We start from the raw sequence: 540329 nt of genomic DNA, 5'->3' as shown, positions 1-540329 counted from the left end.
GGACAGTGAGGGAGAGACAGAAGCATCCTCCCTACAGCCCATCTCCCTCGAGCAGGAAATAATCCCGACCTGGGGAAAGGCTGAGTCAGACGCCAAATCTGGTCGGTCCAGACTGGGCTGAGACTACAAAATGTTTCTGGGTCTTTTTTTCATGTGGCTAATGGAGGATGAGGGGAAACTCAGCTTGGCAGCTGCTCTCAGGAGGCAGGGAGCGGGCGGCACAGGCATTGTCAAGGCAATTTTGAGAAGGCAACAACCACCGGCACAAAAATAGCCTGCTCGAATGTGGCGCTTGTCTGGAACGGAATGCAGATGGGGGAAGAGGAGAAGGAATCTTGGCTCCTTCTCCATGGCCAGAGTAGTGTTAACGGCCAGGATGCAAGAGGAGATAGGTGACTCTGGTTATGGCTGGTTACTGAAGGGGAAAATTTTGCATTCTCTCCCTTGTCTCTTGCCAGTCTCTACCTCCCACCCATAGCTCTGGCATGACCTGGCTTATGGTTTCAGACAGAGGGAGGGGACACTGCTACAAGGAGGTTTGTGGCGGCAGCAGTGGCTGTGGGTTTATTCTGTGCTCATGTAGAGAGCAGTGCAAACCTGGTGTGCGAGATGATGGGTGGCAGTAACCATGTGGGAGTAAGGACGTAACCTTCCTCTGCATGTTAGAGAGATCCGGGCTAGTGGGACAGACTTGTGCCAATGGAGGCTGGACAGGCTGCCGCTGAACAGGCACCAGCAGCTCACAGCATGGACACCAAAGATGGCGTGGTCAGGCACAAGCGTGTGGACCAGTGCCAGGAGTCCACACGCAGGAACCATGCCACCCCTCAATAGCAGGATCTTGCTCCTTTGGGAGAGGACATCCAGTTTTCCTCACCTGTCTACTTAGCCACCTTTGAAAGTGAAAAAGATTGGTTGAAGGGTTGCTAGCCCTGGCCTGGCTGCCTTTGTATGCAGGCTGCTTTGGCGAAAAGGGCTGGAGATTCTGTACAAGGAGAGAACAAGCAATGGCTGTTAATTGCTCAGTGTCTCCAAAAGAAAACCCTTCCCTGGGGCTGCCTGTCTCTTACCCCAAACGGCTTCTTGCTTTCGTGGCTCCCAGGCACTGTGCCAGATTGTGCAAGGCCACCATTTTGTCCACCCCTCTCCCTCGCTCTCATTTCTTTTTTGGCCAACGTCATGGGCCTTTACACTATCAAATCACCTACAGACACTGTTCCCATAGTCTGTGAGATTCCCCTGTCACCATTCTGCACAGCAGCTACATCCTCCTTTTCTTCCTTCTTTCCTCCTTCCCCTCCTCCCCAGCATCACCACCCTGTCCCTTGTGCCACCTCTTTTTATGGTCATGACAGCGAGGCAAGCTTAGGAGTTGAGCATGACACTGAGCCTTGCTGCTGCATGGTTAGGAATAAGTAGTCTATGAGAGGCAAGGAGATGGGTCCCCAGAAGATGTGAAGTGGCTGACACCAAGGTTCAGGCTGTCTGACTCCTTTACTGTTAGCCCCACCATGTGCAGTGACTGCCTCAGAAAAAGGTCCTTTTGTCAAAGTTAATTGTGAACAATTGCTCAGAAGAACAGGATAAGCTGCAGTTCTGCAATGTGATGCCTCTCCAGCTGCTGCTGCCGCCTTATGTCCCTTGGCCTGTTGGTGCTGGACGGAGGTTTGTTGGGGTGGAGGAGGAGGAGGTTGTTTTGTGTTCAAAGACATGATGGAAACTGCTGCATCCCTTTTTGGCATGACAGTTTCGGAGGGGAAGAGGGAAAGCAGCTGTGCTGAGTTCCTGGAGAACACCCTGAGACCTCATTTCCAGAAGCACCTTCCCTGGACCAGAAGCGGAGCTGCCCATCAGCATGGGTGATGGTGCTCTTCCCTGTAGGAAGATGGGCTCTGGCGTGGCCCCACTGCGTGTGGGGGAAGAAAGAAGAGCAGATCTGGGGGGAAACTCTCACAGAGTGCCACAAATCTCAGTGTGGGGACTGTTTGGAGGCAAAGAGGAATAATGAGTTCATGCTCCTTCTCCATTTCCAGGAGAGATACTTCCCATTGCCCTGCCTCTATTAAGAGCAAAGAGCTATCCCTGCTGCCTGGGAACACTGACAGGTCTCACCCAGCTCTGGGGCAGGCCAGGCCTAATTCCCAGCATGTCCAGGCAGATGTTCCCACACCTAGCCTCTTCCATCTGCAGTTTTCTCAAGGGGCTTGTGAAAGGGAGCTGGGAGGAACAGTGGTCTGAGAACTGCTGAGAAGTGGCCATGGGGTTTCCCTGTCCCAGATGCCTCCTGCTCCCTAAAAATTAAAATTGTTATCACCAACTCAGTCACCCAAGGGTGTCGCTGAAATGATGCTTACTTGGAGCCAAAGGTGCTATTTTGGTGCATGGCACAGATGGTAATCGTATGCCAGGGCTGCAAATTGTGGGCAGTAAATGTGATTCCAGCCTTAGGGTCTCATCAGTGACCTGTCTTGTCTTCTCCAGCCGTTACTTTTCCTTCCACCCCAGGCTGTCAGATTGCAAGATGAAAGCTGAAATGTAGCAAAGGGAACACACGCAATTATCTGCCAGACTGAAAGGCCATCCTGTCTCCCACAAAGCTTGCCCATCTGGTCTTTTTAAATGTCCCTCAGTGCATGTATTTTAGGGGTGAAAAAGAGCCTGGGCTGCCTCATTTCAGGCCTGTCCTTGAGTCCACAGGGTGTTGAATTGCAGACAGGTGACTCTGGGAACATGTGCCACACAGACAAATGTGAAAAATCTGGAATGCCTTTAGAGATGCTGCTTGCTTGAGAGACATTGTTAGCTTTTCCACCAGCTCCATCCAGGAGTGGGTGGAACAAGGTGAGAAAATACGTGGGGAAATAAAAAAAGCCAGGGAAAGGGAAAGGCTGGTTTTAGAAGGCAAGTGAGTATCTTGGGTTGGGAAATCGAGACTGGTTTCAGGAGTGTGGCATAGAATTTTAAGTAGCACAGTGGATGCGAGCAAAACCAAAAGAAAACAGCAACATACTGGAGGTCCAGGAAAAGTTAGCTATAACACTGGGCAAATACTAGTTTAAAAAGGAGACAGAAGCCAATAAAAGCAAGGGAACATTTATGCAGGCAGAAGACAAAATCACTAGGGTTTGTGCTTTTTTGTGAGATTTTTTTTTTCTATAAGAAAATACAACTAAAAGAAGGCCTGAAAAAGTTGTTTTTTCAGGGCCACAGACAGAAGTATAATACTACATGAGCTGTTTCCTTTCATGTGAAAGGCTCGTATTTCCCAGAACTCAAATGCATGAGTTTCCTTGAGTTCAGGATATGGGTTGAAGAATGCAGACCTGGGTCACCGCAAGCCCGCAAAACCAGAGTAGTTCTGAATGCTTGGTCAGCCGGCATTCATGTGCCAGTCTGGGTGGAGACAGTATTTTGTTCAGCATGTCATCTTCAGAAGTTTTTTTAAATCTTTCTCATTTTCCTGTCCCCCCGCCCCGCCCAGGGAGTATCCACATCCTTTGTCCAACTGTGACTCCCAATGGTTAATGAAAAGGCAATGCAAGTAGCTGAATTTTTAGTGCATCATATGTCCATCTTTGCTTCCTGATCTGGCCAGGAATCAGCTGAACCACCACAGCCATGGCTCGTACCCAATATTTTCGTAACAGCTGTAGGTATTTGGTTGTAAGGCAACGGTGAGGATAAGCAAGCTGAATAAATGGGATCCTGGCTATGACACCATGCTGTAGTGGCTCCTCTGGTAGCTGGAAGGCTATGGGCATCAACAGGGCTTCTCTGCTATGAGAGTCAGCAGGCACAGGCATGCTTTGGCAGAATCCAAAAGGCTTGTTCTCCATTCAGATGCAGTGGCTTTCTGACAGGTGGTAAGGACGTGGAGCCTTGGCATAACAGTGCTGTCTCCACATAAGTACCAAAAGTAGAAAAAGAGGAAATTCTCCTCTCAGCACTGCTTTCCAGGAGTAGACAAACTTGCTTAACTTTAAGGTGCCTTTCCCGCACCCACCCCGAGACATCTCTTATATCAGTATGCATTTAATGTTTCTTTAAGTAGCTGCTAAGCCTAAAAAATCTTTTCCCTTTGCCACTTTCCTTGCAAGCAGTGATATTGAGTTTCAAGCCTGCAGAAAGTAGGTGTTTTCAAAACATCCGTTCTGGCTGGCAGTGTCATAAATGACACAGGCAGAGATGTCAATCACTGCTCCAAGAGGAATGCAGGAGCATTCCATCTCTCCTGTGCCTCTTATTCCTTTCCAGTACGCTACTGAGCCATGAAACGGCTCCCTGAGAGAAGTGATAGGAGTCCCATTGCTTACAACTTTGAGAAACTGAACTGAGGAAAGAGATAAGAGACCAAAGAGAAAGACGGACAAAATCGTACAGCCTTCTTCAGGGCCTGAGCTAAGTGAGCTGATAGGCTGGTTTCATCTCAATGGCTTGAGTTTCTCACAGACCCCATCTGACAGGTCTTTTCAGACTAAAGGAATGATCACTGGTTCCTCCTCCGTTCTGCTAGTCCTATAATTTTAGCATGTCTCCAAGGATAAAGAAGGCACAACAAATCTAACCATTGTTTCCTCACACTGTCAGGAGTCCTCTATAGGAACTGATATTCTGCCCAGCCCAAGCGACTGATCGTACAGCTGAAAACTTAAGCAGTTGTTCTGAGGGCGTGTTTAACTGCCGAACTACTGGCTGCTTAGGACAAGGTCCCAGCAGGGAAGGACTGAGATACCTCTAAAGAAAATCATAGCTCATGTCTTTTTGCATGCTTTCTCTCGCTCTCTGCTGGTTTCCAACCTCCCCAATCTTTGCTGCTTGATACTTAGATAGCTGAGTTTCTGCATTCACTCCCTTTTCAGAGCACAGAGAGCTGGTGAAGCTGTTTGATTTCAATGTAGTAGGTGAGATAAGATTTCTCCCCCCTGCCCTCTTCTTTTTCTCCCTGCGCGGCTCCTGTCCTTGCAGTTCTCAGGACTTGACTAGCAGAGTTTTTAAATGAAGTGAAAGTCTTAATGTGAGGTGAATCCCAAGACCACAAACAGTTTGGACTTCAAACAGTGAGAAAATTGGCGCCGAATGATTCCGCACACAAAGCAGAAAACTTTCATTTCCTGCAGGCAGGATGGAATTGACTGTTATATTAAGACTTCAGAAGGAGCACTGCCCCAGAGTAATTTCACTGCTGTCAGGCAGTGTTGACATCTAGATTAACCTCTGTGCAGTGAATTTTACAGCAAAGCTCATTGTAATGCATGTGGGGTATCTCCTGTAAATCCCAGCTGAAGCCCATAGTGTCCCACCCTTCTGCACAGGAGAAAGGGTCAGGGAGCAGCCACTATCATTTTTGACCCCAGCAGAGCGTGACTCTAACCTCATCCAGGCCAGTTCTGCTGAAACTGATTTTCTACCATGCTAAAGTGACAGGAGCTCCAGCCTGTATTTTTTTTTTTTTAATTCCCCAAAGAGGTTTACATCACAAGGCTGACATTTTTTGCCAGTGACAAACAGCTCCCTTCACGTATCCACTCAGCAACACAGTCCTAATTAAAAGGCACTAGTTAACCAGTGGCAATTAGCTGCTTGCACTGATTAACTCCAACATATACAATCCCCACACACAATACTCTGATCAGACATGATCCAGGACTAAATGGCAGACAAACTCCCAGCTGACATGAGGCGACGGCATCCAATCTTACCCACCAGCCCACAGGCACACTATTTAACTCTGTCTACCAAACCAAAAATGCATGAATTAAAGAAGTTCACACAGTTCATTCAGTGCAAGTCAGAGGACATTGCAAAAGAAGTCTATTGACTCCTGAACTGAATGCTCCCACTGTTAAGTTGGAAGCATAGGGCAGACCCCAAGCCCTTTTGTCTTTTGCTGTAAGAGCAGGTCGAGCAGCAAGATTTCCCAGGCAGGAGCACAACAGCCTCTTCACTCTTGTGTGGGTAGAGACAATCCTGTCTGTGGTTCTCAAGATGCATCTCTAAGAGCACTTCTTTGTGAAAAAAACACTAGCATCTAAAAAAAATGGAAGAGGAAGGGAAGGGGTTTTTTTTGTGTGTTTTTGCCACACCTTCTTATTCATACACTTATTTTCATACTTAGACATTGCTCTGCAGTCATCTGCAGGAGGTTCTAGGCAAGAGACAAGCTATCATGTGCCGAACAGATTAGCCACTAACCCTAAGGGCAAATTCTCAATAGTACTTCTAGAAAACTCTTTCAGAGCCCACCCATCCTCTCAACTACAGTTCTTCATAGTAGGCTTACCGTTATATTTGTCAAAGACTTTGGATAGCCTATGGTGAGGGGACATGCCCATAGTTTCCCCTCATCTTCAGATGGAGTTGTGTGTCCCTGGCATTTCTGTAATCAGGCCCATCAGGAAGATTGCTTCAAACTAACATTTACTACCCCCAATCAGAACACAGATGAAAAGGCTACCCAAGGTTATAGAGAAGGTCAAGCTGTTGCTTTGGACTAGAATTTGCTTTGGAAGAAATTTGATGGACCAATTCAACCACCACAGCCCATCAAAACCTGGTGGCTTCATTTAAAAAGTAATCAGTATTGTATTTCGCTTTAGACATCCGTGCATTAGTGTTCTGCAAATATGATTTCCTCTTTGTTTGCATTATTGATGCCATAAAATGTCAGACACATTAAAGAAAAAAAAAAAAGAGGCCAACCTTTGGGGTTTGGAATGATTCTGACTGAATTGCAGTTGGGTTACTTTTCTTTTTATTTCCCATGGTAGCGATGCACTGTTACTCATTCTGCTATTGCTTTACAAAGAGTTCTCTGTAAGTGTATTTATACAGCCAGCCATATTTCAGGAAACACATAACCTTGACATTTTTTGCTGTATGTGGCAGTGTGTGTGTGTGTGTTGTGTGTGGGGGGGAGGGAGGTGGAGCTTTTTGCAAGAGCCCTCCCATGTCTGGTAGTATGTTGGCTTTGTGCAATGGTGTGTGACTCCCTTCTGCTCAGGTGGCTGGTTTGATTTAATCTCAAGAACTGACTTCTGTGATCAGGATTTGAGGTCTTCTGGTTTTACACTGTCCAGAATCTATCATCTGCTTTCACCATTCAGCAGCTGTCTGCTATCCACAATGGTTCCTAGATGTCTGTGCAACAGAAATTACACAGAACTTGAGTCTAAGGCATGCAATAGAGGAGTTTTAGCTCATTCTGTTCCTGGACCAATGGTGAGTTTGCTGATTTAGTTTGGTTCCTACACTCCTCCCCACCCAAGGCTCACTGACTACTGTTCCCAAGGCAAATACTATTAGCTGCTCAGTGCTTTTTCTCCCAGACCATTAAAGAGCACTGGCCTTGGCAGCCTTATGTTTTCTGCCTCACCTTTCTATGACAAATGCTGATCCATTGTTCAATTTTCCTGTGAACCTTTTGGAAGAATGTAGGGATTTTCATCAGTGGTAAGATTTCTTTTCAGCTTTTCCTTCCAGTGACAGCAGGACTTGGGAGCAGGGGAAGAGGGATACAGTGGAGCAGTCTAAGGAGGGGAGTCAACTAGGACCTAGACTACAAGGTCATCTGTTCACCTACTAGGGCCTTGCCAGCTTCATACAGCAAGAAACCCCCAGCTTTTCATGAGCAGCTTCCTGCCCAGCTCTCTTGTTCCTACTCCAGTTCTGAGGAATGGCCTTCAGATGACCTTCAGGTCTCCTTATCTTCACAGATCCATCTCGGCGATATCCAAACAGCCCAAAGAAGAGATGTCAGGGGCTGAATGGGTGTGTAATTCAGTGTCTTTCTCCCCCTTTTTCATCAGGGGCAAAGCTAGTGAAAGTGACAGAACAGAAAAATTGCTTTGCCCAACAGGAGTGATCCAGTTTCTTTTTAAACTCAGATATTTAAGATGCCATGCAGCAGTACCTATAAATATGCCTTGAAATGTTGGATGAGCACAAGGAGTCTATGTGATTTTGTTTTTATGCCTGTAATTCCTCTCACCAAGAATTCAGCTGCTACTCGGCTCCCAGCAGGTTGTTCTGATTGCTGGAGAGATGGTTGGGATTGATTCCGGCTGTGATCTGTTCGGGTCCAGCTTCATTCTTATATAGCTAGATTGAGACAATAGAAATAATCAACAAGGGACTGAATTGCTGTTCCCGTGTAACTAAACCTTCTTGTGCAACACCAGGCAAAACCTTGAAGGGGTTGAACACCCACAACTTTGTCTGAAGTCAGTAAAGGCTGTGGATACTGAGAGGCACTGGAGATCACTATGATCTTAGGAACAGAACGGCAGGAGAGAGGAAGAGAAATGCTACAAGAAAAAACAAACATTGTATCAGAAAAGACATTGGTTGGTTTCTAATACAAGAAAATCCACTGCTGTACATGAGAAAAGACTCAGAATACTCACCCTGGCAACCAAGAAAACTAGCCATCAGGACAGGAGCAGCTCTCTATCCTGCAAACCTCCTCTCATTTTAATTTCCTATTTCTCCTTCTTTTGCTATTACAGAACAAATCCTGGCTTATGGATTTCTTGAAAACTGAAATTAAGGTAAGAGGCAGATTTGGGAGAGGAAGGGAGAGACCAGATCCTGCTGGATGATATGACAGCTTTGTAGCGCAGCACCTTTCCAGTAGCAAGTGTCTGGTGTACCTAATTTTTTTTTTTTTTAATTTTTTTTTTTTTTTTAGTACAACCCCTGTTTGGCGCAAGTAGTGTTCACAATGAGGATAAACCAGTTCAGTCCCCAGGAAGAATAATAAAAAAGCTCCCGGTAAGCTGGAGATTTTAGCGGACCGACAGACGCCGGGAGCCGCGGCCCTGCGGATCAGCACCACGGACAGCGGCGCCGCCCGCCGCGGCCCCGGAGCGCCCGCGCTGCTTCCTCCCCTCTTGCAGTGGCTCCGGTTGGGAAGGAGCTCCGCTTTTGAGGAAGGAACTCCACTTTTGAAGGAACAGGGGACCTCATGCCCACACTGGTCAGGGCACGGCTGTCTCGCCCTTCATTCTTTTCTCCCATCCTTTTTCTAGTGTGAAATCGTTAGCCAGTATCTTGCTTTCAAGTGATGTGGAGGTTGGATGGTTTCAAACACAAAACAATCAATCCAACATACGAGAGAACTATTTTTTCCTTCAGAATTAAACTCCCTGCCCCACTTCTTCCTGCACTGGTGTTCCACCTATGAGGCTCCATCTCTAATTAGGACTGTGGAAGGTTCCTATCTTCTCATTTATTGGGGCAGTTTGACAAATGGAGAGCTATTATACTGCTAGCCCTTTAGAAACAGAGTATTTATTTTATTGGCAGCATCACGTGATTCAGCTTTGGCCATCAACTAAATTTACTGCTGGTAAAGGGTAAACAGACAAACCTCTTGGAAAATTCAAAGGGGTATATAAATGACACTGTGGCCCCTGAAAGTTATTTTGACATCAACCCATAAAAAAGCCACATTAATGTGTAGTGGAGAGGTGTCAGAAGAGTCAGCCGAAGATGAAGACCCATGCAGGGAAGAGCAGGCATCAACAGGCAAGACTCCAACTGGAGAAGCAGTCATATCTCACTTACAAAAAAGGCAGGTACTTCAGTATCCAGCTTGCTCAGCCTGCATACTTGGGATTTCTTCCCACTTGTTTTCCTGGGTCACACTAAGGAAGATATAACCTCAAATTAGGGTTGAGCATCTCCTGAACCTCATCATCATGGTGAGAAGCTATTGGGCAGGAGCATGCAGGCCCATTCCATCCATGAAAAATTTAGTGTGAGTAAGAAAAGCCAGAAAAGTGGGCTAGAAAGTTGGGCTATTCTCTCCCACCCAACACACACTGCTTCCTAGAAGCAGTTTCCTCTGTATCCCATCTCTCACATACTCCTCAGCTCTCATTGGCACTTACTGCAATAGGACATCTGGATGGACACTCGGAGACAGTGAGGACCAGGAAGTGGTTGACACACCAGACCTCAAAACTTTTAAGTAAAAATACTGAAAATGAGGAATTGAGGCCAGACTTCTGATGCTTAGGGCCATCTGGAAGTCAGAAAGGATGAGCTTGCAGGGGATGGCAAAGATGATTTAATAAGAAGCTCAGAGAACAAATGGTGCTAAGGGAAGGGAGCAAGGAAGCCTACTGGGACACAGGGAGAGGAAGGAAATGGGCAAGGACTTAATTGCCAGAGAGGGACCAGCAATCGTGAGGGTACTGAAAGTCAGATGTGAGCTGTGGCGAAGCAGAAGAGAGCCCTGGTTGGGGAAGAACTATGGATGTGAGGAAGCAGACACTACAAAATGATGTGTGCTCATCTAAATGAGTCCTGAAGGTTTCTCCAAACCTTCAGCCTTGCTGGGCTTCTCCCAGGCCCACCTTCTCTGCTTCAAACCTTTACACATACCATAATTTTCACTGCATTTATTCTGCTCTCTGATGGCTCTGGTTTCAGTACAAGCAGGGTAGATTGTTTTAGTCCCCCTCATTCCCCCTGCTCAGCCCCCACACCCAGCCAATTCCCCATGTGAAGGAGAATTGCCTATATTTTTTTTCTTTTTTTTTTTTTTTCAGAAATGTCCTTTAAATTTTCAGCTAAACTGGGAGGCAATTTCTTGCATGAGAGCTTCGTATAGATAGGCTTAAAGCAGAACAAAAAGAAATAAATAAATACACTAAATTACCTCCCCCTCCCCCACCTTGTCTTAATGAAGTGCTATTTTACATAAGTTATTTCACTAGAAATGAATTATTTTTGTGCAGGCAAACGATTGACATTGATTTAGCTTACAGTGAGTGTTACAGCTCCCTCTGTCTCTTCTCGGTCAGGCAAGGAGGCAAGGTTTCCCCAGGTAAAGGTTGAGGATACACAACCTTCTTGGGCGAAGGCTGTCCTGGGGCCTTCAGGCTGTGTTTGGGATGGTGTTTAGGGGCTGCATTGTGCACTTGCCTCCAGTAATTTCTGCAAGACATCTATGTTGAAGCAGTATTGTCCGTCAGTGGCTTGTGTGGCAGTGTGATGGCCTAGCAAGAGAAACCACTGTGGTTTCCCATGCTGGCAGTCCTGCCACAAGGAGAAACACCCAGCCTCCAGAAAAACTGCAAGGGTAGACTTCACGTCCAGGAAACTAATCCTACTCCCAGTTGAACTGCCCTTCAACGGCGCAGGCAGGCTTGGGCCCCAGAAGGTACTGCTCCACAGCTCACTCTGGCAGGCGAGCTGGTACTGAGAGGAGGATGGGACTACATCTCAGAGGAAAGACATTTTGACAGCATTTCTGTTGTTACTATTATTTAAACTAGCTTATTTTAATCTCAGATAATGTCACTGAAAATCTGCAAGAGCAGAAAACAAATCCTCTGGTGATGTATGCTGAATTGGGTTTTTTTTTGGCAGACTTTTTTTACCCCATGCACCAATCCACATGTTTGCTTAGTTGAGGGCTTTTTTTGCATCTTTTGAATCCTATTTGCCATTTTGCAACTGAATTTCTGGTTCTCAACCATTTCCATTCTGCAGTCTCCCCTTCTCCAAATCAAAACTCACCATTTTCCCCTGCTGGGAACAACCCAGGTTACCTCTCAAGGGAGAACCTGGTGAGAGCAAGGTGGTCATGATTTCTGCCTGCCCATCCCACCTCCACTGGCTCCAACTCAAAGGATGAGGAACCCTGATCTGAGTATTGGCCAAGGTAGGGTCCCTGCTTCTCCCCTACCTGCCACATCATGTGCATCAAGCACGCTGCTACCCTGGAAGGAGATGACTGATACAGTGTTAGTCAGACTTACAAGAAGACTTTTTAAATTAAGGATTTGCAGTGAGGTCAAGGGACCTTTTAAAGTGCTGAGGTATTTACCCTCCCCAGACCTTCCCTTCCTTTCTGCCCTGCTTTGTCCCTTCCTCTCTCCCCAGCCTTGAAATGAAACAGAAAATTATTTTTTTAAAACTGTGTCGATAATTTATGTTTAGTATAAAGGATGATTTAATGGCATCACCAAAGGTCATTTTTTTCATCTCCCTGTTACTGCCCCAGCCCCAGAGGCTGTGCATCCCCTCTTCCCCATAACTCCGCTGCCCTCCCTTTCATTCACCTCACACCCCACTCTGTCACCACCCCACCACAGCGTACCACACACCAGAAACCTGCTTCAGGTTCAGCTAATGACCGTTGGAGAACAGAGATTTCACACCGAAACCTCCACTCCAGATCACCACAAACTGGAATCATTTCCACCTTGAAAATAGTCAGTTGCTGCAAATGAAAGGCAGACTCATTTCTTGAATTACGTAAGTTTTTTTTTAAAGCCTTTTATACCTATTTACGTGTGTGTGTGTGTGCACCACGTGTACACAGTGGTATCTGTGTGCACAGATGCACACAAATCTCTCTCTCTCAAATATAAATATATTGTATGTTAGAGCTGTAAATATTCCTTGGTCACGTGTCTATGTCTTCTTCAAAGTATCATATCCTCAGTGTTATGTTAACAACTCCATTTACTGATTGATGAAACTGTGCGTAGACCTGTACCCTCCTGACATAGTTTATGTAGCTCTCTCTTCTCAAATAAAGTACAAAACTACCACTAGCAGGTCCTCCTCTCCTTTTTGCTCCATGCTGAACATTCAGCTTTAATTCATAAAAGTCTATGCTGAAAATTAATGCAGTTTCCGCTATTCCAACAGTGCAGGAACCTCCAAATGATGCTTTAGGACTTGTGTATTGCTAGTCAGGCCAGCAAGTATAACAGCTGTTAACAAAACGTGATAATCTGTAGGTGAAATGTTGTTCCAACTGCAGTAAATGAAGGTCTTGCTATTGACCTGATTCATTCTTCACACCTACCCCCAGGTACAGCCTACACCAACCATAGTTCACTTCATCCTGTTAGAGGTGACAGGAGTCCATGCTGCTCCTCCCCTCTGTAAGTGGGTCTCCACATCATGACATCAAGCAACCCTCCCACAGTGCAGAAAGCTCTCCTTGTACTTAAAACGATCCAGTCACTTCCTTGTTGTGTGGTTGGTTTGTTGTTGCCTGGATTGTTCAGCACCTAAACTCAACTCCGCCGAGTAAATCTTGGCTGGGAACAACACTCAAGATTATGGCAAAATCCACTGCTGTCACTCAGTTCCCCTTGACTCTTGACACTGGCTTCATGCTGAAATCACAGGGACCGAAGGATATTTACTATTGCAAGTTGAAAAAAGCCTTTGCACAGATACACTTACTAGGCAAAACCATAAAGGTGATTTGTGAAGTAACACTTAATTTACTGCAACTGACACCAGACTCTAGCTGCCAGGAATTTGACTGACAATTTCTATTTATTTATATCCTGCTATACAATATCTGCCTTAATGTTGTAAATTTTTCTGATTGGAATTTCACAGTGTCTGCCTGGATATTTATTGATCATAAAATAATCTGCACAACCCGTTAAAGTCAAAGCAGGGAAAACGGATGCCAGGGAAATCACTCAACAGGATCTGGGTACCAGTGCCCAGGTAACAGAAGATGTTCAGATGCTATTTTTACAGCATTATGTATTACTGAGAGCCAACCTTTTGAACTGCATTTCTGCTGTTTCCCAAAAGCCTCTTCTGAAATGCTTCCAAGAGCCTAGAATTGAGTTCCTACCAGCAACTCCATATGGACACTGCAACATGCCTCATTTGCAGCTCCTCACCATTGAGAAATACCACCTTTACAATGAAATCTGATGTTTTCACAACTGTTCACTAAGACAGCCCACAAGGGAAATGTTTGGCTCTTTCTGCAACAGTAAGATCACTTTTTTTAAAATTATTATTTTTGGCAGGCAAAGACAGAAGCATAAAATTTCTGCCCACAGGGGAAAAATTGTGAATTTTGGTCCCAGCTGGGAGTTCCCATATCGCCCGGTGAACAGAGTCTCTTATTTCATACAGTTTCAACTACACAGCTTTCCAATATCTCCAATGGATTTTGCCTCCTGAGTTTAGCCTGTTTTTGTTTTTGTTTTTGTTTGTTTGTTTTTGGGTTTTTTTGGTTAGTTGGTTGATTTGTTGGGGGGGCGGTGCTAAGAGAGACCTTTGCTCCCCTGTGGAAATTAGAGGTGTGTGCTCTCCTCCAGCGGGTGCAAACACAAGCATACCTTGGTCATAGCCAAACCCACCCTTTCCCCCAGAAGTCAACACATCCCACCCCCAATCCATCATACACCCTTCTCCCCACTGACAGCCTCCCACTTTGACGCCCCTCCCAATCCACTGCACACACATATACCCCACTACTCCAACCCACCACTCTTCTACCTGCTCCTGCTCTTGTTCAACAGGAACCTGCTCTTGTCCCCATGAATGCTACTCTAGCTATTCCTTCCTGCTGCTTTCTGAGCTTCCAAACCAGGCTGCACCCTCACCCCTCATCAAACACAGCTCCCTTTCCTTTCTCTACATCAGAATAATAAACCAGATGCTGATGATTTGCATTTTAGCCACATTAGCTCTGGCCAGGCAGCCTGATGGACAGGGTTCCCTTTTATTACTGATTTAAGGCATTTATGTGATAGAGACTGTTGGAAATTCATTAAAAATGCAATAAAGAAGAAAAAAAAACCCTCATAATTTGACCAAGTTCCCTAAGAGTCACCTTGTTCTGCCCCCTCCCAGTACCTGTTGCAATTTGTCATTGCCTTTCCGAGCTGAGGTGATTACATGAGAGTGCAGCGGCTGGTGGACCATCTAATGGGCTGGGAATAAAAACACACCAAACCAAACAGCAGCTGAGGCTGCCTACAACTGGGCTGTCAGTCTACCGGCACATGCCCCGGACCCGAGAGCATCCCTTGTGGGAAGGTGGGCGAAGGAAGGACTGGATCCACTCAGGGCTCCCTGTACTTCACTCCTGCCACAGCCACCCTGAGTTGGCTCTGGTGCACACAGTAACCTTTCCAAGCTCCTTAAACCCCTTCATAGATTACCCTTTAGAAAGCAGGAAAGGCAAGCAGATCCCCACATCCCCTCTGGTTGGAGGGAAGGGAGAGGTCCTGGCCTTCCCCCAGGTTGCAGAGAGAGCCAGACGAAAGGTTAACGGCATGATGCAATCACAAAGTAAAAGCACAGGGAGCGAGCAGGGAAATTATTTCCTGTTGAATTGTGGCTGCTGTTATTCCCAGAGAAAATCAGCAGGTATTCAGGAGCTTCTCATTAGCCAGCATGATTTCCATTAGGCTGTCTATTAACATTTTGTGGCCGCAATAAACACCTACATAATTAACACAAAAAAGGAGCCCTCTCTAGGCTAACAGAAGTGGCCAGAACAAGCTGGGAATAGCACGGGCAGGCCAGTTCCTGCATGGAAACTTCTGCCTGCAAAAGAATTGCTCCTTCCATCCTCCTGGGACAAATTTCCTTGCAAAGAGTTAGGTTTTAATGTTTCTGTCCTCCTGGCTCAGTCTAGGAGGACATCTACCTCTGCTTTGCAGATGGAAGAAAAATCTTACAGAGCAGGGTAGAAATTTTCCCTGCAGGTCCCCCAAGGGAGAACACCCCAGTATTCCCTAGCCCTCTGCCATAGCTCTGAGGAGCCTTTTCCTGCTAAAAACTGACAGGGAACGAAATCCCTTAGGAACACATGCATGATCCCAGCTAGGAGACAAGCCCCAGGAGCTCATACAAAGTCCCCATGGAAAGAAGATGGGGCTCATTATAGCTTGGGCTTGTTTATAACTACGAAGTACTGCAGCACTTCAAGTCCACTGAGAACTGATGAATGATGGGGAAAACAGACACAGAGGTAAAACATGACCTTCCCAATGCCCCAGTCACAGGCTTTGCATGCCTCCTCCAGCCTGCTAATGGCATGAACAACATTTCTGAGTATGGTACTCACAGGGAGAGCTTACAGGTAGTTCTGGCTCCTCCACAGCCCTTGCCTTCCTCCCCACCAATTGCCAAAAGTGCCACTGCTAAGCCTGTGCACAGGAGATTGAGAACATGTCATTTTGACAGGGCTGTCTGTCCTCCCCCTCCCCCCCATTTCAGACTCCTGCTGCTAAGAACGTGTGCCCTTTATCATAGCTTTGAAATAGAGAGAGACACTTTGGAATTCAATTAGTCAAACAGTTGCCACAGCAACAAAAACATATAAACTTAAATGATTTATACTCGCAGACACCACTTCAAATAGGAATAAATTTAATACAACAGCTGGGAATGAAATGCATTGTACAATAAGAAAATTGTATTTTTTCTCTCCCTGATGATAGGCCTCAAGGTCTTAATGCAATATAGATGAAAAAAAGATATTTGGGCAGAAGGAAGCGGAATACATTGTGCTGTATGTACAATGCCTGCTTGGAGCGTACAACACTTAATGAGCATGTACATCTAATCACAGAGCTGCGATACTGTTTGCAGACAGCCACAGATCAAAGATTGCAGCTAGCAAATTGACTGCTTGGTTTCACTTTCTTTCCTCTGCTTTCCTCCATCTCATGAAACCTTTCCTGTTGGCCCCCACCCAGGAGAAAAACAAATCTACCCTTATTCCAGCAGCTTCTCCATCCACTACAGAGCCAGGGCCCAGCCTGGTAAAGTGAGATTTGCATTTTTTTTTTTCTAGAAGAAATGCTTTGATTCCAACATAGTTCTGGGACTCAAAGTAGACATTAATTCCAAGAAACATGCAGGAAATTTTTTCCTCTGCAGGAAAATTGCAAAAGCTTGCAAGGAAACCTAGAATAGTCATTCAAGGTGACAGTCACCTGCAGTATTTTTGCCCATGAAAGGCTGAACACACAGTGAATGCCACCCTCCCTACAGCTCTCCTTTGATTCTGAGATTCCCCGGAGAAAACTACAGGTACGTGGGCTGTGAGATTGCACAGAAGATAATGCGTGTACAGACCACCGGCATTAGCACATCTTTGGTGCATCCTCAGTCGAGTGCATACAAATATATCTTTTTCCAACCAGAAAAGGTTACATGAATGAAAAGTGATGTAGGGGCTTAGAGGAGCCTTATGGCTAGTTTCCAGTAAACAGGAATTGTCCAGAAGTTGTGTAGAAGTTGCCTCCACCTTTTCTAAAGGCACAGCAGCTGGTTTAAGCCAGAATCATAGAAAGTTGTGTGCTTGCAGCTCATCTGCCTCTTTGTTGAAGTGCCAAAGCCAGCTGCTGTCAGACCTTGGCAGTGCCTGGACCAGAAACAGCCAAGCAGTGCCTGGAGTGCCAAAGAAAATGGAGATCCAACCACTGGCTCTTCATTTTCCCCTAAGTGGAAGTTACCCTGTCTTCCTAGGAGGCATTTTGGAAATTATCACCTCCACCCACAAAGGCTGATCAACATGGGCACCCACTACTATCAATGGGAACTGAGATTGCTAACACCCTTGGAGGGCTAATACAATGTTATGAGTAACTGTATGAGATCTTCCATCTGACCTTCTCAAATAGACAGCACTTATAGTAGGAATAAGATCTTTATTTCCTCTCCAGATCATGCTTATAGCACCTTCCCTTGCACTTCACAGGAACTTAAACAAGATGAATCCCACATACTTTGGGACCCTTTGTGCAAAGGCAACTTCTCTGGCTTAGATTGTGTATTGAGTAAACATTACAGGTCTAAGTACAAGAGGGAAAAGGCAGAAAAGTACCTTTGAGAGAAACTGAATACTTTTTTCCAAGTATAAACAAACAAAAACACAGGCTGTAGCTCTAACAGAAGTTATGGGCTCCTCAATGTAAAAAATTACTGGGGCAAGTTTTTATGGTTTGTTTTAGGTAGGAGGTCAAGAGTGCTGCTCATTATTAGAGTTGGCAGGTGGCATAGAGAGTTCGGGATACTTTGGGTGCAAATTGAGATCAACACCTGCAATTCTCCTTGGCAGCTTTGGAAAGGAAAGCACACAGATGCAGAACAACAACTAAACAAAGCTAATAATGAAATCATATTTATGTAGGCAGGAAGGAAGCTCAATTGCCAGGAGAGTACTAAAGTCTACAAGTGTAAATACATACCAAATAAGTCAGCTTGACAAGATGCCAAGTTTATTCAGCAAAGTATGGCACTTTACTGTTGAAGTGCTCCTGCAGGAGGGAAACCAGGAAAATGTCAAAAAGGTCAATGGGCGAAATACGTAGCTCTATCAGGAAACTATGCAAACAAGCTCATATTAGCAGGATTTAGAACTGTCTTGCAAAGTGCCTGTCGGTCCTGTCACATTAAAGCACAAGCATTTTGCTCCAGAGCTCTGTGTATTACTGATCTAGAGCTCACTGCTCTCTTCACATGGCAAAGCAGAAAGCTCCACAATTTATAGGTGAAGGAGCTGATGTATTGAGTTTGCCCACTTGAAGGTTCTGGATTTCAAGCACAAACTCAGAGAAACAAACTTCTTTTGGCTGGCAATATTGACACCATGAGGGATGCACTGGGGCAAGTGTGTGAGGACTTGTAGGACTTGTATGGCCAATATATGACTATGAAGTATTCAAGGCAATAAAGGAAAAGAGTAGCTTTACAATATCTCTGAGCCTCACTCTCAGACCGGACTATTCACAGACTCTGAGTCAAAGGGAAAAAAACCCCTACAAAACAAGAACAAATAGCACAAAGTATCTCTGGAGATGTTTAGAGTGGAAATCAGAGCCACCATGATATTTAGACCCCAGATCAATCTTCCAGAGAGGTTGCAAAAGGCAAGATCCTAAATAGCTGAAAGATGGAGCTGACCCAAAAGTATTCTGCCTGTGACAGCAAAAGTCTTGACTCAGCTGGGAAGTCCCCTTCATCTCCCTGTTCTTATGAAAGTAACATCTGTTCTACTCTTTCCCTGCTCCATCCCTCTTTGGTATGATGGCATGGAGAACAGCAGGCTGGCGTGTCCATCCCTGCTCTGCTACCTCTGAATTAGGGGATGGAGCAGTTCAGCAGCCGGCTCCCCAAGCCACAAACTACATTTATCATCATCTTTACACGCCTTTACACAGCTGGCTCTCCTGATGATAATGTGTTCTACAGTTTCCCTTGCTGGCGTGGCTTATGTTAATACTCCATTAACATTGCTAATCAGAGACAGACTTCTGGCAGCATCTCCAGGGGATGAGCAAATGTTGTCCTATGCCTTTTAGTTTAGGAGATCAGACTTTCAGATGAAATCCATTCCCAACATCTCTGATTTCAGCAATTAAATGAAGCTGCAACATCTGGGAGCTGTTCAATGCTGGATGCATGTAGTTCCTACTGCTCCAAAATAAGTCCTTTTAAACCCCCTTTTATGCCAGTCCTCAGATATATGACATTTGGAACTTTAATTCACTTGGGAAATCAAAGGCTGCTAGAAAGACGAGATGGAATCAAATCAAAGATAAAAGGTACAGAAGGTCCTGAAGGTCTAAAAGCGCAGATGGCTTCATCCCAAGAGATGAAAACCTCAGTATGGCAAACCTCAGTCACAAGAGATGAAAACCAAAATACGTGATGCATGTCATCCATTACAGCCTCGAGCAGGTTCACAGGATTCCTTCTAATTGCAGCGTGGCTACTGTAATTCTTACTTCCCTGAAGTCCTGCCTTCTGGAGAAGCCTCTGGAAGGAGACCAGCTACCAGTTTTTGAGCTGACCCCATTGCCTTTTGGCACTGCTTCCTTGCCCTCCAGAATGTTCCCAGTTCAGTTTACCCCATCCAGAAATCTAGATTTTAGTTTGATCTATTCCTTCGTACATTTCAGAAATACTTCCTCCAAACTCCCTTTAGCTTTACAAAAGGAGTCTACTTCTATTTGGATTAAGTAGAATCAGGCACTGTGATATATTTGGTCTCAAGAAATTTTCTGGAAGTTGTAGCTGCACAGGTAAAAGCAACTGCTCATTAATGCAATTTTCAAGTCACCTCAGATTTTAGATGGACTGCCATTCTCCCCAGGATTCAGAGAGAGTATAAAATTAATGTTTGTTAAACAGAGAAGGCAAAAGTAAAAGCTTACACAGTGGAAATAACTTTATTTCCAAGGAAAATATCATAAATGGGGCAAAATGAAACACAAATATTGAAAGGAGATGTAATGTCTCCCCAACTCCCTCAGCAACACGCAACAGCTGAGCAGGAGGATGATGCAGTTAAACTAGTGAAATAGTGAGTCTGATCAGCAAATTTATGCTCTCATTCAAAAAGATGCATAAATCCATTTACCAGCCAAAATTAGGACATGCTTCCTCTCTGCTTTTCCCTTTCCTCTCCCCTCGCAGTCTCCCTACACCTCATGACTTCTTGTCTTAAATGGAAGGCACTTCCATCGCAGGAAGCAATGCTTACCGGTGATTCTCAGTGATACAGATACAAGGAAGAACAGCTTGGTTTTAACAAGCAGCTGCAGACCAGTTACATCTCAGAGCAAAGCCAACACTTGCCATTCCCCCAAAAGTCAACTCAATTTACAGAAAAAGGAGGAGAACTCACAAACAAACAGTCTACATCAGTACCTAAATGATTAAGTGGTATATGACTCATATCCATTTGGAAAGGCTTCTCCAAAGCCCTAGAGGCCTCACCAGAACCTATTTAGATGCACAGCTCAGACATGCAGAAGCTGCAGGGTTTATTTCAAACACTTTGGGAGTGTGGTTTCTATGCCCACTCGTTTTAAAGGTCTGAATTCCAATTTCAGCTAAGGACTTACCATGTTCACTGAAGGTGGGGAAAACTGTGTGCATACATGCAAGGTCTGTGGCACATGGATACAACCTTCAGTCACTCCGAAGTGATTTCTAATATATGACCTCATTGCTATAGTAATGTGCTTTGGAGTCATTAATTAACTCACTGCTCTCTGAGGAAAGGCTCATTCCCTCCATCATCCATGTCTACTTAGACGAACTGCAGACCTGCAAAAGCTATGTGTGAAAGCCTAAGATTTCTGTGGGATGTAGCCAAGCAGACCGTGGGCAGGTGCTATGAAAACTTCCTCATATGAAAACTTCAGTGCAGCTGCCATCCTGCGGCACCAGACCAATGCTGCCAGGGCAACACCCTCTTGCTCTGCTGGACTTAGTTCAACTGCCTGCCCCCAAAACCACCGCCACTGGGACATCCCAAATCTCAGCTCTATGGTCTTTGGCTCTCCAGCCTCACATTCTACCTTAGCGGAAAGTGCCAATTAATGGAAGATGAATAAAAGTGTAGCGAAAAAAATTTGCTTGTTCCTCCTTGACATAAATTGTCATCTCTCTCCTATTTACTCATTTTTCAAATGTTTTCACCAGCCTGTTTATGAATTTTTACCTTCTTGGACCGGAGCTTGTTTGCAAGTAGTTTAATACATGTCCTCCATATTCAGTGCCAGAGCATGAGTGAACAGCTAGTTCACAGATGCTGCAACTGTTCTCTGGCTGGATGAGGGTTAACTGCCTTGAGCGAGGACTGAGACCCAAAACCTAAAGACGATGTGTGCCTCCTATGCTGTTCTGCAATATTAACTATTCTGCAATTCACTTCTGTTTTGTTTCAGCAGCTTCCCTCACTGAATCATCAGAGAGCAAAATTGCTTCAAAATAATAACCAGCTATGTGGAGGCTTATTTGGAGAGGAAAAGAGCAGAGTTTTACTCTAGATTTACATAACTCCCAAATCACACATTTCACTTGCAGAGTAAAGTGTGCCTACACCTCCTTCTTGAGAGCCAGCATCTTGGGAGCCCACCCTCTCACTCCAACCTCTGCTTCCTCTCTTTACAGATGAAACACCCTCCCTTATGTAACACAGATACCACTTCTGCAAAGACTTTCAGCTCAGGAAGGGAATTTTTCCAGGTTAGGAAGAGTAACGAATGGATTCTAGGCAAACTCAGGTCCCATACATCCCATCTAATATTATGGGGCTGCTGCAGGTTAGTACTTCTGAAACCCATAATAGACTAGTCCTGTCAAAGCATATAACATCTCTGGCTTTGACTAACATCACTGCACACTCTGAAGCAGCTCTATCCAGTGGATAGAAAGTACATCTGTAAGATTTCCATTGCACTTGTCTGTCTCTTTCACGCACACAAACGAATCTTAAAGTACAGATTAATATTTAAACAATCAGGGCTACAAATATCTTCCAACCTTCCTGGACAAGAAAGTTCTTGTACAGAAAAACAGAGTGGGGAAAATGCACAGGGGAAAAAAAACCTCTTTTCAAATGGGAATTTACTTTTCATTTCCGCTCCCTTTGATATAACCAGGATTAACGGCATTTCATCCCCTTCTAAAGGACACGTTGGGTCCCCAGCTGTTTTTCCACTATCAATCCCTGGAGAACAAAGCTTAGGAAGTTAAATGAGTTTGGGAATCTCATCTTCGCTTTCAATTAATTTGAAACGAATGTATGCTAATGACAACACCACAGCAAGATTGCCAAAACTTTCCCTGTCTGCATAAGGAAGCCATGAACACCGAAGAGTTTGGGATCTCACCAACAGCTTTAACCCTTACTTGCTGCAGCTACAGCCGAAATCTTGGGGTGGAATAGGGTCTGAAGAATTCAGCAGTTGTCATCTCCATACACCCCATGGAGACATCCTGATTACCTCTGCTCCACGCAGAGAAGGGAGCTAGCCCTATAAGCCCTGTCTTGCTGGTTCTCAGAGTCCCTGCAAGAAGACTGACAATCAGAAATGCATCTTGCTGGGTTCAGACTGCGAGGAGCTGAACTGCTGTTTCCCTGTTTAGAGCCACACTTCCAGCTCTTCCTCTTTGTTTTACATGAATTATAAAACTACAAATGCACTTCAAGTCCCTCACATGGAAAAAAATGACAGAAAACAGCCTGGTGATCTTCTCCTCTTACCATTAGCCTCACTCATGGGTGGCAACACCAGTGGCGTCTTAGAAGGTTACTGCTTTGTTGGTTTTTAAAGGCAGAGAGTGGGGTCAGATTGAGACAATGAGATGAGTGTTAGGTTGCTTCTGGTGCTGACAAGGTGAGCTATGGCAGGAATGAGTGTTGTGCCAGGGATACTGAAAATCTGTGTCTGGAACTGGAGGCTGTTAAATCTGAGAACAGCTAACTAATTTTGGCAGAGAGCTTACAGGGGTTGGGGAAGCCATTCTGCAGAGACCACAACCCTAGCTGTCAGAAATAATAAAAGATCAGCTCAAACCGTGATACAGAAATGGTTGAGGGAAAGGACAAACAGGAAAGTGGACTGGATCTGCTGATCTTACAAGGAGATTCACTTATAGTCACTCCTGGTAAATGGAAAATAGAACAGGGAGCCAGATCTGTGCTGGAAATAAAACCAAACCAGAAGAGAGGGTAATGTGAAAGAAAGGATTTGTACCCATCAATCCATGTTAAGATTCTTCAGAAAAGACCTTAAGGACACTGTGGAAGGGAAGGAATGAGTTTAAACAGAGCAGCTCCCACTACCCTAATTCACTGGGAACCCTTCATCCATCACAGCTCTGGTTGGCCTCTCTTGTTCTGAGCCTATGGCTTTGCAGGAATTAGGCTCAGGGCATACGTCCCAGCAGTGCCTCCTTGGTTCCCTGAAGAGCTTCTACCTCCAGTCTCCTCCAGGCCCCCAGTTTGTCCATCCTCTCAGAGCAAGTGTAAATATAGAGCATGCCTTGCTGTCCTACAGAGGAAGGTGCTTGCTGCCAAAATGACAAGGTTCAGTACAGGAACTTGGGTTACAGAGGTAAAGATGACCACAGATAGGAAGGAAAACTAATCCATCAAACAAGTGTTAACACCTACCTACTCTGGACCCTGTGTCTGGTTATGCAATTGAGGAGCCAGGTACTTGTAGATATATATAAGCACAGGTTGTAACCATAAACATTTAAAAGGACCATGCCCAGAGGAGGCTTTTGTTCAGTTAAGACCTAAGGCATCAGCACCAGCCTGGCTATGATCTGAATTTGTTTGTGCAGGTAACCAGCCTGCAGTCTGAGGTTAACCTTAGAGTGCCTTTACAGATGCGGAAAGGGATTACCTCATTTAAATTAAACAAAGATTCCTATAGCTGCTGTTGTGCAATCACTTCCCCTCTGTAATTGAGCACCAGCATATTTACATGAGGGCTTTTGTGGTTGGGCGTAAGTCGTTTGCAAGATATTTTTACTGCTTGCTAGGGAATCTATGAAAAAGGATGAGGCAGAATGTCTTGGAATGCAAAGTACTGAGCTGGATTTTAACCACTGCACAACAGCAAATGGGTTATGCTTGGCTTTTTACTATTCAGCTGGTAGCAATAAAACAGTGCTTGGCTTACTCCTTTACAGAGCCAAGTTCTTTATCTTGAAAGAACAATAGTGAAAAAAGGCCTGTAAAGGAAGGAGGCAGCCTTCTGAAAAGTCCCCTTAAGACTGCCTCGGAGCTGAACATAGGAGACTTAACTCCTACGCCTCCAGCCTCCGCGGTAGCAGCTCTCTCCCCGGTTCCTCAATGCACCTGGGGTTAGAAAAGCTACAGTTCAGCCTTGTCTCTGGTTAGTGAGATAAGCATGAACGTGTCATTTACGGCTACCCATGTTAAGGGGCAGGGAGACAACTTCGACTGCTTCTCAAGGCAGTGCTCACCAATAAAGTGCAGAGGAAAAGTCCTTCCAGGCGGTAACGGTGAGTAGCTTTGCCTCTGCATTCTGGGAGCTTTCCACTAATGTCTGCAGAAGTACCTGACTGCATCCTTGGCAGCACCTGTATCTGGAAGGATGATGTTCACCCAGAGGCTCCTAATCTTAGCATCCACTTAAGGCAGAGAAGAGACAGGCCTCAACAGCAATGAATAGAAAAGGCTTCTTAAGTAAGACTGATGGGCACAGACAGATCCTCTGGTGCTCTGCTTCGCCAGCTCCCAGATCTGTATCAGCATCACATACATTATATGATCGTCTTACTCCTTGGCCAGGGACACAGTCATGGTTCAGTGTTTTAATTAGCCTACTTCAGGCTATCTTGGCCATAAAGGCTCACAGAGAGAAAGATAAACACTATGCAGAAATCACGTTAATTTATAAAATATTCAGTTAAAGAAAACAAACAGTATAAACTAAGATCATCAGAACTAGATGACGGCGAAACCATCCTGCTGGGAGTCAGCTGCCTCTGGCCTTGGGCAGGCTAACATACTACTCCTCTGCACTTGCACAAGAAGGGGTCAGGGAGAACAGGACCACCTGGGACGTGAAGTTACAGAAGAGGTCCTCCGGCAAGTGGTTTTGGCAACTCAGTCCAGGGCCCCTTCACCCCCTCAGGGATCAAAACACTTGCCTTCACCTCAAGTTTTCTTCAAGGCAAGGAGAGGCACAGTCCATCCCAAGTTCATTAACGTGCAGCAAAGTTCTGTTTCTTTAAAGCCTAGTCCCACCATTTGCAGTTCACATATATGTAAATTGCTAAGTATAAAGCTGACTTCCAGAGGCTTGTCTTGCACCCACACCAAACTGGGACTCCCAAACCCCGCTGAGGAAGGACTATTTTCTAATAGGATGTGTGAAATAGGAGAGAGGATGCCGGGAACAAGAGCAGCAGCATGTTCTGCCCCCAAGGTTAGGCACACAGCTGCAGGAGCAGCAACTGCATTCAGGGCTGGATCTCATAAAGGAAATGAGGAGTGAAGAAAATCACAGCATTTTGGGATGGAAAGGTCCATTTGCTCTCTCTCCTAGCCCACCAGTGACAGATCGCTCCCCTGTGCTTTGTCCTGTGTTTAATGACTCAAGCAACCAGGGCTTCTATTTACTCTCTTAGGGAATGACTCTACAGCTTCAGCAATCTCCAGGGGAAGAAATCTTAGAGGCACAGCCTGTGTTTGCCCCAGTTAACTAAATGGGGTGGAAAGTGGGGATGAGGGTAAATATTGCCTTTAGCCTGTGCTGTGCCTCTGGAGTACCTGGGACAGGCTTGTATCAGACCTCCCACCATCAGTGCTTCAGCAAAATCCTTTTTGCCAGTGTGAGTCCCAGCTGAGAGCTCAGAATCTGGGCTATGGGGACTTGCCTCCTTCCCTGCCAGCCTGTGAAAATAGAGTCCCTCTGCGTGCGCCCCAGGCAGCAACAAAGCAGCAAGCGGAGAGCTGCCTGTGCTGCTGGCCCTTGGCATTTCTTCTGCACCTTTTTCCAGCAGGGCCAGTGTTGCTTTCAGGGAGGGAAGGGAAGCAGTGACCCTGCGAGTATTACAAACAGCTAAGCCTCTCTCTGGGGAACGGAGAGACAGGACCGCTCTGGCCTCAGTAAGTTGCGCATTGTGTTACTATCTGAGATTCTCATTATTTCCAATGGAAGCTGTGATTTGTTTCTCAGTTCTCATTTCTCTTTGTACACAGTTGCCTCTCCTTTTAAAGGCATCTTTTCCTAGGAGCTCTGGCCTCAAAGGTTCCCTTTTCTTCATGTGTGAATTACAGATGTCACAAACACCTCCAGCATAGTGCATGATTCCTCATTCGAATGCAGACTAGCTGAGGGGGAAAACAATCTTTAGATCTATCGCATCCCCTGGGGATATCAGCATAGGACACACACGCATGCCAGTGATAAGCCAAACTAGACACTGGATGTCACCAGCACTCCACTGGAAACACAGAGGAGGGAGCAGGTATCTGGCAGTAAAAACCTCCACTCTTAAAGCAAGCAGTCTGGCTAGCTAAAAGAATGAGTGTTGGCTGGGCGTGAATTAACAAGGATCATCTAACGTACCCTAGAACCAGAATAAATCGAGCAAAAAAGACCCAGGTGGGGAGGTGAAGGAAAGGATAAAAGGAGATTGCTATCCTAGCTTGGAGGGAAAAGCAAGACCAAGGATGGTATATGAATCTCCCAGATATCCAACAGACCACAAGCCTTAACAACTGGCCCCCAAAATAGGTGGTGTGATGGAGGAGGCCATACCTCCCCCTGCAAATCCTGTGTACCAACATGCCTTAAGGGCTCTCCAGAGGGCCCTGCTCATCAGTACAAAAAAGCAATACCTGTCACCATAATCTGACACCTCCCAATGAAGAAAGCCTACTGATGCACATCAGCACCTTGACTTCCATGCTCACAGTAGCCTTTCACTTCCTTCGCTTTACCAAACACTCTTCTACTCCAAGGCCCTATGCCAGTATAAGAGTAGATCAACCTTGACAAGATCTCAACCTGGTTGTTGCTCAGATCCCACCATGGGAGAAGAGGAGGAGACTTTAGGCAAAGCCCCAGCTCACTCTCAATGAGATCCATGCACTGAGGGACACAGAGAGGCAAGGTGCTTGGGGAGGAGAGGGGTTGCTACAGATGTAGCCTGTGTACACCAGACCAGCTGTTCGATCCATGGTAGTGCATTCATACTATGTCTGATGCTTTCTGGAAGGGTCCGAGCTCACCTTACAAATACACATTACACAGTTGATCTGGTTGCTTCCTGCAGGAGTGGTGGGGATTACAGTGTGTGCAGCTGTTGGGGTAGACATGATCCACACTGGGCTGCCAGATGTGTGGAGCTCCTGGACAGATGATACAAAAGCATGGATCTCCTCAAAGCCCTGTTTGACTGCAGGCAGATTCCTCCAATCAGAGATGCTGGAGAGCTTAATGTCCCAAAATACTGTGTAAAAACAGGAATTCACACCTTTGTGTGTGCATCAACAACATTTCCTTCTGGGTGGAAAGAAACAGCTCAACTGCCTGTCACAGACTGAGCCCCACCAACAACCAGAGCAGAGTCCCTTGTGAGTGGGCTGTGTTTTGGCAGCAAAGGGTGAGATTTTGATACACACGTCCCTCCCAGCTCTGCAGCAAAGATTTGGGTGTGGGCCGTGAAATACAATGCAAAGCTCAGGACAGCCATGGCTTTATTCCAGTTCAGGAGGTGAAGGCTCCCGCCATGATTTCGTAACGTGAAGGGCCTCCTACCTGGCTGCATAGTTATGTTTCTGTGTCCAGCTGCTTTGTTTGGTTGCTTGTTTTAAGGTCTCCTCTGTTTAATACCTGGCTTTGCTGGAGCACCAAGGGAGACAGGCACTTGAACTGACTGACACCCTGCTTTTTCTCTCCATAAATGAAAGCATGGGAGTGCTTCACTGACCTTCTAAATACAGAGGCTTCAAATTAAATTATAACATTGCTGATAATCAGCAGACCAGGGATTAAACTGATTGGGGCCCTGCCAGACTAGATTTAGCTTTCATTAAGTTCTGCCCACAAATCAGACTTTCCCATACCCTTGCTCTCGAAGTTATAATGTGCACAAACGCACAGAGGGAAAGCAAAAACCAAAGTACTTTACTGTTTAAAATTCTAATCCTTTCAAGGTCCAGAAATACCTGGGGTCTAGCTACCATGCCGTCTATCCAACGTCTGCCGTTAGAAGTAAAAACCTGAAAGCAAGTCATTTACATGAGGGTTTAAGAGGGATGCAGAGAAACTACAAGAAGAGGGATGTAATAAGTAGCACAGAGAAAGTCTGAAAGGAGCTTGTCGATCCCTATGAAATAGAGCGAGAGGCTTATTTAATTTTTTTTTTCTTGTGTGTGTAAATTTCCTAAACAGCTGACCTAAATGAGTTCTTACCACGATCAGATAGCCTAGGACAACAGAGTAATCCTTCTAATAGGATTACAGGCTGTGCTAAAGGAGACTTCAGGCTTTCCTGCTCTGCATTGTAATATGTACACACACACACACACACAGAGATTTGTGCCTGGTACCTGCAAACCCGGCATTTTCCCCATTCCCCATTTATCACTCTCATTACCCAGCTCTTCTCACCCCACTTCTTGTTTTCCCCACAATTGCTATAAAGTAGTCACCAATCTTGGATTGAGAAAGGAGGAGGGGATAAAACAAAGAGCTGAAACCATAAAACTGGACAGATGGAAGTGTGGGGAAATCAGCATCCAAACAGGCCGGTTTCAGTAGGGTTCCAGGGGGACGGGTATTGCTTAATGCCACTCAGCCTTTCCTGTGCTGTTCAGCAAGACAGCATAAAATCCCTGCCACTAAGATTTGCAGGCAACACAAAAGCTGGAGGAGCAGCATATAACAATTCAGCAGGAGGTCCCGCAGAGCTTTGCAGACCTCCTGGTATGCTGGACCTGCACAAACCAAACACCTTAATAGAGGCAAACACAGAGGTATCCATCAGGGAGCATACAAAGCAGGACAGATCTACCTACCAGCTGTGGGTGGAAAGCTGCAGGGAAGTGTGAGGGAGTCTCTGTACAGTGAGAACAAGAAAAGAAAGCACTGCACACACACACACACACAAAAGAGGAGTTATTTCCTAATAAAGAAGTAACTGACTGTGAGCTCCCAGAGAAGGATATAGTCAGTAGTGTCTAATACAGTCTTTAGTCGCATGCAAAAGGATGGAGAAGGTGGCTTGTAACTTCAGACTGCACGAGTAGGACTGATGCTAGTGTTTTGATAACAGCTTTCACAAATACATTTTTGAAAGGTGACTAAGAAGCACTTAGAGATGGTGCTGGAGAGAATTACAAAAACCAAATGCAGTGGGGAAAACGCCTTGCTGTGAGGGACTAAGAGGAGCTCAATTTGCTTTATCAAAAAAGATAGTTGGGGGGATAACAACTTAGCAGCTTCCAGCAGCAAAGATCTCAAATATTAGAGAGGTTTCTGCTCACACACAGAAAGGCATAGCAAGAACCAACAGCAGCTGAAAGATAAAGCCAGACGAACCCAAAAGGGAAGTCAAGCATACATTTTCAATAATAAGGAATAGGAAGAAAGGACAGGTTCTCTTTTTCTTCTTTTTTTTTTTTTTTTTTTTTATGCTTTCAAATTTAAACATGGAAGACACTTGGAATTATCCCTGGAAGGCATCCTTCAGCCAAACACATTCCTTCCTTCAATGCAGCAGAAAGCAAACAAAATGAATTGCCCTGCAGTATTTCAGAGTGCAGCCTAGATCAGGTGGTGGTCTGCAGACAGGCCTCTGCTGCAGGATGACTCCTTCCAACCTGCCTTTCCCTGGGGATGCTGGGGACAGCTGATCCATCAGTCAAAAAACCCCAACAAAACACCCTCCTAAAACAAATGCCTCCTCTTGTGTTCATGCATGGACAGACACAAAGCAGTCCAGTCTCTTTTGAAGAGTCCATTTGTTTTGAACATGTACAGATCTGCATCTGTGTCCCTCAACACACACTAGCTCTCACATTTATGGCTTAGAGCAAGTGTCCCAGGTCTACTCCTAGACTTGAAGGAGCACTGAAGCTTCTTCACAGTGCTGAAGCCTCACTTGAAGACCTGGGTCAGTTCACAATACAGTGCTCCTTGTCTTGGGCTCTCTCTGGCAGGACATATACCAGTGTTCCAAGAACATGTGCTTGTCAAACGTATGATCTCCAAAGCACCCTCTGCCCAGCTCCCAGACACCACCACCTCACCTAAGGACAGAGGAGCTGAGCTCCTCCACCTGTTACCTACCTACCAAAACTGGTTCTACAGAGAGGCTGATTTTTATTTTATTTATTTATTTTTTAAAAGAGAATTGATGAAAAGCACCAGAACAGGTACTGCATTTCTTTTGGCATCATGGACTTCACTCCCCAGGAACCAAACAGCACAGCAAAGGACTGTGAGATGAGAAGCTAATCCCCAAACCAACAGGAAAGGGAAAGCGGTTTGAAAGATTTAGATGTGACTTGTTGCTTGAGCTGGAAAGAAAATTCTGGAGCCCTGGGTCAGCAGCAATCCTGTGTCTGTGATTGAGTAGGTGATATTATATAGATGACTGTGGCTGCAAATTAATTGATGCTACATTCCTTATAAATCTGGACTACCTGGCCAAAGCATAATGCTCTCAGAGTGACTGAGAACTGCTGAAATATTTATAAGAATGAGATATTACTTTGGACTAGCTGAAACAGAGGATTGACTCCAGCACTCCCTCTTCTCTCCTCCCTTCCCCCCAAAATATGAAAGCTGCCTCAAAAGAAGGAAGTAATACTTTTCCATTTCCACTTTAACAGAATGTTATTTTGAAATCAGAATTAATTTCACTTTTTGGAAGTGTGTAATCCCTGTGGGCTGCATAGCCTCATAAGTGTGCCTGCAATAGATAATACAACTAATACAGAGGCTCAGCTTCCTCAGCTCCCCCACAGAACCATACACCACCACCCCCCCCAGCAGCAGGACTATACTAACAGCATTACTTTTGAAGGGGAAGACAAGATGAAGGCATGGGATCCCTTTTCAGATGCTGCAATAAGCCATTAAACACACTCACATAGTTGAGGTTTACTCTAAAAACTACCACATAGACAGCAGTGGAAAGCTTGGCCCTGAAGCTGATCTGTGCTCTGGGAAGGGGAAACAGAGCAAGAGAGATTCATTGCTGCCAAGAGAAGAAAGCACTGCTGGAGCCCTGACCTTGCCGCAGCCCATCTCCTAGGTGAACCAAAGGCCTAACAAAGATGAAAATGGCACAGAAATCCCTGCAGGGCTCTGGGCCTTGCTTGTATAGATCTTCCTGATGGGAGGGGAGAAGCTAGGGGAGCTGCAGTAGCAATTAATCTGAGGAGGAGGAAATGAGAAGGAGAGAGGAAATGAAGAGAGAAGAAAACCGGTGAGGTGCTGAATGAAGAAAATCCAGGCAGGAGCAGGAGCCTTCCCATGTGCACTTGGTGTGGTCCAGCATCTTAACCCATGTCTCCCTGAGCTGGTCCCTACCTCATGTGCCTCCCTTGCACAACAGACCTGAAGTCTCCATCCATCCATCCCCTGTCCAACCAGCCAGGCATCCCCATGCTTAGCAGCACCTACTTGCTCACACAAGCCATGTTTCTTTTTGGTCTCAGCACTAGTTATGAAAATGTCTACACATGATATTATTTGTAAGATATTTTATGATTATATTAATAATTAAAAAGGAATCTCATCCGTCTTCTTCCTGCTGCCCTGCTCTCCCCAGCGCAGCCACGGGCTGCCTTGCATTGTGCATGCAGGGAGCATCATGCAGGCTGGCCAAAGGCAGCCAGCTCCCTCTTCACTGAGGTGTTTGAACCCTGGCGTGACACCACCTCTCACCTTAGAGCTTGCTCACTTCTCAAGAGCTGTTTTTCACCCTTTAGACATACAGAACTGCAGCCAATTTCTTTACCAGTTGCCTAATAGCTATGGCAGGGTAGGGAAATGGGGGATATTTTTTCTTGTGGGCCAGGGACAAAGCAACAAGAGTAATTGCCCGGGGTCTAATACACAGCTGGGTCCCCACACCAGGCTGCATGAAGTACTTGTGCCCATCATCTACATGATGGTGGTAACAACTGTGGCAAGTGCACTCAAGAATAACAAACACCCCACTTTTAGCTCTGACTTATCCCACCAGCTCTTGGCACCATGAGCCACTACTCTGAGCTAAATGAATATTTAGCTTATGCTAGTTAACAGGCCCAAGGTTTGGGAATGATCCCACCACCTCCTCATCAATGACAATGGCTAAACTCAGCATAAGGAAAGGCCCAATCTCATTTCGTTGCTGCCCCATTTGGGTAACTGGGGAAGAAGTCTTGTACCCTCTCACCCACACAATCAGTATTAATTTATTCCAAGTCCAGATCTGCCCCTCTTCTTCATTCCTCAGCCAAGAACCATTTCCAATAAGCAGTACTTGCTGTGCAACCAAGATCCAGGACAAACCTGGTCCTTTTCCAGCCCTAAGCCCCAGGGCCCTTCCTGGTGGCTCCCATCAGCAGCAGGTCGATCGCAGAAAGGGTTATTATTAAGACACCCCTTTCTCCATTGTCTGGGGCTCTACCACAGCTCTGAGCCACACAAAAGCTGCTGGCTGCGACAATGACAGTGCTAGGTGAAAAGCTCTCCCTGCTCTGCTGTGTGATGGGTCATGCGTCCAGCAGGATCGGCACTTCAATAGCAATGCAGAGAATTTTTAAAGGCATTTGTTTATCATGGCCATGTGCCACCATTTGATTGCCTGAAAAGCCCAGGAGGGCACCTAAACACAATATCTCCCAGAGAGTGACAGTCAGGGCAGTCATCACTTGGTATTAAACAGGCACCTTCAATACAGATGGAAAAGACTACAAAAGAAGCATTGAAACAGCAGTTACATCCCTCTCTTACCTCTGGTGCCTCTTTCAACTTCCCAGCCTGTCATTAGGGGCTGCCATAGGGGACTGTATCACAAAAAAGACAGCATGAACAAACACAGGCAGAGAGCAGCTCCCGCTCCCCTGGCACGCCACTGGCAAGAAAAGCCTCCACAGCATCACAGGGCAATGGGGTACAGCTACTGGTACCCCTGCATCAGCCAGAGACCTCCCTTTTTCCCTAAAGGTGATGATAAAACATGGGGAAGGCGGTTTCTCAGTGCATGAGAGGAAGAGCATTATTGTTAAGTTTGCTTTTGGATTTCTCATACAGTTCTGCAAATGCACCAGTTCTCAGTTGTTCATGCTGGGAAAGACATCAGGATGGTCTCGCCTTCCATGGGCTTGCTTCCAACTACAGCTTCTAAAGCTGGTAGAAATCTTTTAAAGCCCATCCTGCCTCTCCAGAGAGCTGTCCACCCACCCCACCCCACCTTGTTAGTATTATTTTCCAAGAAAAACCAAAGACAGAAAAATGATTTTACTCTAAGTTTGAGGTTTTTCCCTATTCCTCTACTGCTTGGATGGAGAGGCAAACCCCAGAAAATTCTGAACCATCCAAATAAAAAACATATTCCTCGTATGAACACTCTGCGATGGTTTAAAGCAATGAGAAATTCTTCCTGTTCAAAACCTGCAGACTGTCAAAACTCCTTACAGAGCCATTTTGACAAGCTCAAACTATAAAACCTGTAAGGTTCGCTGCCCATTAATATTCTCGGATGATTCTTTCCTCTATTTGATTGTCACTAAATGCAAACATCGGTTCTTCCAGACATTCGCATGTCTTGCAATGAACAAAATAGTAAGGAAGTCAGAAAAATAATCTGAATATCTAAGATCTTGCAAATGAGCACTCAGCCTACCTATAACTAGATTGCCTGAGTTCATCATCCTTCCTGACAACTCTGTACAGGTAAAAATGTATTTTTACTCTGTTTTGCACAACCAATTTTGCACACAGTGAAATAGAGCTTATGAGGACATCTCCCCCTCCAGCTTTCAGCATTACATACCTAGGCTTGTCCAACCAAAATGGACAGGGAACTAATATCTCGCAGCATAGCTGCAGGGATCCCCTTATAGGGATCTTCATACCCAGGCTGGCTGTGTAGAGAAGTATCAACAACATCCAGCAAGTCCTACCAGCTAATCTGATCCCATGAGCACTCCTGGAAGGAGCCTACGGGCCCCACTTTGTGCACAACCCTGTTATGTCACCTGGAAATATTTATGGAGAAGAACAGCACTTTTTCCATATGCCATGAGGCGTTGTGAAGATCTATGCTTTGCACTTGTAAGTATTTTTAGGCAGCATGGATGGCTGCAAGATGGACCAGAAGTACCACATGTCCCCCCTTACCCAATGGCCTGTGCTTCACAGTGAGATTTGGTTGACAGCTTTAGACAACGGCATAGATCAGAAAGGCACTGCACTCCTGTGAAAATACATCAATAAATGTACAGCCGAGACAAGGGAGTGTGGGGACATAAATATATATGATTAGATTCCCATTGGCTTGAAAGTTTCCCCACACAGTCTGCCTCTGGGCTGCGTCTTCCCAGCTAAGTTGAAGCAACAGATATATACTCTGTCAGGGCTTTGATATATTAAAAGAGGGAGGTGTCTGAGTCCACTCTAATCCTCTTCATGTGGCTCATTTTTAACCAGGCTTTCTCATAGGAGCCATCCCAAGGACACCTCCTCCAGCTGCGTAGTGGGACTGGCATGTCTGCAATGCACCAACGACTGAAAAGTGAGGGAATTGTGCAGAAAAAGACTTTTTTCTTTTTCTCCTCTCCCACACATTGAGCATGACTGACTGCTGCCACTGCAGCTCCAATCTGACTGTGCAAACACCAGTCCCTGTGCTAGCTGGGAAGAACCACTGCCTGGATGCTGCAGGAACAAATGGAAATTTCACCTGGAAGAGAAGTGCATAAATAAAACTGATAAAAAGTTTTAGGACTTGTGGAACGTGCATAATGTGCTTTATCAGAGACATCGGCTCCTATGCTTAAACACTGCCAGTAGCTGCCAGGGAAAGAAAAATAAAAGGTCTCTTATAAAATTATTACCCTGTCACTTAAGTCAACAGCAGTGATACCATGATAGAAGCCAGCAGTTATGTCACATTGTTTTATCACTATAATTACATCAAGAACACAGTAACTGTCTGTGAGAGATAAGATGAGGGAAGCAGCTCTTCTGAAGCTTCCTGTTCACAGCACTGGGATTTGCAGACTGGTTTGGGGTTTGGACATTACATTCAATTACTGTCCTTGAGCTCTGAAGAGCCATGTCACTGAAGAAATACAACCAGAGGGCTCCCCTGACTCCTCCTGCTGCAGGTGGGTTTGCAGGAGTTACAAGGTCAGTCCTTAGGATCGCAAAGGACCAAATTAATGGAAATTGGCCTCCGGAGGCTCCTTGGGCTTCATGGGCAGCCCAGGTTCCTAAATGTCCACAGCAGAGTAGCATGAACACTCCCACAAGGTGGTGGAGAAGAGCATGTAGCCACATTTGCTGAGCAGGGATTGACCTCTCCCCAGGCAGAAGAGATATAGACCTGGGACTACACCCATTTTGTAGGCCGAGAAAGGACTTGGCATGTGTGGTGGGTTGACCCTGGCTGAACACCAGGTGCCCACTAAAGCTGTTCTGTCACTTCCCCCTCCTCAGCTGGACAGGGGAGAGAAAATATAACAAAGGGCTTGTGGGTTGAGATAAGGACAAGAGAGATCACTCAGTAATTACCGTCCTGGGCAAAACAGACTCAACTTGGGGAAAATTAACTCAATTTATTACTAATCAACCAGAGCAGGGTAATGAGAAATAAACCCAAAATCTCAGAACACCTTCCCTCCACCCCTCCCTTCTTCCTGGGAACAACTTCACTCCCGGATTCTCTACGTGCCGCCCCCAGTGGCGCAGGGGGACGGGGAATGGGGTTTATGGTCAGTTCATCACACGTTATTTCTGCTGCTTCATCCTCCTCAGAGGCAGGACTCATCACACTCTTCCCCTGCTCCAGCGTGGGGTCCCTCCCATGGGAGTCAGTCCTCCACGAACTTCTCCAATGTGGGTCCTTCCCATGGGCTGCAGTTCTTCATGAACTGCTCCAGCATTGGTCCCTTCCATGGAGTGCAGTCTTCAAGCGCAGACTGCTCCAGCGTGGGTCCCCCACAGGGTCACAAGTCCTGCCAGAAAACCTGCTGCACGGGCTCCTCTCTCCACAGATCCGCAGGTCCTGCCAGGAGCCTGCTCCAGCGCGGGGTTCCCACAGGGTCACAGCCTCCTTTGGGCACCCACCTGCTCTGGCGTGGGGTCCTCCCCGGGCTGCAGGTGGAGATCTGCTCCACCATGGACCTCCCTGGACTGCAGGGGGACAGCCTGCCTCACCGTGGTCTTCACCACGGGCTGCAGGGGAATCTCTGCTCCAGCGCCTGGAGCATCTCCTCCCCTCCTTCTGCACTGACCTGGGTGTCTGCAGGGTTGTTTCTCTTACATGTTCTCACTCCTCTCTCTGGCTGCCGTTGCTGTCTGTCCCGCAACTTTTTTTTCCTTCTTAAAAATGTCATCACGGAGGTGCTACCACTATTGCTGATGGGCTCGGCCTTGGCCGGCAGCGGGTCCGTCTCAGAACCGGCTGGCATTGGCTCTGTTGGACACAGGGGAAGCTGCCAGCAGCTTCTCACAGAAGCCACCCCTGTAACCCCCCCCTCGCTACCGAAACCTTGCCACACAAACCCAATACAGCATGAAAGAGAAAAGCAATTCTGTGTAGCTCGTAGAGTCACAGGGGAAGGCACTGAAAGCTCTTCTCCTCACCCCAAAATGACCTGCAGTCCGGCATCTCACACACATGCAGCCAAACCTCTCTTATACCCTGCCATGCAGATGCAAAGTGGCATAATCCCTACGGCCACCCTACCTCCCCAAACAACCTGACATCCTCCAAATGCTTCCTTTAAGTGGGTAAATCCCTAATGCATCATGAGGTTGTCACTATTTGCTGTTGTCTCACCCTATCTTTCCTCTTTGTTTGGGAATTCACTGCAATGAGGTTCCTTCAGAAACCTAGCTCATACATTTCCCTGCTCCTATATCATGCTGACGACTCATCTGTTTTTATCCCTCCTTCCCATGGATCCCTCTATTTATTGTAAATTGTTCTGAGGCACCACAGTGTACAGCACCCACTACAATGGAGCCTGGAAAGCTGCAATTGCTACAGCTTTTAGTTGTCAAGTGAGACCATGAAAACAAATAGTAAAAATGAGTTTCAGAGAGTAAGTAGTTGTTTGGGTTTTTTTTAAATAGCAAAAGACAAGATAGGTCACAGACTATTGTAAAAAGAGAGAAGCTGCCAGACTGGCCCCAAACCTGTTTTTCTACCACCTTCCCCTTACTCAGAAATTCATTGAATCATACAGTTGTTAGACCTTTCCACATTTGGACAAACAGGATTCAGGCTACGAGTACATACAAGACTGTCCTGATTTCAGCTGGGATAGAGTTAATTGCCTTCCTAGTAGCTGGTACAGTGCTGTGTTTTGAGTTCAGTATGAGAAGAATGTTGATAACACTGATGTTTTCAGTTGTTGCTAAGTAGTGTTTAGACTAAAGTCAAGGATTTTTCAGCTTCTCATCCCCAGCCAGTGAGAAAGCTGGAGGGGCAAAAGAAGTTGGCATAAGACACAGCCAGGGCACCTGACCCAAACTGGCCAACGGGGTATTCCATACCATGGGACGTCACATCTAGTAGATAAACTGGGGGGAGTGGGGGCAGCTCAGGGACTAGCTGGGTGTCGGTCGGTGGGTGGTGAGCAATTGCACTGCACATCATTTGTACATTCCAATCCTTTTATTATTGCTGTTGTCATTTTATTAATGTTATTATCATTATTAGTTTCTTCTTTTCTGTTCTATTAAACCGTTCTTATCTCAACCCACGAGTTTTACTTCTTTTCCTGATTTTCTCCCCCATCCCACTGGGGGGGTGGGGGGTGAGTGAGTGGCTGCGTGGTGCTTAGTTGCTCGCTGGGGTTAAACCACGACAAAGATTCTCCTGCATTCTGAGCAACAAGTGTGTTTTGATTGCAACTTGTTGTCCTCTGCTTATAGCGATGAAAAAAACTCACAACAGCATTACCCTTTTCATCCTAGAGTCATTGCTTTTCAGGGTTGGGTGGAGGTTGCCCAGCAGAGTCCATACAGAGACACTGACACCCTCAGCAGAAGCACTGATGGGAGGGACAGTCATCAGCATGGTGGGCACATGCCTGGGAGCACTAGGGTGACACCTAACTCATCTCCTACAGAAGATGCTGTCCACTTTTCAGTACTTCATTAGTATTATTCTAGGCTGCAGAGAAGTCCCAAGGGAACCTCAGTGCTGTGGAAGATGGACGCAGGGACCATCTTCTCCGCCAGACATAATGCAGAGGAAGACGGTGCTGGGGAATACAAACGTTTACTGTTTACCACCCTTTCCACAAAAGTTTCAAATAAAATATCCTCTTGTCTGAAGTCAAGAGCAACAGTGCTGTTAAGGATGATCCATCATGCCACAGAACTTTATCACAGTAATTACATCAGGAACAAGTTTACCGTTTGAAAAAAGAAAGATTACAAGAAGCAATCCACCAAAACTGCAGCAGTGTCACAGCCCAGAGATATTCAGAGAAAAGAAATGCATTACACAGGAGCAGTTGAGAAGGAATTCAATGTGGAAAGGGCTACATGTTGCTAGACTGTGTTTAGAGCACTGGTGAACATGTCTGCTTACAAGCATGCAATCAATGGTTCTGCAGGCACAAGATTTCCATCTACATCCACATGGGCACTTTTGCTAATTATGCTAATGGATTTCCAGAGGGCCTCCAGGAAAACACAGAAGCACCCAGAGATTTTTTCCAAATTCCCAAAGAAATTAGCCTAATCAAAATCCCTGACAGCTACATAGGCTGGAACTGTCATGCATCAAGAAGGGATTGTGCTTGCATGCCCCTTGACATCTCAGTTTAACAGCACAGCCATCAGACTGAATGCTTGACCTGTCAGCATCTCAGGGAAGGGAACTATGTGTTTTTTAAAGCCCTGTGGAAGCACACAGGGGATGCTAAACTGGGATCTTGTATTGAGCCTGTTCCCAGTATGGCAGGAGCAGACACCAGTGAGACGACATGCTTTCTTTGCCTGTAGAGCAAGGGTCGTGCATCACTGAAACAAAATGATATTTTTTTTTTTTTTTCCCCTCTTTGACTCAGCAAATTCTTGAGGGGGAGCATCAAACAGCTTTTCTGTGATAAAAGGAAGGTCATTACAGCCAATCAGCGGTAAGCTCCTAGCAGCAATATCATTTAAGGCTATTTCCTCTGCCCTGGAGTCACCCTGGTCTCTTGCATATCACAGAAACTTCTCCTACTCACCTTGTGTGACCTGCCAGGCATGTGCTGATGGAGACATATGCAGGAGAGAGATTTGGAGGTATCGGCTAGCAGGGAAAAACCACATGGATCATGATGATCCAAAGGAGATGTAGAGCGGGGAATGCAGAAGGAAGGAACATTCAAGGCAGCACAGGTTACTACAGGCTGATGCAGACACTAAGGCTTTCTATTTGGCAAAGTCAGGCTCTGCAAAACTGCTGCACGCTGCAAAGTGCTTGACAAACTTGGATATTTCCACATCACTTTCACTGAGGCCTAGCCCTGGTGAGTCTTAGGATGTCACCAAGCACAACTGAGCAAGAGCAGGATGAGGGAGCATGAATCACTGTCCTCACAGGGAGCTACACACTCATACAGGTCACGAGTTTGACAGTCATTTGCAGGCCATGCTCTGCAGCTGTGCCCTCACCTTCCCTGGACAGGAAAGCACAGAATGAAGACCTGAGTGAAACAGGCTGGTGGCTTTTCTCAGGCCTGGATAAAATTGCCATACAGCCTACAACAAATCATCAGCCCAGTAATAAGGATTCCCGCCTCTCTTCCCTATGCCAGGCCCTGGTCTTACTCTTCTAAGCAACTCTAAACAGCACACAGGAGTTAGCAGACTCCAATCTCACCTGCTGGCTCCTATGAACCTGAATCCTTTCCAGACCAGCTCCAGGCCATAGCACAATACAGAGGAAACACTCATTGCTGGGGAAGCTGTCCTATTATTGTGACAGACGCTTTCACTCATAGCCCTCCGGCTTGATATTTCCACCGTATCTCAAAATGCTGGTCAACGAAAGATTCCCAGCCCCTCCATACTCAATGCTCAAGAAAGCTCCCTGCTGTGAGATACATCCTAATCAGAGCTACAAACGCCCAGCCCCTCTGATCTTCAAGGCACTTTAACTCAGTGCCTAAACAGAGCTCAGGGTGTGCAGATGCAGACATTCGCTTTCGCAAGCTGCAGCTGGAGGAACACATAGAAACATGGAGTTCACTCGCGCAAGTAGAGATATCATTAAACTGAAAGCAGAGCCAGGGCCCAGTTTTCCCAGGAAAAGAGCCCAATAGCCAATTCGTTGTCTCACTGGGAAGTCTTTGTTCATGCTATTCCAGGCAACATTTTAATGGTTATGAGGAAGTCCTTCAAAGGTGCTATAATTGCCGGTAATAACTTTTAAATGCCTAAAGAAGCTGGTAGAAAAACAGGCAGATTAGGAATGGAGTCAGGACAGGTGGGAGGGAAGTTTTAGGAACAATTTGCAAAGGACAAACACTTTGGTTTTGTTGTTGGCCAACATCCTGTTTTAAAAATCATCAACAGAGCAGGAAAAAAAGCATTTTGCATGTGTGTGTTTGCAGAGGGTTTGCAGGGGTGTAGGAAGTCAGCTCTCTAGCAGGATAGCTGTGTTATTTATTTAATACATGGTAGACCGAGGTAGGATTTATGACACAAGATGTCAAGTAAGTTGGGAGTGCAAACAACTAGCCAGCTTTCAAAGTCATTTAAGAAAAGCCATCCCTAATAACAATAAAACGCAGATGAGAGACCAATTCTCTAGTAAGCAAGATTCAGTTATGATACCTTGCCCCAAAATGTCTTGAGATATGGTGTGGGTAGCTCCCCCCACCTCCATCAGCAGACCACTGCTGCACTTGTGGCTGGGGTTCAGGTTAGGGCTGGTGGTCTTCCAAAATCCCACTGCACCCTGAGAGCCAGAACAAGGGCTGGTGTCAGGATGGGGCTTTATCTCTGTGCCTGTATTTCACAGCCAAATGTACACCAGTGTTGCTAGGGTCCCACCACCTCCAGAACAGGGCTGTAAGTGTACTGGGCAGAGAGTGCTTGCTGTGGCAGAGGGGAGAGCAACTTCTCTATGGAGTTTTTTTGAGATGCAAGAGTTACCCAGCGAACACGTTTGGTTTTAAAGCCATCAGTGTGTTCATCCTGGCATTCAGATGGGTGAATACTAAAGGGACAGAAGCACCAGGGGTGCACCTGCCATGAGAATGGTTTCTGGTTCCCCCCAAAATCAGATCCTCTCTAACACAGCAGAGACCGGGTTGCAGCCTAAGTCACAGCTAGCTCAAGTACAGCAAGGTCCCTATTCTGTCTGCATCTGGCTGTGAAGGACAGATTCAAAGCCTATGAAGTCTTTCCAGTCTTCAGTGCTTTCCAGCTCAAGCATTTAGCTTCTATAGTACCTTGAGCTTGTAAAAACAATGTCATATCTCCCATAAAAGCACCACTTGGACTAACCAACACTGTCCTGACAGCCTCTGGTCAGGGCCCAGACAGGCTGACAGTATGTTTCCCATGCACATCCTCCAACAAAAACAGCAGCTCTCAGTACCCAGGGCTTTCAAGCCGATACTTTCACTCAGGCTTTAATCTCCAAAATCAATTAAAAGCAAGGCAAATAAACCCAAGAGATCCTCTCCCCTGGGTTTCTTTCAGCTTCACAGGCAGGAGAAAAATTATCCTTCATAATATCACATTGAAAGCACGTACTGCAGATGGCTGTCACTCAGTCATTAAGTGCAGTTTTGCAATTCCACCTATCGCTCTATGAACCAGGATGATTTGTGCATACTCGATGCATGAGTAACATACTGGAGCATTCTGCATCCCTTATGAAAAGCCATTATAGATAAAACAGCCAGATCCCTGATAAGACTTCAAAAGGCCTGGGAGTGTATTGCCTTCAAAAACATTGCCAGTCCCTTCCCGAGATAAGTCCCACTCGAACTTGACTCGCACCCAAGCTCAGCGAAGCTCGCTTTCACACTCCAGAGCTCTGCTACTCATTGCTGTGACTAAACACGTCATCTCGTCTGCAAAGCAAGGATATATGAACAGGGAAGAGGTAGAACCCAGCTTTTACAGTAAAATGCCTCTTTAGTCACAAACCGAGCAGACTTTTGTGATCACCAGATGCAAGGCACAAGTTGTCAGACCCAGTGGGTTTTTACGTGACACGAAGCTGAGTCACAACGAAAATTTTAACTCAAGTCTTCACCTTTTGGTACTGCCAGGTGTCACCTCCTGCGTAGTTTGCATGCAACACTGCAAGACAGCAGTGTTGAGTCATCCCATTCATTGCATGTCACGCTGTGACCAGTCTGCTGAAATTACTTGTGTGGATGTACATCCGATTAGTTTGTGCGTCACCATTCACATATAGCTGCTAGCCTCAACTACGAGGGAATATCGGTCCACCTCTCATCTGAAAAGCTAGTGCCTATTTCTTGCTACAGGTGAATGGTCAGCTAAGCCCCATTGCATGTTGAGGACTGGAGGAGAGAGGAGTATAACCCACAAAGGTTGATAGCAAAGCTTGTATCTTGTTGGCAAGTTTTATAAGAAAGGATCATTCTTCAATTTTTAGATATCTGATGATTTTGTGAAAGGAGCCACTAGGACTTCATAAACACTGCCACAGTAACACAACTTCCATGCTCCTTAACACATTTCTGAGCATTCCCTTCAACTAGAGCTGCAGAGACACCAGCTTGTAAATTATACTAAGATAAAGGAGAAATTTGGCAATTAAACTCCCATTTTTTGCTTATGTCCCTGGTAGGCTTTTGATAACGTTGTCTGCTGCCTCAAGGCAACATTCCCCCACACAAGGTTTCCTGGAGACCCGCTGCTATGACTAAGCCTTCCATCACTGCCGTGTAATCACAAGCTCACACCAGGAGGTAAAGCTGCTTAGACTGTGGCAGCCATTGTAACTTGAACTTTCCTCACAGAGCATCTTATGATGAGTTTCTCTAGCTGCTGAAAGCTCAGAAAAGCAGCTTTTAATGACTCTGCCAGCAGGAGCTGGTGCAATTTTTTGCCCCTTCATCTAAGGGAGGTGAATCTCAAGGACCTATATTTGTGTATTGGCTCTGGTGGTTACTAAGGTTTGATCACTGGAAAAGGAGAGGAGATGGAAAAGAGCAAAGCTGGTAATTTCAGTCCACTCACATGCACACCAAGCCTCCCTGAGCACACACAAACATGCAGATAAGTGTACAGCACATGCTGATTCCACTTCTTGCCAGTTTATCCCTATTCAAGTGAAGTCTGAGGCCATTAGGGTGACCAGAGTACAGTATTCAAGTATGGCTCTACTTTTGCCAGCAAAGAGCAGCCAAGCACGGAGGACAGTATGGGAGAATAAAGAGCAAAAGACACAATATGGACTATTTCACTACCACATTTCTTCTTCTGCTTCAACAGTTGCTGCAGCATGGACGGTTTCATTCTGGATGTTAATAATCCTCATGAAGCAGTTATGTGCCACTGGTAGTGATGAAACACAGCAAAAACTCACCCCATTCCTAGTCCCTAGCACATGCTTCCCAATAAAAGAAAATAAACTCCGAACTGAGGCAGCAGGACATCAGTGAAATCTGAGCCAAAGAACAGGTTAAACCTCTCTACATTCCAATGACACTAAAGACCTGTTGACTGTGTAATTCTACATAAGGTTTGATAATAAAAGCATCAACAGCATGGCTTGTTCCACCAGCCCAGCAAGCAAAAATAGCTGTTTCTTGGTTTGTTACCTCCACCCAAGTGCCAACCTTTACCAGCAGCTCAGAGACAAGAGAAACATTCCTTTTGTGACTACTGCAGAGTATTCCCCCAAACTGTCCCTCATGACTAGGGCAGCTATGACTTTGAGAGCAGGAACTGAGACAGATTCTTGGTTGGAGCCATTAAGTAACAACACATGGAAGACAGATCCAGGAAAAGGACAGTGCTCAAGGGAAACATTGTATTTTATTTAACTTCTTAAATAGAGTAGTACTCAGAGTTTAAATGGTGGACAAACACATTGTTTTACTTTGAACATTATTTAAGTATTTAGCTAGTTTCATCCCTTGTCTGCCTGTGGAAGATTGCCTTTCCTTCTACTTAGCTGAATTAAAGGACTTTTGCTCTTCTGCCTGCCCTCCAACTCCTCACCAAGGAAACAAGCTGTTTTCTGTTGGTTTCACCTGAATAAATTCTGAAGTTTGAAGCTGCTTCTGCTTTCATCAAATCTGACCTCAGAGACAAGTGGTAAGTTGGGGTTGAGGAGAATGGAGGGAAAATATGCTTGATTAAATGAACTTAGAAATAGCAACCATCATGATCAGGAGTTGGATTTATTCTTTTCTAAAGATCAGAAGAAAGAGAATGGAAGAAGTAAAAGAAGAGATAAAGGCCTTTGGTATTGCACAAAGTGGCCATCAAGAGGCCCAATTAAATTTTCATTATATCCTGATAGTCACTATAAAAGGAGAGGGCAATTCACCACCTCAGAATAATGAGGGAAAACACTCAATTTGAATTGTCCATAAATACCCTGTACTTTGAGGCTTTGCACTGCTCAACATTCAAATGGCACTTTAAAAAGAAAATAAGGACATGAAGGAGAAGGGAAGATGTACCCTTAGGGGTAAATACAGCACACCTCAGGAAAAGCAGGAAAACAATGATCTCTGTATCCATTCATCTTCATGTAAGCATTTGCCCTATCACAAACTAATTAGCAATGGGAAACTAATGTTTCTTACTGTTGGGATGTCTGTAAGCAGTGGTTTGTTACAAGCAGCATTTGCTACAGTGAAATTCCACCGCATTACAGTCTGACAAGCACGTGCCTAATCTGTAACCTTCGTTAGCGCTACACAGGCTGCTGCTTCTACCAGGGTTCAGACATCTCTGTGCTTGCTCTAATGTGGCAGCACTTGAAAGCCCCCTGCTGCGATCATGGGTCTGTCGTACAAAGCACTGTACAAATACTCAATAAGAAATACTCCCTGTTCCACGAGCAACCAGCCAAACGGGCAAGACAGACAAAGGCAGGAGGAAAAGTATCATGATCCCTATTTTTTGTACAAGAAGCCGAGCCACAGAGAGGTGAGTGTGTACTTAGAGCTAATCTGCTGTGCCAGTGATATAATCAACATGTCTCTCTTGTTTACCTATACATGCTAGGAGGTCTTGATGCCTTTGTGATTCGCAGCGTTAACTGCACAGGCTCCCAGCCTTGTATTTGCTCAGATTTGACAACAAGCAGGAAAGCCACCCCGCCTCCCACTCCCACACATGCCACACCACCAGTAACTGTTAGAAAGCCAGCTAAATGAGAACTGAAGCACACCAGTCATATATGAACACATATTCAAGCCCTTGTAGTTAGACCAGAAATGAATCCTTAAACTGAGCTCCAATTCTGTCCATCCTAAAGCTCTCTGTGAAAGACAGCTCTTGCATCCTGCCCTGATGAGCAACAAAATTGGGTTGTTCTGGGATGTGCTGAGTGGAGCTTTTCCAGCAGTACCAGCTACCAGCTCCCTGCCATGGGATCACACGATCCCAGTCTAAGCATCCCATGGGAAACACCACAGAGTGGGACAAGCTTCATTAGTGGGAGCTTTCAGGACATTTGCTGCATCACAGGTCACATACACCTGGCCTGATATGCATACAGCAAGATCTACATCTTGGCTATGAAGTGGGATGCTGCCTGCAGAGACATACCCTGGTACAAGGCAGCTTAAGGGCAGCTTCAGATTTAATGCATGAGAATGTCCTGCTCAACCCACCTGAAGGAAAAGCCTCTCCTGTCTCATCTAAGGACACAGGGTGTTACTTGGCACTTGTAGGATGCCTTTCTATTAATCAGGCTCTAGCCAACTTGTGTGGTGCAAACAGGCTCTTTGGCCATGACTTGGCCAGAATCATCAGACTTAAAAGGGATGAAAAGCACACCCTCTGTAGGAGGCATTATCCTTGCTATATCTCCCCACAACTTTCCCTTTTACTGTATTTGCACCAAGCAGTTCTCTCTCAGCTTGACCCAGTACCAGCAAATGCTGGAAAAAAGTCTGAAATGCAGAATCCACATCAGAAAACAAACCAGTCACTGGAGTCACCTTAATGTTTGCTTCCCATTAACTCCTCCTTCCTCTCCCATATCACACACATTGTCCAAGGGAAAGTAAAATAGATCCCTCAAGATCTCAGAGATACAATTCCCCCAAGGAAAAGAAAGGGAATTGTTTAATATGCTTCAGCCCAGGATATAGAAACTAGCCCTCCTGCTCTACCTAGCCTCTTCCTCCACCTGTGGTCTCTAACCACATCAGTGGCTTCATTCTCCTGGGAAAACAGAGGAACATTGATAGGTCTAATATCAGTCTCACCTTTGTTGCAATTACCAGAGGAGCCAGGGGCTCTTATCAAACTCAGCTCTACCTTACCACCTCTTCACTCTTGCTTCTGACATCCTCTCCTGTAGGTGTTTCACTGTCAGCTTTGCACAGCCACACACTTTACAGACCTAATAAGAGCAGACAAACAACGTCTATGTCTGAATGATTACTGATAATCACAGACATGGTCTTTGCCAAGTTTTTCTGAACACAGAAGGCCAGTTCAGCCTTCCTTCACCCCAGCATCCCACTGCCAAAGCCCACAAATCACATCAATGTAAGGAACGGGTGAAAAACAAAATCCAGCTCATATTGTCTGCCATCAAATGGCTGCTAAATAATGCAAAGAAATGAAAACAATTTGGTTTGGATGATTGATTATAGGGAAATTGCTCATACCTCCAAAGTGTGGCACTTCCAATCACATCTTTGTTTCATTTGTCAGCAAAGAAATTAAGTTCCTCTCCTGGCACAGAGCCTGTGCTGTCCCATTAGCTATGTTTGGCACACTGTGCTGCTTTGCAGCAGTTTCTTGCCCCACTTTGACACTTTACCTTGGCCCACTAGAGCTGCCAAGCAGTGACTGCCTGGGATATGAGGTTGGGCTCCAGTTTAGCAGACTACAGTGGCTCAGCTGCTCCCCAAGGCAGGTCTCCCAGTTGCTCACATTAACCCCAAACCACACTCACTCGAATCAGCATGAAGGCTTTGCAGCCTTGGGAAAGCCAAGAGACCACCCAGCACCTGAGGATTTGCAGTACCTTTCAAGAAGGTCTTCCCAAACTTGGATCTCCCTTCTTCACCTCCATGCAATTATACAATTTTAAACAGAGATGTGACCTTCAGATCTTAAAAGGAATATCAGTAACGGCCTTGCACATGAAAAAGCACAGGGATGAAAGAGGTGCATTTTTGTTAACAAAAAGCAGAAAACAGTCTCACTAGCATAAAAATACTTCTCTTCCTCTCAGCTCCTAAAATCCAGCAACAAAAGGGATCTCCTAGTCCTGGACTCCACTATGACAGGCAGTAGTTCTCTATAATCCTTTGAATTAATTTAGCTCCATTTTAAAAACAAGTTCTGATTTTTGCCCCCAGCATTCCCATTATGAAAGGCTGTTTCAGAACATTGCTGTTCTGACAGTTTGAAACTTTCTTTCAATTTCCTGCCTAATTTATGCCTGGCCAGTTTTATACTCATGTTGTTATACCAGTGCTGTGCTTTGGTTTAAAGAGTTCCCTTTCCTCCTGGTGTTTGCTCCACAATGATATATTAACAGAGATGTCACATAAGGCATGTTTAACCTAGTTTTATCATTAAAACATAAAGATTTTATCAGATTATAGATGGGTTTTTAACTCCTCAAGGAAGAGGCTGTGTTTTTATATTGTGCTTAATTATGGATACGTATGGCAGAAAGGCATTTCATGGGATCATCAGAGGCAGGATCAAATATACTTAAATAACTATTTGTCCTAATAGTTGTTTGTCTAGCCCATTCCTAAAATTCACTAAGAAAGGGGATGCCACATCTTTCCTAGACAGCCCGCTTCAGTGTTTTATCCCTCTAGGGATTAGAAGGGTTTTCCTAATAAACAGCTTAAATCATCTTCACTGTGAATTCAAGCATTTGCTTTTTCTTACACCAGTGACCATGGAAAACAGCTCATCATCAGCCTTTTTATGAGTACTAGTTATGCAAAGGAAGACTGACTGCATCCCGTTTCCATCATTTCTCTCCTAAAATGAACAAATGCAGTGCCTTCAATCTTTGTTCATAGGGCTTGTTTGCCTAACCTCTTATCATTCACTTGATTATTTATTTTTTTCCCCCAACCTGGACTCTCTCTCCAAAATTCTTAATGGGTGTAGACAAAGTTTCACATCAGTTCCAGACACCCACACTTGGCTGAAGCTCTGCCAGCCCCAAGCAGGTTGTAATAGTTGCCTCGCATATCTGGCAAAGAGCACTCTTGTTAATACAGTATTGCATACAATGAGTTGTTCCGCAGAAGCGTCGCAGGGTTGATTCATATTCTATTTGTGAGCCAGCACAACCCCAGTCCTCTCCTGCCGTACTGCTGCCTCATTGTGTATTCCCTGTTTTGTGTTTGTGTATTCTGCTTTACCTGTCTAAGAGGAGTGCTTTGCACTTATCTTAATTTCATCTTTTTTGCTTTCAGGCAAGATCTCTCATTTGTAAAGATTGTTGTAAGTGCTGAGACTTTCTAGCAGGGTCCCATATTTACCTGCCACAATGACAGGCAGTGTTTAAGACCTCCAGACAGCAAGGCTAGGATGTACCCACCGCAGAAGCACACTGCCCTCCAGCACAGCTCATCCAGGATACGGATGAAATCTCTGCACCTAGTTACATTGTTCTTCCATCTAATACTCAGGTAAAGTTCTCATAGTCGTGATTTTGAGAGACTAATTCACCCAAAAGGGATCACGTACCTTCTCCTGAGCAATCTTCTACCACAGCGTCGTCTAATGACATTCCACAAGATCTGCCTTTCAGACCTCTTCTCCAACCACCTAAACCTTCCCATCTACCACATGACAGTTCCTCCCTACTCTATGACCCTACTCACCCCTGCCAACACCCTAAATCAGCCACAGCCTTGAGGTGGGTCCTCCACTTCCCTTGAAGCAGCCACAGGACACTGTCCAAAGCTGGAATACACTAACGTAAACTTTATCAATTCTTTTAAGGACAGATTAAATAAGGGGTCAGAAAACAAACTTACCTTCTGATCATTGTGTCCATACAGCACAAGGTCCTCTTCTGCTCTGGTTCCTAGCAGTCTTCAGCAGCTCTCTGCACCCGAGCGTCTTCCTTCCCACCTCCACAAAGGCTGGCCATTGCAAAGCTCTCAGAAGTCTCCCAGCCTACACTGCCCTGGGCTGAGTATGTTCAAGAACAAGGTCTCCCAAAAACATCTCTGTAACAGAGGGCACTCCGAGAGAAAGAGCCCTGCGGCCCAGCCAGTGCCTTCTAGCAGAAAAAGTCCTCTGCATGATCCCAGTGGTCAGGGAAAAGCAAAGTAATTGCTTTCACCACCCATCCACTTTTGTTTGTTTTGACATAATTCCAGTTCTCCCCTCCCCACCACTTCACAGCTCAATTTTGGCAGGAAGGGCAGGGACCTTTATAGCTGGTGGGTTGTGAAGAGCAGAGCTTTCTAAATTACATTTCCCTGAATTACATGGCATTGTGCTGGCGTGCTTCCACCTGAGGATTTCAAAGGGCATCCCAGGACTGTTACCTCCCTTGGCACTGCACTGAGGTATGGGTATGGGGTATGGCCCATGTACAAAGCATGGAGAGGTTGCCTCAGGTCATTCCTTTTGGAGATGATGAGACCAACAGAAAGCGATGAGTGCTCAGCTTACAAGGGGCATTGAACTTGGAACCAGAATTAGTGTGACAGCAGGTGAAGTGGAACATAATACAGGTTAAGACTTGGACTTAGCTTGTCAGTCCTCTTGGGGATGGCTGCATCTGCTCAGGTAGCAGGGGAGTTAGAGGCTGGGTAATTGCGTTCTTGTACCTCGTAGAGAGGGCTTCACCACACAATGAGAGCCACGGTCCTTCCCTAGAGACTATAGGCTGGTTATCAACCAAATGATAAAAATATCTTAGGGAAGCTTGGTGCTGGTTCTTGTGTGCCTGTAATGAGGAAGAGCAAGCAGCATATCAGCAGAAGCGCTGGGCTAAATGGAGCAAAATGAAATCAGGTAGCTCTGCTGCTCCTTGTAAGAGAGTGATCCTTCAGGATTTGGCTGGAAAGCTGCTCTGAACCACAACCGTGGACGGAATGCTGATTCCAAGCCCAGGTCTCTCACCCATCAGCATTTTCCAAATGGCATTTTCTTGTGCTTGCTCAAGCAAGGAGCAAGCCTTCCTCCTTTCCCCCCTGGAGCTGCCTGCTCTCGTTCTCACGTCTGCTCCCCATTCACGCTAACATAGGGCAGGATCTTTCCTGCTTGCCAGAGGTGTGAAGCCAATGTAAATTACTTTCCCTTTTGCATTGAGGGAAAGTCTTATTATCAACCTGTCACATCTAGACAGCTGCCAAGATGCTTTATAAGAAGAATTAAATCAGGCTCAATCTCAACAGATAGATTCTTGTCCCTCTTTGGGGGCCCCATGCAGGGCTCTGGCCTTTGCCAGCAGCAGCAATGTAGATCAGCACTTTTTTTTTCTCTCTCAGCTGAGCTTTATCAGTCAAAGCCAAGCATGTGGGGGAGACTGCGGCAGCATAAAACAGTTCATCATCAAACAGAAGGTCATAAGAAAATTGTTTCCCAGGCTTTTAGCCAGAGACATCTCACAACGAGCTGACAGAGGAATTACTTGGTTTCATCCTTGAAATTCAGCCCTCTCCAGTATTAGAAATTGGTGGTCAGCAGAAACCAGCATAGCCCCCAAAACAGTTGGCATGCCAGAAGAGAAGACAGCACCCCTCACAGATAAAAGAAATGAAGAGGGAATTTTGCATGACAGAACAAGATTACCTGCTTTGCAATCCAGCCAAAATGCTGAAAGGAAACACATCTTCCCCCCTCTGGCTTGGTAGGTTCCTTCCACACATCATGGATTCTACTTCAAAGTGGAAGTGGTGGTTCTGGCACTGCCGTGGCAGTGGTCAGGTAAATTATAGCCATTGTTTCTGTGGGATGCTCATTTGCTCAGTTGACTTCTCCAGCACTGAGTATCAACATGTTTGCTTGTGTTATGAGGCCTGATGAGTTCCCAAGCCACAGTTACGAGGCTGGCATTCAAATCCATGTGAAATACAGCAACCTCAGGCTTCGTAAGCTACATGCATTTTGTCTTTCTCTACAGGAGAGGACCCCCGCCCCCCCCACCTTACTGCACACAAATAAAAATAACAGCTCTTCAGATCCCTTCTCACCTTGCTCCCCCATCCTCCAAAGCCTCCGCAGCCCGCATGCTACCATAAACTAGCTGTATCATGGATTTGATTTAATATAGTGACAAAGCACTTTGCCCTCTGAGACTGGAGTCCCCTGGGTATTCTCTGCTGTGCAAGGTTTCACCTATTTTGCATTAGCTTTGACCTAATTCTCAATAAGGTCATGCTGGTGAATCAGGGGCTGCACAAGAGCAATTGTCCTGCTCTTTCCTCTGAAAAGTTAGTTTGAAGTTAAGGGCTTGGAAAAGAGGGATAAAGATTGGTAGTCATGCTAACCCCTTCAAAAGAGGCAGGCCCAAGGGTGGCAATGTCGGTCTCACGATCAACAGCAATAGACCCTGCATGATCCCACCTGTTTGGCAGGTGGCAGCACTCACATTCAGAGGAGCAGAGTGCAGAATTCATGTCCAGATTTTCAATAAGCTCCTAAACCAAATCCTAAAGTAAAAGGTTTCCAAAGGGGGTGCATGAGTTTTTTCCACAAACACCTGGCCAGGATCTAAACCCAAAGGGACAGGAAATGGATCCTGAGCCAGCTCTCATCAAGCATAAAAGAAAGGAAAAGAGCAACAACTGAAAGGATTGTGGATACTCCATGTGGGCAATATTGAAAAGACTGGAGGAGAAAAAAAGAGTGAAGCATCTAGAAGGTAAAAAATTACAGTTGTCTTGAAAGCAAGCTGCAATTTTGTGCCGTAGATCCTGGAATGACCCAAAGATGTCAGCAAATGCTCCTCTTGACCCTCAGAAGATAGAAGATTGATTCAGTCCTGAGAAGGTGGAGATCACAGGCAGGGGAAATTTCCCCAGTCATTACTGGTCTGCAGAAGCCAGATATGACCAGCTGAGGTTGCTTGTCATGGTGCCCTGGATGAAATGGTTGCATGGATACACAGAGCATGACTTCAGAACACCACAATGGTTCAGACCAGCAAATCCACTTCATGTGACCATTCCTCCTTTCTCTGCTTCTGCAGTCATCCCCAGTCACTTCAGCACCACCTCTTCCTTTGGAGGGACAGCCTCCTATCTTCTCAGACCATGAAAATCTTTGAGACAAGAGAAGTGGCAGAAACGGATACAATACAGACATAATATTTTTGTTCTCTCAAAACACTCAAGTGGCAATTTATAGCCAACAGCTCTTCTGATGGGAAAGGAAAGCTATTATTTGAATACCCTTGTACCCCAGCTGTGCTCCTCACTGCCTTTACAGCAGCAACGCTGGCTGCAACTCTGTGAGGGAAGGTTGTAGGAAAGTCAGAAACAGTGAAGGTAGTGGAAATTAGAAGGTAGCAAGAGTCCCTCCTTCTTTCATCATTTCCATCCCACTCCTATAGTCTACAAACTAGAATATGGCTATGCAGGGTCACAGCTGCATTAGCTAGCTCTTGCACAAATCACACAGATGCGCACATGATCACACTCCCATGGAAACATGCTCCTAGCCTACACCGATGATTTGTCTCATACAGAACTGACACATTTTAAGATCTAATTACTATCACAAAGCTCTAAACATCGTGGAGCAGACTCAGCCTTTGCTCATCAATGTCCAACTGCTCCAACTGATCTCTTCTCTTGGAGCAGCAGTTCGTCAGCTGCAGGAACCGCCTGTCATTTTGAACTTAGGAACTGACAAACTAGAAGAGATTCAGCCCAGGATTTGACATCTCCCTGCCAGAGGCTCAGATCTGATGCCCAAATCTGAGTCCATGATGTTCTGGGTATTTGGATTCTAGTCACATGTGAGCCTTGACAGACCATAGCTCTTGCCAGTCAGTTCATGGCCTAGAAGGTTACAACTTCTGCTGAGGATCAATGGTATTTGAAATGGCATCAGGTAGCTGTATGCAGATGAAAAAAACCCCACCTTCCTTCTTTATGTTTTGTACATAAACAGCCACTGTCCCATAAGCCCTGATGCCAGCATGCCCTGCCTTGTCTGCGGCAGTGCTCTCGGAAGGAAGCATAGTCAGTTTGTCACTGAGAAGGGAAGTCAAGGCATTTTGGATTCCTCCAGCGTTGCTGCTCCCTTCAAGCTGGCTGGATTAGGGTTGTCTGTAAAAAGGAACAGTTTAGCTACAATTTTTACAGCCCAAGTCTAACAGGAGGTCTGCCATTGCCAGTGTGTTCTCAGGCGTCTGCAAGACATCAGCCTCCATGCAAGCTGGCTGGCTGCTTCTCCAAAATCAGCCTACACACCTTGGCAGCACAGCCAGTCACTAATCCCTAGAAAACAACTCCCCTTGAGAGCTAAAAATAGATGGTATTTTTTAAAAGAACAAATTAATTACTCCTAAATTTCTGCATATTAGAACTATAAAGTCTCTACAGCTGCCCTTGGCATTTCACCTTTATTTACCTGTTTCCACACACATCAGTGATGGCAGAGATTGGCATATCCAGACAGTGCCTGCAAATGAACTGGGCTGTGAGCCTTCTTAAGCCACAGGTGGAGAAGCATGAAGGTTATGTGCAGAGACTTGTGCCATCAGTTTGTTGCTCACAGCTGAGCAGTCCCAGCTGGAACAAAAGCATTCAGTATAACCAAACACCAAGGAATAAGTAGTTGGGCATTTCAGCAAACCAAGTTCAGATCCCTTTCCCTTGTTAAATCTGTCCTTTTTCAATGGTCATGGGCAGCACTGAGGTCTTCATAGCAGTTTTTAAACACAGCAGAATTTCATGTCCTGGAACTCTGGAGAGGAAAGGCAAAAAAAACCCATAAAATATCTCCTGCAGCACAACACACTAGTATTACCTAGCAATAAGACTGTTTTGTATAGAAGCCTTGTCCATTATGTACCCTTCATAATTTTAGCAAAAGCATTCACATTTTCACAAGCACAGAACTAATTTTTTTCTTCTACTACTTTCAGTTTAGCTTTTATAGAATGGAAAAGGAATGAGACCTAAAAGCCAGGGATGTTTCCATTGAAATCAGTGTGTTTGCCCCAGTGAGAAACCACACTGTACCAACTCATAAACAGTCTACTAATCACCATGAAAAGAACCTTTTTGTGAGCACCATCTCCTTTAGGTCATGGCAGCTTCCACTGAACTTAAATGAAAAGATCTCTGTGATTTCACCAGAAGCTGGATCTGGTCTGCAACAGAAACCTCTTCCCATCCAGCTGCAGGAATCCAAGTCAAACCTCTGGGACCTTATAATCTCATTGCAAAATATCACTTTACCTGTTATACATCTTGCCTTACCTTGTGGTGCCTAGAGCCCACCCCCTCAAAGATGTCATGTAGAACAGCCTTACACTTGTTTGACATTTCTGAGCTTGGTTGGAGCTCAAAGCTGGGGTGGTTGGGGGGGGGAGAGAGGGAAAATAATTTCTTATTTTAACTTCACCTCTGGTTCAATTACAGCCTGGGGCAAAAGCTCGGGTTGATTTTATTTTATCCCAGTGGCCTATTTCTTCTTTAATCTGCCCCCCTTGCCCTTGCACCTGTTATAAAGACATATAGGAATCAAGAAGGCCTTAAATCTGCAGTCTCTCATTAAACAAGGCTCAGAGGCCTTTCAGGCCAAACACAGATGTGTCTTTATTTCATTTCATGTATGTATAGTGGGGTCTTCAGTGACTTTAATCAGCACCATGACACTACAATACAGATTATAAATTAAAGAGAATTTTTGAAACCTGGCCTGGTTTCCCTATGATAAAAAAGCATAAGTTTAAAAAGGTGAAGAAACACTCACTGCCCTGTGTTGCTATCAACAGACAATCCCTCTATAGCTCAGCAGTCTTGAGTTTTATCACACTCACACAGTGCTCACAAGATAGTAATCAATTAAGCATTTTGCTAAAGCACTTAGTCAGAATGGGAACATCTGGAGCTGAGATTCAATTGTCCAGAACTAGCTGCCTGATAATTAATATTCCTTCAAATGGCTCTTCTATCAAGGTGTCCCTCCTGTTTCACCAGCCATTCCCCTGTGTCCTGGATACACTACCAAGTAGTTGCTCATCCCTTAGCCCAGGCCTTGTATAGAATTAATGGAGACAGATGAGCTGGAGAACTTATGTTTCAGCATTGCCTCAGGCACATCCACCAAGGCTATGTATGAAAAACGTCACCTCACTTCAACAGCAACAGGGAAAACAACACTTGAGGAAACGTTCTAGGAAATATATTTGTATTGTCTCTATAGGACAAGTGCAAGGAGGATGGATTCACCACCATAAGACTTCATGAAGATTCACTTCCAGTTCTAATATCTGCATTTTAAAACTCTAAAGGGTCACATCCTTTTGGACTGTGCTCTAGTGCAACTCAGACATGCATCTTTTGCCATCACTAGTTGGGCCAAGCCCTACATCTCTCTCTAGCTTACATGTGCAAGTTCAGACTCTTCAAGCATAAACTGACATCTATATAATTGCTCCACACTTAGACAGTGGTTGCTGCTCCTTAATGCAGCCCTAAAAGCATGTCCAATTGAATTGCAAATATTTCACTCTCACCCCGAGTGCTGTGCAGCAAGGGAGTCCTTTCAGCTGTCTGAAAAATATCTTGTTTCAAAGAAAGCTTGCTTTCCAGTTGCGGGGAAACAAAATAACTAGACTGGAGGGAATGCATAGAGCCTACATCAAGCAGGGATGTGACCATAAATATTGATAGATCATATGCTAAGTATTGATAATGAGCAGCTGGACATCTTCACCCAAGAAACTCTTCATACTTCTCAACTTTAACTGAGTTTGTCCACTATTTTCTTACCTTTGTTTTACCCCAAACCATCTCCCCTGGCAGGTCTGGACACTGGTTTAGAGCCTGGTCCTATCTTCATGAGTCAGTCCCAGGGCACCTTCACTGCTCTCTTCATTGAGCTCTGCCCTGGGGAAGGGCAAGAAAAAACAAAATGCCCACACAATCTGCAAGTCTAGCTATGTTGATTTGGTTTCAAGTGCATTTACAATCTCTTTAAGCTTCCAACAGGGAGAAGGGGATCTGATTCTATGTAATCTCATTCACACTTCTTCTCTTACCGCTGTGGAAGCATGATGTTGACTTCTCAGCAAACACAGCCCCATCCCTCAGGGTCTCTGCATTGCTTGCTTAGCTGAGCCCCACCAAATTGTGTTCAAATCACACTAAGACAAGAGAAAAATCAAAATGTGCCCCTTTCATACCTGGCTTTTTTATTTGCTTCTAATAGAATTTATTATCCAGAGGAATTTCAGCTTTTACAGAGCTGCTTCTTTTTCCCTCTGCAATTTGGGTCAAATCCTATCACTGAGCTCTGCTAAATTTGCTGCAGTATTAGCATTGCTGTCCCCAGCCTGGTGGGGATGTGACAAGTAAACATTGCTGAGCTGTGCCCCAAATCCAAGCTGAGAACACCAAAAGGGCTGTGGAAAAGAGCTGACGCATCCTAGGCCAGCTGGCTCCAGGGAGCCTGAGGCTGGACGGGGATGAGACAGGCACAGGGCAGGTATTACGCAGGCCTTGCATGGGGAAGGAGGGCTGGAACAGCCCCTGTAAATGCCACATTTCTGGGTACTGACACACAGACTCTTCTGTGTGTCCTTCTGTCCCTGTCAAAAGATATGCTGGAACCATCGGTCTCTAAATCACAACAGACAAAGGGCCAGAAAGAAATAGAGGATGACAATGGAAGGTCAAATGGACAGGGGAGGTAAAATCACAAGGAAATAAAGAGAAACAGTGCTTTTTATTGGGCCCATTCTGATGATGCACAGGTGGGAACATGACAAGGGCTGCTTTGACCTGTAATTCAGGCTGGCTCTTGCTTAGAAATGGCTGTGTTTCTCCAAAAAGCAAGCTGCTCTCCTCATTTCTGTCTGGCTGGAAAAATGGGCAGTGTGGAGAAGACAGTGGCCAGGAGGCATTACCTACATGGACCAAGAGCTTGGATCTTTGGAACAACAGCAAAACAGCTCAGGTCACCTTGGGGGACATGTTTGTGGGCAATAGCACATTTCACCAGGGACTTCTACCCCCTACTTAATTTGGAGCAACTGCTGTTTTAAATAAACATTTTCAGCAAGGAAAAGGACTCTTTCAAGTTTACTACCCCCAAAGGACACATCAGGCAGCAAGTGGGAAGGAAACAGTTCCCTGCAGTAAGGGCACCACCCTTCCTTTCACTTCACCTCATTCCCACCTCTCCTTCCCTCCCTATCTCCAAACTCAAGAGGAAGAAATGAGCTAAGAAGCCTCCTATTCGTGCTGCTCAGGGGCTCCCTGCAAGGTTCAGCCATCTTGTTCCCTTACTGTGCTTATTATCTCTCTCATTATTATCCCGATGCCTCAGAGTCTGTGTAGAACCACGAGGACAGACCCCATATGGAAAACTAAATGACTTGGTCAATACATGGAGGACATATACCTTGGAGCATATGGCACATGTGCTAACTCACGCTGGATAATGATGTCAATAATAATGCTCTACGGCATGCATGAGCTGGGCTGCTCAGCTTTCCAACTGAGGAGTTCAATGCAGACCTGGCTGCTGTGTCATATTGCACACATTTTTAATGTGTGACATAAAAATAGAGAAGATGCAATGGGCTTATGTTTTCAAATGGGCTTCCAACTGTGCCAGCAGGAAGTCAAGATATGGGAGGACACCCCCCAAACCATTAGGTCATAAAAGCTCCAGGAGAAAGCCAGCCACCATTTGATAACCCAGGTCTCTGTTCTCCAAGGTGCTGGTGCTCAGAGCACCCTGCAATCTACAGAGATGCTCAGAGTTTATTCATGCAAATTGCTACAGCCAACAAGTTTCATGTTCTTGGAGCACGCTCAACAAATTGCCTCTTGGTAGGGAATAACAAGTCCTGAAGACAAACCAATAACTGTATCTAATGTCTCAGCCCTGTGAGACTGTATTTATGTTCCATATCAGTTCTAGGGTGAGACTCACTGGCTTCCTGCCCCTACAACAGTCTCACCCTGGAGGTGATTTGCATCTCACATGAGGGATATCTGAGCTGTGGGTTGATTTAGCAGCTAGGGTTTTGTGGTCTGTAGTGGAGAGAGACTTGTGGAAGATACTTGGCAAAGTAAATAGTACAGAATAGCCAACAGATAGTCTTCTCCCTTTCAGAGCCTCTAATGAGCCCTTTGCTTCTTATCACAACAGCAAGGGAACAGACATCCCTTCAGCTCCTCCAGCACATAACTGACCTCTCTCTGAGGACCAGGAGACAAAACCATAAGCAATGAGTTACAAACATGGAGTATTTCTGAACTCATTTGTCTGCTGATAGGATTCAGGCCTTATTCCAACCTGCAAATGGGATGTGCTTCACTAGTTTTAAATCACTCAGCAGGTGATAAGTGGTTAACGTCTAGAGCCCTGAGGTGCCTTCAAAACATAATTGCTTATAAAAATAAAACAATAATTAAGTGGAAGACACAGAATCTTGTGATTTCTGAAAACTGGATCATTTTTTATAATGAATCTCTGAGTCTGGGAGCAGACAAGATGTAGCCACAAAACATGGGATAAGGGCTGAGTGAAACCTGAGTGCATGCACTGCTCTGGCAGCTGAGGAAGGGAAGAAGTGACAGGACTTGAGAGTACCCACGGAAAGGATGCTCCAGGATGCCACCACAGCAAAGGCATAGATGCATTTGACGGGCAGGGAGCCATTCAGGTTTGCACCGGGAGGGACAAACTTCAGGCTCAAAAGATCCAAAACTAAGACAACCATGGCACCTTTTCAAGGTGCTGGGGGAAGAGGAAGGGGTTTACTTGGTGACACAGTTCCTGCCTTGTCATGTGGTCATGACCTTGATAATATGGATGGAGGGTCACAGCTTCAGTTCCCTTCAGTCTCCAGTTAAACGGTCTCAGTAACTGGTACCTAGCTCAGGCCCTTCTGAAGCCCATGTAAATCAAATCTCTCATCCTCCTAGCACCATCCACCAATGACTGATCTTGCCTGTGTGGGGATTTGTATACCAGAAACTCATAAACGGGACATCCCTCGCAGAGTTTTTGGTATCTGAGGTGCCAGATGCTTTATATTCCTGCATTCCCCTGTCCTCTCCTTGCAAGCAAAGACCAGACATCTCCATCTCCTTCAGGCAAGATCTACCAAACCCTGCCCACCCCAAGAGCTTTGACTAGTCAGAGTGAAAACCACTGCATTAACATTTCAGTAGGTAAATACCTGATTGTTTTCATCCTCTTCACCACAGTGTGAGCTGCATAGTTTTAATCATGCCGTTGGGCTTAATCCTGATCATTTCACTGCAAACTGCAAGAGCATATCATTACTTATAGTGCCCTTCTAGGCTATTACTCAGGCCTTCAGGTCAGCAGGTCATAAGGGAATCCTCATGTGCTACCATTTTTCTGTGCCTCTCCTTCTTATATGGTGACAAACTCCTCCAAGCCCTGAGCTGAGAATTAATGAGAAAGCATCAGCATAATTTAGATCCTAAACTTGCAAACCTTCCAGTTTTGTACACTCCTTGCAGATATAATCTCACAGAAAAGGAGCAGGGATAGACAAGTGAAAGTGTTACCTTACACCTTCCAAACACGTTCCTTGCATTTTACAAGTTCACCACAGACCGTAACAGGGAGCAGGTGTCACATGCAGGGGGCTGTCCCATACACCAGGCAGAGTATCAAGCTGTTTGTCTGTGGAGCAGCTTTAAAATAGCTTATCTGAATCCAACCCCCATGGGAAAGGTACCACATTACAAAACTACCTAGTGCTAATTGGCCCTTCATTAACAGCCTCAGCAAAGGGGCAAGGGTGGAATAGGCAATGGAGGTGCTGTCTCCAGTTCACTCTAGAAACAGGTCTCCTTCCAGGCCAGGGTAAGGACAAAACCAGTCTCCACTGTCTGCCCTACAGCTGTCCCTGGAGCTCCCCATACTGGCAAGAGGTGCCAGACAATTTTGGCTTCTAAAGATTTCCACATTAAAAAAGACTCCCAGCACTTCAACAGATCTCCGGCCTCAGCGAGCAGGAAGGAGGCAGTAAGCAGCTAAATGCAGAGGCTATTTTTAACCTGGGCTCATTTCTTAGGGAAGAAATTATTCATAACCTGTATGCATGCAGTGCATTGGATACAAGACAGGCTTGGCTGCAAACGCTCATTAATGGAGCTGCCAGCTCCCTTCTTTCTGCACTGGGAAGCAAGGGCTCTTCTCGCTGTCTTACAAGGGATTGCAGGGAAACACCGAAGGTGTGAGATTACCTGTCTCGTGCCCACCTGCATGATAGCTGCTGTGGTAGGAGAGGAAGCAGGGGCTTTGACGCACACTGTAATTTTAGCACTGGGTGCCCATCTCCCATTTCATCCCTGCTCGTGCTCAGAGCCACCCTTGTGGCTTTCTTGCAGCTCCCTTTTCTTCTGTTCCCTGCAGCCACACTGTGAACACACTGGGTCCTGCACCCTGCTAGGAGGTCCCCTTCTGAAAAGCAGACATTACCTTAGCCTAAGGCAATTCACATTTCTCTCCAGTCTTTTCTCTATGTGGGGAAACTTCCTGAACTTGAAAACCCTTTTCTTGCAGCCCTCTTGCTTCTTCTAGCACTTACATCCTTTGCCATAATCAGTGGTCAAATGCTTCTGGCCCAGCAAGGGCACAGATCACTTTGAACTGCAGTCCTGATAATTGGGTTTGGCAGGCAATATTTGGCTTTAAGACCTTTCTCATCTTTTTGATTTCACTTTTATAAAGTACATGCTCAAGGATTTCAACTTTGAAGATAAAAAAGACTGCTATGATCATCTAATCTGATCTCCCACTTACCTGTGGATGTAAAAATTCACCTGGTAGTCCTTTACCAAGCTCAGGAACTTCTAGCTGAGCTGGAATGCCTCCTTCAGAAAAGTGATCTGAACTTGATATATTGGATTTAAGTAACAGAGAGCTTGCTGCATCCCTTAGGCAACCACTCCAGGGGTTCATCATCACCTTGTTAAAAACATCCACCTCGTTTCCCAATTGGAAATCAATGTTAGACAAACACAGACATTGGATCTTGTTACATCCTTTTCTCCACTGGTCTAAAAAGCCTCTGAACATTTGCTATTGTCCTGTACTTTCCCCTGAACTGTGAACAAGCTACTCCTACCATCTACGTGTTATGCCAGCTTTAGAGCAGGATACACATAACAGATATACAGCAGGTCTAAAACATACGAGTTCGCCATCAGTCTCAGCCTGAGCATTTTGGCTTTTCAGCGTTTTTCTGCTTGGAGAGCCCCACTCCCATGCCTGTCGGTAAGATCAGGTGGCTGCTTTCATGCCCTCACATCTCAGCCAACTCAGAGGTGCTATGTGCCACTGACCTCATCCTAGGAGATCTTTTGCTCTCATTAAGCATGAAGGCCAGGTTAACAAATGTGCTTTTGGTTTGCATTAGCCTAAACCTCCTGCTGTGTTTTAGGCTCCAAAAAGCCTGTGACACCATTGTAAAAACATTCTGTTTGGTTTAGCTGCTTAAAGTTAGGCTGGGAGTCTCCAGGTCCCTTGAGATGGATACATGCACTGGGGAGAAAGGAAGAAAAGAGAAAGAGACAAAGCTCAGAAGTCAGCCAAAATACTTAGGCTCTGAGCTTAGCCCACAAACAATTGCAAACCATGTTTTCAATCTGCTGCTTAAGGACTCCTGGGATCCACAGACAACTTCTAAGAGTTCATAACAGGTAGTTAAGAGAGCAAATAGAGCCATAAATACTTGCAAGAAAATTCATCACACCACTCAAAAATTTGGGGGGCCCACATGACAAGTGAGGATAAGACCATTGATTACAGGACATAGGTACAACAACACAGCTGAAGAGGAACTTGTTGCTCCTTTTCCTCCGTGACAAAGATCATCTGCTTCTCAGTGAAAAATCACACCTCAGTTAAAAAAAGGCACGGACACTCCAGCTACCCCCAGAAAACAATTGGAAAAATAAATTTATCTAATCAGAACATAGCTTCTGCTAGTTGCTCACACCAGACCAACAGCCCTCACACATAACTTCCCCCAGAAATAACACAGAAGAAAGTTATTTAGAGGGGATCAAAGCCAGCAACACATCTTACAGCTAAAGTTTGGGGAAAAGCTACCAAAAAACCCCAAACAAAAAAGCCCCCTCTCCTAACCCCAGCAACTCTAAAACACAGACCCTCCTGCATGGGTCTTTTCAGTGTGCAGAGGAAATTAAGGCGAGTGATGAACTGATGCCCAGCAGCTGGGGCACTTTGCTAGTCTGGAGGTCCTTGCACTCAGCCAAGCAGCTGTGTGCCCTCTCCCAGGCAGCCAAGAGGACTGTGATTAGCCCTTTCTCCCCAGATTTCTTCCATGAACTCTTCACTCCAGCAAGCAGAAACACACCATATATTGAACTTCCTTTTGTGTGGAGGGAGATAGTACAGGTGGGATGGATTAACCGGAACATAAATAAAAAGCCTAAGGTGCAGCAAAACAATAATAATAAAAATCTACCTGTATCATGAGCTCTGAAAAATCTCTCCTGTCTTCAGATACTCTGGTGTATGCACACCTCCATCTTTCCCATGGCTATCAGTCCCGCATTGCTAGCCTGAAACTTCTTCTCCTGAAAAGAAATATGAGGCAAGTCCTTTTTTTTGAGAAAAAAAGACAGAGCAATCTTCGTATGAATCCATAAAAGATAACTTTTATTATCCCCCCATCTGCTTTCCCATCAGATGGCACATATTTGCAAAGCAGCCCTTGGAGGCAAGGGAAAAGAAAGAAAGAAAGTTGCCGTGAAGAAATCCAAAGTGATGGTAAGATCCTAGGGTAGCTGTTGTAATTTATAATCAGCCCATTTAATACGGAACACTAATGCACAGCTGCTGAGCAAACTTGTCCAATATGTTTCTGCAACAGCAAAAAAGGCCTCTGAGGTCATCTTGGCGCCTACATTAAGCTACAAAGAAATTGTCTAATTGCAGAACCTCGTGTAGTCTTCAGTATTAACCCCTTTCCCTCACAGCCAGCCAAGCAACACAGCTCCCTTGTTTAGAAAGCCTGGAGCAAGTGGACCAAGGGAAAATGGATGAATAAATCCAACGTGAAGAGTCTTTTACTGTTGATCCTAGATTTACACTGGGAATAATGTTTTTTCCCTTGAGCAAAGTACTAGGCTAATGGCACAAAGCAGGACTGACCTTAAGACTAGCAATGTTTCCAAGCTCCTTTCTTCCATCCAACTTACCAGTCTCTGCCACAAAGTCACCGGCTCATTGTGTAGGGGCTGGACCTGTAAATTCCCCTGGCCCGTGTGTTCCCATGGTTTTAAAGTGTTCAATGCTTATGACTTCAGATTCAGAAGGACCTTGATCCTGCGGACAAAACATAAGCAAATTCAAGGACGGCCCAGGACAGGGTGGAGAAGAGAGAACAGAGCCCAAAAGGGCACTGCAGTGCTTGGGCAGAGCAAACGCACCAGAGTCCAGAGCTTTAATGCACCATTTAATCCTTGTGTGCAGGGACTGGATGGTGGTTCAGGCAGTTCTCGGGCTGGCTGCCGATGGAAACTGTTAGTAAAGCAGCCCAGTGTCTCTGGAGAAGCCATAAAGTTTGGAAAATAACTTGGAGAGATGGCTAAGGAGACCTGTGAGCAGCAGTTTCTCCTTGTGGTTTTTAAAGAATCATCATCACAAGCTGAAATGAAACGACTTCCATCTCAGAAGTCTAGGAGGTATCTGCAAACCTGAGGTTATGTGCAAATGGGCCCCAGCTGACAGCCAGATCCCAGAGGAAAAAGCAATGAGAGCTGTATTTTCAGTTCTTAGGTGTCTACATGAGAATTTCAGTTCTCAGGGCTTCCACTTTGCTAAACCTGCATCTCTCAAAACTGGGTCTGAAACAGGCCTCAACACTTGCTCATAGCTTCCATAACCTGCCTGGCATCCACCCAACACTAGAAACCCTTGCTGCCTCTCTTGAAATTTGGCTCAGACAACACAAATCCCAGCTTCAGGCTAAGTGAACATTTTGTGAACCATTGAGCAAGGCTAGCCTGAGTTCCAGTTTGCAGATGATTTGTTTTCTGTGGGAAGAGGCTAGCCAAATTCACCTACACAACCTGAAAGCTGGTTGCTCAGCTAGAGTGAAGGTAAAGCTGAAATAGGCTCTCTGTGCCTGAAGTCATGAAAAGTTTGGGATTGCTCAGACAAATGCTATAACTGGATGTTGACAACCTTTAAAAACAATCAACTGTACATAGAAGGTGGAGCTTGTAATTTTAGTTATAAGCATACTAAATAAATTTAATGAATCAAATAATCTTGTGTATTCTCAGATCTATCTCAGATCTAATCTTGGATACTATCGTAACACAGCCTTATAGAAATGCTAAGTTTCTTAGTAACTTTCCAGAAGCCTCTGCAAGAAAACAAAAGTGCCAATGAACTTTGAACACTTGTTAATGCAGATGGTGCTGAGATCGTTAATCAGAGAAGGACAAAAAATTATGGCTGAGCAGGCACCAGCCTGTCCACAAAGCCTTCTCCAATTAAAAGCAAAATGGTCATGTCAATGATAAGGCAAAGGGTTCCCAGGGTATTAAATCTTGTCTAATTAGCAATTGCTAAGAACCAGTGAGCATTTTGATTTGGATAAATTTGGAAAACTCTATGTTAACAAAACCATATTAGAAAAGGAGGTTAGTCCAAAAGATCATGCAACAGAAAGACTTAACTAGACTAGTAATTCAGTTTGGAAGAGCCTAGCCCTTCCCCAGTGGAGTTATGTGTCAGCCCATGAAACATATTTGGTTGCATTGGGATAGTCATGGTGTGATGCAGAAAATGAGGGTAGTTTAAATAATAAATCTATGAGACTACTCCTGATGTTTGTTTGTGGTCTTATGTTTGGATTAAGGTCACCAGAACAGTTTTGAGCTTTATTTTGTTGAAGCTGCTTCCTCTAACACACCCAGTCCCTTAGCAATTTTCAACCTCTACTAAGCACTGTGGGGTTCTTTCCTTTTGATCCCTGCCTACTGCCTGAGCTCTAACAGCAATGGGATCCAAAGATTTTTATTTTTATTTTTAAATTGGTTTGTTGTTCTGTGGTTTAATATTTACTTTGCATTTGTGACCACAGCTCTCAGCTTGTGCCTTCAGTGCCTGCAATCCCCTCTTGCACTCCCAGCCCAGTATTAGCCCAGCCTGGGACTGTTTGGCTTCCAAAATCTGGACTGACTGCAGGCAGTCTGATATGACCATAGGTGGTTGTGCTACTACAGAGCTTACACTTGCAGTTATTTTCCTAGCTACAAGAGGGTGACATTGTCACACATAGCTCAGCATTAATGCCATTTTAACCAGAAGAAGACATGTTCCCTATCTCAGTTTTCTCATGTTATTCATAAGGCAAGAGAGATTAGACAAAGTCTACAAAGGCCACAGATTTTTGAGCCTGAACTTGAAAGTTCAGGGAGAAAGGATCCCTGTTTTACCAGCACTTCTAAAATTTACCTCCTTCCTAACCACTGTAGCAATGGGTTTATTTCAAACTCCAATACTTATGGAATAATTCAGTCTATTAGTTTTCCTTTTGAAATACAGCTAGAGTCCATGCATGAAGTATGTTATGCCTAGGCCATTTTCTCTTGTTTCTGGGAGCTGTTACCAATTTTGTCCTGATAGATATTTGGCTCCATCATACTATAAAAAAAATCATTAAAAAGTTCAAGAGAAAAGCATCTTTAATTCTTCACAAAACATCCTCGTTTGGATGTCACAGCAGAAGTCCCAACACTAAAGTGGCCAGAAGAACAAGGGTCATTTTACAGATACTGGTAGGTGAAGAAGCTGAAAACAGGATTTTGTGGAACCACTTTAGAGAGGATATGAAATCTCCATGGGCATTTATTAAAGCCAACAATGCAGCTATTCTGTAGCTTTTTGAGGCATACAGAGGATCAGGTCTTCAGCCTCTTTCAAGCTTGTTTCTGCACTTGAAATTGCACTTGTTATCCCCAAAACTGGCTGCAATTACTGTGCCGGAACAGGTTGGGTTGTGACTGACTATGTCTCTGCACACCCAGCCCCAGGAAAACTAGATGCAAATGCAGACTGTTTCATTTTGCATGTGAAAATTGGAATTTTCTATCAAAAAATGTGATCCTTACTGCCTCACCCAGTAAGTCAGCCAGTTTGGAGTGTGAAGCGAGGATCAAAAAATGGATCATCTATGGCTGCTTCTAGTATTGATTGTATAAGCACCTTAAGTAAGTGAGTCATTATTGTCTTTCTTGTACTTCAGTCCAGACATAAGAATATGTTACTAGCTCTGTAATTCATGGCAACTTTTAGTTATGCGTGGGGCAACTCTGAAGGAAAGCTGCTGCAATTGTCTGAGTTTGATTTCTCCTCCATCCTTTCTTGGGTCTTTTTCATTTCTTTCTCTGTTTTTTGGGGGGCAGCTAGATCCATGCATTTTGCTTTGTGCACCATGGCCACAGCCACACGTTGCTTTTTTCCTACTTTCCGTGCCTGCTTCCCGGACCTGACATGGCGCAGACGAAGCAGAGATCATCACTGTCCCTGCAAACTCGCCCTGAGCCACCCAGCCTTGATCACAGCTGTGTCTCTGACTTCCTTCCTTCTCAGCCAAGCCTGCAGTCTAGCAGCTCTCCCACCCTTCCCATTATAACCCACTCAAATATCTAAGGCAACAAGCCTTTAGGTGTGCTGTTTCGATGCCCTTTCCCAGATAGAACGACTCTATATTTCCTTGCTGTGGTTGAAGCACTGGTTGAAATCCACCATCATTTCCCATTTTCCATTTTCTACAGAAACAGCTATTAAAATCGTCTTCCCAGTAGCACATCCTGTGCTTTGAATTCTTCCTGCATCAAGCTTCTGTGTGGGACAGGATTTAGCTGATTTTTGAAAAAAATTCTGTATTTGTTTTTTTTTAAATCAGCTAACAGTGAGCTGTGGACTGGGATGTTGGCTCGAATGCAGCACTGATGTTTCCTCCTCCATTTTCTCCATATTCATTCAGGTGTAACACAGGATGCAAACAGACTCCTCCATCTCTTTTGGTTCCTTGTGCTAGCGTTTCCCCACAGCTTTTTGATTTGAATTTATGGTAATCACTTTTTTCAAATGCTTTTTCATGATAGCAGTAGTCTGTCTTTATCTTCCCAGATCAGATATGTTCAACCTAGCACAGCCAAGTCATGATCAAACCCATTGACCGTTAAAGCACCAATTCATATTTATTAGCTTGAAACCTCTGGCAGTGCCCCCGCAGCTGGGACTCGGAGTGGGACCTTGCTGCTCTAAGCCCTGTGCACACACGCAGGCACATGAACAGGACACTTTGCTCAGACCCTGCTCAGTTACCGGCACGATTTCAAAGTGGTAAAGGTCTGACATAATTGTGAACTCACCTCAGTTTATATGAGCACTCAGACAGTTAAAGCTAGCAGTTTATTTCAGTTTTTTTTTTATAGTGACTGTGAGCGTCTCAATTTCTGTATTATTCACACCTCAACAAATCTTATTTCATTAGATTTTGGGAACTGCAACAGTAGTTTTGGTGATTAACTTTAAATTGGGGATAATACACGAGCAGACATTAACATAATGTCAAAACAATTTTGTACAATTGTTACTTAACCTCGGTCAAATCATTTCCACCCCCAGCGTCCTCCCAAATGGACCTTTATTAACGTGACACAGACAAACACAAGAGAACCCTGGATTTTATGCAGGGAAATGATTAAACAAGAACACTTATTAGAAATGATCATGCAGGGTAACAAGGCAGCAGGGCAAATCTCTGAATTCTCATATTCTCAGGGCTGCATCTGGCCTTTAGAGGAACTACATGAATGAGCCCTCGACACGATGCTTGGGAAAGGTATCATAAATTGTCTTGCCTAGATGACAACTAGCGGAAGCTCAGCAGCAAGATGTTTAGCTTCTTGCATTTATTATACACAGGTGATTTTAAAGCTGATGGATGGGTATTAATTACTGTGGAGACTGAAGTTCTTTATTTCTATTTGATGCCACAGCTAAACCTGACAGAATCCATTCTTTAGGGCTGAAGGAGAGGTCGTTCTCTGTGGCCTCTTCTGTCAAGGGACAGACCAGAAAGAAGGCAAAAAACGCCCAAGGAGTGATGTGAGGGACACGTTGGTGCATCACACAGCCGGGGCATATATTTACTCCTATGAAGACTTGCTACCTTCTCGCTGCAGGAGGCTGCTCCTACCAGCTCTGTTCATCGCTGCATAGGAACCACATTCCTATCATACGCTGTAATGGTCAGAGAATCCTCCTGGGCTTTCATCTCATTAACTGTCAGGGGAAAGTGAAAACATTCAGCCAGCTGTCCAACTTTCAGTCTCACTAGATTTCCTAGGGCCCCATCTTGCAATTCCCAGAGCTTATTTTACAACCAGTAGACCGGCACCCACTGGCATCAAGGGGAGTGGGATAACTCCCTTGTTGCTGAGGCTGGGATGGAGGGGCGCTGGGCTTGTTGCAGCCATGTTGGGGGACTGGCTGGCCAGGTACCTACTTTGCACATGTACTTGCTTGAACAATCACTTCCAAAGCACAGCAAAAACTGGAAATTGCCTGAAATTTGTGGCTTTGATCTCCAACTGGGACCATTAAAGGAAAATACAGGGTAAATGGGGAAAAAAACCCACCCTAATTTGTCAACAGACCAGCTTTTATCCAAAGTGCAACCACAGAGATTAGACCTGTTGGCAGAACTCCTGTTTACCATCTAGCTGAGATGCTTCTTACCGGTTTGTCGTGTTTGCATAGCCCTGTTTTCTTGCAGAGGAAATCCTTCCCACAACCTCTGCTTGGTGCAACACCTGGCAGTCCTTCAGGTCTGGACTGTGGAGAGGTTCCCATCAGCACCATCAAGGTCTGAAAATGTTTGAAAGTTTGAAAATGTTTTGCTCTGTAAGGTATATCCTCTTCAATGTGTCCAGCCAGAGACACCCAGCTTCCTAAGAGAGGAAGAAATAGATAATCACCTTGCAATCACCGGGAATGGATCCACAAATCACCTCCTGCAACTAAATTCACTCACAAGAACCTCCATTTAGATACTCACAGTTTGAAATATTCAAGACCAATGACTGCCTTTGACAATGTTGACTTAAAGTCATTCTGACATTTATTCCAAAAGTGTAGGGGAAAGAAAAAAAAAAGGAAGAAAGGAAAAATAACTTTTTGTTTTGTTTTGTTTTAGTTCATGTTTTTGTTAGAGATTTTTTTTTTTCCACATAGTCAGTCTGAATGGAACATAATAAATCTGAGAAGGTAATAAACAGCTCATAAAAAAATCACTTTTCAAACTGTTGCTAAAACAACCTCACAACAGTTGGTGCACTAATGGCTCACTGGAGGGATCAGAGAAAGCTTAGGTGAGCTGTGAGCTTCAGGGTAACAAAAAGTGCTAGTTGTTAGCACAGTGCTATGGCTTTACATTAGGAAAAGTCAGTACCAGTGCATGTCGAAAGCATGAGGTAACTATTAGGAGCTGTTTGCTCCTTTCCTTGCTTTTGATCTCTCCCATTTTTCTCTGCAGTACACTGCAGTTTTGAAGGTTTTGTCTTTTCTTCAGGGTTTGAAGTTTATTGCGAGGTCTTGCAGGGAGGTGTTTTGTGGCTTGCAGCAGGTAGAGGATATGGCACAGATGTTCTGGGGAATCATCTGGACTGAACATCTGCTAAGGGGTTGGCAGTGATGTGAGAAACAGGATTTGATGCATGGGATGGTCTCTTCTCCATTGTGTTAACATATCCTTTTCCATTTGGAGGCCTCTTCTGTTTCAGATGGATATGACCAATGCATATGCGTTTACCATGCTGCATCTTACCAAACCCACATTTGTTAGGGAAAAAAGAAGACATTTATCCAAACTCTCACAGAAAAAAAGTGTTTGGTTGAAAAGAAGCCCTTGTTACTGCCAAACCTCACTGCAACAACAAGCCCTCAAATAGAGAGACCATGCATTAAACAAAGAATCATGTTGCCTCTGCAAGCACCCGCTCGAGGAAGGAGGAACAAAGCATGAGTCACCGTGACGTACACGAGCGAAATTATGAATGAGAAGCTAAAAATAAAATGCTTTCAAATATAGTTGTGTTCCTACTTCTAACTGAGGAGCATATTCCTCCAGGGGAGATGATACCTTCCTATCTCAGCTGGGCAGCACTGTCAGTCACACGCAGAGCCCTGGAGCAAGCAGCTCCCTAATTGCCCTGTAGCTGTAGCACAAGACTTTAAGCCTGCTAGATGATGCCAGCCGCACTCTTCCCATGGATGAGGCACTCTCTAGTTGTGGTCTCATCATTCTTCAGTCCTTTGAAGGCCAGACATCACCCATTCAGAAGAGGCACGCTTTGCGTCAGCTCTCCCTTAAAAGGAGACACGGTGCCTTGTGAGACTGTCAAAATGTTACATTTTGAGCCTGCACTGAAGTTCAGCATTAAATATCACCAATGAGAGCCTTTTTCTCTGATAGGTACTGTGAGTAGCTAGTAAGAGTACATGAGCCAAGCTGTCAACACCATGAAGCTCCTCCTAAGCTTTTTAGTGCACTGATATTTTACAATGTAAATTGCTTCATCCGGAGAGATGTCCCAGCAATGTAACAATATGAGCGCATAAATTCTAAGGTTGTTGCTTGGTTTTCACAGCTTTTACATAGTGTATAGCCACCTTGCCTGAGTAAGGGCAGGGTGAAGCCTAGGCAATGATTTTAGCTCTGCTCTCTTACAGTTGAAAGAACTGGTAGCTCTTGATAACACTTCCAAGTATATAGCAGCTCCTGCTAGATGTTACCTAGAAGGGGAAGAAGACAGAAGACAAGGTGGGCTCTCTTAAAGCTTCTTCACAAGCTTGAACACCTCCCTCTGTTTTTGTCTATTTGCATAAAAAAGGGGGAAATCTGACATTCTCCATGTGTGCAATACATCACCAGCCCAGACTAGGATTCCACCACCAAGATTCTGGGAAATATTTGGAATTGCACCTATACTCCAAGTCTGGGTCAGGCTGACATACAAACATAAACAGCTATGAGTGAGAAGAAGCAGAATATCAGAGAGACAACATCGGGCAGGACTGGATCCACCTTGAAGTGGGGGAGGAAAGAGCATCAGCAGTTGGGTTGCCAGTGTGTAGTGCTGCTCCCCTCGCTGTTTCCCAGGTGTAGTAGGAGCACTGAGAAGGTGATAAATGAGCACTGAACAACCACATTAAGTGACTCACGAACATCTGCAGGTATTATCACAGGACACAGGAGTCCAGGACACTTCTAAGGCTGTGCAACAGTCCTTAGTGAATAAGACAGCCTTGCCTTGATGTTGAAGACTAAATGTTGCTAACCTCTATGGGCTGGGAAGGGGATGGCTCTCAGATCTTTAAAAGGAATGAGGAAACAACAGCAGTGTCTTTTTTTGCTAATGAGCTATTAGAAGTTGTTTCTGAGCCATACTCTTTGCCCTCATTATAACTATGTTCCCATAAGCTCTGCCTGTTGTAATGAGGAGAAATCTGGACCAGTGCACAGTTTTAATGAGATACAGTGTAGATGTAAAACAGAAAGACTAACATCTGAAGCAAGACCTCAAAGTGGAGTAACAGAAACAGATAGAGGATTTACCTCAACAGAGAAACCTGGGTAAGAGAAGAGGAAACAACCATTTTCATGTCACAGGCAGAACAGATGAAACTTGCCCCCCAAAATCAAATGTGAATTTAAGAGGTGATATCTAGAAGGACATAATTCACCAAGGGGAAAGGAGGGAAGCTAAAAAGAGATCCAGCAGCTAATGACTTCTACGAGTTGAATGGTGAGAGGAAATGCTCTCTGTCGACAACACCAATGAGGAATGAAACAGCCAGCAGAACATTTCTTTTGTTCTTGTCTCATATCTTTTCATGAAAATTAAAAGGGCAGTTTTCACAGCTGGTGAAGGACTTTTTTTTCCCCTTTTTGCTCTGCCATCTGATGCTGTCTCCACTTTGAAAACAGCAAATTTATGCCTGAAGCTGAACGGGTAAAAATTGGACTCTGTTGCCTGTGGGTATTTTGCCATGAAGAGCAGCAGGATCTGATGAGAGATTTCATCCAGATCAAATCAGAGAATATTCAACAATGTCTCTGTTTTCACAGGAGACTCTTCTGAGCAGCGAGAGGGAGCCAGGAGTCAGGGCTCAGCTGGGTGCGCCCCAGGATGCTCAAGACAGCCTGTGCTGTGAAGGGGAGAGAACGTGGTAAGACTGTCATTTTTTTCCCTGTATTCTCTGAATCAAATGAGCCAGAGTGAGAGATCTCCAATCTGAACCCGGAGGGGAGGATTTCTTCACCATGCAGCTATGTTATGTCTCATGATGCTAAGAAGCAGGGGTAAAACCTGTGAGTTCCCACCTTCTCAACAAATCTCTGTCTGATGGTGCTCTGCCGGTGCACAACACTGTCCTCTCATCTTTGTTAGCATTGTGTTTCTCCTGGAAAGATCACTACTGAAACATTCACCAAGAATTACCCTGAAATAGTTCCTGTCAAGCACCAGGACAGGTTGTGAGTCTTGAAACAAGGAGGGAAAAATGTCCTTTCTTTCAGGAGTAACCGGGGCTCTTTTCTGAACCTGGATTTACATCAGGGCAGCACTATTGCTTTCTCCTTGTGCTTTGTACCTGCTCAGACTCATGCCTGTTGCTTTGAGCTGTGCTTGAGCATATTCACATGGGGAGCACTACAGTGGCCATGTTAAGAAGATAAGTCTTGCAGCCATAAATACTAGAGATTTCTGATATTATCTTCAATGAAATTTTAAACACTGCAAATACTGATGTGGCTGGCTCAGCATCCCAGCGCTGACTGGCTCATTCAGACTCTGGCTATGACTCAAAATGGTTTAGTCCCTGTGTGTGTCTCTGAGAAGATTTCTGTCCTGGGATGACAGTGGGCTTCAGAAAATCCCACGCGTGGAGAGGTTTATTCCCTGAAGCCCCAAAACTGCTCTCATCTGCCCGACTGTACTAAACTGTGGCCAGACTTCTGTAGCTTCTCACTGGGAGAGAGGAAGCATGAACATTAAATGCAGGCTGCTTTCCACAGTACTTGGCCAGCTGCAGCTCTCAGTCCCAGAAACCTGTTGTGGTGCATTTCCCAGCCTTTGTGCCTCCTGGGACTCGCTCCTCAGTAAGAATTGCTCTGCTGTGACAGTGTCTCTCATTATGCAATAGGACAGCCAGCATGATGTTTTCACATGAAGAGGAGTGCGCTGTCCCTTGATGCAGCATTTGGAAAATGCAGGATTGCTGTGTTTTATTTTTGATCATTACGTGTCAAGGATTCAAAACTGAACAGTTCTGAAGGGTTTTGTTATTGCAGATGCTGTTGGTTTGGGATGTAAAGCCATGCTCTGCTTTCCTGCATCCCACCTGGAATGAGTTAGAGGAAGCAGACAATGAGACTGCTGCTTTTTACTAATGTTTTCCCCATTAGCAGTCATCAGAGCAGTCACTGCCAGAAAGTTGGTGAACACATTGGGATTGGTGCATACATGCCACGGAGTGTGTGAAATAAGGGTGAGTGCTTGCATGTGTAAAATGCATAAAGTGTGGATCAGGCAACTGAACATCAATATGCACATGATCAAAGGATGTATCTGTGTGCATATGCGTGCCTGAAGTACCCCTACATTTTTGAGTGCATCTTTTATTTGTGTGCATGTATATGTCTGTGTGCCTGAATGTAACAGGGAGGAATTATGAAGAGTCACTTTGGGTCTAAGAAAGGGTCACTATTACTGCCTGTAGGAGTAGATACATATGTTCAGGGGAAGCGTGCTTCTGAAAGCCACGGCTCTGTTTGCATGTGGCTGAAGGACTGAAGTTCTGGATGGCTTGTAAAGCCTGCATGTGGCATAGAAGGGGTGAGGCAGGGCTAGACCTTAGTCCAGTTAAATGGAAGGGCTGTGAAACTGCACAACATTGACCGTGTGTTATGACCCAGGAATATGTGGCATCCACTGTCGATGGGGCTAAACTGCCCTTGCTCCTGTGACAAATCCCCTTTAGCAGTGTCCTGGCCCCATTTCAGACCCACTGGGATGGTGTTTGTCAGCTCTTGCAGAGTGGTCTGGATGTTGGTACCTATTCAGATCTGAAGCATTTCCACTCTTGGCAAGAAGCTGTTAAAAATAAAGGGGTGGCAGGGAGGGGGAATGTATCACCTAATTGATTAGCTCCGTGAATCACAGAAATGCCAGCCTGTCAAAGAGTAAATCACTGAAGCTGTCTTTGATGTCTCCTTCGGTCAAGGACACACCAGCCTGCTGCAAATGTTGTCTTTGCTTTAATGTGCTTTCTCTCCTTCTCTCTCTCTTTTAGACCTGTGCATGTGCATGCGGGATTTTTTTCCACTGGATGCCTGCAGCTGCCATACCTTGTGGTTTGATTCCTTCAGCAATTACTAGTTAAGCAGGGCTGGGTAGGACAGGCCTGCAGAGGAGAGATTACTAAGGAATGGGAATGCAAGAAGGGGTATTAGAGACCCCTCAAGGGATCTCTCTCCCTCCCATCACAGTGCTGTCACTCACTCTGAAAAATACCTCCCACCTCAAATAATCTTCCTGAAGGTAAAGAGGACCTCCAGTTAATCCCATCTTGTGGTAGCTTCAGTTGTTGGAGGAGAGGGAAAAATGCAAATAGGGGTGGCTATTGGCAGAAAGACATGGTCTTTTTGCATTATCTAAAGATCTGTTGGTTGTTTCTTCCCATTTCCAGCACGGCTGGAGATTCACTAGCAGTCATGTAATGCCGAAAGACTATAATAAAAAGCTAAGTGATGATACAGCTTTTGTGATGGAATTTCAGCACTCCCAACAGAAGCTGAAGCCAGAAGCCACATGCAAAAAAAAAAAAGTGCTATTCAGACAAAACAGAACAAGTTAACCAAATTCCTCTGAATTTCAAACCTGAGCTAGTTCCAAAACTTCAGAAACTGTTATAAGGCAGATCTGATCTTGCTGCCAATACACACCACATCTCCTATCACGTGCCGTCTCGAATGGAAGACTGGTCCCCAGGAATGAACTGCTTTTCTTTGGTTTCTTGCCAATGCCACCTGTCCTGCTCTGTCTAGGTAAAGCAACACAGCGATAGCGAGCATTGGCTCAGACAGCGAGTCGGATGTGGGCCAGGCTGGGAGATGGCCTGTTAGGAGCTGTCGCTCGCTTGGCTGGTTTGGTTGTGTGGTGCTGGGAGAGGGTTCAGCAGTCGAAGGTTTCTGCCAAGATTTTTTGCATGACAGCACCTCCTTACTGCAGTCTGTGACTGGACTGAGCTTCTTCCCTCACTTCCCAAGAGCGGGCCTGTAAAGGAAAGGAGTTCTGACATTTCCAGGCTGTTCTTCTCTGAGGTCCCTGCGAACACAAGCTGCTCCCTGTCCCAGTGCATGCAGCCTATGTGTTGACAAGCAGAGAGGTACAGGACACACAGGTGGAGAAAGTGGGGCTCTGGTGCTGGCTTTCTTCCTCAGAAGGTAGTCTGACCCTAAAAATGCTCATGGGAGTCTTGCAAGCAGAGGATGGTGCTCCCAGAACATGCCTTGCTGTCATTCTTTCTCACTCCACACCCCTGAAAAGAAACTCAGGGAATGTCATCACTCAGCAGGCTTAGGGCAAGCCCAAAGTGTCAAAAACAAATGAGAGAAATTGCTCAAGGGCTGAAACAGCAACAAAGGTACTAGTGAAGAAGGATGAGATAAGCAGTAATGATGGAAGGATGCTTTATGTGAAATACACTAAAATTCATTGTCTAGCTCTTATTTCAAGCCACTGTAATTGGCTGTTTCTATCTTCCAGGCTGAGCTTATTGCCGCAGTGTTCCTCATGTAAGAGTTTCCAAATTGTGTCCAAGTCAGCCCATCAACTGGTCTTTGGTAAGGTACCTGGGTGGAGATTTGAGTCTAAGGTGACATTCTTGTCTTTGAAACAATTACCAATGCTTTTTTTTCTGAAGCATCTTTCATTTGCCAACAGCTTTCTTGAACTGTGAAGACCAGCACATGGCACAGCTTTCCCATGTGGATACCCACCTGTAGTTAATACCAGCTCACTCTTCCTACTCTCCTTTCTTTTTGTCTTCAGCCCGTTACCTTAGAGGACACTGAACACATGTTCCAGCCTGAAATCATCCATGGACATGTGTTTCTTGGGGTCACTGCTTTCCAAGAGAGCTAGAAATACCAGTCCTTGGAGGTTACACATGGAAACACTCTGAGTGATTTCCCTTTTCATTCCCCATTTCCATTTTGCACTCTGTTAGGTTTAAATCCACTTCCTCCATGCCATGCTCATCCTGCATTGTTCTAAATTCCTCCTCAAAATGACAGTCAGTATCTATTCAAATGCTTCATATGGCAATCTTGTTATCATTACCAACCAAACGTGTAATTTTCTCCTCCTCTGCTCTCCCCAAAAGTATATGATCTTAGTTTATTAGATTCTATTTCGATAAAAAAAAATCATGGTATGAGGTACAATAAAAATATAGAGAAAGGTGATGAGGCATCTTGTTTCCACCTCTGAATTCTGACTGGCTTTCCAGATATGCAAGATATTAAGCCATCATTAAGAAAAGGCATGCTAATCCCTCTTAAAATCTTAGTTGTCAAAACAGAGGTGACCACTGGTGGATTTGAAGGGCATAATACTGTTGAATTTAACAGGAATCTAACTTGCTATGATTTCCTTGTGTATCTCTAGTGAGAACCACTTGACAGGATGCTAATGGCTGGATTCATCTACTGGAGAAGAGGTGATTATTAGAAATGTAGTGATGATGGTTTAACATTACAGTGTATATGTAAATTCTTTATCTTGGACTTGAGATCTTAAAGATCCTCTCACAGGTAATCAATTGGCACTTTAGTACCCTTTGAAGCTTTTATTCACAACACTTGCATGGTACTTTGTGCCACATTGACTTTACTATTTTCCTCCAATTTTAAACGAAGTTACTCCAGACCTGCATTTAAGATGCTGTAAATGTGGTGATCTGTCAGCCTCATTCTTGCAGTGCATCGGGTGGGGTCCCTTTCTGCAGTAAAATCTTGGGTCATCATTACATTTTCCTATGCTCTAAGACAGCAATGGACTAATTGTTTAACTCTGTGCCTGCCATTATGTGAGCTGATACACTGCACCTTAAAAGAACATAACAGGATTGGCATTGACCTACCAGAGAATTACAGCGCCTGAAAGTAAAATTGATGTAACACTAAAGTAAACTGGGCTCCAAGGCTATGAAGGGCAATATTGTAAATGTTAAGTGAATGAGGGCTGGATGTTCAAACAGCTTCTTTAAAAATGCAAAAGCAATTTCCTAATTTTGTCTGCACATATATTTAGGGGTTGATTTGGGACCTTAAACAGGCGTTTTTTTTGTTTTGTTTTTTTTTTTTTTTAGCTACAGCTTTAATCGCACACAGCCATATGAGCTAATCAGTGTTAGAAACAGCTGCATTGGTCCAGCCTGTAATATTCTTCATGAGAAAGAAAAACCATCACAAACTGCCTGTAAGAGATATTAGTCACATTCCTTGGTGTAATACTGGAAGCACCCAGGTATAATGCTGGTGAAAGTGGTGTGAAAGCCAATTTAGAACAGAAAAAAATAGCTATGTGCAAGGTTTTTGAAGAATAGACTGTAAATGTGCAACATGAAACAGGGAAATTGTTTTAACTTCCTTATGAGTTTAAGCTGCATTTCATTTGCTCTGCTATCATTGCTATCACAGGAGTAAGAACATCATAAAGTCTGTCGGAAGGAGCTCAGAAGGCTTCTTACACCACCTAAAGACTCACTTTTCATAATCCCTAAAGCCCACAGTACCCCAAGAAATCCCACCACCCTTTGTGCTCCATCCCAGAATCTGCCACTCAGGTTTTTGCCATTCACTTCGCCTATCCCACTCCGCAATGCTTAATAACCTCTTGCTTTTCTGTTGATTTCACTATATGGAAAAAGTCAAAGGCATTTATACCTCATGGATGTAAATTGGAAAACTGCACCTTCAGAAATATATCAGAAAGTATAATTTGTTCATCTGCCTGGGAAATGCCATGAATCTCTCATTCTTCTGTATCTTATATTCAGTCAAGTGCTTTCCTACAGCTTGTACTGTGCAGGCAGTTTTCCTTGCAGCTCAAAAGGCTGGAGTCAACCCCACTTCAAAGGAAAGCTTCTTTCCAAGCATAGCACTGTGACCCACCTGCAGAGAAGACCATGAAGAGTTCAGGGATCAGCACCCCAAAGTCCTTCATGGCCCAGGCTGGACTTAGCTATACTGTTCCCTCTGACTGGGAGCACTAAAAGTTTGGCACGAGGCGTGAAATATTTAATCAGGCTGCCACTATGTAAAAATGATAGTGTGTGCTTGAGCAGAACATCTGTCAGTGAGGTGGCAGCTGGCAGAGCCTGGCAAGGATTTTCTGGAGAGAAATGGGGCATAACTTCCTAATAGAGAATTGCAATGCTGAGCTGCGTGGGAGGACGAAGGGAGCGTGTGTGAGCGAGCGTGTTGCTCACTCAATGAAGAACCAGAAGAACAAGTGCCCTGAGGAGGAACCTCATTTGAAAGGGCAGACGTGAGCGCTGCCGTGTGAGAGAGGAGATACAGATGAATGCAGGAGCATGTGTGCTCAGCAGGGTGATGCCTCACGGCCCAAGCAATGGTCTCTGATTGCCTGCAGGCTCTTGCTGCCCTGGCTTTGTCAGTGAAGCATGATCCCAGGCTTCTTTCCTTGCAGACTTTTTTTGTATGTGCAGGGGTCTAGCTCCAGGCCTTTTAAGAAGGGGACACCTGAAGCAAGCTTATGGTTTCACTGTGGGCCAAACTCTTGTCTTGGTGGTCTCCCTCCAGATGGGGCTGAGCAGCTCAGCCCACAGAGGGTTATCCAGGACCTGGCTCAGCAGAAGGCAACAGCCTTGAGCCCAAAGATCTTGTAGTACGGGTAGAGATGAGTCTGATACTACTCTCCCATTTGCACTCCTACTGCTTTCAAAGAAGCTATATTTGACCTTCCCTAGGAGCAGACTTTGGGTGGCCCTTCACTGGCTTGCTCCTTACTTCCCCCAAGAACTCGCTTCTCCCCAAACTGAGCTCACAGTAGGACTTCCATGGGAAGGGACACCTCTGCTCAGGAGGTCATTACAGAGCCCTGGGGGCTCCCCTGAATGCACAGGGAGGAGAGGTTGGAGGAGGGATGGGTACTGGAGGGAAGCGAAAAAGGAGAGGCTGAAACCAGCTTTGAGAGGGAGCAGGCTTGTGGGTGCTGAGGAAGGATGTTTGGAGAGAGAGCTTCAGGGATGAGGTGGTCTGTGGAAGTCAGCCTGGTTGCAAAAGCTCTTTGTAAATACAACAGGGCTTCAGTTCACCATTTCAATGCTTTGGCTCCATGGCAGGGTAACTCCATATGTGCACACACATGTATCCACACCCCCACTCTCTTCTTTCACCAGATAATGCAAAGGTTAAGAAATGCAGTAATTAATTTCCCCATCATTACCACTTCCATCCTGCAGATACTTCTGCTGGCTTTTGAATTTAGCAGTCCTCTGAAAGCAAACATCTCCACTTTTTGCACTAAGGTAGAGATTGCCGGTCACTGAGAGTTTTATCCACTATGCAGGTCACTAGAAAGGGTTAATCAGCCAGGGGTATATATTGTTTAAGAGCAGGGGTGTGGGAGTGAGACAATAAGAGAACAGACTTGGACTCAACTTCTTTGCATTCTCCCCCACACTCCTTTTGGAGGGTGTTTCAGGGACAGGCTGTGAGGAATGCACACTATCTAATCTGCATGTATAATGTAAATATGCACATTTTTATTTGCTCTCTCCATCTGCAGGGAACTTGCTGGCATCAGAAAAGCCATGTGGTCTCACAGCAAAGTTTCCTTGTAAAAGGAAAGGAGGAGACTTAGCAAGGCTGCTTGGTCTCTGCCTCGTGCATGCTGTCCAAGTGGGTGCAGAAAGTCTGTCCTGCTCACACCTTTGCATGTTTGCTCTTTGGTCTCAGGACCTTCAAAACAAAGGCTAGACTGGGCTCCTTACAGGGAGCTGGTTCATTGACTGAGCTGGAAAATCAGTATGGAGGGAAGGAGGAGAAGAAATTGCACTTGGCCAACTTTAAATGATCATTTAAACCAATTTCTCTAGCAAAGCAGAAAGTTAAAAAATAATTAATATTTAGGATAGGACAAATAATTTTCATCTTTTGGAACAGACAAAATTAAATGGAGGCAAATTCAAGAATGCTAAGCTTTTCAGCATGAGGAAATCAAAATGTTTCATCTGAGTTGTCAAAATAAAATGTCTAGGCTGTATGGTTTGCAGTTCTTCTTCCTGTTTGCATTTGAAGCAAGTTGAGTAATTTGCAGATTGACTAAAGCAGCCTGATTCTGCATTTTTGTCTAAAAAAAAGTAATTTTCATCAAGAGCTGTTACCCAGCTCCATTGTGGCCTTCTGAACAATGCTTATTACACTGGCTGGGAAGCAGCAGCAGCAGCTGTAGTTGCTTGCCTTGCCGTCAATAGTTTGCAGTGCTTCAGGTCCTGGCTGCCCTATAAATTGTCTGTCTCCTAACTGGCTGAAATACCTGACTTTGCTCTGCAAAACGTTTTGGACTGAGGTCACTTCAAATCAGGGAGAGGTGTTGCTGTGCAGAAAGTAAGGGTGCAAAAGCATAGAAATTTGCACAAAGTTACCAGGATCTGGTGAAAAGTTCCTTTGTAATGTCTTTCAAGAACATAGATCTGCCTTTCCATGAATTTTTTTAAAGGCATGACCAACTCAGAAGGGTTTTTAATCTATTTTCCTTATTGTTCCACAGCATGTGTGTGTATTTGTGTGAGGTATTTGTGTGTACGTGGTTGTGACAGTATAAATATTAATAGCACAAGGGTGAGAATACATGTGGCCCTCAAATGAGGTTATATAAACACACAGCTGCTGCGCTATTTGTAAATTTATAAAGACACATTTCCATCAAGAGTGTGGAAGTCAAATAAGCGTGCAGAGAGAGCGAGCACATATGTTTCATAAACTGCACAAGAAGCCTATAGGAATTACATGGTGCTACTTAAATCCTGGTCCTACTGAGGTCAACTGGAGCTGTGTCACTGACTTCAGTGGGATCAGGACTTGGCACAGCGCACTTGCTGTGATTTCCCTAGATAAAGCAGATCGAGCTACTGGAGAAACAAAGGTCAAACTCCTGTCACAGTAGCAAAAGTGCTGATCCCTTGTGGCCTACTGACATCTGAGCCTGATGGGGCTGATGCAGCAGTGTAACACCCCACAGAAGACAGCTTCCAACCTTACCTCCTGCAGACTCTGCTGTTGATGGGAAAACAGGATCTGGACAGGGCGCTGAACAAGGAGGGAAGCAGCTCTGCATTTGCCTCCTTGCATTCCCCTACGCACTGAGCTCTGCTAGAGAGGGGCAGTGGTGGTGCATCAGCCAGGTCAACAAAAGAGCATCGCTTTTGTGTTTGAAAGGGTGATAAGTCGACAGCGTGGAGGCCAGATCTGTGGGCTGCCACACAGTCCCATTTGTGTGGCTTTAGCAGCTGCTTGCACTCACAGTCTCCCCAGGGAGGTTTTGTAATCACTGTCAGACTACATTCTGGATGACAGCAGTTGATGCATCTAAGGTTTCATCTCATGGACAAGGTGGAGCATGAGAGAGGATGAGTCAGAGCCAGGAAGTTTCCAGGCACAAACAGGAATTGTTTGGACTGTGAAATGAATTAAGTAGTTAAACCCCCTCATTTTCTGGGACTCTTAAATTCTGAGGTGCAATATTACATTTTTCCTACTGCAGAAGTTGCTACTCAGACCCCAACGGCAAGTCTAGGATCATTTTTTGTGCTCACAGAATTACCTCGATCATGATAGTAGCCTTTGAATCAGGGGCATCTTCCTAAGAGGCTTTTCTCAGCCTGCTGCAATGGAGCAAGTCCATGCCCAACTCAGATGAAGGCCTGGGCATGTGGATATTTGTTTGAACCTTCCCCACGTTCAGTATGGGGAGGTTTGATAGAAGTGTCTGAGGAGGAGCTCATGAGAAACTATTCCATAGCCTTCCTGAGGCAGCCTACCTCATAGGAAGGGTATTGTGCAAAAATCTGCTGACTTTTTTTGGCTTTGTAGGGTCACTGATACTTTAACAATTGGGCCATAATGTAGTCAGGTAGTCACCCAACCCTGGGAGGACACTCTTCATGGGCACCAAAGGCCAAGATTCCTCCTTTCTAGCTTCTTCACCAAGGTGTTTGAGTTGGTATAAGGTTGGCCCAGAATCCCTGGGTACCCAATGAAGAGAAACAGGCCTGTCCAGATGGCAATTCAGGCCTTAGATAAGCTAAGGCAAGTGGGTTGAATCCAAGCTTCATTCTGCTTTGATCGGGAAAACTTATCTTCTAATGGTCTAACTTTGTCCTCAGTGGAGGGCATCCATCTGGGGGAGGTATTTTTCAACAGGTTGGGTCGTAAATGTGTACTGGAGTGTGCTGCACACTTACCTCCCTCTGCAGACAGGACCTTATACTGAAATGAGAATAAGAGCTTTTCAGGTAATTGAATTTTCGGTTCACTAGCAAGAACACTTCTTTTCTGTGTTGTTTTTGACCCGTTATTTTCAAGCCAAAAGTAAAGAAAAAAAAGGCATCTTAGTTTGAGCAAAACATTTCTTTTGTCCCTTTATAAGAGGTAACAGCTGGGTTTTGAGCACACCTTTCAAAATAAAATGGAAGGCAATTTCTAACCAAACTAAATTTACAAAGCAAAGATCAAAATATTTTGTTTGAAAGTGGCAAAATAAAACATTTAGATTCGAATAACAAATTCAATGTCAAAATGAAGTTTCTAAATTCCCCCTCCAGCCTCAGAGAAGGATTCAGTGAAGCAAATATAAATTTGCAAAAAGTTGATGTTACCAAATCTGCATTGCCCACTGAAAGAAAATAATCCCAAAATGTCCTTCTGATCTAAAAATGATTCTACAAATGCAAGAGATCAAGCAGATGTTTCTTGGACACAGTGCAGAGCTGTTTTAGCTAAAGTTTCAGCAAGTCACCCCTAGGCTTTACAGTATCGTCTCTGTTCAGTGGTCACGAATCCCTTGTAATTTGGTACATAAAAATGTCCTGCTAGTGCCATCATAGACAGAAGATAGTCACCTCATGCAGACCACAGTGTGAGAGCAACCTGGGCTTGATTTATCATACCTTTCTTTAATTTATTTGTATTTGTTCCAACCAGCAGACTGGCTTTTGCTATATTTAGTTTCAGTCTGGGGAGAAGGGCAGTAGGGAGTGATACACATTTTACGGGAATGTATTGTATTTTATCCTAAGCATTTCTGTCTTCCTTATGCAAAATATGAGGGAAAGAAGTGGGTGGGGGGAAATAGTGGTTTCCCAGACTAGTACAATTGTGCAAATGGAGAAGCCACGTGGGTTTTGCAGAGAAGGACTGGGGATGAGTTAGAAAGGCATGGCAGATGTTGATCTCCCATTCTGCAGGGTGGAGGGAGCACCACCGGCCATCGGTCATCAGCAAGCCCTTTTCTGGGTGTGTAACACACTGGCAGGTGGGTACGGCTGAGAAAAGCCTGGAGATGGAGATTTCAGCTGACCTATGGGCACACACAGAAAAAAGTCGATCTCTCAGTATCCTCTAACTCATGCGTCATCTGGGATGCCTCATGCTGACTTGCCTGGGTCGGGATTTGAGACCGCACGGAGGGAAGGAGCTGGTGCCTGATCCAAGCCAGGCAATCTGCAGGCGATTGAGCGACACCAACAGAATTGCTTTTCTCAGCTGCCTCATCTCCCTCAACACCATTCTTCAGACGTGTACTTAGCTCAGCTGGATGGCCTGGCCTGACACACAAGCTCCATCATTATCCAGACAGGGATTTTGAAAGCTACTTGAAATGCCCATGATTGTGCACACGTTAGGTGGCAATTTGCCAGCTGGAGCCCTGCGTTGCAGCAGGCAGGACAGCGGGCAACCAGCGGAGACGGTGGCTCACCTCAGGCAGGCAAGGGGTGTGCGTGTGTGCCTGCTCCTCCTTTGGCTTCTCACTGTTGTTCCCTGGGTTTCTCCTGCCTGCACTGGAGAACAGTCTGTGGCAAAGCAGGGTTGCTAAACTCTTTCCTCTAGGCCTCTCTGAATACATTTGATAGAGGAGATAATTTATCTCCCTGTGGATGAACTCAAGAGCTTCAGAGGTTGAAATCTTTGCCTAGTTTTAGATATCTAAACAGCTGTAATGCCATGAGGTCAGGGACATAAAAGAGGACTGTGTGTTACCACTGGTGAAGTTATTCTGGACTTACATCATTGCACTGAATACACTGCACTGATTTTTCCTCCCCTATGCACTCTGCAGGAAGGTGTGTTTGTACATGGGGCCATCGGCCTGGCAGCTTCCGTGAGCTTTGCTCAGCTGATGCATGAGTGATGTGCTCTGCTTGGGGTTGGTGCTGGTGTGAGCTGTGGCCTGACTTCAGTGCCACTGTTTGGACAGGAATCCTCTCTGATTTTTTCCAGGCATACTCTGTATAGACTAATCAAAGGGCCCTGGCTGCTGTCCCTCTGATACATGCACTTTTTGCTTTGATTTTCCTCTCCTGTCACACATGGAGCTGTCAAGCATCCATGCTATATGATTGCATATTCCCCACATCCCTTCACAATGGATATTAATCTGCTCAGCTGTATTTCACTCTGATTTCCTTCAGTAAGCACTGGGCTGGAGCACAGGAGAAGATGAAAGGAGGCATCATGCAAAGTCAGGCATGACCCCTGGAAATGGCAGGGGTTCAGCGAGGATGGGGCTGTGGCTTCCCCAAGACTGTATCCTGGGACAGGCTGGGAGTGATGTGTGAGAGGTAGGTATGGGTACAAACACTCAGCCTGATGAGGAATCACATGAAAGTTGTCATCCTCAACAGGGAAATATGTAGATTTTGGGGGGAAGGAAATGTGTTTTCCCCAAACGGCAACTTGTGTTGGTGTTACAGAAAGTCACTGATGACTGAGAAAATTGGTAAATCCTCCAACTGAACAAGAGTGTTCAGGAATGTCTCTAGGAAAACTGCATAGGATAAGGGAATTTGCTAATTATTCCACACCAGGTTATTTTTGCTTGGCTCCCAGTGTGTTCTTCCAGCAAAATAAACTGTTTCTCACCCCCTCCCTGATAAGTGAGCAACGGAGTAATTACCTGAAATATTGCACTTGAATAGGAAAGCCACCAACATTATTAAAGCTACAATAAACTATAGGGTACTGCTGGCTCCCACTGTTCTCCCTGCAATATTTGTCTATTGTGTAATTCCAGATCTATGACACCTGCTATTCTCTGACCCTTTGAAATAACAATGTCTGTCTTCATACATCACTTTTCCACCACAGATCTCAAAGTACTTCACGAAGGCAAGTATCATTATTATAATTTTACGGATGAGAAATCTGGACACAGGGAGGTTAACTGCCATTGGACTATCTCACATTTACTCTTCTACCAACAAATCATCTGCCTAAGATGCAGGTCAAATTTCTCTCTTTCATTCCTGGATCACTCTCTCTTCCCTGTTCATCCCAATAGAATCCAAAAGCTTATGCAGAGGTTTAAATTTATGTGGAGTTATTGACACGGTGTTCTGCTCTTTGTCTTCCTGTGGTTCCTGGAAATTCTGCTATTTCTGACTGCTTTAGAAAGAGCTGAGATAATTTCTTTTTCTGTGAGCACAGATTACAAAACCAGATCTGGTTCATGTATCTCCCAAACTCTGAAGGAGCCTGACTGTGGGAATCCAGTTAAGACTGTCTGCAGGATAAAGGATAATTACAATATTCATTATTTCAGACTCAGGTTTCCACTCCAGCATTGCACCTGGCTTCACAGGGTGAAATGCTGGTGTCTCTTTATATTGGAGTCTTGTTGGCCCATCTCTGCTCAACAATGCTTATGGTTGTGTTTAAAAATTTAGAGGAACTATGTTGTGCCTGTGCCTGACCTTTTTCACTCAGCATCAACTGTGGTGAGGAGAGAAAATGAATCTTTGCCTTTGAATGATAAACTGTTTAAAAATAGGGCTTATAATGGCAGCACTGACAGACTTTCATTTATAGTGCTTCTGTAGGACAAGGATAGTATATTTCATGGGACTGAAAAGAGCGACAAGAGAAAAGAGAAAAAGAAAAGAACAATATTTATCTCAGAGGTGTTCCTCCAGCAAAAACAATTACTGGTCCTGTTCCTTTGAAAGATGTGAAGTGGCTAGCAAAATATCAAGCAATGGTGCAGAAGATGCTTTTGTCACACCTGAATTTCCCTTTGGGACTTGGATAGGACACCAAAGACAGAACAGATGAAAGGCCATAACTCAGTTGGTCTCAGTAGATTTGCAGATGCTTATTTGTGCCAGAACCTTCACCCTCTGAGATCCTTTTCTGTTAGTGCAATGTACGCTTTGGTAGAAGCAGGGTAAACTCAGAACATCCTCATCAGAATACCACTAAAATAGCTACACAGTGGCAGCTGTCTCCAAAGGGGTCTAAAAAAGAACATAAGAACAGGGCAAGAATTTGTGATGCTTTCTTTACATCTTCCTGAATTCCTGATGGTTTTAGCCCTCCATTGCTCTAGTTGTCCTGTTGCACTCCCTGTGCACAGATACTTCTGAGTGCACATCATGATACTGTACAGGCATTTGCATCTAAATCTGAACAATGAACCATATTGTGTAGGGTCCATGCAAACCAAGGTTAAGGCCACCTAAATCACAAATAGAGATGACTACACAAAGGCTTTAGAATAAATTCTTAAGGAGAGAATAATTAGCGACATGGAAGTAAATGTAAAATGGGATAAAATGTTTACCAAAGACACAGAGAGTGCCAGACTAACTCGATATCCTTCTTTGATAAGATAATTGATTTTCTAGACAAAGGAAATGCAGTAGATCTAATCTATCTGGATTTCAGTAAAGCATTCGATACGGTGCTGCATGAGAAATTATTAGTTTTGTGGTGAATATGGGGTTTAGCACAGCAACTGTAAGGCAAACAAGGAAACAGATGAAGAGGAGACAACAATAGGTTTGTTTAAATGGAGAAGCATCAGGTGGAAAGAAGGGCAGTAATGGCAGTCCTAAAGGGGCTTCCTGGAGTCTAATCTGTCTTAGACTTTCATGAATACTCTGTGTATAAAAAGTGTGTATTACATTTGTACCTGTGGGTACAAACCTGGAAAACATTGCAAATGGGAAGAAGGCTTAGAATATTGTAAGAAGAGTTAGATGATTTTGAGAGTTGGAATAACAGAAACAGGATGGGATCTAGTAGTATAGACTGCTATGTCATGTATTTAGGTAACAGTAGCAATATTTTTTACTATGATCTGTGGATCTGTCACTTGGCAATGACATCAAAGGAGAAAAATATAGGTGTAACAACTGATGGCAATATATCTATGACCCACCAATATGATGTCACCATTAAAAAGTCAATGTGGGGTTTGAGTATAGCAGCTGGTATAGCTCTACTTGAAACAGAAAAGTACTGATGCTACTGTGCAAGGACACACCTCCTGATCTGGTGTCCGACGGTCAAGAGGGGTGGATTCAAACTGGAGTAGATGTGGAACAGGACAATGTGACTGAGAGAATGGAGAGCTAGTCCTACCAACAGAACTAGGAAGACCTGGCTTGTACAGCCTAAAAATTTGAAGGCTGAGAGAACTATGTAGTGCTGTAAACACCAGGAGAAGGCAAAAGCACTTTAACCTAAAGGACAAGAAGGTACCTGTTGGTAAAAGATACTCATAAACACATTCAGCTTAGATTTCAGAGGATGATCTCATTCCACCAGAATACTGAATGCCAGTTAGAAGAAATGGTTTTTAAAGAGCCTGCTAATTTAAAGATGGAAACGGATTAGCGGTGGCAGAGCTGTTTTGGGGAGACTTGAACAGCACATGCCAAATATATTCAGTCTCCAGCATTGTTTTTTAGTCCCTTTTTAATCAGCACAGAGAAATGAAATAATAAAACAGTATGAATAAGGAAACAAACAGTCAGTCTCCTGGTTATATGTTCTATCAGTCCCCTGCTGGTGCCTTGGCTTAGAATTATTTGTGTTCATTCTCAGTGTCTCATATCTTACCAGTTCAAGTCGATTTCTAGCACATATTTTTGCATTGCAGTTGGGTACATTGAGCTCAGACTGAAAAACAACATTCACAACTCACTGATAGCCGTGAGATTCCCTTAAATATGGATTCCAGAGGTAAATCCTGCACCCCAATGACAGGGACATATTATTCACCTTTTAAAATGACCTTGCCTTTCATCCAGACCCTGGTGGTCAATCTAAATTGTGTTGCTCAAATAAAATGTAGTTAGCTGATGAGGTCAGAGACATTATTTTTTCTTCCCCGAGCATAGCCTGCAGCCTTAGTTTGTAGTGGGTTAGTTGGCACTGATAGAGTGATCTCCACATTGGAAAAACAGATTGACATGATGGGCCTGAACAGTTTAGCAGGCTGGAGGCAGGGAAGCAGGAGTTTACAAGCAAATTGGTTTAAATACAGATTGTTTTGTTTTTGAGAACAGCAGCAGGGTGCTTCGAAGTTGCATGCTGCTGCAGCTGTTTAGCCATTAGTTGAAGGGGAAAAAAAAAAAAGACAAGACAACAGAATAATCTTTGAATAGCAACAAAATATTTCAAAATAGGATAAAAAACTTTAAAGGGCATGTTTTTTGAGTGATAGGGGACAAGAGGTCAGACTGGCATCAGCAAGATAAATAAGTATGACTATATAGAGTAGACTCAAGAGAATTCACCCTCTATACTAATCCATAAAACATCAATTCAACACCCTGGACTGGGAATCTATTTAGTAGACATGAGGATAATGCAGAGCGAGCAGTATAAATGCAAAAATTGAGTCAACCCAAGTAGAGTTAAATCAGGACGGTCTTCTGCGAGTTTACAAACAGCATGACTGTGACAGGGATTAGACACTGCACAGCCCTGTAGGGCTCTGTCCCCGATATACACATCAACAGATCAAGACATTATGGTAATGTCAACACAGCTGCATTTCGGAGCAACTTCAGCTTTTCATCAGGGAAGGCGTAAACTTCTCTACTCACAGTCCCTGCTATTAGGAACTTAGAAGTCATTTAAAGATTAGCTGAGATGTTATTTCTATCAAGCACTCTTTAAGCTTGGTCATTAGCAGCAAATTGGCTGTGAATAGTGTCAGAACACCTTTCATTCTGAAAGAGCTTACAGGTTAGGGACTTCCTGAACTAGAGGTGATATCCTTATATTTAATAATCCCTTACAGAATTTTCTCTCCTTATTTATCCAGCCACTTTTTAAACCCATATAAAAATATAGCATCCACAACATCCCGTGGCAAGGGGTTCAAAAACGCATTGTGTGCAGAGTAATCTCCTGATGTACATTCTGAACTTGCCATCAACTAAATTTGATAACCCCTCATTCTCTTATTGAAAGAATGAGTGCATGATAATTCCTTGTTTATATTTTCCACAGTGAAATAACAGCAGAAGGAAACAATCTCCTTGTGTGTCCATAAGTATCCAGTTTTGACCACAACAGACTCTGGCTTTGAGGGCATGCCAGAGAGTGGATCACAAATATATCCCTTTGCTGCACACATGGAACAATGAGATAGCAGAAATTAGGACATCTCGAAGACCCTGTATTTTCTGCTTTTTTTCCCTTCCCTCCATTTCCCAGACTTATTTTGAAACCGAACTGTCTTACAATGCCAACATAACTTGCAGGTGTTTCATGTCAGCACTATTTCTGACCACATTGGCTGAAGCTCCCATTATATAGGGAACAAGTTATATGCACCGGAAATATATATTTTTTGGCTCAAGATGATAATAACAGGAGCTTAAGTTTCACCGATTTGTTGACAATGTCATAACCTGCCTATGAATAGCATCATAGCATAGTCATAGAAGCATAGCTAATTGAAGTCCATTTTGGTGAAACTACAAGGGAATTTGGCCTCTTGTTTAACAGCATTCACTTAATTTACTATGTTCCAAAGTAAGGATCAATAAACAAACAAACAAACAAACAAAAGCTTTTGAGTTTATTCAGCAGAGAAAGAATTATGACATGAAGGATAATATCTCCCTATTTTATAATACCTCTGGCAATAATATATTGAAATTGTTATGAAGCCATGATCATATCAGAGACATTGAGCAAAGAAACAACGACAACAAAACTCAATTTTACATATATTCCTTCACATGAGAGACAAATCAATCCATTCTCATAAATAATATACAAAATCCCTTGAATAGCTCAAAATTCAATACACTTATTAGAATGTCACTAGAGCCCTGGGAACCATGTACATAAAAACATAGGTGGAAAAAATGATCCAAGCTCCATCATTTCAAAAATTCCTAGATAAGAAGTGGTCATTAAAGATCCCATCAGATTTTATTGGAGGGAAGGGATTTAACATACTACAGGGACCCCACTCTCTGCTCTCATGTTGGTCAGCTGTGTTTGTTAAGAGGTTACTAAGTTTTATGCAAGACAGATGAAATTGGATGAGGATGTGGGCAAGACTGGGGATTAGACATACAATTTATGAGGCTGTTTGGGCAAAGAAGATAGTAAATCTTTTGTAGTCATTTATAATATCTTTTTTCACTGATTTGGATAACGTTTGTGTCCTAGCAAGGTCATATATATAAAGATCTTTTTCTAAACAAGGCCCTCCTTTTTGTCTTTCTGTCTTTCAGACATGCTTACATCCTGGTGCCCCAATATGAAAGTGCTATGGAACAAGTTCTGAGTGTCAAAATTAAGTTCATTTATGCAAATAAAGGTTGCTGAAATACCAGATCTTTTACTGGTCATATTTCGAGGACTTTACATACAAAATGGGTTCAATGAAGATCACACATGGTGCTGTTCCAAGGCAGAGCTGTTTCATATTCTTTAACTTCACCAGCTTTGTCTGTGCAGAATAAGTAGCTATCATGCATCAAGAGATAGATAGACCTGTTCTCATTGCTTTCACAAAGGCTGACTGGTCTCAAACTGATATAAATCCTGATCTTTTGGAGGAAGGACTCCACTAAAGTTGCTGGAGATGCACAGCTATTACATGAGGATAGCAGGCCAGCTTCAATGTGCTCAGCCCCAATTTGTAGGTCACCAACACGTTTCTCATCCTAAATCTTTATCCAGAGCATGGAAGAACAATAGGTGTCTCTTGGGACACATACTATTATCATTGTAACAAAGTTCTCTAAACTGAGCCTTAGAGCTGTCACAACTTTGTCCCTTAAAGAACTAGTGGACCAGTTTTGCTTCTAGGTTCTTGCCCAATTCTGGTCTGATCCTGCTTTGAGCATGGACATTTCACAAAAGAGTTATGGCTTTGTTTGGGATGTTTCTTACTTTGCTACTAAAAATCTTCAAGGCACATTCCTGGTAGTAACTCATCTGTACCCTGATAATGAGCAGTATGAAAAAAATCCATGTACACTGCAGGGTACGTCCCTGTGTCCTCAAAACCCATCATGTGCATATTTTGCGTCCAAACATCTGTTGTTTGTTGGTATTCCAGTAATCCTGAGCCCAGAGACCCCCAAATTCTTTTGGTTCTTCTTCCTTCCTCATAGCCTATCCCTGGTGACTCGATCCACACTAGGCCACCTTGTCCTCCAACCAAGGCTACCCCTGGAGTGAGTATTCTGCCTTTCCTCACCTAAGCCTTCTCCAACATTCCCTCCCCTCTTGCACAGGCAGAGGAGAGTGAAGGTGTCAGCCAGCCCCCACACCAAAAGTGGGACTGTGCAGGCAGTGGGGCTGCGAAAGCCACCGAACTGATGGATTATTTTATGAATTGTACTGTGTGTTTTTTAAATAAACTCAGGGAAAACTACATCTTATGCTGAGCATATGACTACCGTAATAGTTTGTCTCATAACAAGATTGTTAGCCAGAAGGGAGAGTGAAATTGTTGTTTTTTATATGTGTAACTAACCATGCCCGGACAGAAGGGTGCATTTGGCATAATTCAAAACACTGATGTGTCTCAATGAAAGCTCCCCTCAAGGCTGTGGGAATACCCCACTTGGTGCAGTTTGGGGAACTGGAACAAACCCTGCATGTTATGGACAGAAGTTAGAGTAATGAGTGAATTACTTGAGTATTTTAGGCACAGATAAGCTTGTCTTGACAATCACAAGCATGTCAGGAGCTCAGATTCTGCATCCTGGAGACACTAAAGCAAATGCGATGATTCATGCTAAGTAGCTACCTTGAGGAGAATTGTCTTATTTTTATTATTTTTAAATAGAAAGCATTTAAATACAGATTCTTAAATACAGATTCAAGAGGACTGAGTAGAGCTAATGCATCAGGAGCACTGAATGCTGATTCTTCATGATAATAAAAACACCGATATGAATGAGAGAAGGAACAAACCATACCAGTGTAACTGGACAGGCTATCTTGGTGGTTCACTTCTGTGCTTTGGATTAGAGTTCCTCCTATCTTCACAGCCCATTTAACCAAGTCCAAGTGCTTCCTTTCACTGCCTGCCATCCTAATCTATGTAAACCAGCTCAGTCAGGCATTTTTCATTGAATTAATACATATTAATGGACAGTAATACATTTGTACTGTTGCATACATTTTCTTGAAGTACAATTTTCCATCTAAAGCATTTTATTCACATTGCTGCATGGTAACTGCATCCACAATAATATCTTTAGTGATTATTCATTACAGGAATAATACAGCTGTGCCAAACACTGTATTTTAGTGGCTTTGTTTTTTGTTTTTTGTGGGTTTTTTTTTTAAACAGAATATGCTATTATATTTGTAGACTAATCATATTATTGTCATTAACTGAAGAAAATAATTTTCTGCTCAGCTATTGGGAAAAACAGTGGACAGGTAGAAATCAGGCATCTTTCAGATATGAACAGAAATTGTTTTTACGAAGAGACAGAAAAGACTAGACGTAGGGTTTGGACTAAGCTTGACTCCATGATCTGGATGTAGAGAATATGAAGCACATGAAATGTAGTAAATACACATAAAGAGGTGCTAAATGTTATTATAAATTGGGCAAAACTGAAGCTTAGATTAGATGATGGGAAAGTTGCCAAATAGATACATAACTCATTCACATTGGCGTTTCCATGTACTTACAGACCTAGCAGATATCTCATTGGAGTCTGTGTTTAAACTCAGACAGAATTGGATATGAATGAGGGACAGTTGCTGTTAATAGTCAAACAGTTGCTCAGTATAATGCAATGCACGTGTAGTAAGTAGATGTTGGACAGTCTCATGTTTCCTTTGAAATGAATACTATGCATTCATAAGAGACATAAGCAGGTAAAGAAGGTGGTGGAAGTTAAGGTTGGCTTCAATTCACACTGAGTGATCTTTTCTCTGGGCTCACGTTTCTCCTCGTGCCCTGTGAGATGCCCTCACTCTGTCACGGGGTACCCTTGGGAATGCAAACAGACTGTTCAGTGTGCTTCAGTCAATTTGCTGCCACAGTAGGAAAAACCAGAGATACAAGACATCATGTGGAACAAGACTGAACGGATAATAACATGTGTCCATCTTTCTCACTGGCAAACTTCAGCATCAATTATTGTGTCAGCTGTAATTGTGTTGTCTGTTGAGGAGAGGCAGACAATGCCATTGTTCTAACGAAGCAGGAGGCTCTGTCCTTTCCTATCATGATTCAATATCTTTCTGAAGGGAATAAAGGCATCCCTTGAAAACTTAGCTGCAACTAAACAGGCAAACCATAATTAGCTGCAGCAAAATAATTAGCAACATAACCACCTCCAGGCAATAAGCAATTCCAGTTACTCCAATGGAGGCAGTTTGACCTCACTTAGTGTCTATTATACATAACTTTCTAGAATCTTATTGACACTATAGCGCAAAGACCTATGGGATCTGCCAAAGTTTGTTTCCATCACTTACCAAGGAAACAGCAGTTCTACAGTTGCTTAGGAGATTAATTAACTTGTCAAGTAATTAAGTAGACAGCCTGTAATAGAGGTTCCCATTTCATAACTGATTTATCACTTCAGAAGCTTCCCAGATTTAGCTTCTTTACATGAAGACTTCCATAACAAGAGAAAAATATTAAGATATGGCTGAGCTGAGGGTAGCTTTGTGTACATCTAACTTGCCTGTCCAGGATTTTTTCTGATTTTGCCCTGGGTTTGTGAGGAATGTGGTAGTGATGCAATAAATCCCACATATATTTCACTGGAACAACAAACTGCAAGTAATAAGTGAGCTTTTAGGGCTGGATGATTATTTTCATTTTGGTGGTAGCAGATTAGCATTGGCTGAATGACAAGACCAGATTTTTAAAATGAGCTGCTGCTGCAGTGAGTGTTAAAATTATTTGGTCATCTGCTAGTCTAATGATCAGGTCATGATTTTGGCTGACCGAGGTTCAGCTACCTCCAATGCCGTGCAGCTACCTCACTTTCCTGTGCAATACTGGTCAAGTCCGCAGGACTGTGAGAGGTCCTGCATGTGCATATGAGAACTACATTCAGAAAAGCTTAGCTCTCACTGCAGCACTTAAAAGCAGATTTTCTAGTTTGTTTCCCCATCTAAAAGGCTGGAGTTTTCTGGGAAGCTAGTACTGACAGAGGATATTAGGCTCTTTGGAAAACCATTGGTACTTAATCATATTGTACGTCATCTGTGAAACAGGTATAAATAGGATTGCCCAGCAGCCTAAGGGAGGTGGGTCTTGTGGGAGACGGTGAGGTGTTCACTGATCAGCTAAGTACTGAGTGAATTAACACTTTCAATGTACACTAGCTCGCATTTGTTTCCTTTGCAAGCATTTGCGATGATACTTAAATTCTTGTGAATTTGTAGCATTGAATCTCCAAAGTTTCACTGGTGTATTAGTTATCTGAGACGGAAAGCAGTAAATAGAAATACCATGCACCATTCACCTTGTCCCTGAACGTGGAACTTCCTGTGAAAGTGTGACACGCAGGACCACAAAGGCTGGCTCTGCTGGTAAGATAAACCCATTTTCATTGATTTTCTTAGAGGAATATGTATTACTTATATGAATATGCCAGTATTTTGTTGGAGTGCATGTGAAAATTCCTGTCTATTTGCCTGCCAAAGACCTTCCTAGGAAACAGTTGTGCTAACCTGTTTAAAGAAAGCATCCACCAGGGTGTTATAATCCTGGGTGACCAGAAAAATACATCAAGAAATAAATTTGAGACTGGATTTTGAGTCTGAAAGTGTTCTGAGGGGACGGTGGTCTGGGGCAGTTTATTCCAGCCTCTAGTTAACATGAATAATTGTTTTGTTTCAGGCTAGAAACTCTCAACTATCAATAAAATGTACTTAGTGTAGTCAGCCTCCTGTGGGGTACTTAATGATCCATAAAACTGTTTAAAGGGAAGCTGCCAACCTGATTTTGGCCCAACCTGTGACTTTAGTTTTGATGTATCTATATTATACACATGCACATTTGCATTTTTTGGCTGCAAAGTGGAAACTTTAGAAACTGTAGGATTGTCTGCGCAAACTTCATTTGCCTCTTTTATGCACCTGGAATTGTATATCATATTTCATCACACAATCGCAACTCTAACTTCCAAATCACCAGTGTCCTGTGATCCTTCTCCCAAAGCACTGGGAGACAGGGTAGCTTCATTATGGAAATGATGGAAAGGTGGACAGGGCAATGAAAATGACTGGAGAAGAAGCCTTCACCTTCAGTGCCTCTACAGATGTGCACGTAAAAGCATTGCTACCATTTTGCTTACCTGGCCGCAGTGCATGCATACATGCGCCTTCTTACATCCAGACTTGCTGAGGAACATGTGGCAAATACAATCTGTGATTGTGTCATGTGGCTGTCAAACTCCAGTGTGTGAGCAGTGACATGTGCGTGATGAGCACGGCTAGGACCTTGCAGACAGTTGAGACCTTTCTGCCTCAGATGTGGCAAATGGTATGGCAGGACAAATTAACTTGAGAGCACCCATTTGCCTTGTCTTTGGCCTTGCTTCACCCAGCTTCGAATGTTCTCTGCCGAACATATTGGGATGGGAATTGACAATGCAGTTTGTTACCTCCCTGTTGCTTTCTCCCCCCCTCACTTTAGACTAGTGCATCTCACTTGAAATTGTTTGCTGTCATAGTCGATCTCTTTAAGGACTCAGGGAAGAACACTTTAATTAGCCCTGATGAAGTGGCAGGAGCCAAGTGAAGCGTGGTGGCTCTTGCTCTCCTTATGTTTGTGTTTCCTGCCGTGTATACTTGCTGGCAGAATTTTAAACCTGGCTAATTGCTCTTTGTGGTGTCTAGACATCTTTAGCAAGTGCTTCTTTCCTTTCCTACTAGTGCTTATAATTCACATTTGCATGCTCCCCCCATTCACCCTGCACAATCTCCAGATAGATACATCACACAGCACTTCATGCTCCAAAAAAAGAATGAAGACAAGCTTGAAGGAGTTTGGAAATTGCACCATAATAGTCAGCCATGATGTCCCAGCTTTTCCAGTTACTGACAGATTCTCACACCAGTTTTGCATCACTTTCCTCAGCAAAGGCTCCTTGCATCAGATTCTGATCCTTGCGTCCCAGTCTCCCAAGGAAGATAAATCAGACCTTTCATTGCAGAATCACTGCAGATCCAAATAAATGGTATCAACTCATTGCCCGCTTGCTGTTATTTTTCTGTCACAGTGAAAGAGCTCCAGTGATTGAGGAAAGTATACTTCTTCTTTTAGAGAAGCCATCACATCATGTGAATGTAGGTGTTTGTTGCTAGTAATGAGAGGGCCAACTGCCCTGGACTATATAGTCAAGGTGGAACTGTGGGAAGAGATACATTTGTAGACAGAGCTGTGAAAATTGCACAGGCACATCAATGGGAGAGCTTGGGGCAGAAAGGGGATCTGCTGGCCTCACCTCAGCATTTGAACCCCCTAGGAATTACCGCATTAGGGTGTTACACAGAGCACAGGGTTCAAGCTCACAACCAGTAACTCTGACACATCACTGCACCCTAAAAGAGCACCTGGATTTGTCCAGCTACACTGAACCTTCACTGGCAGTCTGCTCAGCTCCTCTCACACCACGCTGGGAGCACAGGCATAGCCCAGAGTATCACAGGATCAATCCTTTCCCCTTCAGCTGACTCTCATTTGCTCCCTCTGCCCATGTGGAACATAAAAGGTTTTGTAAGCTGTATTAGAAAGCAAAATCTCCCTTCTAATTTGTCCTTCAAGGGAAGAAGCACAAAGAAGCCAGATGCCCAGCATATGACTTTGGTAGATATTGGTCTAAGACAGAACAGATGATCATCTGGGAAGAAATCATCTCGTTGTTAATAGATCCTTCAGGAATATTAGCAGACTGCTATAGCTTATGTTAGTCTCTTGAAGCTCAGCTGCTTTTTCCTCTGTACATGTTCCATACTCACCCTTCTCTTTCTCTCATAGATAAAGCCATCATACTGATCCTCTTCATCTGCCACTCCATTTCAGCAATTTTCCCCAACTTATGGTTCAATGATACTTCTCCTCTTTCCTCAGTTTAGTCCATAGGAAATGTAGCATTAATAGACTAATATCTAATATGCAGTTCTATACCAAGGGGAGGGAAAATGGTTTATTTCCATGGGACCAAAAATAACCTGAAATCACTGCAATTCAATTCCTTGCAAGCTTTGTGTCCGCTTGGCAAAATCTGGCCTATGGCAATTAGGAAGAGAACTTGACAAACTAATTTTCGTGTATGAACCGATTAGAAGCTGCAGAGATGTTTCTGTAGGTGCTCCTATCATGGTTGCCGTCTCAAAATTCATCAGGCCCAGTGTAATAGTTGTATTAATCACCCTGAAACTCTGGCAGAATGTCATGCATCATGAAGCCACAGTCTGCTACAAAATGATTATTCAAACCTTCCACTTCCAGAGAGGACAGTACATAGCCATACCTGGGCAGGCACTCAGGTCAGAGCTGAGAAGCTGTGTAACTTGTCTTCCATGAATTCTGCTGTGAAACAACTGTATTTGAAGCTAGCAAGTTAAGGCAGTTACAACTTTTGACACCAAACTGAAAATAGATACATATGTTGATGTGACAACCTTTGAGTGCTGTGACGAATGAATGCTATTTTTTTGCTGAAAAGTGTTCCTTGTTTCCAAGCAGCTCTGCTAGTTGAAAAAGGACAATGTGTACATGCTGTCTTGAAAACATTCAGGAAAAACATTTCAGAATGACAATGCACAGCCATGAAAATGTGTCTTTAAACCCCCAAATCCAATAAAAAAAGCAGGAAGACTTCCAGGCAGGTGCATCTTCTTGACTAATTTCTAAAGCAATGGCTCTGAAAATAGCTGATGCTTCCTTCTTGCTCCTTGCTTACCTCCCTTCTCACCCTTAGTAGGACTGGCATTCACTTGTGAAATGCCAGATCAGAAAAAAATGCTGCCACCTATTTATAAATACCTCCCCATTAAACACTCCGAGTAATGACTGCAGAAAACAAAGGGCCCTGGGTGACACTCTTCATCTCACAACAGTTCATGGGCTTCACTGCAATTATTTCCAATGATAATTGTAAAGATAACACCATTTAAAATATCTAATGTTTTATTCAATATTTCGGTGAGTTTCAATTACTTCCAATTATAATTCAACAGCTTTCTATTTAAAACAATTATTGTCCTTTATAACCTGTTTCAAGTCAAATAAATTGTTTGCCTTTATTCATCTTCGGCTTCTTCCATAGGTATTCATTCTAGGTCTCCCTTTGGTTTTTCAGTTCCCTATAAACTTGTGTAGCCTTTCATTAACCCCTTATGTGCCCTCCAACTCTACAACACAATCAAGCCTCTGAAAAAAAGCCACCAGTGCAGCCCCTGAGACAATCACAATCAATTAAACTCATTAAAAATCAATATGATTCGATTACAGGCAACAAGATACAATCCTGGTTGATTGAATAGTGCTGGGGTACTTGGAGATAAGCAGGGGCCACTGGGGTGAGGATGAGCTTCATCTCTAGGAAATGAGCAGCGACTTCTTACATGAATATGAGCACAAGGCACACGAGGGGAATATTCCTACAGTCCATCTTAAGACAGGAATACTGTGGGGTAACAACATTCTTTGGTTCAGTGACTTTGTGGGGAAATACTACTTGAAAGACTGTCCCTAAGACATGCTTGCAGTAATGTTAGCCTATAAGTTATTTTCTTATTTCTTTGTAGCATAAAATATAATCATGCCCTGATAACAGGAACTGTTTATCCTGTGATTTTGAATAAAAAAATAATGTTTGATCATAAAACTATTTGAATCTATGAAAAAACCTCTCTTTCAATATGGGACAGGAAGAAACCCTTCATTTGCAAATTGTTGTCTCCTTGCAGTTCTTTGAAGGTGAGACTTCCCAGTTCAATAGCTTTACATAACTGCGAGAGCTAGTAGGGAATAAAAAAGTTTATTTTGGTGTAGATGTAGAACAGAGGCACTTTGTCCTTCATTTCACTCAATTACTTTTCTTTTTTCTTGATGAAAACTTGCCATATCTAAAACAAAGTCTTTTTTTTTAAAAAAAAAAGTCATTGTATTTCCCAAGAGAAAAAAAAATACACAAATCTTTCAATTAAAACCCACCGGTTTTAAATCTTATTTTCCTAGAGGGATATTGCTAAAAATGAAAGTATGTGTTCTTTTGTTTTGATTCTTTGCCACAATGTTTTCATTTAAGTAGGATTCTTTTCCCACAAAAAATAAAGGAAATACACATTAGATTAAAAACATCCATAAAGCTTAAAAAAATTTCATTTAGGATTTTTCTTCAGAAATGGAAAATCAGAGGAAATCAAAATAGGTCAGCAAAAGATTTCCATTTAGCCAAAACAATACTTTTGCATTAATTTATTCTCAATCAAAACATTTCACTCAGCTCTAATCGCTGGTCTGAAGTCACCCTCCAGCATTCAGGAGTTGATTTAGATGATCCCATGGGTTCCCATGAATTGGAAAAATAATCAGTCAATCATCTTCCTGCTCTCACAGTTTGCTGTTGTTGAGTAATTCTCAAGATCATACTATCCTCTTGCTGAAACGCTTTGTCTGGCTTATATTTTTACCTAGCAATGATGACTGTAGTACCTACAGCCCCAATACAGCAAAGCACTTTACACATATTCTTTAGTTAATGTAGTCTCCTTGATGTTAATGAGGTATTCATGTACTTAAAGTTAAGCCCAAGCTTAAGTGATTTGTTGGATGGAGTCCTAAGCCCTGGAAAGGGGAGGTGCTGAGATCTGTTTTGTGGAAGTGTCCGCAGCTTTTAAAGAAGTGTGGCTTGGCAGTGGTCAAAATTGTATTGATTCAAGTAAATCTGTTGAGAAATTGATGAAGATCTTTCTTTCAAGGCTCCTTTCTAAGTCGCCTTAAAGCTAATTTGATGAGAGATGCTCTCCAAGCAGTTTAAGAGTGGGGCTTGCTCTAACTGACAAAGCTCAGTTCGAGAATGATTTGCAGAGCTCCTGTAGGCATCTGCAATGAGTAACAGCCTGTGTTGAAAAGTGTGAGATTTGTCCCTGGACACCCATAAGTAATCACCTTGCTGAAGAGGAGGTCTGACCAAGCAAAGACAAATTCCTAAGGTTTTATACAAATTATATACTTTATAGCCATTTTTTTACATCAAAGTGATCAACCCTGGGATCAGAGCTCCATTTCAGGTGATATAACCTGGAAATTACTGTAATGTACTGTGCTCCACTATTACTTACATTAAAAAACCCCCACCATTATGCCTAGTTGGAGGGCAAAGAAGGTTCTTCCCACCTTCTTGCACTTTGTAACCTTATGGATCCCTCTGAAATGTAGCAGGTGACATCAGTCAGGTTATATAAATACAGCCATACAGTGCAGTGTAGTGATAGACCTGTCCCTAGGAGTTGTCAGGAAATCCCATGTCTTCCCTACCAAGGAGAAAAAAATATATATTTCTTGAAAGTCACCAATAAACTGCTTCAGTGTTTTCCTGCAGACCTTACACAAAAAATGTGTTTGAAATGTCAATTCAAAATGCTTCAGAGACAAGTTTTCCTGACTGGCAAAAGGAGACTCATTACTGACAGTGTTATAGGAAAAAACTATCTGCTGAAAAACATCAGCCAATTCTCTTGCCTTGGTCTGGGGAGCAGAGGATTGTGTAGTTTGTTGCAGGTCCACTGTTGGGCCAAGCATATTACAGGCTTGGGTGATATCAGTGAAGTACATCTAAACCAGGCCCAATTCTCACCTGTTGCACCTAACATATGCTTCAGGTACTCAGATTTAGGTGGGTTTTGGTACAGGTGTAATAGGTTGCCACACGCTCTCAGCTGATCCTGACAAAACCCCATCTGTGAGTGAGTTATTCTGAGTTCTATCAGGTACAGCGAAGTGGCACAGTACATTTTACTGCTTGCATATTAATCTTGTCTCTCTACAGAGATAAGCAATGAAATATCAATGTATTAAATCTCTAATTCATTGATTTCAGAATTAGTCTTTCTATTTTATCTCTGTATCTCATCACAGCCATCCAGACAAAAGGGACAGGGATAAGAAATCCATAAGTACCAGTGTGTGGTTAAAGAACAGCTATTCAAGATAACACACAAACATTAAAACAAGGACAGACTGCATCCAATATGCCCAAACATAATTTAATCGCTCCTTAATAAGAGAATAATTTTGAGAGACTTCCCAACTCAATTGTCTTCTGCTTTTTCCATTCATTCTTCTACAAATCCTCTTCTCCTGGTTCAGGACAGACTGGGCAAAGGTGTTGGACCACACCAGTGCCTCTTGCTGATGCCGGCTGGGCTCAGGATGCGTTGGAGTCCACTGATCAGATTGGTCCCAGTGTATTCCCATGCCTCTGGCTTAGCCCAGTAGAGACCCTGTGCTGATCCCTTCCTTTCTCCTCTGCCATCGCTGCCTCTCCGCCTTCCTGCATTTCAGCACCTCTCATCATGGTTCAGTCTGATCCCCTTCACAGCTCTGCCACCACATCCCTGTGCAAAGCCCAGCATCCCAGGGGCAATCCGTGCAGCTCCATCACCGAGCCTCATCCCACTCCTGCAGCCTTCTTCCCAGCTTGGGTAGCCAAGATGATTTGGGCTGCTGCCTATCGGACCTGCCCGCACACCTTTCCTGATCCGCAGCTGTTTACGGTTTACGTTAGCAACGGGGACAGATAGTCAGGGTCTGTTCACCTGAGGCAGAGCTGCTGCTGAGGTGAAGTGATTAAAGTATTAACTGCTGCAATAGCTGTCCATCCCACTCATCTCCATCAGAAGCAATTAATATGGATTATATATGTTTTGCAGGAAGAATATCTTTCCTTTCAAACCTTGGAGTAACTCCAGAGAGGATTAGGTGGAAGACTGAATGAGCTAATTTGCATAAATTAGGTAAAATGTGAATAGTAATTTGCATTCAGAAAGGCTCTCTTTGACTCTTTATGATATATTGATGCCATCTGGAGAACCTAGCTATGAACCAGACATTTGTTGGAACGATTTTCCCCAGGCTGTTCCCACAAACTTTGCGAGTATGTTGAGAAATATTCCCCTTTCCTCCTGCTGCTTGGAGCAGGGTTAAAGACCTTTTTATTATGATTGGCCTTTTTTAGTCAACAGAGGAAAATTCATATAGCTTAAGGAGAACTAGATGGTACATTGGAAATACTCTAATTGCTGTTCTTCAGCTGAGGCAAATGGTCCCACAGAGTGCTATGTCGAACGGCCATGTTAACATGGCAGCAGGGTACCAAGGTAAGGAAATGGTCGGGCTGGAGGTTCATGTCATTTTTCTTTTCTCAGTTTACGTCATTTCTTTCAGAACCATATTTTATGAGCTTCTTTTTGTCTCCCTTTGAGTTACATAGCTTTTCCTTGCATTATACTATTTTCAGGCCCGCTCCTTCCTTTACCAGGCAAGGAGATGTCCTGTGTGCTACTGTTTTTTTAAACAGTCACAAGGAGCTTACTGCACCTTACCCAACTCTATTACATGCCAAAGCCAGTAATGTCATAGTGACTGTCCCCAGTGCCTCCAGCAGAACATATTAGCTAACTGCCACCCTCTTTCTCTGGTGGAGTTTAGTGGATCACCCCCTTTTTACAAAGGCAGGAATGAGGCAATTTGCCACGGGCATCCTTAAATCTCATGGGCTGATGCTCTTCAAGACAATGGACTTTTTGCTTCTAGTGCAGTCATCACTAAATACCTCTACGAGTGGTTAAACAAGTGGTCTGCAGACTCCTCCCAGAGCTGCTACTGTTGCTGAGGTTCACAGAATGGACCTGCTGAGCCTCAGCATCACTGCTTTATACAAAAAAAATCGGCTGGCTGGAGGTAGACCAGGCAAAGGTAACACAGTCAGGGCATTTGTGGAGGAATGACAGTTAATAGCGTAACAACTTTACATGCCCCAAGGTTTTAGGGGGAAGAGACAAAGACAAAGGGTCAGAGAAGTTCAAGATGCCAGAAATCAGCAGAAAACCTCTCTAGATGTAACCTTTTTAAAGCAAGATGGTAAAGGAAGCTGGCATCAGGTTTTGAATGTGATTTATAGTATTCTTATACAATCAGAATTGCCACCAACTTCCAAGAAACAATTATTTCCATGACTCTTCTCAAGACGAATGTGTCTGAACTAAGAGACAAACATGAACTGGGGCATGAGCCACTCTCTCATGCAATTGCCAAGTTCACAGATTGAACACCGTGACAACTCAAGTCTGTATCAGCTGCCCATGCTTGAGAGGCTGGATTTGAAATATCTGAGATGAACTGTACTTGACTAAAACTGGCAAAGCGGGGTTAAAGGTAATAAGATCAGATTCATTCTAAATAAACACCTTCAGAGAGTGAAAAGGATGGGTAAGGGTTTGGTGACTATTTAATAATTGTAGAAAAATAAACTTAGATATCCTGGAATAAAATTCTGAGAGCTCTGGAAAGCTGCAGAATTAGAGGTCATTTCTGTGTGACCTGAAGACTGAGAAGGTAACAAAAATATCTAAGAAGTTTGAGATTCTAAATACCCAATTGTGCCTAACTCTTTTAGACAATTCTGTTTTCCTTTTTGAGAACACCAGCAATAACTTTTTATGCAACTTTGTATGTGTTATACAAACTTTTAATAGTAAATGACAAGCTGACAATTTTCAGATTAAATGTTTTTTTTTTTTCTGTTGGTGAATGTCAGTAGGTCAATACAAACTGTTTGTAGTGGAACTCAGTTTAAATGAATCTCCCCATTTCAAGAAAAAGTAATTTTTTAAAATGGCAAAAACATCCTATTTCCTCATTTTCAACAACTAAGTTAATTATGTTTTTATTTCAGAAAGCTCACCACCATCTAAATGAAATATTTTCAAGGTATCTAAATGAATTGTGCATTGATCTGATCTGTACATTTTTCAGATTATTGGCTCACAAACACTGATGAATCCAGAATGGGGAAAACCATTTCAAAATCTTGCAAATTCCCACAGACAGAAAAAGCATTTCCTTTACTGATCTAATAACAAGTAGCAATAATCATGAATGTCATAGTTACAGTGATCGTGAGGATAGTTATTGGCAATTTAAATCAAACCTCTCCCAGAAAACAGGAGGAGGTGGGAAGGAGTGAGGTGGGTGGATGATGGCTTAGAAGGATGCTTATTGATTGAGTTGCTCGTAGTGGATTAACTCAGGAAGGGAGAGTTAGATTTATTTTAGCTTTATCTGTGAAGAGACATTGAATATTTGCTTAATTTTATTGCATATGTATGGCATAACTTGATGATTACATAAAATTTATAAAAAAACCCAACATACTAAAGCAATTAAATACTCATTATGTTAGTTTTTCTGGCTCAGGAGGAGGACTAGATTCTTCCTTAGGGTCTCCTCCAGCCCTGTCTTCTGTAGTTCCATACACCATAGGCCAACCCTTACAAAACTGGCCCTTACTGGGCTGAGCTCAGAGCCACCTGGGCAGTAACAGGAATTTCTATTAAGATCCATTTTGAGTCCAAAGAGCATTTGGGTAGGTGGTTTGGCCAGGCAAAAGGGGAGGCTCTCCCACACTCTCCCTAGACTCTAGGACAAGTTATATGCAAGTGTTTTTCAACCTTTTTCAGTTTGCTGGCCTCTAAAACCTACTTGCTTTCCACATGTAAGCCCTGCCCAGCAATTCCAAGCCAGTAGCTTTACAAGCTTTTTGCAAGATTCACAGCTGCCCTCTGCAGATCCTTTAGAAACAGCCCAGAGAATCCCAGGCATCCTTGGGTGAGTGGGTTGAAATCCACTAGTTCGCACCAAAGGACTCCCAAAGAAGTCCTGCAGAAGGGTGGTGTAGCATCCTGAACATGCTAAACTAATGGGACAGGCACAAATCTCAGCTAGAGAGATAATGGAGTGGGGAAGTATTCAGGGCTTTAAAACTGCCCGCTTGGGTACCAGTAGCAACGCAGCTCTGCTTGACCTAATTTACTTTATTCCCAGGCAGATCTTACAGCTCTGTGCTGCTGCTGGGTACCGTGGCACTGCCGGAGCTATGCGGTTTAAAGCCAGCTTGCGACCCAGCCACCTCTGCCGCACTGCGGGCGCTGGCTCTCGGGGTGAGGAGGGCAGTGCTGGCATAGCGAGCACCAGGGCTGAGCCGGTGTTTGGCTCGCAGTCCTGGGGGCCTTTTCTATGTGTTTTAGCACAGGAGGCTTCAGAACTGCCTGCCAAGAAAAATCATTGACTTCTTTGTCTGGGATAACACTGAAAAGTCCCAACTCTGATTAAAGTTGGCTTGTTTGCTTGCCCTCTCTGTAGTTACATGTGGGTATAGGATTCGCCTATAGCCGCTACACTTTTCCCCCTGGAGAAAACATTTCAACAATACTGAAAGAGTCTAATCAGGTATTAAAAACAAAGTGAATTGCACTTGCTGTAGAATCAGGGGTAAATTACCAGTGCAATGATAGAGCCCCTCTCCTGTTTTAATCCATTTTAATCTCATTGTTGAGTTAATAAAACCTATTGGTTTACTAAATCAATGTAGGGTGTGATTCATTATTATACGTGCTGGTACACAGATCCTAACGCAAACTTTCTCTGCTATAGACTGGAGCATTACTGATCCAATGGAAGATGGCTCCAGGGAAAAATTACCTCTTACCAGTTGTCATAGAAAGATAGTCGCTATGGTAAATTTTTGCTTGTATGAGACAGAGGTTTTATTTGACTTTGTTGATGCTGACTGCACTTGAAATATTTTTACAAATGATTTAATCTACAAAAGAAAAGAAACCTCCCTTTGTTTGAGTTCATATTGGATTCATTTGTGACCATTAAGCAAAACAGCTATGTCCTATAACGAAGAGGGATTAGTAGGGAAACAAATATATTTGTTAGTTTTATTCTTCCCCCTGAATTTATTAGAACAAGCCTGTGTTTCCAGTTTGCATTTCATTTTCTCTATGGCAGGCTGCTGGAGTTGAGACATAAGTTAAAAAGATAAATTTATATAAACCCTGAATTTTTGCTTTTTTTCTGTCTCAGATCATATCATTCTTGCCAACTGTCTTCATTTAGGAGGGTCAATCTATATTCTACTAGAGAAACAGCCACCATTTCTTCATGCTGCTCTTCCCAATAGCTCTCTGAAAACGATGAAGTTCTATGAACTTAAAAAGTATCTCTCTATTTATAGCTTCGCAGATATCAGAGATTTGACAGAACCTTTTTCTTCTTTAAAATCCCTTTTCAGTTTTTATTTTTAATTCTTGTAAAAGGAATTGGAAGGGATTGAATCAGAAAGTGCTGGTCTCTTGGGAAGTGTACAGTGGTTTTCCTGATCAATAAAAAGCATCCAGTGTGTCACACCCTGTGTAAAAAAAAAATCTGTGCTATATGCAGTCACAAGTCCTTGCAAATAAGAGTACATCCCAGGGTAACAAAACCAGGACTCCCAAGGACTTCATGACAGCTGTGAAGGACTCCAGGCTCTGACATACGATCAAGCGAGAGCAACTTAACAAGTTACCAAACATCAGAAGAGCTGAGGTAGCAGTCTGGGCACACGTTCTTGGCTTGTGACAAAGATATAATAATGCAATTTAACTTAGCTGACAGTGAAACAAAGTGAAGCAACATCATATTATTTTGCATTAGCTTCAGGCAAAGAGCATATGTATGGACAGGTACATTCGCTCTGCTGATGTGCAATAACATATTAAGTCTCCATGACCTGATGTTTTATCCAAACCCTCAGATCTTCTTGCTTCAAATATCTCAAGCTTTTACCACATCAGCCAAAGGGGATTCTTTAGCCAAGGTTCATCAGGGAAAGGCAGCAGTGGCACACCACCCCTTGTGCAGATTAATGTAATGCAAACAGATTGCACTGAGCTAATATGAAGTCCACAGTCTCAATACCCCCAACATAAGGAGACAACGTGCCACAGGACAGACTCAAATCTTCAAGCTGAGGTCAAATGTCTAAACCTTAATTCAGACTCAGGTCAATCGAAATGGGGTCCCATTACAGAAAGGGGCCTCAGCTGCATGATTGAAATGGCTGGATTTCAGCCTCCTCACAAACATTAAGGGCTTTTTACAGACTTAAATGGCCTTTGCCCTGTACTTGTTTCGGGTGCCCTCTCCAGCAAATGGCACTCTGGAGGCTTTCAAAGAACAACTAGGAGAATGTAGGGAACTTACTTTGAACCAGGAGTATTTGATCTGGGAATTAAAAAGAGAGAAAATGAGAGCTTGAAAACAGAAAATCAATCATGAATGAGTTCATTAGGGCAGCGACAGTCTCAGCTGACAGGGCTTAGCCCCTCTGAGCTCCGTTTGTACATTGTTACAGGTTGTTCTGTTGTGGTGGTTGTTGCTCTAATTTCCTCTAGAAAGCTGGGATGGAGCTGAGAGGCTGGAGTCTTCCTGTAGACAAGGCAGGACGGTAGGATTAGTGCTCATCTTGGAGGGTTAAATTATGTGAGAAGAGAACCCGAGCACTGGCTGAGTAGAGGAAGCAACAAGGAAGGCTTTATTTAGACTTTATTTATTGTGTATCTGGAAAGCCACCTATCTCTCTGCCCCCATTTTGGGTTACCTTCTGCTCCTTCTGCTTTTGTCACAATGCCAGCAGCACCCAGCAGTTGCCAGGGTTGGAATTAATGATGGGAATGCTTCTGAGAGTTACATCCCAAGCAGCCCTTTCGAAGCTATAACCAGGCTCCTGCTTCCCAGGACTCTTTCAAAGGTTCCCTTTCTTGTCCCTGCTGGGATCTGGGGCCAGCAAGGGGTGAAGCCGTCTAGCTTCAGCCCAAGGCCTGGAAATCAGGTGGGTTGGGGGAAATAGGGGTGGCCACTTAAACTGCCATCTATGGGAAGATGATGGAACTGGGAGGGCGAGGGCTGATATTTGCTCTCTGTATTATTTATAGAATAGCAAATGAAAGAACAAGGCAAGCACACCATGCCAGGGTCTAGTTGGCTGAGGTTATGGTTGGCTCCTTACTGATTCCCTCATTTGTCTGTTCCTCCTATTATCTTCTCCAGGCAGGGATTATATCTGGAGAATAAATTGTCTCTTTCTTCTAAAGCTGCCTGGTGAATGGCATACAGAGGTGTTGCTCTCCCCAACACCTCCTGGTACTACTGTAACACAATTACCAGGAGGTGGGGGACAGCCACATGCAATGTGACCTGCCTGGCTCAGCAAGAGTGTTCATGGGAGAAAAGAAGTAGGCAAGGAGGACAAAGACAGAGCTCCCACTTGGAAGAAACAGAATACAGGTAACTTCCCTCATCTACTTGCTGAATTGGCATATCTTGGAGCTCTGAGGTCCTAGTGATATATAAAATACAGCAGAACAGGGTCAGCAAACTCTTCCTGTAAAATTCATTGCTCAGTTCAGCAACATCTGTGGAAGGCAGTTGTGCTTCTAGGATGCAGTGCTCCTTCCTCCCTACATGCTGGGGTAGGCTGGAGAGGAAGTTTTTCCCAGCATCCCTCCCTCATGCTACCTTTCCTTGTAGTTTCCTTCTTGAATCATGAGTTTCAAATCACCAGTCCATCCTGGCATTTTTACAGCAACTGACCTGGCAAGAACTGCATCAGTAAAAAAGATCCTCTGACTGAAATACCAGCTACAAATCACTGTCAGACTTCAGAGATGTCTTTTCTACTATGGAGCTGGAGTAGATATGTATGTATGCAGGCCCACCAAAAGAATGTATTCCTCTAGCCTGTGGAGTATTTTCAGTTCTTGACCCAGGGTTATGTCTGTGCACAGAGAGAAGAACAGGAAAGGACAGGGGGGAGCAGGAGACAGAGGGAAAAAATTAGGACACTAGTACCTGTGCTCAGTGGTACAGATATAAATATGAATTCAGTTACTCTGCTGAGAGTAGAAGTGATAGGCAGGATCTAGGGGACTATGACAGTGGGAAGCTGCTGAGGTTCCCCTGATTTACATACTTAGGTGAAATAATCATAAAAAAGCCTACGTGGAAAGCTCTGACCATTCCGGTGTGCCTCTGCTACTCCCAGTGCAAAGCTCTTTCCTTGTGCACTTGTGCATGAATATGCCCAGGTACCCTCGAGATTAGATTTATCTTAAAATAAATCCCCCAGTGACTCCTGCAGCACGATCTCAGCTGGCAGCCACCACTCTTGGCTGGCCGTGGCTGAACGCCGTGTGGGTTATGCTCTCTTGTTCCCAGCACAGGGCAGATCCAGGAGGGAAGAGACACAAACTCTGTTTTGTGTCAGGGCCAGGAAAAAATCTTCATGCATAGAGCTTGTAGGCAGACAACTCAAATCACTGTCACAGAACTAAACTCTGGAGTCCTCATAATACCTGGAGGATTGTTCTTCTTAACCTACTTGCATTTTATTTTACTCGTCTCTTATTTCCGCCTCTGCCACTCGAACCGCTAAGTTACAAATCTGTCTAGTAGAAGAATCTCTGCTCCGTCAAATGGCCTCCCTGGGCTTTAGAACTCCATTAATTAGCATCTTTTAAATGGTTGGGTAATATTCGTTTCTCCTTTTCAAAACCATTTCCCCAAGCCCTAATTTTAATAAAGCTGGTGCTCATGAACATTTGAATATTAAAGCCCTTGGTTACAGAACGACGAAAGAGGCATTTTAAAAGACAGCCAAGCAAGGATTACTTAAATGGCTGACATAATTTTTTTGCGTATGTGTGCATGTGTGAATGTGCAGCACCTCTGAGATAAAACATTGTCTTAAAGGCATTTCTGTGTCAGTGTATGTAAGGTCAGAATAAGTGTAATTTGGGAGGCGGCTGTGTCTGTCAGGATAGTAACAACATCAGGGGCCCTGAGGAAATGTAGTACAGTGCAATATGTTTAAGTGTGGATGACAACTTATTTCAAAACACACCAGAAAGGGCTGTGTTTGCTTTGTATAGTTGTACGCACTGTTTCAGATGTGAAGGGTGAACTGAAAGTTGCCGTGTACTTAAAGATCTTATCCTGGGAAAGGTGCTTTGTATTTTTTATTGAGAGCATAAAACTGGGGTTTCTTCACTCAAACTTTGTAACTCCACCAGCTGGGGCTGATGGTGCCAAAGGCAGAAGCATTGTGCCTGATTTTGTGCAAAGCACTTATCTGATGGGGATGATGCTACTAAAATCAGTTAAGTATATAATATCTTTTTTGCATTGTCATTAAAGACCTCCAGTTCAGCAGGGTATCACTAGCAGGGGTTTCCTCATCTTGCCAGCAAGGTTCAGCTTTGCCCCACAGGAACCAGAGGGCAGCCTGGACTGCGTCACCCTTTCTTTTTTTCTCCTGAGGCTGCCAACAGAGGTGTCAGACTGATGATGTTTCTTGTTATGTTGATACATCTTGTCAACTCCGGACAGGGCATAGACTCTCTGATTCATATCTCACAGGCTAGCAGATCAGGTGCCAATGATTTCTGTCTTATCACAAATCTAAGGCTCAGTGATCAGTGAGGTATAAGTATTTCTTCAGATACTTCAGCCTGCCTGGGCAAGATTTACAGCAATTTCCTTGCTGAAAGGCTTTATACACTGTCAAACCTTTCCTAAGTCAGAGAACTGCCTATCAATGGACCGTTATTTGCTCAGAAAGCAGCTGCGTTTTCCCACTAGATGTAATGGCACAGCCATGATTTGTAGCTGTTGTAAAATGATGATAATCTGTTACTCACAACCCACCAAAGGTATGGTCACGGGGTTTTGCTGAGCTGCAGCTACTACCCAAGCTAATATAATACCTTAAAAATAGATTGGAAAATTCCTTCTTCTTTTCATTCACCTGCCATGCCTCAATCTTGCTGTCCTCTCTGCTGTGGCCATTGTTGACCCTGAAAATATCCTGAGGAAACCTTGGGGAGCTGATCCCAGCTGTGGGCCGATTCACACACTGGCAACGCTCCTCAGCTCTGGTGGAGCTCAGCCTCACACTGAAAGACTCAGGTGAAAGAAATAACCTATTTTTCAATAGTTTCATTCTCTGTATTTAAGCCAGTGGTGGATTTGGACAACAATTTCAATTCTTAAGCCATTTTCTTCTTAACAAAAAGGCTTTTAGGAATGCTGAAGCACTCTGTCCCTATCTTGTGCAGGAAAAATGCTCTGTATGACAAGTATGCATGTGCTGCACTGAGTCCTTGTCCCTTCTTCCAAATCATGGGCCACTATCCACTTAATCTTAAGGAGGTGTTCCTTAGCTGACCCCACTCACAGAACAGTCATGGGACATCAACATTTTACGCTGACTTGCAGACAGAAGGCCAGCACGTTGTATTTGGAGGGCAGTATGTTGAATTTGGAGGAATTGCAGCAAAAAGATAATGCAGGAGAGCCCTCAGGCTTCCGTGCTAGACCTAGGGCCATGAAGACGGCTCTTCGTTCCTGTGCAATTTCCCTCTAAGCCACTGAAAACACGTATGGTGCAGAGAACCTATCTACAGAGGCCTGACTGCAAAACTTTGGGATTTATATTCATGCTTTGCATGGTCACAAACCAAAAATTAGTATATAATCCTGAAATTTGAGTCCTCTTCCCCCTGCTTCTTTGAATCGTCTTTGTGGGCTTGTTTCCAAAGGATACTTTTGCAATTCCAAATGCTGGGTGCAAAAGGATGTTGGGTGAAACAGAGGTTAATTTAGATTGGCTGCAAATGTGCCTAAATGCAGTCCATGGGTTTGGAGCTACCAGTGAAAGGCTGAAGTCAAATGGGTAATACACAGGAGTAAATGGCTGGCTAAAGTGGCAATTGCCACACTGTGGTTCTTCAGTTGCACGTGGATGACGAGCAGATCTATCTTCCATGGCCTCTTCTTGAGAGGCAGCCCCTCATCCTGCAGCAGAGGAGCAATCATTGCACATTGCTCCTGAAGCTCCCCTGCATCCAGCGTACTCCAGGTGTGTGGGTCCTGCACTTGACTATTTTGGCCTCTGGTTGGGAAAATCAGAAAATTTACCCTCTTAGAAGGGGTTGAGCTTCCCTACCTAAAGTAGGAGCAATCAGCTGCCAGGTCAAGAGACGCAACAGCAAATGCAATGTGACACACAAGGCATTTTGCTGAGGTTTATGTAGGGTTTTACCAGCTCCAACCATCCCACAATGTGCAGGATGTACCTTCCTTGTTTTCTGCACTGGGTGGACATCTGCTTCTCTTAACTTTTGCTTGTGGTTAAAACATAGGATGGTTTGTTTTAAAACTTCAAAGCTCTATCTTGTCCACACCCATGTTGCAATAGAAATCTGATCTTGAAAGACAGAAAGAAAAAAAGAGAGAGAACAGGAATTTTAAATGCTCAAACTCAAATATTTACTTTCTCTGTCTTACTTCTCTGCATCTGATAAAATAATTGCCTAGAAGTGGAGACCCTTCTAGGTGAGATGGAGAAGAATACATTTGGGGGGGGGGGAGGGGAGATGCATAACAGGTGAAAGATTATTACTGGTTCTAAGTGCAGAATAAAACCCAGCTTCAGGCCTTCTTGGCTTAGGATGAAAACATCTTTTCATGATTTCTATGCACACAGAAGAAAGTTAATCTTTTTCTCTTGTAGTAATTGCATTTTTAGTCACAATTGCCTGTTATCTTTGCATTTCCCACAGGTGGAGATATTGGTTTCCAGAGGGTTTGCTGTAGCTGTTCATCTCTCAAAACCCTTTGTGATATTATGAAATACCAGGCTGCCAAGTAATTGGCATGTTTTTTTCTAATGAACACACATGCGCAAGCAGTAATTCGTTTATTCAACTCCTTGTGCAGGTTTGCAATTTACTCCAAAAGCAAGCAGCAGCATGCAGAAAGACCAGGTTATGGTTCAGGGGAGAGATGGAGTCCCTTCTCAGGGACTGCCCTGGGAGCAGATCCAAAGGCCATTCGTTCACTGGCAGTCCATGACACCACCCTTGGGAATCTGTTTAACTTTCCCCCATTCAATGAATTTGAATTTGAATTTTTAATTTCTTTATCAGGAAGCCTTTTCTGTATCATTCATGAAGTCTCTTTGTCAGCATGGAAATAATTCTAATCACCTAAGTTTATTTTTCCCTTGTTCTCTATTTTTACTGCAGTCTGATGAAACTGGTTTGGTCAGATTCCCATTTGTTAATAGACAGATTCACTTTCTGATTTTCAGTCACGCACAACACAGCAAGGAAACAGCTCACGGGGGTGATCAAAACACCTCACTGAAACCATTTCTGCTTATTTTGTGTTTTGCAATTATTCTTTTTCTCTTTTTCCTTCAGCATCATGGAACTATTGAGTCAAAATTAGGTTGCCAACATCACTTAAAAATAGATGAACTATTTTAAATCCCTAGTCAGTGTTAGAATCCATAGGCAGTCTTAAAAAAAAGGCAAACATTTTTTCTCAGAATCAGCATAATTGACATAGTTATTCTTTGTTTTACCCAACAACCCATGAATTTCAGATTGCTTGCTTTTTTTCCATTAGTGCTGGTGAATATCAGAAGTGTGGAAGCAAAGACAGGATGCCAGATTGCTGAAGAAGAAAATTATTAATCCACTTTCCTCTTCTGCTCTGGTCTCAGTCTGTTGGGAGGAGAGGAGTGTGAAGGTGAAAAGGGCAGGGAAACAATTTCTGAAAACCTGTGCAGTGGCTAGAGGAGAACAGCATGAAAACAGATCTGAAACTCCTTGAAGTATTGTTTTATCCCTGTGATAACCTCACTCAAATCATCTTTCACCTCCTTTTTAGATTCTGCTACGAAAGCAAAGAGGGAAAACAGGCCAATGAAGAGGGATGGGAGAGATTTTTCTATTTCACAACCTTTCCCAGAAATTTGGTGGTAACAAAAAGGAACAGACCCATTCCCAGGCTGAACTTAGGGCTGTATGCTTCATGAAGACCCAATTTGCAGCAGATTTCAGTTCTGCAAGGCCAGAACCACCCTTTGTCAAGAAGATCCTGTCCTAGAAGCTGAAAGAAAACCGATAGTAACATGAAGCTTATAGTCCTGCCACTGGGTGTTGCTTCCACGTGGGGCTGTGGACACTGAGCAGCCAGCAAATGGTGGTCCCTGGCCGTTGGTGGAAAGAGCGAGGTTCCTGGGTTTACCCATCGTGTCCTCCTGCGAGGAGAAGGGAGCTGTGATACCAAAACCTTCATTCCCTCAGAGCAGAGACCTATCTACCTGTCATGACTCCTAACTTGATGTGTTTTCAATGCAGTTTTACGTGATGGATGGTTTGGGCCCCCTACCATTTACCTGCCAAAAGTTAATGTAAATGCTCCAGAAGTTTGCAGAGGAAATGAAAGCCCAGGATGTTTCTGAAACCTGGGAGACAATTAGTGTGATTTACATCCTTGGCATTACAAGAAGCTTAAAATTTCTTGTGTTCCCATGAAATGTTATTGGAGAGGTGGGGGTTTGGGAAAATTATATTGGCTGAAATACATCGATCAGGATGCTTGTGAATAGTGTAGCTGCTAACGCAGATGGAAAGCTGATAACGGGCTAATGGGGGTTCAGATCACGCTGCTGCACAAGGACATACTTTTACAGATGCTGGAACTGCTGAGCTAACTGCTTTTCATTTGAAAACTACTGCTTTGAATGGGCAAGAAATGTCTTTGCTATACTTAGAGGTGGATTATGTGATGGGAAAAAATAGAAGGGCTACTTCATGTGCCAGCACATGAAACTGCCTCCGAGTATTGCCAGAAAAGGAGAAAAGCACAGCAAAAGCTTCTCAAAATCTGGCTTTAATGAGGAGCAGGTGCGAATTTTGCACAAATGTAGGTTGCGGGGCAACTCCAGGGGAAAGGCGACATATTATTGTGGTAGGGAATGAAAACACAGATGAGCTGAGAAGCAGGAACCTCTGGACTCCAGGCCTTGAGATTTAATTTGGTGACACATGACAAACTATTCAATGCTCGCTGTTCTTGGAGCTTAGTCACTCACTATCAGGACTGAGGCTGCACAGTTTGGCAGTAGGATTGCTGCAGATCGGGAAGGTTGGAGGGGCACAGGGTACAGGAAAGATGCAGCTTGGCAGAGAGGAGCATCTACAGGGTGGAAAATCCTTAATGCTGGAGGCTTTGGGCCAGAACGAAAACTCAAGGTAGTGGCAGACAGAAATGAGGAATGCTGGTGAAACGGGGCTAATAAGAGGTTTCCATCTTTCCAGATTATTTAGGGAACTAGCCAGTGTAATGGCACCTTTAATTTTTTAAAATATAATTTAACCTCACACATTTTTGCCCTGTATAACCTCCTCTTGCCTCCTCCCAAAGAGATCATTTCAATCCACACCAGTGAGTCGCCATGGAGACTACAGCCATGTGATGGCAGGATGTGACTCCACACCACTGGAGCCTCACCACTTAATTATTAATTAATAGGTTTTTACCTTTGTAGCCTCAAGAGATGCAACATCTTGTTACCAAGGCTGGGAGAGAAACAAGAAACAAGGGCACAAAAAAGGGGGAAAAACACAGGCAATTACATATAAGTAATTAGAAGCACTATAAACATGCCAGGAAACATGTAATAGGAGTGGGGATTGAACTCAAAAACCTACAGGTCAATATTGTTTAGCTGAGGAAATACCTGGTTAGGTAGAGGAAAGACACTCAATACATGGGAAGATAAAGTCTGTGGCCTCTGTTTGCAGGGTCACTTCACTGGGTGCCCACTGCAATCTGCGGGAGGCCTTCGTGGAAACATGTTGTGCACATTCTCAGCTGGAAATGAACCCTAACAACTAGATCATCTTGCCCTGCCTTTAAAATCTTGCCATAAAGATTTCAATCACCCACATCAAGAATAAGGACCTTGGGGACAATAGGACCATATGGCTTCAATGACTGGTCACAATTTCTGAATTGCAGAGGGTCTCTGGCAAACATTTGTGAAAACCTCTCACCACCTGAATTTTTAGTTAAAACAGACCTGGCAAATAGCAGGTCAATTCACAGGAATGAGTGCCAGTTTATAAAAAAGGTCAAGATGCACAGCAGGATTTCCTTGCTTTGCATTTGTTTTAATTGAACAGCTAATCCAGCTTATTATAATGGAAAATAAGTAGAGGAAAACCACTTATTTGAGTCATCTTATTTGCATCTCTTTACTCTGCTTTTCCCCTAGATCTCTGTAAGAGCTACAGCATTGGCAGACCAGGTACCATTTTTTCTGAAGTCTTCTGACCAATCTAATTAACCCAACAACTTTCTTAGGGATCCTTGTGACTGCTACAATTGCTGACTTTACACTAGGAGGAGGCTGAGAACAAGTTGGCAATTTTAGAGGGCTTGTAAGGGGACATCTGTGCCCTCTGGATAAATATCAGACATGACAAGACAATGCACTAGGCAAAAAAAAATGAAAATCATTTCATAATATGTCTTCAAAAAGGAAAAATATATATAAAAATAATCCTTCAACCTCAAGCACAATATAAAGCAAAACTAGAGAAAGTGCATGGCACAGAGCCAAGCAAATTTAAGGAACAAATCTAGCAAACAATGAAAAGTAACAGCTCTGACCAAAAACAACCATTAAATGTTAAATGCTGCTCTTGTAACTGACAACACCAACAACTTTAAAGGGCTGTTTTACTAGCATGTGTATGTGTGTGTGGGGAATAGTTAGCCTCTCAAAGGGCTGACTGTAAATTTGTATTTCTTGTGTTTTGGTTTGGGTTTTTTTTGTGTGATTTGGTTTTTTTGTTTTTTTGTTTTTTTTTTCTTTACAAATTTATGGTAATTGAAGGTGAAATCTAGAGCCCAGCTAATTACAGTCAATGAGGTTGGAGCACTTTGCATCTGGTCTGCATGGGCATGAAGGACTGTAGGCATCACGTGCCTGCTTGCCCTCAAAGCTATAGGGCAGGTTCACCTGGAGACACCTCTTTCTAACACACATCAATGAGGCAAAAAATCTTGCTGTGATTGGACAGAGAGGAGAGGCCGTGGAGGACCAGGAAGGGAGAGGGTTTGCTGGCATTCCTGCGCATTTTCAGTAGCATTCCATTCTTTCCTCTTTCACTTCGCCTGTAATGCACTCTCCAGAAGAGTGATGCACTGCTGGTGCATATGTAGCCACACAGTGGCCTTAGGTGGGATCTCAGTGTTTATCTCAAGCATTATCTAGTGTCCAGGCTTCTGACATTTAAGCATCCAAGAGTCTTTACTGCATCTTTCCTCACCATTGCTTCCCCCTTGGAAGAAGGACAGCGCTTGGGTCCACCTCTTCTGCACAAAGGAGCCTAAGGGAAGGATGTCAGGTACAGAGGAACCTAAGGTAACTCCCAAAAATTGATGTCCTGGTCTTCCCCTGCCTGGCACAGATCAGCAGTGTACATCAAACCCATCCCCAATCACCTTTCTTACTAGTGCTAAATAAGAAGAGCCTTGAATGCTTTTGTTCATGTGAGCAAACCACAGAGCCAAAAGACTTGTTCGTGCTGTGCAGAACAAGGACTCAGGCTACCCCTTTTTCTTTGCTGCTCCACTCTTATCCTCTTGTCTATCCTCCAAGAATGCCAAAGTGTCTGACAGTTCATCTCATCAACCCTGTTGACTCGATGGTGCATTTGTAAGGATTCATTCCTCCTCGTCCCCCTGCATTTTTTTGAAAGAACTCCTAACAGCTCTTGTATTCTCCGACACTAGCCAGGCGATTCTTTAATCATATTTAGTACAGCAAGATTAACCTGTCATTAAAAATATAATTGTTCTTCAGTCTGCACTTGTTTCTTAAATGGAGGCGGAGCAGAGCTCCAAAACCCTAACTGGAACTTTGCTGCAAAGCCTCTGGCAAGAAAAAGCTTATTATTTGCAAAAGAGGGGATCCTAATTGGAAAATATGATGGAGAAAAAATAGTGAATCTCCAGTAATCTCTTTCCAAAATGATAATGAATGTGCTATAATGAATATTAACGTATCATATTTATGAAATAGGGACACTGGAAGGTGCAAGATAAGTTTCCCTTCTCTATGCATTGTACTTGGCAAATAACACTCCATGAAGACACATTCACCCAGCAGCCGTCTTGCACACCACTGTCTCAGCTGAACTGCTGCTAAACAAAAATGCACCCCAAATTTCCTTTATCTATGACCCTACAATAGCCACCATTCCATCTCTAGTATTCCCTACCCACAAGCCTCTTCTTGGTCATTAGTCATTTCAACCAAACGTGACACTTCTCACACAGCCTTGCCCATCCCTGTGAAACCATGAACACGGACCAGCTCTGCTGAAAACATAGTGTTGTTCTAATTCTATCACTAAACACTGGGTATCAACCTAAGTGATCTTGGAGAAAGGGAGATATTTTATCTCCATTAACAGTAATTTCAACATCATTCAGCTGGATTTTTGAGGTTTTTCAGCCCTTCCTGGCTTCTTGAAGACACTGGGACTACTTGCGTGACTAGGTGCTAAGACAAAAAAGTCAAGAACTCGTAATCTAACTCTTACTGTTTAGATATTAAATGCTAAGAAGTACCAGAGTTTGTCCTGAAGTCCTTGGTGGAGATGCTGTTATCCAGAGGTCACCACATACTGGCTGTTCCCAGCACTGTAACCATAGTACATAAAGATTTCTAGGACAATTGCCTCTCCCTTAAGTATAGTCATTACCTGTTCTGGCAGACTTCTTTGTAATTTAACGTTGTAGACTTTAAAAATAATTCCCACAGAATTGAGGTTTATTGGGGAGAAATATTCTTTTATTTACTTGCTCATTCCCACACTAATATTTCCTGCTATCTGCTTCCTTTGGAATTAAGTGGTTAACATAGTTACTGTGTAGAAATGTAGATTTCCCCTGGTACTCCTTGGAGTGAAGAAAGGATAATTTCAGACATTTTCCTCTTTAGGTAATGCATCTGCCAGAGCTATCTCAATATTTCTATAGGACAAATGAGACTGACAGCCTGGGAGAGCGGGAATGGAAGAGCCATCACTCTGATAAAAGACCTGGGTGGGACTCCAGGGATCTGCACTCAACTCTGGCCACAAACTCAATGTGTGACCCTAAGAAAACCATTAAATCTCCCTATTCCTCAGTTCTCTACCTGTCAAGAATTTTACTTTCCTTCAACTCTTCTTCTACCACGTTGGTGTAAGTTACAAGCTCTTAGATACAGTCTCCGTCTCATCCTGTCATGTTATTTAGCAGAATGGAACACGGATCTTTGCAGGGGCCTTTAGAAACTAGAGTAGAGATAACAATAACAACAATGACAATAGGAAATAACATCCTCAGGACTACAAAGGTGATTCCCTGTCTTCTGATTTCAGGCCACGTAATCCCCACAGAGAATCAAAGTGTTACAGTCATCACGTGGTCCCATTAGGGTTACAGAAATGATTCACCTACAAAATACTCCATCAGTTAGCACTCCTAAGATGACAAATTGAATGTAAGGGTGGCTCTGGTGCTGTCATAGATCTTTACAGAAGTTGAACATGGAGTGTGACAGCAAGTCATGTGCTCTGGCTTTAAACCTGGTCCCTGCTACTTCTGACAGAATAAGGTCTCAGCAACCTGCAGCTTAGAGTTTGTGGCACAGACAAGACTAGTTTTGAATACATCCACAACAGGGTGCCATACACAGGATATAGTGGCATATGTCCTGTAGGGACAACAGGACATATCCCATTGCAATAGCTTTGGGATGTGCTTCCTTCACTCTGCCTCCAGCAAATGCTGGGATTTGGATCCACATGTGTTATTCCGTAAGAAAACACCTCCCCCAGGCTATCCAAAACATTCAGCCACTGCCATTCAGGGCAATCTCTATATATGGAATAATTATTCTAATCAGGAGATGTGTTAGAAATAGGATATGTGCAGCTGTTGTGTGGTTCCCTGCACCTCCTGGAATGGCTGCCTGAAAAAGTGGATTAAAACTGTAGGTGGAAGGGTAGTTGCCATGGAAACTGCATCATTGGAAGCTTCATTTCAATCTTTTCTTCCTTCTGATAATTTTCTACCCATTTACCACTCTGAACAGGTACCATTCCATCTTGGTTCTCCCTTGCCTTCATCAAACTATCCATGATGCCACAAGCCAGGAGTCAGGGTTTGGAAGTGAACCTAGTGGAATGAAATGAGGGAAAACTGTGCCAGGGTTGCACTGGGACGCAGTTTTGTGGAGGCCATGAGAGGAGCTGACTTCACTTTTGGCTCAGAGGCCAAGCAGAAGACCTCAAGTTGTGGGAAGGAGTGACTCTTACTGGGCTAGTGCTGTCAAAACCACCCCAGTCCCTGCAGGACTGTGCTGTGAGTGCATTGCTCCAGCGGCACTGGGTACCCTCTCAGGTGTGCCTGCCTGGGAGAACAGTGCCCTCTGACTGCCCTGGGACCACTGGACACTCAAGCAGTTCTTCACGGGCTCACGGTGCTCTGGGAGTGGGAGGAGAAACAGTGGTTTCTATCAGCTAGGTGTCGTTTTGAAATAAGAGTGGCATATGAGAGAGGTCATCTTCAGGGCTGCAGCCTTGAGCACAGCAGGTGCCACTAGCCAACATCTTCTGTGAAAACTTGTCTGTGCTAAGGACTGACTGAGATTAAGTGCCTTGGCGTATCTCTATGACAATGAAATAAACCTGAATTAGGCCAGCTTCTGAGATAAATCAGTGCCATGCAATTCCAGGTCCCCGGGACTGGAGTGGGATATGAAGCATATTTTCTGCAGGTGGAAAGGGTGTGGGGAGGGATGTTGGATGGAGCAAATTCACCCGACATGCAATTTACACAGGATATGGAGGTTAGTTTGCCCTGATTCTGGAGGAAGGTGCTAGCTGGTCTCTGACAATTGCAGCATCATATTTTGAAGTCTTCAGTGACAGAACTTTTGAATAATTCTCTGAACCTTGCCAGGTTCATGTCCACTCATTCTGTTTCAGACACAAAGAGCTGGATAATTGTAGCACAGAAAGTCCCTCCAGAGGACTTGAGGACCATTTGCTTTGCAATGTTGCAAGCCAAAGCAAGAACCTAAAACCTCACTTCTCTGCCTCCTTGGCTGGTCTGTGGAGCTGATTCCTCCAGACACTCCAGGCTGTACAATCTGTGTTACCACATGTGTCTGGCTGTTCCAGTTTTCACAGCTGCCACTTCAGGGCTGTGTTACACCATTATAACAGGTAGTGAAGGTGGCTCTCCAGACTTCCTCTGCTTCATCTGGGATGGAAACCTTGACAGACTCTGATTAAAATGAAGAAATTAAAGGGTAAAATCCAGCTACTTTCACAACAACTGTAATGCAATAGATCAGTTCCTTGCTGCTTATTTTTACAATGATCCCTGCTATTTGTGACAGTTCCACTACTTCATTAATACCATGTATTTCAGTGTTATCTGCACAGCCTCTGACAGGTCAGCTAGCTTCTCTGGGATTATTTCATAGAGGGTAGGAAGCCTGAAGGTTCATTCCGGGCGTGCTGAAGCACAAGATTTGTAGTAACCCTTAACCTTACCATTCACCACTGAGATTTGGCTGATGAATTTGCTTGCTCAAGGGGGCAAATTCCAAATGCTACAAGATAAATCATCACATTAGCTAATTTTTTGTTTATTTCTTTCCTCATTTCAGGAGGACTTGTTGTTGGGAGAAGTTTAATTTAGTCTAGCACTCCTGAAAATGGAAGTCCTCTTGCCAGCTCAGGCATAATATAGTCCTTTGCAATGCAAGCTTTCGGCAGTCTCTGTCCAATACTATCACCCACCCTAACACTGGGTAAAAAACTTGTGTTGGTGTCTTAAAGAAAATAAGTCTGGTTTTGCTATGAGCCTTTCCCAAGCTCCAAACCCAGGTGTAGCAGGTAGAAAAGCAACTTCAGAAAAAAACCACCCCAAATCAACCCTAAACAGGCAAGAGATCTGCAGTCAAATTAGTGAAACTTCCCAGCCAACTCCATTTGCACTGAGGACAAAGGCGTACCATTGCTTTGAGAGAACAGCCTGCTTGGCTCACCTCTGTGGGGCTCTGTATGAATACACAACCTCTCCCCAGATAAAACTCATACAAGTTGCCACAGCATCCTCAGTCATTGCTACTTGTGGTAGGGATATTAGCACTTCCTCATTACTGGCAGACTTTGCCTTCCTTTACAAACCGGACGCTGGCTTTTGAAACAGAAGGCCCTAAACTCTTTGTACCTTCATCGGGAGATCACTTGAGTCCCACCTCTACTTCCCCTACTCTGAACTACTTGCCCTTCTCAGAGACCCTTAGGTGTCTCCTGCTGCAGGGTGTGAATAAGATGGACTTTACACACAGATGTCTGTGTAGCATCTTTGGCCAGGGTTATATGGACAACCAGTTCTGTAGTCCCTTTCAAGTCTTTAAAATCTCTGGCTTGCCAGTGCTTAGTCCAAGAAACTAATGATTCTGATATTGCTACACTCGTGATATTGTGTTATTGGTTCAATACATTATTTTAACCTGCAGTTTGTGCTTAACCACATGGCTGCTTTTTATCTCCTGTTCATTGTACAGAAATACACAGGTGATTGAAACTACCCCCAAGAAGTCTGGTGTGACATTCAAGAATATATTTTGAAAAGTTATCATCAGCATTTTCCTTGCATATTATTGTTCCGTAATTAAGCAATACATGTGGCTTGAAAATCCTTAATAAATCTTAGCATGATTTATGGGGATCATTTGTTTCAACTTTTTGTTAAATGGCAGCAGATTTGGAGCCTTTATTACAAATTGTTTTCATTTAGACTTTAACCATCCTCTAGCCTCTGGATAAAGCACTTATTTGCTGCATGCCATTTTTTATCATTTAAGTGCTAGACCTAAAGCAAAAATAGAATGGAAGAACAGTCCCAGTGGAGAGAAGAAAATGAGTGAGGCAAAGGGGTGAGGAGAAGAACAGACAGAGGAGTAAATGAAGAAGTAGATTGGGTGACTGATCCTCTAAGGAGCTAGCTAGAGAAATTGTGGTTGAGAACAGAGGGTTTAACCTCATATTGTAAAATTCAAGTCTTGGCATAGTTTTGTTCTTGGCTAGCTTTGAAGTGCAAGTTTGTGTAACAGGGAGATCAGTGACTGCTTCTGATGCCCAGGACACGTGGGCTCAGACCAACCCCAGCCACTCCATGGTACCTGTGTAGGTGCAGCTATCCTGAAATCAGGCTATCCGCAGAAGACAGCCACTAGCCTAGACGGCAAGAGCACAGCCTCGGGAGTCATTTGCATCCACGTTTATCAAGCACAGCTGAGGGTCAAAGTTCAAGACTGCTAAGTATAATCTGAAGTGGTCCTGAGAGAATGAATTATCTTCAGTTTAACTTGGGTTTCTAGTTTTGCTTTCCCCAAATACTCAGAGAGCTCCAGTGTGTCCAGATGATGTTCCCAACACACTAGAGATTAATAAGCTTTTCTCAGGTCATTATTCAGTTAAGAAAGAACAAACAAACCAACTTTCCAGAAGGTGCATTGTTTGTTATTAGCATTTTTCTACCCATTACTCTCAGTTTTGGAGAAAAACCAAAACCACATGGTTTGAGAAACCAATCAAACCACGTGAAAAGTGAACAATTGCGGCTAACGAACCTGAAAATGATCGGTCCAAATTATTGAGTAAATATAGCACTTAAGAGTAATGAAGCTACTTACACAGCACTGGGACTGGTTTCAGAGCTATTTGCCAACCAGACAGCAGTCTAAATTTGCAGCAAATGCTGGGCCTGATTCATCGCTGTGTTTTCTATCCTCATGTGACTCTGGTGGCTGTATTGCAGAGTAATGAATTGAGTTCATTACTCAAGATATGCAGTCCCTCTGCTCACACCAGCCTGTCACTTCCTTTTTGGAGAGCTCTGGCAGAACTAAGTTGGATGTCATGCAAAATTTAAGTTTTAGTTAGTTTTCAGCAGGTGCAAGAGGCAGTTGGTGGGACACAGGAACGAGAGCAGAGCCACCACCCAGCAGCAACCAGTGTTTTGCCCTTACTTATGACAATTTGTCTGTTGTTTCCTGGCATATTTTTTCTCCCAGTCCTAGTTTTATCTGAGAAGCAGAACCACAGCCACAAAGATGGCTTGGCCTTGCAGGGTTGTCTCTGGTTAGGGTCCTTAGAGTGCTCCCCAGAGATGTCTGAAGAAGGACATGCTCAGCTGAGAGTCTTAGGCTCACAGACATAACTCCAGAGCACAAGACTACCAGAATTACCTGGCTCTCTCCATACCAACTGCAGATTTTCACTGTGCAAATGAAAACAGAATCTAAAACTGAATTGGATGTTCCTATGCTGATTTAACATTTGAAACTTCAAATTCAGCATAAATTGAGATGATTATATTCTGTGCAACCTCTTGAACTGTTTTTAATACTAACAACAGTAGCTGATAATAGCAATGATGACTTGCCTATGTGTGTGGCAGTGCCTGCAGTGGGAGGAAGGCTCAATGGCAGAGATGAACAACCCTGACTTCTGCAGCCAACAAGATCAACACTGCTTGGTTGAGAAGAGAAGGGGGGGGAAATGTGTAAGGGAGAGCTCAGCCGCAAGGAGAGTTCAACCTCCAAACTACTTTCCCTTCTCTGGATGGGGAATGGTTAGAGTCCTGTTTTTTATGAATCAGAAACCTCATTGCCAGCTACCTGCACATCGCATCCAGAGCCCTGTGGCTGGGATGTGGAAGGATTTATAAACATGTAGGCTGGACTTTTATTTTCTGATAATCTAGTCTAGTATGACAAATAGCCCCATGAACAGGACACCCGCTGGCTCTCACCGTACACGTCACTTGGACTGCCTCCAGCTTTCCAGTGCCTGAAAGTGTTGGCTTCCTTCCCAGTCCTTCCCTCTATCTGCAGCCCTCCAGCGAGTTTTCATCACTTCAGCCTCTTCCGAGGCAGTGACCCCGATGTACTTGTCACACGGTGTTCTTGAGATAGCCATGACACTTAGCAATGCACCTGAGTGCCAAGCACAATTTAGGAAGTTAGACGGTACTTCACTTTACCATCCCTCTGCTCCTTTTCCTTGTTGCTCTCTTCCTCTCTCTCTGCTGCTCCATCCAGGGAGGCCTTGGCTGAGATTGTACGTTGCTCTCCACCCACTTCCCCTAGCTCTACTACTAGCTTACTGTGTAATAACCAGCAGCCCAGTCAGCTCTTCCAAGAGCGCGTTTACCTTTCTGTGAAATGGGGATATCATTTGCTTATTCTGCTAGACACCTCCAGGTTCAATGTCTCCAGTTGTTTAATCATGTTTAAAACCTGTCGGAAGGGAGTTTCAATACCACTTGCACCATATGCTTGCCTTTATCCACTTCTCCATTACCACTCAGCAGACTTCCTACCAGCTTAACCGATTCCTTGCCAGTTGTAAATTGTGAAGCAACGGAAGGGAACCGTGTTACCTTTTATGCAGAACCATGGCAGCTTCATTCAATACAAACAATCCTGGCACCCTCAAATCCCAAACATTTCCAGTTGATGGAATGAGCGTTTGTGAGAATATCAAATAACTCTGCTGAGCCCTACATCAGTCAAATGAGGTGGTTTGAACTAATCTTGTGATTTCAGGGGTATCTGCAAAGAGGCCTCAACCCATCTCAGAGTGCAAAACATTACCACAGCAGGGTAGAACTCACTGAACTGTTTTTTTTTTTACAAGCAGCAACAGCAAGATATACTGAGGTGGGCAGATGGGTACATTTACCAAGGTGCAGAATTAATCATTTTGCTTGGGTACTGTGTGCAAAGCCCAGCTGGCGTTTGCACCTGCAGGAAAGGTGCTCTCCATTAATGCGCAAGTGCAGAGGTGACATTGTCACAACCCGTGCTGGACAGACCAGGGAGGGGTTGTGGTGAGTTTGGAATTCCCTCAGGCTAAAGTAAGGTGAAGTGACACCAAACTATCAGTTGAACTTTTTATTTATGGCGGCGGCAACCTGAACTTGGAAGGTGTAACAGCAAGCGGCGGGGTCTCCCACAACAGCAATTGGCACAAAACTACCTCGGTAACCACATACACGTCAATTCAGGGAAGAAAGCAAGGCGAGCCCTCCCGTTGGGTCGGGAGGTTCCGAGCGGACCCCCTTGCTTTCTAGGCTCCTTCTCCGAGAGGAGCCCAGGGGCGGCTGGATCCGCTCCTAGTCCAGACTTGGTCAGCGGTTGATCTCTAAAGGGATGAGCCGTAGGGATTACAGGAAAAAGTAAGAGAAAGCAGACGCGTGTGTACCTATTTCACCCGACCTGCATCCCGCATTGGTCCTGCCAGTCGAGGGGCCCGCTGCCCCAGCCCCTCCCTCAGGTGGGCACTCTCACTCATTAGGCTAATTAGGTGCCAGGCGTGGGTTGGGCTTTTGGAACCTTCGGGAAATGGGTTGGTGGGCTTGAGGGTGTTTTTCCCTTCTCCCTCCCGCTGTCTGATCCCTGCCCACGCGTGGCGAGCTGCCCCGCTCCTCGCAGCCGGGCAGGAGCTGCGCGGCCTCCAGCCCCGGCCCGGCCCGGCCGCCTGCTGCTGATGTCCTGGGCCCATCCGTGCTGCTCAGCCTCTCGCCCATAGGTCCTCGTTATGCAGGTTCGTTGTTACGGGGAACTTGCCCCGCCGCCACGTTTGAGGCGTTAACTCCCTCAGCCCCTCGCGCGTGGTGCTGCTATGCGGCCTCACAAGGAAGTTCCGTTCCTTCCCTCAACCCCGAAAGCCAGGCCCCGGCGACGGACGGGTGTTTGAGGCATTAACTCCGTCCAGTCTCTCGTAGCATTGATAACGTATATGTACTCATACATGTGGTACACCCTCATGTGCTGCTTCTGAAGGCAGATGCTGTTGCGCATCTCATGCATTTCCATATGAGGCAGACTTTTAGCTAAACACTTTCTGATTATGCCTGAAAATTCAGCTATCGCATTCTCTGAATCACTGCAGTCCAGTTCTTATACAGGAATCATTAGCCTATGGAAATACTCTCTTTTTTACCAGCAGACGAAGCCATATGCTCATCCAGAGGCAATTACTCTTCTAATACAAGTTCTATAATAACCTTAAACAGCACAGAATAGCATAATTGTTTGCTTTAATAAATACTTCAGAGCACTTTAGCTGCATTGTAAAATGGCTTCACAAAATCCTGTTTCAGCTTCTTCCAGTCTGTCTGCAATGACCCCCATCCTTCTGGCCATTTTTTTCCCTTGGAATTTTGCTGTGACATCCAAACAGGGATGTTTTGAATCACAAATGTGAGGAGTTAAGAATTCTTTTCTCTTTCTCTTTTAAATGATTTTTCATCATGTGTTGGAGCCAAGTATCTATCAGGGTAAAATCAATAGCAGCTCCCAGAACTAAAAGAAAATGCCCCAGACTTAATACGCTTCATGCACAACCACTGCAGCTGTATATCTAAAAGGAAGCTAATAGAGTGACTCATTCTACAGGTTACTGATGTTTGAAATGAGCCCGTTGCTAAAATGGTTAGGAACAATGTAATTCTTAGCATTACAACCAAAGTAGGACTCCTGCTTCTTTGCTTTACAGATACATCAGAGCATCAACTATCTCTCTGGTCTCAGTCCTTAATAGCTGAACACCTGTGCGTGCTAAAATAGATGTAACCAAACAATGTCTTTCTTCCTTTCTGCATTCCTATGGGAATGCATGTGAAAAGTTGTATGCTGAGTGATAAGGACAGGTAGGGACTGAAGAGACAAGTCCCTTTGCTGGGACTTCAGCATCCTATTGCCCGTTCATGTGAGGCTGGAAGCAAAGGTCAATGAACCTCTAGTCTTTTCTATTGTTTTTTCTTTTCTAATATTTCAGGTGGGTCCAAGGCTTCATTTCCCTCCCTTCTCTCCTGCACGTTGTGAAGCAGCCAGTGAGTTAGGAAGGTCCTCTGGCTGACAAGAACAGTTATTTAAAATAAATTTATTCATCTGAGCACCAAAACTTCATTGAAGACCATCTGAGTGATACCTATGACACTGAGCTTGCATGTAAATGCAACCTTTGCTCTTTAGGACTATCTATGTCAGGCACACATGGTTCACAACAACTTTGTTCCCAGTCCCTCCGTGAAGAGTAAGGCACAGCAGGACTACTAGCTGCATATCAATCAGGGAGCACCAGAGAAAACAGCAAAAGGCATTTCTTCTCTCCCTCCCAGGTTCTGCGATGTGATCCATCCAGAATACAAAACACACCCTGTGTCCAGGAAACGGCAACCAAAAACCACCCGGAGACATAAATATCGTGGCTGCAGCACATTTAACTAGCATGTAGATGGACAAAACAGTAACAGTATTACATATAATTCAGGAACATTAAAGAAAATATACTACTTGCTGGAAAGCATAGTGCTGCTCTCCATCTGCCTTATCACTGGATTCCAATGGTTGGGTGCCCACAGACTTTTTGCATTAAATTTTACATTGATTTTTATGAACAGTTATTACATGTAATGTCTGAGCACTCCAACTGCTCTGTCTCCTCCCTGGTGTGGTATGAAATAAAGTTCATGGCAGCGGTGTAATGGATGGCTCGGACCAACTCCAAAAGTGGGGGTTTATCAGGTAATTATTTGAGGGGAGTCAGAAAATGTGCTCTTTTATGTCTACATATAAAAAGTGCATTAAGTTTGGAAAGAGCCAAAACATGTCATATCATGGGTTCCCAGTGCTTATTACTTCAGCCCCATTTCTCTTTCCTCCCTTTCTCTTCCAGAGGAGCTTTTGTAGGTCTCTGCGTTGCTGGGAGGAGGCCAATTCCAGCGTCCCATCGCTCACAGCCCAAGGAGAAAAGGATGCAGTTGTGTATCCCTTTCTGGAGTATGTGTAGGAACTGAACGGGATGCTGGCGGAGCACAGGCTTTTTAGGAGCTGGCAAACCCAAAGTCTGCACACCTCCCTTTATAAGCTATAATGTGGCTTTCAAAATCATAAGTGCTAAGGCTGCCTTAGCAGGTATTTGGTAAAGATGTGCTAATACTGCTTGCACCCTGGGACCTTCCCTACAAGAAAGGCAATTCTTGGTGCTGACTTCAAGGGGAGCTGCATCCTCACCAGGAAGGCTTAGCAGATGAAGGATTTGCATAGGTTGGTACTGCATATTTGCACATTTCAGCGGTTTTTCCTTAAAAAGACTGCACCACTAAAAAACCCATAAAAATACGTTGAAACATTTGCTAAGGTGAGAGTAATGAGTTAAAAAGAAATGGAAAAATTCCCCCAGATTTCTACATGACATTTGCCTCTATGGGGTATAACTAGGTGGCTGGTGGCTCAGACTGGAAGGGAGATCAGCATCATTCGATTGTTGTGGAGGGAATTGTGCCTTTTCTATACGTCTCATCTAACTGAGAAGAGCTGGGCCCATTGTCTCAAAATTGCTTTGAGATGGGACAGGATGAAGCAGGCTGCGGATACATGAGCTATTAGAGCTATTAGTGATGGTGATGTTAGACAGTATCGCTTGTCGGTCTGCTTTACAGTTATAAATGTGTATCATTTAAAATACAATAATGGGCCAGATGCTCAGCTGGTGTCTGACATCTATCCACGAGGTTCCCATTGCTGCAGCTTTAGCATAAGTCGCTGTCTTTCCAGGGAAGATAAAAAATTTTGTTGTTGATTTTGAGATCCAAGCTATGTCCATGACATCTGGATTCACTGGCTGGTCACGTGTCCATGGAATGGTATTCAATTGTGTATACTTTGTCCTGAGATTGCAAATTGGGAGTGGAAAGGAAGGTCCAAAATAATAAAATAAGACCTTTTTACTGTAAATCTTCCAGGAATTCTTGCTTGTTCAAAGACAGAAAGTTAAAATGATTTTATTTTTAACATGTCAGGGATTAAGTAATTCCTTTTCTGCCAACCTGGACATCTTACTCCAGCAAACACCAGTTTAACATGGGTAAATGAAGATGAAGAACTCCGTGAATCACAGTCTTTGGGTTCACATCACCTATGTGTCTGCATAATGCCTCGGGACCAGCTGCTGAGCATTACCACTGGTCTCTAATCTGCCAATTTCAGAGTTCTTTTGTGCAGATTATTGCTAAAAACTTCATGTAGTTAATATCAATTATTTAGATTTGCAGTTTAATCAGTGTCAGATATCTTTCAGCTCAGAAAGCAGTGTTATTCCTGTTGCTGTTATTATTAATTGCTAGTCTCGGTCACCCAAATAGATGATAACAGATACAAGTGTAGATTCAGTTAATACCAGGACTATGCATGACACAAGCTGATAAAAGCCAGGAAATTCATGAGAATCACATTTTTATTCTTGTTACTCTGCCTGAATCTGTCCAGTCTGACAAATCTGCTCTCTGTGTACCTTCAATGTCCCTTTGTTGCCAGGTAGCTGGTGCATTCAACTTAGTTTGCTGTTGAACCACTCTGAATAAACACTCATTTAAATACTACATTTACTCACACAAATGATGCCATGCTCCTCCTCCTACTCCAGATCATTTTCAAACCTAGACTACAACCCTCATATCCTTTTATTTTAAAATATGGTCAGCTGTGACTTCTGGACGTGAAGTGCAATCACAGAATAGTCAATATGTGTCCCCAGCCATTTCCTATGTTAGGAAACACAGCAACATTTTTTCCAGTGGGTTTCAAAGCCAGGTGCATACTACCCCATGACCTAAGTGCTAAGGGGAAAATGTCACAGAAAAATGTGTGGTTTCCCCAGGAACGTGCAGACTCATGCTGGCAGCTCAGGAAGTGGAGCTGACGTCTCTCAACCCCAATCACAAGCTCAATTCTCAGACCTAAATCACCCCGTTTTACCAGCTTAACTATTTGGTCACAGCCCCCTGGTTCCCATCTTGCAATGCCTGGTATCAGATGGTTCAAGGTGCTGCAAAAATTAACCCTGGAAGATGAGCACCTTGGACCACACAGCTTGCCTTGGGTTAGCACAACTACAGTGCAGGTGGGGGGAAGGAGAAGTGCATTTGCCACTGCCAGAAGATTTCCAAGGTTTGAGTGCTGTCTGGGCTGCAGCTGGAGGCAAAATGAAAATGTATTCCTGACAGAGGACTAGAGGAGCTAGAAATACTTATATTTTGGTAAATATTTAAGCCGAAAAGGCACAGGTAGGTAATACAATAGTTTCATAAGCTATTGGCTTATGGCATGGCTTAATGCAAACCATTTAGGTGCCTGGTTTCATGCCAGATGCATTTGCCTTTTTCATTTGGGGTTGGTTTTATTTTATTTTAAAACTTTTACTTTTCACGTCATTCAGACATTTACTCGTATCTGAAGTGGTAGAAATTTTTTTCTTTACTGATGTTAAGGAATCCTAGTATCAATTTTTTCGAAAAATTATACAGTCCACATACTCTGCAACAGAGGCAGGAATGTAATCAGCTGGTGAGGAGATCATACTGTATCAGAAACATAAGGTTTTCCCTATGTCTCACCTACCCTCTCTTAGCCAAGTTACAAACAGCAAAAGAGACAATAGGAAGCACATGGAATGTCGCAGTGCTTATATTTCCAGACTGTGTAGGAAACTATAATTACGACATGGCTTAATTTACAAGCCCTTGATTTTACAGCCTTAACACACTTTCAATGCAGTATTTTTACACGTAATGCAGGACTTTATTCTTCCCTTGATGGGACATTATCTTAGAGTGATTTAGATGCTTAACTCCTCCTCAGGTGTCCCAGAGCTACAGTGACTGCTGACACTCAGGTATGGGATGTCAGACCTGGCCATACGTGACTGCTCCAGACCATGGTCAATGAGCACAGGCAGGAGTGGTAGAGGGACCCTGACTTGCCGTTAGGAAGGCTCCAAGGGTGGGACGATAAGGCTCATGACCTGCCTGCCTTTTTCTTGAGTCTGAATAATACTGCCAGTCTCCAACTTTTCAGCCCAGTAAGTGCATGCAGAAAATTTTAAGTGTTTTTATTAGAAAAAAAAGTGGGAGGGAAAAAAAGAAAAATAGAAAATCATGCCCCAAGTGATAAACTGTTTATAATAAACTCATCGTTTTGGAGGGAGAGAATGTGGCATTCTGCACTTTCTAAGAGAGCATCAGCAGAATAGGGCAGAGAGAATATTATCTCTAAAAGCGATGCATCATTCTCTTAAAATGTTAATGTCCCATTTCTAGCTGAACAAATAAACCTCTGCAAGTTGGATGCAACTAGTACTAATGAATCAGAGTGCAGACTGGGAAAATAAAGAACCAGCCTCTGACTGCAAAAAAGCATCTTTCAAGAGAAAAGACAAATTAAGTCATTATTTAAAAATTGTTCCACTAACATGCTGCGAACAAAGGGCTGTTAGCTTGAAAGGACCAAACAGCTTTTATTTTGGGGTACTTTATTTGTAGCAGGATTATAAACAAGATCCTCAGCAAACCCTTCAAACAGAGCATGCGTTATTAAAAGATTCAGAAGCCTTTTTTGCATTTACCATTTCCTTGAGATGTTTTTTTGTTTTGTCTCCCTAATGTATTTACAGTGAGTGTGCAGTCTCCACGTGGTTTAACATCCAAATCAGAGACTGGATGGAGGCAGGCAGCAGCATTTCATGTCTTAGTTTTATGGTTTTCATTGACTTTCTAGTGCCACAAAACCCATTGCAAAGATCAAGATAATGCAAGATCTGATCTCATATATGCTCATGTTGAGTGCAATGTTGAATGAAGACTCCAGGCTATTTTCATCATCCAAGCGCTAAAGTTTATTATCTGTAACACATTCCTGCCTAGAAGCGCTAACCAAGGTTGTGTTAGACACTAAAGAGCCACCCGGAGTTCTTCCCCTCAGGAAGAGGTAAATTGGACAAACCTAGAGGAAGGTGGTTAGAAGGCAGAGATGAAGCGATCCATTAAGGGATACAGAGCAGGTCAGTGGTAGAGATATAAGTCTGCATGCATTGAGTTAGTAATAGTGTCCTGATGGCAGTGCCTTTGTGGATAACGCTAGGTGTTGACAGTGGTTTTTGGGCAGCAAAGTACCTTTGGCTTGCTTTCCCAACTGCACAGCTCCAAGAAGCTTGTATGACTGTATCTCCCATGCCAAGAGAGATATGGAGCCCTGCTCTGGGCATCATTTCTGAGCATGCTGCCTCCTCTGTGCTCCTTCTGAAGTCCCATACCATGTCCACGGGATGGCAGTGCTCAGTCCTGCCCAAGCTGCTGAGAAACCTTGAGCCAGTTCTAAAAAGCTGTTGGGCTCTTGAAAAAGATGGTGAAAAACACAGTCATAGACATAGCTGTCCTCAGGAAAGCTGATCCCTGTATTTCACAGGTGCTTCAGCCTCCTTTTTTTTCACTTGTGGTCTTTAGAATAGGCTAGTTCACCCTCAAAATCACTGTCTTTATCAAGCTGCTGGCTTCCAGCTAGTGCTCCCCAAACATTGCAATTTCTGTTCTTTCCATCCCAGAGAAATTTCAGAAAAGACTGAGCAATTTCTGAAAAAGGACCCTGGCATTTTGAAATTTCTCATTAAATGAAGTTTTCCGTCCCCAAACTGCTTTTGCAAATTGCCTTATTGCAGCATTTGTTGGTGTGTAATATAATTCATATGAGAGCCAACATGATGAGGCTGAAACAAAGTGCTTCAACCTTACCCAAGCAGAATGTTAAATAAAAGTCAGATGAAATTGATACTGTCCCCTGAAACATTCAGATTTTCAGAATCAGCATTTTCTCAGAGCAAGCTGTTCCATATCCCCTGCTGGCAGCAGGCTTAGAGACATTAGCTTTTTCTGGAAAAGCTTTAAGAGCTGGGTATTATTGTTAGTATTATCATCAATAACATGCAGAAGAAATGGAGCTGGAAAACAGAGGCTGGAGGATAGATTCTGCTACAACTTTCTATGTTCACTAGTAATATTGCTTGGGATTCACAGGGTCACAAAGGAGAGCAGGATTCACCTCTACAAAATACTCTTTCCACCTTTGCCTCTATGTTTCTATTATTTGTGAGTACATCAGGTGCACTCGGCGCATTCCTCCGCTCCTGGGAGGACTCATTCACATGCTACCACTGCCTGGTACAACATCAGAACTAACTCCTTAATGCTTCTTCTGTGCTTTTTGCCATTATTTTTTGCCAGTTGGATAGAACAGAAAGGTAGCACCTATGTACAGGAGAGAGAGGTCTTTGGACTGAGGTGAGCTTGACAGCACTCCAATTAGCTAAGCAAGCTGGACTAGTACAGTGTGATGAGACCATTGCTGCTTGCTGGCTGCACAGATTCATTGAAATATCTGGTTGACAAGTGCCATTTAAAAGTCTTTAGCATGGATGTTAACGCACACGTGCATGGTTGGTTGTCAATTTGATGAGCAATCCCCATAAGCGACTAAGCCTGGATGGCAGAGAGCAGTGGAAATGAGAGAGTGGGGCAGGATGGGTTGGTGTCTCATGGCATGAGCTGCTCTATCAGGCATTGGCAGTGGGTTTATAGTAGGGCACAGAAAAATGGGTATAACTTTCTGTCTCTAAGGGTTTTCAACCCAGCTGGGGAGCCTGTGGCTGGCCACAGGGCTGCCATTGCCTTTGCGTGCCATTAAGTCCCCAAATAGTATCTATAAATATATTTTCTTTTAGAAGGGATTATTGACACACATGGCTGACCCATATATTTCCAGGCTTGGTCCTTCATGCATGAAATGTATTGTCTTCCCCTTTAAGGAGTTTACTGCCTCACTGACCTTTGTATTCTGCAAAGAGGCGTTTTAATCTCCCACACTGCTGCGCTGCTAAGTGGTTTCTCATTTGACTTGTGCTACTCAATGGTCTTTCCATGTTGACGGGCTCTATTAAGTCACTGGGTGTTAGTCTGAAACTCTTCTAAGCTGTTATTTTCAGTAATAACACTCCTATTTGTTCCCCAGGTTTGCCGCACCCACAGGAGGTGGGAGGAGATGTGGAAGCACAAATTCCCATTAAAAGAAAAAGCAATTTTCTTTGGGAATAAGCTACCTCAAGGCAACTGGAAAGGGACAGAGCACCGGTTCCAGTATGAGCCAAGCTGAGACTGGAAATCTTTAAATTAATCAATTCTCCTATTGAGGAGTTTCCCAAAATGGTATTTATCACTCACAGCCTGTCTGGTAGTCTCTGTGAGACTAGACAGTGTCTCGATATTTTACAGCTGAATGTTGTAAATGTTCACTCCTATCAGCATTGTCTCTCTGTGTAGAGTTTGTACATAAACGAATTGTGAGTGCTCATTTTTCAGTGTTATTTTCCTTGTATAAGTCACCAGTCAAGTGACTTATTTTCCTTGAAAGGAACGGGGGAAAAAAAGCAAGAAAGACCTTAAGAAAACTCTCCATGGAAGACAGAAGAACATGCATTTTATCACTGGACTCATCCCTTTATCACAGAAAGGATAGGAACAGCCAGGTCATGTGTCTTGCATGCAGGAGCCGAAGCCACCAGTTACCTCACCCAGTGTGGGATGAGTAAGGTTATGGACTGAATGAGCAAATGGCAGAGCCCATCGGTCAGCCTAGGAGATTTCCTGGCCCTTCTACCCAAGAAATTAAGAAGAACCTTTTCCACTGTTCTCTGCTGCTGCTTTATCTACTCTGTCTCTTGCCTCGGCTCTGCATTCAGGACCCTTGAAACACAACAGCAGGGACAGCCCTAATGGTATTTCCAACCCCCTTTTTTTTTTTTGAAGTAAGCATAATTAAAGATCATGTAAGGAAACCCTCTGACTGTGAGGCCTTTGGGGCCTTGTGTTGTTCAAGTTCTTGTTGGCTAGAGATGATCACAAATCTCTGCACTTTCCTCATCCCCCACTTATTCACCAGTTCCACCCTGTCTTTACCCTCTATGCCCATAATATAAGACTGGTTTTTTATGCCTGTACAGCTGTAGCATGATGAGGCATGGGGCTCCCGGTCTGGTGTCTTCAGGCACAGCAACAATGGCTAGTAATGATCACCCAGTTGTGATGGGGATGGGACTGCCAATTTTCCTTGCCTGAAGGCTGAACCCTCTGCACCACTTAGTTAAAATAACCAGCACTGGTGTTCGCCAGTGAGACTGTTAGTATTGGAGGAATAAGAAAATCTAATGACGAGGAAGCCGCCTGCGGATGATGCACTTTGGCTCCCTCTAACTGAGCAAATGTGCAGGCAAAAGCCTGTTGGAGCCATGTGGCTCTTGTCACTGAGAGAAGACACTGAAAAATAACAGGAGGGGCTGGAAGTGGTGTCTTATGGCAGCAGGCAGCCGCCAGGCAATAACCTTAAAACTGGCTGAACTCTACCCAGTACTGCTTAAAGATATTCTTCACCAGTGGTGACACATGGAAAACCAAGCGAGGACTAGGACAAGAACCATATTTTCCCCCAAACGTTGCTGTCCCCATTTGGTGTTCTGGAGGATGAACTCTGTTTTGTAGTATCATCTTTATCTTCTAACTTCTCCAGAAGTGCATGACAGGGACAAGCTGCTGAGTGTCCGAAAGGACCTCATTTCTCCCAGTTGCTGAACCACACAAAGCTTCTTGGTGTAGTTCCAGCTGGAGAAACCTCTCAGGCTGGAGGACACCACAGAGGCACCATGCACAGAACCGGTCTCTAAATATACCTCTCTGAGTGAGCTTTTGTTCATTATTTTCTGGGCTAGCCACAATGAAATCATATACACATATAGTACAATAATAACATCAACCTGATAATGACTAGGGAGAGGATAAAAAATGTGGGCTTTATCAAAAAAAATTATCTCTTTTAACAACAAATTGTAACTAATTAGACTTTGAATAGGAAATCAAATGAAAGTGCATGAAGGCTCAATTTTCCATACAGCTGACGATCTGACCTTTTTAGGAGTGGGAAAGAAAATTATTTTTAATTAACATGACTAATCATTTCCTGTCATTTTCAGATAATTGGCTTTGTGGAAAAAATGAGCTGTTTTGGGGGGAAACTGGGGGGGGCGGGGGGGGGTGACAGTGACAGCTCCACTGGCACATTTAACCTTTTAGATTCTGCCTGCAAAGGGAATTTTGAATCCTTGTTATCACGGTGAAGAGGCTTTATATGGTGCTCTCCCCTCTTCCTTTCCATATGGCTCATAGAAATTCATACATATGGAAAAAAAATATTTGACACACTGCTAGACGACTTTCACTTTCAAACAGTCCTTTATTAAAAAAAGCAGAGGAGACAGTTTAGCTAATAGACCATTTTCTGGTACATCTTGAGGTCACTCACACGATCTAGGACACAGGGTCAAACCCTGGAGTCCTTAATAACATCTTCTGCTTAAGAGAGTTAGGAATTTGGCTTGATTGAGTGTAGCCAACTTTTATGCTGACTGAACAGTGAGCAATGAAGGTGGCCAGACTGAGTGCTGTAGAGACTGTTTCCTTGTACCTGCTTGTCTGAAATGCAGAAGCCTGTAATAGAAATCTTAGGCCACGAGATCTGACTTTGCTCTCTTTTAAGCAGCAATGAAACCTGGTGTATCGCAGGCTTTCCTAGGCAATCGGTGTGAGGTTTTAATGCACACTTCAAGGGACAGGCAGAGCGATTGGAGAGAGACCAAAGTAAAGCAGGAAGATCAAATGTCTGCGAAACATGACCTGCAAGCAAAGCCTGAACAGCTTGGGATGGTTCAGCTGAGAGAAGAGAAAATTCAGTGGGGAACTTAAGTTTCGAATAACATTAAAAAGCCACTTAGAAAGGCTATAATCTGTCCTCTGTTTTCAGAGTTAGCAGGGTGAGTAGAAATAGGAATAAATTGCAGCAGGAAAGACTCAGAATAGATATCAGGAAAAGCTTTCAAGTGATGAAGAGAGCAGAGCACCAGGAATACAGTAGAGTCCCTGCCTCTGGTAGTCTCTAAATGGGACAAACATCTGTCAGGGATGAGATGAGGACAGTTCATCCTGCTCTGGGGCAGGGAAATGGATCTGTTGCTCTGCTGAAGTCCCTTCCAAATATGATGTCCATAATTGTATAGGAGAGGAAACATCCCTCTTTCATATCAGCAGTACTGGATAAGGCTCTAAAATAACGAGCAGGTTTTGAAACAGAAGGAAGACACGAGCATATAAGAAGTGAGTAGCAACGGACATTGGATGTAAATGTAGGCACAAAAAAAAAGCACCCTGCTTAAGCAACTGAGTCAATATATACAGATCCTTTACTCCAGCAAGGAGCTGCTGATTGCAGCTGGTGCCTGCTTGCGCAGTGCACTGCTGGGTCAGGGTGCCCAGCAGTTTCTCAGGCTCTGGGGTGGTTGCTGGTGCAGCCATAAACTGATTTCTGGTATAATTTGCTTGACTTGATATTGTTATATTTTGGTCAGCATGTATCATGAGACCAGGCTGGTGGCATTCATTCTGGTGTCTCTTGTAATGACATTGATGGTGTTCACTGACACAGGAAAGGAACAGCTCAGCCTGTTGCTTCCTTCATAAATCTCCTTTCTTCAGAAAAATTGAACTCATGTGTCCTGGTTTCAGCTGGGATAGAGTTAACTGTCTTCCTAGTAGCTGGTACAGTGCTATGTTTTGAGTTCAGTATGTGAAGAATGTTGATAACACTGATGTTTTCAGTTATTGCTAACTAGTGTTTAGACTAAAGTCAAGGATTTTTCAGCTTCTCATCCCCAGCCAGTGAGAAAGCTGGAGGGGCACAAGAAGTTGGCACAGGACACGGCCAGGGCACCTGACCCAAACTGGCCAACGGGGTATTCCATACCATGGGACGTCCCATCCAGTATAGGAACTGGGAGGTGGGGGCGGGGAATCACCGCTCGGGGACTAACTGGGTGTCGGTCGGCGGGTGGTGAGCAATTGCACTGCACATCATTTGTACATTCCAATCCTTTCATCATTGCTGTTGTCATTTTATTAGTGTTATCATTATCATTATTAGTTCCTTCTTTCTGTTCTATTAAACCGTTCTTATCTCAACCCACGAGTTTTACTTCTTTTTCTCGATTTTCTCCCCCATCCCACTGCATGGGGGGAGGAGTGAGTGAGCAGCTGCGTGGTGCTTAGTTGCTGGCTGGGGTTAAACCACGATATCATGGCATGATTCTTCCAATCCACCCCTACCACCAAAAATAAAACGGGAGAGATCTGAGTTTAAACCAAATTGGTACCTCATGTAGAAGAAATATCTCTGTCTCTAAGTTTTTCCAAACCCCTCTTTCTCCTGTTGCCCCACTTGCAAAACACTCCAGTTTTAGGAAGATGAGGAACAAGCAGGATAAATTCATAAACTATACAACGACAGCAATTCCTCTCTCTTACTCTTCTTTAACTGACATATTCCATAGTCATGCAATCCCCTATTTTATTGATATCGAAACTGTGCAGTCATTTCTATTCATGAAACAGATCAGAACAAGTTCCACTAATGACTAAGAGATGTATCTGGGAGTGCAGAATTCTGCAAATTAGCAATTAAACACAATAAAAAAATCAAAGATACTGCATTACAAAATACACTTTGTTCATTTATTTTAACAAGTATCACTTATTTTCAATTATTTACAGTGCTAGTTAGAATACTGGAAAATACTGTGGCATACTGAGTTAAAAGTAATAGATTCTTAGTGCCAGGAAACCTCAGCAGAGCACTCTGCTATTAAACACTGGCAAAAAATGGAAAGGAAATGTTACGGTGGGTTGTTTTCTGGGTTGTTGTGGAGGACTTTTTGATGGGGTGAAGATAATTGGGTCTGCAGATTAAGTGACTTAGGAATTAGCTGAGTTCTCACTGTGAAGAGTTTCGTAAATTCCCACACCACACTTTATGTCTTCCAGCTCCCCTCTCCCTTTAATAAATCCAACATTCAGGGCCTTATCTCAGGGTGTCCTTTTTAGTCCGAATTCTCTGGCTTTCTTCAGCTGCTCATCATTTAAAGACAGTTATTTTTTTGGCATTTCATTTCCTGCTTTTTTCCTCTTCTTCTTGCATCTTTTATAGATGGTGATAAATGTGAATAACAATGCGCCCAGTGTGAAAAGCGGAGTGTAAAACCCAATTCCATTCGATTTCTCTTTTATTCTAACTTTAAGCCTCAGATTTACCCACGTCTCACTCCACTGGACCTGTCGCCTGAATTAAATAGAGACTCTTAAAACTGATTGCTGCAAGGAAATAGATCTTAGAAGCAAGAACGTAACAGCATCTTAAAGAAAATTTCCTAATAAATGTTGAACCTCATTTAAATTTTATTTCACACCCCTGAGATATGGAAGCAGCTCAATGCTAATCAGAAAGGGAGAAAAGTGACCTTAATTTTGGATGATCTATTTTCAAAATCCTGTTGAAGGCAGCAAAATACTCTGATAATTTGCACGTCATGTAAATGGCAGAGAAAGAGAAGGGCCGGCAGGCAGGGAATACTGAGACACACTTGTCTGCTTTTATGCATCACTGCTGACACCTGCTGCGTAACCGCCTGGCATAGCCATCTTCCTGAAAACAGTGACAGAACCGGCTCCTCTGGCTCTGTAAATGGAGTCCCTGCTTTTATAGCGGGAGGGTCACCATGTCAAGCTTGTCCGCACTCTGGCGAATGAAGCAGGTTTAACAGCAAGAATAAAACCCAGCTGTCTAGGTTGGGGAAAAGAGTTTTTTTCCAGCTGTATACTGCTTTTTTTCCCAGTGTTCAGGGCTCTTGACTATTTTTCAATATTTGCTTGGCATCTTGGTAACCTGAGCTTTTTTTTTACTATCTCAGGCTCTGAACTGCATGGGACTGAGGTGCCCTTGGACCCTGGCCAAGAGAGAAGGAATTATCAGTAGGTGATGCTGTAGTCAGAGCTGATATACATCCAGGGCAAGGTTGGTTTAGAAATAAAAGTGACCATCTCGAGCAATGGTTGTTTCTTTAGCACATCTTGCTTGCTCATTGAATGAGTATGGGTTAATCTGGTTGGTGGCTCCCTGCCAAGATCTGGGAGTTGCTCTGGCAAAAAGTGTGGTTTTTCTCTCTGTTCCCACTGTAAAATGAGGAGCTCTCACCTGCCATAAACCTTCATGCTGTAAAAGCTGCTCAACACAAGGAAATGCCCAGCACTGTTATCATAGTTATCTGATGTGACACAGTAAGCATTTAGGAGTCAGCTTACTTTGGCATGGTGATATAACGAGGAATCTGATCGACAACTTGTATTAACATCATAGAGCATGGGAGGGAAAAAAAAGAAAAAGAAATAGCGAAGAATTTTCTCTTTAAGTAGATGCTTGATAAAAGAATAGAGGCAGGTAATGGATAAATCTGCTTTGTTAAAGAAGTGCCCATAGTATTTGCATTTTATAATTGTTCCTGCAAAGGCTGGTGTGAGCTGAATCTCAGCTTAGCTTTCTTACGCTTTTTCTTTTCTTCCCGTGTGGAGTGGCAGAACGCTAAATAGCTTCGTTTCCATCATGCCAGGGGTTACAGCATGATCTCTAGTCATTCTTCCACTGAATGGCAAACCAGATGCCACCTCACCTTCACTCCCAGCAAGGGTCTGGGGGAGAAGCCTGGCAGGAACCATCCCTGGAGACTGCTGCGATGGCAGTGCAACTTATCCCCCCCGCCAAACAAAACACACCACAAGTGGCAAAACAATGCTCCCCATTATTAATCCCACTGTGATTCTAAATGTTGTGCTATTACTGTACACACAAAGATACTTGAAGGTTTTCTGATTTCAATTACGATTATTATCTCCTCTGAGAGATGTTTTTTCTGCTGTTGGGAAATCTCTTTAGCTGATCTGCTCTGAAACAGCAGCAGGCAGTGGTAAATAGACCTGTTTGTATTAAGTGTGCATTCCCGCTGGACTCCCCCTGCCCTGTTGAGGTCCCCTTGCTTTGTTCACCTCTATGAGAGATGGCCGGAGACTCTCTCGAGATGGGCTGCAGGCAGCAAGGATTCAACACACTCTGCCAGAAACACCCTCTTGTGAAATACTGAGGAACGGCACCTCCTCTGCGAGACGGACAGTGTGCAGGGCTGGGAAGTGGTGAGACTTCCTGCATGCATGCTGAGACCTGATACAGGCACAGGCAAGGGGAATCCAAGTAAAATGGACTTGCATCGTTGTTCCACTTAAGCCATTTCTGAAAAGGGTGATACCACTGTCAAGCTATGAAGTCATCCTGTCTAGTCTCCAAGAAACCTGGAACGTCCCAGTGCAGGGAGCTGACTGCAAGTGATGTGGATTTGAACTGTTGGTTCTCTTCCACATTTAATTTACACTATCTTTTGAACTATCTATGCCAAGCGGAATTCAAGATCTTCACTTCGCAAACATCATTGCTAAAAATTTTTCTTTAAAGGACATTTGCTAGACGTGAAAATAAGTAAGTCAAATACATTTATCCCAGGCCTATCAAATCACACCCCAAATATTAGTGTGTTCATGTAGCCAATCTTTGAGGGCACCACATGCAGGAGGAGTTCATGGAAGTGTTAATGCTCTGGGAACAGTGGGCATGCTGCTTCAATGCCACTGAGAGGAGCACAGTGACATCAGGCAGCGTGAATTTTGAGTCACTAAACCACACTTGGGGTCATCAGTGGGACTGTAGCTCTAATTTATGCACGTCCTTCAGGGAGCAGTACTTAGCATGACATACTCCAGAGCAGCAGCAGCTGAGCCCTGAGACCGTCTAGCAGCTCTCCAGGGGCCCCAGGCATGACCTGAGACCCTCGCTCCAGCTCCCAGGGGACAGACATCCACACTTCAAATGACCAGAACAACTCATCGCCTCTTTGTTGGTCTCAGCAAGGCGGCCAAGAGCTGAGCTGGCCAGGAATAGAAATCACAGGTAAAGCAAGAGAAAGACAAATGACTAACAGATGTTTGCCTTGCTATTCCACCTGCACTATGGCTAAGGGGTCAGTCCACTGCAATCTGCAGGATATAACTTTTCACTGATGCTAAAAATGCTGAATATTCAGTGTCCCAGATATTTGCTGGTGTCTGTCCCAGTGTGCCAAGTCTATATAATCTTACAGCTACCACAACCCCAGTAACTTCATTGTCCTCCTACTTCTGGATATGAGTTTTCCTTTCCCCCATGACTATCTCCAGAAGCTTCTCTCCCCCACAAATTTAATATCAGAAGCATTTTCATTTCAAAATGACTTTCTCTTCCTTCCTTCAGGTGTCCCTTTCCTGGGGTGAGGCATAAGCAAGAGAGGTGAAGATACTTCCTAACTCCAAGGGTGCCACTGTCTGCCATTTCTTATGAATGCTTTACAAAGCTTCCCAGATGCACATTAAGTTTGACGTGGACTCTCTAAATCCCAAGAACATTTAATAAATGGGGAATTAGTCTGACTAAGTCATACTGGAGATGAATTTCTTACATCAATACAATCTCCAATGAGCACTGCACTTCATTTAATAAATGTATTTATTAAATACATAAAAGATTTGTAAATGGAGTTCTTGTCTTGCTGAACCTTATTAGCTTCATCCTTATTTAACATTTATTTTCTTGAGATGAGACAATATTTGTTAAATCTTGAACACGTCATTGCAAAATCCACCCATGGTTTATTCAGTCTGACTCTAAATATTAAATTTCAACATTTGCTAGACCTGGTTCCTTGTTTAATCTACCAAGATCTCTAACAAGCACAAGGAAAGATTTTCTAACTCAGAAATAACTGTTATTGAATCTCTAGTGGGTTTGTAAAAATCTACATAATATTTAATAAATCTGCCCTAAGATTTGCTTAAATCTGTTTAACCTCCATTAAAACGGGAAAAGGAATTTGTTGGAGTCCTTGTCAGATTCATGCAAAACTTTGTAAGTGTATCAGATGTTACCAAAATCCTATTAAAGTGCCATGTGAGTTTTCTGTTTTGTTTCTCATCATTGTTGATTATTAATGTATTTGTGCAAAAATAGTAGCGCTCTCCTCCTAGGCATTGCATCCCTCCTCCTCTCCTACTCACTCAATACCATCAGAATTCAGCTGGTGGGAAATTATAAGTCACTGTTAGAGCTGATCCCACTGCATTTCTGCTATGCCACCTTTTAGATTGCAGCCTGTAATTTTGCAGACCTTGGCTGGGAATGCGTAAATTGCCTTTGTCAATTTTATACATCTTCTCTAAAGAGGCACATTCTAAGAAAAAGTAATCATGCTGTACCAATAGCAGAAACAATGCTTCCCCACCTCTTATTATGCCAGCAACTTGCCAGACTAAGACAGACAGAATGACAAACACTGTACTTTTAGTTTTCAACCTGCATGCAGAGCATTTTTATGTCTCTATCTGGTTCTGGTATTTCTGGAGCAGCAATCCCAAATTATGTTTGGTCCAAAACCTCTGCCAACATGTCTTGCAGATCACCCTGCACACTGATCATAAAATTTCACTTGAAAAGAGAAAATTGAAAACAATTATGGGTTTGTGTAATTCTGTATATCACTCCCCCTGGCCTTTGAGAGTGCAGGAACAGGTAAAGCGCAGCCCAGGAAGCCTTCGCCAGTACATGGGCAGTAGAGAAACATTAAGTGGGTAGGTGAAAGTAGTCTAATTTATTTGCTCTATGTTTCCAGTCTTGTCATTTCTTGACAGTTACCTTGAAATCCCCTATTTTCCATGACAATTAATGCAGATCCTTTCTTTAGCAGGTCTGACCTTCAAGCAGGTAGCAAAAGGTAGCAGATGATGTGCTAAAACTCTCAACACCGGAGATGGAGGTTCAAACCTGCTCACGGCTAGAGTGGAAATGAACTCAACCATCTGAATCCTGTCGCCATTTGTCAAAAGCATGAAATATCCCACCATTTTTCTTGCTTGGCCCTCTGTGGAGTTAGTAGGACTACAACAGCGGACATTTCTGCTGGGTGCCTGCAAGAGGACTCATCACCTGAGTAGCAGGTAGCGCTGCAGTGCAGAGAGAAGGGGCTTTTGCTGAATGCTACAGAAATGTGGGGCTGGGATAGCCACCAAGAGCAGCTGGTTTTGGAAACACGCTGGCAGAGTTAATTCTGGTACATAATGGGCAGATTCAGCTCTCCTTATAGGTGTTTCATGGCAGTGCTATCAGACTGTCCCTTTATTGCTTATCAAAATCCTCTTACAAAAACTTGGTGCCAGTATATTATTTAATATGAGTGCTCTGATGTGACAGTGAGGAAGACCAGACAGGCCGGACATGACAGATAACTGTTGGCAGTTAAAGCTGCTACTAAAAATAAAGGAATGGATTTATTAAAGGGTAACAGAGAAAGGTTCTGCTTTCCAGCTGATCCCGTGTACAGGGACCACATATTAAACATTTGAGTTTGAGCTCAAGTAAAATATGTAAGTCTCCACAGATCTGTACGTTTGCTTGTGATAATTTGCTACTGGGTTCAGGCTATTCTCCTTGTGATTTATAGTCTTGCACATTCTAAGCAATATTTATTGCATCAGATAGTAGAGCCAACTTTTAGGAAACGCTGGTATAGATGACACAAGCCTTGTACATTTGGGGACTTTTAAAATACCATTTATAGAGTGGCAGACTTGTGGGAAATTCTTGAAGAAAGCAGAAAGGAAAGACATGGACAATGTAACTACGGACACTCAGAAGTGGTCAGTGATTTTCTGAGTGTCTTAAGAAACGCTACTACATCTATTTTTGGAAAGAGCTGGGCATCAGCACACTGAAAATCTGTCCTCTTCCATGTGAACTGTGGCAGGAACACAGTATGGAGATATGAAATATATATATATCTACTTCTGGAAACCTAGTCTTGTGAATTATTAATAAGCAAATAAACAAAAGTGACAAAAAAACTACCCCAAAGAAGTTCTCAGACTGCCTATATGCTAACCCAGTTATTTAACACTGTTTTATCCTGAAATCATGTCCCAGCCAGGTGTAATTCCGCAGTCCCTCTTAATACATATCTATATATTGAGCCTGATGAATATAGAAAGTCTGTATACACCACAGTTCTGAGATCCTGCAGGAGGAAAAACAATTCATCCAGTCCTGACCAGTCCTGACCAGGACTGGATTTGAGACACAGCTATTTAAGAATCAGTCTGTAATAACGAGCACAATTTAATTCAATTCAACAGTCTTGTAGGACTGAGAAACAAATAAACAAACCCTTCACTCCAGTAGCATTAGCATTTATCTTGAGGAAAGCTAACTTCATAAAAAAAATGAGGCAGAAAATCAACAGCTAAGAGGGTAAAAACTTTTCCTGTGGCATGAAAATTATTAAAAAGATCACATTAGATGCTCACTAAAATTTATAGCATCAAAAATTGCAGAAGGAGTGAATACAGGGAAAAGGGCCATGTTTCGATCAGATGCAGATTTGAAAAAAGATACTTAAAGTAGAAGACATCTACTGAAGAGCAGAAATTGGGCTAAAAAGAGGAAAACAGAGAAGAGCAAACTTTGCCAAGTTCAGTGTAAAATTTGTCATGTGGCAGGGCAAAGAAGATTTTCAGACACAACTCCCGAAAGGCCATTAAAGTAACAATTCAAGCACATCAGAAACAAGAAACTTGTCAGATATTTTACACTGGCAGTTCATGAATAGGGTGTAATGGGTGCACAAGGAAGAAAAGGCTATAGTGGAAAAGCCTAATAAATTATTTTGTCAGAGTTCATCAGTGAGGAGGTCAGTAGTTTAAAAGGGATGAATCTGAAGCATTCTTTAATTGAAATGCAAGTATAACAACTTTTGGAAAATTTTTTTACAAAGTAAACAGTAACAATCCTTCTGGACCAGAAGATACTCTATGTTGATAAATGTAAAGTGATGCACTTGAGGAAAATAAATTTTAATTGTAAATACATAGAAACAGGTTCCAAATTAGCTGGCATCTCTTAGGAGATATCTTGGAATCACTATGAATTTCTCTGAAAAACTCAGTTCAATGCTCACCAAAGGTCAAAGAGGCATGTAGAGTATGTTAGTAATAATTAGAAAAGATCTAGAGAGCAAAAGAAAAAACATCATTATACTCCTAAAATGGCTCACATCCTGATGGTTCTGCTTGTGCCCTCTCAGACAAACTTTCTGTAGAAATAGAAGGGGCACAGAAATGGCTGGCAAGTATGTCCAGATGCATATGGAGCAGGTCCTGTACACGGAAATCAGAAGGCTAGGCCTCATCAACTTGGAAAATAAATGCGTGAGTGGTGTATGTATGGTTATATAAAAGCATAAATAGCTGGAGGAAGCGACTGCAAACAATTATTCACTGTTTCTTGTAAGGCAGAAATAAGAGGCACCGAATAAACCAATCAGGCCATAGATTTAAACAAACAAAAGGAAGTCCTTTTCCACACACAAAGCATAATCAAACCGTAGAGCTCATTGCCCAAAGTATAAATGGGTTCAAAAAGCAATTAGACAAATTCATGGAAGAAAAGTACATCAAGGGCTTATTAAACACAGTGAAGTGGATCCAAGCTCCAATCTGGGACTCTTTAAGCTGCAGATTACTGAAAAATGAGGAGGGGTGTTGGCAGGGAATTTTCTTTCTCGGCTTTTCCTCTTTCTTATATTCATTTCTAAGCACCCACTACCAGCCATGGACAGAGAGACTATTCTGCTCCAGCTGGACATTTGCTCTGAGACTGGTGGTTTGTTCTTAGGCTATTATCTTCCCTGTTGTAGGGATGGTAGAGAAATCATTTCCAATAGCTGTCAGCCTGGCTTCTCCAAGGTAGCTTCCTTTCACCCCTTGCATAGGAGCAGCTGTAGGGGCAGGAAGCTGGTGCCTCTACAGGAAAGCTCTTGTATAAGCTAGGACCAAAGCACAAAGGTAGGCAGCGGGGTGTCTCACTGGTGCTGCATTCTGCACCTGCTTGGTGGATAAACCAGGAGCCATCAGTGTCTTCAGCATTCACATGAAGTCAGGGTCTGGAAAAAAATCTCCTAAAGGCTGCCCTGGGATCAGTGCATGGGTGACAGCCAGGGTGATAGGTGGATGCTGATGGAAGAGCACCAGGCTCACTAGCCCAGCCAACACCCCAGGGATCAAACTTTGGCTGCTCAGGCAAAGCTGGTGCTCAAAAGCATTCTTTGGTTTGTCCACTCCCAGCTGATAAATGACCACTAATTCACTTTGCAGACCTTTTGAAACAGGGCTCCAAGGTCCATGTGTTGGGTCCAGAGAGTGACAAATATGTAGCACTGTGGAAACCTGGAAGCACCATACCACTCTTATCACAGTTAATCTTTGGAGCCACTTAATCATACAGAGCTTTCAGTTACTAAGGTCCTTTTTAATTTAGAGTGAGAGTGTGCGGTAATTAGCCTTAACCAGGTCATTGATCTTAGGGGAATATACTCTATGAGAACCTACATCCATCTTGCATACTTGTGGGAGGGAAGGGCTGATAAGCTTGACATCTCGGCTCACAGTATTAACAAGGCAGGTTAATACTGACCTTCTGCTAGGGCCCTTCACACCTAGCTGGCCATGGAAATGCAAGGGCATTTCTCCCATAAGCCTGATTATTCCTTTGGACTCCGTAGTATAATTGCGCTGACGTGAGTGGAGGATTTTCACCTTTACCTCACTGTAAGTACATAGATGTTCTCCATGACCTGCCATCCACTTCACAAATATTACCAAGATTTATGGGCAGTTTCACTAGGAACTTTGCTCCCTCCCTGATTCCACTCCTCCTTGGGGCAAAGCTCCAATCCCAGGTCAACAACTTGCTGCCACAGTAAGAGCTAAGATGTCACATGTTGTGCTGTCCAACTTTCCGTGGGCTGCAAGGATGGAGATGCTGAGAACCCAAGATAAATAGATTCATCTCAACAGCATGTGCCTCGCTTCAGGGATGGAGGGATAGAGGCCCAGAATGGGCACTGTTTCACACTAACATTTTCACAGCCAATTTCTTCAAAATGAATGATCGAATTAGCCAAAATCATTCAGCACCTGCCAGTTCATCACATGAGCTGCTCACTGTGACCATGCCTGTTCTCAACATTAGGCTCATGCCCAAGGTCAAGCAGTAATCGTCATTCCCTATCATGCACCAGGTATTAAGGCCTATTCAACATTAACACTGCAAGGGTTCTCATTGGCCTTAAATTTTCAGATTTCTGCTTGGAAAGGCTCTCTTCTGGCTTTTCAAGAACTTATTTTCTTTCTTTTCTCAAAGTTGGCTTTTTAGGAAACTCTGCATGGACTAATATCTCTCTTTCCCCTTACAGCCTTTGTGGAAGACAAACGGGAAGTGGGCTGGTCCTTGCCCCTACCCAGATTTCCCACATCATGTTGTTGTTATTACCAGGTTGTGGTGGGTTTTTTGTTGTTGGTTTGTTTTTTTGTTGTTGTTTTTTTTTCTTTTTCACTGGGTCTCCTGCCAAACATTTGTCTGCTTTGTCAGTTGTGGCTTTTTTTTTTTTTTTTCTGGGGAAAAAAGCCTGTTTAATCTTACAAAATGGTTTTTTTCCACTTCAATAGCCTCAAAATTTTCCCTGGAGAACTGTAAGCCCTTTAAATATATTTAGGTTGCCAGATTTCTTATGTTCTCTCTCCAGGAAGCCAATTTTGTTTCTAAGCTCTTAAGAAAGGGCCAGTCTCATCTTTTCTTGCACTTTGAAGCTGTTGTACACCACCTTCCCTCTTTTCTCTTTCTTTTTTTCCTCAGTCCTCCTTAGGTTTAACACTTGTCCCTGAGGTAGCATAAAGGCCAGAAACCCTTCCCAGGCTTGTGTTAAGCTCCTTATCCACTCTCGGTCTTTCATCCTGTATCCATCAGCAACTCATTCTGGTGTTTCATGACAATCGTCCCCACGTGCATTGCTGTACACCAGGCTGAAGAGACTAACCATGACTGAATGCTTCAATGGCTGTGTGCCCTGCTCTGATTCAGAAGCTCCATGGGGGATTTTCTTCTTTTTTTTTTTTCCAAAATCAGCTCTTGAGGAATCTCGGCACAGTCCATTATCTCATTTTGTCCACACCAATTTTTGTGAAAGACAAAGAAGATGTTCCCAGGTTCCCTTTTTTCCTACTGAACATCACCCCGGAATGCTTGCTGGGTGTGGGAATGCCAGAACAAAATGGGATCCTGGAATCTGGCCAGTTCCTTACAACCCAAACCTCTTTTCCAGATATCTTGATTTGTTTCCATACGATTTGAGCATGATCAGACAAAGATACAGTGCCTAACAAGTCTCACTGCACACATGGGGATGAGCCTGGTTCAATTACAAAAGGAAAGTGGTTCCAGCGTGCAAACTGAAGGCAAGACAGCTTGTAGTGTCTGTAACTGAACCAGCAAATGAGTTGTGCAATACGTGACCTCTGGGACAAACACAAGTCCCTTCTTCAGATGTTGGCAGGTTTATAAACAATGCAAAACAAAAAGAAGAAAAAAAAATGCAGCTGAAGTGTTCTGTAATGACCTGAGGAGAAGAAAGATTTACACTGCTGACTGACTGGCTTCATGGTGAGATTGGAGCGGTGTAAGTAATGTATCTTCAGACACTGGGGAAAAGGCATAGCTACTCAATAAAAAGTGCTGTTTATTTTATAATCAACAGTTCTAACACAAAAAACTCTTGGGTTCTCTTATTCATGATGATAAATTATTTCTGGGATCAATGAGGTTCCTTTTTACTGGCCCCCTATTTAACATATATAAAAATATGCACACATTAATGAGCTTAAATAGCACCTTTCCAGCCAGGAATTAAAAACACGTTTCAGACATTATTCCATAAATATGTCAAGACTGTTATAACCCTAAGACAAGCTTTCACTAAGGCACTGTCCATCTGGTGTCACTAAGGTGCAGAGGGGATTTAATAAGCCAAGAGTGCATCTGGGAATGGACTACGGGTGTCCCGATTTGTGCTCTAATGAGCATGTGTTCATCTCAGAGAGCCACGGGGCTGCAGTGTGCCAGGAATGCTGCTCTTGTCCACCCAGCATCCTGGGAATGGGGAATTATCCCCTGGGCTCCCCAGAAAATGGAATTTCCATCTTCTGGGGAAGGACAAGATTTCTCTGGTTGCTTTAATCATGAACCAGGACAAGTTAAAACATTTAATCTTTTTTTGTCATGAACCAAAATATTCTGAAAATATTTCTTTTCAGTCTTATCAGAACACTCAGCCATGGTATTGTATTGCTTGCAAATCCATTCAAATAATAATTCCAGTGCACTCATGTACAGAAAAACATGAGACCTGTTGCACTTAAAATCTCAAACCGCTGCTTGGTTAACCTGGAGCTCTGCAGCGTGACCTTGGGCCTGAATGCTAAAAAACCAGCTTAAGAAAGAAAAGGTTCCAGGTGTAATTACGGCAGAAGCCTGGCTACTGAGAAACACAGAGCAAAACACAAATAGGATTAGCTTCCATGAAATCTTGACGACGGCTGTGTAATTTATACAGGATTCTTTGGCTTGTCAGCATCGTTCTCACTTTCTGGGCTCCACTCCTGTTGTCTCAGAGCAGGAGAAGGCCATTGTTGTTCTCCTGCCAGACCCAATAGCCTTTAGTCAGATTTAAGAGAAAGTAGCTGTAGGAAATGAAGATTAACACTCTGGGGACAGGTGAGAGTATCTCATTGAAGGTCATTATCGTTTCCATAAATCAAATATATATGTCTATGTATACACACACTAATGTCCAGCAGATCTATAGCACAAGGTATAAATGGAAAGCCTGGGGAATATTTAATCACGAGGACTTATTGCATGGGTCCGGGTGAGGCAATGCGCTGTGTAAGTGGCAATGCAGAGAAGAGGACTGGCTAGAAATGGCTAATGAAAATACAAGGAAGTGTGTGTCTGAAAGACCCAGTGTGTGGGTCCGTGTGAGAGTGTGCCTTTAAGTTCTCTCTAATGGAAGAACAAAAATGAATCCACCAGTAATTAAAAATTCCTCACCCTAGTTATAAAAAAAGGTTCTTTCCGTGGGTATTTGTATTGTGCGACTGAAGCCCTGAGTCCAAATGCTCCCTTTATTGATGTATTTGCTCCCATAATGCAATTTCTGTAGCCTAATTTTTTGATAGCCCATTTTTTGATTGCTGTGTTTGCAACAGGATTATTGTTCTGAGTTGTGGATAGCCAAATTAATCATTCATGTATATAAGGCACAGTGTTGCATGCTAAGTCTTCCTTTTTTTTCACCTGTTGCCACAGGGTCACAAACACCAGACACACAACAGCAATTATCATTAGAGATGGACCAGAGCAAGGGTATTCAGAGGTGGAGCTTGGCATGGGACGATTCACACGGCTTGGTTCAGCAATGACTGTGCTCCGGTAGCACAGCTTATACCCAAACAGCTCCAAAACACTCAGACAGGACTTAAAAGAAAACAAGCAATTTCCCTAACCCCATTCTGCTTGGGTCCCCAACCTCCAGCAATGTAACCACAACCCTCCCCTGAATTACGCTGTTAGCAGGGAGAGTCAATGGCAAAGCAAGGGGCTCTGTTAGGAACTGAAAATACATGTCTCTCTTCTGTAACAGTAGTGAACTGTATGTCTGATTTAAATGGGAAAACAGTTTTTTGGTCAAATCTGCTGCTAGCCTTCAAAGTACATAAAATGGAACAAGCTGCATGTTTAGCGCAGGGCTCAAGTCTCTGGGTTCTGAAAACACCGCAAACCACTTTCGTTTTGATCTGGTGAGTATTACATCTGCAGATGGCTGGATAGGTCCGTACAGCAGCTCGCAGACAAGTATTGCGTGTGCTGCATGTATTCAGTCCCCTCATTATGTAGCAGCTCCAGCAAACACCTGCTGATTGTGCTTCTCTAATTTGTTTTTCAAGGCATAGGTTGCCAATCACCTTCTTTCTGTCTGTGATCAGCTATGAATCTGCCTGGCCATACATCTGCCTTTGGAGAAACCATCCCTCCAACCCGGGCAGGACCTGCCCAGGCTGGAGGGGGAGAAGGTGAGCGAGCAGCAGGATTGCTAAGGAGCCCAAGCTGGGGGAACTCGCTGAATGACTTGCTTGCTATGGATTACTGAAGCTATGAGCTCTGTGCCCTGTGCAATGTCATCAGAAATTGAGCATTTGCATTACAGAGAGGTGGCTTTCTTCTGTCCCCTAGACCCAGTTCTGGCTTGGTAGTCTCTCTTCAAGCTGTTTCTTTCTCCTTAGTGTAGTTATTAAACAAAGTGAGAACTTGAGGATTGATTGTATACGGGGAAAACTGAATTCTGAAGAGTCACCCATCCAAACACTGCACCTCCTCTGGGGTTACTCGGATCTTCTGCCACTGCCTTTCTGCTCTTGCCCACAATGGCTTGTGCCTAGAAAGTGTAAGGCTGTTTCCTGAGCTCTGCAGCTCACATGTGAGCTGGGTCAGCAGATGCCTCAATGCCATAAATAGAGGAACAGGCATGAATCACTCGATAGTCTCTTGGCTGGAGCAGTGCTGCTGCAACAATCCAAATACCTGTCAAATGAAGCACTGCTCACTTTTTCAAGGAGACTTCATATGGGCTTGTACTTTTAGTTCTGAAATAAAAGTCAGGAAGAACTTATTAGTTAATCTGTGCAGAGAAGAACATAATTCTCTCTTTGGGGTGGGTGTGGAGGAGTTCAGTCACCTGGGGAGCACTCTGTGCATCCCCTCATCAGGAGAGGTCGCCTCCAACTTTCCCACAGGACCTCAACGCAATTTGGCATTGATGCCCATTATCTTGGCATGCCACTGAGGCTGCATGATGTTTTGTACCAGGACTAAGTATGGATGATCATAGGTAATCATCTGAGTCATGGTACGCTGATCTTATCACAGTGAAGAAAAGATACCTCTTACTTTCCTTCTGTCATATTCTGTTAAAAAAAGCGCCTGACATTGTATGGCAAATAATTCAGACTTGTTTATTACAATCTCAGGAATAGGAGCAGAACCTCAGAGGTGGCAACCTGACAACAATTGTACCTTTCATCAGACCAGCAGACTGTCCTAGGGACTCATTTCCACATAGGGTCCCATCAAGATCCAGAGGTAGGCAGAAACTCTGAAAACCAGGTGGCAAACCTGGAAGGACAAAGGAGAGATGGGATCCAAACTGGATCATCTCCTGACTTCGCTAGCTCAGCCCCAGGCACTGTAAGCCCCTTATTCTGGCAAGGGTGATATAAAAGAAGTAGAGAATGACATAGAGGAATGCAATAACAGAACATGTAGAGGCATCACTTGTGACTGGGGCTTCTTGGTTTCAGCATTATGTCACTACCAACTGAGATATATTTCCTCCCCAGGAGGGAATATGATCTAAACAAGACAGGAAAGGAGTAATAGGAAGTGTTATTCCTCCAGTGTTACAGATAGGCAGCTGAGGCAAGCAAGTAACTCACACCTCTTTAGTGAGTCTGCAATAGAAATTGGTCTTAAATCTGCATCTCCCGGGGCCTATTGTAACACTTAAGCCACAAAATCAGTTTCTTTCCCTGTAGACTGGCTTTCTTCCCTGTACAAATGCTCAACCAATGTTTAGGTGTTCTGCAAAACAGGCCTGGCCAACTCACAGGACCAGCCTTTCTCATGAAGCTCTCAGTGCTGCTCACTCGGAAATACTGTCAGCAAGTTGGAGAGTCAGGAGGGCCCTTGAAAAAACAGGCAGTTAATCTCTCAGGTTTCATCTTCCACTTCACCTAAATAGTGACTTTCCACATGAACCGCACGAGTAAGCCACACTTCATTTAATGATGACTTTTAATATGAGTCACACATGGAAGTAGCTCCATGCCAGTGTTTCCTAGCCTCCATCCACTAGAGATGGTTTAGCCAAGCATGCTCATATCCCCTCCCTCCATGCCAAGGAGTGGATTTGCTCTCATTCTTTCTGTCCATCTTTCCTGTCACACTTTTTTTCCATCTTCTCATTTCCCTTAGATGAGAAAAGCAGCGTAAGTTCAGGGCATGTTTTACCTTCTGGCTGCAATGAGACTGAGGTTGTCTTCAGAGCCTGGTGCCTGATAGATTGGAGCTGTCTCCTGTGGTCCAAGCAGATTTAGAACAGGGTCACATCTTACCTGCTGACCATTTTTTGAAGTTGGGGATATAAGTGCTCTTTTAGGCAGATACAAATTCATACAGCTGCTACTTCTGTCTTTCCTGCCTCTCTCATTTGCAAACCATGTTTTGAGGACATTGAAAAAGGCATGAAGCAAAATATTAGACATATCCCACCTGTAAGCTTTTTTTTGTGTGTGTGTGTGATTTTGCCAATCATAGCTTTGACCATGCTAATACAGTGAAAAGGATATCTAGTGAGAAATGCTACTAATAGTGAACCTCAGAAAGTACCAATAAAGATCTAGCTGTCTGGAGATCTCTCTGAATCCTACCAGAGCAATCTGAAGTTCTAGCATCTGTGAAAGTGTGCTGGAAAGCTTTCAGAGATAGACTCCCTCATGAGCAGAGGTGCATGAATAAGTGATTTTTTTTGTTTGTTTGCTTGCAGTTCTGGAAGATCAGAAAAGAGATTGATTTCAGGGTAATCCAAAGTACATATTTAAAAAAACATTCTCAACAAGCAAAAGGTAAACTTGCAAATTGCGGTGGTTCAATAGAAAGATTTTTGGTGAACTAAAACCAAAGTTTCTTTCAACTTTTCATCTTTTTTGGTATATATCTCAAAATAATTGAGCCTTTTTTTTTCTCCTCCTGAATGTTAATTTTCTTGAGTTAAAACAACGGATTGAACTGACCTACATTAATGAAATGTCTGGACTAAACTGACCAAACTGTATTTACTGTTTAAGAAATAAAATAAAACAAAACAAAACAAACCCCCTTTCATTCAGAAATTCAGCCCCATCAGAAAAAAAACTTTCTGATGCCATTTCAATTTTACTGTTTTATTCAGATTGCCATTAAAATAACTACGGTGAATGATTTGCCAAAATTGGCTCCAGTTTAGTTTGGGACATAAATAACTTCCCTGAATTTGTCTTTATTTTACCTGAACATTGCTGCCAGCTTTTACTAAACAGGCAGCATACCGTCTTCCTTATTTAACAGAATTTTAAAAGAATTTGAATCAGCTTCTTAAAGCAGAACAAAGCAATTAACAGGGCAACGTCAAAGACAAATTGTTAATAGGACCTGACCACTTAAGATCTCTTAATTCTGTGTCTGGCTGCTAAATATTGGTAAATCTAATCAGGGCTGGCAATAAATAAAATGTTTGTGACATCAACAGTTCTGCCTGAACACTCAACATGGAAAAAGCAAGGCTTTTTATCATCAGTGTGGAGACATTGGTATCTTGGGGGCATGGGAGGCTTGCACAAGCATCCAGGAATTCAGTTCTTTATTCAGATCCTTAGCTAATATTCTCAGCACTTTCAAGTTTGCAGATCTTGGCTGAAAATCACATGCTAACATGCTCTTTGTTATTATCAGAGCAGGATATTGACTGTAGAGGTCTAAGTGGTAAATACCATGGAAACACCTTTGCCTTGACATTTCTGCACTCTGCATGCAGAATGGGAGTGGAGGGAGCAGCAGCAATCAACACATATATTTTAAGTTATCCCCTCCACCCCTTTTTGAATCAAAAAAGATTCTTGCTTCTGAAGTTAAGTTAAAGGATTGGGGGAAAAAAATCAAGGAGATTCATAGTTTATCCTTTCCCAGCCATTGAATCTTGGTATACCACTGGGGCAAATACTGCTGTGGGGTCAGCACAGGCAAAAAAAAATCATCTTGATCAGCCAAACTTAAAGAAATAAGCCTACTGAAAGCAGTGTGTCCTCCTCATCAGAAACACTTCAGAGGTCTCATTCTTTGCTCACAATATGCAGGTGGTTTAATGGCATCAATAATTTGTCCTGCTTTGCCTATTGATGCAATCGAGATTGCAATTCGGTCCAGGAATGTCTAATTTCTTAACACAAACACTTGATCGTGCTCCCCTTTGGTTTTTGGGCACCCATGAGCAGAGGAAAACTTGAACCACATGCTAAGCACCCTGCAGTGTGAAACAGCTAAAAGATGTCTATGTGGCAGGAGATGAGACCCTTATGGATAACTTCCGAGCTGTTTGGGAGGAGCTCTGCTAAGCAAAGGATGGGACCATTTCACCAACTGTCAGACATTCCTCTCCTCGTCTGGGTGTGAGCCATGGATAACTGCTGGGTTTCTACAGCCTGCTAGCTCTATGCATGCCACCACTCAGCCTTTCTGGCAGATTGCTGCGCCATGCTCAGTGTCACGAGCCCCAGCCTGCCATCCCATTTACTTTGTGCAGCACTGGCAAAAACACCGTCCACACTGGGTGGAACACTAGCCTGGATTGAAATCAGCTGCTGAACTCACCCAGTGCCCAGGGGAAGAGCCTACCCAATCACCTTGACATTCAGAAATGTCAGGACCAATCTGAGAATTATATTTGCTTTGCTCAAAAGATATTGTTATTTACTGAAAAAGAATTAGGAGTTTGAGGTCAGAAATACTACAATTTCTTTACAGGCTTGAAGGAAAAAGGCTGGCAAAGGATAAGCAGAAATGCTCTCTACTGAAGTACATTTTATTTTCTTTTTTTTTTGCTAGGTACCTGTTAATTAGGATAAAAGTGGGAAACACTATCTAACAAGGTTCTTGGGAGCAAACTGGAAAAAGCATTAATGAATTCGGCATTACGAGATGGTTCCTAAGCAACAGAACATTTCAGTTGAAAATTAACCCTAGTCACAAGGAGAGAAGAAAATGGTCTCAAGAATAACCTAAATGTCAGTGCATTAAGACAATGTCTCTTTTGTGCAGAACTGCTATTGAACATCTTGAGGCAAGCATGGTTTGGGTAGTGTTTGAACAAATTGGTGGCTGACAGTTTAATTTCCAGACTTTTTGGAATTTGTTTGCTGCATTAGTATTAATCACAATTATGATTGTTTAAAATAAAGCATCTTAGAAGATGAGGTAAATCACAATAGAAACACATAAATCCTGTAACATTGGATTTCTAGAAATATACGCCGATGAGTGTACCATCCATGCGTATGGACTAGCCACAGTGTGTCTTCGGGTAGAAAAGAGATGAACGTTGCAAAGTCGTGGTATAGGAGTCGAAGATTTTAAGAGATGAGAGTAACAATATAAGGATTATGTAGCTATTTGGCTAGCTAGTGTGTAGTTGCATGGGTCCAAAACATTGCTTGATACAAAAAGTGAGATCACATACCTGCAAATAGGTTATCACAGCTGTCAAGTAGTAACTGAGCAGCTGACTAAGGGGAAAAAAATCCTTAAACCATGGAAATTCAGTCATTTTCAATCACATTCTCATATTCCTGGACAAAAATCAAAAGTCCGCCACTCTCTTCTGTGCCTAAGCAGGATTTAATTTCTTAAAGACATATGAAGGACACAGCTTTTCATCCTTAAAATTATAAATCTTTGAGTATGCAATGAAGTTTTTGAAGATGTACAAGTAAATCAATTAATTTGTTTATGAAATAAAATTAATCATAAATTCAGGCCCTTCAAAGAAGAGTAGCATCTAAGGCAATTTCTCCTTTGTCCCAAATGATTTGAAAGGACTGCAAATACAAACTCACATAAATCAAGAACTTGCAGCATGGTTATATTTAAATTAATTAAGTTGATCACTGTATTTGAGCTTGTGTAATTGCATGGAGGTTACCAACTTCCTTCTGGTCCACAACCAAGGGAAATCCAGTTTCGAGCAAACAGGGAAGCCGAATGTTGGGGCAGGTTCACTGGTATGTTTTGGCAGCTCTGCCAATGCAAATCAGGTAGTAAATGCAGGTTGTTGGTGTTTGCTGGCTGGTATCTCAGAGCAGTGGTTCGCAACCTGCAAAGTCTATGGACTAGATGTGCCCATAGAAAGATGACCAAATCAAGCAAGTTCTTACAACGTGATATATTAAAAGCAGTTTTTAGTTTCAGTAGTAAATTTGTAGACTTACAAAGACTGAAATTCAATATGAAAATCTGCCCTTAAAAAGAATTTAAAAGAATACAATTTAAGGCAGATTCTATGTGACTGCTAATCTGTAGCACTATTATCTAATAACAGTCTCCTTGGGTTTCTTTACCAATCTTGTATGACATTTCTGATAGTTAAGGGAAAACAGAAAAGAAATTGAAAAGCGTTCCTAGACAAAAATGAAGTTAAAGCAGAGTTGAAATTTCATCATGTGTGTAACGTACAGGTGAAAACTTTTTGAAAAAGACTGCAATTAACCCCCAAACCAAATCTTGCAAAATATGGTTTAGACTTATTCTACTGGAAAAAAATCTTACATTCAGGTAGGAAAAGGGAAAGTGATAAGTGATCTCAAATCTGCTTACGGTGCTGATACTGGGGTGAAAATGTGTGAAACATAATTGAATGAATCTTTAAAGACTGTCACTTAGAAGCTGATGATATTGAATATCTGTAAGTGTAACCACCTTCTTATTTCATGGCATGACAGTGGCCAGGCTTGGATGGCTCAATGCTTCTTCATGTGCCATATGAGCACTGGAGCAAAAGAGCTTTGTCCGTGATGCTGAAAAAGAACACAGCTAAAGGAGGATCTGCTTTGGGCTGCTCTATTTCTTGTTTTCCTTTTTTTTTTTTTTTTTGCCTTGGCCCATTGAATACATTTCCCCTCATATCTTTTCTCTACGTACAGTTAGATGGTGGACGAGCAGCGCCCACCTAAAAATAACCTGCCTTTATTCAGTGCCAAGAATTAGCAATCTTGCGTGCAGGGCTGGAGCAGGCACTCAGATCTAACAGGCTGCACAGCATCAGGTGTATTTCCCTGACTGACATTTGCCTCCTTGTTTTGCAGAAGGCAGTGAGGGAGGAGGTGGCTCGAGTGAGGTAAAAGCCTCTGAAAGGCAAGGAAAGAAACCCTGTGCATGGCAGCGTGCACTGCGCAGCAGGTTCTGCTTCACTAGGAGCTGTTAATTGTCCTCCACATGGAATTAACTCTCCAGTCATCCCAACAACTACCACTGCATCTAAATCTTCCCTTTAATGGGCTCTCAGGGAGCAAGTGGCGTGCAACCTGAACTGTGCTCGCCACTACATCAATCTTCCCCTCATCACTCTCACGTTACGCAGCAATCGAGAGGAACAAGCATCGAGTGGAGCTGCTCGCGCTGGCTGTAATTCCTGACCCCGAGCTGCTGCTCCAATGCTCGGAGAGAGGATTTCCTCAAAGAGGGAGGGTGCTTTGGCAAGAGCATCTCCCACAGTGGCGAAAAACCTGGGGAATGGGCAGGAGGGAAGAAGGGATCCTGGCTTGGACATCAGAAAACAAAAATATCTCTGGGAGGGCAATAGAGAAAGCAGAAGGATCTACAAGTTTTCAAGCAGGAGGCAGCTCTTGATTTAAAAGGCTGATCTAATGCATTAGAAGCATGCTTTGGCTGTATGCATTCGGGAATCAGTTCTGCTTCTGTGTTTTCACAGTATCCAGCACAATAGGATTCTGGAAATAAATAGCACTAAAAGTGGTTGGTTTGAGAGAGAGAGAAGGAGGGAGCTCATTGGGAAGAGCAGGGGGGTAGCCTTTATTTCCATGCATGCCAGGGGATCCTGACCTGAGAAAGAGGTTTGGTTAATTATAACTGGTCAGGCATGCCAGTCATTTGATCAGGGATCTGAAGTGTCTGCACACAACTTTGGGAATCCAGTAATTGTTTGTAAGAAGTGAAGAGTCAAGGTGAACAACTTTCACCATGTGTTGAAAGCTTGAATTGATTCTCATAAAACTGCCAGCTAAATAGTCCAGCTGGCAAATATAAACTCATGAAATACTTTTGCAAACAGGGAAAAAAAAAAAATCAGTTGATAGATGATACTGTTTACACGGAATAAATTCTACATCTCTGCTAAGAATAAGGGTTCATAGCTAAGCAACTGATTTCACAAGAGAAGGGTGGGAAGTGAGCTATTCTTCCCCCGGGACCAAATTACACACTTTCCATTCACACATCTAGGTGCAAGAACAACCTTTCTGCAGACATTATTTTTTTAACAGTTTAATTAATATTTCTGTTTGCCTTGAGTAGTTCACAGAAACTGGAAAAAAAAAAAAAGATGACAGTGTAGAAACACAGAAAAAAGAAAGAAAAGCCTGGTGTTACTTTAACACTGACAACAAAAGTCACCCTTAGATGAATTAGTGATAAACTCCTGGGGAAGACTTCAACTCCATATGGTGATATTTAATATTAGTCACGTAGAATTGGCCAAATCAACTCCACATCCCACGGTACCTGCGGGACCCGGTCCTGCCTATTTAGTATTCCACTGTGACCACCTGTGAAACACTGCAATTGTCTCTCCTGATATAAATAAATAACTCCAGAATGCCAAACAGAAAGGGGTGGGGATGGGAATGATAAATCCTGAGTCAGAGGTGACTGCATGAGGAGGAGAGCGGCAGGGCTGTGGCTATGATTTAGCAGAGCTAATGAGTTCCAACAAAAAGAGCCTCCAACAAGCCCGTGTCGGTAGTGTAGGTCCTGTCTGATGAAAACCAGGTATTCAAGGTGCTGTATGGGTTCATAGGCTCTGTGCCACTGGCCCACTTTTTAATTTCTGAATACTTAGTTAGAAAAGCATCTCTTCCTTCACACCAGAGGATAACTCTCAGCCTCCGAGTCAGCGTGTGCATCCAGATTTCGCTCACTGTGGTGCAGGGCTCAGCATGTTCATGCTGGAGCTTTGGGGTTTAGGCTGATCTCGATGGAGAAGACAAGGCAAGAACAAAGCTTGTCTGGGCTCTGCTCCGTCCTGAACAGCTGTTTTTCAAAAGCTGCTGTCGTGGTTTAACTCCAGCCAGCAACTAAGCACCACGCAGCCACTCACTCACTCTCCCCCCACCTAGTGGGATGGGGGAGAAAATCAGGAAAAGAAGTAAAACTCATGGGTTGAGATAAGAACGGTTTAATAGAACAGAAAAGAAGAAACTAATAACGATAATGATAACACTAATAAAATGACAACAGCAATGATGAAAGGATTGGAATGTACAAATGATGTGCAGTGCAATTGCTCACCACCCGCCGATCGACACCCAGCTAGTCCCTGAGAGGTGATTCCCTGCCCCCACTCCCCCCAGTTTATACACTAGATGTGACCTCCCATCGTATGGAATACCCCGTTGGCCAGTTTGGGTCAGGTGCCCTGGCCGTGTCCTGTGACAACTTCTTGTGCCCCTCCAGCTTTCTCGCTGGCTGGGGATGAGAAGCTGAAAAATCCTTGACTTCAGTCTAAACACTACTTAGCAACAACTGAAAACATCAGTGTGTTATCAACATTCTTCTCATACTGAACTCAAAACATAGCACTGTACCAGCTACTAGGAAGACAATTAACTCTACCCCAGCTGAAACCAGGACAGCTGCATGTGAGAAATTAACTTTTTTTAAGGAATAAGCTTCCTTGTTTGTCTTTGCTCCCTGATGCTCACACTACAACTACTGACCTTGGCCAAGCATCCTGTCTCTTGGAGCGTAACCCAAAAGCTGGAAGCATTCGACTCCACTCAGCAGGAGCAACTGAATCATTCCTCTGCCTCTGATGGGACCACCACAAGCCCTCTCCAATTAGCCTTAAACCACCAATACACCCAGAGCTGTTTTCAGGAACGGAATAGAAGCTGTGCTTAATCCATGCTTGTTTGCCGTGTGGCACTACCTCTCCCTCTTGAATGTGACATTCACAGGAAAATAAATTAATACAATCCTCTCCCAGCACCTGACCCACTCACTTTGCATGGATATGCACTGCTAGTACATAGGTTTTGCCACAGATTCACAAAGGTATTTTATTTGGGGCTTATTTTTTTGCAAGCCCATTGACAATGCATCCCTGATCTGTACTCTCCAAAGCTCATCACTATGCAGAATTGTCCTGTTGATCTCCCAAGGGCCAATACTCACAGAAGACTCCAAGGCCGTGTTAAGATGGGAAAACTCTGGCATACAGTCTTTTTTTACAGATTTTAATTGTTTATTTCCCTAAAGCGATAGAAGTGGTGAAGCAGCAGGCACCAATGAAAAGAAAGCCCCACATGTTTGGCAGCAGGCAAAAGCAGGGTCCTGACTGAGATTAATATCTTGGGCAGTGGCTTAGGTTAAGTTCCATCTTATTACCCTCACATGTGCGAACACCTCCCCACACTCACCCAGCACAGATAAATGGCCCATGTGCACTTACACAATATTTATAACCACAGTTTTTCTTCCCCTGCCCTAAGTCAACTTATTCTTTGGTTTCCTACTGCCCTGAAGTCCATCAAAGCCAGTTGCCATGGAAATGGTTGTGATGTGCTTTCACAATGTCCTCGGCCGTGAGTGTATATCAAGAGCTCTCTCTGCTGGTCTGGAATCACCATCATCGCTCATGGCTCCAGACGGTCACATCACTGCTGGTACCTGGAGGCTCTCAGAGGTACAGCCTGTGTTTCTAAGCATAACTGGGGTCTGAAGTCTGGCACAGTAGCTCCTATTTTTGAGCTAGCTGGAAATACTCAGCTTACCGACAAACTGTAACATCCAGCCTCTGCTTTCTCACAATCTCTTCATCGTTTGGTGAAGAGTATTTAGCTAAGTGGCCAGAGGAGCTGTGGGGAAGGAGAAACCTTGACAGTGGTGGGACTGCTAGAGAAAGTTCCGAAGCAAGACCATAGGAAACTGGAGGGGTATGAGAAATAGGGTTTTTTTTCTATTTCAGCAGTGCTGTCAGCCTAGGAAAATTGGCAGCAGACTAATCCCTTGCTCAAGCAGTGTTTTTTTTCATTTCAGCAAAAGGTGGAGTTCCTTGTGTAGGGTGGGATCCCACAAAAGCCCCTTTTTCACATTTGCCACAACCACCTTAGGAGGACTCAGATTAGGGTATGACTTTTACCTTACAGAGTCTCAGTAATTCTTCTACGGGCTGAGCGTGCTTTGCTGCCTCCTGAGTACTCCCAGGAGCAGCAGAGCTAAGGCTTATTATTAGCATCATTTGTTATTATTATCTCCTCCCTAAACTATGACTTTTTAGGAGACGTGCACAGGACAGAGTTTGCTACTAGGTCCCAGAGGTTCTTACAGGCAAAAGATTTGCAGAGCTCAGTTCTAGGTTTGCCTTCCACAGCCTGGAGGTGCAAGGCCATTCACAGACACAATCTGTGTACCAACAATCTGATTTCCCTTTCTGCTTGAGTGTACATCCTCTGTATGCTGGAAACCCACCAGAGAAGAGTTTTTTGCAATTGGCAGCCATGGAGCACCCTGAAACAAAGCCAACTCTTCCACCTTAGGCCTCTTTCTCATAAAGTCAGTCTCAAGGAGTTGAGCTCTCAGAAACATCCCCTTGAAAAACATTAGGATCTGACTTATAATTGGTGTAATTACTGTATAAAAGGAAGAAAGTAAGATTTAATTAACCAGGCACCTCTTCTACCAAGCTTGCTCTCTGCTAAGCACACAGCTGAAGAGCTAAACATGCTATTTCTCAGAAAGGGTCTGATTTTTTTGTAACTGTCATGGCGATGACACCTTTCTGATGGACCCAATAGCAGTGAAACAGCAAAGACAACCACTGAGGTGTTACTAGTTGTCTGCCTTTCACTTCTTGCAGTGCAAGCTAATTGCTAGCTTTCAGCAGAGCCCAGATGGGCCTTTTTTACTTAAAAATAATATTTCCTAGAGTTGTATAACACTGTGGTTTGTTTTTTTTTTAAAGTTTTGTTTTTAAATTGTTTACTTCAGAAGTGCATGGCTGTGTGTGAAAGCTGCTTCTAATCTATGCACAAATCATCCAAGGTACTTTCTAGCCCCCAAATCTGGGTTGAAGTTGCTTGGAGTCATAATTAATAAGGGACCTTTTGTTTCCTCCAATCACTGTATGTTTTTGCTTTACTTTATGAAAAATAGAGAAAAAAATTCACCATATAATTTAGGAGGGAAACATAGCAATTAAATGGTGCAATAGAAGGATAAGGGGCAGAGGGGGCTGCTGGTGTTATCATCTGAAAATCTCAGAAAGAACAAAGTTGACAAAGCACAGATTATTTTCCCTCCAATCTTGATTCAAAGTTTATTATTGGCACAAATAATCAATTAGAACCATGGTGCAAATGCATACAACAGATGGGTTTTGGTAAATTATTCTCTTACATGAACTTATTAGAGCTGATTAAAATCTCGCCATTGATTTTTCTGGGCCATCCTGGGAAGACTAGACATGAGGTCAAGAACACAGTGGATAAGTGTATCATTAAATCTAGTCCTTCTGAGAGTTAAGAAGAAACACCAAGAAGTTACATGGAAGTTTTAAGCACTCATCCTGAGATCTACCTGTTTCATAAAGTTTCATTTTGACAACAGCCACCCCCCTCACATCCCACATCCCAAACTAATGAGATACTTAGTCACTGAGAAGAGAGCATTGTGTCAAATACCAGCTCACAACACTTCCAACCTGGGGGAACAAAGTCAGGCTTGTGTGACTGCTTTCAAGCCCCTAAAATAAAAGGTTTCAGTTGTCGAGTCTTATTTGTTCCCCACCCATTTTTTTGTCTCTCAAAAGCATGGACACAGAACCATTAGGAAGGGATGTATGGCATCCTGGAAAGTAAAAAATGCTGCCAAGAACAGGTTGCGAGGAAAGATTAGGCCAGATTTATCCAAGTCAACCAAATTACTCTAACCTCTAACTGTAACCTTCTGTGTAGTCAGTGGAAAAATCTCCAGGGAGTAATTTATTTTGCTACCCTCTGGAGGTGCTGGTACCTCTCAGTGAGTTAGTCCAGGGTAGTTGAGCACCTCGACTGGGTACTTCACTGGACACTGCCATTACAAGGGTTGGAAAGGGAGAGATTTTGGCCGTTTATTACTGCTCATCAGTGCAACTCCTGCTTCCATATCAGACGGTACAGTGACAACAGGGCAGTCCCTCCTGCCCTCTTTTGTGTATTTGGGGCTGTCTGCCCCAGTTAGACATTAAACATCAAGTGAGGGGAATTTGAGCTTGCACACAGATTTGAGGAAGATGCCATTTAGCCTACTAAAATCCTCAGACACTACAATCATTCTACCAAAATTTATGCAGGAGAAGATTTTAGGTGGAGTAACATAGCAAGAAGCCTCTTCAACATATATTTTGGATGCCTGGCTTGTGTGGCAGACTGTCTAAGTAAAGGCAAGGCACAGGCTAATCGAGCAATGTCAAAGCTTTAGCCAACCTTAGCCTTTTTCTGTGAGATGCTGAGCACAACTCGTGAGCAGCCAGATACCCTCGAGGGCCACTAAGCCATTGAGAATCGAAAGCACGTCGAGCACAAGTTTGGATCAGGCCCTTTTTTCCACTTCCTAATCCACTCCACCTGGCACAGCAAAGCCCTCGCTGCGTGAGCGGATGGTCCATGCCCATGAAGCCTGGAGGCACCTGCCGCTCCTGCTGTACCTTAGCAAACCGCTGCCTGGGAACTTGGGAGAGATCCAGGTTCCTCCAGCAACAACAGACAAGATGCTGCTGCTTCCTGTAAACCTCATTTGCATTTCTACTCCAAATTTGTTTCAACTCTACCATCCATATGTTTATCAGGGAAGAAAAGCAGAGCAAGCAGCTGAGCGTCTTTTCTCAAATCCTTGCACTCTCACTTTAACTTCCATTTTGTGCTGACTTCCCTCCCACTCCCCCAAAGTGTTTTCAAAACCTTCCTCCCACCTTCCTTCTTCTGTTAGCTTGTCTCAGATCTTCATTAACACTACAGACCCATCCCTGGAAATGTTTTCCCTTTGTAAAGACATCAGATTTAAAACAACAACAGCGCAGCATCTTTTAATCCACTAGTGCTTTTACTGTCCCTTCATGAAGGATTCTGGTTGAAACTCAGAGCTCTCTGGGTTGACTGATGGCAGAACCACATGGGAACTAAGTAGACAATGAACTTGGATAGCAAAGGCTTCCCAGTGATCAGGAGAGGATGCATCAGTTTGAAGGGAGTGATTTAAACCAAAGAGATGCTTCTTTGAACTCCCTGCATTGGTAGATGTGACAGGTTCAGCTGGAGAGGAGGGACAGGAGCTCACTACATTGCCAGACAGTGAGTCTTCAGCATATGATGCTCATAACAATATTGCTCAAAGGTGGGCAAAAAAAGGATTCTGTGAGCAGTGTGTCATCACCCAAACTCAGTGAGGTGGAAAACAGCTTTTTCTGGAGAGGTGGTATGAAGAAATCTAGGAGATTCTCAGTGTTTCATTTATGCTTTTCTTTTAAACAAAGCCTTTTGAGGTCCCATTTTGGAAGCTGACAGATTTTTCTTTTAAAGGTTAAACCAAGGCTAAAAATGAAATGCAAATTATTTCAATTCAACTCAAGTAAAATAGGTCATCTGATCTGGGAACATTTCCCTGTGCTGCCCATTTCCTCGGTTCAGCAAACAGCATGAAAATGGCAGGCAGTGCCCCAGCCTAGGGGTGCTGCAGAGTGCCTCATCTTCCCTCAGTCAGAGAGGGAGTGAAAGTTTTAAATGAGGGGTTTCCTTCTGGAAACCAAATGATGACAACCAGATCTCTCTGCTCAGCTTCTTCATCCACCACTGAACTGAATAACATACCACGCCAGTCATGTATTTCTGTGCAGACAGCTACAGAGCTCCATGGGGAGGACTGAGGCTCATTCTCTGGTCTGGAGGGAGACTGGTTATTTTGCCAGATGCATGGGTTTGGGTTTGGTTATTTTGCTTTGCGTGAGACTAGCAGGAATTTTTCCCTGATGTCAGCTAAGCTTTCCTGTCCCTTCTGGTGTACTGTGTGGTCTGCCTCATTGGCTTACCTAGAAGCTTTGCGTAACAGCCACACTACTATTGGAATATCTAGGACATAAGAGGCATCCTCTGTCTCCCCTGCTGTCTTGCGAAGGTTAGCTGTGGGTTTTTTTCATCTTTCACTCCAGGTCACTGCCGTAGGGTGGAGGACAGTGGGACATGTTCTCTGGTGGCAGGTAGAGCAGCCGTTCTGCAAATATTTCTTAGACACATATCTACTGTATGGCTGTGTCTGATGGAAAAGACAGGACTTGATGACTTGAAATGGTCCCTTCTAGTCCTAAGCCTCAAACAGCTAAATAGTCCCTTACTGGTCTCAGAAATAAACGCTGCATCTCTCTTGGACTCTGCTGTTCTCAGGGATGTTTGTGAAACGGGTCAGTGCAGTGGCACAGTGAACTGAAGCTTAAGTGAGCGGAATTCCTTCCCTGCCAGCCAGTTTTCACCAACTTCCTCCCACAAAGAATTTAGTTTAGAGTTAATTGAATTAGCAAAGGCCTTCAAATACTTCCACAAGGGACTGGCTTCATTTTGGCCTTACAAAGCCAATCAAATCAGCAGAGAAGCAGAAAAGCCAGTCAATGACTCACATTAATCATCTGAGAGAGGAAAGGGAAAAAAACCCGAAACCCAAACAAAACAGAAAGGCAAAAAAAACCCCAGACTGCAACTCTTAAAAACTTGGCTCGCCCCAGACATGGAACACTAGATGAAAAATTGACTCTGTGAATTGCATTATAGATTTTGAAGATGGGTCTGTTTCTGAGAGTCTGAGATTGCAAGCCTGGTACGTGCTGCTGAAGCTTACTACAGCAGGGACCAACCTACGCTGGGGAACTCCAGAGAGCACATGCAACGAGCCCAGGGCTCGCTGCACAGATGTCAAAGGGTCTCTGCTCATGCACACTCTGTCCAGGGTATTGGACTGGCTGCATGTACTTAAGCCATTTGCTCCTTGCAAGTAAAACAAGTTGAGCATGTGCATAGCAGGCACACGAACATCGGTGGGTGGCCCCCAGGGTCCATCCGCAGATTGGAGAGGGTACCAGAGCTTTGTAAGAGCATTGTTACACATCTAGCTTTCTCCAGAGCTAACAGCAGGACTGCCTTTCTCAGTTTTTCAATCAGATAAACTTTGAATTTGCAGGTGAGTGTCCACCCTACCTCACACCGAAGCATATGGGGCATCCTTCACCATACTAGGCAAGTTACTGCGGTACGTAGATGTGGTATCAGTATCACACAACTGGCACAACATGCTTCACTGCAAATTTGCTCCTTCAGTTGCCATAGTAAAGGTACACCTCAGAGTGCTGCAGGCTGCAGTTATACGGTATATTAAATCCTTGCAACTTCTCACCCCAGATGAGTACAAAACATCTGCCACAACCTGTCAATTCAAAGGCAGTGCTACAAAATACGGTCAAAACAGGAAAGACCGATTAAGCTACCTGGTTTATCTCCCAGACAGGCAAAGAATTTAGGTCGGATTTGAGGCTCATCTTTGCATCTCTTTCAAGATTTCATTTTTAAATGAGTCTGTTACAGAAGGCAGCAGACTGCAAGCCTGTCCTTCTTCCCCATTTTTGTATGCTCAACACTTGGATTTAAAGCTGGTAAATAATTTTTATAAAGATCATTTACTGTCTCCTTTAAAATAAATGAGCTTTTTTCAGGAAAAGGATTGGTTTTAATTAATTTCTTGGTTCAAAGCATTTCAGAAGATCTTTTACATGAGAGGGTTTTTTGGACTTGGGGGTTTCTTGGTTTTGGTTTTGGTTTTTTGGTTGGGTTTTTGTGTTTGTTTTATGGAAAGCCCTGGTTTTCCCTACTTAGCTAGTGAGTTAGCAAAGGTAAAATATAAATCATCTTTGTGAATAAGAAAAGATGTTTCAGACTATTGCAACAAAATTTCCAAAGTATCTAAACAAAAGATTTTTTGTTTTGTTTTGTTTTCTCAAAAAACATATTGAGACTAGATTTTTCCTTCAAAAATGTGGGACAGAAATACGTTCAAAAAACTTGAATCATTTTATGGGACAAAAATCTAATTTTATTGTTGTACTACAAAAGCCCTGGAAAGTAAAAGATGAAAACAGAGCCCTGTATTTCACTTCTACAGTAACAAAAATAGTAGAAAGGGATAATTATTATCTTATTTTATTGGTAGGAAATGGTTATGCTAATTTTGATGGAATAAATGAACACGAAAGATCAAAGATAATAACATGTCCAAAGCAAGTAAAACACTAAAAATTCTTAAATGAAGTTCAGAGGCTTTCTCTTTTTTTTGTTACAGAGAGTTTAGTAAGCAATGACAAGCTCTAGTGGCAAGTAATCACAATTAAAAATCATTTAATTTTTTATTAAATATGCAAAAAAGAGAAGAAATCTCAACTAAAAGTCTTTGTAGTGTAGAAAATTATGTAAAGCTTTCATTTTACAAGGTCTTTTATTCCCTATTTCTTCAGCAACAGCTTCAGTTGCGTAAGACGACCCCTCTAGACAATCTTTTAGGTAGATTTAAAGATGGTATTTATGGGGAAAGGAAAAAAGTATTGTGAAATTTGTGTTCTTGCCCTTGTTTTTAGAGCCAAAGTTTTTTCCTTTAAAACAAACCAAGATTAACCACATGAGGAAACATGATGAAAGAGAAAAGGGCATGGAAGTTAGCAAATAATGAGACCTCAGTGCTGTAAAAGGGCAGATGAATTCTTGGTCACCTTAACCTCTCAGAAACTGCAAAAATCAGATCACTGCTGGATATTTGAGGTATTGCTTTCAGCTACCTTTTTCTTCATTGTTGTTTCATGGTGTTATCACAGAGATGCAATCTTGATTAAATAATTTTTTCTTTCTTTTTCTTCTTTTTAAATAAGGCAAGGCAAAGATGGGGGAGGGGGAAGAAGAAATAAGGTAGAAGAAAGAAAAAAAGGAAAAGGGAGAAGAACAAACCCAGCTTTCTGATTGCAGGATTGCCAGCAGTTTGGCAGAGCCGGTGGAGACAGCACTGTTACTTGGAGCTTTCTTTAGAGCTCATTGCAGTAAATTTGTTCTCCCCGAGCAAGATTGCAAAGGCCTGAGTTGTCACAGTGACCAGAAGATCCTGTAGCCTCAGAACCTGCAGTGGTAAAGCCTGTTTCATCTACGCTTCTCTTTTCTTCTAACATCATACAAAGGAACCTCAAAGATGGAGACAAAAGGGAGCCTAACCTCTCATCACATGAAGTCATCCAGCAGGTGAAGAAAAACTAGGAATAAACCAGGTGTTTCCTGTCTCCCAGGTGAATTCCCAGCCTATTGGGATACACCACAAACTCTGCCAATCCAGGATATCCTCATCACCATTCCTGGGCAAATGAGCCACGGCCAAGAGAGTTCAGGCCTTCCTGTTCTACCTTCCACTTGTCACTTCTCATCCAGGTGATGAAATAATCTGATTAAGTGAGTTGGGAATTATCAAGATTCACTCACTATCCGTATTTTCACATCACAGGCAAAGGCAGAGATTGCCGGCAAACTGAAGCGCATGCTGAAAGCCCAGTTCAATTCCCATGGTCCCAATTTTAATTCTGAAATCAAACGATCTGAACTGTCTCCTTCTTGCTCTTTTTAAAACTCTGCCTGTCTTCCAGCTTCTGTGAGCTGTTTTTCTGCAGCATGATTCTGCCTGACCTACCCACACATTTGGGTGTCTTTCCTTCCTCTCCCTTCAGCATAATAGAGCTCGACTAGTGCCCTTCAGCTGGATCATTATAATTATTAATTATATTTACTAATAACAAACATACAGATTTTTGTGATAGACTAGAAACCCACCCAGACAGGTTCCCAGTGTACTGTGAAGTCCATAAAAACACTGCAAGGGAAGATGCTTCTGCTACCGGCGGGAGAAATCACTGATGCAGACACGGTGCATCGGCAGGGCTGACTGGGTAACACACTAAGCTCCACAGACCTCAGCAGAGTGCATCTACATTAATGAATGCCAAAATGGACAAAAAGTGGGACAGATAGCTCAGTTTATTACATCTGCATTCAAATCCAATGTCTTTCTGGCCTCAGTTCTGTGTAGTTGTGTTTCTCAGCATGCCTTGTGCTCCACGTACCTTCAAGCATGTGGTCTGCAAGATCTTGAAGAAAGAGAAGGATCAGACCTTGCATATTTGTCATGCATGATCTAACCGTTGGCTGACACCAGCCACTTGCAAAGATTGTGTCATAGAAAGGACTGAGCTTTATGGATGGTCTCCTAGGAATTGTCATTGCCTATTAGTTATGTATCTTGGAAAGGGGGAGGCAGGGCTCTCAGGGAGTGGGAAGAGGGCACAGGGATGGGAAGGCCCATTCTTCAGCTCAATCACAGCAGTCAATTTCCACTATCATAATTAAAACAGAAAATAAAGAAGCAGTAACACAGCACTGAATCCCCATTCCCTTGCTGGAGAGGGGACTGCAGCTGTTGCTTTGATACACAAACTGCTTCATCCAAGCCAAGAGCTTAGCACGTCTGGCTGGGTGGGGGGATTTATTAGGTAGTGCTGACTTGATCTTGAGCAGTATAAACTGTGTATGTACTGATTAATACATGACAAGCTTTAAGCACACTTTTCCACCTTTACCTCTTCTTTTTTCCCCTTTGCAGGTGAGCAGGGAAGATGTATGACCCAGGTTTCAACCAGAGCATTTGTATGTAGGGAGATATTTATTTTTGTTTAATCCTCAAACAGGCAGAAAAAATAATCCCAGAAATTGGGATGGAGGCAGGTGTCAGAGGGGGTAGAGATAGCCAGAAAGCATGCTGACTGAGGCTCTGGGAAGTAAGCAGCATGGGCATTGCCACACAGCAAGAGCATTTCAGATGCAAAGAGAATCACTAAAGGACTCACAGCCAAAAAGAACAAACAAACAATCAAAAAACATTAAACAACTGCCTTTCACAGGGGAGGGAGAACTTTTCTGGGGAAGGTCTCTCAGCAGACATTTTTTTCCAAGTCAGTGCTATTCTCAGAAAGACATGTGGTATTTGGGTACCACAGTGCTGCTGAGCTACAGAAGTCAAAATAGACAGTAGAAGAGATGTAGTATTTTGCTGGGCAAGCAGAACAATATTATCAGAGTTGTTTGCAATGAAAGACCATTACTCGTCCAGTGACTCATACTCTCCACTGACTCAGGAGACCCACACATTGTTCCTGGCTTTATTGCACAGCCTTGGAAAAGTTGCTTTACCTTCTTGCTCTTTTCTAGCTTCTGCCTGCATAAAGCCTTGGTTTCTTTAAATATTGACTCTCTATTATCATAGGATGGAAAACTTTCTCAAACCACACACAGCTGCATGCATGAAAGGGACTTTCTGTAATTATTGTGGTAGGGGAAAAAAAAAAAGGAGAATGAATTCTTTGAAAGTGCTTCATGTCTTGCTATTGATTGAAGGTTTTGGGTTGGTTTTTGAAAAACATATTGAAGAATGAATTCCACCTTTCTTTTTGGCTGGATTTTGCTTTATTACATCTCTTCATTTCAATTTTGTCTGTTTTGATAAGACAGTTGAGGTTTCTTTACTTCCCAACATAAATTGGATCAGTACATTTCTGACTGCTGTACCAGATTTTCATGAGTTGGCATTCAAGCAACACAGCTATAAGGTCTAGTTGAACCTTACTGGCAGTAAAACTCAAAATCTGTGGAAAACATAAGAAGTGAACGATGAGAACTTGTTTAAAAACTTGAATAAATATTCACCAGGGAAAACAAAAAGGCTGTGCTGCTTTCATAGAGCTAATATTAATTTACTGATTTCTTGATTAAAATGAAAATGGAAAAATTATTCCCAGCAGGTCCCTCTTCTGTTGCTAAGTTAATAGCAGGGATGCCATTACACTGAAAATGATACATTTGATGCTAAAACCTAGAAATGTGTTCATTTCTTCAATTCATTCATGCGGTAAGGCTCAATGATGTTCCACTTGGCTAGGACAATCTTCCTGCATTCGTTAGATTGAAAGAGAAGGGCGGAAAGAGCAACTCATCATTACCTGCTGTAACAACTGGCTGTTAACTGGAGGCCAAGAGTCTGATGCTATGAAAAGAACCTGGAAGGGCAACACAATAGCAATCCAGTATTGCTAGTGGTCAGCCACTGTGACCTACAGAGTGGGAGCAGAGAGTAAAAGTGACTTGGGAAAGACAGGGCAATGTGGGATCTCTTAACTTCACAGAAAGAAGGAAGCCACCATAAGCAAAAGATAGATGCATGATCAAAGCACAGGAAAGCTTACTTGTTGAAATGTGTTCTTTACAATGAACTCTGTTCAGGCAAAGACAGAGGCTTTGGGAGGTGTTTCTGGGCAGATGGAGCCCAGCAGTGATTCCTGTTACTTTCAGTGGTATCTCTCCAAGACGTGTTTCATCGGCCAGAGGGCTTTTTGCCTCTCTCTGGTGCCTACCAAGTCCTATTGACTTTGATGTTAATAGCAATTGAAGATCCTCAAAGTTTTGGGTCCTTCACAAAGATCTGATGTTATTTATTGCTTGTACTGCTATTTTGTCCTCGCCATTGCTCCTTCTTGGGTGAAGCAAGATAGTGGAGATGAAGTCAAGAAGTCCTTCCACAGAGACCCCAATACCTTCTAGGAAGACTCATGAGGTTGAAAGGGAAAGATCCAGCTGCAAAAAATCATGTCCAGAATGTCTTCAGACACCTGTAGGATATGGTGCCTGGCATTCAGCTAATGGTTTTGAAAGGTCAAAAGTCTCCACTGGGTCCTGGATGTATCTGCCAGCCTCTGCTACCCTTGGGCACCTAAAATGCCACACCTATGTTCAGATATCTCATTTTATCTCAAAATGTCATGGCTTTCTAGCAGTTATATAAAGGGGGCATTTGCTTTCAAGAGGAAAATTTAATCCCTGAGCCAAGAAACTTGAAGACAAAGGGTCTGATGAGGTACAGCTGAAGTGTGCAAGATAACCAGTGCAAGATAACCAGCCCAGCTAGGTTATCACCAGTCAGCAAAGCCTTGGCTGTTCCATACCAAAGAATGATCCTTTCTGGGCTGCCAAAATGACATGAAGCTGATAGACAAGTCCTGCTTGTTATACACTACGGCTAAGTGCTGCCCACACACTCTGTAAGTACCTAAAGGAAAAATGGGCTGTGCAACTGAGTACAGATCCTCACAGTACAAGATAGCAACCAGCGTGTGTAGTTCTGAATCAGCTGCCTTTGGAGAGCTGAATGCATTTGAAAAGACCACTGCTACCAGCTGCGCTTCTCTAAGATGAATTTTGCATTTAGCACACAACTAATTTCCCTTACATGAATGAAAGGGACTTTGGATTCCTCAGTGACAAACATCCCTATAAGCTTGGCCACTGAGCAGGAGATGTTCTTCATCACAGATTCTGGGTCAGGTTGGGACAGTGAGGGTGTGTTTCATTTCAAATATTAACCAGGATAAGCATTTTTTGTTGGAATCCTGAAACTCCTTAAAGAGAAAGTCCTAGTTGTAGGGAATGTGCAAGCAGTGAAATTCCACCCGTTCAGCATTGACTGTGTTACTTGCGTTGCTGCTGTGCCTCCAAAATCAATGCAATGTTAAGCAAAAGCCATTATGAGGCTTAGTCTGTTTAGTTGGATGCATAATGCACTTGGACTTATGGTCAGATCTGCTCTGTTCCCAATAACTAGAATCAAATGAAGGTTTGGCTTGCGGAATGTGACTTGAGCCATTTGTGTGCAAACTGGCTGTAGGGGGAGTGTTTGGGCAAAAGCCATGCATACCTCTCAGTGTCTAAACTTCCCAGCCAGGAGAACAGATTTGGTAGGTCCAAACAAGTAGAGTGTGACACAATACAAAGGCAATGCTAAGGATTAGGAATATAGCACTAAATAACTAAATAACATTACAGCACATAATGGTATAGACATAGACTACAAGGCAGTAGAATAGCAGGGCAGCTTTTAAGACACACCACTGTGAATTGCAAAATTGATACCGTCCCTGCTATGACTGAAGAAGAAATCATCCCCAGAAGAGAAAAAGCAATAGGATTAGCACTGCAACACATCCTGTCATTGTGGTTCCAAGCTGGTCATCTGCTCTTGGGAAGGGAAGTTACCTGAGGAAGGAACATGTTTGTACTCTCTGTCCTAAAAGGGAGTGAAGAAGCTGAATGGTATCTGAAGGAGTTACAGGACACCCAAAGGAAGAAGACATGATAATTAAGTATAGCCTTCATGCCAAGCTCCAGTGCTGTCAATGTTGCAATGCTTCAGAAACACTGCAAAATGGTTGCATGGATTCCCCAGGGAAGTGACTGAACGACCAGCTCCTGGCAAAGAGATCACCCTTGGCCTGCCTTGTCATAGTTCTTCTTTCTTGTTTTGCACTTGCAGGAAAACAGGAGCCTGATCTGAGGGTACTGTTCAGGGCTTGCCACGGTAAGAGGCATCAGATGGAAGTATACAGGGAAACTGCTAATTGTGTGCTGCACCCAGGCTGAGGATACCCTGGAACTCCAGGGGTAAACCTGTGCCTTTCATATGCATGAAAAATGCACAGATAAAACCCTAAAGGAATCAAAAAAGGAGAGAGCCTGCTTTTTTTTCTGAAAGGGCCCTTTAAATGACCCAGCTTTTCAGTTCTGTATGCACAGAGCCAGCATAGTTGATAAAATGATGGATTACTGGACCAAGCCTGGGGAATGTCAGAAGAACCCTCACCACTGAGCTGGAAGACTTGCTGTGCCATGTCCTAGAACACCAGCCAGGCTTTGAGCTCACATCCAGATCTGTTAGGTTTGGCCATTGCTTCCCCCCACGAAAGAGCTGAGGAGCAGTACAGTGGAACACTTGCACTTTGCAAGGGGAGCTCCAAGAGCAGGAGCTGATAGAGGGAGGCAGCTCGCTCCACTTAACGCAGAGCTCAAAGGCAAATTTTGGCTCCAAAGAGCATGTGAAATTTGCAGTTCACTGCAAACATTTTTTGCTGATTGTGCCACGCTCAGTTTCCTAAGGAGGAAGCAGGGGAACTCAGCCTTATTTGCATGAGTTTCACATCCCTCTCCTTGGCTGAGAACACACTGTGCTATTCGATGGACAGCTCCTTTCTGATTCACTGCTCTAATTATGTTTTACAGCCAGAATATGGTACTTATGTCAAAGCTGATGGGTAAAATTCTACTGAGAAGCAACAACGTTTTGTAGCATTCTCCTGTTGTTCATTTCCATGGCTTCCCTTCATTTTTTTCCCCTAAGGCTTATTTTCCAGGCACTAGTCATTCTAGAGAGAGATGTTCTCACCTCCTTGATGCTTTCTTTTGACTAACAGCCATATTCTTTTTTTATTTGTTTATTTATTGTACATTTGAAGGCATATGGTGACAGAAAGAGAAAATAAGTAGAACGGGCTTATGATTTGTCTAAAGTAGCTGGTAAAGAGCTGTAGTATCTGTCTGTAGGTAGACATACACAGTGACAATAATCCTTTTGCACAAGAGAATAGGACCATACAGGTTGAGAGATACGTATACATGTTTCCAAGACTAATTCAGGCCCCTGTGCTACATGGAACTGCCTCTGGTATGCTCTGTTATCCTCACATGTAGAACCTCTTCTGGACCACATGTCAAGGGAGAATAGTCATCGGTTAGCTTCCCCTCTCATCCCAGACAAAAGCCACCAGCAAGAGCTCTTGGTCCCAGCCATCACTGGAGGGTCTATCCCAAATTTAGGGGATCTACTCACTCCATTTTGGCTTGTTTACTTCTCCTGAGAAGCTCAAAGAAGCCATCCCTCAATTGCAAATCTGGTCTAATCATTCCTTATGCAACAAACTCACAGTACTCTGCAGCCCTTCCTGAGGGTGAAGAGCTGGTGTGATTCACCCCCACCCTATGGAAGAGAGGAAGAGGCTATTTCAGAGGGGACGTAGCTGTAGACAGTATAGGAATCCAGAGCACCAGTGCTGCTGGGCTTAGTTTCACGCCATTTTCCTTGTCTCCCATTATTTTCTTCAGCTCAGCAGATGTTGGAGCTGTTCCCAGGGCTCAATTATTCCCTGGCTATTTCATGCTGTAAACTCTAGCAGGACTCCATGCCATTAGGTACAGCCAGACAGATCTAGTGTTTCTGTGCATGTTTGGCAGGTACAGAGAGGAGAAGGAGGGAGAACATTCACTGCTGCAACAGCAGCAGGATCACAGCTTGAGTAACAGGGGAAAAAACAAAAACATGATCTCTCATTTAACTGTGCTAAATGACAAATTGCTTACAGGCAAGGCTGCCCACTGGGGAAACCAACATGAAAGTGATTGTTTCTCATTTCCTAGAGACTGCTGACCAAAGGAGGAAGGGGAAGAAGGTGCATTTGAAATGCTGGTCAGGTGCTTTACAGTGCTCAACCATAGCTATTTTCTCCATTTTTGCAAGAACATTTGGGATAACATTATTCTTAGTCCTTGGCAACATTCAGATGAAAAAAAAAAGCTCAGGTGACTGTTTCAAAGATAAACTTATTTCATTGCTTAACTCCAAATACTGCTTCAGCAGAGCTTGAGGTACAGATGGTTTCCTTTTCTTTTTCTTCTTCTTTTTTTCTAAACTTAAACCTGCCAAACTTAGGGTTCAGAGATCTGTCTTTTCACACTGCACCTGCTGATGGTCCAAGCACCTACACTGTGCTGGAACAGTGCTTTTGCACCACCCCTTCCCTGCCAAAAAACACATTCTGCTGTTGCTAAGGAAATCTTGTACCCAAATCTTGGCAAGGGAAAAGAAATTCTTAATTTAAAAAAAAAAACCAACAAACCCCAAACAAAAACTTTTCATGCCTTTGTTGTATTTGTTTGCTGTACCATACAGTGTCTATTCATAAAACATAAGGCTCATTTTCTTAGAATTATAGAATAATTTAGGTTGAAAGGGACCTCTGGAGGTCACCTAGTACAACTGCCTGCAGAGCTAACTTCAAAGCAAGATCAGGCTGCTGAAGGTCTTTTGTAGTCAAATCTCGAAAGCCCCAAGGATGGAGAGCCACACCTCTCTGGGCCCCTGTTTCGGTACTTCAAAAAACTCACATAATTTTTTTTTTCCTTATATACTGTAAGAAATTCCTTTGCTGCAGCTTGTACCCCCTGGCTCTTGTCCGTTTATTGTGCACCTCTGAGAAGAGTTTGGCTCTGCTTTTTGTATAATCTCTCTTTCAAAGGTCCATTCACTCATTAGCTGGTCACTGTGGAGAAGCAAGAATCTCCCAGCCTCACAAGTGTGTGTCTGCTCTACTCTCCCCTCCTCACATATCTCATCCTGTTCATGTTTTCTGTCCAGTTTTTCCCTTTATCTTTGCCTGAGATGATCCATCCCACACATCCCAGTATGACCAGGCTGAGCAAGCCCATGTTGTAGAAGATGAGAAGGAAAGATGCCTGGCAGATCTGAACAACACATCAACACAGGTGCCCAGACAAGGGAAATAGTTCCCATGGCTCCCCTGTGCCCATTTGAACACTCAGTTGGGACTGACTGGCTGCTGCCTATTTTGCAAGCATTAAGAAAAGCCACATTATCCCCATTTTACTGGCTCAGCTTTGTTCCACTTCGCATACTTGTTTTGTCAAAAACAAGACATGTAAGTCCAATAATGAGTCCAAATTCAGCAACAACCTAACCTTTTCCTCCCCAGTGTGAGGGAACACTTGATAGCATTAACATACTCTAATTAATATATTCTTTGTGACAGAAAAGGTCTTTGATACGTTTTGATTATATTTTCATGCTTGATCTGTGCTTTTCAGTTTCAGGATGCTTCACGTTGTGGTTTTATTCTTTTCCTCTTACTCATCCTGATCAATACATTTCTAAATTCTGGCATGAATTCTCAGTAGTATTTGCCATAGCTCTAAGCAGGCCAAAATCTCTGTACTTGACAACTCAAAAACACATTGAACTTTCTGGGATTGTACAATGACAGAGTCATGTTAACAGCTTTGACTCTATTTTCCAGCCAAATTGCAGATAACCTATAAATAGTCTTATGGAGGAATTTCTCCAGGGACTATCAGGCCAGATTTGTACTTAGAGATCATTTTGTTCCCTGAATAAACCAAGGTTACCAAGAGGTGACATTTCAACAATGGCAATTGTTCTTATTTCTTCAGTAATACATTTCGATAGAGACTGGTCTGGGATGTACTAATGCCTTCCCCAGATACATAAAGAGCTAGTAACAGCAGTTGATACTGAGGTGGGCTAAACCTGACTTCACGGCCCAAATTCTGGAAAGAGCTCTGCAGCCTTAGTCTTACACTATTTCATCATACTATGGTATTTGTTTTTATATGCAATTATCAACAGGAGGGGAAAAAAGATGCCAAAGGGAACAGTCTGTTGCGCTCTCTGTCAAAAATGTTTTAAAATGGTTCATTAAATAAGATGAATTGTTTTCTCATTATAATTCAAACCAGTAAATAATGCATTTTTGAAGAACACTTTATTAATTAAAAATGTTTATGTCTTTACTAAACAGAGTGCAACAACTCTTTCTAATATCAAAGATGTTGTTGTTTTTCTGGTGTTGTCATTTGCCTATTAAATTATCACTAAACAAACCCAAAACATTAAATATTTACCCCTAGAGTCAAACTTAGCCTATAGAACTACATGGGGACCAGCTCTCCATGCCTGACATCCAGGCTGTTAACACCCTTGAAGGAACAAGGCTGATACCTTGCATTACTTGTACCTTTTGGCTTGAAGAAAAATACCAGCATGAGAAAAGCAAAATTATCACAAGAATCAGGAAGATGGGTTTATCGAGCAAGCATTCTGGGTTGTGCATGTACCTGAGAAGGATCCTAGCTTGAGTTAAGAATAAACTGCAAAAATAGTTTTTGACTGTGTAGAATTTAGAAAACAAATATTGGTTCTCACTGTTTGCACCAGGTTGGATTGGAGGGATGGTCAGGATATTTCTGCAGAAGCAGGACTGTGAAACCAGCTGGAAGACTAGATTGCAATCTCACCTGAAAGGACTTCAGTTTTAACCTCCTGGACACAATCCTAACATCTGCTATGCAAAGCCACATGGCAGTGCTGCGACAAGATGGCATAAGAGGATGTGTGTGGCGTTGATGGAAATTACTTTGGGGATGGAGCCAACAGTTATGACTTTTCCACCTAATGAATTGCCTTCAGAAAAGCGTTTGTCACGTTTCCAGTAGCAAATGGAAATTTTTCAGTTGCCTCACACAAAACACAATCCTTTCTTCCCCATGTGACATTTAGACCAAAAGTTGCAGAAGTTCTTACATTAAAAAGTGATAGAGTACTACTCTGTCAGGGGAGTGAGAAAGACATCATTCTTAACGTCATTCCTTGTTCCATGGCCCAGACCTGCAAAAATAAACTCCTGACTCCTGACAGAAATGGCTATCTCTTCCCCTCACAGGAGATGTTTAGAATTGCTCACTCAACTGTTGAGAAATAAGTTGTCTTTTATGAAGAGAACTTCTGGTTTATGTGTGTATGTTTACTGTTCTTAATACAGTGTTCCAGTAAGGGTTTTTGTCTGTCCTCCCTGGTTGATAAATTCATTCCTTCTAGCAGGACCCAACATGCCTCTTTAATGAAAGATCTGATGTTCTTTTTCTCTAAAGGTCTAAAGGTTATGATATTTCATGACTGCCATCATTTGTGCAGAGCATAGTTATAAGATGGGATTTAAAGCAACTTTATGCTGATGGGCTGAGGTACAAGATCCTCTTTTTTTGCCAGCACCATGCCAGACAGTGCTCCACAGCTAGGCTGCATCAGTTGTAGCGTGTCTTGTTACAAGCTAGTTTCAATGGCTGAATAGAATGACAGGACTTTCTGTTGCACATCTACACAGTCCTCTGACATGCCCTTGGTATTTTTATGAAAGGAAAAGAAGATAGAGGGATTCAGTTTAGTACATGTGCAGGAGCCAGTCCAGTGTTTGCCCTGGAGATGTTTCGAGTTGGTGTTTCAGTTGTTCATAAATGTCCTGCGGCAGGAGGTGCTGACTCATGGCCCAATTAGAAGTCTGATCCCAGCACAGCTCAGAGACATTGTTCCACAAGAAGGAAATATCCTGTTCTGCCAGTGTCTTAAAGATGCTGCTGAGCAGGAAAGTCACATGCGAAAGTGGGACATCATTGCTGCTCTTGGGAGGAGCTGGAAGCATCTCCTAGACCATACTACCCTTGAGCCCATTGGGGTCTTGGATCACAACCATTCCTCTTCAAGCGATGGTCTGACACCTACCTATCTCAAATCACAGGATAGAAAATGGATTCCCTCTTCTATCTTACTGCTGTGACATACTGTGATCCTTTCTATTGGTGGGCACTAAGTAAAGCAGCAGAGAGATTAAGATGTGAGGTAACAAATACATTCCTAAGTACGACAAAAACGCAGTCTTAAAATTTCACAGTCTGGCCTTTTATACCTCTCTCCAAAATGAACAAAGGGACATATCCAACGTAATTTGAATTTTGGAGCTCCCACTTGACTCTTCACACTGAAGCAAGCATGTGAGGTGAGCAGGGGAGGCAGTGTCATTAAATGGAAAAAAGGAACAAGGCAACATAGTTACTCTGAAGTTACAGGACTTTGGTTGCTCTGCTCTGATTGCTTGAATGCATTTTTTGTGAAAAGCTTTTTCGTAAGGCACAGCTTCATTTCCAAAATGTTAACAAAGCTAAGGCCCCAGGAGCAGGCAAGAAAATTAGAAACGTTCACACATACAAAAGCACACAAAAATAATCCCTTCTTATTTTCAGGAGAGAAATGCAGGCAGCTGCAGCAGTGTACATCACCCTGCTGAGGGTACCTGGGGCTTTGCAGATGGGAGAAGGGGCAAAACCACCCAAGCCACATGTGGGCAACGAGTACTTCATTATCAATGTGTTATTATCTGACAATCATTGACTTCAGATTCTTAACAGCAAACAGTAAATCTTGCTGATCAACAGGACCCCTGGGATGAGAAAGCTAGTCTTCACTCATCTTCTTTCTGAGTTTTGGGCCTATTCTGGTCCCAGACCCCTCAGTCTGTATGGAACATCACAAATTCACTTCAATTATGCCATGTTATTCCAGCCTGGGCTAGCCAGAAGGTCTCTGTAAATGTTTATGAGTGCAAGTGGCAGAGCATGGTCACCTCCCAGCTGGAGTCCCTCAGTACCATCACTCTAAAGAGCTATGGAGGGTGGTGGGAGGCACGGGAGACAGGAGGCTGGTTTGCTTTCCTGTCTAGGTAGTTACCAAAAAGGTCCCAGGGAAATCAGTGACAGCCTTGCACACAGGATCGGGAGGACAATGAGCCTAATGAACTCAGCAAGATCATCCCAAATACTTTCGTGGTTGTGTTTCAGGTGTCTCATAGGCTACTGCTTTATGATGCCCATAGGCACCAGTGTGCCTGACTCGGAAAAAGATGCAGGATGATATGAATGGAATAGCGGCAAGGGTCTGAGAAAGGTGACCTGCTGAGGCAGGTGATGAAGGATTGAGAAGGGAAAGGAGTGGAGAGAAAGGGAGTCAGGGAAGGTAAGGCAGCAAGGGATCACAGGGACCTGCTGGGCCTGTGATTGAGAGGGAAGAGGAAGCAGAGGTGACTGATTAAAATAATGTTGGCTCCTGAATGCATCTGACATTTGGATGAGACAGTGTCTCTAGTCAGTATTCAAAGCAACAGCTGCCTAGACTGGTTTCCTTCACCAAAGGAAAAACAGCTTTCCCCTGGATATAAAGGCAAAAGCCCTGATTTAATTTTTGGGGGGAGTGCTTTGAAATTTTTTTAATTACAAAGTAAATTAAGAAGCTTAAAGGCAGGCAAGAGTCTAGCTGGTTCCCTGAACACCTTAACTGCTGAACCTCACTTAAGACAATCCCACCTTTGTGCATCTCCCATTTGAAAAAGATGATTAAGTGAACTGGAATAATTCTGTGAGTAAGAGCAAAACAACCTCAACTTCAGGAGGAGGAAAACTCGCTCCGAGCACACATTTCAGTCTTTGTTCCAGTTATTTATTCCTTTTGTCTTTCAACATCCAGCAATCAAAGGAATTAAAAGGATTAAAAAGCACGCACACAACAAGTGATGGCTTAATACATCAAAGCAGGTGTGACAACAAGTGGAATAGGAGCCAGGGAAAGCGACAGCTTCAAATTAGAGCTCAAAAGCCTACATGTGGAGTGGTCACAGCACAACACACGGATCCCCGTAAAACACGACTGCAATTCAAAATGCAGCCTGGGATAAAAGCAGAGCAAAATGCACTTGTTGATGTTACAGATGTTGCTGTGTCCTGTGACACTTCAGAGCAGAGATCACCAAAGCACATCACCTTCTGTAGTTAATGCCAGCACAAAGCTACTTGCCCAGTAATGCATTAGGTTGGGCTGTGCTGCTAGACATGCTAGAAGGTTTAGCTGTGTCTGCCCACCCCCTCATCTCTCGGGTATTGTCAAATACTCTTTTCCTAAAACGAACGGGTTTTCTTAACAGTGTATTTCTTCCTTTCCCAGTTGCAGTTAATGGCAGAGACCCTAACCTGCAGTGACAGGAGTGTCTCAGCACAGGGTTCCCAGGCAGATTTAGCCTAATTAAAATGTCCACTGAAGTAACATTCAAAAGCTACATGCAGCCTTATAAATATCCCATGCAGCTGTAAATTGAGTATTTTCTCACACTTGCAGGAGAGGTTCCTGGCTTGTCATGTGCTTCAAAATGATCTACAACTACCCCCCAAGGGGCTGTAAATGAGAATAAATTAATGGGAGGTTCTGATGACCCACACGGCTGCATATGAGGTGGGGAACCACTGCCAAACCCATTTTCAACTGTATCATGCTCAGGGCCTGGCAAAAATCATGTTTGTAGGATACAACTAACAATGTAGTTGAATCAGGGCAGTTGTGGAGTTGCCTCCAGCACAATCAGCACATCCCTGCAGATCAGAAATGATCACCCGTAGCTGAATATCATCACCCACCAGTGGGAAGCTGGCTTCTTCCCCACTCCCACCTCCCTTTGACTGAAACTTTGCAACAGATTGTGCAGGCACTCCTCAATTGTTTCAGTGCAGAGTCAGTCGGCCCAGCTTAAGTCCCTTCCCTTGGGATACATCAGTGCTGTATCACATTGACATGATGTTGCTGCAATTGGCACGCTGAGGGGAATGCGATTCCCCTACTACACAAATAACCGAGATTTGTACTGAGAATGTACTTTTCATTTCAAATTGGAGCAAAGCAGAGAGAAAGTACACACTTGCTGCCTTAGAGCAATGTACATGCTCAGATGCTTCGCCGGATCAGGTCCTCAGTGTAGACAGGATCAATAAAGTTCATTGTTATGAACCACAATATAGAATTTCAATGCCCTGATTTAAGCAGCTCCTGGTCACCTGGGACACAATGGCTGCTGATGCTGTTACAGTGGAACATCTTGCGGTTACTCAACAACATCAACACACTGCAATGCAGTGCGCAAGTCAGAGTGTTTGGCTACTTAGAGAAAGCGGCTGGTTTTCTGCCAGTACATCTGGCAATACCGCTCCCAGTGACTACCACCGGTGCATGATACAGCAAGGCACCATCAATACTGGCCAGCTTTTTATACAGTGAGTGTAGGAGCGATACGTTTTCCAGACACATAATATATGTATGCAAAATGAATATTGTATTTGTTGCCCAGAGACATGAAACTTTTATCTTCCCTCCAGTTGCTATCTTGGAAATTCAAACTGATGGGGGTAAGAAGCAGCAGGGGAGGGCTCAGGATGCTCTGGCTGAACGACATGCTATTTGGCCTGTCATAACGGCCAGTAGCAGACAGGCAGCTTTTCAATTAACTCCCTGTGTGTGATGGACTTGGATAGCTCTTCTATTAGCAGTACTTCAAAAGGCCAAACAAACAGCAACACTTGTCCCCTTGAAGTACCACAACTTCTCAACACACTCAAGGAGGTTTGCAACTTCAAATGAGCCCTGAGCCAAAATTGGATCTTGATTACAAAGCTATTAGAAGGTTAAAAAACCTGCAAGTTGAACAGAGGATATAGTTGAAGGTACATCTCTAGCTTTCTAAGGAGAGACAAGAAAGGGAATTAATTTCTCATTGGTGAGTGAGGCAATGCAATTTGCTGGTCTGCAGATGAGAGCTGTCTCTGTTAGTAATGCAAGTAAAGTGCAGGGCTGTACATGGCTAAACAGGACGCATTTGAAGATCCTCTCAACAGCCATCTGCAAGGAAAGTTTGGAATTATAGGAGATGCAATTTGGATAAGCCTCTGAGGGAGCTGAGCTGGTGATGGGAAGTGGAGGTCTTTCTCCTGGCTAGGTTCTTCCAAGGGAGAGTTCAATGGGTAGTACCTCTGGTGTCTTCACTGCCCCGTGTGACATTGAACAATGTCCTTCAGACATCTTTTAACAGCAGAAATCCTTTCTACCACCATCAGCAGTGCAGTTGATCTTGGAAACAAATAAAACTCCTTTTCCAGGGGGGATCAGTGTCCTGTATCTCTGCTGGCCTTAAGAAGCCCAGTTCTCACTCGTGATTGCCCCTCACACATGATCCTGTCTCAGGCATGAAGTCTCCTTGCACCCCCACCATTTCTTTTCCTTGTCACTTATATAAGGCAAGAAAAAGCCCGTGTTGTGGCATTGTCAGTCCTGTGCATGTGCTGACCAGCCATCTGGACCAATGCAGGACAGGTAATACTCATGGCAATCTTCCTTTAGCAGGAACGTGTATGTCTCACTCTTTTGTCCATTCTACTCAAAGGAACATAATTTCTTCTGTCCAGAATGGCTGAAATTAGTCACTTAATTCAGAGACCTTTAGAGGAAGACTGAGGGACTGACAGACAAAAGGTGAGGGAGCATGAGATTATGAATTCTTAGCTTCTTGGAAAACCAGGCTAAAAATAGCGATAGACTGAGAAAGCACCAAACTATGAGATGCCCTGAATTGCGCCCTGAAGAGGTCTGTCTGCAGCATCACTGAAGCAAAGGTGGGTGGGGAAATCCTTCTGAAAAACCGCTCAGAAAAGAAGTTCATTAGGGGAACGTCAGTGCTTGCTATTATCTGTCTATTCCCTGGCCTCAGGAAGAACATAATTGCATTTCAGCTTAACTGTAAGGAAAAGCGGGTGAGACGCTCCTTGTCTTTGATCATATAAGATCTTTTACCAGGGAGAATCACTGTCTCCCCCTACAGGGTGATCCATATCAGAGGCTAATGAGCCTGCTAATGAGGATTATACAGCTGCCAATCACCAGCTCCAGAGAGACACCTTACAGAGCAAAATGTGCAAAGTTCAGTTCCTGAGGGAAAACCACCGCGGGAGGACAAGGCTGGGACACCTTGGGGTAACGTCAGATGGAGTCACACAGGGTGGCTGAAGGAATCCTGTGCTGATAAAAATTGTATTACTTCACTGCAAAACTGATTTGTTTCTTCCCTCTTCTTACAAGTCAAGAGAAGGAATATGTTCTCGCTTCCCCTCGGCAACACTCATTTGGATGCAAGTGGGAATTTCTTTTGGTGCTGTTCCTGGCTCTTCTCTTTGACAGACAGGAGAGTGTTTATTAGAGCAGATGCACAGAACATAGGAGAAAGCCTGATCACATTCCCAGTGTTAGTCAGAGAAAACTCAAGTAAATGTCTGTCCACCCTGCAGTGAAACATTTGCCAGTCTTCCCAGGCTGTTCAAGAACAACTTAAGCTCAAACAGTGCTTTAAGTAACACTGCAACGGGTACTGCCAGTCTCCATTAATCTGATGAATGGCACATTTAAGCACTGCCTCTCCCACCACAAACCCACTAGAATCCCTCAGATTAAATGCTGTTCAAGGGAAGAGATTCCCACATCCTTCATTAGGACCTAGGAGCAGCCCAGGAATCACAGTCTCTTGCTCAGAGCAGATCAGCATGGCTGAATCTGGCCCTTATCTTGCACTGCAGATAACACATGCTGTCCTACATCTCCCAGGTGCTTAACAAAAAGAAGTCTCCCCATTTTATACCTCTTCCTGGTCAGATGCAGAGGATGACCCCACTACTTAGCAGTCCTTCATGCCATCAGATCACCACACACTTGAACAAAATCCAGCCAAGAAGAAAAGCAGAAAGAGGAGGTGAGGGGGTCAGGAGAGGCTGCAGTCTCACCTCCTGTCTGTGCAGCTGGGCAATGGGATTTGTGATGCTCTGTTGCTGCTGTGCCAGAGCAACGTGAAACTTTTTGCTGCCAGAGAAGGGAAAGGGGAAAAAAAAAAAAAAAAAAAGAAAGAACCTTGTGAGAGGTGCGTTGCTGTTATAGAAAAAACAGATACCAGATCAAAAAGGTCTGCTTAAAGACAGTACATATGCCAGCTCCAGGGGATTTCAAATATTTATGGTTTGCTACATTTTTAATCTTTAAGAGTTCCAGGGATGCTGCATGTAGAATGTGATGTGAGCATATCCCATGTCTGACATGACTGTGGCTTGTAAACTGCTGCAGCAGTGGGAAGGGGAAGGCAGGCTCACACAAGGGTTTCTGAGGCTCACCTCGCTGCAGGCCTGATGGGGTTTTTCCCTGTACCCTAGAAGTAAAATCTGAAATATGCCCTTACCTGCTGACCCTGGCCCTGTTTCTGCCCCTAGCTATTCCATCTCAGGCAACATGGGCGGTACCTTCAAAAGCGCTCTCGCTGCAGGCAGAAAGGTGCAAAGGAGATCCGGTGAGAGGTGATCGCCACTGCTCCAAGATGTGTTATCCCACCTCTGCCACAGATGACAAAAGAGAGTCCCCATTCTACTGCATGGCCTAAATAGATTACTTGCCTTCCAGATGATTAATAACCTGAAGCAGATTAATATTTAAGATCACACCAGGGAGTAATTTGCAAGATACAACAGAGGTTTTGATTCTTATGGTACAGAAGCATGGACTGAAGTGCTTTAGCAGGAGTGTGGTGTGTGTGCAGAACATCTTAGGCATACACAGGACTAATGCATCTAACACAGGTGCTGGAATTCATGATTATTTCAGCTCATGTCAGCTTCGATTAGAAGAGATTTCAGGTATGCTTGCTCATACGCCTCTTCTTTTCCTGTGTTTCTTGAATAAAATAAACCTAACACTCAAAGCTGAGGTAGTATTTCAAGGAACTCAGTGGCTGCTGTTTACTGGCTGATGTTTGTCTTTTAACTTGGGGTGGAGTTGCATAAATTAGTCAGGTTCTTGTATTCTAACTGTCAGAGAAATTTAGGATCCTTAACCCATTTTGCCAACTATCATGCGAGCTGAGGGAGTTTGGGATAGAGAACGTACTTTCTGGAGGGTAGAAATGTTCACACTCGCAAAGAAAATACCAGATGTGATGTTCTTGGCTATAAAAATCATGCCCTGCTCCACTTTTCTTAGAAAGGATTTACTTTTGCTCACTCTGAGGAGGCTGTAAAAGCCTCTCACATCAGCACTGCTATGGAGGTCACCATTTAAGTTGTCCCTCAGTGATTACACCTAGGTCTCAGGTGCTGATGAGGCGATGGGCTGTCAGGCTTTCCCTGAAAGCCCTGGTACTATACCGCATCTTTCCTGCGCTAGCACTCACTGAGACAGCAGGAGCATCAGCCATCCCCCCTCGTCTCATCCCATGCATATCACTGGAGCTTATAAACTTGGGGGTTATAGCAGGAGAGAAGCACATCAAAAGATTGGCCTGTCCACTTTCCAAAAATGATGGGTCTGATCCATTTTGAGTGAGCCAAGTTATCCCATGGGCGGATTTAAACATGCCGTATTTTTCTGTACGGCACGCAGAGATTGAAAATTTTCCCCAGCTTTTGCCTGCCTACTGTAATCTGGCAACGCTAGACGGTGCAAGGACAGCTCATTTGAGCAGCAGTTAAGGGATTACAACTGGACTGTGTCTGACTGCACTTTCTTTCTCTGTACAATGACCAGGTCATAATTAGGACAGGAATGATGGTGTTCACTGATGTGGAGAGGCATTAAGCTGTTGAGCTTCTGGCGTCGTGACCATGTACGTGCTGCCAGGTTTCAAAGTTCAGCAGCTTTTAGGATGAGCAAAACCATGGCTTCCTGCTGTAGCACAGCAGTGGAGGTAAATTGCATTTCTGCAGAGCCAGGCTGTGCTGTGAGAAGCCAAGAAGTGGCCAAGAACTGCAGCACAGCCTTGGTGCTCAGCCCTTTCACCCCTACCCAGGGCAACATGCATGGCCCAAACCTTGTCCCTACCCAGGAAAACTCTAAAGCAAGATGCTTCACTATTAAACATGCAGATCTTTGGTAGTTTCACTGGAATTCAAGCACACATTCCAATTTAGGCAGAGCCACTGTAAACTCTATGCCAAAATGTCCCCTTCCTCATCGGTCTATTTGTAAGAACTCAAAAGTGTTGCCTTAATGCTGCTTTTCTCCCTTTTTTATTTTAATCCATCTGACCTTTTGGAAAAGAAAATTCTGTTGACTGGCCTTTGCAGTGTTGTCACTGTTCTGTGGTGTTAATTATTTATAACCATATAAAAATTATGCTAAGCACTGGGGGTTCATTTGCCAAAGCCCCATCTCTACTCCCATGCATGCTTTTTTAATCTGCTCTTCATAGCAATGTGTGTGTTGGAGAGTTCTACCACCAATTCTTCCCTCCTTGTGAGTACTCAGTCAAGTAAAGCCTCTAGCATTTGAATTAGGAAATTGTCAACAGCACAGGAACTCCCTTGATTGCTCATATAATACCATGTAAACCTCCCAGCAGAAATCTGGATACTTCAAATTTACAATTTTTAAATTATTTCTAAGAATGTAATGCAATGTGTTTGGTCCACACAGATTAAAAAAAAAGCTTAGCAATTTCAATATGACAATTTGTCAAGAAATAAATGGCAGCACACAAGACCCTGTAACTTACTGGCTATGCAGTGCCCTAAGGGAAATAGCTTTCCAGTCATTTTTATAGGTATGCATGGGCAAGTGTAGATTTCTGTGAAGATGTGCATACACAGAGAGTGAATAAAGGGGTGTGAAAATATGTTTGGCCATATGTGTCACAGAAAGGGTATCCAAAATATTTTTAAAGCAACCTCCTATTGATAAGACATTGGTATTTTTCTTTTTTTAATTCTGCAGCATGCTTTGTATTTTGAACATGCTACAAACACATGGTATGACTTCAAAACAGAAGCGTTACTTCATCTGTGTGTTTCTTGAAAAAAGTAATTCGGCTTTCTGATTTCAGATGATCTGTTAGTTCTAAAATATGCTAAAGACTTTATGGAGCGTTAAAACATTTTCCTTTTATGTCTACTTTGTTTCAAGCAGTCGTAAATGGTGGCATCAAAGGATAGAAAATGCAACTTTTTCTGTTGAGGAGACTACACTGAGATTTCAGCCATAATTTCATCATCCTGAAAGACAGACTACGAAAGATTATTCATCTGCCTTCCTATCTATCTACAGCAATATGGGTATCATCTGCTTCTATGATAAAAGCCCCCTGGGAGGCTATGCTGTGCTTATCAGATGTGGCAGCAGGTGAAATATCAGACAAGCAAGATAATAAATAATAAATGAGCCTGTATTTTTTAATCTCATGTTGGAAAATGTTAACTGTTAATCTGGATAATGGAGACTCCATGTCCTAAAATACCCTACCTGTGAACTTCAGGCAACCTCACTGATAGCTTCAGCCTTGACTTTTCCCTGAAGTCAAGCTTCTGAAGGCATCAGCATTTCTTAAGGGCTTTCTCAGAGGAAAGCACAGCCCCATACTAAATAGATTCATTTGCTTGGGGCTGATAATTAATATTCCTTAACTGCATTTACCATCTCAGGACTCAGATCTTGTGCTTTGAGAGACATAGGGAAACACTGCTGGTTCTTCTGTCACTTCTCCCTTGAACAGCATCTTCTGTAAGGGCCTCTTCTGTCCCTTCAGCCTGCTGAAGCAGCTGGAGCCTCATTCTTCCAAATCAGCCTTTTCCCCATCTTTGCATTAGCAGGAAGATTAACAATTGAAAACAAGGTGCTACAAGCTTTTAAAGATTCATTCCTAGAAGCTCCTGGAGGGAAAAGGCTTGGAAGCTACAGGTACAATAAGATAAATGGAAATGCTAGTTCAAACCAGGCTGTGGTTGATTATATCTGAAGGTTGTTACAGCATGATGACTGCTTTGATTCAAGTGATGCTAGTGAGCACAACCCAACACAGCCTCAGACAGGTACCCAAATCAAAAACCCTAAGCAGCAGCAATGCTCTTAGCCCCTGGACTGGGGACTGAGAAACCAAACACTGAAAGCTAACACTGACCTTTCTCCTCCTCATCCTCTCAGGGCAGGGATCAAAGTTGCAAGCAAATAGTAGCCTGTGTACAATTTCCAAGTGGTGGGGATGCTCAGAGTCTGCAGCAGTTGTCACATGCACGTCCCTCCCAGCAGCTCCGTTTTCCCTTGTATCCTGGTTTCAGCTGTAATAAAGTTAATTTTCTTCCTAGCAGCTGGTATAGTGCTGTGTTTTGGATTTAGGATGAGAATAACATTGATAACACACTGATGTTTTAGCTGTTGCTGAGCAGTGCTTATCCTAAGTCAAGGACTTTTCAGCTTCTCATACTGCCCTGCCAGCAAGGAGGCTGGGGGTGCACAAGAGGGTGGGAGGGGGCACAGCTGGGACAGCTGACCCAAACTGGCCAAAGGGTTATTCCAGACCATGTGATGTCATGGCCAGTATATAAACTGGGGAAGTTGGCTGGGGGACACAGTTGCTCAGGGATTGGCTGGGCACCGGTCAGCGGGTAATTGCATTGTGCATCATTTGTTTTGTATATTCCATCATTATTATTATTTCCCCTTCCTTTTCTGTCCTCTTAAACTGTTTTTGTCTCAACCCATGAGGGTTTTGTTTTGTTTTGGTTTGGTTTTTAATTCTCTCCCTCACCCCACTTTGGGGGGGAGGTGAGCAAGCAGTGCTTTGTTGCCGGCTGGGGTTAAACCATGACAAGTTGACATGATCTACACTTTCTTGGCAATGAGGAGTGAGGTATCAAACTCCATCACCGCACTACACTGTGCTGAAGAAGCAAAACCAGGTACCGGAACAAAGCCAAGTATCAGACACTGGAGAACCCAATTTTGGCAATTCCTTAAACGATCACATGAATGATGTGTATGTCACAGGTAGCTTTTGCTACATGTAGCATCAAAATATAGCAGGTGTTTTATTTACAACTGCCATGGGGAAATATAGTCTGATGTAATTGTTAAAGATCTGTTCATATTCCAGGCGGCAAACTACCATTTACAGGATGAAATTGTTTGCTGTTTAAACACTGCCAGTCAAGGACGTTAATTGCTGTGGGTTAAATTAAACTAGATGGCACAGCAATAAGATTCGAAGCCTGGGAGAGGGGTGGGGAGGAAGGAGGAAGGGAGGAACAATCTTCTCTCGTAAATTATGGGATCTGAAAAGGAATCTTTATAAGGACAGATTAATTTGCAAAAAGCCAAGTTCAAATCTAGTTCATGTCCTATGGGTATGCTAAGCAGCCCTGGGGAAGGCAAATGCTGCCCCCACCCCAAAAGCAAGAGTTCATGCTTCCATCGGGGTATTTATTCCAAGTATCTGATCAGCATCACATGCCATATCAGAGGCTGGCTGCCTTCCAAGATGGGACAAGCCGCACTGTGTGACAGGGAGAGGAGATGCTGTCTTGCCATTTTTAAATGAAGCTGTAGTAACAGGCAGTGGCAGCAGGCAGGCAAAGGGGCAAGTCCTCATGGCAACCTTTTGTTTCAGCTCCTTGCAAATCTCTTACACACGTACACATGCAAACACAGACATACAGAGCAATATATTCATTTGACTTTGCAGGGGGAGAGGTAATTTTGGTCCAACATCTTGCACTTGTGTTCACCCTGGGTGCCTTGCAATAAGATCCCTTTCTTAGCTCATGGGAAGGCATGTTATTTATTCCTTTACAAATGTAAGCCCATTGTAAATAAATAAATAGCAGCTCTGGGCACTTTTTTTTGGAGCCGTCTTTAAAAACACTAATCGAAATGTAATGACAGGCTGGCAGCCAGCTTCACTATCCAGACTGTTGATAACCAGCTAAGCTTTCCAGCCACAAAATTAGCATCACACCCGCAAACAAAGCTATCCTCCTGTTATTCACCCTGTACCAACCCTTTGGGAAAAGGCAAAAAAAAAAAACCAAAACCAACACCCAATCCTCAAAACAAGAGCTATGCAGCATGTTTTGAAGGTCAAGAAGTTATGGCATGGTTTAGGTCAAGCATGGAATGAATTCTTAGCATGAGACCAGTGGAGAATACCTGCCATTTCTGCAGTCTCCACCAGCCCATCTCCTCTGGCAGTGGTTTTATAAGACATTACTGTCAGTAACCCGTGTTTGATCTGCTATAAACACCTGTATTAGGTACATCAAAGCAGTCATGACCTTCTCAAGAGGACTCATTTGGTTCACTCCATGTGAACAGGGATTTCTTCTTCCAGCCAGGAAGGAGGTGGGCTGTGCCCATGAGAAGGACAACAGTCTTTGTCTTCTCATCCTCAGCAGAAGGGAGAGGACACTATTGCTATATGTTTGCAGTAATTGTAGGAGACACAAACTGCCAAAGCAGGGCACTGATACTCAAAGACCTAGAACACCCATGGATATCCCATCCAGTTCTGCCTTTGTTGGGAAGCTTGGAGGGAGTAGTTTAAATACAAGCACAGATAGATATTCACCCTCAGCATTAGATTAATTTTTCACAGCTCCAAGTATTTTGCTTTAAAAAATACCTTGCAGCACCCCAAATTAATTGCATGCCTTGTCAAACAAAGACCATAATTAGCAAACCAGGACCCGATTCCTCAGTCTGTGCCATCAGTTTTACCCTGGGGTAATGCTGTTGACTGCAGATGATCTGACACACAGAAGTGAAGACCTGGCGTTTTAATCATTGTTTCCAAAGATGTAGTGCACGCAGCAGTGATGACACCAGCAATATTTGCATCTCCCTCCCTTAGGGCCACACCAGAGCTCCCCACTAAAAAGCTGGCGCTACCAGCTTTTAGGTATCAGGAGAATTGAGTAATTTTCTGACAATACTATACCTAAATCAGTATTTAAATTGTATGCTAAATAAATGCTGTGATTATTCGGAGCAGACTTCTTGAAGTTGAACCACCAGGTAGCTGATAGCTATCCTATTACAAACTCCAGAAACCTCAGTAGAGATGTACTTAATAATTGTTTGGCATTAATTTGTCATGCAATAATTATCCTATTAAATCTAAATTAAACCCTCCACTCAGACACTTCATCTAAAGTGTGAACATAACAATTAAGAGAGAGGGGGACAAGGGGGATAATTTCTGCATCATTTTCAGTGTAAGATTTTGTGCTTTTGTGACTAGCAGCAACAGCAGCAAAAGGGATATTGCATTGAAAAGAGAAATCATTCTGAACTGAAATACTCACACCACAAACCAAAAAACATCTTCCTAAGTTACATATGGTGCACAGCTTAGGATAGCATCTTGCTACACTGTAAGCTTCAGTGCATTTATTTCTTTACCATAAGGAAGTTCTGTATTGCCCTTCCTTTCTAAGGAACAAAAAGGAATTAAGAAAAATAAATTTAGGTAATCGACGAAGGCTGGGATTGCTCTCATTATCTAGCCAAATAAAAGCTCCAAAAACCAGGCTGATTTTTTTTTTTTTCTGCAAGCTCCTCCTGTTGTCGACAGCCAAGGATCAGGCTCTCCAGAGAGAGATTCATCCCACCCACCTCAAAGCTTAGATCTGACAGCTAAAATGAGAGAAGAACAAAACCCAGCTGAAAGCCAGACAGGAAGCCTGGAAAGAGAAAGACTTAAAGCCAGTTCTCATGTCCTAAACTGAGATTTGAGGCACAGAGCTGTTCTTCCACATAGGATAATAGAACTTGAAGTACTTAAAATGTCATTAAGTAGCACTGCTGAGCTGAGGACAGTCTGTGGGTGTATAAGATAGTTTTCTGGCCTTTTCCTGACCAATTCAATTTTGGGATCAAGAAGAATGGCTTTTTAAAGCCAAGAAAAGATGTCTTTCCACTATGGCTTGCAATTGCTCAATGAAATTCCACATGGGTTGCAGAGTAGCACAGTACATGACAGTGACAGGAGGTTTTCTTCATCAATCCAAACCAACCTTTTCACAGCATTTAGGTGTCTAAAAATGCAGTCTCCTTCAATAGAAGAGCATCCCCTTTAGAGAAAAGCCCTGTTTAGCACTTTTTTTTTTGCACAGTTTTTAGCCTTTTTTTTTTTTTGGTCATGTTTTCCTTAGAGACAACAGTTCTTTATATCTACCAGAACCTCCAAAATACCAGTTGTCATATTGGTTTTACAGTGTGTGATATTCTCTCTCCCTTCCCAGGCTGCCTAAGCTGAGCGTGTGTGCCTCTGTGCCATTCTCCTAGGAGGTAATTACCTCTTCACCTTTCTCTTCCTCTATGAACACTCTCTACTCTGCCAACTGCATTTTCCCACAGAGATCGTATAACTCATCTCTCTAACAAAACTCTGATGATTTCTCAAATTATACTTAGCTCTCCAATCTGACATTTGTGTCTCTGTTCTTTAGCTGTATCAGTTTGTCTAATAAATGTCTTATCTAGATCCTTAGACTATTACAGCTACAAACAACACAGTCTTTTTCAACCAAAACATTTTCCTCTAAATCACCCAAAAATGTGACAGGAAGGCTCACTGTGGATTAAACTATTCACTGACTCCCTTTTGCTCCCATGAGCCTGTTTCCAACCACACAAGTCAGCTTGTGTTTAAAAGGTTGGTTTAAAAACTGCAGAAAGTAGATATGAAAGGGGATAGGAGTACATTAAAAAGGAAGAGCAACATACTTCGATAGCAGGTACAAGAACAGTAAGTAACCAGATCTCTGAAAAGTTTATTTGTAAAATTTAAACACAGATTCAACTGGAAAGGAAACTTGTATATTCAGAGATGCCTGCCAATAACAGACTGAGAAAGCCAGCATAAACAAGGTCTGTTCAGGTAATCATAAGCAAATGTAATTCAAAGCAGATGAAACCAGAGTTTCTGTTTATCATGAACTGCACCCACATATGGTATATTTAACATAGTTTTCTTTTAAGAGAATTTAGTGCCCGTGAAAGCATGAGATGGACAGCTCAGAAGGCTCATTTCAACCCATGGGGAGGGATGGCCAGGCCAGAGCAGCACCCGCTCTTCACTGCAGCCAGCCTTGGAAAGGCAGAACCTCCTATGGACTTCTCCACACTCACCTTGTGGATCACCCAGTGCCTTGCAAACCATGGATGAGCTAAAACCAGGTCATTATAATGCCTCCTACAATACTGGAAGAAGGGGAAACCCTGAAATCTATGAAATATTCTGCAACAGGGAAAGGCCATTTGTGCCCAGTCCCTATCAGGAAAGGATTGGTCTGCACTCCAAGACATTGCTTCACGCAGGACTGCAAGGCAGCATTACCTCATTCCTGTGACAAGAGATCTTGGATCCATCATAACTATCCATAAAACATTTTCTTATTTGGCCACAGGCAGGGAAAAATCTACATATGGAGCTGCAAAGGAGACCTCAATTTTTTCTCCAAGGCAATTTTAGAAATGAAGCAAAAGATGGTCCTAGGAGGGTTGACAATGCAGTTCTCTGAAATATCTGTCATGGAGATCATTACTGTTTAAGGACTGGAGATTCATTACCACTGTTGCCTTTATGGAGCTAGCACCATTAATCCCCTTACTTGAGCAAAACCACAGGGTGTGTTGCTAATGGCTTCCAGGTTGCTTTTTGGATGGTGAAACCTATTTGATAACTAGTTCTCTAAATTAGTGCTGTTTCCATTGTAATCACTCCCCTCCCCAAATTATTTCACATCACTGTTTCTTTGTAATAATTTTTTGTCTCATTTCCCATTATCACCACTGGAATCACATTGATAACATTTATTTAATCTTTTTCCACAGCTCTCCTGTACATTTACTGTTGCCATCTTCACACACATTGCATTGATCATATGGGACTTCATAACTGCATTACTGTGTATGGACTTATGAATATACTGAGTGTTTAAAGAAGCCTTTTTAAAATTTGTTACTGGCTGGCTATGTCCCTGCTGGAGTCCTCTTGGGACACCCAAGGAAGAACAATTGTTTTATCCTTCCTAACAACACTAACACTGCTGCCTACCCCTGTTCTTTCACAGAACCCTGGAGATCTTTTATAGCATCCTACGTTGGCACTGCTGTGCTGTTAAACCCTCATGAATGCAACAATGAATTAATAACACTGCTATATACCATAAACAATTGCTAACATAGAGGTAGCAGCAGCTCTCCTGCAACACCACCATCTTCTGATGCTCAGACAGTGGATAAAACAAAATTGTCTGGTTCATCTTGCTGGGCTGCTCAGAAGGTATTTACAGGCTGATTTCCTTCCCTGCTTTTTTTTTTTCTTTTGTAGGAGGCAAACTAGGGCTCAGAGCCAAATCCAAAATATCCTGGGGCTTTTCACTGCCTTATAAACAGTTAGTTACAGTCATTGATACATTGTTGGCATGTACTAAACCTTTAATGGCCAGATTGCTTGTAAAAATACATATCTATTATTGATGTATGTAACAGTTGTGCCTGAAGGCCCACTTTGAGATGAGTTCCCCTTAATTTTAAGACCTAGGCATGTTCACATTAAACAGACACTCAATAACTCAAAAACAACCCCAAACCACATTAGCAGCCTGAATAGAGAATCTGGAGAAACTCAGTGATTTGACAGAGGTCATGGTGGAAGTGTGTGGCATACATAGGAATAAGAGCACACCTTCTGTGGCAATTAAATGCTCTACTTACAATTCACCCTCTGCTTACATTGGTAGGAGATTGAAAGGGAGAATAAGTTGGGAAAGTAACGTTCAGTCATAAATGGCAAAATTTTGGCTAGGACCTGCTAGAAAGCCAAAGTAATAATGCAAGAAAACAATTTCTGCTACTCTGCTGGTGATGTTCTCCCCTTCCAGAGCTTTACCTCTAGAAAAAAAAACTCATAAGCTTGACCGTTAACCCGCAACAATACATGATTTTTTCCAATGTGCCTGCTTTATGCATGTATTGGTTTTATGTGGCAAGGTTTTGGTAGCAGGGGGGGTTACAGGGGTGGCTTCTGTAAGAAGCTGCTGGCAGCTTCCCCTGTGTTCGAGAGAGAGCGAGCCCATACCAGCCGGCTCTAAGACGGACCCGCCGCCGGCCAAGGCCGAGCCAATCAGTGATAGTGGTAACGCCTCTGTGATAACATTTTTAAGAAGGAAAAAAGGTTGGGACAGTGAGAAGCAGCCGCCGGAGAGAAGAGTGAGAACATGTAAGAGAAACAAGCCTGTGGACACCAAGGTCAGTGAAGAAGGAGGGGGAGGAGATGCTCCAGGCGCCGGAGCGAAGATTCCCCTGCAGCCCGTGGTGAAGACCCTGGTGAGGCAGGCTGTCCCCCTGCAGTCCATGGAGGTCCACGGGGGAGCAGATCTCCACCTGCAGCCCGTGGAGGACCCCACGCCAGAGCAGGTGGGTTCCCGAAGGAGGCTGTGACCCCGTGGGAGCCCCGCGCTGGAGCAGGCTCCTGGCAGGACCTGCGGATCTGCGGAGAGAGGAGCCCACGGAGCAGGTTTTCTGGCAGGACTTGTGACCCCGTGGGGGACCCGCGCTGGAGCAGTGTGCTCCTGAAGGACTGCACACCGTGGAAAGGACCCACACTGGAGCAGTTCGTGAAGAGCTGCAGCCCGTGGGAATGGCCCACGTTGGAGACGTTCGTGGAGGACTGACCCCGTGGGTGGGACCCCACGTTGGAGCGGGGGAAGAGTGTGATGAGCCCTCACCCTGAGGAGGTGAAGCGGCAGAAAATAACGTGTGATGACCGTAAACCCCATCCCTGTCCCCCTTGTGCCGCTGGGGGGGGCTTGGTGGAGAAATCCGGGAGTGAAGTTGTGCCCCAGAAGAAGGGAGGGGTGGTGGGAAGGTGTTCTGAGATTTCGTTTTATTTCTCATTACCTTACTCTGGCTGATTTGTAATAAATTGAGCTAATTTTCCCTAAGCTGAGTCTGTTTTGCCCATGATGGTAATTAGTGAATGATCTCTCCTGTCCTTATCTCGACCCACAAGTTTTTGTTATATTTTTCTCTCCCCTGTCCAGCTGAGGATGGGGGAGTGATAGAACGGCTTTGGTGGGCACCTGGCGTTCAGCCAGGGTCAACCCATCACAATGCACCATGTACTATAGGAGCAATATCACGGCATCCCATAGCCAAATTTTCTGTCTTCTCCAGCTTTGAGACTGGACAATCACTACACAAAACCCTGCTGTCACCAACACCCCTGCCAGCAACAAGCAGGCACTGGGATTCACCTAATTTCTGTCCAGGGCAATGACCCTGCACAACCCAGCCTGCTCTCAGCCTTGAGCAAAACCAACGAGCAACAGCTGTTGAGCCAAGTACAGCAACCAAGCTATATATGTCTAACTAAGTTAGAGGAATTTGGTCTTTCAGGGCAGTTCTTGACCTGCTGAGCCTGAAATAGCTAGGAATTCTCTGAGTCAACTTGTTAAATGCATACATATATATGCAGGCACAGAGGAAGTGCCTTGGTAGACTGACCTTAGGCACTAAAATGAGTAACAAAATATTTAGAGAAACCGTTAATACTGTGGGTTTTTATAAATACACACTGTACAAACTGACAAAATGCGACCTAAGGAGATCACGTTCTAGAGAAGTCCTTGTAAAAGGTAAGCAGAATTTTTATATGAGGGTGACATGCCCAGGGGCTTATGGATCATGCATAATGGTTTAAATCATGTTAATGTGGTGTTGGTACATGTGTATCACTTGTGTTTGCTCCTATTTGATTTAAGCATTATGCAGAGCAGTCTCCCATGTGGAAGACACATGCACAGCCATTCTGCTTATGCCAGGGGCAGGGGGAAAGGACACAGAGTAAATTACTGTAGCATGCTCAGTGTTGAAAGACATTGAGATCCTGTGACTTTCAGGCTGTGTAGTAACAAGTGTTTAGTAACAGATAGGTAAATTACTTACATCAGTATTTCTGAATTTGCACCTGTATGAGGTTTTTCTATGTGAAGGCCTGGTTTAAAATTCCTGAGGCTTTAATAAGCCTAAAAGATGTCTCCTTCCTCCAGGCACCACCACATCCTAGAGTGACTAGCAGAAATGCTCAGGCAGGAATCCCTGGGTTATCAGGGTGAGGGAACTGCTGGAAGAGAGTTGCCTCATGAAGTCATCTTTCCTCAGCTTGCAGAGCTAGAAGATGGGCAGAGCTCATGAAACTGGGGTTTAGAGGCAGTTGTAGAGATCGTGAGTATAGCGAATACAAAGATAGGAAGGACTGGGCAAAATATGTTGCTGAGCTTGCCTTTCAAGCATTCCTACTCAAGATGCCAAAGAGGGGCCGTTGCTACATTAGCAAGCCACTCAAATCAACAGTAGCTCCCACCATGCCCTTGGGCATCAATCTGGGCAATGAACATGTGAGAGCCAGCATATTTACTCTTTCATGTAACAATCCCAGCTTTGTTACTAGGGGTAGAGCTCATGGAAAATGTCTTCAACTGAATCAATTTAACCAAGGCTCATGTTCACTAGTTTCAACAATGCCTTCAAAGATAAAATGTGGATGCTCAGGGGATCCCACCCCTCTGTCAGCCTGCAGCTTATGTTGAGGTCCCCTTCCTGTAGTTAGCCCAGAGCAATCTTTTTCTCTTAAATAATCTAGCAGTTCCTTCCAATTTCCTGAATGCTGAAGACTCTTGCCCACGTAGCAGGACTAGCAGCCCATAATACTTTGGTTTAAGGAATATCACTGTTCCCAGCAGGAAAAATGCAAAAAGGCATTGGAAATCCCAAGTGGTAAGGGAAATTTGGAAAAAAAAAAATCACTGCTCTAACACACAGATATCTGCATGCCAAGTTTCAGTCCAACTCTCTTGAGAAAGGCTTTGCTAATAATACTTGAATTTAGACATTCCCATACATTAAAAAACTAGAAGCTGGGAAGCATGACTTACTAAGGTGTATAGGGCTGTGCAAGACCTGGATTTGCCATTGAGTAGTCTCTGCAGGAAGAACCTGCTTCAAACAAAAACAATGTTCCTAGTGTGCAATTGTCATTTTCACACTATTTCTTAGTGACCTTGTTTGTTGGGCAGTGAGTGTAAGAACTTAACTGCATCTTCCCACCCCCCACCTTGTGATGGGGAAGGCTCAAAGAAAAGTGTTGGTTATTATTGTTTGTTTCCCTTGAACATCACACAGAGACTTCAAGACTATTTGCTGCAGTTGTTCTGAACCGACAGCTGTTAAAGTTTCCATTACAGACCTTTAATGATTGGACATAGCTGGGGAAACACAAAATTTACCTTTCCTTCGCTCGGTGTTGGCTGTTTCCAATCATAGACCTGTTCCCCTTTCCCCTGCCCCAGCTCCTCCTCTCCTCTCTTTCATTTCTCCTATAAACCTGAGGGTCAGCTCTAGGTCAGGCATAGATGGAGACAATGTGAGCAGATATGACCTTGCCAACCTGGGTTTAGCAGACACTTTCTGGATAAATTGGATTAAAACACTTTCATTTGTCACCTCCGGAGCATATCTGTCCTCACTGTCAGACACTCGCATTGTGCGACTGCTTCCCCAATTCACCAGCTTCACACAAAGTGCACTGGTCACGCTTTCTTTTGCCTATCCAATTAAAGCAAAAGCCAGTAATAAGCACTGGAGCTCTGGAGAAAGTAAGGTTTTGTTCTTGTTTCAGAAGTTAAGTAACAGATACATAATTTTGTCAGCACTTTCACCTGTGTTACAAGAAACCATAGGGAGACAGTGCCAGCAACATTCACTTTTCTAGCCCCTATCAGCCTCTGCTGCAAAAATCTTCCAAGCGAAAGTTTCTGTGGCCCTCAGCAGTCATCATCCATCCCCTGCAACAAGACCCTGTAATTTCTGCCTGTGTTTTTATTCTCCTCTTTCTGCCAATGGACAGATTGCAGTGCATTAACACCTCAGGCCCATGCATTTAAAAGTGTGTCAGTAGGGCTCGAATGATGACAACCTAAGATGAAAAGTGGCAATTCTGCAGAATTTTACAGGAAAGCAGTGAGGTACCCCAAACAAAAATAAAAAAATAGCAAGCAAACTTAAACGGCTCTCCAGCTCCAAAGTACAACTTTGCAGATTCAGAAGGCCAAAATTTGCCTGTCTTTCCATATCCCTAGGAGACTCATCCAATGTCAGCCAGTTATTCCTGACATTGGCACATGTTAAAGAGATGGCAAATCCACCATTACTTGACTAGGTTATTCCTAAAGCCAGTTTCTTTTAGCATTATGTATAAACTTAAAATAATGTGTTTCTGTGAGTAATCAAGAGAAATGCGAAACTGTATGGGTTCAGGCACAATTCAATAGGAATAATGATGATAGTATATGCTTAGAAGACATTTACAGGATTGCTGTACAAAATACAATTTTGTTAAGTTCCCTGTGTTATATTTTAGCTGAAACCAGATACAGAGAAAATCCTTAGGAAAGTCTTGTTCTTACACTGTTTCTGCCTTGTCCCAAACTAAGCAGCAGTGTTGAAATCTTGTAAGGAAGCTCATTCCCTTGAGGCTGCTAATCAGCATTTTAGACAAAAGTGTGGGGAAGATTCCAACTAAGACTTCAAACTTTTATCTGAAGCAAACCAGACTTCCAAATTGCATTCTGGTTTTGTAAGACAATCATTAATAATAATAGCAAAATGAGAATTATAAAGATTATTTTTTCATGTGTTTTATTAACATGAAGGCAGAATCATGCTAGACAGATCAGCACAGTTACATCAGAGATTAATTTGGTCCATTATTCAATTAATCCTTCAATGCACTCCTGTGGTCGAGGTAATATATTATTATTATCTCCACTTCTGTTATTCCCATTACAAACATTAGTTCCAAGAATGTGAACCGTTTATTGTCAAGGGTCTTGATCCTGTAATAGGATGTGCTGGCGGAGACCCCAGTGCCCACACCAAATTCCACTACCCTGAAAGTCATCATCCTTCATTAGGACAATTGTTGCAAAGAACCATTGCCTCCTATTGTGTCCACCCGGTTGAAAAAGCACTTGCAATATTTAATTTGAGCTGGCAATAATTAAACAAAGAATCTGTTTGCATTTACTGTAACTGGGGCATATTTAATTGACCGCACCACTTTTGGGAACATCCCCTTGTCCACACAAAAAAAGGAAGAGGAAAACACAAGCAATACTAAGCGTCAAAACAGAAGTGCTCCCAGGAATCAAACAGAATAGATGTACAGTCAGCACGCTCCACTTCCCTGCCAACCAGTCAATGCCGCTGACTAATTTTTAGGTAGTGGTAGTAATTTTTTCCTCCGCTTTAACTGGTGAAACAGTTTTCCTTTTAGACATTTGATCCACCTGCATTCATACTTTATTTTTGCATCAGGACTGTGCTTTTAAAGGGCATCTCCAGATTGTTCCCACTTACCGTGTTTTGACTCACACTGTGGAGCATTTTGAGCTGGATTTCTTCTGGGTGTGTTACCCAGATTCTTTGAGTGACACTTAACTTGAAGATGTGTTCCAGGAGCATTTAAATGCTTTGACCACTAATGAGTATTCAGTCTGTAAGGCCAGACTAGAGCTACCTAAGGGAACCCCTTGAAATGTATACAGCATCAACACAAAATCCTCAGCAACAACTGTTTTGTTCTATGGTTCATAGTGTTTGCTAATGCAGAACAATTCAGTGTCTTCCACCCTTGACCCGCAGCTAACTCCTGTGAAAACAATATTGCACAAACCAGTCAAGCTGATTGTATTACTGTTATAGAGTTGTTAGCACAGACACCTGCCCGTTGTGAGTCACAGCAATATTCTAGCTCTTTCAAGATTGGTCTCCAAACAGCTATTAGATAGCCCAGGAACCTTAGCTGCAAACACAAAATTTCAGTAAGAAATAATTCTGACTGCTAGTTAAACTGCAAAAAGCAAATAATAATAGCAAGCAATGCAGGAATGCCATATATTTTATTCATTAGCATTGCTAACATGGAAAATGTTACTTTCCCTGTGATGAATCTTACTCATTATACTTTGAATATAGGAGAACATATTCACAATGTTGTGTCAAACATACAAGTACATACTATATATTTAAAGTAACACGGAAAACAGCCAATTTTGAAATATTTTAAAAAGAAGGGGTTTATATTGCCACATAGATTGTACACAGATGTTCAATACATTTTCTGAAGTATATACTATATCAAACATATAGGAAACCTTCCCCTCCCTTTCTATGCTCCACCTTCTTCATTGAATATACCAGCTAGATTTAAGTTCTTAGTAAAAGACACAAGGGCAATAGATTCATGATGTGATCCCTGGAATTCATTGTGCTCAAGACTGGACGATGCTCTCTACCATTTGGAGGCCTATCAGGTATTGCAACTGGTAGCAAATTGCCTCAAATAGAGCTAGAGGGTTGTTTTTTTAATTATAATTCTTGCTGGAAACCAGCCCTCTTAGAATGAAAAACAAAATAATGAGCCTGTCTCTTTAATCCTTGAGAGGACCTGTTAATTTACATTCACTTACTGTTTAATTTTCACAGGTCCTAAAATTTGCACAGGACCTCAGGGTCTGCTCTATTCCATGATTAAGTGAAGCACAGAGCCAGAAATGCTGTTCTATAGCACTTCAGTTACAATCTGCTTACAAACAATATATCACTCCATGGCATACAAGAACAAATAAGTTTTCCTCCTGTCATTTACTAACTCAGACAAATGCGTCCTTATTTACTGCCATACTACAGACCATGGAGAGATCAGGTTCTGCAGTGGACAGGTCACCTGGATGGAAATCGGATGCCTGATGACATCCCCAGCTCTGGCACTAAAGCTACGTGTGAATTTTGAGTCAGTGTCTTCATTGTTTCCATTGTAGATTTTCTGCCCCCTTGCACTAATGAGGACTACTCTTTTTCACAGTGGATTCCCCCACTGACTACTTCAAAACAAATTATTCCACTAAATGAATATACTTCCTACCCCCTGGAGGAAGTGACGGTTTGATTTAAAAGGTAAATGCTTATATGCTTTGATTTCTATATTTTTCCCCTCTCTATACATACACACACACATATATGTATATATAAATATATATACTCCTAGAAGAGAGTTGAATCTAAGTTTTTACTTCTAAAACAACCACAGTGGAGGGAAATATGAGGTATGAGCATGCACATAATCACTTAACTTACTCCTGTTACGGTTCTCTTTGCAAATAAACAATAGAAAGGCTTCAGCAAACAAGGAACTTGTCCAACATAAACCATACAGTGATATGCATCTCATTGTGTTAAGCAATGATCCTGCAACTTGGACTTGCTTTGCTAGTGCAGTGATGGCCAAGAGGGCTCTGTGTACCATCCACCCTTTGGGGGTTCACTGCCAAAAACCTATTAATGACCAAGAGGGCCCTTACTTTGCTGATGTAAGTACAGATGCCAACATACGAACATGGAAATTCCAAAATAATTTGGTTGAAACATCAGTTTACTAAACTTTTATACCACATGAAAACACCAGCTGTAAGACATGAATAAAAAATTTGCTCTGAATACTACAACAGTTCAGCCACAGAGGAACAACTCTCACAACATGAGTGTGAAAAACAAAAAAGCAAAAGAAAAGAAAACCACATTAAAGAAACAGCCAACAGTAAACTAAGAAGAAAGCTTTTTCCTTGCTCTTGTAAGAAATAATGCCAGTTGGAATAAAGATCAAGTTTCCCATTTACACTTTCCATGGCTTTTTTTTTTTTCCCCAAAGAAAAAGAGAATCAAAACATTTGGGATGACATGCTTTCTTGTTAAATGTAAGAGTGTTTCCCATGGAGGCATGCCATGCCACCACGTTAATGGATTTCCATTTCACAGTTGCTTCTGCAGATAGCAACAACCTTTGCCTTTGTGTATATCTGAGTCCAAGCAGACAAAATAACTTCTTTACTAGAAACAAGCACTTCCATAAGCAACCAAACAAACCAAGGGAGGTTTCAGTTGAAGGAAAAAAAAGCAAACATGGAAGTGACAGCTGGAAATCCATTTTCTAACATTTACAAACCCTATAAAATACTGAAACATAGGATTTGTTTTAGCTTATACAAATAAGTGTTTATTTCTAGAGAAGAAAGTAGATTTACCAGGGAATAAAAAATCCTACTTTAAGAGGCACATGTTTAACATCAGGCATAGCCCTTCCCAAGCAGAGATTACAGGAGAAACAGAGGCCTCTACTTCTTCCTTAGTCATATTCAATTTCTTCAGGCTATGACTATTAAAATGAAGGCTGAGCCATCAAAGTGTCATTGAGCTGAGGAAGGAGAATGAACTGAAGCTAAAGCAAACTACTCATTGTGAACAAAAAACAAGGGTATTTATTTTAAGCAGAAAATTAATATATTTCATGTTAACCTTGTGCCAAAATCTGCCTGCAGTAGAAAGATTTCTAATTTGTCTGGTTTAGTTACCCCTGAATAAAGATCTTCAGGTTTGATCCCTACCTTATAAAATCCTTTAGTGAAGGGACAATGGACTAGATTATGATCTTGCTTATGGCTGTGTAAATCTCAAGTAACTTTACCATAATCACACTGCTATAAATATTTATAGTTCATTGTAAACATCAAGAATTGTAGTGGGATCCAGCTTTATAGAATACAAGATATTTTAAATGTTGGAAATGTAGGGTTTGTACTTGCAAACACCATCCACAGGGCTTAAATTTACCACTGTGAACAACACTTCCTAGTGCAATGCAAATCCAATTCCATCAGTCAGGACTCAGAGGACTCAAAGGGCATCACTTAGTCCCTTGTTTCTTCTGTGGGATTTGGAAGGGACTCAGGACAGAAATCTCAAGCAGCATTGAATGGGATTACATGCAAAGATGGTTGGTGGATTCTGGTTAGGTCCTAGTAGGAACCTGGGAGATGGACTATTTGAGAGAAGGTAAAGCAATCCTTTGCTGCCATCAGTCCACTGAGAACCTTGTCATCTCCAATTCTTTCATTTCCTAAACATGACATGCATATTTCAAATTACATATTTTTACTTGATAATTATTTAATAAGATAGGGATGGAGTAAGCAAATAATGGCTCGAGAAGGAACATTTAATTTCCAAGAGTGTCCTGAGAGATGCTTCATTGAGGGGAGCCATAGCAATTACTTGCAAATTTAGTGTCAGACACATCTCACTAATTCAAGAGTCAGGAAGACAATGTGCATTAGCACTAGGAAGGTTGTAGATGGTGATAATCAGATAATGAACATCACAGTGGTGAATCTACAGGCAGAAATTACACAGCAGCTTGCCTGAGATTTGAAATTCAAATTATTTTGCAGATTTACTCAATGGACTCCTGATCCTTTTTAATGCTTTGCCTTGGTATTGTTGGGATGATTCCTCATTTACCTCATGACCTTTGGCAGATGTTTGAGTTTGCCTTGGCAAGGAGGACTTTGGCTGATAGGTGTTGAATGCAATGTACTTTCAAGTTGCAGGGAAATTAAGGACAAAGAGCAGAGAAGTAAAGTTCAGCAGTCAATGGTGTTACACCAGTGCTATTGGATCAGTCTTCATGAGTATATTTCTAAACAGCTAGATCTGACTACAATTTAATACTGTTTATACCAGCCCTCTTGGGAAAGTCATATGCTTAAATGTAGCTTCCAAGGTTAGTTAAGACAAAAGTCACAGACTGAAAAGCAAAATGTGCTAACATCTGTGGATTAGATCAGTCTCCTGGTTGACAATATCATGAAAGGTATGGACCCTAGCAAAACTGCACTAATTCAGGTTTTGTGGTAAACAATACTTAAGACTCAATGACATGAATTGAAAATGGAGATAGTCAAGCCTTGTAACAGAGAACTGCTGTCCTCCTAGTTCCTTCCATGAGGGAAGTCCGTTGATTCACTCTACACCAAGGGATGACATTGAGTATAAGGCAAACCTGGCTGCTAACCTCCCGTACTGCTTTTCATATTGCTGCACAAAAGCAAAACCACTGACAGATCCATGCAGAAGTCCTTGATGACTGAGAGATTTTCTACAGAGCATTAAGCCTTCTCCATAAACACAGGAATGGGCTGTACCACCCTAACTGTGCTAAGTGGTACCGTACTGCATAGTACTCCAGTTGAAATAAGTGGTGGCATGAATCAAAGCAGCAAGACCTGCATCTTATCTGTGCTCACTTAAATTGAGTGCTTTGTATGCATATGTCTAATACAGTTGGGTCGTATATTCAGCAACAGTGATAGAGAACCCTCAAGTACAAACATGCACCAAGTGATATTTCTGATGTAAAGGTTAACGCTGATCCAAATTGCTTTTATCCTTCCCTCCTTCTGGGTAGGAAAATGCTTCAGTTTTACTGTTCCAGAATGTTCCCTTTCAGGATCTCACTACTTTACCTGCAAAATGTCCTCATTTTCTTCCTCCAAAGTTGCAAGAACAAATTACAAATTTGATTATTTGCAATCTTAGATGCCTTTGATTGCAAAATACTAACAACCTTGATCCTAAATCTTATCATTGGACATTGGTCAAATAGCAATTGCCCTTTTTCTGACAGGTGGTGTCCTGACTTCCTACCACTGCTAAGTCATAAGTCCTTCAGTCATTTGCTAAAAGATGGAATTATTTCCTTTTGCTGAAAAAAATACTCTGTTCATTGCCATCCCTCTGAATTGTGATGGGAAACCTTAAATGCTTTGAGATTAGATAGATGGATAGATAGCTGTGAAGTTTTATCAGTTAATATTTGCAAAGTGCCTAGAGATTTCAGAATAAAGGACGCATGAGAAATGCAGAGATTTCTCGTTATGTTTCAATGCATGAATGCAAAAAGAAGAAGAGAGGGTGGGAAGAATCAAGTCAAATAGTATGGTAGGCCTCAAAATTGATCGCTTTAATCCATGACTTCCCTGTTCTCTACCATCTCAATTGGCACTTGCAGAACCAGACTTCATTTGTTTCCTCTGAGATTTTTCCTTTTTAAAAGGTTCTGAATGGAGCTAGGGATTTCTATAGAGCACAGGTAATTAGTGTTGGAGGACTCTGATTATCTCTTTATACCACACCTCACCATTTGACAAAATTCCACATAATAAGCCTTCCCTTGAACAAGCCTGGTCTGAGACAGGATCTCCTAGGAGGCTGATTCATGGTGTGAGAAGAGCTTCAGCTTTCCACCATCTACAGACACTGGTCCTTTTTCTTCTTCACATCTCATTAATGCTTATTGGAGAGCAGAACAATATATTGCATTTGAAGACAAAATCCCTGTCCTCTACCATTTCCCACTGGTAGAAACTGTGGGACAACCAACTGCTCATCTTTTTTCTTGTTTTAATTTCCTTTCTATGCTTGTCCTATTTTATTTAAAGTGAGATGGACAATCCACAAGAAATCAAGCTCAGGAAAGCTACACTGAATATACATCTGCATTTTAGTTGAATAAAAATTTAAAAGTTAAGGTATGAAATAAAATTAAACAATTTCCCCTAAACAGAGTGGGAATTAAAATAAAACCCAACAGAAACAACAAAACCAGGAAAGATCATGATCAATCAATGATGAATATTGCATTGCTTTGTATTTGCCACATATCAGTTTGTGCCCAAAGAGATAATTTGGAAGAGGAGGAGAACTATTAGGGGTGTTTAGGGAAATACCAACAAAGCCCAAAAAGCAGGAAACAGCAAAAGACCTTGAGGAACATGAGACTAATTAGAGAAGTTGGTCATGCGTTTTGTTATCACTCCATTACAATGAATGAAAATGAGGCCAGGGGTTGAACATCTCTGCTCTGGAACACCTTGGGAACAGGAGTAGGGAAAAACTTAATCTGCCCTTGTATTATTTAAATTGAGAGAACTTTAACTGATACAAAGCTGATTTCAAACAAAAAAGACATAAAAATCAATAATTGCTAAAGATCAGAAGTTCAGAAAACATTCAAAGAGGGACTGGGTAAATAAAATTCCCACAGACTGTTTTTTATAACAGTCAATGGGGCAAGCAAGGTAATGAGGGAACTCATGACAGGGAGAAATAACCATTAAACTTCATGGATACTTGTTTAGAAACAATTTTCTTGTGCCAATAGCTAGAAATGGTGCAAGCTTCAATACTTTTATTTGTACTTAAATGAGAGGCCGCTTGTCAAATATTTGCACAGAATAAACCTCAGTTCAAAGCATTTGAATGCATGCTTTGCTTTAAATATGGTAGTAATCCCACCTCTATTCAGCCTAATACTTAAAGTCATGCCGTACTGAACCACATCTCATCTGTCTCTTGAGATTCCGCAAGAAAAATTATTGCTTTGCATTTCAGCAGCGAACAAAGTGATTCCCATGTACAGTTTGTTTGTAAAACACTTTGTCAACCAAATAGATCTTAAGCAACTGCATATTCTTATAAAGCAAAACCAGAAACAGACACACACCCCGCTTTCTAAATGTGAATAGCAGTAGACAAACATGGCAAGCTGAAGCCAGCTAGACTGCTGATTCCTCTGGGAATGACAAGCTTGTCTGTAACAGCATCAAAGACAGCAGACGGCCAGCCCAACCTGCTGCTGGGATGATGCTAATAAACAGTTTGAAGGTGCTAAAGTAGATGACATGGTGCTGTTTCAAGAATCAGGCCCCATAAGTATCTGAGGATAGGCTAGTGAAAATGCCTACTGCTACTCTTCCTACCCATTCTTCAGAACTATTTTGCCTCTCCTGCCTAAGCTTGTGAAAGAGGCAGCATTTTTCTTTCTGTAGACAAAACCCCATTGTTCAATACTTCTGAATGCTATGACAACTAGAAGGGTGAAAGGCAACCGGCAAGTGACAGTAAATGCATTCTCTTTTTTAATATCCAGTGTGTATATCTGTAATGCACTGTTCAGCATGATTCTCCAAGGCTGCTTCAACAGACAGCTAGGAAAGTCAATCCACTGTGAAAGCAATAGCAGCTTTTGCTCTTCACTCAAGAAGTTCTGGGTTCCTTGTTTCTACATTTTATGATGATATAGTGGCATCAGCTTGGTGGCACAGACTGACATGGGCTGGATGCAAAAAATCAAATGCATTCCCCTATTCAACCAATGCTCCTTTTGTTTGCCCTTGCTTTCCCTTCCTTTCTATAGCTTGGCTTAATAGATCCAGATAGCCTTCATACCACAACAGAGAAACATTTCCTGCCCAGTCAGCAGAGCTAGTTTCACATTTGTACTTAAACTCGATGTTCTCAGGACACAATCAAAACAGAAGCCAGATGTTTGATAAGTATCTAGTTGAGTGGGAAGATCACAATATATAAGGAAGGAAAGCAGAATCTTTTCATTCCTCCTAGGTGAAAAGCACATTGTTTTCAAATTTGCAATTGAAATCTAGAATGTGCCATGTAAAGGTATGCCAGTGCAAGTTTGCAACTGGATTTGTTCTGGTTTTGGAAGTATTTTGTTATTGATACCCATCTCGGTCTACTAAATTTGACAGCATCTCTTGGCTAGATAAACTGCTGCTCCCTTGCAGGTCACTAGATGGTGATGGGGAATATTTAAAAAGCTCTTAATGCAGACAGTGAAGCTGCAGACCTTTCTGTAGATAATGAGTGAAGGAACACTTGCTGCTCCCCAGCATTCCTTTCAATTCTGCTCACATCGTGTAATCTCAGACAGCACAAATTACCATCAGTGTGAGATACCAGGAATGCCTCAAAAACCATCGTGGAGTTCAGTATGAGAGGTGGAGACTGAACAGCATCTCTAAGCTATCCCTCTGGGGTATAGCTTTAATTAACAAGGTTCTATCTAAAGAATTTGTTGAGTTGGTTATTTGAAAGAAAAAAGTCCATCTGGGCCCTAGAAACAGGACCCATTTTAAATTATATTCCTTTTTATACAGCTTGGACACAGCAGAAACAAATGGCCAGAAGGGAAAAATCTTCCTAAGATAAAAAGGAGCTGTCTGCTGTCTGCTGATCCTTTGGCACCACGCCTACCAGTATTTGAGAAGAACAAAGCTGAGAAATAGAGATTCAGCACTGGTAAGATGTAGCCACTATCTGAAGCACTTGCACCCCACAGCCCACTAGAAAATCACTCACAGGCAAAGCCTTTAGCCTGAGAGGGAGACAGGGAATGGGAAGACGAGCCAGTGACACTTACAGGTCTGCCTCGTTCAGAGGAGAACTACAGGAAGAAACACAGAAAAAATATTAGCTGATGTCTTTTGTTACAGTTTTCAGGGGTGGGGAATAGAGCAACTCACAAGAATAGAAGAGGGGACAACTTTTCTGTATCCCAGACACCCACCTAGAACTTGCAGCAGGAATTCCCAGCTCTACCCACTCTGATCTATTCCCAGTGGCTTGGAGCCAAAAAAACCCTTCTCTTTTCAGGAAGTTTATCTTAGTTTTATTTGTGCCTGCTCACATTAAAAATTTTCTTATTTGGGGTGTTTTAAGTGCTGGCAAACTGGAAAGTATTCAAAGAAGAGCAAGGAGAAATGAATTATGAGTGCTGGAGGGACTCACTCGCAAGGAAAGATTAGAAGAGCTAAATACGTCTAGCTTGGCAGAGAGATGACTAAGCAGGGGGGGAAGTGATAAATGTCTACAAATATTTGAAGGGCGTATACGCTGAGGAGGCAGAGAGATTCTGCAGTGTGAGCCATACCAGGTGGTGGGATTAGGAGTAAAGGGATGGAATCAGAAAAGGAAAAAAAAAACCAAAACCAAAAAACCTCACAAAGCAAAAATTCAACTGAAGGCTAGATGAACAAAAGTCCCCATAAAAGCGATACATATCCACATCCCCCACATTGGGGATGCAGAGGTTTTCTCAGAGGTAGAAAACTCAGTATACGAGACATATGGGAGGGCTGCACGAGTGCTTTGATGCATGCAGAACTAAGGGAAAGAGTTGTGCCTTGATGCTGGGAGACCAACAGGAGCCTCAGTGGACAACAGGTGTCCCACCATCCCTGTCAATTAAAGAGCTTCAGACAGGAAGTGAAGGTAGTTGTATCCAATTGAAATCACAGGAGGAAGGTTTGTTTGGAATAATTTAATGACCCTGAACTTGGTAGAGCTACAGGACTTTATCTAACCAGATATACTCCAGCCAGATGGTCCCTGGGAAGCAGAAAGCTTTGGGTCTGTTAAGCATTCAAAAAGATGGTGGTAGAAAGCCTGAAAGATCAAGAGGGAAGACAAAAGCATTGTATTCCTCCATCTTAACCCAGGTTAACCACCCTCCAGTTTAAACAGGATGAAAGACGACAGGGGAGAAAGTGATTCATCGCCCAACTTAGTTTCTGATGCAAAGCACACCAGTGCTCCCCTTAGCACCTTGAAAAGTCAGGAACTAGACGTAGCCTACTCCTCATTCAGGAAAACAAAAAAATCCCACTTTCCTTCCATTTTTAGACATGGAGGACCTCAGCCACCAGCATAGACATACCCCCAGTACATCATTTCAAGCCCTCTCCTGCTCCACATCGGAACACCCGTCTGTGAACAAGTGAAAAGACAAGGCAGTCAAGAGATCACCTCCAAGGGCATGCAATTGAAGGTTATATTCTAGACCTAGTTCAGCTGGATTCCAGCCAGGACATGGAGCTCAATTGCTTTAGAGGCACAGATGAACAGTACCTCCTCCTGCCAATACATGAGGGGCAGACCTCTATTTTTGTCTTCCTAGAACTGTGGCACTCAGCCCCCTGTCCACAGCATTCAGCTGTTTAGCCTGAGAAGGTGGCAGGGGTCCAAGATAATGCAATAAAATGCTTTGAGTCCTTCCTTAAGAGATGCATCTCCAGTGTTAAACCTCTCCCTTGTGCAATCTTGTGTAAGCCAGGCAAAAGGAATTCACAGAAGTCTGGATACAGGAAGCATGTCAAGGTCCTTCTCTTTAAACTGGATTTGATTCAAAGTTTGATGGGAAGCCACAGCCTCAGCTTGTGTTTTCAGAGTACTCCATGTCCCTAGCAGAGGACTGCAGGATAGAGTCCCACACATGTGACAGGGAACTCTCTGTAAACTGTGTGATGCTCATCTGCTTGGTAGAGCTAATTCTATTAACATTGTGCTTTTGTACAAGGAAGGAAAAAGAGAGAAGATGTTTGACCAAAGTGAGATTTCAAGCTGATGATTGTATATATTCCTCTAACAACCCACTGAAATAGAGGTGCAAATGGGGCAGTCAAAGGTCACAGAAGTTTGTGTGGTGGATAAGCCCAACTAGACAACAGTACCATGAGGGAAAAGACACACTTCCTTCTGTCCCTGCAGAAAAATAACACATTACTAAGCATGGCCCTTCATCCTTGGAACAGCAGCACTAAAAGCCTCAGTACAGGGACTACCCCTGTTTCAGTTCAGTAAAGCACAGACAGTAAGAGACAGAGGTGGTAGAGGCAGAGGGGAGGTTTTCCAGGATTTCCAGTATTGCAGGCAAATCCAAAGCCAGCCATTGTTTCCAGTAAGCCAAAACCTCTAAGTAAAAGATGCTCTTAATAACACAACTCCCACCAGAAATTACACTGGAGAGCCATCACAAGGTCCTCCCACCCCAACAGAGTTGGCTGCCCAACAAATAGATCCTTATCATCTCCAAGAACCAAGTCTCAGTGCTCCTCATTTACAAGCCAGCCCTAGAACAGAGCAGCTGCGATGACCTTTAGATGTGGAAACAACCATGAGACTTCCCAAGTCAAACACAGGGAAAGAGGTGATAACAGATACGCTCTTCCTAAACACATGATCCTCCTGCTGACAGAAAAGATCAGAGATCTCAGCGGAGCTATTACGCAGCTCCTGCTCTCCTTATGCTGGATGAAACATAATGACATACCTTGGTCCGAGTGTGGCCCTGGGTAAAATAGGCATCTAGTCCGCTGTAGAGGCAGGCTGTTTTTTGACTCCTCAGGAAAAGCAGCAGCTACCGTTCAAGTCTCAGCTGAGCCACTTTCAGGCAAAGTCTTGGGACTCGTGGCAATGCAGTCGTAATGGAAGAGCCGGGCTCATCTTCATGAAACAACACAGATTCCAGTATCCTAGCATGGCTGTACAGATGATAGTGCTGTTGCAGCTCTTTTTATTAAGTAACCAGGTGTTTAACTTCAGCATCCTGGCTAAATCCAGTGTGGAGAATTACACTTCCTTTCTCAACCTAGCCTTCACTCAACAGCTTCAGCCAGAGAAGTTTTCCCCCCTCCATACTCCTGGTGCAGTTACTATAGAGCAGGTGCAGCGTGTCACCACAGAGCAAGCTGCATTTCAACAGCAGGTGAGAAACCACTCTTGTTTGCCTGACCCAAAGTCTCATGACCCTACTGTGTAAACATAAGGCACTATTATCTCCACTCTCCACATGGAATCACTTCATGGAATTTATTATTATTATTTGGAACTCAAATTGAAACCCTCTGGCCATATATGAACACTAAGCCTGCTTAGGGAATGCAGGAAGCAGCTAAAGTGGTGAAGAGGCAAAGATTTATGACAGACAGAAAAGAAATTTTCTTTTCTAGCAACAAGCTTCACATCCCTAATCTATTTCTGCTGTTCTTGCTACTCTCTACCAAACTTCTGACAGGTCTCAGAGACTAACACTTACCATGCTGCAAGCTGTTCCTCTAAATCCTGTTTTATCATAGTTTATAACCACCTGGCTAGATTCCCTGGGTGGTATTTTTCACTCTTTCTCGTAGTCCCTAAGAGTATCTGTACTGCCTATGCCACAGCCTCCACCACCCCCTTTCTTCCCTCCAGCATCAGCTGTCCTTAACTGGGCGTCCTTTTATCTCCTGGGGAGCTCCCACCCTTTCTGATACCCATTCAAATCATCACATTAGTGAGAGAGACTGACAACGGCTTTCACCTGTCTTTCACAGGATTGCAGTCACCCCCTCCCTTTGCTTCAGTAAAACCTACTTCTATAAGATCTTTACAAATATATTTCTTCCCCTGATAAAATTATATTAGGTGAGGATTTAAAGGGAGATCTGTGAAAGGAGAAAAATAGCAGTGACAATGAGGAGTCCCTCCCAAATTGTCTTTCTGAAAGCTCCAAATGGCTTTATAACAGCATGAAAGTGCTTCCTGATTATTTCCAAGCTGAAGCTCAGGAAAGCCCTAAGGGTGGACAGAAGAGTGGAGAGCATGGATGTCAGCAATTGAACATGAACATGTCTAAAGGGATGGGGAGGTAAGGAATATATAAAAACCTGGAGGAAGAAGGGGTGTGGTAGAAATGCTGTGGTCCTTGACAGTCTCCCTGTGATGCTAGAGCAGCCCCAGTAGCAGAGTTACAAGGGGAACTCAGGGCTCCATTTTTTCCTATACACTAAAAACTTTCAGCTATTCCCTGGGGGGGGGGGGGCGGTCTATTGGTCTCTGAGTCCCTGTGGACCCCCCCTTATGAACTTCAGCAAGATTTTGCAGCAAGAGTTTCAACCAGGACTTACCAATTTCCCTCCAAACTGTCAGACACATCTTCCTACTTTACAGTGACTTGTCCCTTCAGATCTTCCTCTCGTAACATAAATGGGGCTGATCGCCCCCGCTCCCAGACCCAGACCCCCTGGGAGAACATGTGGGCAAGACCTGGACAGATGCCATCAGTGCTGCTCACACCCATCTCTAGAGCCCGCAGCGTTGGCTTGCAGGAAGGAGCACGGCTAACACAAACCTCACGCTGTGTTCCTATGGCAACCAAAGTGTCACGTTCATCATCGTCTCATTTCTGGAAGAAAAAGATAGAGGTCCAATGAAGAAAAATCCAGGAGTCCCAAAGGGCTTTGCTGAGGCTGGACAGATTTTTAACATCACTGCTCGCACCGTTCACCCCAGGGGCTGCTGGGAAGCGCAGCACCCAGCTCAGTGATGGCACATAGGTTTGAGCAGGAGCCCATCTGGGATTAAAATGCATCCAGTCAGATACATACAGATCATGTCTCATCTGCTCTGTGTCACTTTGAAGCTAGGGACACACGATCAAATTACCACAGCTACAGAAGTTACTAGACGTTGGCAGAAGAGGTTTCAGCCAGCTTCACCCGTCCTGTCTCACATTTGACACGACCTGGGGATAATGGTTGCTATCAGTAATCTTTGCTCCATGGCACATGGTGACTTATTAAACCACAATAATTTAACAATATGGCTGAAGTTGGAGTTGCTCTGCCCAAAACAGCAGACCTTTGTGTGCCTCAAGTCCCCTTCTGGACTCGGTGAGCTGCCACTGTCTCATTGTCCCACGCTTTTCTCTGCTGATATCTGTGTCCCAGAAACCAGACCCAGCTGGGGTCCAACATTTCCATTAGCAGGAATCTGTATAAGCTTCTCTGCTGTGACTGCGCAGCAGCAATTAAAGCATTGCCACACAGATTTGTACATGGGGGAGCTCACCTTTCAGTTCTAAGACAAACATGCTACAAAAGGGAGTCTAGAGATGCATCACTGGACACTTTTGGAGTTCTCTGATGTGTTCTTGCTGGAGGCACAAGAAGATCTAAGGCTGGAGGATTAATTTCAATCACTTTAAAATCAGTTCCCCCAGTTAGTAAGTTTTTTCTATGGGAAAAAAAAATGAAAGGAACTTCCGCTTGAAGAACAAAAAGGGGAGACTTTTGAAACTATGCTTAGGAGAAAGCATCTGCCTGCAAAAGAAGATCATGCCTATGCTTGAGAGGAAAAGGGGAAGGGAAGAGTGGAAGAGAATGGCAGTGTTATACAGAGAGTCCCTGGATAAGGCAGGAATAAGTGATTTTAACACTCCACTGTCTCTACATGGCCATGCTGAAGCATGACTCCAGCAATGGGCAATATTTAGACAATCTAGTATCTTAAGTCAATGCAGATCAAGGGGAAATATCCCTTGACACTTGGGGGCAGGAGATATCTAAAGAACTCCAAAATCCAAAACATTAGTGAAGTTTCTATTAATCCTTAGTTTTAATCCTCAATTTTATTTTTATTTGGTGTGGTTTTCCCTCCCTGAGCAGTTTAGCTGGCCCAGCAGTGCAGTGTTCAAGTCAGATTTATACCTGTAACTGAGACAAGCACCCTAGCTAAGAGGTCGTCTGTATTTGCAGCAACATCTTCCTCCTTAAAGACAGAAACCTCATGCAGGCAGCCTTTCATGACAGAGGTAAAGAGAAGCTGCTTATAGGCATTCACGTGTACTTTTATGGGAGAAGAAACTAGAGATTAAGGACGACAAAGGTCAAGGCAGGTGGTTCCATGGATGTAATGACATTTCTGACCTCTGCATGACATCTAAGAAGAACAGCCTACAGGAAAGTGCTCAATACTTTCCAGTGGGCCCTGGTCTTTTATCCAGGAGACTTGAGTTTTCTTCTAGGTCTCCAACTGATTTGTACCATCACCTCGCTCAAGCCACTCAGCCATTTTACACCTTTGCTCAACTTTTGGGAAGCCCTCTGCAACCAAGAGATGAACATCCCAGTCATTTCCATTGCCCAGACCACAGCTCTGAGCAGAAGAGAGAGAACTAAGTGTCAAAGCTTACTATTTCCTTACTGGACTAACCCAAGCTAGCAATCAGCTGTGATGGTAATACAGATGGAAATACCTGAGGGGCCATTAAGGTTCAGCCTGGTGTCCTGTTATTCTACTCATAGGCTGGGAAACAAAATACTACCCTCAAGGTTAGGTGATGTAAAGGAGTCCATCAGCCTATAAGGGCCTGAGATCAGAAATAAAATAGTTCTGGATATCCTTAAGTAAACACAGCAGTGTATTCATTCATGCCTTGTTGAGTGGTGTTTCTGCAGAGGGGACGGGCCATTCTGGTGAGGTGAGTAACTGTACAATTCCCTCCTCTCCCCCTCTGGAGCAGCCAAGTGGGGGTCAAGGCAGCTGATGAGAGAGATGTGCTGCCTGTTTGCTTGCTCCTGTGACTGGCTGCCCATTTAAAGGCTGCCAGGTAGCTGGAGTGTGCCAGCCAGGTTTTTGCAAACGTGAAAATTAACAAATCTCACTCTGAGCTGGAAAGGGCACATAATTGAGAGAATTAAAATTGGGGGGGGGGGGGAGGAAATTGAGGAAAAAAGAAAGAAAGAAGAGGGAGATGAGCCAAAAGGAAACACTTCAAAGGCCCATAGCCTGCAGCCTACATTAATGACAACAACAAAAAGATGGGACCCTTACATTTTAATCAAAGGCAATTATTTTTTTAAAAGGTATTATGACTCTGCCATGCAGGAGCAGGCTTGGTTCTGGCCCACTACCCTCAGAGGTGTCGGTATGGCTGGCTGGCAAACAGAAGCAGGGTTTCCTTGGCCACCTTCTTTCTGTACTGCCTGTGAACATCAGTGAAAGGAAAGCAAGAGTGAGCAGGTGCTTCAGGAAAAATGCCTCTGGGGGAGAAGACTGAAAGCTACAGGAAACCAAAGGAACTAGAAACATAACTGAAATCTGAATCCCAGCTCCCTCTGGCCGGTCTCTGTAGGAATACTGCATGTAGGATGTTAACTTGGAACCTAAAGCCAGCTGAATCAGCGCCAGAAGGCAGCAGGTAGGCAATCACAGGGCACTGGGGCAAAGAGTGCACCTACCTGGGTAATTCAAGTGGAGATGTCAGACCTATAGACATATAGAGTGACTCAGATATATAGATATATATGTGTGTGTGTGTGTGTGTGTGTAAGACAGCAAGGCTAGAGAGGGTAAGTGTGACCTCCTCAAAAGCCTAAGAAAGATGCTTGTCTCTAATCCCTCCCCTCCATGCAGTGAAGAAGTCCCTGCCTCCACTGCTGAGGCAGGACCAAACACCAGCCTGCAGCCAGTGGGGCAAGTGGTCTTCACAAGAAGGTTGGATAGAGTCCAAACTAAGGCTTTTGCTGGGATATGGGTGTTGGGGTCTTTGTTCCCCAGCACATCCTTGTGAAGGAAGGGGGGAAATGGATAAAGGGAGATGAATTTGAGCAGCACAAAACCTGAGTGAGAAAGATCAGAATAAGGCTGAGTGTGTCACAGGATGAAGAAACCATCCTCAGGAAACAACATGAAATCATTTCAGTTAGTGTAAGAGAAGAGACAGTGAAAAAAGGGTTTACAAAGGCAAAGCCTCAATTTAAAAAAAACAACCCACAGAGAAAGATAGGAGAATAATTTATGAAACGCTCTTATTTACATAAAAGAAAGACAAAAGATGGTGTCTTTAGTTGGAGTCAGAAGCTGAAATTTTTCATGTTTTTTTTAAAAGGCAGTGCCACATGCAGCCACAAGCAGCAATATCCTGTGATTCTGCAAAATTTCCATAATGGCACAAAAAAATGAAGGCCAGAAGCAGTCGCACCTGGATTCAACTTCTTAACCTACCAAGACCTTTGTTTAGGGAGCAAGGCAATGAGGACATGTCATGTTTGGGTAGAAGAGCCATAACCCAGAGAAAAAAGTGTTTAAGCAGCCCTTCCAAAAAGAGCGACATTCCTACAGGTGGTAAGATGCAGAAAACAGCTTGAAAAAGAAGAAATCCACTTTTTAATACACACTGGAAGCTGTTGGACTTTTTTACTTAAAAACATCCAAGACATTATGCCACTCAAAAACTCTAATGCAGAACAACAGGGGATATTTCGCATGTATTGTCTACACAGGTTGTTCAGGACTTTCAAAGACATGTAGTGATTTTTGCTAACACCTGCAGCATTACTACTGTGTGAGCACCTTCCATTAACAAAACTCTTGGGTTGTTGCAGTTGTAGGTAGTTATGAAAAGCCAGCTCTGTGCAAACATCCCTTCTTGCTCCAAAATTTTAGGGCTCACTGAGAAGAAAGGGCCAGTCTAATATTGCAGGAAGTGAGAGAAGAATGAGCACTTTATTGTCCCCAGAATTATACTGACGGAAGCAGAATATCCAGCTTCAAACAGAATATTCTTTTGCACCCTAAATCCCATTTCTGCTAAACTCCCTGTGAAGCTTGCTAAGTATCTCATCATCCTCATGCCAACATTGGGCCTGATAATCCTAATACTGCTCCCTGTGTAGGCAGACAAAGAGGAGTGTGTTCTGGAGTTGCTAGCTGCCGAAAATATCGAGGCATTTGGCAAGGTGTGCTAGCCTACAAGCTGCATGGGATTTGCTCTGTGAGTTCAATCCTGTTTCATTTGACTTACAATCTTTCAACAGAGACAGAACTTGATGAAGGAATACTGTGCCTGAAAACTCTGCTTCCAGTTTTAACAACTGGTCTCTTGTTGCAAACTTGGTTTCTCTGGCATCCTCAGACTATCAGGGCTACAACACCACTACCCCAAGGCTTGATACTTCCAACAAGGTGGCAAGGTAGCTTTGTGTAGCAAAGGACAATAGGCTTTTTCTGGATCCCTGTAGGTGTTTAAACAAACAGTATTGCCTCTGAGCCATTTAAAATTTGCTCACAGCTAACCTACACTGGGAAGAATTCAGTGACCTTCAGGATATTAATAGATCAAAGCCCCCTTTGTTCCTGGGGAGCGGGCAGGGGACACTTCACCATTTATGACCTACAATTACTCTTCCACCTAACAGAAAAGACTTTGTTGGCCGGCATCTACAGCAATTCCTGGGGCATGAGCGGTGTCATTTCTAACAGGCCTAGACAGGAGCAAGCATCCTGGTGTGCCACTGCCTCACTCTCTGTCTCGGTCCCCCTGCGATGCTCAGCCTGCGGAGCGCTTCCCATCAGTGGCATGGAGTTGCCAAGCAACATTTGTCGTGTCCCTCGGTGGGCTGCCACTTACCGCTCAGACTTTGTAGACAAGGGTTTGTTGTGAAGAGTGAAATAACTTTCCCTCTCTCTTTCTATCTCCTCTCTTCCTACTTGATAAGGTGAAAAATGAATCATACTGAATATGACAGATCAAATCCTGTGTTTCGTTGCTCTGGGGTAAATCTCGTTGAAAATAGTCTTTGGGGAATAAATTCACTGCTAGATGCCAAGGACTGGAGCTTCATACCTGGCACACACATCCAGAATATGGCTAATGTTCCAGTATCATACACATTAGATAAAGCAGCTAGAACTGGTCAAATCGCAGATAAAATTATTGGCAAATAATTTATTCAGCCATAGTCACGAAGGAATTAATCTTACCCATTATTCTCAAACATGACTCAACCAATTCCTGGAAATAACACAGCTAAAGCCTCTTCCTCTGAGCTGTGAACCCTAAGATTTAAATTCTTATTTAATTCCACAGCTCTTTCCCTCTTGTTATTATGTTCAACAGTGTGCTGCTGCTGTTCATGTGCCAACGATACAAGGTTATAAGGCTTAGACAGTTCAAAATGTTCTCTCCGCATCAGTAAAGCTAAAAAGTACAAAGCAGCTCTTACAACTGAGAGCAGTCAAGCCATCTGGCATAGTGGCTTCAGTGTGCGCTCCCTGCTCCAGGGCTCTTGGCATCTACCTGGGTAGCAGCCGCCAGTGAGAGTGTGTGCTCTGATCCTGGTTTCATCTGGGATCTAGCCCCCCAGATCACCAGTTTTTACTGTGTTCAGCTCTGGAGGAGTGAGACTGGCAGAGCAAAGGATGGGGTTACAGAGCTGGATGGGGGAAGCTCTGAAGCACAGCCCTATGCAGGAGACGCTGAAGGTGAGGCTGGCAGGTGCGTTGACATAAATAGAGGTGTGTGAACAGGGAACTGAGTTTCAACAAAAAGATTTTCGATTTTCTGAAAAAATAAATGGATTTTCCATGGTATTGTCCCAGTTACTTAAGCAAAATAATGCTTTGCAAGTGTGACTGTGGGATAACTTCCTGGGGTGGGTTTAAAGTTGGGTGTCCTGTCTGACATGCTTGTTTAGCTTCACTCAAAGTTAATGAGGCAAGGAAATATCTCAGCAAAAGATCCTTTCCACATATCTTAGGAGAGGATGCAGACCCTCTGGAGGTGTCTGTCTCTCTACATTTACTCTGTACAGAATAATTTAGACTAGATGTCTAACTTCTAGAAGGCTACCATTTGTGGGGATGAAACCTGGCCTTCGTGAGTAATTTCTCAGCTAGTGTGCACCTACCTTACAGCGATTTCATATAAACTAAATTTCTTTAGTTCCTTATGAAAATGTAATGTCAGAAAGTATTGAAAGCTTTCCTAAAGCAAAGACATATGCTACTTCTGCCTTATCCTCTAAGCCAATTAGCCAATAAAAGAAAGGAATTAGATCAGCTTGACAAATCCATGTTGATTGTCTTTTACCACCTTCTTATCCTATAGCTGCTAATGAATTGTTTGTTTCATAATTCGTCGAGATTTCTTTGTAGTCACTAAGCTTAGCTGGCTGATTTAAATTTCCTAGCTCTTTCTTTTTTCCATTTTCACAAACAAATACCATATTTGTCCATCTACAGTCTTCAGAACCCTCTCAATATAGGAGAAGTTCTTGAAGTCCATTTCTAACTGTTCACAGATTGCCTTCCTTGCACAACCTGCAGGGGAATTGCCTCAGGTCCAACAGTTTGAATTCCCTTACTCAGTGTAAGGATTCTTTAATTTACACCCCTTTGTTTTTGCCTATTCCCATCCCCAATTCAGTATGACTTCTGTTATATATATCTAGTAGCAACTGTTTTGGTGACAAGCAGAGTTAAAAAGGCAATGACGATTCCAACCCTCTGCATGTGCTCTCCTTCTGTGGTACACAGTGCACACTTTCATTCCTTCTAGCGCACTTACAGGGTTTCTTTTCCTTCCCTTGTGTGTTCCTAGCCACCTCTAGCTCATTCTGTGCCAAGACCTTTCTGACTTCATCCACACATGCTTTGGTATCATTCTGTTCTCATTCCTAGTCATCTGCTGCTGCTTCAACTTTCTTAAACAATTAATTTCTCATTTCAAGGCGTTAGTGAGGTCCTCGCACACCTTTAGTGTTTCACTTTTCTACTATTCTTCTCCCTGCCTTAGGAAAACTTGTCACTGCACCTCTGCTCTAATCTCTAAGTCAGTGCTTGCTGGCCTGTATTCCTCTTTCCTTGACCCAACCTACCAATTCCCTGATGTTTCACAGCCAATTAATCCTTCTTCTGCTGTTCCTACTTTCTCTTTTCCATGTGTCTGTGAAGCTGATTAGCTCATAGCTTGGTATATGTACTAAGGCTTTATATGCTTCCTGTTTAGCCCTTATAATCCTAGCACTTGGGCAGGCACATTTCAGATGTTTACCAGATTGCTCCATTGTTCTCCCAAGTGTCTCATTTTCACCTCTGTTAAATTTCCCATTTTCCCAACTCACTAACCAGCACACTGCCTGGTTCTTGGAAGACCACTGTGCTGTCAAAAAATCCAAAGCCTTTTTGTCGACACTGTCCATGCTTTCACCTTGAGGATTGGCCTGGCCCACCCGTTCCACCTTCCACGGAGACCAAAGGAAACACAACTGCCCCTGGAAAGGAGTTAGCAATGATCAGAGTGATGGGCAGTATTTTTATTTCAGTGATGGCAGATATATGATGGAAGCAGCAATTAATCCTGCCTGTTTGCCTTCTCTAAGGATATCAAATTGTGTTGTATGTACTGGTGATTTAAGCCTCATTGTGACCCCTTTCACCAAAAATAAATGATAACCCCACTTCATAGATGGGGAAATAAGCACAGAATAGCTAAATAACTTTTTATGGAAACGATGAGGCAAAGGCAGGAAACCCTTGCAGATCTGTGCATGAGCTGCCAGAGCATATGCTGGAAACCATTCAGGAAAAGCCTTCAGTTAGGCGTTTAGGAGCAAGGGGGCAAGAAACAGGGCTGTGATTGCAATTACATCAGCTGGTGGGAAGCCAGCCCTCAGTGCCCAGAGCTCAGTTAGCCAAAGGCTATGGTAGTTTACTGGGACTGGAGTTATTGCCAGGGCATCCAATGGATGATTGTTTTTAGTGGTAGATTTGTCTTCCCCTCTTGCTTGTCCCTTCATGAGCTACAAGCAGCTTAATCAAAGGCTAAAAAAGCCCCTGATGCCAAAATAGCTGCCTCACCATCTTGCTGGAGATCTTGCTAGCCTGATAGCAGGGCACTTCTTTCTGCTTTCTCCTTTGTGTCTCACTCCCTCCTGTTCACCTCCTTCATTTCTTTCCCTTCCACTTTTTAGAAGTGAAATAAAAGAAGCAGAGCAAAGAGAAGATGAGGAAAGTAGCCACAAACTGCTGCATCGACAATAATATGCCATGGATCTTCCAGAACCTGTCTGAGGTTGTGAGTCCCTGGAGAGGAAACCTAAGGCCAGAAATGATACAGGCTTAACCATCATGAAAAGCACTCACAAAACACAGTGCTGAACACACAATGCAGCGCTGAGGATACAGACTTGGCTGCCGTTTATGGAGTGGGGAATACAGTGGCAGATTTATTCTACAGTAGAGAGGGTTGTTTCTTGGTAGCGCTAATACTGACACATTATCTGGGGACGGAAGAGGATGCACAAATAGGAACAATTCTCCCATTTCTCTGCCTGTGTCTCCCCCAGGTGCCCCCTACTCCTATTCCCGTCTGCTCTCTTCATTCCTCTCCCTGCACTGAGTCCTCTCCTTCCTCTCCTCAGATTTATTTCTTCTTTCTTTAGTCTTCTCCTTCATCTTTACCCAGTGCGATTACATGTACAGAGTTTTTAGTTCTCCAAGATTTTGCATATTATCTCCAGCTTGAGCCTTGTGTCCAGCCCTCTGCCTGGAAAACCATACAAGAGTTTTCAAACACAGGGTTAAATCCTGCTCTCCCTAAAACAGGTGTGACGATTTCCACACTGTGAGGACCAGGCCATGGGACAGGATAGGCTGATAACAACCTGCAAAGAAAGACTTTTAAAATTATCCAGCACAGCTTAAAGAGGAATGGCCTAACGAACCATCACCACACCTCATTGAAGTGGAACGCAGTGATGGCAACCAACACTGCACTGATGCACATAACAGTTCCAGCTGCCTTCTCAACTGCCGCCAGCTGAAATCAGTATAGAGCAAACACCTGGGTAGTTTTACATCCCCTCCTTGAGCTTTTCTTCCCCTCCTTCCCCCCAAAACACACACCTACTTTCACTCACACTTTACTGTATTTGCTATGAGGAATCAAAGCCTTGTTTCTACCTCACATCAGAACGGAGGCTGGGAGCTGAGGATGAACAACTTGGTCAAGACCACATAAGAGATCTGTGGCAGAGCAAGAAATACAATCTGAGTGTCCTGAATTGGCTGCCAAACAGACACCAACTCATGCTTTGTGTCTCTAAATGATGGATAGGGGCAGGGGATCTTGTCCAAGGACAGGTAAGACAGGAGATAGCGCTATCACCTGCATCTCTGCTTTTTGGCAGAAGGAGAGAAGAAGTAGAGGAGAGGGGCTGCTGTCTTTTCCCCTCCCTAATCTGCTTCCTGCTTGCTTCAAAAACAACCCAGTGCACCGTTGTTTATTATTATTATTATCACTGTTATTTTCCAGAGTGCTGTAAAACCAGGGGATAGAGCACTCTGACAGCCTCATAACAAACAGCAGATAAAACTAATTAGATTTTGTTCTTCCTTTAGTTTGCTGACTTGATTCTTTTTATTTTTATTGTTTAATTATTTATTTTTAGCCCAGAGGTTTACACACACATGTATTTCACTAGACACTGGCAAGGCATCCTTAGGATCGTCTCCAATAGGAAAGGGCTATTGTGGCCAGGCGGGCCTGAGAGCCAGCAAGAGGCTGAGACAGAGGGTGCAGTGTGAGCGCTGCCCTGCGCTGCATCTTCTACCCATGTCATGTAAACCATGGCGGGGGAGGAAGGGGAGCGGAGCTATTCACAGCGCTAAGAGAGTCAGTGAGACAAAAGGCATCAGTAAAAAAAGTTAATGTGCCTGGCAGGAGCCCAAAACCGCTTTAGCAGTGGGGACTACGCGAGTGCCTCTAGGACACCGTCTCTTCTGGCCATTATGGAAATATTTGGCTTGTGTCTCAACCTGACAGCCTTGCTGACTCTTGAGGAATGGCAACGGTGGGGAGCAGGGCAACTTCCCTCTCCTCCCTCCCCTTCTCCATCGGCTGTTTCCAAATTCTTTGGGATTAGCTAGCGACAGCAAGAAAAGGCACTGGCCTCACTGCTCAGCACTTAGCAGGCTGAAGTGAGGTGACGTGCCTCAGCGCAGGGGACAACGGCTCCATTCACCGGGGAAATACCAAACCAGAATTACAAGTGTGCAAGAATAAACAAGGCTGGAGTTAATCTAAAGTTGTTTTACACTCTGTTTTATTAAAGTCAATGCACTTCCGTTCCTCTGTGCTGAGCCTAGTTCTGCTTAATTACCATGACTCAGGGAGAATTTTAATGGATGGAGAGAGCAGTGTACAACGGAGGCCCTCTCCTGACCTCTAGAGGTCTGTCAAAAGAAGAAGAGCATCCGCTCCCTGTAGAAGTTCCTGGAAGGAATGAGCCAGCCCATAAAACTGCTTCTGCTGGAGGTTTCCAGGTGCCATTCCAGACTGGCTGGTCACCCAACCCTCTCTTGCTGTACTTCCTCTGCTCCCACCTTCTCAGCAGCAGGCTGAGCACCCTTGGGCTGGGGGGGTTCGCCTGGCCATTGCCTTCCGCAGCATCCTCACGCTTGCTGACACAAGCACAAACATGGGAAGGTGCCAGGGAGAAGACTTGGCCAGGCTTTTCATATTGCATTTATGCAGCATTTATGCAGGTGTAGTTGATGTGCATGGACACCTTGCTCACAGCTCAGCTGCTGCGCTCAGATCCCAGACACTGAAAACACCCTAAAGGCCTTTGCCATTTCTCTACCTCCTGCAGCTCCTAGCACAGGGATCTATGAAACAGTGGTACTGCACATATACATTTGGCTCCAAGCATGCATGGAAGCTACATCTCCACTTTTATTATATTAGGACAACTCTCCCACAGGCTATTAATTCAACGAATCACAAGTAGGACAGAGTTTTGCCACTGAACTGAATTCTCCCTAGCTTAAGAACTTCAGATTGAAACAGCTAGAAGGCTGAGACTGGCCTACAGTATTTATAGCCCAAATATTGGTGTCTCATTAAGAAAAATGTTGATTTAAGAAGTTTTTTTTTTCCTTCGCAGTGAGGTGTACCATTGTCAAGCCTCAGTAAGCATCGTTTAGTTATTGTTGTGGCAGGGCATTGGTAAAGAATGGAGCATGGGAGAGAAAAGCAGCTCTGGATGTATACATGCGCACCTACAGACACATATATTTACAATGGTATTTTTTGCCCTCTGTCCTGAGGATGTGGTGAATGCTGAAGATCTTACAGTGTGACCTGTGTATGCTGAATCTGGACCTAGTACAGTGTGAGTTTTTTGTCATGTATATGAATGTTGGATTTTGAAGTTAACTATGCATATATATAATTTTTTATTAATAAGCTTTGAAGCAATGTTATATAAACTACTATAATGGGAACACCTATTTCATCTCTTTTGTGTCCACTCCTGTGAGCCAACCTTTTATGAAAATTCAGTATTGTGTGCAACAAGCTGCACACTAAAGCAAGCAGAACAGGACATCTGTACAGAGACACACACCATACCTAATGAATTAGTTCAGTCTAAGAAGCTCAGCTTCTAAGGACCCAAGCTGCCTGTCTTTTGAGCAGCATCATAAAGCTAGAGCTAGAGACACAGAGAACTCTTATGTTCTAGTGAAGACTTTAAAACACCTGGATACTGAAAACCCAGCAGGACAGAGAGAAGTTATTTCTCCAAAGAGCAAGCTCCTGCTGGAAAATACGTCTAGGTAGTCTGGGGAAAGGTGTTCAGAAATGCATCAGAGAAATCCTCATTCTGCACCAGGAATTCTCTCCACAAACAGCATAAAGATGAGAGGATGACACGGTGTTTTTTAGTCATGCATCAATATTAACAATAATAATCACTGGTAATGGAGGTCTTGTAGGCTGTAATGCTACAACACACTATACATTCATCCTTCTCCTTGAGCTGCATAAAGCAGTGACAGAGTTGGGAGCCTCTTGCATTGTGCAATTAATTCCATTTGGGTTCAAGGCCATTCTCCATTTGCAGCAGCAAGGTCTAAAACACATGAGAAGTTCAGGCTACATGAGGTGTGAGATGCAGTGATGTGGCCTTCATGCTTTAGGGATGTTGGGCACACATGTGGGTTCTCAGTCTGTGTTGGATTCTTAGGAACCAGGATCTGTGTTTGCAGGCAATATTAGGAGAAATCCAATTATTTTTTTTCATTTGGGGATCAACAGACAAGCTGTTCTGACTCCCTTATGGGAGTCACTGGTAGAAATGTCCTATACATATCCTACCAGTAATGTCTTCTACTATATTTCTGTCTGGCTCAATGGGTCCTGTTCCATGAACTGGGTTTCCTTAGTGGTATCATAATAAAACTAACAGAGAATAATCAGTCACTAGACTGACGCTTGGGCTAAATTCACTGTTGGATATTGCCACCATCACTAATTATTGACAGAATATTGGGGGACCCCTGGCTACCTCAAGAGAACATGTTTTTCTCCTTAAAATGCCCCAAATCCCTCTACCCCCAATAGCTTTAAACAGTAGCTCTAGTTCCCCAGGATGAACTGTTGTATCTGTACTCTCTTAGCTGGAAGGATGTCTCACAGAGAAAATATAATTTCACAGCATCTGTGAAACAAATTCGACACTTGGGCCCATCAGTTCAAGCATGAAGTGACTCAATTGAGATTATGCTGGACTAGTTCATTCCAGCGCAGCAAAGAGGTGAATTTAGCCCAGGTTTCCAGAGGACCACTCTGTATTGTCACTGGTGTTTTCCTTACTATGGCACATTGGATTTCCCGCACGGTTGCTGAGACATGACCAGCTCAGAAGCACGCACAGCCTGACCCAACCTGTTGAACACACTGTAAAAATTCTGATCAGACAGAAATCAGATACATGCTCTACAGCTCAAGAGAAATGAATGGCAGCAGAGAGCTCCGGCCAAAGGCATCAGTAACTGTCACTCTTCTAGGCAAATGCTGCTTCCCATAGTAAGAGCCTAAACTAGGAAAAATAGGATCATCTCTGGTTCCTTGGTCTCAGAATACCATTCCTCAGGTCAATCTGTATGAAACCACATACTAAAGGCAGCTGTGAAACTGGGGATTATGTTTAGGAACAGATGATGTTCTTGCATAGTACCATCTGGGCCAGCAGTCCCTCGCTCTGCCTTGTGTAGAAAGTGTAAGGAGTCATTCTCTCTCTATATATGTATACAAATTACACAAACATACAGTCAATGTTCTATTCAGAACTGGAGTAACACATCTGGGAAGGATGCTGAAGCTGGCAAACAGGCAAACGTGAGCAGTAAGCCATTTGTTTCCTGCTCTGCAAGTCAAAGCCCTGTTCACACAGGGCTGCTCTCAAACCCACTGTACACCCCGAGTGCTGTTGAACGCAGAGGGAGAGCCGTACTGTTGGATGCTGCTTGGCTGGAAGTGTAGAGCCCCCTGAGAGCCTTGGAACTGCATGTCTGTCCCATGGTTGCTTCCTCATCTTCTGTCTCTCCTTCCACACACGAGAGGCACTCCTGGATCTCTTGGTCTAACTCTGAGAAGTCCTCTTCACTGTCAGAGCAACTGTCACTACTATAATCGATTTCTTCCACACAAGGAGGTTCATCATCAGTCTCCAGGCTGCTGTTGCTGCAGCTTCTGCAGAAAAATCACAAGAAAGACTGGACGTCATCAAGGAGGGTGTGTTCCCTAGGAGTAAGAGCAAGTAACAGAGAAATGTGTTTCCTGGGTTCAGTCCTGGCTCTGCTAATAAGGCATGAGATGGCACTAAGCAAGATACTGTATGACTTTATGTCTGTTTCACCAGCTGTAAAATGAAAAGTGATACTTACCTATCTCACAGGAGAAACGCGTTATTATTGTTATCACTATTATTGCTATTGCTTATACAGAAACAGAGTGCTTTATATACAGACAACACCTTGAGGCACTTACAAGGTTATAGAAGCTGAAATAAAGTAGAGGAGGAGTTATTCAGTTTCCAGAAGGTTGCTGGTTTAATCATCATCCACCCCGCTGTAGTTCCACATTTAGTATAAGACCTAATTAATCCAGGTGGTTGAAGTGCTTTGGCACCTTTTCCTCCTGTTCTGTGCAAGCTCAGAGCACTGCTAACAAGAGGCAGTGCAAAAAATGGAGGCTCTTGGGTCGTCAAGCACACCGGCTCCAAGGAGGGCAGAAATACCAGGGGTGGTTGTGTTTTGGAAGGAGCATGAAAAGGCTTTGACAGCATGACTTCCCGAGGAAGGGCCAGATTCAGAGGCAAGTCTGAATGGCTGAGGAGACACTCTGTAAATGGATGTCATCTATGTCGTCTGGCTCTTGGAAGGGTAAGTTACACCACTTTAGCCTCCTGCCATTTGCTTACAGGAATGGTCATAGACTTTCTTTCCATGTTCACTTTAAATACATACTGTGCTAGGTTAGCCTGATGCAATATTTATGGCAGAAATTTAACTACTGGACAAATGGCTCTGGGGGATAAGGTCTTTCTCCTACTTAGCTGCCTAGTTCCCATTTGGCCCTTAGCCCAGGAGGGCAGCTGGGTAATTTTTTGAGACCAGAAAGAAGCCTGTGGTTTCAATGCTGCCTGGGTCAGAGTCTGGATGAATCAGGGGGACAGATACTGTGTTTTTCACCTCCAGGTCAATGTTTTCAATCAGACTCAAAGCAGGGGAATGTATTGCTTTGGAGGACTGGGAAAGGAATAATAATCTTCCACCTCTGGGCCAGAGTTTCTAATTTGTCCCAAGTTGGGAAGAATGAATGGCTTGGCAGATGGAACATACACAGCTTTAATGTGTGGTCTGCTCATTTACATGTCAGTAACCAGAATAATCTTCCAGCTCTCAGCTGTTTCACAGCGGTGCCAGCATCTGAGGTTTCAGAACATACCAAAGGTGTAAAGTATTGCTTTTGGATATATTGATCCCTTCTCTCTTCTGCACTCCAAAAAAGGTGTAAGATTTTCCTAGCTTTGAGACTCCAGATCTTAACTGTATACAGACTACTCTGCAAGCAGAAACAAGCAGTGTCAACCCACTTCTCCTTCTCTGGCTGATCTCTGGCTTAGTTTACTTCAAAGGCTGGGTATAAAGGATTCTCTGAAAGCTTAATAGAGCTGTACAGCTTAAAAATAAATAAAAGAATAATTATGCACTTTTACAGTTTCTGGCTCTGCTTCAGACTGCTCAGAAATCTGGGTCAGGAAGAATTCATACTGAAATTGAGTATGTGACATGAAACAAAACAAACAAACCAGGACAATCCTCCCAGCACAAACAGCAATGAGCAGTGGTCTCTGCTGAGTCTGACCAGTAGGTTTGATTTCTTTTTTTTTCGTATGCAGTCATGGCATGAATTACCACGATACCAAGTACCTGTGATAATGTTCAAAGCTGACTAAACTCAGGGGAACTAGATTTTTCATTTATAAGCTCTGCTTTTGTGGCTTTGCAATCAAAAAGAATCAAAGCGTACCTACTTTCAATATTGCACTTGTATGTTTGGGAGGAACTGCTAATGCTATTGGGACAGAGCCACCCAACTCACTGATATTTTACAGATGGAAAGATTCAGTTTGCAGCCTGGGACAGGATAACAATTTTTTTTTAAAGTCCCTATTACTACTTAAAGCTGCAAAGCCCAATAACAGAGGACCTCCTGAATTTTTTGATAACTTAAATGATTTTAGGACTGGATTTCTGACAAAAAAGGGAAAATTACTCCTAGCACAAAAGCACTTTACTATGGAAGGGAAATCTGGAAGACAACAAACAGAGAATGAAGGAGAAAAACATACAAAACTGCCATTTCCTTACATTGAAGACTGAAGGGACAGTCTTTAGGAAGCAAGTGTTTATGCATAAAACCTTTGTAATGGACTTCAAAAGCTCTTCCTTGTCGCCTACATACATAGTACAAAACACGAAGACCCTGACAACTCGATACTTGGGCAGATATACTGCAGGGAGAGATTCCCCACAAGTGAGGATGTGCCTCTACCATGTTTAGAGGTCAGGAAAGAAGTCTTTCTTCCTAGTTTATTCTGCCCTTTGCTCCTTTGCTGTGACAGTGAATGAGCAAGCCAATTAGCACTGACCTTAGTAGTGGTTTCTCCAATTTAGACTCATACCCACTGGATCAATGCCACCGCCACAATCACATAATGAACTACCAAACAGCAAATAGATGGTACCAACTTCGTCTCGCTGCCAGCACAGGCTGTAATCACACTGGTGACTTAAAAGTTGAAAGGCTCCTTTTCACACTACCAAACTCTACAAACCAGCTACATCTCTACTATATGGAATTTTCCATCCAAGTAATTTTCTTTCTGCTGTGGGAAGATTTAAAACACATAGCAAAGCAATACAAATGGGCCAGTTCAAATGAGCAGGTTAGAGGTTCTTCTGAAAGAGGAGAGGTGGCAGCATGTGGCATCGGGGGGAGCCAGCTAGTCCCACTAACGAAGCTGCCAAAGTCATTACATGCTGCTTCTCCACATCATAAAGACCAGGTCCTTTAGGAAAGAATTCAAATGGTGAAACATGGTAACGAGCAGAAATGTCAACATCTAGACTATTGCATGCCATTGCAGAGGGTGTGGCTTGCTTTCTTTTCCAACAGAGAAAAGAAAGGGTTTTTCTGTTAGGGGCAGGTTCTTGGTATTTTTCTTTGTTTGTTTATTTTTTTATCTGATTTTTAAAAGCTGCAAAAGAACCCCCACCCTCAAAAAAAAAAAAAACCAACCAAAACCAAAACCAAAAGAAAAAACCTCAAGGGAATGTGAAACAGATTTACCAAAGAATAATGATGTTGTCTTACAGAAGGTAAACAATGAGGAAAACCAATGACATTACATTAGAGAACTCCAAGACAAATATAGTCTATGAATACCACTGAATGTGAACACAGTACAGAAGAGGGGGAGGGAAGGCTGGTAATATATCTACAGCCAACAGTCCCCCAGCTATCACAATAAAACATGTATGCTTGTCGGTTGATCTACTAATTCAAAACCTACGGCCTCATAGCCCTCATCTATTCCAGCCGATGGGAGCCACAACAGCAATTTGCAACTTTATGATGTGATAAATAGAATTTCTTTGTTTTGATTTTTAATTTGCATATTTATTGAGATATGACTTGATCTTAATTAGTTCTCCTTTTCTATGTGGGTGTGTTTGTTCGTTTGCTTGGGTTTGGAAAACAAGCAAGCTTTGGTACCCTGTAAAATAATTCTGGTTTTTTGCTGAGTTAACATGAGGAGAAGCAGAAGGGAGCCCAGTTCCTCCTTACATGTCAGCATAACTGGACCTTTCTGGTATGACTGGAAAACACTTCTTTCAAGTGCTTCCTGCAAACCCCTCATCCTAAGTCAGCCTACCTTTTAGGTCACAGCTGGACCGAAACCTTGCAAGTCAGCTGTCCTGCTGAAATGCGCATAAGAGAAGAGAGTCTATAGTTGTGGTTGATAAACTATAGCTACATGCTGTACATGGGGATGACTGGTGATCTCTCTTCCATACATAATTCTCCTTCACTTGTGCATACACTTCCAGGGCACAGACTAAAACTAGAGATTTCCTAAGTAATTTCTCGAGATTTTCACTCACATTTTGCTTGTGTGGCAGGTGACTCACTCTCTGTATATTCTACTGACTGGCTCAAAATAGAACGTGTTTTATTTTTTCTGCTGGAAAGAACACGCACTGACAACTGTCCCTCTTAGGGAATCTGTGACTATTGTTCAGGGTTGCTGCTTGACCTTCACTTGACAGGCCTTGCAGTTGCAGTGCGTTAGAGAAGGAAATGGAGCATTTATGGTTTTTTCATATTGCTCCTCTCACTCTTGTGAAATTTGCTGCAGTCTTGCCAGAGCAAAACTGGAAGTGAGTGGTTAAATGCTTCATACAAAAAGGAGGAAAAAGCTAAGTCTGGGGACAACTGCTGGTCATGGACATACTAATGACTCCCTGTGAAGAATGTATCAACAAACAAGAAAACATGTCTTCATCTTCTCTCTGTAGTGAAAAATAACATCCCACTAGCCGCATCATCACCCTGTCTGTAACCCTATTTTCTCCTTTCCTGAAACCTTCTCTCCATCATGACATGTCCCAATCTTTTGGAAGCTGCCCAAAGCAGGGATGTGGCTGCGTATAATGAGCCAAGCACATCTCTGATACAGTTCATAGACTAAATAAGACAGGAAATGGCTTTCTTGAAAATTTTCAAGATATCAGACATTTTCTCGTGAGAAGAGAAAACAGAAAAAAGATTTCTGTCTGACCTAAACAGGCCAAGTTCTCAGCAATTACAGCATTCACCTGAAAGAAGAGTGCATTTTTTCTCCACTCAAGCAGGGATTGGAGACCCCAGCAAGCTCCCTGACCACAGTTATCACCTGCATAGAAGGGGAATCTCTCATTCTTTTCCAATAAAGTTTTACCAATTGTATGAACAGTTATATATGTGCTGATAAGTAAAGTGTCCTGCAGCTTTTAAAGATATGCTACCCTCTGTGCAGTGAATAGGGATTGACTTGCCCTTCTTTTATTTGTATTAAAATTCCACCTACATCACCAAATCTAAAAGGGTGTGTGGTCTTGCACAGTTTTGATTTTGAGGAATCCATATGTTTTATTAAAAGTATTTTACAGGAACACTGCTTCTGAAGTCTTGTAATGAATCTAAAATGAATCTTAAACAGCCGCATTTGCAGTTATCCCAGAGTACATTTCTGCCTTTAATAGCTTCATAAAGTAGTATTTTAGGACATAAATGAAACAACTATGATGCTTTCAGGTAATTACACCTGTAAGACGTACAGTACAGCAACGAGATGCCAATGAAGAAGGTCTTTAGTCTGCCCTTTGTGTCTTGATTCACTTGCTACAAGGTGTGGTGCACACCTTGTAATGACTTTCTAATTTCATCTCTGCAATCCAGGAGCAGCCCAGACAGAAGCCTAGCTTCCCCTCCTGCCTGAGAAAAGCCAGACAAGGCTCTATTTAGTCCCTGACCTCGCCAAGGGAGGGGATCAGCTATGTGCTGATGCAAGTTGGCTCCAGCTTAAAGAACAATTGCATTCGCCTCCTTTGCTGCTACACAGTAAACAATAATGATATGAACTTTGTAGGCTCCCATGTGACTTCCCTTTCCAAAGACCCTTTGCCAAGGACTTTTGCATCTTACAACATCTCCTGGGAAAAAGTGTGCTAAGCCCAAGGCAATGCCAGGTGCCCTGGCTTTCAGCCCACCACGGCCCATCTTTTTACGAACAATATGAACATAATTAAACACTGCCTTGAATTCTGTTTGCTATGGCTGAGAGATATTTGGTCTTGTTTTGAGTGTAGGTTGTATTTTTTTTTTCCTTCCTGCTGCAAATAGCCAAGAGAAAGGTGTAATTCATTGCTAAGACTCATACTAATTAGATTTTCAGGAGTTCCCAGGGTAATTGTAGGCTGGAATATTTATAATTGATTTGGCCAGATTAAAAATGGATGTCTGGTGCACCAGTTAGATAAGTAAGGAGCAAGTGGGGCTTTATCATTTAGAGAGAAGGGAAGACAACCTGTAAATAAAGGGAGAGCCTGATGAGCAAGAAACAGGCTGACTCCTGGCCAATACTGTCCCCTAATGTTCATTCAGGCTTGCAACAATTTAGCCCCGGACAGCATTTTACTCGCATCTAGCAGAAACTCTCTTAGTCTTCTCAGGAATGACTGTTACCATTCTCCTTATTGGTGAGATGGCTGATGATTGCTGTAAGAGCAGAGGATATGTTGAGTACACACCTCTCATTACACATGGTTGGGAAACTGAAAAGCCTTGTATGAAGAACTGCATTTAATTGAATTACACCATGTCATTGGTACAGCTTTGATCTTTCTGTGAAAGACAAGTTTGTATAGAGGACAAGCAGGCATTTTTCTCCCATTTGAAGGGTACTAGCTTGACATTACATGACATTCCTGGATTCCAGATACCTCAGTTCAAATCCAGGCATGTTTCTAATGCTAACCAATAAACTCCACATGAGCTGGTCTTTGGACTTGCAGGATGGAAAAGCTGACGAGAAGCCAAAGGCTGTGTATTCGGTCTTATGAACAATCATTAATTTCTTCCTAATGGAGAACCAATCTATATATATCAGTGCAGGGCTAACAGTGCATCTTTAGCATTCTTATAGCTGTAGGCTTGTAAGCATTGATAAAAACCACTGACTTGAACAGATACAAGTCAGCCGCGAAATGGAGCTATGATAGTTGGTGCAGACCTCAAAGATAACTAGTTTTCCTTCCCTCCTCCATCAACAGTTCTTAGGTTTTGTCTCTTTTTCTATACTACATTTACATTTCAGCACATGAAAGCACCATCCCGTGTGTACTTTAGGAGAGATTTGTGAACATGTATATTCACCTTTGTTTGTGATGATGCACTCTTTCACATAGTACAATACCTGGCTTGGACAAAACACTAAAGACTCTCTAAATCTGCTGCTTAGAAAGACAGACATGAACAAAGCAGCTGCATCGCCATCAGCACTGAAATGCTATATCAGGGTACGGAGTAAAGTTTCCACTTACCTATGATGAGAAGTTAGTTAAAGATGAACCTAAGCATGGACATAAGTATGGCAAACTCTGGCTATATCTCCACAGACATACTATGCAACCTGCTAAATTTCAGTCACACCAAACAAGTTTAGCCACTCTGCACAAGAGGGGAACAGTTCATTCACCTCAAACTGGCATCCAGCACTGGTTTCTTTGTGAATTCCTTGGCAACATGAGACATTCCTGATGAAACCTTGAGATCTGACTGCCTATATCTGCACAACACTATGTTCTGGAGATTTGGGCCAAATTCCTGGACACCAGAGCTCAAGCCCTGGAAGACAAATTTTAAGCAAATTGAAGACCTTTATAAGAAGAATCATGATATATTCAGGCACTGTTGGGATATTGATCCTGGGTTAGAGTGCCTTGTGAAAGTATGGTCCTGGTCTTGGTTTTTAGATCCATATTACACTAAAACTTGGTATTTATTTGAGGGAACAATATCACATAGCAACAGCTTAGGATGCATACAGGCAGCCCAGCCCAAGTTTGCAGTTGAAATCAATTAAAGGCTCAAGGGGTACCTGTGAGACACCTCATTGGTATGTTTTGCTACCTGTGGCTAGATGTTGTAGTATTATGCTGAACTGAAATTTATGGCCAGCTCTAATGAAGCAACTAATGGTAAATGGTTTAAAATCTGGTCCACTGTGATTTTGTTGTATTCTTAAAAAATGGGAGATAAACACAGGAAATAAAAGATGGGTGACCTAAAATAGATGGGATAATATCCATCCACCAGGCAGCACTGTCAGTGGCTTGGATTTAGTCTGAGTTTAAGAATCAAAAGAAATGTTTCCAAAACAGATAAAATGTTGGCTTTCTACAGCTTAAGCTGTGGAAATATGAGCAGTTAAGTCCCCCTGTATGGAAAGGTATTTACTAATACTACGGGAACTCATTAGGACACTGAATAATGTAAGAGTTGCTGAAAATATGATTCTGAAAGTGTTTGGGAGCTTTTCTCACAGTGTCTCTACCTCAAGCAATTTCTTCTCAAAATGATAATCATGTTATTGATGATACTTAGCAGTCCAGCCACAGTAATACAGGAAGATTATTGGAATCCTCGTAATTGCTTTTGGGTGCTTCCAGTAATTGAGACATTGGCACTGTAGGGGGGAAAGAAATGTGGAAAGATTTTGGCTTAGATGCTAAAAATTTGTGCTGCTGAGGATAAATAATGTAAAGGCATACAGGTTCTCCTGGGTTCTTGTTTCCCTTGGTGCTGTTTCATATAATTCCACTGACTTCATCCAAGTTTTGTAATTGGTTCTATATATTTAATTTCAAAAGTCCAAGTTCCATATGTATATATCCCTTAGTTCTCTCTGAGTGACTTAAAGGATTTGGAATTTTGAAAGCAAAATGTTTTAAGATGGCCAAGCCATGTCTAGATAGTGTTTTAGTTACATATCTGTTTTATGTACAGGTTATTTGGGGGGTCAGATAACTATGCATGCAAATATTTGCTTGCACACCAGATGAATAGACATCTAACTACTTGACTGAACTAATAACTGCTGTAAATGACTAAATTCCAACCACCTTACCCCTCTGAGGAAAAAGAAACCTCTTGGTTGCTAGCTTTACTTCGTGAAAATCTATTTTTAGCTGATAATCACTCTGATGTTTCAGAGAATCTATGATAGATGTGTATTTGTGTGTGTATATGTAAATATGTCTATATAAGCACAAAAAGTAGATCGCCATCCCTTATCTATCTTTCCTTACAGATAGATAAATAATAGATACACATATACGTATATACACATACACTCAAGACACCCACACACCTACACATCCGCACAATTACATGGTTTGCTCTCTATTCAGAGCACAATTTTCATTATAAGACATAGGAAGTCTCAGGAGATACTCCTACAGCTAGCTGAGAGATAACAATAGATGATCACTGAACCTTGATGCTATTGCATTCAAGTGGAAGCAACCTCAGGGAAAGAGCTGGCTACTGACCAGGGCAAACCATTTCTTTGACTCTAGTCTCCAGGTGAGTGCTGACAAAGTAGCAGGTCACCTGAAGCGGTACTTAGACCAGCTGGGTAGGACTTGAGGTATATTAGGATGGTCAACAGGCATGCAGAAATGGTTGTCTAAATGGTTATCACCAGCTATTTGGGAGCTTAAACGAGAAGCTAAGAGCAAGACTGTGTGGCAAAAGTTAAGATCTTGGATTCTCAGTAAGGAAATATGGACATATTCCTATTCTACATGAACCTGACTCATTCTTGTACCTTTTAAAGTAAGGAATGACTGTTTTAGAAACCTTTCTGCATAGCTCTTTTTCTTTCACAATCGTGTGTCTTCAAATAGGTAAACAATGGCTGGGAATAAAAGTATTGAACTCCAGTAAAAAGAATGATTCTGGTTCTGGAGTGTCCAGAGAGGGGAGAGGGTATGGCACCATGTGGGGGTTCAACAGCTGGCTTACCACTGAATTCTGTTTTTAAGGAAAGTTTTCAGGCAAATCTCAGCTTAAGGGTCACAGAAAACAGTTTCTGGAGCATACTGAAAATTATTAATTTAAGGCCAACTTAATAGCAAAGTGGTGAAGCTTAAGAGGTTCCAGCTGACAGACATCAGTCAACATGGCCATGTCTCAAAGTAACTTCATCTCTACAAGGTCCTATGTTATCACAGATTTCTTGAAATGAATCCAACACAAATCTGCAAAATCATAATTCCCCTAAGTTATGTATCTCATTCTAGATATGTTCATCATAACTGATCTGAGAAACTTCTTGTAGTGTAAAAAGTTCTGAGACTAATATGTAACTTTTTTTCTGTCATCCTTTCCTGCGGAGAACAAGGGTATTTAGTTTATATTATAATTAGGAAAGAGAGAGAGAGACTGTGTGTGTGTGTACACCCATAAGAATAAAATACAGAGAAGGCAAGGTCAAAGAAATCTATCTTGCCTTTAAAGCAAATTGAAGTGGGATTTATAGCAGAAAGATCTGATAAAGTATGTGTGCTCATAGATGACCGAAAATAGATCCAGGTTAAAACTTTAGCCTCTGCCCTCATTCTAAATCTCTTCTCAGATGTAGTGAGATTCAGATAAAACAAATCTGAACACTCGTGTTTAATACATTTCAAAACATTCTGATCAATTAAGTTTTTAACACCATACGGAACCAAATCCAAAACCTTGCTTAACCTCACTCATTACGCAACTGATTTGCATATGCTTTGGACCCCATTAAGGACAATAAAAAATGTCAGCTACAGCATGTAAGTGGCAACTCTTGCTAATTCCTTGATCATGCCAAAGCCCTGCCAGATGTTTCATGAAGAATAGCAAATATTTCATTATGCTCTCCCTGTCTCCTAAAATTTGTCTGTCAGGAATTGCAAGGATGAATTTTAGCAGTTTAGCACACAAGAAAAACAATAGACATGGAGGGCTGACACAGAATGAAGCACCACCTTCATCCTACTTCAGAACTCAAACAGGGTTTAAAGGGTTTCTTCGTGCCAGAAGGACCTACCAGCCAGGAACATATGACTTCCAGTAAACAGAGGAAATAGGAACAACAACAACCATTTGCTCTGATCTAAGGAGACAGCATCGCCTTGCAAAAAGAACATAGTAAAGCACATATAAAAGTTGCCATCACTGTTTGTTGTACAATAGATCTCCTAACATTTTTCTGTGTTCCTGTCGTAGGTATTTAATAGTGTTTCACCTGTATAGCAGGGAGATGCTGTTTTCAAATGAATCCATTTGTAGCTTGAAGCATCTATCAATTCCCAGCAGGGAACAATTTTTAAAATCGCTGTTAACATGAGTATTTCCTGAATATTTTATAAAAATCAATTTTCAAATGCCTGCCAAAATGTTCTATGTGTTTTACCTGAAAGTTGCAATTACATTTTCTTACTTTTTCTGTACATGAATATGTGTGTGTATATTTATATATGCATATATAAATTCCCACTAAAATTCTTAAAAGAATACTAACACATCACAGAAGCAAGCATATTCTGAGTGAAAGCTGAAGCAACATAAACTGACAAAAGTATCCATTTAACCAAAATAAGACATGTATTTGGATGGATGGGGCAAATTAGAGCACAGCTTGCAGAGCAGTGAAACAATCAATTCATAGAGAACCACCCTGAGCATTTAACATCACTCTCAGATTTACAACCAAAAATGATAAAAGGTCAGTTCTTGTGTGCAGAGTAAGTGACTGAAAAGATATGTCAGACTGTGCATCAAAGGAAAATTGAATCATGAGGTTAAAATGCTTGGGTTTGAAAGATACGGGTTCTACACTCGCTGGGCTCACAGTCCCTTTGAGCAAACTGTTTTTCTCTCTTTGCCCCAACTCCCCAATAACACGGACACAGAATGCTCCATCAATCTACTTGGCCGGCAAGCTTATGGCATGGTGGCAGACCCAAGGTGTGTCTGAAGCCCTCCATCACCTGTCTAGTCAGAGTGAGAGTGCAAAGCTGTTTAATTACCTCTTCTGTGCAAGTGCCTTTCTCTCTACTTAAAGCAGTAAGAAAATAGGTACTTAACAACCTTGGTGGGTCTGGTCCAAAACCTCCTCTCAGCAAACCAAGACTTCAGTAAAGAAAATAGCAAGTTTCCAGATCCATTAGGGAAAGAAGTGAGTGTTCGTGATTCTGCCAGACAGGAATGAAGAGTTTAGCTGGAGGAATGATGAGGATGTAGGACTCCTGCAGACATCAGGAGGAGAGAGAGGTGCTCAGTAATACCAAGGATTAGCTGCCAGGTCATATTTCAAAGAGAAACGCTGTAATTCTTGCAGTACTGAAAACAACTGAAGTCATAAAAGTGAAGAGGAGATTATTCAGATGGGAAAGAAACTGTCGAGAGCTGCCAGATTTTCTGTACCCAGTCTGGCCTCTGGTTTTAAGCTGTCCAGCTAGCCTGTCTAGTAGAAAAATCCAGCCAGCCAGCTCAAGGAAACAAAGGCTGAGGACTTGTGCATGCTGGTTCCACTGGATCTGAAAACCTCATTAGCCAGGAAATTTTGTATTTCCTGGCATTTGCCTTTGTGTTTATGTTTTCCTAGCTCCTCATTTTGTCTCTTTGCTTCAGGAAGCTGCTTATTGCACCAAAACAAAGTGGCATCTGCTCTTCTCATGGTGGATTCTGTCTTCCAGGAACAGAAACACCAGGAAAAGACCAGATCTTGAGTTGTTCTGGCTCATGAATTGTCCCCCAAGGCATTGAAAAAGCCCACAAAAATTATATTTGCCAGTACAAACAGCACAAATCCAAGTGCTGGAATATACACACACACTTTACAGAGGGGATGCATTTGGGAAGGTTATATTCATGGATGCATACAGGGTTCCTGACTGCTGTGCACTGTGGTAGAATCTCTTTTCTTGTTCCTTCTTCTCCATCAAATCACGATGGCATCATTTTCTTTACAGACCTTTTTGTGGCACCAGCTTTACACAGGCACCCCCTTGATAACACTTTTAGTGTCAGTAACACACAACCCCTTGAAAAATCACTGTATTCTGCTGAAGAACACAGGCTTTTGGAATGGTGGAGATGATAGGATGGTAGAGCAGGTGCAGCCAAGTCAGGCTGCTGCTGACTTTACCCTGAGTTTGCCAGGCTTATGCTGGACTTTCTCCTTTTCTGCACAGCCAACCTGCAGATAAACTGTGTCAGATTTAATGGTGCATGATACAGGCAATTCAGTATCAAGGAGAAAAAAAGCATCTGTGAGGCAAGATGGGTTATCAGCTCAGCTCAAAAAGCAGCCTATCAAGAAACACTGCCAAGGCGATTTCAGAAATCTATAATTTAGATGTTACCTTAAGCTTAAAACTTTGTTTGAAAACTTCATACTTCTCACAAGCAGACTAGCAAAGCCCAGGAGGATCAGACCAGCTATCAGTCCAGATGACAAAGTAATACACTTAGTGTATATGAAGTGCTGTACACATGAAAGGTACAGGAAGGATGGCAACATTATACAGTTTTATCCTGCAAGGAATCAAAGCTGTTATTACACAGCAGTTTTCTCAGGGCTATTACACTCCATTGCTTACCCACCAATCAGCTTACCTTTCTGGGCTTCCCAACAGTATGAATCACTTTTAAATAACAATGCATTTACTTTACATACAAGCTTTGCAGCCTGAAACACTCCTTGCTGCTTTCTGAAAAGGGAAGCAGTCTCATGATTTATCAGGAAAAGATCTGCTGATGTGCATGGAGCTGCACCAGCATGTCCCAGCTGAACGGCTCAACTCCTGAACAGCATCATTCACCCCTAATTTTGCAGTCATTTCTGAGGCAGGGAACAACACTACTTTAAATCTTGTCAGTTATAGAACAGAAAGCAAAGAATTCTAAATTCAGTGAACAGCCAGTGCAACAATTTTAAGGAATGAAAGATATAAAGAAATATGCCCTGTGTCAAAACTTGGGAAAGGTGCAAGGCCTAGATCCCTAATTCTTAATACTCAGAGTACTTCTTGGTTTGCTAGTGACTAAGGATTGCTGTGCAATGACAATCATTTGATGATAATTGCAACAGCAGTGAGAGCCTGTGGCACTTTTCATGTCAGCCTTACACACCTACTCCACAGATGGGCACTATGGCAAGGCACGGTGCCAATGCAGGCATTCATGGAAGAGTGGTGCCTGCTTGTGTAGTTCTGGGAAAGCATGGGGCTTGGGAAGTGGCAGAGTAAGGTCAGAGAGGCTGTGTACACTGATCCAGAGTATCCCTTAGGCAGCCTTTTTCAGCCATGCTCCTAGAAACAGGTCTCAGTGAAAGACAGTAGAGATCCTGCTGGTTGCCTTTCTCTGACACACACCTATTTACTGTACCTGTCTCCTATCAGTTTAGGAGAAAAAAGCCCAGAATTAAATACACTCACACAATTAGGGTCATATTAACCTAAGCTGCTGAGGGGGAATTCATTAAGCAAAATGGATAATCCAGAGATCTGCTGTGATGGAGGAGCAAAGCCAGGCACCGCAAACCAACAGCTCTGTCTTCAGAGAGATGCTTCCCTCCACCTTCTTGTGCTGTTCTAGACATTTCCAATGCAAGGGAAGTCCATGGGGAGACAATCAAGGAAGAAGAAAATTTCCTGAGCTGTCTATTCCCTTGCTGCTTTCAAGGTCTGCCCCCTCAGAGGCTTGGCATACCCTTCTCCCACGCTATTCCCTATAGTCAGGAAATGCCTAACATTTCACTTTTTACAGAGGGTCTCCTTTGAGATGGGTTAACCTAACAGTCCCTAAACTCAGACCTATCAATTTCCTCTGTTGGAGACTTTGGATTTAGATATCTTAGCTGTACTGGAAAATATCCACTGATAACAAGCAATTATTATTACAAGATATACCCTTAGAGATAGAAACTGGCTGCTAGAAAAAAAATGAAAGGAAGGGGAGAGGGGGAAACCAAAAATACTATTCTCACTTAACCTGACAGTTTTTTATTCACTTTGCCAGTGTGTCATACCCAAAAGCCCTTGGAAAACTTCCTGAACAAGACGCAGTTGACACCTACCATGTAAAGCACTTGATTCTCTCACGGTAACATTAAGCATCATTACTGGAAATGGAAGATAGAGTTCAATGATAATTTCAGATTTAATTTGGTGTTTGAAGCCATTAAAAATATATACAGTCTCCTCTTCTCCCCATGAACTAGTGGGGCCTGGAGGCAGCATCCATAGCAAGCTAAAAGACAGTTTGTGGAGTTCTTTCTGTGAGACTTTATGAGTGTGCATTAGATCGAATGATTTATAAAATATATACCTAATATAATGCCTGCGATAGCAAGAATAAAAATCAAACAGATTGTGGTTAGGACTGTTTTAAAGCATTAACTGTAGTGGGGAGGAGGTGCTGTAGGAGAAGAGCAGAGGTTAATGTGCTTGTCTTTGCATCACTGTGGATCTGCATGTTCAAGTCACAGAGGAAATGAACTGAGCAAACCAACTCTGGCATATGCCAGAATGACTTTGAGGTGTATCGTAAACTCTCAGAGGGTTAAGAGCACAGGTGGGCTGTGCTGGACAAGTAGCATTAGCAGTAGCCTGGAGGATGCCTACCAGCACCCCGAGAAGGAACTTGTCTGCTTCAAGGGCAGCGTGATGACACATGCTAAGTAGAGACTGATAGTCCCAAAGTAAGCTTCCCTGACATTGGGCTGAGCAAGCAACAAAAGGAGAGATCCTGCCAAAGCACAGGGTAGAAAGGTGGTTATGGAGGTGAACAAAATAGTAGCTAGTACAGAAATCCATTCAGCAAGAATTTTGAAATCCTCAGTCTAGACCACAGCAAGGAAATGGGCCCCCTGTAAGGCTCAGGAGAGGCCTGAGGTGAGATAGGACAGACACAGTGAGGGTGGAAAGATGTAAAGTAATGAAGTACATTCACTCCTCAGACACCATGTACTCCGGCAGTCCACAGGACCGCTGACCACAGGAACCATGACAGGATCTGCCTCCCTGGAAAGGCTCTCAATTTGGGCGGCATCTGCCAGGTGTAGGAGTAAGCCTGACAGCCTCAGCAGAAATAGGTGTCTCTGTAGATGACAACTCTTGCCCAAAGCCTATTACAGGAGAACAGGATGTTCTGCACGGCTGCCAGGACACTCAGTAGTAGGACTTCCGACTGCTTACTGAGGTCAATGAGGTAGTTGAGGAGCGCTGGGAATGGAGCTCCCTACAGGGGCTTGTAGGGTTATAACAGCAGCACGGGACAGACAAGCCAATAAGGTCAGGCTTGGGACAGTAGAACAGTGGTGGAAATTATTTTGAAATGCATCATCTCCTGGTAAGCCTGGATACAAGATGGGAAGCTCGTACCCAGATTGTGGCCTATTTCCAATTTTGAAATCCAAACACCATATTTTCCCATTTACTTATCCAATGTTGCTTCAGCACTTAATTGTCTACCTGCTGGCCTGGCCTTTTCTGCCATGCTGTTGCCAGGCCATCAATGATGTGTCCATCAGGGTGAAATGAGCTTTGAATCAGGTGATAAATTGCTGTTTTTGCTGCAGCTGCTAATATCTCTTAAATGTTTAAACAGTATGATCACACACATATCTAGTAGCTGCTTGGTTATGTTTATTTTGGATGAGGTGCTATGCGGTTTCTTAGATGTGTGTGTCAAATATTCATAGATGGCAGGCTACTGAAATATCTTTCTGTAGTATTTATTTATAGAATTTATTTATCAACAGAATCAATCTTTATGTGCCTAGCTGCAGCATTACTTGTTGCCTTACCCATTTTTCCCAGACAGTGTCTGTCTATCTAACAATATCCCTCTTCCTGCAACATTTATTCACAATATGTCTGTACAAGGTATCTTCCCATGTGTAGTTGCAGTATCAATCTCTTTAATTTTAACTATATATCCACTCCGTCTAATGCTCGTCATCTATCTGAAACACTTGCTGTATCTCTCCACACCATCTCTTTATCTAGGCAATGGTATTTGTCTATCTGTAGTGACTCTCTATCCCCTTCTCTCAGTCACACACAGCACCAGTGTAATTACGGATTTTGGACCACAACCATAGTTTCCATTTTTTGCCAAATCCGGCTCACAAATCACCAATTAATTTATTTGTTTTGACGGAAAGGCTAGATGTGAGAAATGAACTCTGGAAGGGTACAAATACCTTTGGGTCAAAGACTCTTTCCCAGGCTTATTTGCTTCCCTGCTGTGTGTGAACTGTTCACTGCTGCGAGGGCAGGGAGCTGCACTAAGCTGCTGTTATCTGAGAAACTCATCTTCAAACAAAGATGCTGCAGGGACGATGGCCTCCCTGTTCTCCTCCCCCTTTCCCATTCCCTTTTTCTCCTCCTATATTTCCTCTCTTCCCTCCCCCAATGCTTTGCATCCACTCCTCTAAGCTTGTCCCTTCCCTTTTGCCTGCTTGGCATTCTCAGGATGACAAGTGAAAGTCCCTCCCTATTAAAAATTCACTGCCAAATAAATATTAAAGCAGGGGGAAAATCCATTTGGCTCTGTGTGATTTATTGTGATCTGCAACACAAGGCCCAGCACAACAGGTTAAATAGATTTCACAGCCTATTTACCCACTTCACAGGTGTATGAAGGACTCAATGACCCTCAGCTCTTAGAAAGCCTATGATACGGAGAGATTTCCTCCCCACCAAAAGCATCAGTCTGAATGAGATGGAGAGGGACAAGCTTTCAGGGCCAGGAAAGGAAGGGCAGTAAAAACTAAAACCTCTTCTTGCTTTTTTTCTTCCTACTTTTTTCTCATCAAGATGAATCGTGACAAGAACAGTACAAAAGATGGTCAGGTCACCTGGAAGTGATCAGAGAGTCTGTTAAAACATCAGGAACATCTGAAAGAAAGGAGGGGGTGGGGGGGTGGTGGAGGGGTGGGCGAGAAGAAAGAAAAAGCAAGCAAGCAAGCAAGCAGAGCAAACTATGACAGAAAAGGAGGGAGGGAAAATCTTCCATGTCCCTGGTTTTGGTTCCCTGAGTGAAGACTCCAGCAGTTCATAATTTTCCTTCAGGCAGGGCCAGTATGGTTCAATGGCAGAATAAAATATGCAGTAATTAATGAAGAGCTTAACAGTTTTGTGGATAGATTTAACTATATCCCTTGCTTAGAGCTGCTGGAAAAGAGACATGCGAAGTAAGGCAACGTGAATTAAGTGGTATTGACATGGAAGGAGCAAATGATATTTTCCCTGAAGTCAGCAAACTTGCTAACAGGTTATGGACTTCAGAGGGGAACCAGATTTTACCCAGAGAGTAAAGAACCTCTGCATACCTTCTCCAGAATTGTGCAAGAGCAGGGACAAGAGAACCCTAAATGGAAGCAAAAATATTTGGGCCACAGTGGTAGCTGTCAGCTGAGGGAGTGGTAGAAATTTGAATTGCCTGCCAATTGGACTGGACACCACTCCTCTGCACCTAAATGCCTGGTACACCTCAGAATTTACCCTATCTGTCTTTGTGGAGGGTTGTAAGATTTCTCTAACAAATGTTTGGGATAATATCAGTATGTAGATATGTGATGCTTTTTTCACAGAGGCAAGTGGAAATACTCAGATTTATTTCAATTCAAAGCAATGGACAGGCAGTAGGAAGACAGACTCAAGTAGCAGACCAAAAAGGAATATTTGAATCCCTGCTCTTTTAGAGACTCTTATCCCAGCCTGACCATGAGTTTGCCATGTGTTTCTGGCAAATTGCTGTGCATATTTCCCCTCCCACCATAGTCTGCCACATCTATGTAGACTACCAGCTATGACTACTAGTCTGTGCCCGAGTTTCTTCATACTGAAGGATGGGAAGGAATAACTGTGCTCTCAGGAGTGGCTATCAGCCACAAGATGACTAACCCTTAGAGAAGAAGGTGAGAGGAGGCAATGCAGCCCTCAGATGAGAAGGCAGAAGAGTAACCTCTCATTCCCCTTTCCTCTTCTGGCTGGGACTGCTTAATAGCATTTTAAACATGCAACATCCATGAAAGAGCCAAGTGCTGTGACAATTAGAGTGGGGAAAGTTTTCATGCAGGAGCAAGCCATGAACATACCAATAAGTCCACGGGAGATGTCTGATGTTAGTGCTTGTCTCCTAAAGAAGTAAGCTACTGCCATGCCCAGACTCATGGCAAGGAGCATAGGAAGAAGCAGCAGTGAAAGAGGGAAAATGGTGAATGATGAGATCGGGGGTCAGCTGCTCAAGAGGTTTTGCCCAAATGTCTCTCCTCATGTTCACCTAGATCATGGAGTGAAGACAAAGTATGTACTGATTGGAACAGGATGTGGCGACACTCCAAAGGTAGATCAGAAAGAACAATCCATCTCATCTGACTGGGCTATATAATTTACTCATTGTGAGCAGATGGGTTATGAGGTCTGCCATCAGTGATGAATTATATTCATGATAAGTCATTCCCAGCTAATGAGGATCCATTATCATTAGCTGCTAAGGAAGAATAATGGCTTGCCAGGACAGAGGGGGGGTTCACAATTTCCAGGGAGAAAATTCTGGGCTGGTAGCCACCTGGCAACTGAATTTTCAGGAAACTGAAAACTTTCCAAGATGGATACCTTCTGCTTACTTCAAACCTTGGATTTTAATTTCCTTGGGCAAGTTCAGGAGAGGGAACGTAAGAGGAGGTGGAGGAGGAGGAAGTGAAGGAAAATAGTAGTAACCGTATCTGATAAGACTGTGATTAAATCAAGGTCTCACTCTAATTACACTGCATTTAAATAAACTTTGCCTAGTAAGTAATTGTAATTAAACTGCAATTAAACATATATTTATATCACCATTTCCTCCCCTGCGCAGCTGTCTGTTTCCACCTCCTGTTGTTGCTGTCTACCTGCCAAAACCTCTGAATTTAGCACAAGGGACTTTACATTTCCTTGGACTTCCCAGAGGAGATGTTGGGGGGGGGCAAGGTCTCAGACTCCCCCCATGCTCCCCCAGTGCAATAAGCTAAAAGGAGCTTCTGTTTTTAAGTTGTGTGTGGGCAGAGAGATGCAGCTGATGCTGTGATCAACTAGATCTGAGAAAAAGGTTGTGAGGGGCAGAGATATGAATGAAGGGAAGTGGGTGTCTCTTCCTCTCACAGAAACTTGAAAAGGTACATATTTTCCGCTTTTTGAAATTTCTTCACATTTGGGCTAGAAATAAACCTATCCTTCTTGCCTTCTATAGACCACCTTTGATACAAGTATATTTTCTAAAGCCCCGGATCTCTGTTTACTGCATCGCATTTGTGCTTGTGCATTGTTGTACCTGACATGGAGCAAAAGAGCTCACTTGCCTACACAGTACCTACGGGTGAGAGTCCAGAGATGGGAATACAATCCTTGAGCTCTGTTTTCAGCATTTTAGGAGCATTCACTGACTCTAACTGTGTCTCAGTTTCTTTTATTTGCAACACTGAGCTACCTATACATAACAACCCTGCAGGTGGTCTTTAAAGTTTACTGCAGTTCTGAACAATTGGGTTAGGGAAGTCTGTTATGGAAAAACAGGAGGTTCCAGCTATTTACAATGGAAACTAGTTCCTGTTAGGAATCTGAAGGCAGTAAGGAAAGGAAAGGAATGCAGGGAGAAACGAAAGAAGAAATAAACAGCTAAAGGGAGAGTGATACAAATGAGGAGGTGAACACATACCAGTGCAAAGGATGCCTGGGGCTAACAAAAGCAAACCAGTTTCTCTGCCCTACCTCCCTCCTCACCAGTGATGATGGAAGACATCTCCATTTGTGCCTCTGCTAACCCATAGCTCTAATTAAGGGACTCATCCATTTGTGTTCAGTTGCTGAAAGGACACCATGCATCTCCCTGACAGCTAGTCATTACAGCTTTGTATGAGCACCCCTCCTTCCACCAGAAGTATTGAGCCCTCTATTAAATACCTCAGACTAGACCCTTGCTACATTTCTGTTACATGAGGGAGGTGAGCCATGAAGACCTTATCATGGGAAATCACTGCCAGGAGGATAAGAGCATCTGATGGAGGTGAGACTGAATGCTAGACATGCTAGCAACATGCTAGACATATTGCTTCAAAAGATGCATAGCAAAGGAGACAATCCATATGTACACATGTGGGTACCCAGAAGTGCATAAGGGCACAATGTAATATAATAATAATAAAAAATCCTTATTATCCAAAGTAGTTAAACAAATCTGTTCAGTTACTGGCAATTTCACTATGACTGCTGTGTTATAAGCTGTGTTCACTCCCTCCCTACCCTCCTTCTGACATTTCTATTTTCTCCCTGAATAACTGGTCTCAGGAAGGTCCTTATGCCAGGTATTAGTGAAAAAGAACAGAACAAGCATCTTAAGCTTGATTTTCTGATGTGACAGTAGTCAACCTGATCTGGTGTGATCTGTCATGTCAAAGAATATAGATCCCAACTCTGTGACTCTCAATTTCCTTCCAAACCTTTCTTTAACCTAAAAACCTCAGTTCTACTTCCAGAAATAGGAGACAAAAGCAATACTACTGGAGTGACATTTATCAGAGGAAGGATTGGACACTTCTTCCCCTGCAGACTCTTCCTCCAGAATCACTGTCTATTTTTGGTTAGTTCAGCAACATTGTTCACTCATAAACTATCTCATCTAAACGGTATCCTTTCCACAACTTGAATCCTCACTTTCTAAATCAAAGGGGTGAAAACCCCCAAAGGCTGTCATCACCCATGGATCCCCCACACAGCTCTGTGTCTCACATCATTTTTAATCAGGAACCAGTGAAAGAAATGCTGCCTTTCTAAGATACGTGAACTGCTGCCCTCTCTCCCTTTGGCAACCTGCTGCCCACAGAGACATACCATTGAGTCCATGACTACTTTCAGTTTGATTCAGCTCAACTTAGAGGTTCAGTCAAAGGAGGCAAATGACCGTCACAGGTCAAAGCCCAAACCTTCCCTTCTCTTTAATGGCTCCGTGAGTGCCTCAGGCTTTTTGTTTTCACTTGCAGTGAACTCCATTCTGGCAGTAATTTTGTTCTGCTATTAGGCAGATGAAATAATGTGAACAATTATCAGCTCTGTGTGCATTCTCTGTCTTTCTATTTTAATGTAAATACATCTATCTGCAATCATGGATGGCCTTCAACCCCCTCACAAGATATCCAAGACAGGTCTTTCAGAAATGAGGCTTAAACAACAGTCTTCTGAACACTTGGGACCCAGTGTCCAGCAGCATGGAAGGAACTGCTTGTGTTAGTGAGAGAGAAGACTTTCCTCCATCTTCCTATGCCTGTTTGCCACACATCTATCAGCCATCAGATCCAGGCTGTGCACTGCAAGTACTGTGTATACAACTGCAGACTCATTCACTTCCAGAACTGAATATTCACAATGAATCCTTACTCTCACATTGGCTTTGGTTGATTTATTGGAATAAAAATGAGCCATGGGCAGATTAAAAATACCAATGAGTACAGCATCCCTTCCTGCATTCATTTGCACTGGAATGCAGCTAACAAAAAATTGCACAGCAGCTAACAAAAATGTCTCAGTGCAGGGGCTATTTTATTCTCAATAGCCCACTATACTGGTAATTTTTATGCTCTAGAGCATGACCAAGAACAGGAATAAATGTTTTGTTGTTGACTTAGCCATGGAAGGAATAAGGATCTAGTTACTAGCAAAAGCCAGATATTCTCTCTGAAATCCCAGAGCAGAGGAGAGCTGTGAGGAGGAACGGGGAAAGCAGAACAGAAAGCCTACAAGGGTAGAGGCAGAAGGCTATGAGACATTGTCCTTCACTCAGCATGCAGATGAGTTTGCCAAGCAGAAGCGAAATGGAGAAAAGGTGTCTGACGCATCACATGTCATCTTTGCTGTCACTCACACAATTTAATTACCCTTAAATCAAGTGCAATAGCTTCCCCAGCCCTGAAAAATGTGCTGTCTGTCTCCTTATACACATAATAAGGCCTGCAGGGATTTCAGAGACTTTAGCCTTGTGTGTGTCATTGCTCTGATCCTCAGGTTTCTTTTAGCATAAAATCAGCTGAAAAGCATTGAAAGGCGCAACCTTATTTTTATAAATCCCTATTCTGTTTGCCAAACCTAGCTGAGTCAATGAATGCCCAAGACTGTGATTTGGATTCTCTTGCACAGAGTGTATTTGTGTACTGCTGTTTTCTTATGTCATCATGTACTTGTTACGCTGCTTGTTACTCCAGTCATATCTAGCCAAGGAAGCAGCCACAGCAGGAAACTTGCGATATTTCTAATTTACATGAGATTTCTAGGGATAGGCAAAATCTTTTGAAAGGGAAAAAAAAGAAGCCCCAAACACCTGTCCACTCCCCAGGCTCCAGATTCCAATCAAAATTAGTTCCTCCTAGAGGAATTAAGATTATGAAAATTTAGCTAAGCTCTCTTTTTTTTCCTATTGCTATCTCCATTTCTTGGCCTTCAATCTGCTAATTACTGTGGCTTGCCATCCCAGGAAACATGTACAAAATGAAGTACTAAACCACTGTAAGAAAGAGTGGAATTAGTCTCAGGTAGTTTAGCCACTTAGAATTAGGCATCTAGTCAAAACTAAATTTTGTGGCTACCTTTCAAATCAATGGAGGTAAATAATACACACATTGTAGCCATTGGTAAATAAAGTTAATCGATTAATCATCTTTTAGCAGTGCCTTCATCTCTTCATGAACTACAGAAGAGGGCACGTAACCAGGTCTATTTAGACACCCAGATTTTACGTACAAAGGGCTACATTTTGCAAAGCATCATGCTGCTGAGAAGGGACACCCCAATTAGATGTTTGAGCAGAGATAGATGAAGGGTATTAAAATGGTCAATGCAAAAAGAGATGAGTCTGAACTATTAAATCCACATATGCCTGCAAAGTTCAGCACCAGGGCTGTCTGAATATCCTGTGTCCTGAATTTTAGATATATGTCATTGAACTAGGGAAGGTCTAGAGCATGCAAAATATAAACAGAAAAAATTGTGTTTTGCTTAGATATTTACTCAGTTTTCTCTGCAAAGACAATGAATGTGTTTTGCATTACACATGATGCAAAATGAGAGCAATCCTACCCCAAAGAGCTTGCATAGGAGTGGGCTGGAATATAAAAGCAGTATGACAATACATTAAGTTGCAATACAGTATTATCCTGAAAATCTCAGCCTGTAAGCAAATGATGGTCTTGCTTGCTAAGAAACATGATGTGTGGTTTGCTGGCTCAGTCTTGCAGGATATTTGTTGTCCCATCTGGATATAAGGAGATGACCCAGAGTCCAGGTTGAACAGTCCTTGAGGAGGAGACTTGGGATCAACATACTTTAAGTGGAAGGTGTGGGCTGGATTTTTGAGTCCATTTTGTGAATAAACGAAACCAGAAAGCTGCCACCTGCTTGGGATGCACTTGAAAGTAAAGAGAAAGAAAAACATTACAGGAGCTTATAATATTATGAAAATCCTATTTTTTTAGTTTGATTCCCATCTTGGAGGCATCCACAGGAAATACATCTACAGGAGGGATCTGAGAAAGGAAAGGGCAGTGGATCAGGGAATCTTTTCTACTAATGGTAGAAAAGAAAGCCCATTAAAATATGGGGGTGTAAAAAGTTTGAGAAAAGAGTGGTATTTTAAAATTAAGATCGTAGCAGCCCTATTGGTTCTTAATACCCTGGCTCTTCCCTGTTGCACAAAACTCCAGCCCCTGCCCATGCTAAATCTAGTTTAAAGCTCCCCTTATGTAAGTCTAGTCAGCTTGTTGGCAAAGACCCTCTTGCCCCACTTGGTCATTTTGTGCCTATGCCTGAAACCTGAATAGGAAAGGTGTGTTGTTTAAGGATGGTGGTGCATTCATAGTACTGTGGAAGATGTTAACACATTCACAGCCCACATAACTCCTTATATCTAGCTGGTGCTACCACCTACTTCACTTTGTGAGCTTCTGATTATGTTTTACCCGCATTAAAATAAAAACTGCTGTAATGACAAACACCAAATGGTGAGCGTGAAATATGACTGCTGACCTCACATATGTACCCATAAGAGAGAGTAGAAGAGATTTCCATGAAGCATAGGAGGCAAATCAATAGCTTGCTTATGATGTGGAAAGCAGTCTGGCGTGGCTTGCAAGAACTCACTGAATGTATAGGCTAAATTCATCATCTGGCAGTGGCATGCTAGGCACTGGTTCTGAAACGCTGTCGCCTAAGCATCACCACTGCACATGCCTACTGTCTCTATCAGATCCTCTGGTACGTGACTTGAATACTTCTCTTCCCCTTTGTCTTGCTTCTCAGAAATGCTGAGCACAGTATGTAAAATCAGCAAGAGCAAGGAGTGCTTAGCAAATTTGAGAACAATGCCACAGGTAGGTAAATATCTGAGGAAGGAATGAGCTGCCAAACATCAGCCCCTTGTCTCCTTTGAATATTTTGCTTCTTATTTTTACATTTGCACATGCTGTAAAGCTTGTTTATCTGTTCTCTGCTTGCTCGATGAATCTCCAAAGCCTCCTGTGCCCTAGCTATGATTCATTTCAGAATAATTTCACGAAAGGCAAACAGCATGTTTTGAGTTCTACACACTTGTCTGATATTGCTGGGCACTTCATCATCTGGAGGCAATTTTTTCCCACTTGTCTCAATCTTCCCTTTCCCCCTCTTTCCCTCCCCGTACATGTAAAACCATCACCCCTACATTCTGACCCCTCAGAGACTGCAAATCATTTTAAGTGGAGGAAAGGTTGAGCCCCAGCTTTGTGCTTGATGCATTTTGTTTAAGTTGCTCGTGCTGTTCCAACATCTGTCATATCCTCCACAGCAGTGCAATCAAACTGTCAGGGCTGAGTGAAGTTTTGCTGATCCAATCTGCTCCTTCTGTGATTCCTGTCAAAAGCATCAGGAGGTGGTAGATACAGTTGTGTGCTCTTTAAACAACAGATCTTTATTTTTGCACATTAGAGGAACTGTTATTGTTTGTTTCTCTTGAGCTCACAGAGCACTCTCTTTGCTTGCAAAGCGTGTTCAAATGTGGTTGCAATCACAAGCCATGCTGCACTTTCCAGACTCTGCTGTGTTCTTATGGCTCCCCAGTTTTACATCCCCTCTTCCCATGTGAGGTCAGAGCACATAAATATCTCTCGATCTTGCTGGTGTCTGTAATTCCACAACACATCTTGGAAGCACCCAAGAGGAAGTTACTTTTTGGATCCTGCATTATTATTAATGAGGTAATTAAGCCAAAGGGTTGTGGGGGAAGGGGAAGAGAGTCATATTTTTAATAAGCTCCCTTCTGGATACTGCACTGTGAGTTGCCAGATGAATGCTATTCCCTGTTAACGATACCAAAAGGATCTGATACTAATTGATATTATTGATACTAATATCCCTAATCACCTTGCCTAAAAGGACAGGATGTTCTTTCATCATTTAAAAAGCAAGTACCTTTGATGTACCTTAATAACTGAAAGAATTAAGAAAAATCTTATTCCATTTGTGCTCTGTTAATATGCAGCATGTATTTTTAAACAGCTTTCCAGCATGATGCACCTTTTCACTTCTGACTGAAGCCTTAAACTCTTGCTGTGAAATGGAAACTTATGGTTTTATCATTTAATAAAAGGAACCTGAATCTGAGGTGAATAGTATGGTTCTGCCCCATTTCTGTGTTGGCCTTGTAGCCTATGGCTTTGCCATCAAGGCAGAAAGTCTTCTAATTACAGCAAAGCACCAATGAAAAATGGAACTTAGGATGCCACTGTGCCCTCTTCTCTGATAGTTATATTGGCTGGTGACTCCTGCTGGGATGAAAAGGCAGGTTCAGAAACACTTTGATTCATTAAAGAAAAAATGTTTAAAAAAAAGGAAAAACGTAAGATAACAGACTTTGGTTCCCTAATACATTTGCTTCTTTAAAAATCTCCATCTCCAAAACTAACTGGTAGGAAAACATGTTCAACTTTCCATGATTTAACTTTACCCCCTTCCAAAGCATCCCAGCCAGGGACTGGGTTATTTTCTCTTGAACAAAGAAGAGACCTGAAAGCCCTGGCAGAGAGAAATCCAGTGCTGCATGTAGGAAAGAGAAAGGGTTGGCTCCAACTTCCAGCTTGGATACTGAACTTTAAAATACATGCACACCAATCAAAACCATAGATTAATTACAAACAAACTCTTTTCTTGAGTCCAAATGTGCAAGGTTCAGGGCTCTGAAAATCCCACTTGGTATGTGGTTGTCATCACTAGGAGCTGCTCTTCTCTCTTTTACCTTTTTTGGCCTTTACCATGGCTGTTCTGTAACCCACCCTTTCAGTTAAAGTTCTCAATGTCAGTAAGACAGATCCTAAGAAGACAGTCTCCCAGGCAAATACAGTGAAAGAAATTGACACTCAGAGCATGCTTCTGAAAATCTGTCTCATGTGACCTAGACACCTACCATAAAATAAGCAAGCAGATAGAAAAGTGAACGGCAGCGCTTCCATGCGACTGAAAGCTTATGTTGTGGTTTTAACCCCAGATGGCAACTAAGCCCCATGCAGCCGCTCGCTCACTCCCCCCTGGTGGGGTGGGGGAGAGAATCAGAAGAGTAAAATTGAGAAAACTCATGGGTTGAGGTAAAGACAGTTTAAGAGGTAAAGCAGAAGCCTCACAGGCAAGCAAAGCAAAAGAAGGAATTGATTCTCCACTTCCCATGGGCAGGCAGGTGTTCAGCCATCTCCAGAAAGCAGGGCTCCACCATGCGTAACGGTGACTTGGGAAGACAAACGCCATCGCTCCGAACATCCCCCCTTCCTCCTTCTTCCCCCAGCTTTATATACGGAGCATGACGTCATATGGTCAGTTGGGGTCAGCTGTCCCGGCTGTGTCCCCTCCCAACTCCTTGTGCCCCCCCAGCCTCCTCGCTGGTGGGGTGGGGTGAGAAGCAGAAAAGCCTTTGGCTCTGTGTGAGCCCTGCTCAGCAGGAATGAAAACAGCCCTGTGTTATCAACACTGTTTCCAGCACAAATCCAGAATGGAGTCCCATATTAGCTACTATGAAGAAAATTAACTCTATCCCAGACAAAACCAGCACAGCTTAGCAGGTTGGTTCTACCTGGGAGGGCTGTTGCAGCTACTGATTACATATCTTCTCACACTGTGTTAACAACTCAGTCTGACTCCAGCTGATGCCGAAATTTCTTTTGGATCACACCTGTGTTATACAATGGAGTCCAGTTGTGAGCTTTTTGGCAGCTGTAGAGAGTACTAAGTATCCACTAATTCGAATTCTTTTCTGAGAGTATACATCTTTGGGGAATTTACTGCTTGCTCACCTCTGAATTAAAGTAATAAGGCACACAGAAAAACAAAATTGAAGGATGACTTATAATAGATGCTGCAAACAAGAATTTTACTGGTCACAGGACCTCTCCTTATGAACAGGAGCCATGAAACCAGCTGAAGTGAAAAGACAGTCAGGGAAGAAACAGTTGCAGTCTCTGAGAAGCAACCACCCTCTGAGGAAGAGGAAGACTAAAATAATGAGCTCCCAACTGTTGTCTGAAGTTGAACTTCTGAAGTTGAACTTTTAGCAGTGCACCCATTTTGCACTTTAAAGGAAAGAGAGCTTGGAAAGTGAAATAGAAAATGGGAATTTTGGCTGGCAAGGACTGGGAAATAAGAATATCTTTTTTTTTTTTTTTTTTCCCAGGTTGGTAAAAGAGGAAATTAAATCCGAGTTGGCCAATTAGCCCCCACAATCCCCAAAGGCAAGACAAGATCTTTTTGTGGGAAAGCCTTGAGGTGAAGCCAATTCAATTAGTTTCCACAGCAAAACTGTCAAGACCCAAAAAACTAGGTGGAATAATGAACTGATTAAAACCTGTAATTGCAATTCAATGGAGGAAATCATTAATCATGGAGATGGCAACATTCTCTCATTTCCAGACTGTGCTTGGATGAGTTGCCAACAAAAGGGACTGTAGGAATAAAGAGCTAATGTAAACTGGAAAAGCAGCATCCTAGATAGAAATTTATGTGGTTCCATGACTGACCTGAGGAAAAGGTCTCTAGGCAATAAAAGAGTGGTAAAAAAAGGTATAGGCATATTCTTGTCTTATTCTTAATTCCTCAGCTCTCAGTGGTTAACACCACACATTAGAAAAGCTCACAGCCTGAGTGTCAGTGATGCATTGGACCACGCTCAAACCAAAGTCCTTTCTTCCACCTTTAATTTCTTGTCTTTCTAATATTTTCTCCTCTTATCCTTTCCTTTTGCCCACCCCTCCACTACAGGTGCTTTTGGTCTCATCTTCATAACTGTGGCAAACTGCTTGTGATGTTCCTGAAGCGGTTAGTACCCAAAAGAAAGCGGTAGTCACTTTGCCAACTGGCAGTTCCTCCAGAAATGTTTAGACACCACCAGCATCCGTACCCTCTGCTGATTTCTCAGCTGCTGCAGATGCTGTCATGGCACATGCTGCATTGCAAAGGGAACCAGAAAAAGGAACCTCACTTCTATTCAAACAAAACCTGATTTTAATCAAAGGAAATATTTTTATCTAAGTTTTGGAGACAACTCCACAGCTCAGCCAGGTCTTCATGCTGTGGCTCTTCATCTTCAAAACCTTCACCCAGGTCCTTTCTCTCCTGCAATCCCTTCAAGTTTAAGCCATCATGATTAAGCTCAAGAAGCCAGCAAAGTCAGTCACCCTTTCTTTTGTCAGCCTAGGTTTTTCCTTTAGCTGACTCTTTATATCCTATCTCTAATGGGAAGGGTTAGACTGGGGTTACCAGTAAGCTGCTGAAAGTGTCAGGGCAGGCTGGAATGAGAGCTTGCAGGATGATAGAGAGAAATGGGGTGGTGACAGAGAGGGTGGGAAGAGGTCTAAAAAGTCAATATTGCACCAAGTGTGCGTAGCATAGAAAACTAATCAGGCAATTAAATGCAAAGCATGATGGGAAAGGACTGCTTCATTTATGCCAAACCAGAATAAAAGTTAGCAGAAGAGGAAAAATTGGGCGTTGCTTCATTGTCAGAACTGATTTGTCAGCGTGTAACCTTTCCTGATATCTGGATACCATTTAACCTAAAATTCCAGTGAACCTTGCAGGTGTTGTAATTAACAATGTTACCACTAAGCGGCTCTTTTACAAACAAGGAAGGTTGAAACCCAGGATGGGAAAACTGTCCTGCTGGGAAGAAGGAATGTGAAGAAATAGGGTGAGAATGAGTGAAAGCTTCTCTTAGCCTAGGAGACTCTTCCCCTGGAGAGCTCTGAAGAAGCGAAGCTTAATTAATTGTAGCACCATTGAGCTCTGCAAAGAAAAAGCCTATGAAGTCATGAGCTCCATCCTTCAGACAGCAGTCCAATTCCTACTGAGCTACCTAGGATAGTGCTCAGTGTCTCCAGTGACAAGGTTTCTGGAAAGACTAACTCACTGAAGCACTTGTGCATTGAACAGCAAAAGAGCTCTGATAACTTTGTGAAGGAAAAGGCACAATTGCAGATCTCATGGTCTGCAAGACCCTTCTCAAGTACTTAAGGCATAAAGTAGAAGACATAAGAAAAGCAGAAGGTGGAAGAAGGAACAGGGAAGGTGAATTTTCATCTTCTCTTTGGTTCCATCCAAATTCATTCTTCCCTCCAAAAACGTGTTTCCAATCAGAAGACTGTTCTCCACTTCAGATGTGAGAGCTGCAGAGAGTGGTTACAGGTAGACTCTCTGTCTCTCACGAATTATTGCAGCAAGCAGAAATGCAGCTTATTACAAACAAGCTTTTGAGCTCATTGGAGATGTACTGAGCAGCTCTGCCAAATACCTCACTTTAAGAGTGAAAAAATACAGCCTTGAATTAATGTGATGCCTTAATGGACTGTCTTGCTCCCTCTGCTTTTTTTTTTTTAATTATTATTTATTCTGGAAGACAACTGCAACTTCTAAATCTTGCTCTTACTATGTATAAATCCATTATTTATTTGTTATTAACTTATTTTGCCACTAATTATCTGGGTGGAGGCTTGCTTGTCAACTAACCCATGTCAAGGGAGGAAAAAAACCCAAACCCAACTTGATTTGAAGGCTGCAGCTTCTAAGTTGTGGGACCAGTCTGGGCATTTAGAAGTGGGATACTAGCTCCAGGGACAATTTAGAGGTATTGGGGGTTTTAGCATGAAGTGGAGGTGAATGTATTCCTTTGCTGGGGGGAAATGAAGACCCGCATTAAGCAATCCATACTGTGGACTCGACAATGCTTCCTGAAAGACCAGATGGGAGGTAAAAAAAATAGGCTCACTCATTTCCATTTGGAAATAGCCTTCCTAGCATTTCACTGATTGGAAAACTCTCTGCCGCCAGGCTGCCTTGAGGTGTGATATTTTCAAGGTGCTCTCTGAATTCTTAGCCCTGTGTCCTGGTTTCAGCTGGAATAGAGTTAATTTTCTTCCTATTAGCTGGTACAGTGCTGTGGTTTGGATTTAGTATGGGAATAATGTTGATAATGCACTGATGTTTTAGTTGTTGCTGAGCAGTGCTTATCCTAAGTCAAGGATTTTTCAGTTTCCCCTGCTCTGCCAGTGAATTGGTGCACAAGAAGCTGAGAGGGAGCACGGCCAGGATAGCCAACCTCAACTAGCCAAAGGGATAGTCCATCCCATAGAACATCATGCCCAGTATATAAGCTGGGGGGAGTTGTCGCTGCTCAGGGACTGGCTGGGTATCAGTCAGCAGGTGGTGAGAAATTGCATTGTGCATCACTTGTCTTTCTTGGGGTTTGTGTCTCTCTCTTTTTGTTATCTCCCTTTTCATTACTATTATTGCTATTATTATTGTATTTCATTTCAATTATTAAACTGTTCTTACCTTAAGCCACGATTTTTTTTTGTCCGATTCTCCTCCTCATCCCACCAGCGGTGGGGGGGAGGAATAAGCGAGTGGCTGCATGGTGCTTAGTTGCCGGCTGGGGTTAAACCACGACATCCTGTTATACTGAATAGTATCAACAGGATTCTCAAGCTCCCAACAGCCTCCTATTCAACAAAATTAATCTAATTTCTCTTCCTGCACAGAAGCTTATTTCAAGCCTTCGTTTTTTCTGACTTTACAAGAGTAGGTGGGAACAAGCTATCTTATGTTCATCAATGATAAGAGGATGCACATGGGCAGTAGCTTGACACACTTATGCTGAAACGTCACTGTCCTCTTCACTTGGCAGAAACTTGTTCACAGAGCCAGATTGTAAATGGTACAACTAAAGGGACCTGTGAGGTTGGACGGGCACCAGGACAATTCTAAGATAGCTGGGGAATATGTACTAGGCACTGAAAGATGAAACTATAGCACTGAGACAGATCTCTGGGGCTCCCAGACTATTTACACACCCCAGACTATCCCTGGCTTCTCCATTTGAGGATCCTAGAAAACCAAACAATTTAGAAGACAGCCAATGCCAAGATCCATTTTTGGAGTCTCCAAACTCTACTGTTGCTTTCTGGGTGACCTCACCAGTCTTTCTGAAATCTCTAACACTCCTCTGAGTCCCCCAGAGATCATGCTGGGATATGTTTACACTGCCTTTCACTTTTGTTTTCAAGACCTTGGCCATGTTTATTGATTTATGCTTTGTTTCACAGCACTGCATTTCTGCTGAAGGTGACCCCATGTCTCCCCAGCCTGGAGTGTTACTCTTTCAAGGTCATGCTCTAATGCCTGCCTGGCTCCTGTAAAACATCACTCTCTGAACTGCTCCTGATGGATCTTTTGGCCAAAAGTTCTGCTTATAACACATCAAACATAGTTCGAAAATGAGCACAGGCTGACTACCTTCATGAGGGAAAGCTGGGATTATGACAAAATTCTTTGTGTTTTAAAGGTCAACGCATCAACTTCTCCAACTTGCTTTCCTATAGCTGTAAATGCAAACCTTTTGCTCAATGTAATCAAGCAAATATGCCTTGAAAAATCATGAGCTGGTGGAAGAAGATCTCTCACAGAATTAACATTAGGGAAATGGAACTTTCTGCCTTCAGATCACAGGAAGAAATAAAATTTTTCTTTAGAAATCAAATGATCTTGCCATTTCTCAGCTCTCCAGCTGCCTACCAGCTACTGATAGAGCTCCCCTTGGAGCCAAGGTTTCAGAGAAAGTGTTCCAACGGATAGGCCCAGCAATTGATATTTGAACTCTTCATTAAGCTTTTAATTTCAAAACTTACTAAGCATGAGAGTAATGTCACCTTTATGGTCAGTATTTAAAATTGAGATAGGAACCAAAGTTAATTCATTTACGTTCAAGATTGTCAGCGGTACCATCCAGCAGACACAACACCTCAAACACCACTATGTTACAATATGCCATACATATACCCACTTCATAGTGTTGACATCCTAATTCCCATTACTGAAAAACTTTTCAAACTAACACAAACTTCTCTTTTATTCATCTAAGCCATTGCTGCTTGTGCTGCTACAGTTAGAGAGTAAATAATTCCCTTCCCTGAACAATTTGTATTGTTCCCTGGAAGGTGTTTATAGACTTCAATCATATCCCCCCAAGTTCTCTCTTTTCTAGACTACATAGATTTAGTTCCTCACATCTCTCCTCCCTCTGTTTCTCTAATCCCTCCAAGGCATGGCATTACATGTATTTTTTTCTAGTTTTTCATATCGCTCAGAAACTGTGGAGGGTGAGAATCACATACTATTACTAAGTGCTACAAAGAAAAGCAGAGTACCTAACAGTGCTAACAGTGTCTATGTTTAAGATAGTCTGAATAACAATAGGCAAGGTATTCCAGCGGTATAAAGCAGCGCAGCCCTACAAACGCAATACAAACTGTCTTGATATATATCAGCTGGAGATCTGGTCATAAATACATCCTTTATACATCCTCACAAAATTTCATCATATGCTTTGCTAAGGATTAGGGGGAATTCATGAAGAAAGACACTATCTTATTTACAAATTATGCTAGAGAGAACAGACAGCAGAACAGGAAAATCCAATCTAGATTTTTTTCTCCTGGGGAAAAAATGCTTTGAAGAATAACGGAGTCAGTGTGTTTGAGTCACCATTTTCATACAGTAACATAACACTGCATGATAGGATTACAGTGTTCATATCAACACATGACTTTCTGAAGTGATGTAGAGCCATCAAACTGCAATGCTGAGTCATGTATGCCATGATGAATGAGATCTATGTGGTCATTCACCCGATAAAATGAAAGATGTATCCATAAAAATAGTACTACTTCACGAGTTTGCTGGCAGCCCTCCATGAAATGCCACCTCTGGCTGTGTACAAACCTCTAGAAGGAGGCCAGGCCAGGCAGACATTCAGGAGGGATGGAGCTGGCATGGATCACCAGGTCCCAATGGGCATTGTCCAATGCAGTCCTTCTTAGATGCATTTTCTTTTCTTTGTAAAAGCAAACAGCAAACTTCAGTTGCCTCCTATCATCAGAAATGTTTTCAGGATTTATTTCTACAGGCTAGAGAGCTGTTTAATCTCCAAAGGAAATAAAATTTAATTCTTTCCTATGTTTAATAACATTCATAAACTATCAGCATATTTTTGGAGTTTTACAAATTTTGCATAAACTGACCAGATTCAGATTCTGCTCTACAGATATTTCATCCTGCCACAAAGATCACCAATGAGCTGCAGTGTCTTTGTAGTCACCTGAAAGCTTACTGAAAGTGTTTCCCAAAGACCCATGACATCTGGTGATCCAGGGATCACTTTCCCAGCATGCCCCAGAATGTCACTACATCTCTCCTTTCCTGAGAAATCACTTGCATTTTTCAGCAGCTCCCAAGGACTGCAACACCAAACAAAACCCCAAACAGAAGAATATTAAAAAGAGACAAGACAGTAATACAGATAATATTCTGCCATTCTGTGTAAAAGTAGGTTTCATCCTCTGCTGCAATAATGTGCTCGGGTTTAGTCACTAAAAAGGCCAAGCAGAAAGAGACACAGCGGAGGGCAGCAAAAGTAGATTGCATTATTATACAGGGGGAAGAATGTAATCCATTAGAAGGAAAATGAAAAGCTTTGGGATGATGAGGGGTAGAAAGCAAAAGAGGGAGAGTAGATATATGAGAGCACTGCAGATAAGTCTAGAAGGGCAATTACTTGTTCCCTTTCTCTCTACTCTTTCCCATAACACAAGACCTGGAGGGCAATTTGCAATTAAGGGCCACCTATTGGAAACAGACAAAAATGAAACACTATTTAGCATGTAATTAACCTGTGGAACTCACTCCCACATGGTATTCCATGGACAAAGAGCTCAGACAGAGCCCAGGAAGGATTAGACACTACTGAGAAGAGGTAAGATAGCATTTCACGTTCCACCAGCTTGGATAAAAGTAAAATACAAAGAATATCAATCCTCCTGCTTCAGGGCCTAAGTTGTTCATTGTGATCCGCAGCAGGTAAAGCTCAGCAGGATGTGAAAGATGCAATTCTGCCAATGAAAGCTTTAGTGCACTGCCCTTTCCTACGTGCTTCTTGTTACCTATCTCAGATGCTTATATGTCTCCCACAGTTCTAGTATATGAGTTCATTACAATCAGTAACGTATTCATCATCACAATAGCCTGAGAAGGTACAGAAGAGCTTTTCTCCCTATTGTACAGACTGAACAAAGAGACTTAGGGACATGCTGGAGGTCACACAGGAGAAGGGAGCAGAGCACTGTACGGTACAGTACACCTGCTCCATACATCCACCCTGATCATTGGACCCTACTGCATCTCAGATCAAAGAGCTAGCTGGGAAGGGAGACAGTAGCTCCATTCCCACACCCCTTTCAAACATGTCCCAACAGTAGGCATACCAGCAGTTTAATTAAATAACATCCCTAGCAGGATCAACACCATCATTTGCACCAGCCAAACAGTGACCACTGTTTCAGGGACCCAGTCCTCAGGTGGTACCTCCCAGCAGGTTTCTCTGGCCTTGTTGATACTCAGCACTACCCCAGCAGTTGGTTTGCCCTTTGGGATGAATTCCAGCTGGCGGTGCTGGATGGCATAAGGACCCTTAGCATGTGATGTTTCCCTCCTGCTGTGACTTATCTATACAGTTTTTAGTACATGTAGCCCACTTAGGGTCAGGCCATGCAGCTGCTGCATGTTTGGTGTTTTTTTACCTAAGCAGTCCCAGCGAGTCCAATGGATCTACTCCCATGGGCTGCACAATCTGGCAATCTTTTAAAATGACAGATGTACAGAAACTGTGACTTTCCTCCACATGGAGATGGGTCACACATCTCCTTTTTCAAATGGCTGTACAAGTACTATACCTCTGTGCCACTTTTTATATTATCATTTATTTTTAATATGTATTTAACTAACTGAGGGATTTTTCAGTCAATCTCTGATGGTAAGAAAACTACAGCACTCTTTTAACGTTCTCATTTCTTTTTTTTTTTTTTTTTAACCTCTTCTTTTCTTTGAGCAGTTTTGCCCCAAGATAGAAACTTAAAAGGTCCACCATGATCTTTGCTGGAGAAAAGAGTCCACTTTGAAGCTGTGATACAATGAATACACAGGTCATTTTGAGAATAAAACATAAAGACACACTAACCATGAAACTTTTATTTCCTTCTCAAATGATAAGCACGTATGAAGGAAAGACTTTTTTTGCTACCTTTGGCCCGTTGTGGAACACTTGTTAAAAAAATGTTCCTTGATACTAATCTCCAACTGGTGTTTCACTTATCTTGAACTCTCAAATGTCACCAGCTTTCAATTGGTGCTGTGAAAAGACCTAACTTACATATCTATAAATGAAAGAGCTCTATTTTAATCAAGTCTCTTCCTTCCTTCCTTCCTTTTTTCCTTCCTTCCTTCCCTCCTTTCTTTCTTTATTATGCCACTGCATTTCTGCTTTGATTTTGATTTCTAATACAAAAAAGGTCAAGAGGAGCATCTGTACATTATACGGGATAAGACTACTCTTAATTTGGCTAACCCCCCATTAAACTAACACATTTTCCCTTAATCTGATACAGCACAAATTTTTAACCAAATTTAGCTTGTAATAAGTTCTTCTACTTCACCAGGGCCACAGCCAACTTTTCTTAACTGGCTAGCAGATGCTGAACAGATGCCAACAGCACCCTGAACAGGTGAGGAAGGTGCTTCTTCAGAAATGCAAAGACATGGGTTGGGAAGGGAAAAGTGGATGCTCACAAAGATTAGGAACGAACAGTTTTAATGTCACCTGTTCCAATGCAACCTGCAGCCCTATACTGAAATGTTACCACAAACTGAAAAACACCTGTCACTTAGATTGCATGTGCCATGGCCATGAACTTGATACAACTTCATTGCACAGTAAATTTCCACGGGGCTCCATTTCAAAGTGACATAATGCAGGGGATTGGGATGCACTTCACAGAAGGGGAGCATCAAACAATCAAGGGTCCAGCTTAGGATGCTACTGACAAATATCAGCAGAAAATTGCTTCATTAAGGGATCTTGCTATGAATCAGTAGATCAAAAATCTAATTAAGCACATTCTACAACTCATGTTGCAGGGAGATCACAGGCGAATGCAAATTACAGATTGCTTGATCATTGGCTTGCTGGGCACAAGAGATGCACAGCTGAATCGTGCAGCTGGACAGACGGATTCAAGGATAATGATGACATCACCCCTTTGGGAAAGGAAGGACTCAAATTCCATGTTCAGCAAGACTGCCAGAAATTGTCAGTGCTCCACATTGCTCCTTAAACCTGAATCATCATTAGATTATTGCCTCTGAAGTTCACGCTCTGAAAAAGTAATCTGGTTCTTTAATAACGCATCTAGGTACAGCACCAGTGAGCCAACATATCATAAGAGGATAATTATATGGGTAGTTCTTGCCTTTCTACTGGTGTCTTATCCCTTAGATCTAAACAGTGGACACACTTTCTATAGTACTGCTCATCTGAGCATATCAAAGTGCTTTATAGACGTTCATTATAAGTAATTACCAGCTGGCACGTGTGAATAATTTACAAGGTGGTAGAAGTGAAACTCCTACAGCTCTCTCACTTTGTTTCCCTGCTCTCCGCTTTTTACCCTTTCTCTTCTTTGCTCTTTCCTCTTTTCCTGGCCACTGTAAATTAGGAATGGCAGTAGTTTGAATATCTTCCTAAATCACATCTCTAGGTGCCTATACCTACAAATATCTGACCTTAAATTTGGAAGCAAATCTAAAGCAGAAGCCTAAGACAGAGATCCTTTCCCAGAACCAGCTGTGCCAGTGGAAGGGTTTCTGCCTCCAGCTGCTTTTTATCTTACATGAACTGCTCCATCAGCACTAACTTAGCCTTTTATCCAGGTAAAACATAATGGTAACCAGTAAGTAGGTTTGAGCTACAAGGCAGTAAGTGGGAAAGAATCTGACTCTAAAATACACCCCAATAACATGTTGAGAAAGCCAAAGAAATTAACAGACCTGAACTCATTAAATTCAGATAGAGTCACTTCTGAATGTGTCTCCTTAAGTCAAATACAGTTTAAGCATGTGAAGACCCTTTATCAATCAACACGAAAATAAAGTTTTATTTTCAGAATTGGTGGGCTTTTTCCTCCATTTTCTGCAGAGATTTTAAAGAATTCTGTTCACTCAGTCTTTGCCTTTTATTTTTCTCAGTCAGCTTTGGATTCTGTCTCCCAGGGCACTCTACATTTAACAGCCATGAGCATTTAAAACGTAACTGTGAATTGTCATAGTTGTCATTTTGAACAGAGGCTAGGATTTCTGGGTTTTGTTTCTTTTCTTCATCTTCCTTCCCCCCCACCCCCAGGATCTTAATTGCCTTTTTCATCATAGATTTTAAAATAAAGTTGATGCTTCAGGGAGTTTAATTCTTGAATAAGAAAAGAATGGTGACCACTCTCAGACACTCAGAAAGGAAAATGACTCAAAGAACCAGAAGTAGAAAGGTGTGGCAAATGGCTAAAGGTGTGACACAAAGCCTGGTAAAGTACAATGGCTGAACACAAAGGAGGAAGGAAAAAATACAGCACCTGTCTACTAAGCCAATATGAAAAGGTTGAAATGTTAAATAACCAGAAAGGAAAAAAGAGAGAGCTTTCATGGTAGGAAAAAGAAAGGGCAAAAGAGAGAAGCAGCACAATGACAACATAGTCTTATACACACAGGAGGAAAAAAGAAAAGTGTCCAACGATAGAACATACGGACAAAGAAAAATAACCCCAACCACAGATGGATTACCAAGGCAACACATAGAAACCAAAGAAAAATTAAAAACAAGAAATGAACTGGGTGAATTGCTTAAAATCTCCACAAAAAAAATTAAAACCCCAAAACGTTTTGAAAAAAAGCAAATAACCTTTTCCAGCTTAACAAAAATGTTCATTTTCTAAAAAGGCCATTTTCCGACACAAGTTTTCCCATTCAGCTAATGTCAACCAGCTCTAGTTATGTATTCCAGGCCCCTAGGGCAAAACATAATCTATCTGTGTTTGAAACAAGAACATCTTTGTTCAGACCTTAGGCCAACAGCAACCGAGGGACCCATCAGTGCTGTGGAGAAAAGCAATGGGAAGAGAACAGTAGGGGAGCATTTGAGCACGTTTTGAATGTCAGATAGTGCCCATGCAGTCAAGTATACCTGAGCCAAATACTCACTTCTAATATCCATAACTCATCACGACACCTTCAAAATATTGCAGAACATCTCCTTCCACGCCAGCTGCTACAACAGCTTCCGCTGGAGTAAGCTAAGAAGCTTCTCCAATATGTAGCCGTGCAGTAGTTGCAATGAGCTGTTTGTAGAGGCCTTCAAGGATTTCCAGGCCTTTATGAAGCTGATCTCTAGCAGATCAGCTAACTCTCTGCAATGAGGAATGCATAAGCAGCTAGACAGTAAAGGTTCATCGTTTCAGTCCAGCTCATGGAAAGCTTCACCCAGGTAGGACTGCCACTGGTATCTCCACAATTGCTGTTTCTGCTCTACACAAGCAGAGTTTCACCAAACCAGCCTTCCCTTCCCAAGAGCCTGCACCTGACAACACAGCACAAAATCCACTCCATGCACTAAAGCACTCACCCAGGAGAATGTCTGGAAAGCTGGAGAACACTATACCACTTCAAAGCTTTGAGCCCAGGCTCTTTTTTTCTAGCTACCACAGCTGTGATTAGGTGGAAGTATCACTCTGTAATCAGAGCCGCCAAATGGATGGATCAATAGAGAGCTATCAGCAATTAGCTCCGTTGTAACTGCCTGGCACATTTTTTATTTATTGAAGCGGACGAGTCAAGATGCCTGGGGGATAAGCAGTTTCTGGCATATAAAGATATAAGGAGAAAGGAAGAAAAGGGACAGCATTGTTCATATTGGAGACTACCCCTTTTCCCTCCTTTCACTGCTCTCACAGCTTTGAGGCACATGAGCACATGTGTATTACATATCATTACAGAAACATCTGATTCGCAAGCAGAGGCCAGGTGGCACAGTAGGCTAATGCATCTCTCTTTCACCTTTGGAATCAGAGATGGAATACATTTGCCAGTCTCAGGGTATTCCCATGTGGATTTTTATTTGCTTCAGACCTGTATGTTCACTTTCTTCACCCAAAGAAGTTTTCATGACTGAAAGAACTGGCAATGTCACGGGCCAGGATTTAGGAGAAATGAGAATTGCTGGAGGGACAGAACTGGGGAAAACAGATATAAATCAAAGACTTGGATGCATTAACAGAGCTACATGAAAAGTCTGTGATAAGAATGTCTGGAAATATCCAAGTTTATACCAAGAAGAAAAAGAGTTGAGGAGGTCTCTGTGGAGGCCTGGGACTAGAAGTTGCCATTCAGAACCGTGAGGTAGAAAATTGCTGTGGCCTCTGACCAGCAATATCACAGCTTTCCTTCACCTTCTTAAGCAACAGGAAAACCACCCAACATTTCAATAATGAAACAAAACACCTTACAGCAAGTGCTGATTTTTAAAATACGGTTCTAGCTGTGTGATCTATCCCAGTTGTTTTTGCTCTGTTGGTATTAGCTGTTTCTTGAGGCATGATTGCTTCCAGTTTTGAATGCATTAGTGTTCAGCTCAGCTTTAGGGATCATCCGACAGGAGAGAGGCAGGGTGAATTTTAAAAAGAGCCAGATAGTAGTATTATTTTTACACTAGCGGTTACTATTCTTCGCACAGGAACACCTCCCTGCTGGTACTGCCGATCCAAGTCAGCCCTCACCCTGAAGGGCACTTTACTTCTAGTCTGCACTTCACATATAGCTGTAAGAGCTCAACCATGAAAGGAAGCAGTAGGCACATCCTATATTCCAGCTGTAGGTCCCCACCTCTCTGCTACTTCACCCAGCTGGAGGAGTTTGGCTTCACTGTGCCCTGACTGAATTAATCCAAGTTCAGGCAAGCTCAGTATGAGCCTTCTTAGTCCCAATAATGATGCCAGAAGGAATCATTTAGGATGCTGTCATTAGTGCAAATACATAACCTTTGAGTTCTTGGGGGTAATTTCAGCTCTGTTTCCATAGCTGATAAAGAGTCTATTGTGTACTGACTTGAGGCAATTGCAGCAGGATATTTCAAGTCAATCTCCAGTAAGCCTGGTAACTCCCCCCACCTCCACTTCCCTTATTTATACCCAACGACTGGACATTGCAAGTCAATGACCATCGACAATATGACAGATGGATCTACAGACTTAGCAAGTCTAATATCAACTGAACTGACAGTGCTAGATTCTGGCTACCAACAGAGGAGACACAAATGTTCCAGCTGCCAATAGATGTGCCCTTGCCTCGACCTTGTGTGAAGCAGCCTCAGCCTGAGGGAGCAATAGAAATCAATTAAAATTCTTTGGAGTGCCAAATTCTCCACACCTTTCAGCATCTTCCTCTCCTCCTTCCTCTGCTACAGGTGGACCACTAATCAGAAACCCCTCCATATGTGTTTATACAGCAAACAGCTAAAGCTTTAAGGAATTAACAAGATGATAGGGGGTTTTTTTGTTGTTTTCTGATAGAATCAGGGATCTTACCTCTTTTTCAAAGCCCACGGGACCAAATGTTTGAAATCTTTCATTGATTCTGCAGCTTCCTTTTCCAATCTTGTTTGCAAAAAGCTCTTGAAATTTCTCCTGCACTTGAAGAGGGCATTTGTAGTTGTCACTTTTGCCTACTCTGAGCACCATCCTCCACACGAACAGCTTCTCCCTGGAGTCAAAGGGGACATCTGATTCTTTCCAAGAGGCAGGTTTGCAGTAAGGATCTGCTCACAGGAGAGGAGCAGAGACTTTGTGAAAGTGCACTCCAGCTGTTCTGACCTGTTTAAATGTCCCTTCAGGGTATGCTTCAGCTGACTGAGAGGAGCTCTGGCCAGACTGCAGCTAACCCCAGGATCTAGTGCTAGCAGTAGACAGAGGTTTAGCACAGCTGAGAATCAAGCCTTAGGTCCCAACGTAGCTCACCCCTACCACTCTCTAAACCCACAAATGTCAATTAGTAGTGAATGCAGACAGTGGTCTGCTTGAAGCAATCAGGAGATGACAGATCATTACCTACAGCCCACCCAAGAGCTACACAACAGCAACAATTTTGCATTGATGTGGGCCCGGGCTGCAGCTGAGATGGTTGTCTTGAAGTGCAAGGATCCCAGTTTTAGCTCTAATGCTTCACACCATGAAACCTCCCACAATTTACTTTGTAGACTAGCAAAAAGCACTGACTGTCTTACCCCTTTCAGCTTCCCAGAGTCAGGGTCTGGGAGCATGGAGCAGAACACTGGAGCACTGTGAGTGTGGACTGGGCAATAGGACAAAATGCAAAGTAAGAAGAAATCTGTTCAAAATAACAGTAATAAATATGAAAAGCACTCATTCTCTGCCTACATAGTTGGCAGTATTGACAAATCATATCTCCTTTGCTTTTTCCACAATTATACTATCAACCAGACTTCTGGAAGCAATAAAAACTCTTTATCTAGTATTGGTATACACGGAGATTTGAAATTACTTTCAATGACAAAATGCATGTTTGAGTGCTCTCACTGGGTCTGAGACATTAGCATCAAGAGGTGCTGTGAATGTGTTGCTGTCCTTCACTACTCTCAGAACAGCAGATGATCTCTGCTAAAAGGGCACTGTAATTTGCTGGTCAGAACCTTAGCTTAAAAGGGACAAAATACGCCCGAGTTTGAGAATGGCTTGTTTCTTCATTACAAGCTCTTCACCCATCTTCGCAGACACAGGCCTGTAACTAATGACTGCAACAGGCTCACCAGAGACACTGCAGAATTCAGTGCTTTAGCATAACAGCGACTGCTCATTGCTGAGTGGTGATTATCTTGTCACACCAGCGTTTCCTTCTCTTAGGCAGAGACGGTTAAGTTATCTGGAGAACGCCTAAAACACACATTTTTGAGAGGGAACTGTGAGGTGATGGATTATGGGAGACTGCCAACATAGGCACCGGAGCCATTAAGACTTACTGAGGTCTGATTACAGTTTTGCATAGCATAAGGGCACATCTGAAGAGGTGTAATTTAAAGGCTCATTGCTCGCTTCCTACCCAGTATTGTGCAAGAAGGAAAATCTGCTGAAGCCTGGTCCATTTGAAATCACCTGTTTGTGTTCTACTACGGAATAGTCTACAAAATCTCATGAAATACTAAGCAATGAAAATGCTTGGCTCATTCTGAATTGTTTCAAAGTGATCAGCCAGCAATTGGAAAAATAGAGCTGGAATTGATGAAACATTCCCTGATATTTGCTTTTTGTAACTCCCCTGAAGTAGGAAGCCTGCATTTCATTACTCTCACTTCCCTAAAGAGAACTAGCTATTTTCTTACGCATTTCCTTATGCCATTTATTTTCTGCCCTGCAAAGCTACCACTAGCGCATGCATGCCTTGCAATACAGGATCTCTATAAACCAAGAACTAGATTAGGAAAATGAATGTCACCTTCTGCCACTGAGAGATAGAGGCTGGAAACAAGCAGTTTTTATTTCCATAATGACCTTTGTTTCTGGCTTTGCTCTATTACTTAGGAGCAAACTCATTCAGACACAGCAGCTAGAACTGGCAGAGCATGTTTGTCCTATTAACCTAGATGCTGGCTCTATTCTGACCCAGATAGAGAGCTGAACAGCTGATTTAGGCTTTCTGAGTTTTCACACGTGTGGGCCAGCAGGCTCTTTAGTTTAGCAATATATCATGAAGCAGGGAAAGATTTGGTTTTTGCCTTGAAAATCCAATTCCTCACCAGGTTGTGATGAGGGCTTGGGGTAGTTCTGAGGTGTTTGCTTTCTGTTTTTACCAGTGAAGCTCTTGTTAAAAAGAGAGAAAATTTTTATTCTGACTAGCTTCCACATCCCAGTGCCAAACACCACCCGCTCTGACAGCATCTCTTTCTTTTTTTCCTGCCAGAATCTACCTGCCAGCCTCTGTCATGTTGCTGTTCATATTCTTGTCTTTTTAATCCCTGAGTCCCTTTTTTCATTCACTACTGTCAGACACCTTGAGCAGGAAGATGCAGACCTCCTAAAAAGATACCAAGCCTTATACATATCCACGGTCTGGTCATCAGGAAAACTACTGCACTGAGTAAAAGAAAACTGTCTTCAGCCACAAGGAGTAGACTGAGCCCCATAACCATCAATTAAAAAGATGCACTGATTACCCTGAGTGAGCTTATTTCACATGCAGACACACAGTATCATACATTTGCTAGAGAAAATCTGTGTTTCCGTGAGCAAAGCAGAAAAAGCTCCAAACTTTGTGATCATTTGTAAATTTGGTGAGCACTTGAAATCCTCTTTGGGGCGATGAGTATCCACAGGACACTGACAAGGCTCTTTGCATCCTGTTCCAGCTCACTTTGTCTTTCTCTGATTCAAAATCCAGCCCAGGAATCTGGAAGCATTTGTTCTTTTCCCTACCAGCACAGTACAAAGTCAAACTCATTTCCTCCCCACCAGAAAGGAAGGCAGTTTCACAGTCAGGACAGTGATACCTTGACTGCTATGCCAGGTAATACAAATTTTGCTTTGCAGCAGGAGCTGGCCCTCAGAGGTGATCAGGAGCTCGCAGTAGCCTGGGCCACAGCAGAGGTGCTGGCCCTACCTGTTGTCCATGCTGCAAAGCTGGTCTTATAGTGGCAACGTTGGGAATGCACAAAGTCTTCAGTTTCCTTGCCCAGCAAGCCCCTGCCTTTCAGCAGCAGAATATTGTCTAGGAATTACAAAAGGGGGCAAAAAGGACTATTGGATTTAGAGTAAGGGTTTAGTTTCCAGGGTTTTTTTTCCATGAAAGTGGATTTCCTTTATTTTTTTTAAATTATAGACTTCTTGGCTGCTGGAGGGGGCTGACTAACATGATGAGAGAAAAAAGGAGTGAGCAGGTATTTTAAGGGTGCCATTAAAAAAAACCTCTAAAAATACACTGTGACTGGAATCATGCGAGTCCTGCTGAGATCAAGTGGAACAAGCATCTAAAGAGATTACATGAAGGGGAGGAAGGAAAAATAAAATAAAATTAAAATAATTTCATATGGAGTAAAATCTTCCTTAAAAAAAACCAGAAAGGCTGGGAGCCACAGAAGAAACACCAGGCAGTTTCACAGCAATTCGCTTAGGAGTTGGTTGCTTTCCTGAGACTCCTAATTAATTACACATGCTAGTGAAGAGATATAACGTGGCTTCAAATAAAATAAAAACCAAAATTTAAAATGAAAGAGATAGAGAGAGGGAAGACAAAATGATTTTGTTAATCCAAGTTTGAACCAATTTCTCTTTAATCAGAAGCTGACAGGAAAATGGTGAGCCCTGCTGCTTGTCACATTCAGCAGAGATGTCCCTACTGTCTTTAACTGATAAAACATTTCACTGCTGACCTCCAGTGGGAAGAGAACATTTCCTTTAATGCTGTTGAGTGCAGTTTCAACAGGTCTCAGTACTTATTACAATCTGCTCCATGGTCATCACTCCATCAGCCTGAACAAATGGGATTTTTGTGAGTCTAAATCTTTTGTTTTTTTAAGTGGAGTAGGAGTATCTGGCTCTTATAGGCTGTAATGACCTCCAAGACAAGGCCAGCCCAGGCAAATCCGGGTTAAAAAAAGACTTTTGGCTCACCGAAACAAAGGTGAAAAATCTTTTCAGTTACAGTAATTTCAAATGGTTGAATATCAGATTTCTGCCTTACAAATCTCAAGTGTTCTGATCCATGGCCCTGAGTAATGTATAGAGTTCACAGAAACCATCTCCAACCTCTGTATGGCCTCTTCCCCTTCTTTAGACCTTCTAGAATGTAGCCTGCAGCTGGTGTTCATTTATTGAGTTTTATTTGGATTTCTCCAATAAAAAAACCCCAACAAACCAAAAAAAAACAAACCTGGTTGCCCTTGACTCCAGTTATCAAAACAAAACTAGAACAGCAGCATATCCCAAGAGCCAAAAAGGGTATAGGTCCTCCCAAGCAAAACATAAAAGTCTTCATATGAGCAATCCCCTCCCATCCGCACAAGCAGATGCGCTGTGTGCCTTGCATTCTGACAGCAAGTCATAATCCCAGCTACTCTGGACGAAGGATGGGAATTTCTTGCACTGCCAAAGGCCCTTCATAGAGAAGGCTTTTCACAGAAGCTCAAATGCCTGCACTGAGCAGAGCTCAGGTATTAAAGTGCAAAAAGAGTGCCTCTCTCTTTTCTCAAGTAGGGCATTTCAAACAACTTAAGACTTCAAGTGAGAGGCAACCTTTCAATTGAATCTGAATATTCACAGGCAGGCAGCTTGGGTCCTGGAGCACACATGATACAGGCTGCCATGGAAAGGGATCCCCTCTGCACCAATGTTGATTATACTCTTTGACCACATATTGACGGCCCAGGGGGTGCCCTCCAGCAAGTTCTCGCTGAAAGGAAAAAAACCAACCAAATAATAAATCGACAGAATAGCCATCTTTAAATCTAAAATAAATGGTAACAATACCTAGCTACCATCTCTCAACACGCTGCTGTAGGTTCATATGTCAACCACAGAGGATCCAACATCCTTGCAAGACCGAGTAATTGTGCTTTAGGTGGCAAAGGCGCCATCTCTTCATGGCTTCCAGTCCTTTCCATTTATACCAGGGCACTCTGTCTTCTGCCTTTATACTACCAGACACTTCTTATTTAGGGGTAAGACATGAGTTGTTTTCTCCGAACACCACACAACACCAGCTCCATTGCAGGCTTGCTGGATTTTCAAGCAAGCAGCTCTGAGACTCACCTCAGACTTACAAGGATATTACAGACATCCTTCAAGTCCCTCATTAACACTTCCATTTGCTGTGATGCCTGAAAAAATATGGAAATGACAGGCTATAATTTCTGACTATTTTGCTGATTAGTATTGGCAAATCATTTCTTCTATCCTCTTTTTGGCCCTGCCCATCTGTGCTCTCTTGCCTTATCCATAAGCTGTGAGCTCCTTGGGGAAGAAACAGCCCTTCCTTTACAAGTTTGCACATTGCCTAACACAGCAGGGTCCCAGCTTGCAACTCTAAGATGCTGCAGATACATCTACTAACAACAGCAACAGCAAACACAACCCATTTCTGCTCCTGCTCCCTTGCATCTGGACTGAGTGTCAGTATGTAGCTGGTGTGTCTGTCCAAATCTCATTTTACAGGAAACCTAGGGGCAAGAGTCATCTCTCATCTGCAGAGATGAGATCTCTCTTTTCCCTGCCCATTTCCCCATGGCAGCAGACCCTGGCTGCTCTTCACCAGTTGAAGACCAGATGTTCCACTGGTCTGATGCCAGTTGGCAACTCTTATGTCTCTGTAAAATAAGGGCACTGAAAAAGCCAGTTTAAAAACAAAGAGCTTCTCTGGGACCAACTCGAAATAGGGCAGTTAGATATGAACAGTCGTGTAAGGAGGGATGGATTGAAACCACCAATTAACCTCAAGTAGGTCAAAGAGCTATTGCAGGCTAACACATTCTAGTCACAGATGACAGGGGCTGAATTTAAAGCAATGGTCTAAAAGAGGAAATCATTACACCACATGCTTAAACTCCTGTGTCAATCTGCCTTCAGTATTAAGTGGTTTAGACTCTCTGTTTTTATCAAGCCATATTTCTATGCACAGCACTGTGACTCTCACTGTGGCAGCAGAGACCTGACATTTGCAGTTAAACTTAACTCTTTCAAATGTGTACAGAGCTGTGCATTGCAGGGTATGAAACTCCACTTAGTTTTTGTCAATTATCAAGAACATTGCTGCTTTAACTTTCTTCCGACTCCCCAAATAAACTGATTGTCTGGATTACTGTTGCTAAGAAAAACTTTGTAGTATTTAATGTTCTGTCTTAATTAATATCTCTGAATTTGGATCTTTGCAGATGCATCTCCAGTTCTCCTGACCAGACTCGGTTTGGCAAAGCCATTTCTCCTTACAAAACCACTTCAATCTTTCTTCTCCTTTTAGAGTAACTTTTCACTCTCCCATTTACGGTTTTCTCATCTAAGGTATGTGCTATAGACTGGAGCTCTCTGAGCCTTTATTACCACCAGCCTTTTAATCCACAACACACCAATGTTTTCTTCCTTTGTATTTTGTTCAATGTATCAACATTAAAATCTACATTGTGGGGTTTGTTTGTTGTTTGTGATCTGTAAATTCCAACAGAAGAATTGTGTTACATGTCCCCACATATCCACCACAAATAGCATTGCAAACAATATCTAACTAGAGACACTTTTTTCTCCTGCCATCCCTCTACAGATTACACTATTAATTTAATTTTATAAACAGCAGCTCTTCTGCGCTTTTCATACTTCCCCATTCATCAAGCATGCTTTGAAGAACATGTCTATTGACTTGTGGTATAGTTTCAGCTAAAGAAGTAAAATCCTATAAAATGTTTTTTTTGTACTATACTCAAAGTTAACATCACCTCCCATTCTTTCTTTGAACACATGAATGAACCTTATGTTCACAGGGTTGATAAGAACACATAAAGGGCTGGAACAAAAAAGAACCAATAGACCAATAAAGCAATGTTTGCTGTATCACTGTTGGACAGTTTCACTGTAAGACTATGTGCAACTGCTTGTGCAACCCTTCTCTAGCACCAATCTCATCATGCACATCAGATTTACCCCTGTCTCATTGTGCACATGATGATACCAGGCCAGTCACAGCAGGAAAGGTGACCATCTCTGTAGGTGAATATACAATAACACACACAGGAGACTGCTCGTTGACAGTCAAACACAACCGAGCTCCCTCCAAAACAAAAACAATAAGCCAAAATGCTATTTTCTCTTCTCATTTACAGCATGAATAGAAGATTGACAAATGACCTGATGTTGTCCAGCCCTATGATTCTATGAAGATTTCTTTTTCTCTCTAAAACGGAGCACATGAACAATCTCTGTCAAATTGCTGCGCAAACCAGAAGCCAGGTTTACACCTGTAGAGTGCACAGCCTCAAGCACACTTCCTCAAGGCTCCTTCTGCTTTTCCTTCACATTCTGGCATCTTCCTCCCAAGCTGTCCCCAGCAATTCTGAACCTGTCAAGAGGAGTTTTTTCCTTGTCCATGCATGGCCTCTATTGTATGGCCCTTGCATATCTGATGAAGGTGTCCTGAGAGAGAGGGAGAAGGCTAGGAGTATAATACAGACTGTGATGCACAAGAGCTATGTTTTGCTTCCCACAGCTTAAGAGAGGTGAAAAAAATAGTCAGGGCAAAGGTTAGACTGTGTCTGTTGAAGAACAAAAAGTGCAACAGTGATTTACAGCCACTTTTATTCCAGAATCCCACAATTCAACTGCTAGCACAGGACCAAGATAATGAGAATTAGGCAAGAGGCTCCTGAGGACAGAAGCACTCTTCCAGCAACAGCTGATGAAAGTCAGGTGTAGGCTGTCATTACCTTCTCTTGCTCGAAGAGCCCTTTTCAGTTGACCAAAGCAAAATGGTATCAGGGTTAACATAGAGACACATTTTGATCATTCTGTTCTATATTTCTTTCACTGACAAATGAGATGTTACTTCTTCAAGTGTGTTCTCTACTTATCAGCCTGGTTTCTTGTTTCACATTGGGTTTTGCAGACACTGTACTTTAAGGAGTCAGAGTACAATGGAGTGCCAGCTAATGCTTAACTAAAACAGTCTCTGAATTCAAACATGAAATGGAGAAAAAGAAAAAAAATATGTCTTGTACAGATATGTCAAACTTTATCCTCAAACTGGTGTACTTCCTTCTGGGAAGCAGCTAGAATCCATCTGAAAGAATCTTCAATCTGTGCTGCTCACAAGAGGAAGGCGTGGCTACTCCAGCTTTTCTCGATTGGCATTGGGTCACACATAAGGAAGAAAGGGAAATTTATATCACTTGGTACTTTGAATCAACTCTCCACATATCTTTCTTAAAGGAGCACCTCGTGTAAGGTAGGTTACTCTATTTTCAAAATATAATAAAATTCCCTGAAGTATTTGTAAAGTAGGACTTGAATTTCTCCCCCCCATCCCTGTTTTAGAAGCCTGTTTCCAGAACTATTCACCCTATATTATTTTGACATCAACATCCTTCCTGAACGGAATTAATCCCACCTGAGACTCAAATTGTCCACGGGAAGTCCCTTTCTCCCCCCATTGACTAGACAGCCTGCTAAGGAAGCAATGCGTTCTCCTACATAGCCCTGTCATGGGCTTCATGTTAGGTAGAAAGACTTAGTCTGCAACCGCCCAGAGGGACACTGCAATGTTGTAGTGCAAATTCACGCATAGCTTACTGCATCCTGCCTTCTCCATGCAGAGGTACCTTTAAACCGTCCTCTGTTGATATGTCCAGACTAAGATGGGAAAGTGGCAAAGAAAACTCACAGGGATGCATGATAAGGAGCTGGACACACTCTTCTTGTCAAATGTGGGCTGAACAAGTTAGCCAACATTTTGAATTAATGCTGCTACCAGTTTTTGAGAAGCACAGAACAGGGATTAAACTGGTCCCTTTGCATGGGGACAGACTGGTCAAGGACATTTCCAGTTAAACACAGAACTGTGGACCTGATGTCTTTCAAGATCATAGGATTTTATCTTCAGCTAAAGCTATATTATTTCACAGAAACTCACAGTACTTCCAATTTGATCAGTATATAGCTCACACCTTTGCAGACACTTCTTTCTTCTGCAACAGGTTGCTATAGGAAATTCCATGCAGAAGCAGTCATGCTGACCACCAGTTGATGTGATTAACTGTACAGGCAGAAAGTGACAGATGTTGTGCCTAGAAAGCAACAGGACTTTGGCATGAGAACATTTCTTACAAGCTGCAAATATGCATGTGAGCAGATCATCTAATGTGAATATAAAAGAACTAAAATACTGAACCATAGCTTGTTCTACAGTTACCCCAGAAGCTACAAAAAATAATCATAACAAAAAAATAATTCAAAAAGCATTAAATATAGTTCTGGGAAATACACCGGAACTAATTTTTAAAACTATCTCTTGCTTTTCAAGCCATGGGAACTGGGAATCTCTACAGAGGCTTGGATTACACAGAGACTGTGGACTGGTGGGCAAGGGACAGGTGATGAGGTGAGAAATGCAGGGATGTTCATCACAGAGCTCTGCAAGCTGTCACATGGATAGCACACAGCCATAGATGTTCATACTTTCCATGGCTATGTGTATGAGTGTCTAGGAAACTACCACACCAAATATATCAGCTAATGCAAAGGGAGGCTAGTAAAAGATAGCGGATTAACAACCCAGAGCACAAACCCTAGCTCCACTGCAGTCTTGTAGAAAAATCACAATAACTCCTTAGGGTGAGGTTTTCATCTCACTCGAGTCTGTGAGCTAGTTTCTCTCAGATCAAATAAAGAACTGGCAGTGGAAGATGAAGTTTTGTCTTAGCCTTTGCAAGTGAGACACACAGTTGTGTTATGGGACCCTTATGAGCTATGATTTGCTGGCTAAGTAACACTAGTTTTGCTTGACCTGAATTTTTAGCAAATAAATTGTGACCCAATTTTTTTTTGGTGCCACTTAAGTGAAAAACTTAATCTCTGATCAGTTTTGCAGAAATTGGATCACAATGGTAGATTGTGCAAAAGGCTATGAAATTGACAAAACCATAAATGAGAACATACAGTAAATCTAATAAAAAAATCTTATTCTTCTCCATGTTACTATTAAATCTTCTGTCTCTTTTTATTTGGCAGAGGGGATAGACAGCCTTCCAGGCTATAGGTCACTTGTCTTTTAACTTGGTACATTTCTAATTGAGAGAGAGAACGTACAGGCATAAAGAAAGAAAACAAAAGACAGATACGTCCTTCAGCCTTTTGTTTCCATAACATCCACTGATATTTCACCAGTACTGTGGTTTTTCACTGCATTTAGAAAGTCATTGAAAAATGTTAATGGTCTGGTGGCAAAGCAGCCATTGGGAATGAAGAATGAGCCAGCGATGGAATGAGGGTGTGCAGCTAATGATTTCCTACATGAGCTGATTAAACATTGCCCTTCCATCTCTTGCCACCTAATTCCCTCCACCGCTGATTTATGTAAAAAGACCCACCATGTATGGCTCCTGCAGTTTTATTAGCCGGTAACAATTTAGCACCACAAGAGGCTTTTTCCCAGCTTCTAATTTTCTTATAATGAAGAAGAAAAAAAAAAAAGAGAGAATGGAAAAAAAAAAAAATCATTGCAGTGTCTTTGCTTAAAGGGTGGGGGAAAAGGAAGCGAGGGAAGTTAGTCCAAAAACCTAACAGAAATATCAAGGAGGGCACCAGGTTCAGCACTTAGGATCCTGTTTATGATGAGAGGATCATTACTTCACAGAAATCATTATCCTTTTCAAGGCACAGAAGACGACAAGTACAAGTTCCTATAAATGGATTCTGTCTGGTGCTATTTCAGTGGGTTTAAAAATAGCTCTACACCTCATTTTCCCTAATACAGCAATGCCTGCTGCTAGGCCCTTTCCAGTACAAGATTCACGACATTTCTTGAGAAACTAAGCAGAGAGGATAGGTGAAATCTGCCTTATTTCTTATGTTTTTTAAGTTTGTCTTTTTCACCATTAGGCCCATTTCTAGAAAGAGAAGCGTACAGACAGTACACTGTACATACAGAAAGTCCTGCTTCAGTTAGCTGCACTCCGTGGAGCAGGAGTACAGGTGTGGAATATCCTTTGCACAACAGAGGCTGTGTAATTGCAGGAGTACATGAGACATTGGGGAAAAGCTGCAGTCAACCACCACTGTGATCACCCTGTGATTCCAGGCTGGGGGAAGAGATTTTTGTAGTAGGATTCAGTAGAAAAAGGTTGCCACAAGTTTCCACCCTCTAGGAGGAACTAGCAGTGCATTAGCAAGGAGTTTACAGCAGTTCAGATGCTATTTGCTCGTCAAACCGTTTGGTATCTTAAAGCCAAATGCTTAATCTAAGCGGGTCAGATAAGCATCCTGTTTTAAACAGAAAGATTGATTCCATCAAGACTGGATCCTGCTGATCCCAGTGGAACCAGCATGCCAACACTTCAATGCACTCAGCTGGCAGATAACTATTCACTTTCTTTTGGCTGGGTGGATTTTCTGCTGGCCTGACATGCTGAAGTGGTTGTGAGAGTGAGACAAAAGCCAAAGCCAGTGAAGGAGGAGAGGCAGATATGTGCAGCCAGGAGTGGGCAGCAGTTAGATTGGACACCATCTAGGTATGAGTTATGAGGTATCTCAATAATGTAGGAAATGACATACTAGATCAAAGCCATACATATCCTATATCTGACATCGATCAGTGCCAGGCATTTTAGAGGGAAATGCAAGATATCTTCTTTAGTAAAAGATGATTTGATCTGCCCTGATGATTTTTTCCCTTTAACTCTATCAATAGCAGTCTGGGTTTGCACTGAAAAAAAAAAAGGGATTATTTTAGCTCCTTCCTAAATGACTGCAAATTTCATATGGATTATAAAAGTTCTATGTAAAATCTTAGTATTCTTGTTATACAAATCTTACTATTCACTATGTGAATATTTTAGAGCAAACCGCAGCAAAGTTATTAGTGAAAAATTATTTCACCAATGTGAAAGATGCAGTTGGCACAGGTCACTCATTGTATAGCTATTGCAATGGAGTAAACTTCAATCAAGTTGGTTTGAATTCAAGCTCCATATTATATTACTGGTATGATAGACATCTGACAAGGGATGATGGAATGTTTCTCAGAAATTAATGTAAAATTGAACCCTGGTACCTAAGGAGGCATCACAGAAGGGAGGGATAAGAGGCAGAGCAGGGAGACAGAGCTGGTGAGAGCGTGGACTGGAAAGCCAGGCTGGCTGTACTCACTAGTGCCATGAATACAAAGGGGACAAGATTTTGCTGGCTTCTGTGAGGTACATCCCAGCCCCTTCCTTGGCTGCAGAAAGCCTAGCTTTCCCCTGTACTGCAAGGAGCAAGGAGGCCAGGCTAGCTTTTCCCAGCACCCTCCTGTCCCAAGCAACTGCTGTGCTGCCTATGCCTAGAGCTGGTCTCTGATTTCCTGAAACACATTTAAAGAGATGCATTTTTTTACTATGTAGCATCTGAAAACATAAGATCATCAGAAACCAATCAACTTTTTTGTTGCATTTGAGTATAACAAAAAATAATCAACATTCACAGACAAGCAAATCTCCAGGATCAACCTGAGTCTCATTTAGATTTGACTAGAAGCCCAACAACAGTGACCACTGTGCCAATTGAGGACATTTTTTTCTAAGCTTTCCAGTTTCTTGGAGAAAGCCTTTGTATCTGGATTACATCCAGTACAATGACTTCATCTTGGCCAGGGCTTTAGCTGCCATGGCTACAACAATGAGCCAGATCCTCAACAGGGAGAAATCAGGGAATTCCATGAAAACCCATGGAACTGCATCTATTTAAACCAGACATGAGACTTACAATTTCATAAGATCAATATTGAGCTGTAATTGAGGACCAGTTCAAGAAGAAGAGAGGTAGACTTTTCTTCTCACTTCCCTCTTGAGATCAATTGAACATATCTATTTGTATTTTTGAAAGCAAGAGAAACAAAGTTGGCCTAGTTATCTCCTCAGTAATGGATGCCAGAAAGTAGTCACCTATACCCACATATATTTTTTAATTCTTCTAACTCTCCACACATGCATTTTTTCTTTCCTTGGAACAGACACTGACACCAGAGTCCATCATTCTGCAGAAATATTTCCCAGTCTGCTTTCTCTTCCCCAGACAGATATACGGATGATGTAATTTCCCCCACCGTCATTTCAGAATGAAAATCTTTTGATAAATCTCAAATTGCAAAGGCGTTTGTCCCTCTTATTCTCCCCGACTTGTGCACTGAGAATATGCTACAGCAGAATGAAATCCAAGAGAGGAAAGAACATGTATGTTTGGAGGAGAGAGAATGATTTAAACAACAGAAAGGGCACAGTCAGATTTCCCTAGAGTTCAAAAATCCATGTTGACCAAAAGGTCATCTTGGCATTGAAGGAAAACTGAAAAGTTCTGGGAGGAAGGTAACAAAGAAACTGTTTTGCATGAAGATTCCAATTCCATTAATAATTATGCATTGAAATAAGAGGTGCAAAACTGTTCTACAACAAGACTTGTGTCTCATGCACAGCATGCACACAGTTTCAGGGAATCGTGAATTCAGAGAGCCGTGTTTCTCTTTATATTTATACAATAGCAGACTATGATGTCCTCAAATCTTAACTGGGGTCTGCAGGCCCTATCGTAATAATAATAATAATAATAAAAATAAAAGCAGCTATTTAAGTCACTGCAAATAACATACATTAGTGTAAGTCAATCAAATGTCTTTTCAGCTGTATATCAACAGGCTGTGTGCGCAATGGTAAAATGAAGAAATGCATGATATACTTTCCTGGATCCAATCCTGCTCCCACTGAGGTCAACAGCAGAACTCTTGTTGACTTCACTTACAGCATAATAGTGTTTATAAGAAAGAAGTATTATTTCCCTGTTGACAGTTCAGTCTTTGGGCAATGCCATAAATAAAAGCTTTGTATTCTCTTCTATGCCTTTTACCCTGTTGCCCAGAAAACGCAATTCTTGGATTTACAGTTGGTACAAGACAGGTGAAACAGTTCTGACACAGAATGGCACAAGCTCACAATTCAGATTATTTACAAGTGACAGGCCAAATGACAGGGGAACGATTTGCACCAGCAAAATTTCATGGGCAAAGTAAGGTAAGAAAGCCTTACTTTGGCATGTATAGTTGTGTGAAGGTTTAAGAGAGCTAGTCAAAACTTCAAATTTCTAGAATTTCACAAAATTAAAACGTACAACTACTGTGATTTTTTTCCCTGAAATAGATATTTCATAACAAATTACATATTCTGCATTACTAATAACAAAATAGTATGAAAATGGAGAAAAACAATAAAAGGAATAGAACATTTTTCCTAAAAAAAAAAAGGGGGGGGATTTTGAAAAGGATTTGTGTCAAGAAAATATCTGTTCTAGGCAGATTCTTGGAAACTTCTTGATTTCCTGAAAAAGATCCATTTTACTAAAGCTGTGTTTTCTCATGGAAAATGGTTTCAATTAAGTTTTCCTGAACAGCAATATGTCATATCCCATATGCAAGCTACAGCTGAGCACTAGTGATTCCCATGTTTGCCTAGATATTTATGGCATCATTTATAGCTACTCCATTATGGTGAGAAATATTTTGACTTCATTCTTTAGATACAGCGCAATGGGGCCTAGACAGCTGACAAATGACAAATCGGAGCTAGTCTGTACTTACACTTAGCATCTTTTTAGGATGCATTTCAACTACCTGGCTGCATTGCTTCCTCAGACCTGTATGCTGCACAGGGTTGCCAGTGATCATTAAAACCACAGGGCTAACCTGCAAATCAGAAAATCTCCTGTGGCAGAGATGGCAAATATCAATTGTATCAAAAATCAATGCAACAGGCTCTATGTAAATGCTGGCCTAGATTTCCAGCATGTCCTTGGAAAGTATTTTGATCATCATATACTCTTCACGTGGTTTAAAAAGAAATATTAAGCTATTGCTTTCATAAATTGTACATCTATGTCAATTTACAGAAGATGCAGTGTTGCCTTCCCCTGTCTTCAAAGATCCCGTACCAGGTGTTCTTGCAGTCTTGGATTATACAGAGAAAAGTCTGTAAAACATCCAGATTACAGATTCCTCCTTGAGTAAAATTCCCATGAAGCACTATGATAGTGCTAATTACTTATTGAGGTTTCAGAAAACACCATGTTCAAAAGTGACTGCTGCTGTTCCATTCGTATATGCCTTACAAGGGCATTAAAAGTCTTTGTTGCAGTCAGCAGGTTTCTGCTGGCCTGGTTTGAGAGTCAGGCTTTCCAGCAGAAATGCTATGTGCGTTTCTATTTCTCTTATAAGCGTTACCTGTGGAACAGATCTTTCTTCTTCCCTCCCCTTTCTCCTCCTTTGCCTTAGTGCGGCAGTCCTTATTCACTTAGCTCCTAGGAAAGTTTCGGATCAAGTTAGTACAGCATGGACCACAGTCAAGTGTGGCTGGAGCCGAGCAGATACAAACCATGCACTCTGCTGCTATCTCTTTGGAGGGAAGTCTTAAAAGACCCCACTGTGGAGGCCAGGATTTATTATTCCCATTTCTACAGAGAGCAAAACCAAAGCACAAAGATGTAAGAGCCAGTACTTTAGGCACTTTATGAAAAATGCACAAGCTGCTGGCTCCCAGCCATTGGATGTGGGGGAGAGCTCAGCCTGGAACAGCCCATTAGTTTCATAAATGATTGTTGTTGAGTGGTTTTAGTAGCATTTTCGAAATGGATAAGGTTAAAAAAGTTTCAGAAGAAGCAGGACTAGCAAAGCCCAAGTACCTATTGATTCATCTAAGCCACTTCCCAGCTCTGCAGCAGCCCCAGTTCCCCAGCAAAGTCCTCCATGAACACCAAAGCACTGGAGCAGGTCCACAACAATCTGTAGGTTGACTAATATCGGTATGCCAAGCAGCCAGTCAGCCTGCTGCTGCAAGCAGGACACTTCCCAGCCAAGTTCTGCCTGCCCTCACCAGTGGGGGTGTGACCAGGGTTCTCTCCGCTCTATTTTAACACCTGTTTTCAATACACTTTTAGGCCCTTAATAAGATTTTTACCCCCTCTTTCACATTTGGTTGCAACTGGATAATGCATTCAAATGTTATCAGGGAAGACAAACGGTATTGTCACTATGATTTTTTTAAGCAAACCAAGTGATCAGCAGTACTATTGACATTCACCAGTACTGCTGACATTCACCAGTAGCCCTGTTAGCTTGACAAGGTTAAGAGTGAATGTACAACAAAGGACTGGTTGTATTCTGATTTCTGAAGCTGGTTAATAAGACAAAGAAGGTGGTGCTGCCCTGATTTAACTCTTTTATGTACCAGGAATTTAGCCTGTGGTATCCTTCAGTCTCTATTTTCATTAACATTTGTTCAAACGCTAACAGTAGATTCTTCAACATTTCCCTTAATTTACAGAAACATACAGAAGTCCGAACCACTGCTTCATTTATGTAGCTAGAATATGTCTGCTAAATTATGGCAGGAAAAAGAGATCCTGAGAAGAACGCATTAAGAAACAAGGAGTGCAGTGGAGTGAGGAGGACAACCTGATGTTCACAGCTTTCTACTAAGCATCACACAGCCAGCCCAAGGGCTGGCCTTCCTACTTTTAGATACGGCACTTGCGTTTTCTTGTCTCTATCTAGCCTGGATCTACAGGTTGAGATATTAAAGCCAAAGCAGAATGATTGATGTTCTTGTGTTCTACCATAATTTACTGCTTAGTTTTTCTCAAACTGTCCCCTGATTTATCTGTTCTGTGGTTGTGACCCTCAACTGCTCATTAGTTAAGAAGGTCGCTTAGAAAGGAAATTTTTCTGCCAGCTTCCACTATGTATCAGCTCTGAGCTCTCCTAGTGCTCAGAGAAAGCCAGCCTAACCTTCAGTTACTTGTCTCTGATAATTACTAGGTAGGGGCATGCATATATATACACATAATGGTATTTTTTCTTAATAGTATTTTGCAGTAGAGCTTAGCAACCTGAGAAAGCAATGAAAACCACTAAAGTAGATAACTTACAGACATGGAGAGCTTTGACACAAGAGCAACATTCTCTGGGAAAACACACTCCCGTGTTCTGCATATTTGCACTCGATTAACACTTGATGGTACATGCAAGGTACTCCCTCCCTCTTTCACCAAGCAGCAGGTTATTTCATACAATCTCACCTGCACTAACACAATACTGTGGTCATCATGGAGCAGCAGATGTATTGTAATTAGCTGTGTTGTGTTGATGTCAAATAATAAAATACAGTATCTCTTCTCAAGCTCCCAAAGAGATTTTCTGAGTACCATACACCTAATTTAGTTTTTGGCAAGTGAATATAGGCAAAGAAAACCCAGTTTTGATTAAGAGTAGTAAACCACTACTTGCAACTCCTTAAGAGTATGATCTCACGATTTCTTATAAACCAGGCAAGTCTGAACCCGGATGACAGAAAGGCCTCTAAGGAAAACCCAGATCCTGTAAAGAACTAGGAATTCATATAGGATGGTCTTGCTTGTTAGTCTGTACTGAACCAGCATCCAACATGTAGCTGTCTTTTGGGTAAGATATAAAATCAAGGTCTTGATAACCCTGTCATTTCTTGCAAGCACAAAATTTTTAAAATCCAAGATTCTGACCAAATTCCAGTTAAGAAGATTACACTCTGCCTACATAAAATACTACTGTTGTTTCTCTCTTCACCTGTTAACAAATTTGATGCAGTTCTTGATGGAGTAGAGCAGTTGCTGTGTTCCACCCCAGAAGTGTTGCATTTCAGCAGGGAGTGAGCAATCTCTTTGTATGCTGTGAGAAAAGCCCTCTGGGATTCTTTCGAATGAAAGCAGCTGAATAAATCTCAGTTATTGCTATTATGACTTTCTCCAGCATTTATCCACAGAATAAATGGATAAGTAAGTTGATTTTCAGGCTGCTCTTCATTATTTGCTGAACAAAACTACCTGAAAGTGCTTCACTATTACTTATACAAAATTTAATTTGGTGACTAATAGACCCAGGCAACTAAAACAGGCAGACCTCTATGATCAACATAAGGAGACTTATATTTATTAGGTAGTGACTGGGGACTACCAGGGACACACAGGTTCTGTGAACTTTCCAGATGGCATACTGGGCTTTTGTAAGGTTCCCAGGACTCATTTGAATTCACAGAACTTTTCTTCCTCTGTAACTCACATTCACGTGGCTAGATCCTAGTCTCTACTTTGGGTGCTTTGAAATGCAAGAAGAAATCCACTGCTGGCTTCTTTCATACCTGGCTGCCCACTCTTACAGCTTTCCCATAAGGATAAAAGTCTAAAGGAATAGCTTGTGCAGCCACAATGTCCTTATGGCCTCTGTTGCTTAGCTACCAAAAAGGCCCTACATGGCTACTGATAGCTGGCACAAACACAAGCAGCTTGACACTGCTTTTCTTTGCATTGGGGGCCTGCTGGATCCATTCTTCACCCTGCTGGTGTTTTATTTATATTTCACTGGACTTACTCCTCACCCCTCTCCCTGGCTCCAGTTCTCAAACGCAAGCCAGTAGAAAATGTAACAACAGATAGCCCAGGTCTAGCTATAGAAGCTTCAATCTTTGAGACCATCCAGAGGCAAATGAACATGCTCCTCCTGCTTAATACTTCAGGAGAGGAGTTGAGAGCACAAGTCAGGGAAGGATCATGTTCACACTATTTCTCACACCTTGTCACAGAAAAGTTAACAGTAGGAACATTCCAAAACCAGAGCAATAAGGTTTTTTACAGTGGGATCAGATTACCAGAGATTCAACATCGGCCTTCTGCCAGACCGTGGGTAGTCATCCTTTCCCAGCTATTTCATGCCTAGCCCAGAAGTGTTCCTTTCACTGTATGAAAGTTTGCAAGGTGCAGCTGACTACTATAGCAGGGTAATATCACTCTTTCAGGCAAGAAGTCTATTCTGACCCAATGAGAAAGGATACTAAGAGCAACTGCTCAGGAGACATGCTTTCAGATCAGGTTTCTTACCACAGAATCGCAAGATGAACCTCTAAGAAAAATAGTTTTTCTACTACCTGATGATCATTCATTACATAGATTCCTAACCCCTTAAGGATAAGCCTTGCTGACTGAGCCTGTCACTTCAGATACTCATTCTAGCACCTTTTGATAATCCAGGGGTCCCAAGCAAATCCATGTTAATAATCCATGGATGACTTGCCCTTATACATTAGATGCTCAGATAACCTGGCATGGGGATAAAGAAAGAAAAACACAGACACCTAAAGGGCAACACTTTTGTATTAATTCTGAACACACTTGGACTACTGAAATGCTGGAATGATTCTCAAAGGTCTGGTAGACCCTTGCACTATAAAGGTTTATAACACCTCTCATAAATCCTTGCCACAGAAGCAATACAATAATATTGCAACCCTTACTCTACAGAACCTGCCTGCAGCCCAGTTACTGACTCAGGTCAGGTAGTTATCTATATTGATTAAAGAGCCTGTGCAACTTCACTAATTAATTTTCATAATTAGCAGCTACCTTTTTAAAGTTTGTTTTACTTTTACAGCTATCCATCTCCCTAAACAGCAAATGGGAGGTGGAAGTATCAAGCTTCTATGGAAAAGGGCTTCCTTTAAAGCCTTATCTGGACTAACCAGATGGAAACAGAGACTATAACAGAAACCTGTAAAACTTCCCCTTAAGTGTGGTGCTAAATTATTTGCTACTTCAAGTTCTTTTGTCATAGAGGCAACCATAATTCTTTGTATAACTAAACTTTTGAAGATAATTTCCTATTTTCCTACCCCTAGGACACAGAAGTTAGAAGAGACCAACATGTCCCTCCTCCCTATGGGATGTAATGTCAAGCAGTTGAGAAGAAATCAGGCCTTTGTGCTACCAGGGACAGACAGAGATCCTGAGCCAACTACAAGAATACAAGGCTCTGGGCCAAAAGAGAAATATGAGTGAGTCACTGTACAGGGATCCACCATGACTCTGTGACGGATGGACAGCTAACTCCAGCGTGGTGATGTACACAGAGGGGAGCTTCCACCATACACACTGAGCCAAGCAGAAGGAGAAAGAATCACACAACATGAACTATTAATCTAGTGCTGAAATCTGAAATGGAGAAGTCTGTGTATTTAATGACTAGACACTAGCCTCTGTCACAACAACTAAAATGACAGCCAGTAGATGGAAGAGGTCATAGTTTAATCAATTCTCTCTCTCTTTGTTTTACATAACTGAGGGTGATAGGCAGCTAATACATTTCACAGCCATGTGATAAATTGCACTGTCACCTGCACTTTGCCTGATACTCCTTCTTTGTCAAGGCTATTTCCACCATCCCTACTCTCACTCCAATGCAACTGCACTAAAAGTCACAAATGTGTCAACTTCTTTCCTCTGTCAAGTGAAATTTTTCCATCAGTCTTTCTTGTGCACAAGATCTAGGATGGGATACCTGTAGTGTTAAACCAGTGAGAACTTTCATGGCCCCAGTCAGGAGCTCCATGTTACTGCAAAGAGGAATGTCTCAACTTTGCCCTATGGCTGGCTGTGTTTGTTTCTTGTTGCAAAAGGGCCAAAGCAGCAGAGTTTACAACCATGATGGTTTTGAGTAGAAATAAAAATATTTGGGGTTTTTTTAGTGTTCATTTTCTCTTTCTCTATAACTTGTATAAGTCAGATTCTTGTTAGCGTAGTCTTTTGTTTTTACAGGCCATGTGACAAGAGTTCCCTAGCACTTGGAAGGATGACTTTCCATATTCATTCACACCTTTGCCATGCACGATAAAGCAGCTATCCCAAAAGCAAAACTAAAAATCATTTTAACCTATTGAAACTCCCTTAGCTCTTAACAGCATAAGCTGTAGGGAGACTGCATGACAGGTGTATTGCCTGTAGTCCATCAGCCTCTGGGATCAGTCACTCTTCAGGGACATGGCTTCGTTCTAGCCCTTACTTGTGGATTTATGGAAACAAAATGGGGTGGTACATGCAAACACTGAACTGGTACACTGCCAAGGTCCTGAAATTTAGACATATCCATACAGAGTAGAATATAAACAGGAGCAAATTCTAATTCCACAAAGGGCAATATTCTACTTACATATTTGGCCAAATCATTAGCTTTGACACTGAAGTAATAAATCTCAACTGCCTCCATAAAATAAGGTTCCCAGGCACTGAACTGAACTTGGTTCAAATTGTGGAAGAGTGCTGCACTATTTTTCTGCTCTCTGGATTGAGCCATCATGAGTAAATATAGCAGCAGCATGATTGGAAAATTGTCCTCAAAAGTGATAAAATACGGGATTCATCAGATTTTGATATGTCCCTGAAAATGGATAGTTGTCCTTTTTCACTTGGCAGCCTGGAAGAATCAGGACTTGGAGACACACTGCAGGAAGCAGAATATATTCCTGGAAGGGCAGGACTTCACCCCTATTTTTCTGGAGGCATCCTTCTCTGACTCCTTATTTTTCTCTGCCTTCCACTGCTGTGATGCTTTCCGTTTTTTGCTTTTTGCTTCTCCTAAGAGGACTCCAAATAAGGTGTTTTGCATTGCAGCTTTAATCTAATTAGAAGCCAAGGTACTATAGCCTCATTTCACAGGAAGTTCAGCATCAAAATGCTCAGAGTATGAGCAAAATACAAAGCTAGATAGAGAAGCACTCCATCTGAGTAGGGAAATGCTATGTAGGACAAAGGCAGGCAGTTTCTATGCCTTTGCTTCTGTTTTCACAGTTTTATTATCTCAGGGCACCAAATCCCTTCCCCCTCCACCTTGAGTGGAAAAGAATAGCAGTAAGGAAAAAAAAAAAAAGGCTTTTTGCTTTACTTTGATTATTCATTAGTGAAGTTCCATATGGTGGGAACAAGAAAGCTCTAGCATGGCTGACATGAAGAGATGTCAAGCACTTGCCACTTCATATTCAGAAAGGCATTCAGAGTATCTTTAACAAATTCTTTCCCTTCACATAGTCTTTTCCTAGAAAAATGGACATTCTTAATGTTTCTTGATCTAATTCTTTGCTGAAGGAAAAGACATTAACAAATATGATGGCAGATGGATGTAGAGGAAGATCCCTTCTCATTAGTCTGCTTTTCCAAATTACACTAATCTTTCAGCTTTGAAGATCAGGCTAGAAACATTCCTGATCTTCATTCATCTCAGCCCATCTGCATCTGAGAGGATGTTGCTTCCTAGCATTCACCAAGAGAGTGGTTGAGTCTGGTTATGAACACATAACTGAATCTGTTGCCTAAGATTTGCTGAGTTATTTTAGTGCAATTATATATACAAACACTCTATTAGACTAAAAGGTGATTTAGCTAAATTGGGAAACTAATCAATTTCAGCTAATTTAATTTGGATCACTGTTATTTAAGAATCTGAATTGTGCCAAAATCCCCAAATGGGCTATAATCCATGCCTTTTTTTTTTTTTTTAACTTCTATCAGACTTAGGGCATGGACATACTTCTATAAAGCTGAAAGAAAACTTATGACGAGTTAAGATAGAGGAAATATAAATTTATGTGACTAACTAGCGCTTTCTAAATCTCAGAACCTCAGGAAAGGAAGAACATCATAGTTTCATTTGTGACTCAGAAATGGGGACAATGCATTAATATACCACTTTTCAGGATATTGGACACAGGCTGCTATCAAGTGCCACTCGCCATCACCGTTCTACTTATAAACCATTCCTTCTGAAATTACTCTTTCTATAGCTAGAAAAATAACAGTGAGTAATGGTTTTTTCTGCAACCTTTGCCTATTTTCTCTTTGTGAAAATCTGGATATAAGACTATGATTTTTCTTTAGTGTTTTGCCATATACACTTAAGTCATGGAGGATGTTTCTGTTGCATTGCTGGAAAAGCTCAGCTTTCAAAATCAACAATACGCACAATCGCAACTTCTGCATGTCCTTCCCATAACTGTTCTATAATCTGTTCTTCCACCTGCCTCTGTCCCAGACCACTCCTAGCCAGGATGCTGGCAGAAAGCAAGACAGAAGGAATGCAAACATGATCAAACCAAACACAAAAATTTAAACTCCCATTTGTTGGAAATGCTTTGCAGTATTAGCTGTTTTTTCTCTTTGTAGTCATGACACAAAGCCCTGGACACTGGGCAGATAAATACTAGGCATGATGACATTAACAGCATCAAAAAACTGGGAATATATTCTTCAGTTGTAGTTCTTTACACCAAAAGCTCAAAGGCATATACTGTTTCCTTTGTGCTGTGTTGTACAGAAGAGGGAAAGACCTCATTAAAGCCACTGATTTTTGTGGGAGCTGCCATGATACTCTCATATAAGTAAAACAGTTACTTCACAAGAACAAAAAATTCTGCTTAGAGGTTTTTGTTTCCATGTTCTCTATTGCTATAGCAGCTAAAAAAGTAGCCAGTTTGACTGAAAGATCTAAGATGGTACTCCTAGTGCCAGAGGTACCTACATGAGGGGAAAAAAATTATCCCTTGATTTGTAAAGTGAGCAAATTGCATTTGGGCACCATTGACAGAGATTTAATATGACACCCCGCAAAGTAATCTTTACTGCCAATTTTCTGAAATATATTTTAATGCAGGGGTAAAACACAAGCAGAAGTCAATGCAATAACCAGGACTCTATAGAGATCAGCACTGTTCTGGCTTTGTCTCAGTCTTATCTGAGGGAGCCAGGTACTATTTTCTATTCTCATTTTAAAACTAATCTCCTCTTTGGTATGTATTACAAATGCAGATTAGAAAGCCTTGGCTTCATATAGAAGGCTGGAATAGAGGGAAAAGAAGAGGCCAAAACCATAAAAGAAGAAGAAACCATTAGAAATTGGAAGCTGTTGACATGGGATAAAGAAAACAAGAGAAAATAGAAACAAATGTTCCAGGAACTTCCAAGTCACATTCTCCAGGGTTTTCCCAAAACTTTTGCTTCAGAGTTTATTTAAGTTCTCATACAGATCCTCCAAAATTACATGTACTGGGCAAAGAAGGCAGGTTCCCACATACACAGTAATTCAAAACAGCAATCACACCCTTGTTTCTTAGCATTATTGGATCTACTCTTTGTTCCTTCACTGGGAACGCAGCCTTAAAACAGCGTAGGGTTCATAATGAATCAAAGTACTAGTTTGTGCTTTCAGGGACAGGATGATGCCTAAACATAATCAACGTGTGCCAGTGTGAACCTGGAACACATAGCGAAATTCTAGTCTAGGGCTGTCAAATAACTCTGCTAATGCACTCAGTCTTCAGCTGTATTATCTCCTGTTTTTTCCAGTCCTGCCTCACTTCCCAGCTGCAGTCCTCTCCTATCCCTGCGCTCAGTCCCAAGCCCCAGTGGAGCTCTCTGTGATTCATGTAAAAATTCCACCTCAAAATTAGTTTGGAGTGTATGCAAAGGAGAGGATCTCATTCATCAGTTGTGAAATGAAACAAACTCTCTTCCCAGCGTATCTGATGGACCTTGCAATTTAAGAAGAGTACTTCTAAGTTTGTGCAATACTTCATATCTAAGCCTTAGTGAATGACCAGACCTCAGGAAATTTATTATGAGCAGAGGAGGAGCAACGAGGGAGAGAAAAGAGAAATCCATATGAAAAATGTTGTTCTTTTCTTTTTCCTTTCTTCTCTTTTTTCTTTTCTTCTCTCCCCTCTGTCTTTCCTAAGGTTATTCTTTGCTTTAAAACATAGAACTTATAAATGTGTCTACTACTTCCCTGAAGGTCTAAAGAATAAGATCCCAAGAAAATGATTTGTCTTTTCTTCCTGTTATCTTCTCCCTCTTAACATTCTGCATCTCAGAAAGAATTATTATTCTCCAGATTGCAGGCAGGACATCAGAGTGCCTTTTGCTCCAAAAAAGATACAAAACATGATTAGATACAACTGTGATGAAAAAATATGAAGGTATTGAAATTTCCTTGCTCAAGACTGCAGTCTCTCACACACTGTGCACCTGGGGTCTGATCCAAGCTCACTAAATTCAATAGAAGGACTCATATTATATTCAGTGGGCTCTGGAATAGCCCATTTCACCTCATGTCCACCTCAGTCTAAGTCTGTATTCACAGAACAGTTTTCACCTCTTCAGGTAGACAATGGCATTTAGAAATGGTGGAAGCTCCCATTCTTCTTTCTACCAATGCAGGTGAGGTGCAGTTCCACTGAACAAGTGTTAAACATGACTGGAAAGAACAAGTCCCTGGGTCACAAAACTCCACCTAAATGAAATCACCCCACATGACATGAATTAAATACACTTGTCCTCTTTTTATTCTGCAGGTGAAGCAGCCAAAAGCTTTAGGATTTATATCAGAAATTAGGTGCATGGTTTTAAATACAGCCGCTTTAACTAAAGACATCAACTGATGTAAGCCAAACTGAGCCCCATATAAAGCTGTGCTTAACATGGCACATACTCACGTTTAAGTTCATACCTTGAGTGAAATCAGGACAACTTTGTGCGTGGGCAGTCTGGGAGAACTAGAGGTGCTCAGATGATACTGCACACCTCTCAGGATTTGGCTGCCACTCAGCTGCTATGTGGTATCAAAAGTATGGTTGGTGAATACTGGTAAATACCAAGGATCCAAGCTATTGAGTGCCTTAACTCCCAAAACTTTGATTAGAACCAAGAAATACAAAACCACAATGAATTGCTCAGGGCTCTTCAAGATTAAACTTGAGATTTTAATTAAGAGTTCTTATTAAGGAATTTGGAATCCAATATATAAACCTATGCATGAGTGTTATTTAGCAAGCAGTTTGTCCTTTAAGCCCTCTTATGGACAGTTCTGGTCCAGAAGACCAAAAGACTCTGGAGCAAAGTGAATGTAGGCATGGTCACCATATACTGCCATATTTCCTTTTTCTTTCAATTTCTCCTTTTTGTTTATTTATTTCTTTAAGCTCGTACCTTCCTTCTGTCTTCCTCTCTACTTTCCCCAGCTCAGATAAGGTTGGTTTTCATTTTTCATTGGTGTCTGTCCTGCCATATAAATTTGCACATTATGCTTTCTATCCTATGGGATATGCACTTTTCAGCAAGCTATAAATCAGTGTAAGCTAGAAGTTGCTGTAATTAGAGGAGACACAGACCCAACAAAGTGCAGCTACAGATTTCAATCTTCAGATAATAAACACCAGGGAAAAATGATAATACGCTCCAAAACACTGAGGCATGCACACTCCCACACCTAAACACACCCACCTCCATATGTACACACAGAGATACTGTCTGCTCTATCCCAGTAAGCCTATAGTCTTTGCAAAAGAAATTTTAAAAGTTTAAACTTCTTGACTGAAAAGTGTTCTAAAAGAGACAATTCTTACAGGTAGTCTAGGAAGCCTTCACTAGAGAAAGCAAACAGGCTTTTTGGACACGGGATACTCCCTGACTCGTCACTGTTGAAGTCTTCTTGCTACAGCCGTTCTCAGAGTATTCAGAGTGGCCAAACACTCAGTGCTCTAGACTTGAGCCCCATTTTCACCAGAAGTAGCACAGAGGGGCATCAGTCTTCCAGATCCTAGGACAAAGAAGCCTGCTGAGGACAAACCAGCTATTGGATAGGAAAGAAGTTAGCTAACGGTCTTTGGAGGCAGGCAAGAGGATCATTCATGAGTAGCATATGAATATGAAGGTATTACAGCTTTTTCAGAACAGACAGGCAAGGGAATTAGAGACTTGTATGTTAAGGTGTTCATGCCCTTCCTCTGAAATACTGATTAGAGTGGGAAATAGATTTGCTGATGCTTGCATGATGATTAAGGACAGTAAGTAAATAAGCACTGTGGCAGTACTGATACCCTATATCACCAATGAGATCAGTCATGAGGGCCTGCCAGTAAAGCTGCTGGAATTTGAATGTGTCATGTTTAGGCTCTGAGCAGTGCAGGATACCAATAAAATCATATGAGGAAAATTTCAAATGTTTACAGCACGGAACTAATAGGATATTGTAATAAAAAGCTTAGCAGGGTAGCTGGCAACCCTCACTCCAGCATGAGGTACTGAATGGCCAGTAGCAAATGAAATAAAGAATTACCTACACTTCAGTCACAAGGAAAAAAAAACCCAAAAACAACTTGCTGACACTGACCGGTGTCAAGGCTATTGAACTTACTGGATTCCCCCAGATTCTACAAGGTAAACCAAGGGTACCCAGCATGAGATCTGAAAGTAAATCTTCATGGTCTTAAAGTCATCAGGCATCCAGCTGGTATAATCATATGATTCAGGAGGCCAGTTCTGGGTTATTATAGAGCATCAGCCAGACTAAAGGAGTGTCAATATGCTAGAGTCTACCTCCAATCTACTTTTAATACCTTCAATCGACCAAAACCTCCTGTCAATATCTTCAAAGAATGAAGAGACTTTGGGAAACAGAACTTGCAGAATGAAAGATAAAGCCAAAGTCTTTAGATAAAACGAGCAAAGGTTTTGCCCGTCATTTTGTAATGACAAGTACATGATGAAATTTACAATCTGTGTTTGAGGTACACTTTAACAGAATAACGTGGTTTTATTAATCTTGTAACTTTGCCTGACTCTGAGTATGATTTCCAGGCAAAGCTGACTCTGAACAGGAACTCCGTTTCCTTCAGAGGCAAAGAACCCTGATATCTAGCAGATTTTCTCACTTTTGAAGACCTTGTCAACCCAGCACAAGACATGCAGTTCTCTAGCATTAAAGCACAAATTCATATTTTCCTTGCAAGCACTGTCGGAAGAGAAAGACAACATAAATTCCAGAATCATGAAGGGTGCTTCCATGGAAGAGCTCCACCAAAGCTTAGCAAAAGAGTAAGATCAAGTGGACGAGGCTTTATGTAAATCTTCCACAGCAGAGAACTCAGTGGAGATGGGCGGGTGAATGGGTGGGGATCCTTAAAAATTTTCTTTCTATAAGAGACTTAAGAAGAACTGTACATTCCTGAGAAAAATGACATAAACGCAAACTATGTTATTGCAAAGAAAGATAGCCGAGACCAACCTGGTGATACCACAGGGTCTTAATTGACTTCAAATGTATGGTAGAAGTACAAAGGAAGTTAAAAAAAAGGATTATAATACATTGGTTAATACTAATGAGTGTAAAAAGTACAGAAAAAACAGCTAGGAATAAAGTTTGAAATATGAAGGCACAAAGTGAGATGAGACTGGCAAAAATATCACACAGAAAAGGATATCATTCTTTAAGTTTGTTAGTAGCAAAAGGCAGCATAAATTGTTAGTCCACTTTCCAGAGAAGGAAAACCTATTGACAATAAGGCTGCAAAGAGTGATTTTGCACGAATTTTCATAAAAAGGTCAACTGTGATGAATTAACATTGTTAAGAACTAACAAAGGAGTAAAGGAGGCACAGAATACAAAAGGAGTAAGTTAGAGAAGTTACATAGCTTAGATCTTTCCAAATGAGCTGAAACTGCTATATTCTTTCTTTCTTTTAAGGAACCAACTCAATCAATCACAAAGCTGTTAACGATTATTTTTTTAGAACTTAGGAAGGATTGGTGATGAACTAGAAAACTGACACAACATAGTAACTATCTTTTGAAGATAGAAAAAAGGGGAAGACAGCAAACGATAGACCTGTCAGCTTAAGTCCAACTCCTCAGAACAAAGAAACAATCTGGAAGTACCTAGGAGAAAAGAAGAAGTGGGTATCAGTCAACACAGCTTTGTCAGGAACAAATCATGATGACCCATTCTAATTTGCTTCTGTGAGAAGGTATCAGGGGAATACCCAGTGGACAAGATGTCATATAGTAAAGTTTTTTGAAACTATTTCAAATTCTCAGAGAAAATAAGCAGCATGATCTAGATGAACTACAGCAGAGTAAATATAAAACTGTTTAGAAAGTTGTGCTCAGAGAGCAGTTCTCAGTGTTCCACTGTCAAAATAGATAGATGTGTTGAATGAGCTTCTGCAGGACTTAGTCATGGATTTGGTACAATTCAATATTTTCCTTTAAGATTTAGATGAAATAGGAATTATGTTAATTCAATTTGCAGATGAAACCAAAGTAAGACAAAGATTGTATTAAAATTCAAAATAATTTTGACAAACTGGAGATGTAGCCTGAAGAAAACAGTTGCAATTCAGTAGGGTCAAGTACAAGTTACTACAATTAGACAGGAATAATCAATGGTACAAACACACAAATGAGGAGCAATGACAAGGTAGCATTTCTACTGGAAAAAAACAATTTGCATTATTGAAGATTACAAGCTGAACATGAGCCACTCATTCTTTTCTGTTACAAAAATGCAAATACAATACTGGGTGGGGATAAAGAATGTAAGCTGGCAAGACATATAAATTAATGTGTTCTCTCTTGATCCAGCACTATTAAGATCTCTGCTAGTGTTCTCTTTCCAGTTTGGGCAAAACAATTCAAGTAGGACTTGGCCCAACAGAAAAGGGTACGGAGGATACATTGAAAAGCAAATCATCAGTTCTCTATGTCTAGGATGGATAGGGCAAAAAATAACTGGCAAGGTCCTCCTGTAGCAAAACAGGGCTCCAAGATACCTGGAAAATGCAAGGGTAGTAGGAGCTGAAATAGATTATTTGGAGAGAGTATGGTAATTCCATTATTAGAACTCTTTAAGAAAAAAATTAGAATAACTTGTCAGGAACGATACAGGTAAAGCTGATCCTCACTGGACCCGTGGAGATCCCTGCCAATCCTTGATTTCCCCAATTTTATGCAAACACAAATGAAGCTAAAAGTTTGTTCCCCACAATGATAATATAGGAGGAATAATTTCCATACCAACTGGCAGAGCAGAGGAAAAGGAGCAGAAGGACTGTAAGAGGTCAGGTCTGCTAGAGTGGCGCGAGATGACTTTCATCACTTTCCACCAACCATAGCACAAATAGTTGCATATCAGAAATGACATGTGCTAGTAAGATTGCACATGGCACCCAAACCATGAAAATCAATCACTGCTGGAGACAACAGTATTTAAAAGCAAATCACTGTAAGGTCAAAAGACAGGAAGATGAGGAAGTGCAAGTCTATATCAACATGCACTGATTGAACAGTACAGTGTTAAAGTAAAGCTTGAATAAAACTTGCTCATCCTACAGCTAAACCTAGGGAGTATTACAGATCACTCCTTTCTTGCAAACTCACTCCTTCTCACAAAAAGTCCATAGAAGATCAGAAGGAAGGGAATTAGAATGAGCTTTCATCGATGAGCTGTTAGGCACAAATAGATTAATGAAAGCTGTGTACAATGCATCAGCAGCCACCAGGCTTGGCAGGGCAGGGCTGTTATCACTGGGTATTAGTTTGTAACAGTATAGATGAAGGAGAGGGGCCACTCTGGGCAGAGCTGCCCAGTGAATCACAGTGGATCAGGAGCAGAGGGCTTCCCTTCAGAAGGCTGAGCTGGGAACATGGCCCTGGGAATACTTTTTCTCACCAATTTCATCTAATCTCTCTAAATCTCTTTTCTATTCTAGGCTTTGTTTCTCTGGAGCCACTCGCAACATTCCTTTGTTGTGACTGAAGGAAGGAAACAAAAGAAGCAGCAGAGCATTTTGCTGTATTAAAAGCACAAAGTAGAAATGTTTTGGTCACTGAATGTGTACTCTGCATTCTTAACTGTCCTGATCCAAAGCACAGTAAAATCTTCAATTGCCTTGGGTCACATCCACAGTACAAGCTGACATTTCATAAGTCTGGTGTGGATTATACAGGACTGAATTATCACAGCATAAACTCTGAATTCGATTTTGTATAATCTGTGGACCTGGTATCTCCTTTAATTTTCCCATCTTCATTTTAGCAAGGGCTGCTAGTAGGTATCTTTCAATAGGGTTTGAGGAGATGCATTTCCAGCTTTCACACTCTGATAGGAAGAGGCTTAGACTCTAAAATAGAAAGGAGAACAGATTACAGCCATAGACTATGCCTTCTCTTTTTTTTTTTTTTTCCTTTTTTCCCTGCCCTCTGGTGAGATAGCTTTCCTTAGTTAGTTATCCTGCTACTAAATCAAAATGGAACCTATGAAAGGTGTCTAAGATAGATGCGATTAATTGCTCTCAATGACTGTAAAGAAAGCTTTTGATAACTGACGTGGCCAGATTCTTAACTTGTAGATGTTTAATAAAGTTGATGAATCCCATTCGGTGGGCCTGAAGGACTTTGGTATAATTTTTCTTTGTGTGTATGTGTGTTTCCCCCCACTCCCATCAACTCTAACATTAAGTGGAATAAACTTTACCATGACAAGCTACAGGTAGGTAAACATAAAGTGTGCCTTGTTTTTTCTAGAATTAGCTCTGGTGCTATAAAATCTCTATAATTTGGATTCAAAGGCAGACTCCTCTAACACTTTATGCACAGCAGATATATGCACTGTTGCTGCTGGGAGATTTATTCATGTCACAACCGAAGTACTTCGCATGTCCAAGAAGAGTGAGTCCTTTGGCTTTTACTTCTTGTGACATCCTCAGTGCATTAGCTTTTCCATCCACAGGCCAGAGTATATTAGGGATTAATACGGCTCAGCAACTCAACACACACAGATTGTCAGTCTCAGTAATCAGCCTGAAGAATTTTGAGGACAGTTGTTATTTACAGAAAGTAGTAAGAGACCCAGCAGAACACTTAACTCTAAATAAACAATGTGGAAACTTCACTACCCAGAAAGTCCTAAGTGGTAAATAGGCAGCTCAGATGTTCCCAAGTACCGTTTGATTGCATTCATGCTGAGAGGTAGCAAAAGCAGAAGATGGGAAAGGGTAAGTCAGAAAGCAGGGGGCCTTTCTCACATGGATTCACTCTCACTTCAACTAGCGTTCATCTCTGGTTTGCTAGTTCATTAAGAACACGTTACAAAAACCAGTCGCAACACACTGATCACCAGCACCATTGTGCAGCAGCGTGGCACGTGTTGCAACACACAGCTCAGTAATAGGGACCTTCTGGCATCTGGGCAGCAGCAGGTCTCACTCCAAAGGCTATGCAGAGTCTGAAGGAGCTGGCAGGGCCTTTCTGCAGCACAGAGTAAGGGGTAACTGCAAAGTGAGTTCTCTTTTCTCCTATGTTTCCTTCACCAGAGTATCCATACTTGGCAACGTGAAGGGAGACATTTCACTTGCACAGGAAGCAAGACTGTGGTAAAGTGCAATAAACGAGGCAGACAGCATAAATCTTGCTTTAACAAGAGCACTGCTGCATGGATCCTAAATTAACCCTGGGTCCAAGCTGCAGCCCAGCCTAAGAGGGGAACATGTAAAGAAACATCCCATTAGAATGGCGAGGAGACTGCAGCCAAACCCCATCTCCTTAGAAACATGCAGTAAGTTACCTCCATGCTGGAAAAAACACTCTTCAACAAGCTGCTGCTATTCACACAAGGACTTGGAGTTGAGCTCTAAATATAGCAAGGTGGCACAATAGAGAGGGCTCCCACACTTATGGTAACACCAGGAACCAGAGCTTCACGATGTGAACGGGCTGATAATAGCTTCTGTCTTGGGCACTTTGTGGTTAGACGTTGCCAGCAGCTGAACTCCTTCCAGCAGCTTTTTTGATATACCGTTATAACCAGGCAAATGTTGGGCTAAAATAAAACCTGATAGAGTTCAGATATAAAATGGTCTGCCCCTCAAGACCAACCCTTGCTGATCTTTGAACTCGGTTGTTATCTTGAAGGAAACCCTCTTCTGAACTTTGCTATGAATCTAATTAATAAGTTAATTCCCTGATAATCTATTCTCTTCTTTGTGTCTGTTTCATGATTAATTTAGTTCCAGTGAATTTCCTTTACTGACTGCAGAGTAGAAGGACATTTCCTATCCTATTAATCTGCACTTCTGACCCATCAGCAGGGACTAAACAAGGGCATATGCCTCCATGTCTTTATTTTCTGAACCATTACAGAACACAGGCAATTACTAAAAAAGCAAGATGCGAACAAGTAGGGAAATTCTCCAGGCATACTTGTTCTACTACTATAGAGGAGATGGAGGTAGGCTGGACACACAGAAGGTGTAAAGGCTGTGAAGTAGTTGAAAACTCTGCCTGATTACATCAGCCACAGATCTAGCTGAGAGGACAATACAGCAAGGCTGCAAACTGCACAGGAACGTCACTCACTGGGTGAAGGATCAGAAAAAAGTCCAGGCCCAAACTCTGAGAAGATAAATCTCTGGTGAGGGGGATGCAGCAGGGATCTGGGTTTCACTACTCTTGAAGGTCCAAAGCTCCCTGATACAATTCCAATATTATTTTCCTGGTGTGGAAGGGAAGGTCTTGTTTGGAGGATAGACAGACTTCTCTGTCTCCCTCCACCTTCAACACTCTTGTTAAAAGAAAGGAAATTTGGTCTGTTCCCCTTCTACCTATTCAGGTAATAATTACTCTTTCAGCATTTAAAAAAAATCTTAGAATGGAGTCCCCACCATTATTTGCTGTTCAAATTAAAAAAAGAAAAAGAAAAAAAAAAAAGAAAAAAAAAAAAAGGGGGGGGGGGGGAAGAAAAGAAACTGCAGGAATGGGAAAGGCTACCTTCCTGGGCTAACAGACCTACCCTCACAGCTCTTGTATGCCCTTCTGGGAAATATTTAAAGAAAAAAAAAAAAAAACAACAAAACCCAACAAAACCAAACCAGCCCCCTTCCCAAAAATTAAAACAAAATGTATAGGGGCTTTCTGTGTAACATCCATGGTAAAACAGTGCTGCCAGCAGTTAACATCACAAACTTTCCTTCTGATGCCAGTGTGTCAAGGACATTTTTAATGATGGACCAAGGGCACTGCTGTTTGTGAGGTGTTTAAGCTGTGTTAACAGCAGCTGCCTTAGCACACAAACCCAGCATCCCACAAGGGATGCAGTAAAGGCAGGAAAGCACCACAAGGCAGAAGACCTCTCTATGCAAACAGGTATGATGTTTTCATGGCTGTTCCTGTCACACCTACAGGGGAAATCATCTCTGAAGATTCACTGAACATCTTTCTATTGCTTCTTTCCCAGTAGCTGGTTACCTGAAGTTACTCTGTAAGTGAACGGAAATGCCAGAAATGAGACATGAGGAAAAATACTCTTAAAAGGGCAGAGACCTCAAGTGATCCTATCCATTATCTCTTCTCAGATAAATTCCAGCCCCTATGCCAGAGTATTCAATTTCTGAGAAATTTAAGGAATTAGTAGATGTTGCATTTCAGAAGAGCCTTACAGACATCTGACACTGCTGAGGACAAACTCCTGATGGACCATGGCCACCTGAGGGACCTGAGCTGGCAAAGAGAACAAAGATCAAAAGTTATGCAAGGACACGGACTACGCTGCTCCCTACTTCACTGTATCACCTGGCGCTGGGTCATGCATGACTAGATTTCCTAAACAGACTAGTATACAGCCAGCAGCAGCAGCACAGTGGGCTTAGCCTTCGGGCCTTGCTCTCCAGGGACTTTCTCTGCTCAGAGATGAGTCTTTGATCCTGAACAGTACATTTGCACAATAAGACCTTGGGTATGATTTTAAAAAGCAAGAGAGAAAAGTGAACAAAAGCCGTGTTTCTGCATCTCATGTCTCCAATCTGCTCCTCCTTGAAAGGGGCAAAGATACCTCAGAGACATTGTCAAAGCGCCTAAATCAATTTTTCAGCCTAATCCATTATTTATACTTCCACCCAACCCTTTTTTAAATCCTGAGCTCCTGAAACTAAGGCATCAGGTTCTTTGTGGTATTGAGAATCACTTCCATGAGCTGCAGGGGAAGGCAGGGAGAGGGCTTAAGTCTTGGTCTAACCTTACCCTTCCATATCCACCTGTTACAGGGACGCTCCATCTTTTGCTCCCTGATCTGTACCATGCACAAATTGCCAGCATCACATCCTCATCCATTTTTTTGTCTTTTCTACTTGGTCCTTTCTGGGTTATTTAGGTAAGAATAAGCACTGTCTTCAGGCCAGACACATAACACTGAAATCTAAAAGGTCTAAAAAAATGACGTGATTTCTTATGGGCATGCACTTTCACATGAGAGACTCTTGTTTCCTTCACCAATCCCATTTGTGGCCAGTAATCTTCCAAGATAATTGCTTAAAGATAAAATGGTTTCTCCAATACAGTTCATCAAAGCAGGTGAGGATAGAGCCGATTAATCCAGGAACCTACCATCCTTCTTGAAAATACTAAACCTCAATGACAAGGCACATGGACAACACTGAAAATATTGCAAAACTGTTACTTTAACAAATGCTACACTTGCCCTAGCAAAACCATCTTCAATTCTTGTCTTTCTATATCTTGAAAGATACAACATAAATAAGCAGGGTTCCAAAGAAGGTGGTAAAAGTAGTTAGAAGCATAGGAAGACTAAAAAAATTGAGCATTTTTCATGACCAGATGCACGAGAAGGGAGGTGATAGTTGTTTACAAAATAACTGGCAATTTGGGCACTCCCAATTATTCTCTCTTACAGCAGAGGACAAAGGTACATTTGCAAAGGTGAAAGACCAGCTGATGAAAGAAAATACTTTCGCTTTCTGCACAACACACAGCTATCTGTAAAACTCATGAGATAGCAGGGTGCAGCCAGGAGCAACATAAGATTGAAAAAGCATTAGGCACTTATATAGAAAATGAGAGCACTGGAACATTTCATTAGATAGGATTATCATTATTATAATTATTCAGAAAGGCTACGAATTCTCATGTTTCCAGGTATAAATAAATCACAGTGTGAAGATAGAAAGGCATTCCCCCAGATGGTAGGGGTATTCTGTAATTGTCCACAATGGCAATTTCTTGCATCCCTCTATGAAATCTCCAATACTGAGCACTGTTAGAAATGACAGTTGGCTATATTAATGTACTACAGTGGATCCTCTCTTCTTGTGATTCACTTATTCTTATATGAAAACACAAGTTGTGTGCTAAAACGAAAAAAAAAGTATTAATATTAGGGAAAACCTAACAAGATAAATCCAGGTAGCAATACTTTACCCAAATTCTTGGCTGCCCCCTGCAGTTCAATGGAAGATGAAACACTGCTTCATTATTTGAAATGGGTGTTTGCTTTCCCTTTGAATTGCATTGGACTTCTATCTTCTAATGAGATGCCAGTGCTTTTTGGAGGATGCTATAAAATGGCATCTTCAGAAACAATTCTGAAGTAGAGTGTGATGTAAAAACTTGTTGGGTAGACTAGACAGAACAAACAGATTAGACAGAGAAATAGATAGAGAAGAGATGCTTTCTATTCTTCCCCTTATTCTTAATTTCTGATGATACTGGCCTGATAGCAGAATCTTTTTCTGGCATTCAGCTGCTTCTATTACTTATTCTGCCTTCGAAGTCCAAATCCTCAAACTCTAACTCATGTTGAAATAGGGATTTAAGGTAGTAAGTAACTGTTAACACTTAAAAGGAAGCCATTATAGTTTAAATGGTGAATAATGTGTCATAGATAAAGCTGCTGATTATGTATTTTTAAATGGTTAGGGATATATTTGAAAGTCTAATCATAAAGCATGTTACTGTTACTTTAAAAATGAAATTCGACCTTCCAGAAATTAACTTTTCCTTCATTTAAAAACCATGAGTTTTAACAGGAACAAATAGAATTGGGAATGGGAGATGGAGCAGGGGGGAATATAGAGAGACCATTCCCAAATAGATGCTTTTTCTTCTTTCCTCTTACACTCCCTCCTGCTCCAAAAGCAGCCCTTGCGCTGGCGTGTTGGCTTCACTCAGCACTCACAGTCCAGACAGCAGCTGCCTGAACCCTCAGCATCTACCCACAGACATGAGGGCAGAAGGAAGCCATAATCTTTCCTTGGCAAATGAAAGTTCACAAGATACAGGGATGGGTTTCTGTTTGTTTTGACCGTTGTATCCCAATCCAACTCTTTCAGAGTTACAATTTTCCATAGAGTTCTGGCAATACATCTCAGCAACCTTTCCAAATTCTCTACCAATACCCCCACCTCCATGTGCACACTGAGTCCTTCCAGAACATCACAGGTCCATCTGCACTGTTCCAGGCCAGAATCAGTCCCACACCTCTCACATTGCACTGTGACAGTGATGAGAAAGTGGCAGTGCTCTGTCCTGGACTTCTCCCAGAGAAGACCCCTTATCTGGGTTGCATTATTAAGTGCTACAGACTGGCCAAGGCCAAAAAGGGATGGGTCTTCATCTTGTACTTGAAAGTGAACTTTCTCCACATTCATGGGAATTGGATCTGGGATTTTAAGCTTGAGTACATTTCTGGTCTGCAGACAAAAAATAAAAGGCTACGTATTAATTTCATGTGGATCTTCCCCCTCACATCCTTCTAGTCTCAGCTCTAGCCTAATTCTTACAAGTTATTTTTAACAACATCACATTTAACGTATACATCCTAATAAATCCATATTGTTTCTGAGAGAATACAATGAATTATCAGAGGCTAGAGGGACTGGCTTTCGCATTTGTACCTCTATGCATAAGCACTCATCCACACTGGTACATGTGTGCGGTGCTGGGCCCTGAAACAAGAACCTGCACATATTTATCTCATGTCTCACACAATACCTCTGCCATGTCTCTCTTTACAATATAGAGCGTGGCAGCAAGAGGCAAGGTCTGTGTGTGAGTCACAGCCACGATACTGAACAGCCAGACCCTCTGACAGAATATACAATAGAGCTGAGATGTCAGTGGAGGTGGCTTTGGAGTACCTTAAAATGCTGTTCAAGTGCCAACTTTCACCTCCAAATACGACACTTTGCTCGCCCACCCACTTTCCTTCCAGGCTATGTGCTCCTTTTACTGCAACTCAACAGCTTTAATTATGAATTTCTCTGCCTTCTCTATCCCTTTAACTATTTAATCTCTCATTTGTCTTGCTAAATTTTTTTATGTGCTCCTAGATAGCAATTGTACACTGTCACCACAGTACAAGAGGCCTGGTCAGACTCTCATTTGCAGGCTGGGCACCAGACCAAAAGGACTTGCAATACGCTATTTGCCTCGAAAGCAGAAATCTCTGCTCTTATGTTCCCTTTGCATAGAAAGGATGCAGTGATGGGCAAACCTTGTGCCTAGGAGCATCGTTATATCAAAACCATTTGGCTCTCCTTAGCTTTTATTGTCTGAATAACTTATACAGGTACAAACTTCTGATCTGGTGAAAAACTGGATCCCACTGGCGGTTTTACAGGAAATTCAGCTCCTTCTAGCCCTATGTTTTGCCCACGACAGTGGCAATGTATGCATTACTGTCACCACCATTACTACGCAGGATTGTGAGGCTCTGATGCTACTAATGAGTAGCGAGACATTCTGCTCTATACAGTCTCAGAGACCACTGGCATTTATTTCAGTTTGCTTCTAAATTCTGTGATGCTTGGACGTCTGGGCCCCTATGTAGGATCCAAGAAGCGAGACCTCCACATGGTGAAGCGTTTGTTCCAGATAATCCAGATCAAAAAGTCTCTTGTTCCTGTGATCTACTCTCCCTGATTAACTCCCCAACACACAGGAGAGCAAAGCCTGTTTTGACCTTCAACCAGTCTAATTTTCACCTACATGAGTGTGTTCCTCAAGAGGCTCTGTTGGGAGCTGTGGACAGATTAATTAGAGGTCACCTCAAGTGACAACTGCAATAAAGAGAACAACTCATCAGAGGCAAAATACACTACTTCCACAAAAATGTGCTTTCTTCTAAAGGATTGGAAGTGCATTTTGCCTAACTACCATCCTACCCACTCACTCCATTGCTTCTCCTGCCTGAAGGAAGGTACTGTAGCATGTAACACTATGAAAGTTCTGTCTGTTCTCTGGTTTTCAGAAGTCTCAAGTTCTCTTGGGACTCTGGGAACACCATTTGGAAAAGATCCACAAGGAAACACTAAATTACCAAGGTCCTTGAAATAACCTTATCCTTTATCCATGGTTCCCACCAGTCCAAAGACACAAGCACTCCCACCGCAGTTATGCCTTGTTCATCCATACCCTCTTAATATTGTCAAACAGCTGAAAGCAAAGGACAGAAATCATCAGTAGGTTTGCACTGACAAAGTTGTCTCCTCCTGCTGTTGTGCTAGAGCCCCAGATCTAACGCAACTGGTGTTTCAGCTACTGTTGCAGTATACATATAGTCTCTAGAAGGCTATATATAGTCCTCTGAACCTGCCTCTTCAGCACTAGACCTGTGAGATGTTCAATCTGAAATGCCACCTCTGCCTGCATTCAAGATGACCAATAGTCTAAATGGACTGATCCTCCCATCATCCTTTGTACCCTCTTAGAAAAAAACCATCTGTTCTCTTCCGGTGTCAGCACTATCCTGGTCTATATAAAGGTCACCTCAGAGGAACGTGTATGTTCCTCATAATGCATTCCTTTGGGGGACACTTCATAAATGGGGATTGCTTCTGAACCCCTGAGAGCAATCAGCTTTATTTTTCAATCCCAGCATGTGAAAGGCCCAGTGGCTTTCATATTTCAAGTTAGATCTTAAGGGAAAGGAACTGCAGCACAGAAATACAGATGCTCCTAATCAATACGAAAATGTCTAATACCAGACAGTAATATAGCAATACGCCTCACAGAAAGGGCAATGCAGAGCCCATTTGTTCTGCTGGATATATACAAGTTCATTATCTGTAGTCCAGTCAGATCTGTACGTGTATGGTAATTTGAATAGCCTCAGACAGATACAATAGCAAGCAGTGCTTTTGTGCATGTTTGAAGTTCCTTCTATGATCTCTTTCTCTTCCATTTGCTCTTTTCCTCTCCTTCCTTTCTGCTGCTATTTAAATTGCTATTATTAGCTATTAAATGATAAATTAATTACCTCCGAAATAAGCATGAATAACTGTACCCAGCCTGGCATAGCTGGGGCTGGCATTTGATAACAATCAACAGAAGCTGTGCAGCTCCCAAGGTATTTCATGATAACAAAAACCAATAGGAGAAAAATAGGGACAGCTCCAGAAAGTGTTAATGAAAAGTTGCTGAATTACAGTGGGTCACCTGTGAACAGCTACATGAAAGCCTTCAGAATACCAAATATATTCGTTATAGGCTGTATTGCTTGGCTGAACCTCCAAAGAATTCACTGGGCTTGTATTTCTGCAATAACAAAGGAGAGACGCTGAAGAGTGCAGGATAAGAAGGATGAAGGGGTGGATGGAAGAAGGTTCACGTTCTTATTTAGAAAACATGGTTATCAAGGCATATAATGACAATAAAATCTAAAGCCTGTAATAGATCCAAACTCAAAATCTGAGGTATTTTTCCTCTTAAAAGCAGAGGCAGCAATTCTTTAGGTCAGACCCTAGGAGGGCAAGAAGATACCACTCTTTAGCAACATCAGTGTGAAAGATCACTGGAGACTGTTACAGGACAGTCAGGAGTTAAGGCATTTCCTGAACTGATCCTAAATGGTTACAGCAACGTGACACCACTCCAAAGCCAAAGCCTAGCTTCAGCTACTCATACCTGTCACATTGCGTTAATGTTAGACTGTGCTCTCACAAGTGTTATAGGAAATACATTAGAAACTCCTTTTGCCCCATGTTCTGCGCCACCAAAGCAACATGGTAGTTTAGCTTAGGTAAATGCATTTCCACAGCACTTTTCTCTCCAGCATCCAAATACAGAAATACCACATCCAGAAATGCTCATAAAGCAGTGGAAATTTCAAATTCCTTTGCCAGCAATAAAATCTGTGACTAAGCTAAAAAGTAGAATCAATAAACGACCTCCTCTTCTGAAAGCTGCCACAAGGTATTTAATGTCTACAGATGATCAAGGTTAAAAATGCACCAGATCTTTACTTAAAGAAAAATGAAGCTTCAATCAAATAGAAATCTAAATCAAAATGTGCAAATAATTCCTGCTGATTTTCTCCCCATGGGGTTAGATTCACTAAATTATGAAAAACGACTTTCATCTTCATCCATATGTCAGAGGACTCCCCAGAGTCTAACTGTCCAGTCTGCCTCAGGGGACTGGATGCCACAACTGCTGGTACACCCTAACTGTGAGGTGATGGGTTATTTTGCAGGGTGAAGCACTGTTTTGCACTCAAACCCTTCAGTTGAAATTTGTTCCAGTTTGTATAATCAAACCAAATATAACATCAAGGAATGACACCCACATTCACCTGTAAGTATAGAAAGACCCAAACCACCAGGCAAGGGAACCATTGCCCATCACTGCACACAAGTATAATGCTACATTTCTGCTATGCAAAGATGCACTAAAGATGCCCCAAATGAAGCAAGCATACTTTGCTCCATCTGCACTATTTTGTTGTTTGAATTTTCCTCTTTCTCATCTGCTTCATCTCCCCAAATTCACTTTAGTTTGATTTGAATCACATTTTGGCCACATAGCTTAAAAGATGAGTGGAACTGCTTGTGCAGCCATAATCAGGGGAAGGTGCATTATAGTGAAAAGATGGGAAATCCAACAGTTCAATACTATCCAGGATCATGATGGTGCATCAATGTGGTATAGAAGAGCCAGCACAGTTCCAAACGATCCGCAAATCCTTCTTATCAATTCTTGGATTTGCTATCCATACACTGACCAACCTAACTCTGCTCAGTGTATGGAAGATAAAAAGATTACATCTGGACAAAGGACCAGATTTTGATTAATAGCAGATTAATAGACCTTTTGATTAATAGCAGAGCTAGAAATATTTAACATCTGGGGTGGAGAGAGATTTGGCTCTGCTAAAGAAAGGTAAGAAATAATGAAGAAATAGAGGAGATTAATAATATCTGAGTCAGCAGAAAACACATAATGACTTCGCAAAAGCCTGTCTCAACATACAAGATGTATCTCATGAACAAATGGCTACAATTGCTGCAGTGTATGCACAACATTTTCTAGCACAACCTGAAGGGCAGAGAAAAAGAAAATGAAGGAATGTGCCATCAGTTCAAACCATGAGGAAGACGGGGAGGATAGCTATAGTGGGGGGTTACTCTTGCTTTCTCTCTTGATCAAACCTGCTTTAAGTGAACAGTCACTTCCCATCCTCTTTGTGGTCATGACAAATGTGAAGCTACCTGGACAGCGTTGACTTAAAACCTAATTGCTTTTACAGCAAATGAGGCATGAAACTTATTATCAAAAAACATGATGTCCGAAGTACAAGCTGGCATTTCATTTTCCCAGCAGAGAGCTTCTGAATACCAGAATTGACTGCAAGGCACAGTAGGAGGCTGGAAACACAAAATTAGTGATTTTTCCTGGGGCATGGCAATAGCATGCTTGTGAGGCCAAGTTTGAGAGAGGGCAGAATAAAGTGTCTGTATGAGCACCTGACACATTGCTTTGTTTTTTGAAGTGGTCTTTGACCTTGGCAGAGTGGTCCATAAGACCAACCCTACTCAATGTTGGTGGAAAAAGGGCTATTTGACGCACAAAAACACCTAAATGTCACTTGTGAAAAGAAAAGCCACAAACAACAAAGTCCTTAAGTAGGTCTTGTGCAATGTGAGAGTGATAATGCCTGAATAAGTGTAAGAGTGAATATGAAGTGTCCCAGGAGCACAGGTTGCTAATTAAGAGACCAGCTAATACCTGGAGCAATTTAACCCCTCTTCCTCACCATCATACATTGTAGCTCTAACGTATCTTATGTGTGTATTGCATCTTATATTTTCTCCACCTTTTGGCATGTTTACAAGACAGCTGCCATATAGATGTGTTGAGGACCAGTGACAAAGAGCTGTTAGGCCAACTTCACGATGTCCAAGGATTTCCTGGTTTTAGGGGAAATATGCTACTGTCCTAGCAGTATAGCCCCACAGATGGAAGTTCAGCCCCCCTCCCCCTTGCTTATTCTCAGATACAGCTACTTTGCTATTCTGCCTCTGCTGCAAATTTATTCCAACAGTTACCCCACTCATGCTTGTAAATGACTGTTTATAGTTCACACTTTAGGGAAAAGATAGACTGCAGACAGGAAGAAATTCTCGCCTGTGTACCAAACTCTATTTAGTTAGGTCTGTTAAAGGTTTCGTCCACCTTTCTTTGACTCATTGGAGACAGTGCACTGAACACAACGGACCTGATCTGGTGCGAGAAATCCCCCATTCACACAGGATGCCTCCATTAGACCAGTCACTTCCCTGACAGCTATTACCTTGCTCCAATTTGCTAACCACTGATTCTGACAGAGCTATATAAAGTGCACAGCAAATAGTTTATTCCAGGGAAGCAGGCAGGGTCCAGCCTGCTCCTTCATCCCCTTCACAGCAGTGGTGAAAGTATAAGGCTGCAAAATATCCAGAGCAGAGACAGCCTGAAGAGGAAAATTAAAAGACACATACAGTTATAAACCTTGACAGGTGAAAACGTTTGCTGTCGGAGGAAGATGCCGAGATGCCAAGTCAATGCCACACACACCAGATACCAGGGCAAAGAGTGACAAATGCAGGACATGAACTGCAGGGATTTCACAACAGAAGAGACCTCTGGCTCCACAGCTTTTGATCTATGTACCTTTGCAACGAGACATTTCATCTGGGAGTCAGTTATATCCAGTGCTGGATTAACTTTTTGTTCCGTGGCTTGACCTCTCACCTGGAGTGCTACAGAGATGGGCACTCAGAAACACATATTTAGGAAAAACATTAGATCGAGACAGATGTATTTAACATAAGCACTGTGCAATACACTGCAGTGCTCACAGCTTAATTTCAGCCTGCTTTCCACAAAACAAAACCCTAACAACTAAATAAAGCTTGCTTTTTCACCAAGGTTGAACAATACTAATTCTTTTCTTTTGATATTGGTGACTACTGTTCTGATAAGAATCACCCATATTTGTACCTTTTTCTAGACATGTCAGCAAAACAGTCTTTGGGACACGCTTTCCTTTGTCAGGAAACATTAGCTACAGTCAGAGCTACTGCTTCCCACTTAAATATCAATCACACATATAATTTCCTGAGACGAGGGCAGTGCAGACTTCTGGAATACCGATCGCCTGCAACCTGTTTAAAGCCACCACTGTTCACTATGTAAAGCATGTAAGAAAAAATTGCACAAGGTAACTGCCCAGGCTCTTCTTGTGTTGCACCTGAAGGATCTCCAAGTCTGACTCTGCTTTGGCAGAGGTACACAAAAATTTGGGTATTTTCATTCACAGCTACTCACACTTTCAGAAACCGATAGTATAGAAAACATTCAAGGATGCTGTGCATTTTTGTGGTAACCACAGAAGACAACAGCGCCAGTTTTAAACTACAAACATTTCACTCTCCTTAAACTCATAAAGATGGGTCTAGTCTAGGAAGCAGCAGAGTATAATTTCCATTGATGTAATGATATACCACCACTAAGCTGCAAGGCTTTGGTGACCTCCTCGTGCTACCTAAAGACCTAGATTAGACTTAATCTTTACAGAGTAAGATTAGACCGAGTGGTATCCCTCTGCTTCCTCCAGAGAAATGTTTCCATAGAGAATAATTTTTTTTTTCAAAGTCTGTGAGTTGAGAGAGAGGTGAAGAAATAGCTGCCCTCCTCCCCATATCAGTGTGCTCTCTGTATTCTGCATTCTTCCATTGGTTCCAGTAGGGCCCCTATTCCCACTGAAATCAGATCACACAGTTCCCTTGGATAGACTCACAGAAACCCAGAAGCGAAGTATTAATTTCTTGAATCAGGGTCAATATACTGCGCAATCATTTTCCATGAATTATTTCTTTTATGCTAGCAAACATTTGGTCCCTGCATCTCCCTTCCCCAACCTTCTGCAACAAGCTCCTGCAATATGGTACATCTAGGTGGGATTAAACAATTCAGCTATTTACCTGATCTGCAAATGGTAACAAATTGCACCTAAGCTACTAAAATTCTACAAGCCCGCAATTATGCCCAGTGGAGTGAAAATGAACAAGTAATTGTCACATTGCCTTTTAGCAGTGACATTACATCTCTGGATGCCATAGAGGTACTCACTAATGCTAGGCAAACTTGAAAGGATAGAAGGCTTTGCCTTCAGCTACCGGGGACACCTTTGGAACAATATGGAAGTTTTACAAAGTAAGGCAATTTTTTCTGTTGTGAACTTCTTTAAAAATATTAGTAATTAGAGAGATTCTTACTATTATTTTGGTACTGATCAACTGCCACACAATACTGGGGAAAATGGAATGAATGCCCATTGATATAAAACCAACTGAAGGAAAAAGTAACAGAAGACTACAAAGATCAGGGAAAATGCTTACTGAGTTGCTGTGACCAGATGGCTTTTTTCAGTGTCTGAGGCTAGTCAGGGTTCCATGTTTTTCTTCCCATAAGAGAAGTTATTTTCATGCAAAGGCCCTTCAAGCTCCAGTTAAAAAGTGAGAGTTTAATTTATATCTCGAAACCATCCACCTAGCCAGGCTTCAGTAGTTCTGTCTAATGATATGCCAATGATTTGTTGTCCACAACATGGACAGTGTTTAGCATACGCCTTAATTGCTTCATTTATATATTCACATGTATAAGTGAGCACAGCTAATCCAAAGGAATGTCTCTACCTTTTAGCTCTCTTTTTTCATTATCCCTCATAAACATTAAAAACTGCGAACAAGCTTGTAAGAATGGTTTTCGGCATGAGGAACAGGTGGTGGTAATGTCGGCTAAGTATTCCTGCAGGGGGAAGCCTGGAAGCCTGCTATAAATTATGGGGGCATTTCTACAACTGAAAAACTTGCTTTTTGTGGATGAAGCTGAGAGAGCTCTTTAGGGAGCTTCAAATCATATCACATCACTAAGTTTTCTTTCTCCATTTGTCTTGGAAAAACATTATTGCAAGCATATGTGCTTGCATATAGCACTAACAAGTGACAGTGGCCTAGAAAGAATATATATGTTTCTGCTTCATCACAAATTCAAGCTGAAGAGTCCCATACTCTGACACTTATCCAGGTCAGACTCCCCATATATTTATAATGGGGCAACTTCACTTAAATACACCCCATTGAATGTAGGAAGCAAATAAATTAATTCTGCAATTTGGAAAAACACCTCCTAAATAATCAGTGGGATCATGACTTCTTCCTATGCACCAAAAAGTGATGAACCTATGCCCTAAATGTCTGCAGGACTCGATTTAGTGAGGAAAAGAGGAATTTCTGGGAGTATCCTTGCAGTATCAGGCCTACAGTTTCTAAATCATGCTATCAAAGTCCTTTTCTGATCTGCACTATTTGTTCCCTACCCTGCAGCTCTTAGAGAATGTCTTCCTTGTAAGAGATCCTCTCCATGGAGGATCTGAGGTGGACAGAGCACCACTTGACACTCCAGTGAGCAGAAAAATGTTTCCTGCTGATGCATTTTTCTGGGGCAGTACCATCCCTATGCTCCAGTAATCAGTTTTCACAGGAAAATGGAAATTCACTGGAAAATAGAAACCAGGTTCTTTTCTTTCACCTTTTTTATCCACATGGATGGCTGCAGGGCATGGAACCATTGTTTCAGTAATTTCTCTGGGAATCAATTGTATCTTCATTTCCAATCACTCTCAATACACTCCAGTTCCCAAGATGCAAATCTCAGCCATAAGGAGAGTCCATTTCTGCAGATTTAAACCCAAAAGATATTCCCACCAACTTGATTCCCACAGGAGAACCCTCTGAATACTACTATCACTGACCTTTGTGCCCGGTCTGTTATCTCCTCCTCCAAATCTAGCAGGAGTGTTGCCTGAGCCATCACCTTCTCACTGCAGGGCAGGGATTTGAGGTGCAGAATGAGCAAACCAAGACAAAACTTGCTTCCTGTCTCCTCCAGCTCTTGAGTTCCCAGCTGCAGGCCCTGATGGAGAGAGGCAGAAATTTTCAGTGCTGAGTGTGCATTTCACAGGTAGATGGAAAGGGTCAGACTTGTTTTGCAGAAGGGCAACTCTTAGCTTTCCTCCTTCCATTCTGAATTGGAGGTTCTCTCACATTTGCTATATATGGAATCATTTGTAAATTAACTGACAGCACTTGGTCCACAGAAGCTATTCTAAAATAGCCTCTATTTTACAAATGGGGAAACAGAGGCAAATAATTTAACTGCCTTGACTACATTTGCAGAAAAAGTCATTGTAAGAATTAGACTCAGCCCCCAGAAGGATCTGAGAGTAAATCCACATTTACAAATCATTAGGACACATGTTTTTTTCTGTCTCTCTGTAGACGAATCATCTCCCTAAGCAATGGAACCCCTCCCCATGTCCTATGATTGTAAACACTGGGCAGTGGCAAAAATAAAAAAGGAAATGGGGAGGGCGGCAGCAGGAGAGAAGGGAAGAAGAGATCTTTAACAAGTTATGAATTTTTTTTTTTAGAAAATCAATTGCAAAGTAATTGCAAAATAACAAACACCCCTCAGGAATTTCTCAGTCTATTAAAAGCTGATGTCTTTCTAGCAGAGACAGAGAAGCACAAACAGGGTTTGGATTATCAACATCATCTTTCAAGGGAGGACTCCTCCAAGCTGTGGATCCTCACTTGGAAGAACCCCAATTATGAATAGTGTGTGTTTGCTTTTTCACTAATTAAAAAAACAAAAAAAAGATCTAGCAAAGAAGGAACACACCAAGGGCCTGCATAGGATTAAGTCAATCTAATCAATGGCAGTTTCATGCAAGCGGTGAGAGGGCAGGAGGCAAACAAAGCTCAGATATACTAAAAAGAAACTAAGAAACTGCAAAATCCCTCATCTTTGGCATTTAGTGACCGTATCACAGGTACTCCTTAATGCTAACACATCAGGGGTTGAATCAATTGCTGAACAATTGCTGCCTCTGCCAGTATCAGCCCTACACGTTTTTGCAGCACAAAACATCTCTGCAGCCAACCTTCCGAGGAGAGCTCCAGCTCCATTTCCAAGACTGTTTCCTTAGCAACTCTCAGGAGCCCATGATCACAGTCCTGGCACTAGCATTATGCACGGTGTGAGCTCCATGCCAGCATCGCCTGGCACTTGACACTCTACTACATATTTGTTAATAGACATCTTATGGGTAATGAAGCTGTACATGTTCTGGTAATCCATAAAAGTAGGCTGAGTTCTGATCCCATGTTGAGGTTTTGGGGATTTTTTGTTTTGTTTTTTCTCTGTATAAAGTTGTTGCATTTGTAAAGTGCTTTGGGATCCTTGGGTCTGAGCAGCTCTAGAGAGCTAAAAGATTATTTCTGAACCAAAACCATGCAGGTAGATGGAAGAGAAAAGAGATTTCTCACATAAACTTCTGCAGCTGTCTTGCAAAGGTTTTTTAATGCATTTTTGTTAGAGGACACAAGCTACTTGGACAGGATGAAAACCACCACTTCATCTCCAGCATATGCAATATCATCTGGCATTACAAATACCCTATCTGGTAAGAAATACATTTTCCTATAGTAAACAAGTTGTAATTCTGTTTTCTTTCTGAGACCCCGTGAGCGCAGCATGAATCTGTAATTATGATGAACATGAACAACACAAAATAATACAGAGCTCAAACATATACTGACTGGCCAGACAACTAGATAAGCACAGGACCTGCCCAGAAAAGCACACAGACAATCTGAGAAAACACAGCCTTAGTGCTAGGCAGGGTCTAGGGGCTCTGGAGAACTGACTTTGCTCTCAGAACTGTCTCTTAAGTATTTTTATCACAGTGGGCAAATCTCTGACACCATTTATTCTCTCCATCCTATTCACCTCCACTACAAGCTTTGCCAAGCAAGATCCAGGTAATGAACTACAGCAATAATTAATAATAGTAAGAAAACAGAGGGAGAGGCTTATGGGAACCAAGGGTCATTAACACAAAACCATGAGAGTGCTTAGTAGCTCTGGATAGATTCCTAAATATTTTATTGTTTTACTTTAAAAGACTGAAGATAGTCTTAAGATAAGTGTGGCAGAATTACAATCGGCAGGCAGAAGCAGTGACATTTCTGAGCAAAAACATGTCATTTCCACAGCAAAAGAGTTATTTTCTCAGGGGCAAATAATGCAAAGAACATCTTGTGGCTTTCCCTGGGGTGCATCTCAGGGTCTTGCTTCCAAGATCAAGGCAACATACTAAATACCTATCAATCCAGGAGATGTGAATAGTGACTGTGCTAAAACTCAGCCTGTGGCTTTATGATTCCCTGGAGCTTTATTCAGGATATGAAGAGGCCTTAAGAAACTATGAGCAGAGAAATAATAATAATAAAACTATAATATACCTCAGAAGCCTCAGACAGTAATTGCTCATGCACTGAAGTTAGCTGCTGTACGATGGACCCATATTGCTTTGATACCAGACAGCTCAGGAGTAACAGCTGGAAACCTCAGCTAGAGAATTACTTGTTAACACACTTTATTCACTTCAAACACAGACAGACTTTTACTTTTTAACTCAGATAATTCTTTCCCTCTCCCTCCTCCCTCCTCAGCTCTCAGCAGAGAGTGGAGCTGGAGGTGCGTAGCGTGACTACCATTAAACTGAAGCTGTTGACAGAACTGACATATCAAACTAACGTTATTGATGGCATCTGCCAGCAACGCCAAGAGCTGGTGTAGTGGTTAACAATCAGTCCCTCTTGCATTGCTGAAAGGGAAGCCTGCTCTCCAGGCATGTCCCCTGTAGCTGTGCAGCACACACAGTTGTAAAAATTTTGGGATTATGCTTACAACCCAGAGTTGTGAGAATATTCTACAAGAACGCAAGAAAGAAGAAAAGAACAGTAGAAGCGGTGCACCTTGGTTTAGTTAATATGCTGGTAGGAAGCACAACTCCATGGCAGCAAAACTGTCTTGCTTCTACATATAGTGACAGTATACGGTCTGTTTGCCACAGCTGCACAGGAGGAAGCTGGTCTGCCTGACAGCACCTCCCCTGCAGTGTCCTGCCAGTCTGGATTCTCACTGACCCCATCTTTCTCTCTAGCACAATGCTTTATGGCTCTGTCCTCCTTTGGACACGTCTATGTGAGCAGTGGAGCATGGTGCAAAGTCTTCCAAGCCAGCAGAATCTAAGCAAATTCTGAAGCAGGAAACAGTATCTCTGCACCAGAAAGCTGCAGACAAGCTCATCAGTCCTAATTAGTCCAGCCTCAGAAACATGCTAACAAAGCTATCCTACTTCGATGATCAGTTCACACCTCTGCATAGTTTCTGCTCTCTTACATGAAAGTACCAGTCTGGACCAGCATCAGCTTGATGCACCGTGCTCCACTGTGCAATATAAATACATCCATTGGTCCCATGGGCCCTATCATGCAGTCTTTTGCAGGCATCATGTTAAGGTATAACAGGTTAATTGTTTCCTGGCTATTAGAGTATAATGGAGCTAAACAACTTTTCCCAATTCCTTTCCACATTCTCATACTGCAACAGACAGCATGGGAGAAGGTGACACTTAATAACAGTCCAAGTTTTGAATATATTTATTTTTCATGGGAAGAAACAAATTTCAGAGGTAGGTGACATGGCCAATCAGGTGAATGAAACAGACACTTTGTCTATTAACTCTTGGTCTAGTTAGGTCACTTTCTTGCCTTTTCTGCCAACACTATTGCTAGCATAACAGCTGGGGCAGTAGGATGCTCACCTGCATCTCTTAATTGACACTATCATAGTAACAGGAAACTGGGGAGAAGAAAGAAAAAAGCTATTCTTTGACTTATCATTAGAACAGGACATTGTCAATACACATTTTCCTTAGCAAAATTGATCAAATCATACTGGAAAAACAGTTCATTCATACTCAGCACTGATGCATCAAATAAATATCCACAACTAAATGTTTCCTATCTCTCTTAACTTGCTCCCAAAATGGTTCAGAGCCTAAATGACAAAGCATTGGAAAAACTTTGTTATTCATTACTCATATGATTGAAACACTCCTGCTGCCAAAGGCAGCAACAGTTTCATAACGCAGATATTGTTGAAGAAGGTGGAAGGACTCCAGAAGTTAAATTAGAAATTTCTTCGCAAGGGTAACTAGAGCTACAGTAAAATCAGAGTTAGAAGATACTAATAAACACAAGTAGACAAAAGATTTCAGAGCGATCAATTGTTTCTGTGCTCAGAGAAAAGGGATCTTTGTTATGGAGCATGGCCACTTCAGCGGCCTCTCCCACTTCTGGTCACTGTTCAGTCCTTGGGGCAAGAGCTTTTCTGTGCAAACTCACTTCCAGTCAATACATGTACATACACACTTACAGAATATTCTCTGCATCTCAATAGCTTTACACATGCACGATGGTTATGCCCTAAGGCTGGGTATAAATAAATTGACAGTCTGGTTTCGCACTAATTCCATCAGTGAGCTCTCCCTCAGAATACTAATAGAAACCATTTGGAGGCTCTAGAGGATAAACCAAGGAACTGAATGAAACATTTGGTGCCTGGTGTCTGCAGACTTAATTTTAGCTTGGGCCAGCCCTGAAAGATACTGTCCTTTCAACCCCTATGAATGAAAATACGCAGACACACACTGGGGAGCTGGCAATTTAGACAACTAGGACAGTAGGGAATAAGCCAGGTTTTCTCATGCCCCAGAGATCCCTAAGCAGCAGGTATGACATGCAAAACTGAAGATGTGAAGGGGATGGGGACAGGAATTTGGGCCAAAAGATTTCAAGAGGATTAATGGAGCAAAAAAGGGTGAAGATGCAAGAAAAAAATAGGCTAGCAGGAATTTCTAGAAAGAAAGATGAAAGAGGTTGGAGTTAGAGACAGAAGATAAAAGGATGGGAGAGATAAAAGAACGAGAAAGGAGGAGGGGTTGTTGAGGTCAGTGGATGCTAATACAGAGGAATGATAACAAGAGGAAAGCTAATGAAAACCTCTACCCCCTTCTCACCTTGGAGAGGTGTGCCTTGCTCTGAACATCTGTCCTCATTACATCTGGTACTTTGGCCTCGTGGCGAGGAAACAAGGCCTAGCTTGCCCTGAATCCTCTCACAAAACTTTTGCTGAACTCACCTGGTGTTTTGCCTGAGCTGGGGCTGAGCAAACTTCTTGGGTACAGAAACAAAGAAATGATTATTGTTTTAATCATTCTAATGGACTCTTTCCCTGGTTAAAGATAGGTATATTACAGGCAACACTGTTCAAGGAATGCAGTGAGCAGGAAGATGAAATACCTTCTCCCTCTGATCTGCTCAAGAAAGAGTCCTGAACAACCTGCTCATAGGAGAACTCGTGATTCAGCAAACAGAAAAACTTGTGGCCAAGTTCTCCAGCAAAACAATTATTTAGATTATGATTTCTCCAAGTCTGTTGCAGGGAGGGGGTTCCTCCTCCTTTCCACTGTGCTGACTTGCTATTTGTCTGACATTCCCATCTCCACATCTTTCTCTCCCAGTATTTCCACAGCTCTCTCCCTGTCCTTTCCTTCCACCCTTTTCTACCTTCCCAACTTCTCCTTCTCTGCTCCTCCCTCAGCATCCTTTCTCCCTTCCTTAATCAGCTCCCATGAATTACTCCATCCTCAACATATGGCAAGCTCATCCTGTGTTGGAAGAGCCAAAGAAATTACATTGGTGTTGCATTTGCCGATCTTAGCTGGCCACTTTGCTTGACCACTCTATTCCACACACTGTCTCATGTTTTATGTCAACAAATTGCAAATTATCCAGGATGTAGACAGGGATGGCTTTAAATTCCACATCCCCAAAGTCTGCACACTCATAGAGAGAGGTACTAGTTAGATAGGGAATGCTTCCACATCCATTGGATGCTGTTATACCTGTTCTGCATTGCTGTATGAGACTGAAGGTGGTGCACGGTACTAGAAAGCTCAGCTTTGCCAGACTGCTTCTTGAATACCAGAGGGACAGGCTATGCTTTTTTTTTTTCTTTTCACTAATGTGGGCCATAATTGTGAAGGGTGGTCATGTCTAGAATAAATGATGAACAAAAAGAGAAAGAGAAATGAGGATATTTTCCCCTATGCAGACAAACCATATAGGAAAATTCTATTCTTTGTAGAGTTCTTGCTTTCCAATAAAGTTGAGTAGTACATTGGTTTTCTGTCTCATTTGTTACCATGTGACATGTGAAGGACCTATTTTTAGGCTTTAGATGGACCTGAACTAGCATCAACAGATTATCCCTCTCTTTGCAGACACTAAGCAATCTTTCACTTCGTCCCACAGTGTCTTTTCAAACAGAACTGAAGAAGCTGAATGAACGATAATGCCAGGCCAGAACTGAGCACTTCGGAAGAACCTGCATTGTTTCACAGTGGCAGGGTCAGAAGTGTCTCAAGTTCTGATCTAAGGACTGTGGACAGTTCTGGGGAGGAGAAGGCTGCCTGCACCATCCAATAAAGAAGAGTAGTCTTGGAAGTGACAGTCCAGAGTGCAAGCTTTTGATAGTAGAGCTAACAAAAACAATGAATCAATGGGCATTTTTATTTTAAATTAAAAAAAAATGAAAAACAAAAAGCAGCAAAACAAAACAAAACCCAACCCCAACATGCTAATTTGTAAAGAAAAAAAAAATGCTCCTCCAGGACACTTAAGCCTCCTACTTGGCAGACAGGGAATAGAACTAGGGAACTGTTCAAGGTCACATAGGGGTTCTGGGGCAGTGTGAGGAAAGAAAGTGGTTACCTTACATTGGTGACAATCGAGTCCTTTATTCAAGAAAGCACCTTTCTTCCCCATGCTCCCAGTATTTCCAACAGGCTAACTGGTATCACCCTATCTGACAGTGCCTTGAAAATTCATCAGTAGTCTATCCATGACTCTCTCACATACATACTTTTTCCTGCTATCTGAACACTGTAGAACCTGGAACAAGTCAGACATGTTATAGCCTGAGGTATCTGAAGATTAAGTGTGAGGTGGGGCTTCAAGTATGTCTGAGAATCTGTGTCAAATGAATTAGCTTTTAAAAGCAGCCTGGGAAAGCAAGAAGCTGAAATTTTGCAAGTCCTAAATTGGCAGCCTAATCCCTGGATCATTTTTCCTCCCTCTCTACTTCCACTTAAAAGTTTGCCTGTATAAATAACTTCAGTGAACAAAACAAGTGACCAGACCCTTGGCCCACCCAAGTCCTATTTCAGCTATGAATTTACCCAGTTTGGACATATTTCACCATGGGAGTAAAATATTTTTCTAATCCTAGCTGGTGATCACCACATGCCTTGGAACAAAAGGATTTATGATACTTATAACTTTATGCTGGCTAATGTAAATGCAGATGCTGTTCATAAAGTGTCTAACCTTGCTTTAAAAATTCTTAATAAGGTATTTATCTTCATAATGCCATCCACTATGGGGATCCCCAGGTTAATTATGTGTTACATAAAGAATCAATTGTTGCATCTTAATTTCATGAAATGGCCTCATATCCTTGTATTATATTACACAACACCTTGTTATTTTTCTGTGTGTCGTTAAAGTATTTAAAGCAACAATACTGGGAACTTCCAAAGTAGTTTCTATCTTAAAACTCACTGTGCTATAAACTGCAAAGGAAGAAACTTTACAGCCTTTCCCTCTCATGCCAATAAAATACATGGTATTCTTCCCATCACAGAGGTGATGAGAAAATATATTGGCCACCATGAGACATCAAGGCTAGTATGCTTTTCTTCCCCATCCAAAATGAGACCCCAGGATCATGGTACCTCTCACTGTTGCACCAACACAGGGACTGAGGCACTAGATTTAGTGAGAAGCCAACACAGTACGACCCAGACATCGCCCCCATTGCTCCAGCCTGATAACGCTCTGTCCCACATTATCTCCGGTGCTCTGCTCCCACGCCAGCACATTACGGAGACTGGTAGGCCAGTGAAACTGTGTCTTGGCCTGGCAGCGATGTTATGCAGAGGAGAATCCAACGGGGCAGCGAGCCTGTTTCCTGGGATGCTGCTGCCAGCCATCCCCACCACTGCCAAGCCTCTCCGCAGCACAGTGCTCAGTGTTACCTGCACGCTGCTGCGCTCTCTGCACTGTAACGCTTTGTTCCTTCCCTCTGTAACTCGGTAGCTCTAGTATACCTAATGCTTTCCCCGTGTTGAAGCTGCCTTCCAGGCCACAACACACTTTCATGTGCTCCCTCTAGCCCCTCTTTATCACTGCTTTGTCTCTAACAAAAGAAATGACCCATAACAAACACAGTACTCCTCAGGAGGTATTGCCATTCACGTCTATAGGGATATTATAACATCTTCCAATTCTACCTCTTTCTTCACACATGCAGGCATCTTATTCACTTTTTTCTTTATTGTTACTGCTGCACATGGCACAGACATTTTTATCAAGCTGTCTTTATAATAGCTACTTATGTTTTCCTGAATGGTTAGAGCTAATTCAGAGCCCAATCATGTGTCTGAATGTTTTAAACTATTCCTTCAAACATGCTCTACCCTGCCACTTCCTATGTTTCATCTTCCATTCTGGTACCCACAGTCTTTCAGTCCTCCTTCCTACTGTAAAATTTGTATCAGCTGCAAACAGTAAATCTTATTATCTTACTGTTTTTCTTCCCTCGCAGTCATTAAAATTATAAATATTGATCAGCACCAACTCACAGAGTGGTAGCTGGAGTCAACTCACTTCTTTCCATCCCAAGGATGCCTTATGTATCCTACCTATTTTTTCCAGCTTTTTCAATAGTTTTTTGACTACACAGTTCTTTTATGTCTCACTCCATAAATCCCAACATTTCTTTATACCTTTTTTTTTTTGTGGGAAGCTCTCTTTTTATCAGCTCTGACTCATCTGGGATTCCCAGCCATCCAATCTGCATGAAAATTATTCTTGGTTCACTCTTGAAAGCCATGGGCAAAACTTTATATACCATTTCTCCTTCATCCTCCAATCCCCACACGTCTTTCAGAAAGAATCCACCATGTTATCAAGGCACTATTAACACTCTAGGTCACTGTGTTTCCTTATCCCTGTGTTACTCCCGTGCTTGTGGTCCTGTTATCGGTGGTTCTCTCATCCCATGGAGTAAGTTTTTAAACATGAAGAATCAAAATTAGCACCTTGTTAAACATGTCGTATACAGTCTGCTATCTAGTCAGCTGACCATTTTTAATGATTTCTTTTTAGTTCAAATCCTCTGTTCCTTAGTTTCCTTACAACCCCTACAGGAACAAAACCTGGGCTTCATCTGACTCTGTGAGTTATAACCTTAGCCAAATATAAAATAACACAGCAGACAATACACAAGTATTGTCTTCATGTATAAACCAGCCAGCGTGGTCCCACAGCATCCCGCTCTGTTCCTGTCCTGGCTGCCTACCAGCTCTGCCAATGTACTTGTGGCTCCAGGGCAGCACAAATAATTTGCTCCAGAATGCATCGAAATCTCAGCCTACATAATCCTTTATTATTCCAGTCCTGAGGGTCCCATATTTTCTTCCAGAGCCTTTTGATCATGGCTTGAAGCATACTTCTTTTTTCCAGATCTAACCCTGCTCTCCACAAAAACACTCATTTCCTCCGAGATCTTCTGCCAATGGCCTCAGAGCAGAACTTCCACCTGGTGGTGGTTTTCATGCCCAGACCACATCACTAGCCACCTGCCAGCTTCCATGGTGGAATAACTACATGCCCGTTTTCAGAAGAGATTATCCTGAGACTCCCTGTGTGTTGGTCTCCTTAAAAACTTACTTTAAATAGGTCCTCACACAGAGATCCACAGGTGAGAGGTAAGGACATAGGGCCATCTACAGCTCTGCACCTTCCTGCCCCATTTCAATTTTCATTACACTAACCTTTCATGCACTGTATGTCCATCCTCTTATCCTGATACAACTCAAGAGCTACCTGAGACTTTTTTCCTAAATTATAAATGACTCCCCCCAGGCTAATTTCTTTTTTCATATCACAGATTCTCTTTGGTCATCTTCAGCAAACACCATCAAAGCTGGCCTCCCCACCTGTCACTCCCTATAACCTCAGGATCAGTGACAGGAAGCAACTACGATTCTACAATTATTGTATTAGCACTTCTGAAACAACAAAGGAGTCACTGATTTTCCAAGCCAAAGGCACTTGGGAAAGCACAAAAAGCATCTATGCCCAGCTCAGATCAGAGAGGAAAGAGAAACTGCATGGGAGAGGGCTTCCCCCAGCCTGGTAACTGCTCCCTTTGAAGCCGAACGATGGGACTGCAAGCAAGGAGCTTGTTGGCTGTTTTCTTACAGGTGTCAGCATAATCATTCTGACACAGGACCCTTCTTGCTGCTTGTCACATTTAACAGAAAAATCGACAATAAAAGTGAAAATGTGACCGTTTCTTTTGTCTCTTTCTTTCTTTTGAATACTCTGTACCAGCCACCTAGAGAATGGCTGATAACACTGTGGGTAATTCAGGCAAAAGTACTGCAGGACCCTCTTTGATGTCTGCTCTGGTTTAATGTAGGTTCATGTAACAAACGTCTAATATAATAATACCATATAAAGAGTTAAAGAATACATGAGAAAGCTAGGTGAAAGGGAGATTTACGGGATGACCCAAGTGCAAGTCACTAATCTTTTCATTAAGAGGCTGGGTTAGGAAGGACATCTTGCAGTCAGTCTCTGGAATGTGGACTCCACAGTCAGAAATCAAACATCAGGAAAGTTCTTTCAGATGAAACAGCTGCCATTAACTGCTAACCAGGGTTCAGAGGTCAGCAGAGTCCAAAGGTTCATTTTATCACCAGCCTACATGTCCAGGGGTACAAAGTAAACTGACAGCCACAGAGATGGCTGATGGATATTTTTTACCTTAATATTGGCTGGAAAAAATTATTATTAAAAGGAAAACAAAAATGAAGATCAAAACCAAAGCTTCTACTTTATTACAGAAGAGATGAACCTGTGGTGCTTGCCCATGAGGAACTGACCAGCAGCATGCAAATGACATTTCGACTTATTTACCAAGGAGTATCAGTTAGACGTGGCAGTTGGGTGCAGACTTTTGCAAACCACCTATGAGCCTTTTCCCCTATTTAATCCCACCAGCACAGGCTTGGTTTAACATCTCCACTTACTGTGCTTTTGGTGAGAAAGAGAAAAAGAAATCAGGTCTTTGAAGACTGCAAGAAACAGACTGAAGAAAGGGAGACAAGATAGAGAGACAGAGCTAGGGTGAGGGGGAGGCAGCTATCTCTAGCAAGTGGGATAACTGATGTGACTCACACAAAAGCAGCTTACATTTCTCCTTGTTCTGCCATGGATATTTCCACATTGGCTTTTTCAGAGATGGAGACCAGCAGGAAGCAAATGCACAGCAGCTGATGAACGCTTCACCTCCTAGAGCATCAGGTGAGAAGCATACAGGCCTTGTAAAAATAAACTACAAGTATCCGAGTCTTTGAAAACCTACTGACCATTCACAGCAAAGCAGGCAACCCTTTATCAGCAGAGAAGATGCTGACTCCAGATTACAGGCTTTCACAATTTCTCATCTTGCAGCCATACCACCTGAGAAAATTTGCATAAGAACAAGCTGCCTTTTTCTTAGGAGTCCTTTTCAACATGCTTTTATGACTTCTACTGAAAATGATAATCCTCTGTTTGTGACACTGCAATCATTTCTACTACAATCAAGTGTTCTGTCCAAAAAGAGGATTACTGCTTCAGTTTGGAGAAGTATAAGGACTTTGAGAGGAACAAAGCATCCACTTTCCAAGCAAATGACCTTGGTAATAGAGAACAAAAGAAGACAAAGATACAAAACCAACACTACATGTGATCAGATCTGCCACTTCCAAGAGGCATCCAATGCCCTTTAAGTTCATAAAAACTGATGTTTGCTATAGATGTTTGCACAATGGAGTTGGAAAAAGTGGCAAGAGACATTTTTCTTTGCTGTGCCACTCCAACATTCACTCAGATTTTTCCTTTGACAAGCTAGCAATGTTTTAAAACTAAACATCAGACACACACATATAGAAAACCCACTGCAGTGCACAACTCCATCCTTTTAGCAGTGTCCTGTGAGGAGAAGCATCACTGCACATGGTGCTGAATGTCAAACAACTGGCTTAAACCTGTGCCTCTGGCAGCTGCTCTGAGATCCAAAGAACAAACAGTTCAAAAAAAAAAAAAAAAACCCAACACCCCTTTATTTTTCTGCCTTTTTTTCTTGGCAAGAACATAATTTAGCATGACTCTCCACAGAACAATTTGCATGGGATTATCCACAATGCACTGCAGTATGGTAATGCACTTCAACCTCTGATGCATATTAGACTGACAGTGTTAAAAATCTGTCAAAAGAAAAATAAATGATGCAGGAAAATGATGATGTAAGACAGGACAGTAAACATTCTGCACTTGTGTAATCTGCCAAAATTCAGTCTAAAATTGGCCTGGGAAAGAAAACGAGAGTATTATGCACTCAGAACAGCTTTAGGGAACGTTCCCAACTCAAGCAGAAAACAATACCTGACTGAGACATGGATGTAATCACAAAGGAATGGAAAGTACAACAAACCAGAACTAAGAGCTGAATAGGAGACAAGGAGAGATTTTCTTCATTTCTTTGATTTCCCACCGGGTAGCAACCTGGAGGGAATATTCCCTCTTGCTCATCCAAGGACGGTTCGGTTCACTGCGCTTCACCACATGCATTCCTCACTCTGTCTCCTGCTCCTCTCCAAGCCCTGCTGCATCTTCTGATGCTGGTAGCGATTCCTAATATACCCTGGACAGTCTCTATGTTCAAAAGCAGCTGTCCTGAAACACTGAGCCCCTGGGCTATGTCAGTCACAGAATCCAAACTACCAGCATCTCTTTCCTGCAGTCATTCATGGCTACTCAACCCTTCAGCAGGCTTCACCAAGGGAACAAAGACTCCCTAACATTTTCTAGCATTGGTCTTGTACTTTCCCATAGGAAATAGCCACAGGAAAATAGTATCAAATGTAACTCTCCCCTTCAGTCAATTCCACACACTGTTTTCCTAGTAATTCAAGTAATCAGACACCACTCCCCAAATCTCTAATCGAGGGGTAAGTCTGCTTTGGTATCAAGTGAGTAGTCACTTAACTGGACAGGGCTTTCTGCAAAGCCTTCAGACAAGCAAGGGCAAAGGATGCCAAGGGGGGAACAAGACATAGGGCTAGGCCAGGGCAGGGGATATGATGAGAAGCAGTATTTTCCACCTAGGTCTTTTCATCAGTTGCCTCAAAGCTAAGTCACAGAAAAATGAACAAAACAAGAGATGAGGCCAAACTATATTTGCTGAAGAGGAGTTAAAGAGATTAGTGTATTAATTAATCAAGACAATGATGTCAGCAAGGGTCTGACCTTTATTGCTGCCCTAGTAACAGCTTTGTCCCTGGTGACTTTCAGCTTGCATGCTAAAGCCATTTAGATACATCCCTCAATTAATCGCAGGATACCCTCTGGGAGATAGGAGAACAGTACTGCAAGCAGGGATGCTGAATCAGAGAAGGAGTAGTCTAGTCAAAGGCACCTCGTCAAGGGCATTGGCAGAGCTATGGAGAGAGCCCACAATTCTCTTTACCTCTCACATTTCACCTCTTGCTGCTAGGAACAACATTGTTTTAAGCTATTCATCTGGAATTCTGCCATACTTAAAAAAAAACAAAATCAGAAGCTAACAAGAAATAAAAATTAAGTTTCAAAAAAACCCCACCCCAAAACCGAAGAAAAGAGCCTATTTTTAAAGGAACTTGTATCTTTTTTGTAATAAAACAACAGCAATACATGAAACGCACTCGGACAAAATAACAGATGGCTGCTAACAGCAGGACAGCAGTCAAATCTTCAGTTACCCCTGCTTCTCCCCTTTCTTCTGAGACTAAGGCCTTCAGACAGGTCCAGCAAGCCTCTGAGCACCACTGTCACTCTAACAAAGGATCTCCAATCTCTGTCGGTGCAGTTGGATGGCAGAATACAATGTGGATAGGGAGCTGCTGCTGTCCCCACGCAGCAGGGACAGACAGGGGTGGAATCTGGACAGGCTCGGGAAGATGACATACAACCACAGGCTTTCAGGCAGTAGGAGGACTAAAAAGCTGCATTAGTTGAGGAGAGACTGGTGACGCTCAAGGATGGCAGCAGATGGACGCCACATTGGAAGATGTTTTCTTCTATCAGAATAGCTGTTATTACGGCAACTGAGAACCTGAATCTGGTTTTGCCTCCCAAGCAAAAGCAACAAACATATCTGCCCAGGCCCCGTCAGTCTGGACTCTGACCCAGGGACTGACATCCCGGCTTCACCTTGGGCCTGCCTTGTCACTACGGACCCACCAGGTGATGGCTAGGTTGACCCCAGTCACCGTCACTGGACCCGACCCTGATTCACTGGCTTGTGTTCCTGGCTTGACCTTGGACCTGCTGCATCTCCATGGACTCGTCTGGTGACCCGGGCTCTTGGTTGAACCTGCGTATCCTGCACAGGCCTGGCCTGCTCACCTTGCTCGGCAGCAGCAGGATGGGGCCTTGGCTGGCAAGGAGACACATCTAGTATTAACTCCATGTCTCCCATTGCTTTCACTGGCCTTAATTCTCCTCTCAGTACAGGCACTCCAAACTCTCCATCTCAACGCCAGAGAAGCAATACTGCCGAAGTTGTAGCTTGAATGAGAGGAATTGGTCCCTCAACCTGTCTATCACTAGCTGAGCTGAACCTGCCTGTTCCTTCAAATTCAGCTCTGCAGTCCTTCACATTCAGTCTTGATATTGGGGAAATCTCAGAGAAGAAGGGCCATGAAGTTGACGGAGGCTGCACTGGCACACACTCACCTTTCTCCCACACTCCTCAATATAGAGGTTACAACATCCTAAACCACGGCTCTATTAAGACTAACTTCACATTACACTCACTTGTCTGACACCTTCCTATCTGTAAGTAGCTAACACGCATCACCTTTCAACCATTGTATATGAATTTGGTCAAAAAGCTTTCCAGTACAAATAAACCTTCTAACTTTAGGTGCCAAATTAATTTTCGTTAAAGCCAACAGGGTTACCTCATGTTAGAATCCAGCTACAAAAATTGATTTCTTTTTCTCTTCCCTAGCTATTGTTGGCAAACTTTAGTTCTAGTGAGAGAAGCTATTTCTGAACTATTATTGGCATGTCTTATGTTCAGAGACTATAGGAAGGAACTGGCTGACAGTGGAAAAAATGTTAGACATTACTTTCAAGAAATGCCAGTTTATGCCAAGCTCTTATGCACATTTCTCTGAAGAAAAAAAAAAAAAAAAAAAAAAAAGAAACAAAACCCAAAGGCTTTACTAACTGCTACTAGTAGAGGTCAAATCTGTGAGGATCAGTGAGAGAAAAAGGCACGTATAGAAAGTTCTCTGTCTCAGACTGACAATCAACTGCATAGTCACTGCCATAGATGCCCACTTATTTCATTTGTGCCTCTTCTTTCACAGAGGAAAATCCCCTGCTTCTTAGTACAAAATGACTGCTAAACATGACTGAGGTGGAGTTTATAGAGATTTTTGTACAGCATATTGCATCCAGCTTGGGCTGATGTGCGCTCATCAAACATGCTCATACATCTGTGCATAGACACACACACACAATCACAGATGCACAAGGACACATTTCTAAGACACGGGTACCATAACAAACAGCACCCATTCATAAGTACACAATTAAAATAATATGTTCATCAGACACACCAGTGCACATTTGCACACTTGAAGATCTGAGAGAACATGTTTTGGACTAGTTCCCACACTCACATGCATGTACCCACACTGCACGTAAACACCCCACCAGTACAAACACTCACCTGATGTGTGATTCAGGGAAGTACAGGCAGATAGCTAAATGGAAACACACAGAGATTCATATCTGTTTCTCTTGTAAATTGTGCACATGGTCTTCATGCACTTATTAACACTGTGCTAATAATTTATAGTAATTAGTGTTATAATAGGAAAACACAAGAATGCAGATCTTGGTCCTTTATACGTGAATTAATTACACCAGCAATACCTGTCACCCCCAATACATACAAAAGGATAGCACAGAATCATTTTTCTATTTTCCAGGCATTTGCTTCAGTGTAACCAGGATTTATTCATCAACGAGCTAAGAAACAACACAATAAAAATGACTAAATGGAAACATAAAAATTAAGCCCTTTTACACAGAGCCAAGCTGAGCAGTACCACGACCCAGACTCCTAATGAAAACCAAAAATGATTGGCAAGTGATTTGGGAAAAATATACCTTGTTCTTTTTCACTTCTTTGTCTGTATGTGAGCGTAGTACACTTGTCAGCAAGCAATGGATTATGCAGGCTCTAGTCATATATAAGCATAAACCTGTGCTGTGCTTTCTGCGACTCAGTGCCACTGATCCTGCCCTACTCATGCTCCTCCACCCTGCAGTCTCTGCCATTCCAGTTTCAAACTGGAAAACGCAACAGATCTCACCTTCAGCAAGTCCAGCTCCACCACTTATGAATTTCCCCCAGCAGTTCCCCTAAAGCCACTACAAAGCCCCTTAGTCTGGTGTCAGTCTGAAGCCAAGGAATGAAAATACAAATATTCAGCTACTGCAAACATTCAAATCCACCTGTGATTGAACATCTCCTCCCCTCTTGGTCTGTCCAACTCAGCAGCCTCTCTTCCGCATCCAAAACCAACCAGTAAAGATGAAGTCTTAATTCAGTTCCTACAGGTTCTCTTACCAGGTCTGTAAGAGCTGTGGGCACATCCATTCACAGGGGCAAAACATTCACCCATAGGCAAATAGTAAGATTACAGAGGCAGGTTACATAAGTTATATGTGGAATTAGCCTCTCCATGTACGCTACTGCTGATTTTCCCTCCAAATGGAAAGCAAATTCTATACAATCTTATAGACTAAGTTGCCAATATATAACAAGTAATTTTGTGCTGTTGCACACAAAAGTGCCATGTGCCATGGAGGAAAAAGACCTTAAGGCTTTGGTTTTTTCTGTTTTTTTTTTTCTCCTTTTCCTTTTAAATTCAAGCACGTATACATAAATGAGACGCATTTTGGGGTTATGCCAAGCCTCTATAGTATTGACACAGAAATATTATGGGTAAAACACTTCTGGTTGTCTTGGGAGCATTCTGACTGTCTCAAAGAGAAGGTCTTCAATTACTGGTTCTGCCTTTTTGGAAGCTCTTTAAGGTTTAGAATCTGGACAAGGAGTTATGAGATCTCACATTTAATTCAGTTTATTGTAGCTGTACACTCTCAAATGAAATCAGTTGAACTGACTGGAAAGAGTAGGATACTTAATGAAGCACCTTGGGGATTGAAATATCTATTATTCAATGTTCATGAAATAAGCCTCTCTTCAAAATTTTAGCCTCCCTTATTTCAACCAGTCAGGGTGTCCAGCAATGCCAGCCTGACCTTACATGCCATCTGGACTGTACTTATGTATTCTGAGCAGGCCTAGGAGCACCACATGCTTCTTGTTGGGATTTATGAGCAGATAATAAGCCAAATCTGTACCACAATGAATTTGATCGTTCTTTAGGCTGTCACTCTTTTAAGAACCTTTTCTCATGAATTCATAAATCTACCTGAGCTTTTTCTCTGCCAGAGAACCTCTCAAAAGATTATTCCAAAGAGACATAGAAAATACTGGTAAGATTTCTTCTGCTTTCTGGCAATGAACTCATGGAAGATGTCATTCATGCTACACCCGTCAACAGCAGACTTTAAAACGTTAGCTGAATACCCTGATGTCAAACATCTACCCTTGTAATTAGTATCAAAGGCATGAATAACAAGTCACCATTTACACACCTATGGGGTACTGAGTATCTCTTAATCAACAGTTTGAGGGTACTTGAATGGGATCTGACTCCACATCTCCAGTTGAAATGGTCTTGCTTTGTCCTGCCCTCCTCTGCCACAAAACCCATCCATGTTGTTTTAATTCCCAAAATGTTTATGCTGAGAAACAAATTTCTAAAGAGCTCTAGAAGACCCTAAAGAAAGGCGAGAAGAGTTAAGAACGATAAGGTTCATTCTTTTCAACCGTTTAATAAACACTGGATGAACGGCAAGGAGAAAACATTACAAGGGATAAACTGCTTCCCCTTCCTCTACGATGCAGCAGGTAACATCAGCTTAAAGAAGCAGTACTGACAGGCGTTGCCTGTGCTGTTTTGCTTTCCACCACCTTGGCACCCTCACTTCCATAAGGCATCATTGAACTGGACTGCACAGCGTAGAGGCTGCCCTACCCTTCTGGTCCAACCTCAGCTAGAAGAAGGGATGGGACAGGACCTCAGAAGGCATTCATCTCCTTTACTGTCCTGTGGGCTACCATATGCAAGCAATGTATACGAGCGTGCTGTCCTTCAGCAGGCTTCGTTGCAATCCTATACACCGCACCCCACACTTCCACTCTAATTAGTTCTAAATGTAAAGGAACTGAAAGACAGATTTCCCCCCCTAGCTTTGCATTTAGTAAAAGGTCACCAAGGAAGTGTGAATTTTTTTCCTGTGAACAGAGATATCAGAAGCTAATGAAATCTGAACTGCATCACTACTGTATGCATTTTCTTTACAGTCTTCATTTAGAAATGAGCTCCCTTTCCCCTTCACAGGCTACTACAGGCTCCCACATGTGCTGTGCAAGAAAGATTTAGCAGGAAGGCTGAGGGTTATACATCTCTGCCTTCTCCCTGCCCTACCAGCACTAGCAACTCTGACGGTGTCACATGGCAGCAGTGCCACACAGTCCACCATCATTTTAGCTGCACCTAGCCCAATATAGACCCACAAGTAGCCCCATATGCTATTACACATATACACACAAGATACACGCACTCATACATTTCAAGCAATACTTATGCTAATTACATATATTTCGTATTCTGCCTATAAGTGAAGATAAATGCGCACTCACACGCGTACACACACCCTTGTGCACAACTTCCAAGTATAACGTACAAATGCATCCCCTAGTGTGCATACAAGCACACAACTAGCTACAGCATATACAAATCCACTTGAAAAGCAAAATCATGTACATCCTATTACTCACTGGTGCTAACACACCATTGCAAACTTGCATGCTCATGTCTGTACTCAAACACACACCCTTCTTGACTCCCAACCTCTAGGAATGCCAGAAGTCTGTGAATCAATAACCACTTACAGCCCTTCAATCCAACACTGTCAACTTTGTTCCCCCCTGTTTACAGCGACAGACAAGCAGACTAAAGATATGGGACATCAGTATGCAGAGGAGGAGAGGTGGGCACTGTGTCAGCATAAGAAACAGGCAGACATGGCTGAATCCAGTAGAGGCTGTTCTTGCCTCCTGCAATCAAACTACTGTCCCAGAAACCTTCTGCTTTATTCCCAGGACATCAGTGCAACCAGACGGAACAGGGCAATAACCATGGGCCATTTTCCTGAAATAATGTAATTGTATGTAGGAACATTCAGAAAGAATCCAATTCTTACTTTCCTCAAACTCATTAAAAATAATCATTCTCATTATTGCTTTGTATGAATCTCTGAAGCCTAAACAATGATCTTGTCCACATAAGGATGTGCTACATGATCAGTATCACACCAAAACAACTTGATACCACATCCTGCAGAGGTGACAGCATGAAACTAAATACACTTCAGGCAGAGCAGGCCACCTTTAAAATCATCAGGGTGCTTTGCTGACCTTTTAAAGTGAATGAGCATGCAAACGCAGTGCACCTGAGGGCAGTCAATATCTGTGCCAATGAATTTCAACAAACTTTGCAGCATCCAGCATAACCAAAAAGCTGTTGGTATTCCCAAAGTCTGACATGAGCTCTAATCATGTACCTTTGTCACAGCCTCACCTGTACAACCAGCACCTGAACATCCCAGAGCTACTCAGTCTCAGCCCACAACACAGCCTCATTCTCACAATCCTGAGTTTCTCACTGTATCTATATTCAGAGATCTCACTTCCACATTATGAACAAATCCTATTGTGCCAGACCTGAATCTCTCCTGGGCAGATACCAGCATTAATATAAATATAATTATGGCTGTTTAATAAATGTACAATGTCTGCCGATCTATCTCGTTAAATTAACCACAGGAGTGCATTTTGCATTAGTCGTGACAAGGCCCATTTTCAAAGCTGACATTTAATACCAGGCCCCAGTACAAATCATACTTCAGGGTACACAAATCAAAGGATTTGGTGAGTATCTGTGAGGACTAAACGTGTGAAACCATAGAAGCAGTTTTGGTGGCTTGCCACAGGTATCCAGTCTATGTAATACATTTACCTAGAGCTGATCAATCAGATAAAAAATTCAAGTCATTTTGGTGTACGTGGGGGTTAGCGGGATTATGCTTGACCCAGAAAAAGCTTCAACGCTTTGATCCCTGGAAGCCCTTCCGATCACTAAACATACTGGCTTGATCAGAAAAGCGACCTTTCTGTCACTCTTTCGGAGCCAGCCTGAGCTCTGCTTTCAGATCCCATTTATTTCTTTCTCCCTCGCTGGAAAAGACAAAAGGGCTGCTCTTAAAAGGTCATTGCAAAATTGGTGTTCAGCTGCCTACTGCAAAACCCATATGGGCCATCAGAGTGCAGGGAACATAGATCCCATCACATAGCACTTTCATTGCTTTCATCTTTGGTGGAAAGGTTCCTTCTAGTAGCATAGGCTACAGTGTTGACTTCAAGTGCCTGTTCACCTGGGTGCAGGACAATGAAGATTGCGAGCAAGGTACCAAGTTACTCAGGCTGGTTTATGTTGTATTATAGGGTTGTCTCCCTTCTTCTTCAGCATTGCCAACCAGTGAGGCATATATGCTCTGGGCCATCATGACATGGTTATACAGCCCTTGTCTCAGACGATAGCCAGATCTAAGCCTATTACTTCTCAAGGTTAGGAAGAAAAACCCGAGGAAGGCAATGAAAACAGAATTGAAGGTATAATATAATGGAAAAAGAAAGTGGCAAAGTAAATACCTTCAGAAGTGCTAGATTCCTCCTCCACTGTTTTGGTGTAGAGATAGCATTTCAAACCAAATATTCTTCTCTCAACTTTCAATTACCTTGCAAGATAAAATCTTCCTTCCCCTCCAAATCAGAACAAGTCTCTGCACTTGCAATCTGCTGACCAACAGCTTTTAAAGGATTGACTACAAAAAACCCAGTACCTTCCACTGAAATGCAAACTGCCCTTCTGATCCTGTGGCAAAAGTAAATCCATATATCTATTTTAAACTATATATTTTACAATACATAAGTGATGTCTGGCAGGAATAAGATGCTGTAAAAGGGACAAAATTTCTGGGCTTTTTTAGTCCCAGTTGCACATAGCTGTACTTCTCTCTCAAACTCATTTGCAGTATCTTCCACAAACTCGTTAAAAATAATCATTCTCATTGTTGCTTTGTATGAATCTCTGATTCAATTTTATTGTGGAGTTCATTCATTATTTCCAGCACCCGCAAAGTAAACTTTCTGCTTTATTCCAAAAACTAAGAAGAGGTGGGACACAGTAAGAGATTCGGTTAGAAATGTTTTGAGAAAGATGGTTTTTTATCTAAACCAGAACTTCTTTGTGAGAGTATGACAGTTTAAAGGTGACTTTTCTCAGGAAGAGCTGCTCAGCTCTTGGGTGACATTTTTGATCAGACCCCACAAGAAAGATACCCTTTCCTGTTGAGCTCCACTCTTATCTGTGAGCAATTAAATATTAATTGGAGCAGTGGTTTAGACCGGGGCTGTTCTATTTCAGGTGAGTACTGTCGCTACTGAGTTACAGAATTAGTGTGTTTCTGGCTCAAGGAATATGTCATTATTTACACAAAATAGAACAACTCTTACATGAGAAGCAGGGACCAGTTCAACACAGAACCCTCTGGTGATCTAAGTCCTTGCTTTGAATTAGGCAGACTAGAATCTGACTTTTCTTTAGGCCCAAAGATGGTAATGATCTATTCTGTGATCAGCTGTTTTCAATTTTTACAAGTTACTTTAAAACGCTTTTTTTTACCCAGTGCAAAATGGGAACATTGGCTTGAAATATCAGAAGGTTTCAAAGACACCTGTTTTCCACAACTATATATTGATATTTTTCTCTCCTGAGGTGAAAAGTGCTGAGGAAGCATTGACTATGGTGATGATAACAATAGAAAATGAGGTAAACCATCTTTGGAGGTGTGTGTAAGTCCTAGCATCAGCCTAGTAAGACTTCGGTCTCTTTAAATCTGAAGCCTAAAGCAAAAAAAGTTGCTAGAACTAAGTGGGCAGTCAACAGAGTAGAAGGTTTCCCATTTCTGGGGCAGAGGGAACAAACTGAATCTTACTGAACAATCTTACAGATGCCAATCCATGGCAGATACAAAGGGTCCTGAAAAGGAACAGTGTGTTCCCTCTGCACCTAGTCCAGTGACCTAATAAATCCCAGAGGAAGATGTGATAAGGGGACTGCTAATCAGTGTTTAGCACCATCATTATTGAGAATGCCCAGACTATAACATACCACAATCTATGGAAAGACTAACAATGTTACAGGTGGAAAAAGAAACACCTCTAGCAAATTAAAGGTACTACTTTAATAAGTATATCTATTTAACAATATTATCAATGCAATAATTCTTATAATAGTGTTCCAGAGCTTATTTTCTAGTTATGGTACCAATTGCTTTCTTACTGTTCTTACTGACTGCCATGAATATTTACTTTTTTAGCTTCTTGTATCCATTTCCTACATTAGATTAGCTGGTATATATTTTCCCTGTTTTCTTTGTTCAGTGACAATAAATCTATGCTATTATCCCTCAGAAGATTATTTTCACGAGCCACATTTAGGAAAATGACCTCTACTGTTGTTTACTTATTACATTCAGAAATACTAGTAAACAATTAGTACTAACAAACAAGAAACTGAGACTGAATTAACAGAAATCTGCCTTACTATAATCAATTTATCATGTAGATTTTTCATCAATATTATGATTCGTTGTCCTCTACACTCTAATTATTGCCTTCTCTTTGCTACTAAACCAGGATAGGTTTTAACTGAATATGTCCTCAATTCTTAATTAGAGAATTGTGCCTTTTTAGATATAAAACAAAATCCTTTCAAAAAAATGACTTAATTTTTATTCATAATACTTCTGTATATTTTTTTTCCTCTGTGGTCTCCTTTACCTTTAATATTTCCTCAGCCCTGGAAAATCAGCCCTTATTAAGGAAAAAAAAATACACAGGAACACATGTTAATAGGAACACTGTCCTCTGCCCATATTAAATGTAATTGGGTCATGATCACTGGTGTCTAGGTAACCACAGGCTCCCACACCAAAGATTAATTCATCCTGTCCTGTTATAATGCAGTCCAAAATAGAGTTACACTGGATACTACATCTTTTGTGTTAGAAAATAGTAATCTGTAACGTTTGGAATCTTTAGTAGTATTTACTGCTGCCTCATGAAATCTCAGTTATACCTCCTCTAAGCTGAAATCCATAGCTATAAATTTACTTTTTGTGTATGGAATACAAGTACTTATGAGGTAACTTATCCCATTTTCTAGTTTGATTCAGTGTGCCAAGCAGGCTCATTTCCTAAACTTCATCAGCATACCTGCAATATATAGACCTGAATTATCAGTAAATGAAGATGTAACACACTGCCACTCCCCCCTCATCCCAGCCAGACATGCTTACCACCCTTTCTGTCCTCCCTAAGCAGGGCATAGACCAGTATCTGGAGATTCTGACATTCCAAAAATGAAATTCCAAAATTTTCCTAGCAAGTTTCAGTACTACCAATTACACTACACTTTATTAGCAAGATCTTTCAATTGATCTTGCTCATTACTCAGATACTTAGCAGTAGTTTGTAGACATCTGAGAAATACATTCTTTCTGCAGTTTTTCCCATACTGGTTCAAATTCTTTATGACAAGCTATTTGAGTTTGAACTGCATTTGTTTTCATAGAGCTTGCTCCACCCCCACCCCCCACCCCCCCAGCATTATTTTGTTTTGCTTCATGAAAGATTAGTTCTCTTCCTCCAAAGTGCAAGGGTCCCTTATCCATATGATCCCCATGACATTAGAACATGGGTCACTTCTCCAAAAAAGGTCTTCTGCTTCACATAGGTTATGGAACCAATGGTTATCTTCTCATCTTTCCTTCCTTCTTTTATTTGCAGCTTTAAAAAGCTCCCTGACAAATTCACCAAGATTTTTGTCTTTCCTTTTCATCAAGAGCATTGAAGAATCCTATGTTATACCACTCCACGTATTTCTCTGCCATGCGTTCCTAACATGCATCATCGAAACCTGTCTTTGCATCTTATTCTTTTGCTCTAGGTAGACAATGCATTGCCATGTTACACTTTTGTTTACTGCTCTATCCACTTTTCCTAAATGAGGCTCACTTATGACAACTACTTGGTTGAAAATATCTCAGTGGTTTTTTGTTTTACACCAAAAGACATTCAGAGATATCCTTCTAATTCTCTATATGGCAGTAGCTGTCTTAATGAGTATCTGAGAGAATATCATACATCATCAGCATTGAACATGTCCAAATTCTCTTTCTTCTCTTGGCTATGAGCAACCAACATCTTTTTTTGATTTCCACTGTCTTCAGCTTCCTCGTGTCTGATCCTTCCATGTTTATAGCAGGTATGCAAATGATTTCTGAATTGTCCCTGATTATCTGCATTTCCGCAGATTGTATGCTGTGCTGAAATGTCTCTTTCTAGACCACGTATCTTCACTTGTAGATCTACCACCATCTGGCAGCGCACGCACCAAAAATTTATTCCTTAGACAAAAATTAGAATATAGCCCACCCAAGGCAGATCACAGCAGGTTTTTTTCTTCATCATCCATATGAAGTATGCAATATAGGGTCTTACCTAAAGATAAACCATAAAACTCCAAATTCCATCCAAAACCCTCCTGCTAGGCATATCAACCTCTGTGTCAGAGTTCATCCAGCTTAAGCATACCCTTACTTTACAAGTTTATCACATACAGACACACATAATTCTACTCTGTTATTCAGAATTAAAGTGTTTGCAATTCAGTATGGCTTAATTTACTTTAGAAATGAGTTAAGCCAAATTTAATTAAGGCCACCTTTATTCTGCTTCAGACTGTTGACGTGTAGCTTAATGTGGTTTAGCAAGGACTTTCCACTCACACCTTTAGCTAATTCAAAGGCATTTTCCTGCATGTTCTGATATAGACAAACTATTAAAGAATTCAGCCTGTTTAATTAATTATCCAAAAAGATTGAAAGGTGACTTGGTTGCGTGGTGTAAGTACCTTTAAGAGAACAAACCACAAGTTACTAAAGGTCTCTCTAAACTGGCAGAGAAAAACAACAAAAGTGCAGCTGAAAACAGCAGGAAGATTAATTCAAATTAGAATAAGGCAATATTATTTAACAGTTACTGACCCCTGGAACAAAATACCAGGGGACCAGATGGATTTCCAATCATGTGATGTTCTCAAATCCAATCTGAATGTTTTTCTACAAAACCTATTTACACAAACACAAGTTATCGGGCTTTGTACAAAGATGCCTGGGTGAAGCCCAAAGGTTTATGATGTATAAGAAGTCAACCAAAAGAGCTAATGGTCCCTTCTGACTATTAAAACTCCATGAATTTGTTATTAAGATTCTGTTTTCAGTGCCTAACACCTTTCCCAGCAACTGCAGCCTTCCCTGCTACAGGACATGACAGACAAGAGCAGGAGAACAGAGCTTCCTTTGCTCTTACTATGACACTGGAGTATTTGTCAACTCATCAGTCCAGGCTTGAGATTTCTGCTTCTGGGTTCTGCTTCCTATGCCACCACGTGCCTATATCTCATAGACATGCAGTGCAGCACGCTGGCCTCTCTGCTACTATTGATTTGGGATCCCCTGCCACCTCATTCCAGTGTCTGAAGTCATACAAAGGGAGAAAGGCAGTGGAGCTCTGCTATGTAGAAAGGACACTATTATCATACTCAAGGAGTTGTGATAGAGGCAGAATCTCCAAGTGCGGGCTCATGCAATACCCACCTTCTCCAGCTGGAAGACCTGACCCTATTCAAGGACAAACCCACCACATGGCACAGTCTGCAGACATGAATGCATGTATTATTTATGATGTTTAGGGTACCAGGCAAGGGCACATGTTGTGATTTAAATAAAAAGAAATGTCAGTACTCTGTCAGTGAGGAAGGAATTTAGTACTTTCAATGCAGAGGAATAATAGTCAGTCCTGGTATATTGGGTAATATGAAACAAATTTTGTGGTAGAAAGAAAAATGGAGAGAAAAGATAACAGAAGTAGTACAAGAGTTCAGCAAGTGTGAAAAAATAAATCTGGATTTGAAACAAAACAAAGAAATTGACCAAAAAGGCAAGAGCTGGGTGGAACCAGGATGTTTCTACAGAATTTGAGACTGGAGAGAATGAATAGACCATCTAATTTGATTTTAGAGGAGATCAGACCAGGGGACCTGGGAGCAGATAACAGAGGCATAAGGATGGCAGTGAACGTGGATAGAGAGCTGACAGACTAAACAGACTGGGAACTACTGCAGCTATGGGAAGTGCATCTTACAAGGATACAGAAGCCAGCAAAGGGACAGAAGGGAGAAAGAAGGGGGATCAGATTTCAATATACAGTTTACATTTAATGATAGACACCATATACATATTATAGGCATCAACTAGTGGAATTCACTGCTGCAGGAAGCCCTGTCTGAGAAAAGATTATGAAAGGCAATGAAAAAGTGTCATAATTATTCACAGAGAATGTAGCTTGTTATTTCAAGGTTTTGATAATGATAATCAGGCCTCATGCTGCAGCGTATGAAGTGGAGGAGAGGCAGGTCAGGCTGGTAGGATTATTACCTTTTGGTGTCTTAGTGTAATTCAATCAGTTGCATTACAGGCTGGTTTTGTTTTCTTCTGAGCCACGAGGAACCAGCCTCTCTATGAGGCAGGATACCCGATTATATGGACCAATGGTCTGATCCAGCATGGCAAATGTTACCATCCTAAGAGGAGCAAAATCAATCTTTGCAGAAAATCCTGTGTGTGAAAGACTTTGAAATTTAGATGCTTCTAAAATCCATGCAGAGCGAAAGACAAACATGGCTCTCTTAGCCTGTGCTTTTGCCACCACCCCATTCTTATTTTCCATGCCTGAGGAGTTCACGATTCGACTAGGAGCTTCATCAAAGGGCAATTTTCAGCTGCCAAATAGATTTGTACAATAAATCCACACGGGGCCAGATTAACAAGCAAGAGAGACATCAGAAATCAAAAAGCTAGCTGCTGTAATTCCACAGAAAACTTGAAAGGATGATGTGCAATGCTATTTGGACTTTTAAAGGGACACCATTGAAATACTACAGTTAGTTTTCATTAGTCATGTTGCTTTTCTATCCCTTATCCTTCCCAAGAGTTTTTTCTTTAGCAGACTGAAATCCCATGGGCATTCAAGGTCATGGCATTCAGGATTGCTTAGTAGGCTTCAAATAAAACAGTAACATTTCATCCCTCTAAAATCACATACCATGTGTGTGTGTGACTTCAATTGTCTGATTTGTCACACCACCACCACCAAATATTATAATATTTATAATAGAAAATTAAAAATAATCTTCGAACATCTAGTTTGCTTCACTTCTGTAGTTTCTGTTTGCTCTAATAATTTGTACTGTGAATGTAGCTAAGGCTCTACCAAATCCACATCTGAAGTCCAACCAGGTCCTCAGCTGTACCCATAAACTGAATAAATACAATTCAGAGATTAGCCTGACCACAAATTGCTAGTCATTTTCAACCCTCTAGCACTACAAAAGACTGTTTGACTTCTGAGCATGGCAGCATTGATTTTAATACTAGGAGAGTTTGTTCCCCCTTACAGCACATGGAAGGACCCACTCCCTCGGTCACAAGGTGACAGCTTTTGTTGTCTCTTTGTCTCCGCATGAGTACACTGGTTATGTTCATTTTCAAATGGGGCCACAAAACCAGTATCTTGTCAGCAGGGTGAAAATACAGAGGTCAGCCATTAATTCATACCTTGTTCCCTCACAAAATGCAATTTCTTCTCCATGCAACAGCAAGTGCAATCGCAAACGGATTTTTTGCTGCGAGCATCTAGGTTGCCGAGATCTGTGTGTAACATCAAAATCTGTGTAATATCAAAATCTGGGATTCTTCCATCTAATCTGGCTGTCTCAAATTCTGGAAGATGGGTGTGACAGGATACACGCACGTCTGTTTCTGTGTAGTCTTGTTGTTCGCTCCCTTTGTAGAGAAACGGTTTGATAACCCCTATCTGTACCTATCACCTCCTTTCTTGAGTACATCATTGGAGTATGGAAAGACTGGGTTGCAATCAAGTATCTAGGGAAGTGCAAAAGCAGCTGAGGGAGAAAGATCCCACAAACAAAGCAGAAACACCAGCTATTTACAATACACTGGGGGGAAAAGTAATCTAGAGGAACATCAGCATTCAAGACAGGAAAGAATCAAGATAATGCCTGTTTTCCACTCCTCAGCCCCAAGGAGTTTGCTATGTCCCTTGGTTTAATAAAAAGCAAACTACCAACTTGGAAATGCTAATATAATTAACAAGCGAAAGGAATGTAGGAGATTGCAGGGATTTGTTGGAACAAGGACTCCAAGGCTGAGTCCCAAACAGAAGGGGTAAGGAGCAGTGCTAAGACAACTGTTTCAATTATTTGATGGTGGAAAAGGGTGGACCAGGAAGGAGGTACATGATTGCTCTGCTTTGCTATTCTGCATGCCAGCCATGTCCACCGAACCTCAACAGAACTGGATACCTCCCAGCTTTGCAGAGTTAGATCTATTATGATCTCACCCCTATCGTCATTTTTTATTGTGCCATAATTTAACCATATGGCATGGGAACTATTCTCCAGTTATGCAGCCCATCAGCACCCAATAATCTATCAACAGTATAGAAAAAGGAGTTGATTTAAGATATTACTTCTGCCAAAGGGCTGCAGATTGGGCCAGGCTGTCTGCTTAGGAGCTGGAGAAGCAGACATCCTCTTAGTGTCAACTTTGAAATTGGTTCCAAAAGGCAGAGAAGCTAGCAAATTTTTCACTTCTCTGTGGTTTGGGGCCATATTTTTCTCCTTTTGTAACATGTTTTTACTAACAAAATCTGGGTTAGGATATAGCACCTGTATCTTCTGCCAAGCCATGATTTGCATCCTATTTCTTAGCCTGAATGACTAAGTAGGAGAGACAGAGAAATGTGATTAGCATGACTAAAGTCCTAAAATGGGACCTAAGATCCCATGTTCTTCTATCTACAGCCTTTTTTCTATTCCATTTTATGATGATGTTATCTTTAGCACTCCTGTTTCTGCAGATATATAATGGGGTGTCTTTATATTGAAGGAGAAGGAAAGTAGGGAAACGTGCACGGACATGAAATGGCATGAGGACAACACTCTAGAGCTGCAAGTTATCTTAGCTACTAGGACTGCTCCATGACAGCTTGCAGCATCACCGCTGGGTACCTGTGGAGAGTTCTCATCCAGGACTAACTCATTTGACTCAGTACAGCCTAACAGGACCAGAAAACAGGTTATATAGCTACAAACCAAAAGACATGTAATTTCAGCCTAATCACTATGTTGCTCCGGCGATTAAATATCATAAATGACACATTTTGGCACTGTCAATAGGGCTGCTCAGTTCCATACTGCAAAGATGCATCACTCCTGTGTGAAAATGCTGTATCAAAAGCTAGGTTTGGGACTAAAATATCTGGAAATGTCAGAGACGAGTACTAACCTACACTACACTAACCTCAGTGGGAAAGTTCAGAACAGGATCACACAGCAAGCTTAAAAGACTAGTGCTGTGGGAGTAGGCTGTGATATGACTTCCCTGTGGCTCATTCCCACTAGAGGTGCCTCAAACTCTGAGGTGTGTTAAAGTCACTACTGTGACAGCCCTTCCATACAGACTTTCCCATTTTCTTTAACCAAAGGTCTGCAGCTAGAATAACTTACTGACCAGTACATGACTAACGATAAAATCTGGTGCCTCTCCTGGCTTTCATCAGTAATGGAGCTGCCAGAGGCACTTTTGTTTCTTTCCAGACAGGGTCTAAGAGGGAGGGAACACATTCACAAGCTCTTCCCAGTGCATTGCTAACACATCCTTCCTTCCAAGACTGTCAAGGTCTCTGGAATATATCTCCAAAGCTAATTACCCAAATCTACCTTGATGTAACACCACTGATCTTAGCAAGTCAGGGATACAGCTGGCTCAACTTCTCAGGAGAAATAATCAAAATAAACGTAACAGTTTAAATTAGTATCTTCATCCACGATCCAGCTAGCGTCAGTGAACATCTTTCATCATATGTATAAAAAAATTCCAACATATCATTCCTTGGGTACACATCAATAATGAGAAAGACTAAAATACTGTTGCCCACTGCCCCCTAACAATTCTCGTGTTGGGTTTTAGTGCTTCCTGAGTGCTTTGGGGACAGGGAGGCTAAAGAAAGCTACATGTCCATTGCTCTCCATTAAGTGTCATCCTCCGCTGTTTCTAGTAACCATGTGAGTTCAAACACAATGGAACATCCTTCAATCCCCTAACGCTTGAATCTCTCCGCCCAGGAGCAGGAAAGCAGATGGCCTGAGTGACAGCTGAAAGCCACTGCAGCAGGTGCCAGGGAGGACTTTTTCCAAAATCTGTTTCAAGGCAGCGTTCATCGGACACCTCAACAGATGGACTAATGCACAGTATTTGGCAGGCAACCACGCCTATACTAACTTCTTGAAAGAGGTAAGGAATTATTCAGTCACCCTGAGAAAACAATTGTTTTTTTGTACAGCAGCAAACTCTGTCTATTGGATTGAGATGATTGCTTTTCCAGTCATTCACAAAGCACCTACATTTGGCAAACGTTGGAAGTGGGGCTGAGTGTTCTCAGCAAAAGGCTTCAAGCAGTCACACTAGTGCCAGAAAATGGGTCTTGTCCTATACAGGGTTAAAAAAACCCAAACCAGTTCCCATGTCCCCAAAAATGCAAACAAATAAGAAATAAGCTTTGTCTAGAAATGATTACAAGAAAAATGACCCTACTCAACTACTGATCTTTTCCAAAACAGCAAGGCTAAACTGACTGTGGAGTGGGTCAGAAAATGGGAAGATAGAGCATGGGGGCCCGAATTGCCTTTTTACAAAATTTGTAGACTTTTAAATGCACATAAATGGTCCTCCAATATGACAATATTGAGCACCTTCAATAAAAAATTAGTAAATAGCAATAACATCCATCACTTTGGGGAAGAGAGATGATATTTACGTTTCACGTGGTTTTGGTCACACTTGCTTTAATACAACAGTCTGATTACACATCAAGAAAGATGAGGCCAGCCAGGATAGCCCTACTGACAAACTCCAGTTTTCTTGGAGATACAAGGGCCAAAGAATCCCTACAAAGTTCTCCCAGTTCTGTGATTTGCTTCTCCAAACAATCTGAGAGGGCCAAATTCAGCACACCTTCAAACTCCTATTGTTTAATGTGCCATGAACCAAACTGAGGTTTTGTTTGAAGCTCAGATCTGAGCACCATTAAGTGTGTGATTTCTTAGTTAGCATTCTGCCAAATAATTAAAACAAACCAACCAATAAAAAACACTTAATGAGAGAAAATCTTGCAGCAGTTCATATAAGAATCTACAAGGAAGACAAACACCCACCATCGCCCGATTTGTTTGCTCAGAAACCCTTTCTCTCCTCTTCCTCCACACACCTTTCCCCCACTTTCTAAATGCCATTAATCTTTACGTAGTTTTATGAAGCGAGGCCCGCAAGCCCAAAAGGTACAATTAGAATATCTTACAAAATGAATCACCAATCAATTAGTGCAAGGGGTTGGCAGAAATAATAGAAGCCGGAAAATAAAGCAAATAGGATGCAAACTTTTGCCTTGGGTAACAACTTAAGGAAACAGAACAAACAAAACCCTTAATGTGAACTTTCAGTCCTTAGATTACTGTTAGATAACTATTTTTTTCTATACTTTTCTTGCTGTTACAGCTGCTTCCAATTTGAGCCACTTCGGACCAGAACTGGAAGCAGAACTATCTGAAAGAAAATCATTCTTTCTTATTCTCAGCATCTGCTTTTGAATGAGATCCCCAGAGCACTGAGGGTCAGCTAAGCACACACATTTTAGAGAATTTTTTTTTTTTTTAAAGAAACTTTTGAATGCTTTTGAGACCTATCCATGCTTAGGAAAAGTGTAAGCTCTGGGGGACAAAAGAAATCAGAAACGAGGAAAAGTCTGTCAGACTTGAAAAGATGATGTAAGCATTTTCCAGAAATGTACACCAGAATATATCCTATTTCTTTACTTTTTCTTTCTGCAAGTATATCAAATATGATTTATGGCAAGAATATTGCTGACACCATTTTTGTGGGGTGGCTAAATACTGGCAAGAGGCCAAATTAAAGTTGTTTGTAAGTTTGTGCACCAGACTTCGAATTAGGAGAACAATATACATCTTACTGGAGAACGGAAGCAGTAACATGCGACCTGCAAACTCCATCAAAACAACTCAATTTCTGACTATTAACTGTAATAAACTGCTTATGAATAAAGCATACATAAAAATTCCTCACAGAAATTTGGCAAGTAATCTTCAATAGTAAGGAAGATGAAGAAAATATTTCATTGCCTACAGATAACTATAAAGAAATAGTGCTGTAATTCAATGGACAAATCATACATTGGTAACAATTTGGCTAATTTGGGCAGAAACAGGTCAAGCCAGAGAAGTCCACCTCTGAAGGACTACAAAGAGGAAAGGCTTTTGTCTTGGCATAGTGCTTTAGTTCAGCCACACTTCCATGGTAAATCACTAGTTCATCACTCATTTTAAGTAATTCAGCCCATGCTAGCCAGGTTAAAGGGGATGGATAATATCAGATCTTCCAATTAGACTAATTCTCACCACTTCTGTTCAACAAAGATGTTTTGAATGACTATCAAGAAAGTCTTATGAACTGTATGGCTATGCTGCTTGGTGCTGATCTCTCTCCTTCCAGTGTCTCTGCAAATGGATGGCTTTTTCTTCTAATCAAGTCCAATGAGAAAATTTGGGGTATTCAATTCCTCTGACTTAGAGGAATTAAACAGGGCAGGAAAAAAAAAAAAAATCTTTTTTTCTCAGCTCTCCCAAAGGCTTTCTTCAAATAAGGATCCATATCACCAGTAAAATCTCCTTCAAAGGGCATTGTCAAGATATCTGCAATAATTTTAAAACTCATTTGTTACTCGTTGTTTATAATCCCTTTGAAGGAGATAGCATGTACTCACAGAGCATGAAGCTGAAATTTTTAGATTTGCTGTATTACTAAGACATACGGTTTGGAACTCAGCTGTATACCATGGCACAAAGGATATTAACTTGTAGGATGATAAATGCAGTAATGAATGGAACAGCACAGTGCAATATGCTATAGAAAGGTCTTAATTAGTTGGCTAGGTAACAAGGAATCAAGAAGAACGGTGAAACTGTAGCGTGATAGAACATGGTAACAGCAAAGAGATAGGCAAGTTGGAAAATGAATCACACAATATCCTGGTTTTGGCTGGGATAGAGTTAATTTTCCTTCTGGTAGCTGGTATAGTGACATGTTTTGGATTCAGTATGAGAAAAATGTTGATAACACACTGATGTTTGCAGTTGTTGCTAAGTAGTGTTTAGACTAAGTCAAGGATTTTTCAGCTTCTCATGTCCAGCCAGCAAGAAGGCTGGAGGGGCACAAGAAGTTGGGAGGGGACACAGCCAGGATAGCTGACCCAAATTGGCCAAAGGGGTATTCCATACCATGTGATGTCATGTCCAGTATATAAACTGGGGAGAGTTGGCTTGAGGTGGGGGTGAATTGCTGCTCAGGAACTAACTGGGCATGGGTTGGCGAGTGGTGAGCAATTGCATTGTGCATCACTGGTTTTGTATATTCCAATTCTTTTATTACTGTTATCATTTTATTATTGTTATTATCATTATTATTTTCTTCTTTTCTGTTCTATTAGATTGTTCTTATCTCCACCTACAATTTTTACTTTTTTCCCTGATTCTCTCCCCCATCCCTCTGGGTAGGGGGGAGTGAGTGAGCAGCTGCATGGTGCTTAGTTGCTGGCTGGGGTTAAACCACGACACATAAGAAACTTGGGAAAATATGAATACGTGCCACTGGAGATTTTATTCTTTTGGGGTCATGATTGTACCTGACTAAACCTGTACTCAGCAGAACTTCTTACAGTACAGCCTTGCATTCAGTCTTTTGAAAACAAAAGAAGAGAAGGGGCTCTACATGCCACAAAAGGGAGGCAGCAATAAAAATCACACGGTAAGCTGAAGGTGTAAAAGCTCCAAGGGGGGAACAACGCAGACTGCCTTCACATGAGCAAAGAAATGACAAGCAGTTTCGGTTGGTCCCCCGCCCAGTTATTTTCTGTTTTGACAATAAGGTTGTAAACTGGCAGAGACAGGAGGGAGAATTCCCTACAGAAACTGGCTGCTTTGTTTTTAGCAACTTTCAAATGGAGACACTGCTCCTTTAAGACTGAATTGGGCAATCCAGACAAAATGAAAAAGAGTTTGGATATTTTTTTCCCCTTCTTTTCTTCTTCCTTATGTTGAACAAAACCTTAGATAAGATCAATAGTTTCTTTAGTTTTATGTTTTGCTTCATTAAGGGTAGTTGGCTTATTGCATTTCCATTGATCACAGAGACAGGGAGATTCGACAGAGACAAACCATCTCTTTTCTCCTTTCATTTCCACCCTCCTCCCCATTTGAAATCAAATGACTTTTAAATGAGGCTGGGGTCACTATTTTTTCTCATTTACATATCAATAGTACCAAATTCCTGCCTTATCTTTCAGTCACTAAACTATTGTAAAAATGAAGGCTACAGTTCAACCCAAGAAAGGACACACACATTCCTTGGAAAAAAATCTTACAGCATCTTTTCTGGACTCTCTATCAGAAAAATTAGGTTCTGGTTTACCTCAGCCCTTCCTCAAAATGTGGTGAGAGGGGGCACACTTACCAGCCTTGTGCAATTAATATTTTAACCTCTTGCAGCCTCTGCAAGGCTCTCTTGCTCTTTCTAAATCCATTGCACAAACCCTATCAGAGGTCTCTGTGCAACTCCAAGCACTGTATCTATGCTCAGAGCCGGCAAAGCAGCTACTTGAATGAATTACTTTCACCCCTTACAAACAGGAAGATAACTAAAGACCAGGATCCAGATCTCCTGCGCTCTGTTAAAAGTTTGACCACTGATTCACTGAATGATGCTGGACTTGGGAGCCTCTGCTGCATATAATGAGATGTTTAAAATCCTAGCTGCTGTTTGTACTGTACTTTAAGGTATGAAAGTATCAAAAACGTAAGGGCATGCTTGTCCAGGGGAGATTCTGGGTATATCCCTACACACAGATCAGTCCAATGCAATTAAGAAACTGATTCCATTCACTGTTAAATGCAAATCTACTAATCCAAGTATCAGGACCTCTAAATATAGGATGCTGACATCTCCTGGCTGAGCATTAGTCTCAGTCTATTCTTTACACACACATCAACTTGAGGGTGCAAGAGTAAAGAACTCAGGTTGAAGTCTCTAGAAAAATATGACCTCTTATGTAATTAATTTCCAGCTTACAGGAATAATTTCAGGGCTTCCAGATACTACTGAAATAGTTTTGACTTGACAGATGGAAGCTGAGCGTTAAATGGTATTATGCAACAAAATCCTCAGGTCAGCCTGTCAAGTCCATACCCTAAATAATGCACTCATAAGAACAAGCAAGGAAGAACCAACTCTAAAGACCGCTAAAAGGAAGAGGAAAGAGTACATTAATATCAATTATTTGAAAGAGATAGTTTATGTATTTATATGCAGGTCCAGCATAAGTGTCAACACAAGAAATTATATTCCATTTTGATACTAACCAGTTGGGTACTTAGTGTACTTGGACAAAATGAGTGGAAATACTTTAAAGCTGCCTGAATCAGAGAAACTGCAAAAAGTGTTTGCCGTGAAGAAATGGTGAAGAAATCATGAAGAAAAAGAAATGCCTCCCTCATGGCAATATTTATGTATCCTCCATCTTTGAGATGAATGATAATCCTAAACAAAGAAAAAAAAAAAAAGATATGTGACCTCATAAAAATAACCCAATCATCCAACTGGGACTTAGCTTTTCAAGGTGTTCAGAATGGACATTTCAGAAAGGCTTTACAGCTTACAGACTTCCTTGTGGGCCATGAGAACATTGGATTCTGTCACCAATCACAAGCCCTCATATGTCAACTTGCTCTTGTCCTCAGTGGCTGCCTGTGGTCCTGGTCAGTGACGAAAAAGAGGACAAGAAAGAATGTAGAAAATAGTTTCACATATTTTAAAGGATTTCTTTAAAAAAAGTATCCTGAACCATCTGCATTAGGTCTTTCTGCTTATTTCTGGTACCTCTACTATATAATACAGAGCCAGTGTGGATGGCACAGTGCTTAAATGCAACATCTGAATGTGGCATTTAATGTTCTCTTCCTAGTATTTCAAGCGTCTAATGGCACAAATTAAGCAAATTTGGGTTAAAGACCTCACAGATGCTAGAGGAGAACAAATGAGTAGGTATTGATACAATCTGATGTGTCACTGTTTTAAATCTTACAGTGATTATCTAGGAAATCAGTGAAATCCTCCTCTATGTAGATCACTAGGAGTTTTGTCAGTGACTTCAGTAGAGGTAGATTTTCTCCCACTGTCTAAAAAAAGATCCAAAACCACTGTCTTGACCTGTGGCGCCTATTAAAAAACCATTAGCACTTCTCAGGAGTAGGGAGTGTTAGATATAATGCCCAGGGCAATTATATTCTCTTCCTTTAAACTGTCTACTGTTTTTTTCTTCTGCTTTTCCTGTCTTGGAATTGATGTGTGTATAGTAGAGCATGGTTAAAACAGCAGCTGATTACTTCCTGGCTGCATTCTACAGAGAGGTAAAAGGATTAGTATAGAGCTTCCACAGATAATCATTTGAATGTCTTATTAATTAATTGTTATTTGTAATAATGGCTCTTTCCTTAAGGGTCTTTCAGGATCCTTAACTGCTTATTAATGCTGTACAGATAAGGATTGCTCCCTAGTGGGAGAAACGAGATGGAATACGGAAGACTCTCAGTGAAAGCAACAGGTTTGGGAAAGGAAAAAGTGAAAGAATTCACCATTTGAGTGAATGGAAAATTATGATCACTCAAATGCAATTACCAAAGTTCATCCTCTGTACTTAAAGAGTGCCAGGAGATTTCATAGACTGATGTCTCTGATGCATTTGGTACGAGTACAGCCTTTCCTACAAAGACTAGTACCTCATTTGATGTGGAAATGGGGTCTGTCTAGACCACAGTCACAGGCATAACTTGAGCTCATGGACAGCTGTCAAAACTAGCCTTAGATTAGCCACTTTTGGCTGTCAGTAACAGGCAACTCCAAATGCAGGATTCTCAGCGCAGGCTCTTAAATTCAGTCAGGTGAATGCTGAGGCAGCTAGCCTGTACCAAAGACCTTGGTGCCACTAGTATTCAAGTTAATTACCTTAGAACTAGGCTCAATGATGTCCATATGACCTGCCAACACACTTTTTTACAACACTGTCAATGCCCTTATAAGGATAGGCGTCCCCTATCATCTCAAAAACACTCCTTCCTTCAGCTCAATGCTTTTGTCTCCAGGCTGGAGTTTCTCTTCATTTCACTGATAAATGAAACCTCAGAGCATGGCTACATGGGTCTGGAGAGTGCAGACAAAGCTAAGCATCAAGACAACGGCTATTTCCTCCGCTTTACCCAAGCTTATGAGATGTGCATTAGGAGGAGGGTGGCACAGGGTTCTTTGAAAGATTTACTCACTTTGTAGAGTCCATGGCTGCAGCCGCAGTATGTACTCTCCATGGTGTAGCTCCTCAACACACCCATTTCCTTCCATACCACCACCCGGGCCGTTGACTCCCGGGACTTCTCCACTAGGAAGCTGCAGCTGTTCATGACAAACGCAGGGGCCACTTTATCCAGGATTTTAGGAAGAGTCTATGAGAAAGTATCAGCAGTGATGAGAAAATGAACTGAACAGATGTGCATGTGTTTATATCAAACACACATATACAGAGAGACCTGTGGGTTTTAATGTGTATATAATCAAATCTATCTGTAGGCACTCTTACTGAGAGCTCCAACCAGTGCATTATGTCCATCCCATGTGAAATCCTTACATTCAAACATTTGTTTTGTCCCAAAAACTAAAATGCAAAATATCCAGTACACTTGTTGTACCTCATTCAAAATCAAACATTTTCACACCCAATAGTTTGGGACTGCTGAAATCACAGAGTTTTGTTTGCATGCTGCTTTGACGTTAACCTACACCTTCCTGTTGAGCTGCTGAGAGGGCTGCAGTCATGGTTCAGTACCTGATATTCTCCTGCTCCCCTCTCCAGCTATACTATATGTCCTCCCATCATGCATCCACAATTTGACAAGGGATTCGGCTATGGGAGGAGTTTTGCCTGAACCTAGCACAGAGCAGAGAAAGGGGATGTGTATTCTCACGGAAGGTCGCACATAATTATATGAAAATAGAGTTCAACATTTAAATAACTTGCATTGTGAAACAAACCAAAATATTCTCATCTGAGTCCAAATGATATATTTTATACACCTCATTTAGAGAATCACAATAAAAAGTAATCATGAAAACCCAGTAAAATTTACATCTCAGCCTAGAGTGACTTTCTTATTCTAGAAATCATATTTCCCAACAACATCTATAAACACTCCTAATACACTGCAGTATCAAAATATTTCCATCAGTGCAGAGGCAACACTTACTTAGTCATTAAAGAGTGCTAAATGTATTACTTTTACACTCTATAAAAACATATACTAGATACATTAACGCTAGGTGTGCTCTATGTAGAGACTGGACCTTTAGGTACACACCCACATGTACACACACGTGTGCGTGTGTCTAAATTTTAGTGCTGGTATACTAACCACAATGTATGCCAAGAGACCATTTGATCCATCTAGAGAAGAGCAAGCAAAATGAGGATATTCATTATTTCTTTGACGACAGCTTGCTTAAACATCTGAACTGAATGGAATCATATAGAAGGAGTTCCCACTTATTGCTAATGGCATTTACCCTTGAATTTCATTCAGTTTGGGCGGTGAAAGCCAACCAGCTAATTTCACTTTCCAATAACAATCAGTTTCACTGACTGATTCTGAGCAATTGTAGTTCCATTCTGTTGAGCTTTACTTCATAGCACTGTACGGGAATATTTGGTTTCACTGAAAGTGAAAGAATAATGTCTTTTCCTCAAACAGGTTTGATGTGAATGATAAATCTTTGGCCTAAATTATTTTGCAGTATCTCTTGCAAACAGCTTAACCGTACACAACCATACACATAACAAAAAAGTATATTTCATTTTTCAGTATATTCTGGCTACAGCTGTCAATGGACTTTACCAGTTCTGGAAGGTATAGATCTAAAGATCTATGAGGTCCATTTTTTAGACAAAAAAAAGGAGGTGGAGAAAACTGGAACAAAGCAAGAGATTCCAGTTTAAATCTGAGACCACTACAAGCCTCACTCTTAAGTCAAGATCTCCAGTGTGCTACTAAGAGCTACAGCACTCCCTTTCCTGTGGGCATACCAAAGAGAGGAATCTTTAAAATTGACTGCTTGCCTTAGACAAAGCATCCAACATTTCTGGATTACCTTCAATGTGCTACTTGCTGCATGAGGATCACAAAATAGTATGTTTTCATGCAGTGCTTCCAGGTTTTCTTGGATTTGGGTTGAACAGGAATTAAAAAAATGAAGCAAAGCCCTATCTCCCAGATGTTTATAAGCCTCAGCACAATCACGAGATCCAGTGAAACTGTATGTGAAGTTTGAGATAGATTCCATTTTGTCCTTATCTGAATCAACACAAGGATTTTTTATAAATATATACTATCAAATGCAATAGCCAGATCCTTAATCCAGTTTAGCTTTTTAAAGCAATTGAACTTATATGCATAATCAATCTTTAACATTTAATTAAATAAAAACGCTGGCAAGTAACAGTAATGCCTCTGTACGCAGGACTCATTTAGGAGCATTAGCAAATCTGAATTTAATATTCTTTTCATTTTACCAGCGGTCACTGGATTTCACACTAATGGTTCTTTCTTCTCTACGTATTCTTCTCATTAATTATCTTTCAATAGCGTATTTTGAAAGAGTGAAAACACACATTTTTAAAGGATGTTTTTATGATAATGCAGCAGTGTGACTGCGTTCCCTTTCTCATGCACAGCTGGATTTAGCGTGTACAACAGCCAAGGAAGCTACTCCCTCACACAGGACCCTGCCCATAAACCTCCAATCCCATTAGGAGACAATAGAATTATATTTCTTTGCTGACATCCCTGCAGAGGTTGCTGTCAAAGTGGCCTGGAATGGCTATCAAAAGGACAAATCTTCAAGCTGGGCTTTGCGATGCCAATGCTGCGCAAGTCACCCAAGGCCGCCAAATATTAGAAAGTAATGAAGACTCTTATTCCTGTATATTGCCAAGGGCTGCAGCTGAGTCTATGACGTATGAGGCAAAGGCTGTTCCAAAAAACAACATTTTCTTGAGGTATTTGGTTCCTGCTCCTGGGGACAAAAATCAATCATGGAGGCCAGATTAATCCCCAACTACCTACAGAAGGCAGGAGAGAAACCTGTACAAACAGTGCAAAGGAGCAGGTCTGAGACAGGGGTGATTATCTGCCGCAGTTTGCAATTACAGATATGTTCTCCTATAGACCCAGTCTCCCCAGCCTGAGAAGGAAGAGGGTGACCCGTAAGAAGGAACTGCAGCAAGCACCCATCTCCCATTTTGTGCAAAAGATGATTTGAACCACAAAATCTTTCTTATAGGCCACTGCGGTGTATTCTTCGACAGCCTTGGAGCCTTTCTTCATTGCAGATTCAAGACAGGCTCCAGGTGCTGACAGCAGCATTTGAATTCTGTTTGTGTAACAATGAACCATCCTCAGCCTTTTCAAGCCCTCTGAATTCAAACACAGCAAAAGATGTCCTGACTGTAAGCACGCTCCCTGCTTGCTTTGTGAAACAGTGTTTGCCACAGGGACCCCTCATGATGAACTCTGGAGTGCTTTCTCAAAAGTTTCAGTATTCTGTGTACAATGCCATAAGATGAACACAGAAGATGTGGCACCCTTATGGGAGGATAATTAGTATTTGTACTGAAGTAGTGAAAATTAGAGAGACATAAACTGAAAAAGACTTTTCAACCTCTTTCAGGTTGGAGTGAACCAAGCAATACCTCTATAATCAGTTTAAGGCCACAGTTAATGTTTTGTGAAATTAACATTTTTTAAGACTATAATTACAGCTTAAGATCCTTTTTTTCCACAGAAATTTGTCATTTAAGACAAAAATATCATCTAAACAGACACACACACAAAAAAAAAAAGACAGGCAGGAAACCCAGAGAACAGTTTGATGGAGGAGACATTCACATGAAGTAGAAATAATTTTCTTACTAATTCCAGAAAAATTTCCCTAGCTATGACACCAAGCACTTGCTTTGGACATAACTCCACCATGTTAGGTCTGTTTGACACCCATTGAATTCTCTGATGTTTTCAGTGAGACCAGGAGCACTTTGTGATGAAGCAGTTCAACTGAGTAGGACAGGGGCACATTGTCATTTTCTCAGTTACGACTATGTAATTCCTATTTATTTTCTTATTATGGTAGGGTGAGGGCACAAAAGTGTACGTAAATTTAGAAATTATAAACCACACGAAAATATTGCTGCCCTTTTAGTCTGTAGACAAAGATTATAACACAGCATGTTACCAAAATGAAATAAATAGGGACCCATCTACTGACAATATTCTTGCTAATATCTGGTGCCTGAAGATATTATGCATGATCCAAAACTCCCTGGACCATTACTTCTCTAGAGTAAGGGAAGCTTGCACTTATCTCCAAAATTTGTGAGCTGGCCTTATCTTAAGTAGCTATGTAGATGCATATACACACCAGTAATTGCAGAAAGGAACAAAGCGGACCTACCCTGTAGCCAACATCTTCTGTGATAACTGATGTGTCAACCACGCAGCCTGCTTGCCACAAGGTCTCCTTGATGCTGCAGCCATAAAGAAACACGTTCTTTTTCTGGGAGTGTCCGTGGTAGTCGCAGAATACCTAGGGAGACGGGGGAGGGGAAAAAGAAAAAAAAAAAAAAAAAAAGAAAAAAAAAGGCAAAGTCTTCAACATTGAAGAAGTTTCCTGGTTCTTCATAATAAGTAAGCACTATAAGACAAGGGGGGGTGTTATTATTTTTTCAGGTCTCTTCAGAGTAGCTTAGACTCTGGGCCATGCCTATAACCTGTGTCAAACTTTGTTAAACAGTTGTATCTTGCTTGCTTTATTCAATCTGACATGATCTCAGGGATCCAGAGTCAAGACTAGTGCATTTCTGTCTGCAGCAGAAATAAACATGACACCTGTGCAAGAATCTGTGGCAACTCAGGAACATAAGGGTTCATGGTAACTTATGATACAACAGCAGAGCCATTTGTCAGGCTCTTTCTACTTCTAAACTCCAGCTTTATCCTCATGAGATTTCAAATCTGTGCTTTCCTGAGCAATTAATCATCACTTTGTTGTCTTTAAATTCAAGACCTGTGCTACATAATTTTCAGGAAAATATAATTGTGCAACTGTATTGCACAATGTTGTCAGATCTTTGCATGAATTCCTGGAAGCCAAGCAGAGAACATGACCTATCTTCATGGCAAATAATCTCATTCCACACTAATCTGCCTATCTAATCCATCTCTTTTATGTCAGCTGTCATATAAACTAGGCACAAGGCACATTCCCAGTTTTAGCAGAAGTTTTGATTGCCTTTATAGGCAGATATTGACTCCTATAGAAATGAAAATCACAATTTAATGACCCAAGAGGTAAATATTGACCCAAGTCTTAAAGAATAATCAATCTCAGTGCCCTCTGAGATATGAAGTCGATATACACACTGCTGTTACATATATTCTCCATGTCTTTATCAGGAATATTCAGAAATCTGTCAATGAAAAGACAAGAATTTCTAAAGAGAAGGAATTGGTTCATTTTAAAACAGTATCTACCACTGAGTAGAAAGGACCTTCGAGACTTCATTGAAACAGTTTTCCAGGGCTTATGTCGGAGACAAAAGAATGGGTATAGGGTGGTAGGGAAGAATTATACATAAATAAAAACAGAGATGGGGGAGAAATATAGGGTAAAAAAATATATACATATTCTTACATAAATACATATAGAAGAGGGGAGAAACAGATGGGGTAGATGAGCTTCTTCCACCAACTGTTAGGGCAAGATTTACCCTCGTATGTTTATTTACCAGCTCTACAGTAACTAAGTTTAGCTGCAGCAAGTCAGGGAATTTAATTATCTAGGAATTGAGCATGTAGCTTACGCTGCTCCTTCTTTTGGTTTCTGACCTGTCAACTTTCCTTCCTGCACTACCACTCACCTCCAGCTCTCCGCAGGGCTCTGGGTCTGCACATCCCCATCCCTGCAGCACGCACTTTCCACACCTGAAGCACGTGAACAGCTACCTACCCAGCAACAACTGCTCCTGCTTTACTTATAGCCTTGGCACTCGGCAAAGGCAGAAAGGGGAGGACAAACAGGGCAGTCTGAGAGCTGCTCGTTGGTGCAAACCTACAACCAGCATCATTTCCAAATGAAAAAAGCCAGCATTGCACAGACCCCAGAGACTCAGCCCCCTCAGTCTGTGTGCATGTTTTGCAGGACTTACGCAGCCCCTGCACTTGAAGTAAATCTGTCTGAACCACATGCAATTATCCTGTAATGTCTCCTTCCAAAGAGCTACATTTATTGGTTCCCTTAATGACAGACATTTTTCCAGCTAGTGTTTCATCTAAGCTATCAGCAATACATAGTCACAGCTTAGGTTAACCACAGGTACAACCTAGAATTTATTCTTGTGAATATCAAAGAGGATTTTATAGCTTTCGTCTTATTTCAAGGCAGAGGACCCAGCTCAATTGGGTATCAATTACCTGCCAATTTACAGAATTACCAACACACAAAAGACACAATGTATTATCCGCCTAAAATATTATTTTATGTATCAAGAAACCACACAGGGATGATCAGATAGTCAGTAGCTGGGCTGCCTGATCAGCAGCAGGTCTATAATTCTACACCTCAAGAAACCTGCAGATGAGTCCTTAGTGACAGGTCTGGAATGAGACCTCTTTATTGGTACAGGATTATCAAAGCCAGGTTCTATAATGCGGCTGCTGTTTCAGGCCATGGGATCTTTCACTGATTGTCGCCAGCTTCCACAGCAGAAGCATCAGTGCTATTGGAAATACTTTCTTTCTATTTGCAAGTTATATGGAGCTACATTTTAATTAAGTTTTCTGGATACTGGAGTCACTCCCAACGTTTATACTCAATTATTCTTTATAACACATTCTTCTGCCTCATTTTCGCACTACAGGGTAGCTTATGTCTCACTATTCAGCCAAGGCTAAGCTATATTTTGTAGTTTGAGCACGCAATACAGTATTCTTCCTGGGATACGTCTGGACAAACACTAAGCAAACTTAGGACCTACCAGTCCTTTTTCTACAGCCTGTCCTTCCATATGGCTGGGACACCAATACACACAAACTAGTCAAACTCCTAAGGCTTGCCTTCACTGGGATATGACTCAAGACACACATGCAAATTTTTATCTATTTAAAGTTATTTGCCAGCACTGATCATCCTAAAGGTAAGGACTGCTTTCTAACTCAAAAACAACCCTCCTTATGAGTCACAGAACCAGACATCTTTTAAAATAAAGGAAAAGCAAAATAGAAAATGGAAAGCAAGAAAAGCTGTTGGAAAAAGGGAACATTTTGAAAATTATTTTTTTTTTTTATGTAAAACCTCATTTTTTTTCCTTGATAGCGTTGTGACAGGACTTTGAATCTCAGAGTTTTGAGGTAGACATGCTTAGGGTTTTTTCCTCACAATGAGCTACATCCTTGCGGGCACATGCTTGTTTCTAAGCTTGATATAACACCTTCGAATGGCAGCAAACTGCTCCATGTCTCCTGGTCCCTAGGAAGTTTTCTTCTGTCCCCTCCGAGGGCATCCTGCTCTTCACTGCAGCTCAGACTCTGTACAAGCTGCAGGTTCCCTGTTGTGTGCTGCAACTGCATTATCAACTATAGCTTCTAAACCATAGCAGTTTCTCACCACAGATACTCAAGGAGACAGTAACTTCCCTCTCCCCAGCAGACCTGGCTGCTCCCAGACAAAAGGTCTTCAACACTCTCGCTTTGATGCTCTCAGTCAAAAGGAGTTCCCAAGCTGCAGAAGCCTGCAATGCCGCAGTGCATCCAGTCCCTTGTCTTACTAGGGTGCCCAAAGCCAACAAGAGAAGGAAAAAAAAAAAGCAGCGCTTAACAGGCTGTTGTCTATAGAACTTACCAATTAAAATGGCTTTGGTTTGAAAGGCTGTTAACTTTAAAGTTCTTTCCTTTTCTCCTTCAAGCAGCTTTTCTTTGCTTTGAAGAAACTGCTTGTGCATCCCAAGGATAAATGAAACTAAATCACTTCACAGAAATCATTTGGCTATCAGTGAACTTGGCTCCATGGGATCTTAGAGGTAAAGAAAAAAAAAAACAGAAAAAAAAAAAAAAGAAACCCAGCTCTCTTCTGGAGGAGGGAAAAAGGCATTTTTGAGTATGTCTAAACCAAAATCAATGTACTCTTCAAAAGCAAAGAAAAATCAGTTTACCAAGTCTGACATGCAGCCTGTGAGTGAGGAAGATGATAGGAACAATAGTCTCCCTTCACTCAGCAATGATGAAAACTTGCACTGGGTGTTCAACTTCATGTACCTGGATATGACAAGGATGGTTGTGTATTAAAAAAGGCCACATAGAAAATAGCAGGGTAAAACAAGACTTATCCTACACTGCTCTGAACCAAAGAAAAAGGTTGGTGAGTAAATTGACAACTGTGAGTTGAATTTCCACTATATTCCTTGGTCTGCAAAGCTGAATTTCAGGGCTGTTGCCTTAGCCAAAAACCTCATTCCCACAAGAATTCACGTAAAGAAACTCACGGACGTTTTCACCTTGTCTGGGGGTTTTTGGATCAAACCCAGAGGGAATTTGGTGTCTTTGGACATTTCCTGCCTGACTGTATCTATTGTCAGCTAACCTGCCAGCCTGTGCATCCACATCTGTTCATTAACATTTCAACCTCCCTGTGTTTTTTCTCCTGAGGTCTCAGAACTATCTTTCCATTCTGCTGGGCAGCAAGATTGAGTAGATGGGCTGGATCCCAGCCCCATTCCAGTTGCAGCTTTGAGATGAGACCCATTTCGCATTAATTTCTCATACCCCCCCAAAACCAGCCATTTTCTTCCCATTACTAAAGCAGCATGGAAGTTCAGACCTTTTGAGGGCTGCTTCCTGTGGTTTTTATGATTGCATAGGTTGTTCCAACATGGGCTTCCACATAGTCCATTCAGACTAGATCTTTGTGGAATTTCTCCTATCATTGCTATGAAGATAGAAATAACCTACTCATAGTATTTAGCTTAGTTGGAGTACTTCGAGGATATTAAAGAGCTTTAAGGAATTCATTTTCTCATTTATATTCCAGGTGTGCAGAGATTCTGAAATTTGGAGTTGTTGCTAAGAAGATTCAGTAAGTAATAAATATCCAAGACTTTCAAAACAATTTTGTAAGATCAAAGTGTAACAGCACATGATGCTTTCCAAATCACTCTAGCTCTAAAAACAAGACTATTCACACAACTATAGCAAGTAATCCATATACAGTAACTCACAAAAGATTCTGGAAGAGACTCACCAGAGGAGCTCGGCCAATGCTGCGCAGGTAATAGAGAAGACCTTTGGTGTGGTAAATAGTTGGATGGAGCTGGGAACTGGGTGTCAACCACTGTCTGTTCAGATCATCCCCACTCAGCGAACAACGGTGGCTGAAATTAGGAAGCAACACATCACAAACTAGCAAAACAACAACAGCTAATTCCAAAAAGTTTCCAATTATGGCAAGCCCTGGCACAAGGACAGGGAATGTCAATTAGAAGACAGATAAAAAGATTTTGAACATTGGGCTGTGATGAATGAACGGTCCATATTATATTTCAAAGGTGCTTATAGTACATGAAATTTATAATTTCCTTTCATTCCAAAGTCCACATAGTTGCAGTCCTGAAAATAAATACAGTTTTTCCTTTACCTAAGTATGTACAAATCAAAAGACTACTTACAAACAAAAAATCTTCTGAAATATTATAAATTCTGTGCTATCTATGAAATTCACACAGCTTACATAGAGCACAGGCTTCTCAAAACCTCCACAGCAAACAAGTGCATCCAACTCCTACTCATTCTAATTGAAGACAGGCACTTGAATCTCTTCGACCAGTCTGAAAAATGAATTCACTTAAATGAGATGAGCTGGATATCTCATTTAAGCTTCTCCACTCACAAGAAATGCTGCTATGTAAAGCACATCAAGAAGATCTTGATGTGTGCTACATCATTATGTAGAACAATCACCTAGCTTCACTGCAAAGGCTGAATAAAAAGCTAAATAAGGATCCCAGATTTGCACCGAGAAAATGTTTCCCTTAGTTGGCTTGAACATATTCTGTTACTGACTCAGTGATCAGTGGAAGATTGTGCAGGATCCTTGACCATATGGAGCAGTACATCACTGTACAATTTTGCAAAATCCAAGTAATCTTCCTTGTTAATGATTGTGTGTAGATCAGAGCCTTCTCGCACTCATCAAAGGATTTGCTGTAATTTGGTTCACAATTTTCAGTTTGTGGTATGTTGATAAAATTCAGGAATCAACCCTCCAGCAAATGAAGTATTGCAGTAGGTCCTCATCATCTCCATACTCTCCAGTTCAGTACTGGAATGCTTCTGGTGACATTGTAAACTTGGGCTGGCTTGTGTTTCAAAAAAAACAAAAACAAAAACAAACAAAAAAAACCCCAAACTAAAAAACCCCTTAAGTATTAGATGAATTTCTAGCTACAGAGTTGCATCCAGCTTTGCTGTTCCAGCCTCCTAGAACAAAATAAAGTACAAATGTATTTGTGGGGCTGTGGTCTGTTGTTGTATTGGCAGAGCCTTGCACTACAGCTAGGCTGTGTTGCATGTAGCATCTTTGGCATTACCAATGCCTTGCAAATGATGCTTGAAGGAAAAGGGGCGTAAAGCAGGAATGCTTGTAAAAAAAAAAAAGTATAAACAATGGAGAACTGGTTAAGAATGGAAGACAAAGAAATAATAAGAGTCATTAAGAGTATGTCACACATTTTTAATGTAGAAAAACAAGGTCTCTAATGCCATCTTGGGGTTTCTGGTAACATCACAAGATCCATTCCAAGTTTACTTTCACTGTTATCTGAATTCCCTTCTTTCCTCATAATCCATAGTTCCCATGTTACTCATTTGGCAAATCAGAAAACATCAGCAATAGCTAACACATGACAAGTCAGCAAATACTACTCTGATACTTCTGCCAAAAATTCTACATGAAAACACAACAACTTCTGTTATGTTTCTTAAAGGCTCTTCAGATAAAGTTACCTTTAGACTCACCCTTCCTGATCTTCAGGGCAACAGCTGCTCAGCTGAGACTAGCAGCTGTATTTCTGCCAAGAACTTGCATGTTTACACAGTTTCCATTTGATGGGTACAACTCCACATAAAAAGTCATTGGGTTGTATTCAGAATCTCATCTTTCCCCAATGCGACCAGTAAAAAAATAAGACCCAAACACTTCCTTGACATAGGTGTGTGATGTCTTCCTGCACCACAGTTTGATATACCAGTGAGCACAACTAATTGCAAATAACAACAGAGTTTCCATTCTGAGGGAAGGAATAACGGCTGGGCTTTTATTCTCATACTTCAATTTAACATCAAGAAGAAGAAAAAAAAAGTTTTGCTGTTTCAGACCTACAGAAATAATTTTTCAATGTTGTGATTGCTCACAAAAAATTCTACCCCCCTCACTTTTCCTGTTGGGACTGACACTAGTTTATGTCTACTCAAACCACCTGCACTTGTCCCTTTGTTAAAATGCCTTGGTACATGTTGGAAAAGTCCAACATACAAAGTCAAACATGCAGGGGAGTAGAAACATGACAACTGAAAACTACTCCTAAAAGGAATCAGTAAATACAGAGATTAATGTCAAACCAACCCCAACCTCAATTTTTATTTCACTATTTCTTAGACTAAACTAAAAGCCTCTGTAAAGAATGTCATTATTCCTTCAGAACATATAAAGAAATCCCATGATCTGTTAGAAAAGCTTGTAAGAAAAACTCCTAATCAAGTCTATTAACACAGATTAGAGCCAAGTAGACTGTGTGACAAGGTACCAGTGTTTCCTACTTCAGAATCTGGTTCCACTGCGGCCCATGGACTGCAATGCATTACTCGTACACAAGCACAGTTTCCACACAGCATGCCAACATCTCTGCGGCTCACAGCACCCTCACACTTCAGACAGGTTTCACTCTGTCCATAATACAATCTACCAACTCTGTTGATCTGATACAAGTTGTGACTTTTCTTAGACGTGACCCTATGACAAGTCAGTCCCCTCCCCTGCAGTTCACAGATGCTGCTGGTTGCTTAGTATTAGTTTAGCAAGTGTAATCCAACACTAAAACAATAATTTGAAAGCTCTTATTTGCTGCAGGGAAGGAAGGCAACATCTCTGCATGAAGGCAAGAGCTGGGAGACAAAGTTCAGCTCTGTCCCTTCCACGATTAACATCTCTGCTCATTTAAACGACCTTTAAATATTAGCCCTCAGCCTAGCAGCTTGTATCCACAGCTCTTAAGGAGATGCAGAACTTTAACAGTATGATGGGAGGAGGGAGCAGAATGGGAAAAATCAGCCTCTCATAATTTAATTAAAGTCTGTTTACTTTTGTAGATACCAGCTCCCTGCTAGCCCGGTTCCCCCTTATCCCCTCCTTTCTTCTCTCTCCTTCCTAATAGCGATGACATTCGCAGATAATGGTTTTGTCCGTTATGCTCTGCAACCAAGGGTGAAGGTAAAATATTAAGCTGATTTCAAGTACTGATAGCAAATAAAGGGACTGGGAAGCTGAGACTGGCTTTGAATGTTTGGCAGGATTTAATGAAATTCACTGCTCAAATCAAAGACGTTTCATACAACACAATTTCAGGCTTTAAATGTTTTATGTGTCTTTTCTCCTTTGCAGTGTTAGCAAAGACTACCTGCCACCCTGGATGGGACTAGTTGCAGCTCAAAGGAAATTATGAAAACATTTGCCAAAAAGAATTCCTATAAAGAAAACCCCACCTCTATGTCTCTCTACAGCTTACCTGTAATTCTGCTATTTGTTGTACATCTTCAGCCCAGATACATTACCCAGATATATTCAAAAAAATTAAACTGCATTTCTCTCATTCACAAGCCTGATGCTTTTGTTATAGACCTGCCTCCTCCTCTACCTTTATACAGCCAGGACATTCTTTGATATGTATCAGCCTATGGGACAGCTACTAGTAGTCTCTGGGGCAGTGCATGGCTACCAAGTGGAGCACAGCAAAAGGAGATGAAACAAACACATTTGACCTTCTCAAAGCAGACCCTAGTAGTATTTCTGTAGGTATCTGTAGAATGACCCAAGAGAAGCTATGGTGGAAGAAGAGATCCTCTGATCTTTACTTACTAAACTTTTCTAAATGGACATGGCCAGAACACACTGACTGTCACAAGGATACAGGGCAAGGTGTTCAGCACTATTGCCCAAGCAAAGAAACACTTGGACAGTCTGTCCTTCGGATGTACTCCAATAGTGCCACATAGTCCAGTAAGATGAATAAACCCAAAGCACTTAAGCCATCCAGTCCATGGGGAAAAGGTAACTTGTGACTGGTTCCAAGAAGAGTAAATTCATCCTTACGTGAGTTTGTTGGTGAGTGCTAGCTTCAAATGTCATCATTATATGCCACCAAGAATATTCCTACATCTATGCAATCCTCAGCTCTAAAGATATATAAATGCAGCTAGTCATGGAGGAGAACTACTCTATGAAAACTGGATCCCTAGCATCTGAAGTTGATACACCACAGACAGAAAGATCAGGTTGAGATTCCCCTTCTGAACCCATAGGAGGTAACTGGACTTCTAACTGAAGCGTTAGACTCTTGCTCTGAAGGTAGGGATACCTGACAGGGAGTTAACAAGAAAGAGGTTAAGTAGCTAAGGAACAGATTTGTTTGGTTTAAGATAAAATTGTATTTTAAATCTGTTTGCACTTTTAAGACCTTGCTTTTAATCTTGTACCTCAAAGCCTGACACTAAGTTTTACTAAAGATGTGTTTTCTTTGTTGTCTTACTCTTAGCCTGCTTGTCTTTGAGAGCAAGGTAACCTCAGATACTGCACTAAACTGCACTAAATTCTGCAAAAGCTGTGTGTATGGATAGAGAGATGCTACCTGGTCCTAACCTAAGGCTTGATAAGGTCAATGGAACCTTTTAGTTGACTGCAATGAGCCTGGATCAGTGCGTCCCAAAAATGGGAAGGGTGGGGAAAGAGAGGGAGGAGAAGGTAGATACACAGGAACAAACAAAACAAAAGGGAACAGGAGGTGCAGAGTAAAGAGACTGGGGGATAAATATAATGCACAAGATATTAGACAAGGAAGAAAACAAGAAATGGAGACAGAGAGAAGTCACTTTTTAAAGAAAAGATGTTGCTGTACTTGGAAGATAAAATGATTCAAAGTCTCCTGTCCATTACAGATAAATGGAAAGACAGGGCCCATCATATTGAATGAATCATGTCAGGACTGATAATAACAGCACCTGGGGCACAGGGAACTATAAAATCTAAAGGGATGCATTATGTTTGATATGTAGAGAGCAGCATCACCATTCACTGTCCAACTTAAAAGCAGACAGCTGTACTAGCGTAGTATAAGAATATCTATATAAAAGGAAGTAGGCACAAGTAAACATCAGGATGCCGTCAAGCAGCATGGAGCAGCCTCAAGCAGACACAGCATGCTGGACTTTATAAATAACTACTGCCTGGGATGGAAGCAGGAACATTTGCATTAAGGAATTTTGGTCTTGCTATTCAGAAAGCTCAGAGCAACCTAGAGGAAAAAAAAAAGGGGGGGAGGGGGAAATCCTTCATTTCTCTCTATTTTAAATCTTTTCAGAGAGCAAGACTCAGTGATGTGAGGAAGCAGCAGCACCAGCAAAGCCCTCCCTCATAATTTAAAGGAAGGTGTTAGAAATATAACCATTATTTTCTGTCTTTGACTCTGGCTTTGTTCAAGCCCATGTGCTGAAACCATAATGACTATATTCATCATGTAACCATTCCACAGAGATGCTCATCCAATGCTACCCAGGCATTGCATCACAGTATTGCCCTGTGATGCCAATGATTGTTCCAGAAACAGAATATCACCAGAACAATGTAAATATTGAAGGCTTTACACTGAGTGCAGTCCAATGAAACAGTATGCTTATGTGATGTAAAACAGTCTGGATTTTAAATGTTTGGGTATTTTTCAGAAGCTTCAGAATGACAGCTAACTAGTTTTCCATCCTCTGAAATGTCTGTGTCTTAATGGTATAAGAGAAAATACGAAATGCTGAGGACCTCTTTGTAGAGCTCTTCATTTAATCTATTTCATTTTCTAGCAGACATATATACAGACTTGCACCACAGCACTCTACAGCTGGAATCAACGATGGGGGGATTAGAGGGCAAGGTATTTTTTCTACTGTGCTCTGGGCTGCACCATTAATTTCATGGTGGAATATCTTTCCCACCATGAAAGTGGGCCACTTAAAGCTCCCTCTGGGACATCTTACTTTTGCATCTTGACAGTCACAGCGTTTCCCTGCACTGAGATGATCCCTTCATCTGGTTACTCCAAGAATTGAAGAAGGTGAAGCTTTTCCTTTATTCAGGGTGTGAAGTTACTAGATTTTCCCTCGTTTACAGTGAAGTACAGGTGAATAGCTACAGACACTGGTGAATGAAACAGTTCCCATCAGCATTACTGCAGCTAACAATTCATTTCTGATCATTCACTCTTTCTTCTGACTGCAAGCAACATGAATGTTAAAATGCCTATATAGAACCAGGCTCAAGAGCAGTTTTGCTTTCCTAACATAACCAAAGTAGCTGGGAGTTCAGGACCCACAATCCCTATTCCATATCTCTTTTTCTTCAAGTGTGCACTTCATTCCCAAATTATATTTACACTCCCCTCCCCACTTACTTATTACCTACTGCATTACTAATTGCCCTCAAACCTCATTTGCACCACATCTTGCTATCATACCTGCTTTCATCACGAGTAAAGGCCACAGTTAGTATTAGAGCACCAAGGCAGGCATGCACTGTTTAACTAGATGATGAAAACCAAAGAAAGTCAACTTCTCCTAAGAGTTCCCCATAAAACACCAAGCAACGGTGATTTTTCAATTGCACTGTGAACTCTTACTGCCTAGTTTATTTTATCTCTAGGCCTTTAAGAGGAAACTTTTTACTACTTTCTTCTCTTTTTTTATTGCACCTTACAAACACACACAATGCCAAACTTATCTCCTGAATGACACTTGTGCTATCTGGATGCCAACCAATTTAAGGATGCCATTGAAAGGATCCATCTCATTTTGGACCATGGCTGCTGCACGACTTCCCTCCCGGCACTGACTAATGAATCTGTGATGCATAACGCTTCCTCTCAGGCAAACACTACCCTGAAGTAGCACTCTGCCAGCTTCTTCTTGCCTCCCTACAGCTGAGCACTGATACTAATTAGCATAATGAGCCTTCAGTGTTTCACTTGCTACATCTGACTGATTTTGTCACAATGGACAGTCCTCAATTCCCAAGATAAACGATGCAGTCTGTGCTCCTGCTGTTCGGTGCATGTAACTGTGTCTCTATCATTGCTCAGCTCCCTCTGTTATAAGGGTTCCTTTTCTCTCTGTGGACACATTTCATCACAAACCAGTTAAGAGACAGAATGAGATCTGCTTCACCTCAGCTAATGCTATCAATGTCATAATCAAATAAGACAAGAAGTTCACATGATCTACTGAAAAGGTGAGTTAACAGCATTGTCACAGATAAGCTAACCTCCTTCGCAGTTCCACATCAAAGGATGCCCATCAGGTTCCTATTTCTTCTAGTTGTAAGGACAGTAACTATTATACACCAGATAATTCATTCAACCTGCCCATGCTTTGCACTGTCATTTATAAGAAAAATGCAAGTAATAATGCTTTGTACTATTTAACAAAGGAGACAATAAGGATTCAGGGAGCAAATAAAAACTGGGTTATCAGTTTCTTGACATTGTCCATGAGATGGAGTCATCTCAAGAATCTCTTCTCAGAATCTTCAAATACTTCATATATCGTTGATTTAAAAAGCCTTAAAACAGGATTTTTAGTCACTGCTTTTGGATGGAAGAGTCAATTTTCAGCTCAGGAAGTTTCTTATAACAAGTATCTACTTTCTGCAGGAAATGTTGACTTCTCCCCACCAAACACACACCCTATTCCCCTCAAAACTTTGACTTGCCAGTCAAAACTCCAAACTGCACCATCCAAAACATCAGAACTGTTTAAGAGATGTCTCAGCATATGTTAGAAAACCTGCATTTGAGGTTTTAGGCACCCATTCCTCTCTGTCAGAGGGTCTCTTTGGCTGGGCCACATGTCCCCTTATGCAATATCAAGACTCCATGACAGCAATTCAGTAAGGTGCAGAATTATGACACAACATGGAAGTTGTAGTTTGGCTGGGGTAGCCAGGACAACAGGGCAGCCAGACAACTCCCAAATGGCACCACAATGACACTTCCAAATGGACATACTGTTTTTAATTGGGAAGGTTTGGCTCCAGGTTTGACTATCCATTATTCACAGAGAAGCTTAAGCTTTCCATAGGGAGAGAAATACATTTTCCCTGAACAGCCCCACTTACATCCTCCTACAAGTGATGTCAGCAAATCCTAATTTTGCAGGCAGGGATATTGAGAAGTGAAGCTACTCATGCAACAAAGCAGTAAATCAGTGAAAAACTAGGAACAGAACCTGAGATCTGGTGAAAGCACATCAAATTAACTAAAACTTTACTTTTAAATTAATGTCCTTTAGCCTGTTTCTAATTCCTGCATTCTGACTTTCTTATTTTAAATGTGGCTTATATCCATATAGCTGAAGAGGATTCTTAACTGACTTAAGCTAATTGCTCACATATGGATTGCATCAAATTAGCTGAGTTGATTTAAAAATCTGTTAGTTAAATCAGTGCAATCTCTGCATATAAATGAGTACTAAGAATTGCAGTTTGCAGATGATTGTTCTAAAACTTAAATCAAAATAAATAATGCAGAAGGGCAAAGTGTGGCATCATAGATTAACAGCGAGAATCACAAGCAGATGGGAGTGTAGAGGCCCAGAAAAAAAAAAAAAAGAAAAAAAAGAAAAAAAAAGAATGCACAGAAATTACTTCAGATCTCTGTTAGCTTTTCCTAGAATCTTTACTTAGTGAAGTAACCCAGGAGGTAGCACTCCTTCTTGGTGTCCTCCTCTCCTGTGGAACCGAAGAGGTAGCTACCATGGAAGGAAAAATTCTCAAAGCAGTTGCTGTGAATTAGAAAGTTCAGATTCCTCCAAATATTTTGCTAATAAATTACAGAATAATTGGACTAAGACAACTTTACTGCCAGTAAATAGTAAAGAAACCTTGTACTTATTTTTTAACGAGACAAGCCCTGTACGAGGAACATGCTGCAAGATACAGCTCCTTCCTTGACCATCACTAGATCATCCTGGCCTAATCCTGTCCAACATCATCTATAAGGTTTTCTCCTGTTTCTAACGTCCAGGATTCATGGACTAGGCATTGATTAAAGTATCATCCCCCTATCCCAGAAGACAACTCTGCTTGGAAACCTGGAGTCCCTTTCCAGTCTGGGTTCTGCAAATGTTTGTATGGGAATTAGACTTGTTTCAGCAAGGTACCACCTCACAGCAAAGCAGGACAGTGACCTGCCAGCTAGCAATGAAGATAGAAAAAAAAAGGCAAAAAGAGAGAAAGAGGCCAAGAAGAAGAAAGAGATGAAGGTGAGGAAGATTGAAGTCACTCCTTGCAAGCTGAGGTGCATTATGTCCCCAGTCTCCAACACCTCAGCCATCTTCCTCAGTAAAAACAAGCAGCAGGGATAAGTCTCTGCAAGTCACACCCACATGACAATGAAGTTGTGGTATTCCAAAATAAGATGCTTTTGATCACATATATTTTCAGCCCTGTAGGAGGCTAGAAAGTTGTTTTGCCACTGTTGTTCTCTGAAGAGAGGTTAATAATAAACTTTTAAAAAAATAATAAATTTAAAACATGGCTGCTCTAGATTAGGCAGAGTTGGTAGTCCCCCTGTAATGCTGAGTAGGCTCACACATTCATCCTTCAGTATTAATTCCCACTGCTCAAAAAAGATGCTGTTTTTCTTCCCTCAAAAAAAACTGGCATAGGGTAGGTTTATTTTGTCACCAAGTTGCTCAGCTCAATGTAGAAGCACAAAAAGGGACCCTACTGTAGATGAGGCTGTGATGTGATTTATAGTGGAATTGGGCACAGGCTGACATACACGAAGACACACTATACTTCCTCCATTAGTAAATTATAGTTCTGACAAAGCAGCTTTAACCGAAACATGCTGAGCGGTAGCTTACAAAATAACACAAAACCAAGTACATAGCTTGCCAATTCCTCTCTTTTGCAAGGCAGGCACGGGCTAGCTAAGGAAAGTAACACTAGATTGTGTCAGCTGCTCATGCTAGGCAGCTTTCCTCTTTTTTCCCCATCTCCCCCCTCAGCCCCCCTATTTTTCCAGCCTTGTTGTAAAACCAATGTGATTATGAAGATATTACTGCTAATATCTACACCACCACTGGAAATTCCCACTATAGTGGGCTATAGCATTATGGGACGTGACCTCTACTAACTTCACAGACTACTTGCATGGCAAATATAATCTCTCTGCAATAAAGTAATATTTCCTCACAGGTTACTCAGCAATGATACATATGAATCCAGGCTTGTTATATTTCTCCTTTCTGACATGGGATTTCTGACTCTGCCTGTGAATTCCACTGAGGAGTCAGGAGTTCCTATAAAATGCTGTTTGCTTTCTTTGCAATAAATGTTCCCTTCTGTGGACATGAACAATATTTATGGATAAGACCTCTTTGCAATACAGGTTCCAACTCAAAACAGAAACAAAAAAAACCCAGAATGACACACCACCGCCACCAAAAAAACAAAACCAAAACCAACCCCCCACAAAAACCCAACAAAATCACCTTCTCTTGTTTTCTTGTTATACATTCCACCTGACTTTGAAGGGATGTGGCTGTTTTCCATTTAACCAGACATATATGCCTACATTCTTTCTTTGCCAGCACATGGTATCTTCATCAGATGTTCTACCTCTACATAATACTTCTCTCCAGTGTCGTGAACTCTTGGCTAACATATTGCATTATTCCCTCATGTATTCAGGGAGACCATTAAGGCTTTGGAAGACTTCAGCAATGAGTTATAAATACCGTCACTGCCAGTAACTGGAGATCGCTGCATGCAATAGCTAGTAAGCGATGTGTCGCAAATAGCTTGATAAGTCATTCCCGTTACTTAAAAAAAAAAAAAAAAAAAAAAAAAAGCCCAAACACCACTCACTCTTTTGTGGACCTTCCTGCTCACAAACGTGTGTGCCATCTCCCCTACTACATCCTTTCTGTAAGGGTCTCAAGGTAAAGAGGAGAAGAAAGATTGAATTATTCCAGTGCCCAGGCCAGAGAAACTGTATGTCCTAGGACTGCCACACAAATGATGAATTTGAATTGTCCCTGTATGAAGCCTGGCAACTACTACCAAGGCCACATCCAGCCTATAGTCAACAAAGTTTTACCAATAAAGCACCTGTTCACCAGGATGGGCATGTCAAATAATAATTATTTAATAGTGGTAAGGGGGATGATGACAAAGAGATAACAGTTCTGCATCCTGCAATTCTCAGCAAAACAAATTCAGTCTTTTGCTAGCAGGAAGCTAATCCTTCAGTGTATCCTCAGAGATCAGGCAAGAGCCACTGTAGCATTGCTAGAAGGGCATTTGGGGGACTGATCTGCCAGGGAGTAGAGCAAGCAGTCATGGAGAAGGAAAGCAGTTTGGGGTTTTGTCTGTAGACGCACTAAGCTCTCTTTTATTTGTTTACTTTCCCCAATGCACATGTACTATGAGCCTTCAAACCTCAGCTGAATGCTAATTCTGATACTAAAAAACTGAACCAAATTGCAGTTACATAACTGCTCACCCAAGCACAGTGTCTCTGGGCACTTCACAACAGTGAAGTTAAACGAAGCATTCAATACACACTTATTAAAATAAAGTATCCACTAGAGAAACCCGATGGGCTTGCAGAGCTCTGCAAAACATTCAGAAAAAATTAAAAATATACACATATAACAAGCAGTAACAGATAGAATTACTGTAAAACCAAAAAAATGAACCAAATTCTCCAGAAAGTTCACAAACCCTAGCAAGACTTGTACAAAAGTTTAAGACAGTTCATTTAAGTACTAAGTAAAGCTGGCACTGAGCATTCAGGGTGCACAGAGAGATTTAAGATTCCTAAGAGGTGCTATCAGAATCTCAGGGGAGCTGAAAGATTTTCAATACATACCATACCGAACACATGAACTGCAGAAGTCTTACTGGAAGTTTCTAGTAAAGAAAAACTAGGGCACTAGGAAGGAACAAATGTATGAAAGTGGTTCATATATACTTGTGTGAGCAAAAAATTAAGCTGTTTTTGCACAGCAATTGACAAATTTTAATTGGGGACTAGTACGATCAAAAAATTCCCTCTTGAAACAAATTTGTAAAGTGAAGTTACTTGAATACTGAAATAAATGACCTGATTTTTCAAAATATGAAGCTACTCATCACTGCCTATTGACATTCAATAGAGTTGCAAGCACTCAGCATCTTCCCAAGTCAGGAAATTCTTAACTAGCTTCCTAAAAAAAAAAATAAAAAAAAATTGATTGGGGCAACTAATTTATGGTTGTTACTGTTCATTTTTAACTCTGGTCTTAAATTGAATCAGGAAACTTGAAGCATCAGAAGAGATCAGCAATATTCCAGAATGAAGGATACAGTGCTTTATCCAAACATTGGGTCTTTTTTCCCTTAGCTGTTCCCTGCCACCCCCTCCACACACTTGTTTCTAAAGTAGCATAATAGAAGAATAATCTCTTAAAGGGGAACCAATTGTGAATATTTTGGGATTGATGAATAAGCATGAAGACACCTATGAAGAAAACTGATGATCAGCACCCTGTCTTAGTAGCAAAATGTTTAAAAATCTTTCAGGTAAGTGGCACTGTCCTTTTTCAGTGAGTTAGGAATATCAGTTCCTGATCAAAACTTGAAATATTTCACGGGAAAATAGATGACAAAGTACTAGGCTGACAGAGTCCCTTATTTAGACATGGAGAAAAGAAGAGAACTCTAATACAATAAGTGATTGAGGAGTTGTAAGACATATAGAAGGGTAATGTACAACTATAGCTCTTATAAGGCCCATGGGTAAAAATTGACACAGTGCCATTGAAAGCAATTTGTATCTACTGGCTGATCTAACTCAGCACATTCAGATACCAACCAAAGAATAGGACCATGTTGTCTATCTTTACAGAAATCAGCGACTGAGGGCTACAGTTTTTCTCTGTCTAAACAGCAAACTCTTTTTGACCTTCTCATGGGGAAAGAAGATTTCGCATATCTATATAAAAGAGCTGAACAAATTTTAACTGTTAATACACATTCAGACTCAACAGGTGAATGACAGCACTGACATACTGCAAAGCCCATCATATAGGGCAATATGATGTTTGCCTCTAAGGAGAAACTATGCTAAGCTCCAACTTCGAACCAAGAGTTTTTCAAAACTGTTTTCTGAAGAGAAGAACAATATTCTGTCACTGCTGAGAAACAATCCTAGATGCAACTTCAAGATGCTGTTTTCAGTGGAGATGCACGTCTAGTGCCTCTCTCAGTAGAATGACATGGAAAGAAAGCACAGAGGAATAAAATTTTCTCTGTTCCAAGATGGATTTGAAAGAGAAACAAGCATGGTGCTTGCTTAGAATCCTAACAAAAGGCAGGAGAGCTAACAAGTTTTTCACAGTTTATATTTAGGTAAATCAGTGCTTTCTCAGCTTGATGGCTTCCCTTATCTTTTTGGAATATTTATAAACAAGTGAAGTCACTTGCTGCCTACAGGATAGGACCTAGCTAAAACTTCAACCAAACAGTCTTCTACCCTTCTTGACCAGCTTCATTCCAATAACATTGTCTAATTTATAAGCTATACAGTGCTGTAAAATGCTTAATAGTTGTAATTTTTGTTAAGATATAACGATATTTACAACCACACTCCAGAAAAAGTCAGAGAGAAATATACGGCATTTTCCAGACAGCTGATAAAGTTTTTGTTCTGATTTTCTGGCCAGCTGGCAAGCTTGATTAACAAAAATTGCCAGTGAGTTGGGCAAAAAAAATTATACTAAACCAGTCTTACTTGGATGTCCAAAATAGATACCTTTTTAATTTTTTTTTTTTAAATTAATCATCCCACCCTCCCTCAGAGTATGGCAAATGTAGTTCTACTGGGAAAACTCCATTTCAATAGCACCATATTTTTTCAAACAAACAGACATTTCAAACAATTATATTATCATTAAATTAAGCCCAAAGAGCTTCTTAAAGGTATTACTGCCATCACTGATAGGTGGGTAAAGTTACTACAAAACAGTTTAATGACTTGTCTGAGATGGCACAGTAAACATTTGAGGAAAGTGGAAAAATGATGATTCAAAGGGAGCAAAACGTTCATGATCTTTTTTTTTTTTTCTCAAGCTGTTCACAGCCAGGAAAGCAATTACTTAGTAGTCCTCAAAGGTTGATGCCATGAAGGATGCTTATCTCTATTCCTGAGCACTGAAAATTACCAGTGACAGAGAGCAAAAAGGGATTGCAACCAGGAAGAGAAAAAAGGGAAGAATTAGGTCTATAGACCTCATTTCTCTTCAGCTCACAAGGCAAATTTGTTGGCCTGAAAAGCACGCTCACTGAATTGCAGCATTGAATGTATTTCTCATGGTGTGACTCCACAGCTGCAAAATCCCAGCTGCAATTAGGTAACTGTAGGGCTGGATGTTTTATCATTTTTATACATGCAGGCACTCCAGCAGTGGCTGTGGCAGGCTGCAGCTGGCCTGCCATCAGCCCCCAGCTGCTGTCTAGCAGAAAGGTAGTAACTGCAATTGTGTGTAAACATAAGTAAAATACAAATTTTGCGGGTGTTGAAATTGCTTAGCATGGTTGCAGTCTAGCACTTCCCAGCTCAGTCAGGTGAATATGACTTGCTTAGAAGCAATCACAGAACATGGTTTTACACCATCAGACATGGAGAGGTGATTAGGTGACCTTCTAACAGTTAAGACTTCAAACAGCCGAAGAATTGCTGAATTTCAAAGTAGAAGCATTTTAGAGGAAATATAAAACCCTCACGATTCCAGTTGTGAGCCATTCTGCAATGATTAAAGATTAGGATGGTGCCTTTTCCTCACATTTGTCTGTGAGGAGGATTCTCGTGTCTTCTGTAGCATACAATACTGGCTGCTGTCCAAAAGAAATACTGCATCAAATGGTTCACAGATGCTAAGGATGAATTAACAACATGGTGTTTTACAACCAAAATCACAAACTCATGTCTTCCCCAATATTACAGATACACCCTAGATGCTCCACATTGGTGAATACTACTGAACACACCCTCTGGAGGATACAAGCACAGCTCTTGTTCAATTGGTACAAGTCTAAGATAATTGCATCAGAAGACATTGGCAGTTAAAAGGATTTACTTAGTGTTTAACATACATTCGAACCGCCATATAATTGATAGTTTTGCTTTACATGTGGCATCTGGCTAGCCCATCTTTCCCCTCTTTGACCCCCCAGTCAAGCCCATTTGGTGTTTAGACACTTTCATACCAATAATAGATCTGTTCCATGAACTCACAATGAGCATGATTTAACCTCCAATTACTTATCTCTCACACTAACTTCCATCAGCTGCAAAGTCTCTCTTGACCAACAAGTTCAGGAGTTGTACAGAAAAGCAAACAGTATTTTAACAGCATAGAAATAGTCCACTGTAGAAAAGAACAAGGTATTGAATCTCAAAATGGATCTCACAGGCAACAGCAAACCAACACAGCATATATCCCCACTGCAGTGTTTCCTTTTGAGCTTCCAATGCTGCTCAGGAATTTCACATTTCATTCTTACATAGAGAAGACCATCTCTCCACCACCTCAAGAACTGAGCAAGCCTTAAACAAAAACAAACAAACAAACAAGTTGAAAGCTGTCACAAGATCAAAGACAAGACAAAAAAGTCTAGCAACCATCCTCTGCAAGTATGCCTCTTTTCTTTCAGTCTGTTCCAAGCATAAAGCTCCATTAGAAGAATAGCCTGCTTTGCTATAAGGTGTTGTCCAAGTAACTTAAAGACATTAACTAGGCCAAGAGGCCTTTTGTGGATAAAGATGAGAGTATGTGAGGAGCTGCAGGTTCCCTTCCTGCCTCTTACAGGTCTGCCACTTTACTTGTCTGTCAGTAAAGTACCAAGGAAGAGTTCCACTTGGAAAGAGTTTTAATGTTATCACACACTGTTGGCACACGTGATACGAGATGTACGGCCTACTGCTGCAACGGTTGGAAATGCCAAGCCCCATTGTTATGAGCAGACTGTTTATCATTGACACCAAAGAGCTGCAGGAATGGGAGGACTTGGGCTCAGCACTGCCAGAAATGGATGTCTGGCCTAGTAATGAGAAGGTAATAGGAAGCCACAGGGCTGTCCTAACTTATGCTACAGGCACTACCCTTTGGATAGAGCTCAGTATTTTGAATTGGCAGAATGACATCAGAGTTCAGCCCTGCTGTCCCCAGACAGCCTTTCACTCTATCACAAAGAACAACCAATATGGATACTGAAAGGAAAAACGTGACATTCTTTCCATGCTAGGGTCATCCTCCAATATACAGTTTACATTTTCTCTTTGCAAGAAGAAGAGTACAAGTAGGAATTAACCTAATTTAAATATCTCTGCTATTGGCCTACAAACTGAACAGGATGAGTCAGTAGTCGGTGACTGATTTGCTGTCACCATTTATTCTAAGATCCCTGTTTACTCTAATAAATCCTCATGCTATTGCCTTACTCCAGAGGACAAATAATCATGAGGTCTTACTCATCTAACAGGGTCAGTAAGATACATGCACAAAGCCACTCAACCTCACAGACAGCGACAGCTTTGGGCTTTCATGGTGTTCCTTCACAGCTACTTCTATTCATCCTACAGGGTCCTCCAGGGATGATTTGTCATGGTCCATAGCAAGTTGCCTAACAGTTTCTCACATAATTCAGTGACAGGTTACATCCTTGTTTCAACTGGAGCACCTCAGGGGGTCTCCTCTTTCTTGCTCTTCCCTTTGCCAACTTCCACTCACATCTACCATCTCAGCAGGGATGTTATTTGAAGCAATGACAATGCTTTGGAACAGATTCCAAGGTAAATGAGTTTGCATCCATCACAAATTCTGCTATAAATTTATACTTGCATCTCACAAAAAATCTCCAGGATAGAAAACTTTTAAAGACAGTGGAGGCTCAACAAAGATCCCAGTGTTTATTATTGACATGAGCTCTCCCTTAAGAATCAAAAGGAATCTTGCTGCAGCAGCAGTTTGGGAGATGCCACTTGAAGAAAGTAACAATAGGAATCAATTCAGTCAAGTCATATTTCTTACAGGTTAGTAAATCCTCCTGAAGCAGAGGAAGTGCCAAAAATAAAGCTTAGGACAAACGGATGGCCATATTTTTTGTTTCCATGTGTGTAAAGTAGCTTGAAAGCCTTGAAGGAAAGAACTACTTCCCTGGGTACCCTGATTCAGTGAGCTGAGTTGAAGTTTATTCCAAAACATGTTTCCCATCATTGCAAAGGGACGTTTGAGTCAACTATATTCTCAAAGTATTATTTACATCCACTTCTCAGGATTTCATCAAATGCAAAGTGATTGGACACAGCCCCTTAATCGCATTCAAAGAGAGCTGCTTGAATTTTATTTATTTATTTACTTACTGATTTATTATTATTATTTAGCTGTCTGCTTGCAACTGCAAATATGCCTTCACTGCTCCATTAACCTGATCACTTATCTAGGTTTCAAACTCAGCCCAGAATGTCCACATAGGAAATATCTATGCAATGTTTGGAGAAGCTGTGCCTTGCATTTATGGCTGAGATTGTGGGTTACATTTTTAATGAATACCTATGCAGGTTTCCTGCACAGTAAATATACATTCTCTAAGAGCGTGTGTGTGTACCTATACACATTGGGTCCTGGCAAGAGTTGCAATGGCAAGGAAGCATCAGAATACATCTTCTTTTTGCTGTTCCCAAAGGAAATGGGGTTTCCTTGCCATCGCAACCCTAACATACAGAGTTTGCTACTTGCTGGTAGACATGCAAATTACATTTCCTCTGCCAGCATATGTTTGAGCCAGATGTTTCACTGCCAGATTCTGACTGGTGGACAGATAACGTTGACAGTTTATTCTTAAGACAGAGGAATAAAAAAAGAAAACAGGAGCAATTTACACAGTACAATTGGTTATGCTTCTAGTTACACTGTCAGACAGCAAAATAACTTCACTTACTCCAGCAGAGCAATTGTGTATCTACAATGGGGCGTAGGAAAACAGAATCCAACCATAAACCAAGGTACCTATGTTGACCAATTTGCCCTTCAAGCTAAAGGCTGCAGAACTGCTTCACACGATGCTACTCAAAAGGCCATCTAGCCATCTATTTACCATTTCCTGAAACAGAGGAAACAAGAAAATTAATGAAATCACTGTTTTCTTATTTTGTATGACTAGCCGGCAGAATGCACGTTTTCAGGACATTCATAGGCTCAGATTCTAATGCCAAAGATATCACTGTTAGCATTCAGTGCAATATGCTACACAACAACAACAACAACAAAAAAAAGGTAATTTGTATTAATAACAGGAACACATGAAAGTAAACTCTTTAGAACAAAGTCATAAGGATTCTTATTCCTTCTGTTCCTGGCTATAAGATTACCTCAGCAAACAGATCAAAAAGAAAGTCTTTCCTTACCACCCATCTCCATTATAATGGCATGCTCAGAACTCAGCATTGACACTTGTGTCACCTATTGAATATCATGACGATAAATGTCAGGTTTTGTCCTGTTGGACCAGGATTGCCATGTGATACCTGTCAATTCTTTACTATGTTTTTCTGCCTTCCTTTTAACTTCTATGACATTGTATGGTATGAAGGAAAAGATGCTTTCCTTGTATCGACTGTAAACATCTTCATTACACTCCAAAGTTACAGTGACAAAATAGTTACAAATGGTGAAAAATATTGCTCAAAAAAACCCACAAAAAACCAACAGGAAAAAAGAGAACCCTTATCTTTAGTGGGTTGATCCATCAATGACGTTCATATATTCAGATGCACCACAGATATGTCACAGATCATTCTAAGTAAACAAGATGATCGTCCTCACAAATGTATCTGCTAGCAAACCCGTGGCAGAATATTAAAAAAAAATAATAATAATCCAGAAGTTATATATGAATGCTTCTTTTCTCTTCCCTACTGGACCCCTATCTTTTCTACCTCCAAGTATGACAGTATATAAAAGCAACTCCCTTCCCAAATGCCTGCTGGAAGCAACAGGAACATTACGTTACAATCAGCTCCACACAGGCAAATGTTTTATTCATATCACACAACTAAAAAAAGCATATACTAGTTAATTTTATGTAAATAAAAACCACAATGTGGTTTTTAAATGATTTCGAGTTCTTTTCCTACCCTGCTGAGGTACATTTTACCTATTTGGGATGAGTGGCATCAAATGCAGATACTGAGAGTGAAACCCCAGAGATGTTTACAGTAAGTCATGGAATCCAGGGCCCCTTCCATGTATCCCGCAGATAAATGGATTATTACTAACATGATTTTTAAAACACGTGATCAAACCCAATCCCACTTCACTTAGCCAAATGATTTTCAAGGAGGAGAAACAGAGATATCTGCTGCCATTTTCAAGGTTGGTAGTTGCTCTTCCGCACCACCACCGCCTGTTTTGCACAATATGTCATTAATAACATAATCACTGAATTATTAGCCAGAGAATTTACAAGCACTGGTTGTTATTTCTTGGTGATGAAGGAAAATTGCTACAGAAATGAAAGCTATGGTTTGGAAGATATAAATCCAGGAACCTTTTTAATGGGATTTGAGCTTGCTCCAGATCTGAGGAGAGTTTAAGCTACACTAAAGATGTCTGAATGCTAATAATGAGACTATTTAACACTCTCTATTATTTAATATAAAACTGTTCTACATAAGTAATAGGGAAAAATATTGTAATAGCACAAGCCAACAGGGAGCAAATCTATTTAAGGAGTATGATATAGCCCATTTTGTTGAATAGGAAGGGAAGAATTATTTTACAAACACTGGAGAACTACTAGGCCAGAGTTTCCTCAGATGACAGCACAGATGGATTCCACAGTGACACAACTGTGTCTGCAGTTCGATATTGAGGTATACTGGCAGAGCAACAGAGAGGGGGGCCACAAAGAGAAACAAGACATATTGCGGATCAGAACATGGTACGCTGAAGATAGCTGACACTAAAACCACACCTTTTCAACTAGCACTACAACTCCTGAAAGTCATAATACCCTAAATAATTCCTAGGATCTTGGATACCAAATCTATATAATAATCTGTCTATCTGAGAACAGCTAGAGAAATTTATAAGCTTTTCTATACGCTGCGTGGAAACTGACCTCTCTAACTTACAGTATTCTGTGATGTCCTTCGAAGCCATCTGACAAAAATCAACTATTTTCAAACAGTCTCTCTACTAACAGGAAACAACAGTAAATAGAGCTCTCTGAATGGTTCCTTCCAGTAATGACACAGGGTGCTTTGGAGCTTCCATTGACCTTGGTCAACATCACGCTAAACAGGAACTTTATATGATCCCAGTGGATTACCATAACAAAAATAAACAAAAAAGAAGAGTGAGAGAGTAGCAGACAAAAGGCAGAAGCAGAACTGCATGGGGAGAGAAAGATATTGACAGAGAAGAAAGGGCAAAAGTGAATGGCAGAGGCAGATTCTGAACTGAAAGGAAATTAGGATCTACCTCCCTACGGGGGTAAAGAGAGGAAAAAAACACTGTATGCTGGGATAGCAAGGAAAAACAACCAAAATATTTACATTTCTATTCACATAACTGAAAAGGTATAAAGCATAAGAAAAAAACCAACTTAGTCCTCAGGGGGGTTCTCAGTGTTGTTTTGTTTACATACAGAAACCCAGGACTTTGCTTAGAGCATCTTCCATTAGCTCTACGGCAGAAAATTACAAATGAGGAATCGGGTCATTCACTGGAAAAGATGCTAATGTCAGTCTCCTATGGCTAAGAAGCTTCTGCAGTGTGGTGATTCTGGCTGAAAGTTCATGCTGCAAATCCAAGTAGCACTGGGTGAACATCTGATTGCAATCCTGGAAAAAATGCCAGACAAGCTCTTGCTCGCATAAAAAACCCCAGAAAGATGAGAAAAACAGCACACTTTCATCATCCGACAATGTTTCTTTTCCTTCCCTGTCTTCTGCAAAGTGACACAAATACTGAAAAGAATCTCATTTTCAGTACACTCCTTGTTACCAAGAATCCTAACACAATTTAAGGACTATAATTATAAACCAGACAGTGAAACATACAGGAATTGAAGACAACAGCTGTTCTCAGATCCAGTGCTAACAATACAACATTATCAGTCCCAAAAAGCAATTACAGCCTACAGGACCTTTAAACCAGAAAAAAACTGAAAATCAAAGACAAAGGCAGATAAAGGCAGTGCCTCAGTATCCTCTTGGAGATGCCAGCCCATCCTTTGTGACTGTAAACTATTGACAACCTGCTCTACCAGGTTATAAGGTACTGCTATCATTTACCTGTTACTGAAGTGCAGTAAAAACATTCAAATACGATAAAGCGACACCTCTACATCATGTTGGAAAGTAAGCAAGCAGCACAGTTATCAACTGAAACTAGTGCTCCAAGGGAGGGAACGGCACAAGTGTTTGACATTTCATCAAGGATTACTGCCCTGTTTAACAAGGTTTCTCTGGTTATAGGTAATGACAACAGTGATAGCTAGTAGCCTGGACTATAGCTTTTGAAGACCAAAGCAGAAGGTGCCACATGGCAGTCCTGCTCATCTTCTGAACCCAGTGCGTGGGGGCTCAAATTTTTGAGTTTTCTCCGAATCTAGAGAGAATTCACAGCCAGAACAGAACAACTCAACAGATGACATAACTGGAGTAAACATTAACCTTTATAACATCTGAAGAGATATCTTCCTGTCAGAGCTGCTTTGGATTTTTTTTTTTAACCTATTTTGTCTTAAGCATATACCTTGAAAACCAAATACAATGCTAGCATGCTAACCAATGTTCATTGGAGTAAGAACGCTAAAAGAGCATAGAGAGATCCATGGAGAGTGTAGAGATGCTTTTCTTTACTGTATTGAGTGATTCTCATTACTTCCTATATTAAATAGGAAACTGGAATTTAGAATTTCTCCTTGCTTTTCTTGTTCATCTTTTCTCCCAGCTTGACTTTTCCTTTTTAGCCTTACCCTTAGGATTTCTTACCCCTGGCTCTGCCATTCCAAGCACTTCTTTTCTCTGTACTCAGCCAGGTCTCCCTCACACTGTGACTTCAGCTGTAGGCGTTAGCAAAATTGGCTGCTTTGATTAGAAATGTGTGAGTGGAAGGCAGATAATAGCCTGGTTCTCTACACCTGATCTCCCAGTGAGGGGTCATTGATAGGGGTCAACAGCTGAAATAAGTGTCTCATCACATGAAGAGTTTGTAAGGGAAAAGCTGTACTGTCAAATAAAGCAGAGCACAGCAGCACTGGGAGTTGGAGGGGGCCGAGTTATCTATATATTTAGGTTGGTTTGTATTTAGCAAATTTTGTTCTGGGCAGGAGCTTCCAGCTCAACAGCCATAGAACCTGAAGTCCTGTATTGAACTACAGAACAGATGCACCTGAGGGACTCCATCATCCCAGGAATGGTTTTATTAGAGGGTTTGTTACAGAAGTTGCAGCCACTCTTCTACCAAGACCATGCTCTTGTCTCATCTCCTGTGCAATAAGGCTGCAATAATAATCTGGAAGGAAGGGGATTTTCTTAAACCAGTTCACTGATGGGCTCTGATTAAATTATCTCCAGAGCAATCCATTTGTTGATTGACACTTGTAACATGAAGACCATCCCAGATCATTTGACAGTGGCCACTGGTGAATCATCAAATTAAAGCCTTTACTTTAAATGCTACTGTTATGTATGAAATGTCAAGTGGTGACATTTGATATTTTGCACCAGTTACTACTGTGCACGTGGGCACATAAACACCACTTAAGCGGAGTCAGAATCAGGCTTTTAGGAGTTCAGGGATCAAAAGAGACAAGCCTACTTGTCTTGTCTAGGTTTATAGACTACATAGCTATTGAGGGTCCGTTAATCAAGTAGGGAAAAAACCAGCCATTATAGCTGATGAAAAAAATGAGATGGGCTAAAGGAGGTTGAAATGGATGGGTGCCTATATTATGCCACACATCCCTTGCTCCTCTTGAACAGGCACTGCTGCTTGTGTCAACCCAAAATGAATGAAAAAAATAAAGAGGTACTATTGGGTTAAAGGTGACAGAGAGAGAAGAAATCAGAGATAAAATACCAACAAACTTTCCAACAGTGGAAGGCACAGAGCTGTGAAAGCCTGCCCCATTACTTCTTAACTTGAATGGTCAACAATAGTACAAAGTGTCCTACAGAGGACAGCCCTGTATCAGGCCTGTTGAGAGTCAAAGCCCTGTTCCTTCCCTCAAAACTATTTTCTATCCCTTACATTTATAACAGCAACTGTACCACCCTGCTGCTATGTTTGCCTGTCTTTCCCATGCCTCTCATGTATATAGGAAAGTACAGATCATGAGTTTCACTCCATTGCATTTCAGACTCAAACTACCAGAGGTGAAAGGAAGGGAGAGGGAAGGTCTGGGGATACATCAGGGGACTGAACCATGCTTTCAGTTCAAAACTTGATGCTAAATGGCCTTTCTTTAGAATAAGCTTAGCTGTTCAGCACTGAGAACTTGGTGGGGTTTTGAAACCTTTTAATTGAACGACTTTTGAGACAACTGTTGAAGCTAAAGTTCATTCTTGACAAAGAAGCAAAACTGGGATACCTCAGATGTTTAAACAAAAATTGACTTTAAAATTCGGAACTCAAAACTCAGGGGTTATTAATTCCCATGTGAACATGGACTTTCCAGCTTTCTTATTTTCTCTTTTGAACACACCATTGACCCTACCTACAGCATCCCGCAGCTGTTTGTGTAACTACTTCTCTTTTTAGTGAGAGTGTGTTCAGAGGAAGCCAGCATGATGGATAACAGAAGTCCTTTGACATACTGTGTCATTTATCATGTAACAGCCTCAATCCTGCTAAGAGGGCCTTCTCCATATGTCACTGTCAGCTCCTGCGCCACCCCAATGCATCAAAAAGAAAAGTTTGAATATGAAGCACTGTAATTCCTAAGTCACAGCTCATTGCAGCTTTCCAGACATGAAGAACCGTTCTGTCTATCTGCCAGCTTGTTTGTTTAATTTTCACCCTGTCTCACATAAGTGAGAAATTAAGTCTTCAGTGTAGAAGAAAACCAGAAGAAAGTCAGAGGTCTAGCAGAGAGAAAGAAGATAAAAATCTCTAATTCCATTAGAAATCCAATGTGACATTTTGAAGTGGAAAAAGAAAAGTCAGCCTATGAGCACTAGGGATTAGAGAGTTACTAAGAGTCCCATCTCCTTCCCAGTCTGGGAAAGAGGTTCTCTAATGGTCTGATGTTTAAAGCAAGGCAGATAAGCTCCTGAACTTGGCTGCCTAATGGAGACCTATCTCATCTCTTCCGCCCCTTCAAGGATACAAAATGGAGCTAAGGCTTCCAAGAAAGCCTCTTGAGATTATCCAGCAGGTCCTGCTTTGTGCTACCTAAAGTAATCAGAAATCACTCCCTAATGCAAAATTTCAGCAAGTCTGTTCCCAGGTGACACCTGAAAACACAAAGAGGAGACTGGAGCCACTGCTTGGGCCTCAGCGCTGCTCTGTTACACTAACACAAATCCACAAGCCTCTGTGCTGTCTCCCGAGTGCTAGCAGAGATGGCAATCAAACCACGATCCACCCAGGCTCTTTTGCCATTAGCCTGCAGGAATGTAGCCTGACCATGGTACTGACTGAGATTAATTGATCATGTTTGGGCTGCCTGAGCACAGACAGAAGCAGCCTGTAGCACTCACACCTCTTTCTTTCCTTACTACATGCTGAATTACCTTCCCCCCTTAGGTGTGAAATAGCCAAGGCCATGACTGTCCACCCACACTTCTAGTCTCCAAAACATTCAAGCAACAGGGTCAGACCCCCTTTCTCCACTTGCTCTTACAAACCTCATCCTGCCCCACTCAGAGCCCAGTCTCTACAGAGCATGCCCAGCACCATCTGGCCATCCATGACTCTCCAGATGAGCCCAGAATAGGTTCTTTTTAGTCAAATTGTCCTTGAAGCACCCACGATTGAGTGTAGCTCCCACATCTAACCAGGCAAATTATCATACCATTCACCCTGTGTGTCTATGAAACACCATTTAGAGAGTCAAAGTTATAACCTTCCTTTTCATGTTCTTTTAGCAATTTACAAAGCTTCCCACCATCATTCCTGGCCCAAACTTACATGAATCATTTCAAAGATGCATTTTGTACTTGTTAGCATTTCCCAGGTTAGACAAATGTCCATATTACTTCAAATAATTTGCAGACTCCCCCAGCGTGAATGGTGCTAAATTCCAAGAATTAAGATGCAGGTTTGGATCACAATGAGTGATTAAAAAAATATGGTTTGCCACTTCATTAAGTCATTGTCATGCAGTCTTTGTACATTTCCATTTCATAAAATATAATTTTATTTCAAAAGAATCACAGGCAAATTACATCTTGAAAATTAATCAATAAACCTTTATTATGCTAACCCTTAATAGGATTATTAACATGAAGGAACTTAAAAATTAATTTCTTCCTCAACAAAGTTTTACTGACAAAACTTCATACTTCTGCAGCATTCACGTTGCTAGTGTCCTTTCCTGATGTCTACTCCTTCTTAAAGGAGAATCACAGAATGTATATTAAACAGAATCTTCTTTATAAGTGTTATTTCGATAAGCTGAATCATAAGTCAGCTGACTCAAAGGTGCCTAATTTTAGTGCGAATTTCAGTGTACTCAAGGTCTTTGAGAAGCAGTTTAGCATCAGCCCAAGTAGTCTTCCAGTCCCAAGTCAGATCAGGCCTCTTCATCCTCTCTGTTAAGTACTTGCAGTAGATGCTCTATCTAGATATACTAAAGATGTGACAGAATAAGAGCCTGGTGAGCCTCCAGAAAGCCTATGGGCCAAGTCACTACAAAGCCCTTCAAAGGCCTTCATACCCCTGTAAGCAGCTCTCTCCCTGCAGCTGCCAGGATGGAGCTCTGAATCAACAACATGGCTTCTGATTTCCTTTGTATTTCAGAGTTTGGCATAAAGACAGACTTGTTTATGCGTATGAAGGGAAAGTTAGAAGCAAAAGAACAATAATTCAGCTAGGGGCAAGCCTTGGTCATTATTTGGACCACTAGGCAACAGGGTTGAATTACAGCTTGCCATGACAGTACCCTAAATAACTGTTAGCTGGAAATACCAGCTTACATTACAGAAACAATTACGAGAGTTAACCATTTGGAAAAGGAAAACATGCTGCTGAAGAACTGCTGTTCAGCCACTGCAGTTCACATTCCCCAGATTAGAATTGAAATTTCAAGAGGGGGCGGGGGGATAAATCAATCCAAGTTTATGTCCAAGTAAGGCACCATGTTTTCAGGACAGCACGCAACAAAACATATGTATAGTTTTGTTGCTGATTTGCACAAACCCATTCCTGCAGGATGAACATAATCAAAAATGAGAGCACAAATGGCCACTCAAATGCCTAAACCCCAACTTGAGTAATTGTGCATGCAAATGTATTTTTCAAGCACAACTGCATCCTTTCTATTCTGACAATCTGGATCAAAATGGCTTTATTACCATGATTGTACAAGCATTTACACACATAGAATACTGTATCATTTGCACCACAAAGTTTTTGGCAAACCTCAAAGCAAACTCCTTATTTAGGCTCACATCAGGTTTAAGCAAGAATTAGCATACATGTACCGCAGCTAGTTTGTTAGCTAGTTAGTGCTTGCTAGATATATGCTCTTTAGGGACCAACCATCCCATCTAAGACTGTACAAGTAAAATTATGGTTTCAGAACTGCCATGTGTGTTTCTCAAAGATTAATAAAATGCTTAGGGAAAAAACACAAAACAGAAGGGGTTTGACTGCACCTAAGTAATTTCTTTTCAAGTCACTCTGTAGTTTGCAACATCTGCTATAGACCTAGTTGCCACAACTTCTGCCCAATGGCTTAAAACCAGCAACACCCAGCATTCAGAGGCAACGGGTTCACAGGTTACAAAAGAGCTACTCTGCACCAGTCCAGAAGTGGTACTGTAAGCAATGCCTGACAGTAGTTTGTTATGGCACTTTGAGACCCTTTGGGGCAAAAGATAAAACAAATAAATTGCTGTCATCCATACACACAATCAGAACTGATACATACCAGTTAAAAAAAGGAGAGGCATGAACACTAGCAAAGCCAGTTTATTGTAAATAACAGCCCTGAGCTGGGCTTTTGTTTTGGTAAGAAACTGTGTAATGGAAAGATATACTTGATTCAGATTATTTCTGCTGTTTACAGCAACAGAGGCTTTTTCTTAATATTCTCCTTTTTATTTACATTCCCAGCTGCATTAGTGTTAGGAGTCTGAAAGCTCAAAGCTATCGATATGGATACTATTTGATTTTGAACAGACTGTGCGCTGGATGGGATTACATACCATTCAAATTTGTCTAAAGATAGATAGAGAAGTTGCACAGTTCAAGGGTGCCCTCACCTGCATGTCAGGGAAAGAGACAGAAATTACTGTGACTTAAAACACTTAGCTCTCCTCCACTTGAAAACTAGCATGTGCACAAGACCAGGCAAGGTATTGCCCAAACATAATGTTATTCCAAAGCTAACTCCGTGTAACATGCATGTTCTGGAGCGGGGAAAACAACTATACTCCCACTACCCTCACTCTTGGGATACCCACGTTAAACCTTTACGCGTGTTTACAGCGAGACATTAGACAGGTACATCAGCAGAACGTTTGGCTATTCCATGCAGATGATTCAACCCACACAGTGTGAGCTGCCTTTCCAGAGATCACAGCCTAACCCAATGGTGTTATTCTTGTCACCTAAAAATATCCAAGTAAAAACATAGCTTAGTGTTAATCTCTCATAACTTCTTCTCTTCATAGGTTCTTCACTTTCAGACCTTGCGTTACTGCTGTTATCACGGGTATAATCCAGATCTGCTTTGCCTAATATTATATCCATCTAAGCACAGAATACACTGCTAGCTCAAGCGCAGTACTAGAGATTTCTATGACATAGACCAAGATCTATTAGAGACTTGGATGAGAGACCACCAATTTTTTTCACATCATTGGAGCAAGGATTTAAAACCATGATAGTGCTCTGTAGAAGTGACTGATTAGTGCAATAAACTACATTGCTACATAAGCCTCTTCCCCTGCTTCTTCTCATTTCTAAATGGTATTAAAATAGTTTATGAGTGTTCAGCTGCTCTGCACTTTACATTCTCTTATGTGCCATAACCGTTACAGGGAAGACCGAAAAATCATCACTTTTTTAATCTTTGCCTTTTGTTTTTATGTTAATGACCTTTTGTTAGCTAACAGACAATGAATACAGGAAACATTCCTCAAGAAGTAAGTTTTCATTAGTGTCATTACTGTTACTGCTGGTAGAAGACACCATGGACCAGAGCTAGAACTGGGAACCAAATTTTAGGCAGTGCTCAGTGGGAGCAAGTGTCCCTGGGAAAACTGGTACTTCCCTCTCCCTCAAAAGCTGAGCTTATGAACATTTTGGGAGAAAAATGGGGGAACATAGAGGACAGAGAAAGAAACCCTACTACTAGAGATGCTGTCATGAGATGTACATGGAAAGAATCCCTGCACTCACACCTTGTTATTCCCTGCTAACTTTAGAAAAAAACGCAAAACAACAAAAACAACATTACATGAAGATACTGACCTGAATATGGATTATGTGTACATATTTAGAAATAAATCATTTTCCCTTTTTGCATTGTATAATATATATACACAGTAGAATATAGCAGCTTTTCTCCAACTGTTATAATAATTATGCCTTAAGTCCTTGTCATTTGTGGCAGACAAATGAAAACAACCCAAAAGGTGAATTAGGATCTAGACTATATTGTTCACTAACACTTCTTCTCTGTGTTCTGCTTCCCCAGACATGGAAGAGTCCTATGGGATATATTGGAACATATAACCATTTTATATAAGGAAACATCCACTTGTGAAATTCAAGAAGCCAATTCTAAAAGGCCATGGAAAAGTTGTTCAGCTCTACACAGTTCTGGACATAATTTCTGTAGAATCTTAGAGCATATATCATCACTATTCCCATGCAGTAAAATATCAGTTACCTGAGAGTCCCTAATAGGATTACGGTATCATTAAGCTAGGGTGTGTTCAAATACTAACTTCAGAGTTTTGCAGTAAGCATAGACTCAAGGTGCACTATTACTGGAGCTTTCTTCCCTGCCAGTCTTACCCTCTGCTTTCCCCCCCACTCCAGCTCAAACCTGGCCTATATGACTTCAAAAGCTTTTCAGTTTTTCTACCCCTTCAAGACTCAGAGCTGCTTTGCAGTATTGAAACTGTGCTGCCTTCCCCCCCCCCCCCCGACTCCAGCAGCGCTGCCTGTTAGGCTGCGGAAGAGGTTTTGATTTCTCACTCTGTCATTCCAACACTGACTCAATTTTCTGGTTTTCATTTTCTTGATGCTTCTATGGGATATTCAGCTGGATTTATAAATTAGGGTGGCAATTTGATAAAATCACTGGAGCAAAATTTGCCCATGTAATTACCCCAAATGCATGTGCAATCATATTGAACCATGTGCACAGGTGAACAATTCAACTTCAGCTGGTCCTCTGTAGGCACATTTTTGCACAAGCAATTTTGAAAACATAAGCTTTCAAATGAAGCTTATTTTTGTGCATAAGCTTCTTTGTCCCATTTCTACAAATGCTATTTTCTGTGGCCAGTCCATTTCTCCAACCCAAGGCCATTATATATCTCCTCTCCTATCATAGTACTTTGCCAGCTTTTATTGTTACATTTGAATAACAGATTCCAATGAGAGGGGAAGGAAAAGTCAGAGAGAAATACAGAAATAAATACAAATGTTAAAGAACAACATTAGCCAAAACACAGAGCTAATCCAACACAAAATTTTTTACAGCAAACTCATGGAAAAGCAGCGTTACACTTGCTTAACTAAGCTCCAGATTTTTTTATTCATAGGCTTTCAAAAAGAATTTCTGTGCATATTTCACAAAAAGTGATGTGTTTTAATACTTAAAGGGACTGAATGGTCATATAAAATGTGAAATGTCACTTGGAACTCCAGGGATGTCCAGTTTTCAGGGCAAAAGAAATACTGCCTGATTTATTACACAGTATAATATACGAAGGTATGTTACAAGAGACAATAACCTTCATTCCCAGGCAATTTCAGCTTTCCAGGTAGTGTGGATATTGCAGTAAAGTATTGGACATTCTTCACTGCAACTATAAAAGTGAAGTTTTTACAATTTCATTTTGTGGACTTCTCTTTTCCCATCCTATGAATAACAACTCCATCCCTGAATCTGTAGCTTCCAATAGGCATTAACTTGGATAAGCAGATTTGATCTTGAGATGGGTGACCAAAACAGCCCCTTTACTCATGACATTAGCTCATCTCTGAAATATTGAACTTTGATATCAGTATTTGATGCCTACCACAATCAGGTAAAAAGTAAAATCCAAGTTCAGCAGTAATTATAATATTTCTCAGTGTAGATTTACCTATGCAGCCATGTGGGTCAAGGTTTGCAGATACCTCCTGCAAATTCCAAGAAGGTATAAAGAGACTCCTGATTTTTAATGCAATTCTCCAACTCCTGCATTAATGATACTGAGGTATCCTTCACCAACCTTCATCAGGTGTTTGCAGAAGTCATTGCAGCAGGATGCTTTTCCTATCCCAGGATGTAATACTGAAGGAGAGCTGTAACTACAAAGCTCGCACCTCCATGAAGTGCATCATGTAGCCAGGGCTGAGAAGATGGATCAGGCTGCATGAGAGCCAACAGCCCAATATCCCTTTCAGGCTCACCAATCCTATTGCGTAAGCTGTGTCACTAATGCATCAGTTCCTAACAAGGGGCCAGCTGCTCCTTGCCTGTCTCTATACAGAGCCCAGCACAGGCACAATTGTTATGGGAATAATATACCACAAAAGAGACTCAAATAAGCATAATAACAAACAGAAGGGATAATGATACACAATCAAGCTAACAAGAATAATAATATAATTCAATCATCTCATTAACTTTACTAAAAGCTAGCTTTGTACACCAGTCTCCTGGCTCCTGAAAATGTCTTCAAAGGAGTGCACACATCTGATTATGAACTCCAATCATCAGTCAGGAAAGTAGACACAAATGCAGAACACAATAATTCCTTTCTGAGTCCATGGAACATCACGTTCATATCTAGTATTCATGCCAACTTGAAAATACAAGGTAGTACCTATCTAAAATGAAGTAATTTCCAAGGCTAAAAGCTGAAGTGTTTAGTAGTCCAAGACAGTAATATTACTGAGCCCACATCAAGTGATTTTTGTAGTGAAATACCCAGGTGACCTTGCATCACCGGCATAAATTAGGTATGAATGAGCCAAGGGAGATGCACTCAACTCATGGGGTACCTTTTCTGTTTAAGAGCTTTACAAAGACAGCACGTGCTTTTGCAATTGGCAGATGGAAGACTAATGAAACAAGGGACAATGCATTAGATACTTCCAGTTCTTAATATGGCCATTAACTAATTAGTTTTCATGGCCATTTAGAAGACAGACAATACTGTAATCATTCTATTGGCAAGCAACAATATGGTACTTCCATAAGAAACCTGCAAGCAGTAGAAAGAGATCCCAAACTTTAGAGTTTAACAAACCCTAGACCATATCAGACTTTCTGCTGCTAGGTCTTCTTTTGCTCTCTACCAAGGCACACAAACAGTGGTACAGTTCTCTGGCCAATTTGTCAAAAACTGGCAGTTGTGTTGGTCCATTATTAGGCTGGACACTGGGACAAGCACTTATAATGCAATAGATTGAGTGTACTCTCTTGCCCAAACTCCTGGAAGCACATGGGATATGCTAGAATATAAAAGAAATGACAGTAAAGCACCCAAAATTTCAGCTGTTCAGCTTCTGGGAAACAAAAGCACCAAGCAAGCCAACCACTGACACAAGGCTGGTGCCAAGTCCTACAGACAATGATATCACACAGGCTCCTGTTTTAGAGAGTCAGCCACACAATAAATTAGGTGAGGGTGTTAGAACAACAGCTGGCTGCTAATTAGTCACAGCCCCCCTCAGCAGGGTATCAACAAAGTGGCAGAGAACATCTCGAGTAAATTAAATTTTAAAAAATCCTACTGCAATCACTCCCCCGACAGACCCTTCCTTCATCTCCCCTCTCGGCTTTTTATTTATTGTAATTACTTTAGTAATAAGATTTGTTTCCTTGTTATTATATATATTACCATGCAGGGCAACAACAACAACAAAAAATAATAGCTGGGAAGAGTTATGTAGCTTATTTATCTCCTTGGCTGTTATTGGGCCACTGGGTAGAGAGAGCGATGAGGAGGTGGGGGCCTGGGAAAAGCAGTAAATAGAAGAGAAAGCATATTCCTCAGGAGCAGAGACGTATGGGGGCATATTTACGAAGGAGGAAACACTGACAATGAATGAATAGAGCTAATAACTCAGGGGGCCCAGCAGCTCCAGCTGATAAAGGAAGGAATAAACAATACTGCATTGGAAGCGCTGTCAGAAGGGAGAGTCCTGGGGTGCAGCCGTCTGCAGACGGATGTTTATCACAGAAGGAGAACCAAGGATGGGCTGTCACATCAGCACAGCGCAAAGGGCTTTGGTTGAAATTGGGGCATCTCCCGCAGCACAGAGAGGTACTCGCAGAAGTGCATGGTGCAGGGCCAGACCCCACTTTTGGCTCCACCAAGGAAGAGCTTGCAGAGGTGAGAGGCGAGGAATGCTGCAGCTCATATTTCATCTCATGCTGTGTATGCACTAGCTACATTTGCTACCCTATGCTCCCAAATCCATCACTGCCCTCTCGGTGGAGAGCAACAGAAGCAACACTTGAGGCACTAAAGCAGCAAATAACTGAGAAAACTTCTACTCCACTTGGGGAAAGTTAGCCCACACTTCATATGCACTTCCCAGAGCCACATACCAAGCCAGTACAGATGCTCCCAGAACTGGCATTTTCATCCCCTCTGAGGCCTGAAGGAAAGTGTCAGTGCATGCAGATACGTCACCTTACAACGTGCAACTCAAGGCACAGCCATTATAAACGCGTAAGGGTTGAATTTTTAACAAAATGCTCTTTTATCCAAGTATACCTTGGCTTACACATATGTCTGCCCAACTACTTTTGTCACAGTAGTGCCAATTTAGATGCAGCACACTAATCCTGCAGTACCTCTCTCTCCTAGAGACAAACTCTCTCACTGCATTAATTCGAAAACACTCCTTTCCCAGCCTTCCCACATTTCAGCACTGTCCTTAGAGAAACACACACATCGTAGATTAGCTAGACTGGAGAGAGCCTTTGGAGTGTGTTTGCAGAGTGCATGGCACCAATTTAGTTATGCAAGGCCAGATTCTGAGAATTAAACTCCTCTTCAATCCTCTGACCACAGAGAAGCAATAAAGAGAAGGAGGGGGAGAAAAGGAGGGATGTCTGCAGTTGTACAGCTTTGTCTGACATCACCTCAAGATTTAATCCTTGAGGATGCAGTTCTGGATCATAAACTGACTCCTTAGACTGGCCATCACCTTTTCTTCCTGTTCCTGATCAGTTCTGCCTCTCATTGTCTGGAGAATACAATGTCTCAATGTAGGAGAGTAAGCATTAATATAGGAGAGAAAAAAAGCCATATATACAAATAGTGCATTTTGGGTATAGAGACAAATGCGCTTCCGTTCCTCCTCTTAAGAGTGTCCTTCGAAAAAGACAAAGGACCAGGTTCCAAAGAATAAGTGGGAGCACACTTGTTTTTCCCTTTGTAACTTCTGAGAGTGAGCAGAGGAAACCTGTTCTAGAAAGAATTTTAGTGGACATTTCTATCTCTCCATTTCAGTAACTGTCAAAGTAAAGCTTTTCTCTGCTGGATTTGAGGAGGTAATGAACAAAACCTCATAAGTAAAACAGGATGGAATAAACAGCCTAAATAAAGTGTGAGCGAATATCAGTGGAGAGACAAGAAACCCAGCACCTCACCTGCCTTACCTTTGAGCAGCAGAAAAGCTTACTCAGCCTGTGTTGTATGAGGGCAGGTGCAGGAGAGAACAGGGTGTTTTTAAACCAAATAAAGAATAGTCCATGGCTATAATCCAAAATGCAAATCAGGATTTCCTCTTCCTAACTGCTACTATGGTTACCCCATGGCTTTGAAGAAATCATGCAGCTTCCAAAAAATTCATCTTCCTTTACCAAAAAAAGACTCGCCAGCTCCCATCTCCACTGATTGGTTCAATTCATTTATAAAATGCACCAAGTTCTTTTCAATGAAAAGCTTCTTTGATTCAATAGGAGGGAGGGGAGAGTGAGAAAAGGGCAAACAGAAGAAAAGAGGAAATGTTAAAAGGAAGTAAAGGAAGAGGAAGAAGGTGGCAACATAGGAGTGAGACATGAACTCAGAGAACAGTGATATTGGCCAGTTAGGGATTTGTCAGTGGGAAGAGAATTTCTGAATACACAAAATACATAGACATTCCATGAGCAGTCCGCACGTGAAGTATTTTTTAAAACAAAATCACTTCCCCAAGAGCTTCCACACTTTGTGCTTGATCAATGATCTTGCAAGGCCAATCATTTTTAATTTAATACTTCTGGGAACTGGGAGGAAAAAACCCTCATCAACCAGGCACAGTTGGCAAGCATCGAGTGTTAGCATTTGGCATCATTTATTACTGCTGTTTATGGTGATATAAATTAGGTTATACTGATATAATTAATAACCATAAATTTAAGTGTAATAAATAGTAATATTTATCTAGAACTGCTCTGCATGGAGAAGTCCGGCCAAAACCACAAAATGTTGGCTACCATGTTGTGACTGAGCACACGCGTGGGAGAGCCAGGTGTGTGTGGTGTGTAGAGGGCTTGCAGGTCTGAGCAGATGCTGGGAAACAGCTGCCTGAACAGGCTGCTGACAGGAGGATGCACAGCGGGTGCACGCTGAAGGCAGCACACGAGCACATCACAAGTTAGCATGCAACTGCACAGGCATGCGTGAGCACACGCACAACTTGATGCTCAAATGTGTGATAACGAGTTTATGTGGAACAGCATGGACAGCGGTATTCTGTTTCTTTATAAAAACCTCTTCTTGCGCTGCTATAGTTAGGCTTTTTACAAGTTCCTTTACTGAACCCTGCTTTCTGGATTTTATACAACTGTGACTATAACTGATCTAGTTTCAGGGTACAAAGATTTCACTTGAACAGATGAACTTTTTTTAAAGCAATCCAGAAAGTTTCACCAAAGGCTACTCTGCACCATTCCTCATAAATCTGGGATTTTCTGAAAATGGTATTTTCTGAAAACAGTATTTTCCACATTCTACAAGTTAAAAACAAGCATAATAGTTAAAACAGTAGCAGATCTAAATTGAAGAGAAAATGCTCCCACTATGCATACTTCAGTCTTCATTTCAAACTGCTCAAAGGTTATGGTACGTCATCTCACTCTCTAAGGAAGAAAACTCAGCAAAAAGGAGGGGGTAATGACCAAGGTCTCATAGTCCACCGGTAGCAGAGCCAGGAACAAAGCACAGGTCTCTTGTTCACCCACTGCATTTTATATCACTTTCCTAATGAAAGTGATATTCTTCTTCATGGATTCTCCAACACTTAACAGAGATTAATTCCTTTTAAAGGTTTCCTATTTTGCTATGATTTGGTTTAAAAAGGGGTTAGAGGTATGGGTGAAGGTAGTGAGCCATAAGACCAAACAACACTTTGGATTCTCACACAACAACTTGTACAAAATAAAGTCAGGCTGCAAGGACACTTTCTCTTAAGTACACAGCTGTCACTTCAGACTGCCTTACACTACCAGTCTTGGAGATTAAGACTGTTTTTTCCTTGTAATTTATATCAAAAGAAACAAAATTAAAACACACAAATAACCATATCAGGTCAGACCACAGGTCTATATAAGGCAGCATCCTGTTGCCAGCAGTGGTCAAAAGCCAGCATCTGGCAGAAAGTGTAAGATGATCTTTATGAAAAGCAGTCTTTATTATTTAATCTAAATATATAGCCATTATCAGATCAGCTGAACATTATTTGACAAATCCTACACCTGAGTGCTGTTCAGGATGGAGCAAAACACTCAGCCACACACCGCAACACAATTGCTTACCGATTTTCTCTGGATTGAACAAAGTCAAATTAGCTGCAATATGTGGTAGTGTTCTATATTTTTATGTGATGACAACCCCACTTGTACATGCACGCTTGCATCACCACTACCTTCATTTAGCATCAGTGACAGGGCTGCAAGTCTCTCCATCGCTGACAGACAGGAACAGATTCTCAGAGCGCTGGCTGAAGCGAAAGGGAGGGTGGAGAGCTGCTTCCCAGCTCAGCCACACACAGCCAGAGCGTAATCGCATTACCGCAGTCCTATCAGTGTTAGAGGAACATTCTCCGCATGTAACTTTCAGATCACATTAACCAAAGCAAACACCAAGGGCCTGATCATCTTGTTGCTGCATGAGGCTCCCAAAGCGGGATCGTGCGGTACACTGCTGGGATGAGCGCTCTTCTGCTGAGCTGCGCCTGCGGCAGGGAGCCAGCTGGGGAAGGGGCACAGCTGGGCTGCTGGAAAAAATCCTTTGTAACCACGCACTGGCATTTGGCTCTGCGATGGGCAGCAAAGCGTTATGCACACCCCCAGCACGCACGACTGGGGAAGAGGGAGAGTGAGGAGATTCAAAGAACTGCCAACGGAAAAGAACCCAATTCTTTCTTAAAGAAAGGCACCGAGATGCCAAGACAAGAGCAACAGAGGCACTAAAACAGAAGAAATCCTTGTTTCACAATAAGAGAGATCATCACTGGTTACCACATGTAGGTATCCCCGGCGTCCAGCACAGAGCCAAGATATTTGTTGGCCTGGATAGTGGATTTGATGCATTCAGTATGTCCAGCCCTCATTGGGGGGGGGAAGGTGTGAGAGCACAGCAACTTGTATAAAACTAGAAAAGAAGAGCAGGTTGGTGTGTTGGCAGAGGGAATCCCAGGCACTCTAGCAGTCTGTTCAGGGATGCCTGGTGCGACTTCCACAACAGGGATTGTGAATCCCAAGCCAAACAAGTCGCTTCATGAAATGGGTTGTAAATTGGGTTTTAGAGATGTAAAAAATATTTAGCAAGTATCTTCTTACAAGTACTATGTTTGATAACGGGCTATAGACCAGCTTCCTCAGAAAACACTTTCCCTCTTAACATTGACTTGAAAGACAACAGTTTACTAGAGCATTTAATCCTGGACAAGGTGGAACATTAAGTAGCCAAATAAATCTGCATGTGGACATCGAGACGTTAAGGGCCTGAAAGAGATTTGCCTTCTCCAGTAGACCACCAGTAAACCTAAGGCCCAGAACAGAAGTATTTCTTTCAGTGTAGGAGGACCCAAGTCTGCTTAAAAAAGCACATGGGAAGAAACAAGAAGAATATCTGGGCCACAGAAGGCTTCGCAGGATAAAAATATTTAAATTAAAGCATAAAGGAATGGTTCTCTCCCTTCCCCAGGCCTCACAACCAGAGGCACGGCAAAGTCCCTGTTCCCCTGCTCCTATCCCACGTGCAAGGCTTACCAAACTTTTAAGCTCATCACTAGATTTAGCTACAGTTTAAGCTCATCCGCACTAGGGAAGGCAAAACACCTTCCTGAGTGATACAAGCTCAGGCAGTACACTTCATACAGGTGTCACCAAGAGCCACGTCCTCCCTCCTGAGGGTTCCTTCTCTGCTACACTCACTCCTGACAGCTGGAGAAAAAAGGTCAAACATTCCCTCCAGTGCTCCATCTGCTGGAAACTTTAATTAAATGTAGTGAAAGATAAAAAAAAGAAAGGGGGGGGGGGGAAGCTTCAACCTTTCTTTTTTGTTTCTGTTGTCTGGAAGAATCAGGGATGCATTTGGTGCCAGCAGAGGATTCGAATACTCTGGGGCAGTATCCAGCTACTCTGAACAGTCCTCCCAGACTACTGATATGCTCAAGTCCTGGGGAGCGTAGCAGCACAAAAACTGTGACTGTTCATAGTCACAGACCGGAAACCGTCAGAAAAGCCCAAGCTGCTCTCTGCTGAACCCCTCACCCCAAACTGAAATTAATCAGTTTAGAACCAAAACAAACTCAACTCAGTTGTTACGCAGGATTGGGTTTCTGTTTCTGCAGCTCTCGATCAGCACAACCTGACACAAAAGCAGATAGGAGAACGTAGCTTGAGATAAGTTGTTCCTCCATACTCCGCTATGTGTTTCAGGGCTTGCCTAAACCCATCTTTCCTCTTCAAGATTTGTCACATGTTCCATTGCAACAAGCCAGGGGACACAGATGTTGCCTAAAAACCTGCAAGCCCTTCTCACCAAAACGCACAACTCACCAGCTACCTGTGAAATGTGATCATAATGTCCTGCATCAGAGACAGGACTGACAGTTATTAACCTACAGCCACTCCACAAACACCCAATGAAATGACCAAATTCCACCATCCACAGAGACACCAGAGACCTTTTTCCAGCAAAGGACAAGCCTACTTTATCTCAGTGCACTCTTCAAGCCTTCAAAGGCAATTCCTCTTTTGCTGGCTGCATAGCAATATTTATTTCATGTTAACTTATTAGGAGCAGAGTTGTACTTTTTTCCACACATGTACTGGGAGAGGGAAGGCAAGTTAGTGTGGGTGGGCAGGGATAGTGTAAAAGCAAAGAATGCAAAAAGGAATCAGTATTTTCCAAACATAGATTCAGTATCTCTTAGGAAACATGTGGGAGGGAAGATTGAAAAGGAGGTGGGAGAAGGAGGGAGCTTCGCTATATGGAAATATTTCCATGCAAATGTGAAAATTTAATAGATCCTTACTCATCTTCCCCCCCATCAGGCTATACAAAGCATTAATTAAAGCCAGTTATTCCCAAGCATATCTGTCTTGCAGGTGAAGTCTGCCCTGCTGATTTCAGAGAATAGATAGAACTCCATTTAGCAGGAAAGATCCAGTTTCTCTGGCACCACTAATATTCCATCCAGGCAACTGAGAGATCTTATGGTCACATACAGTACAGAATCACATACACCTGACAAATGCAAGACAGCACACGGTGCTAGTATCTCAGATTCACATTTTCCATACAGGATTGATAACAGGATGAATAAAACACCAGGCAAAGGCAATTCCCCTGACCCAAAATATTGAAGGCAAGACCTGCTAGGTGCACAGGGGTAAAACCTGTGGACAAACCCAGAAAAAAAACCAGACTAAGTACATGTCACAACTCACTTGCCATTGATGACTCCATCAGGATTAAGCATGGGGACAATCTTGAAAATGAAACATTTCCGCAGGAGATCAGCAATAGGATCACTGCTCACGAGGAACTCCAGGGTCCCCTTCATTACCCAACTGGCATTGCTTTCACCAGGGTGGACACGGGCCACTAGAAACACATAAGGACGACTGTCTGTAAAACAAAGCAAAAAAAAAAACCTAGACAGGACTTCTCTTTGAATAGTCTCTTTGCAAGTAGGTTTTACTCCTTTTTAATTGAGATAACAACCCAAGACATATTTGAAGAAAAATACGTCCCTAAATACTCCAGATATTTCCTGAAGGTGCTGTTTGCCAATTGGTCCCAGGTTTGGTCCTCAGAACCAGAATGTGCTAGTTTCATCCCTATCATTTTGCTTGTTTATTCTATGATAGCTTACAGATATTTATGGGTACTATTAGAGGGCATTTTGCATGTGCAGATTACTGCCTCTCAAAATGGCACCAGCATAATTCCTGGCAATTCTTGAAAGTTTGACCCTATCAAACTTCACTAAGGTTTAAAAGGTAACTAGAAATAATTTATTTTTCTAAGGCCGTGCTCCACTTTCAGTATTTCACCATTAACAGTTGAGAACTTCCCAAATCTCTAAGCAGATCTGTCCACCCATCAGGCCTCCAAGGACATGCAAGCTGTCTGATCTCTGGCAGTAACCTGTGTTGTAGGGTTAGAATCATAACTACTCAAGTTAAACTGATATAATTAAGGAAAATACATGAATATGTTACCCAGATAAGCTCCAGAGGTAGAGTACTTAAAACTAACCATCATTTCATATCCATCCAACAAAAGGTAGAAATAACAATGTGCATAGCTAAGCCGGGCTGTTACTTTTGACAGAAAGACAGTTTTCCATTTCAGATAATATAGACACACACTCAGGTTTACAAAACTGATTTTCAGAAGTTACAACTAGAAGAATTCAGCTGTTTCTAGCAATACATTTGGCATGGGAGACATAAGCTGTAGGAATTTGGGACAGGGTTCGGGCAGTTGCTTTTTAAAAAAAGAATAAAAATAATCAAAATCTTGCTAAACAGTTCATTGATAAGCTCTACTGAACCTGTTTCAAGGTAGACTTGCAACTTGACAGAGAAAGTTTCCTTGTTATCAGGTATGTTATTTACTGTTCCTGTGAAAAAGCACCCACATTGTAAGTCTCAAAAAACTCTCGGTATACATATGCTTAGGAAAGACCAAGTTTGACAGCAAATTCTTTGAAGATCCCATCTGTGCTGAGCATACTCCACGGATGGGCCAAGGAAGCAGGAGAAGGCAGAAGGAGACATCTGCCAGGTGCAGAAAATAAAGGGAAAGGACAAAGCAATTATCTGTCTTAAAATGATCCTTTTGTGAGCATTCACAGTCTCAGGCCGTTGTCACAAGTCAACCTGACAGATTTACTTTAGTGGAAACCATTATCTGTCAGGGCATCGCAGCGATGCCAGGATATGTTTGTCCTGCTCTATCAGGCAACGTCAGAGCTCAGGCTCTGTTCCCTTGCGTGAATTGAGGCACCCCAATTGACAGGCTTGGGAGCGGTAACAGGACAGAAAACAAAACTAAAGGTACCAGCTGAGTGCCCTTGTAAGCAAATGCTGAATTAGTAAAGTTGAACACCTTTGCCTTTAGCTCCCAAAGCTGTCCTTCAGTTTCCAAATGCTTTACAAATCCTTAATCAATTAACATGAAACAGAAAGGTAGAACACTATGCTGAAAAATACAGATGTTATTAAAGAGCTGTTTAGTGATTTGTCTGACAAAGCAAAGGATGTATCTGAGCTGAGAATACACGTGAAAGTTCTCCTTTCACAGTCAAAGAAGGAATAAACACTAATTCTTCTCCTTAAATGTACATTCTGTACAGTTCTGCTCAATATGTTCATTACAGTACAATTTGGTTACGTCTTTCAGGGATGCAGACTCAGATTTGGAAACAATCCCCCCTCCACACCTCCCCACTTCCATGCAGGCAGTTGGTGGGCACTAGAAGAGTGAACTGCACTCTCAGCTCAAAGAGCTCATACAGAGCAATCATATTCTGGTCCAGTAAAGCAACTGGAACTCTGTTCCTCAATAGCCATAATCTTTCATCATTCTTATGCCTTACCTTACTGTGAGGTTAGTATATTTTGATCAATGTGTATACATAAGTGCCTATGGCACTTATGGATTGTAAAAGCTCCCTTTAGCTCCTACAGAACTACTAGCCATTCTGGGGTTTTTTTTCCCCCAAATCAGAGTACACAATTTCTATTCTGCTCCAGTTAGTCGTGCATTACAGTCTACCTTAGTAATGCTTTAAAACAGCAACAAGCAAAAACTAGCTTTCACAAAGATATCAGCTGCATTTTGCCATTTCCAAACATTTTCTTCTTTCTCCCATCACCATGATTTAATGCTGTTTTGCAGGCTCATTGCTGAGCTAAACTTATGGGACTGTGGGGTTGTAGCTGAGAATGAGGCTCTTGAGGACTCCTAATGGACAACAACTGTAAATAGCACAAAGCAAAATAAAACAAGTTCTCTTTTGCAATTGATGAATACAGCTTTAACAACTCTTATCTCTTCTGTATATTGGGAGACAGCACAGCATCTTAATTGAGAGGTTCTTTCCTCAGTCAAAATTAGAAAAAAGAAACTCTAAGCAAGGGCTTTCTCATCTCGGAAACCCAGGAAAGTTTGTCATAGTTCTGCTAATTGCAAATAGCATGGGACTGGCAGAGACCTGCATTCTGTTCTTCCTCTCAAGGCTGATCAAAGCCAAGCTTGTCTTGCTAGATTCAATGTCAGCAAAGCTTCTGGAGTTTCCAGATCTTAAAACCCAGGAAATGGAGGGCGGGGGAAGAGACCAGACAGAGATCATCCACATTGTTTCCCTGTGGGTGATGACAGAGGGGCCCATAGGCTGTATGTCCAGCCAAGAAAGTCTCTCTATTCCAGTTAAAGCTTCCTTTAAAAGTTCCCCTCCCAACAAGCACATCCGCCGCTCTGACATCCCATCCACAAGAGAGTCATAACAAAGGTACCAGCAAGGAAACCGCAGAGCTTCTTAACTGCCCGTTCCCTTCACGGAACTCATCACAGCCAAATCCCGTATCCAAATGCTGTGCTCCCACAGACTGCACCCAGCATGAAGACTAATGAAGCAGCAAACAGAGCAAAGAGCTGACGACACGGCCATAAAATTTGCTACCCTTGAAACACCTGAGAAACAAAGATTTAACTCTGTGGCAGGCAGGAGTCACTCAATCCTATGCTTTACAGCCTATCCAGTTACTTATCTGCCTTGAAATTATTGTGATAACTGTGATAAACATTAGAGCTCATGAAAGTAGTGGACAGCAACACTGGCCAGCCACACTCGGCACTCCACCTGACAGGCACCAGTCAAGATATCTGCACTCGGTTCAGCTGCTTCAGTTCATTCCTGGCTTCCAACACCCCCATGACTGCAGTCCTGACCAGACCACCTCAGTACTACCCAGCACAGCTTACTAGTTTACACTGGTGCCCAGCTGCCCTTTTCTGTGCTACTTCAGAGCCTCTTGTACTACCCTCCTGTGCTCCACTAAACCTATCTTTAGCACACGCAACCACAGGTTTTCTCATATACATCCTTCCAGGCCCAGAACTGAGCTTAAGTCTTCAAAATACTCAGGCCAACACTTAGGCAGATCCTCCACAAGTTCTGGGGAAGCTGCCAGAAAGCTCAGGTTAGCCATTTATCTCTGCAAAGCCCACATGACACATAACCTTCTCTGGGAATGTAAATAATAAAAAGAGAAAGCAGAGGAACCTTTTAATGCTACGTAAAGCCTTATTCAGCGGATCATGTCTCATTACACTGTTATGTTTCAACATGCCCAGAATATAAGATGGCACCAACAATACCCAAGGTGAGAGATGCAAACATCACCGATTCCTCTTGCAAAACATTGAGCAAAACCCCTTTGAGTATATAATTCTACTAATGTATCACCTACTTCCCATCTCCCTTTCTCTTCACTCATTTTGACTGTGGATATATGCATGAAAATAAGAGCTTTGTTCTTCCAAGTACTGCTAACTTGCTGCTTAATCTCCTGCCTGTTATAAGGATCCTCCTCTAGTCATGTCATCACCAAGGTTCAGTAAGAGGTGACTTTGATGTCACTAACCATGACATCAGTTGGGGAAAGAGCAGCCTGAATGAACAAAACCCCATTAACACAGCAGTGTCCTTCATCAAGAGGAGCACAGAAAGGAAATTAAATGCAGTTTCAGATGCCTTGACCTGGGCTGATGTTCTAAATTATTTCAAGCTGAGATTTGAGCCATGCCATTTGCAAAGGGACAGGGCATTGAAAAAACATAGGGCTAGGATTTTATAAGGACTCAAAGGGAATTATATACACAGCATGTGAGAAATTCAACCTAGATCCAGGTCTTGACTGGAATTTTTCTGGCTGTGCTTCTGCATACCTCTCTTCTCTTTACCCCAAAAGCCCAGGGCCATTAAGACACAGAATTATTTTTTTCCCTTATGCCTAAATACAGCATGACTTTATCATGAGCATTACACAAATCAAAGGGTCAAGTTTACCCCAGGCCAGAGTAGACAGAAACCAAGAAAGCTAAAGTCTCCCTTCCAATTCAATTATCTGTGGCCACTACAGGGTATTCTGTGAGTCAAACAATGGGTAAGCAGCAGCACCATCACATAGCTCTTCCATGCATGTCACAGCTGCATCCTGTCCTGGATACATCTGATATGCCCAAGGCTGCACAGTTACGCAAAGCCAGAGAGGAGACAGGATATGGTGTGATGTACAATGAATATATTAAAGTATGTTTGTAAAAAGCATCAAATACTGAGATCACAGAAAACATGAGACTGATCTGAGGCAGAATCTGTGTCAGATGCTTTACTCCCCTCCTAAAACTTTTCCAGTAGTTGTCAGTCTTTTAGTTGCCTTAAGATAGAATAATACTTTCCTCCCCATCTCCCTCCTCCCCAACATGGCCATCTCCTTGCTGACCCTGCTTTTGGCTAAATGCTCCAAAAGCAGACACGTCTTAAGACAGAGGCAAAATACACAGTCTGGCAGGACCAGCTGTTGTTTTCCAGAATCAACAACGAGCTATTCCTTTCTTAAATTGGTCTATATTATATGTATTATTACTGTTACCTATGGCAAAGAAGCAAGCATTACAAATTGCCTTGGCTGCCTTTTCTCTATCCTCATAGCTTGGTGGGGGAGTTTCAGGCTCCAAGTTGCTTGGCAACCTCCTTTTGTGCATGTGTTTTATGAATTCATTCACCTCTGAATCAGAGATTATCAGGGAGCTGAACACAGGTACAGACCGCCCAGCCTTGGTGCAGCTTGACATCCTACTACCACCGTTTTTTAACTCCAGGAAATTGGTAAGCAAGTTGTCAAGTCCGTTTTGGGGCAGACTCCAAAATGACAAGCTCTGAAGGCAGCAGGAACCACTACCGTTATGTAGCATGACCTTCAGTATGACTGAAGCCAAAGGAAAACCCCACGAACTAATTCCTGTTGAAATCAAAGTGTACCTCTTCCAGAAGATTGGGGAAGAGCTGAATCTTATTTTCAGAACTTGCACCGACAAAAACCCTACTATAACCCTTTACAAATTGTTTCAGTTTATAATCTAACATCCCCATCTTAAGCGTGCGCACCCGAATTAGTCTAGCTGAAATTTCCAGCCACTGCATTACAATCCGGTTTTGGATATGCCAACTCAACATTCACTGGCATATCCTATCTCACTCCGCACACCCTCTGAGCTGCTCGGATAACACCAAGCTTCAAAACTGAAACCACATAGCTGTTACAGTGCAGCTACCTTATTAGAGTGATGACAAGCAAGCTGCCTGGCATTTACCTCCTCCCAGAGCTCTGTCACTGAGCAGAGGAATTCCTCTACCTGGGCGCACCTCCCACCAGCGCGCTCACTGCTGCCGTCCCGTATCGGTGGCCTGAGAGCAGGGCACAGCCGGCAGCCTGGCACCGGGGTGGCAGCCTGTTCCCACCGAGCTCTGTCTGCAGAGCTGCGCCAGTCACAGTGGGTCCAGACTTTAGAGAGGACACGGCCTTCTGCTGGGTGGATACCATCGTGCCCTGGTTGAGCCGGCAGAGCTTCAGCGCCCTTCCTGCAGCAACTGCCGTGCCATGCCCTGGTCCCTAGAGCCCCCAGGGGTTTCTTTTATAGCATTGGGAGGACTTGGCCGCCGTTGCTCCTGGCCCCACTCTGGTCTCCTCAGCCACTCTCGCTGCCAGCTCCCAGGGGGTCTCTCCGCTCCCCTGAGGTTCCCCAGTCCAGGACCCCACACGCACCTCGTGTGCTGTGCTGGAGCACTCCGCCGCCGATCGTGCCAGCACCGGAGCTGCTTGCCTCGGTGACTGAGGGCTAGCGTCGGCTACACCGCCTTTAAAGCTCCCACCATTGCTCCTGGCCCTGCCAAGGTCTCATCAGCTGCTTTCGTGCAAGCTGTGAGCTGCTGGCGGATCTCTCCGCTCCCCTCAGCCAAATTCCAGGGGAATAAAATCAAGATGGGGGACAGCTGGTTAGGAAGAAGTACTGCCAAGAAGGATCAGGGGATTAAAACAGATAAGTTAGTGATGCAAAGCAGTTCCAAAAATGGCAGGTCTCCTGGGATGTACTAACAGGCAACATCACAGCTAAGACAAGGAACATCATTATTTCGCTCTGCTCAACCCAGGGAACAAAACCAAATAGCTGCAGTGCTATGCCCACTGCTGGCCACCATAGTTTAAAAATTAATGCAATGAAAACTGAAGAGGTCATTAAGAATGACAAAAGGTCCAGAAGCCATAACTTACAAAGAAAAGCTGGAGAAAATGGGTTTTAAACTCAGACGAACAGAGAAGGAGGTAATCTTTAAATTGCAAAAGGCTGGTATAAAAAGAGATAGCAATCAGTTGTTCTCACTGTTCACTGGGACTAGGTTGCATAAGAAGAAATGCAAGTTGTTGTCTATCAGCTAAGCCAATCTGTAGTGACTCGACTGCCTTCACTGGTGTGCCTGCGTATTTACACTACCTTCTGCTAGGTCCTTATTCATAAAGTCCTGCATCAAGCCACTCCACTACAGTGTCCAGAACAGTGTCAGTACAAGACCTATAGCCACAGAGGTCATTCTAGCTAACCCTTTAGAAATTTGGTCCAAGATTCCCCTCTAGTCCTCTGGAATTACCTCTGTGTTCTGAGAGCTGCTGGAATCGTTGTTCCAGTTCACAGGGCACCTCAGCCATCTCCCTTGATCTCTCTGATGCAAGGTGTCTGGTTACTACTTAATGTTGACCACTTTATGTTAAACATTAGACACTAACTAATAACTAATCACTAATCAGAAATATTTCATCATCAGGATATTTTGACATAATTTGGGCTTCTTCCCTTATACAGATCAGAGATTTGTAACTGGAAACTTCTCTCGTCTGCTCTGTTAGTGACAGTCCTACCACTTTAAGATTGTAGTAATACAGTTACTGGGATTCCTGTCATTAGTAATTATCTTCCAAAGCCCCTCCACTATTCTTAAGTCTATTGGTTCTCAGCTTCTGTGTATGCACCCTTTGAAAGGGGTGAGAAGCAAACACTAAGATCAGCTCCAAGGGTCCGCCCAACAGATTATCTAGTTAGCTGATGTCAGGAGTTCTAGATTATCTGTCAAAGGCAGGCAAGGATCTATCATCCCCTGCTTCTATAACACTCACATTGCAGCCTTAATTTGTTCTACAGCAGCAGGCAATTTCAGATACTCAAGTATTTTGTACTGCCATGGTCTGACCATCAATCCATATGTTTTTCAGCCAGTATGGGAAAAACATAGATTGCCTTGCAGAGATGCAAGACCTCTGAGACACGACAAGTATAAGAAAAAAAAAAAAAAAGCAGTATTTTCAAGTTAAGTATGTATGTGACTCTCACTTTCTGTGTTTTTTGTGTGAAGATAACAACACTGGCCTAAGAGAAGAGCCAGTCAGTGGATGCTCAGAAGACTGGAAGACACTGGAGCAGAGATCTATCAAAACAGACTGTACAGTGTTCTCATTCAGTATGATTAGAGAAGTGACAGCATTGCCCTAAACTGTCCCATGCCTAAAAGAAGGTGCAGGCAGGAGATAAGTGCAACAGAGACCTACAGGATAACTGCTGTGCAGGCAGAGCACAGAGATCCATAGAGCTATGAAATCCATGGGCTCTTTTCCGAGAGAAGGATTTCATTTGAAATGAAATCAGGCAGGAGGAGCAGACTGAAAAAACTTCCATTGTCATAAAAATATCTCCCTAGGTAATCCACAGTGATGGAAAAAAGAAACTCTGATAATTTATGTGACAGTTTAATGGGATTTTGGTGACACATGATACTTTAGAAAGAATTTGCCCAAATAGGACAGACAGGACTTTAATAAGGCTTCAGCTCCAAAACAGCAATATTTTCACCCCTTACTTTTACATTTCATTCTATATATCCACTACTCACTCACAGCCCATCTATCTCATTTGCAAGGCACATTTCAGCATTGCAAGAGAAACAACTCTGCACTTCCTAGCTACATCCCTAGCCAGAGAGACCTTTGAGTGTCTGATCGCTAACGGGATCAAGCTGACTTTGCACCTAGAGGGCAGAGCATCACTGAGCTGTGAATTCTGAGGCATGAGCTGCCCTCCAGCCATGTCCCCAGCTCTGTGGACTGCATTAATAGGTTCTCTGCAGAAATGAAGGGCAGCAGATGGACGGTCTGCAGCAGGAGTCACTTGCAGAGGGGACGCCCTCAGAGCACACTCCAGGAGTAAATGGCTTTCAAGCTGTGAGTAATGCCTCAACTCATGTCTCCTGCTTATGAGAGACAAAGCCTTTACCCCAGTGTAATATCCCATGCCCTTCACTGCCATCGCTTTGAGAGCAGGCATAGCAGCTAGAGGAATTGCTTAGAGTAGTAAACTAGGGTGAAGCCAGGGTTAATGGGATGAAACTTCACAAAGGAACATTTAGTCTGAATATCAGTGAGTTGTATTGAAAAGTCTCCCCTGTGGAGAGGTAGAAGTTAACATTAAAACCACATTGCCCAGAGCACAAGAAGCCATTCTGTACACAACAATCTTGCAGTAGCTGGGGACAGAAATAACCCAACAGGCATTTGTTTCCTTTACTAATTTCAACGGATCCAGTTCCGAACCCCTTATTTTTCTGGAAGAATCTCTTTCTGGGAATCTAGGCAGGAGAGGAATGGTTAAAAGCTGTGTGAAAATTTCAATATTTTGTCCAGTCTTTCTGTGACGGCAGCAGGCTAAGATCAACTTAGGATCTGCTCTGGGGCCTGTTAGCCCTAAAATGGGCATGGAAAATGGAGCACCTGTCAGTGTTTCTTTCACCACTGGGAATAATAGCCAAATTTAACAAGAAAATAAGTTATCTGTTGTGTAGTCCTTCAAGCAGTTCTGCTCTACAAAAGACAAATTCTATAGTAAAGAGCTTTTTGCCCATAAACTGTCTATACAGAACAGAGATTTAAAACCCACCTAATGGCACCTACAGCATAAAGCAATGTTTATTCTTAAATGTCTTGTGCCTTTAAGAGGCACAGATCCATCTCTGCCTCTGACTTGAGGTCTTCCTCAGGGAATTACTTGTAAGAAGTGCAATCAGAGCCTCTCATTATCAAAGGGATAAAATATCAATTTTTGTTAAGATAAAAAGCATCACAGATTGGCTCTGATGGGAAAAATTAAATTCTTGGTCTTCACTTGATTTGATATTTATCACTCCATTGCTCCAGAAATATCCTGGCAGGGAACGTTTCTTAAAAATATGACCCTGTATTTCTCCTACAGTAAGCAAGTTTTGAGAGTTTTAACTTGTGTGTTTTGTTACATATGAAAAACTCAGAGGAAAAGGAAAGAAAACAGACAAGTCTACAAAAGACATCATCTAACACTTCACTATGTCAACAACTTCACAGTAAAGGACCTTCTGCAGGTTTACCTCATTTATGGCATCACTAACTTGACTCTTACATCATTGCTGACCAAATCTATCCTAAATTTTAGAACTGCATTGCTGATCCCAAAGGAAATTCTCGCTTTCCACAGACAAGAGGTTGTTAAGGTGAAATTGTCTCCCAATTTTGAATAGTGAATCATGTCTTGACGGCAAGTTCTGAGATTAACTCCCCGAACAACCAAGCAAGAGAATGCAAATAAGGGAGCAACATAAAAGGTCTTTCAATCAGATCATCATGACAGCAAAACTGGTGTTGGCCCAATGATCTTGTATCATCACATAAGCAGCACCATTTCTCATCTTCTAGACTACATGACATGTGTAACAGACACAAAGCAGAGTTTGACTAAACTGAAAATATTTAGCAGCAGAATGATGCAGAAATGTCTTTAAACTAGAAGACTATCTTATTGTTCACCCCTGAATGGTACAGCTTCCTGCCTACTTTAGCCTTGACAAGAAGCCTGCTTCTATGTATGAAGTTTTATCCTGATAAAGACCAAAGTGGGAGGCACTAGCACTTTATATCTAAAACATGATAAATGGGAAACACTAGCACTTTATGTCTAAAACATGATAAATGGAACAACTTTTTTTTTTTCTTCTCCCCTGAAATGTTTAGGAGAACTCATACCAGTAGCAGATCTAGTATTAGTGGCCAGTCCTAATCTCTATTCCCCTACTCCCCTCCAGCACCCTAGAAATAACACAGTGTTTTAATATCTTGTGTTCAAACCTCAGATCAAGAGCTCACATTAGTTGTTTAGGTCATAAGTAGAATGTAAGTTTTCCAAGGAAGATAACAGAGATGAACCTTGAAGTTCATAAGCAAGTTCATACCATATTATTTTCAGGCAGTTCTACTATTGAAATACCCTAAGGATCAAGAAAGAATCGGGATCATATAGCACAACCAGAATCCCAGAATACTTGACAGAAAACTAGGTGGAACAAAATTTGCCACTTCATAAAATACATAACATGCAGAAATTTCAAACAGTACATGGTAAGACTCTAAGCAGTCACTGTCTAAAGTCAGTAAGAAGTTTTTCCCTTCAGATGCTAGCAAAATGATTTCTAATGAACGATGTCTTCCTACATCAATCACTACAGGGAGCAGAATGTCAGGCTAGGAAGACTACTAGTCTGTTTGAGGAAAATTGTTTCTTCTTAGGAATAAGATGGTAGGAAGGCTATGGAAAGGAAAAATGTTCTTTTTTTTTTCCTCACAAGTTGCTACAAAGCACAGAAAAAAGTACTCGTAAGTAAAGGAGTCAGGCTGCAAAACAGCCTTGGCAGTCCCAGAAGGAACAGAAGTGGAACATGTGATGTCCTTCCTCATCACTCCATGCATCATTGCAAAAGTGGGAGTTTTCACACGAGAAGTATTTGTTGTTTATTTCATAGTTTCCTAAGTGATATTCCATTTATTTAAAAAAAAAATCTTCTCCAAAAGGTTCTTTTAGGCAAATAATTTAACAGCATGAGTGCTGGCTGCTAATCAGTTTCAATTTCTGATGCGTAGTACACAGACTAGCTTTATGAAGCTGATACTGCAACATTTCCTCAACCCCAGTGCCTTCCTGCATTTTCACCCCAACATTTCCCCAGCAGAACTTTGAACCTTTCTAATTGATGCTGCCACAGAATCCTTCCATTGTAGCTCAGCCACTCTTTACAGCCTGTGCAATCCACAGCATGAGTTCCTCTCTTACTTGCTATAAGCAGCTCTCATATCGAAAGCATTCTATTTCAGAGCATTCACTACCACTTCATCTTCTGCTCTGTAAACCATCAGAATGCTTTTAAAAGAAACACTTTTATTTAAATAAAAGAAAATCCCTGTAAATCATGGTTGTGACAGACTAATGGCTAGCATTGCAAAGATGATTTATCTTCCTGCTCTAACAAAGCTTCTTATGCTAATACCTTGTTTTCAAAATATGAAGAGACTTCTGACTGATGTTTTCTAACTGCAAGAATATACAGGTGATGGAAAACACATCAAAAAAAATAACCTTCACCTGCCATCTAACATCCCCATCAGCTCTCAAAATCAAAAGATCTCCTTAAATTATTTTTGTTTTCCTTATTATTTAGTATGCTTCCTTCATGGATGAAGAAACCAACTATTCAGTCTCACTGCCTGTTTGTAATCCAAATTCATTTTAGAGTTTGCACGCATTAGCTGCATACTTTAATTTGATTTATTTTATTTGATTTCTGTCTATTAAATTAGATTTGAGGCAGGTTAGATGGCCTCACGGGGAGCATCTCACCAGCACTACCCGTCGCGCGAACAGCAATTATTTTATGTGGGCTGAGCCTAATTTCAAGTTACATCTTGATAGGCTGACAAATAAGGTCATGGTATCTGCATTGCAAGTGATATCCCAACTAGTGGGAAAGACCTTTGACAAGCTAGAAAGTGGGTCCTGGGAGTGTTCTGATTAAAAGGGTATGAAATTAAGCAGCAAGTCATTGCTTATGAGCAGGAGCATTGTTTCAAGTCTATCCACAGACATTCTGCATAGCTTGCAGGCCCATCACCTGTGTCAGCACAGAGACTGTAAGCATGTCACTACATTTTTATTGCTCATTCACGGTTAGTGCTAAACACGGGAAGAATAGGGATAGCGGGGGCACCACAGCCACTGAGACCCCAGAGTCCTTCATCTGTCTCTTGCTTATTCTTTTGCCTCTGGCCAGTTGCTCTTTGGGAAGAACAATTCCTCTGTGTTGAGTTGTGCCTCATGGTGACCCTCTAGCTGTTGTTTTTGTGCCCTTTCAAAATGCTTGACAAAACTGTCACAGAAGGAGTTGGCATCTGGAAGCTGTGACAGACACGATATGACCCGATTCATAAAACATAACTAAACAGCTTGGGCTGCCAGAGGCCAGGATTTACAGGACTGTGTTTCAAGAACGGCCTTCAACGCCTGTTCTACTAAATGCACTTTCCTACTCTGCCACAAGACAAATTCCCAAGCTGTGTTAGGGTGACCTGCAACACTATGAAGTGACAAAGCAGCTGAGACACTAATCTTGTTAAAGCCTACCCTGTCCACTGCTGGTCAGGAAGGGGAAGGAATGACCTCGGCTCTGGCTGCAGCTTTTACACCAGGCTATAGGGGCAGGGAGCACTACAAAAACTAAGACAACATCATTTTTCAGAAATTCCTCCAGCACAGAAAGCACAAAGGAAAAATCCAGTCACAGATAGTTTCTGCTGTGTTATCCACTACAGCCTCATTTTTACCATAAAAACCTCTCTGCATTTGTATTTCTGGCAGATGCAGCTTGACCCACAACGTATTTAAAAACTTCCTGCCCTCCTATCCATCTACCTCTTTTCTTCATCTCCACTTCAATCACTACTTACAGTCTTCTGTTAGGTGCTCACCATGGCACTTAAACATCCTTTGGGAGACCTGTGAAAGTCACTCTGATGCCAACAATAATAAATTCCCTCTCACTCATCTTCTCCTGAAACACTTCACAGACTGAAGATTACATGTTTCAAGTGTGTTCCAAGAAAGCAGGGATTTACAGGAAAATCAAGTAAGTTGCCCAAGGATAAAATACAAATCAGTCGGAGTTGGAAGCTCAACATCTGTTTTCCAAGCCCCAGTCATGAAGCGTCCTGTGCCATCCACATTCACCCGAGAAGTGAGTTTCTACATAATCCATTACTTCAAAGCACCTCCTTCTCTTTTCATTAGCCATGAAAATTAATTTAATCCTGCACTTAAACATCACCAGTAGAGTCCCCTCTCAGTTATGTTAATTGTCCTATACCATGATGCTACAACAGCTGTCATTTTCCTTCTGAAACCCACCCACTCTTCCTAAAATTAGCAGAAACACACACATTTGCAGAGTGCTATGATTTTCCTGCATCCATCACTATTAGGTCATGCTTTCAGACTTGGGGAGAAAGTGAAAGATGATATGAAAGCAGTAAGAGAAGAATGAGGAAAGGAAATGGGATGTTTTAGTAGGTCTCTTGGGTTTTTCTGAAAAATAACAATAAAAAAAAAAATAGAGACACCTAGAACATTTGGGAGACTCAGAAGAAAACTCCCTAATGCCGTTTAATGTTTTCCCAGAGTCATTTACAAGTCCTTCCTTAGCTGTGGGTCAAGACATACCTCCAATCCCATTCTGACTTCTATATTCACTCATAATTATCACCTCTGCCCCCATCATGTTTTAATAAAATTTTCAGCCTATTTTATTTAACCTCATCTATTTCAAAGACAAAGCAGCAGCACCCAGGCTAAGAAAGAAAATCTTCAAAACAGTTCATTAAACAAATTCAATGAAGAAAGAAGAGAAAAAGCTTGTAACAAAAATTACAAAGTGGCAAGGAAAATTACATTTTTTTTCCCCACAGCTAAGTAGCACGACAATTGCAATTGATAGAGCAAATTAAATTCTAAATGCGCTGGTGATTTGATAGATATCATTTTCTGAGTGTTACTGAAAAAATGCCTTCTTTGGGAAACAGCGTTAAGATCTGGAACAAGCCCTGTTGGTTCTGGGGCCTGATTTGATTATGCAAAGCTCATTAACATTAAGTTAAGATGGAGCAGGGAGAAAAGGCATGGAAGTTCTCTAAGATGCCATATGCCTTAAGAAAAAACATCCTGACAAAACTAGAAAAGCAGTTCATTAGGAGGCCTGTTTACAGGTATAATGGGTAGCTGGTGACTTCAAAATGCAACTTTGCCCCCCACCCCAGAAGACAGAAGAGGTACACTGACTAGTATCTGAAAAATCACACATCAAAATGAAGCAGGGGAAATCAGAGAAAACCCCAAGCGACCTAGAATGAAAGGGACTCAATGCACCTATTTTTCTGTCAGCTAGAAACCAATACCCAACAGCTACATAATAAATGCCCTGAAATAATACAGAAGTCCAAGTTTAGCTCTATGAACACTGGTGCACTTTGCAGCATCTACCATGTCACTCGTCAACTAGTTGATCTTATCAGCACATTTGCAGTCTGAACATAACAGCTGTCTCCACTTGTTTATTAGCAATTTCTATTTCTGCATTAGAAACAGGTGGGCAAGCTCAGAGCACTAACAAGTTCCTCTTTGATGTAGAGATGGACAAATCCTCTCATTAACAGAACAGCATTTTAAAAATCATTATGGGGTATTTTTAGTCTTATTTCATTTTAGCATTGCTGTATAATTGCAGCCAATTAATCACAAATACTTGTTTCTAGAATCTGTCAGTTATAAGCAACAAGAAGCGCCAGCCTGTGGTGTCTGCAAACTACTCGTTTCAATATATTGCTGTACTTATTTTACTGGTATAAGATTGGCTGCATCAGTCACGCAGCAATGGATCCTGTTCTCTGATTAGAGAAATTAAAGTCAGTTAAACAGGTCAGGCAGAAATCTGCATAGACCCTCCCAGCACAATCAACTTACAGGTGGGAATTAGAAATAGCAGGTGTTCAGAATTACAGACACAAAACCAGGAGAAAAAGAGCATATTGTGAGAATGCCTCCTCACTCACATAGATTAATATTAGGATCAGCACATGGAAATAACATTTGCTATGTTTCACATGAGTGTAGACCCCCTCACATAGATGCAGGCAGAGTAGCTGAACAAACTATCTGCTTGCAGCTCTGGCAAACATGCAGTAAACCTGTTCCATACAATCCAAACAACTCTGATCATTTGTAATGCATGACTAGCTAGAGGTCAGCCTTTATCAGACAAAAATGCGTGGCTTGGAACATTAAATCCAGAAATTGGATCATTGTTTTCCAGAAAGTTTTCAAAGCCTTGAGTTATCAGGCGAATGACTTTTTCTATTTTAAAGTGAGCCACAATAGACAATCTCTCCAAACCAGTCAGCCAAGATTTAAAAGCACCAAGAAACTTCCCAATTTAGAAGGATAAAGGTGAAAACAATGTGAAAGTTATAATGCCACCCACACTGTTTCCCAACAGCCTGTTAGCTCTGTGTATTAAGGAAGGGCTTGCTTATGCAGAGCAGAAGCCTATTGTTAGAGTAAGAAATGCAAGATTCACAGGACCATGAAAAAAACACCTAAGAGGAGCAGGCTTCCCTGTTAGCAGGATGCACTCTGGTTTCTGTCACAGCCTAGCAATTCTTTAACAGAACCCGTGCAAGACTTGACCATCTTCCCCTAAACTGTCCCCAAGTTGAGTTCCCAAACTAAAAGCGGTGGTTTGCTAGAAGAGCGGCAGAGCCCACTTTCAGCCCGCTCTGCCCAATCTTGCTATCCAGTACAAGTCAAAAAATAGTTAGTCGCCATGAGATCGTCAAGCATCAGAAAACAATGTGTATCTAGCTTAATCTGTGTATCAGCACCGCCTTTCTGTTCCAGAAAAGAAAAGATACTGAACTGGCAACAAAAACTGCTCTCTATGACAGCAAGTGCAATTGTTTGGGTCTGACAGCAGCTGGTACACATGCTATGCTCGGTGAGCTTTCCAGCTACGGATTACTCTTTCACAAGGCCAACCTGCCATCTGTCCTGTCCCGACTCCCTGACCGCAGCTTGCCTAGTAGTTATCAATGAGGAGGTACAACCAAACAGAAAAGAGAGCAACTGGTCACTGGGACAGCCCAACAGCTCATCTCCTCTTCTTAGAGGACTTCTTAACTGCCTTACAGAGAGCAAACAGGGCAGAGAAGACAGGTAAAATTAAAAAAAAAACAAAAAACACGCAAACAAACAACACCCCTATTGTTACAATACTCCAATTTCTTACCTTACAGCAGGTTTCTAACCCAGGGGCCATGGGGTCCTTCTTAATGGTCTTTTATTCAAGGAGCAAGGCTGATCCAAGACTGCCACACCATCCACAACTTTAGCTCTACCAACCAGAAGCAACTGATTTAACACAGGTGTTGAGGGGCAAACCCAACTAACTTCAGGCCAACCCACTTTATACCCTGCATCAGCAGGTCCTCCAGACCTTGTAATTTGTGAAAAACAGTAACCTGTGCAGTTAAGACACATGACCAATTGGGCAATATTGTGACCAGCTGGAAGAAACCCCTTCCTGACCTCTGCTTTTACCTTGAGGCACAAGCATTAACTCTTCACCCCTTAGTAAGCATATTGCTCATAACGATATTCAGTCTGCGCAGTCGATCTGACCCTAAAATTATGTCCTCCCTCACAAAGCCCATCTCTGTCACATTGAGAACAGATTTAACTCAATTCAAATGCTCCTCTGGCTAATTTATACAGTACCACATTGACCTTTTAACGTATGCCCCATGGGACCATGTGTGACTGGAATTTATGGCCAGGCATGAGAAATGTGCAGCTCACTGAAATACAGGGATTTTTTTCGTGCCATGATTTGAAGTTGATAACAGAAAACTAGTAGCAGTTCAATGCTTGTTCACCATTTGAGGGAGTAAAAGCTGCCTGGGGGCTCTGCCGGGCTGTATTTCAATACCTCTACCAGATACACAGATTGGCCATTGGAAGCACAGTATCTGCAGGTTTTTCCCAAATTGTTTCCACCTAAGAGAGAGAAGACAAATTTTTTCCCCTTTCTGTTAAGGCAAGAATTTGGGCAACCTATGACTCCTACAGAAGCTTGCAGCTCTACTACAATGAGGTCAGGACACTGGGGTGTTGTGAGACAGGCGTGTTCCAAACAGCTGGCTATAAATTTCCAAAGCCATATAAGAAATACATATGACCAAACCATTTTCAGTTTCATTCATAATTTTCAATGCCTTATAACAAAAATACAAGTAGTACCATGCTCCTGTGAGAAGGCGCTTCTGAGGCACTTGACAAACCAATCACAAATGAAAATAATTATGACTAAGATATGTGCTGGTTCAGATTTTCAAGACGTTTAATTTGTTAGCGTATCGGAACAGGCTCTAATATTCTGAAAGACTGGAGCATAGCCAGTGCTAAGCACTGCTCATGTTCTAGCCCAAGTCCATACCAACCAAGACGACATTGCTTACTTACATTCCGGAAAATGCTGTTGTTAATCAGAATACTTCTCTGGAAAGGACATGCAAAAATTACAAGTCTCTCAAGACAAAGATAAGACTGTTATAGTTCGAAGAAGGAAAAGTAACAGAACAAATGCCGAAGAAACAGCATAAAACTCTGTAGCACTATCCCCTAAGAGGAGGGCTTAGAACAAATCTCCAAATTTCAGAATGAAGATTATTTAACAAAAAAATGCAGAAAACTACAAATGAATGAAGAGCAGCCACTGCAATACAAATTATCTCGCTTCAGATGGCTGTTCTGCCAGCATGCTGCACAGGGCAAAGGGTGGGAGAGAAAGAGAGATTACCCTAACATTTACTTTCTCCCTTTGCAAAAAACATTGTGGTTGCCTATGCTTCAAGGCCCATTTGTAACATCATTGTTCAGTGTTTTCTGTGCATTGCTTGCTGCCTTGACTAATTAGATTCAATATATTAATACTCATTTTGCCAAACTGACAGAAGGCTGACCATAGTGTCAAACCTGTGCTGGCTGAGTCAGTTCCACCAAATGCTAGGATTCAAAGAGCAGTTGATATATCATGAAAAATACTGGCCTCGGTCTGCAGACAGCCTTGTGTCTGTCTCACAAATTTCATGTTCCATTCAACCAGCTCCCACCTTTATGGCAGCAGACTGGATACTCAAACAGGAATATAGTTTTGCAGGAATTTGTCTGCTCTTGTCTGCAATGGGCTGCCACATGCTTGTGACTGGGATATCAGAAAGAAAAGAGAGAAGAGATCTTTGAAATTGAAAGACAATCTTGAGAAATTTAGAGTACACACCATCAGCGTTGCATATCTGGAGATCATTGCTTCGGCTTCAGATGCTCGATAAACTGCCAATTCAAGTGGAAAAAAATAATTGTATTCTCAATTCTGTAATTATTTAGCACCATAGAATACGTGATAATATTATTCAGCCTTTCTTCACTACTGCATTAAAACAGGATCACAGTTTTCACAACAGCTGACTCTTCCTGTCACCAGAAACAAAGTGTTTGGTACAAAGCAAGAGAGGAACTGGCACCTCTGCCTGGCACCCCTGCAGATTAGGAGCAAATCTTCAATTCAGGGCAATAAACAGATACAAAACTCACTACTGCAGATGCAAGAATAAAGCAAAACATTTTTTTCTCCACAGTTTGCTATAATCATCATCTCATTCAATTTCTATACACACTAAAACCTGTTCACTTTTAACTATAATCACAAAAAAGGAGTAGAGCTAGAGAAGAGATGAAAGGAAAAAGCAGGACACGTTCTGTAAATGGAGTATTTTAAGGAAATGTAATGCTAGTGGACTTTTTCTGCATAAGATTGCAATTTGGACCACGTGAAGTACCTGGATAGCTAGAAAAACAATCTGAGACAACAGCCTCTGTTCACATTCAGTGGAAATGCAGTCTAATAGGGGGGCCACATGAGGAGCAGAGGCTTTCTTCAGTTCTCGGTTTCTCTCCTGAGACTTTCATCAATAGCAGCAACAGTTCTTTCTTCTTGTATGACACTTGCGGTGTAGAAATGCCATTAGAAAAGCCTATCAGTCCTTTCACAGAAACCACTCAGCATCCAGACAAACATGGGGAACCGGCTTGCTCTATATTTGGCATACAAATGTGACCTAAGGGTTCAGCAGCATTGGCTATACTGTGTGCATGTGTGCTGGAGGAGGTATAGCATGCAGTGACACTAGAACAACAGATGCGCTTGCTGTTGTGAACTGTTTCCAACCAGCAAAATGCCAGATTAGCACTCCAGCTGAGTTGCTACAGGCAGTTCTGCCTGCTTGAAAGATCATTACCAATCAAAGCAGGTCATTCTACCTCCCTATTTCAACATTATTAGATGAGAGCTTCTTTTAAAGAGTGCATTTTCCTTTGAGGCAGACTAAGTCCAATAAGGCGTTGATCTAATTTGATCCTTGTTTCACTAGGAGATATGTCATCTCCAGCTTTGAAAAAGTTATTCAAGAGAAGAGAGCTTGAGCCTTTCATAATTAACATGCAACACTGGTTGCCACGCAGGCAGCAGGCACAGTTATAATAACTTGGAGTCAATAATTCATAAACTATAATGCATTATTAATCAATTATCGAGGCCTGAATTACATTTAATGAGATTAAGCTGATTGGAGCACTAAGCTGTTTGAATCATATTGATTTAATCAATGTGCTTAATTAAACTGTGTACATTTTCCACATGATCATTATTTCCCAGTATCCTGTATAAGCGGCCTCTGCAATTCACATCCTCTGCTGCTCTTTGCTCAGGAATTGCTCTTTGCTGCAAATTATATTTAAAGGTAAAGGGCTTGTTTCTTTCCCAGAAAATATCAAAGTTGCAAAACAACCGTCTAAATAGCTTATACAAGCAAATTGAGAAATGTTAGAATATTTCTCCCAGCAGCTATGTCTTTTTGATTCTGTAGGCTTAAGATGAGACCAAGTAAACACGCCTCATTAGTCTCACTTTATCCCTCATTCTAGTTCTAGGAGCATCTGCAGATTCAAAGGGTACAAGCATCATGCCATACCTATCCCCAAAATGTTACTGTTTCCATCTTTAGAAGTATGCTTAGACTCAGACAGAAAACTTTTCAACTCCCCAAAAAACTACATTTAAGATAAGCAGGTGTCATTATCTCTTTATGTTCACGATGGTTTCCCCAGCCTTGCATAAAGAGGACATGATAACAGAAGAGCAACTCAAAGTGACAGCTATTACAGATGTAAATCCATTTGCTAGTGTAAGATTTTGTTTAATTTCCCTCACCACTGCTGCTAATTCACTGGGACATTTAGGTTTAACTTTAAATGGCACGATTCAGCTCTGTAATGCTACACACTGCTAAAAGGACACTCACAAGGGGGTGTCAACTGGGGGAAATTCTCATAATCAGTATCGTTAATGGGAATCACAACAGTACAACCAGCCACGAAGAAAGCTTTGCAATTACTTTCTTTGTGAAACCATAAACAATGACTGTCCCACCCCACTCAGCAGAGTGACACTGTTCTCAATGGATGCAGGATTAACCCCCACAGCAATATATGATGCTCATGTCCTTCAGCTGAGAACGCAGCAATGCTGGTGGTCATCAGCTGAAGCAGTGCACTGCTGTACCACCCTAGACCCATTAAAATCTTCATTCATGTAAGGAATTCCTTTGGGACTCTTTCCATTATTTCTCTCTGCAAGTGCTGACCAGAATGGCACCTACTCTACATCGCTTCAGAGATGTGCTCCCCCTTCCCTTCTCTAACTAAAGGTGAGAGCTAACCCACCCCAACTCAGTGCACAGCCAGGAAACGCCTCCTGGGGAACGCTCGTATGGCATGTTCGAAACAGCACAGTGCAAACTCTCCTCCTCTGATCAGTCATTTTGCATTTGGTGGTTTTAATTCCATCACTCTGTTAACATTAGTGGCATAGTGGTGTCCTCTACTTCCTTAACTAGAAGACAAATTTATCATCGCGTGTGTATGAGTGTTTAGATCTTTTACTTACACTTCTTTGAAGAGTTTATCTGTCCATTTGCTCTGCCGCTTACAACAGTATCCTACGGCTTGCAGGGTCTAGTCAGCTGTCTGCCAGGGACTTTAGAAGAACACAGTTACATACTGCACGTTTGCATGCATAACACCGTGAATTAAGGGTTTGCAAACTATTACTGAGTGCACATGCATGCTGTTAACACTGCCTTTGCTGGGCTGTGTGTGGCAAACCCAAGAAAATCAGAGCTCTGCAAGCACCTATTAGTTTCATTGAGTAAGGAGTTGGCACCAAGATCGGAAGCTTTATCATTCTCACTGCTTCTGTGTTCATTTGAGAATGCCCTGAAAGATGTTGGGAATTGCTCTCCTTCAAAAGTTCCTTTAACTCTCATCAGGCAATGTCTAAGGCTAGACCTAACATAGCTGGGAACAAGGTCAGCAAAGAGTAAATGCCTGCCCAACCATTCTTTCTTCTCCACTCCCCAACTTCTTTCCTTTTCAAAGGCTCACATGTGATGATTCAATATTCAAGGCAGGTGTAATGTGCAGGCTCACCACACATGCAAGCTTGCAGAAAACTGTCTTGGTTTTTTGTTTGGGGTTTTTTTTTTTTGGATGGGGGAGGAGTTAAATAATTCTGAGAAGAGCTACAGTCTTCTGAGGAAAAGCTTTGTACATAATATAGAAGGTCAAATCTGCAGGGTCTAACTGTTTGTAAGAAGGAATAAGGAGGGAAAGAGGAACATGGTAAAGAGATAACAGAGGAGATAAAAACCAGTCCCTTTGTCTCATCATTGGTGCCTCCCACACACAGTCAGAATGGGAAATGAATGGCTTTATCACAAGACTACGGGGGTTATTGCAGTTAGAATGAGTACTTGCTGGATGCTCAGTCTTCATATTATGGTGGGAAAGGCAAGTTTAAAATAAAACAACAACAACAAAATAACCAAGAGAGACCCTACCAGTTTATTTGTAGTAGTCTATGGAGCTGCAAAGCTCAGCGGGGACTGACCAGCCTCGGACTTTGTTGCAGTCTTCAGGCACCCACGGACATTCATCAAGTGTGAATGGAAGTTTGTAACTGAGCTGTTGCATGACTGAGAAGCAAAGCATAGGGAGCCAAAGAGCTCCTGGCTCACTTCTTCCTTTCTTCATATCAGTTTCAGAGCTGAGCATTTAATAAAAATTATTCAGTACACCGGCATCATATAAAGGGGAGATAGAAAGAGAGGAAGGAGAAAGGAGCCTAAAGTGAATATCAAAGCCTCACATAAACAAGGCATAATGAAGGAAAACAGCAGCCCATTTTTCTTCCCTTCAGCATGCAGTGAATGTGCAGTGCCTGCGAGCATGCATGGCTTGTGCTTCCTATTAACAAGGCGCACATTAATAAATTTAACTCAGACAAATTTAACCATCCTAGGGCCACATTAATCAAAAGCCTGACAAGACCAATCTGAAAGAGTTGAGCAAGGAAAATAAAGCACAGCTGACACAGAGGATGCCATGCCCTTATTGTCCCTGGGCCGCTCCCACTCTATCAGCACCTCCAGTACGGCAATAACTCCTTCCCACCACACTCCTACTGGGCTGATCACGCTGTTCTCCCAACACTCCTCACCCACCCAATGCTGCTTCATCAGAGATGTTTCCTACTCCCCATGTGTCTGCACTAGAGAAGGATTTAGAGTATTTAAGTATGATCATGTGCAACAACTATGAAGTCCTGGCAAGCTTTGTCTTTTACCTGTGCCACTGGCATTATTGAAAAGAATCTCTCCAGGTACAGATTAACAGATGTACAAAGGAGAAATAACAAATTTGATAGGAAAGCAAAATTTCTATAGCTCATGAAAACTGAATTGGCCAGAACCAGAAGGAAAGAACAAGGGCTATCAATTCTTCTTCATTACCCATGTGCCAAGTTCCCCAGTGCTGGAGCTTCACATCACTTCTCAAGTTGAAATACATATGCATGGAGGCTGTACAAAACAATGGGAGTTCTTACTCAGAAAACCTTCACCCTTTGGTCCCTTCATATTTAGCTTTAAGTTGTTGTTTTTGAGCTATGTGTTTAGCATGGAAAATATTGACAATAGGTCCTTCCATCAACCAAACCACAGAGAGAAGGGCATACCATACAAGATGAGGAAACTGAAAAGTAGCTGCTGATCAAAGCCACACAAAGCAGCACAAATTAGGCTGTGTCCCCAAAAGCTGTAATTATTCAAGCTGCTTAAACAAAATAAGCACATACATGGTTATTCAGATTTGCCTAGAGGCATCCTCACAGCGTAAAACATGGTGTGCTGCCTTGCTGTTCTTTCACTTGATCAAACAACAAATATTTTCATCACCTAAGAGTATTGGTGTTTACTTTTGTAGTCTTGGAAACTTGAGAGAAACTGTGTTGCCTTGCCTTGACACTGTCTTTCCCCCAAACAATTTCTATTTCAGTTCAGACAACTGGGTTTTCTACATATTCTGTTTTGATTGAGTTCAGTTGGTTCATGGATAGATCTAGAAAGTCCTCAATTTCATTGCATTGCAAATCTTCAGAGGAAGAGTTGTTTAGTGGCACATAATTTAATGGCATTTTGGTCAGAACTACAAGCTCCCACTGAATTCACATAATATCACAAACTAGGGGATATTTCTTTCTCTCTAAAATAAAGACGACGTCAGCCACATAACTGGGATTTGAACCCAGATGCTGAATATTACAACAGCCTGAAGCATTCGAAACAAGTATCTGTTCAAACTGTTCATAGATCCTTTATGAATCTTTCAGCAAATCTGTGCTTAATAAGTAAGCCAAGCCTTGTCTTCACAGACAGGTTAATGACCTTTGAAAGCCTGCCAGACTGTCTTTCAACACTGCAAGATGCATTCTGATACGCTCTGAGAACACAGTGCTCCAGAAAATGACAATGCCTCCTAATATTGTCACATTTATATCATGATACTTCCTAAAAGCAGTGCAACTCTTGGGGGATCATTGTGCTGGTCAGTACTGTCTTGTTTCCTCATGATCCTCATTTCAGCATCTGTGCCTCTCAGTTATCTTGAATATAGGCTTTAAGTCCTGCATACACAGAGGCCATCCGTCTCCATGCTGTACCACACCTGGCACAATAAGGTTTCAGTTCAGGGCTAGCCCCAGGGACTGTAGATGGTATAAAGTCTAGCATATTAGCATATGCAATTACGTTTCCCTCTTGTCTCTGGTGCCAAAGGTGAAAATATTCTTAACTATTTCTGCTTTAGTTCCATTGGTACAGGCCTATGATTTTCTTCCAGATTTTTAAATCCTGATCACTGTATCTGCATGACTGCAGACCTGGGCATGTGGTAGGGTTGGTCAGAAAGGAAGAATGCTGTTTTACAAAAATGCTGGAGATTTTTTTTTTTTTTTTTTGCTTTCCTATAACAAAACACACCTTTCAGAAAGTTCTTTCAAAGCCAAGGGCACTTAAATTCAGTGTTTAGCACATTCCCTCATCATGTGACTGACCTACTCCGAGTCCTTGCTTTGATAAATCCAGACGTTAGCTTAGCTTTTGCTTTGTACCTTCATTGGAAGGGCATACTTACTTGCGCAGAAAAACTTGTTCATTACATATCTCTTTTGAATGGATCCAATCCTCAAATAAAATATTCCAACTTTCTTTCTTTCAGTTGCCCTATTAGGACCTTCTGCCATGAGGTTCAAATATTGCTCTCAACAGCTAACATCTAACCAGGTGATCGTCTGCAGTGTGCCAAAGGCTTCTTTATATAACCAACCTCCCCCCGCCCCCCCCCCCAACTCCCACCCACTGGTTTTCTGTTCTATATCATTATTATCATGGGACAAAAGTGCTTAAGGGCAGGAATTATCTCTTCATGTCAGGCATGGACAGCCCCCACCACAGCCAAACTCCCTAATCATGTGTTGTATGTGCTACTGTAGGGTAAATAATACTAATAATAGCAACACCAACAATCCAATTTTCTCTCTGACACTGCCTCCAGTTTCCACCATTAAAGCTGTACGGGCACACACCTTATGAATTCCTATGTAGCCTGTACTCAGCAATTTTGCTTTAAGATTTCAACCTACAAAAGCATGTTCATGTTCAGAAATTTGCTAATTCAGGGTAAATGCTCAGTTTATAATAAAATTATTATAATAAAAAGGTATGCACTCAGGATGATTACACTGTACGTCAGCATAACTGCAGTCACTGTGTTTTAAACCTGAACCAGGAAAGATAGCAATAATTTTCACCAACTCTGACATTTAAGCTTCCTTTCAGTTTATGCATGTAGCATGGACACTATAAGGAGCCCTCCTCACGTATCACCACATACCCCTGAAAGGAGAATTCTGCAATGAGAAATGCGGGTCATATTACAGAATCCCTTTGGATACTTCTAGTCTAATAACTCAGTGAGATAATGATATATATTTGCTTAACAACCAAAAAGATCTTAAGACAATTTAAATTTCCACACTCCCTCAAAGTTCTCAACCTGTGTTATAGATGTGTGAAAAGCAGAGGTTAAAAAATCAGTTTATGCCTTGTTGCTGACTCAAGAAAAAAAGTCAGCCTACATATAAGTAGTTAGTCATTTAGGCTTTCAAATCAAAGTTAACCCCACGTGATGCTAACCAGAGTCTTATCACTTGCTGTTGATTACAGAAACTTGCATATCTTAACCTTGTTAATCAAGGCCACTACAGGTCTAAATCTTTGACTTTCACACTGAAAAATAACCACCTCTAGATATAACATGGCAGTTACAATATTTATCATTAGGTAGTACACCATCAGTTAGGACTCAGACAGAATGCAAGGAGCTATATTGTGTCCAGATGGATGTACCGGGCACATTGGAGGAGCTGGGATTTCACCAGAACACTTCAATTGCTGTCCACAGCTGGGAAAGAGTGATTTTTTTTTTTTTTTTTTTAGACCTCGAAATACATAAATCATTTCAATATGGAACATAAACACCAAAAAAATTGAACTTCTTGTTGAATTGGTTACTTGAACACAATTTCTTGCTGATGGAGATATTCAGTATTGAACTTTGTAATTGTTTCAGATCATTAAAGAAAAGTTTGAAGTAAAAAATGGTGTCTGTCCTCCGTGTAAATCTGTAATTTTAAAAAAGCATTGTAATTGTCTATTCCCCATGTTTAGATTTCTTTTCCAAAATGAGAAAGGCAAGGAAATCAACATATTCACAAAACAGGTTGTCATTGCCACCGCTGACATGCCTGCAACTCACTAGCATCTTTTTTAACGCTTCATTTGGCTACTTACAGAATTGCTCCAAGTCGTCTCTTTTTTTAGATTCTGGCATGGCGGTGATTGTGAGCAATGGGCATAGATTTCCTCCTAGCGTCTGGCAGAGTGTCTGCTGCCTCCAGTAAACCTTCTTGGGGTTCCTATTTTGTTCCAAGATATCAAGATGGCACTGAGAAAGAAGCAAGGAAGCAGATTCATAAATAAGTTCACGGTCTATAAAATCTGATTTTATTCCACTAGCTGTGTGTTATTATTGGTACTAATTTCACTTCTTGCTAACTTCTCTTCTGCCAGTTAATACCATCACCTTTTACATCCCACAAATATGCACAAGCTATTCAGAATACATCCCAGTTCACTGAAGCTGCACAGGACTATCTACTCTTATTTCATGATCTAGTTGAAGATGTCCCTGCTCATTGCAAGGGCTTTGGACTAGATGACCTTTAAAGGTCCCTTCCAACCCAAACTATCCTGATTCTATGATTTTACCTGAACAGTTCCTAGGTGCTGTTCTTATTAGTGTAAAGGAATTTCTATGCGTACATGAAGTCCAGAAGAGAACTGCCTACTCCCTATATTTTAATAGGCACTGTGTAGAAACATGAGAAATCTCATAGTTTTGGGGCGTTTATAGAACTGACTGGTTAGCTGTCAAGCACATGCCAGTGAAACTCAGGACCGACTCCACACCAGAGGCAGTCAAGTAGTTTACATCAAAACAACATTTTGTACAATCGGTAGTGGGAAATTTTAAGAGCATCTTTCCAAGAATTTGTTTAAAAAGGAGATTTTCCCCCCCCTCCTGCAAAGTTTATGTCAGTTTTAAACAATTCTTAAGTCCAACAGCTTTTTGAGAAATTTGAGAAAAAGAATTGGCAGCTTAAAAAAAATGACTTTTTGGAACAAATTCTTATCGTCTTATTAGACACATAGCCACTTGTCACCCACACACCAGATGACGTGTAGTTCTCTCTGTTTACATTCTAATTGCAAGTGGCAAGATTAGTGTAAGTAATCCTATCACAGGGTGTTGCCAAGTGTTGTGGAACACCAGTTGCCTCTGGACTCGTAGAAATAGGTATAGTACAGTATGCACACTTGTCCTAACAGTAACTTAACTAAAACACACCAATTAACTCAAAAACATTTACATGGCAACTTTTTGTCTTTACAAGTCAGGGCTAAATTTTAATGAATGTTTATGGGACATGACGTTCCTGTTCCTCAAACCTTGGAGTCTTTCAAACTGCTTTCCCAGTATCCAGTATCCCAATATTGTATTTGAATGCAAACATAGGACTGAAATTTACAGTAATCTATGTCATAAAACAATTAACATACTGCTCTATAAAGTAAATTCAATTATTAGATGCATCTAACAATCTCACATAGATATAGAGAATTCAATATAATATAATCATTTACTTATGTTCCTGGTACCCAGTGAAACTTAATTGGGTATAGCTGCCACAGAGATTTCAGCTAGATATCCAAACAATTAACACTGTGGTATAAAAATAGATAAATTACTCTTCATAAAATAAATGTAATTGCTGATGGACAAAAAGTAATGAACTGCAGAGTGCATCCAGTTCAAATAGGATTCTACAATGTGTATTTGATGTAAATATGCCTGTTACCATTAAATATATATGATATTTAAAAACATTTTCAAATTAGTAACTCCATACACAAGTTTATCTTCTTCCCCAAAGCACTATGTATTTAATTGAACCCTTGGGTTCGTAATCACTTTTAATTTATTACTGAAATGTAAAACCAACATACTTCACCAGTGGAAAAAATGCTTTAGAATGAAATCTACTGGTGCACAAAGCTGATTTAGTCTATTTACTGTGAAAATTAAAGTAACATGGAAATGTGTAAATTGCATCACTCGACATTTTAAGTTAGTCCAAGCAAAGAAGCCTTTTAGAATTATTAGAGGCAACAATTTTGCTTTGGCAAAGAGTTGGATGTGACAATCTATCAATCTTTTCCATCCATAATTCCCATTTACCAAACTTTATGGTCCTTACTGAGTCTGAGTTCATTTAAACTTTTCCTGGGGCAAAATTCCCTTTAACTTCAACGAACATTTTATTTGAAGAGGGAGTGAAATTCTTCAAGACTTGGCCCTGCAAGTCTAGGAATAACATCTTTTTCATCTCTATTGTATTCATTCAGGAGCGGGTGAGATATTCAGGGATTCCCAGAACATACAAACTCTCCGAGCCTCTCTTGCTTTTGTGCCAGTAGAAGATAGAAATCAATAACAGTAAAATAATGATCAGTCACTGCATTTCAGTAATAAGTATAGTGGTGAATAAGTCCACCTAATTCTTCAGTATTGTATTTGTCTTTTCCCCTGCAGACTGTGGTATATACATGCCTTCAGGGCTATAGGTCAAACCCCGCTACTGGAGAGTACTCTCTTCCTCAGTGATTTTCAGAAATAACTGGTACCTATAAGCCTAATGACAAGTGAGCTGGCAGGCATATTTTGGACTGTGAGGGCTTGACTGGCCCTCTCTCAGATATTGGAGGCGGTTTCTTTGAACATCTATAATGGGATGCAAAGCAGTTGACAAGAGACTGTTGTCTGAGTGGGAATTAATCTAAGCCTAACTATGCTGACATGCTGAGCAGCACGGCTAGTAAGTGGGAGAGGACATTGTCTCCTTGAATGCAGTCTTTCATATCTGATAATGGCAAACTGATCCCATTATAAAAAAATAGAGTGAGCCCAAACTTCACCATCCCACACCGGCATTTATTGTCCAGAAGAAAAAGGGTTGACAATGGAAATTGAGGGAAGAAGGAAGGGGAACTGATCTACTGGAACTGGGTGTCTTCATTTTCAGTAACATCTTTCTCATCTTTAACAACAAAGCAAACTACTTCCAGAACTATTTATTTCCCCTCTTTTATCCTACCTTCCTTTCAGACCTTGGGCTCTCCTACATCAATCATGGAGAAAGCATATGACATGCATTTCCCAGAAAATTCCCTTACCATCCACCCCTGGCCAGAAAAGTCTGTAGAAAACAAATCCTTCCCCAGGAAGCAAACTTCATACAACTCAGTAATACATTTTACACCTTGGACTTGTATTCTTTCAGTTTCTGTACTGAGAGCACTGGTGGGGGTGTCACAAATGCCTGACACTCCAACTGGCACAGAGGAAATGGCTGACAAAGCATTCAAATGAGGTCCAGCACTGTGGTACTGCTGGGTGCAGCTCTGAAAGCTGAGCTGTTACCCTCTGTCAGAAGGGGCAGGCAGCTTTCACTTCTGAGTTGCCATTAGGTTTAGCCCCCCGCTTCCCACTCCTTCAGGAGGAGGATCCTGCAGCCCTAAACAAATAGAGACATCTTTGGTTTGAGTTATGACTGGTATAAGCACTAATGGTTTGTACCCCAGCTTATCCCATACAGAAATTTCTTTTCTCCTACAGCGTTCTGGGCTTCGGGGCTGCAGTTGTAAACAAGGCAATGACATCATCATAACCACTAACTACCTGTGAAAACAGTCCTTTATGCTATCTCAAAATCTACACATACCCAAGCAGCTCCAACCTGTCAGGCCTATTAGCTTATCTAGGTGGACACAACAGCATTACCATCATTGTAGAGTAGGTATAGGGGTAATGGTAGGCCAGGTAGCAGACATCATCTTTATGAGGGAACTTGATGCTGAAGGTGAGCGTGTAGTAGAATTTTCCTCTCACACCTTCTCCTGCAGCTGCACTGCAGCGGTAGTGGTTTCTGGAAGAAGAGAAAGGGAGAGGAAATAGATGGTTTTCACTTCTAGATGCACATTTGGAGCAGCCATGAGACAACTGAGCATTCAGAGAAGCACCCACCCTGCATGAGCTTTCATCTTATGATATAGATGGGCTCCAAACTCAACCAGTCATTGTACCAAGACTGTGAAGGCCCCATGCAAGTACAATCAATCCAATCCCAGCAATGAACAGATACAAAAATATAACGCAGTGCTAAACAACACCCAGTAACACAGCAATGCACCTGCAGGCTATATGATAGAAGGAAGGTTAGAGAAACCATGGCTCCACTAGACAGAGATGCAAACAGGATCACGATGGTAAGTACCACTGACCAAGGTGGTACACCAGATTCAAGGGTGTCTTGGGAGTCACACAGTATGCAAAGACCAGCAGAGAGTTAAGGGGCAGAGCTGCACGTGGCAGTACTGGGTGCAGCCAGTCACATGCTGTTGATGGATGGGAGGACCCTCACAGGAAAATTACAGCTTGTTTCATTCTGTGAAGGTGCAAATAAGAAAGCAGCCAGCTAATACTAGTTCATACAGCACAATCCAGAGGTATTTAAACTAATGCATTCAGCTAACACTACTGTATTGCTTCCAAAATCCAAATTGTCTTGCTCAGAGATGCAGGTACCTATTCACAGCCCTGAACAATGCCACGTGAAAATATTCTGTGAACCCCTGGAGATTTAGAAAATATGAATACCCTACCAAACCAACCATTCCGTTCCACCAGAGGAAGAAAAGGAATATTCCAGGAATTAGAAAAAAAAAAAAAGGAATACATAACAATATTTCTAATATCATCAAAGGCTCTTTGCTGAGTAGGAAGAGGAGGAGACAAGGTTTGCATAGAGACTGCACACAGAGGAAAAGCAACCTCATACAGATTTGCAGGTTGTGAGCTACCCAAAAAATCCTCCTTTTGGATCCCTCCTTTTCAAAGACTTGAGCCTCTCCCTGTCAGGGAGCAGTGAGGACCAGTTGCTCCCTAAAAGATGGGGAGCTGAGCTTGATACGGAAGCCAGCGGGGCAGGGACCTCGCCAGCCAGGGTCCCCTCCCACAGTACCTGAGCAGGGCATGCCCAGGGATGGCAGATGGGTTCCACCACAGGTTCAACCGCACAACCGGATCATCAGACAAGTTTGTGGTGATGAGGCAGGTCTGGGTCAAGCCAGGAGGCCAGTCCACGAGTCAGGATACAGATCACCAGAGCTGACCGCAAAGCAGAGGCACAGCAGTGACTGAGGTGGAACCTCAGCTCAGAACCTCCTGGCTGCTCAGACAGGGACTGAGCAGCCAGGACAGAGCTCAACTAGAGCTCCTGAACCCATGGGCAGAGGGTGCGGGTGGAGGCCCTGAGTGAGGCTACTCAGGGTCATCAAGATCTACTAGTGCACACAGGCCCTTCACGCTCCCTTCATTAAAACTACAAAATCTTTAAGTGAGCTTCTCAATCTAGTTCCAAGACCAGATCTCTTGCAGGAGAGTTACTCTGATAAAGAAATTACTTTAGCCTGAGTAAGAAAGTTTTCTTTCAGCAGAGACGAAGAGACAATTCATGCACCTTAGGGAGAAGCCTCACAGCAAATCGCATCCATAAGTACATTTCAAACAATATTTTTCCCACATTGCACCAATTATGCTGTTGCCAAACCTTCTGATTCTGAAGGACTGTGAGGTTTCTTTGACAAATGTTATCATCAATGTTGCATTAAAATGCAAAATAGAAGAGGCAACCAAAAGATGCAATTTCAGCTCCTGAAATTTACAATGCTAGTTTATTTTGCTGCTGTTCATTTTTATTCAAAGAGGTGGAGAGAAAAAAATAATTATTCTTGTCAAATTCTCCAAAATAACCAGCTCTTTTTCATAAGGAAGACACAATACAATGCTGCTGGGTTTTCACCTGAATTTAATAGTTAGGAACACGTGGGGTGAGTGATACTGACTGGATCAATAGATAGTACAGGAACACAGAGTCACAGTGGCAAACTAAAAAGCCCATGATTTTATTCTCAGCTGAACCCTTCACCCCAACATTTCTTTTGCAAATAAACCACCTTAATATTGGACAAAGAGACTCAGAGGAAAAAAAAAATGCAATGAACCCACAAATATAGAAACATCTACTTAGTTATTATATGTTTTTCAGTGGATCCAGGATTTGAGTCTGTATGTTTGTTTGTTTAAGTCAGAACGATGACCATTTAATCCAGTTCCTGTTAATTTTGACAGTGAAGGATAATTAAGAACCATTTCTTGTCTAGTGCATAAGGAAAGTACTCACCTCCATAGCCTCTCTTATATTCAGCATCACTTGGAAGGTTAGACGATCTTGTTCAAAAAGAACTGTCACAAGGTGCTGAGATCTTCTTAGTCCTCCCCTCCAAATTCATATATGTAATTAGAGGTGTGGGATGAAGCTGGTCTTTGCAGGCAGATACTGCTTAAATATCTTACATACACATTATTCCCACCTGTCCCTAATGATCCAGTAAAGGCTTCTTCCTCTATAGTCTGTAATTCTGCAGCCAAAAATGTCTCCTGTCTAAAATGGCCACTTAACCAAGAGGTTTAGCAGCACCAGACACCTCTGACCTTGACGCTATGCTGGTAGTCAATGGTCCTTACTCCTGACAGTGCTCAGATCATGATCCTGAGTGTACCAATGCACAGCACTCACTGCACTGCTTAGCAGCACATTTCATTCTTGTTCTGAGCACTTCTGCTGTTCCAGCAAACTACCCGCCCAGAACAGGTATTTCCAGACTTTTGAATCACTTCTTGACACCTGCTTCAATCTATAGCAAACTATCTGGTAGTAACAGGAAGTTTACAGGTGGCTTTGTGAGGCTTCAATATTCTTCACTCATGTATTAAAAAGAAAAATCACCTGTGTGTAAGCAGTGTAAATGATCGTGTATTCTTACTGCATATAATCTGGTCTTCTCACAATCCATCATACATTGCAGTAGCTCTGAATCTTTTTAAAAGAAGCCTAAAAAATAGCATTTTTCCTCTTTGCCTCCCTCTCGTTCTACTGCTGTCACCCCAAGATGCCTCTATCACCTCCTTGTTCCTCCACCAGGCTGATAGTTTTTCTTCCTCACCCCTTTTTCATCACAACACTCTACCATACCAGCATGAAGCCCAAATTAACAAGCAAGGAAGAGGGAAGGAAAAAAAGACCCTAGCAACATCTGCTCCTCACTACCTTATTTGTGTTCTCTTTCAAAAACTGTTCAAAGTATCACATGGTCTCTAGAAACTGAGTATTGGAAAGAAAATAAGAGACCAAAGTATGGGGTTTTTAATCAGCATGCAAGCTGTATCTACTATGCCTTCAGTCACTTTGTAATAGTGAAATCATTTTGCTTGCTATTCTTCAGAAATAATGTACAGGTAGTGTATATCTAGCATAGCTGTGATGGAAAGTTAATTAATAATAATTATAACACTACTTATCACTTACTCTGCACGATAATTTTTTGAGCTTAAAAGACCTTTGCAAGCATTATCTAATTAAAACTTGCTTCCCATTTATCTATTCCCATTCTTTGGGTGGCAGATAAGTGACTCTAATTTTCCATCCTTTATAGATGGGGAAACTGAGACACAGACAGGTGAAGCCTCTTGGCCAAAGATACAGGCAGGTCAGTAAAGGAGATGGATTGTAATTCAGGAAATTCAAAAGCACCAAATGATGCAAGAACAACGTCTCTTGGTCATCTCATCTTTAGACTTCCTGTCTGCAGCATTTAGTAAATATAAAGCACCAGTAGGTGATGGAATATGACACTGTATCAGCTTAGACTAAAATGGTTGAAGAAAATACCAATATCCTAAATTTCTAGGCTATTTCAAAACAGAGTCCAAATGAAGAGTAAACTATTTATCACTTCTAATCTGCTGATGCATTCCCTCTGTCCAAAATCCTTTCACCACCTGGAGTCTGGTGTCCTCGTTATACATGCCCCAACATTCTTACATCTCTAAGTGTGGCTGCTAAGTGCAATATGCTTTAGTAACACCCTGGTTCATACCATTAAAAAAGCATTATTTAACAATTTACAAGGCATGGCTGTTATTTTGGGGTGTGCCACACTGGAAACTGGAAAATGCAGAACACAACTCCTTTTCAAGGGCCAAATCCATGTTAAGGCATCTCTATTGTCAAAATTGCAGGCAGAATCCCAGTTGAAGCAGAATATTCCCACAGCCATCTTGCTACTAAGACCTTCAGTCATATTGTAAATTTTAGATGTCCTCAGACTAAGACTGGTGTCTTAGCCCTCTCTTGTAGATATCATTAGAACTGAGAGGTGGCCTGCTAATGCTATGATGACGATTTCGTCTAATGTGATTATACAGATGCTGAAAAGAGAAGACCTAGTTCTGACAGCGCTACGATCACCAAAGAGCCAAGTCTTTAGTGTTGACGTGAGAACAAAACACTCTGTATACCTCATTACTACCTGTGAACTGACTATTGTCTGAAAAAGCTGGAGTTTAGAGAATAAGCTTAGAATGAGCCATGAAACCAAAGACTCAAGTGCATTGTCCCCAATTCAGCATGCTGCCATTGTTCCTTAAATATTTTGCCAGAAAGGAATATTATTCAGCGCATAAAGGCTGCCAAGACAGTAAGTGAATTAGATGATCTTATAGTAACTGCAACTCTGTTTATCATGGGTGTATCCTGTCACTTCACAGAGAGGCAATAAAATAGAGCAGAAGTGTCATTCAGCTTCCTTTTGACAAGAGCACTGCTAATATTCTCCATAATATAAAAAGTCTTGTGAGACATATGGGAAAGGTACACGATGACAGACCTGTGCCACAACATTTATCTTTATGAGTGAACCATCCCATCTTCAGTGAAGATGAATGTCAGCAAAGATCAGCCAACGTGCGTCACCCAGACGTCTTGCGAATGTGCCTTTCCTCCCACTGTCCTTCAGCTCAGAAGTTGCTCTCAATAAGAGCCCTGCTGCAAAAGCAATTATGGGCATCTTTGTGTTCCTCCTTATTTTTCTAAGTATATCACTCTTTTCCCGTATTTATGATTAGCTCCTGGTAAAAGTAATTAGATGAGGTTCCCTTCAAAATGTGCCAGTCCCACCCCAGGATACCTGTGATGATGGTGAATGGAAATGCAGTGGAATGAATGGAATCTCTTTCCCCATGAAATGCAGTGGAATGAATGAAATGAATGGAAACTCTTTCCCCAAAACAGAGGCAGCATGATATCACTATAGCAATCCCACCTCCTCTTATTCCGAGCCAAAGTCTGAGCAACCCCAAACATACTTTCTTCATATTCCCTCCCACCTACAACTTCTCATGACTGGGAATCTCTTTTATAGTCACTGAAACAAAAAGATCAGAGTTTCAGTAGAGATGGAAGTGTGTATATGTGTGCGTATGCTCATTCTTGTACATACAAAACATGAGAAAACCTGGAATAAACCATAAATGAGACAGACAACAAGTAGTTATCCTAGATGAATATGTTGACATATAACTCAATGTACAGTTAGAAAACGCAGAATATTCCAAATCAATAAAACTCCATTCTCTCACATATTCTGAACAAGAATCTATCTGATTACAAGCTTAATTGTACAGTCACGGCTTAATCTCGGAAGTCAGCTGCTGTTTAATCACTGCACAATAACTGCCTTGTTAATGACATGAGAAGCCACTGCTGTGGTAATCAGCACGTAAAGTTTGCCCAACCAGAAGGCCATACTCACAGAAGCCGGAGGTTACAGGCATGCAAAGGGAAGCCACTGCACCACGGTACGTTAGCTCTTAAGGTAGAAAAGGTTAGGTGAATAAAGGTTAGTGAAGAGTACTTTGAACAAAATAAAATAGCTACTCAAATTGCTACAGACAGGATGCCATGTTGAGAAAGGATAATCTGAGCCTTCAGCCCAACTCCCACCCACCCCCCACTCCCCCAAAAAAAATGAAAGACAAGAGATTACATCGAGATTTGGAACGACTTGGAAATTTTTTTGTGTCAACACAAGTTTAAGGCTCTACTACTTCTGGAAGGCAGCCCACTGCCATTGTTTGGGTTTATTGTCTCATCAAATCCACTTGTGAACACAGCCACCTCTGAACCTAACAGCAAAATTATGAACTACAACACAAATACAATTTCTTACGAAGAGAAAGCCCATTATTTCACATCAGTTTCTAAAATCAGCCTCATCACATGAGTTCATGGAGGAAGGACTACCATTTAGAACATCAGAAAAGTTCAGCTCTGTCCTGAGAGCACTGCTTACCATGCCAGATGATTAACATTGTTTGTAATTGTGTTAACACCTTTCTGTTTTCTTGTATTTCCCTGCCTGTCTGCAGTCATTGGGTAGCCCAAGCCCTGTGCTTCAACTGCAAGGTATTAGGGGCAAGGACCAGACTTTTGCTTTGTTTATACAGTGCCTAATGCGGTACCCATAGAGTCTTGAGACACTGAGGTATTTTGGTAATGCAAACTGGTGAACAGGAATCATGACAGAAAAAATAATTAGAAGAACAAGAAAAAAAAAAAAAAAAAAAAGGGAAAACTTGTCACTCAGGCATTCTCAGCCCCAGCTTTCAAATCATGACAGGTGAGGCCAGGATAGAATAGTTAATTAACACCAAATGCTGCAGTATTTGATTACAAAGTATGTGAACTTCACCCATAATGCTCTACCACTTCATTCTCAACATGTGACCTCTTCTTTCCAGTGCAGGGCTCCACTTCCCACTTGCACCGCCCCAGGCTACATCATTCCCAGACATCCCACTCACAGACACTCAAATACATTTACTCACACCTGTAATTTTCCTATCTGTTCTATTCTGTCCCTCAGTCTTCAACTCTGCACAGATTTTCTAATCCAAAGCATACCAGTTATCCTAGTGCTGAAAACCCTTTCAATCGTCATCTTTCAAATTAATAAATGTTGTGGATAACTTTTTGGAAGCCTTGAGAAAATAAAACAGGGTTCATTCAACCTATTGAAACCCCAAGCTCCCTGGTTGTCTCCTTTGACTGTAATAACCAGAATGAATCAGGGATCAGTTTTCTGCATGGAAATGAGATACCCAAGTGAGAATGTTTCTCATGAGTCAACCTCCAGCTCAGATACAAGTTAAAGATGAGACTGATCTAGTGTTTTTCTTCTGAGGCTCTAACACTGCAGAAACAGCCTGAAACAGGGAACTTGCATAAATATCAGCAGCAGGCTTGTCAGAACTCCATTTACACCCCAGTTGCCTGGCCCCAGTAGAAAGACAAAAGTTCCCATAGGACATTGAGTAAGGCTAATCACTACTGTTTCTGCTATGAGGACAAGGTCTCTATGGTACCAATAAGCATGATCCACAGAGCAGTTTGCCTTCTAGGATTTGAGTTCCAGCTTTGCAGTGAAGGGAAGCTCATGACAATACTAAGGTATAGAGAGAGATTCACAAACAAATAAATAAATGTGTACTTGTATATTGTCTATTTCTACATATATATTTATTTAGGTGTATATAGTGTATATACATATACACACACGCCCAAACACTCCTATGTATATGCTAACCCTTTCTTTAGCTCCTTAGCTCCTACGTATTTTACAAAAGTCAGTGTATGCAAAAGAAAAACAATGATCCCATCCAGCTCATTACTTCCTGGACAGGGGAAAAAGCCAACTACACTTCCTTTGTGGGTTAAGTTTCCTTGTATTCCTGGCTGCATTGGCAAGGTTCAAGCACTCCCCATTCCCTTTCCTCCTCCTTCCTTCTGGGGAAGTGAATTCTGCACATGCCCTGTTTCTCCCCAGGCATCTAATATAGGTACCTCACTTGTAGCTGTTTTCTGAAGGTGGAAGCACATAACACATTGAACTAACACCAATTAGAGATATTTGAAACAAGTGACACCAGTGGTCAAAGGTTAACAACAGCAATACAGTTAACAGGAGGGGAACAGAGGGGAAAGGAAGCCACAAATAATTCACCAAAAATGCACTTACTTGTAGTAGCAGATATCATGGCCTGCCCGAAGCCAGCAAGGCTTGCCCTGGAGAGCTTCCTTTACTGAATACATGACCAGCTGCATGCCTACATAAAACAAGACAGTTTCAAGTGACATGACTTCCCTGGCTGGAAAAGACAGGGGTGGGGACAAAAAAGCTAAACAAGAAGCATCATTATTTTGTGTGTGCTCTCTCTGCAGATAGTTTATGCAAAGTAAACACATCTCCCAAAGCCCCATGCTTTGTTCAGATATAGCCATGTCTGTACGAAAAGCACCTACAGAAGATACGCGCCTACGGGCCTTTGCAAAGGAGGACTTCAAGCTGCTCTGTTTACAAACAGAGGAAGGGAGAGAAAAGAATAGGAATCAAGGTATCTACAAGATCAGTAATTTGGTTATTCCAATATTTTATGCTTGGCTACACCATTATTGAAACCTGGATCCTACCACAGCACTAGAGATCTGCAGTGCATCCAGTACTGTACCTTCAGAAAGCAGCAAGCAAAGCTAGAAGGTTTTAAACTTGCCATTAGACCTAAATAATACCTATGTGTCATAAATGCTGATAATGATAGCATCCATCTTTGTACTGTGTTATACCAGAAGATGACTTCTTCCTGACCTCCAAAATATTACCATCTCATGCCCCGAGGTACGAACTTTTCTCTGATCCGAGCTGCATATCCATTACTCACAGCTCCATGAAGCCAGCCCATCTACAGGCAGGTTTTGTATCAAATTCCTTTGCTCTACACACCTGCCTGCTCTTTTACAGGTATAGTAAGGATCCTGCCCTCACCAGCGAAGATCTCTGCACAGGGTGTCCCTGGCGAGGTGTTGGCAGCTGCGGGCTGCAGGGGTGGCCTCTGCCCCGGGGTGTCGCCAGCCAGCCCCAGTGGACCCAGCACAGCCACAGCTGAGCGCAGCAATGATTCTGGCAGTACTTCTGTGAAAGCATATTTAAGCAAGGGAAAAATTCCCTTTCAAGTATTTATGCATGTAGATAAGTTGCCCCCTGAGCTTTCTCTTGGCTGTTCTTGTGCTGGGAGGAGGTGATGCTTGAAAATCATTAATACTGATGACATATTTCCATAAGCAGCTACTCAGTTTCCCTGTGTCCTTTGGGTGTCCCTGTTAAACTCTCCAGCACTTTAAGAGCTGGCAAGTGTACCGGCAGAAATGCCTTTCAATCTCGCCTTTGGCTGTGGTGTGGGGTAGCACTAACTAGCCTACAGCTAGGAGTAACCTCTATACTGCTGTTTCCTGAACCAGCACTGTGAGCCACATACAAGAAGCAATTCTGTGTTTGGTTCCAGGACACGGGCCACAGTGAGTTTTGAGAGACACAGGCCTGCCTAGAAGCCCAGTTCGTCAGATGAGGGATGCGAGACTCAGGGTCTGCAGTGCTCTCAACATCCCAAAAGCCAGCTTTTGCCCTTCCTCTGTGAGTCTGAAGGACACACACACCAAACTGCCTCTGAGCAATGGATGATACTCATCTGCCATGTCATTTTAATTAAAAAATAAAAAAAAATTAAAAAATCAGGTTTTCCTTTCCACTTTCCCTATGAAAACGCAAATGCAAATCAGGCTTCTGACAAAATCCCATTATTTCCCATGGTAGCGTAAGCTAGTAGAAAAGGGGGAAGGAGAGAGGTGGAGGCTGCACCTCCTGACTTGCTCTGCTCCTGGTCACAACTAGTTCATTAAATAACCTTTTTGCTGATTTGAAAGTTACACAGTGCCATCTAACCAAGAGAAAAAGGAAGGGAAAAATCAAAACAGATCAGTAACCAAGAGCTGTAGAGTATTGCCACTCATGGCACTTTGGCACTACATCACAACTGGAAGCTTTTAGTATTATGGCATGAGCATTAGCTCAGAAAAGTGCAGAGGGAATGTAGTGAATAAACAACATCTCTTACCAAAGTCTGTGTAAATTTTATGCATGTGCTGGAAGGGGTAGTGAGCTTCACACAGCCAAGCCAGATAAGCTAGAGCTTCACTGTCCTCAGAGCAGCAGAAGTAACCCATTGAAGAATTGCTTTAACAGTCAATCCCACGTACAAGCCATACAAAAGCAAGCTATGGCTTAGCCTCCCTCCTTACAGTGGATAGTATTTTCATGTTTTTCTTCCAAATATATTTTTCATTGCACGCTTGAGCATGTGAGTCATGTACAATTTCAGGTGCACAAAATGAGATTATAAATGCTGACAACAGCCAGACTAGAGGATAACAAGCAACCTTCCACCAAAAATAGCCAGAATCTCTAGCTATGAAGCTGGATGGCTGTATCAGAGATTGTATTGGGGTTTACAGTGGGACCTCAACGTATTTCATTTTCAGGCTGCTACCAGACACACCACACTGAATTGTTTGGTAATTCAGGGAAGCAGAATAAGATGAAAGATGAAGATAAAATTAAAAAAAAAAAAATAAAAAAAAAAATCATTCTCATTTGGGATCTATATGAATACTTGAACTCCAGCCTTTGGGTTAAAGAGCGAATGCCGTATAATTCATTATGCCACTCATCCAGCCAGTTTCACAAATACAAGTGACAAGGCATTCCAGCTCCTAGTGCTATTTGTTTTAGGTACATTGATCCTGAGAGAGTTCTCCTGGTTATGTCGAAGGCTGTATCCACAGGGCTTCAGAGGAATGCAAAGTCTGATATTAGGGGCTTATTAAACATTCTGAGTCAGGTCTCAAGCTGGTGTAAATTAACACAGCTCCATGGAAACAAATAAAAAAAAACAGCCTATGCCAGCTAAGAATTCAACCCACAGTCTCCATGCAGAAGAAATAATTTCTCTTCTAAAATGGGCATTGAAAGCTGGGATTTGCCCTGCTTATTTCTGAGCTATGCCACCTTCCTCCTGAAGCACAGACTATGACAGGAGCTCAAAGACAGCAAGGAACAGAATTTTTTTTAATCATTAATATCAGCAGAAGTCTCGGCAGGTCTGAAGGCAGAGATGTCTTTCTGGATAAGCCCAAAGAATCATGAATATTTGTTTGAGGATTATCTACATTTATTTAAATCTTAGAAGCACTTTCCATTCCTATGCTGCTCATTCAATTCCAACAGATCATCTTTTTTCCCCTCTCCCAACCCCAGTGCCATTCTTCCTCAGTTCTGGTCTCTAAACACAGAACAATGACTTTTTTTCCCCCACAAATCCTCTCCCAGGTCTCAATATTCAGCTTACTCCTTGGTCTTCCTGAGGATACAGAAAGGTCCTTTGACAAATCTAAAGTAACTCTTTCAGTGGATTTCAGGGCAGATAAGATTAAACTTACAGTCTCCCTTATACTAACAGACATGGAAAGTTTGAAGCCTTTACAGCATTAAAAAGATATTCTTGTGAACAGAAGACTACCCCAATTCCCCAAAGACTCATACCATAATTAAATTGGCTATTAAACTTCTCACAGTTGATAATGTTGAAGCGATAGGGAACTGCTAATTTCATGTCACGGACTTCAAAGTAGAACCACTGGTGATGCTGGTTGCTGTTCACATCTGCATTCATAATTAAGTCATACTCAAACCTGTAAAGGAAGACCAGAAAAAATGGTGGCCATGAACACCCCACCAGTCTGCCACTGAGCCTGCTGAGGAAATCAAGCTATACAATCAAATTCATTAATATCCTTTGAGAGCCAAAGAACACCATCAAACTAGTCGTGCCCAAACACACCATTAAATACTCACACTATGTTAGTCATGTTTTCTCACTCCTGTTACTTTCATGACATCCAGGTGTTGGAAGGCATGATAAGTTCTGTATCGTATAACCTGCTTCCCTGGCCAACCCTCTCCAAACCCAGGAGTAGTCCACCATTTCACACCGTGGTCAGAGTGGAAAGGCAGGTTGGGACACAGCTGCTGCAGGCATACTTACTCACGCACTTGGATGGCTTTGCGAAGGTTTCCCGATTCAAACTTGGAGAAGAATGTCAGACAGCCTGGAGCACCTGGGCTTGACTCACTGCAGTAAATCAAAGCAAGGATACCTATAGCAGGTTGCTTCAAAGACAAGCCTTCCTCGGCACATTTTGTACACTAAAATGAGGTTTTATAATTTTATTTTTTTTATAAGCGAGACCCTGAGATGTAGCAAGAAGTGAGCAAATCCATAATCTTCCTATCCAATGCAGCATTCTTCTCTACTCTTGCTTAGTGATTCTAAATCACATCTTTTCCTTTCCCAATAGTCCCTTTTGTCCCAGTTCATATTTACTTTCTTTATTGCAGTTACTTTCCCCACTAAATTATTCCCATTAGTTTTTTAATTGCACAAGGCATCTTTATACAATTACTATACGTTTACTCTTCCCTCATCTATAGTTTCCTTCTCCTAAAGCTTAGAAACCCTTAAATTCATCTTGAACAACTTCACAACTTTCTCCTACCTCAAACTGTCCTCCACCTTTTTTTCCTCTAAAGAATGTTCTCTGAGTCTCTCATCCTTCCTTTGAATGCAATTTCTTCACATTTGGGACCCTTTCAACTGCCCTGTGCTACATCTTCTCAAAGACCATAATTGCTGGCCATAGTTGAGCACTTAAAACAGTTCACAAGGGTGGATGTTTGTTTTCAGAAGCCTTTTCTAAGTGCCGCACCTTTCAGGGTACACTTACCGCCTGTGACCCTGGCTGTACAGACACTGTAGTGCACTCTCATTGGGAAATGCTGCTTCAGGGTGTGGAGAAATGCACCTGGACTCATAGCTACAATTCCCAGCATCAGCCTGCATGCTTCTGGTCCAAATCACTGCATGCAAGGCAGACATATCCAGGGACACCATACAGTCCCCTCTGATGTATAGGTTTTCTTGTTCTGTCTAAAAAGCTTTAAGGCTGTCTTGCTCCAGTGACTTCCACAATAAATCCTTTCCCGAGAGCCACATACAAGGAATCTACTCCTCCTGTATGTTTTTCCTGTTTGCCCTTTACCTCCTAGGTTTTTTCTTCTATACTTTTATCAGAGCTGAACAAGCAAACTGAGCTCACTACCTAGCCCAGCACGGACAGTGCCCCTGGTTACAGTACTTAATTTAAGTTACCCACCTGGGCTCATCTAAATCAAAAACAGTTCTGCCTATCACATCACCCGGCTGGATTAAGCGGCGAACATCATCTAGTACTTTGTCCCTAGGAAAAAAAAAGAAAAGTAAATTGTAATGGCACTGTAAGAAATATTGGTATAGGGTGATCTTGTTGAAGAAATATGAAGAGGCTTAGGAAATTCTTTTGAAGGACTAGTAAGAAAGAGGACTTCCATGTGCTAATTCTAGGTGAAGTTTGTTTCTTCTTTTTTTACCATGAGAAAGCTCCTGCTCCATCTCTGTTCCCATTACAAGTTGCCTTTTGGTTAAATGACTGATTTTGTAAAAACTTTATTCTCTACAGTATTCTGTCAAGTTTCTTTTATCCCCAGTTCTTACCAGTCAATGTCAATCTCTCAAACAGCCACCCTTGCCCTGTGAGGAAATATCTGCCATAACTTATAAAGCTAGTCTGTCTCATAGTGAATCTTGACTCTAAATCAAGCTAATTTCTACTCATTATTAAACTGAAGTTCTCTGATCCCTAAAGATGACCAAATGTGGAATACCAGATTTTCTTCCTGACCTTTGCAGCAATCATGTTATGCCCTGAAGCATGATATAATTATTCCCATTTTAGCTGTATGGTTACACATGTTATTATAGTCATAAAAGCAAAGCTTCTAGAGCAACAGTGCAAGGAGAAGATGGTAGGGTGATTTTGCCTCTAAATAAGATTTTTAGCTTTTATATTTGCTGCAGAAAGAATCATTATCTCTCTAGAGGTCAGAAATTAGTGGTCTTCACAAATGTCATTTGATTAACATTGATCAACTTTAAAGTTTAGCATAAATCCATCCTCTTCCGTATCTGCTAATAATTCTCTATACCACTAGAAAGAAATGTAAAGTCATTGCACACAGCCACACATGGAATAGACAAAACAGTAGTCATAAGAAGAGCTTCCTCTCCCAGCACAAGCTTCAAAACACAGCTTTCCCCTCATCTGAACACCTGAAATAACACAAGAAAAACAGCAGCCTCTAGCAGTGTGCCAGAGAGGAGATCTGTTTTCATTTTCTTCTGCGTGTTGCATGCCATATATGCTGTCTTCTCCTAGTAGGCTGGCCAGCAGGGAAGGAAAGCCGCTCGCTTACTTTGTCCCTGCTGCTGCTCTCTGGGTCATGACAGGCTTCCCAGAAGCAGATGCACACGCTAGGGAAGGAGAAGATGATTCTGGAGAACCCCATGGAGCAGGCAGAGAGCAAGAGGAACAGCAAAAAGGGACACAGCAGCAGAAGGGTAGGCAGGGAGATTCCTGAGAACAGCCTGGCACAGACACACAGCTCTGAGAGGACAGAAAGGATTTTTCCTCAGAGCCAGATGGGACCCAATGTTGCAAGCACTAAAGGTGGCTGGATTAAGAGCAAGACTGAAGACAAAAACTTATCCTAAAAGGACACAGTCTTCTCCATCTCTAAAATGAACTTGTTCTCATTTGTGTTCTAACAAGGTCACAGATTCACAGCTCATTCTGGGTCTTGGTCTGCTTACTTTAAGGAAAAGCCACAGTAAATCTATGTCAAAGTTTTGACCAGCTTAGAGTCCCATCACATACATAGGTACATTTATGAATAACTAGTTTAATCAATAACAATTTGGAATATGAGAAAGGGGAGTCTTTATGGATTCACAGAAGCGATAGAAATCTCACTCCAGGGTTACCACTACCACCTCGATCTACGAGACAAAGCAAGCAACATGCAGACGGTTCACAACTCATCCACTGACACACAGAAAGTCCATGTCAGAGACAGGAAATAGGCTTGCTGATTCCTAATCCTGTTTGTAACCCAGTTAGATACCATTTTCCTTTCCACAGGAGGAAAACCCAAATGAGATCATACTGCTGTTTGGCCTTGCAGCAAATCATTGGATAGCCCAAAATTTGTTCTATAACTTCCTAAGACATTCAGAGGTATTATAGTCAGAACCTACAAAAACCAGTTTTGAGCCTGAGAGCTCTCAGTGTGGTAATTATATTAAAGTATAATCACCTTTGAACCCCATACTTGCGCTCCAACATGGGCTTGCTGTAAGGAGGTGGCTGGTGACCCCAGAAATCAGGGAATGACAAGTCTCTGTAGTCTGGTATGGACTTAACATGTTTGGCCCTAGCTATGTAGAAGTGAGGGCTGTGGAATGGGATATCCCCTTGGTGTTTCTCCAGAAGATGTGTCTCTATGCCTGAGCTCTCCAGCCTCCCTCCAGGACTAGGATTGATCAAGGCTTCACATTCAGGGTAAACCATTTTTTTGTACCAAGCAGCATCTTTTGGGAGAGGACGCAAAGCAAGCACATGACTCCTGGCTGGATCTTCCTCTTCATAGTAGTCTGCATCTTGGGCTGCTTCTGCAATGTCTCTCTTTTCATCAGTCTGATCCCATCTGCATCTGTCCCTTTTTGTCCAGCTCTGCAGAGGGACTTTGAAATCCTTTTCCCCTGGATCTGGTCCCATCTCTGTGACACTTTGGTTTCTCCATCTGTAGTTTGGATGTTTCACAGAAGTAGCACTTGGAATGAAATGAGAGGGCATAAAGGGAAGACTCTCAGTCCTGTCCTCCAAGCTCTTCTCTTCCTCAGAGTCTGATTCAAGCTCCTTTAAATTTAAAAAGCAGAAGAAATTTTAAAAAAAATCTAAAGACAGATTGTGCCTTCTTCCAGAGAAACCTTTCAAGGAAGAAAAAGAAAATATTTACAAATCTCCCCAAACTGTACTCATCCAATAAGACAGCCAGAGTAAAATCAGCCCATGGACCACCTGCCAGAATTTCTCTATCCACAAAGCTGTTTCAACACTAGTCCCTCAGAAACTAAAAGGATCAGATTGAGTTGTCTAGGTGAGTCATCCTCAACCAAACCTGATTGTTCTAACAAGTTAGAGAAGATAATTTGCAAGGCATTTTTTAAAAATACAAATGTTACAGCAGGGTAAAGGAGGCCAATCTGTCACACAAAACTCCACCCCTGATTTCATGCAAGAGTATAATTTAATCCCCTTTGGCTACTTATGGTCGTAATAAATGTCACAGCATTGTGTGTACAGGAGATATATTAAGCCAGTGGTCCTTTCCAGATTCATATTTGAGTCACAGTTTTCAGCTCGCCTAAATTCCAAGACTTGCAATGAGCGCAATACTCCATTTCTTGTCCCAAACTGCAATAGAACAATAATTTGAACTGTGCATTTCACTCAGCGGCACTGCAATCTTCTCCATCAGTTCCTTCAAAACACTAGTTGACAGTACTTATTTTCCACATCTCATACTGATCTTGATATTGCCATTGAAATTGCCAGCAAGGATACAAATTATTATCTGACAGATTTGTCATGTGGCAATTGATTCAACAGTGCTTAGTTAATCCATACTCAGCCAAATGTGCACCAAACAACATCACTCCCTTTCTATCACTCATGATTCACACCAATAAACTATAGCAAAAAGTCTTAATCTTTGTTCTTCCTGTCCCATAAGACACCTAGGTTTCCTTTTGCAATAGTCTTGTCCAGTTATCTCTTGTCAGTACTCCCTTTCAAGTATTTCTTAAACTCTTGAATATTCACAAATAAAGGAAGCCTCACTATGATAGTACCTGAAAATTATGGGAAAGTTCTGGACACATTGCTTCATATTGTCCAAGCTCTTCCTCTGGCCGGTCAAGCACTGGCCTTGACCTCAATTTGTTCACATCTGTCTCCAAGTCATAATCCTACAAAAGCAGAATTAGAAAAGAATGTGTATTAAAAGTCCCTCACAAGATAACTTTTAAAGTAATATTCTGCATAATACCCTTGATTTCTAATGATATCATACTCATTTAATGAGTCCTATAACTGTTCTTCCCATATTCATGAAGGCTGTTAAAAGTAATTTTATGGAATGGAAAATAGAGGCACAAAAGGAAAGACTACATTGTGAAAGAGGGAAATTTGATGTTTGGGTATTTGAGTACCTAAGCAGAGATACCACGAAAAGATGGTTTCAAAAAAAGCATCAAGACTGAAACTTGAACCTTTTTATAAGCACCTCAGCTTGAGAGGTTTCAAAACAAGAGACATCAACAACTACTAGTTATTTCTGAGCATATCATCTATTTCCTTGCTCATGTTGCATAAACCAGTAGGCACAGATCCTCAGGATGTAATTGGTAATATTCAGATTCAAAAGAAACAATAAACAAATAAATGTAAATTTAGCAAGAAAATTTTCAAAGCATATTGAAGCCAAAATTGTCTTCACAGGCCACCAGCAAAATTAGAAACCTTGACACTTCTGCCTTTGATTTAGACAACCACATGGTTTCTCTAAGTGCCTACCAATCAAACTGAAGGGCCCATGTCTGTATCATTGAACTTTCAGGCACCAATTGCTTATATTTTATTTTTAACCTCTCAGTGCTGCTTATAAAAATCTGTGAAACTCTTCCCCAATCCATCTTCTATACTCTCCAACTTCTTTGATATTTTTACATGAAAAAAAGCTTTTCAGATCTCAGCCATCAACGAATCAGGGATAAGAACTGTATCTGAAACTTTCACAGTTGAAGGCAACTGTGCATTGATGTGCAACCTCCTCCATATCAGATATGAGAACCAAAACCAAACTGTGTCAAGCATTCAGCCATTGCTTAAGAAACCATGACAAGGTGGGGCAAGAGGAAAGGATGGAGACATGGCATTGATGACTGGGCATTACACTGCAGCATTATTCAAATAATTCAACGTGTCATTGGTAAGTATGCCCCACCAAATGCCAGCAAAGAAGTGATTTGCTCCTGATAAATAGAATCATTTCTGAAGCTATTATCAAAAGAAAAAAAAAAGCCTGAATGCAAAAGCGATCATGGCATTTCAAACCCTGAGCCACACTTGTACTGCAAAGCAGAGTTTGAACTGCTGTTTGGGCCTAGTTGAAAAGGCAATGAAGAGCTGCACGCAGTATGAGGTCTGTTTAAAAGGATTTGCCACTAACAGCATAATGATGCATAAGCAGTTTCAAACTCGCTGTAGGTTTGGGTTGAGAAGGATAGATGGTTGATGTGATGATTTTGATTTTCATAGAACTGTCTGAACAGTTACCGATGGAAGTGTAGAGCCAAGTTTCAGTTTGGTTGGTATTACTAGTATGCGTGGATATGTGTTACGTAGCTGTGAAAATTTGTAAATCGCATCAATACCAGGAAACACTGTGCAAATGATCTCTTATACAAAAAAGGTAAACTGAAAGTTCATTATTGATTCTCTGCTTGCTTTCCCTTTAGAAAGATTTGTCATGGAAGATATATGACCAGCACACCAGACAAACAGTACTTAAAACTCATATTCAGAGCAAGTTCTTAGGCAAAAAAAACCCCTGTTCACATCTACTTGATAAATCCTTATGAATAATGAAATAGTTCAGAGACATATAGGATCTGCTTCTGAATGAATAACTAATTAAAGAAGGAGATAAATTCACTATGAACCTTATTCCTAATGAGCATCTTGACGAGCTCTATATTCAGATAAAAACAGCCAGACAGGGGCAAGTTAGGACACCGAGATAATGTGTGGGGGGGGTTAACTTCCTTTTTTCATTGGTTAACATCAGTTTAATACTTGAGGAGAAAAACACAGGGCAAGTAATGAAAACACCCTTCCACAGAAGACTCAATCATATCTAATTAGACTGTATTTGCAACTTCATTTCTTTAATTTGCCTTCCCAAATCACTTTATGTGGATAAGACTTATTAGCAGCATTCACTACTTCACATTTGCATATGTGCTTGTATGTATTTTCACACAAAAAAAGTTTGCATTCATCCTCAGCTGGTAGGGTTGGTTTTTTTGCCAGTTAGGTCATGACAGGAAGAGTGCAAAGGGAGAAGTCAGATAAGTATTGAATAATTCATTGTATTATTTGTCTGTGTGCAGCAGCAAATAAAGGAGAAATATAGGTTCAAATGCCCCAGCTGTGGCCTAAGAAAACTAACCTTTTTCTTAGGGTAGGTGCACGGCCCAAATATGTTCTGATATGGGAAGAGAGGGTTAGTCTTTCCTAGGTGATAATTCAATTCCCCCACCCCCAAGTGCCATTTCTGGTCTACACATAAAGGAATCAAAAATTCATCATTTATCCCTGACTGTGCATGTGATTCTAATAATCACTGGTCAGTCTCTCTGCAGGAACAGAGGAGTCACCAAACTCACACCATCCTGGGTGACAAGCATGGCAATTAATAAGATAAATGCAAGGGACTCTCTTCAATGAAAGTCAGTGCTTTCTCTTTTTCTTATTTCAAGTATCCTTCTATTATTCATGTAGTGTGTTTGTGTAGAACCACATGCACATGTACATTCTCTGCTTAGACAGCTTATCAGGATGTCAAAATGAACAATGAAAAGTTTTACTTTCCAGTATGTGGATGATTAAGGAAAGTATGGCTCATATACCTACTTCCTCCTTACTCTCCCCATTGTCATTATCCAGGTCTTTTTCAGCCTCTTCCTCTCCATCACTTTCATAGTCACCTGAAGAAGTAGAAAAGAGGTAGAGGCAAAGGCATTCAACCTGATATTCCTCCCAGGCCCTCCACAGAAATCTGTGCAATCTCTTCTATGTGTGCCACACGCCTTCAAACTACAACCGAACACAACCCTGATTAAAGCAGATTTCATTTGTTAATCTAGTATAAATGAATATGGCACTAAATCTCCCACTTTTTAAAGCTCTGTTCTCTTGGACTTGAACACTGCCTTTCAAAACCATGACAAATGTCACCATGATATGGATCCAACTCATATTACAAAGCAATACAGAGATTTTCTGCTTGGCTGCAATGCTATTACAGGATGCTCTTAATCTATATTATCTAGATTAGGGTGTTTTACTGCTATCATCATTATAGTATTTGAGCATCTTCCATATGAAACTGAAAGCAAGAGAGAAATTGCTTGTGTGTATCATGGAGTCTGCCGTTCCTCCTGTTCTGTGGAGTGGCTATCCTGCCTGTGCTTAAGTTCTGCTTTTCAGCAAGTGTCACATCTTTTATTCATGCAGTGTGACTGCTACCTGCTTTTATTTTAGAAAGGAAAAAGGATAATACTTCCTACAATTCTTTACTGAAAAAAACGCAGGGCAGTGTTCCCTCCCCAAACAGTAATGCACAGGCACAATCATGTCTCCCTCTGTTGCTGTTGTGGAGCAGTGGCATCTCCAGCCTCTGCCATGCCCAGTCTGTTCCATTATTTTTTGGATAATAGAAGGATTTTTTTTTCCCCTTTTCCTTGCTCCCTTCAATCTTCTCGCATTCATTCTCCAAATAGAATCTCCAAGCTTCAAGAACACCTGGGAGTAGTCTCATCTCTACTGAGTGACACTGTAGGCCATCCAATTAATTTTAACTGTAAACCTCAGGACTAATCTGCAAAGACTACCTTCCCCAGATCCCACATTTAATTCTCATGTCATGCCCCTTTTCCTCCTACTGAACTCACCCTTCAGCCATTTACCTTCAGATCCCTCACACGGAGGTTCAGCCTTGGCATTCCCAGGAAGAGGGAAGGAATAGGAACTTCTTACTGTTGCCACAGGCAGAGGCTCCTTGGGGTAGCACTTTCGCAGAATCTGAGTTACAGTAGTTATGATAGGATCCAGATTTTTGCAAGATAAACAGTCCTAGGAACCAAAGGAGAATGATGTTAAGAATTGTCTCTTACAGTTATCCTGCCCATAACACACAATCCCCCAGAGCAGAGACACTCTTCTGGTTAGAATACGAAATCTTTATATTTATGGCTTATTTATGGTTTCTTTTTTTTTTTCTGCTCCCCCCCGCCATCTTACCATTAAAGAAATACGCCTGGAACAGCAAGACCTCAAGTTTTGCAGTCCGTTTCTTACAGAAATACAGGCTAGCATTGACCTCAGGGGACTTCCACTGATGCATGTCATTTAGAAGACACAGCATCCCCTAGCTCTGCTCTAAGACATTGTAGTCAGGGTATATTGAAGGAAGGCATGATAGTAGCAAAAGCTAAAATATCCTAGCTAAGACAGGTGACAGTAGCACTGAAGCGAGATGTTCTTTAACATCAATTAAAAAAATCCTGCAGGGAGCCCATATATATGTTTTTGCTGCCAACATATGCCAAAATCTGTGCTTCTGCATCCTCACCACAACTATACCCAGAGCTCTCATGCCAAAACTAACAAAGGTAAACTAGCACAGTTAACGCCACTATTTCACTGTATTCGGTGTACATAATGTATACTCAAAGAGAGCATTCCCACTGTATGCTATTCTATATGGTTAAGCATTAGGCCCAATAGTTAGTCTGAAAGACCACTATATATTACCTAATCATAAAATACTGAATTCCTGCAGCATCCCATGTTTTCTACTCCTATAATCCAAAGTAGGAAATAGAAGTGTAAGGAGCTATGAGACCCCAGATATACTTTGAAAACGTAGAATATTTTAGTATTTTTATTACCATGCTATGCAAGTGAACTCCTTGGTCTTTTGTTAACAACAAAAAAAAAACAAACAAAAAAATCCCCACAGAACTAAAAGCAAAGAAACCCTGGGAGATCACAGTAGGTGTAGGTCTTCAATGTAATAGAGACAGTGAGTTTGGATAAGCAAGTTACAGCTGCTGCACAAAGGTGAAGTTGTTTAAAACCAATAGGTGCGATGCTCAGAAAACAAAGCCTTCAGATTTCCCCAAGTACAGCACATCTATACCACAGCCTCCATCAGAGAGATTGACTAACCAATGTAGTATCCTACTTAAGTTCACAAGTTGTACTGTGCCTATCAGCATGTTATCTTTAGTGACTTGGGACTAAGATTTAGCTCATCAGAACAGGGATCCAAGTCAAATAAGCAGCATGAATGTGCTATAAGGCCAAAGAGAAATATTACAATGCATTCCAATGCCATTTAATATATTTGCATCCCATCACCACAGATAAAATGGAACAGCCCAGAGGGCAGAACAGATATTTTGTGCCATTGTCTGACAGCCCATAGTTAGGATTTGGGCTGGACAAAAAAAATATTCAGCAGAACCAGGAAGATGACCAAAGAACATAACAAAGTACTTTATTATAATCAGGAACAGGAAAATAGCTGTATTGGGGTTTTTTGGTTGTACAGGATTTTATTCTGTTTTCTCATGTATGATTGAATGGCATTATAAGATTCAGCAGGATTAACCAGGATTCCTGTAGGGAGGCTAGAAAAATCATCTAAAGCTGACATGCTTACAAGACTCACTACAAGAATCTTAATATGTATTTCTAGATCTCTGGCTGTTAGGAACAAGGGGGAGAGAAAAGACAATTTTGAAAACATCTCCAAGGAAAGTTTTATTGTGGTTAGAGCACACACTAAGAACTGGTTTCTATTTCCAGTATTTCAATTTATTCACTCTTTCACATGGTATTTGGTTGCCTTTACTTGTTATTAAAGAAAAGATAAGGAAAGTTTGTCTACATGTGAGAACAGAGTAACATTCTTGAACAGTCTTACTATAGTTTACTAAAACTATTGTTTTTACTAGAACACAGGAACTGGTGAACACAGGACTGTATATATGCCTGCCTTGGACCAGCCATCTTAGTTCACTGCCAAGTGAATTGAGATAGTTGAGAACAAGGCATGTTCATCCAGACAATGAACTTCCACACGTGGTGTTATTTTATGATGCTGTTTCAAAATCATATTTTTCCTTACAGCAAATTACCTTACATGTGCAAACAAGCCTTCAGATATCTTTCAGGGACTGTTTTCATTACTGTTCAGAAAGTGCTCTCAGATTCCAAGATAACACAGTTTACAGATGACAAAAGTGTACCATCACTGTATTGGAAAAGCCTTTTTTACTGATACCCGAGAAATAGACAGGAGACCTCTTTGTACATGTGTAAACTATCCCATTTATTTTGCAGTGGGATACTGTGAATGAGGGAAGAGAATGAGTCCTTAGCTCATAAAACTCATGTAAAGCTAACCTGAATTCAGGGGATCTGCTTTTTAGCCTCCACACTCAATCTTTTCTCTACTGAACCTGGAATAGTCCAGATGTTATGGTAGGTGAGTGATGTATACAAAACCAGAGGTTTCAAAACGACAGTAAAGCAAAAGGTAATGATGCTAACAGATGCTACTACTGGGAAATATAGAGTGGAGTATAGGACAATATTATCCAAGAGTAGACCCTAGTACAGGAAGCCTGAAGAGAAACCAGGCAAGCTTAAGAAGTCAGATGGATAAATGATAAAAGAGCAAAATAATGTTCCATGCACCAGTCTCTCCTAAAGCAGATACAGACCTGTTTTCTTGTCTCAGAGTAGGCAGCTCCTGTCTCTGCACACAAAGCCAGCCAGTTCTTGATGTGAATATACCATTTAACTGCCATGAAAGTCTAAGTGGAGCTTGGAAAAAGAAATGGGAGCACAGTGTGCTTCGTTTCCACAAATGATTTCATTATCTAAAATTATTTTTCATTCCAGGTAGAAGCAGAACTCAAAATCTCTCTAAACTCTCCTAAAATATCTCTAAATTTTCCTCATATAAAATAGCAGTCACTTCTAATCTGTATAAGGATACAAACTGTGAACTATTGGCTCTTCCTGTAAAGACATAGGCTTAAGGGCTATTAAAAGCTCAGGTATTTCAGCTGTCCATCAGCCCATACAATAAGCAGCTAGAGAGGTTTCATTTGAAAACTGGCCTTGTAAATAGGAGCTCCACTGGAGGTTGTTAAAACAAACCCATCTCAGCAAAACTGTTTCCATTTCAATAGATTAAAAAAAAAAAAATTTAAAGTTTCAGCAGAACTTTTCTAGCCAGTTTTTAACACCTTTAAAGTCTCATTAGCTGCTCAGAGTTTGGTTAAGGCTAATCACCACAACCAGCAAATTCCTAAAGGCTCTAAAATACTGCATACACATACGAAGACCCATTGCTTTCCCAAGCAGGAGTTGTTTGTCTTACCCTGCCTCCACCTCTTTCTCTCTTACTATAGCCTGCAGTTCCTCTCAGGAGAATAGATTTCCCATTTTCTGTCTACCATGAAGATTATAAAGATTTTAGTAGCAGCAGCAGCCTCTACCTCAGGTCAGAGGAGGGAAGAGCATGAGTGAGACCTCCTAGGGCTGCCAGACTCCTCCCAACACTTCATGTCTTAGAGAGACACCGGACAACTGACAACATCCCTCGGAAGACTGACAACATCCCAAAGGAACGGTGAGGGAATGTTGAGCTTTGAATTTATTAACCTTGGTAATTCCCCTTCCAAGATCTCCCTAGTAGCGCACAGTAGAAGAAAAGGAAACTGGAGGCCCCTGAAGCTGTCATTTCTGCTCCACTTCTAACCTTTGGAAGGATTAGCCTTATCAGTGTTCACTGGAGCCTTAGTATGTCATTTCCTGTTTGTTCACCCAAGGTGACCCCATCTCTGCATTTTCCGTGGGGTTGCTCCCAGGCTGAGCTATCAGGAGATGTTAGCTCAGAAAACTACGTGGGCTGTAGAAGGCTCTTAAGAGGGAATGAGCTGACATCTACCCTCAAGCAGCTGTTGCCATCCACCCTATTCAACTCTCTGCAGACCAGGGACTTCTCATTAACAGAGGCCATACTCCCTTGAAAGATCTGCTGGTCCTGGCCAGCTCATCACACCTGAAGAAGTGGTCAATTCTTCAGGAGAAAAACAAAGTGAAAAAACTCTACCAGTCTACCATCTACTACTAGTAAGAAATATCTTTCAGTCACAGGAGAATTGTTCACAACAGCAATGGGAAAGGGGAAGAAGCAAATACACTGGATCATAAGGCAGTGGATTTTCTGGAGGAGAAGGGGACATGTTTTTCATTCTGTCTGCGATGGTGCTAGAATGCGATACTGCACTGGCTGGTGAGAATGACAATGGAAACACTCCTTGTGGGATCACTTGGGTCAAGAACTGAAGGTTTCTCTATAAGTGATTTCTCCAAAGGCAGCTAAGGAAGCATGTGGCTGAGAGACTCAGAGGAAACCGTTACTGTTCTGTACGTGCCCTTTCTATACCTTCCAGGGATCCCATCTGTTTTGGGTTTGTGTGGTGGGGTTTTGGTAGCGGGGGGGTGGCTCCTGTGAGAAGCTGCTAGAAGCTTCCTTGGCTCCAAGTCAGACCTGCCGCTGGCCAAGGCCAAACCAATCAGCGACAGCAGCAGCACCTCTGGGAGGACGTATTTAAGAAGTGGAAACCTGCAGCAGAGAGGGGATTGGAATGTGAGAGAAACCCCTATGCAGACACCAAGGTCAGTGAAGAAGGAGGGGGAAGAGGGACACAGGAGGAGCTTGGTGCCCCTGCAGCCCACGGTGAGATGGCAGGCTGTCCTCCTGCAGCCCATGGAGGGGAGCGGGGGGAGCAGATGTCCACCTGCAGCCTGTGGAGGAGCCTGTGCCAGAGCAGGTGGCTGTGCCCGAAGGTGGCCGTGACTCCATAGGAAAGCCTGCGCTGGAGCAGTCTGTTCCTGAAGGACTGCAGCCCATAAAAGGCACCCACGCTGGAGCAGTTCGTGAAGGACTGCAGCCCATGGGAAGGACCCATGCCAGAGAAGTTTGTGGAGGACTGTGTCCCATGGGAGGGACCCCACGCTGGAGCAGGGCACGAGTGAGGAGTCCTCCTTCCCCAAGGAGGAAGGAGCGGCAGAGACAAGGTGTGGGGAGCTGACCCCAACCCCCATTCCCAATCCCCCTGCACAGCTGGCAGGAGGAGGTGGAGAAAATCAGGAGTGGAGTTGAGCCGGGAAGGAGGGAGGGGTGGGGACAAGGTGTTTTAAGATTTAGTTTTACTTCTAATTATTCTGTTTTTATTTTATTGATAGTAAATTAAATTGATCTTTTTTTCCCCCAAGTTGAGTCTGTTTTTTGCCTGTGACCATTGGTGAGTGATCCCTCCCTGTCCTTGTGTCGACACATGAGCTTTTCTTTATATTTTCTCCTCCCCATCCCACCAGGGGTGAGGAGTGAGCCAGCAGCCTCATGGTGCTTTGTTGCCAGCTGGGCTTAAACCACAACACTGTCCTCAGGACCATGTCATCTTTCTTGATGAACCCACATTAATGTTTCACAAGATTAAAATTGGGCCTCCTGAAAAACAGTTGATGGATGTTTCTCATTAGTAAAGGCCTGGCTAAATCAACACTTTTTTGTTTAAAAGACTGATTGGGTGGAATTATCCATCTGGATACCTGAAAGGAAACATCTCGTGAAACACCTAAGCAACTTTTCTGTGGAGACACTGCACTGTTCTTTGGGAGTGGAAGTCCAAGCAAACAGCAGGATCCAAAGGGGAGGAGGAAAAGAGGGAAAAAAAAGAAACATTAAAAAGCCTTAACTACAATTCCCATGAGGCTCAGTAGGAATTAAAATTAGTTTTAAACAGAAACATTTCAGCTTTTCTGAAGTACTAACTGTGAAAAAGTCAATACTTTTTATTTTAATATTATCAGTTTTTTCATTGATACATTATATAAATTCAGGATGAAACTATAGAATTTCCTGCACTGTGAGGCAGAACCCAGCACTAACTACCAGTCCATCTCACTTAAGCACAAAAGCACCATTTACCTGTACACTTGTGAAGAGAATCTCCATGCCCCGGGAACCAAGGAAAGTCTCCCTGCCCAGCTGGATGTTGGTGATGTGCTTTAGGCAGAGCAGGAGACCCCTACGAATATGAATGTAGTTGTTGGAGACATCATTGTGATGCCAGTCTTGATAGAGTTTCAGCAATCCACCCAGGTAGCCTCTGTTCACTGCCTGTCGGCTGTTAGACTCTGAAAAGGAAGAGAAAAGGCTGAATTAAACTCTTTCCACTACTCTCTGTTTGATACCCATGTGGCTACTCAGTGGTCAAACTCAGACTTTAACACCTGCTCATTCTTGCTTAATGGTATCAGTTAAATTGTTTTGTTTGGTTGGTTGGTTTTTTTTGTTTTTACAATTTAGGATGTTGTTATTTGCTAAGCCTGAGCTAGGCTCTTGGAATCATACATGAAAAAAAATGAAGCAGAGTCTCTCCTGTCTAGGTGGAAATGACTGCTCCAGAACCCTCCAGATGAACGAAACCATGGGTGGGGAAAAGGCAGAGCCTGTATCTCCTTCCAAGTGCAAATAAACTTAGTTCCAATTGCAGCACCATAAGAGTTCCTGAAACTAAAGAAGCTCCTGAGGAGTGAGAAAAGCTAAAGAACAGCAAGATTAGTCAAGAGCAGGTCATTTAGTCTTCACAGAGTCCTGTCAGGACTGAAGTACAGCACACCTTGCTGAGAACAACAAATCCAGAAACCCTGTAGCTGCACAATCCTGTCACAGCCAACAAAATCATGTTTAACTTCTAAATGTAATCCCACACATACCTATGTAACAAAAGCCATGAATCAAATTATTCTGGAAACCCACAGTATTTAAAAATTAACAAAATACCAATATGAGCAACAGCAGTTTGGGCTTTTTTGCTGTTGCTTTCTGGCTCTGAGATTTTAAAGGTCACATTCAGGTAATGTTTAAAGGCTTTACTGGATGGGCAAGATAATAAAAAAAATATTTTTAAAAAATAAGCTTTATAAAAATACAAAAGGAAAGCTGTATTGTTCCCTTAATCACGTAGCTCCAGGATATCAGAATAAAAGGACATTATAAAATTCGTGATAAAATACCAATTCTGCCGAGTATTCTAAAACACATCCCTTCACCCACTGCGTTCCTTGCCCTGCCCCACAGGACAAACATGAAGCCACACCAGACTCTAGGCTCCCTCCCTTCAAACCAACCCTGCCTAAACATATTTTCCTGACTGGTCTTGACATTCCTCACAGTGACACACATTAGAAGCTGTCAGGAGCTCAGTAATCAACCAAGGGGCCAGGTAACATACGTAAGACTGGAACTCAGCTCCCTGAATACCAATCAGCATTTGCAGCTCACAACAGATGGCCCTTGGTATGGGTTCTCCAGAGCTAGTAGGCTCCAATTCATTTCCAGTTCATTAAACAAAGTGCCAGAGCCTCTCACACCTGGAACGTCAAAGTCATCAGTGGGGATTTACAGGACAGGAGAAGCTGCTAGAGGTTAAGAGAGAGAACCGAAAGATGCTGCATGAAGAAAATCAGCAACAAGGGAAATCATGGAGAGAGTAAGCAGGAAGCAGCTGGTAGGCAGCAAACCTCAGTCCCAGTGATGAAGTAGATGGAGGTATTGGAAAGGGGAAGGAAATCACCTGAGGTTGTCTCAGTGTGCTCTCTACAATACATTAGAAAACTCTTACCTGGAGAAGGGATTGGAAGGTAGTTTTGCTACCTGGTCTCATCCTGCAATTTTCTCTACCATTGGCACCACAGGGCAGGCAACAAACAGTACCCCCAGACCAGTCTGCCAACTCATTTTAATCCTGCTCTGCATCTTCACACCACCCTGTTGACATGCCTCTGCACTGACCTGCTGGTCCCACAGCTCTTCCAGTCTTACACAGCTCTTTCCCAGTCTCCTACACCTTGGCCTGCAGTTCTCTCTAGCACTTTATCCCCTTGTTGTTAACTAACTCTGCCAGTACATCTTGTATTTCAGGGCTCAGTGGCTGTCAGCATGTAGAAGGTCATCCTTCTCCTTTGACCTTCACTGTTTCTTCTTTCTATTTGACTTTCTGCAAGAAAACTTTAATTGCTTGAGAATCCCTTATCAATCCCAATGATTTTATTCATGATTTCCTGTTAATCCTCAACCAGCTGTCATGTTTACTAACCTGCAGGATGACTAACCCCTTAAATCAGTCAATCTTCCTTGAAGAATTACTCAGGAAGCTCTGTAAAAGTCAATAAGTATATAAAACATGACAAGAAGAAGAGAGTCAGGGAGTGTAAGGCAGGGACAATTTGGATCAGACTCAGAGCTTCCCTGAACTGTTCAGAGGCAGATGAAATTGGACTAGATCTGGGGATTTATAGCCCTTAGCACTCAGTGCTTGAAGTCTAAGCTTTCTGTGTCAATGCCGATAGGACAACGGAAATATTGGAAAGCACTGTGGGTAGAGCTTCTTGGGGAATTTATGTTTAAGAAAAAAAAGAATTCTCAAAAATGTGTTTGTGATGTTTTCCTCATGTCTTTCAAGACAGACTTTCATATTGGGATCCCAGCTCTGTAGGGACCAGAACACATAACTGTCCCATGCCTCAGTTTTATCACGGGATTAAAAACATGGAGGAAGCTGAGTAAAATAACTTTGCTATGTTTCCCCTCATGTTTTTTGTAGTACTTACCACCTCTATGATTAAAACAGTTGCTTTGAGAAGTGAAGCTGAGATAGTCTGTTCTGTAAGGAGGAGACAGAAGAGGCAGGACTATAGTTTCCTCAGCATTTTGATCGGAAGCAATGAGAATTACTTGCTGAACAGACAAAAAAACCCATTCGTTTTGTTTCTCCTGTCTGATTTCATTGATTGTCCTCTGCTCTCCTGTGTTGTCGGTGTTTTTCTTATTTTTTTCTTCCTTTTTTTTCAGTTGTATAGTCAATCAAGTAGTGAATAAACGAAGGAGGAAGTATGCCAAGATCTCCAGAAGGCAGAATGGAAAAAGGAGGCCTCCCCACCTGTCTGTGTCTGTTGGTCTCTCCATCTAGGCATGCACCTGCATGGGTATCTATCTATATTTTGGCACAAATACAGATGGTGGAAATGAATCACACAGGTACAAGCAGCACTGCACAGATTTGTAGGCAGCAAGAACCCACGCCTCCTGGAGCTAGCATGCATGTCCTGTGTGGTAAGTGGTAAAATGTCCTATGTCTTTTGACCCTTTTTCTGTTATTCTTTCATTAGTCCCTTTCCTTCTCCCTGGATGTGGCCAGTGTTCAGTGGAAATGGAAGTTCTCCTTCCATGCAGCTTTCGGAAGTACACAGGGATGGTGCTTCCTATTTTGATTCATCCTTGGTCTGTGTGACAGATGCACTCCTGTTTGAACCAACTGAACTTTGGTCCAGGCAGAAAGTAAGCCTAACTCAAGTTAATCCTATTGTGTGAAGCTATCAGTAAGAACTCAGCACCAAACCCCCCCAAAAAACAGTTTGGCTGGAAACTGGGCTAATAAGCAGCCAAAACTGCACTAACAGCAGAAAATCTGACTACAAATCAACCACTTTATGCTATACATAACTGCAGACATCAGGATCCATTGAGCTCTCCCTCCACAGCAGGTGGCTGCATGGCAATGATCTCCCCTTGAGTAGGGACGCCTCTCCATGTTACCCCTCGAGGCTGAGAGATCCCTTACCCGACACCAGACATTGATGGGTTTGTAAGTGACATTTTTTGCATGCATGTAACATTTAAGATACTTACAGTTAAGCTTAGACAATAATCTTTGTATCCCATACTAATTTTAAGTGTAGTAAATAGTAGAGTATTGACCACCAATCCATCTGTACTTATTAAATATTTTACACACCTGAATTTACTGATTAAAACTCAGTAAACTAACTACTAGACCAGATCTGCCTGAGTGATCTCTGACTCTTCTCCTGCAATAGTCTGTCTTCCTAATCTTATTCTGTCAGAGTTGCCAGGAAAGCACTATCTTCACCACCTTCCCCAAACCTGTCACTGTCATACTATTTTCTTTGCCAAGAGTTTCAGTTCTGTCTGCTGAGGCTGGGACGGGTGACAGGGGAATGCTCAATGTCTTCTTAGTTTCCCACACTTCCAGAACTGACCCTTCACTTCTGGCTTCCAGGGCAGTGCTGCTAACCAGTGAAAGTTTAAGCACTGTAACGCAGAATATCTGGTCTGAACAATCTGTGCAGTTAGCCAGAAACATTTGACAAGGATGCATGGCCAATGTGCAGAAGCATCAAATGGTTAAAGATGCATTTAAATTAGCAAGGGCATCACACTACAAAGAAACCCCCAGTTTTGACAGAATTCTAATTTTGTGCTGGGGGACAAGGACAGACTCTAAAGCCAGGGTTTCAGTCTAGTAGATAAAAGTCTCATGACTGCCAGTGTTTCTGTGGACATTACTGAAGCCTCCCACGCATTCCAGTCCCCTTTGAAGTGTTTGCCAGGAACACAGGGACCACTGGAAAACACGCAGCATATTTAATCACAAAACTGAATTACAGTCAACCTGAAACATGATGAGCAACGCACTACTTACCAGGCAGAACAAAGAGATATTTATCTTTCTGTCTATCTGCTTAAATCTCTTTGTTGATGCCACTCAGCTGATTCATTATGCCAAGAACATACAGTTGCTACAGTTTGGAGATAAGAATGCTCTGCTAAATTAACCCTGTGGCCCCTAAAGCAGTGAAAGGAATAAGAAAATCTCCAACTTCCCCACTCTGCTCTAGTGATTGCCTCTTGGGAATAAAAGATGCAAGATATATCCTAAAGCAAAGAGAAACCAGCTATTTTATTCAGTCATTGAGAGGCCATTTTTGCTAGAGATAAGCATGAGGGTTCACTATAGAAGCAAAATGAATTGTCTCCATGGAGAAACCTAGTCACCCATCAAGTGCTGGAATGAATTCAGACCCAGTGGGCTCTACAGCTCCAGCAAGAAGCTGGTATTAGCTCAACTTTTGTTGGAAGCCAGAAGACTACTGTAATTGTGCCCTGTAAACTTCAGAATCCAAGCATTTACTTAAGCATTTAGGACAGACGAATAACACTGGCACAAAGGTAGAGAACACAGGCAGGATGTACTAGCAACTACAAGTGCCATGTTTTGCTCCTAGACCAGGAATCAGCCACAAGCTTAGCTTCACTACAAGAACAGCTCATTCCTTCTACTCCAAAACATTTGTTTTAGTTCCAGGTGTTGGCCAATTCAGTGGCAGTCATACAAACTGTATTATGACATGGTGATTCTTCTCTTATTTGCCTTTGTTACATGGTTCACATGTAAAGATTAAGAAAGAGCAAGCCAATCCCTTCCAAAACTTTTGAACTAACCCCAGAAGGAAACTGCTTTTCAAAAAGGTTTCCTTTTCCTCCTTTATTTTTCAGTTTCACAGCATCTTCTTGTTGTAAGTCAAAAGAAAGCTGGAAATCCACAAAAGATAAATTTGCACAAAATTTCCAGCTTGATTTTTCTGACCAAAGCAGTTTGAAAGAGTTCAAATAAGGATGCTAGAATTTGGAAGGCTTCCTCAAATTCAGCCACTGAATTTTCTGAAACCAGATCATCACTGGAGGCACAAACACTTCCCATGCCAAGAAAAAGGCAGTAAGCAATCACTATTAAGGATGTCAACAGAGAATAATGCAGCTCCTTGACACTTTGGTTCTATTATACCCACCCTGAGGAACAAAACAGTGGGAAGCTGCCATGCCCCAGGAGATGAAACCAACCTTTTTCTCTGGAGTACCGAGTTACTTTCAGTTTGGGATATGTCTACGAATGAAGAGCAGTCTCGGGGAAAGGAATATAAAGGACATTCAAAAATATTTTTTTTTCCCCCCATAAAGTGGCTCTTCTCAAAAGAGACAGCTTAAAAATATAGAATCAAGACTATTTGCATTCTGAAATTCAGGAAGAAAAGATAGACACAGAACTTGTTTTAAATTATTATGAAAGTAACTATTTGCAAAATTCAACTCTGATCACAATACCCTGCAAGTTGTGATGATAGATTTGGGGCCAGACTGATAATGGAGTTTGAATCCAGAGGTGGGTAACGAAGTCTTAAACTGATTGTGAGAAATGGGTACCTGGCAAAATATTAGGCAAATCACAGACTTCATGCTGTTGGCTACAGGAACTGACCTGGTTTAACCATACGGCTGTTTTGACACAAGATCAAAGACCTGCATCAGTAGATCTGTTGCAAAGCATTATGAGTTCAGACATAGAGGGTGCAGGCCTTTCAGAAACCATAATCCACTTACGCGCTAGAACACCACTTTCCGTTTCTCACAGAGTTCCTTGCCCCTCCTTGATGCCAGCATAAATGGAAAAGAATGACACTGATTATTTTATCCCGCCAGCCACAAGACAATCCTTATGCTTCGATGGAAAAAAAAAAAAAAAAGCAGGTGAAAGGTTAAATAAAGGTTAGTTAATGGAAGATGGGAGGAAAGAGCAGGAAATGAGAGATGAAAGGCTGGAGGCAGGAAAAGGGAAGGCAAAAAGATAAAGAAGACAAAAGGAGGAAGGAAAAGATATAGAAAGAGAGGGGAAAGGCCATCAGCAATAACTGCTGTTAGCATACGCAATTGTCTTGATGAAATAAGCATGATCAAAGGGTCACCACAACCTGTCTTTTTAAATTGCTTATTACAATTTTACTAGGCAAGCATTGCAACAAGGGCCCTGCCCATTTCCCTAGCCCTTTCCTTCAATATCCACTGAGCAAATGCCTCCTAGATCGGCTCTAGCTAATTTCCTTGAAGACGTGCAAGCTGCTAATTCTGAGAAGTACAGATAGTCAGGAATAACAAATACAACCAAAATTAGATTAAAATAACCTGCTGATAAACAAATTACTCGCCAAAAATAAATATTGGATTAAGCGCCAGCGCGAGCGTGGATCCTTAAAATAACATCGCCATCGTGTGGCTCGAGGTGCCGAGCGGCAGTGTCCGGTTTGGTCCATCACACCGCCTTCAGCCCGCAAACCCCTAGGTATGCACTTGGCTGCGCTTATATAGCAGGTGTCCAGTTTTCTTCCACTCCCCCAAAACTGGGAATGATTTGCCTGTTCTATTTTAGGGGGCGTGAGTTCACTAAAAGCAATAGAACCCATGGCTGAGAGTGACATGGAGGGCAGCCCTCGCCTTCCACCGCCGCTCAAACAGGCCTCAGCTGGGGTATGCCCCTCCACACCTAGGCCTCTTGCAGGCAAAGGAGGGCTTAGTGATGAGCTGCCCAGGCCTTAAGACAGAACTGAAGCAAGATACAAAGGCAGACATATAGATGAGAAGTAGAACAAAGCCAAAGGAGGCTGGAAAAAGTAGTAGGTGTACCCTGGAACAGAAAGAAGAGACTCCGGGAAGGATGCTGCACCTCATCCCACCCCAGTTTATGTATAGCTATCAGTATCTACGCACTCATCCCCACCTTGGGCTGTAGTAAGCATCTAGATATTGAAGGAGGAAGGATGGAGAGGTGTTACACTGGAAAGCTTGACTGTAACATCCCAGAGAAGAATAAAAAACCTCCTGATGCTCTCATGGCACTTCAGCACCATTATAGATATTTACCAAGCAACATGTTCAGCCTGTATAATAACGTAGTTCAGTCAGAGGGAGTTAACAGCAGGGTGGAGAGACAATAGATAAAAAAACCAGCAAGGCAATGGAGGAAGAACTTGCTACAAGCTGTTTGCTGCATGCATGTGGGCATGGCAGGTGTAGAACAGCAACTGGGAGAGCAGCATGCAAGGATAGGTAAAGTACTCCGGGATGCTTGGAAAGAGATAAGTCAGAAGAGAGAGACTGGCTGATGGTCAGGCAAGACACATCTTCTCTATATCAGTAATCTGAGCTTCCACTGATAGAAAGATGTAGCACTGTCGTTAGAAGGGACCTAAACTTTTATTCCTCCATTAATTACCTCCATTAATCTCTATGATTATCACCGATTTCCACTATGTACAGAGGAACAGGACAACCAAGGTCACTCTAGTTTTTCACTGGGTTTCCAAGCATTTCTTCGCTGTTGTGGATGAAGCACAAGTTTGTAGTATCCAATCACTTATTTCTTTGGACAATCTTACACTTTCCCTCTGAAAAACAGCAACAATTTCCCAGGTGCAGCTGGAGCAGTCATTTTTTCTTACACTGATGCCTTCTTTCCTGGCAGATCTTGTTTCTTGCTGTTATGCACCTGTTAAGTGGGCATTTAGCATCAGCTTCTGTTAGGAAAGAGACAGAGGCCAAAAAGTTTCTAGTCAGCCCCTTGCTCTGCAGGTGGACAAAGTCTTGAGTAGAGCTTATGGGAGCCCGAGGAGCTGAAGATGGATGTTTCTGATTCCATCAGGGAGACACACTGCCATCTGCCTGCTCCCTTTAAAACTACCGTGTGTTTTCTCGTTGCAGCTCGCTGCCGAAAGGAGGAAGGACACTCTCCCTCCAGCACGACTCCGTGTATGACCATAAGCCTCCTGATCACTTTGGGCTGAAGCACTTAAGGATACAACAGCCCTACAGAGAGACCCTCAAGAATGGGTGTGTTCTTGTCCTGTCTGTTCTATAGCCTTCACCCCCAGCAAAACTGAATCTCACCACCATTTTCCAGCAAGTGGGTTACTGTGTCTCCCAAAAAACTCACAATAATCAGTCCACCAATTCAGTACTGTAGCACATTCCAGGATTCCTGCCTCCCATTTAGTTTTTATCCTATCTAAAACATGCTAATGGGCTTCTGGATGCTTTGCCATGTACAGTTTTACCCCTTGTTTTCATAAGCAATTTTCAAGTGCTATAGCAATCATGAAAAAGAACTCAGCTCTTTTCCAGCCATGGTGAATTTATTTCTGGAAGAACCAGAGCTGTTTTTCACATGTCCTGACCTACACCTCCCAAAAGACACAGCCTGCTCATTTGTATGCAGCTACCAGAGCACTCTACTCCAGAAGCCTGGAGCTTCTCATGTCCTGAGCCACAGGACAAGGAGAAAACTAAAAGACATTCTTGACCGCTCACCATCAGACTGCAGAAAACATCAGAAAACACAGTTCAGGCTGACTTGTGGACTGTGGCACTCTGTTTGGTTGCACAGTATTGGCACCATTTCCCAAATCCCAGTTCCGGCGCCTTAAGAGAACATCAGCTGAAAATAGACCATGTGTTTTCCTAAAAATCATTTTTCCATGGAAGCAGTAGCTGGTTTTGCTGCAACAATGTTGTTCAGTTGTGAATGATAAAGGAGAGAAGGACACAAGCCAGCAAACTGGGAAGGATGTCTCAAAACGAAGAAATGTCTCTCCCAAGCAATGCCTTTGTTTGCAGTGGTCAACAGTACAAATGAACACGAGAACCCTAATCTGTACATCACAGTGATCAACCAGAGAGACAGTGTAGGGACTGCTTTGCCCAATAGACTAAATTCCTGTTGGAATTCATTTTTTGTACCTTCTGTGAAAGCACCTGAAGCAACCAACCAGAATGATCAGTGTGTTCTTCCTGTACTGGAAAGCCTCTCTGCACTTCCTAAAGCACAAAAAGCATAAAAGAAAGAACGAACCAGGATGCTTTCACAACCCAAATTGGCTGAGAAGAGTCACACAGAAAATTTCTAAGATTAAATAGCTTTAAAAACTTACCTCACTCTGAGAGGAAAAGGGCTAGGAGAATTTGGAGCTGAATTCAGTCCTTTTAGATTCCCTAGATCATTCTCAGCTTGCCTCCCAACTTTCACAACATGTGTTTATGACTCCCCAGGAGACTACATTTCACAGCTTCCCTTGGTAATTAGTCCTCCATTCCTATATACTGTTCTCATCTCTAGACCCAGAATAAGCCTTCAACTAGAAAACTTATCCTATAAATATCATGGGACAACAGAATTTCACTTCCCATTCCTAGTACTTACCACAAATCGGGAGTGCAAGAGAAAAGCTCAAGCTGCCAGATGAGCTTTCAGCTCTTGCTCCACTTTTCCAGCCTTCTCTCTAGATTTCTTTCTACTCTGAAGGCTAATTTTGCTCTTGTATTGCAAGCAGCTGTGGCATAGCCCCACAACCCCCTTGTTAAGATTTAGTGCCCAAACCAGAAGGGCCTCCCTTGTTGCAATAATGTGACCTTTAAATCTAGGCAGCAAGGTTAATACTGAGACATTATTTCAGAACTCATCACTTGAGCTGCTGCAACTCAGACACGATCCCATTGCAGCATGCTCATTTAAGCACTGCTTCCAGGGCTACAATTTTTCACAAATGCATTTATTCCTAATACTATGAAAAGGAGAAGGGAGAGGGGAAGAAAAGGGGGGGGAAGGGAATGGGAAGAGACAGAAGGACAATACACCATTGTGATTTATTGTAGAGTAGATTGTCTGCAATAGTAGAGTTCTCTTTCTTAATCAAAGCTTTATTAAATTCTGGTAATAAAAAGCTAAGTGTTTTCAGATGGGATAAAGGTAAAAAAAGGGTAACGTTCATTTCAGGAACAGTCACACCAGCAGTGTGTGGCTGAGAACCCACGTTAAGGTCTTCAACACCACCAGCCAGCTGGTGCAAATGTTAAGCACAGCCTGCCATAGCAGGGCTGTACCCCAGCAATCACTAGGTCTCATCCCTATCTGCACATTATCAGACCTGATAAGCTTGCAAAGGAGAATAAGGTCATCTCCGTTGGGCTACAGAAGTTTTCCAAGCCTTTGCCAACAGCATCATTGTTACCAGGTAAGCACATAGTACAACAGCACCACAGGACACAGGTCCTGGCCCCACTCTCCACTGATGCTGGAACAGAACAAGCATTTGACACTGACTGGAGAGGTTCACCATTTCTTCCACTGCGCCAAGCCCCAGGACAACCACTGTTCCCTAAATACTCAAAATAAGGGTCTAGCCTGGCTCCCTCAGCAGCTTGCTCCCTGGGACCTATGGCACCATCTCCCATAGAGCTGTGTGTCCACAGAGCCACGGGGCTCCAAGAATCATAGCTAGACATACAGGAAAGTACTGCATTACGGCTTCTCTTTTCTAAGCAGTGCTCTTTGGGACTGAGGGAAGAGGAGATACCAAGGGAGAAGGAGGTTCAACAGTATCATTCTGTCCAGTAACACAGCACAGAAAGGAAAGTCAGAAAGAATATGAAGAAAAAAAGCTTACTTGATTTCAGCAAAGCTGCCAGAGCCTCAATGGCTGCCCTGGGGAAAGAAGAGAAATGGAGAAATAACGTCAATTTCTTCAATAATTTTTGTAACCTTCACCTTCACAGTCTTCTGGGCTAGGCTTCCCAGATGGTCTAAATTGACAGCTTACGATGGGCTTTGACAGAACTGCAGTGTTTTACACCAGCAGAGGATCCAGTCTCTGCAGCTGACTCAGTTATTCTTAAAAGACCATTAGCCCTCTAGCTTTAGTGTTACACTGATTTGTAGTGACCATTAAATTTACAGCAACACCCACATATCCAAAGTAATGAAGCAAGTCTTTAAACTGCTGCCCCAGAGCTATTTCTTTGTATCGAAGACTCAGCACATGCCCACTCCAGACACCAGTGCTTCTATCTACATCAGTAGATGATAACTTCTGCATCAAGCCGGAACATCCATGTCAGTATTTCCAGGCAAATTCCACTCCCTTCTCTGTTTTCACAGAACAAGCTTCACCCCCATCCTCTCCCACCAGCTTTAAGAGAAATTAAATTTTCTTTTGGGTTAATTTTAACAATGTCTTGCACTGCAGTGGCATGTAAAGGTCCCCACTCAGATCAGGATTTACAAGAAAAATGCTAAAGCTCTGTGGTAAGACTGCTTGCCCCATGGAGCTTAGAAAGTAAGCAGCTAGAGGGGAGAGACACACAGAGGCATTTCTGTTGACCTTCTGCATCATTTCCATGTGCAGGTAAGCAACTCAAACTGCCTGAGTCAGCATCGCACTGGTTTGAATGGGAGCTGGTCGCTAACATTTGCAGCTTGAAAAGCTGAACTGAGACATCCTTGCTCCCCACCATCTGGAGGCAAGTTTCTTCCTTGTCTGGTATAATCTCCATCCCACTAGCCCCACAGAAGACTTTCTTTTCCAGTCATATTCTGCTGGAGCAAGAATATCCATGTTCTAACCTGGCTTACTGCTGTGAAGTTTCAAGTGCCCACAGCTGATTAAATAAATAAAGCTACAAAAGCCTCCATGCCTAAGGATTCCCTAAAATGTAATCTCTTTACAAACCAATCCCCAAATAAAATCATATTAACTTCCATACTGAGCCAATTATCATCCTGCAGCAAAAAAATATTTTTTGTCATCAAGCTGTTGTTCATTGTGTGCCCTAACAGCAGCTGAGACTAAGAAAGATTCTAGAGCTGGTTCTTGCTGATGTTGGGTCGACATCCCTATCTAATGTCATTCTTTCATAATGAATCTGTCCGAGTTCAACAACAGCATTACAAATAAACTGCAAAAGAAACACACACAAATACAGATAGAACAGGAAATCAGCAGCTAAAAATCTCACCAGTGGAAGCACAGTCATGCCCTCACTGCCACTTTAACTCTACCTAAAGAATAATCATTCAGCTGGTGGGAGAAAACTGTCATCCACAAGCTATTCAGCGTGCTCAGAAAAGGGATACTTTATTTGTCAAGTGATGGTCACTGATCACTCAATCTTTCCCCAAGTTTAAAGTTTGGGACAAAGTAAGCAGATCTAAGCAAGGTAAAATTCCATCCAGACCATCTCCCAAAGCTCGCACTCAAGTATGTATCTTGTAAAGGAGACTACATTACATACCTACATTTGCAGGCTTAAGGTGATGTCTCAGTTACATGCCAGAACAGCAGAGCAACAAAGGAAGAACCAAAGTGTTTCTAGCTCCAAGCAAAAGAGATCTAAGGATTTCCTGTAGGCATCTGGTTTATTATGGGGATGCTTATGAGCATTTCAAAGAGTTTCAGTAGAGCTACACCACCATCATAATGTCAACACTGCCACCAAACCTCCCATCAACCAATCAATCAGCAAGTCTGGATTCTCCAATACTTTTTGATGGTATGTAAACCACATTGTACACAGACAACTTCATTCATCCCCAGAGGACCTCAGACCGCCCAAACCATGTTCTCAGATAGTGTAAACTCATATTCCTCCTAACTTTGAGTCTCCATTCTCTCTAATTCCTCATCACACTTGCCCCAGAAGACCCAAACTGTTTGTAGCCGTACCATAGCTAATCCTTCAATAGTCTTAACCACCCCAGTCACTTCTCTTCTCCAGGCTTGGAGGGAGCTGTTCTGCTCCAAGTCAAGGGATAGGAGCTATTTGTGTTTTAGATGTGACCTGGTAGAACAGGTTTGCCACTTCTTTGCTTGTAAAGCTGAGAAACCCAAGACTATCACAACTATGTAAGTAAATCCACCCAGATGGTTCTATGGGATGGAAAAATTCAGACAAGTCCTAAAAAAAAATGATAAATAAATAAAAATTAAACGTAGTATCACCCAGATCCCAGGACCACCACTGAGCAGAATCAGAAACTTTCATAGTCACCACCTACTTCTGAAACAACATCACAGACCTGCAGCTGTAGCTAGCTGGATTTCCCACATTCCAGGCTAACAGCCTAGACACATCCTCATCTCATTCCATGCCTGTACATAGTACTGCAATAAAATAAAGTGGAACCAAATTAGTACATTTCATCTCTTCAAGTACTGCAATTCATCACAAGGGTTTTGGCATAGGCAATATGCAGGGTTCTGTACGTCCTACAGCATGTACTTTACAGTTAGTCCTAAGTAGGTGCAGACCCAGTAGACTGACCTCAATACTATGCATTGCTTTAGAACAAATTTTGAAAGAAAAAATAATTAAAGACATGAGGGTAAACTGCAAAACAGATAAAACACATTTACCAAGAGTAGATCAAGCCTGCCTAACTTGATATCTTTCTTTGATAACTGATTTTTCTAGACAAGGGAAATGTGGTAGACCTAGTTTAGGTGTACCTCAATAAAGCATTTGATACGGTGCCACACTGGAAATTAGCAGCCAAGCTGGAGACATAGGGATTAGTGTAAGAACTGCAACATGGACAAGGAACTGGTTAAAGAGGCAATGACAGGAGTTGTGCTGAAAGAGGAATTATTAGTCTGGAGGGAAGTTATGTGTGGAAATCCTCAAGGATATTTTGAGACTGATCTTATTTTATCTTTTCATTAATGACCTTGGCACAAAAAGTCAGAGTATACTAACAAAATCTGCTGACCATGTGAAGTCAGGAGCTGCTGCCAATAGCAGGGAGTTAAGAATATCTTTCAGGAGTAACAGGATGTTCTTGAGTTCTGAAGCAACAGAAACGTGATGAAATGTAATAGTCAAAGTGCAAGGTTACACAGTTAGGGTTTAACAAGAATTGCTGTTATGAGCAGGGGTTCATAATTTGGAAAGGAGTAGAAGGACACCCTGAATATGAGAGCCAATTAGAGGATGAGTACAAGCATGACCCAGCAGGGTGACAACCATGAAAAGGACAGATCAGGTCTCAGGAAAGCCACTGCCAGTAGAGAAGGGAAAGCATGAATGTTTTCATACAAGGCTTCACCTGAAGAGCTGTGTGCAGTACTCGGAAGGAACTGTGCAGAAAAGTGCTAAGGAAATCATTATGCTAACGGAGACATATCTCATGAGGTCACAGTTTTGTCACCTTAGCAAAATGATGGTTAAGAGGTGACTTGATTGTTCTCCATAGACACACTAGGTGGGGGAGAAGTAAACACTGAAGAAGGCAGAGAGCTACTTAAGCTAAAGAACAAAGCTGGCACAAGGACAAATGGATATAAAATGGCCATGAATAAATTTCAACTGGAAATTAAAGGATAGGTTTTAAGCATTGGGAAATGAAGCTCTGAAACATCCTCTTGGCAGCAATGGGATGAACAACCTAACAACTTTGAAAACGGAGCCTGAATTGCTTATAATGGGACCGTTAGGCTCAGTTGCCAATGAGGGAAGGGTCTGAAAAAGGTGATCCAGGAATGACTGTAGTCTTACACCCCTACATTTTAATCATAGACAAAATGGAAGTGAAATGAGAAACAGGTATTCTAAGTGCAAAGTTAATTAGCCAGGGCAAAAAAGAGCAGCTGCACCAGCTTAAGCTGAAAGTCCAAATAGTCTAGTATCCTGTGGCCAACAGTGGCCAAGGGAAGCATATAAGACCACAGCAAAAACACAGTGCTGGAACTTCCAGACCAGACTCCAGCAATTTGCAGTCCAGAGATTTCATAAGCTAGCAATGGTACCTTTGGGAGGCTTTTTAGCTCTTAGTTGATTTTCTTTCTATCTATTTGCCTGGACACTTTTGAACTTACGCAAACTCAGCATCCACAATTATCCTGGGAAAGGAGTTCACACCTACACTGTGTAGAGTTACCTACCTGCATTTGTTTTAAGTTTGGACTTTAAATCAGCATTGTAATTTACACTTTAAGTCAGCTGTCGGCAAGTACCCCCAGAATATTACTTATCTTTGATGCTGAACAAATTCAAACATACAAAACACCCTATGGGAAACAAATAAGAAGTCATAGAAGAGAATGCAGAACGGACTTTCACTGAAAACAGCAGCAAGCTGCTGGATGCATCAATAGGCTTACAGCAAGCCAGGCAAATGGTGTTTGTGATAATATCAGCACCTCTTAACACCGAATGGCAAACCAACATCATCTTTTCTGGCATCAGAAGATATAATGAGATGAGTAAGCCTGGGACAGGAAGACAGAGAGAAAGCAGATAATAAATTGCGCATGAGAGCAAAGGTGGGGGGGGGGGGGCAGGGAGATGGGAACAGGAAGAAAAGTTTAAGAGCACAAGAAAGATGACTTGATGAGCCATATGCTAGACCAGAGAATTTGATAGCTTGCCCAGTGCAGAACTCTGCATTTGTCTCAAGACAGAATGGGGTGGGGGGTGGAAGAAATCATTAAAAAAACTGCCAAATCTGTCCAGATGCCTTCCTCTGATTTTCTATTCTTTGTGGCAATATGTTAGTAAAATCTTACACTGGGATTGACAAAACAGCTATCTCAAAGGAGGCTCATTTATATATTTCATAAAAAGGATGTATAAATAAAGTTGCCCTATCTTAAAAGGCATAATAATAATAAATGCTGCTCTGTAATCAGAAAACATTAAAAACTCCCTGTAGTAGCAGTTGAGACAGCCACTCTGAAGAATGGAAATCTCTGAAGTGTTTCCAAGTCAGCAGCTTGGATATCAGGGCAGGAGTACAACTAGCAGACAGATAGACAAATGCAACTTCCAGATCCTGTGCTTAGGAACCAGGAGCAACAACAAAGAAAAACTCCGCTTCCCAAGCCAAAGCACAATTGGATTAGCCAGTAAAACCAGGCTGCTAAAAAGCATAGACAAAGAAGTCTTTTGCCTAGGTCACCCTTTAGATCTGAGCTACCAGGACAGTGTTAGCTGGAAATCACTGCAGACAGAGGAGACTGAAAGCCAGGATCTCTTAGGTTTTCTTCTCCACTCTGATCTCAGCTCACAGGTTGTAGTGCTGGGCAGTATGACAGACAATGCTGTGCCTCTGTTTTTGCCCCTTGAATAGAAAATTTATTGCTGTTCCACCCCAGTATTAAAAAAAAAAAAAAAAAAAAAAAAAAGACGACTCCTGAAAATGAAAAACCTCACTACAAGAGATATGCGTGGTGGACTACATGAAAGGATTTTAAGGCTCAGGACACATTGACATTGGTGCCTACCTGTTCAGGACTAGCTTGGAACTATGGACAGGAAAAAGCAGAGAAGCCAAAGACTGAACAAAGTGATCCAAAAGGGCTCTGCAGATCAGCCCCCAGGTAACTTAACCAGCCTTCCTTCTCCTGCAAGATTGTACATTTTACATGCTTAAACACAAAACATCCTCTTCAAATTATTGAATGAAAGCAAATGACTTGGTGCTTCATTAAATACCTCTTCAACTTGATGCCTGATCTAATTCCTAAAGGCAATCACACCTGGATAATAAAGATGTACAGCACTATTTTTATAGAAATGTAAGAAAAGGTTCTGCCCCTGCCTGGCAACACACATTGCTTCAAGCCCATGCTCCCTCCTTTTGCCCTTTACCCTGCTATTTTGCAGTATAATCACTTGTTGCTGTCATGTTTATTTATATCGCAAGCAGCGGGGGGGCAGGGACCATGCAATATATATTTGTACAGCATCTAGCACAATGGGAACCCTGACTGAGGGCTCAAGGTATTACAGCTTACAGGCTTAAAGCCCCTAAACTTCCATAGCCCCTGTCTCTGGGAGAAATTAAGAGCCCTTGAGTGTACATATTGTGTGACTGCATTTTGCCTCCAACCCCTGGGACTCATGCTTAACTACAGGAGTTTATACAGTCACAGAGCAACTCACTCAAAAGACAATTTCACATTTGACAACTGAGAGACATTTAGAAACAACATGTAGGCACCACAGCAATAGGTGCTTTATAAATCCTACCAGAAGGTAGATCTCATCTGAGACAGATGCCTTGAATAGTCATTTCCCTTGTGGCCCAGAAATACAGATCTTAAATATGCAGGCACTTGCACAGTGATTTGTTTTAAAGGCTTAAAACCAGCAGCTTCACAAGTCTTGGAAATATGGGTGGGCAAAAGCTGCTTATGCTGCTGGCATTTTCATAGCATTGCTGGTCTAGGACTTACACAAAACACCCATCATCATGTCCACTTTAATTCCAGCTTGTTAGCTAGGCATTAAAACTTATGCTAAAGGCAAAGCCTGCTCACAGTCCCACACGCAGCCGACAGGTGGAGTCTGGAGATCCAGCTGTTGTGCACAGATGTGCTTTTGGTGTAATGCAGAAGGAAAGGGAAAAAAAATTAAAAAAAAAAAATCACATACTCCTTTTCTAATGGTTACTTCAATTCCAGTGACCAGCTTTCCCCCCCCCGGAAAAGCACACACTGTCTTTAATACAAATATACATCTTCTGCGGAACCTATTCTCTGTGATGCAATTCATTTTGCTGAACAGAATTAGTGAGCAAACAAAAAAGGTACAGAAATTAAATGCATACTGAACACTATTTCCTCCCCATCTTTAAAGATTTATATGTCTATTAACTCCAAGAGGAGGGTTGCGAGGAAAAAAGTGTACACAGGTGCCAAATTCAATGCTAATAGCCACCAAGACTTAACAGCAAAAGGAGTGAGGATTCCCTGCTTTTAAACCCTACAACAACCCCAGGAGCAAATTTGCTCCTATCTTGCATTTTGGTGAGCTGAAGTCAATGTGTTCTCTGAAAGACATGCTGCTCCTTGTAGAGAAGTTAGAGTTGTGATGCAGAAGCCCCAGTGTGAGGTCCTCTCTTGCTTTCATGGCTGATACAATAAGCATATCTCAGTTCCCAGGTTCAGCTCAAAGCCTTCACTGTAGCATCTTCCAAACATCTCTGCCTGCCCTGGAGCCCGTTAAGTTAAAATCAGTGAAAAGGTATAGCCTTCCAGCCTCTTTCATCTCTGCCTCCCAGAAAGAAGAGTCACTCCAGGGTTATCCTCCAGGCATCCTTACAAGTATCCTACTGTCTCTTGTGTACAACAAGTACAGAAGGAGAGACAGCTGTATCCTAAAAATTGAACCTATTCTTTACAGCTCTAAATTAAATTAGCTTCAAAGTGGTAACAAAGAAGAACAAGGTACACAAAACACACTTAAATCCTTGCCAAAAAAATGCCCAGGCATTTCTTACAGGATGGTGCAGAGCTGGCACTGCTTCCTGAGGCAGAAGCCATACCTCAGAAGATTTCCCATTCCTGTCAACTCCCTCTCTAGGGTCAGATGTCACCAATATGGCTGAGGCAGGCTGTGACAACTTGTCATTCACATCAAGATGAAGGGGCTGGAAGGATCACAACCAGATAGGATTCTTAACAGATTCATCACCCAAGCATTCTCACACTGACAGTGTGAGAATCCAGCTCTCCCACCCAAGGGACACACGGAGGGGGACTGAGAAAGGGTCTTGATGCTATCCTTGATTGATTAAGAGGAGTAGTGAGGATACTTATGGAGGCCACATCTGATAACAAGCACCAGCCCTGCCCTACAAAACATCTCATGCACAATTAAAGCATATCAGTGAGTGGGGTTAAATCCCCCTCCTTTCCCCAGATAGCTGTCTTCCAATCCCAGTGCAGTTAGTAGTGAGAAAGGACCCAGTGGTCTGTTGGCTCACTCCTTAGCTGTCAATTTATTCATAGCTGATCAGTTCACCATGCCCAGCAGCTTTTGCTCCAGAGACCCCAGGGACTGACATGCACATTGTGCTCACAGCAAGGTAGGTGCTCAGTGTACAGGGGAGAGAGCCAGCCCCATTCTGCTTCCTTCTGGATCATTCTGCCTCAAACTTTTCTGAATGCTGTGTACACCCAGAGTAAGGGCAGGGAGAGGGACACAATCCACGTACCTGGTGAAACCCCGCTTACTGCATGATGAAGCCAAAGGGCACTGCTTGGTGACATACCCAGGAACCCTAGGCTCAAATCTCAGCAGGGCAACTGTGACTTCTGTCCTCATTAAGAGAAATTGAATTGCAGGTGCTTTGCCATTGAGGAGTCTCTGATGGTGAACTATAAAAGAGAAGGTAGAGCTTGGGGGTACCCAGGACTTTATGATGCCAGAAAATGAGCCTGCACTCACACTATATTGCCTGCAAACAACTGCAACGTTTTTCCTTTATGGATACTATCAATTGCTGGCAGTGATGTATCCAAGGGCAGCTTGTGCTGCCAACAGTCCAGGTAGCAAGGTATGGAACATGTCACTGCTTGTGCCCAGAGCTATTTGAGGGCATGAAAGGGAGGCTGGTTTCAAAGTAATCAAGGCTAAGAGCTGTAGTTCTCCCTGACTACTGGTTAGTACAAACCATCTCTAAGGCAGCAGTAATCTCAGGGTACATCTTTAAAAAGCACTTTTTAAATGAAAGGTGCTCTTGAGCTGTAAAACAACAGTGTTTGAAATAGCAACCTTTACCGCATGTAACTCGGCTGCTGCAATGGATGGGAAATTTCAGTTTTCATTTCAGCCATTCCTGCAGTTTCACTGCTTAGGATTTTGACATTTATTTTGTCTGGGTTTTTTGTTTGGTTGGTCTTTTTAACAAAAAAAAAAAAGTTTTTCAAGGAAACTAATTTTAAAAATATGGCCAATTTAAGAGACTTGAAAAGAACATGATATATGAAGTTGATGGACTGAGAAAGCACCATCTTCCTTGATCTCTACCAAGAACAAGGCTGACTTGTGTGGCAGCCTTTTCTTTAAGCAAAAGTCAGATGCTTCAGAACAAAAGAAGGAATGACTGATATTGAACACGAGATGAAAAACTGTGTTTGTTCTTTTTAATCTAATGGTACTGTTTCCATATGACAAGGCTGTAGAAATAGATCCATCAGTTTGATTTTATATGGCACTTCACTTTCCCCTCTGGTCCTATTCAGATGAAGCACATCCATAAAGTCCAGCCAAAGGAAACTTAAAGCTTAAAACCTCTAGGGAAGAGAGCTAGCTTGCAGAGTTTCTTTGAGTATGCCAGAGCAAGAAGCCATTTCATGCAAGCATAGCTACTGGAATCATTCTCCCTGTGCCACGTGACAAGATGCAACTTAGGTGGTTGCAAACTGGCAATATGTCATAACATAACCCTATAGCCCTACTTAGTTCTGCCTGTCGGTGAGTGTCCAGTGACAGTCTGCCTGCAGTACTAAGGCCATGGTTTGAATGTATGAGTACCTGTTTACACATCAGCTGCAGCACTGACAGCACACAGCTTTACATTCATATCTGCAGTAGGGAGCAAGTGGAAGAAGGCATTGATGCCGATTAATCTTTGTGTATGCAACACTTTCCATTTATCAGTCTCCATGTGCTTCCCAAGTAGGTAAGCATTATTTCCCTTGTTATGTGTACAAGTTAGACAGTTTATGTATATTGCTCTTACCTAAATTCCAAAGGATGGTCATCAGAGTCAGAGCTGCCTGAAAAGCTCACATGCAAGTGGAATTTCAACAAAATATATAGGAGAAAAATATGCAGAAGCCATCACCAATTTTCTCCTGTTTTCCAGCTACCACCACTTTTCATCTCTTCAGATGATTGTGTTCCTCACATACATGCTTAGCCCTTCAGCACTGAATTTACTGTGAATTGGGCACTTTACAGTTTGATCGTCCTAACTGATGCTGCCAAATATGAACATGCTTGGAAGTACTGGGGTATTAGTTTGTAAGCCATGTGTGTACACAATACTGAGCTTAATTGGTACTATTAATTCAGTCTCAAATTGAGAACAATCCATAAACATGCTTGAGAAAAAGTAACATTCTCTTACAAATTCACATTAGGCATCTTGACCTGAATTTAAAAGGCATTTCTATGTCTAAACATGCAGCTAGCACTCAGCAGGATTTTTCAAGGCCCCTTTGTATACTGAGGTCAGAACTACCTTTTAACTGTATGAGTTAGGCCTTTAACCTGCCAAGAGGCTCTCTGTTACAGTTACATTGCCTTTCATCTTCACAAATCTAAATATCTCTGGAAATCCAGATATTCATTCAAAAAACTCAGTCCTCACTGACCCAAGTGTCTTCAGTCAACACCAATAGCCAATTTATAAGAAATTTTTCAAACCTGTCTTGTACACAAAAGAAATGCCAATTTTACCTACTGTGTGTTGTCGAGACAGATGACTGCAAAACACACGTAGAATGGTGCTAGAAACATGTAATGCTGACTAGTTTTGTCAGTAAGCATGAAGTCTTTGGGAAAATAGATGTTGCAATTGCAGAGCAGGGAGAAAAGTTTATTAACTCACCTGGGATTTTCAGTAAAGGTTTAGCAGGGAAAAAAAGCCATCCTGCTCTTCGCCTCCCTCTGCCATTCTGTGGTTTCTGTCTCACTTGATAGGTGGGAGGGGGAAATGGGGATACTGCTATATTGTGTAGTACGCACACAGAGATAACATCTTTGCAGGAAAAAGAGCCCAGGTGTGGAAAGGAAACAACTTTCACACTGCCCTGCAGCAGCTTTCTGGAGATAAGATCTCCAAGCTGTGATAGGAACGGCAGAAGAGTCATCTGAGGACACAATCAGGTTCAAACTAAATAGGATAGGTGTTGCAAATGAGGATACATCTTCTGCAGAAGCTATCTGTGCAAGCAGGCTGAGCCACCATCACAAAAAGCCACAGTCTCAGACAGCAGCAGATGCACCACCGCTCCAGCTCCTGCTGTGAATTTGTCCTTGGCCTGTCCTCTTCTCTGCAGCTCAGGCAGGACAGCAGTAGAACATCTTACTGCAGGGAAGGCAACCTACGAGCTGCAGGTCAGAGATGAGGCTCTCTGCAACCACAGTACCTCAAAATATTTAGCATTTCAAAGAACAACAATGTGCTATATAAGATGGCAATGGCATAGGTAGGGGTCCTGAGAAAGAAAAAGAAGTATGTTTAGTTTAGTAGTATGCCTAGGAGTCAGAGAAATAGTATTCTCTGATCACCCATGTTGCTTTCCATATAGCACTTTGCCCAGCTGGTGACTGAGATACAACATGCAGGATGCATTAAGACTTTGGGAGGATGAGCAGGAAGACTGTACTACCGCGGCAGCCAAAGCACAGCCTCAGGTTTCATCCCCACATCTACACGTAAGGGGATTTGAGAGCAGGCAGTATGCACTAGCCTTGAGTGCAACGTAGGTCACTATACCATCATGGAGTTTGCGGGACTGGTTGAAAGCCAGCATCTGGCTCTTGTGGCTGATCCAGCCAACCACAGACTAATGAATTTTTTCAGTTACACATGTATAATTCCTTATTAAGCAATAATCTGCTCACATCTTAGTGCTGGTGCCTGTTCTTCACAACATTTAGCTAGAGGATTTAGAAGGGAAAAAAAAAAATCAGTAACAAGGCAAAATGCAGCAAATACTAGGTCAAATTCTCCTGGTATTTGCTGTTTGAAAGCTGTGATGTCACACTGGCATAACTGCAGGGGCTTTTTGAAGCAGTACTTTGCAGAAGCCTAAGTAATGAAAGTTAGTATATTTCTTTTCTCCTCTCCTTTCATTGGAAAGCTTCCATCCGATATAATCAAGCCAAACTCTGGGATTTGAGAACAGACCATATCAAAGCCAAGGCTGGTAGAACTTGAGCTGTAAATATGAGAATGAAGCAACGGACATAAATAATTAAAAAGCACAGTAAAATTTATGAGCATTATCAGGATGGTTCTTCCACGTGCCCTTGTTTTTTTCTGCACAGAAAAATCTGGAAGGTGGTAAAAGCTGGAATAACCACAAATACCTAAGTGCAATTTAAAACAACAATTAAAAACAAGGAGGAAATGAAGCTTTTGAGTAGATAGTGAGAGCTGTTGTACCATTGCAATGCATGTCCTGTGATCCGCACAAAACCCAAACGATATCCATTTAGCACAGGAAAGGAAAGAAACACACGGAGTAGACGTGCCAAAGTTACGGGGCGATTTTTTCTTTCCTGTTCTGGAATAGTCTGGCTGTTACTGCAGCCTGACGGTAAAAGCTCAGTCTCAGAGGCATGACCCTTCCAAGGTTTACACCTCAGGGGGAGTTTCCATTGCCAACCCGAGAGCCGCAGCCATATTAGGAGTCGGCAGCCCTGTTCTTCCTCATCAGCCACTTCAAGTTTTCAGGTTCTCCCCTCCATGTTCCAAACCGTGTCTCTGAACACATCCCAGAGCAGCTCAACTCTGGGTTTATTTACAGATTTTACTGGCATTGCTGCCATTCCAAGTGTTGCCCTGCAGATAAAGAGCCCAAGAAGAGCCCTGCCAGCATTAGCAAGCCAGAGACCTGTGCTACATCTGTAGTACTGCTGTTACCAAACCTTCTTTCCCTAACAAAACTCATTTCACCTGCACTTGGTAAATATTCCAGTATTTACAATTTCTCTTTTATTCTCTATAATCAGCGTTCAATAACTACCTAAAAGAGCCTGAACGAGACTGCGAAGACATTGGAGCTCTCTCTCTCCTGCCCACTGGAAATGACTCAGTTGTGTTGCCTCTGTATTGCTAAAACCAGCTACCCTGCTGCTGCTACAGCTGGTGCGGCTCCAACAGTGCTATCAGGACAGGGAATCCTAGCGTAGAAAGGCTGTTGCTAAGGGCTTTGACACTGTGTTATAGAACTCTGCTCAGGGCAGGTCTAATCACTGTTGCGCTTTAAAAACCACTGATAGTTCTAGAGACTGGCTTACGCTCCACCTGCCAGCGTTGCCAGCACTGGTGGAGCTGGAAAAAAAGCCACAGCAAACCCAGAAAATTCTTAGGGCTGTTTTCCTTGTGGGGACAGCAGCACCTGCTCAGGGCCAGCATTGTGCAAAATTTGTGCTGTAGATGTTCTGCATTGAGGATTCCTTTCATTGTTGTTTCAATCAAATTTCCCCTGTCTACCTTTGGACTGGAAGCTTTTGTTGGGAGGATTTCACAGCTGCTCTCTACCCCCTTCATAAGGGTAGCAGGCTTCTGGGTGGGAGGAGAAATGGCAATAAATCAAGTGAAAGGCAAAGGGGATGAGATGCCAGGGCTCTCATATGTGCAAGTGAGTGCCCTCAGCTTTATCTACTCACTCTCTGGCCTCTATCAGAGATTCACATCATTACCCTACTCAATGATTTCTGAGGGGGAATTCTTTCTTTGTCACCTTGACACAGGAAAATGGATGCAGGAAAACAGGCAGGGTGGGCACCTGTTCATCACCTCTACAAGCAAATTCAGATAAGCTTTGCTTAGAAATCCCTTCCCTCCAGTTCCAGCCCCCCAGAGCTGTCTGGCTGATGCTTTCTGAAAGCTTTGGCACTTAACATCACCTCAAACATGCTTACAAGGTCACACAACCATGTTGCTCAACCCTCTCCTTGCTCTGCCAGCTTCACATCCACTCCACAGTCCACTTCAATAGCATCCTGGCTGAGCATAAGACTTTTCACAAATTCACTACTGCTCTTCTCTCCCCTTTCTCATTTCCCCCTTCTCCATCTCTGTCCTCACTGAATGCCCCAGATACAAATGACTGTACCCTCACTACCCTTAGGAAGGTATTAGAAAGGTACGGTTTTGAGTGTACACACTGAGCATGTGGAAAGTCTGATCTCAGGTGACTTGCCCACAGTAACACACCATGTGTCAGATTAGCACTTCAGACATGAGAGATCTTTCATCTTCTACTGTTAGACTTTTTGCTTTCTTTAATCTTATAGCCTACCACCACTGGTGAAAGCCTTCTCTCTGCACCTCCAGATCAGGAGCAGCTTGCCCACCCGTCTTCTCACAGATAACCCATCAACTTCCAGAAGTTATCCCAAACCCTTCATTTCTTCCTAGATTGCAAAATATTTTGTAATCCTTCGAGCTCTGCTCTCATTTTTTTTAATTTGGATTTATTCCACTCTGTTCCTTCTGTGCTACTTAGAAAACATTTAACATAACAGTACATACCAGTCTTGACCTATCCTTCTATAGGACTGTCATACTCGGCTACAAGGAATCATTGTTAACATTAACAATTCATTTAACTCTGGGAAACACTCAGATGCAACTAATGTATGAAATCAAGTCCTACGTCCCATTTGGATGGGAGGGATAGTGGTTTCCCCAGCTATGTGGGAGATACATCTCATAGAGTGCTTCTAAGAGGCAATGCAATTGCACTGCAGTGAGGCACCCAAGGGTTAGCTTTAGTCTAGTTAGCACAAAGACCAACAGTGAGACAGATACGGCATCATGAATAATACTCCCAGACTGGATAATATGTCTTCAGAAGCTTGGGTAGCCTACACTGGAGGCCCTGCTGCAAGCCTGAACAGTTGTTAGCAGAATGAGTTAAATGAAAGCTAGGGCGGAAAGAATCTCCCACCGAACGAGCACAGAGTTGCCTGCAGTATAGACATACCCAAAGCCATCATGTGAGGTCAGCCATGAATTGCATCTGCCATAGCCACTGGGCGTGAAAAGTCAAGAACTTGAGAACAGCAGTGACTTGCCCTCATACCATCTTTCCAAATATAACCCACTAGCTCACCAATGGGGAAGAAGTAACAGACAAGCAAAAAAAGGCCTTCACTTGAAAACATTGCTTCTTTTTTCAAACTGTTACCTCTACCTGAAATAGACATAAAACTTAAGCTAGACCTAAAAGAGAAAAAGCAAATATCTCTTTCAAAATAACAGTCACACTAAGTGGGCCCATTTATAAACCAGTTTCTCCCTTCTCATGACATATCAAGTTAAGCTCAGAAGTGGATTTCTCTTTATATAATGATCATTCACCAATTTTTTTATGCCACAGAGGTAGGTCTGTCTGTCCTTAATCTTGCCATACCAGAGGCTACCAAGAGATGGCACCAGGGTTTCTGTACGCAACATGTTTGTCCAGCCATCTGGAACAACCTTGGTATATGGTATTCCTCTCTGCCTCATCAATTCTTCATCTATTTTCAAATCTCATCTGAAAGCTTCTCTTTCTCCCTTGCCTCTACCTCTTAATTTTTCAATTTCTCTCATCTGCTGCTATTAACGCTACAATGCCACTAAAGTATAATTCTGCAATGCAACTCTATTTACTCTGCAAAGCAGCACTAAGATACCATCAGTCTGAAATGAGATTTTATAACTTATTGTTAATATTAGAACAGGTCATTCTTTCAGAGAAACCACACAGACTGTAAAAAGAACAGAGGAGAAGGAACTGCATAAAACTGGGATACCCTTGGCTCCAAGATCATTTCTTCAATTACAATGGCTCATTGCATTAAATTTGAACACTTTGGTTTATTTACGTATCTCAGTGATGTACCCATCTCTGCTCCATGTCATCTGAGATATTAGTCAAGTTGAAAAGACACTTGATGCGAACAAAGATTTTAAAGACAACCCTTTTTCCCTTGTTGCTGGCATCATCTCATTCAGAACAGTATTTACCAGTTTTATTTAGCAGGAATTCTAGGCTAAATCCCATGTAGATCAAGGCCAGATGGGAAGCATGTCATTTAGTTGCGACATGCTCAAAAGAAGTATTTCAACCCCTCCTGTGAATTTTTTACAGGGATCAAATGAACCAAATAACAATTTCAGAATAAGCAGACACTAAGCATTGATTAATTCTGACCACATTCCAATAGAATCATGTGTTACTCTCCAATTAAATATCCAAACTGCTCAATGCAATTAATGGCAAGACACAGACTAGCAAGAGAAATTAAGGATGATTTGCTTTTGATCATCTATGAGGAACCATTGCCAAATAAACAAAGGCATAAAGCCATATGTGGAGCATTCCTCCAAAAGAGCCAATCACAACAGCTACCATATCAGGTTGCAAAGGAACTAATCACCATGTTGGTGTGTTGTGCTTCTTCTCATTCTCAAAATATTGGCTAGCCATGGTCATGCAACATGTTCTTCTGCTCAAGCAGAGAGCAGCTGAAAGTTTAGTACAATCCAGGAGATGGAATTGTAGCAAATGTAAATGGTGGTCTACCAGCAAGAAGTAATCCAGAATTAAGGTTGAGGAAACTAACTGCCTGCACTGGGTCTAGGATGCATTTGCAATTGGATCTCTTCCATGTGTTGTCCATCATTCTTAAGAGAAGAGATAATTCTAGTATTCAGGTCATGCCTGCTTCACGTCTCCTCTCTTTTGTCTAAAGCACACATAGCCCACTGCCATTCTGATTTTTTTCTGTGCTGTTAAGGTCACAGAAGATCACTTGTACAAGCATTTGTTGATGTGGCAGCTTGGTCACTTTTCAACACTATGGGCTCAACACTTACATTTTATCTTGCATCAAAAGCACCAGTTCCAAGATGACAAAACAGAATCTCAGTTGTGTACAAATAGAACAAGTTTTATAGAAAAACAGAGCAATATGTACATATTCATATATCCAAAGCCTGTTTTGAAGCTATATGCAGCCTCTTAACTTATATCTTCAACATTTCCAGGGCCTTCATATTCTCATTGGTCAATCTGACACAATGTCTGTTTAAATATGGACCTGTCAGATTTGGGCTTTTAGCTTTAGATGTGCTCTCCTGATCACCTTGACATTCCTCTCTTCACTTGCATGAGCTCTGCTTTCAGTACTCCAGTAAAAACTTCCTCTCAGCTCACATTGTGACAGAACTATGTGGTATAGGAATTGCTCCCTGACCATAGCAACAGTATCATCATTATTCTTGCATGTTTCAGAATCATGAGTCACTCCCCACTTCAAATCACCCCTGAGCACACATCATCAAAGAGACACATGGTGTTCTCATTTCCTCCTGGGTTTTGAGCCCTGACAGTAGCTGGAGAGGACTGCATTTTCCAAACCTCTCTCAGCAACCATCTACCTGACCCAACCTTATATGCCCATCACACTACTGCCAAGTTGCCCACTCCAGACTAATTTTCCACGCAGCAGAGAGAAATAAACACTTCCAAGCCACCTCAAGTTTCTAGAGGCAAACATTTGATACAGGTGAGGAGAATTTGCTTCTTTTTTCCTTTAGTATGTGGGGAGTCCAGATATCCACCTCAGATGGAATAGAGGTACATGAGAAGATTTCCTCCCTTCAATGGAAAGGGAGATTATCAGCAAGGGTTTGAGGAGCTGGGACCATCCAATAAACACCAAACATAAGAATTGTGATCAAATGTCAGAAGTGGGCAATGCCGGACATGAGCAAAGGCAGATAATTTCTGCATGTCACATTTTCTAGTGAATTAATTTGGCACCATTCCCAGACCTATTTTATTCACTTTCCACTTTTAATTAAGTAGTCAAACCTTACTGGAACAGCCCAGTGCAGAAAGCCAAGTTTTGTGAATATCCACATGAAGCGAGTTTTTAATTCTAACGAATACTCATTCTTGTTGCAATCTCTCATATGAGGTTTATGTGAACACTTACCATTAGCCAGCTCTACTCAGTGTGGTAAACAGTTGTACTCGCAAAAAGCTTTGAGAAACAAAGACATTTTAAAAGACTCTCCAAATTGCTTTTAATAAAACTGCAGAAATAAGACTGCCCGCCAACCTTTTAACAACAGAAAAAGATAACGTAATGGAAGAAATGACTCAGACACGAGTCACACCATCATTAGCCATTTTCTAGAACACAGGTCTTCCTCATATGAAAAAGAGTCGTAAGTGCTGGGGTTTTATTTTCACTCACTTTGATAATCTACCTTCAGCTCGAGGAGTCCTAGAATAGCCCTGTACAACACACATCCACAGACAACACACAGCCTCCAAAGCCATTGGCCTGATGTACCAGCAGCCTGGGGAGCATATCTGATGCTTGGCCACCTGGAGACAGTCACGCAGAAGAGACCTAGCTCCTCGTTGGCCAGAGAGCAAACATCTGCCACTGTCACATTCCACATCCAGCTGCCCACAACACATCCAAATATCCCTCAGAACAAGTAAGTTGGGGAAAATGAGTAAGGGCATTGAAAGGGACACTGGAAAGCAGGAGAAGGGTAGAAGATATGGAACATACGAGGAATAAGTAAGGTGGAAGGTGAAAGGAGCAGGCACCCTTGCATTGTGTGGGGAATCAGGGATGTTTCATTAGAGAAAATGTTGATGGAGTGAAGATTCAAGCATCACACACACACAATTGTATCAGATGTCCCAGCTATTGACATAAACAGAACTGAGAAAAACAGCATCACCTGGCTTTATTTTAAATTGCCCCTATGAAAGGTATCAGAAAGCTTTCTCTGCAGCACAGCATCAGGGGAGATGAGTAAGACATTCTAGAGTCCCCATCTTACTTGGATTTCACAGCATTTAACTTAAGAGCTCTCTAAACCTCGGCAAGTTTCATATTTTTTCGCGTGGCTTTTGCTTCAGATATGGGTAACCCTGGAGAGATCCACACAGTTATGGCACCAGCAACCTGAAGACCTCAAATGCCTAACTAAGGCCAATAAAGTCCATGAGTCACAGTCTCAGGGGAATCAGAGCTACTTGGCATGAAGCCAGAGAAGGTCAATCAGAGCATGGGAGACTATTTCTAAATAACCCAGAGCTTTGCCACTGGGAAAAATAAATAGAACTATGTATCTTGTTTCCACATCTTAGCTGGCTAAATAAATAGCTCTCATAGTGCACTCTCCAGGGCAGATTCTTAAAGTGACCTTGGTCCTGCTGCTGCCCAGGACAGGAGAATGCGGGTGTATCCACAAGAGAAGTGGTGCATTTTCAATGCTGCATTCCTGGCAGCTGATCAAAGAACAAGGGTAATCTCAGCCCCCGCAGTTGCCGGCTGTTCCTTCCCAGCAGGAAGGCAAATCATGGCAGCACGTAGTTATGAAGCAGAGAGAAGGTATCAAGAGCAAATACAAAGGGAGGATCAGAGGCTTGCTAGGAGGACATCAGAGTTTTCCTCCATAGGCAGGTTACAGGCTACTGTTCTCCTTAAGTTCCATACCAATAGCCAAAAAGAAGTAGATGTTTTTGTGACCAGCTAACTACACCAAAATAGCCGGCTCCAGATTTCAGCATAGCCACAGCAACTTTAGGAACAGCTACACCAGTGTCAGATGACCAGGAGCACATGCTGAACTAGACAAAGCACATGACCCTTTTTTATTCTTTCTCCCCATCTCAGAAAACCCATCCAAAAGCTTCCTCTCCCAATCACACTACAAATTTTTAACTAGAGGAGCTCAAAAAATAGAAGGATGTTTTCACATGTACCCACCTCCATTTTCTGAGGAACTGTAAAGATGCCTGGGACTTTCAGACCATAGCTATCCCAGGCATTCACTAATGCTGGGAAAGAAGACCTGTAACCCACCCTACAGTCTGGACTTCTCATCTCAGGACCTAAATTCTTGTCAACAACATCTCTTGAAGATGCTTTTCCTCAGTGAGACCTATGTTTCCAAATAGACTGCAAGCAAGCACAACCCCTACCAATTAATAAGAAACTAGTGCCTTTAAATAGGTTGCAAGCATTTTTTTTTTTAAAACAAAACAGGTTTGTGTGTTTCTTCTGATGTAAACCAGACTGTCTTCACTGAGCCATTGACCTTCTCAGCTGCTCCTAGTAATTAATGAAAAAGGCAGCTTTGAGCCCTAGGCAGGCCAACTGAGTGGCTACCAGGCTTCAGCTGATTTATGGTTCTTGTTTGTTTAATGAAGTGTAGGTGGGAGTCAAATCACCTTTTTCTGTGAGCTAGGTCCCAGGAAGGATTTTATCCTCCATTTGCATGTTCATATAAATGTTTGAAGAAGGGCACAAATATTTTAAGAAAAAAAGGAAATGAGGAAACTGAACTAGCAATAAGGAAGCTCACGTAGACAACAATTAATGTGTAAGATACCTTTTTTTCAAAGGGAAAGTAAATCCAAGCTTTTTGGTAATAAATAAAATGGCCTACTAGCAATGAAACTGGAGTTTTATTGAGGGAAATTCTGAGTTTGCATTTTCTCGTGTGTGTGTTCCAAACGGAAAAAAAGGTCCACAGAAGAGTTCAAAATAATTATTGTACATCAGATAAAAGGAAGAAAAACCCAAATACTGCACATTGACAATCTGGAATCATTGGAATCAAAAGCAGTGTGTTTCTCTGAAGGCTATTTCTTTCCCTTTCTGCTTAGATGTGAGTATTCTAGACCACTTTACAGCCTACATTACAACAACCCTCAGCAGCACTAGCTGCATCTCTAAATGAATCTCAGCAAAAAGCCAGGCTAGAAATGTGTGACAGATACCAAGTTTTCCACTTCCCTCAGAGGAAACAGTGAATGGAAAAAGCAGCTTTGCACAAAATTCATTTAGAAAGCCTTTATGCAGCCAGTCCCATTGCTTAACAGAGAACTGATACAGGCCCAAGTCCCATTACACACAGATCCTGACCTATGAGGCTATCACAGAGGTAGAACTAACACTAGTCTAATCACAGTCAACACTTCCATAGGAAGGAAACCAGGGAACTGAGTGGAATTTACTTACTTAGTTAAACACAGGCATGGACCCATCAATCACTTTTGATTGCCTCAGAAGTCAAGACCAGCTCTGGGTCTAATTCATCCTGGGCACCCCTGTCATACTGAAAGCAGTTCTCCAGGCTCCCTGAATCTTAAAGTTATAACATGAGGCCTGAGGGGAATCTTGGAGGGTGCTCAGATATCCTAGGAATAATATGCTAGCGATAATATTCTTTGAGATGGGCAGTATCCAAACCTCTGTGTAGGAAACATCCTGATATCATACTTTTGGACAGACCACGCAGAGGAATCACAGGTACTCTAGCTAAGAGACAGCTGAAGCTGTGAAGCAGTTCCAGGTACTTGGCACTATACTAGAAAGCCAAAAATGCAAGCAAAAGTGAGTTGGCTTCCATTAGCAAGGCAGCTGCAGGAAGTTGTGCGTCTGCTGGGCCCACTCAGTATCTTATTTAGCAAAGCAAACTGTTCAAATTCTTATATAGCCCCAGACATGTAGGCAGAAGAACTGAAAGAATGCTGCATTTAGCAAACAACAGTACCATGTGTTGACGTGCAAGTTCATCACTTGTGGCTAGTGGAAATCAATTCAAATTCCTTCTCATGCAATGTATTGAGTAACTGGCGATATTGGCAGAACTGGTATCAGTCTTTGATGGTAACAGCAGGATGGGCATTATTTACTGTTGCCCTCATCCAGACCGACTGGCCCCCACTTCAACCACAGCTAAGCAAGTAGTGGTCAAACTGTTGTGCCATGTCTGTCCATCCACTTCTCACCTACGTGCAAAGCTCAGCCTAAAGCTACTCCCTCAGTAACCACCAGCCATGAACAGCACTCGTTTCAGGTCCAGGCAGAAGCCAAAACTGACTGAATGTTGCCATGTCCTTGCTGAGATGTACATGAACAAGTAGGACTTATGTGCTCCACAAGGCACTGCATGTCTAAGAAGGAGAACTGGCAGGTTCTGCATTGCTTAAGCAAATGCAATTGTGTGGGCAGAGCTCATAGCAGTAAAGTCTTCTTCCTGTTTGTAATGAGCAAGCCACAGAAATGTGTTATGTCCTCCTGTGGATGTTTTTCCACATTACAAAGTTTGCCTTGAAAGGCATCGGAGGAAGTGGTCCGAACGGACAACCTGGGGACTAATGTTCAGCATTAAGATGGAGACATAAAATGGACTTGCTGTCTTCAGAAAAAAACTATTTGAAATATTTGGAATGGGCTTAAAAACAGACCTAGATTAATACTAGTAAAAACTGTCATACTTCAGAAATATCATGATGTCCTGGTGACAACTGTCTGCAAAAGGAGGATGAGGCAGCACCGTCACGATTTCACTGTACCTGCCCCCAGGTTGGTGGCAGGAGGTTCTTGCTAAGGGGTAGGCAGGAGCAGTTTGTCTGCTGCCAGTACCTGCTTCTCAAAATCCAATCCGGACTGGGAAATGAAGTACGATACCTTGCAATCAAACTGCCATCATTGTATAGGGTACACTACAAATAAATGGCCACCAGCATGAATCATATGATGAATCATGGCATTAATGTGTCCTTCAGGGAACTATTTCTGCCTCTTAAAAAACCCTGCAGATTTAAAGTGAGTGGAAATTGTGCATCCATTTCTGATTTCTTTGCCTCTTCAAGTGGAACCAAAATTTTATTTCTTGCTGTCCTGGAAAGATGAGTTCCCTTGGGGCTACTGCCTACCTGACTGTCCTGACGTTTCTCTTGCTGTAGGGGGTGATGACTTTGAAAAGCAGCTCCATGGCTCCATTGATGCCAAGTGTAGTTCCTGTGGTAACTAAGCCAATAAAAGAGAAAAGCAATCAGATCTGAAGCAGGCGGTCTGCAACATTACGTTTAGAGGTGATGAGGGGAAGGGAGTAGCTGCCCCTGGGGCTGTGAGCAGATTTCTCTGGGCTCCCAACTGGACTTCACAGGTTGTTTAACAAACACAGAAACTGAAGCACAAAGCTGTCTGTGGACACAATCTGAGCCAAGATCAGATGCAAAAATAGCCCTGCAGTTCTTCCCCGAGTTCCCTAAAGCCCCTTTTCCTATAAATATTGTACTCTCCAGAGAACAAATCATGTTAAATAGGGTCATCTCCCAGCAAAATGACAGGGCTCAAATTCATTCCACATTTCCCACAGGCAGCTCCATGAGGACAGTTTATTTCATAAGAGCATGGAGGGCAGAGTTTTCTTTCTGGGCTATTATTCAGCAGTATGGAAGTGGGTTTTGGGGGGAGGCGTGCTTCTGAATGCAGCTTAATTTCAGCTAGGCCAATTTTTCCTTTAATCCTTCACTTGCTAACACACTAGGAACTTTTGTAGATAGATTTTGCAATCAATTCCAAAAATGCCTGATGCATAAACTGGGTGTTTAGCCAGACCTCCCCACTATGAGACAGGTTCTCTGTGTTAAGAAGGAACAAGTACAGCCCTGAAATATTAAATGCAAGTGAACAGGGTGGAAGGATCAGTAATCAACAGCAGCCAGAGGGAGACCTGGCTGCCTGCCCACTGCTGGGTTTTGGCTGTTTTGTAAATATCTCCCAGTGGTCATCAGAGAGCTGCCAGAGGGCCCATCATCTCCTGCAGTCCTACTGTGTCTCCGCCAAGTTGTCCTGTGATGGAAAGCTTTGCAAGGCTTGCCAGCTACTTTCACACTAGCTGGTAATTCATTAGAGACAGGGTGGTGGACAAGGCTGCTCGAACTCATCCTGCCCCCGAGTGGGACGTGGGCTGTCACACACAGCTGGTAGCAGAGATTGCGAAGGGAGCAAACCAGAGAAAAGAACTGGTGCATGAGATTGTGACAAGGACTCATCTTTTCTGCTTTCATACCTAAGCACTCTCAGAGTCTTATATGCTTCTGGATTCTCTTAGTTCCACTCCATAAGAATAATTTTTAAGGTTAGGAGCATGTAGTCTCCTAGTTTGGTACCACATCCACACAGACCTTCACTTAACCTCCCCTGCATCTTCCCAGCTGGGCCACAGAGCCCACAAAGTCAGAGTTACTCATGGAAGGGGGAAATACCTGGAGAGTGCTGGAGATACCTGAAGAGTAACAGATGCTCCAGCAAAGGAGCAGAGGTGGGTTTCTGGGGTCTGACATTAACAGAAAGGAGGCCAGGCTGCAGTGTGCATCCTAAAACCTCTGCAAAAACTGCAGCTGAATTGGGATGCAGGTGCACTGAAGCAGGGAGCAGGGAAGTGTGTAGATAATCATTTTGGGTGGGAGGCAGCACAGGGTCACTACACAGCTGTGAAACCCAAATAAAGGCACGTTTCAGCTTCTGGCCTTGGCTGCATTTTCAGTCACACTCAGCCTTTCAAATACTGCTTATCACAGGGAGAGGGGTTGAATGTTGAGGCTTGGCTGCTTGCCTGAGAAAGCCCATTGCATGAAGCTAGCTCCTGTACAGAAAGAAGGGACCTGCAGGGCTGGGCGCCAGGAGTGCTAAATCTTAAGATGCATATAGCAGACTGCAGACGGGATAGCCGTCAAGAATTATCTGCTGGGTGAGGGATGTGGGGAAGGAGAGGAAAGGGTTAGAAAGCGAAATTTGTGCTGACAAACTCAGTGCTCTGTAGCCGGGAAAGCCTGTATGAATCTGTAATGATCCTGGGAAAGAATACTGGAAATCCCATTGCTTGGATCATTTAATATGAGGGCATTGCCAAGCAAGGAAAGCTGGGAGAATACATGGGGGAGGGGGATACTAGACAGACGACTGGGATCTAATATGTACTTCCTGAGGGACCTTGAATGAATAACTGATTTATCTCTCCCTCTGTTTCTCCACACATATTTTCCTTCCTTGTGGAGCTGCTCTGAAAATCAATACAATCAACAATAGCAAGACATTTGGCTGTTATGGTAATGGGAACTACACAGAGACTTAAGGTACCTAAGTCTCAGAGCAAAGGAGTTGACTGTCTGTATTCTAGAACAGGAGATCATTGCCATGAATATTTTTCACTACAGCACTTTTATTTTCATAGTCCACCAAAGATATACACTGTAAAGGCTGTATAGGCCCCTTGGGGAGCACCTCTTTCTATGGTCGTTCTGGCTTTTGTGCTTGATTCTGTATATTAACGGTGCATGCAGGCACCAACCTTAATCAGGAATGTTTCTTTGCACTGAAATGACCAAAAAAATATTCTGGGGGTTGTCACACAGAGGAAAAGAGGAAAATCCAGGCACTCACCATTAGAAGCACAAACCCGCAGCACCCAGAGGCAGTGGGTGAGGTGCAGGTGGTGGCCCAGGTTTCTTCTTGCTAAGCTCAGTATTATATCAGTTGCTTCTGCCTTCTGCACTTTCAGCCCAAACTTCCTATCTGTAAAAAGCATAATAAGAATCAAAGTATTACAAAGATCAGGTCTCTGCAGCAGTGCTGATAAACATATTCACACCAGAACTTATAACTCAAGAGCTCATGACAAAGGCATTCAAATGTATCAATGATCAACATTATTCTCACTGAAAACAGGAAAACATGGGATTTTCCTAGAGTCACCATATACAAATCGTAGAACCATAGACTGGTTTGGGTTGGAAGGGACCTTTAAAGGTCATCTAGTCCAACCCCCCCTGCAACGTGCAGGGATGTCTTTCACTAGATCAGGTTGCTCAGAGCCCCGTCCAACTTGACCTTGAATGTTTCCAGGGATGGGGCATCTACTACCTCTCTGGACAACCTGTTCAGTGCCTCACCATCCTCATCGTAAAAATTTCTTCCTTATATCTAGTCTGAATCTACCCTCTTTTAGTTTAAAACCATTACTCCTTGTCCTATCACAAAAGGCTCTACTAAAAAGTCTGTCCCCATCTTTCTTATAAGCTCCCTGTAAGTACTTAAAGGCCACAATAAGGTCTCCCCAGAGCCTTCTCTTCTCCAGGCTAAACAACTTCAACTCTCTTAGCCTTTCCTCACAGGAGAGATGTTCCATCCCTCTGACCATTTTTGTGGCTAGCATCTGGACCTACTGCAACAGGTCCATATTTTTCCTGTACTGAGGATCCCGGAGCTGAACACAGTACTCCAGGTGAGGTCTCACCAGAGCAGAGTAGAGGGGCAGAATCACCTCCCTCAACATGCTAGCCACACTGCTTTTTATGCAGCCCAGGGTATGGTTGGCTTTGTGGGCTGCAAGCGCACATTGGCAGCTCATGTCCAGCTTTTCATCCACCAGCACCCCCAAGTCCTTCTCAGCAGGGCTGCTCTCAATCCTTTCATCCCCGAGACTGTATTGATACCAGGGGTTGTCCCAAGCCAGGTGCAGGACCTTGCACAACCTCATGAGATGCACATGGACCCACTTCTTGAGCTTGTTCAGGTCCCTCTGAATGGCATTCCATCCCTCAGGTGTGTCAACTGCGCCACTCAGCTTGGTGTCATCTGCAAATATGCTGAGGGTGCACTTGATCCTGCTGTCTATGACATTGATGAAGATAGTAAACAGTACTGGTCCCAATATGGACCCCTGAGGGACGCCACTCATCACTGATCTCCTTCCAGACATTGAGCCGTTGACTACTACTCTCTGGATGTGACCATCCAACCAATTCCTTATCTACTGAATAGTCCATCCATCAAATCCATATCTCTCCAAAGTAGAGAGAAGGATGTTGTCGGGGACCATGTCAAAAGCCTTACAGCAGTCCAGCTAGATGACATCCATAGCTCTTCCCTTGTCCACTGATCACAGAAGGCTACTAGGTTGGTCAGGCAAGGCTTGCCCTTGGTGAAGCCATGCTGGATGTCTCGAATCACCTCCCTGTCCTCCATGTGCCTTAATGTAGCTTCTAGGAAGATCTGTTCCATGATCGTCCCAGGCACAGAGGTGAGGCTGACAGGTCAGTAGTTCCCAGGGTCTTCCTTTCTATCGTTTTTAACAATGGGTGCAATGTTTTCCTTTTTCCAGTCACTGGGAACTTCACCTGACTGCCACGACTTTTCAAATATCATGGAGAGTGGCTTGGCAACTACATCAGCCAATTCCCTCAGGATTCTGGAATGCATCTCGTCAGGTCCCATAGGCTTATGTATGTTCAGGTTCCTCAGGTGGTCTTGAACCTCATCTTCTCTTACAGTGGGAAGGACTTTGCTCCCCCAGTCCCTGCCTTGAGGTCCATTCACTGGAGAGTTGTGGGAAGAGAGGCTGCCAGTGAAGACTGAGGCAAAAAAGTTGTTGAGTACCTCAGCTTTCTCCTCATCCATTGTTACCAGTTTGCCAGTTCACCAGGAGGGGTGCGCTTTCTTTGACATTCCTTTTCTGGCTGACATACTTAGAGAAGCCCATCCTATTATTTTTTGAGTCCCTTGCCAAGTTCAGCTCCAGCTACGCCTTGGCCTTCCTGACCGCATCCCCACACAACCAGGCAATGTCCCTATACTCTTCTCAGGATACCTGTCCTTGCTTCCACTGCCTGTACATATCCTTCTTGCTCTTTAGTTTGACCAGAAGGTCTTGACTCAGCCATGCCAGTCTCTTGCCTTTCTTTCCTGTTTTCTTACACACGGGGATCGAGAGCTCTTACGCTCTATGGAAAGAGTCCTTAAAGAACTGCCAGCTCTGTTCTGCAACCTTGACCCTGAGGGCACTTTCCCAGGGGTGCTATTGACTGACTCCTTGAGCAGTTGGAATTTTGCTTTCCTAAAATTCAGGGCCTTGACTTTTTCAGCTCTATGCGCGTGTACGCCCTCCCTGCCTTGTTGCAGCATTTGTACCCGGCCAAACCGCAGACAAGCAGCACACCCCAAAAACAAACTCACAGCTGTCTATCAGGCACATCCCAGTGCTGATTATTGCTGGGGCTGCCCATTAGTTCTGGGCCCCCCACCGAAGAAGTTCCCCACCGCTCAGCAGTACCTCGTTGGCCAACCCTGGCCAGGAGGCGAAGCAGGGGCAGGAGGGTGCTGTGGTCGGGCGGCTCGGTCCGGGCAGCGGCGGCGAAAGCCTGCAGCAGTGCCTCGCTGCCCCCCTTGCTGATCACGTAGTGAATTCTCCGGCCGGTCCCTGGGGAGAAAAGGAGAGACTCTGCTCAGAGCATCCCTTCCCTGAGCCACAGCTATCACAAACCCTCACCCCACGTGGAGCACACAAAGCTCCCACGGCCTTCCAACGGTGTTTTATTGCATTTGCACAACTGACCGTGGATCTCAGGTGCCCCTGGCCTGGAGGCATGGCTAATGGCTGCATGGTGAAACTATGCGCTCTGCTGCTTCTTGCTCCGGGCTGTCGTTATCTTTACAAACCCGTGTCCTGCAGAAGTTTTTCATTGTGCATTGAAATGCAGCAGAGAGGAATAAGCAGAGACACCGACAGGTTTCAAAGGAGCAGAAGGCTCAGTGATCTTTTCTTACATACTGGAAATTAAATAAGCAAAGGACTAAAGCAGCAATGGACTTCTGCCAAATGAAAAGGAATCCTAGGGAAGTTTTGGATACAGCTTTCAAACCAATCTAGGTCTCCAAAGAAACCACACGTTATCCTGTGAGCCCTACTGTGTCAACAAACGCTGATTAATGGGTGACTTCAGCAGCGACTTCAGGCTCCATGGTTGGAGGAAGCTGTATGTTCAGCTACTGGAGGAGAGACAGCACCTTCTATCCTCCACGTAGGCAATCCTTCCATCTAGCTGAGGAACAACACTGCAGGGCTTCAAAAGCGAGGCCCAGCTGGATGGGCAGTGTTTGCAGTGGGGCTCCAAGGAGTGGGGAACACAGGAGGCTCCAGCACTCACCGATGCAGCCCCTGCAGCCTAGCAGCTTGGGTGGGTTGAGAATTGCTTAGCAAACGACATTTTTGAGGTGGAGCAGGAGGGAAAAGAAACTTAATTATTTTTTCAGTTCTTTTGCCAATTCACTTACTTTTTCACATGGCGCTGGCATATGCAGCAACATGCCTTCCCTGTAACCTCGAGGTGGAGGTGCCTTTTGGGGAGATGCTGAACTCTCTCCATTCTCTCCCATGTGCTCTGGGAAGTCAGGCCCTGTCTCACGGCCCTCTCTCCAATGACACTGGTGAACATTTCCAGCAGTTGACTGCCAGGGATTATATACTTTGAAACTCACAGGCATCTTTTAAACAAAAAAAAAATTGAGACTTTCTCTGGGGCTTTTTTTTTTTCTTTAACTTACTGAAAAATCTCAGTTTTCCAAACACAGGAGTAAGGACTGCTGATCTAAAGACACAAATCATGTTTTGTTCACCTTGCAAACAGCTGGCAGAGTTTATGCAGGCATGGATTCCCTGACCTATTTGAGGACTCCCTTTCTGCCCGTAGCCCACAGGCATTGCCCCAGAGCTTTGCTTCCTTACCCAGAGAGAGCAAGTCAGTGAGGACACTGAGAATATGCAGGATGACATCTTTGTCACAGGAGGTCTGAAATGGAAACACAACAAACGTAGGGATCAGTTCAGAACAGTGAACTTCATGCTACATAGGGCTGCAGTGCATCAGGTGGTGTAGAGGCACTGAGAGCCTTGTTTGGATACTGAGTACTTTTTGTGCCATCTAGCCAGTGAATATGTGGAATCATATTGATAACATATTTTAAAAGCCTTTGACAGACATACTGATCATACTACACAATATTTAATATACAGTAGCGTTTCTGCAGAATTTATATCTAAATTCTAAATTACATCTCTCTTTTTGGTTTAGTCTGGCTACCTCAAAGTTAAGGAAATTCTGTATCACACAGAAATGTTAAATGTGGGGTGATTTTCCATGACAGCATCCCTTATTACTGGCAGTTGAGGAGGAATATCTTTAAATTATATCAATCTCATTTACAATAAAATTTCCCTGTCTTTGCAGCTTTGCAGCTGCAACCACATGGAAGCCAGGAATTTGGGGAGTAGAAAGATGCCCTAAACTTGTTTTTAATCAAGACTAAGTAAGCACCATACCTTGACATCACACATTCAGCTTCAGATTCACTTTAAATTTTGCACTAGAAGAAATAAGGTATACTGTACTTGAGGAGAAGGAAACACATGATATCTACCATCCATCTGTGCGATACACTAGACCCCTTCTTTAATCTCCCTCCAACCAGATTTCACTGCTGAGACTGAAGAATTAATGACCAGGCTGTATTGCTGTATGAGGGGTTTTGCTTAAGTTCTAGATCTTTTAATTTCTGTACAGATACAATACAACACAATACAGATTTCCACTATAACAGAAAACTTGCATTTGTGTAGCCTTGATCCTGAAGAACCTCAGGATCAAATAAACTATAATGGAATCACTTTATCTCCCATTGAATTATTGCAGTAGGATGATCTTACAAATATATGGCTCCTATGTTTCTGAATGTTGAAGTGCTTCAGAAACTTAACCTACTAGTATGTATTCTTGGATCATTTCACCAGCCAAACTGACTCAACCATTTTCTGACATATTTAACATTATGCAACTGAATATAAAGACAAGGAATTGAGAAGTAACACCTAGCAAAAATAAACTCTAGAAAGAATATTGGGGAAATCTAATTCAGATCTGTAATAATGACTATTAATGCAAATGGACTTTTTTTCCAATGGATCCCTGCTAAAGTCACAGCACAAGCTGACATGGTGCTGAGGATTGTGTAGTTAATTAGGGAACTGGGTATCGTACCTCCTCCTCCTTTGTTACAGTTGGGGAGGGTATGCATTGAGTGAGACATGGGAATGAAGGAGGAAAGCGGTCAGTCTTCAGAGTCACAGCAGGTAACTGTCAGCTGGGAGAATCAGGTTTCCACTTCTGTCACAGAACTCCCATAGGATGCTTGGCAGCTCCCTTCAACCAAACCTCCTGCTGTACTGGCAAATTATATGTGCCATCTCCTGCATGCAATATCTACATCAGTGCTGATGTTTCCTAACTTCTGTATCCTTAACATTATGTATTCTTAAATTTCTTTTTTTTATCATAATTATTAACAAAAACAAACTCCAAATCTCTGAAAACCAGAATTCCCATCATACTGGTTTTGGTCAATTACCAGTGCTACCAAACTTTAACTGCTCAATACACATTTCATGCTGGCGTAAGTGAGCAACAGGGACAAAAGTATCAGCAGAGGAGTGAGACAAAATGCGGTCAGGGAAGGGGCAGGAAGAAAGAGGACTTGGGTGAGGATTAGAGATTGGAGCAAACAGGCAGAGAATCACTTCTGAAACAAGGGAATCAGGGAAGGAGGGTCTGTGAGCACTGCTGCCTTTCTGAAGACTCACCTTACTTCTGTTGTTAGCTAAAATCCACAGGAAAAGTGCATGTCTCATGCCCATCTCAGAGCTGGCCCATGCCCAGAGCGAGAGCCTGCTGTTTCTATTCGTTACTACATTAACTCAACAAGCAGAGATCTCTGAACTGAACATAAAAGTTCAGCCCTTTAATGAGCCGTGTTGAAATCAAAAGGCTCAGTATGATAGGATTACTGCTTCTTTCAGAGCCAAGACAAAGAGAATACGTGGCTTTAATGAAATCCCATAACTCTTGGTTCACCAAGTATTGCCACCCTCACCTTAGAGAAGGGGTCCAAATTCGTGTTACTGGCTTAAGGGACCACACAGAGAGGAAAGTCTGCAGTAGGGTCAGAGCAGTTACTTCTAGGTAACAGGTAGAATTTTAGTCATATGTTAATATTGCTAATTCATGTCTTTGTTCATTAGTCCACAGTCCTGAGGTGTCTCAAGTCTCCCAGAGCAAACAAAGAGCAATCAGAGCTCTCTTCCCAAGAGTTTCTTGGCATTTTTTAGCATAGGGACTTAATAGTCAGGGGCAGGCTGTCAGGAGTGATGAGTGTCCCCCAAATTTACTGACTCCAGGAAGAGTTACTGTTCTCAGCACCTTTTTAAATATCAGGGTTGCCTAAATCAGACCGTCTTCTGATTTTGTCTTGCTGCCTCTCAGTATCCCTTTCCTCTGTAGGTGGATGGATTACACACTAAGGTTTCAGTAATGAAGTCTTCATTGATTTATGCTCCTATTACACTGGGTTGTTTATTTTAACTGATTGGATTGTGGGTTTCCTAAGCCATTAACACAAATAGTGATGACATAAGATATCCTCGGACTTTCCATGTGCTTTATTCAGGGACTCAGGCGAACAAAGAACTTGAAGGGACATGGATGACCAACCTTTAAAATGTGCAAATTAAAGCTGGGTGATATTGCCAAATATTTTACCTGAGTATTTACTCTTGATGTTTTAACACTAAAACTCTGACTGTGCCGGTGTCCCATTGTTCCCCTTCCTCCAGCACACTAGTGAGGGAATTGGATGACTTGTGTGTTTGCTGAAACAGTGGATAAAAACCTAGTACCATTACAAATTCTAATATATTTCCCACTAACTTTAGCGGCACCATTGAATAATACGGAATACTGCAGAAGAACCAAGGTCCAATTTATAATAGCAAGACAACAAATAGCAATAGAAAAAACAACCCTAAAGTTGCTGTTGTCTTGCAAGATGGCAACTTGCCTGTTGAAATAAACAGCTCAGATTTTGACTAGTTAGCTTGAGATTTTCAAAATCATCAAAGATATTTGGATATTGAAATCTATTAGAATCAATAGTTTAAATTAATACTCATACTAAACTGTTTGTGGATGAATTGCCAACAAATTCATTCACAAAAAATATTCAGTAAATCTTTTTGAACAGTAAGTACAAATGAGAAAATCACAACTTGTGCCTGATCTAAAAAAGATGAATAGAGTAATTTCTTTGATGCAAATTACTTACCCAGCTCTGGTTAAAATAAACACATTAGTTATTTTTATTGAAAGATATGTTTGATGGTTCAAGAACAAACCATAAGCAAAGAGAGAAGTAAAATTCCTCTTGCTAAATATTTTGCATTCCTGCCAGCACATACGAATGTTAGATACAACATCTATACACGCATAGACTAATGAAGATGCATTCATGGTGTATGGGTAGAATGAGAGCAGTGAAAAGTTCCTAGAGGCTCAAGTTAGATTACAAAATCAACAACCTCCTGCAGGATTTCACTAAAAGGATTTAAAGTTAGAGCCAAATTGTTACCTATTAACAACAGCCTGTAGCTGCCTTTCATGGCTTGCAGCTGGACAAAGGCTAAAGTAGCAAAAAACATCACTTAAAATGGTAAGCATGGCTGTACTTTTTGGCTGGAGCCCCCCATCTTAACCTCACTTCAGCAAAGCCTGCTGTCTTTCTCACCCAACCGGGAGTATCACAGGGCTGAGTTCAGATGCATTTAATCAGCTCCCGGCTGATAGTTCCTCTCTGAGCTCTTCCTGGGAATTAATCCCTGAAACACCGGGGCTTTGGTTAGCTTGGCTGAAGCTCCTCATAGATAAACAGCAGGAGGATGGAGAAAGCCAGGAATAAAAAAATACCCCAGCGCATAGTCATTGATACATTACAAGCAGCAAGTGATTAGTTAGTGACATTGGGTTTGGAGGACAGCAGCTTGATCCCAAGATCCGTTTGACAGGCAGGCAGCTCAGGTTATTTTGCTGACCCATGATTAAGCAAGGAAGGAGCTCCTGTCTCCTTGTCCTGCTCCTGGGAACATACCAAGACAAGCTGTTATTTACTCAGGACAAGATTATAAAATTGCAACTAAGCCACAGTAACAGGTAATCTCATTTCATCAGGGAAGTCTCCTGGGATGTTTTCCCCAAGATTTGAAGACCCAGCAGAAGTGGGATTTTTCCTGTCCCACCTGAAGGACAGCAGCTATCAGTCCAGTTCCCCTTGTAGCGCTGGCTTAAAACCAAGACTTCCCATAAACTCAGTCTTTCGTGTAGCTCTTGGGCTTTCATGTCTTTTGCCCAAAGGCAAGTATTTCTCCAAATGAGACATGCGGGCTACGGAGAGTCTTTGCTGTGAGTCTAAGCATTAACACTGAAAAAAGGAGTATGCCCAGAAAGAAATCAAACAGCATTAATTTGTGCAATGTGATATTTACTAATAAATATTGTATTTGGGGAAAGAAATACAAAGCCATTTTTCCACTCACAAAAATAATAAATGCAAAATTAAAGAAGTCACTCCTGCAAGACAATGCATAACATGATTTCTACCAATACTCCTATTAAATTAATAGTCTCACAAAGCTGTGTGACTGCTTAGGAAAAAAAAAAAAAAAAAAAATAGCCTGTTTTTAAAGAAAAGCTATTGCTGTATTGGCCTTACAAACTTCCAGATCTGTTTTTTTTAGAGAGATCAAGGAATAGGATGTCCAGTTCCAGGGTTGGTTGGCTGGTTGGCTTGTTTGTTTGTTTGTTTGTTTTTAAATAGCCTGTTTCTAAATAGGGAAGCAGGATTTGACGTGTTCAAAATACATCCTTCTTTCTTCTCTTACCCTTAATAAATTTGCTCTCACAAATAGCAGCAGTCAGAAGCCTAACTGTCTGTGTAATGAGACTTGCATCTGCAAGTAAGATTTCTCACTCTCTACGCTCGAAGCCTATTGAAGAGAAATCCTGGTGCAAAATTAATACCAGCTAAAATCAACACCAGGTAAAGGGCCAAGAAGCATTAGTCCTCACTCTCTCCTGAGACCTCTAGAAACTATAGGGCTGCTAATAACTGTATTAACACTTAAAACAGAGACTCCCTTCCCGACGTTCTGCCGTCAGCGAGGTAGAGGTGCGTACCAGACACAACTGCTGGGCACAGCCACTCACCACTGGCATTATGGATTTGCCAGCTGGATATCTTCTTCCCACAGCTGACTATCCAGCCTTACAATAACTGTGAAGCCAGGTTTGGTGCCTTACGTTCTGTGCCTTGTCAGAGTAAATTGCTTTTTCTAATTTAAGTGGAGCTAAAAACTCACATTTAAATAAGAGACCAAAATACCCTGGAGAGTTTCTTGTCTGTGTGCTCCCATCCTCAGCCTCAATATTCAGCCAGCTAAATGTGATTTCCTGTTGTTAGAAGGTTATTATCTACAGTATTGGATACATGGAGGTTTAGAAAAAAATAAAATCATTATTTCTGAGGGGAAAAAAAGGGTTCAGGGATCTCTGAAATATCACTAGGCAACCTCAGAATAAGGGAATATTCAAATTAAAGTGATTACAGCCTGAATTTTGTTATTACTGAAGCACTTTGTTAAAATACTACCATCATCCAGCTTTAGAAGGATCCCGAGAAGTTACAGTCCTGTTGCCCTTGCTCCCAAACACCCATCCAGATGTCCTCAGCACCACCACAGACGTTGTCATCCTCTGTGGTAAACAATAAGTGCTTTTCTTTGGCCTAATCTGGATTTCCTCTGCTGAGCAGTCAGATAGGCCTGAGCAAGCCAGGAAACTCAAAGGAGACATGGAAGGGAAAGGGGCTATTTAAAGACTCAGAGCGAAGGACCTTGCTGTCCGGGCAGTGTCCTAAGTGACCTCTTTAATCCTGCAAGAAAGGCGTCCGCAGCTGTGTGGGATCACGTAGCCCTCAAACTGTACACAGGGCAGCCAAAGGGCCTCCCAGAGCAAGACTCGTGGTCCAACAAGTTCTTGCTCCTGTTCCCAAGCCTTAGAGATGAGTCCCTCTCGCTGGCTCCTGCCCGCCCCTGTGAGGCACGGCTAGCACCCCATTTACCCAAGCACCAGCCGTTTTCATGCCGGCTGATGCTTAACACCAAGCCAAGCTCTATGCATCAGCAGTTGTGGATTTTATACCAGGGAATATAACAAATACTTACAAAAAATGTCCCTCTCTCTTGACTGCTGCAGGCAGGTGGGTGGTTTTTTTCACGGCCTGCAGTGGCCTGAAGGTATGTTTTCTCTCATCCTTATTTGCACTTGGGGGTAATAACCTGCAATATTCTATTTGATAACACACCAGGTCACTGCTGGGTGTAATGATTACATACCCTTCACAATGGATGGCAGCTCGTCCAGGCGACTGGGCAGAAGTAGTGCCCCAAAGCCAGCTTCTAACCTGCTATTGTACAGGACTTTACTCCTCTTCATTGAGTTTCAGGGCTTCTTCTCAAAGGATATATGCTACACTCTATGGGACTGAACTGCTTCAAGGCAGAGATGGGCAAATTCCAAACTTATATCTGAATGTCTTCAAAACACTGAAGGTGTTGAGATGTAACAGCTTGGCCTGAGCTGATCTCTAGCCAAAATAACGTGGTGAATAACATGGTGGAAATCATCTGTGCCAAGGAATCTGACTATATTTAATGCAATAAATTGCACTAACATAACACCTTTCATCACAGGATCACAGATTTCTTCACAAATATTAATTAACACTTGCCCCACTGCATGCCTCATCAAGAGGATAAGATTCATTGTCCCTTATTTTCCTGGTGAGAAATATCACTCTATGGTGGCAAATTCACTTAGTCAATACCTAAGAGGATTGGTTGCAGAGCCCAGATAGCTATTGCAATAAAATGAAGCAGAAACACTGTCTACACAGAAGTATTATAGCTCTCAATCACACACTTACTTCCATTTATTTGTGGGGGTTCAAAGATTTCCTTCCCTGAGATCAGTCTTCTTTTCCTAACTTCCCAGGAGTAAGTGCAGCAGAAAAGACCTATCCCCTGCAAGAAATCCTAATGCCAGACTGGGAGAAGAAAGGGCTACTCACCACCAGTGGGTCCTAGCCCTATTTACAAAGCAATTCATCCTTGTGCCCAAAGATAAGGGAAATGCTACATTTAATTCATCCATACAGGAATTAAGAAGCACATAGACCATGACCTGACCCTTTTCCAAAGCATGTTTCACCTGCTGTGTCACAAAGACTCCAAGGTGGTTTGCCTAACCTCAGAGCAAGGTTGTTCATGTCAGTGCCACGCCATTAGTGTCACACTAATAAAATGTATTCACATCCAGATATCTGCAGGAATTATGCTCTGAGAGACTGCAATATCTTGGATACTGTTGGCAAAGTAAATAGCTTTTTTCTCTTTCTTTCTTTCTTTCTTTCTTTTTTCTTTCCTTCTTTCTGTCTTCCTTTCTTTCCCTTTCTTTCTTTCTTTCTTCCTTTCTTTCTTTTTTCATGCCAAAGTTGTCTCTATGTTCTCAAAGAAAAGATTTTCCTTGTGCAGAAGTTCCTCCTGATACAAAGTTCCCTTGTGTCACTTGCTCCTCTCACTAATGCATCGCTAATAGAGCAATTACTTTATTATGCAGAACCAGCGGTAAAACACATTATTATATAACCTTAAAATGCTTCTGTCAAATTGGAAGTGTTAAAAGAATGAGGAAACTTTGAGATAGATCAAAACACGTGATGTTCTGCAAAAGGCTTTTAGACTTTCCTTTGAATATTTCTAATGTTCTTTCTGTAATTTCTACTGCAGATAAATTCTCTCAGGTTTCATCTCTTATTTCACAATAAGCTACCTGTGACACCTAAAGATTTTGACTCGATTTAATGTTATAAGGTTCACTTTTTTCCTCTTTTTAATCTATTTTTATTTTAATGCCAAAATTATCCTAGCATATGTCTTTCACACTCTCTTAATAATTTTCTATAAGGCATTAACCATTCTTGCACAATGATCTCTATATGCATGTTAGCATCTACTGTTTATTGCTGTTTCTTGGATTTATTCCTATATTTTATATTACTTTAGCTGTTACTGAACTATTTTAAAATATTAATGTTTCATTCAAATGCCACTCTGTTCCAGCTACTTAACACAACTTCCACCCAAACTTAATAGGGAGGGATCTGTGTTTTCTGTTCAGCTGTAGTTTGCTTTTCCACTAGTGATGACAGAAGAGCAGTATGAAACATGCTACTATCTTTCTTTGTAAGATTTTATGGGTGTCAGTCCAGAGAACACTGTCTTTCAAAGGAGAAGCACATTTGGGAATTAAAGTTTTTTCCAAGCAATGGCATTTCTCAAAGTACAAGTGAGTTTGGAAGATTCTTGGAAAATTTCCAGATATACTTGCTATTTAATAAAACCACAGATTTTGAATATTATAGCAAATGTGAGTATGTGCATGTGGAAACAAATAGCCATAATGAAGATGCTGCTATCCTTGCCTTCTCCATGATGTTCCTGCTTGGGCTAGGCACAATAAAGCCACAAGAGTCCCTATGTCTACTCTCAGTCTGCCCTGGCACTTGCCTAGGTTAATGCTGGGTTCAGACTGGGCTTCTCTCTGTACTCCAGTGCTAACACTCCCATTTGCTACACATTAGTCTGACATCGACTTGTACAGGCTGAAGAAAAGGATCATTATGAGATACATTCTGGTTTAGAAAAAAAACGGTCCTTTCTCTTGCCAAGACAAGTGTCCTTATGTGTCAATCTACCCCACTTTCAAAAGTGCTTTCTCAGCAATGAAAATGTCTTTAATCAATCAACACATAATGATGATGATTGAGATATGGGTAGTGGAGACAAACTGCTAATAACCATTATTATTCACAGCTTATTTTCTTAAGAGATAGAACCTGAAAGTGAAAATGATGAACCTATTTTACCCATCCAGTCTAAGTGAAAAATCAAACAACAAACAAAACGGCATCTATAATGAATAGCAAACTCTGTTTCGAAATATTAATGATTCAAAGTATTATTACTAGTAATGTAAAGGAGGACATCTGTTTAACTGCATTGCTGAGACCCATCCATCTAGATTTAAACAGCAATCTCCTAAAAGCAAAGCCCTCAGTTCTCTGAAAAGGCTGCCAAGTTTTTAAAAGGTATGACAGGGGTATGTCATCTTCCATCCAGAAGGTAACAAAGCTTTTTATTATCTTTAGTCTCCACGCCGCGCAAGACACCCAGCAGCAGCAAGCCAATGCCATCATGTTACTGACAGACATGTTTGGGACTTTATTCAGCCCTTGTTACTTCAGTTCAGTAACTCAGGAACACTTGCAAACTAAGTGCTGGTCAGTCAAGCTAAAAGGCATTTTATTAGCTCAGTGAATGAGCCCAATGCTGCGTTTGTGCTCCAGGAAAACGTGACAGGAGTTAAATTTAAAAATATGAGCTCACTGTCCTCCCAGAGGCTCCTCAGCTGAGATCCAGGCTAATGTAGATCAGGGACATTGCAAAGTGAGAGATGAATGAGAGCTCTTACTCCTACTGGTGCCCTTCTCTGTGCAGCAAGACTGTGGTTCTTCTGCACTTTTGGAGCAAACTTTGACACTTGCTGTGCCCACAGGTGTCTGAGGGGCAGCATTGACCCAGCCCGTCCTGACCCAGGAGCCAAGGAGCACAGTGTCCCCTGATGTGCCATCCTCTGCACGCTGCTTAGCTTCACTCCACTGAGATCCCCTGTGGACTTCACCAAACTCCTCCATGGACTGTCTCTCCTGAGACACTCTCACATGAGAACAGGCTGAACGTGCAATGGCATATGACTCTGGTGAAAAGAGGGGACCTTTGGCAGGAGCCATTTATTCCTCTGCTGCTGGCACAGCAATGGGAAGTGACCTCTGATCTCTCCATAGGCCCACATGTGTCTCACTGAGATCTGAGCAAATGCAGTCTTGATGTCACGGTGGTCTGATCTCTGAGAGAAAGGTAAATTCTTCAGCAAATATCCAGTAGGAGATTTGGTCTATGTCAGAGTCTACCTCCAATGCCTGCATCCATTGCCAGCATGGAGAGACCGCCAAAAAGTAGTTGTTGTGTCCTATTTTATTTAAGCATGTTCTCAAGGAGACCTGTTGGTGTAACAGTGCTCTACAGGTTTTGTTAGGACATAGCAGAGGAACTCAGCTAGGAAGATTTCCAACTGTTTGATCAGCCAGCCACTCAGACAACCACCTTTTAGACAAAACCCTCCAGAGTTTGCAGTCAGTGAGATACAGCCGCTGCTGCGGGAGCTTTTGAAACAAACCGCTAATAAGCATGGTTTTCATCTCAGAGAGCAAGTCGTTTTAATGCACGTCTGCTTCCAGCTGTCCCCTTGAAATCCCTGTGCATTATGGGGAGATCAAATGACCTTGGCCCTATTGGAAGAGAGATTGTCAAAGAAAAACAGAGCCAGGCACACATTCTCTTTCTCATTTGTCATCTCCAGCTCTCTCACCCACTTGCAGAAAGAACTTCAGCATGGGGCAAGAGGCCACTCAAATGCAGGAGATTTTCCCAAAGAGGAGGCCAGAAAAAACAAGGCAGTAGTGCTGCTTTGCCCTAGCCTCTCCAGAAACTGTCTCCATGTGGATGGTGCTGGTTTATTCCTGGAAAAATGGAGGGTTGAAAGAGGCAGTTCAGTTTGTTCCTCTGACTTCATCAGATCAGCATTTTAATCACAGGGAAAGGTCAGGTGGACCATTCTCCCTCCTCCCCTCCTTTGCTGCGCAGACAGGTGGGCATTCACCATGCCAAGCAAACTGCTTATGGCAGGATCTCTTTCTCTCCCTGTTGTGCTCCTGCTTGCCAGGTTAATCCTGAATAAAATGGAAGGCCGACCTTATCTTCACTGTAAATCTGCTGCTTTGGCCTTTCAGCAGGAATCCCATAAAAAAACAGAGGATGGCAGAGGATGACCAGCATTGCACTAATTTCACCGAGGCTGCATGAGTGTCAACTGCTCATGGAGTAAGTTGTTCCACCCTTTGATTTGGGAAACAATGTGAACTAAGAGTCCTTTGCCCTAATTTGACAGATGAGTTTTATCTCCATTTACTGACCAAATGGAGAAATCTGGAGGCACAGACGTTAGTGAGTTTGATGGAGTTTGTAACAGTCCTGAAATAAAGCCCAGGACTCCTGCTTTAGCCATCAATACACCTTCATTCTCTCTTTTGAAAGGAAGGAAATAGGTAGCAGAGAGTGCAGTGGAGCAGATGGGCCCAGGGGAGAATAATCTGTCTCTGTTTACTATAGGGATCAAATTCCCATTGGGCCCAGTGGGAAGCCTCTGCCTGTAAATTACACCAAAAATTAATGTGCATAAAAGGCTTCACAGAAGTTGATTGCAGTAAAACACAACGCTGGGGTGCTTCCATGGCTCTAGTGTCAAAAAAATGTATGTTTTGGTTTCAAAGCATCCCTTGTTGAAAGGGGGAAAAAAGCCAAGATTTCTTTGGTAGTTATTTCTCCCGCAGGACTTCTGTGTCAGAATTACTCAATTTTCTAATAAGAGTCATCATGAAAGTTTTGCTGTTCTCATTAATTCCACCTCAACCTATGGCACCTTTTGAAAGTGAGGCTGTGTTCTTCCAGAAGAAAAGACCATGAGGAGAAAAAAACCCAACCTTGTTCTTTAAACCCCCTAAGGGAAGGAGGTTTAGCTTTGCTCATGGAATTTCTTATCAAGCAGATGTTATTCTATCAATCAATAGCTGGTCTAAAACATTCGTTCTCTTTTTTGTAGCTTAGTAGTGCCTGTGGGCAGAAGAATGTCTACTATGTTATCTTTGTCCTCTCTGGAAGACATCTTATGAAATCAATGACAAATTCTTGATTTCAGAAACCCTGATTTCTTTATAGTATGGTAGGTCTCCACTCAGTAAGGCCATAACAGCACAACAGATCGAAAGCAAATCCTAAGTCATGGATATGAATGTGGTCTATCTCCGTTGACCTGTGGAGGAGAATGACCAGGTTTCCCTTATTTTAAGGGGCATTCTTCATCACATTAGACTTGCCTTCCCAAAGCTGTACTAAGATAAATTGTTTTCCCTGTATGAAAAGTCAAAAGATTATTCAGTTCTTGGAGATTTGAACCTTCACCCAAAGAATGCACCTAGACTACATTTGGGTCAACTTCTCATAAAGATGAAACAATCAGAAAAAAAGCAGATATTTTAGGTTTTAGATTATGACAGAAAATGTCTACAAATATTTGAGGGTGGTTTGGACTCACGTGCGTGCTTCAAAGTCATCTTTAAATTAAACCATCTTTTCTGAAATTAAACTCTCTCCTTAAACAGCAGCAGAGTAGTGCTTTCTGTTCCACACATAGCTTCCAGGATTGCAGGCACTGATGACCCACCAGTATGTCAACAGAGCTGGACAATTTAGTTGTACAAGAACATACCATGTGGCTTCCCCCTAACACTCATTCCTCACCTTCTGAAGCAAACTTGGTTTTGTCAATGGGGAGAAGGGAAACTGTCTGGTGAAATTGCTTTGTACTGTTCCTGGTCTCCCTGGAGAAGGTTATAGCTCTCCCTCAAGGAGCACGTCTCACCAATTTCCAGGCACATTCTGGCCTTACAGTCCCCCGGTGACTGAAATCAGCCTGCTTTGCCCAAGAATCACAGCCCCTCATCCTTTCCTGCGGAGATGAGCAGCAAGCCCGGCACGCAGAATGGCCCTGGCTGATGGATCAGCACTTCTATCCTATGGCCCATCGGGCCCTGTAGGCAAACAGGTGCAAATAGACTATCTGTGAGACAAGTGCTTATTAAAAGAACGGGGAAAGGCAAGAGGGAATTATTTTCTATCCTGGTCTGGTGAGAAGAACATAGTCACGAGGCTGGAGTCTGGCAGAGCCCAATGACATATGTGGGCGCATGGTATGCCTATGGATTTAGGATTTTCAAAGACATGTGAAAGCCTGAGGTTCTCAGGTGTGCATACATCAACCCTAACGCACACAGAAAAGGGCCGCCTCTCCCCAGGAGCACGGTTCATTCCATGAGGAGCTACTAGCAAGCACTGCCTTACTTCTGCACTTCCCACTGACTCCTCCTGGAGCCCTGTGGAAGGAGGGGCTTTCACCTGCACTTCCAGAGGCATAAATCACCCCTAAATTTCATCGCAAGAGCAATGATGATACATGTCGTGTTACCTATCCTGGCACAAACAGGAATAATCACACAGACGCAGTGTCCCTGTCATAGCAACAACTCCAGGAGCAATTTTCAACCCTACTATCCCAGACCAAGTGACACAAAATCCCTCCCCATATCTTAAATTCCCAGTACATATACGAAATGTTTTTCTTCCTGTTAACACACATCAGTAAACTCTCTGCTGGTGTCAGTAGACACTGCTATAATTAACCATCATCAGCCCACATGTTTTTCAATACAAGTAACTTTTTTGCACTTTTTGCTAAATGTAATGTAATAAACTTTAATTCAAAGATGTCCATGAACTTATTTTCTACCACAGACATATTTTTCCCATTATAGATAAAGCCAAGAGGACTGGACCAATGCATTGGACAGAAAAATGTGTTGGAAAGATCTCTGAGCCATCACAACAAAATGCAGCATAATACACTGAAAATTAGATTATGCTAAACAAAGAAACACAGGCAAGATCTATTCAAGAAAACACCTCTCTGTATGAAAACATCTCTTCATATATTTTACAGAGGGAAATCATTGAAGCCTGAGAGAAGGAGAAGGTGGAAATTTTCCATTGATACAAAAATATTGATGTAATATATAAATTTATCTGTAGGCATAGAAAACACCTATGGAAGCTAGATAACCACCAATAGTTATTCTTGACTTACAAATAGATAAGCAGATGCATTTGAATATATTTTTGTAGTGTATGTAAAAGATAAGTATTCTAAACAAATGCATATGCCTCCTTACATAATATAGTTTAATGTGTGTTTGTGTCTGTAATACAGCAGTTGTACAAAAATACATAATATAAAGCTGCTTGACATGGTATAACACGCCATTATATTACATGCAAATAGTCTAATTTAAATAGCCTGGCCATGAGTACAAAGTCAGGCCCTCAACAGCTAAGAAGCACCAGTTTTAAAGCATACATGATGTTTCATTTGCCCCCCTAGCATAACTTCATTTTTTAATTTCATGACAACTTGTTTTATTTCACAAAACCTCTTTTTCAGGATGAACAGTGCCTGCTGCCTGGAAAATTACCCCATATAGCTTTTTGTCCTCATCATTTAGCATGTGGTTCTGTGCATTATTTATTGTGCAGAATCCAAGCCCCGCACTGAAAACGAATTATTAATTTACTCCTCTTTTTTTTTTTTACTCTGTTGTCACCAGAACTTCAGGTATTTTTTCCCGATGTTTATTGCCTGATTTCTCAAGCACTGATGTGAGGCATGGTGGGATTATTAGCCATTTTATACATGATTAACTCAGATGCAGAGGGTTATAATCCATTTCTCCAGATCTGCATTCAACTGATTTAGCAACACAGCTATCCTGTCACATTTGCATTTCTGCAGGAAGGGATAAAGGGGTCTCCAGGAACATTCATGACACAATCTCATTTCTCCTCAAGGCACAAGCCATCCTAGGCAAGGATGAGGGACAGCAGAAGACAGACCGAAGCCCACTTTCCTTGTTGACATGAAAAGTTCTGCTGAGACTCGGATTGCACCACACACTTTTGCTCAGCCCAGCCGTAGTTGCTGCTGCTCCAATCAGTCTCTGGGTACATTTTGCACCCTGAGGTCCTGAATTGTCATTAATGCAGTTGCAGGAAATTCTGGATAGCCCAACTGGAGGCATTTTCAGAGGAGCTGGCAGCATGCTCAGAGAAACAGCTGCGGCCAGCCTGGGGACAGAGGGTGAAATTCTGGTCCCAGTTTAGTCGGTAGAAGAGTTTCAGCAGAGTCCAAGACACATGCCTCGGCTTCCTCTGAGGGGTTTTAGTGTTCTGCGCTGATTCACGAGAGTGTCAAACCTCAATATTTCTCTTGTGGCCTGGCAGGAGTTTAGGGTTAATGCATGGATGCTAGCCTCCTTTCTTCTTTCTTGCTTAGCAGTGCCCCATGGTGGTGAGCCAGGGGTTGTAGGGAAGGGTTCGGGGTTACCTTTAGGTTCTCCTTGGACAGGGAGGAGATGACAGGTGAGGTGGAAAGAACAAGCAGTGACCCTGAAAGCTGGGGTGGGTGGAAGCCTGCACTACTTCTGTAAGATTGTTTGCAGAGAATGATCCCTTTCCTTCCACAGTTAAAGCAGAAAAGAAGCTCGTGCAGGCTAAGTGGCATTGGCAATAGACACACGGAAGAGCTGCTGGAGCACCCAGTGTTTCCCTGTGAAGGGTTTCCTCTTGAACCCTATAGCTGAGTGTCTCACTGCCCTAACTGCACTACTTTTGCTGCTCCAAAGCTAGAATATTTTTTGTAAGGAATAGGAGGACACTAAGTCCACCACTGTTCACTTCAGGTACAACAGTCTCAGTAAAACTCAGTTAATGAACCACATAAAAATGGCCATCTGGTTTTGAGCTGATTTTTGTTCCCTCTAAGGCTATTCCACTAAGCCCTGCCTGTCAAGCTGCCTCCCAAAAACACAGATCCAAACTTCGAGCTCCTCCATCCCCAGCCTAAACCAGTGAGCATTCTGTTTGTTGAGCAGTTCCTGGGATTTTTGCATTTATTTTGCTCAAAGCCAGGAATCTCAGCAGCTCTGCTGACAGCATAAGTGCAAGGATGCAGAGGAGACAAAAGCATTTTGCAAAATACGTTTATATTCATTGTCACTGGAGCAGCATAGATATCTTCCCACTTGTCTTTAGGATAACAATAGAACTGCCTTGTCAGCCAGCCAGCAAAACAGCTCAAAAGAGGCAGCACAAAGGAGCGGAGAGGTTCGAGTTAGCAAACAGTGGATCCTGTATCTGTTCCCTGCTGGGCACCACAGCCATTCAGAGAGGAATCCCTTTACACAAATAACATCCTTGATTGATACATAAGATTTTCACCTCTTTCCTTTTGAATCATAGCATTTGGGAACCTGTGCAGTCCAATATAGTAGGACACAGTTTGAGCCAAAGATCTGCCAACAGCCCCAGGGGTTGCCAGCTTTGCAGAATATGTGAACGGGGACTGTGGCTTCAGGAAGCATGTGAAAACATGCTGAGAGCCAACAGGAAATCTGGGACTCCTCAAGCGACGCGATGTACACTGCCATGAAATAAGGAGATGTTCTCAAGGGTAACCAAGGCAGGCTCACATCCGAGCCTGGCAAGCGAGGAAGAGAGCAGAGAAAAAGCATGGGAAGAATCAAAATGCTTCTTAGTTAGCTAACTGGTTAGAAGATGGAGTGAGATGAGGGCCAGGACAACCAGGAGTAGGAACCAGGATGCTCTACAGTCTCAAGGGATTCAGCAGTCTGGGACACAATGAAAGATGCTGGCCTCAGTTTTCTATTGTTCTTAGCAACTAACAGCTGTTTTTAACTAACGCCCAGATACCTCCTCCTGGCATTAAAAGAAACAAGAGATCTAATTCCAAATCTCTCTGGGATTTTGCATTAGGGTGGCTGCCTGTAAAATGGGATGTCAGACCTTCTTCCCTGTCATAAACTGTACATGGGGAGGATGTTTATTTCTGCCATGATGTGGCCAGGGATCTGGGTGAGGAGTAGTAACCAGCCCAGCCTTAGCCGGGCACAAACAGGAATAATCACACAGAGGCAGTGTCCCTGTCATAGCAACAGTACATAGCCTAGGTACTGCACTGTCTGTGTATGAAAGACAGAGCAGAGCTGGATGTGAGGTGAGGAGGTCGATGTCATGCAGTAAGAGATGGGAACAGAATGGGGTAACACTAACCAAGCCAGAGGGATGGGAGTGATAATTGGAGCACTTTGGAGGGGGAGAGTCAAGAAGAGAGAGCAAAGAAGAAGGTAACAGGGTTAGAAGCAAAATGAGAAACTACAGTAAAGTCCTAACAGCTCGGCTTTGCCATACTGACACAAAACCTGTGAGACAGGGAGAACTTTTTCTTAAATCTGAAATTCACATTTTAAAGCTGTACCTTATAAGCAATGAAGCACTTTTTACCTAGAAATCTGAAATGTCACATCTTCCCTGCAGTGACATTTTGGTGACAAAATGCAGCTGGGCTTTGAAAGCAGTTTCTTCTTTTTGCTTTTCACCTTGTCACTTTTCAGAACATCTGTAACACGTTACACTTTCAGAGGTTTGAGCTGTCTTTGGAGGATCATGCTCTTTTGTTGCACTGGGAACAGTTCTGAAGAACTCAGAAACCAAATGCCTTTCTTTCCTTGACTAGAGCAGTTCAGTTACAAAGTGCCTGGTGTTCTGGTTTTGTTCTGCTTAATACCATCCTTACCAAAGCCAGGCTGCAAGACTAAGAGTAAAAGAGTCTATGCCAGGAGGAGATAGGGTAGATCACTCCCTTGGCTGAAGGCGATAGACCCTATCTCAGGTGGGGACATTCCTTCAACTGAGAATAATAATCTGTGCCAGTGCTTGGAAGGGAGGTAGAAATTTAGCCCTGTGTGAGTGACTGAAGGAGAAAGGATGTTTTTATTCCAAGGTTCATAAACAATGGCTTGGTGGTTGAATGTTCCCTCATTCTTCAGCTGAAAGCTTTCTGCATACAAAGCAATATTATGTGCTAACAGAAATGGAAAATAGACAGTAATAGACTGCAGAATAGCCTGCTGTATGCAGCAGACATGTTCTTCATGCCCAATAAAAGAATATGAACCAGCACTAACAATCCAGTAGGACACAAAACCAAAGCAACTATGTTTTGGACAGCTGTTGCAGAAAATAACAAAGTGTGAAGAGATGTTATCAGCAAATGCAAACATCAACAAAAGTTATTATTTCCGAGGCCAGTGCTTTCCAACTGTGTCAAGTAAAGGTCTTTTTTATCACCTGATTTTTGTAGCAGAGATAGGTGATGGTATTACAGTTATTCTGGTAATGTTTTGGCTGGACATAGGGGAAGGAGGTGAATCAGAAAATACCAGTATTGTAATTGCCATCAACCACTTACTTTCTGTCCTCTAACACTCAAACCTCTGCATCTAATTGAAGATGTAACAGCAAAACCTTTTGTTCTTCTCTAAGTGAATACAGAATTTTTGGAAACAAGGGTCTTGTACCAAGGTTAGATTTTGTAATACTGGGGATGAATGCTGTGCTACCTTGCAATTTTACCAATACCACCACCTATTTCACCTGCAGTGTTCCTAACTATTCCTACTCTAGCTCTCCATGTAGATTTGTCAATGAATTGCGTATGTGATTTTAAACTACAGCTTCCAATTTAATCCTGGGCCTTGCCCAGTTCTGTTCCCAGATTATGCAGAGAGCACCAGGACTGCTAATGTCGGAGAGCATAAGAAAAAAACAGGAGATGTACACTCAGCTCTCAATTATCCAAAGTAATAGGGAGAGGACTATAATTTGGATACAGCAAACACATGATCTAGTACAAAACATGCATTAAAAAAACTGTAAGAACTTAGGGCAAGCAAGTTACATTGCCAAAAAATAAAAGGACAGTAGGACAATTTTCTTCAGTGTGCCAGTTTACCTGCAGAACTCACTGCCACAGGGTACAATAGAGAGCAAACTAGGGTTTTTTAATGACATGAGAAAAAAAAGCTGTTGACAGTTACATAAGCTTGGATAAAAATGTCAAGGCTGATCAGCCCCCACAAATACAGTTTTGAAGCCAACTGCGTATCATGGGGTTTTATAGCCTCCTCTACAGACTTGCAGCTGGTCACAGAAACCTTCCGAGACACAGGGCTGGGAGACATGAATCCCTGGGCTGATCCAGGAGGGTTTTACACACCCTACCCCTCATTTTCCACTTCTGCAATGTGTGAGGTTTTGACAACACACGTAGCAGTCAGAGGATGCTGCTGCCTCAGATGTGAAACTCCCATCCCTGCGGAGCTCTGACCCACATCAGCACAACTGCACACAGGAGTACCTGAGAAGTACAGACAACTGGCATTTCACCATAACTATCTAAAAGCTGCTTTTTATGCAGGCAGCTTGTCTTGGCAAAGCAATTCCTGTCCATCCCTCATGACAAAACAACGGCTCATGAAAGCACGGGTTCCCTCCCAAAACACACACCCTGTTCCATAGGGTGGCTCATGCCTCATCTTAATGACATCTTCTCCTGCAAGACTGGGAGGAGCGCATCCATGCTGGGGGAAAACAGAACCGAGGGGATCACCTATGGGCAGAGGAAGAGATACCTCTCCTTCATCCTGTGGCTGAGCTTGTCCAGCAAGTACAATCCTGGACAGGGACACTTCCCTTCCCTCTGCTCTTTGGGAGCATTTACTGAGCACGCCCAACGCCAGCGCCTCACCGGTCTTAGCCTCAAGAGTTTTGATCACTTCCTCGTGAGTGCTTAAGGGTCCTGGTGAAGACAGTTTGATAGGGAGGAACTTGCTGCTTCCAGGCAGATCTGTTTACTCATCCCCCTCAGCCCTCGGAGTAGCGGCGTGCGCTGCTGGGGCTTGCCTAGCTCGCAGACTGACAGCTCTGTCAGGTCCCATTCATTGCAAAGCAGCCGATTCCTCACACCTCCCTCGCTCCCCCGCTGAACGCAGCGAGATCTCGGGAGCCGAGACTCTGCCCTCAGACGGGGCTCAGTGATTGATGCATAGCAGTAATTGCCAGCGTTCATCTCCAACTAGTGAAACTTCATTTCATAAAGGCGTTTTAGGGTGGGAGGTGCAGGTCAGGACTCCGGCACGCTGATGCTTTTAGAAACAAGCCAGCAGGGAGCTTGTACAAACAACCTCAGCCCAACAAGTTGCTGCTGGTGAATTAAAGAGGAAAACAAGCCCAAGCACCTCTCTCATTAGTTCAAGCTGTTCTTACCTGGAGGGTGGAGAGAAGGACTTGCAAGCCACTGGCTTCTTGCTCTGCCATGCTGCTCCCCACTCACACTCCCTTTTTCCAGCAGCAGACACAATGCAGCTAGGCAGCAAGGCTGCCAACTTGCCTTGCTGCTGCCCCTGTGCTGTTTAAGAAATGAAGAAGCTAAACACAGATCCCCAGACACATGCACACTGCTACCACCAATAATCACAGCAATGCAACTCTAGACCTCAGCAGGAGAGATAAATGTACCCCCTCCCTCCGAGCTCTCCCACTGTGACGAGAAGATTAATTCCTATATAAAGAATCCTGGGGATTAAGTAAAGTGCTCAGGAAAGGTCTGGGTGCTTGGTGTGTGGCAGGGGGAGTGTGGGGAGGGTGGCAATAGCAACAAGAAAGCAGAAGAACTACAAACCTCAAAGAAAGCCAGGGAGAAGGGAGGGAGCATGCTGGCTGCCTGACAGGCATTCCCAGCTGACCTGCTGATCCGTTCCAAACCCTGCGTGGACTCGTCTCCATTTGACTCCATTCCAGTGAAATCAGAGACACAGAGAAGGCAGAGCGAGCAAGAGAGATGCCCTCGGTCTTAACGAGCGCTGACAACCAACGGATACACCCGGCATGAGGGACAGGTGGAGTGGGTTCACCGAGGCTCACGGAAGGTTTTCGGCTTCCAACCCCAACGGTTCTCCCAAGTCACAGTCCCTACAGCCACCAGCAGCGCCCCGCAGGGCAGGGAGAGCCCCCGGAGGGGCATCTCGCGGCTGCACAGCAAAGACCAGGGAGGAAAGCCACCTCTGCAGGGTGCAGTCTGGGGGAGAGTTTGCTCCAAGAGCCACTATGGTGATTTGCATGTACTTATCTCTCTATATAAGTGTAGTAACTCAGAGCCAAGTTCACCCCTCGGTGCACAAGACACGCTGTAGTACAGTTGTAGTGGTAGCTCGAATTCTTAGGAGGGCACAGAGTCCACCTTTAGCTTCAGTTGAATGATATCAAAGGCCTTAGTAAACAAGAAGGAGCCGATAAAGCACTCAAATAGAGGGTTAGATGAGGATTTTCCAGCAAAATGTTTTCAATGTGAAAATGAAAATTAGAGCAACGCAAACATTTTTTCAGGGATGCAGCGATTTCACTTCAGCTTTCTTAACACTAAAAATAGCATTTTTGGTCCAGAGAGACATCAATCCAGGGTGGTTGAAGGCTGACAGTGAAGACAATTACTTGATATCCAGTGATCAGCAGGTCGAGGGAGGTTGAGGGAGGTGATTCTCTGATTCTCCCCCTCTACTCCACTCTCGTGAGAACCCACCTGGAGTACTGCATTCACCTCTGGGACTCCCAACACAAGGAAGACATGGACTTGTTGGAGCGAGTCCAGAGGAGCGCCACAAAAAAGGTCAGAGGGCTGGAGCACCTCTCCTATGAGGACAGGCTGAGAGAGTTGGGGTTGTTCAGCCTGGGGAAGAGAAGGCTCCAGGGACACCTTATAGCAGCCTGCCAGTACCTATAGGGACGCTGCAGAAAAGCTGGAAAGGGACTTTTTACAAGGGCATGTAGTGATAGGACAAGGGGTAATGGCTTTAAACTGAAAGAGGGTAGATTTAGATTAGATGTAAGGAAGAAATTCTTCACTGTGAGGGTGGTGAGGCGCTGGAACAGGTTGCCCAGAGAAGCTGTGGATGCCCCGTCCCTGGAAGTGTTCAATCAATATTGGATGGGGCTTTGAGCAACCTGGTGTAGTGGAAGGTGTCCCTGCCGATGCCAAGGGGTTGGAACTAGGTGATCTTTAAGGTCCCTTCCAACCCAGACTATTCTATAATTCTATGATATGCAGAAGACAAAGGTTAGATCTTGTCTTTCCAGTTTGGGGATATTAATTTCAGTCTTTCACCTCTTGAATAAGTACTTTATTCTGGTGTATGTCTTTTTAGTCCCTCCAGTAGGAGCTTTTCCCCTTTGAATGAATAACTAAGGATTTTTGAAGCAGTAACATGAACCTTGGTCTCTGGGCACAAGGCGGATGCTTAAAGAACTCACTACCACACAAAGACATACTAGACAGCCAATGTGCGCACACTTTTCTGATGTCAGTGAAACAATCACAGACTGGAGATAAAACTCTAATCTTCTAAGAAGTAGTTAAATGAAGAATAAAAAACTCCACTCTTGGCCAAGGACTATTTTCACGTGAGGATCATTACACCCTGTAGAACCTTCACTGATCAAGTGCTTTAGGCAAATGGTAAGGCAAATCCTCCCCAGCTCAGACCAGCAATGTGTGAACAAGTGGCACAAGCATGACATTCCTTGGTTTCTGTGTGTGCCAGCAAGGTCCCAGGATGTTACTACCAAGTTATAAAATAAAACAGATTAAAATACCTTTGCCATAGTTATGGGCACACATCAGTCTCTTCAGAGAGAATGCCATGAGGACCATTGATTGATGAACAAGATGCTCCATAGATGACTAGGCAGAGTAAGAAAAGAAGGTATATGGACTCCTTTCCTATGGAAATCCAGGTTCAGAGATTTTAGTTTTCTTAAAAAAAAATGTTTGATTTCAATTTTAAAAAAAATCTGTCACACTCCATGAAATACCATATTTTAGATAGAGAGCTGGTGTTCTGCCATTAGAGCACTGAATTTTTGGTCATTTTGGGTGAGCTCTATGGGTATTAAAAAATTGATGGTTCAGGAAGTACACAGAGGGATCTCTCCATCCCTCCCTTGCAAAAAGATTCATCCTAAAGGCAATGGAAATATCTGGAAACATCCAGTGCCAGTCTTAAATTCCCCAAGAGTTAACACACTTGATGAGTGACTTTGAGGCAAGGTTTTTGTGGTGGGTTGACCCTGGCTGGACACCAGGTGCCCACCAAAGCCGCTCTATCACTCCCCCTCCTCAACTAGACAGAGGAGAGAAAATATAACAAAAGGCTCGTGGGTCGAGATAGGGACAGGGAGAGATCACTCACCAATTACTGTCATGGGCAAAACAGACTTGACTTGGGGAAATTAGTTTAATTTATTACCAATCGAATCAGAGTAGGATAATGAGAAATAAAACTAAATCTTAAAAACAGTTCCCCCCATCCCTCCCTTCTTCCAGGGCTTAACTTTACTCCCAATTTCTCTACCTCCTCCCCCTGAGCAGCGCAGGGGGATGGGGAATGGGGATTGAGGTCAGTTCACCACACCTTGTCTCTGCTGCTCCTTCCTCCTCAGGGGCAGGACTCCTCACCCATCCCCTGCTCCAGCGTGGGGTCCCTCCCACAACAGACAGTCCTCCATGAACTTCTCCAATGCGGGTCCATGCCACAGGCTGCAGTTCTTCACAAACTGCTCCAGCGTGGGTCCCCCGCAGGGTCACAAGTCCTGCCAGCAAACCTGCTCCAGCGTGGGCTCCTCTCTCCACGGGTCCACAGGTCCTGCCAGGAGCCTGCTCCAGCGTGGGCTTCCCACGGGGTCACAGCTTCCTTCAGTCATCCACCTGCTCTGGCGTGTGGTCCTCCCCAGCTGCAGGTGGAGATCTGCTCCACTGTGGACCTCCATGGACTGGGGGGGACACAGCCTGCCGTCTCACCGTGGGCTGCAGGGGCATCCCCTCCTCCAGTGCCTGGAGCACCTCCTGCCCCTCCTTCTTCACTGACCTGGGGGTCTGCAGGGCTGGTGCTCTCACATATTCTCACTCCTGTCTCTGGCTGCAGTTTCTGTTGCACAGGTTTTTTCCTCTTAAAGCTGTTCTCCCAGAGGTGCAACCACTGTCACTGATGGGCTCGGCCTTGGCCAGCGGTGGGTCCGACTTGGAGCCGGCTGGCATTGGCTCTGTCGGACATGGGGGAAGCTTCTAGCAGCTTCTCACAGAAGCCACCCCTGTAGCCCCCCTGCTACCAAAACCTTGCTGCGCATACCCAGTACAGCTTTGAGGTTTCTTTCACATCAGCAGGACTCAATAAAACCTAATAACAGGCCACATATAAGGAGGGGAGAGAACCAAGGGAACGCAGGCACAGTGTCCTCAAATATGCTGGGTAGCAGGAAGGTGGGTAATTTTATGAGCAGCGCCAACACACTATGTCTTTCACAAATTAGTACACTGACAGAAAATGACTCTAGAGCTAATTAGAAGCTGTTTAAAGGAGCTCTTCCACATTGTCGCTTCATTCTCTTTCTTGTGACAATTGTACCTGTCACTAGAGCTGTGTGGAACTATTAATTCCCGCTGTGTGGATTTTCAGAAGGCAGTGAGAGCTGATGGATGTAAGCAGGCAATGGCTGCAGGCAGCCTGGAAGCCCTGGATCCCCTCCACTACCACATCACCCAACCAGATCCCCCAGCCCTCTTGCACTAGAATGGATCATAAATATCACATGGTGATCACCTCTCCCTGTTGCATCATAAGGTGCTAGATGAGTATTTCTCTTTCTGCCCTACCTAAAACACAACGTTGGCCTCTGTTATAGGATTCTATCTTCTGTAAGCCCAGTGATCTGGTACTTCCTCTCTGTGTGAGGAAGCTTTAGAAACAATTGCAAAAATTTCACTACAAATATGTCAACCCAAGAGGAAGGGAACACCAACAGCAAAGCTTGGGAGGGAAATCTCCTATGTTCTTTAAAATTTGGGGGTAGTTAGCTTGGTTGTGTCCAGAGAGTACAAGAAAGCATCGTATAACAGAAAACTCTGGAACTTGCATTTGATTTGAAAACAAGACACAATAAGAAGTGATTAACAAATACAATGCTATTGAAAGACCCCAAAAGTGACAGTGATGTTTACGTTGTTGTAAGATGTACAGCAAAACCCCTTTGAAATCAAATTCGCAGCTATAGAGCTCAGAGGCTTCTAATTATTCACCATTCCATAGCCATTTCTTCCAGATTTTGTTGAATTTCCAATTTTGTTGTTAGTTTCTAAGAATAGGATGTCCCCCACCTCAATGCACAGAAGCTGAATAAATTAGGAAACCTACACAGAGATAAATACCAAAAGTAAAGCATACAGATTCTCCCTTTCCATTCATATGACACTGCCAACCCACTTTGAAGATTAGCTTGTTAGTTTATATTGATGTCATTGTTGTTTCCCCTGTGCCCTTAGGTTTATGTGATCCTTAAACAAAATGAAAATTAAACTCATGACTCCAGCTTCCTACTAGTGCCAGAGTTAATGTTCTTGTGGGGATGACAGAGAGGTTTAGAAGCACAAAGGCAGGACCTCTGGGCTCTCTGCAGGTGCTGCACAAGCTCAGACCAGTAGTTTTCTTTTCTCGTGCTCCAGGGCTCAGACACACAAACAAGTTAGAGATGTCATCTGATCTCCAGTAAATATGTGTACATACTTTTAGCCCATAGCAAAGGGAAGATAATTCAGGATCATTTTACCTGCATTTAAAGAGCACTCAGTCCAATTATTTCACATTTTATGTGCATATGCAGAAACCATTACCATAGATCAGCTGACACTAAGTAATATATCAACCACAGAAACTTGTTCCTGTGTCTAAACCTATGTTTTCCCTGCCTGTGAAATCTTAAAGTTTTACTCATGGAGATGTTGTACAGCTATAAAATTTGCAAGCCTTCATCCAGAAGCATTATACAGGAAAAAAAAAAAAAAGATATTTTCAGCTATAGCATTGCATTAGAATGATATAAGGTTAAGAATCTCCCTGGATGAGATAATCTGGAAATTTTCCTTGTGAACAAAGTGATGAGAGGAAGACAGAAGTTGCCTGCCAGGTATCGAGCAACCATAGTATTATTGATTTGTGTATCAAAAGTGGGAAGCCCATACAAGAATGTAACATATTTTAGTAAAAGTTTCCTTTGTTATTTTCACATTTCTACTGATTCCATCACCTCCAAAACAGAATTCAGCCTGTTATTACCCATCTGACCTCCCACTGAATTGCATTTGAAAGTAATTTACAGGCTGAGCAAAATTATCCCAAAGACTCTAAAGACAGAAAATGTAGCACCAGAATCAATATCACCAGAATAAAGTGACCAGCCACAGCCAAGCTTCACATTCCCTGTCTGAAGTCTCTACCAATGAACTGGAGAACTCATTCAATTGTTGGACATCAGCATTAAATGAAGTCCAAATAATAAAAATTGGCTTGGAAACCTGTGATTAACTTAAGGACATTTTCCTCCTGATTCTCAAAAATTTGACACTAGTTTTGCACTCACATTGCACACCTAGTTTCTAACAGGACTATTTCAATTTTTAAACCAGTGAGATAGATAAAAGGACAGCCAGGTTCCATTAAAAATGGGGGGAAAAAAAAAGAAAAAAGTCTAATTGGATAAATTCTTCATTCCAGAGCCAGCCTCAGTTTTATGAAATGCAATTGAAATATCACTGTGCAAAATACCCAGTTAACTGTCCATGTTTCATTTATATTAAATAGAGGAATGAGTTCCCCTATGAAAATTATGTGTAGCCAGAAATATATACATATTAATAAGAGGATATTGCTTCTTCTGTTTGGATGATTTTTTTTGTCTAACAAACCCTTCATTTTCCTTGTCTTTCATTCAAGCACAATGCTTATGATAAGTGATCGCCAAAACAAAATTCATATATATGAATGTGGAGAAGAGATGGTCTTCCATTTGTGAATGCCTATGTAGAGGTTTACCCCTCTAAATAATGTTATCCCCCCTGAAATAACTTACTCTTCTACAGTAGTGAAATTGTTAAAATGAAGGTGAAAACACAACAAGTCATGACACTGAAACTGATTTTCGGATGCTGCTGGCAGTGACCCAAGGCTCCTGCAGCCACTGGAGGGGATGATAATATCTTCTGGGTCAGAAACAGACCACTGGAAACTGCTGGTGTTACACTGGTTTAATATGAGGCTGGTACCGTACAGTGTGCCTAGGGCAGAGAGGGGAACAGTCAGGCTTAATCAGAGCTTTGTTTCTCTGGAGACATCCCTCTCCATCCTGCCTTTCATTTTATCACTGCTCAACAGCATGGCCTGGGGAGCATTGGCTGGGGGACAAACTACAGCTCATTTTTATGGCAGCGTGATGACCAGGGATATAGGGTATACAAGACCACAGGGCTGGTGTCCTGGAGGCTACTGTGGATATGTGGTATGCTGTGTCAGGGGATGATACAGGATATTTTCTTGCATCACTCTTCTTTCTAACTAGTGCTGAGAGGCACGCTCCCACAGGTACTCCCACTTCTTTGTCTCCAGGTTCCTAAAACGTACACCATTTATAAGGGTATTGCTAGAACCAAATAAAGAGATCTGCTGCAATAACATGTTAACCCAGGCTTGAAAACACACCCTGAATTTGCAGTGTAGGCTCAAATAGCATTCACATGACCTTCACAACTTTCGATCTCTTTTGGATTAACAATGGGCAGTATTTTGGCAAATCAAGCTGTTGATCAATTCAGCCATGAACTGTTTCATAAACCAGGAACTGAAGCACGCTGGCTCAGTGCCATGCTGGTTTTTTCATTCATTTAAGAATAAAAATTTTCATTTGCCAAGTAGAATGTATGTTTCTTACACCCTGACAGATTGTCAAATATTCTGAAATATACTTTGTTGGGCTCTTATTTAAATCTAGTTTATGCAAAGCCAGTCGTATATTAAATACACATACACAACTTATCTTGAGAAAGATGTATGTAACCACTTGACTGCTGTCAGGTGTTCCCACTTTGTCCCTACAGAGCCCCTTACTGTGTTGTGCAATGCCTCAGGTACAGCAGGTGGACAATACTTGCTCTGCTACTGAATGCTACAAGTATGTCCAAGTCAGATCTACCTATTGCGTTACTGATTACTCCCAGTCCACTGAGAGAGGAGACACCTGCTATGCCAATGAGTCTGTGAAATACAGGCAGCCAGAGTCCCTCACTGGGCTGCTTAGTCTTCTGGCTGTTGATAAAGCACACGCAGTCAGGGGCTGACTATCCCACCTCCAGCCAAATAGCCCATAATGTCTGTCTTGTGTTGAAGGACAACAGTAGGGATGTACTGAAGAAGCAGGGGAAGAGGATGAAATAATAGCAAAATAGTTAAATTAACAGCATTGATGCTCTAATCCTCTTTATCAGGTCCCTAGGCAGCAGTACAAGGCAAAGGCCCCTTGTTCTGATGCTTACAGCTCAGTAAATGTTTCTGCTGGACAAAACATCCTTCCTATTTTCCTGTAGACATAACTATATCAAGCTTTTCGATTGCTTATAAAAGGAAACCATTCTTTTTCCTACCCTGACAGGCTGCTTCTCCTTTTCTTTGTCACTTGTGTCATCAATTTTGTCTGCTTAAAACATCTCTATTCTAATTTAAAAGTACATGGTACCCACATTGCAAAACTGTGAGCACAGACATAAGTGCAAGATGAGGAAGAATCTGGTTTGTTGAATGTTTAAGGAAATGGACTTTATGCCAGCCAGACACAGCAGTATACAAAGCTTTCCCATTAGCAGAACAAATTGTGTTATATCTGCCTTTTCTGTTTGTCTCATGTTTAGCATCTCTGACACATACATCAATATTCAGTATGCAAACATGCCAGAAAAAGAGGTGGCTCTGAAAGGGTAAGAAACAAAGAAAAGGAGAGAACTCAACCCAAATGAGCAATCTGGCGGGTTAAGCATTTTAACAAGCCCAGAAAGTGGAGGAGAACATGGAAAGTTGGGCTGTTATAGGTGATACCATATCAGGACATAGAAAATTATCTCCAAAAGCGGTTCCCCACCACAATTTTTGTAGAAACCTAACTGGGTTTGTAGCCCATCCTCCTTCCTCTTGTTTTGCTTTGATTGGCACAGCCTTCAAAAATGAGTGAATATCAGTCATCTTCCTGTTCAATACAGGGCTGAACTGAACAAGCAATAACACCCATAAAAATACAAGTGAAGAAAAAGCAGAATGCAGGAGGTACTGGCTTGCACAGATTACTGAAGTCTTGTAATGCTACACTATTAGCTCATATTTAGTGCTATGCAAACTAGCTTGGCTAAGGTAAAGGCCAAAGAGCATTTTCAAGGGATTTTGAAAGAGGAAGCACCTAAGGGAATAAGAAAGCATTTTAGAACACTAGGCCTCTGTCCTGGGTTCAGCTGGGATAGAGTTAATTTTTACAGGAACCTGGGAGGTGGGGGGCATAGCCGGGGCAGCTGACCTGAACTAGCCAAAGAGCTATTCCATACCATGTGACATCATGCTCAGTATATATATAGGGAGCGGGCCGGGGGTTGGGGGGGCGGGTGGTCTCTTTTCTTTTGGTGGGGGAAGTGGCGGAGCGTCGGGTCCCGGGTGGTGAGCAGCTGCACTGTGCATCACTCTTTTTGTATACTCGTTCATTAGTACCGTTGTTGTTGTAATTCCTTTGTGTTGTCCCAGTAAACTGCCTTTATCTCAACCCTCGAGGTTCCAGGTTTTTTTTTTCTTTTCTCTCCTCCGTCTTCCCCCCATCCCACCGGAGGGGGGGCGGGAGGAGTGAGCGAGCGGCCGCGTGGTTCTTTGTTACCGGCTGGGCTGAAACCACGACAGCCTCTAAACTTGACCTTCACAGTAGTAGCAAATGCTGTGACCCCCTATAAGTTTGCAAGCACTTTATCCCATGCAATCAATGTTTCCAGCAACAGCAGGCTAGTGAACTTTATTAACTGTATTTGATGATCAATACTGAATGACTTTACCCACCCACCCACCCTGATGCATCGGAAGCCATCTGAGTGTCTGCTCTCTAAGTCTAATGTGACCCAGTGCAAATGGCCAGACTCCCAGGAAAATCCCTCCTTTACCCTTGTCTCATGAGGCAGCAATGACGAAACCAATGATGGTTGGAGACCTCCTATCCCGTTTCCTCTGGGCCCATCAGACCTGACTTTCTCTAAAGCTGGAGTTGAATTCTCCGATTCTGGAGGAGCCTCAGCACATATACTAAGATTTATCTAAGACTGAATCTGAATAATAGTTTGTGACCTGATAAATTTAGCAGTGCTATAGAGGCCTTGGAAGCAGGCTGTCATCATTAAGGGCTGCAGGAGAAAGACACTTGGAACTGAGGATGGCCCGTTATTTACAATCCTGCATCACTAAAATCTTTCCCATCCTGAATGATGAATGGTTCTCTTGTGAATAGGAACAGAAAAAATTTTGAAATGCAAGGAAATTTGCACTGTGGGGAAGGAAATCATCTCAGAGACAAAGAAGGTGTTAGACTGAGGGACAGCATTTGTCTACATTTTGTTTTGACTGATTGAAAGCAGGCAGGGTTCCCGGAGACTTGGCTTTGGAAGCAATTCAAGAGGATCTCTTGGAAGGATAGGTCCTTCTGACTTTCCTCTACTCCCTAGTACTCAGAAATACATTCCACCTCTCAGCCCTTCAGCTGTGCAGAAAAGTGGCTTCTTGCAAACACTCTGAGAAGGAAGCAATTCAAAAGCGCTGGCCCATTTTCCTGCATCCATGAACCGGATGGGAAGACTAACTGCTGGCATGCCGTATTATGCCCCACAGATCCTATCTGTGATGCCAGGCTCTGCCTCCTCTCCTCATCATAGGGGCTTTTCCCTACTCTGATCTCTTCTGCCTCCCTGGAGGAACTCCTGCAGACCTGCTAAAGAAAATGGCCTGATACAATTTCAGAAGAGCCCTCTTGTCAAAGTACAAACCCTGTGGAAATCGTCCTGGGCAAAAGCTATTTCTGGAAGCAATAGAGTTACTGAAGCTTGGCTTCCTATTGAATGCAGTTTCACAGTTGACTAGCTGTGTCTGAGAGCACAAGTGGTTGGGGCAATCTCTCTCACACTTTCCTGGCCCATAGAGTCTCCAGAGTCTACTAGAAAAGCCTTTTCCTCATCAGTAGCACATAGCACATGTCTCACTTATACCCAGCTACCTATTTTTACTAAAAACGTATGAACTACATTATCTTTGGGATTTCTTCTTCTCTGTTAAACTTATTTTGAAATAGGACAATGAGTTCATAAGTTTTTAGGGTTGGGGGGAACAAACCCAGAAACGGCAAGATTGTATCAACCATGTTTCCAAAGGAAACTAAACTAAAGAAGAGCTATTAGAAGAATAATCATTCAATGCCATTTTCACATAATCTCTGAATAAATCAATAATGCTTGCTGTGAACTACCAATGCAGGTGTGTTACAGACCCCTCCTGCATACACCTATGGTAGTTGCTATGTCATGTTCATGATATAACGCTAACAATCCCCAGTCTAGTCCTCCTGTTCAAGCTGTGGCAGCTCATCCTTTTAGCCCTGGATGTGCCTGGTACGTTCCCTAGTGTGACTATCAATAGCTCTTGACATGTGCAAAACGCAGTAAATATTAATCCATCAAGTCTCACAACTCCCTCTCGGGGAGTTAGGCAATCGTTTTTTTCCAGCTTACACTTTGTGAAGTTGAGGAGGAGTCTCTCAAGGACGTGCACAGCATCAGTGGTGGAGGCAGGGGGACAATACGGGTCACACTGCCCCCAGTGCCGCCACGGGAAAACTCAAAGCGGTGAAATCTGGGATCGAAAGAAAAAAATGCCGTCTATTCAGCTGTTGAATTTTTCTCCCTAAAGTCAAAGAGACTGTGGCCGGGTGCACGTTTGTCAGCCTTTCAAGCAGGCAGCCCTTATTATTGATGCCTGAGTGTTCATCTGAACATCTGCACCCTTTTGTCCTTTGGGTAGCATTTGGCGAGCCTTTGTTTTGTCCCAGCAAGCTTGTGTGTGAATCTGCCTTGTTCTGGAGACAGGCTCAGTGAAATCATGAGGGTTTTGACTCATTTCTAATGAAAACTTGCCTCAGAGGCTGTCGTGGTTTAACCCCAGCCAGCAACTAAGCACCACGCAGCCGCTCACTCACTCCCCCCCCCACCCAGTGGGATGGGGGAGAAAATCAGGAAAAGAAGTAAAACTCCTGGGTTGAGATAAGAACGGTTTAATAGAACAGAAAAGAAGAAACTAATAATGATAATGATAACACTAACAAAATGACAGCAGTAGTAATAAAAGGATTGAAATGTACAAATGATGCGCAGGGCAATTGCTCACCACCCGCCGACCGACACCCAGCCCGTCCCCGAGCGGCCAAAATCCCTGCCCCCCCCTTCCTAGTTCCTAAACTAGATGGGACGTCACATGGTATGGAATACACTGTTGGCCAGTTTGGGTCAGGTGCCCTGGCTGGGCATGAGAAGCTGAAAAATCCTTGACTATAGTCTAAACACTACTGAGCAACAACTGAAAACATCAGTGTTATCAGCATTCTTCACATACTGAACTCAAAACATAGCACTGTACCAGCTACTAGGAAGACAGTTAATTCTATCCCAGCTGAAACCAGGACAGAGGCCAGCTTCAATTAAGAGTGGCCACAGAGGTTCATATCTCTACCTTTCTTACTGCAACATGGAGCCAAGTGTTGACTATTCCAGGACCCGTCCCTGGGGCTGCTGGTGGGACAGTGCTGGCATCTATAAGGACTTGGCCTCTCGGGTACAAGTCAAGACCTGAACACAGACTTATCCTGGGGGAAGTGGGGAAACAAATACACAGCCAGGTAGAGCCATATCAAACAAGCTGCCTCTCAACTTCATTATCATAGGTGTTTCTTGTTCAGCTCTTTACATTAACCCACTTCTCCATGTATTTCCTCCAACATTTGTTAGGGGAGGGGAGGCCCATGGCCTGATATATCCACTTCGCCTCCCTCCTCCAACTAAAACTCTTCAATCACTGACAACTCTTTTCCAGGAAAACCTTTGTTTCATTAAAATTTAATTATTGGTTTAATTAAAATAGGCAAGCAGCAGTGTGAGATGTGTACGTTTTTATATGGCTGAAGGAGATTGTAAAGTCCTCATTCATTTCCCAAAGTAGCTTCCGCAAAAAATTGGGCTGCCTTTTTATAGACCAATTCTCAATGCTGCTTTCAAATGGATCCCACAGCCATTCATATAGATTAATTCGGGCAGTGAATCAGATCCTGCTCATTGGCTGCCTTTCAGAACATACTGACGATGCTCCGGGAGCCCCGCAGTAGAGCCCTGAGAGCTGATGAGACTCTCCAAATGATTAATTAATCCTCATCCAGGCATTTTTCAGTTCTGTCTTAATTTATTCACATTGCAAAACAAATTTAGTCTTGGTGAAATGGGTCAGACTGACAAGCCTTGTGTGACTGACAAATACTCTGCTATTCCCACAGAAAGTGTGGGTAAGGTTCTCCTATATGGGTGCAACTTGTGCTGTGACACTGGAGACAACCTCAAAGCACACTCAGACACTAGTTTCTCTGCTAAAACTGATAGCTGGAGGGGTGGCCCATTTTCAGGCAACCTTTGGCCCCAGCAAGACTTAAAGGCAAGACCCTTATTATTTTTAAAAAAGACAAAAATACAGTGGCACTTGTCTTTTCTCTCAATGGCTCCTTCAGCATCCCTGTGCCCTTATCCAGCATCTCAGGAAAAAAAGCCTACACACAGTGGGAGATTAGCACAAAGCAGACAACACAAAAAAACCTGGCTTGGGCAACCATATGAAGAGGTCTCCAGCTGTCCTGTGGAAAAGGTGGGGAAGGCACAGTAACACCCTGCAGTGGGTGGAGGTATTTCTAGTGGTAGAGACAGCACCACATAAGGACTAGCATGAGATGTCCTAGTGTAGTCATGGTTTCCCTGAGAAGCAAGTCCATTAGTTGCTGATGATTTTCAGGTAGTAAGAGTGGATCTGACCTCACAGCAGAGATGTGAATCCTTAGACTCTCTTAAATCCCCAAACCATCTGGTCTTTGGATTTTTTTAATCACTCTTCTCTTTGCACCAGAGAATTGAGTTTCAAAGAGCTGTGTAGCTCTTTGTAAATGCTAGTTACAAAATAATCACAACAAAAAGGGGAATATTGAAACTTTCAAATATTTTCAGCTCACGCTTCTAGGCAATGCTGGGCTGCCTTCCCAGGGTTTTGCAATCTTCAGATCTCTTCGGCCACAGTCGAGAAAGAAATGAGAGAAGTAGCCTTTCATTTAGAAGCAACCCTCCAGACGCTTTGCAAGTACCTGCAATGACCTTCATTTACCCAACCCTCCCCAGCAACACTAGCTGAGAATGCAAGTAAAGTGCAGGGCTGGGAACAGAGTGTGCTGTTTCAAAAACCTTTTACATCTCTTTTGTACTTGCTGCAAATCTACTCTCATCATTTTTCATTTTAAATATCTTCCTATACATGCCTGGAGGTTGTGGATCTCTTTTCATAACAAAAAGAATAGATCGATCTGCAGGTAGAGGTCTAATTTTCAGCATTACCATTGA

At 42.4% G+C, this 540329-nt stretch overlaps 1 protein-coding gene across 2 annotated transcripts; it reads right to left on the bottom strand.

Moving 5' to 3' along the window:
• Positions 1 to 222236: 222236 nt before the first annotated feature.
• On the bottom strand, positions 222237 to 526240 carry AGBL1 (AGBL carboxypeptidase 1). Of its 2 annotated transcripts, none has more exons than XM_075045069.1 (23): positions 526016 to 526240; positions 505838 to 505901; positions 504386 to 504532; positions 501718 to 501849; positions 499203 to 499296; positions 476595 to 476632; positions 465391 to 465599; positions 459266 to 459446; positions 458226 to 458299; positions 455381 to 455497; positions 453784 to 454385; positions 451749 to 451832; positions 450581 to 450667; positions 450079 to 450227; positions 446665 to 446752; positions 438470 to 438614; positions 434860 to 435013; positions 407929 to 408109; positions 368512 to 368641; positions 363673 to 363804; positions 359442 to 359618; positions 321201 to 321361; positions 222237 to 232956 (listed from the first exon to the last, which is right to left on the bottom strand). In XM_075045069.1, the coding sequence occupies exons 1-23, from the start codon at positions 526064 to 526066 to the stop codon at positions 232650 to 232652; spliced, it is 3504 nt and encodes a 1167-aa protein (XP_074901170.1). In that variant the 5' UTR covers positions 526067 to 526240; the 3' UTR covers positions 222237 to 232649. The 2 variants fall into 2 exon arrangements, with proteins under 2 accessions (XP_074901170.1, XP_074901171.1); XM_075045070.1 differs by having other exon boundaries at positions 459281 to 459446; positions 526016 to 526239.
• Between the last annotated feature and the right edge of the window lie 14089 nt (positions 526241 to 540329).

The sequence above is a fragment of the Buteo buteo genome, chromosome 13 (assembly GCF_964188355.1).
Source record: "Buteo buteo chromosome 13, bButBut1.hap1.1, whole genome shotgun sequence".
Lineage (NCBI taxonomy): Eukaryota > Metazoa > Chordata > Aves > Accipitriformes > Accipitridae > Buteo > Buteo buteo.
This window is presented reverse-complemented; position numbering and strand designations above follow the sequence as displayed.

Bases quoted from the DNA above. Each gene is read 5' to 3' on its own strand.
- AGBL1 (XM_075045069.1), bottom strand. From the start codon at position 526,066: ATGGCAGAGCAAGAAGCCAGTGGCTTGCAAGTCCTTCTCTCCACCCTC. The intron at 435,014-438,469 runs GTAATGCTGTTG...CTTCTTTCTCAG, and splicing joins ATACCTACTCTACAATGATG to TGCCATCTTGATATCTTGGA. The intron at 359,619-363,672 runs GTAGGTCCGCTT...ACTTTCTCATAG, and splicing joins CAGAAGATGTTGGCTACAGG to ACTCTTCCTAAAATCCTGGA.